Source organism: Schistocerca cancellata, chromosome 4 (assembly GCF_023864275.1).
Source record: "Schistocerca cancellata isolate TAMUIC-IGC-003103 chromosome 4, iqSchCanc2.1, whole genome shotgun sequence".
Taxonomy (NCBI): Eukaryota; Metazoa; Arthropoda; class Insecta; order Orthoptera; family Acrididae; genus Schistocerca; species Schistocerca cancellata.
The window spans coordinates 721,337,700-721,764,696 of NC_064629.1; the positions used below are offsets into that span (position 1 = coordinate 721,337,700).

At 42.1% G+C, this 426,997-nt stretch overlaps 1 protein-coding gene, 2 non-coding genes and 1 pseudogene across 5 annotated transcripts; 2 read left to right on the forward strand and 2 right to left on the reverse strand.

The window, feature by feature from the left end:
- Positions 1-18,797: 18,797 nt before the first annotated feature.
- Positions 18,798-18,881, reverse strand: Trnas-gga (transfer RNA serine (anticodon GGA)). The gene is given in 2 exon segments: positions 18,798-18,832; positions 18,842-18,881. It is a non-coding gene; the product is annotated as a tRNA-Ser (tRNA).
- Positions 18,882-79,721: 60,840 nt separating this feature from the next.
- Positions 79,722-424,631, reverse strand: LOC126183764 (laminin subunit beta-1). 3 transcript variants are annotated; one of them, XM_049925992.1, is made up of 35 exons: positions 424,557-424,631; positions 366,931-366,985; positions 258,482-258,547; positions 229,525-229,581; positions 224,228-224,311; positions 216,937-217,058; positions 215,517-215,647; positions 204,995-205,163; positions 194,494-194,622; positions 194,247-194,399; positions 187,926-188,157; positions 182,645-182,833; positions 180,314-180,493; positions 172,837-173,053; positions 169,571-169,679; positions 160,983-161,144; positions 148,385-148,502; positions 141,590-141,717; positions 132,379-132,562; positions 132,141-132,284; positions 118,094-118,325; positions 110,507-110,670; positions 110,108-110,332; positions 109,261-109,460; positions 109,054-109,150; positions 100,146-100,337; positions 99,560-99,740; positions 99,250-99,434; positions 98,602-98,837; positions 97,728-97,910; positions 90,785-90,973; positions 90,052-90,215; positions 89,168-89,309; positions 83,417-83,750; positions 79,722-80,726 (listed from the first exon to the last, which is right to left on the reverse strand). In XM_049925992.1, the coding sequence occupies exons 3-35, from the start codon at positions 258,534-258,536 to the stop codon at positions 80,587-80,589; spliced, it is 5,427 nt and encodes a 1,808-aa protein (XP_049781949.1). In that variant the 5' UTR covers positions 258,537-258,547; positions 366,931-366,985; positions 424,557-424,631; the 3' UTR covers positions 79,722-80,586. The 3 variants fall into 3 exon arrangements, with proteins under 3 accessions (XP_049781949.1, XP_049781948.1, XP_049781950.1); XM_049925991.1 differs by having other exon boundaries at positions 224,165-224,311; XM_049925993.1 differs by lacking the exon at positions 224,228-224,311.
- LOC126186114 (5S ribosomal RNA) lies at positions 113,937-114,055 on the forward strand (annotated as a pseudogene).
- Positions 340,696-340,770, forward strand: Trnas-cga (transfer RNA serine (anticodon CGA)). The gene has a single exon. It is a non-coding gene; the product is annotated as a tRNA-Ser (tRNA).
- Positions 424,632-426,997: the final 2,366 nt, after the last annotated feature.

Consider the following 426,997-nt stretch of genomic DNA (forward strand, 5'->3'; position numbering starts at 1 on the left):
CTACAGCATTGCCTTCACTGGCGTGCTACATCTGCTGACAATCCTAAAGTCTCATGTGGAGTGCAGTGTAAGCCACAACAGCACACTCTCACTATTGTGATGGTCAATAACATTAATCAGCAGAATACTTCCCACACAAATGGCCTTGTCGCAGCAATAACACCTGCATTCATCAGAATCAGTTTAGAAATACTGTGGAAACATTTGAGGTCTACACCGAAATTACAGATGTGTATCGAACGGACCAGGCAACAAGCACCAGTGTTCATCAGAAGTGATTTTGCAATCCTGTGGAAAAGTTTGATGTCTATATCTGACAAGTAACTCACTGTACATCATCTACTACGCTTCTGAATGGGTGTATGGTACTGCCAATTATCTTCGATCCCAAACCAGTGACACTTCTTGTTGTGCATCTAGTATACAGCAATGTAAGACTTTCACAAAGAAAAAGGGCTACTTTACCACGTCCATAAGAATGTGACACTTTCACATTAATTTTACGAAGCTACAAGGGTAGTTTCAAGAGTTTATGGAGTTACCACCAGATGTCAGAGCTAGCATGATGAGATTCTTACATAATAATAGGTAATCCTTTTTGAGTTAACACCTACATGACAAGTCAGTGCTCTGGATAGAGATCTGTGGCGGTTAAGTCTCTCCGTTGTTGTCCCATGTAGTGATTTGTAAAGATGGAGAAAGTCGAGATTCGAGCAATGCTTAACTATTCCTTAAATAAAGGTGAGAAGAAAAGGAAATTCATACTAATTTTCGGAACATACTGGGGGCTCTGGAGCTTCATATTCAACTGTTGCCATGTCTACATCTACATGTACATCCATGCTCAGCAAGCCACCTGACGGTGTGTGGCGGAGGGTACCTTGAGTACCTCTATCGGTTCTCCTTTCTATTCCAGTTTCGTATTGTTCGTGAAAAGAAAGATTGTCAGTGTGCCTCTGTGTGGGCTCTAATCTCTGATTTTATCCTCGAGGTCTCTTCGCGAGATATGCGTAGGAGGGAGCAATACACTGCTTGACTCCTCGGTGAAGGTATGTTCTCGAAACTTCGACAAAAGCCCGTACCGAGCTACTGAGCGTCTCTCTTGCAGAGTCTTCCACTGGAGTTTATCATCTTCGTAACGCTTTCGCGATTACTAAATAGTCCTGTAACGAAGCGCGCTGCTCTCTGTTGGATCTCAAAAATGGTTCAAATGGCTCTGAGCACTATGGGACTTAACTGCTAAGGTCATCAGTCCCCTAGAACTTAGAACTACTTAAACCTAACTAACCAAAGGACATCACACACATCCATGCCCGAGGCAGGATTCGAACCTGCGACCGTAGCGCGTTGGATCTCTTCTATCAACCCTATCTGGTACGGATCCCAGACCAGCACTATAAGACCGAGCTACCAGGTGTAGGCCAAATGGCCCACTGCTACTCAGCTAGTGGACAGGTCACGCAGACGTTCTGGGATCTGGACCAACCTAACAATGCACACGTCCCACATCCAGCAGCATGGTGAGGGACCTGTGACGGCTCTAGACAAGATCCCACCCTTGCAAACGCAGTCCTCGGAAGAGGGGTGCTGGTGATCTGCACCCGTGACACTGGATGCGTCCAGTATAAGATACGCATTGTGTGAAGGCATATAGGGTAACTTGAGAAGAAAATGCTACCTGAGATGTGTCCTTCCCCTAATGAGGAGTCTTATGAACAGCACGTTCTCCCAGTACACCAAACACCAAGCAAAATGAATATGTGGGCTTTTCTACAATGGTGTTTCCAACCCTTTTGTTGGTGCTGAAGATATCTTGGGCATTCCAGCCAATCTGTTTTGCATCGTGAGTTTTTCCACCAGAGCTTCCCACACTGTTCATTTACGGCCAGTGGCGACGACTTTGGGGAGGGGTGGGGAGGCTCAAGACACTTTGTGACCCTCCCCCCCCCCCAATATTCAAACATGCATTTCTCACCGCTCTCCCCCCTTCCTCATCCTTTACTGGGAAATTTGTTAAAACTTGCTCATACGTTTTTGCATAATAGTATGTAATGATTATGTAGGAAAAAAAATACCAATTTTACGAGCTATTGCGTATTCCTTTCCGCTACTCCTCCAACCTGTGCATATGACGAACTGTCTTGACAGGGTTTGTCCCCTGCATCTGTACTATTCGCATCCTTTTACTGTACGGAGGTATGCGGGGAACGAAAGCTCACCATGAGCTCGCAGCACTTTGGCTGCTAGGACGAGCTCCACTTCCTCCCACAGCAGCCTGCTGGCAGCTTGTGAAAGAAAGTAATGAGCAATAGTGACACCGAATTTGATGGCGATCGCTAGAAGGACTAGGTAACGTTAAAGACTCTTCATTCATTTTTGTAAATTCTATTGACAATCACTATGTACAACACCACACAAATCAGCACCGGCGCCAGGGATTTTGCCGCCCAGCGCAAAAGATGTCAAGCGCGCCTCCCCTCCCCCCCCCCCACGCCCCCAACCCCCCCCCCTTTTTCGGCAGTCAACTTTTCCCGCAATATATTTCATACATGACGGCTTATTTTCACATATCACACTCATTCGTCTCTTTGTTGTGAATGTGTCTAAGATCAAAGCAGTAGTCAGTGATACGTTTACAGTGCAATACCTTTCAAGCCGTTTGTTGGAGGAAACGTTTCTTTCGTAAATCTGAGCACGCCGTTTCTGTACCATAGATAATTTTCAATAAGACCCATGATTTTATGAATTTGTATTTCCAATTTATTCTCACATTCCTCCAAAGCAAGATGGATTTACCGCACCCAAAAATCTGCCGCCCCCTCCTTAGAGCCGCCCCTGACAATCAACACTATTGTTACATGGCTACTTCTTGTTAGGCGCACAGTACTGTTACGCAGGCCGCAGCTAATGTTGGCAGCGAACGTAAATATTTCGGAGCTGGGCATCGCCAGTGGTCAGTATTACTATGACTCGGTTCAGTTGTTAATCTTGCGTCCCTTACTGTACAGTTTAAAATGGACAAGTTTATAATTAGGAAGAAATATGACAATGTGGCAAGTGTTAGCGATGGTAAAGCTATACCCAGTGTTAGTGGTGCTGTGTGTGACAACAAAGACACAGATAGTGACGGGATTGTGGCGGTGACGAACACTGTTCCGAAAAAAAAAAAAAAAAAAAAAAAAAGCTGTTATCAGCCCTCTTGGAAAAACCAATTTGCATGGGTCGAGTACAATAAGGTAAAATATGTTTTTTTTTTTTGCAAAATTTGCAGACAAATGTTGAAGAAATCGTTTTCAGTTCTCACAAAATGGAAAAAACTTTCAGGGAAACTGGTTTTTCGAACTGGAAGAAAGGGGTAGAAAAGTTGAAAGCGCATGAAGCATCGGGCTGCCACAGAGAAGCTGTACTGAAATTCAAACCCTTAAAATCGAATGTTAATGTATTTAGCCAGATTTCCAAAGAAAAACTGACAAATGAAAGAAAACAGGTTTACTAAAAATCAAATCTTCCCTCCGTTATTTAGCAGTGCAGAGGTTTGCAATACTTGGGCACACTGATGAAACAAGTAACTTTTACAATTTATTACGCCTTCGATGTGAAGATAACCAGTTACTTTTAATATGGCTAAAGCGCGAAACTTACAAATGGACATCCCATGACGTGCAAAACGATATTTTGGCCATTTTAAATCATACACTTCTTAGAAAAATATTGGAGGATATCAAGAGTGCGGAGTACTTTGCAATAATAGCAGACGAAACAACAGACATAGCCACCAAAGAGCAATTTAGTATCTGTATAAGATTTGTTGATGCTTCGCTAGAGATAGAATATTTTTTAGTGCTATACTCAATACAAAGTACCACAGCTAAGGCTGTGTTTGATACTATCGACAGTTTAAGACGATTTGATCTGCTACATCTAATTGTAGGGGCCAATGCTTTGACGGTTCAGCTAACATGGCCGGATTATATAATCGTGTCCAGGCAAAGTTTATGGAAAAGGAGAAGAAAGCTATGTTTGTGCACTGCCTTGCACACTGTTTAAATCTAACACTACAAGACACTGTGAAAGCAGTTCCAGAATGTCGAAATGCACTGAATGTTATGAAGGACTTAATACATTGCTTTCAACCAGCATCATAGAACTATGAGGTTGCCATAGGAAACTCAACTCAGTAAATGGAAAACATCCAAACGTGCATCTTCTGATTAGTAGGAAGCAGTAAATGATATATTTGAAACAAATTTCTGCGTTGGTCTGACTATTGGAAAGAAAAAAAAACGAATCTAGACAAAAGCTTAATGGACATTATAAAAGTATATAATGACTCGGAGAATTAAAGATGATTAAAATCTGTCTTACAAAAAGTTGAGAGAAATTAATACGCATAAAACAAGACGAAAAGTTTAATCACTTTTTGCAATTATTTTGTAGAAAGGAAAAAGGTAGACAAAAATAAAAAATTAAACATGTGTGTGTAGTATGTGCGAAGCCAGTGCTAAGTCAGAATAAAATGTGAAGGGATGTTCTTACTGATAAGTAGTCGGCAGAGCCAAATCATTCGCTCGAATTTTCCAAAATGTTCTTCAAACCAATCTCGAACAATTGTGGCCCATTGACATGCTGCGTTGTCATCCACAAAAATTCCATCGTTTGATAACATGAAGTCCATGAATCACTGCAAATGATCTCAAGGTAGCCAAACATAACCAAGACGCAGCCAGTTCCATTTAAACACAGCCCACACCATTATGGATCTACCACCAACATGCACAATGTCTTGTTGACAACTTGGGTCCATGGCTTCATGGGGTCTGTGCTACACTAACCCAATCATCAGCTCCTACCGACCGAAATCTGGAATTATTTGACCAGACCATGGTTTACCAGCGTCTACAGTCTGATAAATGTGGTCATGAGCCTAGGAGAGGCGCTGCAGGTGATATCGTGAGTATTGGGGCAAAGTAGCCATCACACCACTCTGCATTGTTGCCAGATGTATCTAAGTTGGTGGCAATGACGTCATCCAAGATGGCGGCCATGACGTCATTCAAGACGGCGGCTTTTTGCGGGAAGTTTGAATTTTGGCTGTAAAGTGCCATGCCCCCCTCCCCCCAGAAAAATGGTGGGAATTTCAAATTCCAACAGGATAATGCATCACACAACAGTTATCTATTAAGCTCAGAAAATCACGGGAAGATAGGCCATTTGGGTTACCCACAGTAACCTGTCACCCAACCGCCACTTCCTCCTATGAACTGGCGCCAAGTTTGAATTTTTGCGACACACAAAGATCGCTTGGGGTTTCGCAACCAACCTAAGAAAATCGCGGGAAGATAGGTCACTTGGCCTACCTCCACTAACCTAAGTCACCTGACTGCCACCTCTTCCTAGGGATTGGTGGGAAATTGACTGCCTCCACTCGGCTGCTGGAGAGATGAAGGAGTGTACTTCATTTATTTTGAAACAATTTATTGATGGATGGAGTATATTTATCATAGTGATACAGAACACACGCTTTCACATACCACACAGCATACAGACCCTGCAAACTACTAAATAACTAATGTATAATGCTCTACACATGCGCTTGATAATTGTAAACTGTCAAAATAACGCATTGCACAGCTTACAGACATCCAAACCACTCGTAAATAATGCAACACATTTACGTCCAGAGAGCCAAACAACTCCTAAATTGTCAAAATAATAATCCATCTAAAACACTCTGCAAATATGCTTGTTAATCGTCAACTATCGAAATCATGCACCAGTCTTTATTTAAACAATTAGAGACAGCACCACCATTCAGTGTGTTCGCTACAAGGTCTGGACCTAGTTCTCAGTACCACCACCAGAGAGCGCTGTCGTCCGTTTTGTGATGTAACCCAAGATGGTTGGGGTAAATGGCAGGAAAACGACTGCCTGTGCTGAACATGAGTTTTTATTTTGCAGGCAGTTTCTCCACCACGAGATCTAGACTCCAACTGACTTACTACACACTACCACCACCAGAGGGTGCTGTCATCCCTCCTGTGACAATCCGAGATGGTCTGTAGGGGGAAAATTGCGCGAATATGACAGCCTGCACTGGGGTGCTGGGGAGAGTAAGGAAGGAATGCACTCTATTTTGGAACATTTTATTTAGGAATGGAGTATATCACACTGACAAAACACACGATCTGACATGCCTGGGGTCACGCCACACAGCCCACAGATCTGTGAACTTCTAAATAACGCTCTCCAAACATGCAAACAACTCCTAATTTACCGAAATAATTTCAGTACAACAACTCGTCCTAAATAATGCAGCACAGTGATGTGTAGACACGCTCAGTACTCGTAAACTGTCTAAATAATGCACAGCGCAGCTTACAGACCTGCTCACAAAATAATGCAGCAGACACGCAATCAATGCGCGCAGATACCGTCCGCCACCCGCTGTCCAGTAGAGCGCACAGGAGGTTAGCAGCGACCCCCGCCAAGTGACGCTGTCGTCAGCTGTCAATCTACACACAGGTGCCTGAGGGCGTTGAAATGCACGTAACGCCTCAGAGCATGGGTTTGCAATTTAACTGTCAGCCATAAAAAATGATTGAATCTCTTCTAAATTTTCTACTGTTAATTCCGGAATACTTTGCAACAAACTGTGGAAAGGATGAGATAACTAAGAACTGATTAGCCAATACCACACCCGCATCTACTACTGACTGCATTCCATCCCTACTGCTGCCTGACCCTGAAACCTGACTGCTCAGTTCGGAACCATCGCCTCCACCCCCCAAAGACAACGCCAGGAGGCGTGCATGCAAAACCTGTACTTCATCCTTTAAACGGTTAAACAAATCTATGACCGAGGCGGAGACGCCTATAGCCGCCAGATCTACAAGAATAGTTGTAATGCGCCAGATGGCAACTGTTTAGGAATAGGAGGAGGATCAGTTTCAGAAACGGAAACAGTAGATACCAACTCAGTAAGGGAAGTCGAGAGACGAGAAAGAAACTCGTCTTGATTGGAGAAGACGTTAGGTGACAACAACAAAGAAGCGCTGGCCGCTGCGCGCAGTCGTGCCGTCAAATCGGCCACGCTGCCCTCCGTCGACATATTCCGTATACGCAATTCGTGCTCTACGTGTTCCCGACGCAGATACGCAATGCCGGGGCAGATCCGACTCTGCCATGTTGATAATGAAATCCTGAAAACAGCAACCAAGCAGTAATACTGAACAAGCAGACAAAATTTAGGGAGAAACGTAGCAACTACAAGATCAACCTATATGCTCTGCTACCATTGAAATGTGTAATGGTAGTGACATCAAAATCGCAATAGGAATCCGTTGTAGTTGCTACATATTTTATTACAATCAAAAGCATTATAAAATCACAATAATACAGGTGACTGCCTTACAAGGCCAGATCACTTGGACAAATAAAGTTCTTTAACCGGAAGAAGACCCATAAAAGTTGAAATTTGAATATGACTAGGTAAATATACTCAGATAAAGCTTTACTTAAATAGTACAAATGTCCATAAGATTCCCATCAGAACTCATTACTTCGAATCAGCTGAGGAAGAGATCAAGGGTAAGAACACAGATCTTTTAAGGTTTGGCTAGCCAACTTTCCTAAATAAAACTATATACAAATGACTAAAACAATGAACGAGGTGCTTTAATTTTGACCAAGCCAGTCTTCAAATTTACTTAGTTGGTTAATCAACAATATTCTCAGAATGATTACAACTAGAACATGACCATACTTATGACAGTACCCCTAAAATGAGGTTGCCTCAATATTGCGTGTGAATTAGCGATAGACGCAAGCAGACCAAGGATTCAAATCAATACGAGAGATCTACGAGATAGGAAATGACATAGAAATGTACTCAACTTTGCGCTGCAATTGAACTCGAGATGCTATAATTCTCCACCAGAAGATGGAATCACCCAACAGTGACAACATAACCCAAGATGTAAAGGAAAGGACAGGACGTTAAATATCTCTCTGCCCCGTAGTGCTCTGCTCCCAGTATGCTCGCGTGGACCACTGCCAATTATCTGTAACAACACATATCAACGGCAGACAATATTCTGAGAAATAAACTACATAATCTTATCTAGAGAACAGGTGATCAATACAACTGAATCGAAACAAATTGGCCTCCATGAGTTACTTTGTCAGTCCAGCCCTTAAACTTTGATTAAGAAGTTCGCTAAAAAATCATGTCCTAAAGTTAAGATGACAATAATTATCTCTAAGCACATTTACACGCCAAACCACCAAATAAACAAGGTAGAATAGAGGACGTATCTCGAGGTGTCTTGAAACGCCAGAGCCAGACTTACTACTCGTTGCACTTCTAGCTACGTCTTTAACCACACTTCATATCGGTTGGTTGGGCGTAGCCACACTTCCTCAACTGCTGTCAAGATAGTCACGACACCGAGGTAGGTGATAAACAACTAAAACAATTCCAAAGGATTTTTAGTACACTGGCATATTCACTTAAGCCGTACGCAACCCACCAAAGCAACTCGGCGACTCCAATTCAATCGTACGGTGTAGCTTATAACAGCCTCCAAGGAGCTTGTCCTTCCGACCTCTAGGAGAACCAAATCACTATGAGCGGTGGATCTGCCCACACGACTCGACACGCCATAGCCGCTGGCCACGCTCCTTCGTTGTCAGACTCGTCCTCTTGCCGTCCTGCCTACGTACACTGTCCCACGTGACTCCCGCTCACCGCCGATCCCGACACACCTCCTCAGCAGAGCGCACGCGCTGCTGTTAAATCCGCTCCGCCAAAGATGAGCAGAAGACAAATAAGCATCGAACTCGACTCAAAGCTCAAAATGACGATCGATGGAAATTGGCGCCAGAAACGCACCAACTCAGAAAGAAAGTGAAAAGGGGTCACAGAGAAGCGTGCAAGCAACGTCATTGAGTTCTGAAGTAATGGGAGTTGTCTAGTTGAGAGTGAAAGATGGATGGGGGGAAATGAAGGGTGTGATTACGAGTATTACTTATCAGTGTGTAGATTCCAACTGTTCACGGGAAACGGCAAATAGCTGTACTCAAAGGCTTGGGTCTAACAATTTAACAATTCCTGTTCTTTCACGTGCCCAATAAGACGCTACCTTGACTTTGTGAGCGGTTACCTCGATAGTGAGGCACTAGAAAAGCTACAGCCATTAATTCAGAGGTGCCAATCGTTTGCCGAATTCAAGAAGAAGTTTTTAGCAGTATACTTGTCACAGACGATACAGGATGAGACTAAACAGGGGACGGCCGGACTGGCCGTGCGGTTCTAGGCGCTACAGTCTGGAACCGAGTGACCGATACGGTCGCAGGTTCGAATCCTGTCTCGGGCACGGATGTGTGTGATGTCCCTAGGTTAGTTAGGTTTAATTAGTTCTAAGTTCTAGGCGACCTCAGAAGTTAAGTCGCATAGTGCTCAGAGCCATTTTGAGCTAAACAGGGAATTATGGAAGCATAGGCATTAAAAGAGACGAATTTCCATGGACCAGTCAAATTATTAAATGTGTTAGAGAATCGGGAATGCTTATCGTGATGAACCTTTAACTTCAATGGGAAACATAAGGTTGCGCTGTAACTAGATACCAATGACGTAGAGGTGGGCCTTAGTTGGTCAGAAGAAGGATAATCTAAGAGAATTCAAAGAATGGTTGGAAGAGATATAATACGTACACTGTAAGGAGGCAGGCGAAAGGAGGAAAAGGAGGTGTTGTACATCACATTATGGTCAGAGACCATAACAAATGAATCAGTTTATTTGTGGTGAGAACGAGCGGCATGAGCGATATATTGGGAGCCGTGACGAGGTGGTATGGAGAAATGCGGCTGGTGGTAATGGAAATGTTCACCTCGGCTCAAAGAAAGGCGGCAGGTGCACGTCGAATGGACGACGCTATTGAACTCAGAGACCAGTGGAAAGACTGGTGAACTGTATAATATCTCACAATTATTTTTGATTGTGATTAGACATGGCAGGTGCAACACGATTAAAAGGTAAGTTATTGCTAGTGAAATCTGAGGTTTTGATGTCTATAGGCCAATAACGTAGTGTACAATTACGATAGTCATTTCAAAAAAAATGTTCAAATGTGTGTAATATCTTATGAGACTTAATTGCTAAGGTCATCAGTCCCTAAGCTTACACACTACTTAACCTAAATTATCCTAAGGACAAACACACACACCCATGCCCGAGGGAGGACTCGAACCCCCACCGGGACCAGCCGCACAGTCCATGACTGCGGCACCTGAGACCGCTCGGCTAATCCCGCGCGGCATAGTCATTTCCATGAAATGATTGATGTATGTTTGTTTTTCACCCTATTTCAATTCCTGGGAATCTTTTTCGTCCGTCTATGGCACTAAAGGATAGAATTAGGATGATTTGCCGATCTACATTAGTAACAGGCAAAAAAAATTTATTTCTTTGACTGGTAATTGTTCTTTGTCAAGATGTATTGTAGTGTTCATATTTAGTAATTCACATGGCTCAGAACTGGCTAAAATAAAGAAAATACTTATGCTATAATGGAACTGTGATGAGGTTTCAGGGAAATATTGTATCGACAGGCTGAACTGGGGGCGAAAATCAATGGAAGCAGGTTTTAATGATCATGTGGGAGTAATTAAAATAAGGGAATGCGCAAGAAGGCAACTCAAAAAAACACACATCAAAAAAAGTTTTGCATCACCCCGGTTCCCAAAACTCCTGAAGATCGACATTGACTGTGGATATTGTATCACAGACACAGTCCCTGTGACTGATCATGGAATGAAGGCTTCCACGGCAGGTGTTGTCATCACTTAACACTTCCGGGCTGAGATGCCGTGGTCCATACATAAGACTCTCCCTTGATGTTTCGCCTTCGACTGCGGAAGGCATCCTCCGAGGACAAACGGAGGATGCCCTCCGCAGTCAGGGAAGAGTCTTATGTATGGACCACGGCATCTCAACCCGGAAGTGTTAAGTTCAAATGGTTCAAATGGCTCTGAGCACTATGGGGCTTAACATCTGTGGTCATTAGTCCCCTAGAACTTAGAACTACTTAAACCTAACTAACCTAAGGACATCACACACATCCATGCCCGAGGCAGGATTCGAACCTGCGACCGGAGCGGTCACGCGGTTCCAGACTGAAGCGCCTAGACCGCACGAAAGTGTTAAGTGATGAGTCCCTTTGACTGTTTAGAGATGTCACTAAACGCGCCCAAAGATGTAAACAACCATGCATGAGCAGCGCCTATTAGACTGAGCGTGTCCGACAACCGATAAGTTCCAGTCATTCCACCAGGAACGTGATACACGGCTGATGTTGTCTGTACTTCAATCATGCCTAGACGGTCAATACCGCGGTTCGACCGCGTCCGCATTGTTACTTTCTGCCCGGGAGGACTCTGAACAAGGGAAGTGTCCAGGCGCCTCGGAGCGAACCACAGCGATGTTGTTCGGACATGGAGGAGATACAGAGAGACAGGAACTGTCGATGACATGTCTCGCTCAGGCCGCCCAAGGGGTACTACTGCAGTGTATGTCCGCTACCTACGGTTTATGGCTCGAAGGAATGCTGACAGCAAAGCCACCATGTTGAATAATGCTTTTCGTGCAGCCACAAGACGTCGTGTTACGACTCAAACTGTGCGCAATAGGCTGCATGATGCGCAACTTCACTCCCGACGTCCATGGCGAGGTCCATCTTTGCAACCACGACACCATGCAGCACGGTACAGATGGGTCCAACAGCATGCCGAATGGACCGCTCAGGATTGGCATCACGTTCTCTTCACCGATGAGTGTCGCATATGCCTTCAACCAGTCAATCGTCAGAGAAGTGTTTGGAGGCAACCCGGTCAGGCTGAACGCCTTAGACAAATTGTCGAGCGAGTGCAGCAAGGTGGAGGTTCCCAGCTGTTTTGGGGTGGCATTATGTGGGGCCGACGTACGCCGCTGGTGGTCATGGAAGGCGCCGTAACTGCTGTACGGTTCGTGAATGTCATCCTCCGACCGATAGTGCAAACATATCGGCAGCATATTGGCGAGGCATCCGTCTTCATGGATGACAATGCGCGACCGCATCGTGCACATCTTGTGAATGACTTCGTCCTAGATAACGACATCGCTCGACTAGAATGGCCAGCATGTTCTCCAGGTATGAACCATATCGAGCATGCCTGGGATAGATTGAAAAGAGCTGTTTATGGATGACGTGACCCACCAACCACTCTGAGGGATCTAGGCCGAATCGCCGTTGAGGAGTGGGACTATCTGGACCAACAGTGCCTTGATGAACTTGTGGATAGTATGCCACGATGAATACAAGCATGCATCAATGCACGAGGACGTGCTACTGGGTATTAGAGGTACTGGTGTGTACAGTAATCGGGACCACCACCTCTGAAGGTCTCGCTGTATAGTGGTACAACATTTAATGTGTGGTTTTCATGAGCAATAAAAAGGGCGGAAATGATGTTTATGTTGATCTATGTTCCAATTTTCTGTACAGGTTCCAGAACTGTCGGAACAGAGTTAATCCAAAATTTTTGCCGATGTGTGCATATGCATGAAAAGATGAGTGGTAATAGATTGGATTTCAGCCCCATGAAGATGAGCAAAGGTAATGAGCTTAGTCGATCTGAGGGCTGATCCACATGTTGCCACGGTTGTTTTGACTACACTGCAGAAATTTCTCTGGGTAGCCCTTACACATCCTCTATACAGTCCCGATCTTTCCCAATGCGGTTTTCATATTTTTTGAACTCTGAAGAAAGATATTCACATCTGTCGATTTGCCACTGGTGAAGAGGTGCCCACCTAGGTGCAATCATGGCATAGACAACCGCTAACATCTTTCCATAGAGGAATTGACCGCATTGTCTCTCAGTTGGATGGACGTATTAACAGTTTTCGCGATCACTTTTGAAATAAAATTCTTTTGCTATTACGTGAAACAAGTAACTGGTATAGCGTTTATAGATAGAAGGTGGAGCTGAAATATAAAGATGAATAGGATATGAAGGCGCAGGGCGCGCGAGAAGTCTTAAGTTTCAGGGGACAGCAACGTAACAACACACAATCCAGCAATCCATTTAGCGGCGAATGAGATAAGAAAAGACATGTCAAAAGAATGATAGGCGACGTTAAAGCACGAATGGAGATTCAGATACGGCCAAAAACGCTAAACAGGCAGTACCAATAGCATCGACCCATTTTTTAGCTTCCTAACCAGGAGATAAAACATAGCAGTAGTATATATATGATATGCTAACACCTTTTTATTGTTCTTTTTCACTGACGCACATGTACATTACCATAAGGGGTGAGGTACACGTTCGACGGGCGTTTCATAGGACGTGGAGGACGCATAAATTGGCCAGCCCGTTCTCCCGATCTTACACCTCTGGACTTCTTTCTGTGGGGTACGTTAAAGGAGAATGTGTACCGTGATGTGCCTACAACCCCAGAGGATATGAAACAACGTATTGTGGCAGCCTGCGGCGGCATTACACCAGATGTACTGCAGCGTGTACGACATTCATTACGCCAGAGATTGCAATTGTGTGCAGCAAATGATGGCCACCACATTGAACATCTATTGATCTGACATGTCGGGACACACTCTATTCCACTCCGTAATTGAAAACGGAAACCACGTGTGTACGTGTATCTCACCCCTCATGGTAATGTACATGTGCGTCAGTGAAAAAGAACAATAAAAAGGTGTTAGCATGTGGACGTAATGTGCTGTTCCAGTCTCTTCTGTACCTAAGGTCCATCACCGTTCCCTTTGGATCCCAACGTAATTCGGTGTTTTCCGATACACACGATCGAACAGCGGAGGAGTGGTACTCAAGCGTCAACTTTAGATTACAATATCTCCGGATGTAATTAACATTTTACAATGCAACAAACGGCACTGATTACGTATTTATTTATATGTTCAGATGTGCTAACAAAACTAACGGGTTTCCATATAAAAAAACGTAGATTTGTGTTAAAAAACATACTTCCGTGGATTTTTTTATGGTTTGTATTAACCAATTACACTAGCCCCTCTCCTCAAGTTCGGTCTGTGGAATGGATTCGTCAGTATTTGATGTGGTTTATGAAATATATCCAGCGGTAATGTTAGGTGACTCGCCCTGTATAAGGTTCCGTCGTTTTCGTGAATGACACAATGTAAAAGACAATCGGTCTTGGGAAGTTATCTCCCTATTAGGCTAGTAACAATTATTAATGACAATGATTTAACGAAGTAGTAGTACATGTGATATACACTCCTGGAAATTGAAATAAGAACACCGTGAATTCATTGTCCCAGGAAGGGGAAACTTTATTGACACATTCCTGGGGTCAGATACATCACATGATCACACTGACAGAACCACAGGCACATAGACACAGGCAACAGAGCATGCACAATGTCGGCACTAGTACAGTGTATATCCACCTTTCGCAGCAATGCAGGTTGCTATTCTCCCATGGAGACGATCGTAGAGATGCTGGATGTAGTCCTGTGGAACGGCTTGCCATGCCATTTCCACCTGGCGCCTCAGTTGGACCAGCGTTCGTGCTGGACGTGCAGACCGCGTGAGACGACGCTTCATCCAGTCCCAAACATGCTCAATGGGGGACAGATCCGGAGATCTTGCTGGCCAGGGTAGTTGACTTACACCTTCTAGAGCACGTTGGGTGGCACGGGATACATGCGGACGTGCATTGTCCTGTTGGAACAGCAAGTTCCCTTGCCGGTCTAGGAATGGTAGAACGATGGGTTCGATGACGGTTTGGATGTACCGTGCACTATTCAGTGTCCCCTCGACGATCACCAGTGGTGTACGGCCAGTGTAGGAGATCGCTCCCCACACCATGATGCCGGGTGTTGGCCCTGTGTGCCTCGGTCGTATGCAGTCCTGATTGTGGCGCTCACCTGCACGGCGCCAAACACGCATACGACCATCATTGGCACCAAGGCAGAAGCGACTCTCATCGCTGAAGACGACACGTCTCCATTCGTCCCTCCATTCACGCCTGTCGCGACACCACTGGAGGCGGGCTGCACGATGTTGGGGCGTGAGCGGAAGACGGCCTAACGGTGTGCGGGACCGTAGCCCAGCTTCATGGAGACGGTTGCGAATGGTCCTCGCCGATACCCCAGGAGCAACAGTGTCCCTAATTTGCTGGGAAGTGGCGGTGCGGTCCCCTACAGCACTGCGTAGGATCCTACGGTCTTGGCGTGCATCCGTGCGTCGCTGCGGTCCGGTCCCAGGTCGACGGGCACGTGCACCTTCCGCCGACCACTGGCGACAACATCGATGTACTGTGGAGACCTCACGCCCCACGTGTTGAGCAATTCGGAGGTACGTCCACCCGGCCTCCCGCATGCCCACTATACGCCCTCGCTCAAAGTCCGTCAACTGCACATACGGTTCACGTCCACGCTGTCGCGGCATGCTACCAGTGTTAAAGACTGCGATGGAGCTCCGTATGCCACGGCAAACTGGCTGACACTGACGGCGGCGGTGCACAAATGCTGCGCAGCTAGCGCCATTCGACGGCCAACACCGCGGTTCCTGGTGTGTCCGCTGTGCCGTGCGTGTGATCATTGCTTGTGCAGCCCTCTCGCAGTGTCCGGAGCAAGTATGGTGGGTCTGACACACCGGTGTCAATGTGTTCTTTTTTCCATTTCCAGGAGTGTATGAATGTATGAATTACTAATTCACAGAGTTAAACAATTTGGTTTCGAAGCCACGCACAGGAATTGGCAAACAGCAGATGGATGGGAGCACTGACACGGAGGAACCAAGCCAACTGAGCGACAGGCTACGGGCCAGGCGAGTCCGATGGAAGGAACCTATGGGTGCCGCGGCAACAACATGGTGTCGAGAGTAGTCACAAAGCAAACGTCATCTGGCAGCCGCGGTGAAAGGGAAGGTGTGCTGTGAGGTCGGCCTTGTCAAGCCCTACGACTTTCTCAGGGGATGGCACGCGGTGCTAGGTGGCCTGACGAGAGTGCCGCAACAGCAGCAGGTGGGGATATCCCCGACCTTCGAGGTAGGTTAAGGCTGAGGCAGCTGCGTTTGACCCCGTTTCCAGCGGACCTCACCAACAAGGCAACAACAGAGGGGCATGCCAACTGGAGGTGGTCGAAGGGGTAAAGTAAGAGGAAGGGATAGTGAGGAATGGTGTCCATGGAATGGACAGTAACTATAGCTGTCAAACATCTATGGCTGGTCATGAAGTTAACATTATATCCTATCCAATGTATCAATATCTGTTGAGTGTAACAGCAGACCAGCGGCTCATGTTTAATAAAAAAAAAGAACACTTTTTGTTCCAAGTGAGAACCTACATGATGTGCGATTGTGACCTATGATTACAAGGCGTTGACAGCGGTAAATCCTTTTTTTCCACAAATCTAGTTATTTCACATGGGGATACTATCTATCGCAGTATTCCATGGAGAAGTGAACTAACCTATTTTCCTTTAGAGTTTAAATCCGAGTATAACTTGCAACGACTCACAAACTGCATTCATGGTGAAACCCTACATTCTGTCAATAATCTAACCTTTCCCTCTTGACCGATACGACTTGTCAGTGGAATCTTAGCCTCATGCCCTACTTGCCATATCAATGGACTATGGAGAATGGCAGCCACGACCACCCGAGCCAACACCACATCTATATACAAACTTTTTCCTATTATTCTGCAATACTACCGAGCGAAGTGGTGCAGTGGTTAGCACACTGGACTCGCATTTGGGAGGACGTTTGTTCAAACCTGCGTCCGGCTATCCTGACTTAGGGATGGTTTCTTTGAAAGGGCATGGCCGACTTCCTTCCCCATCCTTCCCTAATCCGATGGGACCGATGACCTCGCTGCTCGGTTCCCCTCCCCCCCCTCCCCCCCAAAAATCAACCAACCAACCAATCTGCAACACGAGCTAATCAACGAGTTGGACTATGCAGAGCCTAAACTTGGGCACTATTAATCAGAGTTGCTTCCATGTGAAGTGACAATGTAAAACCATGTGTGACATAAAACAAAGGCAGAGCCTGTTAGTGGACTGTCTTCTTTCTTGTTATGCAAATTTTCATTTTCAGCGGACATTTTACACGATTTGTTGTTCTTTTGTATGACCAGTGTTGAGTCCATTGTACTGATGTATGTATGCAAAATCAATGCAAATAAAACTTTTGGAATCAAATTGAAGATATAAGCTACAATGATAAACCAGTAGCTTATCATTTTTGGGCAGTGATTAGTTATTTTTAGTTAGAAACACTTGTACTATAATCCTTTAACATTTTTCACCTCACACAACGGATATTAAATTCACAATAGCTCTATAGTGTGAAACTATTGTCTTCCTTTAGTCAATGGGCATTTATCTTATAATACAAAAGCAAAGATTAAAATTAGCAATTTTTCTCGTGTGACATCAACGGCAAAGTAAAGTAAGTCAATAGATAACTTCAAATAAATTTTGTAGTTTGTGACTTTCATTAACCAAGAAAGCTTGTTAATGCTTGTAAGAATTAAGTAATTAAATATTAATGAGTATCATGAAGTAGTAATGTATAACTTCGGGAGAAAACCTACTTCATTTAATTACATGGGGTGTTTATATTATGAATTATGCATTTTTGTTTGTGATATGGCCATTTAAACCAATTATCTCTCTCTCTCCCTCTCTCTCTCTCTCTCTCTCTCTCTCTCTCTCTCTCTCTCTCTCTCTCTCTCACACACACACACACACACACTGTGTGTGTGTGTGTGTGCTTGTGTGTGCTCGCGCGCACATTTATAAGAACATATGATTGTTGTGTGGAGTAATGTAGCATTTTTGGATTACCAAATGAATACATACGCAAATTTTATAAGATTAATTGAATGAATCAGAGTAGTCTGGACCCATCACAGGTTGAGAGTGAATTACAGTTGAAAAGAAACATTAAGATTTTATCTTTGTACTTTGGGTGAGTGCAGCTGAAGGAGATACCCACTCTGTTAAATTAAAGTGGAACGGATAAAATTTAGTAGCTGGACTCTACATTGTTGTTTAATAAATTGTGCTGCTAGTATCTCAGCAGTGGGTGTGAATGTAATGATGGCTCAAGGGAATATGGGTGGGAAAGATGATTATATGTTGGCAAGACCAAAATACCTTTCCCTTTTGTATCCAGAAATTTTTCCTGTATTTTTTCTTCATGACAGTTGGCTTAGGATAAAACTGCCTAAGAAAGGCTTCAGCCACTTTCTCGTTGTAACCTCCTTGATGTCTATTTTGTTAATGATGCTAGTGGTACTGTGAAGCCTGGTTTGGGTCTCATCCTCACATTTTAATTCCAGATCGAGATAAAGTAAATTCGAGTTTACACGATTCCATTTCATTTTTAGTGTCAAGTTTTTCTCTGTCAATAAAGAGTGGTTATAACGTTCTTCTGTAATGGTTTCTTCAGTTCATCTCATTTCTTAGTTTCTATGGCAGTTATAATTACAGTAGAGCATGTGACATTCTGGGCAGTAGGTAGTTGGTAAAAGTTCAGTTCACTCACTAGTATTGTGCGAGAGGAGTTAATAATAGAGTTCCTGTAAGGCAGCACACCGGTAGTGTGGCGTCGAGTAGGAATGCAATTAAACGCCGAGATGGCGTCAGAAATGGCTCTGAGCACTATGGGACTTAAATTCAGAGGTAATCAGTCCCCTAGAACCTAGAACTACTTAAACCTGACTAACCTAAGGACATCACACACATCCATGCCCGAGACAGGATTCGAACCTGCGATCGCAGCGGTCGCGCGGTTCCAGGCTGAAGCGCCTAGAACCGCTCGGCCACTCGGGCCGGCTTTGCTGCGAGGGTGTCGCTACTGTTTGTATCCGGCAGAGCCAGCAGAGTACCTTTTCGTTTAGAAACAGTAGATGGACAATGCATAGAAACGACGCCAGCACATAAAACTAAACCTTCAGCTGCAGAAGCGAACAAGTGGACGCCAGACATAGCTGTTTGCGAGCTACGTATTAGACAGACTAATGTGGATGGCAGGGCTTTAGGAGTCTTGGGTCCGTTCTTGTTCTTAATACATATTAATGACTTGCCACTCTATATTCTTGAAGATGCAGAGTTAGGTCTTTTTGCTGATAATGCAAGTACTGTAATCACACCCAACAAACAAAAATCAGCTGAGGAAATTGCAGATAATTTCTTTCAGAAAATTATTAAGTGCTTCTCTGAAGATGGACTTCCACTAAATTAATTTTGAGAAAACACGATATATACAGTTCTGTGCAGTAAATGGCATAACACCGTTGATAAATATAGACGTTGAACGGAAGTCTGTTGCTAAGGCAGAATATTCCAAATTTATGAGTGTGTGCTCTGATGAAAAACTGAATCGGAGGAAACACGTTGATAATCTGCTGAAAGGTTTAGTTTCCGCTACTTACGCTAGTAGGGTTATTGCAAATTTTGGTGATAAACATATCAATAAATTAGCCTACTATGGCTATTTTCATTCATTTCTTTCATATGGCATCACATTTTGGGGTAATTCATCATTAGGAGAAAAAGTATTCATTGCACAAAAGCGTGTAATCAGAATAATAGCTGGAGCCTACCCAAGATCACTTTGCATGCATTTATTTATGGAACTCGGGATATTCACAGTACCGTCAATACATATACTCACTTATGAAATTTGATATTAATAACCATCCCAGTTCAAAAATAATAGCAAACTGCATAGCTAAAACACTAGAAAAAGGATGATCTTCACTGTTCTAGGTTAACTCTGACTTTGGCACAGAAAGGGGTCGTGCGGTAGCGTTCTCGCTTCCCACGCCCGGGTTCCCGGGTTCGATTCCCGGCGGGGCCAGGGATTTTCTCTGCCTCGTGATGACTGGGTGTTGTGTGATGTCCTTAGGTTAGTTTGGTTTAAGTAGTTCTAAGTTCTAGGGGACTGATGACCATAGATGTTAAGTCCCATAGTGCTCAGAGCCATAACACCACCGCCTCCGAATTTTACTGTTGGCACTGCACACACTGGCAGAAAACGTTCCCCTGGCATTCGCCATGCCCAAACGCTGCCATCTGATCGCCACATTGTGTACCGTGATTCGTCACTCCACACAACGTTTTTCCATTGTTCAGTCGTCCAATGTTTGTGCTCCTTACACCAAGCGAGGCGTCGTTTGGCATCTACCGGCGTGATGTGCATCTGGGTAATGCAGAACCGCGATTCGTCACTGAAACAATGCGAAGTCATTAATTAGCAGTTCATGCTTCCCAGTCATGGCACCACTCCAAAAACAGCCATAAGTGTTGCGGTGTTTACAGCAGCCTCCGCATGAGGCTGTGTAATTCCTTAGTCCGTCTGCTCTTAGTCTCCGACCAATAGTGTGGGATGACACACAACGTTCCACGAAGTTCATTACTTGTTCACGGGTGGCAATGACAGACGTGAAGGAGATACAGCGTGCTTGAAGCACAATATGGACATTTCTCCCATGTGGTGATCAGACGTGAACGATAGCAACATTGAGGGCGAGTGTGCCTGGTTTCATGGTTCCATGGAGTCCAGCATCAGGGCACTTTCACATCTGCCACATGTTCCAGTTCCATGACCAAGTGTATATACACTCCTGGAAATGGAAAAAAGAACACGTTGACACCGGTGTGTCAGAACCACCATACTTGCTCCGGACACTGCGAGAGGGCTGTACAAGCAATGATCACACGCACGGCACAGTGGACACACCAGGAACCGCGGTGTTGGCCGTCGAATGGCGCTAGCTGCGCAGCATTTGTGCACCGCCGCCGTCAGTGTCAGCCAGTTTGCCGTGGCATACGGAGCTCCATCGCAGTCTTCAACACTGGTAGCATGCCGCGACAGCGTGGACGTGAACCGTATGTGCAGTTGACGGACTTTGAGCGAGGGCGTGTAGTGGGCATGCGGGAGGCCGGGTGGACGTACCGCCGAATTGCTCACCACGTGGGGCGTGAGGTCTCCACAGTACATCGATGTTGTCGCCAGTGGTCGGCGGAAGGTGCACGTGCCCGTCGACCTGGGACCGGACCGCAGCGACGCACGGATGCACGCCAAGACCGTAGGATCCTACGCAGTGCCGTAGGGGACCGCACCGCCACTTCCCAGCAAATTAGGGACACTGTTGCTCCTGGGGTATCGGCGAGGACCATTCGCAACCGTCTCCATGAAGCTGGGCTACGGTCCCGCACACCGTTAGGCCGTCTTCCGCTCACGCCCCAACATCGTGCAGCCCGCCTCCAGTGGTGTCGCGACAGGCGTGAATGGAGGGACGAATGGAGACGTGTCGTCTTCAGCGATGAGAGTCGCTTCTGCCTTGGTGCCAATGATGGTCGTATGCGTGTTTGGCGCCGTGCAGGTGAGCGCCACAATCAGGACTGCATACGACCGAGGCACACAGGGCCAACACCCGGCATCATGGTGTGGGGAGCGATCTCCTACACTGGCCGTACACCACTGGTGATCGTCGAGGGGACACTGAATAGTGCACGGTACTCCAAACCGTCATCGAACCCATCGTTCTACCATTCCTAGACCGGCAAGGGAACTTGCTGTTCCAACAGGACAATGCACGTCCGCATGTATCCCGTGCCACCCAACGTGCTCTAGAAGGTGTAAGTCAACTACCCTGGCCAGCAAGATCTCCGGATCTGTCCCCCATTGAGCATGTTTGGGACTGGATGAAGCGTCGTCTCACGTGGTCTGCACGTCCAGCACGAACGCTGGTCCAACTGAGGCGCCAGGTGGAAATGGCATGGCAAGCCGTTCCACAGGACTACATCCAGCATCTCTACGATCGTCTCCATGGGAGAACAGCAGCCTGCATTGCTGCGAAAGGTGGATATACACTGTACTAGTGCCGACATTGTGCATGCTCTGTTGCCTGTGTCTATGTGCCTGTGGTTCTGTCAGTGTGATCATGTGATGTATCTGACCCCAGGAATGTGTCAATAAAGTTTCCCCTTCCTGGGACAATGAATTCACGGTGTTCTTATTTCAATTTACAGGAGTGTAGATGTGACTTATAGCTATGCGTTATAAAAAGATAACGCTGACGACTGTGCTATGCACAAATACGCATGGTACGCGATTTTTGACGAGACGAGGAGGATGTATCCACATTTGTTGCTATGGATTCATTTGAGAATGATCAGTACCCGAAGCTAATAATGCATTATAAAATAATTTAAAATACGGTCTTATGGAATACTGTCACTCTTCAGCTTTATAAGGATAATAAAGTAGAGTAAAAATAGGTAACCGTCCGTCGGAGGAGTTTGCAGTTAACAGAGGACGGGACAAGGTTACGTTACGTTCTGTCTAAATATACAGGACGAGCCCGAAATCTACCAACAAAATTTCGAAGGTTGTTCTGAGATATTTTCTGAGTGTTTTGGTACGAGGAACCTGTGGTCCCCAATGGCTTGTTACAGAGTTATTGCATTTCGTTTGATTTTTTACGCCAATTTGTCCTTGTACCTGTATTGCACTCAAAACATCTGCACAACACTGCAAATATCGACGGTACGCACTATATTTTCTTGTTTGGCAACAAACTTGTTCCATTCCTCTCTGTATTAGCTGCTGACAATAGCAATGCCTACTTTGCTTTTCGGCGTCAAGCTTGCATTCAGTACGGTATTTTTCTGGCTCGGGCTAGACATGGGTTGAACAAATATATGGATACACTGCGAGAAAAGCATGCTTGAACATAAATGGAAATGCTACCCAATTCTGTATGTTACACCGCTGTATTTAACCACCAGTGGCACCATTGTACGTTGTTCTCGTTAACCGGGGTCAGAACACTGTTCTATTCGTAGTTGTGACTGCCTTGTGCAGGGACATAGTGAAGGTGAACGTGCTCACATTTTGATGTTCGTATGCTGGATGCTTCCGTAACCATGGTAGCCGAAGTGTTTGGTGTTTCAAGAGGCGCCGTATCGAAGTTTTATACTAGAGCCGACCACCTCAGCCTTCAGGTCAGCTCGTGGCCAGTTACAATCGTGAGTCGTACTCCCAGCGACGAGGGGCAGTGGGGCAGGGTGAGTCTGCTACGAGTTTTCACTGCACTCGTGAGACTAGTAGACAACCCAGTGTCATTTCTGACAAAGCTACGTATGACGACGGAAGAGGACGTTCTGTGAACGTTAGCAGACGGGGCGTAAGTTCTGCCGGACAGACCCGTAAAAAGCCGGGGCAGTTACTGCTGGGATAAGTTCAAGATACTAATTTAATAGCCGACCGCTATGGCCGAGTGGTTCTAGGCGCCTCAGTCCGGAACCGCGCTGTTGCTACGGTCACAGGTTCGAATCCTGCCTCGGGCATGGATGTGTGTGATGTCCTTAGGTTAGTTAGGCTTAAGTAGTTCTACGTCTAGGGGACTGATGACCTCAGATGTTAAGTCCCATAGTGCTTAGAGCCATTTGAACAAATTTAATTTTAATAGGAATTTATGTCATTTCATGTTAGATGAACGAGGTGTCCGCGATAATGCACAGTTTTTTGAATAGCCATCAGATCCACTGAACGAAAGGTTATTGAAGAGCCTCTCGCTATTAAAGTCTAAATTTCCCAAAGTGCTCTGATGGACTAATAATATTGTGGTGTGTAGTGCAACATTTCGTTATCTGACGTGTTTTTATTACGCTAACATGAGACAATTTAGAACCTACGCTGCGTTTTTACGAGTCCGATGCCAAGTTTATTTACATTTAATTCAAGGCAGTAGAAAACACGATTAACGCCAGATAGCCAGGAAGTTGGACGTGCACATTACTAACAATAGAAATTGATGCATTTCTTTCGCTCATAGTCTAATTTAAGTTAACTCAGTTCCACAAAAAGCTGAAAAGCTCTGTTACGGACGAAGGTCGCTGTCAAAAATAAAGAATAAAAAAATAAAGTGAACAATATTTTTTGCGAACGGAATGATTTCAATGATATTTATGACGTACAGAAGGGACTATCGACCAGATTTCATCTTGGGACACTGTGGGAATAATAAACACCATGTTTTCCTCTTTACTTTATGTTTACTTATAAATTCCGGAAAAATCGCTCAATGATGTTAAAAAGATACGAGAAAAAGGAGCTGTATACGATAGAACGGATGTTTATTACTGCTATTTTTAATTCCAGATAGTGGCTGAAAGAATACTTGTGATTCTGTGAGTTGAAGAGAGGGATGCAAAGCGTTACTCGTATACAAGGAAAGCGCCACCAGCATGAAAAGATATATGTGTAAAAGTATCACACGTTCGACATCTACAACAGTTTCGAACCGCGATAAAGAGTCAGGGCCAAGTGTGGGCAAATGTGTGCGTTGGATCTACGCCCGAGTCTGCAGCTCGTGGTCTCGCGGTCGCATTCCCGCTTCCCCGGGCTCGATTCCCGGCGGGGTCAGGTATTTTCACCTGCCTCGAGATGACTGGGTGCTTGTGTTGTCCTCATCATTTCATCATCATTCATGAAAGTGGCGAGATTGGACTGAGCAAAGGTTGGGAATTTGTACTGGGCGCTGATAACCGCGCAGTTGAGCGCCCCACAAATCAAAACATCATCATCTACGGCCGATCAAGAATGTTAGAGGGGAAGGATCTATTAGCTTTTCACAAGGATTACCCATACTGGTGTCAAGTGCCGGACAGTGAGAGCCTTCTCCGAGAACAGTCTCTCGACATATACAAGATAGCCGGCCGGAGTGGCCGAGTGGTTCTAGGCGCTACAGTCTGGAACCACGCGACCGCTACGGTCGCAGGTTCGAATCCTGCCTCGGGAATTGATGTGTGTGATGTCCTTAGGTTGGTTAGGTTTAAGTAGTTCTAAGTTCTAGAGGACTGATGACCTCAGAAGTTAAGTCCCATAGCGCTCAGAGCCATTTGAACCATTTTTATACAAGATACTGCCGATAAATTGAGAATTGAGATCTTACCTCAAGTAAAGAAAGAAATTGACCAGAGAAAGTGTTCAATGACGAGCGATCTTTGGACTGACAATTATCGCAAATATATTATCTGACTGTAACATCTGGTATTACTGTAGACTCTGAGGGCAGGTGTGAACTGAGAAACAATGTGCTCCTCTCAATGAAGTTTCCCGACGTTTCAAAAACGAGTGAAAGTATTCGTACAGAACTATATGAAAAATTGTCTGAAATAGAAATATATCCTTTGGAATTAAAAAAAGTGACATTTGTGACGGATCAAGGGCCGAACATAAAGAAAGTTCTTCAACACCACAAACGTCTGCCATGTGCATTGCACTGTATAAACACAGCATCAAGGCACAAATAGGATAACAAGTTCCTTAGTGAAGTATTGCCTGATATTTATGAACACATCCAGGCAGTGCGTAGAACTGTGGGATATATGAAACGCTCCGGTTTGGTGGCAAGATCAGGGAAGAAAAAAAATTCATCAGTATGCTGAAACGAGATAAAGTAGCACCTATATGACGATGGATTCGTTTCATTCATTAAAAAAAATTAAGAATTTGCTTTGCAGACTGGTGTAACAGAGGGCGTAATTAAACTCCTTGAACATCTTAGAGAGGCCAAAAAATTGGTTCAAATGGCTCTGAGCACTATGGGACTCAACATCTTAGGTCATAAGTCCCCTAGAACTTAGAACTACTTAAACCTAACTAACCTAAGGACATCACACACACCCATGCCCGAGGCTAGAGAGGCCACAAATGACCTGTAGGGTGAAACAAAACCGACCCTGCCTTGTTTGGTGCCGTGTGCATTTAGTTCACTAGATACACGCCAAAGTGAATATGGCAATGCAGTAGTTAAATTGCTGAACGAGCGAAGAGAAATCTACGTAAAAGAGAAAGTCTTTAACGAACTCCAGGAATCCCATTACATGGCTACAGTTTATCTTCCATATTTCAAGGAACTCTTAGTACTCAGTGAAGAAAAGAAAGCAAATACTAGTCAAACAGTTTGTCAAAAGCTAAATAGTGTAGTCGTCGAAGAAGAGAAATTAAATCCCACTCCCTCTCCCATAAAGGAGGCCGTAGCTGGCATTCATCAAAGCTAAGATAAATTTTAGAAATATTTGAGCATCAACATCCCAGGTGATAACGTCAAGAGCGTTTTGTCGTGGTAGAAGGCCAATGCCTGTGCCTCCTCCAAGCTCTTTAAAGATGCGAAAGAAATTCTCTATATTCCTGCTAGTATCGGTGCAAGCGAAAGAAATTTTAGCAGGGCACGATTAATTGTATCCGGGAACCGCCGCTGTATCGATCCAGAAAGAGTGAATGACATTTTATTAATTCATAACGCTAAGAGAGTCATGAAACTATTTTGTGAAGATATTTGTACAATAGGAGATGGAACACTAATAATCAGTGTAAATAGATTATAGTTGCATAAGATAAACGTAATATACAGATTTGTATTCAGAATTTTCTCTTTCCAACAGATTTTTGCATTTTAGACCCATAGATGTCATGTTTATAGCATTTCTATACTTACAAGGGAACCTCCCCATCGCACCCCCCTCAGATTTAGTTGTAAGTTGGCACAGTGGAGAGGCCTTGAAAAACTGAAGACAGATCAATCGAGAAAACAGGAAGAAGTTGTGTGGAACTATGAAAAAAATAAGCAAAATATACAAACTGAGTAGTCCATGCGAAAGATAAGCAATATCGAGGAATGTGTGCGCTTAGGAGCGACGTGGTCCCGTGGTTAGCGTCAGCAGCTCCCGATCGATAGGTCCTTGGTTCAAGTCTTCCATCGAGTAAAAGTTTTTTTTTTTTCAGACCACTATTATCTGTCCGTCCGTCCGTCCGATGCGAGGTAACTGCGTCGTAGTATGAGGACGCTACACCTAAACAAACATCGAAACAGGCGACGTCAGTCGACTACAGCGCACATTCTTGCTAATGAGGCTCCCTGGCTGGCAGTTGACTGTCCGCTACTTTGGACGAGAATTTCATCACTTATTTGGAAGTGATTATCACATCCATTGTCGTACAGAATATATCAGACGTGATTTCCTGTGGAGGAATCGGTTGACCTATGACCTTGCGATCAAATGTTTTCGGTTCCCATTGGAGAGGCACGTCCTTTCATGTACTAATCGCACGGTTTTGCGGTGCGGTCGCAAAACACAGACACTAAACTTACTGCAGTGAACAGAGACGTCAATGAACGAACGGACAGATCATAACTTTGACCCCCCCCCCCCCCCCCGCCCGCCCAAAAAAAAGAAAGTAAACATTTCACTCGAGGGAAGACTTGAACCAAGGACCTCTCGCTGCGCAGCTGCTCACGCTAACCACGGGACCACGACACTCCTGAGCTTACAGTGTCCTCGTTGTTGCTTATCTTGCGCATGGACTACTCAGTTTGTATATTTTGCTTATTTTTTTCATAGTTCCACACAACTTCTTCCTGTTTTCTCGATTGATCTGTGTTCAGTTTTTCAAGGCCTATCCACTGTGCCAACTTATAACTAAATCTGAGAGGGGTGCGATGGGGAGGTTCCCTTGTTAGAGAAAGATTTCGACAGTGTTCACTGGAATACTCTCTTTGAAATTCTGGAGGCAACAGCGGTAAAATACAGGGAGGAAAGGCTGTTTAGCCGGCCTGAGTGGCCGAGCGGTTCAAGGCGCTTCAGTCTGGAACCGCGCGACCCTCGGTCGCAAGTTCGAATCCTAGCTCGGGCATGGATGTGTGTGATGTCATTAGGTTAGTTAGGTTTAAGTAGTTCTAAGTTCTAGGGAACTGATGACCTCGGCTGTTAAGTCCCATAGTGCTCAGAGCCATTTGAACCATCTGAAGGGCTGTTTACAACTTGTACAGAAACGAGACGGCAATTATAAGAGTCGAGGAGCAGGAAAGGGAATCATTGGTTGAGAAGGGAGTGAGACAGGACTGTAGCCTGTCACCGATGTTATTCAGTCTGTATATTGAACAAGATGCAAAGGGAATCCAAAATCTGGTGTAGGAATTAAAGTTCAAGTAGAAGAAATAAAAATTTTGATTTTATCCGATGACATTGTAATTCTGTCAGATAACTCAAAGGACTTGGAAGAGCAGTTAAACGGAATGGACAGTGTCTTGAAAGGAGGATACGAGGGTTGGAACATAAATAGTGGCAACTATTAGCTCACAACCGATACAAAAGAGTTACATGCTTGCACCTGTCACTGTCCTTCAAAGTAGTCACCAGCATTGTGTAGAACCCGTAGCCAGCGATGAGGAAGGCGTAGTATACCGTTAGCAGACCGTGTTCTGTTGATGGTACGAATGGAGCGGTCTACTGCCTATCGAATCTTTGGAACAGTTCTGAAGCGAATACGACGAAGTGGTTCCTTAATCTTCGGAAACAAATCAAAGTCACAAGGACTTAAGCCCGGGGAGTATGGTGGATGGTACAGTACTTCCCGGTTGCATAGATCGTACAGAGCAGCCACAGCTGGCGCTGTATGTGCCGCGCATTGTCGTACAAAATGGTGGGTGGGTTGCGCATAAAGTGTCGTCGCTTCTTTCGCAAACTGGTCGCGGCTGATGCTCCAAAAACGAATAGTAATACTGTGCATTGGCGGTCTGCCGTGGAGGAACGTAATGCGAGCCGGCCGCTGTGACCGAGCGGTTCTAGGCACTGATGCTACGGTCGCAGGTTCGAACCCTGCCTCGGGAATGGATGTGTGTGGTGTCCTTAGGTTAGTTAGGTCTAAGTAGTTCTAAGTCTAGGGGACTGATGACCTCAAATGTTAAGTCTCATAGTGCTTAGACCCATTTGAACCATTTTGAACGTAATACGTTAGGCTAACATCATCACATTCGTACACAAGAATCACCATAACTTTAGACCGCTCCCTTACCAACGTCAACAGAAGAGGTTCTGCTAACGGTATACTAAGCCTTCCACATCGTTGGCAACGGTTTCTACATAACGCTGGTGACTATTTTGAAGGACAGTAACAGGTGCAAACATGTAACTCTTTTGTATCGGTTGTGAATAAATAGTTGCCACTATTTAAGTTCCAACCCTCGTGTAACATGAACATCAACAAAAGCAAGACAAGGATAATGCTATGCGGTCGAATTAAATCAGATGATGCTAAGGGAATCAGGTTAAGAAACGAGACACTTAAAGTAGAAGATGAATTTTGCTATTTGTGCAGCAAAATAACTGATGATGGCCGAAGTAGAGAGGATATAAAATGTAGACTGGCAATAGCAAGAAAAGCGTTTCTCCAGAAGAGACTTTCTAACATTCTGCGTGGTGTCTGTTGTTCTATGTCGTGTCTCCCTACCACTTTCGCGCAACGACGCTCTGAGCGTGTTTTTTAGGGAATTGACTAGTTTGAACCTGGGACCTGTTGCTGGTAAGGAGACGCCAGACCACACATGACATGTAGAGTTCAGAAGAGTTCAGTGAGACTAGCGATGATATAACCAAATACTTAATGATTTCAGCGTCAGCTCCACTGCACTCCCTGTAAAAGAATCTTAATACTAACTAAATTTAGTGGAAGGGGTTCAAGGCTTTCCTATTTTTAGTTAGCTGGTAAAATAACGTCGAAAAAGCAGTTAAGTTTACCATTGGAAATTTTATTCTACTCACAAAAAATTGTTTATAAATTGCACTATTGATAAAAGGAAATGTTTTAATACAGGATGATAAAAACCAACTGCATTCAACAAAAATGTGAACGAATATTCCCTGAATGGGTGTCCAAGTTCTACAATGGATCGAAGGATGACCTATGCCATATCACATCTATAATCTAGGTTTAAATTAAGTTTCACAAAAGAGAAAACTATCAAAATGGTCTACAGTGACCCTCAATTATCTTTAATTACTTATCTAACTTGTCGTAAATTACAGTGGCTGATGTGGCTTCTCAATAATTATAAAACAGAAAAATCATCGCGTTTCAGATTTTAACTTACGTAGCAAATGTGAATACCATGAGCTTTAGTTGACGATCGACACTAGTATTACGCAAAACGGGGGTGTAACAGATGAGACTTCTGCAGTTCTGGGTGAAGCTTTATGCGCCGTTATGGGGCATCGCGTGCGTTCATTACTTTGTCGTTGGTTAGGCAGCTTCAGGGAGGCAGCGGGCGGCGCAGCTCCACCTTCGCCCTCTCGGAAGCAACTCCATTCTAACTTCTCCTTACTACAATTTACCGAAGTTGGTTTAAAAAAAAACTATCCGGCTGTGTTTTCATCTGACCAATCAGGGTCTCAATGTTAACCTTAAGCTCCGCCTACAAAAATTCTGTCTATCCTATGAGAAACGTTATACTTTTCGTGGCGGGGCAATGTTTTTAAAGTTTGAAACGTAACAGAGACGCGAAAAAATCTCACGCTAAAACTTGCAACTGGTGTGGCCCTTTTAGTGTTATCGTAAGATCTATACTGTTCTTCTGGAGGGCTCTCTCTTTTAACATGGGCTGGGGGGGGGGGTGGTTCTGTTTGGTTACTTTTCGTGGTGGGGCAATGTTTTTAACGTTTGCAACATAACAGAGACGCGAAAAGGTCTCACGCTAAAACTTGCAGCTGGTGTGGCCCTTTTAGTGTTATCGTAAGATCTATACTGTTCTTCTGGAGGGCTCTATCTTTTAACATGGGCTGGGGGGTGGTCCTGCCGGTTAGCTGACGACGTGGGTGTCCGTCCCCTATCGTAGGGCCTTCTAGCTTAACACGGTTCTGCTCTCGGCTTCTGTTCTCGTTTCTCCCCTCGGAACTGCGTCTGTCTCACGGTGGAAAGGTATGACATGCATTTAGGCATTCTTGTGTTATTCTGTGGTATTCCATTTGCTCACTCGTTAGTCGTATTACTTTGGTTAATTTAATGTCACGATTTATTCGGAGCTATGTGACATAATACTGGATTTGCTTATCATGTCAGGGTTTTCATGGAAGGTGTTGGATTTGCCTGACACCTTACAACTTTCTTAACATCGAATCTAGATTTAAGTGTTAGGAAGTCTTTTCTGAAGATATTTGTCTGGAGTGTAGCCATGTATGGAAGTGAAACATGGGCAGTAAACAGTTTAAGCAAAAAGAGAACAGAAGTTTTTGAAATGTGGTGCTACAGAAGAATGTTGAACAACAGATGGGTCGATCACGTAACTAATGAGGAGGTACTGAATTGAACTGGGGAGGCAAGAAATTTGTGGTACAACTTGACCAAAAGAAGGAACCGGTTCATAGGACACATTCTGAGACACCAAGGATCACCAGTTTAATATTGGAGGGGAGTTTGGGGGGTAAAAATCGTAGAGGGAGACCAAGAGATGAATACACTAAGCAGATTGAGAAGGATGTAGGCTGCAGTAGTTATACTGAAATGATGAGGCGCCTACAGCATGGAGAGCTACATGAAACCAATCTTCGTACTGAAGACCACAATAACAACAGATATCATGAACTTTGTTACATTACCTTCAACCTCTGCTTCATTAACTGATTCCATTTGACCATTCATTACCGTAATAGTTTTAATCTTCTTTTTCATTTAAGTACAAAGAATGTTATTTCATCCACGCGGCTTTTCGCGGATGATGCTGTAGTATACAGAGAAGTTGCAGCACTAGAAAATTGCACCGAAATGCAGGAGGATCTGCAGCGGATAGGCACTTGGTGCAGGGAGTGGCAACTGACCCTTAACATAGACAAACGTAATGTATTGTGAATAAATAGAAAGAAGTATCCTTTATTGTACGATTATATGATAGCGGAACAAGCACTGGTAGCAGTTACTTCTGTAAAATATCTGGGTGTATGCGTACGGAACGATTTGAAGTGGAATGATCATTTAAAGTTAATTGTTGGTAAGGCGGGTGCCAGGTTGAGATTCATTGGGAGAGTCCTTAGAAAATGTAGTCCATCAACAAAGGAGGTGGCTTACAAAACACTCGTTCGACCTATATTTGAGTATTGCTCATCAGTGTGGGATCCCTACCAGGTCGGGTTGACAGAGGAGATAGAGAAGATCCAAAGAAGAGCGGCGCATCTCGTCACAGGGTTATTTGGTAAGCGTGATAGCGTTACGGAGATGTTTAGCAAACTCAAGTGGCAGACTCTGCAAGAGAGGCGCTCTGCATCGCGGTGTAGCTTGCTGTCCAGGTTTCGAGAGGGTGCGTTTCTGGATGAGGTATCGAATATATTGCTTCCCCCTACTTATACCTCCCGAGGAGATCACGAATGTAAAATTAGAGAGATTCGAGCGCGTACGGAGGCTTTCTGGGAACCGTTCTTCCCGCGAACCATACGCGACTGGAACAGAAAAGGGAGGTAATGACAGTGGCGCGTAAAGTGCCCTCCGCCACACACCGTTGGGTGGCTTGCGGAGTATAAATCTAGATGTAGATCCGTGAAACAGCCACGAAATGACTTCATAAATTGAGTTTGATTATAGTAGAGAAAAGTTTTACTTCTTGGCATATGTTCAACGATCAAATCAAGGGACCGACTCCTGTTTCTACGTTGTTCCTAAACGAGAAAGCACGAAAACGCAAAGATAAACATAGTATTATGATGAAACAACGAATTCATCAAACGTGTAGACATCATAGGTGCAGTTTTCATTGTAGGCCTTTGATTACCACACTTGACCGATTTCCCTTCCGCTACGAGTATGACACATTCGCCTCGCCCGTGAGCGCCTGTGCTCGAACAACGAGTTACTCGCTGCCAAGCTCACGAGTAACCAGCGAGCATGATGCGCGTACTGACCGACTCTAATTTATACCGCATGCAGAGAATGCACAAAAACATCATCCGCTAAGTCACAACGCGAAAGAAAGTGTGTATTGAGTGATCGTGGCGGATGGTCATTAAAGAGGATTGTGACGGAAAATAAGAGGACTACACCCGCAAAAGTCACTGCAGAAGGTTGCACTCACCAACCCTATCAGAACAAAAATAACACGAAGGGAGATCCGTAAGCTGGGAATTGTAGCACGAGCTGGAAGTCCAAAAGCACTAATAAATAATGCAAATGCCCGTAACAGGAAAACGTGATGCTGAAGGCATAAAAACTGAACTATGGACAACGGAAGAAAGTCATTTGGTCGGATGAGTTTTGTTTCACACTGTTCCCAAGTTCTGACCGACTTTACATCTCAAGAGCGAAACATGGAGAGGGTCCGGTAATGATTTGGGCAACCGTATCGTGGTATCCTATGGGCCCCATGGTTACTCTACAAGTTCGCATTACTGCCAATGGATTATGTGACGCCGCGCGGGATTAGCCGAGCGGTCTCAGGCGCTGCAGTCATGGACTGTGCGGCTGATCCCGGCGGAGGTTCGAGTCCTCCCTTGGGCATGGGTGTGTGTGTTTGTCCTTAGGCTAATTTAGGTTAAGTAGTGTGTAAGCTTAGGGACTGATGACCTTAGCAGTTAAGTCCCATAAGATTTCTCACACATTTGATTATGTGACCTTTGTGGCTGATCATATTCATTCCATGGTACAATATTTGTTCCCCAATGATGATGCTGTGTTCCAAGACGACAGAACGCCTGCTCACGCAGCTCACATCATCCAGCATTGGTTTTGTGAGCATGAGGATGAATTGTCACGTGTCCCCTAGCCACCAGTCACCAAATCTCGATATTATTAAGCTTTTGTGGCCTACTTTGAACAAAAGGGTGTGTAATCATTCTCCACCTCCATCTTCGTCACCTGAATTTGCCACTGTTTTGCAGGAAGAATGGTATAAGAATTCCTGGAAAACAACACAGGGCCTGTATTTATCCATTCGAGACGACTGGGAGGTGTTTTTCATGCCAACGAGTTTTTACACCGTACTAGGCATGGTAATGTGTCGTGTTTTGGTATTCTGTATTTTTGTCCACCCCGTGTATATACATATAAGCATACCGTTTTCCTGAGAACGACATTCATTTATCCAGTTTAAATCATAAAACCTACCGTTTTTTCATTAAATAACTAAATGACAGTACCCTTTATGCTTGCAAACGGACGTGCGTTTGACGTCTCTGGTGTAGTCTAGTTGTTCATGTTTCCGTAAGCTCTGATATCACTTGGAGAACACACATTCATCGATTAATGGTTCAAATGGCTCTGAGCACTATGGGACTTAACATCTGAGGTCATCAGTCCCCTAGAACTTAGAACTACTTAAACCTAACTAACCTAAGGACATCACACACATCCATGCCCGAGGCAGGATTCGAACCTGCGACCGTAACGGTCGCGCGGTTCCAAAGTGAAGCGCCTAGAACCGCTCGGCCACACCTCTATTGAGATCCACAGCTCTGTAGACAACGGCGCCCAGATTGATGCCGTGTTCCTTGACTTCAGGATGGCATTTGACACAGTCCCGCACTGTCGTTTAGCGAAAAAATACATCGGCTGGCTCCATCGATTAAATCTTGCTCTTAGCTACAGATAATTGCCCCAATAAGGGGCTGTGACCTTTGTCGACAATGCATGGGCTGACGTCGAGTATCGTGGATATATTTTGCGACAGAAGCCTGTTGCTATAGCCTGGCGGTAACGCAGCACAACATGGATAACTTCTATCTCTCTTAAGCGCACTTTCTGCTGTCTTATTGTCTTACCCAAGAACACAAGATCCACGCTGCATCCTGTACAAATAATCCAGAGAATAGTTATTACTCATACTATATGCAACATCCCTACACTTAATGTAAGGCGTGGTACATTGTTGTCAATACCGTGAATGCTGTATGTCGATTTAACTACCAGGAACCAAGGTGGACTGATAGCCAATGATTTTACCCAACACGCTGTTACTTGATGACAATTCCAGAGCGTTTTCGTGATTTTCTGAATTTTTAATTGATTTTATTTAATTTGTTTATGCATTTATTCCACCTGAGAAGGTTTTGGCTTTCAGGCCCTCTCTTATACCTTACCAGATTTCCTTGGAGGGTCTGTTTACAATTAATGTAGCAAGGTGCCTGACACTGGAACTGTACAAACAAAAATAATGATAAAAAGAACAATACTGTTAATAATATGTTTTCAGTAATATCCGTGATATAAACAGTAATGTCTGATTAACACTGTGTTAAGCACGTTTCTCATAAAATAATGTCCTATCGCTCTGGGCAATCTAGACTTATTAATAGACTGCATCGACAACAGTACTACCTCAAGGAATCGAATACGGAGAAGTTAACTGATCCAAGAAAGCCCGAGAGATAATAGGATAAAGTTAGGAAATAGGATGGAAGTTAAGTATGTAAATGGGGAAACGTAAATACTGGTTCGCTATTGGCCAGGAGGAAGCCGATTGGAGTATGCTAGGAGGCAAAGTCTCTCCTCACTCCAACTTCGAATGCTTTTAGCTGTTGGCATAGCGAATTTTTTTATAAGGTTGCAAAATTATAGTAGAATCAGTAATGGGCTAGAAATCCAGGACACTATTGGAAAAAAGCAAATTATCACTTTTTTATGGAAACACTCTTAGAAAAAAATAGTTTTTAAAACATTTCGTAACCACCAAGAAATGCTCTCAAAAGCCTTTCAGTTAGACTCAGCAACACCGTCCGTAAGGTTCATCGTATATCTCAAAATCATATCATGGTATTCTTTATGTTTGGCAAGTGTGGTTTAAATATCGTCCATAGGTTTTGAGTAGCATTTTGCACACGGATATGTAAAAAAGAAACTTCCGAAGACTTTTCTCTAGCACAGAGTGAAATCGAAAGACGAATTAGCTACAATGTGATTTTTTTCTGTAAAATGACGTCTAAACGTCTCGAAAGTATGTGACACAACAACCATCTATCGGAAGGTCCTACGGCCGCGTCATTTGCTTGCTGTAGACAAACTTTTTAATCTTTATTTAGACACTTTGATTACGCTAACTGAATCAATACTTGTAGATGTCAACAAGGCACCATTGAAAGGAATTTTCATTCGTCTCAACTTTGCAGAAAAATACGAATAATAATATTTTCGTAAAAGCCTTGACTGAAGTATCTGAGTTTTGTGACATTAAAAATCTTGAAGTGGAAAGCATAAGCAGGTATAGCTAGATACAGTTGGCGAGACTGTGGAAAATTAATATGTCTCGGAAAAAAAAGTTTTCTGTTATGCAGCAGTTCTTACGTATGCTGAACTGCGTACCACTAAGCCATCAATTTCCTCGGTACTTGGACGTTGCCTGATCACTTATAATGTTAGGTTAGTGAAGCTCTTCGGTGCACATCAAACACCATTCGATCCCTTACTTTTTTGTGGATGTAAACCATCGTTATTAGAAACTTGTAAGGCGAAGACCACTTGGAAACTGATAAAATTAAGTCAGAACCCGTCACTGAGGACTAAGAATGAAAGAGCGTGGGTGGTGACAGCTGAGAAAAATATCAGTATCTCCCGTGATTTGGTGTCTTGAGGGAATGAAGATCTTAATGCTGTTCAGTGAGTCGTCACAAAACAACAATTTTTTTAACAGAAACGTAGGCGTATTGGTCCAAGGTTTAATCATTTGCATGTGCCACCACTGTTGCTATGTGTGGAACTACGTTTGCTACATTTCGGTTAAATTCTAAGAAAACATTTTTTTGCCGAAGCATACGCACAACTTGATCATATAATCATGATAAATTATTTCGGCATGTCATGTTAACCTGTAATACTGCTGTCATAGTCATTTTCCTTTACAAAACACATTGCTCTACATTTTATTGTACAACATACAACTTCTTTCGTGATTTAGACATGTGATTAAACATTATGTAGCAAAACAATTACAGTCTGGAAATAAAATTGTGGATTTAGTCCGAGCTGCGCCGTAAAATGGTATTACACAAACGAGGCGATCTAATTTTAGTGTTTACGACAGGATCTAGCGTGGAACGTGCGGATAAAAAACAGTATTTCTGCCTGAGCCGTGAGAAATAGTTTATTTTTGCTTTCCTTGCTCGTTGCGGAAACTAGTAATACTAAATGTCCTTGAACTGGAAATGGAATTACCAATTTCTTTCATCTGTGGCAGAACCTTCTTGAACGTCTGAATACTAAGGACGCTGATAACGTTGTCTTTCGAAAGTCAGCTTAAGACAGTGTCTGAACGACAGCGTGTTGCTAGATAAAAATTACGTGATGATGATCACAGAAACTAAGGGTATTTGTCGCGTGAGAACAAGTAATTTGTTTTTCTGAATTTGAGATAAGATTCAGACAGTTCTTTATGTAGCAGTTCCCCTTGCTGGCACGGTAGAAAATGAAAATGAAGCACGAGCTCTTGTACATTATCTGATGAAAAGTACTCAGAAACTCCTATGTAATGCGGAACTGACTACTTAGTGACACGAAAGGTGGACCCGTCAGAATAAAACGCGGCAGAGAGTATTTTATTGTCAGTAGAGGAGCATAACAGCCAAATGGGTCGGTCAGGAAAGCTCAATGACTTCGAACGTCGACTAGTCATTGGATGTCACGTGGTAACTAATACATCAGGAACATTTCAACCTTTCTAAAGTTACCAAGGTTGGTGATGTGATTGTGAACTGGAAACGCAAAGGAATAACTACTGCTAAACCATGGGCAGGCAGACTTTATGTACTGATGAACAGGAGCCGTCGTACTGTGTGGAAGGTAATCGTAAAAAATTCCAAGCGGAAGGAATCACTTGCGAGCTTCGAGACGCTACTAGCAGTCGAACTTGAACAATGACTGTTAAGTAGGAAGTTAAAAAGAATCGAATACAATCCTCATTAGCCACACATTTTTGTAGTGACGCTGGACGTGAGGTAAAGAACGAGCCCACTGGACAGTGGACTGTGGAAACGAGGGATTTGGCTTGATGAATCAAGACTTTGAAAATTTGATGGAAGGGTTTGGGTTTGGCAGATGCCCAGAGGACGTTACCTATCGTCATGTGTGGCCGGCCGCTGTGGCCTAGAGGTTTTAGGCACTTGAGTCTGGAACCGCGCGACCGCTACGGTCGTAGGTTCGAATCCTGCCTCGGGCATGGATGTGTGTGATGTCCTTAGGTTAATTAGGTTTAAGTAGTTCTAAGTTCTAGGGGACTGATGACCTCAGCAGTTAAGTCCCATAGTGCTCAGAGCCATTTGTTACGGTATGGAGGTGTCTTTCGTGGCTAGTGTGTGGTGTCATAATTGCTTTTAAAAAGACGCTAAATACATAAGAAGATGAACACATTTTACGGTGAACTTTAGCAAGCTGGAGTGGTTTGGGTCCGCTACTTCCGTTAATCAGTAGAACAAAAAACCAGTCCAAGTTGCAAAGTTTTACTTTTTATGGATTCGATGACTAGTTTCGAGCCGAGAACGATTTTCATATCAACATAACAAAGTCGAAAACGGTATTTGTGAAGATATCAAAAATGTGCACATTTCCGAAGATGTCAAAAATTCAGAATGAGATTTTCACTCTGCAGCGGAGTGTGCGCTGATATGAAATTTCCTGGCGGATTAAAACTGTGCGCTGGAACGAGACTAAAAACTCGGGACCTTTGCCTTTCGCGGGCAAGTGCTCTACCATCTGAGCTACCCAAGCACGACTGACACCCCGTCCTCACAGCTTTACTTCTGCCAGTATCTCGTCTCCTACCTTCCAAACTTTACAGAAGCTCTCCTGCGAACCTTGCAGAACTAGCACTCCTGAAAGAAAGGATATAGCGGAAATATGGCTTAGCCACAGCTTGGGGGATGTTTCCAGAATAAGATTTTTCACTCTGCAGCGAAGTGTGCGCTGATATGATACTTCCTGGCAGATTAAAACTGTGTGCCGGACCGAGACTCGAACTCGGGACCTTTGCCTTGGTAGAGCACTTGCCCACGAAAGTCAAAGGTCCCAAATTCGAGTCTCGGTGCGGTACACAGTTTTAATCTGCCAGGAAGTATCGTATCAGCGCACACTCCGCTGCAGAGTGAAAATCTCATTCTGGAAACATCCCCCAGGCTGTGGCTAAGCCATTCTCCGCAATAGCCTTTCTTTCAGAGGTGCATGTTGCAACTTTCTGTGTTCCCCATGGTTTTGCAGCACGTCTCTCATGCTTCCCCTACTGGTAGTGAGGTGGAAATCCTCTTATCTGACAGTATCTTCACTGATGCAGTTGCCTATCTCCCTGATGCCGGAGGTATGACTCTCACGTTTAGTGGCGTCAGGACCGTCAATGTCTATGGGCCATCCGGTTCTGGTCGCCGCCATGAATATTCCACCTTCTTCTCAGAGACAGTCACGCCTCTCTGCACTGATCATGGGAGGCGATTTCAACTGCACCCAGGCATCCAAAAACCATGTCACTCTCCGAGCGTGGCGCTAGCGACAATTCTCCAGCACCTTAGCCTAGCGAATTTTTGGGAGCATGTTCATGGCGATAGCCTGGGGTTTACGCATTTCAGTAGCCATCCTTCCAGCCGACTCGATCGTGTTTACATCTCTCGCGATATTATCAGCTTGTCGTCGACGCAGTGATGCCTATCAGTCTGCCCTGTCTCGCTGAGTGCTCTGTGCAAACCCTGCTCTCCGCGAGGCCTCGATTGGTTATGGAAGGGAGGTTGCAGCGACGGACTCAGGAATTCTCTTTCACCATTTTCCGGGAATGTACTATGGTGCCATATTCGCAAGACCGTCAGGTGACGGCAAATTGTGGCAAGGCACAGCTCATGTCCCTCTCTGGCTGCGTCCTTGAAGGAGCTATAGTCAGGGCGTGCACACACGATGGGTTAAGGCCGGTTCCCACTAGAGCGCGGCAGCGCGTCGTGCGGCAACGGCAGCGGCAAGCGTTTTCCGCTTTGACGCGACGGCTCGCGGAATTGGCGTTCCCATCTGGAAGCGGCAGACGCGAGCGGTAGCCAATGACGGACAGCTACTGAGGTACGGGTCGGGACCCACTGAAACTCCCGGTGCGTTTGAAAAACTATATCTTACACCTACATGGAGGAAAGATGAAGTTGGGTGAAGACATACCAATTTTTCATTTTCTGTACAATGTACTCTTTCAGATATTCCATTATGCATGTTTTCTCATTTCACCATAAACAGATTTCATGACTACCGTTCATCATTGTTCACTATCTAGCACATTGCTTAAAAATCATGAAAGAATAATACATATTTGGAACAAAGTTTTCGAAACCAGATTTTAAATTATAAGACATTTCCCGGTGCAGACGCAAACCTACAATTCTTTATTAGTTACGAGCTGCAGTTTACAACTAAAGAGACAGTAAACGGTAGCAAATTAAGGAAATGGAACTTGAATAAGTCAAGACACACAATTTTTCGATAATCTTAAAGTTAGCGTAATGCAACGACTGACTGAAACAGAGGAAGGAATCCGCTAGAATACGAATGGATATCTTTGAGAGAAGAAGTGGTGAATGCAGCAGAGTATGAGAACGGGAAGAAGGTACAGTCGAAATCGTTAGATAAAACGTAAAATATTAAATCTGACAAGAGGGAAAAATATAAAAATGCAGCAAATAAAGTAGGCCATTGGAAATAGAAATGTCTAAACATGACGTTGACAGAAAGTCCAAAATTGCAACGTGATTTTGCACTTGGAAAACATAAGGGAATGAAAATGAGAAAGAACAAAGAAAACTTTGCTCAAAGGAGAAGCAACTGTCAAGAACTCATTTGGCAAGCCAGAACTAAGCAAATAAGAGAAGGCTAGATAGTGGATGGAATATGTAGACAGGAGAGGGGGAGGGGTTGTACAAACTAACATAAGTACAATGTTCGATTCCTGTGAGATGTCTGAACACGCAAGGCAATACTGATCCTACCACTTAACTAAGTAGACACACTGAACAACAGCGAAACTGTGTTTATAGCATTTGCATGTTTAGAGAAAGGTTTTGACAATCTTAATTAAAACATTCTTTGAAGCTCTGGAGATGTCATCGATAAAACACTGGGACACAAGATTATCTACAACTTGTACAGAAACAAAACTGCATTTCTAAGACTTCAATGACTTGTAAGGGAAGTAGTAATTGATAAGGCAGAAGTAGAGAGGATATAAAATGAAGACTGTGAATAGCAAGAAAAGCGTTCTGAAAAAGAAAATTTGTTCACATGGAATATAAATTGTAATGATTGGGTACTATTTTACGAAGGTATTTGTGTGGAGTGCAGCCTTGTAAGTGAAACGTGGGCGATGAACAGTTCTGTCGAGAAGACAATGGACGCTTTCAAATACTTAGCAAATTACATCTTATGACATACCAGCAAATTAGTTTCTGTTTAACTTCTCATTCCACACGCTATTAAATGCTGTTTAAAAAAAATCATCTATCCCTTCTGAAAAACTGTAGTTTCTTTCATATCTCGGTAGATAAACAGATTTTGGATATTTATCATGCGACGAAATACATGACTTTTTACAAGTTATCGTTTGCAAAAAAACGCTTTTAGATTTCTTGAACCGTTTACTAAATTTGCAGTTGATACAACCACATGGTCTACAACGAGCAGGACGAAGTATCGGTCGCGTCGCGAGCGATCCGCGCGCGGTCACCGCACAGCCCGTCCGCCGACATATCACTCAATATCTCGAGAACGGTGATAGCTATTGTTCTGCTCTCAGCTTTAAAAGCAATTTCGATATGTTGACTAAATTTCATACGCAATAACGTATTACCTAAAATGAACTGTACGCAAAGTCCACGCAATGCGTTTTTACCTCTGCACACTCATTAAAATTTCGTGTAAAGGTTTACGTAAATGCGATACAGCAAGTAACCACGACGAATATCGAAAAGAAATTCGGCCCTTTAGCGAGAGAAGATATCAGGCTGTAACATGCCCAAGAATCAAATTTTTATACCGAATAGTTTCCTTGCAATCGGATGATACGTATTTCATAGCTGCCGCCGCGTCCGCGCCAGCGGTTCGGCGAAAGTTCTTGTGGCCCGGGGTTGCGTACCTGACGTCACGCTCAGCGCGGTCTGTGATTGGCGGCGCGCACCTGGGGCGCGTCACGGGGCAGCGGAAGCGGTTCGACATGGTCAAACCGCGACGCAGAGCCCGCCGCGCCGTGCCGCTGACGCCGTTTCCATGGCAATCACGCCACTGACGCGCGGTTTTGACGCGCGGCAGTCCTAGTGGGAACCGGCCTTTAGTGCAAGGGCATCCATCTATGTATCATGTCATAGCAGAACGCCACCGTCGGAGGAATTTGATTAATACAGAAGCGTATGGCATTGGTGGCCGGGAGACCCCTCGGGGGGCGGTTTGGCCGCCGCTACACAAGTTCTTTAACGCCACTACGGCGACTTGCGAGTGAATGAGGATGAAATGATGATGAAAGACACACAACACCCAGTCATCTCGAGGCAGAGAAAATCCCTGACCCCGCCGGGAATCGAACCCGGTACCCCATGCACGGGAAGCGAGAACGCTACCGCAAGACCACGAGCCCCGGACATTTGATTAATGTTCTTACAACTGATGATGGGCAGCGTTTTGATACCCAACAGGATATCAGGTCTGCCCTTCATGCACATTATGTTACGCTGTACTCTGAACAACGTCACCGCCCTGCCAACATGGCAGCCTCTAGTTTCTACTTTGGCTCGGTTCTCGTGGATGTGACGATGGATCTGATTGCTAACGTTATAGAGGACAAAGTCCATGACGCTATCCAGGTGGGTTCTATGAACAGGTCGCCCGGGCCTAACGGCCATTTATCGGACATTTCGTGCCCTTCTGGCGCCAGTGTCGACGGAAATTTGTCAGGACCTTATGTCACCTTTCATGCTGATTCCACACCGTTTCCTCATTCCCATCCACAAGCCTCAGGGTACCTCACGGATATGCAGTTACCGCCCCTTGACGTTACTCAACAGCGATACAAAGATCTTCGCCGAGCTGTTGGCTACGCACTTAAACGGACAGCTCGGTATGTGGTATCCCCCATTCAAACTTCTTTTGAAGGTGTAACGCCAGAAATACATATCCTGCTATTTCCATCTATTGTACTATCAACTTTTTCCTTATTTTGTTACCTGAAGGTATGACATTTCTGTGTCTTTATATATTGTAAGTGTTTTACTATTTGTATGTATATATTTATGCATTTATGTCGATGTATAATTGGTTTGTTTTGTAAATATTATTTGTATTTTTACGCTGGGTCTGGCCTAGGGAAAACTATGCTATCGAACGATAACATCAATAGGTCGTGTGGAGAACCAAAGTGTTCAGGATCTTTGGTAGTGTTAACTCTGCCACGTGGAGCGCGGGCAGAGCGGAGTCTGGCTGGAGTAGGGCGGTGGAGCAGGTGTGTTGAGTGACGCTCCCGCGAGTTGCCGTGCTTCCGGGATTTGGCAGCATGTAATTGCGCTCGACTTGCTATGATAGTTTCTGGCACGGCGTCGCGGATGGGAAACATTAGCAGGCACGCATCAAGAGCCCGTTTCGCCTGGTGACCGTGTCGTGAAGAAGGCGCGCCAACATCCAGCTTCTGCAACAGCTACGGACGACAATGAGTGACTGTCGCCACCTCCTCGATCGACGACTTCAAACCTTCAATCAACCAACAAGGTTGGTTTGCAGGAGAGCTTCTGTGAAATTTGGAAGGTAGGAGACGAGGTACTGGCGGAATTAAAACTATGCGGACAGGTCGTGAGTTGTGCTTGGGTAGCTCAGTTGGTGGAGCACGTACCTGTGAAAGGCAAAGGTCTCGAGTTCGAGTCTCCGTCCGGCATACAGTTTTAATTTGCCAGGAAGTTTCATCACACTACTTGTTTGCTGATGGTGAGAAAAGTATCCTTGACTTTTGGCAGTTCCTTAATGAACGCCTTTGTGCAATTGTCGGCATCCAAAATCCACACAGTTTTTCTCCAATTTCCTCTGCAGTATCTTCCTTATCCCACCTCTGAGCTGGGGTGTTCCTGTCATGGAGAGCTGATCCCTGCCTCTTCCACACTTAGAACCAATATATTCACTTGTAATAGGATTGTTATTCGCGGAAAAACTTTACACTGATAGTCTCAATTAGTCTGACGTGATGCTGTGCCCTCCTCCTCGCGTGACGCCAGTAACCTGATATTATCGGTGGTATTAATGACAAAAGTAAATAAATAACAATAAAAAACGACGAGAAAAATGAGTAATTAAAGGATGTCTGTTGTACCTCTACTCCACATTCCCTACGCTTTCCTTGGTTCCTGGAGGGTAAGAACAGGACATGGACGCCAGGCCTCGGGTTGCGACCTGTGCCCACTTTGCCCACATCCCTCCCTTTGGGTGCCGGGAAAGTTCCTTAAAAAAAAAAAAAAAAAAAAAACTGAAATATTCAACTCATTGATATTTACACGTAAGAGGGCGCTTTCTTAGTAAGGAGTATCTTAGACTTCGTGTCTTAAGAAATGAAATAAGAAATTCCTGTGCGTGAAACAACTGACAATGACATTTACACTTTTTCTTGTCACAAATAATTCACCATTTTTTTCTGAATACGTAGTGGACAGTGTCTTGAAAAGAGGATATAAGATGAACATCAACAAAAGCAAAACGAGGATAATGGAATGTAGTCGAATTAAGTCCGGTGATGCTGAGGGAATTAGATTAGGAAATGAGACACTTAAAGTAGTAAAGGAGTTTTGCTATTTGGGGAGCAAAATAACTGATGATGGTCGAAGAAGAGAGTATATAAAATGTAGACTGGCAATGGCAAGGAAAGTGTTTCTGAAGAAGAGAAATTTGTTAACATCGAGTAGAGATTTAAGTGTCAGGAAGTCGTTTCTGAAAGTATTCGTATGGAGTGTAGCCATGTAGGGAAGTGAAACATGGACGATAAATAGTTTGGACAAGAAGAGAATAGAAGCTTTCGAAATGTGGTGCTACAGAAGAATGCTGAGGATTAGATGGGTAGATCACATAACTAATGAGGAGGTATTGAATAGAATTGGGGAGAAGAGAAGTTTGTGGCACAACTTGACCAGAAGAAGGGATCGGTTGGTAGGACATGTTCTGAGACATCGAGGGATCACCAATTTAGTATTGGAGGGCAGCGTGGAGGGTAAAAATCGTAGAGGGAGACCAAGAGATGAAGACACTAAGCAGATTCAGAAGGATGTAAGTTGCAGTAAGTACTGGGAGATGAAGAAGCTTGCACAGGATAGAGTAGCATGGAGAGATGCATCAAATCAGTCTCCGGACTGAAGACCACAACAAACAACAACGTAGCTATTTCCGAGAGTGTGGTCAGACAGGATTCTAAGGGCACAACTTAAATTACTGCGAATGAAACTAGTAGCAATCGTCTTTACACTCTACCTCGTCACAAGTATTTATCTGCCATCGAATCCTTAACGACAGTAGACAGAGATGAAAGATTCCCGCCACAGTATTTTCAGACAGTACCACCATATACGAAACATTTTGATTTATCAGATGCATGTTAAAACTACGATGAACTTCTATAGCTGCACTCGTCATACGCTCTCGAAAAGGCGTTTTTCAATTCTTTTATGACCCAAATCGTTGATGTACCATATAGGGAAGTAGACTACTCCATCATTTGGATCTCTAGGAGCGAGTTACAACCACATTGTATGCATCTTCTTATTCTTTGACACCCTCTTAAACAATTTTTCGGGTTCATGGAGATGTATTCCGTCTATGCAACTAATTGAAGGCAGTTTGTTTATTGTTATACGCGTTTCGCTTCTTTTAGTTGTGAAGCATCTTCGCGAATAAAGGAAGCAAAACGCGTATGGCACTCTTCACGAATAAAAGAAGCGAAACGCGTGTGTCAATAAACAAACTGCCTTCAATTACTTGCTAAGGAAAAACGGAAAACAGAAAAAAATGAATTTTTCGGGTGTTTCTATAGATGTATTTGTACAACGTGGTACTACACTCCATTCCTAACTCATATTCCGAAACGTAAAATCCAAAACAAGAAGTCGATGTGAATGAAAATAAATTGACATAAAGTGACATTTATGACAGTTTCCAGAACACAGTCAATTTTCTATCGTTATCATGCATTCATGGAAACACATGGTCAGTGAAATTTGAACAGTATTACATGCTCTAATCACACTTTTCATTTCTGTGACGAATAGTGTGCCCGTGTCAGCTGTTAGCTGCTTCGCCGGTCAGGGTGGCCGAGCGGTTCTAGGCGCTACGGTCGCAGGTTCGAATCCTGCCTCGGGCATGGATGTGTGTGATGTCCTTAGATGATGATGATGTTTGGTTTGTGGGGCTCTCAACTGCGTGGTTATCAGCGCCCGTACAATTACCCAATCTTTGCTCAGTCCAATTTCGCCACTTTCCTGGATGATGATGAAATGATGAGGACAACACAAACACCCAGCCATCTCGAGGCAGGTGAAGATGTCCTTAGGTTAGTTAGGTTTAAGTAGTTCTAAGTTCTAGGGGACTGATGACCTCAGAAGTCCCGTAGTGCTCAGAGCCATTTGTTAGCTGCTTCGAGTTCGTGCCGCTGTGGGGTTGCAGTACGCATGCGCTGATCTGAGGCAGATGGCTTTTGATTGGCTGGCACAAGGAAAACTGACAACAGCATTTCGGTTCGCAAGGACCGTTTGGCATCGCTTTCGAAATGCTTACAGAGTAATGTTGCGGTTCCCCTTCGAAAACATGACCGTTCGGTGCGCTCGCGTACTGAACCGGCCGGCAAAATGGCTGAAAGATACAGAATAGGGCCCATGGCGCCTTCATCTTTTATCCCCATCCGTCTGACCTGCCGCTCTGTCCGCAGTTCGCATTCAGGTGTGTGGACTTGTGTCCAGCATATCCTCCCACCTTCTCCCGACGACAAGTCGCTCCATCCTCGGTCCACGACATGGGTTGTGTGCTGGTGGCGTCTCCACCGATGCTCCGTCTGCCCCCAAAGTCAGTTCGTTGTGGGATAACTCCTTCCTCTTCATAACTCAAGTGCAGGATCCCAGGCCTTACCATGGATGTAGGCATTATAGCGATCGATCAGTGGTTCCCTTAGTCAAATCTCAACAGATTCTTTAATGATTCAGTCCCAGGAGCTAGATGCCTGTACCAGAATCATAGTATAGTCCTAGTCCATTCTATGTTAATTCCGACAGGCAACGTTCCGCAATTGCAGACTTGTTAGGCTGCTGCACTGTGCAGTGCCGTTGTGTTCTCGGCAACAGTCTTCTACAGTACGTACCATCTGATCTATGTGTCATGCCACATTGACAGCGTACCTAATAGCCCCTGGATTTCCGTAGTCCGATGGCACTGTCAGCGGCACCCGCGTTTTAGCTGGTGACCAGAAGACTGTCTTCATTTGGTGTTTCCAGAGAACTCGTTCTGTCTTTCCAAATAACGCGTCACAAAATGGAATAAACAGAATGGCAGCATCTTCCTGAGGTTCCTCTTCTATTTCCGGCAGTTGCACAGTCGGGATACGACGTATTGGTCTCCAAATTTGACACTCCATGTAACCGTTTTTCCAGAACTCCGTGCTCAGATGTCCAAGTTCCTGGTTGAGACTCTCATTATCAGAGAGGGTTCGAGCCCCATGTACCAACGTTTTGAGCACTCCGTTCCTCTAAGCCGAGTGGTGACAACCGCCAGCGTGTATGTGTAGATGGGTGTGTCTTCTTACGACACATGCTGTGGCCCAACATACCATCTGTTCTTCTTTTTACCAGGACGTCAAGAAACGGGAGCACTCCATCCACTTCGACTTCCAAGGTAAAATTGATGTTCGTATATGGAATTGAGGTGTACGAGAAAATCATTCAGCCTTCAGCCTGTCTCTTCAACGTGGCCATGGCCATAGGTTTTCTGTTAGAACAAGTTCGTGATTTAAACCACAAAAGCAACGAACTTAAGCAGTGTAAATCTACAGTATGCAATGGTGTGTTTGTTAATTTGACACAGAATCCATTATATCACACACTTTTTTAGTAGAAAACTGGAGATAAACACACTGTTTTAGGTGTGCATCGTAAAAAACTCTAAATAAGTGTCTATTCCGACAACCATGGACGTGGACTCGCTGACTTTTTACTAATTGATCACAATTTAAATGTCATTTCTAACTTCAAACGAGGGGCGTCCGTGCATGAAATTGTTACGAACTTAAATTGTGACAAAATCACTGCACCACATATCCAGTGTCATGTTATATACAATTCATTGTGCCAGTGACGTTTACTGAAACTTACTGAACAGTGCTGTTAAAAGCTTAAGGAAAGCACTGGACACAGTAAACAAAGAAAGTGTAATAATCGGAGGGGTAACACACAGATACGAAGTAATACCGTCTTCTTGTGTAAATAGTGAAATTATCAAAGCAGTCAGTTTCGTGAACTATGTAAAGCATACAGGAAAATAAGCTTTCTTGATGTGGGATTTATGAATAAACAATGCTTCAAATGACGGAGAATGAACTTAAATATTTGTAGCAAAAATCTTCCCTGCAGTACGATTAACCAAATGAATTTATGTGCACAAATCAAGATATGATGTCAGCTATTGTAGCAACTAAAAACATAGAAACTACTACATCAGTTGTGGCAGCTCCTACAACAAAATCTAGCACTCCATTAGAAAAAGAAACCACAACAGCAACGCCTACACCAATACTATCACCCATGGCAGCAGAAGATAATTCACCAGACACAGCAATGAGCTCTCATGAATCAGAATCTATCACAGGAAAAACAGCAGTAAACTGTCCAATAATAGCTCAAACAGCAGCAACATCAGCAACAAATAATCCAGCAGGAGAAGCAACAATTAATCCAGCACCAAGACAGTCAACACTGGCATCAGAAGAACCTTCCCATCTCGCAGCAATGAGTTCTCCAGGAACTGCAACATTCCCGGCAACAACAGTAGTACACATTAAGAAGAAGAAGAAGAAGAAGGGGGAAAAAAAACACACCAGCAGAAGTTATACCGAAATGAACACAGCCACCCCAGCAGCAGCACCAATAGTTTCTGCACTACCAATCAGAAGAAGTGTGAGACAACCACATTACCTCAAAGAGATTTTAGTGCCAAGCAGCCTCAGGAAAACAGTTCTAAGATAAGTAATGACTTACCCAACCTGTCCACTCATAATCAATTAACAGTCTTGTATCAAAATGCACAGGGTTTATGTAATAAGCTAGGTGAACTAAAAGTCTTGTTAAGTCACAGTCTAAGCCCAGTTTCTGTATTTGTGTCAGTGAACATTGGTTACAAGATCCTCAGACATGTAAAGCAACTCTTCCCAGTTTTAAAATCATAAGTAATTTTTGCACAGAAAAGCACAAAGTTGGAGGTGTGGATATTTATGTTAGAGAAAATCTTAATTCTAAAGAAGTGAAGCTAATCAATGTTAAGTGTATAGGAAAGAAATTTGAATAATCTGTCTGTGAACTGACAGATTGTGGTCTTATAATTGTCCATTTGTGTAGGTCACCCTCTGGAAATATTCCCGTACTTTTAAAAAATATAGAAGATCTAATGGATGAATTGAGAAAAACGCGAAAATGCATAATTGTGCTAGGTGATTTCAACATCAGCTTTACAAGTAATAATAGTACAAAAGAGGACCAATTACTAAGTCTCCTTACTTTGTACAATCTTGAAGCTACAGTAGCAGACATCATCAGGTATGAAGATGGGTGCGAGATATCATCTGATCAGCTGTTTGTTAACAAACATACCTGTGATTATGATGTTGAAATAACAGATACTGGCTTCTCAAAACACACAGCAATTAAGCTTCAAATAAAAAACATGACTAAAAAAAGCATGCAAGTGTAAAATATATAGAAACAAGATGTATTAAAGAAAGTAGTCTTATGATTTTTCATAACCTGTTGCAGAAGGTTAAATGGGACATAGACCTTTACAAATATAGATTCTAAATGTGATTCATTTTTCACAGGATGTAAATACTGCTTTGATGTTGCCTTGTCCCTTATAAAAACTGAAAATTACCCCCAAATATAATTCATGGCTAACTGTAGCAATTAAGAAATCTGCAGGCACTCTTAGAAATCTCAGCAGGCTTACAAACCACAATGCAGCAATAAAGCCACATCTTACATGCTACAAAAAAGTCTATAAAAGCATTATACATGCAGCAAAAAAGCCAAACAAAGGCTTAATTATCAGAAAAGGCACCAATAAAACCAAAGCCATTTGGAAGATTATAATCTATAACATAGCTAGATCCATAGTGACAAAAACAAAACCTACTATAAAGAAGGAAGGAAAAGTTGTTGAAGAGCCTCAGAATGTTACTCATATATTTAATGACTACTATATCAACATTGCTCAAAATCTTACCAAGAACTCAGGAAACTTATTAGTTACAAACATCAAAGTTCCCGTAAATGAAAGAACAATCTCTTTGTACCCAGTTACACATTCAAAAGTAATAAATGCAATTAATAATCTTAAAAATAAAATATCTTCTGGATGTGATAGCATTAACAGTACAGTCATAAAACACAATTCAAACAAAATAGTAACTGAACTGACTGACATTATTAATATATCCTTTAAAACTGGAGAGTTCACTTCTGCACTTAATACAACAATAATAAAGCTATTTTATAAAATAAGACTACATATAGTGTACAAAATTACAAAACATTGTCACAACTATCAGGTTATTCTAAAGTTATTTAGAGGATAGCGTAGGCCCTATGTGAGAGTGCTTAGTTTCCTGAAGAAATGTAAAATTCTTACCAGTGCACAGAATGGTTTCACGAAAAATGAGTACACTGGTACAGTTGTGTATCACTTCCTAGAACAGGTTTTAATTGCAGTAGATTATGATGAATCAAACTGTGGAATACTTTTAGATCTGTCCACAGCATTTGACCCCATTAACCATGACATATTGCTAGAGTTGCTGTATTGCAATGGTGTCTGTAATAAGTGTACAATTGGTTTAAAGTATATCATTGTGACAGGTATCAAAGTGTTGAAGTAACTCATAACGCCAGAAAATATTACTCAACATACAAGAAAGTTAACTGTGGTGTATCCTAAGATTCTGTTTTAGGCACCCTACTCTTTTTGGTTTTTATTAATGACTTTAAAAACCAAGTAACAAGAGCTCAATCAGTCCTTTTTGCAGACAATACAACCCTCTTTATCAAAAGAGAGGGTGAAGCTGAAATACAAGAAAAAATAATTGCACCAACAGGAGAATGGTTCAGGGACAACACTCTAATTATAAATGACAAAAAACCAGACGGATGAATTTTAGGCACATAAGGAACATGTGATTTCCCTAAATAGCTTCAGGCAAATGCCGGGGTGGTTCCTTTGAAAGACACAGCCGATTTCCTTACCCATCCATCTCTAACCTGATAGGACCAATGACCTCACTGTTTGGTACCCTCCCCCAAATCAACCAACCAACCAAGATTTGGAACAAAGTAAAAAATAGCATATGAGTAGAGTTAGGGAACTGTAAAGTAGAACAAACATCCTTCACAAAATTTTTAGGTGTGTGATTGGACAACAGTTTAAGAGGCCACAAACATGTCATGTTATTGAATAAAAAACTTAGTTAATACTATTATATATTAAGAAAACTTCAGGAATACTGCACTTTTAAAACAGTATTATGTGCCTGCTATTATATGCACAACCTTATAAGGTATTTTATTCTGGGGGAATAAAGAATTGACAAAAAACTGTCCAAGCTCCCAATGAGAGGCATTCAAATTCTCAGTGGTGTTGCCCACAGAGAGCCATGTAGAGGACTCTTTAAGAAATTTAAAAAAATTTGAACCTCCCTGCTTTAGTCATTTATCAATCTGCATTATCAAGAATTCTCTACTCTAAACAGTGAAGTGCATAACTATGAAACCAGAAACAGGCAAGATTTTCACAGAGACATTCATTCAAAAGCCCTGTACCAAAATAGTGTGACACGTATTTCAAAAATAATGTTCAGTGCCTTGTCTAAAGAAATCAAAAAACTACAAAACTTACATAATTTTTTAAAAAAATTAAAGAAACTATTGTTAAGTAAAAGTTACTATGGTGCTGATGAATTTCTTTGTCATCAAAACAGATAGCTCTCACTATTTTTCCTATAAACTATTGTTATTTACCCTATATGTATGAGGAAGACAACAAATTTGTGCAAACATGTAAAGTGTACTTAAAAAATAATGTTGTTTCCTTTACCTATTAGAAATACAAATTTCTCTCTCTTTCTTTCTCTTTCTATATGGTAAATCCACTATCCTGTATATGATTAAATGGATGATAATAGATTTAACTGAATTGAATGATAAGGATGTCATCAACAAAGCAAAAGAATTAAATTATTAATCTCTGTTGCACTATGTCCATCTGTTTTTGGTAGGAAGTTTACTGAGGAGAGCAAACTGAAGCTGGAAATCACAAGGTCTAACTGTTCTCGCTCAGTACACCTAGAAACAGAGATACAATAGTAGTAATATCAAAATCTCAGTGTCTCAAAACAAATATTAGTTGTGATAACATTTTGTACAGGAATACCTTTCGCAATAACAACAGCTCACTAAAGAATATAGCATGTGGACAACATCAATACAAAGCTTTTGTAAAAATATCTAATCTCTTACTAACAGCACTTGATGACACAAAAATAAAACTTTTAATTCGACAGCGAAAGTCAGATTAAAAGCCATAATCAAAATGAACGCAATTTCTTTGTTTCTCATTATAGCAGAAACACACTTTAAACTCAAGTGTTATTAGATAGGCCTGGTGGGGAGCACCTTGATCTCATTCCACTTCACAATGTTCGTGTGATACTCGAGCCATCGTTTACATAAAATAATAACGCAGCACAAATAACTTTAAGGAAACAGCCCTGGTCCATTATATTGCAGACAATAAACCAATTTATGACAACATTTGGCAGTCTAATGAGCATACAGCATGGTACATAATTCAGTATACCGACACCATAGTTCAAGTGAATAAAACTCAATTATAATCTTTACGCACTCCCCTTGGTTTGCAGGGATATTCTTGTAACTGATAGGCACATAATTACTTTATTATCACTCCAGACAGAGTCCAATGTGATATGTTTTGGGAGAGGATTTCCCCTCCCGGTATTTGCGTCACAACCAACGGAAACCTCTGGAAAATGTTTATCAGAACTTGCGTATGGGAATCATATTCGATCTGATTCTTAGACGGCATTTTCCACTCATAAAAATAAGAAAACATAGCTCCTTGGTTTGCAAAAGTGTTCTTGTATATGTAACCATAAACTGAAAACATGATCGACCTGTGCAGTGTACATGTTCTCTCCTCTTATCACTACACAGTACACACAAAAAATGGTTCAAATGGCTCTGAGCACTATGGGACTTAACTTCTGAGGCAATCAGTCCCCTAGAACTTAGAACTACTTAAACTTAACTAACCTAAGGACATCACACACATCCATGCCCGAGGCAGGATTCAAACCTGTGACCGTAGCGGTCGCGCGGTTCCAGACTGTAGCGCCTAGAACTGCTCAGCCACCTTGGCCGGCACAGTACACACATTTATTGAACAAATATACAAACACATTCCAATTTGACTTGCACCGCGATAAAATCTTTGGACACCAACTGCATCACAGGGCCATGATGTCCGTGCTGCCATCTCATATAGCAGTTGAGAAATACTTCGTACCAGATGACCATTAAGCGGTAAAGGTGACTCTCGGCTCACTTCTATGCAGTTAATTACAGAAGTGCTGTGTCATATTACGTATCTACCTAGTTTCAGATTCAAAATAAATGCACTGGAACAAGATATAACAGTTTCACGGAAATGTAAGGACAATAAATTTCATTTAAATGGTTCTACGCTCGCTTGCTACCGGTATCGCTGCAACTTATAAATAGCCACTCAACTACAAAGTAGTTCTATCTTTGGCGGCACTCATATGAGGTTGTCACTTTGAGAATTGTCAAATGGCAATTGTCAAGGCGCTAGGGACAGCAGCACTCATGGAGTGTCACTGGAGTCGCAACCGCCGTCGCCACCCTTGGTGACGTGTTTTCTACCGTCCAGCATCGGTCGTTTACGAGACACTATCATGACCATCAGCAGGGCGGGGTTGAGCGCCATCACGGCGGAGCCCGACCCGTGTTGAAACGCCCTTCGCCCCCCCACCCCCTCTCCACAAAGCTGAAGACGTCATCAGGATTGTAATCATTGTCCTCCACAACAGCCACCCCTCCAACGCCCCCCCATACGCTCCAGCAGATCACCCTAGCTGACCCTTACGGATTGAATAGCTTCGCCACCTACTCCAATAACCAGGCCCACATTACCTTCCCGTCTTCCACCTCAACACCTACTCCAGTAACCAGGCCCACTTTACCATCTCCCGTCTCAACACCCTAGTTTCAACCCCAACATGGCATAACAGCACTGTATCTTGTTTAACGACATCCACTCCCTTCCTACCAGCAAGAATCTCCTCATGCACAACCCACTCGCTCCTTAATGAAATTTTTCTCCAACCCACACGTATCGTCAGCACATCTGCCTACCTCCTCCACCATTCCGACAATCCCCACCCGATAGCACGTGGTGGGGTAGCCATGGGCCACCTTCGCCAGATCCCTGTTCGACTCCAACCCCTCCTTTCCGACTCCACTGAACACCTAATCCTTAGCCTCTTCTTCCCCAGCCTTACCATTACCTGAGCCACTATCTATGTCTGTGCCAGTGCCCCCATTCCGTTTGACTTCCTTTCCCACATTGATGCACCTTCTCCTCCTAAGTGATTGCTGTTGACCTGAACATCCATAGTCGTACTGCCACCCAGTTACAGTGGTGGCATCAGTTCCTTACCTCACTACAAGATGATCTACTCCCCCTCCCACAACACATCCGCCTTGATTCCAATACCACTCCCGATGTAGTCCTGGACTCCCTCATCCTCCTTGGATGCATTATGGTGGACGTCCTAGACCCCATCGGTAGTGACCATCTCCCTGTCCTCCTTACCACGTCAGACAGACATAACCCTGTTGTGTACATAGTTCCGCGTAGTCAGCACGTACACAACTTTCCCAATAGAGCACGCCCCGCTAAGCACAATAGCGAGGGCGCAGCGCTCGTCCATCTCCGCACTACGAGATGGCGCTATCTTAGAGACGGACCAAATTCTGCTTCCGATGATCCGTGTATTAATATGTAATGCAGCCAATGAGATTGCTGCTAACGTAGAACCTTATCTCCTCGCGGATCACACTCGTGCAGTGATACCTGAACGCACGAGGTATTATAACGAGTGTACAGACCTCCGATTAGTTAGTCTGCCTTAGTCTGCACCAGTCTGCATTAGTCTATAGTCAAGTTTCAGTCTGCGCCTAATAAGATTGTCATATTCCTGTACATAGCCATGAAGAGAAATGTATAGACACTTTGTCAAGTATCAGAGATGTGTGAGAATAAGATTAACGTACCAAGACCAAAGGAACTTCAGATTGTCAATTGTAAATAGCATCCAGAACCAAGTTAAGCTATTTTTATGCTTGTTATTATTTTAATAAATGTGTTTGAAAATTAATCAAGTTCTGTTTAAAGTTGGTCACCGTCAATCTGCTACTCTAAGCGTGCAAGTGGCATTTCTATTGTCTGACCTAACGGCAGAAGATAAACATGCCACAATAAGACCACGAGACATATTGCTGACACTCGCCTACTTCGTTAGAGCGACAAGTCAAATAATCTGATGGTGTGTGTACCGAAGGTCTTACAGTACACACACCACAAACCCTCATCTACCTCCCCGCAATGACCTTCCCCGAATTATGTCCATAACTACTCTCGCACCAATTGCAATGCCTACCGGGACACCATCAATACCCAGGTCGAAAGCCACCCTCTCACCTACCACCACACCAATGACATCACCCATGCTGCCTCCTTCCTCCAGCAGACTGTTGAGGCACATGTTCCCACTACCTCCATTTATCCACACTGTCCCACCTTACTCCCACAGGTCATCCTCCTCCTGTGAGAATCCCGTCATCTCTACCATGCTTTCCTTCACACACGAGACCAGGACACACTCCAATGCCACCAGAAACTCCAAAGACACATTCGGAATTTGCTCACGGCCAAAAATGCCGGGACTGGTGACAGACCTGCACCCGACTAAATGCTACCCTACCTATAAATGCATCTAAGTACGGGTCAGCCTTCCACTGTCTTACTGGCTCTAAACCCTCTGCATGATAATGAACCTTTTCCTGACAACCTCAGTAAGGCCAACCATTTCACTTCCTACCTCTCCAATATCATTATTATCCTGATGATCCCCTGTTCGATTACTCCCTCTTCCCCAATGTCCGCGATCAGACTGACACCTCTGTCCCTCCACTCGCTCCTAGCTTCCAGTACTTGGACAGCATCCCACACACAGATCTCAACACCCCCCATCACCTCTCAAGACATCATAGCGACACTTCAAACTAAATGCAACACCGCTCCCAGTCATGACCATGTCACCTACTGCCATCTCCGTGAGGCTCCGATTTCCTTCCTTACCGTCCTGGCCAAACTTCATAATGTGGTCCTCTCTACTGGTTTCTACCCCTACCAGTGGAAAACCTCCCAGATCCTGATGTTCCACAAGCCCAACAAACCGCCTTCTGACGTTTCCTCCTACTGTCCTATCAGCCTCACCTTGGTCTTCAGCAAGGTCTTGGAGTCCATCCTCACTCAACACTTACACCTCCTTGTGCACCGCCTCCTACCCCTTACCCAATGTGGCTTCTGACTATCCTTCTCTACTGATGACCTTCTCCTGCATCTCACCCACCTCCTCTCAACCAACTGAATTCCCGTCAATCCACCATCTTTGTCTCCCTCAACCTAGAACGTGCCTACGACCATGTCTGGCATTCCAGTTCCTATTCAAGTTCCAAACCTTCTCCCTTTCCATTAATTATGTCCTCCTGATCGCCTCCTTCCTCTCTCATCATCCTTCCTATGTTACTCTCCACAACACAGACACCTATACCTTCTACCCCTCTGCTGGTGTGCCCCAAGGCTCCGTCCTCTCCCCTCTTCTCTACCTCCTCTATACGGAGGACATGCCATCACCTCAACGCCCCATCCACCTCCTCCAATACGCTGATGACACCACCTTCCTTGCCCTCGCCCCCCACCCTCCAACACTCCCAATGCCTTCTCCAATCCCACCTTGACCAGTCACCACTTGGTGCAACCAGTGGCTGCTCAAGGTCAATCATTCCAAAACCCAGGCAATCTTCGTAGGCAACACCGTCCCTTCCTTCCGTCTCCTGGATTTTTACCTAACTGTATATGACAGCCCCATCACCCTAACCCCAACCCTAAAGTAACGTGGCATCACCCTTGACTGCCGCCTTTCCTGGACCCCCCATTTCTGGACAGTTCAAGCCAAGGCACGTACCCGACTCCACCTCCTTAAACTCCTGCCTGGCCGTACATGGGGTCTGAACCCCTCCACCATCCTCCACACTTATAAATCCCTTATCTGCCCCATCCTCTGTTATGCCCACCCACCCGGATTTCCGCCACTCTCACCTACTACAAGTCCCTCAAAATCCTGGAACGCCAAGCGCTCCGCCTCGCCTATCACATCCGTCTCCCATCCCTCACACAAATACTATACAACTTGATTCCCTTCTCGTACCTCCTCCTTTTCCTCAAACCGATATGGATTCTTTACACCTCCCTCAAGCTTGATCCTCCCCACCTGCTTGTCTCTCCCATCTTCTCCCATCCTACCCCACTGCCACACCTGTACCATTGCATTCCACCTGCTCTCCATCTTCACTCTCTCCATACCCTTGCCCAAGGTGGCTTCCGCCAACTCCCCCTCCCTGCTGATGTCCTCATTCCTTCTACATACCCCTCCTACCAGATCTAATCCTCCCCAGCCTCTCTCTCCCCCTTCCCCCCTTTCTTCTATGGCTCCCTCTCTCTTTTTTGTCACCATCCTTTCTTCCTCCCCCTCCCCTCTCCCATTTTTCCCACTAGCTCCCCCCCTCCCCGAGCTTCCACCCCTACCCCTACCCTCTCCTCTCCCATCCCCCTTTCTTCTTTTCTCCCACTGGCTTCTTCCCCTCCTCCCTCCCCCCCCCCCTCCCGCATGTCCCCTACACCCAGTGGTAGCCCCACCCCATCTCTTCAAGTGTGTTCAGTGTTTTCTGTGCCAAAGATTGTTACCAGTGTTTAGTGCAACGGTGTTTTCTTCATTTCTGTGCATCAGTGTTATCTTCGGTGTGCTCCTTCATTCGAGTGTAAAACCTTTGTTTGTGTGTACTGTGGACCTTGTTTCTGAAATCAGTGCCTTCCGACAAATGCCTTCATTACTATTCTTGTGTGTGTCTTCTGTTTTTAACATTCATGTATTTCTGTTTCTATGTCTCCATGTTCGCTATATGTTTTTTCTGTTGGCCAAAGAGTGGCATCTGTATGACACTGCCAGCCCACCTTTGTATAAAGGGAAAATACAACAAAGAAAAAACACATAGTGACTTCTACCCTTCAACAGTCCCAACGGCTCCTCCAGAATCACCTTGACCTTTTTGCTGCTTGGTGTAACTAGTGGCTCCTGAAAATCAATCCCTCCAAGACCCCGGCAATCAGCGTAGGTCGTACCATTCACTCCTTCCAGCTCCTTGATTTTTCCATTAACATCTGTGCCCATCCTGTTGGGCCTCTCCCCCACTCCCACCCCCACCTGCCTTGGCCTCACCATTAACGGTCACCTCACCTAGATCCCTCATCTCCGCTCTATCCAATCCAAAGCCCACAACCACCTTGACTCCATAAACTCCTCTCTGGCTGGACATGAGAGTTGAACCCCTCTACCATCCTCCACACCTACAAATCCTTAATCTGCCCCATCTTCTGTTAAGCCAGTCCTGCCTAGATATCTGCCCCCCCCCCCCCCTCAAATTCTATAAGTCCCTCCAGATCCTTGAGCACCATTCACTCTGCCTTGCCTTCTGTATACGCCTCCCACCCCCCACGCAGATCCTCTACGACCTGATTCCTTGCCCCCATCTGCTCCTTCTCTTCAAACATATCCGTGCCCTCTACACCTCCTGCCAACTTAATCTACCTCATCCACTAGTTGCTCCTCTCCTCTCCAACCCCCACCCTCTGCGGCGGGCGCCTTTAGCGTTGTGTCCCCCCAACACTCCACCTGTACACCCTTCATCTCCTTTCCCAAGGTGGCTACCATTGACTCCGCCTCCCAGATGATGCCCTCTCTCCCTCCATTTACCCCCCCTATCCACTCTGATCCTCACCTCCCTCTCCCTTCCTCTGTCCTTTTCCTGGACTCCCTCTCCCCCTCCTTCCATCCTGTTTTTTCCCCACCTACCCTCTCTCTGACTCACTTCTCTTGCCCCCGAGTCCTTTTGCTCTCTTCTCCACTGCCTTTCCCACTCCTCGTGTCTGCCCAGCCCCCCACCTTTTTCTATGTCCCCTCCCTCCATCGGCTCCCCCCTTTTTTTCCTCTCCTCCCCCCCCCTTTTATCCCTCAACGGTCTGGGTCCTTCCCCTGCCAATCTGCCGCTGTGTTACCTCTATAGTGCTGTTGTAAGTGAGTGTTCAGTGTTGTGCGTCCCCTATCAGTGTCGTGAACAGGCACCATACTGTCACTATTTGTGTTTTTTATCTCGTGCAAACAGAAACCAGACTGTCACTGTGTTTTTTAATTGCGCCTGTCTAATTACTATGTGTTTTAATCAGCATCACCAACTGTTTGTTTTTATATTTTCTACGCATCTTTTTCTCCATGTTTCAGTTTTTAACAGTCACCGTTTTATCGCCTGCTTTTATTGTTCTCATATTTCCTAATTCTGTTTTTTAACTTTTCTGTTGGCTGCAGAGTGGCGTATTGTGCTGCTGCCAGCTCGTCCCCCCCCCCCCCCCCCCCCCGCCTCTGATGAGGGGGAATCAAAATCCAATAACGAAAAAAAAAAAACCATAGTGACTATGATGAGCTTACATTAAAATGCCTAGTCATAACCGTACTGGCTTTGTATTGTAGGTGTTGTGGTTACTCTAGTTGTTGTGTGACAACTTTAACTCTGCCTGCAGTAACTGTATAGAGACGTGGGTAGCTTTGCAGTTGCTGTTGCCAGTCCCAAGCCCAGAGGAAGGAGGAGGGTTGGCTGTTTAAGGAAGCTGTAAAAGAATTGTCACAAAATACGCGGAAGCCTCATGTAAGGCTTATGACTAGTTAATAAGATCATTTACATTCCACTACTTTCTTATCCTCAGCTTTCTAGCATGATGAAACACCTGAAAATTAAGCAACTAAATGTCCCAGTTAATATGTTATATAGAGTATTAGGTTATCTCGGTCATCAGTGGGACCATAAGTAAACTGGAGAAACGAGTCAGAGCTTCCCGAATCTCAACTGAAAAGCAAACACTTCTGTACTAAATTCTTGGTTTTCAATAATACTTTTTGTGGTTATCATTATTTTTGTAAATATAAAATATAACAGCTTAAGAATGCATCCTCTGTGTATGCCATATTTACTATTATTTATCAGTGTAGCAGTTATAACTGTTAGTAAGAGGGGCCCTGGCATCTATAACAAAGGTTCCGGTATATAAAGAAGGGGTACAGCTGCTGAACTGTGCTAATGTTAAGTACTGTGATCTTGCATTTAAAGGGACTATATTTGTCATGATGAAATGTCAGCATGTTAAGTTTTCAAATTGAAAAAAAGTTATGGAAGGGTACATGTTCAGTGTAAGAAGAAAATTTCATCCCAACAGTCAATAGAAAGTACAAACTAAAATTCTTACTGAGGCTTTAAATTTCAAGTACGTAATGGGAAAAATATAAAAATAATATTTTTGTGTAATGTTGAGAATCGTAATATGAATTGCCAGAAGGTCCAGTACAAGTTCGTGTTTGGAATATGATTTCTAACCTCTTTGTTATATTTCCTGGTATCTCAACCACTTTTTCACTCTCATGATACAGCAGAATTCAATGTGCCACAAATAGCAAAACAGGAGCAATTACACTGATCACTTTGATTTTCCTCATCTGAAAAAAGTTTGTTTTCTAGTTTATGAGTGAGTTCATTGCTGATATACAAGTGTTAATTATGATATACCAGTACCTTCCCCCACAACTGCTTCCTTTAATGGGAAAATTGGCAATTGCACACTGAAAATAACAGTAATAGGTGAAAGTTATAATAATCCTCAAGATTTTCCAGATGCAGTTTCCACTACAGTGCATTGCTGTCCTCTAGTTCTAGGGTCATATTACTTTGATGAACTGTTGCAGAAGTAGAACAAGGTGTACGTGTGAAATAATAATCTTGTGTTTGTTGCTTCATTCCATTTCTAAGTAGTAATACACATCATCATCCAGGAGAGAACCACAGGTATAGGTAGTAGACAACACTTACAGTACTCACAATTTGTAAGAACTGTAACTTAAATCGTAGGTTTCAAATTGAGTATTTGAAATCATGTCATCATGTGACCTGAAATGGATGATAAATAATTGTAAAATATGTTGTGATTCACTTGTTCCCGATAATGAAAATTCCATTTCTCTTTTGCTTGTGAAACGCACGCCATATCTCAAAATTTTCTGCCATATAGCTATTGGTAGTTACTTGGTTATGCATAGATGTAGATTCATTACAGTTGATTACATGCATGTAGATGTAATGTAGAAGTAGATGCAAAAGCAAGTGCAGAGAGTGAGAAGTAGGCCAATAGTTTGTCCAGTTAAAGAGATAATAATCTGAATACAGTAGCTGTAATACTTATGAAACTGCATAAGAAATTTAGCTGTACAAAAGCTGTAGTATTGAAGAAACTATCATTCTTGGGAATTCACTACCAGTACAGCAAAACATTTCACTAAAGCTGATTGGTAAACAAGCAGTGGTAAAACTTTTCACAGGTCATATTAGTTCAATGAACAGCCGCAGAAGGAGGGCAATTCATAATCTTGTGCGTATTGCTTCGTTCCATTTCACCACACTCATATAAATTTCTAAGTTGAAATCGTGTTGTTGTGTTAAACATTGCCACAAAACATTCTCTTTCCTGTGTAGTAATTTTGCAACAAGCGTCATATTAGACACACTTTCTGCAGCTTTTGACAACAGAATTGGAATCTCTAAGTAGTTACTTGCAGTCATTGTCATCAGGAGTAATTTTAAAAACAACTTCTACATAGGGGATTGGCATATTAGAAAAACATGGTCATATATTGTGTAGTAATATATACCAAAATATTGGAAGTAAAATTTGTATTCTGTACTGCGTACAGTAGATAATTGAAAATATTGATGAAGCTTCTTCAAGGAGCTAGGGATTCTTACACTGTCATGCCAATACACATATAACTTAATGATAGTTGTGAAGCACAATACTAGTTGTAGCAATAATTTCTAGATAGATTAGGTATCACTCTCTTAGGGTTCAGAATGGACACTTATATTCTGGTGCAAAACTCTGCAGGCTGGGTGAGAATTAATTGTCTGTTAAAACTGTTTATAACTTTTTTTATATACGGGGTGGTCCATTGATAGTGACCAGGCCAAATATCTCATGAAATAAGCATCAAAGGAAAAAAAATCCAAAGAACAAAACTCGTCTAGCTTGAAGGGGGAAACCAGATGGTGCTATGGTTGGCCCGCTAGATGGTGCTGCCATAGGTCAAACGGATATCAACTGGTTTTTTTTTTTTTAGATAGGAACCCTCATTTTTTATTACATATTCATGTAGTACTTAAAGAAATATGAATGATTTAGTTGGACCACTTTTTTCACTTTGTGATAGATGGCGCTGTAATAGTCACAAACGTATAAGTATGTGGTATCACTTAACATTCTGCCAGTGCGGACGGTATTTGCTACGTGATACATTACCCTTGATAACATGGACCATTTACCAACTGTGGAAAAGGTCAATATCGTGTTGATGTATGGCTATTGTGATCAAAATGCCCAATGGGTGTGTGCTATGTATGCTGCTCAGTATGCTGGATGACATCATCTAAGTGTCCAGACCGTTTGCCAGATAGTTACGTTATTTAAGGAAACAGGAAGTGTTCAGCCACATGTGAAACATCAGCCACGACCTGCAACAAATGATGATTCCCAAGAAGGTGTTTTAACTGCTGTTGCAGCTAATCCGCACATCAGTAGCAGACAAATTGTGTGAGAATCGGGAATCTCAAAAACATCAGTGTTGAGAATGCTACATCAACATCGATTGCACCCATACCATATTTCTATGCACCAGGAATTGCATGGTGATGACATTGAACATTGTGTACAGTTCTGCCACTGGGCACAAGAGAAATTAGAGGACAATGACAGATTTTTTGCATGCACTCTATTTAGCGACGAAGTGTCATTCACCAACAACGGTAACGAAAATCAGCATAATATGCACTATTGGGTAACGGAAAATCCATGATGGCTGTGACAAGTGGAACATCAGTGACCTTGGCGGGTTAATGTATGGTGCGGCATTATGGAAGGAAGGATAATTGACCCCCCATTTTATCGATGGCAGTCTAAATTGTGCAATTTATGCTGATTTCCTACATAATGTTCTACCGATGTTACTACAAGATGTGACAGAATGGCGATGTACTTCCAACATGCTGGATGTCTGGAACATAGCTCATGTGCGGTTGAAGCAGTGTTGAATAGCATATTTCATGACAGGTGGATTGGTCGTCAAAGTACCATACCATGGCCCGTGTGTTCATTGGATCTGACGTCCCCAGATTTCTTTTTGTGGGGAAAGTTGAAGGATATTTGCTATTGTGCTCCACCAACAATGCCTCACAACATGCTTCAGTGCATTGTCAATACATGTGTGACCATTACGGAAGGTGAACTACTGACTGTTCAGAGGAATGTCATTACATGTATTGCCAAATGCATTGAGGTTGACGGACATCATTTTGAGCATTTATTGCATTAATTTTGTGTTTACAGGTAATCATGCTGTAATGGCATGCATTCTCAGAAATGATAAGTTCACAAAGGTACATGTATCACATTGGGACAACCGAAATAAAATGTTCAAATGTACCTACGTTCTTTATTTTAATTTAAAAAATCTACCTGTTACCAAACTGTTCATCTAAAATTGTGAGCCATATGTCTGTGACTATTACAGTGCCATCTATCACAAAGCGAAAAAAGTGGTCCAACTGAAACATTCAAATTTCTTTACATACTACATCAATATGTAATAAAAAATGGGGGTTCCTATTAAAAAAAAAAAAAAAAAAAAAAAAAAAAAACACAGTTGATATCCATTTGACCTATGGCAGCACCATCTAGGGGGCCAACTATATCCCCATCTGGTTTCCCCCTTCAAGCTAGACAAGTTTTGTTCTTTGCAGTTTTTTCATTTGACGCTTATTTTGTGAGATATTTGGCCTGGTCATGATCAATGGACCACCTTGTATATCCAATTTTAATGAAACAAAGAACATTTCTTCCCCAACAATGGTTGAATCATTAATTGCTAAAATTCAACATAAGCACCATCATTATCTCTCAGTTTCCATGAATGGATTTGGATGTTTACAACAGACTTCTGCAGATAATCCAATGGTATGTTTCCAAGAACATGATGAAGTTGCTCCTCCAGTTCATCAAGTGTTTTTGGTTTAGTGCATTAAACTTCCTCTTTCCCCCAACCCCAGAGGAAAAAATCAAAGGGCGTTAGGTCTGGACGCCTTGCTGATTAGGTCATGGTAATTGTCCCATGTGGATACAATACTGTGAACATAATTTTCAAGCTTATCAATGTACCATTCTGCATTCATTGTAACTTGATTGAGATATGGGTACACAGTTTTAGTGAGTGACACACTGCACCACAGTGTGAGCTTTGGAGGATGTTAACTTTGTTCAGCAACCACCCTCAGATCCTCTGTTGCCCAATAATAACAACTGTGAGTGTTAACAAACCCCAACATGAAACACAGCTTCATTTGGCCACAGAATATTACTAAAATATCAGACCCAGTGCTCATACCAAGCAACCTTCATTTCCCCACATTCCAGCTGATGATCACAGGCTTCTGGTGATAACTGCTGTCAATAAAGTGGTTTCCACTCATGAGAATTCAACTGTTTCTTCAGAATAGTTTGAATTGTGTGTCGGGTTAAACAATGTAATGTCTGGGAACTTCAACTGAATGTTTCCTGAACCACTTGCACATTTTCCTCCTTCCAGGATGTTGAAGGTTGACTGCTTATCCTAACATCTGATACAGAACCTGTGTCAATCAGCTTCAAGTAATCTTTGTGATTACCTCAGCACAAGATCTTTTCAGGCTTCACCACCATCTCTGTACTTGTTCCACAGATTGTCTGTCATACTTCATACCGGGATGCCAACTGAGCCTGCTCATGCACGGTTAGATGCTGTGCCATGGTCCACTACTGATATTTGCAATGGCATAAATGAGATATAATGTAATAAATTCTACCATCATAAGAAACAAAATATTTTTGTTTCATGAAAATTAATTTTTGTTGTTGTTGTTGTTGTTGTTGTCATTGACATCATCATCGTTGTTGTCATTGACATCATCTTCAGTCCAGAGACTGGTTTGATGCAGCTCTCAATGCTACTCTATCCTGTAAAAGCCTCTTCATCTCCAAATAACTACTCCAACCTACATCCTCCTGAATCTGCTTAGTGTATTCATCTCTTGGTCTCCCTCTATGATTTTTATCCTCCACACTGCCCTCCAATACTAAACTGGTGACTCCTTGATGCAACAGAACATGTCCTACCAACTGATCCCTTCTTCTAGTCAAGTTGTGCCACAAATTCCTCTTCTCCCCAATTCTATTCAGTGCCTCCTTATTAGTTATGAGATCTACCCATCTAATCTTCAGCATTCTTCTGTAGTACCACATTTAAAAAGCATCTAGTCTCTTCTTGTCTAAACTACTTATCGTCCACATTTCACTTCCATACATGGTTACATTCCATACAAATACTTTCAGAAAAGACTTCCCGACACTTAAATCTATACTCAATGTTAACAAATTTCTCTTCTTCAGAAATGCTTTCATTGCCTTTGCCAGTCTGCATCTTATATCCTCTCTACTTTGACCATCATCAATTATTTTGCTGCCCAAATAGCAAAACTCATTTACTACTTTAAGTGTCTCATTTCCTCATCTAATTCCCTCAGCATCATCTAATTTAATTTGACTACACTCCACTATCCTTGTCTTGCTTTTGTTGATGTTCATCTTGTATCCTCCTTTCAAGACACTGTTCATTCCATTCAACTGCACCTCCAGGTCCTTTGCTGTCTCTGTCTCAGACATAATTACAATGTCATCGGTAAACCTCAAAGTTTTACTTTTTCTGCATGGATGTTAATTCCTACTCCAAATTTTTCTTTTGTTTCCTGTACTCCTTGCTCAATATACAGATTGAATAACATCAGGGATAGGCTACAACCCTGTCTCATTCCCTTCCCAACCACTGCTTCCCTTTCATGCCCCTTGACTCTTATAACTGCCATCTGGTTTCGGTACAAATTATAAATAGCCTTTCGTTCCCTGTATTTGACCCCTGCCACCATCAGAATTTGAAAGAGATTATTCCAGTCAACATTGTCAAAAGCTTTTTCTAATTCTACAAATGCCAGAAACATAGGTTTGCCTTTCCTTGATCTATCTTCTACGATAAGTCTTAGGGTCAGTATTGCCTCAAGTGTTCCAACAGTTCTACAGAATCCAAACTGATCTTCCCCAAGGTTGGTTTCTACCAGTTTTTCCATTGGTTTGTAAAGAATTCGTGTTAGTATTTTGCAGATGTGACTAATTAAACTGATAGTTCGGTAATTTTCACACCTGTCAACACCTGCTTTCTTTGGGATTGGAATTATTATAGTCTTCTTGAAGTCTCAGGGTATTTCACCTGTCTCATACATCTTGCTCACCAGATGCTAGAGTTTTGTCAGGGCTGGCTCTCCTAAGGCTATCAACAGTTCTAATGGAATGTTGTCTACTCCCAGGGTCCTGTTTCAACTCAGGTCTTTCAGTGCTCTGTCAATTTCATCACACAGTTTCATATCTCCCATTTCATCTTCATCTACATCCTCTTCCATTTGTATAACATTGCCCTCCACTACATCACTCTTGCATAGACCCCCTATATACTCCTTCCACCTTCCTGCTTTCCCTTCTTTGCTTAGAACTGGGTTTCCATCTGAGCTCTTGAAGAAGTGTATGATGAGATAAAAGGTCTAATTTTCCTGTAGGCAGCATCTGTCTTACCCCTACTGATATATGCCTCTACATCCTTACATTTGTCCTCTAGCCATCCCCGTTTAGCCATTTTGCACTTCCTGTTGATCTCATTTTTGAGACATTTGTATTCCTTTTTGCCTGCTTCATTTACTGCATTTTTGTATTTTCCCCTTTTGTCAATTAAATTCAATATCTCTACTGTTACCCAATGATTTCTACTAGCCCTCCTCTTTTTACCTACTTGACCCTCTGCTGCCTTCACTATTTCATCTCTCAAAGCTACCCATCCTTCTTCTACTGTAGGCCTAATTGTTAATAGTGGGAAAACTGTATATATCAACTTCCATCTAATTCCCACATCCATTCAAAAAACTATCCAAGTAAAGTTAAATAATGATAAAATTGAAAATGTAAATGCAACAAAATTTTTGGGTCTATGGGTCCAACAAAATTTAAAATGGGACACATATATAAACAACTTATCAAAGAAACTCTCATCATTGTGCTATGGACTAAGAATACTAAAATCTACTACAAGTAAATCCACACTAATGCAAGCATACCATGCGCAGTTCCACTCACTGCTCCGCTATGGAATCATCTTTTGGGGAAATTCAACTCACAGCAAAAATATATTTAAACTACAAAAACGAGCACTGAGGATAATCTGCGGCCTCAAAAAGCTGGAATCCTGTAAATGTCAATTTATAAAACTTAATGTTCTAAACATCCCATCCCTATTCATTCAAGAAACAATCCTATTCACCAGGGAATACCTCTCAAGAACAGGCAAATTAATCCAAAACAATGATATACACGCTCATTATACCAGAGGGCAATATATCTATAAAATTTTTTCAAGGACATCATCATAACAAAAATATATAACTCATCTGGGTGTCGTATTACACAATAAAATTCCAGAACAAATAAAAACTGCTCCAGATCCAATATTTAAAAATAAACTAAAGGCATTTCTGACAAAGCACTGTTTCTATTCAGTACAAGAATTCCTGGCAATGAAAAATTATAAAGTTCCTTTGTAAAATACTGTGATTAGAGTAAAACATTCTGTAGGCAAAATAATAACCTAATTTCTACTACACACAACTATGTTTCAGTTTCACTTCCCAAAATTTTTCAACTCGCTTTTTGAATGTACAAGTACACATTCTATTAGTATTAAAATTTAATTGTCTGTGAAATCTCAATGTTAATTTCATGTTTAATGTAGTTTTTAAATGACATTGTCCTTCTGTTGTGTTTCCAGTTGACATTTTCACTATTCTGTAATCTCAGTGATTATTTGTGTAAATTTAAAGTAGCACTACATTGCCTACGTGTTTCTTAGTTCCCCATGTAAATTGTTTGTATTCTCTGTATGTGAAGTTACTATATTCATCAATGAACAATTTTGTGTACATTTTAAAATGATATTTGTTAAGAAAAATGACTTGTCCTATATCATATGTACTTTGTACAATATGTGATCCACAGGATAAATAAATAAATACAAATACAAATACAAATTTATTTCCCCTGATCTTCTCAATAATTCACTAATGCTCTCTCTGAAACTCTCTACAGCATCTGACATCTCTTTAGATTCCCAGCTTTTTGTAGTTTCTCTAGTTTTAATCTACAACTCATAACCAATAGATTGTGGTCAGAGCCTGCATCTGCCCCTGGAAATGTCTTACAATTTAAAACCTGATTCCAAGATCTCTGTCTTACCATTACATAATCTATCTGAAACCTTCCAGTGTCTCCAGTCCTCTTCCACATACACATATATGATTCTTAAACCAAGTGTTAGCTATGACTAAGTTACGCTCTGTGCAAAATTCTACCAAGCAGCTTCCTCATTCATTCCTTACCCCCATTCCATATTCACCTACTACTTTTCTTTCTCTTCCTTTTTGTACTATCGAATTCCATTCCCCATGACTATTAAATTTTCGTCTCCCCTCACTATCTGAATGATTTTTTTATCTCATCATACACTTCTTAAATTTCTTCATCATCTGTGGAGCTAGTTGGCATATAAACTTGTTCTACTGTGGTAGGTGTGGGCTTCATGTCTCTCTTGGCTACAATAATGCATTCACTATGCTGTTCCTTCTAGCTTACCCACACTCCTATATTTTTACTCATAATTAAACCTACTCCTGCATTGCTCTTATTTGATTTTGTATTTATAACCCTGTATTCGCCTGAACAGAAGTCTTGTTCCTCCTGCCACCAAACTTCGCTAATTCCCACTGTATCTAACGTTAACCTATCCATTTCCCTTTTTAAATTTTCTGATCTACCTGTCCAATTAAGGGATCTGATATTCCACGCTCTAATCTTTAGAACACCAGTTTTCTTTCTCCTGATAATGACGTCCTCCTGAGTAGTCCCTGCCCAGAGATCCAAATGGGGGACTATTTTACCTCCGGAATATTTTACCCAAGAAGACGCCATCATCATTTAACCATACAGTAAAGCTGAATGCCCTGGGAAAAAATTACAGCTGTAGTTTCCCCTTGCTTTCAGCCATTCACAGTACCAGTGCAGCAATGTTAATGTTACAAGGGCAGATCAGTCAATCATCCAGACTGTTGCCCCTGCAACTACTGAAAAGGCTGCTGCCCCTCTTCAGGAACCACATGTTTTTCTGGCCTCTCAACAGATACCCCTCCGTTGTGGTTGCACCTGTGGTACGGCTATCTGTAATGCTGAGGCACGCAAGCCTCCCCACCAATGGCAAGGTCCATGGTTCATGGGGGGGATTAATTAATTATTTAAAATGTTATAAAAAATTTTCAACGGAGGATTAATTCTCACCCATGCTGTATAACAAGTCACTAGCGGACTGCAGGCAGGTAAGTGAACATCCCCAGATATTTAAAAAGAAAGTAATATCTCATTAATCGCTCTTTCTACAATATATCAAAATACTCGAACTCGGTAATGTAAATTCTGAATAATTATGATAGTCATATTAGGAATACTCTGATTTTAACAGTGTACAGACAGTGAACAGTGGCCTGTGCAAATATACAAAAATGATTTGTTTGAAGTATGTCATAACAGCTGATTAGTAGGTGGGGAGGATCAGTGGCTTTTTTCACCTAACATACAAATATAAAGTGATCTAGAAGTAATTACCATAATTATCAGTTTGAGTAGATTATCACTAGTCATAGTTTGTTGTTAGTATAGTCTGCAGAAGTAGCCAACAGTGACTGGTTCTCTTTGTTAATATATAACTTGTTCCACATCCCATGAGGCTCTCATTCATGATGGTATTTATCAAACATGATGTGTGAATGATTGAATGATTCTTCAGCACTGTTTAATAAAAAAATCCCCAATGTCCTGTAAAGTCTTGTGGAAAGCAGGATTTAATTGTGGCTGGAATGGAGTGATGGCACCACCCAGGGATTTTATTACTTTTTTAACTCACTGGAGCAAGTCGACACCATTAAATGTGTATTAAATCACAATGCAAGTGTAATTTTCTGATGTACCAGCAACAGTAAACATGAAAATGGGTGACTGAAGTGATGTGATGAGCAGGTGTGTGGGGTGAGGTACTGTGTAACTATTACCGGTATATCACATTAGTTATTGAAATATTTCAATCAGAAAATTTAGGTTTCCCAAAAATTTGTTGTGAGATTTTCTAAAGCCTAGGAATACAAGCATACACCCAGAATATCTGCTTCACTGAACAGTGACAATCCAACTGTTTGAACATTGCAGCTGGCAGCAATTAAAAATATGTCCTAGTCATAAAGGCTACTTACTTGTATTGATATTTATCAACAAGGACTAGGGAGCAAAGTGACACTGCTGCGGGGACAGACTGAAGCAGCTGTTGTTTATATTAAATCTTATTTTGATTGTAACAAGTTATTTCAAAACCCAAATTTCAAAACAGTATTTTGTAGAGCAATACAAGATTTATCACAAGGTATCAAAAATCGAAATTTGAGCATTTCATAGCTGCAGGGTGTGGGTGGGGGGGATTGTATGTTTCAGGAGGTGCAATCTGGCACCAACAATTTTAGAAATTAGGTACAGCTGGAAAGCTGTGAAATCATTTGGTGACACCTTCTTGCATTAGTTTTGGCCCATCATCTTATTTCAGTCATTATTATACTATAGCATCACACCTCATTATGGGACAAGTCACAGGAGAACTGCAATGCATTAAAGTTAGAAACATAGTAAGCTATTACACTTGCCATTGTTTTACACGATGTCTTTGGGCATCTCAGGTGAAGAAAACAAATAAAAATTAAAATGACACACACACACACACACACACACACACACATTTCACATTTGAAAATGAGTTATAAGAAAAAACCAAGTTTTGTTACCACAAGCATCAAGTAGTGCAGCATTTATTAAAAGTGGCTACTATACTACACAAGAAATTTTCATATGCTTCACAGGACTGATACCTGTTGAGCTGTTGAGAATGGAGCTCCAGTCAATACCCTGCAGATCATATGCGAGATTTGTTGAGTATATATCATGTAGTAGTGTTACTATCCTGTATTCAGCCTCATGTTTGTAACTATTTACTCCAGATAGTATCAGGAGTAGGTCATCATGGTTGGGTAGTAATGGCTTAATGCTATTCCAGTAAGTTCCATGTTTACATGTATTTGAAATGACATTATCTAGGCAGGTATTTTGTCTGGTAGGTTTATCATTAAGGCATTAAAAGTACTGTGACCTTAGAGTATCTAGAAAGAGTTCAGTCTTAGAATTTCTCACCAGTAAATCTAAATTCATATCACAATGATTACCAATTTAATCTCTGGAAAAGGTGATGTCTGTGGCACACAGCCCATGACCTGGATAAAACCTTACTATAGGTAGAGTACCATGAACTCATCACCCTGGCCACCTTTTACCCCTGGAATTGATCACAACACTCATTTTACAGTGGGATAAGTGGACGAGGGACTGCCCTGGAATCAAGAAAAATGCCCACTCCTATCCAGGATTGAATCTAGGGCCTCCAGTGCCAGAGTCTAGTGCTCTACCCATTAAACAGCCAAAACCTTTCTAACACTTCTATCATAACAAAGTTGTGGAGAATATTCCACACCTAAATATCACTGTGACAACTGTGTTTGAAAGTAGTGACTCTTGTATTTAGGAAGTGTCCCAATAAACTCTTTCTGTCACTGATGGCTTCTGTTGAATGTTTGCCATGATGATTGATGTGTTTGTCTATGTTATCAAGAGCAGGTGAAGCTGCATCATTTTTCAATCATTTTGCTATATTTTCTACATATTCCCTATTTTTCCATAGTCGATGAACACTGAGAAATACTTTTTTGTAAAAAGTTATATTTGTAGTGCTGACTTCACTGTGTAAAGAAGAGTTCAGCTGCCAGATATTCTTGACTAATCATTGCTTGTCTTCTTCACTTGTAAGTTGTAAACATTTTTTACACCATTCACATTTAATATCTGTATGTTTTCCTACATCATGTCCTTTGTCCCTGCACACTTATATGTTTTAATCTTGTTTGTCCTTTCTGCATACTCTGCTGATAATTTTCATCTCTGTTACCTGCTGGAGGATGTCAACACCTGATGTATCTTCAGAATGATGCTTTTCTGTGATGTGCTTATGAAGCTATATAAAATCAGAGCTATAAGTTTCACATCCTTCACAAATCTTAGAATAATATCATACACAAAAATTAAATAGATCCGTCAATAATTTGCACTGTTAGTCATACATACACCCAATATAAACATGAACTCAGTACAGTCTAGACAGGATATAAACATGCAGTAAAAATGTGTATAAGCTGGTAAACACATAATGGAATTTTTGTTTATATGGCTTTCAGTTTATGGATATAGCTATAGATAATTCTTTATAAGAAACCAATGTAAGCACCTTGCTACAGTATGTAAATGATGTTAAGGACGGCTCGTAACATTTCTACCGTCACACTGACATGTAAATTCACAAAAACTATGGCAAGGAACACAACATGACATTGTGTACTTGCATAAATAAATATTCACATTTAGCAGATTAGCAACAACTTTTGAAGTGCATTCATGTTCAGGAACATATTCAGTATCTTTATCTAAGTCATAGTTATCCTCATCATTCTCAGATTCATAAAAAATCAGCCATGAAAAGCATTTTCTTATCATTACTACCACTGGCAGCAATGTTTTTGGCACTTACCATGGTTTACATGGACACATACTGACAAAACTGCAATTAGCAAGAGTCTGAAATTAGAGATAGAGCTGCCATCTCTCAGTTTCTCATGGAAGTGTCAACTAATATGAATAAAACACATCAATTACCATGTTGTATGTGCAATAAGTCTGTTTCTCATTGACTGTGTGTTACTGTTGTTTACAGTTGAGGTCTTCATGCAACACATAATACGACACACTACACACATTATACAGACTATACACACTACACAGAAATTATTTCATGATGTAACACTACTCAAACTACGAGCACACATCAGGACCATGGTGAAAGTGTAGGTTACCATATTATGTACCACAAATTCCCATTTCTAGAATGAAATTTTCACTGCAAAGCAGAGAAACTTCCTGGCAGATCAAAACTAAATGCCAGACCAAGACTTGAACTTAGGATCTTTGCCTTTCACAGACAAGTGCCATATGACTGAGCTCCCCAAGCATGACTCACAACCCAGCCTCTGAGTTTTCTTCCTCCAGTGTTTCGTCTAGTACATTGCAAACTTGACAGGAGTTGTCCCGTTAAGTTTGTGGGACTAGCAGACCTGAAAGAAAGGATGTTGCAGAGACATGGTATAGCCACATCCTGAGGGATGTTTCCAGAATGAAATTTTCAGTCCACAGCAGCGTGTGCACAAATATCAGCATACTGTCTATTCAGAGCAAAATTCCATTTTCACCAAACCATGTGAAAAGGGAAGTCATATATTGGAACTACATGCATTTTTCTGAAGTCATACGTAGTGAGCAATTTTCCGTACCTAAGTGGGTAGGCCTACTGTGAACAGTACCAATGCAACATGATCCCATGTTTATTTTCCTGACGTCCAGGCACATTTTGTGTGCCTCTTCACACTAGTATCTAAAACAGTTCAAAGTGCCTGCAACAGACCATTTTCAATCAGATTGTGGATTAGGCCACATATAACAGAAAAGAGGCCATTTTAAGTAATATAACTTAATTAATTCAAAATTGTCACAAAGATATAGAATGGAGGATGATAGCTTTGTATATAAAAGGGTTTGGAAGTCAGTTTCATCTATTATATTTTGTGTGTTCTTTTGAAGTAACTAACTATTACCGGCTGAATACCTTGGTCCCTTTTCCTGACTGGACACTATGTCAGCATTAGTTATCCACAGAAGAAACTGTCAAACTGAAATAAATAACAAGGAACTACATTAGTAGCTAAAGGACTTTGGTTAAACATTGATATTGCAAAAAAATTATTACTCTCCATAGAAGTGAGGTAATAAGAATAAAATAATGGAATGATATTCCTCTTTCAATCTCACTAACAATGGTTGTGTATATTGGAACTAATCTGATCTCTTCTCAGTGGCCAGTAGGGCTGTTCAGGGCAAAAAATATGCAATGGCCACTTTCCCCATCCTGGCCACTTTGCCGCACTCCCCCCCCCCCCCCCCCCCCTCCAATCTTACTATTAATTGGTAACCCACATAAATTAGTTTTTTATATTAATTAATAACAATAATTATAATATGAGATATGATCATAAATGTTTTGAATGTCATTTGCCTTTATTATATTTTATTACAACAGCCTTAATTTGATTTCGTATTACTTGCTACGATTTCCTCTCATCTTGTCTTTGCAGTCCTTGGGCAAGATAAGAGTTGGTAGCAGTAGAATTGTTCTGCAATCTGTCACAAAAGTTGGTTCTCTAGTCTTTCTCAATAGAGTTTTGTGAAAAGAACACCATATTGCCATTGAGCTCACAGAGTATTTCTGTAATACTTGCAAGTTGATCGAATCCACTGGTAACAAGCCTAACAGCATTTCTCTGAATTGCTTCATTGTCTTTCTTTACTGAATTTGCCTGTGTATTAGACACACCAGTGTAAAAGTTGCACCCCACTTTTTAAGTCTTTTTGGGAAAAAAATTCTCATTTAATACATCTGCAACAAAACAATTGTAACACATATGTGCATGTACATCAAATATCTAGATGTTATAAGTAGGAAAAAGTTCTGACCTTTTAATTTTCATCTTCAAATCCACAAAATTCATTCCCAGAGCTGAAGGAAGAAATACTTGAAGCAGGCATGTCAGAATCTGAAACCTCATACAATAAATTATCCTCTGCACCATCCACTGCACTACTGAGTCCACATTTCTTAAATGATTTAATCACTGTCTCAGTTTTTATAGAGTCCCATGCAGCTTTGACCCAATCACAAAGTTGAGAAATGTTAGGTCTCTCCTCCTTCTTGATGGCGTAATTTCAAAATCTGTACATTGCATCCATTTGTTCCACTCCTCCTTCCTACATCCCTTAGATGGTTAACTAGTTAGTCCTTCTGGAATTACAGCTGAGTGTTCAATTCATTCAATCTATATTTAAGGTCTTTTGGTCTGTGAGAATGAATCTGATCTGACACTAAAAGGGCAGGCCTATTCAGTAGACCTCCAGGTCACTTAGACCAAATTTTATCTATCCCCAACCTCATTTCTCCTCCATCCATCCACCCTTTATTATGTGCATGGGCAAATACTCCTTTTGGCAATTGTTCCTTAGGAAGCATTTTTCTTTTAAAAATCAAAGGTGGGGGCAATTTTGCCCCATCAGCACAGCAGGATAAAATGACTGTGTAATGAGTTTTTTCATGCCCCGAAGTTTTAACAATAACATTTTTTGTGCCCTTGGAATCCACATTTCTGTTAGAAGGCACATCAAAGGTTAGCCAAGTTTCATCTGTGTTTCCAGTTTGTGAAAGTTCAAACTTTTTTCCTTGTATTAATGGCAAAGCAAGGAAATTCAGTAATTTATTCTTTGTACACAACAATTTGTTCTTTGTACTCAAATGGCATCTTCTGTGATATTTGATATTTTTGTCTTTGTCTACATACAAATCTGATACCTCTTCATAAATCTAGAAGCCCGTGATGTTGATCCAGCAATGTCACCAATCTCTTTGTTAGATGATATTGCTTTTGCTTGATGAATGATCATTTTCATAGAAACTGAAATTCCCACTTATATGTTCCCTAAAATCCAATTTTTGACCATTTAACAGGTCCACTTATCAGATTATGTTTCCTGTAAGGTACTTTCTTCCTGATTTCACCAATTTCTTTCTTCAGTTGGTGGTGGCCTGAGATGTCTTTCTGCAGCCGTGTTTCCATGCCCTCTGGCATATGCAATCAGTTGCAACTTAGCTGCAGTATACAAATACCATTTTTCAACCATAGCTTGCAAATAAAACCACAATATAGGTATGACACAAGTGAATCTCCACACTAAAAAACAACAATAACTGGAGCTTGAACAAACAATATAAAAACCGGTAATGATGGCACATGTGCATCCACTTAACGCTATACAACTGGAGTTCTTAAAATTCACAAGGAAGCTAACAATGAATTGCTTCATGCTGAAGCATAGAAATTTTGAAGAAATGAAGCTTGTAGGAACCTATCTTAACTTACTACCACTGTATAAAAAAAGATACAATTTTTGGGCCTATTTTCAAAGAAAAAATAGTGCATCTTATACACCAGCAAATATGGTAATTCCACCTGGTGGGACCCCAAACACTATCAGTAGTCAAGAATTGGTCACACAAGTATTTTGTATGTTGTTGCCTCTACAGATGAACTACACTTTCCTAGAAATCTCCCAGTAAACTCAAGTTCATCACCTGCCTTCTCTACGAGTAACCTTATGTCTTTGTTCATTTCATATTGCTTTGTAACATTGTGATTAGATATTTAATTGACATGACTGTATTAAGCAGCGCACCATTAATACTATGTTCAAACATTATGAGGTTCTTAGCTTACAATTCTCAACAATTAGACCAAGCTGCCATTCATCACACCAAACAGAAATCACATCAAGTCATCCTCCTACAGTTACTCAACAATGACGCTTTCCAATGTACTTCAGTGTCATCAGCAAACAGTCACAGATTGCTGCTCAGCCTATCCATCAGATCGTTTATTTATAGAGAGAACAAGAGTGATCCTATCGCACTTCTGTGAGGCACTCCTGATGATGCCCTTGTCTCTGATGAACATTCGCTGTACATGACAACGTACAGTGTTCTATTACTTAAAAAGTATTAATCCACTTACACATCTAAGAACCTATTCCATATGATCCAACCATCATTAACAGTCTGCAGTGGGGCTCTGTGTCAAATGCTTTTGGAAATCTATGAATATGGAATCTAACCTGTTGCCCTTCGTCCATGGTTCATCAGACATTATGCAAGAAAAGGGCAAGCCGAGTATTTTGTGAGCATTGCTTTCCAAACCCATGCTGATTTGTGGACAGAAGCTATTCCATCTCAAGGACATTTAGTGAAATTGCATTTAGAATACTATCAATAATTCTGCAGAAAACTGACATTAACAATAATGGCCTGTAATTTTGGGGGCCCGTTCTTGTACCGTTCTTACATACAGGAGTGATCTGTACTTTTTCCAGTCACTTGGATCTTTGCACTCTGCATGGGATTCAAGGTAAATACAAGCTAAGTAAGGGGCCAGTGATGAGTGCTCTATGTAAAACCCAACTGGGTTTCCATCTAGAATAGGCTGCTTACTTGTTTTCAACTCTGTCTGTTGCTACTCATTGCTTGAGATGCCTATACGTATGTCCTCCATACAGGAGTCTGTGCAACAGTCAAATGATTCTATGACTGTATGATCCTCCTGCATGAATGATAATTTAAACATGGAATTTAAAGCTTTATTTTTCATTTTCAGTAGGACTCTTAGCAATTTTACATAGGTTCAGAATTTTCTCGGGTTCTCGGCAAGGTCTTTTACTAACATATGATGTCCGCAGCTTGTGGTCTAGTGGCAAGCATTGCTGCCTCTGGATCACAGGGTCCTGGGTTTGATTCCCGGCCAGGTTGGGCATTTTCTCTGCTCAGGGCTGGATGTTTGTGTTGTCCTCATCATTTTGTGATTATCATTATCATTCATGACAATGGTCAGAGTGGACTGAGTAAAAAAATTGGACTGTGTAAAAATTGGGACTTGGTATGGGTGCTGATGACCATGCAGTTGAGCGCCCCACAAACCAATCATCATTACTAACATATGACAGTGGAATTGTATGCTTCATGCATTGACCTTTTTAAAGGCACATGAATTTTTACCAACTTTTGCCTATCAACATTTCTGCATTCTTTTCTTAACTGACAGTGCAACAATCTCTGTTTCTGTAGCATTTCCAGATTTTATTATTAAACCATGGTGTGTTCTTACCATCCTTAATCCCCTTGCTCGTCAGATACTTCTTAGAGCATGATGTAAGATCGGGATGCTAATGACTGCTTATCTGCTTTTTCCAGCATATAAACTCTCCTTGCTTTATTGATGAGTTTATTAATTTTAGTAACCATTGCTGCTATGATGATATCATGATCTCTAGTCTCTAAATTGACAATGTCAATATGGATAGGCTTGCTTACAGCTACAAAGTATAAAATATTCAACTGTGAGTGGGTTACCGAATTAGCTGCTCAAGATTGTTTTCGGGAAATGTGTTCAGAGCTACTTCATATGACTGTCTGTCCATATCACCTGCACTGAATCCACAGACATCTCAGTTCATACTTGGCAGGTTAAAGTCATCTCCAGTTGATTTTGCATTGTTAGGGCACTTACATGCTACTGAGTGTAGACTTTCTTTGAAGGACTGTACATCTGTTACAGTGGAACTGAGCAGCTGGTAAAAACATACAATGGTTAACTTGAGTTCATTTAGATCGGCTACTCACAGTCAGACTCAGATTCGACCTTGATAGACACAATATTTTTGTCGACTTTAATCAACACTTGCCTTCCATATATAATCTAAGTCTGCATTGTAGCTTAACAGAAATTGAAATTAAATTATGTATGATATATCTGTTTTCATGTAGTGAACCTGTTAAAAGATGCACATTGTTTCCTAGTACCAACAGTTTTCTGGTGAAGTTTGGAAGAAAAACACTAAATCATAACATAAGCTATTTTTGTGCAACTTGAAACAGCCACTTCTAACATGACTGGGAAGTCATGATTTGTATATTACTCAATGGATGGGTAACACTAGACTGGTAAAAATGGAAACAGTAACTGCTCCAGATTTTCAGTTTTCAAAATGAAATAGTGCATGAGTGGCTTGTTAAAATTTATGGCATACTCAAGGAATTTGAACAAACTGATTTTATTTAAAAGTATCTTTACAAATATCTAAATCTGTGGATGAAACACTTTAATACATGACATTAATGATTATTTACCATTGCAATGCAATATGAGGAACTTCATTTACACCTGCTTGCAGATTTATTAACTACAGCTGCATTGTTAAACTTAAAAGTTTATTATTTACTTACAATGATAAAAATGAATAGTAAAAGTAATTATGAACAAATGAATAGAATTCCAGAATTAATACTAAATGGCAGTTACAAAAAGTTCTGCTGCACCCAAGTTTCCCACTGTGTGTGTGGTATAACTGCAGACAAGGTGTCATCTGACAAGTTTCACATAATATGTAAGTTATAAATTACAAAATGTCCCAAAGCAGTTTGTTTTACTGTTTGGTTAACAGGGCCCACTAATCCAAGGTCCACTGTTGCTATGTGCCTGAACCACGAATTCAGTCTTATTGGTGACGTAATGCATTATTTTGAGTTCTGTATTGTACAGCCTTGTCTGATATTGCAGACTAGTTCATCACATGAACATTTCTAATGTTTTCTATGCACACCCTTTGTTCATTTAATCCTTTCATGGAATCTTTCACTAACAGATCTGCCCTTCCACTTCAGTCACACATGAAAACAATTCCCAACTATCACTCACATTTCAGAGAAAACAGTTACAGATATTCTGTACGCTACTTCTCTTTCCTGATACATTTTTAAATTAATAAGAACTTCCAGGACACACCCATATGGAGGTAATAAATGCACTTTTCTATGGAATGCCAACATCTCACACAGATTCACTTCTGTCAACTTAAATTGTCCACTAAATGGTTTTAAGCAGAATACTCCTATGCACTGCCTTACGACAGACAACTGCGATAGTATTCAGATCTTTCATTGATGACACCTTGATATTTATTCATCCTGTCTATAAGATGATCTATTTCTATATTCAGGTCCCTCAGAATTTTATCATGCCCATCATATTCCTTCTTCATATCTGAAACAAAAATGTCACAGTGATAAGTCAGTTAACAAATAACTTCATTTTAAATACACAAATTAATGTAAGTAAATAAGAGCTACACAGCCCAAGTAACAAAGGATTCTAGAATAATATGGTTCTGGTCTATTGTCATATAGTCAAGAAAGAGACACAATTAGAGCATAATATTTTATCTGCTCTTGCAAGTTTCAACACCTTATGACGTTAAGCTTCAAAGCGCTTCTTGCCAGCCATGACAGCTGTGCCATGAGTCCTGCATTGACTCGCTGCTTGTTGTGCCCTGCATGATGGACATTTACAACACATGCAATATTTATCAGACTCTTTCTCATTTATAGGTATACACCAGGTGTTGGGAGCATTCTGCATTTATTTATACTATTTACATATATATGTTATGTGTTTTAATGTATATATGCTGCCTGACAAAATAGTGAAGCCCACAGAAGACATGGTTGGATGTCAGCGTAACTAAGTACATGTACACACCTTTGGCGGGTAAGTAGATTTGAAACTATTTGACACGTAGAATGGTCACCAGAATGCATTACTGTTGTTTGTGTTTAGTGTTGTTACCAGGCCCAGTAGGGTACATAAGGACCACAAACAGTATCAGATACTAAGTGAACACTGTGAAGGACACAAAGCTGCCATGTATTCATGTGAGACAGAGTTATCAGCACTTGACAGAGTTTGAAAGGGACCTCATTGTGGGTACCTGTTTGGCCGGATGGTCAAACTGTACAATATCCCGATTTGTGGGGCTTTCAGGTGTGACAGTGAGCCCTTGTTGGATTGTGTGGGAACACAATGGCAGGCATACTCATTGTCAAGATTCTGGTCGACCATGTCTAACCTCCACAAGTCAGTAACACCATAGTGTGTATCAAACACATTGGAACCCCTTCACATCTGCAACTACCATCTGAGAACAAACAATGGACTCCCTGCAACATTCTGTGTCATCTCATACCTCTGGTCAGAGATTAACAGCTGCTAGACTAGGGAATTACTATCCCATCCATAAGCGGCCATTAACACCACAACACAAACAGCTGTATTTGGAGTGGTGCTGTGACCAAGGAGCATGGGTTGCTGATGATTGGTGTTACATTGTGTTTAGTGATGAATTGTTCTTCACTACCTTGGATGACGTGAGTATGGCGGTAACCTGAGAAGTGGTCCCATCCTTCCAATGTATTGGAGAGGCACAGTAATGATACTCCTGGGAGCATGGTGTGTGGAGCCATGGGGTATGACTTCACATCACAGCTGGTATTCAGGGAACTCTAATGGCACAACACTGTGTCACAGACAGCTGGCATCCTCATGCGTTACTTCTCATGTGGATAATACATGGTGACATTTTTCAACAGCAAAATGCTCAACTACACATGGTTCATGTGTATATGAACTATCTGTGTGATGTTGAGGTACTCTCATGGCCTATAATATCCCTAGATATGTCCCCTACTGAATATGTGTGGGACCAGTTCAGATGTCTACTTCATCTCAATTCAGTTTCCTGCATATCAAAGATCAGTTACAACAAATGTGGTCTAGCTTGCAACAGGAGAGGATACAATGGCTCTAAGGCATCCTTCCCAATCAAATTAGCGCATGCATTGAGGCCAGAGCCAGTGCAATGAAGTTCTGTCAGCAGATGCCCAATAGGTCTTATTCCATGTCAAAATTAATGTTGAACATTTTAGTTGGTGGTGAAATGTGTGTGTGTGCACACCATTTTGACACAGAATTGATGCATAAGTGAGATGCATGGAAGCATTTAAATAATACTCTTTCAAGAAAAGTACAGAGAACAAGGAATTTAGACAAAATATTAATGTGTGCCTTTTTAGTGCAAGTGAATATGTCACCACTACCAGACCTTAAGAAAGGGGGGTCATTAACTACAGATTCATATACTTTGATACATTTTGAAAAAGCAAAAGTGAAGCAGTCAAAGGTGGGCCTTTATAGAATTATTTCTACAAAAGACACCTCTTTGCATGATGGTTCAAAGTGAAGTGTTTGTTAGAGAGTTCTTAATGCAACACTTCTGCAGCCAGAGCATAGTCCAAATCTGGCTCCATGTGATATCTTACTCACCTAAAAGTGAAATGATATTTGTTGTGACTCGCCGATTATTCAAAGTGCCGCCGCGCAATTACGCACGTCCTCTACGTGCGGTGCTGTCTGCCAGCCATGCAGCAGCTGCGCCACCTAAGCGGCCAGCCGAGCAGTGGCCGCTAGACTGAGATTCAGTGTTTAATCGAATGCCGACTTGTAAACAGGTCAACTTACTCAGTGACTTACTCAGTGACTTATATGTGTTGTTGTGTTGTCCGAAATATGTGTTAAATTTGAAGATTTAACAATATTCTATGTGCATTTTTTGTACTTCCTGTAGTGTTTATGCTCAAAAAGTGTTCCTAGGCAATCTTCTAAGGAAATGTACTACAGAAATGTCATTAAAGAATTTAAAAGGATTCACTTTTGCTGCTACCTGAATGGTGCTACTTTGGAGAGAAATGAAAGTAAGTTTTTTGAAAAGCTGGATGTTCCAACACTTCATAAAATTTTTCACAAGAACTTCCATAATTAAAAACAACAAGAGAACAAAATGGGCTGTTAATTTATACATTAAAGCAGTCTGTGCAAGCACTGAAATTTATTAAACATACCATCAAGTTCCTTTGATTTTCGCAGTGAATCTGACAGTAGAGTGCTGGATTTTTTTAGGAGACTTTGTGCACGCTCATGGGCTTCATTTGACCGACTGGCCCTCTTGGCCAGCTCAGCTGCAGCCCTGTCATACTGGTCTTGCAGCTGACTTGTATTGCTCTGAGCCCTCTGGACCTCTGCTTCCAGCTTCTCTGCCTCCTGTGCCACTTCCTCTGCATCATGGGCATTTTGTAAGAACTGTGTTTGCAGAGGTTTCAGTCTTGCTTGCAGAAAATTTACTTCTACAACTGTTTCATTTGCCTTTTGTTGAGCATCTTCTGTTCCACTTGCAATCTAAAAGAAACAAAAAAACAGTTGTTATAAAATTTGACTGTTACTTGTACATCATCTGTAATGCACATAGTTTGTGCAGGTATTAATTAAATAAAAGGGTTTGAGCTATAACATATAACTGAAACACAATGACATATGTCTGTTAAGTGTTTCTGGCAGTTATGGAAGATAATAAGAAATCCAACGAAGCCTATATTCCAGTGCAGATGTTACTTACACTTTCTGCCTGCCTACTTCAGCAGAGGTGTTGATAAAACAATAGTTCTGAAATGTCATGACAGAGGACCTTAAACTAGAACCATTGCAACCTATGGTAAATGTCAACTCAACTATAGGCTGAATGAAATCTGTGTCTCTAGCAAATGAAATTCCAACAATTACCAGTAAAAGTAATAAATATGCAACTAAAACAAGAAGTTATTTTAGTACATCATACATAAAACTGATATGATACTGTTAAGTCGTGGAATGTAACCAGATGCTGAGCTACGACAATGTAGCAGACAGCTGCTCAAAACCACAAATGTATAGTGAGTGTTTGCCTACAGTTCTTCCATTATTCATGCATGAAACAGGGCAACTAATAGAAGAAACAATTTTGCAACTGTAAAAAAATTTTAATAACTGGCAATGTTCCGTGTTGGATACACAGATGACTTTGGGAAACAAATAGAAGAGTAAAACTACCCAGATATCTATTTTTATATGTGTGAAGATAGTTTCCACAATAGGAAACCAGAGAGAGATAGAGAGGGGGGGGGGAGGGAGGGGAGTGGGGGGGAGGGATCAGGATGGATGGGGGGTGGGAGGGGGAGTGACGGAGACTGAGAATGAATATACAACTACCTGTAATGTAATAAAGGGGACACAACTTACTGAAAGAAAAGCGAACAGAATAATGAAACATGGAATTATGAAATTCCAGAGCAAAAATAAGTCTGGAAACAATTATAATAAACTTACTGTATGAGAATTTAATTAATTTTACAAGTTTTAATAACGAGCAAGGAAAGTGGAAAACATTGGCCATTAACTGTTGGTATGGAGCATTCCAGCACTTGGCTAGTTGGCTGGAATGATGTAATGTACCCATACATGAACTGCATTGCTTATTACAGTAATTTGAATTACACCCCCATAAAGTAATTATGTCGATCCGAAGTATTCCTGCATGCAGTAATAGTTGTCTGACAAGAGGAAACCCTTCACTAACAGTCTTCAACCCTTGTAAATGTCTATTGGAAACATACGTTGCAGAGTGCTGTACACTTCTTTGAATAGCAATTAAGGATACATTTGCAACATAAGTATCATTTCTCTATCTTACTTTCACTGAATGGATGTTTATCCTCATTTTACCTTTAACTGTAGTAAGAGCTACATGGTAGCCCTGCCCTAATAATGCTTTGTTCCAACATTCACCATTTCACTAACATTTAAAATTTATGTTGTGCTTGACAGTCCTTATCCTTTATTTTTAATTTTGGTCTCTAAACAGATATTAGGATAGACAGAACCATTTACACTGATGATTATGACCAACTGCTTAATAGCTTGTTTGTCCATCTTCGGAATGAACTACGTCGTTGATTCTGCATATCACAGATCCTTCAGTTTGTTGGTAGGTTTGTGTAGGTATGTCTCATTATATGTCAATGCACATGTCTTGTAATTCACGTAAATAATGGGCTGGTGATTTGTGTACACAATGATGGGTCCCGACAGCGACCCAGATGGGTTCCATAGGATTTACGGCAGGCATATTTGGTCATCTAGACATCAACATGAGTTCACTATGATGCTTCTCAAATCACTGTAGCATAGTTCTGGCTCCAAGACATGGACAATTATACTGCTTGAGGACAACATCACCATCAGGGAAGACATCAAGCATGAAGGGATGGATGTGGTTCGCAGCTGTCAGTGTGTCTTTGATTCCTACCACAGGTTCTATGCAAGCACAGGAGACACTCTCCCATAGCATAATACTACTCCCACCAGCCTGTGTTGTCGGCACACTGCACGTTTCAATCCACCGTTCACCTTGAAGATGCCATTTGTGGAGACGACCATCAACCTAGTGCAGCAAAAATGTGATTCCCTCAAAGAGCTGCATGTTTCCATTGATCAATGGTCGAATCCTGATGGTTCCATGCCCACTGCAATCATAATTGATGATGTTGTTGCGTCAACATGTGAACGTGTAGGGGTGATCTGCTGTGGAGCTCCGTGTTCAACAATGTATGAGGAACCGTGTGCTCCAAAACATTTGTGGGTGCACCCATATTGTGCTCTTTCAGCAGGGATGCCACAGATCTGTCCTACTTTACAGAGCTGACAAGCCTCCGAACCTCACATACTGTGAATTCTGTAAAAAGTCGTGGACGTCCAACTATTTAGTGCCTAGTGGTAGTTTCACTGTCCTTCTACCTCTTTCAGCAGATGCTTATGACAGTAACACATGAACATTCAACCAGCTTCACCGTTTTAAAGATACTCATTCACAGGCTCTGTGTAAGAATAATCTGCCCTTTGTCAAAGTCATTTGTCTCAATGGATTTCCCCATTTGCAGCCCATATCTTCACTAGGGTGATCCCCCATCCATGTCTGCTCTGTTTACACACTTTTGTTACCACATCATGTGCCCGCAATGCCATGAGGGGGCATCCAGTGTGGTGGTGGGTGGTGGCCATAATATTTTAGCTTATCAGTGTATTTACAATATTTATTTCCATGTGTGATAGATTTTACTAGATAAACAAACATATTTGCAGCTGCTACATATACCATACACTGTCACACTAAATGAATTTGTGGCAAAATGCATTGCTCTTTGTCAGCTCTTCTCTACCTCCTCTATTAATCCCATCTGGCAAGGCAATATTCAGTTATCAGTCAAATCTGGGTTTTGTAAGCAACTGCTTCCATCTGTGAATTACGTTTACTTATTATTGTTCCAGCAAGTCTCTTATGTGATCATTTCACTTTAAGTGCATGATTCACTATAGTATTCAGTTCCTGACCTGAATATGTAACAATAATGATCATATCATCATTGATGATCATGTTACATTATTATTGTTCCACTTGGCAGTGAACTTTCCATTCTTTCAAGCCCAGATTTCCTTCATTCTTTGTGAGTGTGGGGTTGCTTACCTTCCTCTATCTGATGCTCTTCTTCAGGTTTGATTTAAAGGAGCTGGTCATCTTTGGTATTTCTAAACCAAGACATTGCAGTTTTGGGGTTTGAATAAAAAAATAAGCAGAAGATCTCATTGGTCTGCTTGTTTCCATCCATTTGTTTGAGGTGACCATTAAATTTCACATGTCTTTTGTTGACCTAATCCTTAATTTTTTTTGTTGTTTTGCCCTAGGCTTCACTGTGGGATCTTTCTTGATGGATGACATTCTTATAATTTGATCCCATTATTACCCTAATGATTCTATGCTCTTTTTCTCCAGTTCTTCAAGGAGACCTTTATTTCCATTTAGGGATAGGGCTTGGCTACATACATAACTATTGGCTTCAGAATTGTTTCATAGTGATGTATCTTTGTGTTGGTTTCTAAACATTCCTGGATGGCAAGTGAGTGAATTTTGTAAGTTACCAGTAGTATGGATATTGTTCTGTCTTAGTTGCTGTTTTCCACACTGCCTTTTTGTGCAATGGATGGATTGGGGCTGTTTTCCATTCTTCGGGTAGGGCTTCCTCAATCTAAATTTTTCTTATTTGCTGTTGCAAGATATCAACTGATGCCACCAGGGGCATATTTCACAGTTCTGCAACTATGTTTATCAGTTCCATAAGAAACACTGTTCATGTTAAACTCATTGAGCACCAACATCATCACTTGTCAACAGCTACTACCCCTTACACACAAAGAACTCCCTCAGCCTTGCCAGCTGTGCATGCTATATGTGTAGCAACAAGTACTACCACATGTACCACCAAGAACTAGAACTGAACCACTTTTTCTTTGGTCCCTCTTTTTGTGCCCTGAAGTGAGATATATCCTTTTCTCTACCCTTTCAAGTTCTCCTAAAGTAGTATTCCACAATTCAACCTAAGTAATATGCTTGTCTGTCCCTAAACCACTCCTGTTCCCAGTCCTTCACCAGTTAGTCATATCGAATTGGAGGATCAAGGTCAAATACTGTTCCACACATCTGCCCACAACCTTCCATTCCTGTCCTGTCAGAGTCAAAGCCACCTGTGACAGCAGTCCTCTCATCTATCAATTTCGCTACAGATACTGCAAAGCATTTTGTGAGTATTGGCAGCCAGTAGAATGGCCACTGCCACGCTGTAGCCAAGAACCAAAGGAACTACCCAGTTGCTCATCAGGAAGTGGTTGATTTTAATCAGCTGCTTAACAGTACATGCCATCTAGATTATTTCCCCCTGATGTCAGCTGTTCTGAATTGTGGATGAGTGAGTTGTCTCTCCAGTAAATTCTTTGCTCCAACAATCCTCCTGCCCTCCACCTGCCTCTAACTCCACTCCTATTTCCATCCAATTCCACCCTCCTAACCCAAACCTGCTTCATCCCCCCCCACCCCCACACCCCCAGTCTGTTCCCACTCCATTCTAGTCCCAGTGTCTTCCTCTGTACTGTTCTTCTCATTCTGTATCTAGTACCACCCCCAAGTATCATTTCCCTAATGTTTTCTTTAGTAACCTTTTATGCATAGAGTTATGGAGAATATTGCACAATTTAGTTAGTTTCAATAACTGATTCACAACTTGTGCTGTTTGAATCCTTCCCTCCAACATTAATTTTGCTGAACTGCACAGAAAGGAACTGTCCCACTGATGTGTTCTTTGGTCCTGCAACCTTCTTATCCTCAGTCCTTCCTATTCCCTGCAGTCTATCTGTTTCCTGCATTTCCTTCTGTTTCTACTCATTCTCCCACCTGCATTAACTCCATACTTCTCTCAGCCTATACCTTAATTGCATTTTCAGTCTTGATATGCTTCTGACTATCCTTCATGCGCTATATCTCTCCTTAACTCATCTAAATTCTTCCTGTGATTTGTTACTGATCTCTCTTGAAGATAAAGGAGGGAAAGAGGAAGTTAACTATCTGTGCACAGCCCTACAACCTACTGATACCCTCACTTACACTTGTACAAGTTGTCCTTGCTCACATATACCTGTCTTATATATCAATAAAGTGACTGTGAGAGCATATAGCTTCATATATTATATGAAATGGTGAATCAATATTTATGTCATAAATATTTTATGAAATAATAACTTTCTGCAAAACCTGCTTTGCCTGTATTAACTGCAACATGCTAACTAATTTTTCTAGAAACCTGTTTTCATTATAAATTGTTTATTACCTCATAATTATATTATAAAACCAGCACATGAAACAGTCTTTCAAAAGCAAATATTGTATTTCTACTCACTTGAGTAAGGTCCCTTTCTGCTACTGATATGTCGTTATTGGCTTTTCTTATAGCATCTTCAGCTTTGTCTTGGGCATCTTGTGCTTCTTCAAGTGCATCTACAACTAGCTTAGCTGTTTCCAAAATTCCCTCTGCTCCTGCCCTGAAGAGAAAGGAATCAGTATATTATTGAGTCAGTTTGATAGTAATGGCAAAATGTAATATTATAAATTTGGATGCAAGTAGTAATAATATTATTAAAATGTAAATATCAACTGGGATTAATTCAAATACTTTCAATGTACATAACACTTCCAAATGTTTTATCGTGCACATCAAATCACCCTCTCGGGGGAAAGTAATATCTCCTTTTTCATGATGAAAGTAATATATCCTTTTTCATAAATAAAGACATGGTGTCTCAGGGAACCGTGACCACTTGTAATTATTATGATACTGTCTGGGTCACTTTGTGTGTTTTAATTAGATAACGTGTTTTGATCTGTGATACAGATCATCCTCTGGCCTGTGCATTTAATTACTATGAAGGGCAGCTTGTTAGCAAAACAGGGAGGGGGATGGGACTGTCCTTTGAATCCTCACCCTGTTGACAAGCTGTACTTTGCAGTACACATGCACCCATAGATAACTTTCCTTTACTAAAAAGCAAGTTGGCAATTGATTATGTTAGACCAACAATAATACTTGAAACTTCCAGACAGATTAAAACTGTGTCATGAGTTGTGCTCTGGTTGCTCAGTTGGTAGAGCACTTGCCTGTGAAAAGTAATGGTTCTGAGTTCCAGTCTTAGTCTGTCACACAGTCTTAATCTGCCAGGAAGTTTCATATCAGCACACACTCCGCTGCAAAGCAAAAAAATTCATTCTGGAAACAGTAATACTTACTTCGCAGCATCTGCCTGCTCCTCTAATGACTTGGCTTTAGTGAGACTATCATTCGTTTCCATCAGGATGACCTCTATGTCCGTGAGAGATGCAATTGTATTGTTTATATTTTGTGCAAGATAAGTTATACTTTCTGGTTCAAGTTCTATATTTTTCGACAGAACCTGCAACATTAAGTAAATTTCTCTATCAGAGTACAACTCCATAAATGAAGTTAATAAATAGTACAGGTCTTTTTTATATTTTCCATTTAATCACACATGTTCATAACTTATTAATATTTCAGGCACTACATAATAAAAGTAGAAAACTTGATATCCCAATTTAATAATAATCATAGATATGAGGAGATACACGTTTGAGTCATTACTGTATCTTTTAATCACCAAATTTTATGTATCAGGTGTGCATAATCGTGGAAAAAATGTTCATCAGCTCCAGCCACCAAATTACAGAACTGTGTAAAATTTATGTTTTGCATCGATTTCCTGGTGTTTCAATTATACAGACATGTTTCTATAAATTCTTTCTCAATTTTTTTTCATATCAGTTACTTTCACATTTAATTTTAGTCTTTATACATATCCACACATTATAAAATTCACTATTTTTCAAGCCAATAATTCTCACCTGAACTGGATTGAGAGTATCCAACATTTATATGAAGTGAAAAGAAAGGTTTGGTATTGTAGGAGCTATTTTCAGAAAAAAAAATTAATTTTATGTATAATACCTCTTTTGCCAGCGTTCTGATATCTGATGGTGATGCACCTTCCTCATCAAAAAATTTCTGGAGCTCATCTATGAAATTTTGCGTTCTGGTAGTAACATCATCAGAACGATTACGTGCCTCTAATGCTTTGTCATAAGCTTCTTGTGCCAAAGTGTTTGCATTAACTGTTTCTTGCCTTGCCTGAGATACCTGTCAATAAAACATAATAGTTCCTTTAAAATTTGTAAATCTATTTAGTAGTAATAATAATAATAATAATAATAATAATAATAATAATCTCCATTTGTCCACAACAATATTACAGTTTTTGACATCCTCATTTTTTGTACATTTATAACAATGACACAGTGATATCAGGCCATACATGGAATAAATATTTATAACAATTAGCACATTAGATACTATTACAAAAACGTTTACCACCACTAATATACTGCAACACACAAAAACAGTACTATCAGTAATCGACTTCAGAAATCTTTGATCGAGTATCCTTTAATTAACAACTATTTCAGCTTGTCCTCAAACAGATTTCCACAGAGCCATTTTGTATTGTTTGGCAATCTATTACAGATTTGTCTTCCAACTGCAAGTGGACTGTTATCTGTAGGTTTTTATTACTCAGTATCCTATGATAATCACATCTGATATACATTTATGAATGGCATACATGTAAAATAGTTCACATGATTATACTGTGCAAAGCTGGAAATTTATATCTTGCATCAGTTGACTCTGATACCAATAGGTAGCTAGTAAAGAATGTAGTTTCCTATTACTGATGATCTTACTTCTCTGACTCTAAAGGAGGATTTCTTGGTTTAAGTTTTCTCTTATGGGTTGCCAGTTCCATAGCAGCTTCCATGTAGGTTCCCAATATTTTAGTTGTTGGAATATTTTCTTGTCTGGTTGATTCATGTCCAGTGAATGTTGTGCCATTTATTTTTCCATGTTATATCAGTTGCCAAAAATTTTTAATTTGTCTCTGCAGTACAGCACTATTGTTTCTTGATTAACCACAGTGAAATCATAGTGGTGAGTCCTCTCGAGTTCTCCCAATATCGGTTTTCTTATAAGTTTAAAGATATTCTTGCAGCATAAAGAAACATTACTGTTTGGAAGGAGGTCTCTGTTTGGTAATAACTATGTGGCAAGCTGTTGGGGGCAAAAAATCTGGTAAATTTTTTCTCTTATTGGTGTTTTGCAGAGTCTGCAACCACTACCTTACAATTAACTCTCCAAATGCCTTCTGCAGTTTCTATTGGACACTGAAGAATGAGAAATGGATAATCAGCCTATTGTTCCATGAAAATCATCAGTACAAAATTTGGAAGAATTAAACATGAATATTGCTTTAAAAATTTCAGTTGAGTTATATGGTATAGTTGTTTGTATTTTGGTTCTATGTGTCATCTGTTCTAGTATGGGGATGTGTCACTGGATGTTACCACAAACTTTGTGTGCCTTAAATAGTAATTTTGCTGTAATTCACCTTCCCATCATTTTCTTATGCTGTTCTGACATATTGGAAAAACAATTAGTGAAAAACAGAGTGTCTTCCCATTGTTTGAATGTTGCTGCTATAAAATGCCCTTTTGGTCAATTGTTTGGATCATGGTGTGAACGTTATGGCTTATATTGTGAATTATCACCTGACATGTGCAAGCTTTATCATGTTCTGAACAGAGGGCAGGATTACCACTGGAAAACACACACTGTCTCTCTCTTCTAACACACACACACACACACACACACACACACACACACAAATTACATGCACTTATACCAATACAAAAATATTTTGCCTAGAAAGTAAGACTTTTGCTGGATGCTCTAGAACATTCTGAAGCTTACAGCATCAAGGAAAACAATTATGGACTGCCTACAGAGAACTATTACGTTTGGAAGTATTAGTGCTGCTCATATATCACAATTAGTAGCTTTAGAGGGATTAGGCTTCTACAGTAGGACTCAGTTTGAATAATCCTCTGGGTGAATGAATGCATCAGGAAGTAAAATCTTCCACCATTTGATCATCACTGCAGGTTACTGTAATGGATTATATTTTTACACATCCAGAGCATTTTTATTGAAACCATGTTAAATTCCTTACTTTAATGCTCAATACAGAACATAAGCTCTAATTGATGGAAATACTCTTTCTGTATCACTGCAGCAATAGTCCCTTTATCTTAATAAAAACTTTGATCTATGTGTGACACCTGTTTGGAACAGTTCATTTACAGCCCTTTTACGAGGTGAATTCAGTAAGTAATGCACCACATTTTTTTCTGAAAGCAGGTTGGTTTTATTCAGGATTCTGATACACCATATTACTCCCCAATCTTTTGGCTACAAAACCCTATCTCCATTCAATGCAATGCCCTTATACCATCTTACTGACGAGGCCTGTATGCCCATACGGTAGCACTCTATTGGTCAATATTGGAGCCAAAGTCCTGCTGCATCAATAACCTCCCCCATCATCCACATACTGTTTCCTGTGAAGTGCATTGGGCCAAACAGATTGAAGTGGAAGGTGTGATATCTGGGCTACAGGGTGAATGAGGAAGAACAGTCCAGTGAAGTTTTGTGAGCTCCTGTCAGGTGTGCAAACTTTTGTGAGGCCTTGTGTTATCACGGACAAGGAGAAATTTGTTTGCACTTATGTGGCGATGAATATGCTAAAGTCATTTCTTCTATTTCCTGAGGGTAGCACAATATATTTCTGAGTTGGTCATTGCAACATGAGAGAAGGCATCAGAGAGAATAACCACTTCACAGTCCCTGAAGGCTGTCACCACGAGTTTACCACCTGAGGGTGTGGCTTTGAACTGTTTCTTCGGGGAAGAGTTCATGGGATGCCACTCTATGGATTGCCTTTTTTTCTTTTTCTGGTTTGAAGTCATGAACCCAATTTTCATCACCTTTGACAATGTTCAACAAAAACTGTCACAATCAGCCTTGTAACATGCAGGCAATTCCACACAGACGGTTCTTCATTGCTCTTCATGGTCTTCTGTTAGGTGACGGGGAACCCAATAGCCACACACCTTTGAGTTCCCCAAATGGTGGGTGAATGTGTCAGGACTACCAGCAAAGATATCCACTTGTGCAGTCAGGTGTTTGATTGTGATCTGTCAATCACCTGAAATGGGAGTGTCTGCATATTCCAACATTGCAAGTGTCACAGCTATTTTTGGCCGGCTGGCACACGGAAAATCGGTCAGGTTTGCACGACCTTGTTGCGATGATGACAGACACCTTGCCCAGTGACTCGCTGTGCTTTTGTTAACTGCCAGGTCTGTAGACAATATGCAAGCACCAATGAATATCTGCAGTGTTCTGGTTTTCTGCCAAAAGAAACTAAATGACAGCTCTCAGTTTGGAATGCATCGCCATTACAGGCAGCCGTTTCAAAGCTACGTATAGTGCCACCACCTATTGGAACTTCATGAAACAATAGGGGCTGAAAAGGAATATTCCACAATGCCCCAAAACAAATTACACATGTTTTCAACTGAAATTGGTCGATAAAAAATGTATTGCTTTACTTACTGAAGATAAGTCCACATGTTAGAGGGAAGGAAATAAGAGTAACAATACATGTGTATTAATGCACCTTAGTATACGAACAGAAATCATCAAAATGTTGGTTTTAGTGCACAGTATCCAAATCGTGCACTATTAGCTGTAATATTTTCTAACAGACTTGTGATCACAAATGTGGTCGTATGGAAGGTCGCTTCCAGTATGGTACGAGGTGTGTTCGAAAAGTAAGGTGACTTTATCAAAAAAATATTTATTTATTCATCAATAATCAGGTTGTCCCCTTCAAAGTAATCCCCCTCAGATACAATACACTTGTGCCAACACTTCTTCCAATCCTCTAAGCACTTCTCATAAGCACTTTTCCGTACAGCCTCGAGTACTTCCAGTGATTCAGTTTTTATTTCCGCAATCGTTGAAAATCTTTCTCCTTTCAAGGTCTCTTCAGTTTTGGGAACAGGAAAAAGTCACAGGGGGCCAAATCCTATGAATAAGCTGGCTGAGGCATGATTGTCATGTTGTTTTTGGTCAAAAAATCTCTCACAAGCAACAATGAATGAGCAGGTGCATTGTCGTGATACGAAAGCCACGAATTGTTTTTCCACAATTCTGGATGTTTTTTGCGTATTGCTTCTCGCAAACAGTGCATAACATCAAGATAATACTCCTTATCAACTGTACAATCTTGAGGCAAAAATCTGTGATGCACTATGCCATGGTAATTGAAAAAAACAGTCAGCAAAACTTTGACATTTGATCAAACTTGGCACGCTTTTTTCGGTCTCGGCTCTCCGGGATGCTTCCATTGGGACAACTGGGCTTTGGATTTGATGTCATAACCATAAACCCATGTTTTGTCACCAGTTATGGCCCTTTTGAGCAAATCAGGATCATCATTGATGTCATTCAAGGGCTCCTGAGCTGTGCTCATGCAACAGTTCTTCATTTTTCACACAAAATTTGAAGGAAATTCTTCGCTCCATTTTTTACAATAATCAAAAATCACAGTGCACACTAAAGCACGTCTAACCTTTCTATCTGTAAAAAACAAATGAAGTATGCTGTACACATGAAACTGCCAACATATGTTTCGGACATGTGTAGAAACATTTAAAAAAAAAAAAAAAATATATATATATATATATATATATATATATATATATATATATATATCGATAATCAAATGTATGTTGACAGCCCTCATATATCAAACTCTAAAATGGCAGATATGGAATGATCATAATCAACTTTCTTTCATCTAACACAGTGATTTATATGACATTATGACTATCTTAATCCCAAGATAGGGCTCCACAAAATGTGTTGGCCAGTACTTCACAAAATGGAACCATGTATCATTCTCATTAGAACAGAAGGATTTGACCACTTTCAACAATGTATACTGCTGCACCAAAGGATATTGGTAGTGACAACAAGGCAGAAGCTATGGAGCTGGCCAGAATGGGAATGGTGCTATTGTGCCAACCAGCATTATATCAGTGATAGGAAAAGGCTGGGTGCTTATAAGAAGACAACACTGCAGCCAGCTTTGCTCTTGACTTCACTTGACCAGTACACTTTCCGCTTCTGGACTTTTGGCATTAAGAAAACAACAGTGCCACCATAACTTTATGATCAGCTTTTCATTGGAATCCTACTACTGGTGCTTTGACAACATTGTGAAAGAGATATTGGCATGCTCCAATGTCTTGAGATCATACCATATGTGAGAGACAGTACCTGCACCATACTTTTAAACCCCTTCATTTTCAAAGATGGTGCTGCACGTGAACATACCTTGTACTGTGTTTGTACGTAAGTCTCCACTTGGAAAGAACATTCGTTGATGTCACCCTCTCCCTCTCAATCTCCTCCTCCCCCTCCTATCCCTCCTAATATACTAATCATCTGAAACCACCCACAAAATAATCAGTCTATTTATACAAAAGTTAGCACACTGATCCTATACCAAGACTAGTGTACTTTGTGCAAAAGGAACAGTTTACTTGTTCTATGCAATTAGAAAGGAACATTACTGAGATGAATGTTTAATTTAAAGCTAGGAATCAAATAAATGTCATTAAACATGATAAAAATTCTACCATTATATTACCTATGCATATATAGACAACAAATATGGCTTGAAATTTATCCATATTATTTCTTAGATACAAAACATCTTCATAGAACTGACAAGCACTCCACAAACAGATACAAAGAGTTTAAAGATATAAAAAAGTGGCACATAGTTTGGAGAAAAAGTCTTGTAATATTTAGATTCAAATAAAAGAAAGTTTGTAAGATGTGCATATATATGGTCTTAGGATGAATGACTGTGGTGACAAGAAGGGCACCAAGCAACAGAATTAAAGTAAAATAATTTTCGTATGATGTATGTACAATTGCCCATCACATGAGAACCCTCCTATCACAGAACAAACACTGGAGACAAAGAAGAATTTTGTTTACTGTTGAGGACAGTATGTACCATCTACTATATTTTTATAGAACTGTATCCACTGTTTAAATACTTATCACAGCATATGTCCATATTTTATTTGATCTTTTCATTGAAATTTTCCATTTTTAATGACAATGAGCCAGTGAAAATTGTTTTTACTTATCATGATGCAAGCCCATGTACTCATTTTAATATGTCTGTTCTGTATAATCATGGCATAAGTACTTTCCTCAATTTCTCAGTAACTTTTGATGGTCATTAGCTTTGGTTTTCATTCTGAAAATTCTTATACCCTGAAATAATGTTGCAAATTGGTGATTAATTCATTGTTCAATCCTCAAAAGTATCAGAGATTTAATAGTGTCACTATTAATGACAGAGGATTATCTCTGATAGTGACAAGGTCACATTTTATGCATTCAAAAATGAAAACACTCCTAAACTTCACATGCAACAGCCATTATTGTAGCACATGCCTAAAAAGAGGACTTCTAAATAACTGTGTCTGATTCTGTTGGCTTGATGAAGTCAGTTATTTCCTTAATAATTTTCCACCTTTGACAATAAGTTAAAGGTAGGTTTTGATTTTCTTCCTTACAAACTGATAATAATGCAACTTCTTTAGTTTGTGAAAGATTCATTAATTGTTGTATGCCAAAATGACTCCAGCCTCATTTTTAAAAGTAGTGGTTGCTACCATGCTTAGGTGTACAGATAGAATTAATTTTAATGATTAGAGCTGACTTAGTGATTAATTACTGCTATAAAGAATGTTCTTCCCATTCTATCACCATTGCCCAATACATGTGCAATGAAGAATGTTTACTCCAGTGTGATGACAGTACATATACAGCTTTGAGTTATCATAATAACTTTGCAGAAGTTATGGCTCATTGGTGTGTGACAAATAAATGATCAACTGATTAAACATACCCCTCTTAATAAATCATCTGCTTCCGCCTCCTTATCTTCAACAGTTTTCCTGGCATCTTCAGCAAATTTGAGGGCACGTTCTGCCATAGTAACAGCACCTTGCTCACAGGACAGCCCTCCACAGCTGCCACAACCAGCACCACCACACAGCTTGTCACATGGGTCCCCACGCTTGCCACAAACCTGTGTACATTATGCCAAACTTCAGTAAACATAACTGGTGTAGACTTAATTTCTATAATAGCTCTCCCCAAAGTTTGCATACTTGACAACATTGAGATTTATTTCATAGTACACTTGTATGTACCTATTAAAACATAATACCCACAGTCTAATATGGTTATGGAATGTCCTTTATCGGATATAAATAATGGAAGGAGTAAAGGTAACAACACACCATATAGTTGAGGCATTGAATCACTGATAAACACATTAACTATGCTGACACCACTGTTAAGCTTCCAGATGAATCCTGAGCTCTGAAGAAGAATTCATCTGAAATCTTGTTACCTTCCATTATTTATATTCACAATGTCTTTCCAGCATGTTATGACAAGATAAATTTTATAAATAAATATTCATAAGAAGAATTTAGTGACATTTAAATTTGTCTTTCTATCAGCTGTCACACATAGACAAGCAAAAAGGGACAAAACCTGTACATGATGTGTTCAGTGTTATAATAAGTTCGTCCTTCTACATACAAGATATTTGCAACTTAAAATTAAATAATAAATATGTTCAAGTTGCTACTGACTATGGATAAACAATGTTTAGTTGCACCTCTGCAACACGTTTGTGTGACCATACAAATGGTCACACAATTGTAAATAGCAAATGTTAAATAAAATCCCTACTATTCACATTGTCTCACCTGGTTGTTAATATCTGGAATTTGTTCTTCTAGCTCTAAAAGTTTAGTTTCAAGGTCTGCAAGTGCTTCAGTGTTTTCATCTTGGAGTCTAAGAAATTGGTTACTGGTGCGATTAACAAGGGTTTCAGCACGTTTACACTGTCTTTCTGAATCTGCAATTGCTGACTGACTGTCATCAGCTATTTGTTGAGCTTTCTCAGAGCGCTCCCATGCTTCACGTGTGAGATTCAAAGCACCTGAAAAACAAAATAAAAGAAAATCGTCTCATTAATTTTCACAGATATAACAGAACTTAGCAAGGAGGAGGAGATGAAACTGAAGGGTAAAAAGGGGACAAAATATTATCATGTGTAGAAAACATGTCTGATGTGAGATTTATTTCTTCCATCAATTCAACAACTGGGCCTCGCAAATTCAGCCACTTGATGATGAAATGAGAGATCCAGTTATTTTCTGTTTCATTGCATATCAGTTTCAAATTTTACAACAATTTCATTAGTTTATTTTGCGTTCAACATTTTAGTATTAGGATCCCTATTCCTGAGTATTGTTACCTATGTTAATGCCGACACTGGTTTTAGTGTCTGCACTGTTGCCAAATTTTTAAACAACCTCTATAATGAGCAAAATATATGTCCTTTTACATACCTTCAACATTTGCTTCTTGCAACCGAGTAGCATTTTCTTTTAAGCCAAGAGCTGTAGCATTAAGCCTGTCTTTCTTGACACGGAGATCTCTCAGAGCCTCATGTGCCAAAAGAATCCTCTGGGTTGCATTTTGTAGGATTTTCTCAACATCATCAAGTCCATGTGATGAATGGTTGAGTGTTCCTCTGTAAACAAGTAAATAAAGAAAAATGAGTATGATTTATATTAATATTTACAGAAATAAATAGTGAATGATTGAAGCGATAAAATGTTCATCAATACCAGTCACCATGAGACCATTATAAATTACCTCAAGTCTTCCACAAGTTTGTTTAGTGATTCAAGGTCCTGAGAACTGATTGAAGTGTTGCTTAGCATCTGTTTAATTTCTTCAAGTTTCTTTTCCATCTGATCGAATTCACGAGTGTAGGCGCCAGTTGCTCCAGTCTGTTTAATTTTTGATGCATCTTGGATAATTCGATTTGTTTGATCTAATCAATAAATGACCAAGAACAACTTATTTAACTATTTGGGAAATGATAGAGATATCAAATTACAAATGCAAGCTAATAATCATTTAGCAGTTTTCACAACACAGTTCTTTATTCTTCTAGGAGCTTGCAGTTATATTTTAAAGTTTGGTACTGATGACATAACATACATGCTTAACATCTGTGGCAAAACTACAAAAAAAGATAGCCTGATATTGTTTCCTTTTGACAGTTTCCTGTAACTTATATGAAAAACAGTATATGTGGTGTGCTTCAGAGACACATTTTTACTTGGCATTATTTTCCATATTTCATTGTAAGTGAACAGAATGTATACATAATCTATGCAATAACCGCATAATTAAATTATTGAAAAATAGACAAAATTTACATAGACCTGTTTACCTCTTAGTTCGTTGAGGATACGATCCCAATTCGTAAAGCATTCACCACAAGGACTGCATTGTGGAGCTGAACCCAGATAGCCTCGTGCACACTGACTGCACTTTTCTCCTCCAATCCCCTCAAGACAAATACAGGTTCCATTTTCACGGTGGCACTGCATTGTAAGTGAACCATCAGGGTCACATTCACAAGCTGTAAAACAATAGTTCAACTACAGTAGTGCACAATTAAACACAGAAAAATACGACTCATCGATAAAAACAGTGGCAATAGACATTCCATTATATACATATATCATTTGCAAGCATCTTCATCAACAAAATTTTGTGATTAATTTATCTGCTATTCGTCATACTTACAATTTTATACTTTCTACTCTTACACGTACTTATACTAGTAAAGTCCTCATTCTCTGGACTTCTCTTTTGGCTGTCAAGGAGAGTACATGTTTACAGGACATATACTCCAGGTAATTTTCCATCTTTAGTCGCATAATGAAATTGTTATCCTCTTACATTTTGTTAATTCATTCTGCTTCATAATGTGTTCCCAGCATGGTACTTGGAAGATAGTTGGCTCTGACATGGATTCTTACCAAATGTTCTTTTCGTGTTGTTACAAACTGCTCCTTATCTGCAGTTAAATACTTTCTTAAATCAAAGTTTTTGAAGATGTAGTTCTGTGCATCAGTTTCTCTCCACATCTTATTCTCTGCCAATTAGAGGGCATTAGGTTTATTGCTGGGCTCCTAAATATGGTTTATAATGTCATACACCCCTCTTATGCATATAAGTACAAATGCAGTAGTGCTTTGAGAGACGGATTTCATTTTTTGTATAATTTCTTTATTACTGACTGGGCACACCAGTTCAGGTTTTTCACTAAAGGATGTGAAATTGCTTGAAACACCATGATGAGCCTTAATTGCCACTGTGAGGTTCTTATCATTTTATGAACCTATTGACAAAGTTCTTATGGATCCTTCTTTGTACTGATTTCCTTAAAATGCTGTACCATCAGCCAGTTGCTTGATGTAGCAACTTTGTGTTCTCAAAATCAAAAGTATGATATTCATTTATGCTACACACTGCCATTATTAATTTCTCTGTGTGTCCCAGTTGCACACACATAATGTGTTCACCACAGTATTTTGTGGTACAGCGCTGCATTTGCCCAATGTATTAGTGGCCACATTCACAAGGGATGCTGTATATCCCCAGCATGTATAGTTTTGGGGGGTCTTTCAGAGGGCCAAGGAACTCTTTCATCTTACATAGTGATTGGAGGATGGTTTTGATGTTTAAGGTTTCATGCAGCCTCACAATTTTGCCAGAGTGGGCCCAAGTAAGAAAGGAAAGTGCTGTGTCATCTGAACAAGACACAGCCAGGGCAAAAGTACCACAGGCACAAAGGTGCGAGCTGGTGCCAGTGCCATAGAGACTCTCCACTTGTGCGAGTACCACCAGCACCACCGGTGGTGCTGAGGATGAAGATATCGATTTCACCTTGGACAATTGCCACTCGAGTACAATCTGCCAATGACTGGACAACAACAGACAGAAGCCTACTCAGAAGACAGAAGAGCAGCTCTCATCCACTTGGTTACATATCATCATCGAGGTCTGACTTGGAACAGGGAATGTCATTTAGTGAACTCTTAGAAGCGAACAGACAGTTTTTGTAAACGGCATTTGCTATGTACTATGAAGTTTACCTACAATTATTTGCGGGTAGCCATTGAGGGCCTTTTTTGTGTTATATTACAAGCAGTGTTGCAGACTTCATTATTCAATAAGTCACAAAGATAAGTAAACCGTTTTAACTCATTTGTGTGACTTCATTACTAATCTTTGTGTGTTGTAGACCCTTCTGTTACCTGGCCCTGAGGCATTGCTGTGTAACAGTGGCAGGGAGAAATTGTCCTAGCGGTGTACTGCACCAGATGACATTTCATGAACTTGCCTACTGTAACAACAGTGGCAACTTGGCCTCCACAGCAGTAGTGATGAGACCTTTACAAAACTGACAATGAGGGTTTACAAAAGAAAGAGCCACTAGTCTGCATCTTCCTCTTCTCAGCTTGCTGCATCTTTTTTTAACACCCTTCTAATCGACAGAACATTTCCTTTTGGTGTAGTAGCTCAGATGGGAGACTTCCTTTTTCACAGATGACATGCACCCTATGTATCAAGGTGTTAGACCTATCTGCATCTGTGCTGGATGGTGGCAATTTGTTGCAAGCAGGTACAGGTTTGTGTGGTTCTTCCCATACACTGCATGGCCTAGTGTACCATCTGCCTTCTTTACTAGAATATCCAGAAAAAGGAGATATCCATTCTCCTCTACTTCTATAGTGAAGGTAATGAAGTAATGTTTTGATGCAGTCACCATGTAAAGCATTCAGTTGATTTTGTTAAAGTACTTAAGGGCACTTGACTGCCAACAGATGACCTGCTCACGAGCTTTGATGTTGCATAATTCTCCCCAATAGTACCTCTTCATGACTTCTTAGTGATCCTGGCCCAACAGCTTGAGCCACAAATACCTACGTTTTTTGAGCATGCACTGATTACCGTTTATTTCAAGTGCAATAGGGAATCTTTTGAGCAAGCAGGTGTAGTGGCCCTGAGATCTCAACATAGAACAACACTTTAACATGTTGAGGAGGTGGCACTTCAAACTGTTTGATAAAAACCTGAGCACTACTTCTGCTATCTCAACAATACCTTTGTAGTGTGGGAACATGACAGATGCTGGATGAGTTTCTGAGCCATCTTAACAGCAGCCATCACAATATTACTTTCACTATGGAAGCAGAGGAGAATGGATGTCTTCCTTTCTTGGAAAAACTGATAAAAAAGAATACAGTGTATAGGAAGAAGACCCATACAAACCTGTATCTGTACCTGCATGCAACAACCTGCCATCATCTGCAGCAGAGGCAGACAGTGCTAAGCACCATGGTATATAGGGAGCATGTCACCTGCAACAGACAAAGCTTCATAGCTGAGCTATATCTCCCAAAGGATTTGTTCCTTAAAAATGGGTACAGTGAAGCACTGACCAAAAGATGTTCAAGAATAAAAAAGATTCAGAAAAATGAAGAGAGGAGGAAGGATGCAAGAGACTCTCTCTTTCCTTACTGTGGGCCACACTCTGCCATATTGAGAGGTTGCTAGAAAAGTGAAACACCAAAACCATCTTCCAACCACCACACAAGACAGTGAAAGACCCACCAAACTTAACACACCAGGGATATACAGCATCCCTTGTGAATGTGGTTAGCAATACATCAGACAGTCACAGTGCTGCATCCCAAAATACTGTGGGGGAATGCATAAGATGTGAAAAACTAAGACACCCAGAGAAATAAGTAGTGGCACAGCAATACCACACTTCTGATTTTGAGAACACCAAGTTGCTATCCTGAGCAATGGGTTGTTGGGACACCATTGTAAAGAAATCAATAGAAATAAGTATCCACAAAAATCTTGTCAATAGGGTTGAAGTTTACCAACCTAGTTTTTCACGGAATCCCACACTAGAAGCAATACAATGAAAGCATTCTCAGCACTGTCTAGGATGCAAGATGCATCCTGAGTGACCTTGTAGAAATTCAAGTGCACCCCCACCCCCATTTCCCCCCCCCCCCCCCCCTCAGCCACTTTCAGTTCAAAAAGTGAGGAATTTGTTGTGAGACATCAAGGAATACTCCTGCTTCAGCTCCTATAGTTTCATGAAATACCAATAGGTGGTTGTGCTATACATGGCCTTCAAGATGGCACCTATAATACAGGGCTATTACAAATGATTGAAGCGATTTCATAAATTCACTGTAGCTCCATTCATTGACATATGGTCACGACACACTACAGATACGTAGAAAAACTCATAAAGTTTTGTTCGGCTGAAGCCGCACTTCAGGTTTCTGCCGCCAGAGCGCTCGAGAGCGCAGTGAGACAAAATGGTGACAGGAGCCGAGAAAGCGTATGTCATGCTTGAAATGCACTCACATCAGTCAGTCATAACAGTGCAACGACACTTCAGGATGAAGTTCAACAAAGATCCACCAACTGTTAACTCCATTCAGTGATGGTATGCGCAGTTTAAAGCTACTGGATGCCTCTGTAAGGGGAAATCAACGGGTCGGCCTGCAGTGAGCGAAGAAACGGTTGAACGCGTGCGGGCAAGTTTCACGCGTAGCCCGCGGAAGTCGACGAATAAAGCAAGCAGGGAGCTAAACGTACCACAGCCGACGGTTTGGAAAATCTTACGGAAAAGGCTAAAGCAGAAGCCTTACTGTTTACAATTGCTACAAGCCCTGACACCCGATGACAAAGTCAAATGCCTTGAATTTTCGGTGCGGTTGCAACAGCTCATGGAAGAGGATGCGTTCAGTGCGAAACTTGTTTTCAGTGATGAAGCAACATTTTTTTCTTAATGGTGAAGTGAACAGACACAATGTGCGAATCTGGGCAGTAGAGAATCCTCACGCATTCGTGCAGCAAATTCGCAATTCACCAAAAGTTAACGTGTTTTGTGCAATCTCATGGTTTAAAGTTTACGGCCCCTTTTTCTTCTGCGAAAAAAAACGTTACAGGACACGTGTATCTGGACATACTGGAAAACTGGCTCATGCCACAACTGGAGACCAACAGCGTGGACTTCATCTTTCAACAGGATGGTGCTCCACTGCACTTCCATCATGATGTTCGGCATTTCTTAAACAGGAGATTGGAAAACCGATGGATCGGTCGTCGTGGAGATCATGATCAGCAATTCATGTCATGGACTCCACGCTCTCCCGACTTAGCCCCATGCGATTTCTTTCTGTGGGGTTATGTGAAAGATTCAGTGTTTAAACCTCCTCTACCAAGAAACATGCCAGAACTGCGAGCTCGCATCAACGATGCTTTCGAACTCATTGATGGGGACATGCTGCGCCGAGTGTGGGAGGAACTTGATTATCGGCTTGATGTCTGCCGAATCACTAAAGGGGCACATATCGAACATTTGTGAATGCCTAAAAAAACTTTTTGAGTTTTTGTATGTGTGTGCAAAGTATTGTGAAAATATCTCAAATAATAAAGTTATTGTACAGCTGTGAAATCGCTTCAATCATTTGTAATAACCCTGTATATCTGCATACAAGCAGAGAGCTGTCATTGACTTTCTTTTGGCAAAAAACCAGAGCATCACAGATATACATAGGCACTTGCAGAATATCAGCAGAGACCTGGCAGTTAACTAAAGCACAGTGCATTGTTGGGTGAGGAGTCTATCATTATCGCAACAAGGTCATGCAAACCTGTCTGATCTCCCATGTGCTGGCTGGCTGCATACAGCTGTGACGCCTGCTATGCTGGAACATGCTGACACACTCATCTGAGATGATTGATGGATAAAAATCAAACACCTTGCTGCTCAACTGGGCATCTCTGTTGGTAGTGCTGACACACTAGTCCATCAGTTGCAGTACTCAAGGTTGTGTTCTTGCTGGGTTCCTTGCGGTGCGCCCCCTAGCAGAAGACTATAAAGAGCAATGGATGACAATCTGTGCAGAACTGTTTGCTTGGTATGAAGCTGATCATGATAACTTTTTGTCGATCATCATCAAGTGATGAAACATGGGTTCATCACTTTGAACTGGAAACAAAACGACAATGCACGGATTGGTACCACGCCACTTCTCCTCTGAAGAAAAGGCTCAAAGCCACACCCTCAGCTGCTAAGGTCATGCCAACAGTCTTCTGGGACTCTGAAGGGGCTATTCTGTTTGATGTCCTCCCTCAACGTGCAGTGGAAAGGTCTGGAGCCTATTGTGCTACCCTCATGATACTGAAGAAGCGACTTCAGCATGTTCATCTCCACAAAAATCCAAATGAACTTCTTCTCCATGCCAACCCAAGGCCTCACAAGTCTGTGCATCCGAGAGGAGCTCACAAAACTTCATTGGACTGTTCTTCCTAACCCACCCTACTACCCACATCTCACACCTTCTGACTTCCATCTGTTTGGTCCAATGAAGGATGCACTTTGTGTGAAGCAGTTTGTGGATGAGCAAGATGTTGGCTCCAATGTCAACCAGTAGAGTGGTACCATGCAGACATACAGGCCCTCCCAGTAAGGTGACATAAGGCTATCACACTGAACTGAGATTATGTTGAAAAATAGGGTTTTTTAGCAAAAGAATGGGGAATAATATGGTGTATTGGAATCCTGAATAAAACCAACCTGTTTTCAGAAAAAAAAGTTTTGCATTACTTATTGAACACCTGTCTAAAATATTGAGGCATCCACAATATCTCATCAATTCACCGGAAAATGAAGACTTCTCAAAACATCATAGTATCTTTAATGCTTCCACCCGGCTGGAAACTCAAGGGCTTTACATGATCTCAAATGAAGTTCAACATGGCTTCTGGCCACATTAGAATTGTTGATTAATGCACTTCCCATTTACAGTGCTATGTCATCACTTCCCTGATTCGTTTGTATCTTCTCACCAATTTTCCACTTGTATTTTATTGTATGGAAGTGGGGACCTAGAAATGATGGAGAGGCTTCGTCCCTGCCATAGCCCGCAGTGGTACACAATCCCACAACAGGCCACAGCAGTCCACTCAGTACCCCACCACCGCCCCACACTGAACCCAGAGCTATTGTGCAGTTCGGCTCCAATTTTCCACTTACTGTCTGCAATGCTATGTACAAAAATGTTTTACATCTTTGGTAGCAAATGGAAGTCAAAATTCAGTTTTCTTTCCACTACAAGTTATTGGTTCACTAGTTCATATTTAGGAATTAAGCTGCAAAGTTAACACTGTTGAAAACTACATTCAAATGAGTTTTTCCATGTTCTGGTGCCCAATCTACTATTTTATTGTCATTGGTGTAAGCTGAGTTTCATTCTCTGATTTTGTTATTGGCTTATTTCTTTCTTAATCCTCATCTTACACATTTTCATTCAACTACTAAATTTCCTTCTGTCTCTATCTCAACATGTCTTTCTACAGATTTCTTCTACTGCTAAAATAAAAAGATTGTCTGAAAAATGGCATCTCATTATCTGCTTCTCCTTTCTTATCCTTAGTTTTTTCAACATTGCATTCCTTATTTGCTATCTCTCCCACACAGACATAATAGTAGAGTCTTGATTCTTTGGACTGTCCTGTGGTTAACTGAATGAATATAAGTATCCTTTACATCTGCAAGAGTCAATGTTTGCAGCAGTCATTATGGACAATTTTGACAGACTTTGCTTGGCAGAAATCTATACAGCAATGAGCAATTATTACAAGATACATGAGAGAAGATCAGAAAGTAATTCTTGATAATATTATTACCAAAATCTTAATATGTAACAAAACAAATAAATCAGAAATAAATTTGCACCTTTTACCTACTTTTCTACATCATCACCAATGTACTCAACACATTTCTCCCATTCTAGTACCAGTTTCAACATGCCCCGTTTGTAGAAATCCATTTGGTTAGAATATAACGATCTGCGGACTGCTGATTTCACACTCACATCTGTTGCAAAGTGCTGGTGCATCAGGAATTTCTTCATGGGACCAAACAGATGAAAGTCCGACAGTGCAAGGTCCGGACTTTATGGTGGATCCTGGAGTCCCTCCCACCCAAATTTGCCGATTTTCTCACAAACAGGAGCAGCAACAGGGGGGCGAGCACTATCGTGAAGTTGTCCGACATTGTCAGCAGTAAAGTTGTGGCGTTTGTCATGCAGGGCACAATGCAACTTAAGAAAAGTTTTGATTTAGGCTGCAGCATTCACAATGGTCCCGTGTTCAGCAGAGCTCACCGATAGCACACTATGCATATTCCACCAGTGACGATTCCTTTCAGAGAGTCGTGCCCTTCTGCAGCATAGTACATTAAGTGATCCAAGCTTGTCATTATTCACTGATCCTTGTAGTTGTCTATCAGGTTCATAGGCACCCAGTGAGTACTAACTTTACAAAAGTTCAACATGTCATGAACAATTTCATACGCTGTACCATAGGAAATGTTGGACTGCTGAGAAGAGATTCACAGTTGCACATGACGGTTGTTCAAAATTGTTGCCTCAATGGCTCTGACATCCTGCAGAGTTGCAGCTGTTATCAGCCACCTGGAGCGTGACAAATAACTAAGGCTTATACAGGCCTCGTGGAAGAATGCACACCACCTGGAGACATTTTTATGGTCCATACAGTTGTCCCCATACATGCCTTGCATGTCATTGTGAATTTCACTCTGTTTATGCCCCTTAGCCCACAAATATCACACTACACTTCACTGTTCTTCACACACTGATGACAGTAACATGCACACCGTGTTTGTTTCATAGTTTAGACTTCTCTTGTTAGAGCTGCACATGGAAACAAAACACTGTCAGTATTGCAAACTTCAGACCATATCATTATGAAATTTCAACATTCCAGCTGCAATGCCAGTGGAGAAAACAATTATTTCATGTTACTTTCTGATCCTCCCTCATAATTTTTCCGCTGTCTTAGACTGTTGCAAGAATAAATTATTGTACTTTACACCTAATCAAAACTGGTATGAGTATGGCAATCAAAAGTCCTTGGTGGAAAATAAGTAACAGAAGGAGTACATGTAATGACATATAGTTAAAGAATTAAATGGTTAATAGGCATGTAAACAAGTCTGAAAATATTACCAAGCTTTCACATGATGTTCTCCTTAAGAACAACGAGTACCAGCATGACTACACCATACTGGTACAACAGCTCAACTGGGCAATGATGTTAATATTATCTTAGTGAAATTCTTTTTTACAAAAATATACACAATACACATTGTAACAATGAAAATATAAGTATCTTTTCCATAATTGAGACTAGGATTTCCAACTACAAGATTTCTTCCAAGTACTGACCATGACACTTTACTGTAGGATTTCCCCAGTGATTAGCTTGGCATTCATTGCACTGCCGTCCTCCAAATCCTGGCTTGCACGTACATTGTCCATCAAACTGTAAAACAATGGAACTTCAAGTTAACAGTAACACAGTTTCAAATACAAGAGTTTAAGTGTTGCTCACTCTAAAATATTATTATATTTTTTAGTGATCAGTATACTTACAAGATTGCATTGTTCAGCTGTAGAACCTATAGGATCACAACCACAGGGTTCACAGCCTGTACCACTGGCTATTTTCCAGTGGTTTGGTTTACATTCATCACATTTTTGACCAATAACATTTGGCAAACAAGGACACTGTCCTGTATTGCGATCACATGGTCCTGCCGTGTTGTTAGTCCCAAGGATGTCACAAACACATTCTGTAAAATTAAGTATACACACAAATTAGTTTAATATAATTTGTATAAATTGTGTAATATGCACTTTTCACACAATACAGCACTGTTTTTTTCTGATTTTTCACTTTCATTAGATTGAATTAGTCTAGAAGCAACAATTTTTCAGGCTAACACTGGTAGAAACTTGAACTCTAAAAGGATTATTATACATCATACTTAATCCACATGGAACACCTACGGAAATGGAAAAGCACATAAGTATTCAGCTATACAAGACCAAGAATCACATTTAAGCTGAAAGTATTAAATGATTCTTCACTTTTGATTCTATCTATGGAACTGCCATGTATCTTCTGAGACTAGTAATGTAGTGCATCAAAATTTGATTACCACTGTAGATAAGGAATTCAATTTAAAACAAACACTGAAATAGCAGTGGCATATTTCTGAAAAATCTAATGTAAACAAGGAGACTATGTTTTTAATTTTTTTTAAAGTAAAGAAGTCTCTTCTTAGGTTGAATGCTAGTTGTTATGTAAAACAAGTGTCTAAGCATTTACTCCATAAATATCTTTGATGCTATTTCAATATGTTTTCAAGATGTTGCTGAACAGTTTTGCTTTGAAATTTACATATTGTAATCTTTTTCTCTTTAATGATTACAGTACCTGCGCACTGCTGGTTTATTGCATCACCATAATAGTTTGCTTTACATATTTCACAATGGAATCCTTCTGTATGAAAGAGGCACTGGAGACATTCACCAGAGCGAGCATCACAGTTACCAGGAAGAGCAAGATCAATATTTTTACTACAGTTACACGGCCGACATGATCCTCCAGGAGTCTCTGGATTTCCAAAATAGTTGTCCGCACAAACATCACACCGAGATCCTGAAAATTTAAAAGAAAAAAATGAAAACATAACATTTAAGAATGTTATGTGCAGCTGCTTAAATTAGCAACAGCATAGCTCATTTCATACAGACCAAAACCTACAAAAATATTTGATTCTGTACTTAAAATATTCAGAGAATAACTTTAAAAGTAATTTGATTTCATCATTACCTGCGTATCCAACATCACATTCACAGACTACATCTTGAGTTAATGTATCTAGGGCACATCGTGTTGCATATGAATGCCCTGAATCAGCTGTTCCTGGGCATGGACATGGCCTACATGGTATGTCAATACCAATTCTAGGATCTCCATAGTATCCTTCAATGCATCTGATTCACAACAAATTTTTCATAAATTAACAAAAGCTAGCAGAGAATTAGACAGCCAATAAATTGCAAATATCAGACACTTATACATTATAATTATTTTAATGTAGAAAAGAAGCCTTGAGAAAAAAATGACACTTCTCATATTGCTAATAAGCTATTTGTCATGGGATAGTGGTTTGCAATTGTTTTTCAGTCCTTATGTGCCTTTATGCTGTAACAAATTTAATTAATACTGATTGACTGAATAACAATAGATAAGCAGTTTACTACAGACATGTCCTTGAATTCGACCAGAAGACAAAATTGGTGGAGCTTCTGGGCAGCTACAGGGAAAATGACACTGAAAAGTGTTTTGACCTATGAAGGTGTCAATGCCGCTACCTAGTCTCAGGTGAAATCTGTAAGAGCTGCCATGGAATGTTGCATTAGCTACCACTGGCTGGTATGGCCAGTAAGTACAGTGCAGCGACAAGTATCTTAATGGGTTGCAAGACTGGCCAGTTGTACTCTGCAAAACCTACATCGTGCAATGGTAATAGCTTAAGCATGCTGGAACAGTATGAATAACTGTGAATTTTGAGACAGAGGCATTCGGAGCCCAACAGTACTACTATGACACCAGGGCTATACTAGACAACAAGATGACTGGGTACCGCCAGCTGCAGCCATGTATTCAAGATGAGGATGGGGTAGCAGCCTTTCATACTATAGTCTACTTCCTTCCGAGGTCTGAAGTCAGCATCACTGGTCACCATTGCGAGCACCGTCCATTTGAAGTGGGGGCCAGTTGCCCACTGACTGTTGCTGGCCTGCTATGCCAGAGTAGGGTGTAACTGCCTCTCACTGATGATGAGAAATGTTGTAATTAAAACCAATAAAGTGTCTTTTCTATCACCAGTCTGTTACTGGGTCCCAATGACCCACCACTTGGCCACACCCTTGGCCAGCCAGGCCCTACAGAGTGGTGTCAGAAGAACTGACATCACCAGCAGTGGTTAGAGGATGGTGTGCCACCCCCCCCCAAAGCTTGACATCTGAGTCAAAGCTTACAGTATCCTCACTGTGAGGTGAGCGATACGGTTGTTAGCAGTTTTTGACAGACATGGGTCACTTCAACTTCAAAGTTACTTTTGTGAGGCCAGAAGAAGATATAAGTTTATGGTGGACACTTGGGTGCCTGTGGCAGTGGCCTTGAGAGATTTAGTAGATAGGAGGCAATGGGACACACCATGTTATACACTGAAGTACCAAAGAAACTGGTAGAGGCATGCATATTCAAATACAGAGATATATAAACAGGCAGAATAGAGTGCTGCGGTCAGCAATGCCTTCATAAGACAACAAGGGTCTAGTGCTGTTGTTAAATCAGTTACTGCTGCTACAGTGGCAGATCAAGATTTAAGTGAGTTTGAATGTGGTGTTATAGTCAGTGCACGAGTGATGGGACGCACCATCTCCAAGGTAGTGATGAAGTGGGGATTTTTCTGTATGAACATTTTCTGAGTGTATTGTGAATATGAGGAATCCAGTAAAACATCAAATCTCTGACATCGCTATGGCTGGAAAAAGTGCCTGCAAGAACAGGACCAACTATGACTGAAGAGAATCATTCATTGTGACAGAGGCACAACCCTTCCACAAATTGCTGCAGATTTCAACGCTGGGCCACCAACAAGTGTCAGTGTGTGAACCATCATTGATATGGGGTTTCAGTGCCAAATGCCCACTTGTGTATCCTTGATAACTGCACCATGTCACAAAGCTTTTTGCCTCACCTGGGCCTGTCAACACTGACCTTGGACTGTTGATGACTGGAAACATGTTGCCTGGTTGGACGAGTCTCATTTCAAATTATATTGAGCAGAAGGATGTGTACGGATATGGAGACAACCTCATGAATTCATGGACCCTGCATGTCAGCAGGGGACTGTCAAGCTGGTGGAGGCTCTATAATGATGTGGGACATGTGCAGCTGGAGTGATATGGGACCCCTGATTTGTCTAGATATGACTCTTGACAGGTGACATGTATGTAAGCATCCTGTCTGATCAACAGCATCTAATCATGTCCATTTTGCATTCTGCTGGACTTGGGCAATTCCATCAGGGCAATGTGACACTCCACATTTCCAGAATTGCTAGAGAGTGGCTCCAGGAACACTCTTCTGCATTTAAACACTTCCGCTGGCCACCAAAATCCCCTGACATGAACATTATTGAGCATATTTGGGATGCCTTGGAATGTGCAGTTCAGAAGAGATTTCCACCCCCTCGTAATCTTATGGATTTATCAACAGCCCTGCACGATTCATGGTGTCAATTCCCTCCAGCTCTACTTCAAACATTAGTTGAGACCATGCCACTCGTGAGGTTCCTACACAATATTAGGCAGGTGCACCAGTTTCTTTGGCTCCTTAGTGTAGTTTTTATGGGGTGTGGGATGCTGATACACTGTCATGGAGGTTGGTAATGGTTAATTTTCAATTGGAAGCAACAAAGTTTAGGCAGTGGAAGTGAGGGCTACAGCATGATCATAGTGTTAGACTTTCTGCATCAGCATTATGCCATAATTGATCTTTAACAGCATGTGGTGGAATTTAGTGGGAAGAAATACCAGCTAGGGGACACTGTTGACAATGTTGATCTATCACGAGGAGTGTCTGTCACAGTATGCAATTAAGTTAAGCCATGAGCAGTGACACTAAAGCTTAATTCGAATTATTGTGTGTTGAGTGCCACTGGGAAGTTGCTGTGGGTGAGTGTGGAGCCTGACTTTCCAGTTGGCATGTTGTGTATAGTGAAATGACTGGATTTATTAGATGCAGTGTGTTGTTTAGTGAGATGAAGTGTTATATGGGCACAGCAAAACATGAGTAATTTTGGTGCCAAGGAGGTTACATTGTTGAAAAGAACATTAGCGGCAGTGTTAGATATTCCAGAAGAGGAAGAATGCTGCACAGAAGGTGTGAGCTATGAAGAGGCTGCCACACAAGATGCCACTAAGATTAAGTTGTGTGAGAAGGTTAAACATTTGAGAGGAACAGACAGAGCACATATGGAAGAACTGTTGTTAGAGTTTCAGGATTTGTTTTTTCCATGGCAGCCATTCACTGCAATGCCCCTCATGAAACACAGGATTTCTAGGGGGGAATGAAGTGCCGGTGTACTGGAAACTATACAGAATACCATGGTGCCTGCAGCCAATTTTAGAGTAATTTATCAACCAGCAGTTAGCTGAGGGGATAATAGAAAAACATAGTGCCCACGGCCAACGGTCTTACTGCAGCAGTAACACCAGTTCTCATCCGATCACCAAAGTTAAGCACTGTGAGGCTTGGTTAGCACTTGGATGGGTCACTGTCCGGGTCTACCAAATGCTGTTGGCAAGTGGGGTGCACTCAGCCCTTGTGATGCCAGTTGGGGAGCTACTTGATTGAGAAGTAATGACACTGATCATGAAAACTGACAACAGCCAGGAGAGCATTGTGCTGACCACATGCCCCTCCATATTTGCATCCAGTGATGCCTAAGGGATGGGCATAACATGGCAGCTGGTCAGTACCATTGGGCATTCATGGCTTGTTACGATAGGGTTTTTTTTCTCTTTTTTTCTTTTTAGTTGCACAGGGGTGTCAGGAATTGTAATCATGCCCAAAAAATCTATGGACAGTATAAGGCAGTATCTACTTTGCTGCGACTATCACCATTTGATCACAGATGGTCACACCATTCCAAACATCACAGATATAGTTGAGAATCTTGGGCAATGCTGGTATTTCTTGATAATGGATTTGAGGAGTTGACCCCATCAGTTGGAGGTGATTCCAGAAGACAGACAAAAGACTGTATTTTCTTCACCTTTGGGATATTATCAGTATAGAAGAATGCCATTTGGTTTGAAAAATGCACCAGCAACATTTCAGCATTTGTTAGAAAGACTGTCGAAGGGATTAAAGCCTCATCAATGTTTAGTGTACTCGGACGACACAGTTTTTTTTCAGGAGATATTCAAGAGCATAAGCAGTGACTGAGAGAAGTATTCTGGAGATTACAGTCAGCACATTTAACAGTACTGAGAAGTGTCATTTTGCACTAGAAGAAGTGAATTACTTGGGATTTGTAATTGGCAAGGATTGTGTGAGGACCGATCTGAGATTGGTACAGGCTGTGTGAGATTTTCCAGCAGCAGGGATGAGCAAAGAATTACAGTCTTTCCTGGGCGTCATGAATTATTATAGAAAATATGTGAGAGCGTTCGTGGATATAGCAAGGCCACTTATGCAGTTGCTGAGAAAGGGTATCAAATTTGTGTGGTCTGAGGAGTGTCAAAGCATTTTAAAAGCTAAAGGAGGTGTTGATGTTGAGTCCAGTATTAGCAGAAGTTACATGTAGCATATGGGTGACTGAGTGAACAACTGTCAGAAGCAGTAGAGGTGGTGTGATGATAATATTGGAGGGAAAGGAGAGACTGGATAGATGCTGTAGAAAGGATACTCAAGACAATATTTGGGGCAGTGGATGTAGATAACATGAGTGAGCTAAACGAGACAGTAGAAACCACAAGAGAGTTGGTTGATGGAAATACAATGGTTGCAGAATGGTGTTCCATACATGTTGGGAGTTTGGAGAATGGTATGCTGAACAACACACACACACACACACACACACACACACACACACACACACGCTTTAACAGTGCTCACTGGAGAAATAATTAATTATGTCAGAGCATCAGCTAGCACTCTAAACCGAATTTAAAGGCAGTTAAAGCATGAATTAAAGTGTTGGTTGCAAGAATAACACTAACAAGACTTCTGCTATCATTATGGGATATCATCTGGGACACTTGCAAGGAGCCATTCATCAGGCACTGCCTTGGCAGTTGAAGTCCTGTCCTATTGTCACTTGAGTAATATCTAAAGTGATTAAGAAAGGTGCAGAAAGAGCTACAAGCAAAACTAAAGTCGATAGCACAGCCTAACAATCAAAACCTACCTTTCTACTATCATTGCACAACTGTAGAGGTGAGAATGGATACTGCACAGTTGTACATATCAGTTAAACTACCAGCAGCACACAGACCCACACTGTTTAGATGTTACACAGTACACATATCCAGTAAGGTCAGAAATAGAGGGGAAGTTCATGCAGATTGAAGAGAGAGGTGTTTTACTAATAGCAGAAGAGAGACCTGTTTTAATGACTGCAGAAGAACTACAACAATGTCAAAGTGGGGTGGGGGCAATAGTCCTACTTGCATGATACAGAGGGGAGGAAAAACATGTTCCATATAATTGTTCAGGGGCAAGGCAGGGACAGCAGGTGATGGAACTGAAGCCACACTTTCAGTGAGCAGATCTACATAGTGTATTCTTGGTGTATGTTGATGTAATAGTAGTGGTGAGTTTTCATGAACAAGGGAAGCTTATGGGAGCAAGACACATGGATCTAAGAGACAGTAGGGTGTTAGTTAATGGAATCATGTTTGATATTACAGGACCAACATTTAATTTACCAGCTACAATGATGGGCATTACTCACTTGAACATGACGCAACTGTGGCTGGTTCAAATGGTTCAAATGGCTCTGAGCACTATGGGACTTAACTACTGAGGTCATCAGTCCCCTAGAACTTAGAACTACTTAAACCTAACTAACCTAAGGACATCACACACATCCATGCCCGAGGCAGGATTCGAACCTGCAACCGTAGCGGTCACGCGGTTCCAAACTGACGCGCTTAGAACCGCACGGCCACACCGGCCGGCAACTGTGGCTGTATTGACTGGATGAACCCTTGGCGATGTTTCCTAAATGAAACTTTACCTTCTTAAATGATACCTGGGAACCAAGTCTCATTCATTCTCTGAATCAGATGATAGCTGCACAGGAGGGGCAGATCACTGCAGTATCGGGATGGTAGATGATGGATAACCACGACCTCGAGTATCACAATTCCTAGTGCCATAGTGACTGTAATTTTGTTCTGGACAGCTTTTACTTACTTGATACAGAAAGCCATTCAGCAACCCGATCCATGGATATTTTTTTTGAAACCCAACAGTACAGCCATGACACCAGAGCTACCCTAGACAATGAGACAACAGGGCACCACCAGATGCAGCCATGGATTCAAGACCAGGATTGAACAGCAGCCTGTCACACTATGGCCTACTGATGGGCTGCTGGATTGCCTCCCAGGTCTGACATTAGCATTGCTAGGCAGTGACGCCAAGTACCATTCATCTGGGGCAGGGATCAGCTGCCTGCTGACAGCTGCCGGCCTGCTGTGCTGGAGTGGTGCATTGCTGTCTCTCATTGACAACAAATAAATTTTGCGATTAAAAGCAATAATGTTTCTTTTCAAGCACCAATCTGTCACTGAACCCAACTGGTCCACCACTCAGCTCCACCTTTGGCCAGCTGGGCCCTACAATGAAGGTATGTACGATGTCTTAGGTGAGTTTTACTTTGAAGGCAACCACCACTAACTGAACATGTTTAGTAAGTACACAAATTTGCAGCTTCAGTGTTGTTCCTTTTGTGTTTGACCTTGTGCAGAACATTTCCAGAGTGAGCACATGGACATATCTATGGTAAGCTGCTCATCAATTGCCTATTAGTAGATTGATATTTATGAAAACTGTCACAGCATAGGGCAGAGTTTAAGGCTGAAAAACAGCTGTCCACTAATACATCACAATGTATAGTCACTTCGTAACACTGTATGTCCCATTCCATTCTGTCTCATCTTTTAGGTCACAAAAATTATGCACAAAAAGAAGGGCATTTTTTTTTAAAAGATAGCCAACATAACTCAGTATATTTAAATAACATCCAACAGGGCAACTGCACAGAAACAAGTTTGTAACCTCTAGCTTTCTACATATGGGGCACTTACCCACAAAGCTGAAGAGGAAAAAATAAAATGGGAAAGGCAGAAAATTACAACTGTCATACATTAATATGAAACAGTAAAGGATTACTATCAATTTAAAAACTAATTAAATAAATCTGTCAAATCTTACAACATTTACAAATATAATACTATAACTCAATGCAGTTAAAGATTAACATCCTGTAATGATGGATAAAGTGATAATGGAATGTCCTGGATGAAATAGAAACAATGACGTGAAAAAATAACAATCATCATACAAGGTGAGTGTTGCAAACTAAAAGGTAATATGTGGCTCTCCTTTGCTCTATGCTCCCATATGGTGAGAAATTGATGATAATGATCACAAAAAACTGTAAGACAAGTTAAACAAAATTATCACTGCAATAAAACAATATGCAAGCAATAGTGTTCACACCCCCCCCCCCCCCCCTTTTTTTGACTGAGTACCAAATGCTGTGTGAAAAAGGGTACCTGGAAATCATGCATAATACATCTCATGAAAACAAAGTATTACTGTTCATACCTGTCACAGTTATGGCCCAATGTAAAGTCACGACATTCTGTACATGCTCCTGTTTGAGGGTCGCAAACATCAGCATGCCCATTACATGTACACTGCTGACAGTTGGGGAAATTCCAGAAACCTGGCTGACACTGATCACATTCTCGGCCGTATGTATTGGCTCTGCACTTGCACTGACCAGTCTGAACATCACAGAAGTTGTCAAGTGCACCAATAGAATTGCAGTCGCATGCTGAAAAAATTGTGACCTCAAAGTTCTCTAATACACATAATTCAGCAAAAGTTTTTCTTTCACATATTGTGGTGTGTAAGAAAGTCAACAGCTCAAAAGAAAACAAAAAATACTTACAATTTGAAATAACAGTATATAGTTTCTATTTGGAAAATGTTTCTTCTGCTGTATGTTTCATGTGAGAATCTGCCACAAATTATTCTTCAAAACTAGTTATGAGAGAGGAAATGTGACATCACTCTATTGCATAAACATGACATACTGTTGTATCTACTACCGTTACTTTTCTGATTATAAAAGTGTTCATTAAGAACAGCAACATATTTTCACATGATACCAAAGTTGTATAGCATACCATTTTCAGTCATTAAGCTTTTCGCCAAATCTTCTGACAGTACAGGTACTTATTTTGAATTGTAATGGAGGTTTCTAAAGTCATTTTTGAGCAAGCATCACTTTTTCCCACAATTATTACATCTGAACTTCATATTGATAAAATTAAATTTGTTCTTTATAGTGCTAGTACAATGGATGACATGTGCATCAACCAAATGATAATGCGTTCTATTTTTGTACACACAAGGATAGTATTACTACAGCAAAATAACCCAATTCGTAGAATATTTCCTTCAGGCCAACAACTTGCACACAGTTACGATTGTATTTCTGATTATGTGAAAGTAGAGGTGTGTCGTGAAATTCTTTCATATTCAAGAAGAGGAAGCCATTAGTGACGCAAATGATCAAAAGAATACATTACAGGAAAAGGTTTATCACAGTTGAAAAGTAATTACATCCAGGAATTGCTATGATGAGAAACAAAAGATTTTAGAAGTTATTCACTGCACTTTATAATGTATAAGAAATATTTTTAAATTTTGTGTTAGAAACTTAAAAAGGAATCAGTGAGAAAATAGACTGGATTTTTGAATTCTTTGTGACTATCAAGGAACTGTAACAAAGACTTCGGAGAAACAACTTTAATTGCTGTGCTGTGTAGTTTGCAACCAATATTCTTGCATCTCATTGGACATCAACTTTGAAGATTGATGTTGCTGCACCTTCTGACATGCATGACCTGGCAAGTTCATCCTCAAATGGTGAACAGAAATACATTCATGAAGCTATGAGTTGTTCAATGCGGATACTGGTCACAAGATTGTCTCCTTACACTTTAGCAATATAAATGAGGTGGTTCTCATGACTGAGAATATAACTCAGCCAGAATAGGACACCTAATTGGTGGAACTGTGGCTGATCTCCCTGTAAGCTCTTGACAAGAACAGAGGGTGGATACTAGTGCATCTTCTTCTTTGATCAATAGTTCTACCTATATGATGCTGAGCTTTCCTCTGCTGTACCTATTTCAGATGGAGGTCATGGCCTATGATGGTCATGAAATCCCAGTGCAGGGAGTGTTTTTGACAGAGGTCTCATATAAAACTATGTTACACTTTCATTTTTGGAAGTTTCTTAAGGCACAGCAGAAAACATTTTTGGATTTGATGCCTTCAAGCACTTTGGGTTTTCCATTCCTGTGAACGTGAATTTGTAATCCTTGGACATTCCATTTCAAGGAATTGAAGCGTTTATGACCTCCTTTTTGCAGTTGTTCACTTCAGGTCTGGGTCAGGTGGCATTTGTCAAGGTACGTCTGCACTTGAAGCCAGGTTCTGGCCACCTTTGTGTGGGTATGCCCAATTCCTCATGTCCTCTAGGACGCAATCAAGGCACAACTGGACAGGTTGCTCACCTTCAATGTGGTCACCCCAGTTTCTTCGAGTCAGTGGGCTTTTCATTTGTCATTGTCAAAAAACTGGATGGTCTCTCAGGCTGTGTGGCTATTTTAAGGCTGTGAATGACCAGTTGATCATAGATTCTTTCAGAGTTCCACAACCAGAGGACATGATCTTCAGGCTGCAGAACAGAGACTGTTACATGAAGAGTGATCTCTCAGATTCATATTTAAAGCTGCTGTCACATTCAGATTCCTGTGAATTGCTAGTGTTTAGCACATCCTTTGGCTTGTACTGGTGTAACCAGCTTCTATTTGGAATCACTAGTGCTCTAACTTTTTTTTTGTGCTTCTGTGCTTCTTAGAATAACTGAGTCAGGGTGTTCTCTAGTGTGGCAGTTATTTAGATGACATCATGACAGGGGCATCTACAGATGAGCACCCCCAAACTTTGTTTTCTTGCTTATCACCTGAGGGCCTGAAATGTAACTTCAGTAAGTGTAAGTTTTTCCAGTCTTGGTGGAGTACCTTGGTTTCCTCCTCTGCAAAAAGGCATCCATTCAACCAGAGAACATATGTAGGTCATCGACAATATGCCCTGCCCCCAAACTCTGTAAGAATTAAAGTCCTTTCTGGGGAAGATTAGCTGTTACTACTTCCAGACAAAGAAAGAAGCGTTAGCTATAGGCTGCACAGTGAAGAAGTTCCATATCTATCTGGACAGTGTGAAGTTTCAGTTGATCACAGACCACAAGCCAATTATGCACAGTGTTTCATCATCGGTCTGGACTTCCAGACGAAACGGCACAAAAACTTCAGTGATGGGCATTGTTTCTGTCCACATATATACATGACATCAACTAAAAACCTTCTGGTCTCCAAACAAATGCCGACACTCTATCTCGTCTGCCAGCTGGCCCACATCATGAGTTTGACACTCAGGAAGTCATCATTTCTCAATTAGACTCTGATTTGCCATTGGCCCTTCAGGAGTTCCCCCTCGATGCATGACAGCAGTTGCGACTCAGAAATGGGCAGACCCCATATTCTGTTCTGTTGTTCAGTGGATTCGAAATGGTTGGCCTCAGAAACTGCCCATGGGCAACCACAGTCACTTGAAAACATACGTCACCATCTGGCCTAGACTGATCCTCCATGATGTGGGTTCTCCTCCACCAGAGGCAACACAACAGGCCTCGAGTCATTATTCCCCCAGCTCTGCTCCCCAAGGTCTTTGATCTCCTACATGCCAGTCACTGGAGTATTTTACGTTTGAAGCAGCTGGCCCATCAGCATGCCTCTTGGTTGGCCATCGATAGGGATATCAAGCTATGATTCAGTCCTGTACCCTGTGCGCCTGCCAACAGCCAACTCTCCTCAAAGTTTTTTCTCCTTGGCCCCAGGCAGCCACATGGGAGTATCTTCACACTGACTTTGCCAGCCCTTTTTTGCAGTGTATGTGGCTCATTGTGGTCAACTAATTCTCCTGGAGTTCCCTTATGTCCACCCACCCCCTCTACGACATCAGCAAATGTCATTCGGGCCTTGACGCTCATCGTTGCTAAAATGGGTCTTCCATTGGCCATCATATTAGAAAACTGCCCCCAGTTTACCTACACGCAGTTCCCAAATTTTTGTGACCTTCAAGAGATCACACAGCTGCTCACCACCCCACTCCATCTGCAATCCATAGGGGAGGCAGAATGAATGGTGCAAACTTTCAAGGAGAAGATTTTGGTCATGGTGCACTCTGCTTCCACGGACAAGGCTCTCATGTTGTTTTTGGCTGCCTATCATTGCTTGGAAGAGCCCTGCTGAATTACTACATGGGTGGCCACCACAGACTCTCCTTACACTGCTGTTTCCACCAGGACCTGCCCCTCCTCCTCAATCCCCCCCCCCCCCCCTCCTGCCTCAGGCCTGTTGCTGGTCCAGCTCAGCAACCCCTGGTGTCAATGTTCAGACACTTTCTGTCTTGGGTTCCTCCTACAGTCCATGGCTCTCACGGTCAGTGGATGTATGAGGTCTGTGCTGTGGGCCATCTTTGGTGGTGTCATAAGAATCAGCTATGACCCAGATTGCCAAAGTCAGCATTCCAACAAGCCCTGGATGACTTGCTGCCTCACCCCATCTGGCCTCCCAGCAACCAGCTCCACTTCACACTGGCTGGGCCCTTGGTGCTGTGGGGTTCATGGAGTGGACCCTTGCACCTCCGTCTGCCTTTAATCCAGTTCCAGCAAAGGTAGTCCCATCTCCAGAGGATGCTCCGTGCATGTCCATGCCTGCACATGACAGTCCTGGAATTGTCAACAGAGAGATGTAGCCTGTCCTGGACTCAGTCACGCCGGGGCCCTCCTGGCTCCCATTCTGACCACTACCCCACTCCCCCCCTCATTGCAGTCAGCACCATAAGGGGCTGCTTACACACCTATCTATCATCTCCTGGGTGGAGTGTTGATATGACCAATTTGGACAGTGAGATGGAGTTATCTTAACTGTCCACAACTGATCCATACTTGGTGCTCCAAGCTGCAAGTGACCAGCAGAAGACAAAGCTGAAAAGAAGCTATACCCTCGAAGCCATCGCCATGCCATTTTGTGGAATCCCATGGTCAACTTGCCTGATGTAAGCAGGCACTCCACCAGGAATGGCAGTTCTTGTTGATGCACCATATGATCCACATATTACACTGGCCATCTTGTGATGACATTTATCGTCTCAAACCCAGAATACTCTTAAACTATGTGATTCTGTATGTCTTGTTGAATGTTTGTCTTTTCAGTGAATACAGAATAAAGAGTGTTAGTAAGTGCAAACCTCAACAGTTTTTCTTACTGATCTGCATTAAATTACATTTTTCTACATTTAGAGTAAGCTACCACTCTTCACACCAACTATAAATTCCGTCTAAGCCATCTTTTATCCTCGTAGTCACTCAATGATGACATCTCCCTATACACCACAGCATCATCAGCCAACAGCCACAGATCGCTGCTCACACTTTCAGACCATCTATGAATATACAGGGTGTTTCTGCATGAGCATGCAAAAATGTAACAGGACATTGAGAATGCTCCACTGGGCAATCTGAAGTAGGGAACCTGGGGTCGGAAAACCCAGCTTAAGTAGATATGAAAGTAAACCATCTACTGCTTTGTCTAGCATTACTGTTTTCCAGCTTATTTACAACTAACATGCGTACAAGTTTACATGTACTATGCTGTTTACTCACACGTACAGTCTTTATTTCCTGCAAGGAAACAAGAACGGGCCTGATTATTAAGAAGTCATGATGTAGGTTTTGTTTACTTTGTGTGTCCATAAGGTGACTCTGTTGTATCGTATTCACATTGTCCAATGCCATGACTGAATGGCATACCCATTCAATATACCAAACTATGTTTCAGCTACCTCATTTTGTAGAAAGCATATGTGCAAAGGTGGGGCAGTTATTTATGTGAAAAACAGCCTGTCCTTTAATACAAGAGATGTAGAGAAATATTGTGTAGAGAAAGACTTTGAGGCATGTGTCACAGAAATAGTAGAAGCTAACAAGAAACTGGTAATCGTAACAGTACACAGGGCTCCATCTGGTAATTTTGAAGTATTCATGAAACAATTAGATTCTGTGCTATTGTATTTCACAAGAAAAAATAGGGACATTATAGTGACTGGGGATTTTAATATAGATTTCCTAGAAAGCTCATCTTCTAAGACAGAGTTTGCAAATTTAATGCATACCTACAACCTTGTCTCCACTGTCAGTTTTCCCACAAGAACTACTGCCACTTCCAGCACTCTAATAGACAATATCTTTGTAGATATGAGTAAAACTAATCACATCAAAGTTGAAAAAGTCATAAATGGTCTCTCTGATCATGATGGGCAAATACTCACAATTGACAACTTTAATACAAATCAGAACAAAGCTAGTGCACAGTGGAAAACCATTAGAAACATGAATGAGGAAAATATCCAAAAATTCAAATTATGGATTCGGGAGACTGACTGGAGGTATGTTTATCTTGCAAATGATGTTAATACAAAATATAATTTATTTACTGATGAATTATCAGGTATATTTGAAAATGTCTTTCCAAAAAAGGTCTGTAGACTACAGAACAGGCAATCAAGCAAAAAACCATGGCTCACCAAGGGCATAAAAATATCATGCCAGAGAAAAAGGGAACTGTATATAATATCTAGACAATCCAATAATCCCCTGCAGATGAAATATTATAGGACATACTGCAAAATCTTAACTAAAGTCATTAAAAAATCTAAAAGTATGTGCATGCAATCTGAAGTTAACTGTTCAAACAATAAAATCAGAACGATTTGGAATGTAATAAAGAGGGAAACAGGTACTGCACCATCTGACAATGAAAAAACTGCTGTCCTAAAAATTAACGATTTGGAAATAACTGATAGTAAACAGATAGCAGACACATTTAACAACCACTTTCTAAGTGTCACCTCTCAAATAGGTTGCAGTGGTGACCTAAGAGAAGCTTTAGATATTCTGAAACTTAACCTCCCACAATGTTTTAATGATATAAATGTAACACCCATAACTGTTAACGAAATAAAAAAAAATAATTCACTCATTGAAAAGTAAAGGATCTTCAGGTATAGATAACATCTCTAATAAACTGTTGAAAGCCTGCAGTAATGATGTAAGTGTAGTACTTGCTCACATTTGCAACACGTCTCTTTATGAGGGAGTTGTTCCAGAGAGAATGAAATATGCCATTGTGAGACCTCTTTTCAAGTCTGGCGATGCTACAGATGTAAAAAATTATCGTCCTGTCTCTCTCTTAACAACATTTTCAAAGGTTCGTGAAAAGGCAGTGTATAACAGGATTGTGGCACATCTTGATAAACTTAATATTATTAACCACAGACAGTTTGGTTTTCAAAAAGGGGTTTCCACAGAGCGTGCCATATATTCACTCACAAATGATGTCTTGGAGTCTATTAATAGCAAGAAGTCACCAGTTGGTGTCTTCTGTGATATTTCCAAGGCCTTTGATTGTGTAAACCTCAAGATACTCTTGGAGAAGGCCTATCATTACGGAATCAAAGGGCCTATAGGTAACTGGCTAAAATCATATCTTGAAGACAGGAAACAAAAGGTGGTTCTAAATAGCTGCAACAAAGGATCTCCTAATCTAGTGGATTCTGAATGGGGCAAAATTCAGCATGGAGTTCCCCAGGGATCTGTCCTTGGACCCTTGCTGTTTTTAATATATGTTAATGATGTAGCAGTCAGGGCGAACAGGCTTAGATGGTGGGGTCGTGTTACGCGCATGGGAGAAGCAAGGTTACCCAAGAGACTCATAGATTCAGCAGTAGAGGGTAGGAGGAGTCGGGGCAGACCGAGGAGAAGGTACCTGGATTCGGTTAAGAATGATTTTGAAGTAATAGGTTTAACATCAGAAGAGGCACCAATGTTAGCACTGAATAGGGGATCATGGAGGAACTGTATAAGGGGGGCTATGCTCCAGACTGAACGCTGAAAGGCATAATCAGTCTTAAATGATGATGATGATGATATACCCCTGTACATTAGTAAAAATTGTGAATTCACAATGTTTGCTAATGATACAAGCATTGTTGTAGATTGTAAGTCTACTGCTGATCTGGAGACTGATGTTAATGATATACTCAGAGAAGTTACAGCTTGGTTTTCAATTAATTCTCTTTCAGTTAATATTAAAAAAACTAATTTTATACAGTTCCACACAAAAAATAAAACTCTAGAAAATATAGTAATTGCTCATGACAACCAGGAACTAGAACAGGTGCAATCCACTAAATTCCTGGGGGTTCACATTGACAGTAGGCTCAACTGGGAACAGCATGTGTCCCTTACTCTAAATAGGCTTTCATCAGCAACTTTTGCTCTAAGAATAATTACTCATTTTGGGGACATCAACATTTTAAAATCATCTTACTTTGGGTACTTTCACTCATTAATGAGTTACGGAATAATATTCTGGGGTAATTCACCAGCCTAAACAAAAATCTTAACTGCTCAGAAGAGAGCAGTCAGAATCATGTGTGGGGTTCCTCCACGAACCTCATGTAGATAACTTTTTACACAGTTAGGTATTCTGACCACAACATGTCAGTACATATACTCTCTGATGAATGTAGTTAATAAAGACTATGCTCAGTATGAAACAAATTGTCCATACCATAACTACAATACTAGAGGTAAAGATTATCTACATGTTGAACTAAAAAATTTAACACTTGTACAGAAGGGAGTAAAGTATGCTGCTATAAAGACTTTTAATGCATTGCCTAATTATATTAAATGTACAACAGAAAATGAAACACTGTTCAAAGGTATGTTAAAAAAATACCTGCTCGACCATCCACTGTACTCATTAGATGAATTCTTTTCCAGAAGTTATGCCCTCCCTTAATAATAGATGTATTTAGTCTCTTAGTTATTAGATGGATGATACAATATTATGTTAATGTTATAGTGTTAATGTTATAGTTATAATGTTATATTGAGAATTGCTATACTAGTTTAATGACAGCTTGTAAATGAGAAAAAGTTATACTTATAATATCTATATCATTGTATTATATTACTATTCTGTAGCATTAATTGTATTTGTACAATTGTATTGACACGTTCTACATCCAGGCGAATCACTCGCATGTAAAAAGTACACAGCAATTTGATTTTATTCCTATTATCTCCTTAAGATGACTTCTCCAACACTAGGTTCCCTAACACTCTATGTCTACTTCACCGACTCCTCGTCGCGCAAGCACCCCAGTACCTTGCTTCAGAGATTAAAAACCTGTCATGCCATCATAATCGAAACACGAGGTCACTCTTATTTGGTATCCTAACTGTGCCCACTCACAAAACAAAAACTTTTGCAAACTCCTTCTCAGTTGCCGCTGTCCACCTCTGGAACAAACTGCCCCTTACCTTGCGCAAAATTCAATCTCCTGCTGCTTTTAAGAAGAAGTTGAAGCATTTCCTACTATCATCCTCATAAAGTTCTCCACAAAATTAATGTACAAGGCCAATCCTCTCATCTGTCAAATAGCAAAGCTAGCATCTCCTATCTTGCTCCTGAGATGCCGTCCTCTTCATCTATCTCTATTAGCTACGCAATCTTCTTTTCCTTTATATTTCCTTAATTATGTTTCATCATGTCTCTCTATTCTTCTCCTCCTTCACCATGAGTCTCCCTCATACTCCCTGCTGCCAGCACTCCTATCTAAAATCTGTCTCTTCATTAATGTCTAATTATAACAGTGCTTATGATCTACGAATATAAACTCTATATGTATATATTTTTCCAGGTGTACCTTTCCAATTGTTTATTTCACTTTTTGTACTAGATGTAGTTAAACATGCCTACTAAAGCATATGAATGTAAAATAAGTAGAATGCCTGGTTAGATGTAAGAGAGGGCCTGATGGCCCTAATCTTGCCAGGTTAAATAAATAAATAACTCAAATTACCCAATAGAGCATCCTCTATGTTCTGTTAAATTTTTGCATGTTCTTACAGAAACACCCTATAGATGATAAGAGCGCTCCTATCACATTTCCCTGGGAAAGCCATGATGGTACCCTTGTCTCTGATGATCACTCGCTATAGATAACAACATAATGGGTTCTGTTACATAAGAAGTTTTCAACTACTCACATAGTTGGGAACCTAATATGTATGCTCAGACCTTCATTGACAGTCTGCAGTGGGACACCGAATTTGCCTGTTACACTTCAGGATATGATTCAAGAAATGGGCAAGCTAAGTTTCATGTGAGTGATACTTTCTAAATCCATGTTGATTTATGGACAGAAGCTTTTCCTTCTGGAGGAAATTTATTTATTTATTTATTTTGAACTTAGAATATGTTCAAGAGTTCTGCAGCAAACTGTTGTTAAGGATATTCGTCTGTAATTTTGTGGGTCCATTATTTAACCTTTATTATATACAAGAGTCACCTGTGCTTCTTTCCAGGCATTTGGGATTTTGTACTGAGCAAGAGATTTGCAATACGTACAAGCTAAATAAGGGGCCAGTGCTATAGAGTAGTCTCTCTAAAACTGAGTTGTGATTCCATCTGGATCAGGTGACTTATTTGTTTTCAACTCTTTCAGTTGCTTCTCTATACCAGGGGTACCTTCTGCTATGTTCTCCATAGGGAAGTCTGTGCAATGGTCAAATGATGGTATGTTTCTACAGTCCTTCTGTGTGACTGATTTCTTATATGCAAAATCAAAACTTCGGCTTTCCTGTTGCAGTGTTCTCTTGGCACACCAGATTGATCAGTGAGTGACTGGATAGAAGGTTTTGACCCACTTAAAGATTTTATGTAAGACCAGAATTTTCTTGAGTTGTTGGCAATATATTTTTCTAAGGTATGACAGTGGAAGTAGTTGTATGCTTCACACATCAAAATTTTTACAGATGCACGAATTTCTACTAATTCTTACCTGTTGTGATTTCTGTATTCTTTTTTGAACTGAGTATGCAACAGTCTCTGCTTCCTCAGCATTTTCTGGATTTTGTTATCAAACCACAGTGGCTCTTTTTTCACCCCTAATCCACTTTCTCAGCACATACTTCTCCCGAGCGTAATTTCCAGACAGTTTAAACTCTGCCCATAATTCCATTATGTCTGTCATATTGGAACTAATTTATGTCCGTGCATTGTCTAAACAGAATGCTAACAACTGCTTATTTGCTCTTTGTAGCAAAAATACTCTCCTAGCCTTCTGGATGGATTTATTAACTTTAGTAACCATTGCTACTAAGGTGACATCATGATCACTAATCTCTGTCTCTACACTGACACTCTAGTTAAGGCCAGGTCTGTTTGTAGCTATATAGTCTAAAACATTTCCATTGCATGAGGACTATTGAACTAGTTTCTCAAGAGTTTTCAGAAAAGTGTTCAAAACTACTTCATAAAGCTGTCTGTCTGTAATTCAGACTGCAATGAATCCATAGACGTCCCAGTCTATATTCAACAGGTTAAAAGTCGACTCCGAAACTAATAACGCATGATCAGGGTATTCCTGCACCACTGAGGATAGACTTTCTTTGAATGATTCTAAAACTGTCATGATGGAATTGGGTGGCCAACAAAAACATCTGATAATTAATCTGAGTTCACCTACATTTTCTACTTGCATCCAGATAATATCACAGTTAGATTCCATGTTGACCTTGATAGACAAAGTATTTTTGTTGACTGCAATGAACACTGCCCTCCTATGGCATCTAATCTGACTTTTTGATAAACATTTCATGCCTCATTAAATATTTTGAAGCTCTTTACTACAGGCTTCAGCCAGCTCTTGGTTCCGAGAATAATTAGAGGGCACAACTTTCCTGGAGGTCAGGAAATTCAGGACCTTTGTTACAAATACTTTGACAATGTATTGTTAAAATTTTGACAGCTGACACGTCTTTACTTTATACATGGTCAGATTTCACCCTCTGTGTATTGGCTGATAGTGTTCATCAGAGGAGCTCAAACTCTCAACTGGTCTGCTACCCAACTAGCTGCTTCCTTTGTATAGTCCACCCCTGATCTATTAAGGGGAGTCCTATAGGTCTCTACTCCATAACGTATGTCCATAAAACTGCAGCTAAGACTGTCACAGAACAGACAGAGCCTCCAGTTGAGAATCTCCACTTGGCTCAAAACCAAACAACACCAATCAATCGTCAGAAAGATGCTGCAAACTGTGAGCTCTGCTTGCACCCATTGAGCCAAGTCAGCAGTCTTCACCATTTCCACCAGCTGCCTGTATGAACTGAGGAGAGTATCAGAACCCAGCAACAGACATCGTTGGTGTCGATTCGAGCCACAACTTTAAGACCACTGCACCCTGCACCCTCGATAGCCACAGACAGGCCTCACCCACATCTCAGATGAGGCCCCCTGCCATACATACCAAGTGCACATTGGATTTCTTTCCCAGCCTTGAATGCTATTTCACTAAGGTGCTCCATGACACGCCTAACATTGGATCTCCTGATACTAGCAAACACCCCCCCTCCCCCCGCCCCTCACCTGTGCCTGCTTGCACCCAGCTGAGCAAGCAGCCACCCATCCATTAAGAGGGTCAAAGTGTGAGGCTAGATGGTCAGCCCTCACGCTGAAATTCTGCCTCGAGCGACATGTAACAATCCACCACACTCTGTGGTGAGGGCAGATGCCTGCATCGGGTACACGTGGGTGAAGCAAGCAACATCTGAGGTGTCCCATGCAATGTGCCACATTTTCCACCAATGCTACATCCTGAGGCAGCAGTCTGAAGACAGCTGACCAAAGCCAAAAATGTTTTCAGCTATTTGGGAACTGCTGCTAGCTTCTCCTGCCTTTGCACACAGCACACACACATTCTACCCATCTTAGTAGCACTAACTTAAGAATTAACAATAAAAGCACAGCGAGAAAGCTAAATATGTAACTTGCTACACTCCCGGTGTGTCAACAATGGAGGCTGACACCTTACTGAGCTGTGTAACTGGCCATTAAAATGAAATTATGACTGTGTTACAGATGGTGTGAATCTATAATTCACAGTTACTAAAATGTGAGACTACACCACTTAAATACAAACACATACAATGAATTGAAGAACTAAACTATGAAAACACACATAAAAGTTAAAAAAGTTGCTTGCTACTCTCCTGGTGTGTCACAGGCAGAAGGTGGAGCCTGACTGAACTGTAACCAATGGACTGCTGGATGTTCAAAACAAACAAATGACAACTGCACTACAGCCTGCACAAAACCACACTTTACAACTGCTAAAATGTGAGACAGCATTCCAGAAATTCTGCATTTTTCTGATTTGTTCTTGGTGGTATTTTAATCCAGATCATAAAATTTACTGTAAGTTGAGGCTGGCTGGGTGGCAAGAGTTAAGTATATGTTGCAAAGAAAGTTCCTATCAGAAAAGTTTCAAGGACTGATTTTAAAAGATGGAATACAGAAGATACATGGTGTAGAATATCAAGGTCAATATTATCACACTGCAGAGCACGCTATGCATCCAGATTGTGTGTGCTGTCAATGCATTCTGAAAATGTAGTCTTGAACTTGTTGCCTGGTTCATCACATACTTCATCTAGATTCTCAAACAATATCACTTCCTCAGAACTTTTCAGATGTAAAATTGATCTACAACATGCTAATAGAGGATGAGATGCACAGTAATAAGAATACTTTAAATGCCTGTCTTAACCTTCGAGCAGGTACACCTGTGTATAAAGTGTGCCAACCACAAATAAAATGGTTTTGCACAGTTCTACAAAATACGAAGTGAGCTAGAAGAGAAAAAATTTACAATTTGTGCAAGAAAATGACCCAGATTATGAGCTAGCAGCACAATCCCACAATGAGACAGTTGTCTATGAGGTAATTAGTAATGAATAAGTGTTTGGCTCAGATCTGATGCAACTGCACTGTTAATGCTTTGAGTGGGTCATTACTGTCTCCATAACACCTGTCTGTGGCAACAGAGTGATACAATGAAAGTTTATTCCATCACTGCTTCATAAAACAGTGCTTTACCTCATATCATTGCATACTGTATCATTGCTTAATTAAATTAAGATTAAGTTGTGAGTTTGCTCATTCTTGTTTACCTTGGTAACATAAAGCCAGCTATTCTTTACATCTGTATAAAGTGCATCACGAGGCAACTCGTGTTATTAAAAACAGCACACCTGCTCAAGAGTTAAAAAATAAGATATTGGAGTTTATGTAACTTTTCTTGGAGACCATCAAATTTACCAATGCGAATACAATATTTAACAATTTGTGATATGGATGTATACTTCAAACAAACTACTTTAATCTGTTGTAAATTAATGGTTTTTCACTGCAAAAGTCTAGATTACATTTTATTAAAATGTGGCAGGTATTCCAGACTACAGCTACCATTCTTTTTCCAATGTAGGAATGGATGAGTGATTCATAATATTCTGTTTTTATGATTATACTTTCATTTTTAAATCTAAAAATTTCAGCTCATATCAAAGAGAAAATAAAATAGACAAAAATGTACATACCACGACAACCTTCGGGACCAAAACCATATGTTCCTGGAGCACATCTGTCACAGCGCCTGCCAACCACATTAGGTTTGCAGGTGCAAGCACCACCCAGTTCTGAACATATAGCACTCACTGATCCAGTAGGGTCACATTGGCAGGCTGTAAAATTGAATGTAGTGGTTAATATTATCAACAATAAATGGTCACTGGAGCAGAGGGGGATAGATAAAATCATAATGGAAGTACAACTTACGGAATGCACCACCATGAACGTAGAAACCTATGCTGTGATGGTACTTTTGACATACATCAGGAATGCTGCCCTTAAGTACAGAGTAGAATGCCTGACCACACTGATATCGCTCAAATTCCTGCCTATGGAGATTGTTTGCTCCTTGGAAAAATGGGATGCTTTCTGGTCTTGGAATCAGTGCAATCTGCAAATAAAAAAACAAGAAGCAACACATTAAAATAACAGTAACTAAATCTAATACCAAAGCAGTAAGGGCCATTCGTAAATAATCATCTCCACATAATGATGCCAAGGCACTGAGAGGAGCTCTCCTTCTGAAAAAATATCCAACTATTTTCGGTTCCACACAGTGAAACGTATATCAGTCAAAAACAATTTTATTCTCAGTTAGAAAATACATTATTGTTCCACCTGCTTACAGTTTTGAATATAAATGGGCAAGTACTAGTTAGGTTAAGAGTAAAGAAATGGTAGAAGAAACATACACCAATTCTTCCATTGAAGAACACTTTTGTCATACAAACCCTTTACTGCAACTCTTGCACTGTATGAAGATTATACTCATTGGGTGGAAACAGAATGTGATGAAATAGAGACACATGAAAACTAGATAGAGCCATGGAAGCAGCCCAAATTTTTATATTACCAAAAAATTAAATTAATTGGCTATGCACGAGGCATTAGATTCAAGAGATCTAAAACCTACTCTACAAACTGTGCTGTGTGGATCCCATTACGTAAAAATCATTACGATTTCTCCTTACCTAACAGTGGGACTGGCAATCTTGCTAAATTGTCCAGTAATCAACATGTCTAAATTTGAAAAATCTGGGGAGTTCCAGGTTTATTAAAGGTACTTGACTGAAACTTCAGCTCTAACTCATGTAATTTGTAATAAATGTAACACACACCTGGTTCATGTCCCACACAAATGAGTAAGTCACAATAAACACACAACACAAATGCTACTCAAAATAGTAGAACAGTGAAAAAAAGCCTCAGCATTTTACTTGGAGACAGTAATTCAGGAACCTGATGCAATGTTTCACTATATCTCAACTTTTATATAGCATTGTTATTACTCTACTTAGCTCCAGAAATTCAGCACTTTGAGACACAAAAATCCATAGCATGGTTAGCAGAATCACTAATAAACAGACAGTCTCTAGCAGAGCCATTAGCCATTGTTTCTGGAACAGAAAATAGAAAGGTTTAATGGAAGTAAATAAGTAGTTATCAAGAAGAATGTGAGGGTGACATAAGTTAGTAAAGAGCCATAAGATCCAGGATAGCAAGGCAGAACACTGAAATAAAAAGATGACAATAAAATACAGTGATTGGAAGATACATTTATTCTGTATTGGTATTACTGATAGTAAATGACAGTCTGCGCACAATAACTGAACATAGTATAAAAATGACAGTTAAATAAAATAGTAGGGGGATGAGAAGACATGAAAGAAGTAGTAATGGAGAAAAAGCAGGGAAACCAACAAGAGAGAAGAAGGCTAAGAGAGTATAAATGTCCATTAAACAAAGTGACCATGAATTGGACATAATAGTAGATATACAGGATAAAGAGCAGGGAGGAAAAAGGTACATGAAACTGAAAGAAATGTAAAACATATTTGAACTCTGTTGGGTTTTTATGCAAAATACATTACTGAAAAGGAGATTACAGTTCAACAGTGCTGATATCACTATAGATCAAGTACTACCTCTACTGGAGACACAAAGGAGAAATGCAACAGTCATAGTCTGCTCATACAAAATTCCCAGAGGTTACCTGTAGTGACTTAGGAAAACCTAAAACAGGATGTTTAGATATGAACATGAGCACCACTCTGATTGACTGTCTGTTAATGATGTCACTAATTCAGTTGCTACTAGTATATGGCTGGTGGGAAATGATTAACACAGTGCTACAGTGTGCATTATACCACAGGATACATACAACTGCCAACATAGAGAGTACTCCTATGCATATTCACATTTCTGGAAAGTTTTACAGTGATTATGAAGAAAAGGTTATTCTGTCAGCAGAGATCATGACTGACATTATAATTAGTTTCTGTAATTAATACAATCACAAGATTGTTTGACAATATATTCAGCTTCAACGACATAGTTGTAATCTTCAGATTTTTGAAGATGACTGCTGCGTGCTTGAAATCAGTTACATTGTGAAATGTTACGGCAGTTATGTCAATAACAGAATAAAATAATTCTCCATTCATTACAGCAGTGTTATGTTTGTATTTGGCTTAACGAGTCTTATATGTTTCCGTATCTCACCAGTTGATGGTAAAAATTTTACCAGCACAGTGCTATAAAAGTTATTTGAAAAATGTAATCCAGAAACAGATTTCTCAAACCATATTTGCTCTCGTGTATTAACTGTATTTTTCTTACTTGTCACTTCTTCTTCCGTGTGTATTTGCTTTTAGGAAGCTTTATTTTTCGAGTGCTCTTAATAGTGTTCCATAGATTTCGTGTTTGTTTTGAATACAGTAAGAGAGAGTCCCTGTAGTCAACCATACTGCCAGTAGTGCTAGAGTTTGTTTTCAATACAGTCCAGAGACAGGTAGTGCTATTTTCATTGTTTTCTACAAGAACTGGCTAGCAACCACAGTTTAGTGAATAAGCAGCCGCCTTTAGTGAATTAGCAGTCTAGTTAAAGGTTGATTAACTCTCTTCAGTAAATTGTTTCCTTAGGATGGATAGGATGTGTGACTGCTGTGTACGGATGCAGGAGGAGCTGGCCACTGTTCGCGAACAGCTGAGCGTGTTGATGGCCGCGGTCAGCCGTCTTCAGGCTGCTGCCTTGGAGTGTAGCGGCAGTGGGGAGTCTGGTGCGTCGCAAGGTACACCCCAGGTGTTACATGCTTCACCCACTGTCCCTGCTGTCGAGACATCTTCGCGGGTACCGGGCGCGGTTGGGCCACCCTCTCCCCAAGGGGAGTGGCGGGTTCAGCGGCGTTCGCGGCGCACGAGGCGGAAGGTCAATGTGGAGGCTGGCCGTGTGGCATCGCCCGCTCTGCCTGTGAGGGGACATGTGGCTGCTCCTTCAGCAAGGTCCGAGCAGGCACATGGGGGGAGGGGTTTATTAGTTATTGGGAGCTCCAACGTTAGGCGGGTGATGGAGCCCCTTAGGGAAATAGCGAGAAGGTCGGGGAAGAAGGCCAGTGTTCACTCTGTCTGCTTGCCGGGGGGTCTCATCCGAGATGTGGAGGAGGCCCTACCGGCGGCGATAGAGAGCACTGGGTGCACCCGACTGCAAATTGTTGCTCATGTCGGCACCAATGACTCCTGCCGTCTGGGTTCAGAGGTCATCCTCAGTTCGTACAGGCGGTTGGCGGAATTGGTGAAGGCGGAAAGCCTCGCTCGCGGGGTGGAATCAGAGCTAACTATTTGTAGTATCGTTCCCAGAACCGATCGCGGTCCTCTGGTTTGGAGCCGAGTGGAAGGCTTAAACCAGAGGCTCAGACAATTCTGCGGAGATCTGGGGTGCAAATTTCTCGACCTCTGCTATCGGGTGGAGAAATGTAGGGTCCCCCTGAATAGGTCAGGCGTGCACTACATGCCAGAAGCGGCTACAAGGGTAGCGGAGTACGTGTGGAGTGCACATGGGGGTTTTTTAGGTTAGAGAATCCCCTCCCTAGGCCCGACAAGACGCCTCCTGAGACGCGGCAAGATAGGAGTAGGCAAAATGCAACAGGGAATAACAATATTAATGTGCTAATAGTAAACTGCAGGAGCGTCTATAGAAAGGTCCCAGAACTGCTCTCATTAATAAACGATCACAACGCCCATATAGTACTAGGGACAGAAAGTTGGCTGAAACCAGACGTAAACAGTAACGAAATCCTAAACTCAGATTGGAATGTATACCGCAGAGACAGGCTGAACAGTGAAGGGGGAGGCGTGTTTATAGCGGTAAGAAGTGCAATAGTATCGAAGGAAATTGACGGAGATCCGAAATGTGAAATGATTTGGGTGAAGGTCGCGGTTAAAGCAGGCTCAGACATGGTAATTGGATGTCTCTATAGGCCCCCTGGCTCAGCAGCTGTTGTGGCTGAGCACCTGAAGGATAATTTGGAAAATATTTCGAGTAGATTTCCCCACCATGTTATAGTTCTGGGTGGAGATTTTAATTTGCCGGATATAGACTGGGAGACTCAGACGTTCATAACGGATGGCAGGGACAAAGAATCCAGTGAAATTTTTTTAAGTGCTTTATCTGAAAACTACCTTGAGCAGTTAAACAGAGAACCGACTCGTGGCGATAACATATTAGACCTTCTGGTGACAAACAGACCCGAACTATTTGAAAAAGTTAACGCAGAACAGGGAATCAATGATCATAAAGCGGTTACAGCATCGATGATTTCAGCCGTAAATAGGAATATTAAAAAAGGTAGGAAGATTTTTCTGTTTAGAAAAAGTGACAAAAAGCAGATTTCAGAGTACCTGTTGGCTCAACACAAAAGTTTTGTCTCAAGTACTGATAGTGTTGAGGATCAGTGGACAAAGTTCAAAACCATCATACAATATGCGTTAGATGAGTATGTGCCAAGCAAGATCATAAGAGATGGGAAAGAGCCACCGTGGTTCAACAACCGAGTTAGAAAACTGCTGCGGAAGCAAAGGGAACTTCACAGCAAACATAAACATAGCCAAAGCCTTGCAGACAAACAAAAATTACGCGAAGCGAAATGTAGTGTGAAGAGAGCTATGCGAGAGGCGTTCAATGAATTCGAAAGTAAAGTTCTATGTACTGACTTGGCAGAAAATCCTAAGAAATTTTGGTCTTATGTCAAAGCGGTAGGTGGATCAAAACAAAATGTCCAGACACTCTGTGACCAAAATGGTGCTGAAACAGAGGATGACAGACTAAAGGCCGAAATACTAAATGTCTTTTTCCAAAGTTGTTTCACAGAGGAAGATTGCACTGTAGTTCCTTCTCTAGATTGTCGCACAGATGACAAAATGGTAGATATCGAAATAGACGACAGAGGGATAGAGAAACAATTAAAATCGCTCAAAAGAGGAAAGGCCTCTGGACCTGATGGGATACCAGTTCAATTTTACACAGAGTACGCGAAGGAACTTGCCCCCCTTCTTGCAGCGGTGTACCGTAGGTCTCTAGAAGAGCGTAGCGTTCCAAAGGATTGGAAAAGGGCACAGGTCATCCCCGTTTTCAAGAAGGGACGTCGAACAGATGTGCAGAACTATAGACCTATATCTCTAACGTCGATCAGTTGTAGAATTTTGGAACACGTATTGTGTTCGAGTATAATGACTTTTCTGGAGACTAGAAATCTACTCTGTAGGAATCAGCATGGGTTTCGAAAAAGACGGTCATGTGAAACCCAGCTCGCGCTATTCGTCCACGAAACTCAGAGGGCCATAGACACGGGTTCACAGGTAGATGACGTGTTTCTTGACTTCCGCAAGGCGTTCGATACAGTTCCCCACAGTCGTTTATTGAACAAAGTAAGAGCATATGGACTATCAGACCAATTGTGTGATTGGATTGAGGAGTTCCTAGATAACAGGACGCAGCATGTTATTCTCAATGGAGAGAAGTCTTCCGAAGTAAGAGTGATTTCAGGTGTGCCGCAGGGGAGTGTCATAGGACCGTTGCTATTCACAATATACATAAATGACCTGGTGGATGACATCGGAAGTTCACTGAGGCTTTTTGCAGATGATGCTGTGGTGTATCGAGAGGTTGTAACAATGGAAAATTGTACTGAAATGCAGGAGGATCTGCAGCGAATTGACGCATGGTGCAGGGAATGGCAACTGAATCTCAATGTAGACAAGTGTAATGTGCTGCGAATACACAGAAAGATAGATCCTTTATCATTTAGCTACAAAATAGCAGGTCAGCAACTGGAAGCAGTTAATACCATAAATTATCTGGGAGTACGCATTAGGAGTGATTTAATGATCATATAATGTTGATTGTCGGTAAAGCAGATGCCAGACTGAGATTCATTGGAAGAATCCTAAGGAAATGCAATCCGAAAACAAAGGAAGTAGGTTACAGTGCGCTTGTTCGCCCACTGCTTGAATACTGCTCAGCAGTGTGGGATCCGTACCAGATAGGGTTGATACAAGACATAGAGAAGATCCAACGGAGAGCAGCGCGCTTCGTTGCAGGATCATTTAGTAATCGCGAAAGCATTACGGAGATGATAGATAAACTCCAGTGGAAGACTCTGCAGGAGAGACGCTCAGTAGCTCGGTACGGGCTTTTGTCAAAGTTTCGAGAACATACCTTCACCGAAGAGTCAAGCAGTATATTGCTCCCTCCTACGTATATCTCGCGAAGAGACCATGAGGATAAAATCAGAGAGAATAGAGGCATACCGACAATCCTTCTTTCCACGAAAAATACGAGACTGGAATAGAAGGGAGAACCGATAGAGGTACTGAAGGTACCCTCCGCCACACACCGTCAGGTGGCTTGCGGAGTATGGATGTAGATGCAGATGTAGATGTAGATGTAGATGTAGACATTCAAGCTCTACCTAAAAATGAAATCTTCCTTAGTCGCACCATCCTTGCTAACATATTGGCATGGGCAGAGCCTCTAACACTTGTCATCCTATTGGAGATGGGACTTTCACAACTGTGGACAGTGGTTCAATCTCCACAGGCTCACCTCAGAAAATTAAGTTGTGGTGGGTTAGTCCTTCTCTACATATTCATCCTAAAATGTGACATTTTTTCCAGTGAGGGATGTCTTGGCAGAGACCTTGGTTATGGATATCTGCATTTTGAATGTTCAGGAAATGTTCTACCATGAAGTGGTTTCTTCATCTGATATGAGACGAAAAAAAGATAGTGAGTGCCATCTCTGGTGAAAACAAGGCTGAGGCAAAATTTGATCACCCAGAGATGCAGCATGTGTGACTGTCCTGTTCAGAATGAGCTGGGCCATATTCATGGAGGAGAAATACCCCCTTAGGCAGCTTCCTGTGATGCTTCATCTTGACAAACTGTTTTTTATTTATTTATAGTAGTCCATTTCCTTGGTAACAATAATGGACCATTACACAGTGAATTATATTTGCGTGAACCTTTATGATAATCCATTTCTACGTCTTTTCTTTTTTTCCTATTCTGAATATTGAAGTAAGTTTACAGTGTGTATTTATTATTTTCATTGTCTTAATTTGTTTCTGTTACTCCTGCTCTAACATTTAGATGGCTACCTACATGCTACTCTAGATGAAGTTTTCCTGTGGTATCTTCTTCCACTCTGTCAGGCGTTCCATTACTGTGACAGAAAAAGTGCCACACGTTTTTGTTATTTTAATCTGTTGTGACTAATTTTATGGGTATCTTAATCACCTACTGCTACTAGTACTGTTACAACAACACCTACTGTTATTAGTACTGTTAAAATACCACCATCACCATAATCATCATCATCATCATCATCATCATCATCATCAACAACAACAACAACAACAACATCTAATACTACTACTGCCACGACTATGACCACGACCACCACCACCACCACCACCACCACCACCACTGCTACTGAAACTTATGTTACTAAGACTAACACTTGTACTGAACAGGGTAGTGCAGTGGTTAGCACACTGGACTAACATTCAGGAGGACAATACAATGGTTCAAACCCGTGTCCAGCTCTCCTGATTTAAGTTTTCTGTGATTTCCCTAAACCGTGTAAAGCAAATGACAAGATGGTTCCTTCAAAAGGGCACATTCATTTTCTTTCTCCATCTTTCCCTAATCTGAGCTTGTGCTCCATCTCTAATGACTTCATTGTCAACAGGACATTGAACACTAATCTCCTCCTCCTCCTTGAACACTTCTAGTACAATTACTTTTGATAATGTTGTTAAGGCCACTGATCCTTACAGAAAAGTTAAATAAAACACACACACACACAACATTTACAACTGATGTAGTCAGTCTAGTTTTCCTGTATGTTCTGTACCAGATTTGGCATGCTATTGGTTTCAGCAATGTATTTTTGACCCCAGACAGCCTAATGACAAATCAGAGCAAATCATCTTCTTTCAGCAATTCTAATTCTTCTTAGGTACACTTGTGACCACCTTCCTTCACTCTTCCATTACCAGGCAAAGCAATCTTAGCGCTACCACACTTTCTTCTTGTTCTCATGGGTCTTCTACAGGTATTATTCATCCCAGCTGCAGAGTCGGTTGCCTATAGTTATGCCTTGCTTTTTCTTAGACTCATTAGTTAGAAGATTTTGAGTATCAAAGTCATCTTTTAATCTAATTATGTTATAAACAATTTTACCTCTTAAGGCTTTCTCAGCATCCCTTGTTATGTATTCAGCTAGGGACGATTCCCATGGGACATGATCTGATGTGCCAATTTCACCAGTCACAGCTGGTTGCTGCCTTCTTACCAATTCATTTCAGATATGTAGGATATGGCAGTGGACCAGTCCCCTACTTGACTCAAAATGTATTATCTGACGTCTTCGATTTATATATGGATGAGATTTATATGTTGCCCTTCCTGTGTCAGAGGAATTCTATCTCTGCTGCCATTCTGTAAATATTAAATTTTTTATTACTAATGGATTTGTTGCTGGTTCCCCAAGAAGGTCTTGTATTTTTTCCTGCAGTATCCATAGCGCAATAACAGAATTCCTTGCTGTACTTCCCTCACTGCAGCAACAGGCCTCACCTGCCATAGCTTGTGCACTTGGACTGGTACCCTAATCCACAATTGCACGTAGCCATAACCTCTTCAGGAGATTTCAGCAGTATGCTCCTATGACAGTTTGACCCCCTTTAAAGGCATATTCTGATTGTATCACACCTTAGCAGTCCCAGTGGTGAATCTACACATCTCCACTGCTTGTTTCAATCCTTTCTCTCATGGTTAGGGTGACAGTCCACAGTCATTAGTACATCACAAATCTGTTCATTAGCTAAAGATGCACAGGAGAAAATGGCTTGCAAGATGCGGAGGAAATGTAGAAAGATTATTCACCTGTAGCCAGAACACAATTATTTTCAATCTTTTCAGAGTTACTCTTCAACAACCTGTCAAGTCAATTTATGTAATATGCTCCTGTTAAACAACTCTTACACAACAAAAATCAGCTAGCACCACCTAAAAAATTCACTTTAGTTAAGTGGAGATTAAAACTGTAGGTGAGAAATCTCCAACTTTGTATACTTACAGAGTCAACAAGTATTGATGCTGATGGCACATCAGTTTCACCATCATATCGTTTGAAAGTCAGGCGTACTTTGTAGTCTTTACCTGGTTCAAGGCAAACAGGAGGAGACACAGGGACACTCCTAGAATCTGTGGGGAAAAAAGCAAATCCATTTTATTTCAAGCTGAGGTTATAAAAATTTATTGATATCTAACAGTATGATGAATATTTTTAATAGTTACTATTGAGCACTGAAAAATATTTTTTATAACACTGAACACAAGAAGAAATACCACAAAATAGCAATTAAAATACAACTAATAATGAAGTGAATATGGAAGTGATACACTGAAAAATATTTTTTATAACACTGAACACAAGAAGAAATACCACAAAATAGCAATTAAAATACAACTAATAATGAAGTGAATATGGAAGTGATACACAGGGGGCTATAGAATATTTCTACACTCATCACATAAAGCCGATTGTTCATTTTTTGTAAGTTTTTGGGGACTGTTCATAATTTACAACATCTCTGTGACAGTCTGCCATAAGTCAAACAAACCTGTGGCCATTTGTACTGCTCTTCTTAATGTTGCCATGAGCTATGATGCACACAAAGTGATGTGGTGGTCAGCATCGCTGGCTGACATGCTGCATGTTGTCAGTTCAAACCCAGCCACCAGCAGTTATTTGTTATTTTGTACTTATCATTTCCGGAAGGTTCTTGAAATATACTATGTTTGCAATTTTTGTATATTCTGGAATATTCTATGTTTGTATAAATAGCAGCATTCTGGAATACTTGATGTTTGTATAAATAGCTGCACTCTCCATCCAGTAGTTCAGCTCTGTTCTGGCTGTATATAAGCACTAGTAATAAACATCGATTCAGTGCTAAATGTTGTATATTGATGACTACTTCCAGATTAGGACTTGAGTGTGGTTACAATATGATACTGTGTGATGGAAACACTGGGTACTTTCAAAACATCTACATCACTATGGTTCCAATTACGTAATGTAAAAACAGTCACCAGGAACTGAAATACAGACAGTACATTATTCCCTCAGTCCATATACTCAGGAGACCAATTGATTCCAAGCCAGCAGTAAGTCAGCTGCACACCAGCCATCCAACAGTATTTTCCAGAGATGGTGGTCACAACCCAATAAACTAGCTGAAAGGATTCAACTGAGTCACCATAGACAACAGGTGGAGTGACATGATGTGGCAAATGAGTACTCTTACTTGGATGGCACAGCCCAGCAATAGTTTGAGAACAATGAAGAGAAGCTCTATAGCTGGAATAAATTCCAGGATGAACTGATGAAAATGTTTTGTGACATTCAGCAGCAAGTCCACTTGGCAGAAAAACAACTGAAGAACAGGGTTCAGTGTCATGGGAAAATGACAGAGTCCTACGTGAAGGAGGTTTTGGCCTTATGCCACATTATAAACCCAAATATGACAGTAGTAGGCAAAATCTCACACTTGACTGTAGGAGTTGCAGAAGATATGTACCAACCTCTTCTGGTAAAGGATTTCACAGGAGGAACAATCACAGAAATGCTACAGAAAAGAAATGAACAAAAGGAGCATGACAGACTCCCAAATGTGGCCACTATGGCAGTTGTGGTAGACCACCATGACCTTACCTCTCTCATATATCAGCTACTGAGAGAAGAGATACAGTATTTTATGGCAAACTGAACTGTTGGACCGAGTAAGCAAGAGATAGCAGTGATGAATGTCAACCCCGGTTGTTAGGAGGTGATGGAGAATGTTGAAGAAGAGGTATATCAATCTTGAGCACCTATCTCCACTACCAGTTGAATGTGCCAGAAAGAATGGACTCGGCCAACTTGGACTTATGCTGCAGCCATCAAACAATAACCAAACACCTGACCATCACAGGTACAGCCAACTATTGCATAATGTGTAACACCCCACAGAAGAACAAATATTTGGAGGACAGAGGACAACACGAGTGTGTGTCCAAAGTGGACCCACTGGACACTTCGTATGCTACTGCATAGAATAGAGGTGAGTTTTTGACACTACTACACTGCCAGATGTCAACCATCACAACAGTTCTATTCATGCCAGTCAACCACAGACAATTACAGTCAGTCTGTGAGACAAAACCCATCACCGTAACCTGGACAAGTTACCCCCCTCCCACACACACACACACATACACTTACCATAGCCATTCCTTATTGCCTTTCAGAAGTACCAGCCACTCGCCTGGTCACCAACTTCAAGGAAACTAAATGAGGTGACCACTTATTGAGGTGAGGCCACCACAGATGCAAATTCTCAATGGATGACAGTCACCAAGATGTCAATAAATCTCAATGATGTCACCATTGATGGCGAACCTGTCCAGGCGCAAGTCGGCTTGATGGCTTCCCTTTCTGTAATGCCATATGCTTATCATTGTCAGCTAAAGAAGACTGTGTTACATGACATGAAAGCGATTGTGCTGAAAGTCACCAACAGGAAATATTTCCAGCCAATAGTGATATGTAGTGTGAGAATAACTATCAATGACAGACACAGCCCTTCAAATGTTTCATTTTAACACAATGTAGACATAATGTTATTCTCAGATGGAACTTCCTGCAGGTATCAAAACCAGTCATAGACTGTGAAAGAGCAGATCTCCAAATTGACAAAGCTCTTCCAACTAGTACATATAACAAAGACTGCTGTGGGTATTTCTGTGCCATTGAAGACATTGTTATTGTGCTGTCATCAACGAGATGAGTTCTAGTCATCAATCAAGATGTTCAGTTAAACTGTGAAAGTTTTATTTATTGCAAAATGCTACTCAGGCTCACAAAATAAATGTAGATGCCAGCAATGATCATAAACACTGTAGGTGGTCAAGGAGAACTTTGGAACACAAACTGTCATGACCAACCACAACTCATCCCTAAAGGTACACACTGAGGGACTACCAAACCATTCCATGAAGGGCAGCTTACTGTCACTGATTAAGAATCATCTCCCATTACCACTTCAGATAACGTAGGGGCAGAAACTACTACGAAACTGACAAAATAGGTTCTGGCCTAACCCCTGAACAATGACTGTGAGTGATAGCTGTTCTGCAGCAATTTTCAGATGCTTTCAAATCCAAAGTGGAGAGAAGACAGACTAAGAAGGCCATGGTAAAACACCATATCCACAAAGAATCACTCACCATTGTGCCAGCACTTTTACAGACTTTTGTCAGCTGAATGGTGGAAAATTCAGGAAGAAGTGAAGAAGATGCTGCAAGATGACCTCATTAAGCCTTTAGAAAATGCTTGGTCCTCTCCTGTGGCCCTTGTGAAGAAGAAGGACAACACATGGATCTATGCATTGGCTACTGATGACTGAATTAAATCCCGAAGAAAGGCATCTATCTGATGGTGCCCTGGATTGCTTGAAAGGAAAAAAAAAGTACTTCTGAACCATGGACATGCAGATAGGCTAATGACAAACTGAGGTTGGTGAGGCTAACTGGAAAAAGAGTGCCTTTGTAACTCCTGATGGCCTCCATGAGTTTAAAGTTATGCCATTTGGTGAGTGTAATACTCCAGCCACCTTCAAACATATAATGGAGAACCTGCTTTTACTCCTTAAATGGATGATGTGTCATTGCTATCTGGATGACATTATTATTTTTTGAAGGTGTTTGAAGTACGTGTGAGCTGCCTAACAATTGTGCTGAAATGTGTTCAGACTGCAGGCCTCCACATGATTCTGAAAAAGTGCCTCTTCATTGTCCAAGAAATAAAACTCTTGAGGCATCTAGTGACTGGCAGATGATTTTGTCCTGATCCAGAGAAAATAAAAGCAGTCACAAATTTTCTGCCTCCTTGGCAATTTAGATGTGAGAAATTTTCTCAGAATGTGCTCATACTATTGGAAATTCATAAAGGTGTCCTGTTCCAAGGCATGTCCCTTGCATGAACTACTGCTGGGAGATGCCAAAATTTCCTGGCATGAGGTTCAAGAAAGATCTCTCCTATCCTTAAGGAGACACTAACATTTTTCCAGTCCTAGCACTGTGCCACAAGAATGCCGAGGCAGAACTCCACGCTAAAGCTAACAGTTATGGGACAGGTGCATTTCTAGTGCAAATTCAGTAAGGTGATAGCTTATACTTCCAGAGTACTCCCCAAGTCCAAAATGAACTACTCTACAACTGAGAAAGAGTGCCTTGCAGTCGTTTAGCCATCAACAAGTTCTGGCCATATTTCTTTGAAAAACTATTCACCGTTGTCATGGACCAGCTGGCTGACTAGCATTGTGTAGAAGGAAGTATGATCCAGCAGAGAGGAAATGGTTGCTCACCATTCCAAGTCCTTTGCAACCAGATATCCTCAAATATTTCCACAATACTCCAACATCTGATCACCTGGGATTCATGAAGACTCTAGAGAAAATCAGGCACATGTCTGTACTGATCCATTACATATTATGTGAGTCACAGCAAGGAATACCAATGCTGGAAATGCATGCCACAGTTACCTTTGGGGCATCTGGTACCATTCCCATCTGCAACAGTGTCATTCTTCTGAACTGGGACTGCCCTCTTGGTGTAGTTCCCAAAGTCAACAAATGGGAATTGATGGACAACCGTCTGTACTGACTACCTCACCCACTATACTGTCACCAAAGCTGTGTCGATTGCAGAAAATTCTGGACACTGCGAAGTTCTTGGTAGAAGACATCATTCTGAAGCATAGAGCACCCTTTGTAATGGGCTTTGATCATGGAAAAGTTTTCTCATCGAGACTACAATCTGAAGTAATTTCACATTGCAGGATGACCATCCACAGACGAAAGGCCTCATGGAATGCTTTAATAAGATGTCGGCAGATATGCTCTCAATGTACATTGATAAACAGAGACACTGGGGTATAATACTGCCTGTCATGACATTTGCATACAACACAGTATAATAAATCACTACTACAGGCTTCATGCCATTATTTCTGCTCCAAGGTCATGAGGCCAAAACACTACTGAATACACCATCCCCATTTCAACTCAATGATACTCGAGATGACACCACATCACCAGAACTGAAGAAGCAAAGCAGCGCCTCACTTATGGGCCCTGAATGCCCACGAGACAGGCCAAGAGTGCTATAATACCAAGAGATACAGACTGGGAGACTTGGTACAGATTTTTACACCTGTGCAAAAGTGCAACTATCAAAAACACTACTAAAGCACTACTTTTGGCTATATCGTATCCTTCACCACTTGCTGGATGTTCATATGCCACATAGGAAGTCAAAGATTATGACCCTTCATGAAAAAGACAAAAGCACAGAAACATCATCCACGTTCTTCTGATACCCTACTACAGCCCTGAGGCACAGATCCATGACAGGAGGTTCAAGAAAACTCAAGACCCACTTGACAATCATGAAACTTTGAAGACTGGGGCTATCTTTGATGCTCATCATAGTGAAGAGAGGGGATATGAAAAAATAACCAGTACAAGAGGATCCACCAGTTCCCCCATACAGGGGACCATTGACAAAAGCTATTCCAGAGTGCTGTTGTCAGTGCCAATGAGAAAATCTGAAACAGCGGCTCTTTCTCCAGGAGACGGAGCAATGCCATGAGCTGTGGTGTGTGCAGTGTGGCACAGTGGTTGGCATTGCTGGCTGGCACACTGCAGGTCACCAGCTCAAACCTGACCACCAGCACTTATTTGTTACTTTGTATTTATCATTTCTAGAAAGTTCTTGAAATGTCTTATTTTTGTATATTCTAGAACATTTGATGTTTATATAGGCAGCTGCACACTCTGTCCAGGAGTTTAGTTTTCTTCTGGCTGTATGTTGGTGTTCATAATAAATGAGCTCTCAGTGTTCAGTGTTTTATTTCATTGCGAACCCTGCTATCAGATTTGGACTCAAGTATGGTTACTATGGGACAGTATACACACAATATCCTCTGATAGTCCTACTTGGTATGGGTCTCACACATTAAGCAATATTCTGATAGGCGTTGCACGAGTGTTTTGTAAGAAGCCTCCTTTGTGAACTGACTGCATTTTCCCAGTATCCTTCCACTGAAGTGAAGTCTGCCACTTGCTGTACCTCTGACTTGAGTCTCTGTGACCATTTCATATCCTCATACTCTGTTAGCAACAGGTGTTTGTACAAGTTAACTGATTCCAGCAGTGAATCATTCATATTGTAGTCATAGCATACTACAAGTGCGTATTTTGTAAAATGCAAAATTTAACATTTCGAAAGCAAGTTGCCAATCTTTGCACCACTTTGAAAGCTTATCAACCTTTTACTGAATATTTGTGCAGCTTTCTCCAGATAGTAATTCATTATAGATATTTATATCATCTGAAAAAAGTCTGATGTACTATTAATGTTGTCTGCCAGGTCATTAATATACAGAATGAATAACAAGAGTATGAACACACATCCTGGAAGAAACCTGAAATTTAACAATAGCAATAACAACAACAACAACAACAATAATAATAATAATAATAATATCAATAAATAAAATGTCATGTGACTAGGGTCTCCTGTCGGGTAGACCGTTCGTTGGGTGCAAGTCTCTTGATTTGACGCCACTTCAGCGACCTGTGTGTCGATGGGGATGAGATGATGATTAGGACAACACAACATTCAGTAACTGAGTGGAGAAAATCTCCGACCCAGCCGGGAATCGAACCTGGGCCCTCAGGATTGACATTCTGTCTTGCTGACCACTCAGCTACTGGGCGCAGATATAATATCAATATGAACTGTACAATGTACAGTGTGCACTTACCTGGTGATAGAAAAACGACCTTTGTGTCATCATCAGGAATAGCATTTGCACAAGGGCCACTACGATCCACTGGACCAGGTCTGATAACATCTACTTGCACTTCCCATGTACCAGGAACCTATGAAACATATGTGAAATATGATTTATTCATCTCATTACATACAATTTTAAAATCATTTGATTTGATGTATAGGAGACATTTCAAGTTTAAACTAAGAACATTTTTGGAGAAATACAAAAGTTTACATTATTTTATACGCATTTTTGAGATGTAGCTATACAAATACTTACTATAATTTCCAGTGCACAAAAAGAAGAAAAAAAATGCAGTTCCCTTGGTCAAACAGTGAAACTGTCCTCAATGAATTCCTCAATATCAGAATAGCAGAAGAGAAAAGCTCAGTATTAAAAGCAAACCTAGCTCCACATTAAATATATTACTGCTTTTTATTTTATTGTAAAGTTTTAATCCTATACTCTGGTGTTTTGGCATAGAGTTTTAAAGTGTGCATTGGAAGTTGAAAATTACCTCTGTGGTGAATGTTGTAGTTGTGGTGGAAATGGAAAGTTTCAAGTTTCCATTGGTTTTTTGTATAAGAAAGTCAACACGTCTTATATATAAGAGGAAGGAATGGACAGTATTTTTATATTTTTTTAACAGTGGTCAGTATGTTTCTTTTGTTTGGCAACACACACATTCCTATTTATTTTCTTCTATAATACTAGGAGCCTTGAGACATATGCTGAATTTCCCCCAGAAGATTATAACATATAGAATAACAGACTCAAAGTAGCAGTGTATCTTTCTGGTGCCTATATTTTTGGAACCTGACAAAATATGCATTGCAAATGCTAAGCTATTCAGTTTGTTTGCTTAGTAGTCAATGTGTACCTTCCAGTTTAAATTTTTATTACAATTTAGGCCTAAGAACTTAACATGATTTGTGTCTGTGATATACTGATCATTGCAAATTACTTATATTTAATTCTGTTCTAATTATTTACTTTCAAAGTGCATCATTTTCGTTTTAGTTACATTTAGTTTTAGTCCACTTTGATGGAACCAAGATTTAAGTTGCTCTAAAGTATCATTGACACTTCTGAGAATACTTTCAATCACCTCATTTTCTATTAGAACTGCTGTATCATCACAAATAAAACTGAATTAACATCAATAGCAAATGGTAGGTCATTTATGTAGAAAAGCAACTGATAGGAACCCAATATCAAATTTTGTCAGACTCCATGTAAAATTGTTTCCCAGTTTGAGGAGTAATTGCTTGAATCAGAAGTTACAATTACCCTTTGTTTTCTATCTTTTAAGTAAGAGTTGAACCATTCCAAAGCAGGTCTCTGATTCAATACAGCTGTAATTTATCTACAAGTAAGGAGTGCTTCACTGAATCAAAGGTTTTTGTCAGATCACAGAATATTTCTGTGACCTTTCTACCCATATCTTATGAGGAGCATATATTTTGAGTGAATTCATTGATGGCATTACAGTGATTTTTCATTGTTGGAATCCAACTGGTTTTTAAAATTGTCATTTATAGTACAAAATTTTTGAATTTGTTTTGTTGCAATCTTTTCAAATACTTTATAGAAGACCAGCAGAAGATAGATAGGTTGGTAATTCCCCATATCCACTTTCAATTCCTTTTTGAGTAATGGTTTTATCGTGGCATATTTCAATTTGTTTGGAAGACATCCTTGCACAAAAGACTGATTTATAATAATCAACAGTGGTTAGTGAAATGACATCATACACACACTTTATTATAGATGTGGGTGTTTCATCCCACCTAGATGAAGTTTTCTTTTTTAAAGTCAATATCTCATTTTCCACATCTCTGTGTGATTTTTTCAAATTATTTAAAATATGTATTCCCATTGTTTACCAACCTTATCGAATTTACCTTGTCTTGATAAGCTTCTATATCTACATCTGATCTTGCCACATTTAAGAATAGTTCATTAAAACTATTTGCCATCTGAATGGGGTTAACTATAATATTTTAAAATGTGATTTTCAGAATTCCTTGTCTCTCTCACTCCTATTTCGAGCGACTGACCATACTGCTTTTACTTCACAATGAAATGAATACCCTTAGCTCCATACAGGTGTTGATATAAGTCAACGGGGACAGTTGAAAATGTGTACCCCGACCTTGACTCGAATCCGGTATCTCCTGCTTAGATGGCAGACGCTCTATCCATCTGAGCCACCGAGAACACAGAGGATAGTGTGACTGCAGGGACTTATCTCTGGCACATCTCCCGTGAGACCCACATTTGCAACTGATTGTCCCGCACTACATTCATAGTGCCCCTGCCCACCATACTCATTACTTGCGGCTTTACCGCCGATTCACGTAAGAGTTCAGGCACTGTTTGTGCATCCACACAAAGATGGTCAAATGGCTAGTGAGCCTTAACTCTCTCTCTCTCTCTCTCTCTCTCTCTATATATATATATATATATATATATGAAGATGGTATCTGTTCTTTCGGACATGTCCGAAAGAACAGATACCGCATTCATATATACGTATTACTTTTGTCTTGTTTCTATGCTTGAGGACAGATCTGTTATTAGCCAGTACAACTTTTCTGAATACAGCTTTATAGCATTTAACATACTTAACAAAACCAGGATTTCTGTTTCATTTTTAGCTTATTGTGGAGCTGCCTGCTTCTGACACTAGAAATTTTTATTCCTTGTGTAAGCCACTTATGTTTATGGTTTTCTTTCTTTTGACAATTTCTGGGAGGAAATAGCTCATTGAATAGAGCTAGGAAACAATTTAAGAACTTTCTGCAGTTTTTGGTGCTTGAAATACAATGATCTACAGGCCACCTTACAACACTCAGTTTACTGTGGGAAAAAAATCTGTATTATTTTCATTTTAATTCCTTTTTATATAAATTTCTGGAGGCTTTTGTTTATCTGCTTTTGGGAGTTCTATAAAGAGAGTTGAATGATCCGAATTACCTAGGCTTCAGTACAGCAGTCAATAGTCAAAGTTCTATCTAGTAGAGACAAAAAATACATGTACTGCAGAAAATATTTATTTATTCATTCATCTTTATCCATTAACCAGTGATCATGTACATGATAAGAATTTGCATTAAAAATTACACATTACATTTAGATTTTACACTAAAAACTAATATTAAATAAAGGAAAAATACAGATTGCTATTCACTGTAAGGATGACACACTGTGTTGCAAATAGGCGCAATGAAAAGCTTGTTACACATTTAGCTTTCAGCTAAAGCCTTCTTCTGAAATTTAAACTCACACAAATCCATTCACACAAGGAAGCACACCTCACACACACATCACCACCACCTCTGGCAGCTTGGACTACATTCCACAGCAGGCTGTATTGTGTTAAGCAATTCAATAAGTATGGAGTACAGAATCTGATGGCAAGCTCCTCTGTTTTCAGGTCGTGGAAGAAATACAGCTACTAGAAGATGATTACCAGTCATTCCACAGCATAACCCATTTGTTGGTGAGGTCTAACAATAATTATGGTTGTGCTCTCATAGTGCAAGTTATGACCAATTAATATAATGACTGATTAATATCTAAGTGTCCATGTAAGATTCTGGTACACAGGTGATAATCACCACTGTTTATTATCACTTCCCCTAAGTCTTTTTCAGGGTGAAGGAATATGGCATATTCACGAGTGTTGAATGGTTGATATGCACATGTTGTTGTTGTTGTGGTCTTCAGTCCTGAGACTGGTTTGATGCAGCTCTCCATGCTACTCTATCCTGTGCAAGCTTCTTCATCTCCCAGTATCTACTGCAACCTACATCCTTCTGAATCTGCTTAGTGTATTCATCTCTTGGTCTCCCTCTACGATTTTTACCCTCCACACTGCCCTCCAATGCTAAATTTGTGATCCCTTGATGCCTCAAAACATGTCCTACCAACCGATCCCTTCTTCTAGTCAAGTTGTGCCACAAACTTCTCTTCTCCCCAATCCTATTCAATACCTCCTCATTAGTTACGTGATCTACCCACCTTATCTTCAGCATTCTTCTGTAGCACCACATTTCGAAAGCTTCTATTCTCTTCTTGTCCAAACTAGTTATCGTCCATGTTTCACTTCCATGCATGGCTACACTCCATACAAATACTTTCAGAAACGACTTCCTGACACTTAAATCTATACTCGATGTTAACAAATTCCTCTTCTTGAGAAAGGCTTTCCTTGCCATTGCCAGTCCACATTTTATATCCTCTCTACTTCGACCATCATCGGTTAGTTTACTCCCTAAATAGCAAAACTCCTTTACTACTTTAAGTATTTCATTTCCTAATCTAATTCCCTCAGCATCACCCGACTTAATTTGATTACATTCCATTATCCTCGTTTTACTTTTGTTGATGTTCATCTTATATCCTACTTTCAAGACACTGTCCATTCCGTTCAACTGCTCTTCCAAGTCCTTTGCTGTCTCTGACAGAATTACAATGTCATCGGCGAACCTCAAAGTTTTTACTTCTTCTCCATGAATTTTAATACCTACTCCGAATTTTTCTTTTGTTTCCTTTACTGCTTGCTCAATATACAGATTGAATAACATCGGGGAGAGGCTACAACCCTGTCTTACTCCCTTCCCAACCACTGCTTCCCTTTCATGCCCCTCAACTCTTATAGCTGCCATCTGGTTTCTGTACAAACTGTAAATAGCCTTTCACTCCCTGTATTTTACCCCTGCCACCTTCAGAATTTGAAAGAGAGTATTCCAGTTAACATTGCCAAAAGCTTTCTCTAAGTCTACAAATGCTAGAAACGTAGGTTTGCCTTTTCTTAGTCTTTCTTCTAAGATAAGTCGTAAGGTCAGTATTGCCTCACATGTTCCAACATTTCTACGGAATCCAAACTGATCTTCCCCGAGGTCGGCTTCTACCAGTTTTTCCATTCGTCTGTAAAGAATTCGTGTTAGTATTTTGCAGCTGTGACTTATTAAACTGATAGTTCGGTAATTTTCACATCTGTCAACACCTGCTTTCTTTGGGATTGGAATTATTATATTCTTCTTGAAGTCAGAGGGTATTTCGCCTGTCTCATACATCGTGCTCACCAGATGGTAGAGTTTTGTCATGACTGGCTCTCCCGAGGCCATCAGTAGTTCAAATGGAATGTTGTCTACTCCCGGGGCCTTCTTTCGAATCAGGTCTTTCAGTGCTCTGTCAAACTCTTCACGCAGTATCTTATCTCCCATTTCATCTTCATCTACATCCTCTTCCATTTCCATAATATTGTCCTCAAGTACATCGCCCTTGTATAAACCCTCTATATACTCCTTCCACCTTTCTGCCTTCCCTTCTTTGCTTAGAACTGGGTTGCCATCTGAGCTCTTGATATTCATACAAGTGGTTCTCTTCTCTCCAAAGGTCTCTTTAATTTTCCTGTAGGCAGTATCTATCTTACCCCTAGTGAGACAAGCCTCTACATCCTTACATTTGTCCTCTAGCCATCCCTGCTTAGCCATTTTGCACTTCCTGTCGATATCATTTTTGAGACGTTTGTATTCCTTTCTGCCTGCTTCATTTACTGCATTTTTATATTTTCTCCTTTCATCAATTAAATTCAATATTTCTTCTGTTACCCAAGGATTTCTATTAGCCCTCGTCTTTTTACCTACTTGATCCTCTGCTGCCTTCACTACTTCATCCCTCAGAGCTACCCATTCTTCTTCTACTGTATTTATTTCCCCCATTCCTGTCAATTGTTCCGTTATGCTCTCCCTGAAACTCTCTACAACCTCTGGTTCTTTCAGTTTATCCAGGTCCCATCTCCTTAAATTCCCACCTTTTTGCAGTTTCTTCAGTTTCAATCTGCAGTTCATAACCAATAGATTGTGGTCAGAATCCACATCAGCCCCAGGAAATGTCTTACAATTTAAAACCTGGTTCCTAAATCTCTGCCTTACCATTATATAATATATCTGATACCTTTTAGTATCTCCAGGATTTTTCCAGGTATACAACCTTCTTTTATGATTCTTGAACCAAGTGTTGGCTATGATTAAGTTATGCTCTGTGCAAAATTCTACAAGGCGGCTTCCTCTTTCATTCCTTCCCCCCAATCCATATTCACCTACTATGTTTCCTTCTCTCCCTTTTCCTACTGACGAATTCCAGTCACCCATGACTATTAAATTTTCGTCTCCCTTCACTACCTGAGTAATTTCTTTTATCTCATCATACATTTCATCTATTTCTTCATCATCTGCAGAGGTAGTTGGCATATAAACTTGTACTGCTGTAGTAGGCATGGGCTTTGTGTCTATCTTGGCCACAATAATGCGTTCACTATGCTGTTTGTAGTAGCTAACCCGCACTCCTATTTTTTATTCATTATTAAACCTACTCCTGCATTACCCCTATTTGATTTTGTATTTATAACCCTGTAATCACTTGACCAAAAGTCTTGTTCCTCCTGCCACCAAACTTCACTAATTCCCACTATATCTAACTTTAACCTATCCATTTCCGTTTTATAAATTTTCTAACCTACCTGCCCGATTAAGGGATCTGACATTCCACGCCCTGATCCGTAGAACGCCAGTATTCTTTCTCCTGATAACGATGTCCTCCTGAGTAGTCCCCGCCCGGAGATCCGAATGGGATAGGCACATAAGAAAGTTTATAATATTATTTGAAAATACAGCTCTTCGGTTGCACAGGTAAAAAATTTTCAACTTTACCTAGGTTTCAACTGCTCTAAGGCAGCCTTCATCAGAAGTCAAAAATTTTTACATTACCTATAACAGAGTTTTGGAATAATATAAAAATTATTAAATTAAACATATGTAATAAAATTACATAATAGCTAACTGCTACAGTACAGTGGACAAAGAAAGCATACTTACATAGAGTAAATAGTTATGAAATGGTTTAGAGCAACAGTGCTCACGTTAAAGATAGAAATATATTTGTACATTATAAAATTTTCCTAGGAATGCACAACTTGATTAAGACGCACCACTAAGGGTCACGTGTGCGGCCGGCACTGTAAGCAGCATCAGACTGAGAGGCACGGGCGCTGTCGATGTTAGCAACTCGGCACCTTGTATCGCGCCATCTAGTATTGAATGCTTGTAATTTACAGTGACAACAGCTGTCAGAAGCATTGGAACAGGAGTGCACGTAATGTGCTGATTACATTATGTCAGATAGTATGTAACAAAGCCTGAGCAGGCAGAAATCTTACAATTTTGAACTTACCAAAATGTTTCGCACCCATTATAACTTTCAAATTGATGACTTTTGGTGTCATATTAACGAGAGCATAGAAGTGCATAGGCAAGTCATTTATAACAGACATAAGAAAAAAATTGATAAACTTCTTTGCCTTTTACCTGTAAACAAGGCACAGTGAACTGATAATTTTGAAAAAAAAAATCATAAGTTTTTTAATAGGATTTTAAATAAAACTGACATAATTTTTACTAAAGATGAAATCTCTTTGTTAAGAAAAGGTTTAAAATACAATGTCAAACCAAACTTATCTGATCAGCATGTAATAGAAAATATCATTGTTGAACTGAAAACTGGTCTAGATAGTGTAAAAATCGAAAGATCGCAACAGACCAGAATTGCTAATGATGTATGTAATTTGCTTAGTAGAAATGTAGTTTGCCCTGAAAATGTCAATTATGACAAAAAATTAATCAACTCTCTTAATGTTAAACTTAGAGATAATGATGCTCTCATAACCAAATCAGATAAAGGTAATTCTCTTATTATTGCTACAAAAGATGAATATGTAGCAAAAACTTTAGAATTTTTAGAGGAAAACAATATTTCTGAGCTACAGGTAGATCCTACCCTAATTTTACAAAAAGAAATTAGATCCGCGGTCAATGGTGCAAATTCCTTACTTAAGCCATTCCAGAAAAAACAGCTGATTAACAGCTGAACCCCCAGCCGCCTAAGCTTCGGTCCCAGTTCCACAAAATAAATCACCCTATTCGGCCTATTTCTAATAGTATGAACAGCACTTACCATGATCTAGCAAAATTCCTTCATGATAAATTAAAAAGGTCTTCTGTTTTTCAAAATAATTACTCTATAGCTAACAGTCAGAGCCTTATCAACAAAATAAAAGACATACACTGCGACAAAAACACAAAGATGTTCTCATTTGATATTAAAAACCTTCATACCAATGTGCCTGTACTAACGACTTTAGTTATCATAGAGAATAACTTACGTTTGTTCAAAAAAGAACTCTCTGATGAACAGATCACTGATTTCATTAACCTAATGCAAATCATAACAAAGTACAATTATTTCGAATTCAATGGACAGCTGTACCAACAACCTGATGGTCTCACTATGGGCAATCCCTTAGCTGGCATCCTAGCAGACATTTTTATCAACTCTCTAGAAGAGACATTTTTCAAAAATTTTTCCACTACCACCTTAGGAATTGTTTCATATTCTAGGTACGTCGATGACATTTTAATCATCTATAACGGAACGAATGATGGCATGAACCACCTGTTCGAGATCTTTAACAAACTACATGAAAAAATCACCTTTACATGTGAACTTGAAAACAACTCCCGTCAGTTAAATTATTTAGACTTAACTTTGACAATAGTGAATGACAAAATCTCTTTCAATAGTTTTCGTAAGGATTCTTTTTCTGACCAAATTGTGCCAGCCTGTTCCACACACCCACGATCTCACAAAAAAGCATGTTTTGACTCTGCTGTTCATAGAGCAATCTCTACCCCTTTGTCCTCTGAAAATTTAAAAACCGAATTGAATCTAATTAAAACCATTGCAGTTAATAATGGTTAGATGATGTCTTCAGACAGAAAACCAATAACAGAATTACTACGCTTGGGACCACTATTGACGAGCCTGGCGATTTGAAGAAATACTTCTCTTTACCGTATGTAGGGCCAATAACCTACAGATTGCAACGTCTCCTTAAAAATAAATATGGCTGCAACATAGTTTTCTCTACCAACAACTCTCTCAAAAATAATCTTATCCATAATTTAAAACCAAGACGGTCGCCTCTGCAAAACTCAGGTGTTTATAAAATCACCTGTGACACTTGCTCAGCTTATTATATAGGACAGACTGGACGAGCTTTTTCGATTAGATATAAAGAGCATCTATTAGGGAAAAAAGGTAAAAACGTACATAATTCGTCATTCGCTGACCACCTTCTTATCACAGGACACAAACCTAAAGATGTTCATGATATTAGTATCTTACATACGGAAAAGAAAGGCTTCAGACTTGATATTCTTGAACAGTTGGAAATTTTAAAACATTTTTCCCGTAACGACCATTTCATCCTCAATGAGCAAATACAATTACGTGATAAAAATTTCTTTGATGGTGTAAAGCCCTTGCTTAAAATCACTTAACGCAGAATATTGCTATTATGCTTCCCGTACTGTAGCCTTAAATATTGTTCTCTCTCTCCCTGTTTCACAGTATAATATTTTGTTCACCTTTCGATCTGTTACATACTATCTGACATAATGTAATCAGCACATTACGTGCACTCCTGTTCCAATGCTTCTGACAGCTGTTGTCACTGTAAATTACAAGCATTCAATACTAGATGGTGTGATACAAGGTGCCGACTTGCTAACATCGACGGCACGCGCGCCTGTCAGTCTGATGCTGCTTACAGTGCTGGCCGCACATGTGACCCTTAGTGGCATGTCTTAATCAAGTTGTGCAGTCCTAGGAAAATTTTATAATGTACAAATATATTTTTATCTTTAACGTGAGCACTGTTGCTCTAAACCATTTCATAACTATTTACTCTATGTAAGTATGCTTTCTTTGTCCACTGTACCGTAGCAGTTAGCTATTATGTAATTTTATTACATATGTTTAATTTAATAATTTTTATATTATTCCAAAACTCTGTTATAGGTAATGTAAAAATTTTTGACTTCTGATGAAGGCTGCCTTAGAGCAGTTGAAACCTAGGTAAAGTTGAAAATTTGTTACCTGTGCAACCAAAGAGCTGTATTTTCAAATAATATTATAAATTTCGTCTACGGTTGTTGCATTATCAGCCATGTTCAAAATTGAACATAAGGAAGATTAAAACTGGAGTTAAGGGACCTGTGTTATATGGTTCATTACACAGTAATAGTGTAATTGTGATTTATTTAGTTTGTTACTGCAATTACCTATGTTTATGCAGAAATACCTTGACAACAGTGAAAAAGCTTATAATATGCAACCACCAAAAGGTACAACACAAAACTCAGAGTAATACAATAGTCCTCAAGCTGGTTTTTAAAATTGTCATGTAGTTGCTGCCTATGTGGGAACAGGTCAACTTAGTGTCATTGTGCTGCTCTTCCATTACATTCAATTAACCCATACACAAAGTGTGTATTGGTCAACTCCACAACAGTAAACATATTCATACGGCTGTGTATTGTTGTTAATGTACAAATAACACTGCCAGAAACATGGAACCAAGACGGAACACAGCATTACTAAATGCAAACTTGAGGTTGTAAAGTAAAATGGGCATTATTGTTGCCAACAACAAGTTCTTCGAGTTAATGGAAGTCTGTCAGTTCTCCCAGCAAACACAAGCAGCAGACTTCTCTCTTACCGAGCATGTGTAGGTCATGATGGGATGACATCTGGTCCTGTCTTCAGAAACAATAACATCCAATTACCAACTACAGCAATAGCTGGAAGTAACATGGAACACTATCTCCCAAGATGATATAACTTTTCAGTGATTATTTCTACTCATGATTGAAGAAACACAATGTAGCAAGAAGAGGGTCTACAAGGCACTGAAGATCATTTCCAAAGCTAATATGTCCATTAGTATAGAACCCTGTGATTATGACCAAATATACTGATAAGCCAAAACATTATGACCACTGCCTCCCATGACGTTGGATGCTGACTGGTGGTGTTGAGGGCATGTGACATGGTAACAAAAGTATGTAAGTGGAGCATACACATATGCAGAATCATCCTAGTGAAGATATGGGCTGCAATGCAGAACCTGTGGACAGGTATCTTGAAAATATCAAAGCTGGTTGAATTTTTACATGGTACTGTCGTGAGGATCTACAAAAAGAGGTAAGACAGTGGAACTACCACTAGGCACTAATGGTTGGACGTTCATGACTCTTCACAGAATTTGGGGTTCAAAGGCTTGTCTGCTCTGTTAAATAGGATAGCTAGTGATCTGTGGCATCTCTATCAAAATAGCACAAACCTTGTGCACACACAAGTGTTTTAGAGCACATGATTCATCATAAATTGTTGAACATAGAGCTCCACAGCATACCACCCCTCCCCCTGTTCACATATTGACCCAATGACATCATCAGTTATGATGATTGCAGTGAGCACGGGACCATCGGGATTCGACTGTCAGTTAATGAAAATATGTCAGCTCTTTGGGTGAATCACATTTTTGCTACACTAGGTTGATGGTCATCTCCACAAATGCTGCCATCAAGGTGAACAGTGGATTGAAACATGCACCTCGCCATGGACGCAGGTTGCTGGGTGCAGTATTATACTATGGGAGACATTCTCCACCTCTTACATGGGACCTGTAGCTGTAACCAAAGACACGCTGACAGTTGTGAACCACCTGCATCCCTTCATGCTTGATGTCTTCCCCGTAAGCAATGTCATCTTTCAGCAGTATAATTGTTCATGTCTTGGAGCCAGAACTGTGCTACAGTGGTTTGAGGAGAATTATAGTGAACTCACATTGATGTCTCAGCAACCACATTCGCCTGATGTAAATCCCATGGAACCCATCTGGGTCACTGATGCCATCACTGCGTACACAAATCAGCGGCCCATTATTAAGTGAAGAGTGTAGATATCTAATGCCATGTACCTCCACAAACCTACCAACAAACTGTTGGATCCCTAATATGCAGAATCAATTAGGCATTTCATCCCAAAGATGGACAAACAAGCTATTAAGCAGGCAGTCATAATGTTTTGGCTCATCAGTGTACAGTGTGCAACCATATAATGTGTGAATAAAATTTCATCCATGTGATACTTTGCCTCAGAGTGTTTATAATTTTTTCAACAACATCTGCAAACAAATTATGATAACTATAATAAATCAGGTACAGAATGCTATTATAAGACATTAGCCTCCAATTGATTACTACTTCATTCTCTGCTGAATATATCACTGGCTGTCAGTGTTGGAGGCAAACATGATGGGTTGCAACAGGTTACAAAAGATGACACTGAGACGATGGAATGATAGGACTTTACCTATACTGAAGCAATACAAACATCCAACATGGAACAAATGATAACATGGTACTAACTAACAAGTTTTGCTGCAGACAAGATACAGAAGAAAATTAATTGGTTGCCTCTAGAGCATCCGGTAACAGCTGACTACAAAAAACTGTTTCCACTTTATCCCCAACTACAGCAAATTGATTGCATTTCTGTTCCCAAACTGTTCCAGGAAGCCAATCCATCTCTAAGTTTAGTGTTCATATGTACAATATAATTTATGAGTGAATGAAAAATTTGCAAGGAGGTTGTCGTAGCAGTGAAGAATTACCTGAGGCTCATAACGTATAACTATGTCATAATCCATTCCTTGCTGAATATTGTTAATTGGGAATTCAAGTTCAGAGCCAGTAAATGCTCTCATGAATCCAGTACCCGTCCAACTATTTTCCCTGCCATCTCTGTATGGCTCTCTGATCACAACCTGGCAAGTCTGAAAAAAAATAAAGAAAAAACACATAAGTCATACTAGAAATGAATAACTACAAAGGAGAATACTTAACAGTCATCCCACATAACATCAGAAATAGTAACAAGAAAAACAATAACATCTGCTTGACTATCTTATTATGCACATTCAATAATGTTTCAAAATGCTGACAATTATTGTTTAGTGTCTATATGTTTTTATTTATTTATTCTCTCTCATGATTTTTTACACCAAGTGTGTTGAAGTTACACAGTCATTGGATAAATCATTATATGTATAAGTCACAGGATACACCGCTTCTGGGATTCAGGGAGGTGTGCTGGCCCCCTGGATCGAATCCGCTTGGTGAGTTGATGATGAGGGCCAGTGTGCTGGCTAGACTGGATGTGGCTTTTAGGTGGTTTCCCACATCTAACCAGGCGAATACCAGGCTAGTACCTACATTTAGAAAGCATTCAGATACTTTCACATGGGATAACACTAGACGCAGACAATTGGGGTCCACGAATTCCGTCCAGAGGGAATGAAGGGATGGTGGCAGAAAGGGCATCCAGCCACTCTCTACCACTAGCATTGTCAAATCCATAAATTTACATGCCAGCCTTGTGTAGATATGGCATAAAGGCCAGTATAGAGATGGAGAAATATGTATAATTCAAATATGCTGATCCAAAATTTAAAAAGCTTATCATGAGATTTCTCAAAGTATATGCAAATATGTAGCAGCAATGGGCTCTAAACTATTGTAAAGGACTTTGGTACAGAAGGAAGAGGGATTTGAACATGGAAACCATACAATAGTGTACATCTTTCTGTACAATGGTTAATGAAGTGTTATACATGTGTAACTTGTTTTCCTGACTGAGCAATTTCTGCAATTCCATTCAAACATGTCCACATAATTTAACTGCAAATCTCATGAAAGAGTAGAAGATTTTGAATAAACCACATTTAAAAACCATGATCAGTATTTTAGTTCTGAATAACCGGTATGTTTTGGTGTTTGTTTGTCTAGTTACAACAGGTATTTAATTTTTTACTAATAAACAGGTAAAAAACTGGTGTAGCAATTTGCCACAGCAGCAGGGCCAAAATTTTTCTTTTTGACTAAAACCTTTTTAAAGATACACATAATGTTTTCATTGTTTTCAAACATTAGGAAAAGTGATCATTTGTTATTTTAATAACCATGATGGGAATTAGGAACTTGTAACAAAGACATGACATAAGAATCAGTATAGCACTGCAGAGACAATCTTTTCCATGCAGAGTGGCCTATTAGACAGTACACATGTATGTTCAATATGCAAGACTTGCCCCATCTGATCTATATTGTAGTTTCTCCCTGTTGTCCTTGAAAATCAGTTGTACTGAATAATGGTAGGATGCTCATATGGAAGTATTTTATGAAGTAAGGTAGCAATGAAACAGAATGCCTCTTTGCTTTATAAAATTAAAAGTGAGAGGAGGTGCAACAAATTTGTGATATCATATAAAGATAAAAGAGAAGGTAAATTTGATTGATACAGTTATAGGTTTATTGACATGCCATAAACTTGGGATAATAAGTGAACCCTGAATTTTGTGTTGCTTCAGGGCAAAGAATTGATATCATCCAAAAATGATGAGGCAGGAAAAAGACAATCCATCATCCAGTGATATCTACAAAGTACAATGGAGTTAATCAAATAGAGAACTGTAACAGCAGGCATGCCCATGTGGAGTTGCTAGTCTCCCATTGGGTGCCTCCCCAGGTGGCGGATTGGGGAACTTTCACCAGATATGGTAGACACCAGGGAAATAAAATACCCGGGGTGGACCAAAACTATCAAAACAACAACTGCTGCCTTGTAGTAGGTATTTGGGTCTCCAAAGGCTAAGGGAAGAAAACCCTGATTAAAAATCGCCCTTCCCCTGGTAGGGGTTGGACGCAGGGTTGACAGCCCGCTCAGTAAAAAACAATTGTTGCAAAACTTCTACAAACAAAGCTGTATGAATGAAGGAAAATGGACCTGGCATGAAAAGGGACAATGAGGACGGAATACAAGTAAATGAAGGAGGGAAAATAAGGAAGAAGATAAATATAAGACATAGATCAGATTTATATATTGGTACTTGGAATGTGAAATCCCTATATCGCCAGGGGCACTGAAAGTAATGCTGGATCAAATGATGAATCTGAAGCAAAGCATAAGAAATTAGATGGATGGGGAGTGGAGTTTTGGAAATGAAAGAAGCGAATATATTCTACAGCTGCAGCAAAAGAAATCATGAGCTGGGGACAGGATTTGTTGTACGTCATCAATTAAAGCATTTGGTAATAAGGTTTACACCCATTAGTCCAATATTATCAACACTCTGGATAAAGGGGAAATTCCTTAACTATTTCATAATTAACGCCCATGCAACAACAGAAGAATCCAAAGAAGACAAGAAAGAAGAATCCTATGAATCTTTGCAAAGAGCATAAGATGAGTGCCCAGAACATGATATCAAAATAATAGACAGAGACCTAAACACTCAGGTGGGGAAAGAACAGATTTATAGACCGATAATTGGCCCCCACAGCAAACGTGCAACAAGTAATGAGAAAGGAGCAAGGCTCATACCGTTCGCAGCATCTATAGAAATATGGTAATAGGATCAACACTGCTCCCACATAAAGAAATACATATGGGAACATGGACCTTACCAGATGGAAACACAGTAAACCAGATCGACCATGTTTTGACAGATGTGAGACACAAATCGGACCTATTGGACGAAAGGAGTCTCAGAGGCCCAAACATATATACAGATAAACATTGGAGAATATAACATCGAAGAGCAGTGGGAAGCGATAAAAAAGGCAGCGGAGACATTGATAAGAGAGATACTTCGAACTGGGACAAGACAAGTAAGACCATCATGGTTTGATACTGAATGCGAAATAGCAACTGAAGAAAAGAACGAAGCATATAGAAGGACACTGATCGCACTGTACAAGGAGGATAGTAGAAGAATAGAAAGAAAAATAGAGTATTGAAAAGAAGACTAAAAAGAAAAAAAAGAAAGAGAGAGAGAGAGAGAGAGAGAGAGAGAGAATGGATGAAAGCAAGTGTCACAGAAATGGAGCTCATGAGAAGCAAAAATGAAATACGAAAATTCTATAGAGAGGTGAATGTGGCATGGAAGCCTTCTGGTAGTAAAATAAACTTAATAAAAGATGAGACAAGGAATATAATAGGTGAAGAGAAGGAAATATGTGAAAGATGGCGCAGGTATTTTGATAGTTTCCTCAACCCTAGAATAACTGTACCAGGGAATCCAATAGAAATGAATGGGGAAGAGGACCCAGACAACAAAACTGCCCCGCCAAATATAGGAGAAGTGAAAAGTGACATCAAGAAATTGAAAAACAACAAGGTGGCGGGGACAGATGGTATTTCAGAAGAACTGTTAAAGCAAGGAGGCAGAGTGCTGGAATGAAGCCTTCTCGAAATGGTCACCAGAATATGGGAAGAGGAGAAAATGCCCCAACAATGGAAAGAGGGTATCATATGTCCCATATATAAGAAAGGAGATCAGATGGAATGTGGAAATTACACTACTTAATCTGGGATATAAAATATTCTCTAATATACTATTCAACAGAATCCTCCCAATCATACAGAGGGAGACGGGGCCGTACCAATGCAGATTTCTCCCGGGAAGTCAACTATAGATCAAATATTCACCTTAAGACAAATCCTGGAAAAAAAGCAAATATGGGGTTGGCATGCATCACCTCTTTATAGATTTCAAAGTATCTTATGAGAGCATAAATAGAGAGCAGTTATATCAAGCTCTAGATGAACTGGGAATCTCAAGAAAGTTGGTAAAGCTGGTGAGAATGACAATAAGCGAAACACAAGGTAGTATAAGAATAGGAGGAATGATGTCCAATACTCTGAGTATTAAAAATGGAGTGCGACAAGGGGATGCAATGGCATGTCTTCTCTTTAATGCCGCCCTGGAGAGGGTGATGAGAAATGCAAACCTTCTGAATAGGGGAATGATTGTCTATAAATCAGTGCCGATACTGGCCTACGCAGATGACACAGATATAGTAGCAAGAACCCAAAAAGCAATGGAAGAGACATTTACGGCTCTCAAACATGCTAGTAGGAACATGGGGTTAATTATAAATGAACATAAAAACAAATTATATGGCAGCTGGAAAAGCACATAGAAAAAATATGCCAAATGCAATAACAATGGGCAATTATACATTTGAGAGAGTTGAACATTTCAAGTACCTGGGCTCGACAGTTACCAATCTAAATGATACCTCCTATGAAATTAAGCAGAGATTAATATTAGCCAACAGAGCCTATTTTGCCCTAACAAGACTTCTATCCTCAAGGCTCCTGTCTCACACCACTAAATTAACTATCTAAAAATCACTTATACGACCAGTGCTTACATATGCCTCTGAAACCTGGACATTAACAACTAAAGATATTGAAATACTGGATGCATTTGAAAGAAAGGTACTTAGTTGAATTATCGGCCCAATCTGTGAAAGAGGAAGATGGAGGAGGAGATACAACCATGAGTTGTATATCATATACAAATACCAATCCATCTGAAGGATAGTGAAATCATCCAGACTGAGGTGGACGGGACATGTGGCTTGCATGAACGATACAGAAGTACCAAAAAGAATATTACAAGGAAAGCTACGAGGGCAGAGAGGATGTGGTCGACCATGGGCCAGATGGGAAGATGGAGTAATCGAAGATCTTAGGAAGATGGGCTATAGAAACTGGAGACTACTGGCAAAGGACCAAGAGAAATGAAAGGAAATTGTAGAAGAGGCCAAGGCTCATCATGAGTTGTAGAGCCAAGAAAGAAGAACAGTAGGCATCATCAACAATAAGCATAATACATTAGTGCTGCAAAATAATTCATCTACAAACTTCATAAAAGCAACAAAAATAAAATGTTATGTCATTTGAATTTGTCTACTAAAAAAAATAGATATATGTTACATGAACTAAATAATGCTGGAAAAACTTATGAATAAACATCATTAAAACACCATAAAAACATAAATATTGTGAAAATTCGTTTCCAATCTATGAAATCAATATACATAAAATGAACTTACATGTTAGTCATCTGACAGAACACAGAGTGACTGAAGAGAGATGCCAGGAGGTGGCACTTAAAGAGATGTGAGACAGGTGACAATGGGGGCCTATAGAAGGCAGAGAAGTAAGCAAGGAGAGTAAAGCGATGAGATGAAAGTTGATAAAATTCTTTAAAAATATCAAATGAAATACACAACAATCTGTTATTTACAAGACTGACATAGACTCACAAGAAAGAGGCATGTAAAAAGTATTATTATGAAAAAAGAAAGGACAAAAGATGATGTCAGAGACCTTAAGACAAACAAACATTCAATCTAGGAAACAAGGCAAATAAGTAGAAGCATCAAGGGTAAATCAGCAGCATACAAACACAACGCAAAACTGTGAGGTTATTGGCAATATTAGTTACACTGTGACCATTTGAAATTAAATGAGAAGCAAAGGCAGACTTGTATTCCACATTTTTCCTTCCTATTTCTGCACATTCTTCGAACATGGTTTTAAAGTGTCTGCCTGTAAGGCCAACATAAAAAACAATATAAAATAATATATACTGATTGCAATGCCTGTTACATGTGTTGATTTCTTAGAATGTAAATGAATTTATGCAATATTTACACTATTATGGTGTTTTATTATATTTGTTAATGAGTTGTTTTTCAGTATTATTAAGTTTATGAAACATGTATCTGCTTTTACAGTAGATTAATTAAGACATCATTATGTTTTATTTTTGTTGTTTTTATGAAGTTTGTGGATAAACTGTTTTGCAGTAATTATATATTACATTTGTTGTCACTGAAGCCCACTGTCACTTTTCTATGTTTGCTAATTTGACTGTTGTTTGTTGATACTTTGTAGATAACACTAGATAGTGACCTTGGGGCATGGCAGCCAAATCTTGACTAAGGTGGTTGGGATAACATTGCCACGTTCTGCTTGATCGTTGCCTCCCTTACAATCTGTGACATATCACTGGGTATGGCAACTGAAATTATTCTTGAGGCAGGTTATTCACATTTTATAATATTATAAGATCTGCTTGGATTAGTGAGGGAAATCAGAAGCAGAGCTCAGTTTCACTGCTGAATATCAAAATCAAACTGTAGACTTTTAGAACAAGAGTACTTTCAGTCTTAATACTTATTGGACATACTGTGTATGTACATGTACAGAGATATCAGAGGTCAATGACATTTATACGGTGACCTGCACAAAGTTTGTGCACTGATATCATACATCATTTTACTCACCCTCATGTGGGATAAGAGCTTTATCTGCACAGGGATAGAATTGCTCCAAAATATGATACTGTAGGGCACAATGCACAAGAAAGGCAAAATAAATGAGCCTATGAAAGTATACATAATAGTGGAAATTATTCTTATAGTAAAGACAGCAGCATTCAGCATCTTCCCCCTTACAGCTTCCTTTTCTTCTTCTCCTGTAGACATATTTACTTCTTAATTCATCCTCAGCTCCCCCTGTCTACCAGGTGTACCGGTATGAAATGAGTGTTTTTTTGTGATAATGAAACACTAATTTTGAATTGAAAAGTAAAAACATTTTATTCAAAGTACTGACCATTGCTTTCTATACATTTTGACCATCTTTCTGGCAATTTGTGGACATCACGCCAATAGAAATGTTCCTCTTTTGAAGCAAACCAATCAGACACTCAAGTTTCGACTTCTTCGTAGGAATTGAAGTGTTCCTCAGCCAATGCGTGTCCCATTGATGAAAACAAATGGTAGTCGGAAGGGGCCAAGTTTGGTGAATACAGTGGGTGGGGTAGCAGCTCCCAGCCAAGTGTTTTGATTGTATCCTGAACCAGTTTTGCTTTGTGTGCAGGTGCATTGTCGTGTAAAAAAATTACTTTGCCATGTTTTCTGGCCCATTAAGGTCTTTTTTTGATCAATGCATAGTTCAAATTGATCATTTGGTGTCTGTAGCGATTAGTATTCACAGTTTCACCGGGTTATAGAAGCTCATGATACACCACACCTTTCTGATCCCACCAAACACAGAGCATTGTCTTCTTGCCGAATTGATCTGGTTTTGCAGTCAATGTTGATGGTTGTCCCAGATTAACCTATGATTTTTCCCATTTAGGATTCTTAAAATAAATCCATTTTTCATCGCCAGTAACAATTCGATGCAAAATTGACTTTCTTTCATGTCTCTGAAGCAAAATTTGACAAATGGTTCTTCAGTTTTCCATCTGTCTTTCATTCAATTCATGTGGCACCCATTTTCCACACTTTTGGATCTTTCCCATAGCTTTAAAATGGTCAGAAATTTTTTGTTGTCCAACATTTAGCATTGCTGCCATTTGCTTCTGACTCAAAGTATCATTCATCCAATATTGCTTGCAATTCGGTGTCTTCAAACTTTTTGGTGGTCTTCCATGTTCTTCGTTTCTTACATCAAAATCATTATTTCTGAACCATTGAAACCATCTTTTGCATGTTGCTTCTGATAGAGCATGATCACCATAAGCCTCAACAAGCATTCGATGAGACTCTGCAGCACTTTTTTTCAAATGAAAACAAAAAATAAATGCTTTCCACGAAACATCACTTTCTGGTACAAAATTCGACATTGTTAACATGATGAAAACATACGGTGTTGTTTGTTCCATGACTTAATGTATACTAAATATCTTTGACAGATGTCATACCAACCAAACAAAAAAAATTAAGTCTCGTTCACAACAAATGTTCCCTATCGACACATTTGTATCTTAACACTCATTTCATACTGGTACACCTGGTATTACCTTTTTTATCTGATACTACCACAATACTTATTGATATACTTTTATTTAACTTTCCAAACTATATATAAGATTTTCAGCCTTTTTTCCTCCACTTTTTCAGATATCTCAAAACCACTTTCAATCCCCCCCCCCGAAGTTCTTCTTACCTCAACCCAAATGGTTCCAGTCTATGCTACTTCCTATCCTCCACCTGCCTCTAAGCTCATTTCCGCTCCCACCAAGAGGCTCTACACCAATATCAGTCTCTTGTCATTTTTTTAGCCTACCCTAACTCATCCATATCTTGCTTTCCTTTATCTCTTGCAGTTACTCTGGATTTCCCATCTTCCTCCTGTTCTATTGCCTCAGCATCATTCCTAGTGACCCGCAATCCTTTCTTCCACACTTCCCTGCATATTCCAAATCAGTTCTCTTAACCCCTTCCTATGTTGTTGCTCTTCTATTTGGTTAGTAGTGATCTACTCTTGTTACAAAGTTTTCTTGATTTATTAGGACTGACATATAGACTTTTTGTTGAGCAAATCAGATCATACCTCACTCCCTCTTGCAAGCTCAGCCTCATAAACCAAGAAATCTAGGGTTGCAGTAAAGTAGCTCTGCTCTGGTTGGTTGCACTGCTGGCCAGTGACATGAGGGCGACATCTGAAAGAAAAATTTTCACATTTTAAAAACCAGTAATAAAATCTAGTAACAGTCTGTGTTGTCCTTGCATAGTTTAACCTGCTGAGAACCATCAAGAGGCGATGTTTTAATATTTATTTTACTTTTAAATGGTAGTGAAGTATCTTTGTGTATGCGAATACAAACAGAACTAGTGGTGTCCCTTGCACTTCACACAGAATAGACAAGCTTGAGTACAACATGCTCAATCAATCTGGCTATTCTGTGTGGTTTTGAATGTTACACACAATATTTAAATTAACTCACTGCACAGATTATTGAAGGTTAGCACAGACCCAGTGCTAATCATGGTAACACCATTTGTTCTCTATGGATGCTAGGTAGTAGTGAAAGTAGTCTGCTGTGTAATGTGCACTTTTAAGCTGGATTACTTGTAAGTTCTTAGAGCAGTGAGCAACTGGCATATCAAGAAGGATACTTACACAAATATATGTAGTACTGCACACTATAAATTAGTGCTGTATTTTCATATTAGTTGGCTAAACAACAAATAGTGCAAAATGTTCAGTGCACCGCTCCCCATGACTCCTGACTCATTGACTACAGTGTTTCCCATAAGAATAACAGTTAATGGAAGCATTCATTTCGTTCCATTTCTTCATTGTCTCCCCCCCCACCCCCCCCCCCCCACCCCAATCCACGTCAGGAATGTTCTAATGTTGAGCAACAGCCCAGTCTCAATTTGGGTTTCTTCTTTTTCTATAATTCTATGGCCAGATGCCCTCCCTGTCACTACAAACATAAGTTACCATGAAGCTGATCTAGAATGGGATATGAAAATAATCATGGACATGGAGATGAACAAGACTTGTAGCATCTTAATGTGGAACTTCATGTTTCAAATCAGAACACAAAAACATAACAAACTGAGTTGGGAACCAATGTGATGTAATACACTGTCATTATTACAAACTGAACCAAGTAGATGTCATATTGGAGTACAACTTTCTAAAGCTCAAACACTGTATTTGGTATATATAGTATAACTTTCGTCCTATGAAAATATGCCACTTCAAGGCACTAGCACATAAAAGATCCATCCAATATATGTCATTTTCAGCACAATTTGTTACAATCAAATGTTGTGAAACAATATGTTGGCGGTTACAAGTGTTACCACATCTCTGAATGCAACGGTACAGGTGGAAACATAAACCTCTACAGACCTTTATTGTTTGAGAATAACTCTTAAGGCATTGAGGCAAACAACTAGAATACAAGATTTGATGATATTTATTCTGTGTACACAAATATCATATTTAGTAGCACACTGCATTTAAAATTCAGTTCCTCATTGGACATAAAATTTACGTCCTTAAAAATGTAAAAAGCTGTTTCCTTGACCTGTTATAATGATTTTGTCTAAGAGAAAACTGAATATTTTTAAAGCTCTCTTGTCAACATGTTAAGTCCCTTTGAATCCAATGACAGCTCTACTATGTTAGCGAGATTTTTTTTCTGTCCATCTTAGAGAATTTCTAATGAAGTTAACACAGCAACTTCACACATGTGAATTTCAGGAAGCAACATCTGTGTGAAACTTCCTGGCAGATTAAAACTGTGTGCTGTACCAAGTCTCTAACTCGGGACCTTTGCCTTTCATGGACAAATGCTCTACCGACTGAGCTACCCGGGCATGACTCACAACCCATCCTCTCAGTTTTTCTTCCACCAGTACCCCGTCTTCTACCTTCCAAACTTCACAGATGCTCTCCTGCGGAACTTTCAGAACCAGCACTCCTGGAAGAAAGGATATTGCAGAGACATGGCTTAGCCACAGCCTGAGGGATGTTTCCAGAATGAAATTTTCACACTGCAGTGGAGTGTATGCTGATATGAAACTTCCTGGTAGACTAAAACTTCCACGAGTGTTAGTTCTGCAAGTTTTGCAGGAGAGATCTGTGAAGTTTGGAATGTTGGAGATGAGGTACTGGCAGAAGTAAAGCTGTGAGGACAGGTTGTGAGTCGTGCTTGGGTCACTCAGTCAGTAAAGCACTTGCCCGTGAAAGGCATAGGTCCTGAGTTTGGGTCTCAGTCCGGCACACAGTTTTAATCTCCCAGGAAGTTTCATGTCAGTGTGCACTCCAGTGTAGAGTGAAAATTTTTTTCTGGAAACATCCCCCAGGCTGTGGCTAAGTCATGTTTCTGCAATATCCTTTCTTTCAGGAGTGCCAGTACTGCAAGATTTGCAGGAGAGCTTCTGTGAAGTTTGGAAGGTAGGAAACTAGGTACTGGCAGAGGTAAAGGTGTGAGGATGGATCATGAGCTGTGCTTGGGTAGTTCAGTTGGTAGAATGCTTGCCCATGAAAGACAAAGGTCCCAAGTCCGTGTCTCAGTCTGGCACACAGTTTTAACCTGCCAGGGAATTTCATTTCAGCGCACACTCCACTGCAGAGTGAAAATTTCACTGTAAATTCTGAGTGGTTGGTGTGCCAAATTAAGTCAACAACTGCTGCTGGAAAGCACTTAACTTTCAGATCATACTGCTGAGTGCTCACCAATTGCAGTGGAAACAATCTTAATCATGTTGAGCCCACAGCTACCAATAATGTTAATGATTAACAAAAACCACCTAGGCTCTGTTTTCATGCATTTATTGTGTTATGAGTGGTTTTGTTTCTTTCATCTCTCAGCAGTCTCAGAATGTTCAAAGAAATTAACCCAGTTGTAACACAATAAATGTGTAAAAATACAGGTAAGGTTGTTTTCATTAATCATTATCATTATCACATTGGAAACCATGCCCACATATGCACTCACATCTTGTGTGAGGGCAGCTTAATGGGATGAAGTCATGGGTGCTATCTTTCTATCAAATTACAAAAATTTTGTTCTGTGATTTCTGTATTTAACTGTATGTTTTTGTGTTTCTAAGATAGAGAACTCTCAAAAAACTCAACCAGACAAACACAGAAAACCATCTAAAAACCACTCTCAGACTGCTCAGTAAATAATGTAAATACTGAGGAGACAAACATTTACAAACCAGTACTAACATTAGACCATGATTTTATGCTGCACTCGGATGAAATAATAGCATCTCACAGAATTAAGAGCATTAGCCTGACCAAAACATAAATCATGTTGAGATACTGTTATAACTGCAAGCTTTGGTTACCTGCACTGGCCAGTGATGACATCACAGTTGTTATCATATGATCCACCAGGGTCACAATCACAAGGTTTACACCCATCACGATCATCAGAGAGGCCCCAGTAATTGAGCAGACATTGGTTACAATCACGTCCAGTCACATATCGTTTGCAGGTACATTCTCCAGTAAGAACATTGCAGCCCTGATTATCAACAGTTCCTTGAGTATTGCAGGTACATGCTGCAAACCATAAGATAAGTGATTTGAACTCAGAAAAATGGTAAATATTGAAATGAAAAATGGTTATGTTGCACTTGAGGATGATAGAAACTACTGCAGTAGAATTAAATATACAAAGGCAAAATATGGCAAAATAATGTCCAGTCATAGTAAAACTAAATATACCAGATGGTTTGTTCACTTTTTTCTCCTTCTTTTTCTTTTTTTCTTTTTTTTCAATTTTCCAGCTTCTTCCACATGCTGACAAAGAGTAAGAACTCTTTTTCTATACAACAACAAATACAATGTTATCATCAGTCTCTCTACAATCCAAAAGACTTGTAAATTTGAAATTAGAAGTAAAAGTCTTATTTCACTCAATGCAATATTAAAAAGAAAGTTTTTTGCTACTCTGTACATTGTGAGATGCACAGGTCCACTTTAGGCTCTGGGGACTAGTTTGCATTAGATTGACAGTGAAGTAACATACAAAATGACACATGTATCTGGGAATTTATTTCCTTTACTACAAGAACTACTGACTCAGAAGCCATATGCCTTACTCCAAACAATGAGATAATTGTCAATGCAATTACAGATTCTGTTATAAATAACTTTCGATATTAGCATTTACTTTAGTCTTATTTACACTTTTTCCTGCAGAATTTGTTCCAATAATTTGTCCATCTCAAAGTAATGGAAAATTTGTCATGAAGTTGACAATTCCAGAAAATGTGATGAGACATTATCATATGCTTTGGCAACAAACCTGAACTTCCCCAAAATCAGTAAATTCTTCTTTCTATGTTATTTTGCCTCTTATAATCTATGGATGGTAAATATCAGACACCAGAAACACCTGTTACAGGAGATATAAGGTGTGACCCAAAATGAACTAGAAGCTTTCTGCTGTAGCTTGAGAAGTGATAGTGATTGGCTCCCTTGCTAGGTGTCTTTACTACACATTATTCTGAATCAGATGACCAACCATCACATGTGTAGCAGCAAAACTTACGTCAAAGTTCTTGTTTAGAAAAACCCTGTTTCAAATGGTTCAAATGGCTCTAAGCACTATGGGACTTAACATCTGAGGTCATCAGTCCTCTAGACTTAGAACTACTTAAACCTAACTAACCTAAGGACATCACACATGTCCATGCCCGAGGCAGGATTCGAACCTGCGACTGTAGCAACAGCGTGGTTCCGGGCTGAAGCACCTAGAACCACTCGGCCACAGCGGCCAGCCCTGTTTCATGTGTCTGGCAATTTTTTGGTGGTGAACATGACAAGACAAAATGCTAACATCTAATTTTTGTCAAAAATCATAACAGATGATGAGATTGTGGGTATGTGCCTGAAACCAAGGAATAATCAGTCCACTGGGAGACTGCCTCATCACTAGAACCAAAGACAGCCAAACAGCCACTAGAACCAAAGATACACAGAGTCTTTAGGCTACAGAAAAAAATCATTAGAGCCATGGCAGGTGCAGAAAAAAGACAATCGTGCAGACCTCTGTTCAAGGCCCTTGACCTTATGACTGTTCCTGGCCCCTATATCTATGAGACAATTAAGTTTTCTAAACAAAATCCACAACTTTTTGAGAATAACCTGCTTAAGCATGATTATGAAACAAGAAACAAATTCAGTATAAGTTACCAACTAATAGGCTAAAACTGCTGGAGAATACACCTTACTATATGGGCATGAGGCTGGGAAATAAAGTCTACAAAAAATTTAAAAATTATGAACCAGAAGAATTTGGACATCATTTAAAAAAATACCTAGCAAGTAAATATTGTTACAGTGTAGAAGAATTTATGACTGACTGTCCCAAATAACTGTGCCTGATGTTACAATTTATTCTGTCAAGCTAAAAAAGTACTTTAAGTAAATTATTCTGTATACTTACAATTAGAAAGTAGCTTTAAACTGATGAGTCACCTATGTCTCAATCATCTGATTGTATATGACAGGTTATGTGAACCGGCAGCGGTGGCTGAGCGGTTCTAGGCACTTCAGTCCGAAACCGCGCGACTGCTACAGTCGCAGGTTCGAATCCTGCCTCGGGTATGGATGTGTGTGATGTCCTTAGGTTAGTTAGGTTTAAGTAGTTCTAAGTTCTAGGGGACTGATGACCTCAGATGTTAAGTCCCATAGTGCTCAGAGCCATTTGAACCATTTGTTATGTGACAATAAAGTTTCTATTCGAACTAAACAGCCAAGGACTACATAAAAGAATGTTTGCTTGTTTTTTTCAGTATGAAGAGAATAGTCCAAGATGAATCTGTTCTCTAAATTATGGTACTCAAAGATTTGTTGGTCCAGCAAAACAATGGACCCAGTCATGTAAAGTTGAGTGTCAGGAAGTTTTTGACCAAAAAAAAAATGACAGTGATTTTGCGTGCTCCCTACTCACCAGGTCTGGCCACATGGGACAAACTAAAAGGAAAATGTTTTCGGGACAAAGAGGAAGAAACAGAGAAATCCCCAAATGTGTAAAACAGCAATTTATGGAACTTATTGGCAGATTAAAACTGTGTGCCGGACCGAGACTCGAACTTGGGACCTTTGCCTTTCGCGGGCAAGTGCTCTACCAACTGAGCTACCCAAGCACGACTCACGCCCCATCCTCACAGCTTTACTTCTGCCAGTACCTTGTCTCCTACCTTCCAAACTTTACAGAAGCTCTCCTGCGAACCATGCAGAACTAGCACTCCTGAAAGAAAGGATATTGCGCAGACATGGCTTAGCCACAGCCTGGGGGATGTTTCCAGAATGAGATTTTCACTCTGTAGGGGAGTGTGAGCTACTATGAAACTTACTGGCAGCAATTGATGGTTCTGCAAAGACTTGGTCAACTGATTCGAAACAGTGTGTAGCAATGAAACCCCCCACCATCCAATACCCTGCATAAGAATCTGTCGTTACCACTCCTATGATTCCTTGAATTGAACTTTAGTCAATCTTTAGTCCCTATTCATATGCTGGCTGCAACTTATCTAGAATAATATTTGCTTTTCAATCATCATTTACCTGTGCTCTTTCTCCTTACAAACCAAAATTCTGTACAAATTTGATGATATCTGGAGAATGAAACAGGGATCTTGTTCCAACTTTTCAAGCACAGTTCCGTTTTCACTGTCAAAAGAAGCCTGAGTGTGCATTATAAGTTTTTCCAGTAAATATCACGAATGAAGCCATAAAAAAATCAATGGAGATACATTTACAGCAGTTAATATTCTTAAAATTGGGTATATTCTTTTTTCCACATTCCCTTGCATTTCTGGCATCAATACACTTCTACCCATGCCTTTTCTAATCTGCATATGCCTCTTGCAAGTTTGTAATAGCAAGGCTGTACAAGCACCCTAATCAAAGCTTCTAGAGCTTCCTCATCATCTTTAAACAACATCTTTTCAAGTTATTTTTGACCTGACCCAACAAATAAAACCCAAGAGAAGTCTGATCGAGACTACAGGGTGCCTATGTCAGCACTGTCAAATTTTATTTGACCAATACTTTTCTCACAATTAGCAATGTGTGAAAGTGTGCATTGTCACAAAAAAGTTCCCAATCATTGTAAATCTCCTTTGGATGTGGTACATTCTAATTTACAAATGTCTTAATATATCCACATAAAATTGTTATTCATTCTTTGTCCATGCCCTTTCCACCAAATACAACAATGAGCATTAATTTCACACTTGATTTGCCAAAAAAGACTTATTTTCCTTGAAAATAAATGTTTGTGTACTCAGCCCTTTAATGTTTGGTTTCCAGATTGTACAAAAAAATAATAATTTTGGCACCAGTTATAACTCTGTCCAAAAGATTTGAATTGTCTCCAAATGTTGCAACAATTCATGACAAATTGTAACACAATGTTCCTACTTCTCATTTGATAAAAATTTTGATATCAGCTTCACAGACATCTTCACATTTACAAATCACAGGTCACAGTCAAATGCACTGTGGATATCAATAAATTTAGTTCCTGCACCATCAAATGATCACTTAAATTGTGATCATAGCTCAAATATTCTCACACTTTGGACACATTTTCATTAATGTGGGCTGATGTTGTTATGCATTGTGTGTGGTGTTCCTGGCCATCTTTGAATTTATTTTATGACACTCAGTCAGGAAATGGCTTTGTCCTGATAACCCAACCATATAGAAAGTATCCATAGCATATTTGTTCAGTTTGATGCAAAATTTGTTTGTACAACACTGATCGATGATTTCTTGCAGCTTTGACTATTGATGCACACACTTTCAATACAGGAGTACTACTGACTACCTTTTGCACATTGATATATCACAAATAAGCTCCTATTAAGTGAAGTGTATGTAGAATATCTCTGCTTCTTGGCGATAAAACTTGAAATTACACACTGTGACACACGTTTTCTTGTTATAGTTAAATACTCCTAGCTGGAAGAGGTCTAAAAATGCCTTCCAACTATGGACTGCTACTCACATACAACAACATATGTTTTGGTATTAACCATGTGTGCATTGTATTTGATAGCTTGGTAAACCACTTGTTAAATGAGCAGTTTTCAAACCTGGGAAATGACACAGAAAAATTAAACTTCTGACTATATCTTGAGCATCTTTGAGGTGGTGTTCAGAGAGGAGAAAAATAGAAAGAATTAAATATAGATGGATAAAATAAAGAAATAAATAAAATAGCAATAAAAATGTAAGGCTTTCATGAAGAACAGATAGCTTCACAGCATCAGTGAAGCTTTTTCAGAATTAAGAAAGAAACATATAAATATTCAGAACAATGAGTGAATTCATAATGCAAAAATATTACAGGGTGTATACATGGACATAGAATTCCCGGATTTTTCCCAGATTTCCCGGTAAAAAATACACGTTCTCCCGGGTGAAAATACACTTTTTCCGTGTTAAGTGACAGTATACTCTTCCTCGGCACTGTAAAACTCATCAATCATTTGAATGTTTATTGTTTTATATACCAACGTAGAATATCCCGGTACTTCAGAAAACAAAACTCCCAGGAGGGGGTATTATTTTCGTATTACGAAGGTAAAAATTGGATTTCCACCAAACACCGCATGTCACTTTCCGAAGCACTGAAATCGAGATTGCGATGTGCTTTTGTAAGCCAGTCATAGTTCATGTCACTTGATCTCATCCGGTGATGACAGCATAGGACACGTGATGTAGTAAGCCAATAGCAAGATCACTCTTAAGTAGCGTGAACACACAAATAAGAAAAGTTCATGGTTTAAATTAAGATACATCACACAAATGTGCCAGTAAAATTTTTAATAATGATGTAAATGTCTGATCTGGGCCAAAATTGTTCAAAATGGTTGTCTTCAAAGAGTTGATTTGTAAATGAGAGTCAAACGGTTTGTGATTTAAGAAATTCATCGTACATTCCCGCACACAGTTCATCTTTTGCAAAAGGAAATTTGCTTTGAATGTAATTCTTTTCAAACCACCATTTGCAATATTTTCCCGCGACCTGTTAGAAATACGTTCGTTTCAGCAGTTGCAAGTGAGCGCCTGATAACAGGTGTAACCACACTTGCGCAGCTACGATGACGTAGGAAGCCCATATGTTCGTACATGTAAAACATTAAAAGATCTTATATTATGTCATAAAAGAAACAAGACATCAGAGGATACTTCAAGAGGATCAGAATTTCTTGAACCACACTAAAATGCATAATTCGGCTTAAAGTGCACATTTGTATGTCCATATTCGGATGTAAATTTTCTTGGAGTAGCAGTGCTGTATTATCTTGTGTTTGGTTCTTTATTATGGTATAATGCCATACATGCACTTGAAATGCAGCGAACAGTTGAAACCAGCCAAGAGTGTGATATTAAACTCTTCGTTTCAAATAAATTGACTGCCTCAGCAGAAAAGATTAATAAAAGTCAAATCTCTTTAGCAAACCGACAAAAATAACTTCATTGTTCTGCAAGGCGATTAATGCTTGACTGTCAGAAAAGTGGAAATAAAGTCTGATAGTAATAATATATTTTTGCCTTCCGTTACTAAGCGAACGTATTTTAATTCATTTGATAGCTCCCGACAACAAAAATCCGTTTCATCATCATTTAACGTGAGAGCAATAAATGAAGACAAAACAACAAAATCACTGAACGTAAATATGGGTCACGTGGAGATGACCCACCTCCCCACCACAACTCTGACTGCTCTGTGCATCAGCCCCAGATTTACTATATTCCCGAACCGGGGCAATATTAGGTAGTGGGGCCCAGCCATACTTCGGTAACCACAAGCGGGAGAAGGTACTACGCATACGCGACTAAACTGCGCATGCGCAAGAGCCTGCTCGCAACTGCTCAAACGACTCTAATTTAAACAGTTGTCACGTCATGCTCATCGGAGGCAATTTGTTGTTATGAAGCATTGCATAGTCTTCCTAAGCCTTCGACACACTGTGCTTTTGGCCGACGCTTGTATGAGCACTGTGTTTTGTTGTTGTATACAGTGCATTTCCTTTGCAACAAAAGTTTTATTTTCGTTATTTTTTTCTCTGGTTCATGTTTTGTTCCTGCAGTATTATTCTGCAGTAGCAGGATACAGTAATATCCTTACCAGTAAAAAATCACAAAAATTTAACTGAAAACCAAAACAATGAAAAATTCCCGGAATTCCAAACAATTCCCGGGTTTTTCCCGGTTTTCTCCCAGATGAAAAAATTCCCGGGTTTTTCCCGGAACTCCCAATTGTGCCAGGTCGTATACACCCTGTATTAATTATCTAATTGCCTAACAAATTAAAACTGTGAACTGGACTACAACCCCTACCCAAACTTTCCCATTTGAGGGTAACATTCTTCCAATTGAGTAATTTCAGCATTTCTCAACACCCAATCTAAAATTTCAGTCTGCTTTCAGTTACATAATAAAGCTTGTCCAGATAACTCAGCTGAGACAGCATTGCCTGCAAAAGGTAAAGGTCCAGGTTTAAACCATGATCTGACATACACTATAACCTGCTAGGAAATTGTAAAGCAGCCTACTCTCCTCTTACATCCTCTCCTCCCACACATAGTACTCTGAAAATTCATTCAGGTGAGCAGATATTTCTTTTTTTAACAGTATTTGTTATACTCTTGAGCAACACAATGTTATGTACAGGAGAGTTGCGACAAAGTTTTATGATACAATAAGTCCCACCTACCTTCTCTCCCCCCAGATCGCACATCAAACTGTGTTACAAGTACTTTAAAAAAAAGTCACTACGACTAGACTAGTACTCACGCTGACAGCCATCAGGATTTTCTTCATCAAAATTCCAATATCCATTTTTACATCGGTCACAACGTCTCCCATCAACATTAGCTTTACAGTGGCATCTTCCTGATTCTAAACCATTGGCTATGTCTGTTCGAGAATCACAGATTCCTTCATCCAGTGAGCCACTAGGGTCACAGTCACATGCTAGAAAAAAGGAATTCAAATTATTAATAGTATGAAAATTGTGGAAAGAGTGAAATACACTAGACTCTCACTAATCCGGCCATTCCTGGCACATATGGGTGTCGGATTAGTGGAAGTGCTGGATTATTGAGTGCCTGAAATTTATTTTATTCATTTATTTTGTTGTTTATTTATTTTGAAAACATAGGGGATATAGCGCACTGTACTTTATTAAACCGTAGGTTACAATTTTAAAACATAGAGGATGTACTTTATTAAATCCAAACATACATTAATTTTCAAAGAAAACTTAGTGCTTGAGTGTATACTGTACATAATTATACAGTCGTATCACTCACTATTAAACATGTCCCTAATTTTTAACTGTCACAATGATGATACGCGATGGTGGCATGCTTTATCACCAACCGCTTTACAAGCATTACATCGGTACTGCATGTATCTGGTTGTTGCATAATCTGCTCCAGGAAGACCTCGGCAGCTTCAACACCAGCAGTATGAGAAATCTTCATGCTCTCTCCTCCTGTGTCATTACTTTCTTGTACGCTTTTGATTATTTCTTCATCTGCTAAAGTTTGGCCCTTATCACAGTTTCCTAATTCAGCCACTTAGTAACATCTTCATCATTAATTTCTTCTCCTCATGGAAGGTTGCGGAACATGTCAGTGTACAAAGTAATTCATAATTCCGAATTGACTGGCTCATCGCTGTCAAATACTACTGGATCCAACTTGGCATCAATGGGTGCCCACAATTTTCTCCAGATCTTCATTACGGTAGCACTCTCTACTTTATGCCATGCTTCAGCTGCTTGGAAAACAACATCACATATGTTAATTGCTTTCCACGCTTTCAGCATAGTCTCGATAGAGTTGTTTTCTTTTTCATTCAGCAAGGACATGAGAAGTGAATGTTGATAATGATGTTTAATTGATTCCAAAATACCCTGGTCCATAGGCTGAATTAGGGCTGTCACATAGGGTGGGAGAAAGAGTGCTTGTACATGTATACCATCGGACTTTAGAGAAACATCTGAAGGATGACTGGGAACATTATCAATTATAAAGATAGCTTTCAGTGGCAGCTTTTTCTTCTTTAGCTCTTTTCTCACTGCTGGTACAAACGTTTCGTGGAACCACCAAGAGAATATCTGCCTGTCCATCCACACTTTCTTCTGAGCTCAATACTGCACTGGTGTCAGTGTGTTGAAAACAACATGGATGTTGGGATGTCCCCCAATCACCATAAGCAGTAGTTTATGACTCCCATTTGCATTACAACACACTATTAATGTTATGCACTGTTTCTGTTGCTTGTAACCACAAGCTTCCTTCTTGTATTTGGCAGCTAATGTTTTTGAAGGAAGCATCTTATAAAAGAGTCCTGTTTCATCAGCATCATACAAGGCATCAGTAGTTAAATCTTCTTCCTCTATTATCTTCCATATCTTGCTTACAAACTCATTAGCATCCTTATCGTTAGCTGAGCAACTCTCCCCGGTTACTGTCAGCAGCGGAATGCGATGTCGTTTTTTCCAGTTTCATACCCAACCTTCGCTCACTGCAAACAAGCTACTACCGCTCAGTTGTTTGTTAAATACAGCTACTTTTTCCTTTATAATTGGGCCACTGACTGGTATTCCTTTACTGTGTTGTATGAACCATCTATAAACAGCTTTGTCCAGTTCTTCATTCTCACTCTTTCGCATAACCTTCCATTTTCCCAACACACAATCCATTTGTGTTGAGTACTGTCGAATAACATCTTCTATCTTTTTGATGTCAGAAATAGTTGCTCATCCAACATCGAACTCAGCAGCAATGGCTTTCTGCGAAGAACCTTGATTTAAATTATCTAAAATTTTGAGTTTCTGATTGAGGTCTAGCATAACGTGTTTCCTTTTAGAAGACATGATTCCGAATTGTAAAGAAAGCTACAATTTCAAATACAGTATATAAAGCATTGTTTAAATAAGCATTGTTGCACATGATAAATCATTGTGCACGTGTTTTTGGATGGGTGCCGGATTACTTAGAGGCCAGACAACTAAGGGCCAGTTTACAAAGAGTCTAGTCTATGAGCTAGTAACAGATATTTTGTACAGAAGCTGATTAACAAAACTTAATGTCTAGAAGATTTAGAGTAACTTACGCTGACATGCCTCAGGATCTGTAATGTCACGTTCTGGATCATGGTAGTAGAAGTCTCTACATTGTTCACAATTTCTTCCCTGAGTGTTGTGTTGACAGTTGTCACATACACCACCACTCACTCTGCCTGATATGTCATACACAGCTGCATCGAAATGACAACTGGTAGCGTGATTGTTGCAATTGCACCCTGAAACATTTTTTTTAATTTATTTATTCCCATTTACACATGCATAGCTATGATAAAATAGACAGAGAAAATCATTAATACTGGGGTATGAAAGGTAAACCAAAGTCTCAAAAATGCTTTCAACAAAGTATCAATGATTCTTTGGTCATGTGGGACTTTTGTTTGTACACATATTTAACTATGTAGAAAAAAGACTCTTTTGTATATGGAGAATGTTCAGTGCAAGTAATGGTTACAGTTAAAAAAAATATTGCTGATATTGCCACTTAAAAATGTGAATTATAGGTGCCTTACTCTCAAGAGTCTGGCAACCTACATTCCAATATGACCCCAGAAAAATATTACTTCTGTCACACATCAAAATATTGACCATGAGGGTAAAATTAGAAAAATATCAGCTTAAACAAATGGGGTTTTAATGATTGTTCTTCCTGCATACCTCCATCAATGGAATGGAAAAGGAAAAGTATTGGGGAGGGGAGGGTGTGACTATAATACACTATGAACCTATCAATACATACTTGACAGTGGATTGCAGAATACAGATGTAAATGCAGAACAAATTGTAAGTAGAGATGAAGATGGTGAAAATATAATAAAAAATAACAATAAATTTTAGAACCAGGTTGGCTCAACACACAAGTAGAACACCGACATAGTAAGAGTCATAAAAGACTAACCATAAAATTCAGATAAGACACATCAAAATAACTATATCAAATCAAGGATAAAATACCAGTATAGTCACAGTTAAGAAGGAAAACAGATTACTGTGTCTAGGTGACTAATTAAAAATAATGTGTGGCCAACTCGCTGTGTGACACACTAGAATATTCTAACAGCACACAAAACCTTAAAACATGAACCACACTTGCCTCATTATCAATTAAAATAGAGGGCAGTTCCTCTACCCCAGGTCATCATATATAACACACTCAATTAAAACACATTGTACTGACAGCTGAGTTCCACACCTGTGACACACTGGTGGCTCCTCACAATGTAAGAGAAAGCTACGTAGTTGTCTTGTTGCTTAGTACCTCTTCTACTTGCATTCGTATACCTTTTTTCAGTCTTTTAATTTCTATCTCTCTCATTCTTATGTTTTTTACTGTTAGTCAATTCTATGGTACCTGACTTAATTCTGTCAGAATGCTAATGCTCATATACTGAAGCAAAATAACTGAGCTTCCACTCACTTACATCTCAGCACCAGGATCAGCAGCATGTGGACTTTGGGTATGTCCAATCCATGGGACCGTGTGGTTGATTTTAATAGAAGCATATTCACAGTTCCCATACATCATCAAAAAGCAACAGACCATGAAGGAGAATACCGCTAAAGCTCTGGCCACTGTTTTGTATACTGAAGGAGCTTTACAAACTCTCTTCACTGATAATGAACCACAGTTTGCTGCCACTGGATTTCAACAGTTTTGCACTGAGAATGGAATCCAGTATATTACTACACCCCCGTTTCACCCTCTTTTATGATGATGCTAAAACATTTTGTGCGAATGATTAAAATGCAGATGGAGGACTACCATATGCATGTGAATAATCCATGCCATCGAATAATCTGCACACCCTAATTTTAAGAGAGGAAGAAAAAGCAATATTATATTTAATTTGTGTTTTATTTACAAAAAATATTCTAACATAATGATTCTATTCATCACTGTCATCTTTATTGTCATCGCTAGTGGAAGAATTACTGTTGTCAAAACCATCTTCCCAGAAAGCTCCATCCTCAGTTCCATCCAGTGAATTTGTGCTACGACATTTTTTGAAGGGTTCTTCCACCAGTGGTTGTGGAATGGAGTCCCATGCAGATTTCATTCACTCAAAAATCTGGCCACTTGATTTTTCCACGCAGTATGAACTTGTAGTTTTCATCAGCCATCCGCTGCATATATAACTGTTTATGTGCAGGTATGAAATGCCAATTTATATACATATCTATTGGTTACAGGACAGATGTTAGGCCTCTTAGGTCAAGGAACAAGTCAGTTCTCACTTTTTGTAACTTGTGTTGCACTTCCTCAATTTTATGTCCGTGGAAGCCACCCAGGACCAATGTTACATAAATTCAGTAATGCACCAGGGTGAGGTCGCCAAACATGTCACCCAGTCAACCACCAGGTCATTGTCTATTCACCCTTTTTGATTTGCTCTCACCAATATGTCTTTCACTGATAGTTTTGGGACATGCACCTGGTTGGATAAATGGCTCCATCAACACCTAGCAATACCGCCAGCTAGTCCTGGTTGCCACACCTCAAGGCATCCTTCAGCGGCACCATAAACAGCTCAGTTTGCACCATCCAGGGTAAGCTCCACCTCCAGATCTGCCTTATCTGTGGGACCAGCCTGCCTCACCCACCCCCAGAACCAACAACAGCAGCCAGCATTCCAGGTTCTCCAGATGTCTTCCGTTACCCCTACTGGTCTGGACCTCGATGATATGCAGAAGCTGACCCCCCCCCCCCCCCCCCCCAAATCTCCACTCTGCACAGGGTCCAGTGTCAGACATCAAGCTCACAGCCTCCTCTCCAGAACCAGCAGTGAACCATGAGTCTGAGCCACTGTCACCTCCTGCCCCTCTGGCACTGGACTTGGGAGCGACTCCTCCACCTCTGACAGCATCTGAAGCTGCACCCCAGCCATCACAGCAGGATGCGTGAACTACATCCTCCTCCTCATTGGCTAAGATATTTCTGCGACTATAGGTCAATTCAAAAGGAGAGAGATGTTGTAATCTCAGTGGACATGTCAACGGCTCATGTGATATAATTATGTGTATTTCTGGTGAGGTTATTAGGCACAGCACAGAAGGATGCATCTGCCATCATCAGGTTACATGGTTAAACATCTGCAGCAGAGTTAAGGGCTGCTACTGCCTCACTTGCCCAACTAGCTGATGTTTACAGCAAGCTCTCTGGTGTACCTGTTGATGACAACCCTGTGCTACAGCTCTTCAACCTGGACTGTGATTTGAACTTTGTTGTTGCCTACTGATGATGTTTGGTAAGTGCAAAGAGCTGCCTGTCTGCCTAATATAGGACTGTCTAGGCTCACTGTTCAACCAACCTTTGTGTTTTCTGTGAACAAACTGATTGCACATGGATGCAATGAGAGTGTGGTATGTATCCGAGTGTCTCCCCAGTCAAACCTTCAAACAGTGTTCTCCAGCACTGACATGACTTATTCAACAAACATTCAGGGCACTGAAATATCCTGGCAGGTTAAAACTGCAATGCCACACTGGGACTCAAATCTGGGACCTTTGCTTTTCATGGGCAAATGCTCTAGTGACTGAGCTCTCCACACATGGTCCACCTTCACAGCTTTCCTCCTGCCAGTACCTCATCTCCAAGCTTCCGAACTTCACAGAAGTTCTTCTGCATACCTTGTGGGACTAGCACTCCTGGATGAAAGGATATTGTGGATATATGGCTTAGCCACAGCCTGGGGGACTATTCCAGAATGAAATTTCATTCTGCAGTAGAGTGTGCATTGACTCAAAACTTCCTTAATTCCAGGAGTGCTGGTCCCACAAGGAATTCAGGAGAACTTCTGTGAAGTTTGGTAGGTAGGAGACAGTGTGCAATTTCCCCCCCTCTGCATCAGACCATCCCCTCCTCTGGTTTTAGTTTATGCATCCCAACCTGGGATGTTTATTTCCCACACTCTGGAGTAAAACTTTACATATAATTTAAATTTGCGGAGCCGAACACTGAAAGTTTTTAATACAGTCTTACTATTAATACTGTTAATATGTTTGCTTATTAATTTTGAAGAAGTGTTATGTAGTAGGTAAGCATTTCAAAAAATTTAGAACTAAATGACAAGACGACGGACGCCACATTTCCGTAGCATGCCAGAATGTTGCAAGACGTCGCCCCAGCGTAAACAAGGCTTTAGAGCCAGGTCTGTATTGTATGGTGGATGTGATGTGTTGCGTACTAAACTAGAACCTGCAATCAGATCCAAACATTGTGGAAAACTGTGAAGAGGTGTCATCCTGCAGCAAGATAACGATCGCCCACATTCTGCCAAACGGACAGCCGACGCAATAACGGAGTTAAGATTCAAGGTGCTGGAACATCCACCATACAGTCCAGACCTGGCTCCAAGCGATTTTCACATGTTTGGACCCTTAACAGAAGCACTACAGGGAAGAAGATTTGAAAGTGATGAAGACATCATTGCTGCGGTGCAAAATTGGTTACAGATGCAACCGATAAACATATTTTCTGATTAAATAAAAAAAACTTGTAAAACGTCGGGAAAACTGCATTGAAGTCGAGGGATGTTATGTAGAAAAATAACGCGTTTCAGTTTTCTATCATAGAATAAGTACAGCTTTTCACAAATGTACCTGTACTTTTTGAATTCCCCTCGTATACCTCTATGTAGATGATTTTGTAAATAAGCTTTACCTATAATGTACTTTTAAAGATATAACAAGGGATGGCTTTTCTGATAGTGCATACGCGTGAATAGTGAGTTTCGTCATTAACATCTATTTATAAATAACTGTTTAACCATGGGTAACGCCACGGTCCAAGCTAGTAACATATATAATTATACTAACCCCCTAGGACATCCCCCCCACTGGTAAAAGCACAAAACACACACTGGTAGGAGATGGAGCACTGGTGGAAGCAAAGCTGTGAGAGCAGGTGCTGGGTTGTGCTTAAATAACTCAGTCATTAGAGCACCTGCTCGTGAAAGGCAAAGGCTACAGGTTTAGTCCTAGTCTGCCACACTGTTTTAAGCTGCCAGGAACTATTACTTTCTGTGGGTAAATTGTAAATATGTTGTGCTTGATAAAATCTGTGTTGTTGAAGAAGCAGTCTTAAAACATGGAGAACTATACAACATACATTTTAAGTGCCATTAAACTCCACTTAAGAGCATGGAGCAGTTTGGCCTTAATGTCTTTGTTTTCAGTATATGGCGGTAGTTCCTACAGAAAGTATACTTATTCTCATATTAGATACTGCATTTTCTTGTTAATGCAGTACACAAAATTTAATACAATACTTTTTAAACAACATTTCAAATTACCCAAAACAGTTTTACTTACTTTTGCATGCATTTGTCTGCTTTCCAAAAGCTGGTTTCCAAGGCAAATCATTGTAAAAATCCTCACAAAATTCACAGTTCAGCCCCTTTGTATTGTGGGTGCATTCACATCTTCCATGCACCATGTTAGGCTTTGATTCCACACCAGGAAGTGGAAGACATCTTGAAGCATGACCATAGCATGAACATGAGCCACGTACCACCATCTGATTTATTGCATAATAATACTTTTCCTGAAACAATATGAATATATCATGTGAATCAATACTACAGGCTTCAACCCAAATGCTTCATCAGTTCATAACACCATTTTCATGTAAATATTAATCATCATATTGTTCCCACATCATTGCAGTCAATGTGCTGCAATATTACTATAATTGTTACTTAATCTTAATGCAAGTCCCTGAACCATTATAGACAAAATCTCTGTTCTGTACTGACAAATTTAACTTCTCTCTGACAACAGATTTGCTTAAGTGTCACACTAATTAGTTCAGAGCTGATCAGTTACACAGAAGTAACTCATAGCTGTATAAATGAAAAAGCTATTTTTTTCCTTTTCTTATTTTACAAAATGTAAGGGTTGTGTCTCAGTCACTCTCAGCAGTGCAGCCACAGAGCCACTTGTCCTCACATGGATATAGGCCACTTTAAATGAATGCATATTACATTGTGCAACCATACCTGTACACTGTCACATGTACTGATGGGACCATACCAAAAATCAGATGCACAAGAAGTCATATGCTTATAAATGCATATGGAAGGCACAAACATTATTCAAGACTTCCTGGTAATTGTGCTGATTGTGCAAGTGACGTAGGGATGGAATAGAATGAAGAGTAGGTTTGGAGGTGGGAGGCTGATAGAATATCACATTTTGGGGAGGGAGGAGGACAGGAGAAATTTGGAGCACAAATGATGTGGGGATGGAATAGGACATTAGTTCAGTCGAGGGTGACAGAATACCATGTATTGGGGAGGGGGGGTGCAATGGTGTTTAAGTGGATATCCTGACTCTCACTGTATGGCGAAAGGCTGTTGAAGTCCTAAAAAATGATCTGATTGAGTTTTTCAAGTCCTGGAAGATACTGTGTGATAATAGTACTGGACAGTGGCTGATTTTCAACAATTATGGGTTTGTTGGAACTACAGGAAGAAGTGGTGCAGGAGATTAGTTAATGAGCTATACCCAGGCTGCTGAAAGATGTCACTCCAAGTTTACTCCACAAGTACCTTAAAGCTGTTGGTACGGCTGACAAACAAACGAGGAATGCAGGGCACTGCATTTTCTGAACCCATTACAGTACAGCAACAAAAGCTAGTTCCTACATCAATGCTATCATGTTGCAAGCTTGTGTGCAAACATTGTTTGTTAGTGTGCAACCACCTGCTTCTATATAGCTGAGTTGTGTTATGACCTTGACTACAGTTTCTGTTTCTTAAAGAATATAATCAAAATTACATTATTCACCAAGTGACAATCCATTGCATCATGAAGTGCTGTTAAATAGTCAGGCTTTGGAATTGCTATGAAGGACATGTGAGTTTTATGAGCAAGAAAAAAAAAGGTTCTGTTCGTGGGCATAGCTCAATTCCTGCTGATACGAGTTTTTGAGTGTACCTTGAAAACTCTAGAAATCAGTCAAAGAACTGTTATAAGGAAAGAGGTGCTACTTTAAGACTTGCAAGATACTAGAGTAAACTGTGTGAGAAAGAACCCCCTGTGAAGAAAACAGTGTATTTTGAAGCCCACTCCTGGAAAGAAAAAAACAGCCTCGTCCAGTTACGGGCCTTGCTTCAATCCAAACAAATGCAGTTCATTGGCACATTTACAGATATTATAGCAGGAAAGAATACTGCAGTATGGAAAACTTGCTAATTTCTTTAAAAGAATGTGAACTTTTCTCAGTGGGATAAAACATAACTTAAAATGGTGCTAAAAAGTATTGTGTTTTACTTTAAACATTAGACAGACAAAAATTGTTGGTTGAAAAAGCTCATGTCATTGCAGCTCATAGCATTTTCTTATATAAAATTCTAGGAAATGATATATATTCAATAATAAGGTTGGATGAAATCTGAGTCAATGCTGGAGAAGCAGTTGATTAATGCTGGACAGATTATACTGTGAACAGCAGTGGTCTTCAGCCAATGGGAAGAAGATCCTGATTAGTTGTGGCCCATGCAGGGTCTTCAAACAATTTTGTGCATGAAGGATTTTGTTTTTTGATTGAGAAAAACCTGTGACTACCATGAGGATATGGACCACCCATGATTTCTGCAGTGGTTTAAAAATTTGTAGCCCCAGTTTAGTGTTCTGACAGTGTTTGTAATAGATAATGAACCTTACTATTCCGTGATATTAGACAAAACTCCAATGACTAGTGACTGCAAAGAAATTATGTGCAGTGGTTGCAGGCAACAGACATAGCTGCTGACATGAGCATGACAAAGCTGCCCTTGTAAAACAAAATAAGCCTGTGACACCTGCATATGTTTTAGTTCAAAATTGCAATGGAACAGTGTCATATGGTAATTACACTACCACCTTATCAATGCCATTTAAACCCAATTTAATTGTAAAATTAAAGCAATAACAGCCAATTCAATTGGTTTGGAGTTATGTCATGGCTTACATTCAAAATAATAAAAAGTATTTTACAATAACAGAAATGGAAAGGCTGCTATGTGGAAGTCTTGCTACAGTAGACACCTGCTAAGGTCGCAGGTTCGAATCTTGCCTCGGGCATGGATATGTGTGATGTCCTTAGGTTAGTTAGGTTTAAGTAGTTCTAAGTTCTAGGGAACTGATGACCCGAGCTGGTAAGTCCCAGAGTGCTCAGAGCCATTTTTTTTACATTAGACGCCACCTCATGGAGGAGGAGAAGCAGTGATTGTAGACAGATTATTAAATGAGAATGAAGAGTTCATGATTTCTCTTGATGATGATTGTGATTATGATGATGATGCTGATGATGATGACAGTTTTGGTGCAAGTTCTGATGATAATGAAGGAGAACTGGATGGAATTGTGCCACTGACATTCTAAATTGGGGAGTGTAAATGAATACAGAATTAATTATTTCTCTTTGCAACCGCATAGATTATGCATCTTTTTCTTTATTTTGTTCTACAAGAGTGGATAGCATGTTCTTTGGTATGCTTAGGTTTACATTATTATACAGTGTTTTATATCCAGCTACTACAGTAACAATTTGGAACGACTTCTCATAGACATTGTCATTAACATTGGGTTTTTTTTTTTAATTTTTTATTTCCTGGTTTCATATACTATCAAATGCATTTCCTCCATAGTTTTCTCTCCATTGTTAGAAAAACATTATTGTTGTAGTTATGTATACATTATTATGTGACACCTTACATACATGTTGATTGTAGCCTAAATCTACAAAACGTACTTCAGAGACACCAGCTGTGGGCATGTGCAGTGGCAGCTACTGCAACCTTGCAATCACAGTATAGCCAACTACGTACATGCGAGCTATCAAGTGACATGTTTCAGTGGCCCTGATATATATGGCTAGGTTTTTATCTGTCAATAAAATCTCTCACAAGGTTATCAACACATTCATAAATGCTGCTTCCCAATGCTTATGCAGAGTAAATAGGTGTGAATACTGCAGGAGAGAAATTTGTGATGTGAAACAAATGGTAGCTGTCAAATTTGAGATATTGTTTATGATTATGATGATCATTGCTTTGATATGAATAGATGTTTTTTCTAGAGCCATCTGACAGGTGGAACCCAGTGTTCAGGAAGGTAGCTGGTTATGTCGAGAAGGATGAAGAGAGTAAATAGTGAAGGTCTAGAGAAAACAGCAGAGTTACGTACCATAATGAGTTCGAAAACTGGAGACGTTATCAATGACTTTGAAATCAGCTGGAGGTTTAAGGTCTTGGACAGATAGGGAAAATTCTCTTAGGAGTCTATAAACAATTTGGATTAGGTTTATTGTGTAAATCATTGTCAGTTACAATTATTTCTGTATGGATTTGGACCCTGAAGGATACAAATTGTGTCAGAACATGAGTGACAAAAGCAGATTGGGAAGGAGGTATTGCTGTGAAAGCTTATGTTATGGCAGCAATGTCAGGATCATGAGGTATATTGGTGTCCAGGGACATAGCATTCAAAATGACAAGAAAGGACTTTGGTGACAATGAAAGAAGAACTGTGGAAAGCAGCAAAGGAAGTGAATAGTGATTTAGGTGTAGGAAGGGAGACAGCAGACACCTGCTTGGACATATTGGGCAACAAAAGGTAAGGATCTTTGTAGGAGAGCATTTAATTAGATATGATAAGGTAAGCAGTAGGAATACCAGAGGAGTCAGATCTGTGGAGTATTAGAATCAAATAAATAGATGGACAAAAGTGGTGTTACTGATATGAGGAAAGAGGTGACAAACGTTGCAATACACCTAATGTTTTGAGGAGTTGTTTGATGTATTGCAATTCTGAAATGGGATGATAGTGGTAAAATTTGAAATTACAGGTGTTGGTGAGCTGGTGAAAGCCCTCAGGTACTTAATCATTGTGGCTAATGGTCATTGTCATGGACCTATTGTCAGTGAGAAGGACGATAAAGTCAGGATAGACTTTGAAACCACAAACAGTGATGCTACTCTCAGTGGGATGGGATTTGGAGAAGGAAGGCGAACACAATTTGAGGCTGAGGAATTCCTGGGAGGCTACTAGTGGGTGGCCAAGTGGGTGAAAGGAGTGTCAAAATTGTAGCAAGCAGTGTGGAGCAGTGTTAAGACACTAGACATACATTCAGGAGGATCTGGGTCACATCCTCAATTGGCCATTCAGATTTAAATTTTCTGTGGTTTTGCTGAAAGGAAAATGCTAGGAAAGTTCCCTTGAAAAAGGACACAACCAATTTTATACACTGTCCTTCTCCAATTTAAGTTTGTAGTCCATCTCTAATAACTTGTCACTTGATTGAAACTACTGCATGGGTCTAGTTCTTAGTGGCTACATTGATGGCAATGTTGGAAATCCAGATGGAAAATTTGAGAGGATATAAGAGGCTTAGGCAGTTTTCTCAATGGTGCTGAGAATGTATTTCTAGCCACTGGATGGTAACAAAGATTGTACACAGAAAATTGTTACTCAGTAAAATGGTAAAATATTTTTGTGAAATGAGCAAATGTCTGGGCTTAAATGTTGTAATTGGTAGAATCTGGGAAGTGATGAAATCGGGAAGGGTGACAGTTATTACAGAAAGCTGGGTAGCAGCCAGAGATGTAGTTTTCATGATGAATCCTGTTGGAGAGATATTAAGGACCAGGGTAAAAAGGAATTTCCCAAGATAAAAGAGGTAATATGGTCAATGGTTCATGGCAAGCTCCCCAGATAAATAATTGTGGAAAGTGGTGGGATCAAAAATTAAAAAGACAATAATGGAAAATAGTTTTTGAATAAAACAAATTTGCATATTCCAGGATAGAATAGGTAACCACTTACCTACAGATGAATAGTGGGGAGGGGTGGGGAGGGGGGGGGGGCAGGCACACTTGAAAGTCAAGAAAATTGCATTGTTAAACACTAGTATGTAGTATCTACAGCATCAATGTGCATTGACTGATTCATTCCTTGAGCATGGATACTAATTCAGATTCATTAAGCAGGAAAGTTGCTGAATTCAAATACCATCTAGCCCTGCTACACTGAGCTGAATGTTCACACATCCTCTAGAAACCCTATTGTCTCATATCTGCTTACACTTAAAATTCATATCCACTGTATGTGGTGATGACTGGGTGTTGTGCGTTGTCCTTAGGTTAGTTAGGTTGAAGTAGTTCTAAGTTCTAGGGGACTGATGACCATAGCTGTTAAGTCCCATAGTGCTCAGAGCCAGTTGAACCACTGTATGTGGTTGGTAATAACAGCGCAGTACAGCATGATGTATCAATAAACAAGTGGTAAATGTAGTTAATCATTCAGTTGGAGGGAAATGAACGTAATAGTTCACAGATTATGTGAGAGAATATTCAGTCCATAATCTGTTCAAAAGTAAATTTGAGACTGTGCACCATGTTAAAACAGAATGTGGCACTGTGATGGAATAGTATAAGTGACATTTGTAGTTTATAGCAAAAAAATTAATAATAATAATAAATAAATAAATAAAATAATCTCTCTCTCTCTCTCTCTCTTTCTCTGCAACACACACACACACACACACACACACACACACACACACACACAGATAAAATTGAACTTCTCTTTGCAACTCAACAAAAACATTCATGTAAAACAGTATTGTATTTATTTAGATTTGTCTGTTACCTGTATTTCTTCCCTGTTGTCCAGCAAGTCATCACCAAGTGTATGAAGTTTTGTAAAGTTTATCCTCAGATTTGTCATTTTTAGTAGATTCTGTACTTCTGGAGAATATGGATCATCAATGGGTAAATTAGGCAACAGGACTCTAAATATAACCTACAACAGATTTTCAGTTACAAGCTGATGTAAAATTACTCTTAATAGCTGTCATGCTATTTTTTAACATGTGACATTGTATACACAAATTTACCTCTCCACCTGTTGATGGTGCCACATTTGAATATCTTGACTCGCAGACAACATCAGTAAGAGTGCGTGGTTTATGTTTTGGGATATTCGAAAATGACTCATTGCAATTGTAAGCAAAATACCTATACACCTGAAAATTAGAGCAGTTTGTATTAGTAGTAAGAAGATAAATTAGTCTGGCATTTGCTTCAATTTGGTTCTCTATTTTGAACAAATTACTTCATCTGGCGTACATAATATACAAAAATACATGAAACAAACTGTTTCACAAACACACACACACACACACACACACAAGAGAAATATAAATTATGTGATACACCAATAGATAGATAGAAGGGTGCACATGACTATCCCTTCCCAGTATAGACAAAGCTGGTTATACGGAATCACAAAAATTGTTCTCTGACACTGGTCAATACTAGAATCCATAATCAGCCAAAACACAAAAAGAAATGCAGGAAATAAAAGTGAAAGAAGGGTAAGGATAGTGAAATCAACACATTTGCAGGAACAGAACCTGAATAAAGAAAAGAGAAAACAATCCATGTGCTGTATATGTGACCTCCTTTAGAGATGAGCTATGCTTTCCTAAAATTCTGCCCATAAATTTAAGTTGACCATTCACCTTCCCTACTACCATCCCTATATGCTGTTTCCATTCCATCTTACTTTTCAGCTTTACACCTACAGATTTAATCGACATGACTGTGTCAAGCAGCACACTACTTATGCTGTATTCAAACATTACAGGATTGTTTTTCATACTCATCTGCATTAACTTACATTTGGAGCAAGCTGTCATTGATAAAACCTTTATTCCTTCCATCAGGTGCTCTATACATGTTTGTGCACACCTCTTTGCTGACACCTTTGTGCTCCTAATGTGTTAAGATGGGCTGCTGATTGAGTCTCTCTGTGCTCCAGATGTGTTAAGGCACAAGGCACTTAATGCCCAAGCAGACTGGCCAAGTAGTCATATTTTCATATATAGTGCTCAATAGCGAAGTTCAGCCTGTATGCATTTGCTGCTCTGTTCTTATTTGTGTTTCTATAGGCGTCTTCATTTTTGACTGAGAAAATGGCATACTGCCATGGCTGTACAGGGGAAGCAGTCATGGAGATTCTAATTAGAAGTGATGGTAAGAATATACTCTTTGATAGTGATGACACTTTGACAGAATCTTGAAGTAACAGTACTGAGCCATGAACATCAGGTGGTGCAACTTGGACTGTTTGTCTATCTGTCTCTACAAGAGATGAAAATTTGTCAGAATCTGAAGTTTCTCATGGTGAGAACAAATTGTATGGTAAAAGAGTATGCTTCAATGACACATTTGACTTGAAGGAAAGTGATTTTCATCCATTTGTGCATGCATTTGACAAATCAGATGCAGGACACAAATGTGGATTAGCTCAAAATTCCAACTTTCTGGTAATATCCTGATACTTTTTTAACAGAAGGCATGATGAAATCTGTCAAGTTGGAAAGAAACAGGACCGAAGGAATTCTAGTCCTTCATTGCTATTAGTGTGCTTATGGCCCATGTGAAAAACCTGAAAATTAGTGACTATTGGTCCAGGGAATACTCTTCAACAAGCTAGTTTTCAGTGAAATTACGTACAGAGACCAGTTTCTTTGAATTTTGAAAATGCTTCATTTTAGTGACACATCTTCCAGCAACAAAGGAGACAAGTTATTCAAAATTAGAAACATTGTGGATAAAGTTTGCATAACATTCCAGAGTCCATTTCATCCAAATCAAAAGCTCTGAACTGATGAAAACCTATTGTTGTTTAAAGGGCAATTATCTTACAAACACATATTCCATCCAAAAGAAGTAGATTTGGAATTTAAAAAAATGTGTTGTGCAACTATCACTGGTTATGCCCTGGATTTTATTGTGTATACAGGTCCAGCTGTGGAAATTGGCTTCCATAATTTGAGGAAAAGTTGTGATATACTGGCAACACTCAAGAAGCTGTATTTGAAATGGGGACATACTGCTTACATCAACAATTGTTACTCAAGCCCAAACCTATTCCTCTGGCTTCACAACCATGGAGAAAATGCATGTGATACTGTTTGCAGCAACAAGTGCAACTTGTTAAAACTAGAAGACAAACTGAAACCAGGAAAACACAGTTTATGCCCATTGCCTTGCTTGCCCTCAAGTAGTGCAACAAAAGAGAAGTGTGGATGTTCACCATCAGTATTACTGCAGAAATGTTTCAGATAGAAAAGACTGACAGGAAGACTGACAAAAGAATTAAGAAGCCTCAGTCTATTACGGATTATAATCCAAGTGTGGGGGCAGCTGTCCATACTGACATGATAATAAGTTCAGTAGAATTAGTGCAGAAGAGTGTGTCTTTTTCCATTTACTTGATCTGTGCATTTTAAATGCTTTTGCTCTCCATTGAGTAGTAAAAGGGCAAAAAATGCCAATAGTGGAGTTTCATCTGTCTCTGGTAACAGAAATTGTTGCAGCCTATGCCACAGAACAGAGGAAATGAGTTCGACATGAAGAATTCTCTATGATTTACTGGGAGGCATTTTCCAAATATTACTGAGAGCAAATTTTCAAAGGATGTGCTGTTTGCTTAAAACAGAACGCACTGAGAATCCAGATATGAATGCAAAACATGAAATATAGCTCTATCTGTTGTACACACACACACACACACACACACACACACACACACACACACACACACACACACACCCCATGGATAACGACATAGAAAAGGTGACACAAACTAAGTGAAAAACAAACAAAAAATATTTCAATAAAAACAAAATAAAAATATATTTTTAACTTTCCCTGTGCCAGTCCAAATTATGGGTTCAAAAGAAGAATGGAAAACATATACAGAATGTGTGAAAGGTATTAGGACACTTAGAGATACTGACTTTGAAACTTCTCTCCAAATGAATTATTGCACTCTCTAAAAAATAAATAAATAAAGAAAAATAAAAAATAAAAGAAATAAAAAATATGAATAAAATAAAAAACTCAGATTTCAGATGCTGTAATATATATTCAGTACATGAAGCACAGAAAATAAAAATACAGCATCCATTGTGTCAAAATTATATGTAATTGCCTATTGCCAATATGCAATTATTATTCGGACACCAACAAAATGTGTTTGGAAACCTTGATTATCTTGCTTTGGAGGTTGCTTACAGCAGTTGTATTGTGTTCATGATCTTGAAAGACAATGGTAATGCTGTGGCCGCCCACTTCATACATTGTAGCGCCTACTGCATCGGCATCCCATTTCATGTCCAACCAACACAGGATGCCTGCATCACAAGGCATATATTCACCAGGAAAACCTACTTCATTTGTGTTGTCAACACAAATATTTACTTGTGGCCACAACACAACACCACGTCTCCACCAACAGCCACCAGGGACTGCTACCTGTTTGCGGAGCCTGCAGAACAACTACACCAGAGGTCGCAGATAGCCCAGGAACTACTTTGATCTGCCAGGCACGTGACAGCAAATAGTTCTGGCAGATACATCCACCAAACAGGCTTTATAGGGTGGCACACTGCTGGCATAAGGCAGTTCGGTGCACCACTTGGAAGTATACAGAGCTGCCACCCTGGCAGCCACAGCCAGACGCCTCTTCTAGCTGGCTGATCTCTTGCAGATGGACTTGATAATAATCGACAAACATCTTGACATTGTAGAATTGTTGTATTGTTATCTCTCCCTGTGAAGAGTCGGGTCTTTTCTATTATTATTTGTTATTTTATATTTGTGATGATCTGCAGTTGGGATTGAGTCTATTGTTCTTTTGGAGATTGTATTATTGTTTTGTTTTGGAGAGTCCAATAAACTGTTTTTCGACTTGTGTTTTCTGCATTTCTGTTCTGCTAGTGTAGATACTTCAGTGGCGACGAGTTGGTTTAAGAGTTTCCCGCATTTGCTCGGTTGTCGTCCGCTATGGCAGGCACTATTCCAGTTATTGATGAATCCTTAGCAAGAGTCACAGTGCTCTTGGAAAGTATGAAACAAACAAACAAGCTCATTATTCAGCATTTACAGGCAATGTCCTCCTCCCTCCCCCCACCCCTCCTTTGGGGTTCCTATGCAGGGGACAATCCAGCTTCCCCGCTTCTGGGTCTATGTGCCACCCCCTCCGCATTTCCCAAGTTCGACAAATCTGTTGAGCCTTGGAGCAACTACGTGGTTTGTCTGGAGCAACACTTTATTGCTCACGATGTCACTGGTGATGTCCAGCATCACACATTTTTTCTCGCCTATGTGGGCCTGGAAGATTATGACCTTCTGCAACAGTTGCACCCAGATGCAGAACCTCATCCTCTCTCCTACGAGGCATTGACTTCTAGCCTCTTGGATTATTTTGTCTCTCAGGTCCACATGGCAGCAGCACATCTCAAGTTCTTTTGTCAGAAGCCTCACGCGCAGTCTTCGGACACTTACCCCCAGTTAGTTTTGGCCAAGTCATCGAAAATGATCTTGGTAATCAATACCCCCTTTGGGCTCTTCTGTTACAACCACCTCCCATTCGGGGTAGCCCATGCTCTGGTGTAAAGCTGAAACTATGAAAATGGTTCTCGATTGCTGCAAACTATTTTTTCCAGACAGTGTAAATGACTGCATTGTAAAATAATCGAATGAAGAACTACAGAGAGCGCTAGGAGCTTATTCATGAAATGCTAGAGATTATCCACATTCAGATTTTGAAGAATTATCTGCTTTCCGTGATATTTTATACTTCAGAGGAGTGAATAAGTCACAGTATCTCAATTCCAATGAACTATGAGCCACCAATGGGACTGCACCAAATTTTTTATTTGCACTGATGAGCAAACAGAGCTTCAATACTATTTTCCAAGCTGTTAAATTTGATGACAAGTCTATGAGGGAGCAGAAGAAGGAAACAGATAATCTGGCACTAATGAAAGGTTCAGTGAATTTGTGAATGAGCCAGAACATGAACAACAATAGATGAAATGCTGGAAGCATTCCGTGGACATTGCAAATTCAAGCAGTATAATCTGAGAAAGCTGGCAAAGAATGATATAAAAGAATATTCACTCCATGATGGTAGAATTTTTTACATCTTAAATATGGAAAAGAGCTTGCTGGTCCATACCAAATTCCCAATGATGCAGGGAATGTGGTAGTACTACTAATTCAACCCACTGGTAATACAGGCTGAAACATTACTCTGGACAACTATTTTATATCTATACCATTGCCTAATAAACAGTACACTAACCAGTTCAAAGTAGTAGGTACTCTGCGGAGGAATAGGAACACTAGAACTGTTGTCAATAAAGGCTAGACCAGTAAATAGCAGCATTTTTGCATTTGGAGAAAAACTGAACACCAATTGCTTACTTTGCCCATATGTTCCAGATAAACACTAACATAATTTACTAATGGTACAGCAACATGAGTATACATGAAGAGAGTGGCAAAGTGAATAAACCACAAGTGATTATATTGTACAATCTCATAAAAGGAGGCATAGATGATGCTGATCGTCTGAAACTGGAATAGCCTGTTTCAAGAATAAGCAACTACAGACCTCTTACACTGTTTTTCCATGAGGTGAACATCAGAGCAATAACTACTCGAATAATGCACAAGATGAATATAAATCACTTAATGCCAAGAAAAATATTCCTTATTGAACTGAAGTATGGTGCTTACAAAAGCATATATGACCAAATGTATGGCAATTCCTAGCATGCCACACCATTTGAAGGAAAAAATATAAGCTTTTGTAGATATCCACAACCTACCTACAGCAGAAGGAGCAAGTTAATCAAGAGAAAAACCAAGATGTCACTACTGCCATAAAAGGGAAAACAGATACACACAGCATCACTGCTGTCTTTCTTCCAGTCCTCTCTGTAAAAAGTATGCAGTATTGAGTATTCCTACTTGCCATGTGCGTACATCACAAGAATCTGGATCTGACTCAGATTAGTAAAACGGGAGTAAAGTTAACCTTAGGTGTTCACTTACTATGATTACTTCGAAGTGCTGTTAGGAGAATGTTGTGAATGCAACGAAAAACTGTGTGTAACCATTGCATACTGAAATATTTTTATGTTAAGCAATTTACATGATTCATTTCATGTTTATAGATATTTACAATGTGTTGGTGACAATAAAGAAATAATTTACTTGATAAATGTATCTTTGAATCATACTTACAGCTAAAAAATTTAGAAGTTATCTTTGTTAGAAAAATCTAACATGGGAGTTATTGTGTGACAACAACAGGGTGCGAGTGAATGTAGGTTAAAGAAGCCATTTGACTGGTTGTTAAAGTGAACAGTGGGAAATGTGCCACAGTCACACTGTTACTACAGAGTATTTTCTAGAGACACACAATCCGTCCTCCTCCTGTGACAAAGCATTCAGTTTCTTATCGTATGTGAGACAAATAGTACTTGAAATTACTGAAGACGTCTCATGAAACAGTATCACCAAATACGGAGCAAAAAAGTTATTACTGTGGTTCTTAACAAGTGACTATGTATTAGAATGCTATCACAGAGAGCTTCATGCTTTCCATGAGTTATTACAGTGACAAATATATGGAGGACAACAGGTATTATGGAAGAGTAATTATGAAAGAACAATAAGTTAATGAGGTGAATCCAAAGTGACATGTCACTTTCATCATAGACTACTAAAATCCTACTAAAAATTTCAGGAAATATCTAATTCTTAGGTGCAAAATAATATTTACATTCTTGTGTTTCACTACAAAGTAATTCATTTATGGAAAAATGGAAAGGAAGTCCCGTGCTTCTTTACAGAGCATAGGGGAACGATGTGGGAGACCCACACCACCTTACTAGGCAAGGTCCTAATGGAGGTGGTTTGCCGTTGCCTTCCTCCGACCGTAATGGGGATGAATGATGATGATGAAGATGACACAACAACACCCAGTCATCTCGAGGCAGGAAAAATCCCTGACCCCGCCGGGAATCGAACCCGGGACCCCGTGCTCGGCAAGCGAGAACGCTACCACGAGACCACGAGGGGCGGACAATTCATTTATAGAGGACCTTTAAAAATCAGCACAGGCAACCAGTACACAGCTAACAGTTGGATCACGATCTTTTAGTCCCGGTAGTTGTATTAGGCGACAACAAAGCCACCATGAGATGCAGTGAGCATGTTTGTAACAGTCAAAAGGTTAACTGATTTAAGAAAAATCAGTGTGAAATTATTTGAAATGGCAAAAACGGAATGATCAGTCAAATATTAACAAGAGATTTGTTTCACAAAACTGGAAGTTTGCTCTGAGGCAGTTTAAAAACAAAATACACAAGAAAACTTAAAAAATACACTTTATATGTGGTATTTTGGAGAGCAAATCAGAAGTTAGGATACAAACCCCTAAATAAAACTGATCAGTTGTGACTTAGTCAGGTTTAATATGGAACATAAGCAGGGCGTCAACACAACATCTAAGTACAGCTCTCTTGACCAAGTGTTATTTTTTTATACTTGTACGCAACAGAAAGGAAAAGGTGAACCTTACTGCTTTCATAACATGTACTCATCCAAAAAAGTACCAAAAGGGCAATTAGATCTAAGGCTGTATCTCAATCAATAATAGTTTTTTGTCCTCATAAGATACTGAGTACAGGTATGTGAGTTGATTTACAGTATTTGCATGGATATTTGTGGTAGGTAACTGCAGGGCGTCAGTTATTCTTTTGACACAAAATTTAAATTACAGCCATTTATCTTTGTCATGCACCACCACATTATTTTAATTGAATGAACTCATGCAGAGGGAGACACAGAAGTTGAAAAATTGACAGAAGTCATTAGATGAGTTTAAGACTTATAAGTTTCTTTCAAAGTATTTTTCAACTATGCATGTGATTTTAGCAGTGGATTGAACAGGCTTACAGTTCCGCTTGGTTGTGAAGTTGAGCACTTGAATTGCTGTACAGCATTTGTGTAATGTTTGTCCAGAGTTAAAATATAGATAACATCTAAATGTTGGGTTTTGTGTATTTTGCTTAGAATATGGATGCAACACGAGATATGATAAAAGCCATAAAAGTGCTGCCTGATATGATAAGTTATTTAAATCTCTTTAAATGTAATTTTGAAAATTAAAAAGGCACATGAAATGGGGGCTGTAGCATTGTAAGAGGTGATGGCTTTTGAGGATATTGCTTGTTCATTCAACGTTGGTACCCTGTGTAGGTTATAGCATACATGGTCTCTGGTCACTATTATTCATTCGCTCTAAGAAGACTCTTGGTGCAGTGGCTGACAGATGTAGTTGTATTAATTGAAATTGATTGGTAGCTCTTGGTACTGACAACTACTCAGTACCTATATCCAGTCTAGTCCTCTTAGCTGCCAGACAAGTCTGTTTTCAGTGTGTCTACCCCCTTACAGACAAAACTATATTATTACTTAGAAATACTTGGAAGTGTATGTCCTCTTATTATGTTTTAATCAAAAGGTAAAGCTAACAAGGAAACAATATGGCTAAGGCACACAGTATTGAAAGCTAAGATTGGTAGCAATCAGAAGAAAGTTAATAGTAGTCCAAAGTCATACACTGTCTTCCAACTTCTAACAAAACAACTACTCCCATTAGCCATCATGTCAGGAGTCTTCTTATAGTGAATGATTCATAACTTTCCTTTTAGTTTCTTTTGTATGCTGGAAAGGAAGCACTTTAGCTTTTATTATCACTAATTTATGCACACAGTATGAGAGCAAAATATTTTCTGAGTACTATATGAACTATACACATAAATGCCTGCTTCTGAACACTTATGGTTTCCTCAGCAATCTAACTTGTAAACTATCAGATGAAAACAACAATATTTAGGAATATACACACATCAAAAAAAGTTTTGGATCGCCCCAGTTCCCAGAACTCCTCAAGATAGATGTTGACTGCGGATATTGTATCAGAGACACAGTCCTTTTGACTGTTCAGAGATGTCACTAAACCCACCAACCATGCATAAGCAGCGCCTGTTAGACGGAGGGGGTCCGACAGCCGATCAGTTCCAGTCATTCCACCAGGAAGGAGGTACATGGCTTGTGTCGTCTGTAGTTCACCCATGGCTAGACGGTCAATACCGCGGTTCAATCGTGCCCGCATTGATACTTTGTGCCAGGAAGGGCTCTCAACAAGGAAAGTGACCAGGCATCTGGGAGTGAACCAAAGTGATGTTGTTCATACATGGAGGAGATACAGAGTGACAGGAACTGTCGATGACATGCCTCGCTCAGGCCGCCCAAGGGCTACTACTGCAGTGGACGACTGCTACTCATAGATTATGGCTCGGAGGAACCCTGACAGCAATGTCACCATGTTGAATAATGCTTTTTGTGCAGCCACAGGACTCGTGTTATGACTCAAACTGTGCACAATAGGCTGCATGATGTGCAACTTCACTCCTGACGTCCATGGCGAGGTCCATCTTTTCAACCACAACACCATGCAGTGCAGTACAGATGGGCCCAACAACATGCCGAATGGACCACTCAGGATTGGCATCACATTCTCTTCACCATTGTGTGTCACATATGCCTTCAACCAGACAATCCTCAGAGACTGTTTGGAGGCAACCCAAAAAGGCTGAACGCCTTAGACACTGTCCAGTGAGTGCAGAAAAGTTGTAGGTTCCCTGCTGTTTTGGGGTGGCATTATGTGGGGCCGACACATGGTGCTGGTGGTCATGGACGGCACCAAAACGGCTGTACGATACGTGAATGCCATCCTCTGACCGATAGTGCAACCATATCGACAGTATATTGGCGAGGCATTCACCTTCATGGACAACAATTTGCGCCCCCATCGTGCATATCTAGGGAATGACTTCATCCAGGATAACGACATCGCTCGACTAGAGTGGCCAGCGTGTTCTCCAGACATGAACCCTATCTAACATGCCTGGGATAGACTGAAAAAGGCTGTTTATGGAAGACGTGATCCACCAACAACTCTGAGGGATCTACGCTGAATTGCTGTTGAGGAGTGAGACTATCTAGACCAACAGTGCCTTGATGAATTTTTGGATATTATGCCACAACGAATACAGGCATGCATCAATGCTAGAGGACATGCTACTGGGTATTACAAGTACCCGTGGGTACAGTAATCTGGACCACCACCTCTGAAGGTCTCACTTATGGTGGTACAACACACAATGCGTGGTTTTCATGAATAATCAAAAGGGCAGAAACGATTTTTATGTTGATCTCTATTCCAAATTTCTGTACAGGTTCCAGAACTCTCGGAACTGAGGTGATGTAAAACTTTTTTTGATCTGTGTGTTATGCAAGTCTTCACTCTAAAGCCAATAAAATTATTTTGTACTTTTCTGTCTTTGATTTCAACTTCAAAATAAAAGAAGAAATATAAGTGTTTATACAACTTGATTTAAATTTTCAGTCAAACAACTAATTATCACAAAAAGTGGAAAAATTATTTAGAAGTATACGCACCTGCCATGTGCGCCCAAAATCATATGACCTTTCAATAAGCATAGCTGCTGGCCTAAAGGTTTTAAATGTGATTATCATGTGAGTGAAATGGAATTCTGCTTCAAGGTCAAGCTGAATTGTTACATTTTCCACTCCATTTTCAGACTGCCACCATGAGCGTTGTTCTGTACTGGTAAAAATATTTTTCTCATTAATGTTAATGCACAGTATATCACTATGAGAGTATGCTAAGAAAACAAAACATATTTCAGTATCTATAATATATTCATTATTGACTGGAGCTATGTCAGTTTCTCTTAAATTGATAATGTCCTATTGAAATTAACATTTATTGTTTTATTCATGGAAATGAATGCCTGAGTCATGCCCAGAGGTAATAGTCTAACAGTTAAGGTAACTGTTTGTGAAAAAGAAGAGATTGGGTTCGAGTCCCAATTTGGTAAATATTTTTAAGTGTCACAACACATTCATTACAATTGCAGTTTCAGTTGTCAATAGGTGCGAAGCAGTTAGCATTGATGGTAAAGTGCTCTCTTCTGTATGCAGGACTGGTGGCATGCATACCATCATATTTGCTTCAGATGTACAGAAACAATAAATGTTTCAAACTGTAATCGGTATCTGACATCATCTCACATGCTAAGTGTTAAAATGTATTGTCTTCAAATAAATTCCTCTTTGGCTACTGTATATGATGTCTCCATGTTTTAGACACTACCAAAGTGAATGGCCTGCCACTGGGTAAAGAATGCAATCTCAACTCCAATGTAGTGAGAGCAATTTGAACAACATAAATATGAGAGAGATATTACATACCACGATGGTGCCCCTCCTTCAGGAAACTCCATGAAGCATATTTTAGCAGAACACCATCTGGTTAAATGTAGTCAGGAATGTGAAAGGCTTCTTTGAAGAATAATTAGTACTACTTTTTCCCTGGCCTGCATGTTTACCCAACATGTCACCTACTGAACACATCTGAGGTTTTGGTTGGTTGACAACTTGTTCATTGCAGTCTTCCATTGCCTACTAAGAGGAAGAAGGTCCCCAGACAGATATTCAATACCTCTTTGATTCCATGTAATGACATCTAGAAGATCTACTTGCAGTGTGATGGGGGCTTCACATTACACTGAATTCTTACAGTAAGACAACTCTTTCTATAATCCTAATCTTGTGTGTACTGTGATGTACCTGATCTGTGGAACAACATTGATTTCAATCATGTGTATCCTTCATCTTATCACAACTTCCACAAACATTATTGTTGCAGGACAAAAAGAAAATAAATAAATATTTGCATAACTCTCATTACATCTCACTGAGTGTGAAATGTATTTAAGTTAGACTACACAGAAAGTTGCACATGTGGATGTGTAGACAGTGTATGGCATACAATAAAAGCTATTACTAGTCTTGTGTTTTTCAGGACTACAACTGAATATAAGCACTTTAAAATAGAATAGCAAGAGTTTCCTTTTTAATTGCAATGTATTACCATGAAATGCTTTTATATCCTGTTAAACATGTATAACATGAGTTTATGAATCAGTAATTTTCTACTTACACAACCATTTAAGCAATGCTTTTTTTAGAAACAAGAATAAAGCGTAAATATTTCTAGGATCTGAGGATACGACATTACCTGTGAAGAGTTACTTGTCACCAAAATTTTGATTATTGCTTTTTAAAATAGTCATATTCTGTGTGCTTTTATTGAATGGATAAACCTGAAAACTATACCATCATAAAATTATTTGTTCTGGATAGTTTATCTTAAATGAAAATTATCAAAAGTTAGTGAAGGTTTATAAAAAACATGCTCTTTCATTTTCAATAGTTACAAATTGGGTAGCTGAATACACATGTGACTGTACTTCTCTTAAAAACAATCCATGCTGTGAGGGTATGGTACCATCAATTGGCAAGATATGTGACATGAGTTACTAATTTAAATGGCAAAGTTATCAATCTGCCAAGCCATAGAATGTGTATTACAGCTACCTCTAGTTTAGTTGAGGTCAGAGATACAAAATAATCTGTAATCGCAGACAATGGTTTTTGCGGGACAGTAATTGCAATCCGTTGACATGCACGCAAGTGGTGTTGTTGCAGTAGAGCTATCTGGGAGTTGACGCAAATCAGTGCACAAGCAGGCACTGTTAGGCTGCTTTCAAAATGAGTTCTTAAAGTGGTCATTTGCGTTATGGTTGGTTACCATATAAGTTTCAGTGTGAACTCAATGGGTAACATACGATGGCATGTGGAATGTGGTTCAGCTGTGTGTAATTGAGTGTTCATAGTTCTTGAGTATCTGTAATACAACACACAGTTTGTGATCTCTTAACAATAATTGTTCCAATCGATTCCATCATCATCCACTTCGCTAAATGATCAGCACTTGCAATCAGTTAATTATTAAATTCATGGAGAAAGGTGAACAAGAAATTGTTGTAACATACCAGCGAAGACATGTTATATATGGAGACCAGTGACAAAGCTGTTGAATCCTGCAACAATCATCAAATATGGAGTCCGATAGCCAATGTCACCGTATGGCAAGTGAAGTTGGTATTTTCACTAGTGCCTAGATTTTTCGAGCAATGTTGGACAGGAAAAGGAATGTAAACAGTGAACAATTAAATTTATAATAATAATTTGCATGTGTAGTATAGATACGAATAACAATGGCCATTCAAACTGAAAATAGTGATGAAATTAACAGAGAGGACAGTGTTGATCAGGGCAGTGTTGCCATGGATCTCATTAATGAACTGTAAACAAGTAACAGAATTCAAAGTACAAATTTAGTAGCAGAAAATGAAGATTCAAATTTGGATGTAAATGCTGAATCAAGTAAGGCCACAATAAACAACAATTGGACTGGTGCTACGTGAAGTTACAAAGCATTAATGCAGCTCTTACAAAAGAAATTCACAGATTTAAATAAAAGGTTTGATGATCAGGAGCAAAATTTAAATAATATGCTTGATGATCGGGAGCAAAATTTAAATAAAAAGCTTGACGAGAATAACAAAAAGCTAGACAATACTAAGTGAGCTTTAAGAACAGAGAATCAAAAATGGGGAGAGGATTAGAACAAAAAAAAAAAAAAAAAAGATGAACATACACAAAAATTGGACAAAATGTTTGATCACAAGATAGTAGATATTCGTAATTACTTGCAATAACTGTTCACAGGCTTGAAATGTAAAATTATAGGACTGGAGAAAACTGAACATTTTGATGACTTTCAGGAAAGTAAGCAACACATTGAAGATAAAGAATTCAGAGTGATTGAAGTTCATTCTCAAGTAATCTTACAGCAACAAGAAATTCATCAGTCTACTGAAATGAGTGCAGTAATTCATGATGCCATTGTCAACAAGCAAAGATCATGTGATGAAAGTAGTGCAGAAGACAAGTTGATTTTTGATGTACACTGACATTTTATGGAGTTTGAAATGGACGCTAATGTACCTTATCAATTTATCAATGCCAGAAAATTATAATGCTGACAGTGGTCGAAGTCTGATGTGAGACGATCTTGGTTTATTGATGCAAGGCAGTTATAATGTGAACTGTTATTTTAATGTGATGAACACTGATTTTGTTATCAATGGACAGTTTGAAGTTTCATGTTTACAAAATCGGAGTGACACAGACACGATTGGTTTTTGGGCACAGCAACTGTATGTTATGGACTGCACAGTGCAAAAGTGTAGCATGGAAGATGTTCTGACATCAGTACAGTTCAAAACAGCATGCTCAAGTGAATATTTGTCTAAGGATTGGCAGAACTATGTATTTAATTTATTAAACCATGGCAAGCATGCAAAGAATTGCTATCAGTGCTTTACTGCAGACCAGAAGAAGAATTTAAAGTGAAACAGTACATCAAAAAGAGTGTAAGAAGAAGAAGAAAAAGAAAAGACTTGTATCACCACTTTGTGAAAAAGAAAAAGAGAGAAAAAATAAATGGACAGGGAAGAGGAAGAAATTTCATGTTTATTTTCAAACAATGCCAAGTGGTGATGACTTTCAAAACTTTGACTTTTGTACGATTTTGTTACTTTTATAGATATATGCGCAGATTTAAGATTACTTTGTTGCACTTTTTTTAAACTGATGTTTGCATGTGCCTCCTAACTTCAAGATGCAGCACAGCGAATTTTGTTTTGGAGTGATTCTGTCACATGTTTCCTTTCTGCGTTCACGAGGTACTGGCTGGAAACACTACATCATCGTTACTTTTAGACAATGCAATCAAGTGACTCATGAGAGGTGACCAGTGTCACACCATGTGATATCAGCAGTTCATGAGTTTGCCAAGAAGCAGCACACCAAGGCACACAACCCATGGCGATGACCACTGCTGCATGCAGCTAGCTGCACAGTTGTTCCCCCTTAGCCCAGTAGTCTGGTGGGCATTTCCGTACGAATACTGCCACATGTGTTGGGCCAGCAACATGAATCCTCAAGTCCACATGAAATGTTTATAGTGCCCTTGAGGTTTAAAAAAAGCAGAGTACACACAAGAGCAATGAAAGGGTGTTATAGAAACATCCAACGCAAAAATGTGGATATTTGGATATGTAAAATGTTAAGTTGTTTATGTATTCCTGTAATTGGATTTGTGCACTGCATGCCAGTAACCATATGTTGCTTCCTTCTATCCTTCTTTTCCCCATTTGTTATTTTGTTAATTATTAACTTTATTTGATTGGAAATGTTTATCTTTTTATGCATACCAGTATTTTCTTATGTATATGATTATGTCAACATTTGGAATTTTCAGAAGATTACAACAAATTCCAATATTTATTCCACTTCAGACAAAGCTAGTTTATGCTCATGAGGATCCATTAATGAATAATGGACAAAAGACAGAGATATATACTGACAGGAGCTTCTGCGAGAAAAATTTTTTAATTATAGTTAGTTAATACATCATTGGTTGACATAAATTTGTCAGAGTCACTAATTACTTTTCTTACTAATTGAAATACATATTTTTAATTTTAATAAATAGTGAACTGCAGATGTGCCTGTTAACTGAGCAACACTTACTGCTGTTTGACACAGGCACGAATGGTGAAAAATTTTATTTTTCTTTACCAACATTTTCATAGTTATGATATAAAGAGTTTGTTGCGAACATCACTGTCACTAAAACAAAATTAAACTCTGTCTGAAGAGGCCTAGGAAGACTCAATGGTGTTATCTTCAGCTGACAGACATCACTGGATGCGGATATGGGGGGGTGTGTGGTTGGCACAGCACTCTCCCTGTCGTTGCCATTTTTTGCAACCAGAGCCACTACTTTTCAGTCAGTAGTTCCTCAGTCGGCCTCAAAAGGGCTGAGTGCATGCCAGTTGCCAACAGCACTTGACGGACCCCGATGGTCACTCATCCAAGTGCTAGCCAAGTCCGACAGTACTTAACTTTGGTAATCTGACAGGAATCGGTACGTCACCACTGCGGCAATGCCATTGGCAATGTCACAGTCAGTACAGCTTTGAATATATTTCTGTGTGGTTACAACCAATCTCAAGCGAATATTTTAAGAGTCTGTCTATTTAATTGTAAATATTCTTGCTCTGTTGTGTCTTTCCTATCTACTGGGACCCTTTTTGAGTTTTCAGTTTTACACTGAGACTACATGTCACCATAAACTTCCAGGAGAAATTTAGTCATTTATTTATTTTTTGAGATCAGGGGATGAGTGAGGGTGATTCCTCAACTTGCACCATAGGGTGGTGGGGTTTCGGGTTCCGCTAAATAGGTCATTTGTCCACTACACACAGGAGGCTGCTACATGGGTAGCAGGGGCTGTGTAGCATGGACTGGGTGGTTTTTTAGGTTAGACTGTCTCGGGAGAGATAAAAAAGGGCTCCAGTCACAAAGGGTTCTGGGCAAAGAAACAACAAGAATTGACCAAGCAACAGTTGGTATTGTAGTTGTAAATTGTCGTAGCTGTATTGGAAAAGTTCCAGAGCTTCAAGTGCTGATAGAAAGCACTGAAGCTGAAATCGTTATAGGAACAAAAGGCTGGCTAAAGCCGGAGATAAATTCTGCCAAAATTTTCACAGGGGCACAAACCATGTTCAGAAAGGATAGATTAAATAAAGTAGGTGGTGGTGTGTTTGTATCTGTTGGTAGTAGTTTATTTTGTAGTGAAGTTGAATAGATAGTTCCTGTGAATTAATATAGGTAGAGGTCATACTCAACAGCTGTACCAAAATAATAATTGGCTCCATCTACCGACCCCCAACTTAGATGATTTAATAGCTGAATGGTTCAAAGAAAACTTGAATTTCATTACAAATAAGTACCCCATTCATACAGTTATAATTGGTGGAGACTTCAATCTACCCTCGATTTGTTGGCAAAAATACATGTTCAAAGCCGGTGGTAGACAGAAAACATCTTCCAAAATTGTACTAAATGCTTTCTCTGAGAATTACTTTGAACAATTAGTTCATGAGCCCACACAAATTGTAAATGGTTGCGAAAACACACTTGACCTCTTAGCCACAAATAATCCTGATCTAATACAGAGCGTCATGATGGATACAGGGATTAGTGAACACAAGGTCATTGTCAACCAAAACCACTAAAAATAAACGCAAAATATATCTATTTAAATCAGCAGATAAAAATTCACTTGATGCCTTCCTAAGAGAGAGTCTCTATTCCTTCCAAGCTAATTATGTAAGTGTAGACCAGATATGGCTCAAATTCGAGGATACAGCATCAACAGCAATAGATTGATTCATATTGCATAAGTTAATAAGAGATGGGACTGATCCACCATGGTACACAAAACATGTCAGAACACTGTTGCAGAAGCAACGAAAAAAAGCATGCCAAATTCAGAAGAACACAAAATCCCCAAGACTGGCTAAGTTTCACGGAAGCTCGAAATTTAGTGCGGACGTCAATGCGAGATGCTTTTAATAGTTTCCACAATGACACATTGTCTCAAAATATGGTAGAAAACCCAAAGAGATTCTGGTTGTATGTAAAGTACACCAGTGGCAAAAAACAAACAATACCATCACTGCGCGATAACGATGGAAATGGTGCCACTAAAGCAGAGTTACTAAATACAGTTTTCGTAATTCCTTCATGAAAGAAGATGAAGTAAATATTCCAGAATTTGAAACAAGAACAGTTGTTAGCATGAGTGACATAAAAGTAGATACCTTAAGTGTTGCGAAACAAATCACTTAAGAAAGGAAAGTCTTCCGGTCCAGATGATATACCAATCAGGTTCCTTTCAGAGTATGCAGACCCAATAGTGCCTTTCTTAGCAATCATATACAACCACTCACTTGACTAAAGGTCTGTTCCTAAAGACTGGAAAGTAGCACAGGTCACACCAATATTCAAGAAAGGAAATAGGAGTAACCCATTGAATTACGGACCCATATCACTGACCTAAATTTGCAGTAGGATTTTTGGGCATATACTGTACTTGAACATTATGAATCACCTTGAAGAAAATGACTTATTGATACATAACCAACACGGATTCAAAAAATATCGTTCTTGTGCAACACAGATAGCTCTTTATTCCCATGGAGTAATGAGTGCTGTTGACAAGGGATCTCAGATCGATTCCATATTCCTAGATTTCCAAAAGGCTCACAAGCAACTATTAATCAAATTGCGTGCATATGGCGTATCATCTCAATTGTGTGACTGGAGTCATGATTTCCTCTCAGAGAGGTCACAGTTCGTAGTGATAGACTACAAATCATTGAGTAGAACAGAAGTGATATCTGGCCTTCCGCAAGGTAGTGTCATAGGCACTCTGCTGTTCCTGATTTACATAAATGATCTGAGTGATAATCTGATCAGCCCCCTTAGATTGTTTGCAGATGAGACTGTAATTTACCGTCTAGTAAAACCATCAGATGGATCAATTCCAATTACAAAATGATCTAGAGTGAATTTCAGTATGGTGCGAAAAGTGGCTATTGGCAGTAAACAAAGAAAAGTGTAAGGTCATCCACATGGGTACCAAAAGAAATCCAATAAATTTTGGGTATATGACCAATCGCACAAATCTAAGGGCTGTCAATTCGACTAAATGCCTAGAAATTACAATTACGAGCAACTTAAATTTGAAAGTCCACAAAGATAATATTGTGGGGAAGACAAAACAAAGACTGTGCTTTGTTGGCAACACACTTAGAAGATGTGACAAACCCACTAAAGAGACAGCCTACATTACACTTGTGCGTGGTGTGGGATCCTTACCAGGTAGGATTGACGGAGGATATCGAAAAAGTGCAAAGAAGGGCAGCCCATTTTGTGTTATCAAGCAATAGGGGTGAGAATGTCACTGATATGATACAAGTGTTGGGGTGGTAGTCACTGAAACAAAGGCGGTTTTCTTTGCGGCGAGATTTATTTACGAAATTTCAAATCACCAACTTTCTTTTCCGAATACGAAGATATTTTATTGACACCCACCTACGTAGGGAGAAATGATAATCATAATAAAATAAGAGAAATCAAAGCTTAGATGTTCCTTTTTCCCACGCGCCATTCAAGAGTGGAATGGTAGAGAAGTAGTATGAAAATGGTTCGATGAACCCTCTGCCAGGCACTTAAGTGTGAATTGGAGAGTAACGATGTAGATGTAGATGCTACCATCACACAGCAAGATATTTGACATCAGTTGTTAATTTAAATGGTAAAGTTACTGATCTTCCCTGTGATACAGTGTGTACTACAGCTACCTCTGGTTTAGCAGTGGTCAGAGGTATGAAATAGTCTGTGATCTCATACAATGCTTTTCATGGTATGGTAACTGTTGTCACTTAACATAAGCACAAGTATTGTAGTTGTAGTGGAGCAGTCTGAGAGTTGAGTCAAAACAGTGCACTAGCCAGCACTGTTAGGTAGTTTTCCTAATGAGTTTTTAAAATGATTATTCATACTGTGGTCAGTGACTGTACAAGTCTTAGTGTGAATGTAATCAGTAGCATATAGTGGCACGTGGAATGTGGTTTAGCTGTACATCGTTGAAAGTGTTCACAGTTCTTGAGTATCTGTAATAAAACATACAGTACATGATCTCTTAACAATCATTGTTCTCAGTTGATTCCATTATCAACTGCTTCCCTCAATGATCACCACTTGCAGTCAGTTAACTATTAAATTCATGGAGAAAGGTGAACAAGAAATTATCATAATATAACAGCCAAGACATGTTATAAAGTGAAGAATGTACCAAAATTGCAACCACAGATGAAACTGTCAATAATGTACTCAATATGGTCAAATTGTGCAATATCCACATTTGTTGGACATCCATGTGAGACAGTGGCCTGATATTGGGTGGCATAAGAGTGTAAGGACATCCACACTCATTGCCAAGATTCCAGTTGACCACATCTGACCGACACAAGGGAATATCACCATGTTGTGCACCACGCACATCGTAACCCCTTCACATCTGTGCGTGTCATTTGAGGACACATAATGGACTCACTGCAACATTCATCCTGTATCACTGGTAGGAGAATAGCATCAGCCAAACTAGGAAATCATCGTGCTATGCATAGGCTGTTGTTAACATCACAACACAAACAGCTGTGTTTTGAGTGGTGCAATGACCAGGAAGCATGGATTGCTGACGAATGGCATCACAATGTGTTCAGTGATGAATCATGGTGCTGCACTGCCTTGGATGACCACTGTCAGTGAGTATTTTAATGGCATGGAGGCAGGCCCATTCTTACAAAGTTTTGTAGAGGCACAGCAATGTTGCTTCTCACATCATGGTGTGGGAAGTCATCGGGTTTGAATTTAGGTCATGGTTGTTCAGGATTGAGGGAACTCTGAGGCACTATGGTACATCATGGACATTCTGCATCCTCATGTGCTACCTCTCATTTGATAGTACTGTGTCACTATTTTTCAATAGAGTAATACACATCCACCCAAGGCATGTGTTTCTATGAACTCACACAAGGCACGTGTCTCTATGAACTGCCTGCATGATGTTGAGGTGCTACCAGGGCCAGCAAGATTTTCAGACTTGTCCCTGATAGAACACATGTGGGACTAGCTCGAATGTCACCTCCATCTCGGTGCCAACTACAACAGTTGCAAGCCAGTTTGTGTCAGGAGGGGTTACAACAGCTTTATGGCACTCTATTCAACCAATCTTGTGTATGTGTATTTTCATAGAAAAAAATTAAACAGAAATTACATATATTCACACAATTTTGTTGTTGCTAAGCCTCTGTTCATTACACAAATGTAAATGAATAACTCAAATATATTCCCTGCAGTCACAAAATACAATTACTACATCATTTTGCAGCACTGTGTTTTGTTATTAAGTGTAGCAAAAGATATGGACACAACAGGTTTTCATTCACTGTTTTGTGGAGCCAGAATACAGATACAGCTAATCAAGTGTGTAATTTAATTACAGTTCTACTGCTCTGGAGTAGAGACAGTCAATAATAGCAATCAAAGAATCCAAACAGATACATACCCAGGAAAATTTTTGTAGACAATATTCTCTATACGATGACTACGAGCTGGATTATTAGCATGTTCATCACGTGAATCGCACCAGAAACATTTTTTCCGCTCTTCTAAATGTGACACTATACAAAATCTTTCCTGAAAATAAATAAATAAATAAATAACTTATGTTTACATTTTGTTGTTGTTAGTTCATTTTGTGCATTTTTGTTGTTATAGGACAATGATACACATAATACTCCTTCAGCTCTCAACTAATACATAAAACAAAACTACACCAGTTAGTTTTGCAGTGGAGCATGATAGTGAAATCTGTTCACATGTTCAGCCACCTGAGTAAATTATTTAATGTTACTTTACTATGTAGTGTCATTTTGTAGTCTGCTATTTGTATCTCTCTCTCTCTCTCTCTCTCTCTCTCTCTCTCTCTATCTATCTATCTATCTATCTATCTACCTATCTATCTCCAAAGTCTGATAGTTTCCAACTATGAAAACATCTCATCTGCCATCAAAAAGACACAAGCAATAAGCAATTCTTCACTTTCTCTCAGTGTATTAGTTGATCGAACAGTCCATGGGTGTACTACCCACTCGTAGTGCCTGCTGGACACTATGAAACACCATTACATCTGTGGACTGCTTGATTAACAAGTACTATCTTTGTACTAATACCATCTTCAGACCCCTTATGAAACCGTGGACTTGAATAGTTAAATGTATGCTTCAACAGCAAGTTTATGCAATTGTTCATCTCAGAAAAAAGAATCAACAAAATGTTTTCCCAGCATAACATCATACTTAGACTAAATTACTAACAAACACATTTGAGGTCACTGAAGAATGATGATGGCCTATATGAAGAAAAGCTAGTCATCAATTATTCAATATTACATTTGAAATGTTTCTCCATGACTTAACAATGCTACAAAGTCGTCATGGTATGAAATGCATTAGTAATATAAAAGATTGCTATTAACAGCATTAAGGTTTCATTATTATGGAAACAAGGTTTGTACTACAATTAAAAATATGCTACCAATTTCTGATACCAGCTGGCTTTTAACAAATAAATAAATAAATAAATAAAGTGGTACAACAACCTCACACAAGAGATTGCACCAGTATGTACAAGAATGGCTTACTCCAGTGAAAAAATTAAATTGCTGTGGACATGTAACCCTTTTTTAACACTGTAGAAACAGGAGTAAGTAAAATACAGTAATAAGGCCAAAATAATATTCATTTTTTTTTAGTTTGACATTATTTATCAAGTAAGTTGCTCAGTTTTAATTCAGTTCTCTCAGTATTTGACTTTGGAGTGTGTTAATGAAGACTCTTCATAGAGAAATGATCTCATTATGCACTGAATCTCACTTTAATAGCATGTAGCACTAAGCTAGGATGAGTATAGCACAAGGATTTTACCTGTTTATACAAGCCACAAGTTGATGAGGCCTTAAGCTGCTTCTCCCTCCCAATCAGGAGATTTCCTGTTGCAGGATAGCATGAGCTTTGCTCACATGGATGTGGACGTTGAGGTATATATCCTGCGTCATAGGCATATAATTATCAGCTTTTAATATTTGTTTGTCATGCAGTTCTAATCCAAGCAGTGTTATGAAAACTGAACAGAATATTCATAATTTATTAAGCATATACATAGGTAAAGGAGTGTAACTGAAGATACACAATTTACATTGTATCTTAAGCATCATCTCTCTCATAATGGTAACTGAATATATAAAGCATTTTGTTCTCAGAACATTTATATAAATCATGATCTACAAGTTCACTGACCAAAAAGTCTGTTGGATATGGCATGTTGCCAAGCCAGACTATAAGGTCAAGGCCATTCAGATTTGCTATACTAGAAATGAGTGGTCAGAAACACACTAAAAGTTTTCCACACATGACTGTATATTGTACAGTCATATTATCAGCATAAAATGAGTACATCAGAAAGTCACAAAAAGGCAATGAAAAATTTTATAAAATTTAGCATTATGTTAAAGGTGCACCAAGATAATGTCTATTACCTCCACAGTTCATTAGGTCTGACTACTACAGGAGGGCCATTGGGCAGTTTCTCAGTGACATGTACAACCTTTAACGCATCTGACAAATAAGAAACATCAGAAAAAAGTCTGTTTTACACTATGTAGTAGGACTGAACATTTGGTGTAATATTGGGTTCATTTGGTTCTTTGTTGGAATGTAGTTCCAAGAGTGAACTGGAAGAAAAGTTTCTCTAAAATATATCTGACACAGTGATTGCTGTCATGTTTCAGCACAATAAATGGTAGTCATGATCAACAATGATACCCAGCAGCACTCAAGACTTGTTGTGACTCGCCGACCTTCAAAGTGCCGCCACGCAGTTACGCGCGTCCTCCACATGCAGCCCTGTCTGCCAGCCATGCAGCAGCAGCACCACCTAAGCGGCCAGCCAGCCAGCGGCCGCTAGACTTGGACTCAGTTATGATTTGACTGTTAAAGTGTACACATGTCTTACTCTGTTTACTTGATCTGTGACTTTCATGTATTGCATCTTCCTTGAAATATATTTGTTCAACTTGAAGTTATTACAATTGGCGACGAGGACGGGATTTTTCTTTTCCATCATTGACCCACATGTTTCCATGGCTACTTTAGAGCAACTATTGCAAGGTCTCATAGAACAGCAAACGCTTCTCACAAATGTGATTCATGATTTCATTGTGGCATCGTTGGCATCTTTGTCTCTACCTCCTTTTCCTCCTTACGACGAGACGGCGGAAGACAGGTCTGATTACGAAAAATGTCTTTGACAGCACTTCTTGGCATATCATGTCACAGACGAACAAACATGTAAGTCTCTGTTCCTTTCATGGATTTCACCTCAAATGTATCAGTTGTTGTCGCAATTGGCTCCTTTGAAAGATCCTGCGTCTTTGTCCTTTGCTGAAATGTGCTCACTTCTCTCCGTCTATTTTCAAAAGCAAATGCATGTGGTAGCCTCTCGTGTTGCCTTTTATCGTTGTCAAAAACAACCGAATCAATCCTATCGCCCTTGGGCTGCTGAACTTCATGGCCTCAGTAGAAAGTGTCACTTTGTTACTGAAGTTCACAAAGAATCCTACGCCGATTCCATGGTACGGGATGGTATTATCCAATCAGCACCCGACAAACAAGTTAGGCAACATGCCCTTCAGTTGGTAAATCCGACCCTAGATGAAGTCCTATCCATCGCTCAGTCTTTTGAAATTTCTCGTGCCGCTGGAGCGCAAATAGAGGCATGCGGCAACGTCGGGGAAATACAACCTCTGTGCACTGTTGACGAAGCATGTGGCGTGTCCCCGCCGGCCGACGTGGCCACAGTACGCTCACAAGCACAGCCTTGGCCTAACTGTAAACAAACCTCTAAGAAACTGCAGCAAAATCCACAGCAACTTCCTTCATGTCCGCGGTGTTTTACGAAACATTCACAAGAAGATTGTCCACAATGTTGGGCCATGTGTCACAAATGCAAAAAAAAAAAAGGGTCATGTGTCATCCGTTTGCAAATCCGACCGCATACATGATGTTCATGAACATGACGCTGATTGTGTTGTCTGTCAGTTGTACTTCTTTCCTTTCAGGGTAGTTATTCCTCACTGTCCAAATACTTGGTCGAGATGTTGGCATGCAGGGGGATATTGGTTCTGCTGCCACTATCATCAATTCTCAGACGTATCTTCGGTTGGGTTCTCCAATCCTGTCACCTGTCACTAGGCAATTACGGACTTACAATAAACAGATCCCTTTCTTCTCCTAGGTTAGGCCGTGCAAACAACTTTAAAGCTCGTATCATGCTCAAACCCACTGCTCGGCCTAAGTTTTTTTGGGCTCTGCCCATTCTTGTGGCCCTTCGTGATCAGGTCAAATGGGAGCTGGATCGTCTCACTGCCTCAGGGGTCTTGCTTCCTGTCACTTCCAGTGAGTGGTCCTCTCCTGTCGTCGTTGCTATGCCAAATGGTGATATTCGTCTCTGTGACAATTTCAAAGCCACTGTAAATGCTCAATGCCTTATCGACACTTACCCTATGCCTCAACCTGAAGAATTGTTCACCAAACTTGCTGGAAGCCAGTATTTTTCTAAACTTGACCTGTCAGAAGCTTATCATCAACTTCCTCTCGACGCTGCTTCCCGGCAGTTTCTGGTCCTTAACACGCCTTACGGCCTCTATCAATACCAACAATTGCCATTCGGGGTTGCCAGCACCCCTGCTCTCTTTCAGTGATTCTTGGAACAATTATTGCTCACTGCCCCTGGGTGTATAAATTACCAGGACCACATTGTTGTCACTGGCTCCACCACTGATGAACATCTTCAAAATCTCCGCACACTTTTTCATGTCTTACAGGCTGCCAGTCTTAAGTGTAATCTTCAGAAATCAAAATTTTTTCAGGCATCTATCATGTACTTGGGGTTTCAACTCTCTCGGGATGGTATTCGTCCGCTTCAGCAAACTGTCGCTGTGATCGATGCCCTTCCTCCCCCTACATCTGTCAAAGAACTGCAGGCCTTCTTGGGGAAAATAGCATACTATCACAAGATTTTACCGTCTGCTGCTTCGGTGGATCAGCTGTTGCATCGCCTGTTGCATAAAAATGTGCCTTTTCACTGGTCTGCGTCATGCGATGCGGCTTTCCAGAAATAGAAGATTATGCTGAAACAGGCCCCGTGCCTGGCTACTTATCGACCTGGCCAACATCTTGTTCTTGCCATGGACGCCTCTCAATATGGGGTTGGTGCAGTCCTTGCGCACCGTTTTTCTGACGGTTCTGAACAACCCATTGCTTATGCCTCCGAAATGCTCATGGATGCCCAACAAAGGTATTCTCAAATTGAAAAAGAAGCTTTGGCCATTATTTATGCTCTTCATAAGTTTGGTGTGTTTCTCTATGGATCCAAGTTTCATCTTGATATGGATCACAAACCACTTGTTTCCTTGTTTCATCCATCAATGTTACTTCCCGACAAGGCTGCGCACTGCCTCCAGCGTTGGGCTCTTTACTTGTCTCGTTTCAATTATGAGATTCATTTCCGGCTGACGACTCAACACGCGAATGCTGATGCACTGTCTTGCCTTCCCATGGGTCCTGATCTGGCATTCGATAGGGACGAACTTCTATGTTTCCACCTGGATGTTGCCGAGCAGTGGGCTGTGGATGGGTTCCCCATCACCTGGGACCGGCTGCCGGCTGCTACGGGTTCTGACCCTACCCTCTCCCGGGTTTTACGCTGTATTCAGAAGGGTTGGCCAGATCGTCCGTCTGCTACGACTTCTGATCAGGTGCGGAACTATGCTTTGTGTTACTGCCTCACGGCTAGGGATGGTGTTATCCTCCTTTCCACCGACAATGCTTTGCCCATGTGTTGTGATACCTGCGTCTTTGCGTGCTTCGGTCTTGCACCTCCTTCACCAAGGGCACTGGGGTGTCTCTCGCACAAAACCTCTGGCGCGCTGTCATGTGTACTGGCCCGGGCTGTCATGTGTACTGGCCGGGCATCGACTTTGAAATTGCACACATGGTCGCTGCCTGTGGCCCTAGTGTGTCACAGGCCGCCGCCTCGAAGTCATCTTTGTCACCGTGGCCTTCGCCTGAGAAGCCCTGGGACCATATTCATGCTGACTTTGCGGGACCTTTTTTAGGTACTTATTGGCTTCTCGTTATTGATGCCTACTCTAACTTTCCTTTCATTGTCCATTGTATGTCGCCTACCACCACAGCAACCGCCAATGCTCTAGCTCGCATTTTCTCTTTGGAAGGCCTTCCCTCTACTCTTGTTACTGATAATGGTCCGCAATTTGCCTCTTCCGATTTTGCGGATTTTTGTGCCTGTCACGGCGTCATGCATGTCACAGCCCCTCCATTCCATCCACAGTCAAATGGTGAGGCTGAACGACTGGTCCGCACATTTAAGGCTCGGATGAGGAAACTCCTGACTTCTTCTGCTGATGATGCGCTTCTCCAATTTCTGGCTTCTTACCGCTTCACCCCCATGGGCGACCACAGCCCAGCTGAGCTCTTACACAGCCCCGCACGCTACTTCATCTTCTGTGGCCTTCCACCTCACGGCCGCGGGTGCCTTCGCTTGGCCAGTTCACTGCCGATGACCTTGTATGGGTAGGGGATATGGCAGGTGGCCAAAATGGAGTCCTGGCCACATCTTATGACACTGTGGCCTGTATGAAATCCAGACGGACATGGGTGTTGCAGTGCATCATTCGGACCAGCTTCGGCCTCGTGTGCCGGCAACACCTGTTCCGGAGGCCGCTACACCACCTTCGTCTCTACCTGATGCTTGGGATACTGGAATCTCTCATTACTCACAACGCAGTCCTCTCACCATCATATCGGTGCCAGCACAAGAACTGACACCACCAGGAGACGTGCCCATGCAGGAACCAGGTGACCATCATCTGTCGGAGCAACTCTACTTGCCTCCTTCTCCTACGGATGCGGACACATCGCCCATGTTTCCTGTTATAACAACCGGACTTGCCGCAACGGGCAGATTGGTGCACAGGGCCCCAGCAGATTCGACCCCCATGTCTCCTGTCATCTCAGCCCATTATCATCAGGGACACGTCTGTCTGTACGGGAAGCCTCCTCCTAGATAGGGACTTTACGGCAAGTCAAACAACACCTATGGATGTTAGCAATCTACAGGCCACCTCCATCAAGACCTGTGCAAAAAATTCAAAGGGGGGAAAAGTGTTGTGACTCACCGATCTTTCAAAGTGCCACCGTGCAGGTATGCGTGTCCTCTACATGTGGCGCTGTCTGCCAACCATGCAGCAGCAGTGCCACCTAAGCGGCCAGTCAGCCAGCCAGCCAGTGGCCTCTAGACTTGGACTCAGTTATGATTTGACTGTTAAAGTGTACACACGTCTTACTCTGTTTACTTGATCTGTGACTTTCATGTATTGCGTCTTCCTTGAAATATATTTATTTAACTTGAAGTTATTACAGGACTATTCATCCAAAATACATTCTGGGAAATAACAATCAGCACATTGTCAAGGTAGTTCAAAGTGAAACTTAGCTAGTCAAAAAACACAGCAACTAAGTGTCAAAGTTTGTGTCCACATAGTCACTAAGACTTGAGATATCTTTGGCTGAGAGCCTACAGAAATCCTGAAATACATGTTTGCATGAGATCCTCTGCACAGTAACTGTTGTTCAACCACAGTAGCAGACATTGTCAATCTTACGTAATGGTTTCACGTTTGGCAAGCACATTACTTGGAGTTGTCATGACATTTACACTTACATCACTTCTATATCTATTTGCTCTATACTAGCAGGATTATCTCAGTTCAATCATTTGTCACTGCTTGAATTCAGCTTATTTGGTACCCTCCACTACTCATAGGTCACAGTTGCTATTGGCAGGTAGCTTGCAGCTCAGTAGCATTATCTGGTTCATAAAGGATAAAGGATCTTGACTTGTATAATTCATGATTGCTTAAAAAATACCATGCCACTTCTAATTATTTACAAGTGCTGCTCTGCTTTGCATTTTTCATTTGGCTCTGATAATTCCTTCTTAGTGTTGAAAGTTTCACATTGCATAAAATGCAAATTGAAATATGAATATGATGAGAATACTAAGACCTTCTAGTACAATAATACTGGAAGATTCTTGGTGGAATACAAATAACAGAAGGAGTAATGGTAATCATTCACATCATAGTTGATGCGTTGTGGGTCGACAGATGCATAAACAGGACTTAAAACATTGCTGAGATTCCATAGAACACTGTCTGAAAGCTCAGCAATGTTTTCAGTCTTGTTTACATGTTTCCTTGACAGCTCAGTGTCAGAATTACAAGAGACAGAATCACTACATGAAACTTCTGTCAAGGGCCACTGAAATCTTTAATACCATTACTAACTTTCATAGCCAACATTACATTTTAAAGAGAAGAGCTGATTCTTAAGTTACAACACAGCTTCCTGTGACCTGAATGACTATTTTACTAACATTAATTAGTTAAGTGGAGATAAGAGCTAAAACATAAAAAAATTCTTTAATTTGATCAAACATTCAACAAGTCAATAGACGTCAATATAAGTATCTAGTCACAAAACACAGATATGTATTTAAAATAATATTAAAAATATTATTATCGTATGTAAATGAGTACAAGCATATGAAATACCAAGGTACTACTTCACCATCAAATAAGGCACTAGCTATATAAAACTGCTTTTAGTGTTACAAAACCTAGCTCATTTTTACCCCTCAACAAAATTTTTTGTTACCTTCACTTAATATCAAGGGTAACCTACATGTGTTAGAAAGCAAATATATTTCAGTATTGACACAAATTATGAAATAATGATGAACAAATTAGTAAAATAATATTAGATATAACTGGAAACATATTTGGCAAAAACTGGTGAGTCTTCTGCTGAAACAGCAACGTTAGCTCCCACATTTGGCATTGTGAGTGCAAATCCTTTTATTAGTACAGCACATCAAGTCTTATTCAAAGTCACACCTGTTAAGCTGCAACCATTCACCCATATCATTAGTTTTGTTAAACAAACTACAATAGCAATGGTTGTCAGCTGTTTCCACACCCAGGATGTATATAAGAGAGCCCTGGCATGACAATACCTCGCTGACCTGGCAGACCATACCAATAAGCCAAGTGGCTCAGAGGATGTACATCACTTTCACCTTGTTCAGTCATTGTCTCTGTTGGTATATGTGAAATTTCGATGTCTCCTCTGTGTGTAGGTTTAATGGCGCCTTGCTGTGCACCTGACCAATACAACACACACAAATTTTCATTCTTCTTGAAAAAGAATAAGTCTAAGACACATACAGCATCAAGCCCAAGAGCCATGGAAAAGAATTTTGATTTATTTGAAGTGGCGAATTAATCCATCTTACTAACTACTTCTAAGAATTGTATTAATGCAAGAATCTTGGATTTGGTAATGAGTACAGCTATCAATAATATGAGAATGGCAAAAAGGAACACAAAAGTGTACTTTAATGGATAAAAAAGCCTGTGGGATAGTTATACTAAATAATGACAAAAACATTTAGAAAGGGACAAACAAATAAAAATTTACTTTTCTTATAGCTCATTGAGTAAAAGGAAAGGTAACTGATCTGCAATACTACAAATTTTCCCAAATAAAGACTGAAGATTTTCAGAAATACCTTCCCTCCTTTCCAGTGCCCTTCATCCAGCCAACATGGATCTGTACTGGTATGGCACTTTTACAATTTCACTGAGAACCAACCATACCCTTATAGCTATTATTATGATGGGGCTGCTCCACCAAAAAACATTTTAAAGCTACTGGTGCCCTCCCCCTCCCCTTGGGGAGGAGGAATCTGTGTACCCCTTGCTCGCATCTAGTGTAATAGCATGGTCAAATGTGACATTTTTTAGTGTTTGGGCACTGTATCTGAGGCAGTACATGGGGACCAGCCCAGTATTTACCTCAGTGGATGTGCAAAACTGCCCATGAAACACATCCAGGCTGGTCGGCACACCGCCTCCATTGTTAATCCATGAGGCGGATTTGATCTGGGTCTGGAACCAGGCACTTTAATGTGCTCACCTGTCTAAGTGGGTAGGTTTCTCAGGGAAAACATAATGGAGAAGGTACAGCTTTTAGTGTTATGATTGATTTACCTTGGAGAAACAGCTATGAGAAAGGTAGTGTAGCGAAAAACTCTTTCAAAAAATAGTATTTTAGGAAAACTGACCACATACTGAAATAATAAAAGTAAAAGAAAACCAGAAAAATATTATATTCAAGATCTCTTGACAATGAGATAAAAGTAGATAAATAAATTTATGAATTAACCACATAACCTATAGCATTACATATTGTCTTCTGAATGTTATTTTATTTTCTCTTTTACAGAGGTTCTTTTCTTAGCTTTTCCACAGCTATACACATTATATTTATATTTAGGATATGGGCAGTTCATGTCACTTTAATCTCTACATCCTTATCTACATTTAACTACAATGAGCAGCTCACTAGAGTTGACTTTATTCTTGAGGTCCTTTTCTTCATACATTTCTCTCCAATGACCCTGTGTTTCAATTTTTGTCTTGTGCCCAAGAAGGTTTATCATCTGCTCAGTGTAACTGATACTCCAGTGTATGAATTGAAAATGTAAAATATTAATTATATGTGACATAAATGTAAGTTTTAGCATTATTCTTAATTATCTGACTCATGTTTAAAAATTAAAAAGTATACTGGAAAAAGTTAATCATGGGACATAACAGCTTTAAGCAAAAAACATATCTGAAGGAATTGAAATTGTGTGTGTGTGTGTGTGTGTGTGTGTGTGTGTGTGTGTGTGAGGAGGGGGAGAGAGGGAGAGAGAGAGAGAGAGAGAGAGAGAGAGAGAGAGAGAGAGAGAGAACGAACTTCGATACAAAGAGATTTTTAATTTGTTTTTATCATTGAAAACTATTATGTGAAAAACACAAAACTGAATGCTCAGGAAACATTTGTGCATATGCATGCTTGTTGACACAGTCACCCAATAAACCAGTTAATTCACACATTTCCTAGTCATCCGTGATTTGAGTATGGGCAGTGTGACAGAAGTAACTGTTCCAAATCACTGATAAAAATGTATTTATCTATTCATATTTCAGTAGTATGCAGGAGATGTTGGAGATACTTAAAACAGAATATGAGTCCTCGAAGAGAGAAAGATATGAATATTCAGCCACAAATCAGGAGGTGAGGGTCAATCATCACAACAGGGGAGGGCTAAGCATTGGGAATACACATCAGGTACCTTGGCTAGATGTGGGGAATAATGCATAGATAATTCAAAGTAGATTAAGAGCTAAAAACAATTTTTCCCTGGAAGTCACTGAGGGGAAAAAAGATTTCCTTCCAGTCATTATTTAAATAAATATTGCAGATAGCAAACATAGCAGAAAAAGAAACCATTACTGCTGGCACCACATCTGAAAACAGTCTTAATTTTTCTGTCCATCATATTTAGAGAATGTTGTAATATTTAATGCCGTGCAACATTATCTAGCATAAACTGAACAACTATCACAATTTATTTAACTGAAGGCAACTAATTATCTTTCTTAGGAGCATAAAAGTAATCATTTATAATGTTTCTGAATATAACACATACCATTACATAACAAGAAAAAATCTTGTCTTTGATAGTGAAAAAAATCTCAAAAACATTGTTGATGTTTCATAAGGCAATTTGTATCACAGTTGAAAGGAATCAGAAATTAAATAACTATACCTGCATGGCAAACTGTTTCACATAAATCTGCTAACATAAAAAACTACAAGTATTAGTATTTCATTCTATTCTTTTGAGAGCTTTATATTTGCTCTATTTCTTCAAAACAAGTTTTTCATTTGCCTATCATCTTTCAGTTTTGAGAGTATTGGTCAGTTTATGAATTAAACAAACATTTCACCAAAAATCAGTTACTATATTTTTTTTACTTTAACATTAATTATTGTTTTTGGGGTAGATTTTTGTCTTGACCGACTTTTGCTATTCCTCATATAATTTCATTATCATATTATTTAACTGTACATCCTATGTGTGATAAAAAGAATAAAAAGGACAGTTTTATGACATAAAAATTTATGCTGCAACAGAGATTCTTATAGCCTTTAGTTTCCAGAAAAATATTATTTTTAACTACTACTGTTGCAGTGTGACACAGTCTACTTTTTTATACACAATATTGTTTTTAGAAAGTTAAAAACCCAGAAAAGGGACATTTCTCAGTTAATGAGGTACAGCAGCTCTAAGAAAATATTTGTGCATATTAGTGTGACTACAAGAAACGCATGAACATTCAGCTTCCTGGCAGATCACAGAATGGATACACAGAATATATGTATACCAAGATTTAATTTTTAATGACTAACTATTGGAAGAGTGGCACTTCAGAAAAGTTTAGTAATTTATCAGTTGCAATAAAAGTAATGAGCCTGGACCTACACAATATGGAGTAGAATTAGTACGACTCATCACATTTCAGCACTACACATATGTGTGAAACAAATCTGGAGGCAGTTAATACACTCCTGGAAATGGAAAAAAGAACACATTGACACCGGTGTGTCAGACCCACCATACTTGCTCCGGACACTGCGAGAGGGCTGTACAAGCAATGATCACACGACCGGCACAGCGGACACACCAGGAACCGCGGTGTTGGCCGTCGAATGGCGCTAGCTGCGCAGCATTTGTGCACCGCCGCCGTCAGTGTCAGCCAGTTTGCCGTGGCATACGGAGCTCCATCGCAGTCTTTAACACTGGTAGCATGCCGCGACAGCGTGGACGTGAACCGTATGTGCAGTTGACGGACTTTGAGCGAGGGCGTATAGTGGGCATGCGGGTGGCCGGGTGGACGTACCGCCGAATTGCTCAACACGTGGGGCGTGAGGTCTCCACAGTACATCGAATTGTCACCAGTGGTCGGCGGAAGGTGCACGTGCCCGTCGACCTGGGACCGGACCGCAGCGACGCACGGATGCACGCCAAGACCGTAGGATCCTACGTAGTGCCGTAGGGGACCGCACCGCCACTTCCCAGCAAATTAGGGACACTGTTGCTCCTGGCGTATCGGCAAGGACCATTCGCAACCGTCTCCATGAAGCTGGGCTACGGTCCCGCACACCGTTAGGCCGTCTTCCGCTCACGGCCCAACATCGTGCAGCCCGCCTCCAGTGGTGTCGCGACAGGCGTGAATGGAGGGACGAATGGAGACGTGTCGTCTTCAGCGATGAGAGTCGCTTCTGCCTTGGTGCCAATGATGGTCGTATGCGTGTTTGGCGCCGTGCAGGTGAGCGCCACAATCAGGACTGCATACGACGAAGGCACACAGGGCCAACACCCGGCACCATGGTGTGGGGAGCGATCTCCTACACTGGCCGTACACCACTGGTGATCGTCGAGGGGACACTGAATAGTGCACGGTACATCCAAACCGTCATCGAACCCATCGTTCTACCATTCCTAGACTGGCAAGGGAACTTGCTGTTCCAACAGGACAATGCATGTCCGCATGTATCCCATGCCACCCAACGTGCTCTAGAAGGTGTAAGTCAACTATCCTGGCCAGCAAGATCTCCGGATCTGTCCCCCATTGAGCATGTTTGGGACTGGATGAAGCGTCGTCTCACGCAGTCTGCACGTCCAGCACGAACGCTGGTCCAACTGAGACGCCAGGTGGAAATGGCATGGCAAGCCGTTCCACAGGACTACATCCAGCATCTCTATGATCGTCTCCATGGGAGAATAGCAGCCTGCATTGCTGCGAAAGGTGGATATACACTGTACTAGTGCCGACATTGTGCATGCTCTGTTGCCTGTGTCTATGTGCCTGTGGTTCTGTCAGTGTGATCATGTGATGTATCTGACGCCAGGAATGTGTCAATAAAGTTTCCCCTTCCTGGGACAATGAATTCACGGTGTTCTTATTTCAATTTCCAGGAGTGTAGTTGCATTTGATGGAGTTGTGTGAGAATTCAGTGGATAATAATTTTATTATGCAGAAGAGTTGAAGTCACCATAGAGTTACTGATATGGACACTGTTTACACCTGCAGTTCATAAGGTGATGTATAAAATGGTGTGAAACTATCTTTTAATATAAAACCACTATTCTCTCTTTATTTCTCTTCACATTTTGTAGTTTCACTATCTCCATGTTTCCTCTAGTCTACTCCTCTTATCAGTATTGTACAACTATTGTTCTTTAATCGCAATGTTTATCCTCTTCCTGTTATTATTTACATCCCCATTCTCCATCTTTACATTGCATGTTTATGCATTCCTAATGCTAGTTCTCTTTGGAAAGTCATTTTGCATTGTTTACCATTACTTGATTTCAATTATTAGATATTACTATAAAAACCATACACAGAAAAGTTTATAAATTATTCCTTGTAAATTTTTATATCCACGGAATGCAATATTTAACAGTTTTCTCACCTCTTCCGGGAGGATTACGGTTCCGCTCTCTTGTCTTAATTTGTCCTAGGGCTGTCCCTGCAATACAGAAGAACAATGGATTAATTAAAATGTGTACCTCGTAAAATAATCACAGGACAAATCTATGAATATTGGAGATCAGTTGGGAAAGATAACTGTTTTATTCCCTCACTAGTTTTTCAGTTTCTTCACTGTCTCATTGCTGCATTATTATAGCATTTCAGAATGTATACTTCATTGAGATAGATCTCATCATTTGAACCTTACACATAATCTGAATAATTCTGAGTTTAATTTCATTTTCAGCGTTTGGTAAGTATACCACATGACCAGCACCATATTAAATAGGTGGTACAAATGACAATAAAGTTTCTCTTGAAAGATCATATAGAGCAAATAACAACTAATTACATGTCATATTAACACAACAAATAAAACTGTTTTAGGTTACTAGAAAAGTAAAAGGTAGAGAACAGCCTAAATACATAAATTTGTCCTGAAATTAAACTGCTACCTAATCTTCTGTTTATACAATGGATTCCACAAGGTGACAGTTAACAATATGTATACAGAGTGTTCAAAAAATTCTCAAAATTTCTACAGGAGGTATTATTGGTCAAAACTAAAAGAAAAGTCCCTATAATGATGTGGAGAGTGGAAGTGGAAAATGTTCTACGTGCCAAATCTCACATGTGTCAGGAGAAACATAAAACAATGTATCTCGTTTTGTACATAACTTATTTGTATCCAAAAAAATTGATAAGATATTTTGATGCCACAGATTTATGCTGCTAACCTCATCATTGCAAAAAATAATGAAACAAATCTGAAAATAAACAATTTATTAAAAAGTTGTAAGCACCATACAGGTAAATTAACTGGTTCTAAGTGCCCACATAAAAAGTTTTTTGTTTCAAGTGCCATTAATACAGAGGACTATGTTTTATTTGTGGTAATGTAAGTCCAGAAATAAGCAGTAATATTTTAATTAGTAGAATTGTCATATATGTTTGACATTGTCAAGTTAAGGGGCAATCGAGATTAATATAAAAAAAGAAGTACAACGTCAAACAGCCAAGATCACTATTGTGCAGCATTTATTGTGATGACCAGTTTCAGCAAACTATGTTGCCATCATCAGATCATCTGCAGAACATTTCACTGAATCTTGACCAAATGCATCTTATATCATATCACAGAATGATATTTCACAAACATGAGAACAATAGTATATTAGCAAGTCAAGCATAAAATAACCATTAAAAAAACAACACACATATTGCACTGGTTATACAAGCTCATGTTCATACATTAACAGAATGAAGATGCCTTCTTGCTTACCCTTCTTCATTTTTCTAGAATTCCAAAATCTCTGTTGCAGTTTAAAAAGTTGTGCCCACTCAACAAAACTGTGCTTGTTATCTCCTCAAACCATTCCAGGCTACATGAAGGAAACCTTGACAAATGGCACTTTGAATGTCACTAGGAAGCACGGCTTACCATGAAAAACCATGCACCATCTAGTAATGAATGACTAAAAGATTTTGCACATGATTTGACACTTGAAGCAAGTATAGGGACATGCAACACAGTACTGAGTACACAGTAACATTGAAAACCCATTTTATGAAAAAATGGCACTTAGAATGTTTTCCATTTCCATTATTCTATGCTCATAAACCAATATATGTTGACATATGAGCCATTTTACTTGTGACAAGTAATATGTAGTAATTGGTGAAATAGCCCATCTTACTGTTGCAGCTAATTGCGTGATGAATTCCCAGAGCTACTGGAGAAATTTACACTCACAGAACAATGATGAGTGTGGTTTATGCATAACAACCTCAGTTCTGATTTCCTAGGCAGACATCGGCAGAAATGCTGAACTCTTTACTCGGAATTCATAATTTTCCTAGTTTTAAAGAAAAAGATGAGATGATGCTGTAGAGGTGTCAATGTTTATCGGTGTCAATATAAAAAGGTTCCATCCTGGAATGTAGCTGTAGTTAATCACATGGGTTTACCAAACAAAATATTACTCACTGGTCAGTTTGAAGGGCTGTATATGGTTTAGAACTTGTTAGTACTGGTACTGGTAGACAGTCAGGGGACGCCCTGCTGCTGATTTAAGTCATGGCAGTGAAGTATCCAAAATGAATTTTTCATTCTGCAGCAGAATATGTACTAATATGAAACTTCCTAGCAGATTAAAACTGTATGCCAAATCAGGACTCAAAACTGGAGCCTTTGCCATTTGTAGGCAAGTGCTCTGTCACTGTTCCACTCAAGCACACCTCACAACTCATCCTCAGAGCTTTACTTACACCAGTGCCTCATCTCCCATATTCCAAACTTCACAGAACTTCTCCTACCAAACTTGCAGGGCTGGCACTCCTGGAAGAAAGTTTCACAGGAGAACTGTGAAGTTTGGAAGGTATAAGATGAGATGCTGGTGGAAGTAAACCTGTGATGAGTTGTGCTCAGGTAGCTCAGTAGTAGAGCACTTGTCCGCAAATGGCAAATTTCCTTGATTTGACTCCCAGTCTGGTGCACAGTCTTAATCTGCCAGGAAGTTGCAGGGCTGTGAAGTGATGTGTGTGTTCCAGTCAGTTGTATGGCTTTACGACAGCAAGATGGGTCAACTTGGAGAGGTGAGAGAATGGGCGAAAGTAGCTATCATGCTTGGGCATCTCCATCACCCCTTCATGAATGAAGTTTCCAAATTTGTTGATGTATCAATATGGCCCCTCCAACATGTCTACAAGCAATGGTGTACCAATGTGACACTGAGTAAGAACAGTGCTTGTAAAAAGATCATAACTGACAGTGATTGCAAACAAGTGTCATGCCCTGTCAATGACAATTGATTTCAACTAGTTTCTGAATGAAACTTTGGAGCGAATTGCATGCAATGCACATTTGGAGTCAGGTCCCTCAGAAGAGGCCATTCCTCATTTGGTGCATGAAGCTGCACATTTTCTGTGAGTTGAACAACAAGGAAACTGGACAGTACCTCACTGAAAGCTTGTAGTGTGGCCTGAAGAATCGCAAATGTGCCTCTTTTTTTTTTCAGTCTGATTTGATTAGTATTTTAACACACGGTATATGTTAGGTGTAGTTCAGGCTGGAGGTTGTTCTATGATGATTTGGTGGTGTTCATAACATGACTTGGAATCACTCATTCTGGTTACAGTGAACAAGAACCTGAATGAAAAACTTCCTGGCAGATTAAAACTGTGTGCCAGATTGAGACTCGAACTCGGGCCCTTTCCCTTTCGCGGGCAAGTGCTCAACCGACTGAGCTATCCAAGCATGACTCACGACCCATCCTCACAGCTACAATTCTGCCAGTACCTCATCTCCTGTGAACTTCACAGTTCTCCTGTGAACCTTGCAAGACTAGCACTTCTGGAAGAAAGGATATTGTGGAGATATGGCTTAGCCACAGCCTAGGGGATTGTTTCCAGAATGAATCTTCACTCTGCAGTGGAGTGTGCGCTCATGTGAAACTTCCTGGCAGAATAAAACTGTGTAGGTACGAGATGAGGTCCTGGCAGAATTGAAGCTGTGAGGACAAGTCATGAATCATGCTTAAGTGGCTCAGTTGGGAGAGCCCACTTACCCACGAAAGCCAAAGGTCCCAAGTTTGAGTCTCAGCCTGGCACACAGCTTTAATTTGCCAGGAAGTTTCACATTAGCGCACACTCCACTGCAGAGTGAAAATTCGTTCTGGAAGAGCCTGGACGTTTATGACAACATTCTCAGTAAATAGTGTTACCACTCCTGTTACATCTTCATGGTGAGTATGATTTGGACATCATCATCATCATCATCTTCCATGATGACACCAGCCATGTTCACAGGGCTACACACACAGTCAAACTATGAACCAACACTCAGGCACCCTACTGCAACTCGATTGGACCTCTACATCACATGATCTTGAACCCATAGAAAATGTCGGACTCTTTGGGACAGAGGGTGAAACAAAGCAATCAGTCCCCGCAGTTTGGTGTCTCTACAGGATCTAATCAGCAGTGAGGGTCTTCGTTGGATAAGACACACCTGAAGAACTCTGTGGGCTCTCTTCCTTGTGTGGATGGTCCCGGCAGAGGTTTGAGTCCTCCCTCGGGCATGGGTATGTGTGTTTGTCCTTAGGATAATTTAGGTTAAGTAGTGTGTAAGCTTAGGGACTGACGACCTTAGCAGTTAAGTCCCATAAGATTTCACACACATTTATCTATCTATCTATCTATCTCTTCCTTGCCGAATTGAGGTCAGTATCAATGGTGGATGCTGTGACACACTGTAGTATCAAGATATCTTCTGGAGGGAACTTATTTAGTGTCCATTGTGCTTTAGTCATGATCAACTGATGATAATAGAAACAGTGGATAGACGGGCACATTGCAGCATGTCATTCAGTATTTCAAAGTTTAATACTGGACACTGTAGCTGGTGAGCAGCTAAATCCTCCACCCCAGTATAAAAACCACCATCACAACCATGTGCTTTCGTTCATCTCACGTCACAAGTTGAGATAGTTGGGTGCACTAACACTGCCATGCATGGGAAAAGATTGCCTAGGATGACATATCGAGGTAAGCACTAGCAGACGCCGAAAACCACGTGAAGCAATTTTTTTTTTCTTTATTGTTATTTCACTCCCCAAAATGAGGTGGGCTGGGAGCAGCACAATACACCACTCTTCAGCCTAGAGATTACAGAAAAACACAGTCAAATGAGAAAAGAACACATAATACAGAATGTTATAAAGTGATGAATAAACAAGAACAAAAATAGATGAGTGTAAATGGTAGATTTAAAAACAACATAGACAAGAGCCACACACACTGGTGCAGAATGAACACTGTGAGCCGACACGAAAGCAAAGAAAACCCCACAGTGGGAACACAAATGAATTATGCTAGTGGCACTGTTGGTGGTGGTGGAACATAGCACTGCACACGACACTGAAGAAACACTGACACCACAACGAAAACGTTAAAAATCACTGCACCGAAGGGGACCTACCACCGGGTGAAGGGAGGAGGAGGGGGGGAGAAAAGGGAGGGGGAGAGACGGTAGGGGGAAACCAGGTGGGGGATAGGGGGCAGTGGAGGGGAGAAGGAAAGGAGTCGGAAGCCCAGGGGGGGGGGGAGGGGGTTGAAAAGGAGAAAGAAGGTGCTAGGCAGGGAAAAAGGAGGAAGAAGGGAAGGGGGAGAGAGAGGGAGAGAGGGAGCCCTGAGGAGGGGGGAGGGAAGAAGGAGGAATTAGATCTGGTAGGAGGGGTAGATGGAAGGCACGAGGACATTATCCTGGCGGGGTAGTTGGCGGAAGCCACCTTGGGCGAGGGTATGGAGTGTGTGGAGATGGAGACCAGGTGGGACACTGTGGTACAGGCGCGGCAACGGGCTAGGGTGGGAGAGGATGGGGGAAAGCAAAGGAAGGGGGGGATCCAGTTTGCGGGAGATGTATAGGATCCATATTCGTTCTAGGAACACGAGGAGATGGGGGAAGGGAATCAGATCATAAAGGATCCACATGGGGGACAGGAGACTGATGCGATAAACGAGGCGGAGTGCTTGGCGCTCAAGAATTTGGAGGGATTTGTAGTAGGTGGGGGGAGGCGGAGATCCAAGTGGGGTGGGCATAACATAGGATGGGGTGGATGAGGGACTTATAGGTATGTAGAATAGTGGGAGGATCTAATCCCCATGTTCGACCAGAGAGGAGTCTGACGAGATGGAGACGGTTACGTGCCTTGGCTTGGACTGTGAGGAGATGGGGGTCCAGGAAAGGCGGCGGTCGAGAGTGATGCCAAGTTACTTGATGGTGGGAGTGTGGGCAATGGGGCGGCCATAGATGGTAAGGTAGAAATCTAGGAGGCAGAAGGAGGGGGTAGTGCGGCCTACGATGATTGCCTGGGTCTTGGAACGATTGATCTAAGGAGCCTTTGGTTGCACCATGCGGTGTACAGGTCAAGGTGGGACTGGAGAAGGCGCTGGGAACGTTGGAGGGAGGGGGCAAGAGCGAGGAAGGCGGTGTCATCGGCATATTGCAGGAGATGGAGTGAAGTAATGCAGCCCACTTGCCAAAGAGAACTGTCTGTAGCTGAGAAGCACGAGCGCGATATGAATGCGGCAGTGAGTCGCGTATACATTGTGATGTGCGCTATGCAGAACATTATCTTCTTCTTTTTCTTGTTCCTTTGTCCCTCACTGGCGCGAGGTCGGCATGGTTATTAAGAGATTTGGGGTGGTTAATTCAAAGTATGGTCGGATGCCCTTCCTATCGCCACCACGTTACCCCCTGAGACGGAATGTGTGTACTCTAACTGCCTGCGTATAGTGTTATTTACGTGGAAGTGAACGAAAGTTTCCTAAATGTTTGTGAATCGTGGAACCAAAGCAGGATCTGTGTGCCAGCCCGGTATTCACCAAGTGAGAAACTGCAGAAGAACCACAACCAGGCTGGCCGGCACACCGACACTAGTCGCTAATTGCTGGGCGGATTCTATCCAGGGCCTGCCTACCTCCCTATCCGGGCGGGTCGCTATACAAAATAGTTTGTACTATTCTAAAAACATTTTCGTGAACGCAATTACGTCAATATTGTAACTGCGACTGACCTGAAGAGGTTCGAGTGATGTAAATTATTTTAACACTTCATGCACTGATGTACCCCAAATAATATCGCACAATTTCTGTAGGTGCGTGTACATGGTATCATCAGCAGCAGACTCAATAACTTGCTAAAATTTGCACCGCGTATGCAACTACGGAAATGCGTTTTTACATAACCATACACGTTTCATTTTATTCAGTTAAAACATCGCTAAATGTAGGCTTTCATTGTCGGTTTCTTGCTTGCGATGTAGATTTGTTGTCTGCATGCACGTTCATTAGAATTTTCTTCTTTATCGCTGGTGCTGTACGTAAACAATAACAGAAACAGAGCCAATAAAAACGAACAATGAAACAGATCAAGGCTAACAGTGAAGTGTACTGGTTAGGTCATGTCTTTTGGACGGCCAGTAACACAGACCACGCGTAGCTGCGGGGCGGAAGGGAACTAGGGGAGAACGGCTTTGCCACTGCCCCCTTGGCTATGGGCAAGTCAGATCACAATAGCTCCTTTCTCTCATTCTGCTATACCCCATGTCGATCCATCTTAAGAGACTTGCACACGCTCAATATTTATTGCCAATACTAGTTTTTTAGACCTTCAATATACTGTGGCGAACTCACACCATCAGTAATACTGACAAAAATGATCAGCTGACGACGCGGTTTACAGGGTTAAGATGTTGAACACCCAAAAGAAAGCATGTGCTGCAATTATATTAGCTTCAGCCTGCAAGCACAGAAAACAGAGGAAATGGATACGAGAATGGTTAAGAAAAAAAAGGAGCGACTGGTCACATGGTAATTTACTGATAAATCAGACCGACGGATCCGAAATATTTCAAAATTATTTTCCGACAAACAATGCGTCGCTCGACAAGTTGTTAATGTTGATACGAGATGAAATAGAGAAACAAAAGACGTTAATGAGAGAAGCAATCGCTATCGAAGAGATATAAGGCGTAACTTTGAGATTTCTGGGGATAGGCGCGTCATTCGAATGCACAAAGTTTATCTCCGTAATATCAGCAAACACATTTGGTAACATTCTATGTAAACCTGTGAAGAAATTATATCTCCCCGTCAAGGAGCGGTTCTAGGCGCTTCAGTCCGTAACCGCGCTGCGGCTACGGTCGCAGGTTCGAATCCTGCCTCGGGCATGGATGTGTGTGATGTCTTTAGGTTAGTTAGGTTTAAGTAGTTCTAAGTCTAGGGGAATGATGACCTCAGATGTTAAGTCCCACAGTGCTTATAGCCATTTGAACCTTTTCTTTGTCAAGGATATGCTCAGGCAATTAACGTAAAACATTCTTTTAAGTTTTGTAATAATTTGGTGAAATTGGCATGCATTTCGCAGAGCCCTTACTAGTCATTGCAGATACATGACTTATTACTCGAAGTGGAAGTGTTTTCGAAACTGCTTTGTAATTCACCAACCTATACTATAGTTTCATGCGAATAAAGCAAAGGGTATAGCAATCGACCACAATGATGTTTATTTCATATCTACATTTTGGTCACTGGATGGCCATTTTCAGTACAGAAATGTAAATCAGAACCTACACACTAACAAAATGGCTCTGAGCGCTATGGGACTTAACATCTATGGTCATCAGTCCCCTAGAACTTAGAACTACTGAAACCTAACTAACCTAAGGACAGCACACAACACCCAGCCATCACGAGGCAGAGAAAATCCCTGACCCCGCCGGGAATCGAACCCGGGAATCCGGGCGTGGGAAGCGAGAACGCTACCGCACGACCACGAAATGCGGGCACACACTAACAAAACACTCGTAGATGCTCATAGGCCCAACTGGACTATGTGCATATACAAGCGTTTTTAATGTTTTGACTTACATTTCTGCACTGAAGATAGCCATAGTGGCCGGAATCGCCGGCCGGGGTGGCCGAGCTGTTCTAGGAGCTACAGCCTGGAACCACGCGACCGCTACGGTCGCAGGTGCGAATCCTGCCTCGGGCATGGATGTGTGTGATGTCCTTAGGTTAGTTAGGTTTAAGTAGTTCTAAGTTCTGGGGGACTGATGACCTCAGAAGTTAAGTCCCATAGTGCACGACACGAAATAAACATCACTGCAACTGATTGCTAAACCCTTTTCGTCTTGAAACGAATACAATCGCTGGGCGCAACTGTTTTTCTGTGAAATCAAACCTGATAAAGTGAACAGTGTCATAGAAAATTCTCTGCTAACCATTCTAAGGGCACATACAATGACTGCCTTCGAACATATCTATTAAAATTAATGTTAAAAGAAAAATTCGATCTGCGGTATGATATGCACAAAGGCAAAATGAATACATAAACTTATTTATAGATTCTTCCCCCACTTCTTAGTACAACAAGTCCATATTCAACAGAACAAATTGTTATTCACCCCCTAAGTATATAAACACTAAAGCCTTTATTCAGAGATTTAGTGTACAGAGTACACTAACGCTACTGTCAACATCTGAATGGAGAATGCTGTCAAATCGCCAATACTTGACCTCACACGTTCAGTATGTGTTAAGAGTACCTTTTGAGGGCCATCAATACTGCTCGTCAATATTTCTAATACTGACAATACAACGGACAATATATTGACGGTTTGTCAATATTACTGAACGTGTGGGATCCCCTTTACAGCGCTGGTCCCATATAGCCCCCTGACATTAGCACATCACTTCGTTGGCATACCTTACCTTTGCGTTGGAGGGCCACATGACCGCCTAGTCCCATTTCAACACCGTCTACAGCGCTCAGTGTGCTCTTCAGAGGGGATGACTAACATTTTGTCTGATGAGCTTACCTTCGATACGTTGTCGCCTACGACAGATGGGCTCTACACAACTAAGACCATAACGGGCTGTGTTATTTGTTTATTGAGGACCGGCAACGCTGAGTGTAGTGGGGGTTCCCCTGACCAGAGCGAGCATCGTAGGAATGCGGTAGTAAGTAAACTCACGCTGTAGTGTCCAGTTACGTGAAAGACGTCCGCCAAGTACGAACCGCGCAACATGCGCAACCTCGGGGATGGAGTGTCGTATGCTCCGGGCAGCTATTGTCTGGCAGCTATCAAATGACCGGATATCGCGTCTTGTCCACTCCGCACTTGCCTGTCACGCCGACGGCCAGTACAAATTCTGACGGATTTCCCGCGACACATCCAAGCCTTGAGCTGTGGCGACAGGAGACTTCTCACACTGACACAGCAGAACCTCTCATTCAGTTGCTCATGAGGGTGCGTTTTAAGGTGACTGCAGTGCTTAAGCAAATCTATACTGTATACGGAAAAATGAGACGTTACTGTACTACTTCGTTCACAAATGACGTACTGAGCTATTGTTGAAACGCGACAGAAAGACTGCAAGATAACATTATCATCGTGTTTGAAATATTGCCGGCCGGAGTGGCCGAGCGGTTCTAGGCGCTACAGTCTGGAGCCGGGCATGGATGTGTGTGATGTCCATAGGTTAGTTAGGTTTAAGTAGTTCTAAGTTCTAGGGGACTGATGACCTCAGAAGTTAAGTCCCATAGTGCTCAGAACCATTTGAACCAATTTTTTAAATATTTTTTCTTTATTGTTATTTTTCCTCCCTCACTCCATATGGGCGGAGGGTGGGCTGCCAGCAGTATAATACTCCGCATAGAGCATTTAAAGAAAAGAACTGGAGAAATCATAAAATATGTTTATGGATGCTAAATTAAAAGATCTCTTAAAATACAGTGTACAGATGATTAAAAATAAACAGAGTGGTTTTCTTCGTTTAAAAAAGAATAAAAACTCTGACAGGTAAAAATAAAAAGACAAAAACAGACATTTAAAACTTTAAAATGAAAGGACGACGTCCGTTAAAAAGAAGCACTGCACTTTCACTAAAGAGCTGAAGGACCTGCGTTGGGTGAAGAAGTTGTGAGGGATTAAACGTTAGCATGCTCGTTGGAATAAATTTTATAAGCCAGTGTGTGGTATCTGAGCGAGAAGGGAAGGTGGTAATGTGAATATTGGGCAGACGGAAAAGAAAAATAAATCTGGTGGATGAGCAGGGCCGTGGTATCAGGAGACGAAGGAGGGAGGGAAGGGAAAGGGAGGAGCCCCGATGTGGAATGGAAGTAGGTGGGAAAAGCTATTGCTGGTAGGATGGATAAATATCGGGGAAACAGAGTCGGTTGAAGTTGCGCTGGGAAAGGATATGAAGTGTATGCAGGTATAGGGATGATGGGCTGTCTTTGCAAAGACGCGGCAGCATACCGGTGTTAGTGATTAGAGGGGAGACAATGGGGTTATTGGAATCTAGTTTGTGGGTGGTATAGGAGATGCGAAAGTGTTCTATGTGTGTGAGAACGGGTGGGAACATGACGACTTGATAGAGGACCCATATAGGGGAAAGTAAATGGATGCAGAAAGTGAGACGGAGTGCATGGCGTTTGAGGATTTGAAGGGAGTTTTAAAACTTCGTAGGGGCGAAGATCTATGCAGAATTTGTATAGCAGAGGATGGGTCGGATCATGGTTTCGCAGGTGTGGAGTATAGTGGAGCGGCCTAATACCCAAGTTCGGCCTGTTAGTAATTTTAGTCTGTTGTGGGCTTTCTGTTGGATGGTTAGGAGGTGAGGTTTCCACGTTAGTTGCCGGTCGATGGTTAGTCCAAAATATTTTAGTGTATTAGTTAACTGGATAGAACGGTTGTAAATGATAATGTAGAAGTCATGGAGACGAAAGGTGCGGATGGTTCGTCCTCTAATTACTGCCTGGCTTTTGGAGGGGGTGATCTTGAGCAGCCACTGGTTACACCAGGAGATAAAATGATTGAAGTGGAGTTGAAGAGATCTTTGGGATTTCTAGAATGTAAGGTAGAAGGTGAGAAAAGCAGTACCATCAGCATACTGATGGAGGTGGACTGGTGGAGGTGGTTTCGGCATATCAGCACTCTAGAGGAGACAAAGGAGAGAAGAGAGAATGCAGCCTTGGAATACTCCTGTAGGGGGATACACTGAAGAGCCAAAGAAACTGGTACACCGGCGACCATTAAGAAGTGCCGCAACATGACATGGCGTGGACTCGACTAATGTCTGAAGTAGTGCTGGAGGGAATTGACACCATGAATCCCGCAATGCTGTCCATAAATCCGCAAAGTGGAGATCTCTTCTGAACAGCACGTTGCGAGGCATGCCAGATATGTTCAATAACTTTCATGTCTGGGAAGTTTGATGGCCAGCGGAAGTGTTTAAATTGAGAAGAGTGTTCCTGGAGCCACTCTGTAGCGATTCTGGACGTGTGAGGTGTCGAATTGTCCTACTGGAACTGCTTAAGAACGTCGGAATGCACAACGCACATGAATGGATGCATATGATCGGACAGGATGTTTAGGTACGTGACACCTGTCAGAGTCGTATCTAGACGTATCAGGGGTCCTATATCACGCCGCCCCACACTATTACAGAGCCTCCACCAGCTTGAACAGTCCCTGCTGACAAGCAGGGTCCATGGATTCCTGAGGTTGTCTCCATACCCGTACACGTCCATCTGCTCGGTACAATTTGAAACGAGACTCGTCCGACCAAGCAACATGTTTCCAGTCATCAACAGTCCAATGTCGGTGTTGACGGGCCCAAGTGAGGCGTAAAGTTTTATGTCGTGCAGTCATCAAGTGTACACGAGTGGGCCTTCGGCTCCGTAAGCCCATATTGATGTCGTTTCGTTGAATGGTTCGTCGCTGACCTTAGTTGATGGCCCAGGATTGAAATCTGCAGCAGTTTTCGGAAGGGTTGCACTTCTGTCGCATTGAACGATTCTCCTCAGTCGTCGTGGGCCCCGTTCTTGTAGGATCTGTTTCCAGCCGCAGCAACGTCGTAGATTTGATGTTTTACCGGATCCTGATATTCACGGTACACTCGTGAAATGGTCGTACGCGAAAATCCCCACTTTATCGCTACCTCGGAGATGCTGTGTTCTATCGCTCGTGCGCCGACTATAACACCACGTTCAGACACACTTAAATCTTGATAACCTGCCATTGTAGCAGCAGTAACCGATCTAACAACTGCGCCAGACCCTTGTGTTATATAGGCTTTTCCGACCGCAGCGCCGTATTCTGCGTGTTTACGTATCTCTGTATTTGAATACGCATGCCCATACCAGTTTCTTTGGCACTTCAGCGTAGAATGTACGGGGATTGGTATTGTTAGTAGTGACAAAGGATGGTGATTAGATAGGAATGATACAATAAGACGGATGTAGTTAATTGGAAGTGCATGTGTTTGAAGTTTGAAAAGAAGACCAGAATGCCATGTACGATCACAGGCAGTGTCTAGGTCGGGGGATACAAAAGTGAGGGATTTCGTGTCTGGATTACATTTTTTAGGAACAGTAAAGGTAACCGATGAATCGAAAGCCTTTGGGGATCAATTTTCGTAGCGTACTTGATCTAAAGTATGCTACGTCACTGGGTGAGAAACAGCGTGCTTAATCAGCTTAACTGAAGGAGGTGGGGGGGGGGGGGAGGGGGGAGGAAACGTAAGGCAGTATTGATGTCAGCTGCATCGGGATATCACGCGAAAGCAGCGGCGACGAATGAAAACGTGTGCTGGACCGGGATTCGAACCCGGGGTCTCCTGCTTACTACGCAGTTGCTTTAACCACTGCGCCACCCGGGACCTAATGTTTATCGAAATTGCGCGGGCTATCTCGGCAAGCTTCACGGCCGCCCCAAATTCCCACCGAGCGCCCACCTACCCGGAGTCCCTGTCCATTCGCTACATGCTCGCTACTCTGAGACTCCTGCAGGAGGTCGGACGTAATTGTGCATCCGCACTGAAGAAGTTGGACCCATTGCCCATCGAGGCGAGTCAAAAATGGTTCAAATGGCTCTAAGGTTGGTTGGTTGGTTTGGGGAAGGAGGCCAGACAGCGTGGTCATCGGTCTCATCGGATTAGGGAAGGATGGGGAAGGAAGTCGGCCGTGCCCTTTCAGAGGAACCATCCCGGCATTGGCCTGGAGTGATTTAGGGAAATCACGGAAAACCTAACTCAGGATGGCCGGACGCGGGATTGAACCGTCGTCCTCCCGAATGCGAGTCCAGTGTCTAACCACTGCGCCACCTCGCTCGGTATGGCTCTAAGCACTATGGCACTTAACATCTGAGGTCATCAGTCCCTTAGACTTAAAACTACTTAAACCTAACTAACGTAAGGACATCACACACATCCATGCCCGAGGCAGGATTCGAACCTGCGTCCGTAGCGATCGCGCGGTTCCAGACTGAAGTGCCTAGAACCGCACGGCCACACCGGCCGGCCCGAAACAACACACACCACGCATTCACATAAGTGCTTAACCGAGTTTGGAATTCCTAGAGTTCGCCCACGAATGGAGCATTCTCTCCTTCAGCATGACAATGCCAGACAACACACGAGCGCTGCGACATCTGCAACAATCTGACGCATTGGGTTCACTGACATCGATCGTCCTCCATACAGTCCCGACTTGGCACTATCCGATATTCATACGTTTCCAGAACTTAAAGAACAACTCCAAGGATTTCACTTTGACAGTGAAAGCAGAGATCAAGCTGTGGCTCTGTTAACAAAGTCAAACATTCTACAGTGACGGTATCAACGGATTGGTCTCCAGTTGGATGAAATGTGTTCGCCGGCGAGGTGACTACGTTAAGAAATAAATATGTATACATGAAGAATAAACATTTATATTGTTAACGATGTTTGTTTTATTTAAAAAGGTTTAAAAGTTTCACATAAAAATTCAAAAGCATTACTTTTCAACACGCCGTCGGGGGACACTTTCGTGAAGTGTCTGGATGTCTGTGGAGGAATGGCAGCCCTAAATCATCCCAAACATGTTCCACTGAGTTCAGGTTGAGACTCTGGGCAAGTCAGTCCATTTCGGGAATGTAATTGTCCACAAACAATTTCTTCAGAAATGCTACTTTATAAGAAGGTAGCCGCGCGGTCTGGGGCGTCTTGAAACGGTCCACGCGGCTCCCCCCATCAGAGGTTCGAGTCCTCCCTCGGACATGGGTGTGTGTGTGTGTGTGTGTGTGTGTGTCGTCCTTAGCGTAAGGTAAAGTTAGATAAAATAGTGTGTAAGCTTAGGGACCGTTGACCTCAGCAGTTTGGTCCCATAAGACCTTACCACAAATTTACAAAATGACAAGGTGCATTGTCATGCTGATACAATCATCCTCTACTGTACGCAGTGCAAAATTCTGTAAAAGTATTCATATCCTTCTGCATTAAGCGTTTTTTTAAGCGTAATGAGATGACCACACACTACCCATGTAAAACACCCCCGTACAGTTACACTACCTCCTAAGTACTTCCCTGTTGGCATTACACATGATAGCATGTAGCGTTCTCCAGGCATTGCCCAAACCCACCTCAAGCGTTGCTTAGCATTGACTACAGAAATGTGTGGCTTATAAGGAACTGCCCTACCACTGTACCCCATTCTTTTTAACTCTCTATGCACACTCATTGTACTAGCTGGACCGCTGCTAGCACTCACAAGTGATCCCTTCCGTTGATTTCATGCGACTTTTTACATCACCCTCCGCAATGCTCGAGAATCCCTGTCCGTCAGTACACCATAATCACGTCACCAACAGTCGACTTAAAAAGCGTTGAAATGTCCCTGATGGATTTGTTAGGCAGGTGACATCCAAAGGACTAGTCCACGTTGCCGGCCGGTGTGGCCGTGCGGTTCTAGGCGCTTCAGTTTGGAACCGCGCGACCGCTACGGTCGCAGGTTCGAATCCTGCCTCATGCATGGATGTGTGTGATGTCCTTAGGTGAGTTAGGTTTAAGTAGTTCTAAGTTCTAGTGGACTGATGACCTCAGATGTTAAGTCCCATAGTGCTCAGAACCATTTGAACCATTTGAACTAGTCCACGTTCGAAGTCTGAGCTGTTCTGACAAACCCATTTAGGCTGTCATTGCTTTTCTAATGACAACACACCACTCCTGCCTCCTTTTATACTCACGGGGGTCCGCCTCTTGTGATATCTGGTGGTCAATTCCGCATTACATGCGGGTGTCCCGATACTTTGATCAGTTAGAGTATATTTACAATACGATGTACGGAACTTTTCTTTGCCATCTCCATTATAATTGCTGCATATAGGTGCAGTATGCCAAAATCTCTGTTTTTTTTAAAATCAATTGACGTATAAAAGATTATACGGGTTTACCCATGTATGAACTGAGAATAAAATAAAACAACAACAAGAAGTGAGTTTGAAAGACGCATCTTAAGTTGTTCCTCAAAAGAAGATGTTAATGGAACAACCAGAGGATTACCACGAATAGTGAGAGCACAATATTTCAGCAAGCAAAATTTCAAGAAGTAGGCATGAGCACTGAAGCATCAACCATGTGGTAGATCGCCAGTTCCATTTCTACGAGTATATACACGTAGCTTTCGAAAAGATAAATTACTGGATAAACGTTTCACGGTTTTCTTGCCGCACTGGATCTGAGATGTAAGTCAACCTTCCGAGGGTATTCTCCGTCGTCATCATAAGCCTGATTTGTCAACTCAGACCCGGCGCGGTAAAAAATGTTTCTCAAGATCATCGCGAAAAACTACGGTCCCAAGATAAATTATTGGCTTGTACGTATATGCTATATCCGTAATTTTCCCAGAGTGACATTAACGTAACAGACAATACCTCGTTTTTCGCGAAACTATAGAAGTGTCATGCTGTTGCAGCCTATAACGTTTTTAGTCACAGCTCTAACTCTACAAGATCCTGCAGCAGACGGTCTGAACATCATTCCTAAAAAGTTGAGTAGCCATACGGTAAATACTTTTCCATCTACACTGGCACAAGTAATGACAGTTTACCTATCCCCACCCTTTACTCCTCAAATTAATGCCAATGTTTGATACTGGAAGATATCTTCTTGACAGAAATGCTCTTTGCCAGTGGTATTCTGCTTTTTATGTCTCCCTTGCTTCGTCTATTATTTATTATTTTGTTCCAAGATACTAGAATTCCTTCACTTTGTGATCCCCAATTTTGATGTAAAGTTCATCACTAATGTCATTCTGTCAGTCCTCATTACTTTCATCTTTCTTCCGTTTTCTCTGCTTATTAGACTGTTCAGACTCAACAGGTCCGGTAGTAGTTCCTCACTTTCGCTGAAGATAGTAATGTCAGCAGCGAATCCTGTCATTGCTGTCCCTTCCCCCTGAATTCTAATCACACTCCTGAATCTGTCTTACTCGTACTTCCTTCATTGCTTGTTCGATGTACAGATTGAAAAGAAGGGGGACAGTGTGAATCCTTGTCTTACACCCTCTTTGACTGCAGCACTTCGTTCTTGTCTGCCATTCTCATTAGTCCCCCTTGGTTCTTGTACATGTTGTAGATTACTTGTATTTGACTACTGCTTAAACTTATTTTTCTGAGAATTTGGAACATGTTATACCATATTACGTTGCCGTGCGCTTTTTCTAGATCGATACATCCTATGAAAATATCTTGATTTTTCTTAAGTCTTCCTTCCATTACCAAAAGCGTCATGAGAACTGGCTCTCCATTCCTGAAGTCAAAATAATCGTCAGATTTTCTTTTCCATTCTTCTACATACTTTTCTTGTAAGCAACTTCGATGCATAAGCTGTTAAACTCTGGCACTTGTCTGCTCTTCATATCTTCGAAATTGTGTGGGTGATCTTTTTCCGAAAGTTTGCTTTTTTCCCTACTACAGCGTTCCACTCGCCTAAGATTATTAGATTTTCATCTCCCTTCACAAACTGAATTACACATTCAATATCCTCATATACTTTCTCTACCTCTTCGTCTTGTGTCGTTGGTATGTACATATGAACTACTGTTGACGTTCGTTAGCTGTCTATTCTGATAAGAATATACGTACCACTGAAATGTTCACAGTACCTTACCGTCTGCCCTATCTTCTACTCGTACAGAACATATTCCAGTTACACCATTTTCTACTGTTGCCGATATTCGTCTGACCAGAAATCCTAATCTACTTTCCATTTCACTTCATTCATCCTTTGCCATGTTCCCTTTCAAATTTTCAAGCTTTCCTACCACATTCAGACATCTGACGTTCCTTTGCCGCAACTCTCGCAATACTACCCTTTCGTTCATTATTCAGTCTTTGCCTCGTGGTCACTCGCCCTTGGAAGTTCCCTCGGGGTGATCGGAATGCGGACTAATACGGAATCTTTTGCCAACGGAGATATCACCATGGCACATTTACAATTATGTGTCACATATTATATGGACACATATTATGTGTCTTTTATGTAGTAGCTTCCATTGCGCTGTACATCCTCATGCCACCGATCACTGCTGAATCTTCCACCTAAGGGCAACAGGGTGCCATGAGCCCATGAACCAAGGGGCGCACACAGCCCGTGGTAAGGGGGTGGCGGGGGCGGATGGGCGGGGGGATGAGCGGCCTCCCCAAACTAACTCTCTCAGTGCAAAGGATAAATGCAGTGTGTACTCAAATGCTTTTCTTTCGAGAAAATCATTTAAAAGTCGGTATTACGCATGTTTTTGAAAGGTTCATAACAGACTTTTTTTTATGGCTACTTATATTAAAAATATTTCACATCCCCAGGTCTAGCCCCCCCCCCCCCCCCGCCCCCGCAAACTATCGCATGGGCGCCCTTGTCTACACCTCTGTCCTCTCATCCGCCTCTGACAGTGCCGTCAGCCTAACAAGGATGAAATCACACGAAACTGCGAGGATAGTGATTACCACGTTTCACCCGCTATTCCCGAGTGTTTAAGAACGGGCGATTAAGAAGCCCACTTGAGGTGCAATAGGGTGCCTGAGCGATCGCAACACCAGCTACCACGGTAGCCATCTTGCAGCGGTGCCGAACATACAGCGCCGACCGGACCGCGCTAGGAGCGCGAGCAGAAGCGCACGGCTGGCTACACAGCAACAAGTGTGCGGGGGCGTTCCGGTTCCGCCAAATTGGGGCCGCTGCGACCACACAGCCATGTCTCAGCCGTCTCCGCTTTACCCCCAGCGCTCTTCCACAACGGTTTCCTTCTAATCTGTAGTGACATATGTCATGGGATAGCGATATGCGACATATACGGAGGACAACATATTGGCGGAGCTGTCTGTGCTCAGGTGATTCATGTGAAAAGGTTTCCAACGTGATTATGGCCGCACGACGGGAATTAACAGACTTTGAATGCGGAATGGTAGTTGAACCTAGACGCATTGAACATTCCATTTCGAAAATCGTTAGGGAACTCAATATTCCCCGATCCACAGTGTCAAGAGTGTGCCGAGAATACAAAATTTTAGGCATTATCCCTCACCATGGACAACGTAGTGGCCGACGGCCTTCACTTATCGACAGAGAGCAGCGGCGTTTGTGTAGAGGTGTCAGTGCCAACAGTCAAGCAACATTGCTTGAAATTCCGCGATTAGATTGTTTGCAAATGATGATGTCATTTACCGTCTTGTAAAGTCATCAGATGATCAAAACGACTTGCAAAATGATTTAGATAAGATATCTGTATGGTGCGAAAAGTGGCAATTGACCCTGAATAAAGAAAAGTGTTAAGTTATTCACATGAGTACTAAAAGAAATCAGCTAAATTTCGATTACGCGATTAAGTCACACAAATCTGAAAGCTGTAAATTCAAATAAATACTTAGGGATTACAATTACAAATAACCTAAATTTAGACGATCACATAGATAATATTGTGGGTAGAGCAAACCAAAGACTGCGATTCATTGGCAGAACACTTAGAAGGTGCAACAGGTCTTCTAAAGAGACTGCTTACACCACGCTTGTCCGCCCTATTCTGGAGTTTTGCTGTGCGGTGTGGGATCCGCATCAGGTGGGACTGACGGATGACATCGAAAAAGTACAAAGAAGGGCAGCTCGTTTTGTATTATCGTGAAATAGGGGAAATAGTGTCACAGACATGATACGTGAATTGGAGTGGTAATCATTAAAACAAAGGCGTTTTTCGTTGGGACGGGATCTTCTCATGAAATTTCAATCACCAGTTTTCTCCTCCGATTGCGAAAACATTCTGTTGGCACCCACCTACATAAGGAGAAATGATCATCACTATAAAATAAGAGAAATCAGGGCTCGCAGAGAAAAATTTAAGTGCTCGTTTTTGCCGCGTGCCGGTCGAGTGTGGAACGGTAGAGAGACAGCTTGAAGGTGGGTCATTGAACCCTCTGCCAGACACTTTATTGTGAATAGCAGAGTAATCACGTAGACGTAGATGAAATAACCGCAGAAATCTATGTGGGGCGTGCGACGAACGTATCCGTTAGGACGGTGCAGCGAAATTTGGTGATACTGGGCTATGGCATCAGTGCCTTTGCTAACAGCATGACATCGCTTGCAACGCCTCTCCTGGGCCTGTCACCATGTCGGCTGGACCATAAATGACTGGAAAACCGTGGCCTGGCCAGATGAGTCCCGATTTCAGCTGATACGAGCTGATAGCAGGGTTCGCATGTGGCGCAGACCACCGAAGCCATGGACTCAAGTTGTCAACAACGCACTATCCACGCTGGTGGCGGCTCCATAATAGTCTGTGCTGTTTTTACGAATTGGGTACTCTGGTCCAACTGATCCGCTCATTGACTGGAAATTGTTATATTCAACTACTTGTAGACCATTTTCAGCCGTTCATCGGCTTCATGTTCTCAAACAACGATGGATAACAATGCGCCATGTCACCGAGTCACAATTGTTCGCGATATGTTTGAAGAACACTCTGGACATTTTGAGTGAATAATTTGGCCACCCAGATCGCCCGACATGAATCAGATCGAACGTTTAAGGGACATAATCGAGAGGTCAGTTCGTGTAAAAAGTCCTGCACAGGCAATACCTTCGCAATTATGGAGGCTATAGAGGCAGATAGCTCAATATTTCTGTATGAGACCTCCAACAACTTGTTGAGTCCATGCTACGTAGAGCTGCTGCACTATGCCGGGCAAAAGGAAGTCCGACTCGACATTGGGAGGTATCCCACGACTTTTATCACCTCACTGTATACCACACAGGTGAATTGACGGCAGTATAGAACCATTCTCAATACATAGCGTATTTCACAATTCCAATGGTTGTAGAATGGACTTTAAAGGGGACCGCACCTACTCGTCATCACCGATTTCATCCAAATTTATGATATATGCAGGGCTTGGCCAGAAATGAAAGTGACCGAGGTGGGAACTCCAGATGGCCAAGGGTTTAGAAAAAGTATCATGAAGGTTGTGAAAGCAGTGTACAAGGAGGAGGCGGAAGATTAAAATGGTTTACGACAAAGAGAGGTGTTCAACAAGGCAGTTCCCTTTCCCCTTTACTCTTCATCACACTTATGGATACAGTGATAAAAGAAATCAAGGACATCGGCATCTGGGGACTGAAATGGAAGTTCAGAGGAGACTGGATTACTAAAATAAAAAATTTAAGGAATTCAAGTTGACTGTGAGTAAGTGGAACACAGCGGCAAAGAAGATGAGTAGGGCACCTACAGCTTGTAACATCATACTGGAAGGAGAAAAGGTTGAATATGTAAAAAGTTTCAGTTATTTGGGTAGTGTCATATCACGTGATGGAAGCACCAAACTAGAAGTTTTAATCAAGTAGCAAAAGGATCCAGCTTCTTCCACTAAGTACGAAACCTAATCTGGGACGAGGGAGTGCCTTTAAGAGCGAAACAGACCATGTGTAAAACCTACTCCTGCCAATGACGTACATTCTGGAGACCTGTGTAATAAATAAGAGTGTCGGATACAAGCATGTGAAACGAAGTTCCTTTGCTCAGCTCTACAAAATCCCAGTAGTGAAAGAGTCTGTAACGAATATAAGGAGAGACCTGTAGGTGATCTTGACCGTGGAGAAAAGAATGAGCGCTGCGAGACTGAAGTGGTGTGACCATGTGAAGCCAATGCGTGCAACTAACTCCACGTCCGTATTTGGAGATGGAGGTACCAGGAAAAAGACTGGTTGGGCGGCCTAAGAAGAAAAATGGTTCAAAGAGCTCTGAGCGCTATGGGACTTAACATCGAAGGTCATCAGTCCCCTAGAACTTAGAACTACTTAAACCTAACTAACCTAAGGACATCACACACTCCAATGCCCGAGGCAGGATTCGAACCTGCGACCGTAGTGGTCGCGCGGTTCCTGACTGAAGCGCCTAGAACCTCTCGGCCACCCCGGCTGGCTAAGTGCACCTTACCACTAGCACATTATGTTGTTTTAACGGCGTACTAAAGGTGTACAAAGTTTAAAGTAAATTCGTGATCCCAACGTTGTGGCTTCCCCTTGTAAGTTTAAGGAGACAGGTGCTTTATTTGTTAAATACTTCTAGATAACAAGAATTTACGCTACTAATTATACTGTTGTAAATTATGATAAAGCTCTTACTGATAATCGTGTATCATGTCTATTCTTTTTTAGAGCAATCTTATGATGACTGTAATTGTTGAAACCGATTACTGAACGGAATAAGAGAGACTTGCGATCAAAGACTGTTTTGGTTTCCAAGTATTCTCAAAACACCAGATCGCTGTTACCGTCAAAGTGATCATGTCACCCTCATCAAGACGGCATCGTACTGCTGTTGTTACGAAATGTGTTTTCGGATTTCAGTATCATTTTCTTTACACCACTTAATAACACCAGGCCTCTCCTCAGACGTTTCATTCGGCGATACACTCTCAATGCTGCACTATAATTGCTGCTGTTCACATAAAACAGTTTCACTAACAGTGGGTAAGTATCAAACTTAAGTCCCGAAGCGACGTACAAATCAACGTCAGCAACTCCGTGCTGTGCACAAGCATACTGTAACGAACAGTGCGCCAGAGGGCAGCCTGTTAAACCTAAGGGAGGAAATGAAGATGTGTGGGTATAAGGAAAACCATCCCCTAAAATTCTGAATGAAGAAATCAGATTTACACGAACGCCTGTTTTTCACTAAATGACAGGCTGTTGCAGGTCTTGCACTTCCTGATATTCTAAGTCCGTTTAACTTCTGTCCCTCGCCCCGAGCCGCCCACGTCTTCTTGGCTCTGTTTTCGCGGAATCGTTGTGCCTGTGGCTTTTTTCGTGTCTCTGTACGCTGCTTTCAATTAATTTCATTATGTACGATATTCGTTTGAAGGGTAGCATTTATATGCTAATTTTAACTAATATTTTACTGTGGACCCAATTTTATTTTCTAGCTCTTTTTTCATTACTTTCTTAACCCACCCTATTTTAGCTTAAGTAGAATTTTAAATATCCTGTCTCTGGCATTGTAACCCGCCATTCTGAACCGTCCTTACGGTCAGCGACACCAAGTGGCCAACCCTCTTCAGAGGCTTGTATTGCACCTGTAAGCGCAGTGTTCAAACGATAGCCCTGCATAACGGACCATGAATGTTAATCATGTTAATCACAGTGTTAATCACAGTGTTATCACGTTTTTATTTTATGTGCCGATACCAATCACGGCTATAAATTTCATTTACTTCTTTTATTAAGTTTAAGATGACAGATATGTTGATGCTTCTCAGATAACGTAAATCGAAGCTATTTATTATACTGTTATAACTTATCATAGTGCACTTATTCATAAATGCGCATATTGTTTTTAGAGCAATCTGATGATGGTCATAACGATCGAAACCGGTTATTGAACAGACTGAAACAGATTGGCGATAAAAAAACTGTTTTGGTTCACGTTTCCACGACACTATTTTGCACTGCATTACACTGGAATTCTCAACCACACAACACATACATTGTTGATAAACAGTTCTGTGGAAACAACAGCGAAACTACCTCAGTATTTCCGCCCATGGAAACAGGTAACAATGTTCCAGCTTGAACTTATATCTAGGCAAGCTCGGCTGAGAAAATCTGGCCACTTGTGACCGAACAATCATAGTTCATAAACACCATCTACACCAAATTTTGCATGTGTCATACATCATTGTTACGACTAATAAATTACATATCAGAAATATATCGGTTGTAATAACAGCGGCTGCGACGTGACCGCTAAGTCTTGTTTTTATTCTTCTTGTTTCCACTTTTTCTTTCCCGAGTTTGCTTAACTTTAAAACAATTATCATTTTCTTAGACGATTATGAAATACATTATGTTGGTGTTTTTGTTGCTGTTGTTATTGGTGTGGTCTTCAGCCTGAAGACTGGTTTTTTGCAATTCTTCAAACTAGTCTATCCAGTGCAAATCTCTGTACAACTTATGCAATCTACATCCATTTGAACCTAATCATTGTATTCAAGTCTTGGTCTTCCTCTACAATTTTTACATCCCCCCCTCCCCAATTTGCTCTATTTTATCAAATTAACTGTACCTTGATACCACGTGATGTGTCATGTCAACAGATCATGACCCATTCTTTAGTCACGTTGTGCCACAAATTTCTTTTCTCCCTGATTCGATTCGGTACCTGTTCGTCAGAACACTTATCCACCCATCTAATCTTCATCATTTTTCTACAGCAGGATCATCAGAAGCCTCTATCCTCTTCTTGCTTCAAATGGCTCTGAGCACTATGGGACTTAACATATTGGGTCATCAGTCCCCTAGAACTTAGAACTACTTAAACCTAACTAACCTAAGGACATCATACACATCCATGCCCGAGGCAGGATTCGAACCTGCGACAGTAGCAGTCCCGCGGTTCCGGACTGCAGCGCCTAGAACCGCACGGCTACTGCGGCCGGCTCCTCTTCTTGTCTGTACGGCTTATAGCCCACCTTTCACTGCCATCGAAACATTTTTTTTTTTTGTCTATTTCGACAACGATAGGACGGGTACGTCGCGTGTGGTCTTATAGTAGGAACCATACACACATGAATTTACGTACCTACACGTCTATTTTGACAAGGATGGGAAATGTAGTCGGCGGGAGTCTTATTTTAAGAACCATTGCGACTTCTGCCTGAACTAATTTACGGGGAACGTCGGAAAACTTAAATCAGAACGGTCGACTGTCCTTCCTAATACGATGCACGTCTGTGAAAAATAGTGCAACCTCATTCGCTTTATCCCTAGTGTACTGTACTGTTTTGATTATACATTCTTGCAAAGCTAGTGCTACAATGTTCATTCATTTCTCAATACCGATCGCCGCACACGCTACTCACACTCGGTTTTACAATGTAACACTACACACACTATCAACTGACTTCAATACCATGACGACGATATTTGGTATATATTTTGTGTGCAACAACTTATTTTGAAGAATCTCTCTTATCTCTGATTATGATGCAGGCTGCTGACAGTTTCAGCGACTGCAATGTTTTTGAGAACATTTTAGAAGACTCGTACTAAACTAATAGACTGCATGATTGTTAGGTGCCGTTTGCGTGTCACATTTTTGATCTAGGGGTTAAAAATAGCAACCGTTCATTACAGAAACGCTTACGTGTGGGAAACTGAAGAGAGGAAATTCATTCCCTCTTCAGCACATTTACGGGCCTGTAGTCGAAGATGAAAAGGTACAACCGGGTATCGCCTTCTTCACAATACATCACTTTCCCCATTGCTAGTACCGTGCCAACTGAAAACTTATGTGATAAGAACTCTCAGCAGCTACTCTGTCATTCATAAACCAGTGCACTCAATTTTATGCTTAGATTGTAGCAGCCTTACTGGTAACAACTTGGAACTGCATCCAAAGCCTCTCTCATTTGACACGGACATAAAAATGTGTTATAGCTCGAGGCTGCCTCTGGGAATAATCTTTTCTTCCTCATTATAATAGCATCATTCTGAAACCGAAGTCGTTTATAGAGATTTCCTCATGTTATAAACTAAATAAAAATATCGTCTTTATGCGATGTTATCGCAAATTTCATACTTCTGACGAAATAATTCGTATTTTCGTCATTACATAAGCGTGTAATAAAATTAATACTTCTTTGATCACTGCATTATGATCCTGGGACACATTTTAAGAATGCTAATAAGAGAAATATTTCATTTAAGAAAATCATGAATGGTGGTCATCATTTAAAAATATTAAATGAGCAACAAGATTGTCTTGTTGTATCGTGTAATAATAATAATAATAATAATAACAATAATTATCTGCAGCAGAACTGGAGCCTGCTGGCTTGATCCATTTATATTCAACAATGCACAAAAAATATACTTCCATTGTTACCAATGAAAGGGACCACATTACTCATTTTATTCTCCAGTTCTGCTGCGGTCATAATGACCATCAGGTCCTCAGATTAGTAGTTCAGTTAGGTACAAACGTTGTTTAGGATAGGCCGCGGGGCATCTTACGTCACTATCCTCTCTTTAGCCTCTTGTCAACTCCAGAACTATTTTTTTTTTCTGATCATGGTGGCTCGACAGGGGAAACGAGTGTGACTGTCACTGTGGCGGCACAACAACGCGAGTCTCATACAGCGCACGTAGCTCTGACTGAATTCTCATTAATACGTAAATAAACTGTTAACGTTCCTGAAAAGGTTAGAAACAATATTTCAAAATGCATTTTCCTCAAATATTTGGCGCAAGAGCGAGGATTTTTATTGCATGCCACTTCCGAGAGCGTGTCTATTTTAGGTTATGTGGCTCATGTCACGATGAGCTCACGCTGGGAAGAACTGGCGTCCGGCTGATCTCACACGCCCGTCGGCTCACGTTCCAGTTGGCGCTGGCCCAAGCACCACTCTCCCCATTCTCATCTCCACTTCCGTCACACTATTACAACATTGTTTCCATAACAATATTTTCTGCTCGGGCTCTCGAGATTTGTCGCCAGCAACGAATATATCTGACACAAGTACCCATGTACTTTCAGTTACTGACTTCCATTGGTATAAGAGGCTCTTCGTTACTCAGTTCAAGAGCAGAAGCGAAGTTTAAGTTCGTCATTTCAACTTTGCTGTAAGTAAACACGTCGCACTGTCTCAGATGATCGAGAATCAGGAATGAAGCACGAAATCATCGAAGCTATTTCTGAATGAACCCCTCCCCCTCTCAAACATCCACAAATGGTTTATGGAAGCCGCAGAAAACCCAGTTCTTAAAGGTCGAAGGGACTTTTGAACATATCTAATCCATTACATGAATCCACGACGCAATATCGTTGATTCGGTGAAGACTAGTTACATGTGCGCTCATAAATTTTACTGTAATTTTCCAGCAGTTTTTTTCAAACTCATTAAAGCGAATGGCACCCAGGCTCAAAATGGCTCTGAGCACTATGGGACTTAACATCAGAGGTCATCAGTCCCCTAGAACTTAGAACTACATAAACCTAACTAACCTGAGGACATCACATACATCCATGAGCGAGGCAGGATTTGAACCTGCGACCGTAGCCGTCGCACGGTTCCAGACTGTAGCGCCTAGAACCGCTCGGCCACCGCGGCCGGCAATGGCACCCAGGTTCAGAACTGTATGCCAGAACGAGTCTCGAAACCGGTACCTTTGCCTTTCGCGGGCAAGTGATCTACCAACTGAGCTATCCTAGCAGGCATCACGACCCGTTCTCACAGCTGTACTTGGCGTCAGTAACTCATCTCCTACCTCCAAAATTATTACAGCACTTGACCGCGAAAGGCAAAGGTCCCGAGTTCAAGTCCCGGTCTGGCACACAGTTTTAATCTGCCAGAAAGTTTCAAATCAGTGCACACTCCGCTGCAGAGTGAAAAGTCCTTTCTGGTACCCAAGTTCATCTTATCCATTCTATTACCAAGTAATAATAAAATTAATAAATAATAAATTGAACCAGAAATTCGCATAACATCATCAGCAGTCAAGTAATAAACGTTACATCACAATTTAACACGTAACTGCAAACATGTAAATAACTTAAGTGTGTAGGGCCTTCTCGTGATGTGCAATAATTTGAATGAGATTTTAGAATAACTATTTCTCTTTCGTAACATAAGACTCACACATAAATAGACAGAAGTTCAAATGTTGCACTATTTGTTTGTACTCTGTGACGCTGGCTTCTACACTATACCAACATACGCTTTCCTATGACAAGTTCATCGACACACTAAGCCGGCTTTGAAGCTTATCAGCAAACGACAAGCGCCGTCCTTAGTTTACCCCCCAAACTCAGTTATTTAAATATCGCTACTGATGACTCGAAGCCCGCATCTGAGATGCCTAAGTACGGGTTTCATAAACAGGGAAAAAGTATACGGAAGGGTCATCCAGCTACGATGTGTCTTAATAGGTCATAATTAAACACTGCAGGTCATAAAACGAAACTATGATGGACCACGCGGAACATCACTGATCGCGATATTGTGGATCCCAAAACGGGCCCTCGTCTTCAAAGGAGGCAGCGTAAATTATAGATGTTCCAAAACACGTAATAGATAGCTTATCTAAGGACACCACTAGAACAAGGCAAAAAATTGTGGCCATCAGGAAGCAAACGGGGGGTTTGGTTCAACGAAACCACAATCATCATATTAACTTTGTGATTTCTTTTCGTTGTACTATTGTTTCGCTAGTGCAAGGATGAGAAAAGTTGAACACACATTCCATATAGCTCACTTGTTCGATTTTGTATCCTGCTGTAAAACTGAAGAAATGCTGAGAATAAATAAAAGCTCATTCTCTAGCATAATTACCTTACTGATAATTAGTGTAAAACTTCTTTCACGTGTTACTTCTGGTTGGGTATAGTTTATGGCATTTTTTGCAAATATTCAACCCATCCCAAAAATGTTTTAAGAGCCAAAATGTTTACTTAATTGTGAGTAAGTGCAAATTACCCTTAAATTACATACAACGTTTAAGGATTATTCTGCTTTTGATTCGTAAATAAAAGTTATCTGCCTCTAGGTCGTACTACTAAAATACTAAAGCCAGTGTCTGCAAGAAATTAGCCACTTAGTGACAGGGCTACAAAAAAAATGGCTCTGAGCACTATGAGACTTAACATCTGTGGTCATCAGTCCCCTAGAACTTAGAACTACTTAAACCTAACTAACCTAAGGACATCACACACATCCATGCCCGAGGCAGGATTCGAACCTGCGACCGTAGCAGTCCCGCGGTTCCGGACTGAGCGCCTAGAACCGCTAGACCACCGCGGCCGGCCAGGGCTACATTACAATTAATTTTAATACTGCAATAACAACATATACTATGAAACTAAGGACAACGATAAGCCAACGGTGCCCATACACAATAAAAACTGCGGTAATACAACACTATGGCCCCTTTGCAGATACTGAAAAGAACGACAACATTATGCAACAACTAAAACACACACCAAGTTCAATAACTATTATACAAAAGAAAGGAAATCAACAGTGTTTACTTACTAAATGTGCAGAGGTACAGGAACATCAGTATCTGAGCAACCGTCTTGGGACCCATTGCTGAGCTTCCTGAAAAGCAGCAAAAAAGGTCCAGAAATGAAAACACACAAATAGAACAAAACTTACAAGTAAGCTACGATACATATATACATATTCGTATATTTTAGAACTTGGATGTACTTCATTTATATCCCCTTGAATAAAAGACGCCATTACGGTTAACAGGCTTCTGCTGTGTAATTGATTATGAGACATGACTCATTAGTCGTTAGGAAAGAATACCAGTCCGCAGTTAAACCAAATAGCAATTTGTAAAGGATTCGGTTGTCAGTGTTGTGTACTCCGAGATGAATGTTGCACATTTCAGCTGAAAAGTAAATTAAAAACTTGTCGTCAGTATATGTACGATTATTCCATAAGGAAACGAGGAAAGGCGTTCTGACATGTTAGAAGAGACGATAGAATCAAGAGAGCAATGACTCGTCATTCAAGCAAATAGGCGTGCTTAAGCCGTGTGGGAGCAAACTGCATTCTGTAGCTGCTATTTCAGCTGAACTCCCAAACACGAGAGTTGCCGCGCACGCCATCAAATTTCTCTCCACATTAAAAGTGATTACTGTATTGCGCTTCCGCATAAAATGACAATCTTTAGAGATGATCATTGGGTATAGCTACGACTCCCGTTATGGTGTCAGCCTATATTATTTTAATGAGAGTCGTTGAAACTAGAGCTACCATCAGTGGGTAGCACTCGAACCATAGGTACAAATTACGACCGAACACAGAATTTGGATAATTTGGCTTAAACGGGCAATTAATCACTGGAGACATGCAGTGTAATTAAGCGATGAATTAAGATAAAGACATTTGTTACCTTCACATACATATACTAACAAAAAAGCATTTCATTGTAAAACTGTGCACTTTTTAAAGTGCACCTCAAACATAAATTAGCGAAAGGGATATTCCTGTTTCTTAGCGTTTCTTGTAGACTTCTAAACCACTTAAGTAGGAAAATTAATAAATTAGACATTTGTGCGAGTTTTCCGTTCAATATAGTCCTACTCAACAGCCAACCCATTTAAAAATTGAGCCCGTGATGCGATTGAACAGCACATGAAATAGCAAACGACTTTCAGTAACACTGAGGTTAATTCATTTAGATTCCATGTCATTTTCTACCAAAACATTTTTTATGGATTTCGATTTACAAAAACACACGTATCTTGTGCTCTCAAAATGCCAAAGCCCACCGATTTTTATTTTTTCTATATTATAGTCTATACTTATTCCTATGTACAAATTTTGTCACTTAGCGAATAAATACTGCAACGATACAGTTGAAACACATATTCATACAAGAGATGTGACTCGAACCCGTGACGTTCTGTAGTAGATCGTCTCGCCTCTACAATTTTTGATTTCTCTATTCACGTCGTCGTCATTTAATAATTTTAGTTTTGTTCACGAACCGTTGGGAGAAACGGAATAAAGAAACATAACAACATTTTAGTTACGGCGGAGGATTTCCACAGGATAAGCTGTCTCGAAAATCAGTTACATGCTATTATTTCTATATATCGGATCCAAACTAAACAAAGCATAAGATTAACACATCGTAACTGAATATATTCGACGCGGAAGGTCACGCCAGTAACTCAGTATGCATGCTCCCATAACGTCTTATTTGAATAAAGATCAGGTGTTTCGTAGTTTTTTATTTTTATTCACTCTTTGGCCTTTTTTCATTTCACTAAGAATATGTTTATATGGAGATACTTCTAAATACTGATATGATGGCATTAATAATTAAACTTAGTTGATGGGTCCTGAAAAGAACAAGGTCGATATCCTTCCTTTTCCTCCTTCAACCTGAGATTGGACTCCGTCGCTAATAACCTCTTTGTCTACGGGATGTACAACCTAATCTTCCTTCCTTCCTTTTCTGACAATGTATCTTCTTTACTACGGATTGTGTTCTAGAATTTAGAAAACTTGTTTCAGTGTTGCATCGACGTTTTCTAAAAAAAGTTGCTGTGTGCTGTGGAATATCTGACAACTTATGCGACGGATCAAAAATTTCGTGACTTAGGGTCGTCCGATTACTTTTGATCAATCGGATAATGTATTTGGTAGTAACAGTGTAGGGAGAAGGGAAGAGCAGCGATTTAATAGGCTGAGCTGTAGGTAAAGCAAACAACAGACTACGACAGAGCAACACAGCGGCAAATAACAGTTCGCCTACAGAAGACATTTCATGTAAAATCCTTGCTCAAGTGTATGCGACACAGGAGACAGACTGAATGCAAAGAAGGGCCGAGCGAACCTTGCAGGAGAGCTTCTGTAAAGTTTGGAAGGTAGGAGACGAGATACTGACAGAAGTAAAGCTGTGAGGAGCGGGCGTGAGTCGTGCTTCGGTAGCTCAGATGGTAGAGCACTTGCCCGCGAAAGGCAAAGGTCCCGAGTTCGAGTCTCGGTCGGGCATACAATTTTAATCTGCCAGGAAGTTTCACTAAGAGCTTCATTAGTCATTTATTTTTTCAACACCAAACACAACAAAAATCTGCGTTACGGAGAAAGGTTAGCCCTTTAACCCCCGTCGACTAGAAAGTCATTACAGACTGAGCTCTTTTAGGATAAGGATGGAAAAAGGCATCGACCGTATCCGTGTTGTAGGAAGCATTCCAATTTTCTACTGAGATGATTTTAAGGAACCCTGAAGCCGTGTGTCCAGATGGGGATTTCAACCTTTCTCCTTTGGAGTAGGAATACAATGCCGCAACGACAGCGCCAGTTGGCTTGATCTCAGCGTTTCGAGAGCCTACAGTAAACATTGAGGAGTCCTCGACAATAGAAACACATTTATGCATTACCTACATATATCAAGACGTATCAATGGTTGAGGCCGCTTTACATAGAATTTCTTTTACTGGAATAAAAAAGTACGATTCCTAACAAGAAAGCGGTTTGCTAATGTCTTCTGCAGTACATAACAAAAAATTACGTGGAGTGGCTATAGTGGCCTTCCGAAAAGGACCACAACCACTCGAATTCAAAGCACGTAGGCCTACCTTATTTTTCACCTTCGCTTTACTACTACTTAACAACCTCTGCCGCGCGGGGTAGCCGTGCGGTCTGAGGCGTCTTGTCACGCTTCGCGCGGCTGCCCCCGTCGGAGGGTCGAGTTCTCCCTCGGGCATGGGTGTGTGTGTTGTCCTTAGCGTAAGTTAGTTTAATTTCGATTACGTAGTGCATAAGCCTAGGGACCGTTGACCTCAGCAGTTTGGTACCATAGTCCTTACCAAAAATATCCAACCTCCGCCACTGTAGCGAGGAAATACACACGATTAGACAATTTCATTGGATCCGGTAGCGACTGGATGTTCCATTCACTTAGGCAGAATAAAATAATAAAACGTGAATTATAAAACACAAATTTCGTAGAAATGCGTACTCTTCTTTGTACTTTTGCGTGACACTTCATACTCTTAAGTCATAAGTCAAAAATAATTAAGCCATAAGAAATTAGTGAAGCTATACTGATTGTGACAGTTGATTATCAATATCGACGTGTAGAGTGTACTAAAAAATTTACTTTCGAAGTTTGGAAAAGTAAAAAGGACTAAATATCTTTATTTCTTTCCTAAGTGAGTAGTAGCGATTGAATAAAAGACCTACAGCTCGCCAACATACTCGATGATCCGTATGTAACTTGTCACTCCGGAATGTCAAGCGAGGACTTTCACATTGCCTTTATCAACTGATTATGTATATCATACTGCACTTCTCTTCGTTTTCTGTATCCCGGCAATTATATTTTGTACAATAAATTGGATGAAATTTCATTAGGCGACAGATGAGATTGTTCCTCATTCCTGACTTGCAAACATAAAACGCAAAAAATGTTACTTCTAAATTTTTATCACCACTCATAAGGTTGATATCTGACGTACAATACCTGACACGTTCTATTACACCAGCATTGTGCACGAGGGTGATAACTGTAGGGCACTAGGCCATCACGGCATGTTCAAAAATACTGATCCATAGGGAACACAAAAAACTATAGATGATGATTTCACTTCATATCACATTCTGTTGCCTGTGCTATTCATAGCGTGCTTTGTTGACATCACTGGTTTGATGAGAAACACATGATGTGAGTGCTGAATCGTTTTAGCACGCACGAACTTTTTAAGTCCAACGTCGGCGAAGCATACGTTGTCCTCTCCACACCACAAGACCAATTAGCCTGTGTGTCGATATTTATACGAGGGCGTGCTAAAAATTAATGCCTCGGAATTTATGTGGAAACTCTTAAAGCTTTCCAAATAAAAAAAACGTTATTAACAGTCTACATCCTATTTCTCCATGCCTACATATTTACCTCTCAACATAGTCACCATGGCGATGTACACATTTCTCCCAACGAGAGACCAGTTCGATGATAACCGTCACTGTAGAATTTTTGACTTTGTTGACGGTGACACAACCCCATATCTGCTGGCGTCGCTTCATCACTATCAAAGTGAAGTCCTCTAAGGTCTTCTTTAACATTTGGAAACAGATGAAAATAGGATGCGGTCGGTCAGGAGTGTTTGGAGGATAACCAGTAACAGTGTTGCAGATGCCGCAGCACTCGTGTGTGGTCTAGCATCGTCATGCTGAAGGAGTGAGTGCGCCATGTCTAGACGAACACTTCTGCGGTTAGAACTCGATTACAGCATTCTGTTTGTCACGCACTGACATATCGTTCAAATGGCTCTGATCACTATGGGAGTATGGGTCTGAGGTCATCAGTCCCCTAGACTTAGAACTACGTAAGCCTAACTAACCTAAGGACATCACACACAGCCATGCCTGAGGCAGAATTCGAACCTGCGACCGTAGCAGCAGTGCGGTTCGCACTTCTCGCCCACATCGTACACTATTCAAATACCATTCACTGACCTCGTAATGCTGATTCGCACAGACGCGTACCTGCATCTGACGCTCAATAATAGCTGCCCTTCCAGTGGAATTTCTTTATGAATTCCACATATCATGCTTAGTTTACTCTCATACCAGTTTGAGATTTTACTACTCCCAGGTTTTTTCGGATATTTCTACACAAAACACAGAGCATGGCACCAACCCTTGTCTGCCCACCCAGTGGAGTCGCCACTCTTTGGCAAGTTCTTGCTTGGCTACTACGGGGCCCCAGCCTTTGCAGCATTTTTTCCCTTCCGTGCTGTATGTCTATCCTCTTGCTATTCTTTTTCCCCTCCCTTGGGCAACATGTCTGGGGTATTACTGGGAATGTTCTGCATAGGTCGCTGACCTGTGAACAGTCTCAACTTTCTTTTTGGCTCCCTTTTCCTTTCTTTGTTTACCTTCTCCTCTCGTTCCTCCGCTTCAGCGTTTGAGGATCCTCTTTTTACTTCTTCCTCCCTGTGTGCTCCTGAAGGCCGGTCCACGCGTCTGACGCGTAAACTGTGACGGGGTAACGCGTAATTCCCAAACCCCGGTCGACAGGTAGGGTTCGCCCGTACCCCCTGGTACAGGCCAGATCCAGGGAGGGGTGATTGCCTGAGCTGTAACCTTCCCAAATTGCCAATTGGTCCCTCCATCAGGTGTTTAGTAGGTGTGACCTGAGGTGTGAACAATCACGTGCGCACCCTTGCGAAGGGGGCCCCAGATGGAAGGAGTGCACCACTGGAGACGTTGGCAATGAGGGATTTCCTCACGATGAGTCAATCATCCTCTCTATCGACATCGACGAAACGTAAACGTAATGAGGTTACTGATTCAAAGACCCTTCCCGCTGTGCCGCTGTTCCTTGTGGTATCCCGTACTGAAGAGGGTCGGTCCTTCACCACGGTCAATCCTTTTGTTATTCAGAAAGGTGTTGATGCCACTGCTGGCCCTGTGAAATCCTGCTCTCGTTTATGGAATGGTACTTTGCTTTTGGAGACGGCTTCTGATTCTCAAGCACAACTACTTCTTGCTGCCTTGCTTCTCAACAGCTACCCTGTTCGTGTCGAGGCACATAGAACTTTGAATTCTTCCCATGGTGTAATTTACACCCGGCTGCTTGACGGTCTAAGCAAGGCTGAAATACAATTTTACCTCTCTGATCAGGGTGTCATTGCCGTTCATCGTGTAATGAAAAAGGTCGATTCCACCTTGGTGCCCACTCGCACTCTTTTCCTCACCTTTGATAGGGTGTTGCCGCCATCCAAGATTAAAGCAGGCTATGAAATCATGACAGTCCGGCCTTACATTCCGAATCTGATGCGCTGCTACCAGTGTCATCGGTTCAGTCACACTAGAACGTCTTGTCGACACCCAGCCAAATGCGTAACCTGTGGCAGGGATGCACACGAGGGCGAATGTCCGCCTCCTTCTTTCCGCTGTATCAACTGCAATGGCGCCATGCCGCCGCCTTCCAGGATTGTCCTGTGTATCTAGATGAGTGGGCTGTTCAAGAGATTTGGGTAAAGGAAAAAGTGCCTTACCCAGTAGCTCACAAGTTACTGGCTAGTTGCAAATCCTGTTTTCTCCCGTCTGGCAACTATAGTTCCGTTCTTGTTACCCCTCGCTCCATGAAGGACATGGCCAAGCAGATATGCGACCTCAAATTTGGCTCTGAGGTTTTCAAGTCGCCCAGTGTCAAAGTAGCATAGCCGTCCCCCCGTCCGGCTGTGCAACAAACCGTCAACCTCTCGCCTAAAGGGGCGAAGTTATCCACTACACGGCAGGCAGGAAAGAGAAGGAGTACAGAAAGAGTACTCCCGAGAAGACTTCCTCCGTCCCTCCAGCAAAACAACACCGAAGTCTTCCTCTAACCAGAAGGGCTCGAAGAAGTCCGCTAAAGACAAACGGTCTTCTCCTTCACCAACTCGAAGATCCTGCTCGACGATGTCGCCACATGGTCACTTAGCCTGGCCGGCCTCTGTTTCGCTGGTGTGTACCACCAACCGTTTTTCAGTTTTGGACTCCACAGACCAACTGCACAAGCACGCCGATGCTTCTGTGGACCCCATGGAACAGGATCCTCCTGCTTCTGTGCCCTGCAGTAGCGACTCTCCACCGGCTGTCGCTCGGCGGCCACCGAGTTGATACCACTACATCTCTCTTCCTCCTCATGACTGTCCTCCAATGGAACGTTCGCGGCCTTCAGACCCACAAAGAGGATTTACAGCTGCTTCTAGCAATGCAGCATCCCCTTGTACTCTGCCTTCAGGAAACTAAATTGTGCCCTCAACACCGCTATGAACTTTTACATTATTTATCGATTCGTTTTGACCTTCCCCCTGAAGTCGGCATCTAATCTCATGGGGGCGTCATGCTGCTCACACGGGATGACCTTCATTGCCAACCCATCTCCCGGACTACCCGTCTTCAAACTGTTGCCGTTCGTCTTTTCCTTCCCCACCTGACTTTCTCCCTCTGTACCATTTATGTACCTCCGTCCTTTGATGTCACCAGGGCAGACTCCTTCAGCTTATTGGGCAGCTACCTCCTCCGCGTTTGCTACTCGGTGACTTTAATGCACATCATCCCCTTTGGGGTTCTCCCAGGACCTGCCAGAGAGGTGCCCTCTTGGCTGACCTTCTTAACCAACTCAACCTCTTCTACCTTAACATTGGAGCACCCACTTTGCTTTCTGAATCCTCACACACCTATCCCCATTTGGATCTATCCTTTCGCACTGCCCAGCTTGCCCATCATCTTGAGTGGTCCGTTCTTTCTAACACCTACTCGAGTGACCACTTCCCGATTGCTCTCTGCTGCTAACCTACCCCATCCACATGCATGCCCAAATGGTAGCTTACTAAGGCTGACTGACAGCTTTACTCCTCCCTGGCGACCTTCGCAGAACAAGATTTCCTCAGTTGTGATGACCAGGTGGACTATCCCACAAACGTTATCCTTACTGCTGCATAACATTCCAGTCCTCGCACTTCCTCTTTACCACATTGTGTCCTAGTCCCTTGATGGACTGAGGCATGCTGCGACGCACGGCGACGTGCTCTCCGCGTTTTTAACCGCACCCTACGCTGGAAAACTGCATTCATTATAAACAGATGCGTGCAAAGTGTCGTCGAGTTCTTCAGGATAGCAAAAGAGCTAGCTGGATTTCATTCACTAGTTCTTTTAACAGTTCCACACCTCCCCCTGTCGTGTGGGCCAACCTCCGACGGCTCTCTGGAACCAAGATCCATTTCCCCTTTTCCGGCCTGACAGTAGGTGCCGACGTCATCGTGGAGCCTGTTGCTATCTCCAACATCTTGGGCCGCCATTTTGCGGACGTTTCGAGCTCTTCACACTATCACCCAGCTTTCATCCATCGGAAACGAATGGAAGAGGATCGGGCGATACCCTTCTCTTCTCCGAATCATGAGAGCTACAATGCCACCTTCACTATGAGGCAGCTAGGTCATGCTCCCAGTTCATCCCAGTCCTCCGCCCCAGGGCAAACGCTATACACGCTCAGATGTTGCAGCATCTGTCTCTTGCAGACAAACAGTTTCTGCTTACCATGTACAACAGCATCTGGGCTGAGGGCACATTTCCTAGATGCTGGCGCGAAGCCACCGTCATACCCATACCTAAGCCCGGTAAGGACAAAAACCTTTCTTCTAGCCATCGCCCCATTTCTCTTACCAGCTGTGTTTGCAAGGTGATGGAACGTATGATTCATTCCCGGCTGGTGTGGTGGCTCGAGTCTCGCCATTTACTCGCGAATGCGCCATGTGGATTTCGAGCGCAGCGTTCTGCAGTTGATCATCTCGTTACTTTGTCCACCCATGCCATGAATTGTTTTCTGCTGAAATCCCAGACTGTGGCCGTGTTTTTCGATTTGGAGAAGGCCTAAGACGCCTGCTGGAGAACTGGTATTCTCCGTACTCTTTACACGTGGGGCTTCCACGGACGCCTGCCGTCCTTTCTTTGGGCACTTTTACAAGATCGAGTTTTCAAGGTCCGTGTGGGTTCTGCCTTGTCAGTCACCTTTATTCAGGAAAATGGTATGTCTCAGGGTTCCGTCCAGAGTGTCCTCCTCTTGGTATCGCCATGAAGCCTATAATGGCTTGTCTGCTGCCGGGCGTCTCTGGCTTCCTTTTTGTCGATGATTTTGTCATATATTGCAGTTATCCACGGACCTGTCTCACTGAGCGGCGTCTTCAGCGCTGTCTTGATCGTCTTCACTCCTGGAGCATCGCCAATGGCTTTCGCTTTTCCACTGACAAAACCGTCTGTATGAATTTCTGGTGGCACAAATGGTTTCTCCCACCACCTCTACATCTTGGGCCTGTTGCCCTTCCGTTCGTTGACATTACGAAATTCCTGGGGCTCATGATCGATAGGAGACTCTCTTGGTCCTCCCATGTCTCTTACCTCGCAGCCCGCTGTACACAGTCCCTCAGTGTCCTACGTGTCCTCAATGGTACTTCTTGGCGTGTCGATCGTACCACCCTCCTCCGTTTGTACCGATCCCTTGTCCGTTCGAATCTCGACTATGGGTACTTTGTTTATGCATCTGCACGCCCATCTGTTTTACGCCGTCTCAACACTATCCATCATCATGGCATCCGTTTGGCCAAGGGCTCCTTTTACACCAGCCCGGCTGAGAGTCTGTATGCTGAACTACCACTGTCCTACCGCCGTGACTTTCTCCTCAGCAGGTATGCTTGCCGTTTGACTGCCATGCGTGGCCCCCTTCTTTGATGATTCCTTAGAAAGTCAGTATGGGGCTCGTCCCTCTTCTCTGTTACCTCCTGCAGTCAGCTTACGCCACTTGCTACGACGGCTCAACTTCACGCTACCTGCAACTTTCCCAGTGGGTGTGAACCCTTCACCACCTTGGCTTCGTGAAGCGGCCCATGTTAACCTTGGCCTTCATTCGCTTCCTAAGGACACTACCCCAGCCTCAGTCTATCGCCTTCAGTTTCACGACCTTCGCATGGAACTTAGTGATAGTACCTGTGTATACGCTGATGGCTCTCAGACTGACCGTGGGGTCAGGTGCGCCTTCGTCATTGGTACCTGTGTCTTTCGATATCGGCTTCCGGCACACTCCTCAGTATTTACAGCCGAGCTTTTCGCCTTGTATGAGGCCACGGAGTACATCCGGCGACACAGCCTTCCCAATTGTGTCCTCTGCTCAGACTCACTCAGCGTCCTCCAAAGTCTCTGTGCACTGTACACTGCTCATCCCTTAGCGCAGTGGGTCCAGGAAAACTGTCACTCACTCACTATTGGTGGAGCCAAAATCATGTTTCTGTAGGTCCCTCAACATGTCTGTCTGCCAGGAAACGAAGCTGCCGACGCTGCTGCAAAGGCTGCAGTCCTCGTACCTCAGGCCGCGAGTACCTCTATTCCCTCCGATGATCTCTACGTTGCTGTCTGTCAGGAGGTGGTGTCCCTTTGGCATCGCCAACGGTCCTCCCTTCACGGGAATAAGCTTTGGCTTATTAAGCCTCTCTCGGCGCCGTGGACGACCTCCTCTCGGCCCTCCTGCCGGGAGGAGATTATTTTAACTCGTCTGCGTATTGGGCACTGCCTTTTTAGCCATCGTCATTTGCTCAGTGGCGCTGCCCCACCACGTTGTAGGCACTGCATCCAAATTTTAACTGCCCCGCCACTTCCTGCTGAAATTCCCTTTTTTTTAGCAATCTACATTCCAGTTTGGGTTTGCTATCTGATTTATCAGCCGTTTTAGCGAATGACGCGCGGGCTGTCGACTGCGTTTTCCTTTTTATCCGCCGAAGCAATATGGCGAACGCCATTTAATTTTTAGTTTTGGACGTCTATTTTTGTATGGTGTTTTTTCAGCCCTTTTTCCAAGCGCCTTTTTTAGCTGTCTCCTATTCTGTCCATTGGGACTGACATACAGTCGTTTCCCTCGTCTCTGTGTTTGCGTTCTATAGTTTGGCTTGCGCGCGTATGACCCCAGTTGTTTTATGCGGCCTAAAACGAAACAAAACAAACCCTTGTCTGCAAATGCACTGTGACGTAGTTTCCGTCGCTGCGGGAACAACTTATCACAACAACGTCACTGAGCCGCTCTTCCACTGCATATAGTGAAACCATACACGAGGGGCACATCGGTCAACTCGTCATCAGTAAACCTGTCTCTACCGTTGTGTATGAATTTTAACGTACAATGAACACAGCTGGAAAGGCAAACCCGAGACAGAACCGAGCAGGGTGAAGAGTAAAAAGTGGACATTACTGTCGTTAAGAGCTCGTATTGTGATCATGAAAACAAGACTAAAGAAAAATCAAGACACATTCATAGGATCTGACGGCCTGGAAAAAGCGTTCGACAATGTAAAATGGTGCAAGATGTTCGAAATTCTGAGGAAAATAGAGGTAAGCTATAGGGAGAGACGGGTTATATACAATATGTACAAGAGCCAAGAGAGAATAATAAGAGTGGACACCCAAGAATGAAGTGATCGGATTAAAAAGCGTGTGTAAGACAGGGACGTAATCTTTCACCCCTACTGTTCAATGTGTACATCGAAGAAGCAATGATGGAAATAATGAAAGGTTCAGAAGTGGAGTTAAAATTCAAGGTGAAAGGATGCGAATGATACGGTTCGCTGATGACATTGCTATCCTGAGAGAAAGTGAAGAAGAATTACATGATCTGCTGAATGGAATGAACAGTCCAATGGCTAAAGAATATGGATTGGGAGTAAATCGAAGAAAGACGAAAGGAATGGGAAGCAACAGAAATGAGAACATCGGTAAACTTAACATCAGAAATGATTGTCACGAAGTAGTTGAAGTTAAGGAGTACTGCTACCTAGGCAGCAAAATAACCAATGATGGATGGAGAAAGGAGGGCATCAAAAGCAGATTAGCACTGGCAAAAAGGGCATTCCTGGTCAAGAGAAGTCTACTAGATTTCATCATTTTGGATTTGCAGCTCCTTGTGTTGACTGTGTTTGCAGTTAAAATTGTATGATGCGAGTTCCGCCAGTTATGCAAAACACCATTTTTCCTCAGTACCCAAACATGTTTCAGCACCACTGTGCCATCACCAGTAGGTTTCCGTTTTATTTATTCTATAATGTGAACATTTTATTAAATGATTACAAAATTATGTGGATATTTAGTTCAAACAATAGTTCGTAGGTTAACTCCCAACAAAATTTCTCAACAACATCGTTTGGTAGCAGAGGACAAGCAATCTGTAATAAATAATACACAAGTGGTCCAGAAAAATCATACACACCAAGTGTAAAAGTATTAGCAAAAACAATCGAACTATTGTTTGAACTAAATATCCACATAATTTTGTAATCATTTAATAAAAATGTTCACATTACAGAATATATAAAACGGAAACCCACTGATGATGGCACAGTGGTGCTGAAACATGTTCGGATACTGAGGAAAAAACGGTGTTTTGCATAACTGGTGGACCTCACATCCTACGAAGTCTACTAGTACCAAACATAGGGCTTGATTTGAGGAAGAAAAAGGACATCTGTTAAGACATGAGGGAATGACTTCCATGGTACTAGAGGGAGCTGTAGAGGACAAAAACTGTAGAGGTAGACAAACATTGGAATACATCCGACAAATAATTGAGGACGTAGGTTGCAAGTGCTACTCTGAGATGATGAGGTTGGCGCATGAGAGGAATTCGTGGCGAGCTGCATCAAACCGGTCAGAAGCCCAATGACTCAAAAAAAAAAAAAATGTCGTGAGTAAATGGCATAATTTCTTTCAAACAAGACCCGCCGCGCTTACAATCGACATCTGAATTGTCGAGCAGACGTTTTTAGCTCAATACAGGAATGAAGATAAAGGCGTGCGACGTCTCAAAATAACATCTTTTGCAAATACACCTAACAGCAGTTGCACATGGGATTGTACGTTTTTCTTGATTTGCTACTTATATGAGCTTTCCTAAGTACATGTTACCTGACGATGATTACTCGAAACGCGTCATAAATAAAGGTTTTAGTGATCACGACGTTTCCATGGAATTACCACATGCCAAGTCTGAATGGTCGCATACCTTAAAAATAGAAGACTTCATCAGTCAAATGAAAAAAAAACTAGGTTTACCGGTTGTTAACATCATGCTTTCTGATAAGACTGACAATGAGATGATAAGACGTGGTATACTCTTGGCTTCCTCCGGCAGAAAAGTCGGCTCATTCAATCAATTACAGGCGGACATACGGCTACAGAGGGTCCTACAGCTTCACATAGAAACCTAAGTACACGGCTAATTGACATTTCTCGTGCATATTAAAAATTTCGAGGATGAAAGTCACATTAAGCTCGAACCTTAGACATTAAAATAAAATATCTCATTCTGGATTCTGCATTCTCTTTTCTTTTGTTTGTTCTCTTTTATCGTCGTAAGTGAACAACTACTTTAAAATCTTGAAGTCTTCTCCTTTGTCCTGCCTCTTGATAAAGAAGTGCCTTTCGTTCTGTATGCTATGATTGCTGTACGTTACATATTGCAGAATGTTAACTTACAGTTTCGAGAGACGGTGCATCTGCCCTCCTGGAGAAAACTATAAATTAACAACATCAATGAAACAAGTTCATGTGTGAAGCGGTTATGTAAAATTAGACACGTTCCCTGGCATAACATACTGTGGAAATGTTCAGAATGTGTTACATGCTACAGCACATCCAGTTTGATGTACGCCACATTACGTACACTACTGGCCATTAAAATTGCTACACCAAGAAGAAATGCAGATGATAAACGGTTATTCATTGGACAAATATATTATACTAGAACTGACATGTGATTACATTTTCACGCAATTTAGGTGCATACATCCTGAGAAATCAGTACCCAGAACAACCACCTCTGGCCGTAATAACGGCCTTGATACGCCTAGGCATTGAGTCAAACAGAGCTTGGATGGCGTGTACAGGTACAGCTGCCCATGCAGCTTCAACACGATACCACAGCTCATCAAGAGTAGTGACTGGCGATTGTGACGAGCCAGCTGCTCGGACACCATTAACCAGACGCTTTCAATTGGTGAGAGATCTGGAGAATGTGCTGGCCAGGGCAGCAGTCGAACATGCGGTCGTTCATTATCCTGCTGAAATGTAGGGTTTCGCAGGAATCGAATGAAGGGTACAGCCTGAAATGTAACGTCCACTGTTCAAAGTGCCGTCAATGCGAACAAGAGGTGACCGAGACGTGTAACCAATGGCACCCCATACCATCACGCCGGGTGATACTCCAGTATAGCGATGACGAATACACGCTTCCAATGTGCGTTCACCGTGATGTCGTCACACACGGATGCGATCATCATGATGCTGTAAACAGAACCTGGATTCATCCGAAAAAATGACGTTTTGCCATTCGTGCACCCAGGTTCGTCGTTGAGTACACCACCGCAGGCGCTCCTGTCTGTGATGCAGCGTCAAGGGTAAGCGCAGCCATGGTCTCCGAGCTGATAGTTCATGCTGCTGCAAACGTCGTCGAATTGTTCCTGCAGATGGTTGTTGTCCTGCAAACGTCCCCATCTGTTGACTCAGGGATCGAGACGTGGTTGCACGATCCGTTACAGCCATGCGGATAAGATGCCTGTCATCTCGGCTGATAGTGGTACGAGGCCGTTGGGATCCAGCACGGCGTTCCGTATTACCCTCCTGAACCCACCGATTCCATATTCTGCTAACAGTCATTGGATCTGGACCAACGCGAGCAGCAATGTCGCGATACGATAAACCGCAATCGCGATAGGGTACAATCCGACCTTTATCAAAGTCGGAAACATGATGGTACGCATTTCTCGTCCTTACACGAGGCATCACAACGACGTTTCACCAGGCAACTCCGATCAACTGCTGTTTGTGTATGAGAAATCGGTTGGAAACTTTCCTCATGTCAGCACGTTGTAGGTATCGCCACCGGCGCCAATCTTGTGTGAATGCTCTGAAAAGCTAATCATTTGCATATCACAGCATCTTCTTCCTGTCGGTTAAATTTCCCGTCTGTAGCAGGTTATCTTCGTGGTGTAGCAATTTTAATGGCTAGCAGTGTATTACTACATGTGTATTGTTTTGTTCTAAATAGTGTTTTTGTGAATAATTTCATAATACCTTATTTACTATACGTCAAAGCATGGCTTTCACGATTTTTGCCGCTGTTTCCGGCGTATTTTCTGTGTTTTTTGTTGCCTTTTTTCTCGGCCTACTTCATTTCATCTGCAACTGTTTCAGTGGCTTAGTAAACAAATAGAAAAACGTTGACTTTCGTATGTCAGCGTTATGCAGATGGGATTGCGGTAGTGTTGTGATATAGTTTTGGTGTGTACTAGGCTGTTCCGTAGTTTGCCATATACTCACTTTCGTTCGACGGCTTGCAGTTACTTTTAGTCACAGAGAATCTTAACTTTAGCACCGTGTTTCATAATCCAAAACATCACGCAGTCTTGTTTTAACATCGGAAGTTCACTGAGGCTTTTTGCGGATGATGCTGTGGTATATCGAGAGGTTGTAACAATGGAAAATTGTACTGAAATGCAGGAGGATCTGCAACAAATTAACGCATGGTGCAGGGAATGGCAATTGAATCTCAATGTAGACAAGTGTAATGTGCTGCGAATATATAGAAAGAAAGATCCTTTATCATTTAGCTACAATATAGCAGGTCAGCAACTGGAAGCAGTTGATTCCATAAATTATCTGAGAGTAGGCATTAGGAGTGATTTAAAATGGAATGACCATGTGGAATTAATCGTCAGTAAAGCAGATGCCAGACTGAGATTCATTGGAAGAATCCCAAGGAAATGCAATCCGAAAACAAAGGATGTAGATTACAGTACACTTGTTCGCCCACTGCTTGAATATTGCTCACCAGTGTGGGATCCGTACCAGATAGGGTTGATAGAAGAGATAGAGAAGATTCAACGGAGAGCAGCGCGCTTCGTTACAGGATCATTCAGTAATCGCGAAAGCGTTACGGAGATGACAGATAAACTCCAGTGGAAGACTCTGCAGGAGAGACGCTCGGTAGCTCGGTACGGGCTTTTGTTGAAGTTTTGAGAATATATCTGCACCGAGGAGTCAAGCAGTACAGGGTGATTCAAAAAGAATACCACAACTTTAGGAATTTAAAACTCTGCAACGACAAAAGGCAGAGCTAAGCACTATCTGTCGGCGAATTAAGGGAGCTATAAAGTTTCATTTAGTTGTACATTTGTTCGCTTGAGGCGCTGTTGACTAGGCGTCAGCGTCAGTTGATGCTAAGATGGCGACCGCTCAACAGAATGCTTTTTGTGTTATTGAGTACGGCAGAAGTGAATCGACGACAGTTGTTCAGCATGCATTTCGAACGAAGTATGGTGTTAAACCTCCTGATAGGTGGTGTATTAAACGTTGGTATAAACAGTTTAAAGAGAATGGGTGTTTGTGCAAAGGGAAAAGTTCTGGACGGCCGAGAACGAGTGATCAAAATGTAGCACGCATCCAGCAAGCATTTGTTCGCAGCCCAGGATAAGCGACTCGCAGAGCTAGCAGAGAGCTGCAAATTCCACAATCAGCTGTATGGAGAGTCCTACAAAAAAGGTTAGTTATGAAACCTTATCGTCTGAAATTGGTTCAAGCACTGTCAGCAGCTGATAAGATTAAAAGAATCGATTTATGTGATTTTATCCTTGCTCAAATGAAAACAGATGAATCTTTCGTTTCAAAGATTCTGTTTAGTGATGAAGCAACTTTCCACACTAACGGGAAAGTCAACCGTCACAATGTCCGTAACTACCTGAACGTCAACTACCCGAGGCGATGGATCGGCCGCCAGGCAGCCCGTGGCAGAGCACTTCATCACTGGCCTCCAAGAAGCCCTGATCTTACCCCCTGCGATTTTTTCTTATGGGGGTATGTTAAGGATATGGTGTTTCGGCCACCTCTCCCAGTCACCATTGATGATTTGAAACGACAAATACCAGCAGCTATCCAAACTGTTACGCCTGATATGCTACAGAGAGTGTGGAACGAGTTGGAGTATCGGGTTGATATTGCTCGAGTGTCTGGAGGGGGCCATATTGAACATCTCTGAACTTGTTTTTGAGTGAAAAAAAACCTTTTTAAATACTCTTTGTAATGATGTATAACAGAAGGTTATATTATGTTTCTTTCATTAAATACACATTTTAAAAGTTGTGGTATTCTTTTTGAATCACCCTGTATATTGCTCCCTCCTACGTATATCTCGCGAAGAGACCATGAGGATAAAATCAGAGAGATTAGAGCCCACACAGAGGCATACCGACAATCTTTCTTTCCACGAACAATACGAGACAGGAATAGAAGGGTGAACCAATAGAGGTACTCAAAGTACCCTCCGCCACACACCGTCAGGTAGCTTGTGGAGTATGTATGTAGATGTAGAAATGTATGGCATATTGCGAGAAGTTTATGAGACTTGCACCTGGAGATCTGATGCCTTCTGTTCCTTATTTATGTCTCAGTGTGTGATGGGGGAGTGGTTTCGTGTGTGTGTGTGTGTGTGTGTGTGTGTGTGTGTGTGTGTGCGTGCGTGTGTGTGTAGAAGAAAATTATTAAATAAAAAAGGCTGTAGTGGAAGGAAAAGTAATATACGAAAGCACAACATTTTACAAAACAAGCACTTCACCGCTCTAAGAGAACTGATACAGGACACAGAATAGGAAAACACACACACACACAACTTCCAATTGACTAGTTGGGTTGAGGACTAACACCACTCCTTCGTCCATATAAGCGCACATATGTAGGACTTTGTTTTCTGGGTCATACGGACCAATGCCCGAGTGCTCCAGAACTGACTTCGGTCTTCGAAAAGGCTACAGGACGCCACGTATCACATCAGACTCTTAGGAGAAGATTGCATGATGCAAATCTCCATTCCAGACGACCATGGCGAGCACCACGTCGTACACCACACCACCATCGACTAAGAGATGGGCAAAAAATCATGCGGAATGGGCGCCACAGGATCGAAGACGTGTATTGTTTACGGACGAAACACGGGTCTATTAGTACCCTGACAACGTGTTCGGAGACAACCTGGTAATATAGTGGTGATTGTTGAAGGAAATAACACTGTTCTACGATATAGAGACGACATTCTGCAGCCAATAATGGGACAGTACTGTCAACAATTTGGTGAAATTTTTGATTTTGATGAATGATAACTCGCGTGCTCATCGTGCTGTTCACCTGGACACGTTCCTTTAGCATGATGGTATCACCAGATTGGAATTGCTTCTCTGTTCTCCGGACATGAACCCAATCGAACATGTGTGGGATCAACCTAAAAGGCCTGTTTTTGGACGTAGACACCGAGCACGTAATCTGCGCAAATGAGGAGTGGGACAATTTGGACCAGGACTGGCTTGATGATCTCATCGATGGTATGCTACGTCAGATTCAAGCCTGTATCCGAACTCAGGAGTGCTGTGAAAAACCGCCATTGGAAACAGACGATTTTCTCGTTACAAGAGTGTGTTTTTGATTTGGCGATATGAACACATTGCAGATGGATACAAACGCTTGCCTCAGTGCCATTATTTATTTTCACTGCTATGTATTTCGAAATAAAGAGGTGATGCAAAACTTTTGTTGGTGTATGTGGATCAGCTTGAGACTGAAAACATGCACTGACATGCGCTGCCGTGAGACATGCGCTGCCGTGAGCAGCTGCGATACAATACATACACTGAGTCAACTAAGACTTCTCGATTAATATGGCTTAATTTTAAATGTCATTTGCCTTACACTGATAAAGGGCTTATAGTCGTCAGTCACTTAAAAAAATGTACATTCTTACACGACATGATGTAGCCAATATTACCAAGCCATATGCGAGAGATTGATGTCTACTGCCAACTCAGTTCACTCGGGTAACTTTTCGTATTCATATAGGGATCCAGTCATCACTATCGGCTAAGCAGGAGCCCAATCCTAGAAAGAATTAAACAGGGCTCCTCGTCGTTCTACACTGCAGGACATTAAAACTACAAAACCAAGAAGGCGGAATGCGACCGGCGTTAGACTGTCAGGAAGTGTGTTACTTACTTGGATCTGCAAATAACTCTTCAGCGCAATTGCAAGAAGTGGGAAGGAGTAACAGTTTCCTACCAGCTGTACATAAAGAAAGATTACGCAGTGAGTTTCTCACTTAGAAATAGCATTTTAATGCTGCTTCTTTGAGACAACATCGTATTAATCCTTGTGTAAGAAGTAGGAGATATCAAAACGTGTCTGGATTCGACAGCGGCAGGACTGTGAGCTATAGAGATTGTGGCATATCGTTTCGCGATATTGTTGCTCACGTTGGTTGGGATCCCACGATGTTCTTGCAAATATGGAAACAACAGGTATGGGAGGCCCCCATGCAACTGGCGCCCGAGAGGACATTATTGTTCGCTCGGTCATGCAGGGCCGTACAGTCACTTCACGTACCTTGAGTCATGGAATGGGATTGTTTGCAGAAACACAAATATCCACACAGACAGTGCGACGACGACCGGAGCATCGCAGACTGTCAGTACGGAGGACATTGTTGCGGCTTCCCTTGGTGAGACAGCAGAGATAGGCGCGTCAACAGTGGTGGGCCAAACGGCAACATCTTTCCAGACGTCCCGGTCCTGCGTACAGCATCGCGACGAGTGTAACCGTGTGCGGACCCTCTGATGAGAAACAACATTGTAAGGTTGCATTCGTCATCGCCATACGGGCCCAGCACCTGGCAATGTTAAAGGAGTGCTATTGGGAACACAACACGACTCCCTTGTTCGTATAGCCAGTAATTTAGACAGCAGCCGTTACAATGCCGACGTGTTAAGATCGGTAGATGCACCGTATCTTCGACGTCTCTGTGAGGTTCCCTTTCAACAAGATAACGCAATACCGCATATTACCGTGCTTTCCTGGCGTACCTCGACGCAGACCTCTGACCTCTGGCCAGAACATTCTCCACATCTTACTCATTGAAAACACATTTAGAATCATCACGGTGTTTAGAATGAAATTTTCGCTCCGCAGCGGAGTGTGCGCTAATACGAAATATCCTACTACATTAAAACTGTGTGCCGGACCGAAACTCTACCTCGGGATCTTTGCCTTTTGCGGTTAAGTGCTCTATCAACAGAGCTACCCGAGCACGAATTACGAATCCACGGCAAAGGTCCCGAGTTCGAGTCTCGGTCTGGCACAATGTTTTAATCTGCCAGGAAGATTCATATCAGCGCACACTGCACTGGAGATTGAAAATTTCACTCTGGGATCATCCCCCAGGCTGCCGTTAAGCCATATCTCCGAAATATCTTTTCTTCTAGGACCGCTAGTTCTGCAGGAGAACTTCTGTGAAGTTTGAAAATTAGGAGATTAGGTACTGGCGGAGTAAAGCTGTGACAAGTCGTGAGTCCTGCTTGCATAGCTCAACTGGTAGAGCACTTGCCCGCGTAAAGCAAAGGTCTCGAGTTCGAGTATGGATCCGGCACACAGTTTTAATCTGCCATGAAGTTTCATCGCGGCAGTTGCTTGAAAGATAAACGGCAGTTAAATGAAAACAAGACATATGGAAAAATATGGAAAAAAGTAAGTCAACGGTTTATTATTTGAAAAGTAATCACCCCACCTAAGTGTTAACATATTTATCCTGAAGTGAGACCAGACGGTCAATGCATTAATAGAAAAACGTTTGCTGTTGTCTATGGAATCATCATTGTACCGAGGTGTACATCTCTTTGTCCGAAGCAAATCAACGTCCATATTTCGTATAAATGGCTCTAAGCACTATGGGACTTAACATCTGAGGTTATCAGTCCCCTAGAACTTGGACCTACTTAAACCTAAATGACCTAAGGACATCACACACAACCATGACCGAGGCAGGATTCGAACCTGCGACCGTAGCAGCAGCGCAGTTCCGGACTGAAGCGCCTAGAACCTCTCGGCCACAGCGGCCGGCCCACATTTCGTCAAGGTTGTTTAGAGCACATATGATTTTACGGTTTGGGCATCCACAGTTTAGGTACATGATAAATATCTTAATTCTTTAAACTATTAAAATCTTCTAAAAACCTTTTTGATATCCACATTAGCCGTTAGCAGTTTCTTTATTACTGGATCATTACGCAACTAGTTTCGCAATGAAGAATGAGATTTCCACTCTCCAGCGGAGTGTGCGCTGATATGAAACTTCCTGGCAGATTAAAACTGTGTGCCGGACCGAGACTCGAGCTCGGGACCTTTGCCAAGCACGACTCACGACCCGTCCTAACAGCTTTAATTCCGCCAGGCAAAGGTCCCGAGTTCGAGTCTCGGTCCGGCACACAGTTTTAATCTGCCAGGAAGTTTCAGTTTCGCAATGATTTAATCACATCCGAAGATGTATACATCTATGAAAAATATATTAATTATAAGGTGTAATAATGGTAGAAATAAGGCAATTAAATAGAGAGACAAGAAAACAGATATTCTTATAACTAATTTAACATTGGTTTATTAAAATACACGGTCTCCCAACGTTTTGATGGCATTATAATTGTCAGAACCGCCTACACTGGATGGTTACACGATCAAACATCAAAAATTCCATTTGGTAGCAGGCGCAAGCAGTGTACATGAGCACTGTGAGCAATAGGTATAAGGAGTTGTAGTAAGACCCTGGAGGAAAAGTACATGGAATAAACCCGTCTTCGGATAGAAAAATATAAAAACTCACCATTAATGAAAAATCAGGAGATGCCCGCAAAAGCCACATGGTGTAGACGTGACTACCCCTGAATTAGGAAGCCCAGGCCACCTATGAGCTCAGGCGGTTCTGGAAATTCGAGCGCCATCCGAACGTTGGAAGATCGTATACTTTAACGAACAAAACAAAAAATAAAACAAAACTCCCTCCGAACACGCCTCGGAAGGCCCAACGGTATTGACCGACCGCCTTATCATTCTCAATCTATGGGCATCACTGGATGTGGATATGGAGGGGCATGTGGTCAGCACACTACTCTCCCGGCAGCTGTCACGTTACGGGACCGGAGCCGCTACTTCTCAATCAACTAGCTCCTGAATTTGCCTGACAAGGCCTAAAGTGTTATCCGCTTGCCAACAGCGCTCAGTAGACTGAACGGTAACCTATCCAAGTGCTAGCCAAGCCCGACAGAGCTTAATTTCGGTGATCTGGCGGGAACCGGTGTTACCACTGCGGTAACGCCGATGGCATATTAGAACCAACCAGCGTTAAATTAGTTATCTGAGTATTTGTTCCCTTGTCTTTCTGGTTAACTGTCTTACTTTACCATTCTAATTCATGTATTTTTCTTATAGATGTATAGACCTGAGTATGCTATTAAGTCATCGCGAAACCGGTTGTGTAAGATCCTGTAATAAAGTAATGTTAACACCTAATGCGGCTACCAATATGTTATTTAGAGTGTGTCGCAGAAACTTGGCTGGGAAACCCTCACACATCCTGTACAGTCCCGATTTCTCCCCATGCGATTTCCATATTTTTGGAGCCCTGAAAAAATACGTTAGTGGTCGACGGTTTGCTTCTGACGAAGAGGTGCACGCCTCGAAACAGTCATGGTTCCGTAAGCAACCGCAAGCATTTTTCCATGAAGGCATCAATGTTCTTGTCTCGCAATGAGATAAATATATTTACAGTTATGGCTATTACTTTTGAAATCATTTACTTTTTTCCATATGCCTCGTGTTCATTTGACTGGCCCTCATAATTTAGGAGAAACACAGAAAACCTAAAAAACGATAGCCGGATTAGTATTAGTATCTCTCTCCTCCAATAAACAAAGCAAATTTCTTAACAGCAGCGTAATTTTCCAGAATGAGATTTTCACTCTGCAGCGGAGTGTGCGCTGATATGAAACTTCATGGCAGATTAAAACTGTCTGCCGGACCGAAACTCAAAACTCGGGGCCTTTGCCTTTCGTTTTCGTAGAGCACTTGCCCGCGAAAGACAAATGCCCCGAGTTCGAGTCTCGCTCGGGCACACAGTTTTAATCTGCCTTGAAGTTTCATATCAGCGTAATTTTGTTTCTTTTAGAGAACTAAGACTCATGCAGTGTGCATGAATCACACCGTATCAGTACCTTTACTGTCACTAATTTGTAAATGCCATCTTATACATTCAAACATACACGGTCCAGTCGCGTTAATGTCACCACCGCCTATGTTCGACGTCAACGTGCGATATCGACTTACAGACGGCAGGTGACAGGACTGGCAGCGGAGGGTGCATATAGCGTGTCGAGGGGACGCGGAAAACAATCCAGTCGTTGTCATAATGCGGAAACGGAGAGTTTTATCTAACGTCCAAAAGGACATGATAATTGGCTTACGGTCAAGTGTGGAACCATTCCCGAAACTGCTAAGTTCGTAAACTGTTCGCGTGCCGCCGTGGTTAAAGTACGGTATACCATCCATGGCAAACGCTATCCAAAAGCAGCGCCGAGGCAACTGTGGTACACCAGGGGCCACATATGACAGGGGTGAACGACAGTTGCAGAGATGTACACGTGCGAATAGACGTGCAACTGTTAAGCAACTAACGGCCCAGATGAACCAAGGGGCTACCAACAGTGTCTCTTTAATGACTGTTCAGCGTACGTTGCTACATATGGGGCCTCCGCAGCAGGCGTCTGGTCTATACACTTATGGTGATTGCTGTTCATTGGCGACGAAGGCTGATCTTTTGCACACCGGTACCGGAACTGGACGTCCACTGAGTGGCCACAGGTGCCCTTTCCAGATGAAACACGTTTTATGTTCCAGCGAACCGCTGATCGTTGGCATGTACGGCTCTGCAACAATCGTCGGAAGCGTCCAGGCCGTAGGAGGGAGCGTTATGATCTGGGGAATGTTTTCGTTGTATTTCCTGGGTGATGTCGTCATTCTGGGAGGCACAATGGATTAGCGCAAGTATGCCTCTGTACTTGGGAACCATGTCCATCCCTACATGCAATTTTGCTCCTCGACACGATGACATCTACCAGCAGGACAATGCAATGTGTCACACAAAAATAGTTCAAATGGCTCTGAGCACTATGGGACTTAACATCTATGGTCATCAGTCCCCTAGAACTTAGAATACTTAAACCTAACTAACCTAAGCACATCACACAACACCCAGTCATCACGAGGCCGTGTCACATAGCTCGCAGTGTACGTGCGTGGTCAGGAGAGCACCAGAATGAGTTAACCGTACTCTCATGAACACCTAACTCCTCAGATTTTAACACAATCAGGAATCAGTGGGCGCGCCTCGATCGGACTGTTTGATCCATGGAATGGTTCAAATGGCTCTAAGCACTATGGGACTTAACATCTGAGGTCACCAGTCCCCTAGACTTGATGATGAGGTCCCATACTCCGAGGAGCGTAGGGGACGATGCGAGAGACCCGCACCACTGTACTAGGCAAGGTCCTAGTGGAGGTGGTTTGCCATTGCCTTCCTCCGACCGTAATGGGGATGAATGATGATGATGAAGACGACACAACAACACCCTGTCATCTCGAGGCAGGAAACATCCCTTACCCCGCCGGGAATCAAACCTGGGACCCCGTGCGCGGGAAGCGAGAACGTTACTGCAAGGTAACGAGCTGCGGTCTCCCCTAGACTTACAACTACTTAAACCTAACTAACCTAAGGACATCACACACATCCATGGCCGAGGCAGGATTCGAACCTGCGACCACAGCAGCAGCGCGGTTCCGGAATGAAGCGCCTAGAACCGCTCGGACACGGCGGCCGGCTTGGTCCATGGATCCACAACCGTTAGCGTAGGTTGCCACAGAACTAGAATCGGCGCGGCTCCACATCCCTGTCATTACCTCACAGAACCTCACTGAATCTCTACCTGCCCGTCCGCGCTGCAAGAGGTGGTTATTCAGGCTTTTGACAGGTGATCACGTTGATGAGACTGGACACTGTAGCTGACCATTTACAATAGTATGTAACACACGAACAATACGAATGATACAATGCAATGGATACATGTGACATTGTAGAAATGGGTGTAAGCAAACTGTGCGTGTCAATAAGAATACTAATATATTTTTCCGTAACTAGTCAGTCAATAGGCAGCCACTTCCAGTGAGCAACCGCACTGTGGATTGTACTGAGTGTCTCACAAGCGACTAGGCAAAGTTCGTGCTAGTTACCCAGCTCTGCCCCAGAAACATGGCACTAAGAAAGTTCAGACACGAAGAAACAAAGAAAAAGTTTATTTGTTTCACAGACAGATGGTAAACATGACTTCCTATCACTTTCTATGTTTGGTTTTTTAGGTTAGAGAATCCCCTCCCTAGGCCCGACAAGACGCCTCCTGAGACGCGGCAGGATAGGAGTAGGCAACATGCAACAGGGAATAACAATATTAATGTGCTAATAGTAAACTGCAGGAGCGTCTATAGAAAGGTCCCAGAACTGCTCTCATTAATAAACGATCACAACGCCCATATAGTACTAGGGACAGAAAGTTGGCTGAAACCAGACGTAAACAGTAACGAAATCCTAAACTCAGATTGGAATGTATACCGCAGAGACAGGCTGAACAGTGAAGGGGGAGGCGTGTTTATAGCGGTAAGAAGTGCAATAGTATCGAAGGAAATTGACGGAGATCCGAAATGTGAAATGATTTGGGTGAAGGTCGCGGTTAAAGCAGGCTCAGACATGGTAATTGGATGTCTCTATAGGCCCCCTGGCTCAGCAGCTGTTGTGGCTGAGCACCTGAAGGATAATTTGGAAAATATTTCGAGTAGATTTCCCCACCATGTTATAGTTCTGGGTGGAGATTTTAATTTGCCGGATATAGACTGGGAGACTCAGACGTTCATAACGGGTGGCAGGGACAAAGAATCCAGTGAAATTTTTTTAAGTGCTTTATCTGAAAACTACCTTGAGCAGTTAAACAGAGAACCGACTCGTGGCGATAACATATTAGACCTTCTGGTGACAAACAGACCCGAACTATTTGAAAAAGTTAACGCAGAACAGGGAATCAGTGATCATAAAGCGGTTACGGCATCGATGATTTCAGCCGTAAATAGGAATATTAAGAAGGGTAGGAAGATTTTTCTGTTTAGAAAAAGTGACAAAAAGCAGATTTCAGAGTACCTGTTGGCTGAACACAAAAGTTTTGTCTCAAGTACTGATAGTGTTGAGGATCAGTGGACGAAGTTCAAAACCATCGTACAATATGCGTTAGATGAGTATGTGCCAAGCAAGATCGTAAGAGATGGAAAAGAGCCACCGTGGTTCAACAACCGAGTTAGAAAACTGCTGCGGAAGCAAAGGGAACTTCACAGCAAACATAAACATAGCCAAAGCCTTGCAGACAAACAAAAATTACGCGAAGCGAAATGTAGTGTGAAGAGAGCTATGCGAGAGGCGTTCAATGAATTCGAAAGTAAAGTTCTATGTACTGACTTGGCAGAAAATCCTAAGAAATTTTGGTCTTATGTCAAAGCGGTAGGTGGATCAAAACAAAATGTCCAGACACTCTGTGACCAAAATGGTACTGAAACAGAGGATGACAGACTAAAGGCCGAAATACTAAATGTCTTTTTCCAAAGTTGTTTCACAGAGGAAGATTGCACTGTAGTTCCTTCTCTAGATTGTCGCACAGATGACAAAATGGTTGATATCGAAATAGACGACAGAGGGATAGAGAAACAATTAAAATCGCTCAAAAGAGGAAAGGCCTCTGGACCTGATGGGATACCAGTTCGATTTTACACAGAGTACGCGAAGGAACTTGCCCCCCTTCTTGCAGCGGTGTACCGTAGGTCTCTAGAAGAGCGTAGCGTTCCAAAGGATTGGAAAAGGGCACAGGTCATCCCCGTTTTCAAGAAGGGACGTCGAACAGATGTGCAGAACTATAGACCTATATCTCTAACGTCGATCAGTTGTAGAATTTTGGAACACGTATTGTGTTCGAGTATAATGACTTTTCTGGAGACTAGAAATCTACTCTGTAGGAATCAGCATGGGTTTCGAAAAAGACGGTCATGTGAAACCCAGCTCGCGCTATTCGTCCACGAGACTCAGAGGGCCATAGACACGGGTTCACAGGTAGATGCCGTGTTTCTTGACTTCCGCAAGGCGTTCGATACAGTTCCCCACAGTCGTTTATTGAACAAAGTAAGAGCATATGGACTATCAGACCAATTGTGTGATTGGATTGAGGAGTTCCTAGATAACAGGACGCAGCATGTTATTCTCAATGGAGAGAAGTCTTCCGAAGTAAGAGTAATTTCAGGTGTGCCGCAGGGGAGTGTCATAGGACCGTTGCTATTCACAATATACATAAATGACCTGGTGGATGACATCGGAAGTTCACTGAGGCTTTTTGCAGATGATGCTGTGGTGTATCGAGAGGTTGTAACAATGGAAAATTGTACTGAAATGCAGGAGGATCTGCAGCGAATTGACGCATGGTGCAGGGAATGGCAACTGAATCTCAATGTAGACAAGTGTAATGTGCTGCGAATACACAGAAAGATAGATCCTTTATCATTTAGCTACAAAATAGCAGGTCAGCAACTGGAAGCAGTTAATTCCATAAATTATCTGGGAGTACGCATTAGGAGTGATTTAAAATGGAATGATCATATAATGTTGATTGTCGGTAAAGCAGATGCCAGACTGAGATTCATTGGAAGAATCCTAAGGAAATGCAATCCGAAAACAAAGGAAGTAGGTTACAGTACGCTTGTTCGCCCACTGCTTGAATACTGCTCAGCAGTGTGGGATCCGTACCAGATAGGGTTGATACAAGACATAGAGAAGATCCAACGGAGAGCAGCGCGTTTCGTTACAGGATCATTTAGTAATCACGAAAGCGTTACGGAGATGATAGATAAACTCCAGTGGAAGACTCTGCAGGAGAGACGCTCAGTAGCTCGGTACGGGCTTTTGTTAAAGTTTCTAGAACATACCTTCACCGAAGAGTCAAGCAGTATATTGCTCCCTCCTACGTATATCTCGCGAAGAGACCATGAGGATAAAATCAGAGAGATTAGAGCCCACACAGAGGCATACCGACAATCCTTCTTTCCACGAACAATAAGAGACTGGAATAGAAGGGAGAACCGATAGAGGTACTGAAGGTACCCTCCGCCACACACCGTCAGGTGGCTTGCGGAGTATGGATGTAGATGTAGATGTAGATAAAGATGAGACGGCAGGAAAGACATCAAACCTTAGGAACAAAATAACTTAAGATTCACATACATAAAATAAATAACTAAAACAACAGCCTGACCCGCCTTCAGTGTAAGGTGGTGAACTGGGAGGGTGGAAATAATAATCAGCACGAAATGGAGACTTACTAGTATCGTGGGATACCTCATCCCATCTGCAACTATAAATCCACAAAACGAAGTCTTTCAACCAACTTAGTCCAAAATTGCATTTTTCAGACTACCTCATTTTGCTGTGAAGACAGGGCTACTTCAAATGAGTCATAAAATTTTTAAAGCAATGTATTTCAAGTAATATTAGCGTCACCTGGAAGGGTGCTCTTTAGGAAAAGTACTGATCCGGTTTTGGACGGAATTATAACCTGTGATAATGGCTACCGAATCTTAGTCTGAAAAAGTTTGAGGTTACTGTTAAGAGTGAGTTGGTGGTATTAAAACTGCATAAAACATTCTCAGTTCTCTTGTTGCGTCTGGGTTTGGATAAAAATCTGAGACTTGGATGGTTGTCTTCGTCAGGAACAAACAACCGTTGCAACTGCATTTGGATTCTACATAAATACAACGAAATTTGAATTATGCACTCTTCAGGTTTCAAGGTAATGAGACAGAAGCTAAACTAATTTCCCTACAGTACTCTTCTTCAACCACAAGTGTGATCCTTCATCGAAGACCGGACATTTTTGAAATTATGAACCATGCTTTGGTGGATAATAATTTCGCCGATGAAGGAGTCTTTTCTAACAATTTTGAGGAATTATATCAGGCCAGAACGCAGTATTTCTTTGACAATGGCATTCATGCACTATTATCTCGTTGAAATGAATATATGGCATCGGTCTATTTCGATTAACAGAGCTCCCTTTGCAGTGAGTTACTATTCTATGTTTCGCTGCTAAATATGACACTTCATCTGCGGTCTTTCTAATGAAGCGATTAGTCTCTAACAAACTGTTTGCGTGTCTTAAACGAAGGGATATCTCGTGCTACAAGAGTAACACATGTAAGTTACGGGGGTGGAGTTTGATGTTTCGTCGATTGTGATGTAATTAGAGATGTAGTTCCGTTTCAGGTGGACAAACATACGGAAGGGAATCGACCGTGGCCCTTCTAAGGATCCAATAATGGAAATAACAGTAAATCGGAAGCAGGAAAGATGGAAGATGATTCAGAAGCCGTTAATCCAGTACATGAAGCACTGTGCCACCTAGTTAAGTTTTTGTGTTGTGCTATGCTTTGAGCAGAAGAGAGAGAGAATGGAGCAGCAAATGAGAAGAAATGCTTATCAGAACAGCTTAGCGTGGGAGAGAAGCTACGTGATAAGGAGTCGCCCTCGCCACCCTGGCGCCATAGACTCTTCTAATGTTTGCTGCGTGCGCTTTCACAACTTCCTCTCACATGAACACCATCCGTGCTTATTCTCTTTAAGATAAAAGACGGAAAATGAGTTTGGGCAGACATTCTGAGTTAGTGAAAGTTGCTCGACGTGGAGGACGTTGCCAAAGTATAGATTCATTAGGAGGTTTACTGTGTTAGGATATGTTCAATTAATTTTGTGGCTCTATAAAAAATAAAGTACCTTTCCTGCGTCCAATGTAAGTTATTTGAAAAACCGACAAAAAGGAAACGAACAAACAATAGCCAGATACATTTTTCGCATTCTCTTCACTTATCGCTGTGAGTAGCAATACAAATGTATACAGAAAGTTTCTAACTAAACGAAGACCCCCTTCTGGTCTTGGTAAAAATCTAGGGCACTTAGAATTCCTGATCAACATCTGACCAGCTACACTGCAGCAACTAGAATACGCGCGATACTTTCACGCCAAAGAAGGACGTGTAGCAAAACTATAATGCTTTTGCATTTATATAAAGCCAGAACAACACTAGTCACTTTCAAAGTTATTTTTAGACTTTCGGACTAATCACTCTCAATAATTTTTCTGTTTCGTCGGTGCGTCGAACCGAAGACACAGAACCACATGGCGGTGCAGTCTATTTGGAGAACACACAAAGAACGGCATCGATTAAAAAGCGTAGAGTCTCCTGTGAAGTTTGGACACGGATTCTTTGCAATGCAATCTTTGTTAACGTGTGGAGGAACTACACTGAAGCGCTAAAGACACTGGTATAGACATGCGTATTCAAATACAGGGCTATGTAAACAGGCAGAATACGACGCTGCGGTCGGCAACGCCTATATAAACAAGTGTCTGGCGCAGTTGTTAGATCGGTTACTGCTGCTACAATGGCAGGTTATCAAGTTTGCAGTGAGTTTGAACGTGGTGTTGTAGTCGGCGCAAGAGCGATGGGACGCAGCACTTCAAAGGTAGCTATGAAGTGGGGATTTTCCCGTAGGACCGTTTCACAAGTGAACGGTGAATATCAGGAATCCGGTAAAATATCAAATCTCCGACATCGCTGCAAGAACTGGACCAACGACGACTAAAAGAGAATTGTTCAACGTCACAGAAATGCCAACGCTTCCGCAAATTGCTGCAGATTTCAGTGCTGGGCCATCAATAAGTGTCAGCGTGCGAACCATTTAAGAAAATATCATCGATATGGGCTTCCGAAGCCGGAGGCCCACTCATGTACCTTGATGACAGCACGACACAAAGCTTTACGCCTCGCCTGGGTGCGTCAACGCCGACATTGGACTGGTAATGACTGGAAACATGTTGCCTGGTCGGACGTGTCTCGTTTCAAATTGTATCGAGTGGATGGACGTGCACTGGTATGGAGACAACCTCACCAATCCAGTGGCCCTGCGTGTCACAGGATACTGTTCGAGCTGGTGGAGGCTCTGTAATGATGTGGGCCTTGTGCAGTTGGAATGATATGGGTCCCCTGATACGTCTGGATACGACTCTGACAGGTGACACGTACGTAATCATCCTGTCTGATCAACTGCAACCATTCATGTCCATTGGGTATTCCGACCGAATTGGGCAATTCCTGCAGGACAATGCGACACCTCACATGTCCAGAATTGCAACAGAATGGCTCCAGGAACACTCTTCTCAGTTTAAACACTTCCGTTGACCCCCAAACTCCCCAAACATGAACATTATAGAGCATATATGGGATGGCTTGCAACGTGCTGTTCAGAAGAGATCTCCACCCCCTCGTATTCTTACGGATTTATGCACAGCCCTGCAGGATTCATGATGTCTATTCCCTACAGAACTACTTCAGACATTAGTCGAGTCCATGCCACGTCGTGTTGCGGCACTTCTGCCTGCTTGCGAGAGCCCTACATGATATTAGGAAGGTGTAGCAATTTCTTTGGCTCTTCAGTGTAGAAGTCTCGTTGCTAAATGTGACAACGTAAAGATATTATTACGACGTATCTGCTGTCTACTATTGAGGACATGCACTATTTCAGTCATCGTATCAGACTGTACAGTCTGTCAAAATGTGGTTACAAGACAACAGTCCTGAAGAATGACAACGGCGTGCGTAGAGTTATAATGTGAACCCATATGACTTTTTATGACATGTTTTGCGATGAAGATTTCGCGCAGGTCCATAAAAGTCCATATCGTTAGCAGATCTTTTTGCAGCTTTCAACGCTCCTTTTCCACGCAAACCTCTCGATACCTGACCTCTTACTAACCCCCGATAGTACGGACTGCGCTGATTGGTCAGTTTACACGCTACGTGAATTACGCCAAAAAGAGGTATGATGGCCAGTTTGATTGTTACTAGTTGGCAATTTCAAATATGGTAAGCGCTCGAATACTTTTCTACTTAACAACAACCAAAGTTCACGACTTTTCAGGAATTATTGAGATCGCAACAGAACATTCTAAAAGGAACAGTGGACGAATGATAGCGAAGGATATTATACGTTCAACATTGAAACATTATTTTTACAGACAGTTTACGTCTGGCATGAAGTGTATCAAGCACTGTTTTCGTAGAAATGTTACCTCCTTAAAATGCTGGTGCGCGGGGAAAATGGTTGACACTGTATCGTTTGACCTCCACAGAACATTTAACGTATACACACAATTTCCATTCCAAATTTGATACAGACAGTTCGAACTATTGCTCATAGCCAAATTAAAGATTAGAAACTGCACCACCGTATGTATTAAATTGAAAATGGGCAATTGTCAACATTAACAGTGTTAAATGTTGAATCAAAGCAAGTTATTTCCGTACGAACTTTGATTTCTAGGATTAAAATGCTGGACTAATTTGCTTCCATGTCAGCAGACAAATTTGAAACTGGAAAACTGGCTCTTCCTCAGTACATCAGTTTACCAGAATGATGAGTGGTTCCATAGAAATCTCTACCACCATCTGCTTCTCGCCACTAGATGTTTATAAAAAACATAGAAAAATTATAACTAATACTAAATAAAGACACTATGACCAACGTGAGTACCGTATAGAGTTACACAAACAAATTTAAATTTGGGTCCACAAGTAGCTGAAGGTGTAAAACAGAGCTCCTCTAATATTCTAATTAGCTTCCTGGCCAACAAAAAACTTTATGAAGTTAAGTACGCTACACTTAGTCTGTAGCTGTTTGTCGACACCGTGTGACATTCATTCGATTTAGAAAATGTTAATTTATGAAATGCATGTTTGACCATCGGGTGTTTTATTGAAAACCTTAAGCATCAACCAGTTTCGGTCTTAGACCAACATCAACAGGTATAAGGCTAAGAACGGTTGAAGTAAATATTTCTCTCATGTTATTATTTGGCCGGCCGGATTGGCCTAGCGGTTCTAGGCGCTTCAGTCCGGAACCGCGCGACCGCTACGGTCGCAGGTTCGAATCCTGCCTCGGGCATGGATGTGTGTGATGTCCTCAGGTTAGTTAGGTTTAAGTAGTTCTAAGTTCTAGGGGACTGATGACCTCAGATGTTAAGTCCCATAGTGCTCAGAGCCATTTGAACCATTTTTTTTGTTATTATTTGACAGTGGATACATCTCAGATGTTATAGTATGTAATAAGTTCCAGTATACTATGGGACATTTACGGGTGAACTCAATAGTGTCACTAGTTAACATGACAGTACATACACTAATGAGAAGACTCATAAAACGTTTTATAACACCTCAGATGTTGAGATGTCTCCACTGTCAAATGATGACATGAGAAATGTATTTACTTCAACTATTTTTAACCTTGCATCCGTTGAGGAGAGTCTTAAGACCGAAATCGGTTGATGCTTAACAGCTTATGGTCAAATATGCATTACATGAATTACTTTACTGCTGTTAAGTCACCCAACAAAAATGTTAAATGTTATTAATATTTCTTGTTTTACGCAATCTAGAAGTTTTACATTATATTAGTAACAGAACAGAAAGAGAGAATAAGAATTATTACTAAAATAATAGCAATAAATGAGACACACTCGACAAAGCTGTTACCGAACCGTGCAGGTACTGAACAAAGCAGGATGGTAAAGGCGCAAAGGCACCTGAGTTAGTGATTCTTCTAACATTTTAAAAGTACAGTTCCAAAAGTTTCCTTGAGTACAATGAACAGAACTTTTAACCATCCGAAACTGTCAGAAAAGTCCTTCTTTGGGATGGGATGGTATTCAACTCGCACGTTGCATTCGCACCTTCTTCGATCTTGACAGACCATCGGACCCCCATTCTGCGCTTAATCGTTTTGTGGTATGTTTGTATTCATGACACGAAATATTGTATTCATAACACGAAGTCGCATCATCCGAGTTTTTTTTTTTTTTTTTTTTTTTTTTTACAGAGAAGAACTGTCCGCATTTTTCATTTCAATCAAGACGCTGCAGGCATCCACGTGTCGTTTTTTGTTTGCGAGTCTAGGTGCGCGGGACAAACTATGCACACATTTTTTTTCTCTTCTTCAAAAAATTCTAGACAATTTAATGAGAGCAGGCAGTGCTTGTAGGGGAAGCAGTGACTGTTGAAATTAAGTTTTTCAATACAGCACAAATCGCCCTCAGTAGATTTTATTGACCGGTCTCGCTCTAAAATATTCGAAGAGCATTATCAGTATCTCTGGAACTTATATTATTAAATATACAACAGAGTGTGTTCATATGGAACCTGACTTTGACATTAATGAACATATTCCATTTACAGTATGGTAACTTACGTTTAAAGTACAGTAGTAGGCTGATTACATTAGCGGGGCCACAAATAAAGTCCTATATACATACTCGCTGGTTCGAATCTACCTCGCGAAAAACTCATGCATTTCAGTTACTACACTAACACAGATAAAGGCTCTTTGATAAACGGTTTGGAAGAATTGGAAATTTTCGTAGAAAAGAAGGAAAACCAGTAAAATTTATTAAATAAACAAAACGATTTTAATTTACTTGCATTCTTCCAGTTATATGACGAAGTCAAGACATAATCCTAACAGAAATATTTTTAAAAAGCTTTTTTTAATGTGTATTTTAGACAATATATTTGTAAGGATATTTTAAAGGTGTATTTTTAAAGATTTTTTAAAAAGATATTGTAGCACAACAAAATTTTGTTCAGTGCGGAAATGACATGTCTATATACACGCCCATAAAAGCGGCAACTCAAATGTAAATACCTATTTGCCTTGGCAACAAGAATTTCCTAAAAACGGAAGTAATTTACCATATTTCGATCTTAATGTAGTATTCGAAATGCACTGGTTTTTCGTGAGACAGGTTCCAACCAATGAGTATACACTGAGATGACAAGTCATGAGATACCTCATAATATCATGTCGGCCCGCCTTTTGCCCGGCATAATGCAGCAACTCGACGTGGCATGGAGTCAACAAGTTGGACATCCCTTGCAGAAATGCTGAGCCATGTTGCCTCTATAGCCGTCCATAACTGCAAAAGTGTTGCTAGTGCAGAATTTTGTGGGCGAACTGATCTCTCGATTAAGTCTCATTAATGTTGCATCGTATTTATGTCGAGAAATGCGGGTGGCCAGATCATTAATCCGAATTGTCCTGAATGTTCTTCAGACCAGTCTCTAGCACTTGTGGCCTGGTGACATGCTTGAGAACATGAAGTCCGTGAATGGTTGCAAATGGTCTCCAAGCGCACGAACGTAACCATTTACAGTCTACGATCGGTTCATTTGGACCAGAGGTTCCAGTCCAGTCCATTCCATGTAAAAACAGCCCACACCATTATGGACCTAACACTAGCTTGCACAGGGCCTCGTTGACAACCTGAGTCTCTACCCCTACCTCTACATGACTACTCTGCAATTCACAATTAAATGCTTGGCAGAGGGTTCGTCGAACCACAATCATACTATCTCTCTACCATTCCACTCCCGAACAGCGCGCGGGAAAAACGAACACCTAAAACTTTCTGTTCGAGCTCTGATTTCTCTTATTTCATTTTGATGATCATTCCTACCTATGTAGGTTGGGCTCAACAAAATATTTTCGCATTCGGAAGAGAAAGTTGGTGACTGAAATTTCGTAAATAGATCTCGCCGCGACGAAAAACGTCTTTGCTGTAATGACTTCCATTCCAGTTCGCGTATCATATCTGCCACACTCTCTCCCCTACTACGTGATAATACAAAACGAGCTGCCCTTTTTTGCACCCTTTCGATGTCCTCCGTCAATCCCACCTGGTAAGGATCCCACACCGCGCAGCAATATTCTAACAGAGGACGAACGAGTGTAGTGTAAGCTGTCTCTTTAGTGGACTTGTTGCATCTTCTAAGTGTCCTGCCAATGAAACGCAACCTTTGGCTCACCTTCCCCACAATATTATCTATGTGGTCTTTCCAACTGAAGTTGTTCGTAATTTTAACACCCAGGTACTTAGTTGAATTGACAGCCTTGAGAACTGTACTATTTATCGAGTAATCGAATTCCAACGGATTTCTTTTGGAACTCATGTGGATCACCTCACACTTTTCGTTATTTAGCGTCAACTGCCACCTGCCACACCATACAGCAATCTTTTCTAAATCGCTTTGCAACTGATACTGGTCTTCGGATGACCTTACTAGACGGTAAATTACAGCATCATCCGCGAACAACCTAAGAGAACTGCTCAGATTGTCACCCAGGTCATTTATATAGATCAGGAACAGCAAAGGTCCCAGGACGCTTCCCTGGGGAACACCTGATATCACTTCAGTTTTACTCGATGATTTGCCGTCTATTACTACGAACTGCGACCCTCCTGACAGGAAATCACGAATCCAGTCGCACAACTGAGACGATACCCCATAGGCCCGCAGCTTGATTAGAAGTCGCTTGTGAGGAACGGTGTCAAAAGCTTTCCGGAAATATAGAAATACGGAATCAACTTGAGATCCCCTGTCGATAGCGGCCATTACATCGTTCGAATAAAGAGTCTATGTCTTCGTGGGGTCTGCGACACACTCGAACCCCACCATCAGCTCTTACCAACAGAAATCGGGACTCATCCGACCAGGCCACCGTTTCCCAGTTGTCGAGGATCGAACTGATATGGTCGGAGCCCAGGAGAAGAGTTGCAGGCAGTATCGTGCTTTAAGCAAAGCCACTCGCGTCGGACGTCTGACGCCCTAGCCCATTAATGCCATATTCCGCCGCACTATCCTAACGGATAGCGGATAGTGGAACTATCCTACGCTCGTCGTACGTCTCACATTCATTTCCGAAGTTATTTCATGCAGTGTTGCTTGTCTATGAGCACTGACAACTCTAAGCAAACGCCGCTGCTATGGGTCGTTAAGTGAAGGCAATCGGCCACTGCGTTGTCTGTGGTGACAGGTAATGCCTGAAATTTGGTATTCTCGGTACACTTGACGCTGCGGATCTCGGAATATTGAATTCCCTAACGATTTCCAAAATGGAATGTCCCAAGCGTTAGCTCAAATTACCATTCCACTTTCAAAGTCTGTTAATTCTTGTCCTGCGCGGCTGGTCCCGGCGGAGGTTCGAGTCCTCCCTCGGGCATGAGTGTGTGTGTTTGTCCTTAGGATAATTTAGGTTAAGTAGTGTGTAAGCTTCGGGACTGATGACCTTGGCAGTTAAGTCCCATAAGATTTCACACACATTTGAACATTTGAATTCCTGTCGTGCGGTCATAATAACGTCGGTAATGTTTTCACATGAATCACCTGAGTGCAAATGACAGCTCCACGAATGCACTGCCCTTTTATACCCTGTGTATGCGATACTATAGCCATCTGTGCATATTGCTATCCTATTTTGTCACCTTAGTGTACATTAGGAGTAAAGAGGAAGAGTTTCAGGAGAAATTCGCGAACATTTTGGTTTACTGTGACAGAGGGATATCTTATTGTTGCTGTAGGTATGCGCCTCTATACGTCTGTTCTTGACAGCGCGAGAGACGGTCGGAAGTGGCTGCTTATCATCAAAATCAGAGTACTTATTGTAAGCGGGTAGTACGTACCCGTTTTCATTTTACGTATCAAAGGCGACTATATTTCACTTGCCTCTGTTTGGTAAGCAACATACAATCAGTTTATATCACGCACTACTTGTTAACACCTCGATTGAGAAACCGTCTTTCGAGCTATTAAATGTTAGCAGTCACACTATTATCATAGGTGATTCAAAATCTGCAGTGAAGTCTGAATTTCATTGTTTCTTCTGTTATGTTACTGTCCGATCTCTGCGACATTACTTCATACGAGTTACTTTACTTATTTATTTATTTATTTATTTTTTGCATAGAGAAATTTTTGTACCCCTAAATCCCTATGAATGGAAGCTGTAAAATCTTAATTGGGAATTACATTCGTTGTTATGGTTATACTTTGAATCTGTTTTGAATATATGAATGGATACATCGAGACTTGCTTGAGAGCCAGAGTAGATGGCCCACTTCCATCATAGATAAAGCTGAACCATGGGCGACAGGAGTGTTAAGTATGATAAAGTCAATCAGAAATTGTGGTTGTGCAAATGATTTTCTCCTGATGTGTTTGAGCGGAATCCTCCCTCCGTTTTCATTGGAAAAAAGGGTTATTAGTGATGGAGTGATGGCTCAGTTGCGGGAAAAGAATTAGAAAGGAATCGGCCGAAGCCTGTTAAACTAGCTGCAGTGTTCAAGTATAATTACGAGAAACAAAGGAAAAACCTAGACAATTATTCGATCTGGATCTCTAATAACGGTGGCTTACTATTTGACAGCGTATTTGACTGCAGCCCAACCATGGGACGCGCGGGGTAGCCGTATGGTCTAGGGCGCCTCGCCACGTTTCACGCCGCTTACCCCGTAGGTGGTTCAAAAAAAAAAATGGTTCAAATGGCTCTGAGCACTATGGGACTTAACATCTATGGTCATCAGTCCCCTAGAACTTAGAACTACTTAAACCTAACTAACCTAAGGACATCACACAACACCCAGTTATCACGAGGCAGAGAAAATCCCTGACCCCGCCGGGAATCGAACCCGGGAACCCGGGCATGGGAAGCGAGAACGCTACCGCACGACCGTAGGTGGTTCGAGTCCTCCCACGGGTATGGGTGTGTCTGTTGTCGTTACCATAATTTAATTTAGATTACGTAGTGTGTGAGCCTAGGAACCGATGACCTCAGCAGTTTGGTCCCATATGAACTTACCACATATTTCCAATTTTTCCCAACCACGGAATGAGATGGTGCAGTGATTAAGACAAAGGACTTGTATTTGGAAAGATCGGGGTTCAAATTCCCATCCACCCATCCAGTTTTAGGTTTCTGTAGATTATCTAACCTACCTGTGAAATATTCCTAGAAAGGTTCTGTGAACAAATCTAAAATTAGCTGTCTGCTGTTCGTAGTGTCAGACGTTACGCTCGTATCTCCTTCCTTACGTTCTTCCTGTTACTGACAAGCGAAGTGAGTGACCTCGAACGATCAGAACGACACGAAAATAGGATTATGCTTAGAATATCAATCACTCATCCCAAAAACAGTGTTATGAGCCATTCGCATGCAAAACTGCGCCTCTTACCACGAGCGAAATTGGAATGATCTCCTATTCATGGTCTAAGAGACGAAGTGTGGTAACGCAAAGAAACTAAATATCGACATAACACATACTTCAATGTCGTGATTTATTGCTACATTTCCCTCTGGTTAAAATAATTACTGTATCCGAATAATAGTCTTTTCCTGCTGTCCTAGAAGTGTTGCACAGCTGTTCAGCGTTCAAAGTGCAGGTGTGGGATTTCAATTAAGTGATCAGAGCAAAGTAGAACGGAACAATATGCACATCTTACTAATGCAAATTTCTCACATTCATCATTACTTCCTCATTCAAACATTCCAATATCAAACGCCACACTACTTACATTTTCAGACGATGATATTGGTACGTCAATGTCATACCTGCCTTTTACCAAGGATATTGTAACATTGCCTCGTACTTAGGTGCGTAAAGCTGACTGTATAGCACAGAATAAAGTCTGACAATGAAATGACCATCGTGTAACTATACTCGCGGTTTTTCACATTGTAGTCTTAAAAAATCAACGACCTTTCTCATGTAGAGCATCAAGGGGCTGGCAATATTTTGCTGTCTTCGGTGTGTTTTTGATCCTATTATAACGGGCGATCAAAATGTTGCCGTTTGGTAAAACACCGTGTCCTACTACTTCAAGAAGTCCCAAACTGCCTGCTGCACATATTCGTCCGACAGGAATCTTTGACCCTTCAAGGCCTTATTTACATCTACATCTACAAAGATACTCCGCGAGCCACCGTACGGTGCGTGGAAGAGGGCACCCTGTACCACTACCAGTCACTTCCTTTCCTGTTCCACTCGCAAACAGAGCGAGGGGAAAACGACTATCTATATGCCTCCGTATGAACCCAAATTTCTCGAACCTTATCTTCGTAGTCCTTACGCGCAAAGTACGTTGGCGGCTGTAGAATCGTTCGGCAGTCAGCTTCAAATGCTGTTTCTCTAAATTTTCGCAGTAGTGAGTCCGCCTGCTTAGCTGAGTGGTAAAGTATTTGCCTATCATGCAGCGGGCCTGGGTTCGATTCCCGGCCAGGTTGGAGATTTTCTCCGCTCGTGGACTGGGTGCTGTGTTGTCATCGTCATTTCATCATGACCGACGCGCAAGTAGCCCAACGTGGCGTCACCCGGCGGCCGAACTCGCCCTAATGGGGCCTCCGGGCCATCAACGACACGCGATATTTAATTTCTCAATAGCGTTTCTCGAACAGAACGTCGCCTTCCCTCCAAGGATTCTCATTTGAGTTCCCGAAGGATCTCCATAATACTGGCGTCTTATTCGAACCTCCAGTAACAAATCTAGCAGCCCGCCTCCGAATTGCTTCGATGTCTGCCTTCAATCCGACCTGCTACGGGTCCGAAACACTCGTGCAGTACTCAAAAATAGGTCGCACCAGCGTCATGTATGCGGTCTCCTTTACAAGTGAACCACTCCTTCCTAAAAAAACTCCCATTAAACTGAAGTCGACCATTCGCCTTCCCTATCACAGTTCTCACATGCTCGTTCCATTTCATATCGCTTTGCATCGTTACGCCCAGGTATTTAGACGACTTTAAACGACTTGACTGTGTCAAGCAGGACACTAGTAATGCTAAAGGAGCAAAGGCGCCGGCCGCGGTGGTCTCGCGGTTCTAGGCGCGCAGTCCGGAACCCCGCGACTGCTACGGTCGCAGGTTCGAATCCTGCCTCGGGCATGGATGTGTGTGATGTCCTTAGGTTAGTTAGGTTTAAGTAGTTCTAAGTTCTAGGGGACTGATGACCACAGCTGTTAAGTCCCATAGTGCTCAGAGCCATTTGAACCATTTTTTTGGAGCAAAGGCACATAGGGAACACACACGACACAGATCTGTAAGTCCACGATATTGGTGATAAGTTGAGAAAACCGTCCCGAAACACATGTGCTACAAAACGCCACTGTTTCCTACGCATGTACCCCGACATCAATATGGGATATGATCATCATGCACACATACACAGGCCGCACAACGGGTTGGCGTACTCTGGATCAGGTGGTCGAGCAGCTGCAGGGGTATAGCCTCCCATTTTTGCACCAATGTCAGTCGGAGCTCCTGAAGTGTCCAAAGGGTTTGAATACGTCCAGCGATACGTCGACCGAGAGCATCCCAGACGTGCTCGATGGGGTTTAGGTCTGGAGAACAGACAGGCCAGTCCATTCGCCTGATACCTTCAGTTTCAAGGTAATCATCGACGATGGAAGCTCAGTGGGGCCGTGTGTTATCATCCATCAGGAAGAAGATGGGACCCACTGCACCCTTGAAAAAGCGGACATACTGGTCCTGATACACCTAACCTGTTACAGTTCCTCTGTCAAAGACATGCAGGGGTGTACGTGCACCAGTCGTAATCCCACCCCACACCATCAAACCACGACTTCCATACAGGTCCCTCTCAAAGACATTAAGGGGTTCGTATCCGGTTCCTGGTTCACGCCAGATGAAAACCCGGCGAGAATCACTGTTCAGACTATACCTAGACTCGGCCGTGAACGTAACCTAGAACCACTGTTCCAATGACGATATACTGCGTTGTTGACACCACGCTTTACAGGCTCTCCTGTCACCAGAGGTCAGTGGAATGCACCTTGCAGGTCTCCCGGAGGATAAACCATGTCTATTCAGTCGTCTGTAGACTGTGTGTGTCTGGAGACATCTTTCCCAGTGGCTGCGGTAAGGTCCCGAGCAAGGCTACCTGCAGTATTCCGTGGCCGTCTGCGGGCACTGATGGTGATATATCGGTATTCTTGTGGTGTTGTACACTGTGGGCATCCCGTACTGTAGCGCCTGGACACGTTTCCTGTCTGCTGGAATCGTTTCCATAATTTTGAGATCACACTTTGTGGCACAAGGAGGGCCCATGCTACGACCTGCTGCGTTTGATCAGCCTCCAGTCGCCCTACTATTCTGCCCCTCATAACGTCAGTATGTGTTCTTTGAGCCATTTTCAACACACAGCCACCATTAGCACGTCTGAAAACGTCTGCACACTTACTCGCTGCACCGTACTCTGACATGCACCAACATACCTCTGCGTATGTGGACTGCTGCCAGTGCCGCCGTGCGACGACCGCAGGTCAAATGCACCGCATGGTCATAACCAGAGGTGATTTAAACCTGCAAACTGCCCAAGAGATCGTTGTTTCGCCATGTTTCAGCATTATCCTTAATTTATGAGCATGAGTGTAGATGTCCACTGCGGTAAGGTCCCGAGCAAGGCTACCTGCAGTATTCCGTGGCCGTCTGCGGGCACTGATGGTGATACATCGGTGGCCTTTTCAGATGAATCACTTTTTATGCTCCATGGGACAGATGGCCGTTGGCCTCCAATTATCGACGGAACGGTCCTGGCCAGCAGAGGAAGCGTTAAGGTGTGGGAAATGTTTCCGTGGCATTTCTACATCTACACCTACATCCATACTCCGCAAGCCACCTGACAGTGTGTGGCGGAGGGTACCTTGAGTACCTCTATCGTTTATTCCTTCCTGGTTGATCTCGTCATTCTGGAAGGCGCAATCGATCAACACACGTATGCTTCTGTCCTTGTCGACCATGTGCATGGCTATACGTAGTTTGTTTTTCCTCAGCACGATGGCATCTACCTACCAACGTGTCACACAGTTCGCAGCGGACGAGCGTCGTTCGAGGAGCACCAGGATGAATTCACCGTACTTTCCTGGCAACCAAACTCCCCGGATTGAAACCCAATCGAATCTGCGAGATAATTACGATCGGGTTGTTCCCTCTATTCTCAACCGAGAAGCCACAGCACTGGAGTCGTCATGGCTCCACATCCCTGTCGGTACCTTCTAGAAACTCACTGACTCACTTCCTGCACGTCTCGTAGTGGACCGCGCTGCGAAATGTGGTTATTGATGTTAGCCGCGCGGAGTGGCCGGGCGGTTAGAGGTGCCATGTCACGGACTGCGCGGTCCCTCCCGCCGGAGGTTCGAGCCGTCCCTCGGGCATGGATGTGTGTGTGTTTGTATTTGTGTGTGTGTGTGTGTGTGTGTTGTTCTTACCGTCTGCTAGTTGAAGTAGTGTTTATGGCTAGGGACCGATGACCTCAGCAGTTTGGTTCCTTAGAAATTCACACACATTTGAACATTTTATTGAGGCTACTGACAGGTGGTCACATTACTGCGACTGAATGTGCGTATACAGGGTGTTACAAAAAGGTACGGCCAAACTTTCAGGAAACATTCCTCACACACAAAGAAAAAAAAATGGTTCAAATGGCTCTGAGCACTATGGGACTCAACATCTTAGGTCATAAGTCCCCTAGAACTTAGAACTACTTAAACCTAACTAACCTAAGGACATCACACACACCCATGCCCGAGGCAGGATTCGAACCTGCGACCGTAGCAGTCCCGCGGTTCCGGACTGCAGCGCGAGAACCGCTAGACCACCGCGGCCGGCCCACAAAGAAAGAAAATATGTTATGTGGACATGTGTCCGGAAACGCTTACTTTCCATGTTAGAGCTCATTTTATTACCTATCTTCAAATCACATTAATCATGGAATGGAAACACACAGCAACAGAACGTATCAGCGTGACTTCAAACACTTTCTTACAGGAAATGTTCAAAATGTCCTCCGTTAGCGAGGATACATGCATCCACCCTCCGTCGCATGGAATCCCTGATGCGCTGATGCAGCCCTGGAGAATGGCGTATTGTATCACAGCCGTCCACAATACGAGAACGAAGAGTGTCTACATTTGGTACCGGGGTTGCGTAGACAACAGCTTTCAAATGGCCCCATAAATGAAAGTCAAGAGGGTTGAGGCCAGGAGAGCGTGGAGGCCATGGAATTGTTCCGCCTCTACCAATCCATCGGTCAGCGAATCTGTTGCTGAAAAGCGTACGAACACTTCGACTGAAATGTGCAGGAGCTATATCGTGCATGAACCACATGTTGTGCCGTACTTGTAAAGGCACATGTTCTAGCAGCACAGGTAGAGTATCCCGTATGAAATCATGATAACGTGCTCCATTGAGCGTAGGTGGAAGAACATGGGGCCCAATCAAGACATCACTAACAATGCCTGCCCAAACGTTCACAGAAAATCTGTGTTGATGACGTGATTGCACAATTGCGTGCGGATTCTCGTCAGCCCACACATGTTGATTGTGAAAATTTACAATTTGACAACGTTGGAATGAAGCCTCATCCGTAAAGAGAACGTTTGCACTGAAATGAGGATTGACACATTGTTGGATGAACCATTCGCAGAAGTGTACCCGTGGAGGCCAATCAGCTGCTGATAGTGCCTGCACACGCTGTACATGGTACAGAAACAACTGGTTCTCCCGTAGCACATTCCATATAGTGACGTGGTCAACGTTACCTTGTACAGCAGCTACTTCTCTGACGCTGACATTAGGGCTATCGTCAACTGCACGAAGAATTGCCTCGTCCATTGCAGGTGTCCTCGTCGTTCTAGGTCTTCCCCAGTCGCGAGTCATAGGCTGGAATGTTCCGTGCTCCCTAAGACGCCGATCAATTGCTTCGAACGTCTTCCTGTCGGGACACCTTCGTTCTGGAAATCTGTCTCGATACAAACGTACCGCGCCACGGCTATTGCCCCGTGCTAATCCATACATCAAATGGGCATCTGCCAACTCCGCATTTGTAAACATTACACTGACTGCAAAACCACGTTTGTGATGAACACTAACTGCACTGATGTGCTTGATGCTAGTACTGTAGAGCAATGAGTCGCATGTCAACACAAGCACCGAAGTCAACATTACCATCCTTCAATTGGGCCAACTGGCGGTGAATCGAGGAAGTACAGTACATACTGACGAAACTAAAATGAGCTCTAACATGGAAATTAAGCGTTTCCGGACACATGTCCACATAACATCTTTTCTTTATTTGTGTGTGAGGAATGTTTCCTGAAAGTTTGGCCGCACCTTTTTGTAACACCCTGTATACAATGTTCATCCACTTATCTCGAGGAATGTCACCCTGCACACTGATACAGGACGCAATAGAGTCGTCCTCTGAAGTGTGGTGCATTCTGCTCTTAGCCTAGATCTCAGCGAATGAGTAGGCGTGTTAGGGAGGCACATGGTTGGTTGGTTGGTTGGTTTTAGGGAAGGAGACCAGACAGCGTGGTCATCGGTCTCATCGGATTAGGGAAGGATTGGGAAGGAAGTCGGCCGTGCCCTTTCAGAGGAACCATCCCGGCATTTGCCTGGAGTGATTTAGGGAAATCACGGAAAACCTAAATCAGGATGGCCGGACGCGGGATTGAACCGTCGTCCTCCCGAATGCGAGTCCAGTGTCTAACCACTGCGCCACCCCGCTCGGTGAGGCACATGAGGTGAATGTGGTGCAAGGCGCAGTACTCCCACTTCTTATCTCTGTTAAAGATCTTAAGTTATTTGTTCCCGTGCCTTTTTGTGCTGCAAAAGGAAAATATTATTTTTGACTGCCGACGCTTCAAAGGCCTTGAGGTAATGACTTGCCGCAATAAATGTACCAGACGCTATTCAGCAATCAATTTATGAATCGTATCCAGAGAACAGTAATCTGATATTCAGTCTTCACGAAAAATGACAGAACAGAGTTCCAATTTCATTTCACCTTGTATCAGGGGCTTCTTTGGGTAAGTAGCGATCGTACAGTCTATAAAATATTCGAATTGTTCTTTAAAATATGTAATACACGCGTCTGTATTTTCACCTACATCTACATGGATACTCTGCAAATCACATTTACGTGCCTGGCAGAGGGTTCATCCAACCACATTCACAATTCTCTATCATTCCAGTCTCGTATAGCGAGGGTAATGAACACCTATATCTTTCCGTTCGAGCTCTGGTTTCCCTTATTTTATCGTGGTGATCGTTCCTCCCTATGTAGGTCGGTGTCAACAAAATATTTTCGCATTCGGAGGAGAAACTTGGTGACTGGAATTTCGTGAGAAGATTCAGTCGCAACGAAAAACGCCTTTCTTTTAATGATTTCCAGCCCAAATCCTGTATCATTTCTGTGACACTCTCTTCCATATTTCGCGATAATACAAAACGTGCTGCCTTTCTTTGAACTTTTTCGATGTACTCCGTCAGTCCTATCTGGTAAGGATCCCACACCGCGCAGCACTATTCTAAAAGATTTTTTCTGGGCTACTAGTTTGCAGGCCATCCAGACGCTTGCTCTTCCAGTTTCACGTCGTGTTTTCACCTACCGTCCTAGAGATCACACATTCTTCAGAAGAGAGGCATGCTACATTAAAGCTTGTATATATGTTCATATATGATGACGGCACGAAAATTATGCTAGTGAAGGGTCCATCACGGAATGTGGCTTGTTCAGATTTGTAACTACGTGTGTTACCTCGTTATTGTCAGAAATGTTAGTGTGATATCTGGTCTAACAGTAAGCGCTACTTCAATATCCAGCAGTAATGCTGTCGTATAGCTTACTGGTTTGACGCTGCTAAACACGTTCGGCATGTCGTCCATACTTGGAGACACGAGTGGACCATGTGCTGCACACTCTCCCTTTTTCTCACTGCCGAAGCTATCGTTAACCAAATACACACAACATCCAGAATGAATTTTTGCTCTGCGGAGGACTTTGATCTGAAACTTTCTGGCAGATTACAAGAACTTGGTGGACCGGGACGCGCACCCAGAGTCTTTGCGGACAATCACTCTACCGACTGAGCTAACCGGCCACGACTCACGTCCTGCCCTCACAGTTTTACTTACGGCATCACCTCTGTCCTAACTTCCTAAGTTTAGGAGAACCTCTGTGAAGTTCGGAAAGTAGAGGATAGATGGCTGGATAGCTCAGCCGATAGAGCGACTGTCTGTAAATGGTAAAGGTTCCGGGTCTGGATAGTACATTTAATCTTCTAGGAAGTTTCCGAACGTAACATGTTTGACGCGCAGTCACCATAGACGTGTAATAAAAAAAGAAATTCTTCTCTGCTGTGTCCTCAGCATATATGAGGTCAAAATATGATAATTTTTTTTATAAACTCATTGCCAGTTAGCTGCAAAATATTTTATTTAGCTTGTGCTTGTCGTATTTCTTCATTACAAACTTGTTTCTGCTAGTATGCCACTGTCAAATATGCCTGTTGACGTTACAGTTAATATAGTTTGCTTACGTCTATGTACATTTCATGTAAAGTTCTTTTACAATTTTACTTACGTCTAGGTGGGTGACGTTAATAATGAATCTTGAAGCAGTAACTGACTGGTGACGAGTTTTATGAATCACGTAATTTCGTCTGTACAGAATACTATTTTTGACAGATGAAAAGACTGTTCTCGCTCCTACGACGTTTCTTGTGTGCAGAATAGACTGTGTCTCTGAAGGTCAGACATCGTGTTTGTCCACATAGATATTATAATTTTGCTGTTACTGAAGTTCAAGGTTGGCTTAAATGGTTCAAATGGCTCTGAGCACTATGCGACTTAACTTCTGAGGTCATCAGTCCCCTAGAACTTAGAACTACTTAAACCTAACTAACCTAAGGACATCACACACATCCATGCCCGAGGCAGGATTCGAAACTGCGACCGTAGCAGTCGCGCGGTTCCAGACTGAAGCGCCTAGAACCGCTCGGTCACACCGGCCGCAGTTAAAGGTTGTCTATTGCCTTTGTGTGTAATGTAGTTTTTATTGCCGGCCGCGGTGGTCTTGCGGTTCTAGGCGCGCAGTTCGGAACCGCGCGACTGCTACGGTCGCAGGTTCGAATCCTGCCTCGGGCATGGATGTGTGTGATGTCCTTAGGTTAGTTAGGTTTAAGTAGTTCTAAGTTCTAGGGGACTGATGACCACAGCTGTTGAGTCCCATAGTGCTCAGAGCCATTTTGTAGTTTTTATTCATTTTTTTTTACGTTTAGAATCCGTTTGTTCGTGGAAGCCTTAACTGAAATTTTAGAAAAGATAAATGAATAAAAACCATATGATACACAAAAACAATAGACAACCTTTCCCTGCAGTTAACAGCAAAATTATAATGTCTATGACACACAAGCACCATCTCTCACCTTCAGAGATACGATTTAATCTGTGAACATAAAGCATCATAGCAGCGAGGAACGTTATTTTATCTGTCACAAATAGGATAATACACAGACGACATTACGTAATTTATACAATTAGTCACCAGATAAATATCCGCTCCAGGACGTATTATGAACGTCGCTCCACGTACTCTAAAAAAAAAAAAAAAATGAAACGTACATAGAAGTAAATTAGCTATATTAATTACTGTAACATCAACAGGTACACTTGACAATGGCATACCAGCCGAAACAAGCTTGTAGTGAAGAAATACGACCAGCACAAGCCAAGTAAAATATTTTGCAGCTAACTGCGAATGAGTTTATATACCGGGTGGTTATAACTAAAGTGCAGCTACAAAGGTCCAGTTTGGGCTGTAATTAGCGTGAAACAGCAAAACTTTGTAGATACTCTAATGCGTTTATGCTGGACAAAAATTAGTTCAATTTTGGGGGCCAGGTGGAAATCTGGCGCAAGAAACACGTATAACAATGTTTCCAAGTGTAATGGATTAGGTACAGGACGTGGGCAGAAAAGTTCACACAAGTATTATTAACCGCCGCTTACACAATTTAGTTCAGTAAACACACCGGAGATGTCGATGAGGTGCTGTACAGCGCCATATTTGTGTCTGCTGGCCAAAACCGGAACTAATTCTTTTCCAATGTAAATCGGTTCAGCATTTACGCGTTAGCATATCCACAAAATTTCGCTGCCGTACGATAGATAATTACAGCCTACACTGGACCTCTGTGAGTAGCTGAACTTCAATTAGAACCATCTGGTGAAAATGAAATACACGGTTGAGTTGAGCTCAACGCAAGTGAAGACCAGAACCGTCCCCCGGGTAAGAGGCTGGTGGTCCAGCTAAATACGAGGGCCTGCCTGGCTCGAGGCCAGCGCGCGACGAGTCTCGCCGGAGCTTCGCAATTACTGGCCGCCCGGCGTCTGGCGGCTCCGCAGTTCTCCAGCCGGCGCGCTGCCACCGCGACAGCCCGGAAGCTTCTACGTCTCGCTATCACCGCTGTATGGAAAGTACAAGGCCTAGAGATGCAAAACCGTCACGTCACTAAAAATCTGCGTCTGCCTTATAACTGCAGTCTCACCAAATATCTTTATTTAATGCATTTTTTTATGTACAGGGGGGTTTTGGTAAATGGTGACAAACGGCAGGAAACGATTCCACAATGGGTAAGGAGCAGAAAAGGTGATACCGGTACGTATTGTATAGCATGTACTACCTACTTCGTTCCAAAATCCCGTGCATAAAACCGAGATTTTTCCAGGGCTCGTGCCTCCCGTTCTGTTGGCAATAGAAAGGTAGGGTCACCTGTTTTGGATAGCCCTTGGACTAGAGACCATTTGCATACCCACCAGAAGAATCGTTTTATTGTAACCATCCTACAGTACCGGTTCAAAGTTTGAATATTACACACCACCTTAGGCAAATGGAGCAAATCGGATGTTCCTTTTGCTATATACACTACTGGCCATTAAGTTGCTACACCAAGAAGAAATGCAGATGATAAACGGGTACTCATTGGACAAACATATTACACTAGAACATGTGATTACATTTTCACGCAATTTGGGTGCATAGATCCTGAGAAATCAGTACCCAGAACAACCACCTCTGGCCGTAATAACGGCCTTGATACGCCTGGGCATTGAGTCAAACAGTGCTTGGATGGCGTGTACAGGTACAGCTGCCCATGCAGCTTCAACACGATACCACAGTTCATCAAGAGTAGTGACTGGCGTATTGTGACGAGAGAGTTGCTCGGCCGCCATTGACCAGACGTTTTCAATTGGTGAGAGATCTGGAGAATGTGGTGGACAGGGCAGCAGTCGAACATTTTCTGTATCCAGAAAGGCCCGTACAGGACCTGCAACATGCGGTCGTGTATTATCCTACTGAAATGTAGGGTTTCGCAGGGATCGAATGGAGGGTAGAGCCACGGGTCGTAACACATCTGAAATGTAACGTCCACTGTTCAAAGTGACGTCAATGCGAACAAGTGGCGACCGAGACCATACCATCACGCCGTGTGATACGCCAGTACGGCGATGACGAATACACGCTTCCAATGTGCGTTCACCGCGATCTCGCCAAACACGGATGCGACCATCATGATACTGTAAACAGAACCTGGATTCATCCGAAAAAATGACGTTTTACCATTCGTGTAGCCAGGTTCGTCGTTGAGTACACTATCGCAGGCGCTCCTGTCTGTCATGCAGCGTCAAGGGTAACCGCAGCTATGGTCTCCGAGCTGATAGTCCATGCTACTGCAAATATCGTCGAACTGTTCATGCAGATGGTTATTGTCTTGCAAACGTCCTCATGTGTTGACTCAGGGATCGACACGTGGCTGCACGATCCGTTACAGCCATGCGGATAAGATGCCTGTCATCTCGACTGCTAGTCATACGAGGCCGTTGGGATCCAGCACGGCGTTCCGTATTACCCTCCTGAACCCTCCGATTCCATATTCTGCTAACAGTCATTCGATCTGGACCAACGTGAGCAGCAATGTCGCGATACGATAAACTGCAATCGCGATAGGCTACAATCAGACCTTTATCAAAGTCGGAAACGTGATGGTACGCATTTCTCGTTCTTACACGAGGCATCACAACAACGTTTCACCAGGCAACGCCGGTCAACTGCTGTTTGTGTATGAGAAAACGGTTGGAAACTTTCCTCATGTCAGCACGTTGTAGGTGTAGCCACCGGCGCCAACCTTGTGTGAATGCTCTGAAAAGCTAATCATTTGCATATCACAGCATCTTCTACCTGTCGGTTAAATTTCGCGTCTGTAGTACGTCATCTTCGTGGTGTAGCAATTTTAATGGACAGTAGTGTATGTGTCCTATGATGCGCCTTAGAGGGCTTATGGAGACACCTTTTAGTTCATTTGCGGTTCCTGAGAAAATCCGAAAAACATGGCTTTTGGGAGCCAAACCGAGTCGCGGATTCCAAGACGGCAGAGGTTCTAAGTTACCGTTCTTGTACAAGTAAAATCAGCCGTGAGGCGAAAACGGACTTGGTAAAATGATGTAGCAGGGGGAAATATCTAAGTGTGTTCGTTATCATCAGAAGGGTTCTGGAAACCCCATGTTGTAGTACTAAAGCACATATAAATTTTATGTGCACGTAAAATCCGGTCTGAGGTGTAAAATTAGTTTATTTCAGTTTCACATAAGTATACTATCAAAATTTTACTGACCCATAAGGATTTTTTTTTAATGCGAGTGACATGCCCTGATATGACAGGGAGAAGAAGAGAACCAGTGGAAAAATGCTCCTGTCGGAATACAATAAAGGCTAATGTGCTCCTGTTCTAAAAGACAGACTGGTTCGTGGGTACCAGCTACATCATTCTACCTTTCTCAATGATCTTGAGGATTTCCCCAAAACTTTCGTCACGCGAACATATTCACGCTTTTTTATGCTGAGAGAGGAGACAGTGGTAGTCGGAACGAGACACAAAAGCAATAAATACCCGCAGACAGTGGACAGTGGTTGTTGTACAGTTGGTTGATTTGAGGGAAGCGGACAAAACAGTGAGGTCATCGGTCCCATCGGATTAGGGAAGAAAGTCAGTCGTGCCCTTTCAAAGGAACCATCCCGGCTGTAGTACAGAAGGAGCGAAAGAGACGAAAAGAGTGAAGGAGACAATGTCAGTGGGAGAGGAATGAAGAGAAGTAGTTCGAAGTAGGTGAGAGCCAGTGATAGTGAGACAGTTTATGACAATGACAACGAGGAAGAGAGAGATAATGACATTGAGAAGAGACAGCAGCAGTTGGAAGAAAGGAATGATATTGTAGCAGTAAGGGAGGCAGTGAACCGGCCATAGAGGCCGAGCGGTTCTAGGCGCTTCAGTGTGGAACCGCGCGACTGCTACGGTCGCAGGTTCGAATCCTGCCTCGAACATGGATGTGTGTGATGTCCTTAGGTTAGTAATGTTTAAGTAGTTCTAAGTTCCAGGGGGCTGATGACCTCAGAAATTAAGTCCCATAGTGGTCAGAGCCATTTGAACCAAGGTGGCAGTGAAAGGAGACAGTAGTAGTAGAAGTAGTAGTAGTAGTAGTAGTAGTAGTAGTAATAGTAATAGGACATAACGTAAGGGACTGTGGCTGTGAGACAGGATACAATGACAGTTAACAGAGACAAAGAGATAATGAGAATGAATGGGCTGAATGAGTGAGTGGAATGGGAAAATGGGAGCGGATGGGTATGAGCGACTTACAGTAATGGACTAGTGGGTGTGAGCGAGTTACAGTTAGCGGCAGCTTGTTGGAGTCAGAGATGAGTTGTACACTAAAAAGAGCATGAATATGTTCGAATTTCAAATTTTTTTTCAAAAAATGGCTCTGAGCACTATGGGACTTAACTGCTGTGGTCATCAGTCCCGTAGAACTTAGAACTACTTAAACCTAACTAACCTAAGGACATCACACACATCCATGCCCGAGGCAGGATTCGAACCTGCGACCGTAGCGGTCACGCGGTTCCAGACTGTAGCGCCCAGAACCGCACGGCCACTCCGGCCGGCTCAATTTTTTTTTTTTTTTTTTGGTAAAGTTGTACAGGTGCTAAGAAAGGGAGAATGAGGCAACTGGTACTCTAATTTCCGGTCTGTCTATTAAACAGGAACATATCCGCCTTTTTTGTGCTCAGATAGCATTTTTCCGATGGTTGGCATATGGTCAGAAAAGCATGATGTCTTTGCTGCAGGGTATTTATTAATTCGTCATGCCTTTACAGCATAACGCAGGCGCTACATGCTGTGAGGAGACCACCGTTAGACAAGACGCAGCGGGGACGGACGCACGAGTTAGAATGTGCCATCCTGCAACCGAATGGAATCACAGGCAGCATAAATGCGTTGTTCCAGAGTTTACATGTTCGGGGTGGACTCTGCATAAACGGCTTTTATCAGGTGTTCCCACAAGTAGAAATGTAAAGTGTTGAGGTCCGGCGACCGTACAGTCCACGCGTCTTGACCTCCTCGTCCAATACAGCGGTCGGAGTACATGTTGTCGAGATGCCTCTGCACGGAACTGCGGAAGTGACTTGGAGCACCACCATGTACTAGCGACATTATCCTTCTTAGCATCAAAGGCACATGTTCCAGCAGGGTCGGCCACATGAAGTGCAGATATGCCTCGCCTGTGAGGCGTCGCCAATAAGCCCCACCCAGGCATGGAGACTGCACCGGTGTTGACGGTTCCATGCTGTCAGAACCATGGGGATTCTCAGTAACCCCCAGGTGGATGTTGTGAAGTATCGCGATTCCGTCTCTTGTAAAGGTAGCATAATCAGTGAATAGGGTGGATGAAAAAAATCTCGGCACCGTGGTAGCCTGTGCGACTACCAAGCGACAAAACTGACGCCGTCGAGTCAAGTCTGTAGGTAATATGGCCTGGACGCGTTGTAAGAGATATTAATGGTGGCAGCTGTGGTGGAGAATGTTCCCCATGGTCGTCTAGATTACCCCATGCTTGCGGGCCACCTGCCTGGTGCTGATAACGGGGTCTTATTTTACAATGTTCATCACCCGCTTTCCTGGTTACCCTTTTTTGTTAACGAGCCGGCCTCACAAAACGACGAAACGCTGTTGCAAACAGTTTATGGTACGGTTACTGTCGACGGAGATACTTCTCCCAGTACAGTCGTGTAGCCGCCCACCCGTTGCAATCTGCCTGTGCGTAAGTAAGGAACATGTCGGCCTATTTTTCAGTTCAGTAAAAAATATAGAAAAAAGAATCCGCCAGGCGTATTAACGATCGGTGGCTGGAACACCGTCGAGCCTGATTGTGGTTTTTAGGTGGTTTCCCACGATCGTTTGGCAAACGCTGGGCTGGTCCCCAAATTCCGCCTCAGAGAATATAATACACAAACACGTCAAGTGCCATAACCACAGTACAAAGTTTACACGGTTAACAGACAGATGACACAGACGGCTTCCCTATCTTAGGTTACCTTGACGACTGTGGTGTCAGGAAGGGCATTCGGCCACAAAGTTAATGATTAAACTAAATTTGCCAATTTCTGAAAAAGTGGACCCCGAACTAGACGGGATAAACGCTTTGGAAGAACAAGAAGAAGAAGAAGAAGAAGAAGAAGGAGGAGGAGGAGGAGGAGGAGAAGAAGGTCGACTCGTACACTCGAGCGAGGCTATAGCCTGTGACGCAGCGTCTCAAAGGTGCGCTTCACTGACCAGCGTACCGTGATGCGTGTGTGTGAAGTTCCACAGTTTGTTTTGCCAGCCTGATATTGAATATGGACAAAATTATTGCCCTCTCGAGTCTGGAGCTAAAACACTATTAGAGACATAACACTGCCACTTGCCTGGTGTGTTCTCACGTTTGCTATCAATCAGTGAAACCTACACCGGCAAAGATCTTATCTCCACCTTCATGTGGCTGTACCTCCCTTGGAACGACTTTCCGGGCATACGACATTTCTTTGCTCCTAATCCTCTCAAGGGAGTTTCCTGCAGTTTGTCCCTTTTTAGCAGAAAACTGCCCTGCATAATACAATAAAATTATTTGGATACGAGATTCACAAGCATTACCTTTGACCTCACTTTTTCGCCAATAAGCCTCAATTTCAACAATATCTTTCGAAATAATTGGAAACACTATATAGTAACTTACGCCTTTATAATTAAAAAAGAACAGTAAAAATAAGGAGAAGAAGCGCGATGGACAGCAATCAACTCAGATGCTGCTATGAGGATCGTTATAAATTTGGTGGTTTTTCTAAAAATGTACGTGATACGTACCGTAGGTCTCCCTATAACTGACTGGATAAGTCGATTTAACGGACAGAGGAAGGCCAGAAAATACTACCCATCTCCAATAAGACCAAGATTAATGAGGCACTGCAGTGTTCAAACCAAGCTTCGAGTTGAGGACAGCTTTACTTTTACCTAACAAAACACTGCAATCCCTGTAACTCGATCACCACGTATTCCTCTACATCTACCTCTACATAAGAACTCTGAAAACCATTGTAAAGTGCACAGTAGCGGGTACTTAGGATTCATCCTGCCACATGTCAGGGTTTCTTCTCGATCCAGTCGCGTATGGGGGAACGAGAAGAATGAGTCACTGAATTCCTAAGTGTGTGTTTGTAGTCTAATATTGTCTTCACGGTCCGTGCGGAAGCGAAATGTAAGAGACTGAAGGATATCTCTAGATTCTTCGCTAACTACCGATTCTTGAAATTATGGAAATAGGTTTTCGCTGGTTAAGTGGCGTCTATCTATATGTGTCTAACAATTCAAGGTTTTCACCTTTTCTGCGGCGCTCTCCCGTGGGTTGAACATACCTCGGACCACCTATGCAGCCTTTCTTTGTATACGTTTAATATGCCCAGTAAGTCTCACACTTGAACAATATTCACAGTGAGTCTACTTTGTAGAGTGACTGCGTTTTCTCAGTATCCTGCCAATTAACCGAAGTCTGCCCTCTTTCACACCTATTAGTGAGCCTATGTGGTCACTCCATTCCATACAAAAAATATTTAGTCGCAGTATTTGTTAAAACTGATTGATTCCAATTGTGACTCATTGTTGATTTAATCACAGAATACTACTTCCGTGCTTTTTTTGAAATGCATAATTTTATATGTCTCAACTTTTAAAGTAAGTCGTCAATTTTTGCACCACCTATGAAATATTAGCAAGATCTGGATTTATATCTGTGCAGCTCTTTTCAGAAAGTACTTTACAATAAATAACCGTATTATGAAGAAACTCTGAGCTTACTGGTTAGTCGCCGACAGCGTCAGTGTCTCTAGGATCTTAAGCCTTTGGGAGGCAAATAGGCAAATACACAGACCATACTGAAAGCTGTGAAGATTTTCTTTGTAAGGTTTCTCATAAGATACAGCCACACACTACACCGGCGCCCGAGTACGCAGATTAAATTAAAATGAAAGCCGAAAAGGAAAGAAATGTTTCTTTGTCATGAGGATACGGTAGAGATATCGTACAAGTCATTAGAGAGAGAGAGAGAGAGAGAGAGAGAGAGAGAGAGAGAGAGCGAGAGAGAGAGAGAGAGAGAGAGGGGGGGGATACGAAAAGTAAAATAAATAGAGAGAAAGCGGTTACTAAAATTTACAGAAATAACACTGAATGATATTTCTGTTAGGGGACGTCCATTAATAACGTGAGATTTATTTTTTTTAATTTGACCCCCTCACCTCTTGGTGAGAGTTGGTGTGACTCTCCCTCGCGTGAGGTTTACTCTATAGTCGGGTGAAAACACGTAAATTTTTTTTCATTTGTTCTAAACATTGATTAAAACATTTCAACAAAAACATATTTTATTTAGAAAGTTTGTTCAAAAAATGGTTCAAATGGCTCTGAGCAGTATGGGACTTAACATCTGAGGTCATCAGTACCCTAAAACTTAGAACTACTTAAACCTAGCTAACCTATGGACATCACACACATCAATGCCCGAGGCAGGATTTGAACCTGCAACCGTAGCTGTCGCGCGGTTCCAGACTGAAGCGCCTAGAACCGCTCGGCCACTACATGAGTTATTACACTCGTTAAAAACAAGCGAAATGCCCACGTATGCGTCTCTTCAAAGCCTGAAGTCAACTTCATTTCGGAGATACAGGACGAGTTGTTGAAATGCCCCTGGAACGTGTGTAAAAAAAACCACGGTACCTTTGCACAGGATCTTTCAACGCTAGCGATGTAATAACATTCAAACTCGGCAGAGCGCTCGCCAGTTTACACCGCACCTATCTCACACGACCTATGAGTCACGGTAAAAAATCCTGTCCTGCCCAAATGAATGCTCACTTCGTAGGTACAGCACACACACACACACACACACACACACACACACACACACACACACGCACGCGAGTTTCGCGCAGTGCGGCTGTGCGAGCACGTGGCGGGGCTGCGCTGGGAAGCGGCGCCTTCCCACGACCCGGAGCACGTGGTGCGCACATGGCGGCACACGTGTGCTGCCGTCGCCACAGCCGCTGCCACTGCCTTCTGTCAAAGCGCTCGTCTGCCTTCGCGGAAATCCTGACGCCGCCCTCGCTACAATATCCAATATCAGGCTCGCAAAACAAGCTGCGGAACGTCTCACACGCATCGCGGCGCTGACACGCTGTGTCACAGGCTACAGCCTCGCTTTACGATCATCATCTTGTTCTTTCTTTCTGCCTTCCTTCCTTTCTTTTCGCTGGAGTTTATCCTGGCTATTTCGGGGTCCGATTTTTCAGGAGAATGCAAATTTCATTTTATTATCAACTTTGTGGCCTAATTCCCTTCCTGTCGCATAAGCCGTCTAGGTAACCATAGGGAAGTAAGTCGGCTGTTCCATCTGTCTGTGAATCGTGTAAATTTTGTTCTGTGTGTCACCCTTCGACCATAAATATAATAGAGTGGCCCTGACGTCATTTTCGTGGCTCCATCTCTGAGCTAAAGTCACTTGAATATTCGGTTACAGAAGTAAGTATAACTGTTCCTCGTTCCTACTCATAGGTTCCCTAAGGATGAAAACCGAAGGCAGCTTTGGATATAGGCCCTGAAACGGAAAAAACTTTAAGCCATCTGCACATACGCGCCTTTTTGTACATACAAGTGAGATTATAATAAGGTAAGAGCACCTATAGTCGACACATGAAGAGAATTTTTTTCTACCTTCTAATACTATTAAATAAATGTAGGCTCCAAAATTATTTTCTGAAACTTCAAAGTCTCACCTTTCATCTAAAATATCATTTTTTGTTAACTGATGGTTTAAACTTTTGTAAAAATAGTTGGAACTGAACCTTTGAAGTGCACCTAAAATTTATACTCAAATGGAACTGCTCCTAAAGTCGACAATTTTGGCACCTATAGTTGACATATTTCCCATTTCCAATTTTCTTTTATAAGTGACTAGAGCTCAAAACGAGGCGAATCCAATGTTTAAAGTTTTGACACGAGCCCACTCTTACTGTTTAAAAGAATTTTAACAACATTTTACTTCAATCGACAGTTTATAGTAATTTCGTCCCGCTGCCCACCAGAGGGGGTTCGATGTATTTGTTAGATTTTATAAATGGTACTGTGAACAAATCCAGGTCAAATGTAGTTCTGGCATAATTTTTCGCAAATAAAAAAGTAATTTTTGTTGGAAGCGTTTGGCAGTCAATTGAGAAATGTGGGTAAAATACGACACAAACATAGGATGGCAAACCGCTGATTTGAAATCCCGCCACGTTTCGCCAACAGTCACGTGGTTTATGTTGGAGCCGCACCAGCTCTATAGCTTCTGCACAGGAAGGCCAGTCTACTATTATCTATGGTCGAAGGTGTCATAGTACTTTCACTGTTCGTATACCGTATTCTCTAAAGTAGAATTTGGAGGCCACCCTCAGCAAAACAAGCCAAAAAACCACACTCATGCTGGACGTTGTACCAGCCCACAGTTGTTAATACGCCACGCGGATTCTTTTTCTTTTTCTACATATTTCTACTGAACTGGAATACAATCATCTACAAAGTTTTACAAATGCTGATGCATAGCTTTACCGTAGCAATACCAACATATTTTCCATAACGCGCATTACCAGAGGATTTTGTTATGCCCACCCTAATGTTAAAGTTCGTAAATTATTGTAGGCTTATATTAACAACATACTTTCTAAAGAGGTACTTATGTGTAAGTACGGTCCAGAATCTGAAAATATCTTTTGAAACACTCTCAGAATATCTAAGCATTTTCAATAACGTTTACAACCAAGCTAGGGGTAGTTTATGACCACCACAAAAAATTTAAAAATGCAAATTTCGTTAACTGTTGTTGACTTTTGCTTACAACATACTTTTTAAAGAGATACTGATACCTCAGTAGGGTACTGAACCTGACAATATTGACTATGAGATTCATTGTAAAAAGTGACATCACTACTAAGAGTTTTATTTTTAGGCTACGTTTGACTAAAAAAAAATTAAAACATTTATGGAATCTGATAGAAGAATTCATTAAAAACAATACACATTTATTTCAAAAAATTTAAAATATAAAATAACTGACTAAAGTAAAATACACTCCTGGAAATTGAAATAAGAACACCGTGAATTCATTGTCCCAGGAAGGGGAAACTTTATTGACACATTCCTGGGGTCAGATACATCACATGATCACACTGACAGAACCACAGGCACATAGACACAGGCAACAGAGCATGCACAATGTCGACACTAGTACAGTGTATATCCACCTTTCGCAGCAATGCAGGCTGCTATTCTCCCATGGAGACGATCGTAGAGATGCTGGATGTAGTCCTGTGGAACGGCTTGCCATGCCATTTCCACCTGGCGCCTCAGTTGGACCAGCGTTCGTGCTGGACGTGCAGACCGCGTGAGACGACGCTTCATCCAGTCCCAAACATGCTCAATGGGGGACAGATCCGGAGATCTTGCTGGCCAGGGTAGTTGACTTACACATTCTAGAGCACGTTGGGTGGCACGGGATACATGCGGACGTGCATTGTCCTGTTGGAACAGCACATTCCCTTGCCGGTCTAGGAATGGTAGAACGATGGGTTCGATGACGGTTTGGATGTACCGTGCACTATTCAGTGTCCCCTCGACGATCACCAGTGGTGTACGGCCAGTGTAGGAGATCGCTCCCAACACCATGATGCCGGGTGTTGGCCCTGTGTGCCTCGGTCGTATGCAGTCCTGATTGTGGCGCTCACCTGCACGGCGCCAAACACGCATACGACCATCATTGGCACCAAGGCAGAAGCGACTCTCATCGCTGAATACGACACGTCTCCATTCGTCCCTCCATTCACGCCTGTCGCGACACCACTGGAGGCGGGCTGCACGATGTTGGGGCGTGAGCGGAAGACGGCCTAACGGTGTGCGGGACCGTAGCCCAGCTTCATGGAGACGGTTGCGAATGGTCCTCGCCGATACCCCAGGAGCAACAGTGTCCCTAATTTGCTGGGAAGTGGCGGTGCGGTCCCCTACGGCACTGCGTAGGATCCTACGGTCTTGGCGTGCATCCGTGCGTCGCTGCGGTCCGGTCCCAGGTCGACGGGCACGTGCACCTTCCGCCGACCACTGGCGACAACATCGATGTACTGTGGAGACCTCACGCCCCACGTGTTGAGCAATTCGGCGGTACGTCCACCCGGCCTCCCGCATGCCCACTATACGCCCTCGCTCAAAGTCCGTCAACTGCACATACGGTTCACGTCCACGCTGTCGCGGCATGCTACCAGTGTTAAAGACTGCGATGGAGCTCCGTATGCCACGGCAAACTGGCTGACACTGACGGCGGCGGTGCACAAATGCTGCGCAGCTAGCGCCATTCGACGGCCAACACCGCGGTTCCTGGTGTGTCCGCTGTGCCGTGCGTGTGATCATTGCTTGTACAGCCCTCTCGCAGTGTCCGGAGCAAGTATGGTGGGTCTGACACACCGGTGTCAATGTGTTCTTTTTTCCATTTCCAGGAGTGTATTTTCTAAAGATGGGCATAAAGTAACCCCGCCCCCCTTGGTATTGTAAGAGCTAACCATTATCAGTATATCATTGTATGTATGTTAAACACGGAATTAATAATAATAATAAGATGGCTACTTTTTAATCTCTGATCGGTCGTGAATCAGAACCGCAGTGAAAGTACAATGAAGTTTGCGTAGATGTGTTCGACTGTGTCTCTAGTATGCCCGTCTATCGCGTCACGTCGCTCTTTCCAGTTCTGAGCGCACAATAAGCACGTAAAACTGTCTAGAAAATAGTACCAAAAAATGGTTCAAATGGCTCTGAGCACTATGCGACTTAACTTCTGAGGTCATCAGTCGCCTAGAACTTCGAACTAATTAAACCTAACTAACCTAAGGACATCACACACATCCATGCCCGAGGCAGGATTCGAACCTGCGACCGTAGCGGTCGCTAGGCTCCAGACTGCAGCGCCTAGAACCGCACGGACAGTCCGGCCGGCGAAAATAGAACCCCCCGCCAAGTTTGAAGTCCTGATGAGGGTTTTCGCCTGATTTCATGCAGTCCATACAACGTAACTGTCATGAGTTTCCTTGTTTATGACAATTCTCGGCCGCGTACTGTATGTGTATTGAAGGCGCCCTTGCAGCGTTTCCGATGAGAAGTGTTCGATAATCCACCATGCAGCCCGAACTTGCGCTCCTCCGATTTTCATCTCCTCGCTCCCATGAGCCGTTGACTATGAGCACAACATTTTCGCACATACAATGAGGTCCATACCGACGTAGGGAATTGGCTGAAATCACAGGTGGCTGCTTTCTATGACGAGGATATTGTAAAGGTGGTACCACGCGACGACTATGTGGAGAAGTAGCTCGAAGGTATAGTTAATGTTGCAAATAAAACATTTTTGATTTTGTGATTCTTGAAATTTTCCCAGCGTAAAGAGTATCCCATGAAGTTGCGGGATTGCAGCCGGATAACGTGGACTTCTTACCACGATATTTCGGCTGACGAAAATTCAGCCATCTTCAGATGAGTGTTTTGGACATCGTTACTTTTATATCAAAAATGGCGCGACGACACATGCGCTACATTAGCGACCTCTGTCGAAGTATGCGCCCTCTTAGAATATTCTTCCATCTGTGGCGCGCAGGCGCATGCATAATGTGACACTAAATGCACGCGCTCTGTCGGAATGCGCACTCGCGGAGTTGTTATGCGGATGTCGAAATTAATAGAATTGAATGTCGCTAGACGTGCCATTGGTCATAAAATATTTTCTTTCTGAAGAAATTAAAACAAAATCACCTGGTCCCACGCCTTATCAAGTTGAAAGTCACCATTACGATTAATAAGACCTTGCGCTAAATACACTACTCAACATTAAAATTGCTACACCAAGAAGAAATGCAGATGATAAACGGGTATTCATTGGACAAATATATTATACCAGAACTGACATGTAATTACATTTTCACGCAATTTGGGTGCATAGATCCTGAGAAATCAGTACCCAGAACAACCACCTCTGGTCCTAATAACGGCCTTGATACGCCTGGGCATTGAGTCAAACAGTGCTTGGATGACGTGTACAGGTACAGCTGCCCATGCAGCTTCAACACGATACCACAGTTCATCAAGAGTAGTGACTGGCGTATTGTGACGAGCCAGTTGCTCGGACACCATTGACCAAAGGTTTTCAATTGGTGAGAGATCTGAAGAATGCGCTGGACAGGGCAGCAGTCGAACATTTTCTGCATCCAGAAAGGCCCGTACAGGACCTGCAACATGCGGTCGTGCATTATCCTGCTGAAATCGCAGGGATCGAATGAAGGGTAGATCCACGGGTCGTAACACATCTGAAATGTAACGTCCACTTTCAAAGTGCCGTCAGTGCGAACAAGGGGTGACCGAGACGTGTAACAAATGGCACCCCATACCATCATCCCAGGTGATACGCCACTATGGCGATAACGAGTACACGCTTCCAATGTGCGTTCACCGCAATCTCGCCAAACACGAGTGCGACCATTATGATACTGTAAACAGAACCTGAATTCATCCGAAAAAATGACGTTTTGCCATTCGTGCACCCAGGTTCGTCGTCGAGTACAACATCGCAGGCGCTCCTGTCTGTGATGCAGCGTCAAAGGTAACCGCAGCCATGGTCTCCGAGCTGATAGTCCATACTGCTGCCAACGTCGTCGAACTGTTCGTGCAGATGGTTGTTGTCTTGCAAACGTCCCCATCTGTTGACTCAGGGATCGAGACGTGGCTGCACGATCCGTTACAGCCATGCGGATAAGATGCCTGTCATCTCGACTGCTAGTGATACGAGGACGTTGGGATCCAGCACGGCGTTCCGTATTACCCTCCTGAACCCACCGATTCCATATTCTGCTAACAGTCATTGGATCTGGACCAACGCGAGCAGCAATGTCGCGATACGATAAACTGCAATCGCGATAGGCTACAATCAGACCTTTATCAAAGTCGGAAACGTGATGGTACGCATTTCTCCTCCTTACACAAGGCATCACAACAACGTTTCACCAGGCAATGCCGGTCAACTGCTGTTTGTGTATGAGAAATCGGTTGGAAACTTTCCTCATGTCAGCACGTTGTAGGTGTCGCCACCGGCGCCAACCTTGTGTGAATGCTCTGAAAAGCTAATCATTTGCATATCACAGCATCTTCTTCCTGTCGGTTAAATTTCCAGTTTGTAGCACGTCATCTTCGTGGTGTAGCAATTTTAATGGCCAGTAGTGTATATTTCCAGCGATTCCTTAATAACTGAATCGCAGAAGGAACTCGTCGAGGCCAAAATTTCCGTGGCACAGTAATCCATGGAGTGTTCTGTCGAGATACAATGCTCGGCTATGGCTGACTTACTGGGCTGTGAAAAACGAGGTTGGCGATAGTGTTCAACGCATCTTTCACGCACTTCTCGCGTTGTCTGACCAGTGTAGGCTTTGCCACACAGACGAGGTATTCCGTACATTTCAGTCTTCCGCAATCCCAGATGGTCCTGTGCAGAACCGAAAAGAGAACAAGTCTTTATAGATGGATGGATAATTCGTTTCTGATGATGTTTTCTTAACATCCTGCCTAATTTACACGAATTATTGCCGACGTATGGGAGGAACGCCCTGGACTTAAACCGCTCCTTCTCTTCTTGCTCTTGTGGGTAGCCACGTTTCTTCTTCCTTAAAACTGTGTTTATCTGCTGTGGAGAACATCCATTATCTCTGAACACTGATCGTAGGTGTTTCAGCCCCTTTGCAAGACTGTCTGCAGTTTCTGGACGTCTTGGTCAGGCGGAAAGCGCATGGATCATTGGGGCATTCCGTCTACAGTAAGCCCACACATACAGACCTGTATCTACAGGCGTCTGGCTTCCACCAACCATCACAAACTATAGGCGTCCTTCGAAAGTTGGTGCACCGAACATGTATTGTGTCTCATGGAGACATCCTTGCAATGAAGTGGAACACCTAAAATCAGTGCTCAAAGATAATGTATATTCTCCACATCATATCAACATAGTTTTGAGGAAGAAGAAACGTGACCACCAACAAGAGCAAGAGGAGAAGGAACGGTTTAAGTCCAGGGCGTTCCTTCCATACCTCGGCAATATTTTGTCTAAATTAGTCACGATCTTACGAAAACATCATGACAAATGGAGAGACGTCTAAGACGTGAAAGTAACCTCTGGCGTGCCACAGGGGAGTGTTATGGGACTATTGCTTTTCACAATATATGTAAATGACCTAGTAGATAGTGTCGGAAGTTCCATGCGGCTTTTCGCGGATGATGCTGTAGTATACAGATAGTTGCAGCATTAGAAAATTACAGCGCAATGCAAGAAGATCTGCAGCGGATAAGCATTTGGTGCAGGGAGTGGCAACTGAGCCTTAACAAGGACAAAAGTAATGTATTGCGAATACATAGAAAGAAGACTCCTTTATTGTATGATTATATGATAGCGGCACAAACACTGGTAGCAGTTATTTCTGTAAAATATCTGGGAGTATGCGTACGGAACGATTTGAAGTGGAATGATCATATAAAATTAATTGTTGGTAAGGCGGGTACCAGGTTGAGATTCATTGGGAGAGTCCTTAGAAAATGTAGTCAATCAACAAAGGAGGTGGCTTACAAAGCACTCGTTCAACCTATACTTGAGTATTGCTCATCAGTGTGGGATCCGTACCATGTCGGGTTGACAGAGGAGATAGAGAAGATCCAAAGAAGAGAGGCGCGTTTCGTCACAGGGTTATTTGGTAAGCGTGATAGCGTTACAGAGCTGTTTAGCAAACTCAAGTGGCAAATTCTGCAAGAGAGGCGCTCTGCATCGAAGTGTAGCTTGCTGGCCAGGTGTCGAGAGTGTGCCTTTCTGGATGAGGTATCGAATATATTGCTTCCCCCTACTTATACCTCCCGAGGAGATCACGAGTGTAAAATTAGAGAGATTCGATCGCGGATGGAGGCTTTCCGGCAGTCGTTCTTCCCGCGAACCATACGCGACTGGAACAGGAAAGGGAGGTAATGACAGTGGCACGTAAAGTGCCCTCCGCCACACACGGTTGGGTGGCTTGCGGAGTATAAATGTAGATGTAGAACAAATATTCCGCCCACCTATAAAGATTTGTGCTCTTCTCGCTTCTGCAAAGGATGATCTGGGATTGTGGAAGACTGAAATCTACGGAATACCTCGTCAGTGTGGCAATGCCCATTTTGGTCAGACAACGCGCAGAGTGCGTGAAAGAAGCGTTGAACATGCTTGCCACTCTCGCCTTTCACAGCCCTTAAGTCAGCCACAGCCGAGCATTGCATCTCGACAGAACATTCCATGGATTACTGAGACACGGAAATTTTGGGTTCGACGAAATCCTTCTGAGATTCAATTATTAACGAATGAATGAAAATACGTTCAGTGCCTGATCATATTAATCGTAATGGTGGCTTTCAACTTGATAAGACGTGGGACCCAGTGATTTCTTTAATTTCTTCAGAAAGAAAACATTTAATAACCAATGACACATCTAGCAACATTCAATTCTATTAATTTTGTCATCCACATTTTAACTCTGCGAGTGCGCATTCCGACAGAGAGCGTTCATGATGTATCACATTATGCGTGTGCCTGCGCGGCATAGATGGAGCAATATCCTAAGAGAACGTATAACTCGACAGAGGTTGCCAACGTAGCGGCTGCCTTTGCGCATGCGTCTTCGCGCCAATTTTTGGTATAAAAGTAGCTATGTAAACTAGTAATCTCCAACGCAAAACACTCACCTAATAATGGTTGAATGTTGTCAGCCGAAATATCGTGGCAAGCAGTCGGCGTTCTCCGGTTGCAGTCCCGAAACCTCATGGGACATTCTTAATTTTCACTGTGGTTTCCATTTCGCATCCGATCGGAGAATGAAAAAATCCCATGATGATGATGATGATGATGATGATGATAAAACGGAAAACTATAAAAATGAAGATTTGTATCCACGGCAAAAATTTTATTTAAAGAACAAAAATCCTTTTTAGTTCGTTTTGCAGAATATTTTCTTTATGGTACATTATATATTGTCTGAACTGCTTTTAGATGTAATTTAGAGAAATTGCCACAATCGCAACAGCACTTCAGTCTTCTCCTAAAACAGTAATTTTAAGTTTATTACACGAAAATCGATGTTAGTCAATGATATGACTGATTTGTTCAAATTTATTTGTAGATGAACCATCTGTCCAACTTTTGTTAATGAAACTGTGCACATATCGAAATCAGGCGCGACGTGCAACACACACAATTTCCTTCCCCTAAACTTTTAAAAAATTATTGGCATCTGTCTCACCTCCCACACACCCAAGATGGTGCTCTGCGTGTTTTTACGCTGTGTTTGCAATATCGAGTACGAATCGACCAAACCACTACGTTTACTTGCGACGCAAATTGCGGAAGACAGAAATCTAAGACCGGAAACAGTTTCCCACTTTATGTTTATATATATGTATATATATGTATATATATCAATTGTCCCAGCCTGATCAAACATAGGTTTTACTACGAATGGTGTCTGTGTATCTGTGAATCAGCTGTTCCAGCTTCGTCAGCACGACAAAGGGAAGTAGTTACCGTTGTTGTTGGCGTTGGGGGCGCTCAACTTCTATGTTATTAACGCCAGCAAATATTCTTTTGAACTAGTGAGCTTAAAACGTTCACGCTGACATATGCCACCGGTGGCTCACGTTCGACTGTACCACATACGCTACCAGCAATTCACTACCGTGTGATGTATTACCTATCTGCCAGGCGCAACGAACAGCTGTGAATACAAATTCGTGCGACCCTTCGACGGGAGAGCTTACTCAGCAAATGAGACATCACATAATTTGTGATTGATATAGTGTAAAATTATTTTATGTGAGCTCTCGTTGTTTTAAAAGAAGGAATTTATGCAACTTTCAAAATAAAAGGTCAGTATATTAAAACAGTAGCCTAAGACGTTTGAATACGATAATCACCTCACTGGGAGAAACAGGGAAAGCAGCATCGATAGATGAAGGAAAGCATGAATAGCGGGCCGCTCCACAGCGAGAAACACAATTTTCAGCTACTGCCTGAACGTATTAAAAAGCTAATCAACTCTTCCTTGGCGCGCGGGATTAGCCGAGCGGTCTCAGGCGCTGCAGTCATGGACTGTGCGGCTGGTCCCGGTGGAGGTTCGAGTCCTCCCTCGGGCCATGGTGAATGTGTTTGTCCTTAGGATAATTTAGGTTAAGTAGTGTGTAAGCTTAGGGACTGATAACCTTAGCAGGTAAGTCCCATAAGATTTCACACACATTTTTTTGAACTCTTCCTTATTTTTCACAAAGAGAGAATATGATTTTCTAATGTATGTCAGCGAACTCGCACGGAGGATCAGGAGGGGCAGACTGGTCAGTATGGGATGCATCTCTGCCGAAAGAGTACGATGCTGGTGCACGCCAATGTGTTTCGGGGAACACCGTTCATCGTACGTTGTTGAACATGGAGCTTCACAGCAGACAGCCCCTACGTGTTCACATGTTGACCCAAGACCCCGTCAGTTACGATTGAAGTGGATACGGGACCGTGTGAATTCGACCACAGGAAACTTGTCGACTCTTCGAGTGAATCACATTTTTGCTACGCGTGGTCGACGTGTACAAGACGTGAAGAAGAGAGACAGGACAGAAACTTCAGGTATACCTGCAGTAGTGTGAAATACGCGTGAGCATGTGGTGTTGATTGTGGCATGTCCGACTGTAGCGTAGGAAGGATGCTATACGGCCGACATACTTAGCTTGGAGTACATAGATTTATAGCTTGGAGGGGAATTCAGAATGCCACTTCCAATCAAAGCCTTTTTGGATGTCAAAGAAGAAAAAAATGGCGGATTTCCGTTTATTTAATTGTTGGGACATAAGGTAGGTAAGGTAAATAAGTTGGTCGTCGATGAAACAGTTGACACGAAAGCCACATCGGGCGTTGGGGATGGGTAGGTGGGTTGCAGGGTGCCGATGGATTCTTTTGGGTAAGGATGGTTTCAACTATTTTGCTGAAAACTGACGTGATGCTAAAAGGTCGGTGGGATGAGGTATGTGAGGCTGGTTTATCAGGTTTCAGAGAGAGGACTACTCTGGATGCTTTCCACTGCTCTGGGTAGTAACCTGTATGGAGAATGGTATTGTAAAGGATGGATGTTCCGCTTTTTAGCAAGTGTGTGCGTTATGTCTTCAGCTGTTATTGACGTTTTTAGTCCTGTTCGTAGAGTGCTGTGTCAGTATTGGAAATTTCGCGCAAGTGATTTGATAACTATGATTGTACGATCATACACATAAGAATCAATAGAGTAATCAAAGCTGGGATCACAGGCGAATGTTTCCTCTAGGTAGGATGCGAAGTGACTCTCGTGAGGTTGGGAGGAAGTGGTCAACTGTTGGAGATTGCTGGTGCACGTTGCTGATTTTATACTGAAAATTATCGTGGTGGCGCATCGGTCTTAGCTGCATCACCGCCCTCTGTCGAGTTTAGAGCTGCAGCTGAGGCGCGCAAGATCATGTGCATAGAACATGCAAGCCTTCAGTCAAACTGTCCACTTACGTATCTCAGTGGTCTGCGTTTCTGACTATTGTGCGGAGGATCCGGTTTCGATTCGCGGTACTGGTGGGGATTTTTGTCAGGACCGGAGTGCACTCGGTCTCGTGATGCCAATTGAGGAGCTGCTTGATACAGAAGTAGCGGCTCTATAGTGAAGAAAGCCGACTAAACCGATAAAGCGGTGTGCTCACCCCATGCCCCTCCATACCGCACCCAAATGACGCCATTGGCAGAGGATTACGCGACCGTTCGACGGTCACGACTGGCCCATCTGGGCCAGAATGCGGGACTGCTTTCTTTGCCTCTGTCAAATGCAGTCCCGCGAAATTACAATTCAGTGGTCAAAATAATCTGGGCCAGAACGCGGGACTGCTTTCTTTGAATCTGTCAAATGCAGTCCCGCGAAATTACAATTCAGTGGTCAAAATAATATACTTAAGTGTCGCCGAACGTGTCATTAGGCGGAAAATTCTGTCTTTCTGAAGCTATTAGAGAAATCACCGGATCTCAAGCATTACCAAGTTGAAAGCCGCCATCACGATTAATATATTCCTCCAAACATACTTCCGCGTATACTTTAGTAACTTGTAAGTAGGATGTTTAGGTCTTTATGTTGGTAACGCCACGTAGCGCTCTTTATGAAAATCTCTGACTGTGCTGTGTGCAGTCTGTGGCTGATTGGCATTGTTGGAATATTCGCTATTGTAGAGTTGGGCAGTTGGATGGGAACAGCACGTAGGGTTGTGCAGTTGGAGGTGAGCTGCGAGCAGTGGTGGATGTGGGGAGAGACATGGCGGAGTTTTGAGAGCGGATGATGTGGACGTATGTCCATCACAGACAGTAAATTTGTAAAGATGGATGTCATGAATTGATAGATGTATATATGATGACTTTTGAACATTATTAAGGTAAATACATTGTTTGTTCTCTTTCAAAATCTTTCATTTGCTAACTATGCCTATCAGTAGTTTAGTGCTTTCAGTAGTTAGAATATTTTATTTAGCTGGCAGTATTGGCGCTCGCTGTATTGCAGTAGTTCGAGTAACGAAGATTTATGTGAGGTAAGTGATTCATGAAAGGTATAGGTTATTGAAAGTCAGATTGCGTTGCGCTAAAATATTGTGGGTCACTTTAGTGATGATCAGAATAAATAAAGAGAAAACTGTTTGAGTACGTTGAGTTTTACTCAGCTGTTTCTGTATCAAATAACGTAACAGTTTTACCAGCACAGTCATTCTTAATTTTTCTAAGGGGACGTTACAAACTGAATCCCAGAAGGATCTCGTGTTCTCCGACATCCTCAAGTGAAGATACGGTACTCGGCTATGGTTGACTTACTGGGCTGCGAAAGGGGAGTGTGGCTATCATGCTCCACACACGTTTCATGAACTGTGGTCTGATCGACGTATGCTTTGTCACATTGACTACCTCGTACTTTACCGAGCCGAGAAGAGCACAGATCTTTGTAGGTGGCCGGAAGATTACTCTGACATAATATTTCTTTAGGATTCTGCCTAATTTAGGTGAAATGGGACGGATGCCCCGTATTTTAATTTTATCTTGTGAATGGTCACGTTTGCACCTCGTTAGAGGTGTCACAATCGGACGCGAAGAAATCCATCGTCTTTAAACACAGATTACAGGTATTGCAGCTCTTTTGCAAAGCTGTCTCTATCACACTCAACATGTGCCCAGTGCACCAGCGTACGATGAACGCCCATAGTTTGTGGATGGTGGTGACTGCTAGATGCTTTGTCAGCCGAAATATCGTGGCAAGATGTCGGCGTCATCTGGTTGCTAGCCCGAAACGTCGTGCAATACTGATATTTTTTTTTACTTGTAGCCTACCACTTTAATTAAAAAGGAAAAAACCGCTTTAAATTAAAAATTATGCACAGCTAGCTTATGGTAGTGAACTGTGTCGTCGGGAGAACTAGCAGGCACGCTCCGTAGATTGAGCAGGCGCACAACGGAAGCGGGTCGGCTGCACTCCTACGCGCAAGATAAGACGTGCTTCCGCCGCTCTTGAGCGTTGCTACTGCTCTACGCTATAGCAGCTGTACCCTTCACAGCTTCTCTCCTCCATCTCACTACAGCTATATTCATCCCATTTCGTTACAACTTTTTTCTCTCGTCTCAATAGTGACGCCTGTTTCCTCTGATATCCATCCGTGAATAGAATTCGGATAAACCGGAATATATTGCATTATGACGTGTATCCCCTCCCTCGCACTTCAGAAAGCGAAGTCTACAAAAATTCGATCCGAACTTCATCAACGATAGTTGGAGACAATGTGGGCACGTAGCAATACTGCGCAGAGCAACTTCCGAATGGAAGTGGTTTGTCGTTTTCTTCTCTTGACCGGTTAAGAAGTGTCAAATGGGTAGCGGGCGTTTAAAAGAAAAGTGCCGCATATTGCCACAGGAGGTATTAATGGTCAAACCTAGAAGAAAATTTCCTATAATACGTCCGAAAACTAATACCTCTTTAGTTATCGGCCAATCTGTGATCTCGTTTCCATCTGTACGCTACTCTGTTGCGTAGAAGTAGACACTGCAAGGAGTGCTGCATGTGGTTAAGGAGCGTCCGTTAATTACTTGGGAGGCTTTCTTTAAAATTTGGACCCCCTCCGCCCTTGGTGAGATGTGGCCGGACCACAACGAATTCTTGTCGATGAACTTCAACTTAGCTACCTTCAGCAAACGTTTAACTTCTTGCTCACGTGTGTGTTTCAACTTAACGACATGCCGCTTAACATGCGCACTGCAAAAGTTTTGATACAAATTCATGAAGAACAGAATAACACCAGCTTTATATGTGTTGCAGAATACCACCACTGCCTCATTGACACGCAGTGACTTCGACCAGCACGACAGAGAACTTCCCAAATGAAATCTAACACTTGTGCGACACTAGTTACAAATCGGAGAATCCTGGGCACGCGCAAAATGTAAGGCATTCAGTTCAAATCAGATTGTCCATGAAGATTGGTAGCCACTTTAATACTGTCTACGCTCGGGATTAACAAAATGTTATCCGTTATACTAATGTATATTCCCTGAATTGTTGACGTGAAATTTTCATTGCGCCCCCCCCCCCCCAATTTTAAATGAGATTTAGTGAGAGTTTTCCAGACCCCTCCCCCCCCCCCCTTTATTCTGAGCTCACGTAATGAATGACTTAGTGACCGTCCCCTTACCACGCACGTTGACATCCTTCAGCTCTTCTTCGCAGTGAATCACCCACTGTGTTAAATAATCCTGGATCCATTCGGATTCTGTCACATACACTGGACAAACGCTCCTATAATGTCTGCAGATTGTCGGTGACTTAGCCATGCACCAAAGCCGTTAAATCTACCCGCAGCCGGAAATCCAACGGATTCAGATCCGGTGAACGGACCTCCGCCCATGAAACTTTGCTGTGAGGTGTTGTCGCACGATCCGGATGCTTTATAAGATTTTTATTACACGATATATTTCAAGAATTCCATTCCCATCTTCAGATTTACCTGTGCGCAGTTCCCATTTCCTGGCGTATTGATTGTCCATCGGAGTGCATATCCCTAAATCGACATTGTAATAAAAATTTTATAAAACTATTCCGCAGCAGGACTATTTCGTTTATGAATTTCCAACGTAAAGTAGGAGCGAGGATCAGCAACTTGGATTACTAAATTCCATTTTTTTACAATTTGCCACAGATGCATTGCCGGCCGGAGTGGCCGAGCGGTTCTAATTGCTTCAGTCTGGAACCGCGCTGCCACTACGGTCGCAGGTTCGAATCCTGCCTCAGGCATGGATGTGTGTGATGTCCTTAGGTTAGTTAGGTTTAAGTAGGTCTAAGTTCTAGGGGACTGATGACCCCAGATGTTAAGTCCCATAGTGCTCAGACCCATTTGAACACAGTAGCATTCAAAATTTTTTATTCGTGGTACTAGTTTCGGACTACATGGTCCGTTCTCAAACCACAGCCTCCTTTGTAAACGTTAACGCACATTTCCGCCAGTGCGAAGCCTATTGTCTAAGAATGGATAATCTAGTCCGAAACTAGTCACCACAAATAAAATTTCTGAGTGCAACTGTGACTGAAGCTGGAAAATATAAAGTATTTTATTTATAATTGATATAGGAGACAGCTGTGGGTCAATTATTTAATGACGAGCTCAGAGTCCACTATCGAACGAGGTGTCACAGTGGTTAGCATACTGGACTCGCATTCGGGAGGACTCTGGATCAAACCCGCGTCCGGGCATCCTGATTTAGGTTTTCCGTGATTTCCCTAAATACCTTCGTAAATGCCGTGATGGTTCCTTTGAAAGTGCACAGCCGATTTCCTTCCTCACCGTTCCATAATCCGAGCTTGTGCTCCGTCTCTAATGACCCCGTTGTCAACGGGACGTTACACACTAATCTGCTCCTCCTCTACCGAGTCCGTTGTGAGATCGCTGATACTTTGGGAATCGCTTAAGGGGTCCAGAAGATAGATTTGAGTCATTATACTGAAGTCAGGGGAAGATATAGACAAACCTTTAAAAAGAACTTCAGTTTTTTATGTTAATGAAAGTAGCAATATGTAATTGATGTGCAAACGCTTACACAACCTTTTGGGAGGCAGATTTACTCTATTCTAGATCTTGATTTCTACCACTTGGTAGAGAACTTGCCCGCGAAAGGCAAAGATCCCGAGTTCGAGTCTAGGTCCGGCACACAGTTTTAATCTGCCAGGAAGTTTCATATCAGCCCACACTCCGCTGTAGAGTGAATATTTCATTCTAGAAACATCTCGCAGGCTGTGGCTAAGCCATGTCTTCGCAATATCCTTTCTTCCTGGAGTGCTAGTTCTGCACGGTTCGCAGGAGAGCTTCTCTGCAAGTTTGGAAGGAAGGAGACGACGTACTGGCGGAATTAAAGCTGTTCGGACGGGGTCTGAGTCGTGCTTGGGTAGCTCAGCTGGTAAAGCACTTGCCCGCGAAAGGCAAAGGTCCCGAGTTCGAGTCTCGGTCCGGCATACAGTTTTAATCTGCCAGGAAGTTTCAACATCGTTGTAATTTTATTTAAAGGACAAATAAAGAACAAAGTTGCTCATCTTGTTCAGATGTAAGTACGGTACTCCGATCACCTCCTCCTTTATCTCTCTCTCTCTCTCTATATACATATATATATATATATATATATATATATATATATATGTGTGTGTGGGTCTTTTCTCTTCGTTCCTTGTAATTTAGTGTTATTTGTACCAGAGCTACAGAAGATAATCTGGTGAAAGGCCCATGCCGTAGGTATACCACATCAGTTCAAATTTTTTCTTGTTCCTAATCCATCAAAAGTGTTCTGAAATCCAAGTGATAAAGTTACAAAACATTCTAGATATTTCGACATCTTTGGTGTTTGCAGGTGCAATGCAACTCCACTAAACAAAGGAACTGTCTCCTGATGATAGAGCAAAGCCTTCGAAACAGATAGTAAATAAAACAAAACTTTAAATTTAGTGACACGTTACGACGTTCAAAAATGGTTCAAATGGCTCTCAGCACTATGGGACTTAAATTCTGAGGTCATCAGTCTCCTAGAACTTTGAACTACTTAAACCTATTTAACCTAAGGACATCACACACATCCATGCCCGAGACAGGATTCGAACCTGCGACCGTAGCGATCGCGCGGTTCCAGACTGTAGCGCCTAGAACCGCTCGGCCACCCCGACCGGCTGTTACTAAGTGTTTTGTTAATATTTTATACAGATAAATGTGCGGTAAAAGTTACTTACCTCGCTCACAGAAATGATGTCAGATTTAAGCCCTGTCGGAAATACTACGTAGCATTTCCAATAAAGAGCCCCACATAGCCAGAACGAGTAAGAGTGCTACGACCAAATACTGCTGGATCGTGTCTTATTGTGGACAACCTCAACCTCAGTCAGCTGTATACAGGATAGGTCAGATAAACAGATGGCTTCCCCAGGCCACAGCCTAAATGTCCCTGCAGTGCGCGGCGAAAGAGGTGGGAGGGGAAGGGTGGTTGTTCTGAAATAGCCACGGCTCGGTGGCGGCTGGCGGCTCTTCCAGCTGCCGGCTGCTGGTTGCCGCCTTATCTGCCCACACTGTTCCTCTGGCCACTTACACACCCAGATAACAAAAAGACAGACCCTCACTCTCACTCACACGCTTAAAAGAGCCTTTCAGGCAGCGAATAAAAACTGAATGAACTCTCTGTAGAATCAAACACTGCCGTATGGGCGCCAGGCATCAGAGAGTCGGCACAACAGCCCCACACACGTCCCACAACGTAACCCTGACCGCTGCCGCAGCATTTTGTGTATTCAGCTGGCATCTCTAACGTTTTTGTTTATCTCTTTCTATTTTACTTTAGGTCTATTAAGTAACGCCTGTTGGCTTTTGTCACGAGATCTTTGGCAGACTTTTGTTTAATGAGTTTTCTGACTGACCAGCACAAGTGGCAGGAACTGTCAAAGATTCCATTGGTGTAGAGCCGGCGGCAGAAAAATACACACTACCATCAGAAGTATCCGGATCCACTATGTACACTACTGGCCATTAAAATTTCTACACCACGAAGATGACGTGCTACAGTCGCGAAATTTAACCGACAGGAAGAACATGCTGTGATAGGCAAATAATTAGCTTTTCAGAGCATTCACACAACGTTGGCGCCGGTGGCGACAACTACAACGTGCTGACATGAGGAAAGTTTCCAATCGATTTCTCATGCACAAACAGCAGTTGACCGGCGTTGCCTAGTGAAACGTTGTTGTGATGCCTCGTGTAAGGAGGATAAATGCCTACCATCACGTTTCCGACTTTGATAAAGGTCGGATTGTACCCTATCGCGATTACGGTTTATCGTATCGCGACATTGCTGCTCGCGTTGGTCGAGATCCAATGACTGTTAGCAGAATATGGAATCGGTGCGTTCAGGAGGGTAATACGGAACGCCGTGCTGGATCCCAACGGCCTCGTATCACTAGCAGTCGAGATGACAAGCATCTTATCCGCGTGGCTGTAACGGATCGTGCAGCCACGTCTCGCTCCCTGAGTCAACAGATGGGGGACGTTGCAAGACAACAACCATCTGCACGAACAGTTCGACGACGTTAGCAGCAGCAGCATGGACTATCAGCTCGGAGACCGTGGCTGCGGTTACCCCTGACGCTGCATCACAGATAGGAGCACCTGCGATGGTGTACTCAACGACGAACCTGGGTGCACGAATGGCAAAAACGTCATTTTTTCGGATGAATCCAGGTTCTGTTTACAGAATCATGATGGTCGCGGTGAACGCACATTGGAAGCGTGTATTCGTTATCGCCATAGTGGCGTATCACCCGGGATGATGGTATGGGGTGCCATTGGTTACACGTCTCGGTCACCACTTGTTCGCATTGACGGCACTTTGAACAGTGGACGTTACATTTCAGATGTGTTACTACCCGTGGCTCTACCCTTCTTTCGATCCCTGCGAAACCCTATATTTCAGCAGGATAAAGCACGACCGCATGTTGCAGGTCCTGTACGTGCCTTTCTGGATGCAGAAAATGTTCGACTGCTGCCCTGGCCAGCACATTCTCCAGATCTCTCACCAATTGAAAACGTCTGGTCAATGGTGGCCGAGCAACTGGCTCGTCACAATACGCCAGTCACTACTCTTGATGAACTGTGGTATCGTGTTGAAGCTGCATGGGCAGCTGTACCTGTACACGCCATCCAAGCCCTGTTTGACTCAATGCCTAAGCGTATCAAGGCCGTTATTACGGCCAGAGGTGGTTGTTCTGGATACTGATTTCTCAGGATCTATGCACCCAAATTGCGTGAAAATGTAATCACATGTCAATTCTAGTATAATATATTTCTCCAATGAATACCCGTTTATCATCTGCATTTCTTCTTGGTGTAGCAATTTTAATGGCCAGTAGTGTAAGACGAGACTGGCATGTAAATGTCATGAAAGGCGGACCTGCCAGTATAAAAGGAGCCGGGGAGTACTGTGTTGTCGGTAGAGAAGCAGTAATAACAGACTGGGTCGGTCAGCAGAGTTCAGTGATTTCGTACGTGAACTAGCCAGTCGTTGCATTTCACCTGAGTAACAAAACCATCAGGGGCATTTCGACCCTGCTAAAGCTGACCAAACCGACTGTTGCTGATGTGATTGTGAATTGTAAGCGCGAAGGAACAACGACAGCCAAACCAAGAAAAGCAGATATCGAGTACTGACAGACATGGACCGCCGAGCATCTGCATCTACATGATCACTCCACATCACAATTAAGTGTCTGGTAGATGGTTCATATTACCACCTTCAAGCTATTTCTCTACTGTTCCACTCTCGAACAGCGTGCAGGAAAAACGAACACTTAACTCTTTCTGTGCTAGCTCTGAGTTCTCTTATTTTATTGTTATGATCATTCCTTCTTATGTAGATGGGCGCCAGCAGTATATTTTCACACTCTGAAGGGAAAGCAGCTGACTGAAATTTCATGAGAAGATCCTCCTGCGACAAAAAACGCCATTGCTTTAATGACTGCCAACCCAATTCGGGTGTCGTATCCATGGGACTCTCTTCCCTATTTCGCGATAATACAAAACGAGCTGCCCTTCTCTGAACTTTTTCGATGTCCACAGTCAATACTATCTGATACGAATCCCAGCACAGCAATACTCCAGAAGAGGGCGGACATGCGTAGTGTAAGCAGTTTCTGTAGTAGATATGTTGCATTCCTTGGGGAATGCCAGATATTATTTCCGTTTTACTCGATGGCTTTCCGTCAGTTACAACCTTTCTGACAGGAAAACACAAATCTAGCCACAGAGCAACTGAGAAGATACTCCATAGGAACGCAGTTTGATTCCAAGTCGCTTGTGAGTAACGGTGTCAAAAGCCTTCTGGAAATCTAAAAATATGGAATCAATTTGATATTCCCTGTCGATAGTACTCATTACTTTGTGAGAATAGAGCTACTTGTATTTCACAAGAACGATATTTTGTGAATCCGTGTTGGCTATTTGTCAATAAATCTATTTCTTCGAGATAATTCATAAAGTTCCAACACAGTATATGTTCCAAGACGTTAGTGATAAGGGTCTTTGATTCAATGGATCGCTCCTATTTTCTTTCTTAGGTACTGCTGTGACTCGTACTACTTTCCAGTCTTTGGGTACGGATCTTTCAACGAGTGAGCGGGGTGCATATCATTTCTAAGTAGGGAACTATTGTATCAGCATACTCTGAAAGGAACCTGACTAATATACAACTTGGACCGGAGACATTGTCTTTCTTAAGTGATCGCCGGCCGCTGTGGCTAAGCGGTTCTACGCGCTACAGTCTGGAACAGCGCGACCGCTACGGTCGCAGGTTCGAATCCTGCCTCGGGCATGGATGTGTGTGATGTCCTTAGGTTAGTTAGGTTTAAGTAGTTCTAAGTTCTAGGGGACTGATGACCTCAGTCGCGTTGTGCTCAGAGCCATTTGAGCCAGAAAGAATAAGGCACAATAGTCAAGTAGCTCCTCATAAGCTACACGTTTCTGAAGTCAGCGTTTAATGACGCTTGAGGTGGTGTAAGAGCGACACCACTGGACAGCGGATGACTGGAAAGGAGTGGTTTGGAGTGATGAATCAAGCTATACCCTGTGTCAATCCGACAGAATGTTCGACGAATGCCTACCAAGTATAGCGCCAACAGTAAACTGCGGAGGAGGTGGTGTCAGGGTATGACAGAGTTTTCCTTGTTTAGGGTATGGTTCCCTTACTGCGCTTAAGAAAACACTAAATGCGGGAGGATATGAACACATTTCCCAACATTCTATACTGCTTAAGATGGGGGGTGGGGGGGGCAGTTCGCAGATGATTATCCAGCATTACAATGCACCCTCCCATAAAGCAGATGCTGTAAGGCAATAGTTTGCGGACAATAACAGTCTGCCCTGGCTTACACAGAGTCGCGACCTGAATCCAATGAAACACCTTTAAAATGAGTTACAACGTCAATTTCGATGCAGTCCCTAGCGTGCAACATTACCACCTTCTCTAGTTTCGGCTCGCGGAAAAATGGGCTACCATTCCTCTACAGATATGCAGACATCACTGAAAGCATCCCCAGTAGTCTTCAACCCGCCATAAATGCGAAGGATGGACATACCCCGCATTAATGTCCACTAATAGGAATCCGAATACTACTGATCACACGGTGTATGTACCTATTGTTTGAAGGCCTTCCCCAGGTCACTACCGTTGTATTCTCCCCTTGTTACCTTCTTCGGTCGTTTGCTGCAATAAGGAAGGTAAAATCTTTGACAATGCTAGCCACTCGTGCCAGTGAAAAATCGGAAAAGTCATTAAACAAACGTCGACCGAAGAACCCGAGACAAATGCCAACAGGGAAGACTACAAAAGTTGCCACGAAAGCTACAACATTTTTTTTCCAGTAAAGTTCCTCAGCGATACAGATAGCCGTACCGTAGGTGTAACCACAACGGAGAGATATCTGCTGAGAGGCCACACAAACGTGTGGTTCCTGAAGAGGGGCAGCAGCAGCTTTCCCATAGTTGCAGGAACAACAGTCTGCATGACTGACTGGCCTGGCCTTGTAACATGAACCAAGACAGCATTACTGTGCTAGTATTGCTAAGGGCTGAATGCAAGGGGAAATTTCAGCCGCAATTTTTCCAGAGGGCATGCAGCTTCACTGATGGTTAAATGACGATGGCGATCTCTTGGTTAAATATTCAGGAGGTAATGTAGTCTCCCATTCGGATGTCCGAGATGGAACTACTCAGTAGGACGTCGTTATCAGGAGAAATAAAACTGGCGTTCTATGTATCGGAGCGTGGAATGTCAGGTCCCTTAATCGGGCACGTAGGTTAGAAAATTTAAAAAGGGAAATGGATAGCTTAAAGTTAGATATAGAGGGAATTAGTTAAATTCGGTGGCAGGAGGAACAGGACTTCTGGTCAGGTAAACACAGGGTTATGAATATAAAATCAAATAAGGGTAATGCACGAGTAGGTTTAATAATAAACAAAAAAAAATAGGAACTACTACGAACAGCGTAGTGAACGCATTATTGCAGGCAAGACAGACACGAAGCCCACGCCTACCGTAGTAGTACAAGTTTATATGCCAACTAGCTCCGCAGATGAAGAGATTGAAGAAATGTATGATGAGATAAAAGAAATTAGTCATACAGTTAAGGGAGACGAAAATTTAATAGTCATGGACGACCGGAATTCGATAGTAGGAAGAGGAAGACAAGGAAAAGTAGAAAGTTAATATGGACAGGGGATAAGGAATGAAAGAGGAAGCCGCTTGGTAGAATTTTGCACAGAGCAAAACTTAATCATGGCTACCACATGGTTTAAGAATCGTGAAAGAAGGCTGTATACGTGGAAGACACCTGGAGACACGGGAAGATTTCATATTGATTATATAACGGTAAGACAGAGGTTTAGAAACAGGTTTTAAGTTATAAGACATTCCCAGGGGCAGATGTGAACTCTGACCACAATTTATTGGCTATGAACTGCAGATTAAATCTGAAGAAACTGCGAAAAGGTAGGAATTTGAGGATATGGCACCTGGATAAATTGAAAGAACCAGAAGTTGTACAGAGTTTCAGAGGGAGCATTAGGGAACGATTGACAAGAACAGGGGGAAGGAATACAGTAGATGAAAAATGGGTAGCTCTGAGAGATGAAATAGTGAAGGCAGCAGAGGATCAAGTAGGTAAAAAGGCGAGGGCTACTAGAAACCTTTGGGTAACACAAGACATACTGAATTTAACTGATGAAAGGAGAAATTGCAAATTGCAGTAAATGAAGCAGCAAGTAGGAATACAAAGGTCTCAAAAATGAGCTCGACAGCAAGTGCAAAATGGCTAAGCAGGAATGGCTACAGGACAAATGTAAGGATGTAGAAGCATATATCACTTGCGGTAAGATAGATGCCGCCTAACGGAAAATGAAACAGACCTTTGGAAAAAAGAGAACCACCTGTATGAATATCAAGAGCTCAGATGGAACAGCAGTTCTAAGCAAAGAAGGGAAAACAGAGATGTGGAAAGAGTATACAGAGGGTCTGTACAAGGGCGATGCCCTTGAGGGCAGTATTATGGAAATGGAAGAGAAAGAAGACGAAGATGACATAGGAGACATGATAACGCGTGAAGAATTTGACAGAGCACTGAAAGACCTAAATCGAAACAAGGCCCCGGGGTAGAAAACATTCCGTTAGAACTACTGAAAGTCTTGGGAGAGTCAGCCATGACAAAACTCTTCCATGCGGTGAGCAACGTTTATGAGACAGGCAAAATACCCTCAGACTTCGAGAAGAATGTAATAATTCAAATTCCAAAGAAAGCAGGTACTGACAGGTGTTAAAATTACCGAACTATCAGTTTAATAAGTCACGGCTGCAAAATACTAACACGAATCCTTTACAGAAGAATGGAAAACTGGTAGAAGCCGACCTCGGGGAAGATCAGTTTGGATCCTGTAGAAATGTAGGAACACGTGAGGCAATACTTACCCTACGACTTATTTTAGAAGGTAGGTTAAGGAAAGGCAAATCTACGTTTACAGCATTTGTAGACTTAGAGAAAGCTTCTGACAATGCTGACTGGAATGATCTCTCTGAAATTCTGAGGGTGGCAACGGTAAAATACAGGGAGTGAAAGGCTATTTACAACTTGTACAGAAACCAGATGGCAGTTATAAGAGTCGAGGGGCATGAAAGGGAAGCAGTGGTCGAGAAGGGAGAGAGACAGGGTCATAGCCTTATAGCCTATCCCCAATGTTATTAAATGTTAATATTGAGAAAGCAGTAAAGGAAACAAAAGAAACATTTGGAGTGGGAATTAAAGTCCAGGGAGAAGAAATAAAAACCTTGAGGTTTGTCGATGACATTGTAATTCTGTCAAACAGTAAAGGACTTGGAAGAGCATTTGAACGGAATGGATAGTGTCTTGAAAGGAGGATATAAGATGAACGTCAACAAAAGCAAAACGAGGATACTGGAATGTAGTCGAATTAAATCAGGTGATGCTGAGGGAATCAGATTACGAAATGATACACTTAAAGCAGTAGATGAGTTTTGCTATTTGGGCACCAAAATAACTGATGGTGGTCGAAGTAGAGAGGATATGAAATTTTGACTGGCGATAGCAAGGAAAGCGTTTCTGAAGAAGAGAAATTTGTTAACTTCAAGCATAGATTTAAGTCCCCAGAATGAGATTTTTACTCTGCAGCGGAGTGTGCGCTGATATGAAACTTCCTGCCAGATTAAAACTGTGTGCCGGGCCGAGACTCGAACTCGGGACCTTTGCCTTTCGCGGGCAAGTGCTCTACCATCTGAGCTACCGAAGCACGACTCACGGCCGGTACTTACAGCTTGATGACGGGGCGTGAGTCGTGCTTGGGTAGCTCAGTTGGTAGAGCACTTGCCCGCGAAAGGCAAAGGTCCCGAGTTCGAGTCTCGGCCCGGCACACAGTTTTAATCTGCCAGGAAGTTTCATAGATTTAAGTGTCAGGAAGTCTTTTCTGAAAGTATTTGTATGGATCGTAGCCGTGTATGGAAGTGAAACATGGACGATAAACAGTTTAGATAGGGAGAGTATAGAAGCTTCTGAAATGTGGTGCTACAGTATAATGGTGAAGATTAGATGGGTAGATCACATAACTAATGAGGATGTACTGATTAGAAGTGAGGAGAAGAGGAATTTGTGTTACAACTTGACTATAAGAAGGGATCAGTTGGTATAACACATTCTGAGGCATCAAGGGATCACCGGTTTAGTATTGGAGGGAAGAGTGGAGGGTAAAAATCGTAGAGGGAGACCAAGAGATGAATACACTAAGCAGATTGAGAAGGATGTAGTTACTCGGAGATAGAGAGGCTTGCACAGGATAGGGTAGCATGGAGAGTTGCATCAAACCAGTCTTTGGACTGAAGACCACAACAACAACAACAACAACAACAAGTATCGGAGATTGAATGCTAAACAGCTTATAAGAGTAAGGATATATATATATATATATATATATATATATATATATATATATATATATATATATATATATATAAGTTATTGTACAGGGTGTGGTGGAGGGTACTTTGTACCAGTACCCTACTCTATCTGCGAACAGTGAGAACTAAAATGACTGCCTCTATGTCTCAGTCCTCTCTCATATCTAATCATAACAGTCCCTAAGTGAGACCTGTGATGGAAGGAAACGAGATTACGGTTTAAGTTTCTGTCGACGACGAAGTTTTTGGAGACGGAACTTAACTTGGATTTGGGAACGACAGGCAAGTAAATCGGACGTCCACTCGAAGGAATCATCCCGGCATTCTCCTTTAGCGACTTGGAGAAATCACAAAAACCTACATCTTGATGGCCGAGAGGCGATTTGAGTCGCCGTCTTCAGGATTAGAAGATCACTGTCGTACCGCTGCGCCACCTTGCTCGGTATGAATGATAGAGGCAGCACAGTTGTTAACAGTCTACCTCGAATACCATATCTCTAAACACAAACTGTCCACCCTTACCCAACATCTATTTTTATTGGCCTTTGAGTATTCCCCATCAGCCATCCACAAAAGTTAATCGTGACATATAACTAATATACACTGAAACGCCCAAGAAACTGGTATAGGCATGCGTATTCAAATACAGATGCCGTCGGCGACGCCTATATAAGACAACAAGTCTCTGGCGCAATTCTTAGATCGGTTACTACTGCTACAATGGCAGGTTATCAAGATTTGAGTGAGTTTGAATGTCGTGTTATAGTCGGAGCACGAGCGATTGGACACAGCATGTCCGAGGTAGCAATGAAGTGGGGATTTTTCCGTACGACCATTTCACGAGTGTACTGCGAATATCAGAAATCCGGTAAAACATAAAATCTCCGACATCGATGCCGCCGGAAAAAGATCCTGCAGGAACGGGACCAACTACGACTGAAGAGAATTCTTCAACTTGACAGAGAGCAACCCTTCCCAAAATTGCTGCAGATTTCAGTGCTCGGCCATCAACAAGTGTCAACGTGCGAACCATTCAACGAAACATCATCGATATGTGCTTTGGGAGCAGAAGGCCCATTCGTCTATCCTTGATGACTGCACGACACAAAGCTTTACGTCTCGCCTGGACCCGTCAACACAGACATAGGACTGTCCATGACTGGAAACATGTTGTCTGGTCGGACGAGTCTCGTTGCAAATTGTATCAAGTGGATGGGCGTGTACGGGTATGGAGACAACCTCATGAATCCATGGACCGTGTATGTCAGCAAGGGACTGTTCAAGCTAGTGGAGGCTCTGTAACTGTGTGGGGTATGTGCAGTTGGGGTTGATATAGGACCTCTGATACGTCCAGATACCACTCTGACAGGTGACACGTACGTAAGCATCCCGTCTGAACACCTGCATCCATTCATATCCATTGAGCATTCTGACGGACTTGGGCAATTCCAGTAGGACAATGCGACACCCCACAGGTCCAGAAGTGCTACAGAGTGCTAAACACTTCCGCCGGGCACCAGACTCCCCAGACATGAAAATTATTGAGCATATCCAGGATGCCTTACAGCGTGCTGTTCAGTAGAAATCTCCGCCCTCTCGTACTCTTACGGATTCATGGGCAGCCCTGCAAGATTCATGCTGTCATTTCCCTCCAGCATTACTTCAGACATCAGTCGATTCCATTCCACGTCGTGTTGCGGCACTTCTGCGTGCTCGCGTTGGCCCTACACGATATTAGGCAGGTACCAGTTTCTTTGGCTCTTCAGTGTATAACAACACGCTCATACTGAAACTGGCAGATCAAGCCTCACATCAGGTTCAAAGACAGCACACACACACACTATGTGATCAAAAGTATCCAGACAACCCCGAAAACATACGTTCTTTATATTAGGTGCATTGTGCTGCCACCTACTGCCAGGTACTCCATATCAGCGACCTCACTAGTCATTAGACATCATGAGAGAGCAGAATGGGGCGTTCCGCGAAACAAACGGACTTCGAACGTGGTCAGGTGATTGGGTGTCACTTGTGTCATACGTCTGTACACCAGATTTCCATACGCCTGAACATCCCTAAGACCACTGTTTCCTATGTGATAGTGGACTGGAAACGTGAAGGGGCACGTACAGCACAAAAGCGTACAGGCTGACCTCGTCTGTTGACTGACAGAGACCGCCGACAGTTGAAGAGGGTCGTAATGTGTAACTGGCAGACATCTACCCAAACCATCACTCAGAAATTTCAAACTGCATCAGAATCCACTCCAAGTAATTTGACAGTTAAGCGGGAGGTGAGAAAACTTGGATTTCATGTCCGAGCGGCTTCCCATAAGCCACACATCACGCCGGTAAATGCCAAACGAAACCTCGCTTGGTGTAAGAAGCATAAACATTGCACGATTGAATAGTGGAAAAACGTTGTGTGGAGTGACGAATCACGGTACACAATGTGGCGATCTCATGGCAGGGTGTAGGTATGGCGAATGCCCCGTGAACGTCATCTGCCACTGTGTGTAGTGCCATCAGTAAAATTCAGAGGCGGTGGTGTTATGGTGTGGTAGTGTTTTCCATGGAGGGGGCTTGAACCCCTTGTTATTTTTCGTAGCACTATCACAGCACAGGCCTACACTGATGTTTTAAGCACCTTCTTGCTTCCCACTGTTGAAGAGCAATTCGAGGATGACCATTGCATCTTTCAACACTATCGAGCACCTGTTCATAATGCACCGCCTGTGGCGGAGTGGTTACACGACAATAACATCCCTGTAATGGACTGGTATGCACAGAATCCCGACCTGAATCCTATAGAACATCTTTGGGACGTTTTGGAACGCCGACTTCATGCCTGGCCTCACCGACCGACATCGATACCTCTCCTCAGTGCAGCACTCCGTCGAGAATGGGCTGCTATTCCCCAAGAAACCTTCCATCACCAGATTGAATGTATGCCTGCGAGAGCGGAAGCTGTTATGGAGGCTAAGGGTGGGCCAACACCATATTGAATTCCATCATTACCGATGGAGGGCGCCACAAAATTGTATGTCATTTTCAGTCAGGTGTCCGGATACTTTTGATCACATAGCGTAAGTAATTTTTTTCAAACATGATAGTCGTCGTGCAGAGATTGCTAATCGAATGTCCGGTGCTCTGTAAGTCTTCGCTTGCAAGTGGAGACAGATTCTTAGATAACCAATAATTAGAGGTGGAACATATTACAGAAAGTTTCTGGATGTAAGATGACAAGGTGTCGTCTGAAAATTCTGCTCGCTTTATTAGGAATTCTGTGCTTAAATATTTGCACCGTTAGTGGTTGCCTACTTTCCCCAAGTAATGCATTTCTTATGCTTGACTTCATGTACCATGAAATATTTTAAGCGTTTTGTATTGTACCGTGTTAAGTTTTTGTAGTACGGTGTCCGTCGCCGATCCGTAGAATATACATCGGTAATCCAAACGCAACCGTACAAGGCCTCGACACACGTTCAGATATGTGTAGTAGTCCGCACCCTATGTTGCGTCTGCCACTGATGATAACACGTTAATGTTTTCTCACATTTTGCTACTACATGATTTATATGTGCTGCCCATCGTAGTTTACAGTCGATGTAAGGCCAGCGTATTCTACCACTGCCTTCACCTGAAGAACATAATGCTCCTAGACTCACAGAAGGGATCTCTTGCATCCGAATTCTAGTGTAGATGTTCACAGTAGACTTGGTCTGTGAAACGCATAGTCCATTTTCATCCAGCCAATGGCCGAGAGGTATCATCACTGCGTCCATTTTACCCAATACCTTACATTTTGCAACAGACCAGCTGATGTTCGATAACTGAAGTTTGGCGAAACTGCGGATGTAAATGAAATTAGAATTTAACATCTTGTCGTCATCAAGAACATGGTACCACGCCAAGTACCTCCTGCCATGTACTTCTTAATGCAGAGTATGTATACTGATGCAAATAGTTTAGGGGCTTCGTTCCAGCAGATTCGCAGTAAGAAGAAGAAGAAATAAATGTTAGTGACGCGTCAGTAGCCTAAACGACAGCTCGCCGCACACTCAGTCGAGGCTTGGGTCAGACGCAGGCAATGCAGTATATTGTGTTTCACCTCACGTACAACATAAAGACCGCTCGGCGAAAAGGAACTGACGTGGCCCGGTGTCGAATACTGCTGCACAAGTACAAGCGATTGGCAGCGACGCTCAGCACTGCCCATTTGCTAAACTTGATACAAACATTTAGTAGTCACCTTATTTAGACAAATGTTAATTTTACGAGAAAAAAATTGTGCCTGTCTACTTTCGATAACAGCCGGGTGAGAAACTAAAACGGAAATACGACTATAACCGGGTTGTGGTCCTTGAGAAGTCATTCTACAGGGTGTTACAAAAAGATACGGCCAAACTTTCAGGAAACATCCCTCACACACAAATAAAGAAAAGACATTATGTGGCCATGTATCCGGAAACACTTAATTTCCATGTTAGAGCTCATTTTAGTTTCGTTCTTCCACCTACGCTCAACGGAGCACGTTATCATGATTTCATACGGGATACTCTACCTGTGCTGCTAGAACATGTGCCTTTACAAGTACGACACAACATGTGGTTCATGCACGATGGAGCTCCTGCACATTTCAGTCGAAGTGTTCGTACGCTTCTCAGCAACAGATTCGGTGACCGATGGATTGGTAGAGGCGGACCAATTCCATGGCCTCCACGCTCTCCTGGCCTCAACCCTCTTGACTTTCATTTATGGGGGCATTTGAAAGCTCTTGTCTACGCAACCCCGGTACCAAATGTAGAGACTCTTCGTGCTCGTATTGTGGACGGCTGTGATACAATACGCCATTATCCAGGGCTGCATCGGCGCATCAGGGATTCCATGCGACGGAGGGTGGATGCATGTATTCTCGCTAACGGAGGACATTTAGAACATTTCCTGTAACAAAGTGTTTGAAGTCACGCTGATACGTTCTGTTGCTGTGTGTTTTCATTCCGTGATTAATGTGATTTGAAGATAAGTAATAAAATGAGCTCTAACATGGAAAGTAAGCGTTTCCGGACACATGTCCACATAACATATTTTCTTTCTTTATGTGTGAGGAATGTTTCCTGAAAGTTTGGCCGTACCTTTTTGTAACACCCTGTATATCCGAAACGTGCCAGACGTGAAGGAGATAGTACTGGAGACGGCATGTTGTTATGAAAGACTTCAGTATGAATATGTAAATGTACAGCCACAGAATGAAATATAGCTTATGATGCTTCCACAAAGTCTTAAACAATAAGACGACAAAAGTCATAGGGTACGATATGAACATGTATAGATGGTGGTAGTATTCCGTACACAAGGTATAAAAAGGCAGTGTGTTGGCCGCACGACGGGTATTAACAGACTCTGAACGCGCAACGGTAGTTGCAGCTAGACGCATGGGACTGTCAGTTTCGAAAATCATAAGGGAATTCAATATTCCGAGATCCACAGTTTGCAGATTGTGACGAGAATACCAAATTTCAGGCATTATCTCTCACCACAGACAACGCAGTGGCCGACGGCCTTCACTTAACTACCGAGAACAGAGGCGATTGCGCAGAGTTGTCAGTGCTAACAGGCAAGCAAGACTGTGTGAAGTAACCGCAGAAATCAATCTGTGACGTACGACGAACTTATCCTTCAGGATATTGCGGCGAAATCTGGCGTTAAGGGGCTATGGTAGCAAACGACCGACGCGATTGCCTTTGCTAACGGCACGGTATCGCCTACAGCGCCTCTCCTCGGCTCGTGACCATATTGGTTGGAACCTAGACGACTGGAAAACCGTGACCTCGTCAAATGAGTCCCGATTTCAGTTGGTAAGAGCTGATAGTAGGGTTCGAGCTGATAGTAGGGTTCGAGTGTGGTGCAGACCCGACGAAGCCGTGGACCCAAGTTGTTAAGAAGGTACTGTGCAAGCTGGTGGTGGCTTCATAACTGTGTTGGGCTGTGTGCACATGGAATAGCCTCGGTACTCGGGTCCAGCTGAACCGATTATTGACTGGATATGGTTATGTTCGCCTACTTGGAGACCATTTGCAGCCATTCATGGACTTCATGTTCCCAAGCAACAATGGAATTGTCGCCGTGTCAAAATTGTTCGCGACTGGTTTGAAGAACACACTGGAAAATTCGAGCGAATGATTTTGGCCTCCCAGATCGCCTGACATGAATCCCATCGAACAAACGAGGTCACTTCGTGCACAAAATCCTGCACTGGCAATACCTTCGCAATTATGGACAGCTATAGAGACAGCGTGCTTCAATATTTCTGCAGGGGACTTCATACGACTTGTTGAGTCCATGTTACGTCGAGTTGCTGCACTATGCCGAGCAAAAGAAGGTGCGACACGATGTTAGGAGGTATCCCATGACTTCTGTTATCTTATTGTATAACTTGTTTATTTCGTGTCAGAAACAATAAGGTGAAGCTGTCATCAGCGCCCAGGTTGTTCTGAATATGACAGTGCTTTAATAAGCATGGTCCTCCTGGATTCGTTATGCCCTGCCTTCCTCCGATCTTTGATCTGATTTCCCCAGCCAAGTATAGAGAGATCTGAACTTAAACATAGACTCCTAACCACGATTAACTCGGTACTTTTCACATTAACAAACACTGCCAGACATAAAAATCCTGGGTCTGAGCAGCATCGATACCATGACTTCTGGAGTGTGGCACTTTATCATTGAGCCACCAAGTCACCCTCTCAGAAGCAGTAAACACTTGATAAAACAAGACGAAAAAACTGTGCCCAGTTTAACAAATCATTAACTTTTATACTCACAGCCATTAATAAATTTTCAACAACCTTTTTTTGATGGTATTAAGCACTCCTGCTACCTTGTCCATCGATAGTAGTAGCTACACACCTTATAAAAATTCAAGAAACTATGTTATTGTACTAAATTTTACAGACTCTCAAGTTGTATGCTCACAAACATTAACGATTTCTAAAAACTGCTGACATTTTATTACAATAATATTCTACCAGGGCAGATTAAAATACGTGACACTGATGAGACGACGTACAGAATACTGACAATTCATTATTTAGTACGGGAAGTTAGTGTAAAGTCTCCTGGGCGGGAAAGTGCCCATTGAATATTTTTTGCCCTGAACCGTGCTTCTGCCTGGCGAAAAGTGGTCAGACTAGTTAAAAAAAAAAAAAAAAAAAAAAACGATGTACGCCATCATTCTTGTCAGTGAGTTTGACAGTGGAAGTTTGTTCCGTTATTTTTTTAGTAAAACCTTTTCTAATTTTCAATCGTCTGCTGTAGGGTAAGCTGTTTATTTTATTCTTATTGCTTTACACATGCGTGGAATAATGCCATTTTGCAATATCATTGTTTAAACAACGTATTTTGGCCTACAAATGTAGTTCCCTTTTCTCTCTTTCGGTTTGATAGTTTCATCTATGAACCACTAATGCTGACACGGTGTTTACCCCAGTACAAGTTATCTACTCCCATGTTTCACGCATAACACTACAGATCAGATAGACTTCTAAACCCCTATTATATACAAAGCTATCATTTGTCATAGTATCCCTTTGTGACGAGTTACAATTAATTAATTTATGTTCATTTCGAACTGTCTCTGTTCTGTTAGCCGGCCGCGGTGGCCATGCGGTTCTAGGCGCTCAGTCCGGAACCGCGTGACTGCTACGGTCGCAGGTTCGAATCCTGCCTCGGGCATGGATGTGTTTGATGTCCTTAGGTTAGTTAGGTTTAAGTAGTTCTAAGTTCTAGGGGACTGATGACCTCAGATGTTAAGTTCCATAGTGCTCAGAGCCATTTGAACAATTTTTTCTGTTCTGTTATATTTGGTCTAATATAAAAATCCAGTTGTGAAAACGGTCTCCTCCAGCTGCTTGGTATTGTTTCACGTACTAGGGCATCAAAATGCCCAAAAAATATATCTGCGAATCTGAACAACATGGTATGCTGTTCCGAGGGCAGTGCCGCATTTCTCCTGTAGATAGGGGAAAGTGGCCATTATATAAGCTTTCACAAAAATGCTTATACACCTCACAAAATAATTAGGGGAACATTACTTGGGGGGGAGGGGGTCTGCAATACTCTATTGAGCAATAATTGAGGACTGAGTGTGTTACCAGATTGTACATTTATGTTTCAAAAATTAAGTACACAACAAAACATCATTACATCCACAACAATGGTTCAAATGGCTCTGAGCACTATGGGACTTAACATCTATGGTCATCAGTCCCCTAGAACTTAGAACTACTTAAACCTAACGACATCACACAACACCCAGTCATCACGAGGCAGACAAAATCCCTGACCCCGCCGGGAATCGAACCCGGGAACCCGGGCGCGGGAAGCAAGAACGCTACCGCACGACCACGAGCTGCGGACATTACATCCTCGACCTTACATAAAAAGAACTGAAATGTTCGACAGCTGTCGAAAACAAAGTGGAAACAATCATTCGTTCCGTCATCCTGGGTGCTTTTTCATTGGTCTTTGGTAACCTCAATAGCGTGTATGACCCCCGTGACCGTTTATCACTGCCTGACACCTACGTGGAAAGCTCTGTAATAAGTCTACGGAGGCCGTTATGCGTTATCCCTTCCCATTCTTCAGCGGGAGCCCATAAGAGTAATTGGAGACTATGTGGTAGAACAGGCCGACCAAGAGCACGTCTGCTAAGCATGTCCCACGTATGCACGATGGGATGTAGCTCGGGACTCACCGCCGGTGATTCCGTTATTTCAATGTCCAGGCTTTGCAAGACATCCCTGCTGACGTCGCCCGCCACATGGCCCCTGGATTAGAAAGAATTCAGGGCCATAGCCGTATGCAGCAGCCACAACACAGTGCAACAGGACATGTTCTATGTACTGCCTGGCGGTAAGACGACGATGGACAACGACAAGAATAGTATGGCTGCCAACACTGAAGCCTCCGTACAACATCACAGAACCTTGGAAATGTGTCGATTTCCTGGACAACATTTGGCAGGTACCGCTCACCACGGGTCTCTGTACACGAACACAGCCATCATCCTGTGTCAGAGGATATCTGGATTCGACTGTAAATAACACGTTTCGCCAGTGACGAAGTTGCCAATTGACATGGAACGGCAGAACTGAAGGCGAGCTGGAAGATGTTTTCGTGTCAAGCGGGGTACTCCAACAGGACGTCTGAGTCGTACGATCCTCTCCCGTAGCCTGTTCAATACAGTCTGATGGGACACAGCGGCTCCAGTGGCTCTCCTGAGATCGTCTTGCCGTGCTCTGGCGGTATCCGTACGACGCCGCAAGGAAGAGATGGCAAGATATCGACATTCACGTGGGGTTGTCCAACTCGTCTTTTGTACTGACCTGTCTTCCTGTAATGTGTCCACAACCTATCGATGACATATTGAGAGCCATTGGCATCTGCAGCAACACGAGAGAAAGTACAAAAAAAATATGTGTGAAATCTTACGGGACTTAACTGCTAAAGTCATCAGTCCCTAAGCTTACACACTACTTAACCTAAATTATCCTAAGGACAAACGCACACACCCATGCCCGAGGGAGGACATCTTATTGGTATCGAAAAGACCGCTCTTGCAACTTAACATTGCTTTAAGGCGTCGGAATGCATGTGCTTGGTTGAATACAACGTCCACAAATGACAACTGTCATCTGTATACCACACTAGAAAACACAAAGAACCGGTACTCACTCTCATCTGACAGGTCACCTGACACTATTGACTTTCTTTTTGAGAAACAACATTGAGAAATAAAAATATGGCATTTCAGTCTTTGATCGCTATTTTTTATTTTCAAGGATCGGTTTCAGGCTGGCTGCCCATCTTCAGATCTGTTAGATAAAGTTAAAAATACAATTAACAAGAGAGACATAGTTACTGATAGAACTATCTTAGTTTACAAAAAAAAAAAAATAGCTCTGTACTGACAGGTTACTCTGTAACTGCAATACATGGTATGTTGCCATTTAATACATTCCAAAATTTCTTTTTGTAAACTAAGATAGTTCTATCAGTAGCTATATCTCGCTTGTTACTTGTATTTTTAACTTTATCTAACAGATCTGAAGATGGGCAGCTAGCCTGAAACCGGTCATTGAAAATAAATAATAGCGATCAAAGACTGAAATGCCATAGTTTATTTAAAGAACGATCACGGCAATCCCAATAAGACAATTTATTTATTTATTTATTTATTTATTTATTGTTCCGTGGGACCAAATTAAGGAGAAGTCTCCATGGTCATGGAACGAGTCAATACATGAAATTATAACACGATAGTAGAAACAGATAAAATGAAATATAAAAAACATATGCAGGCGACAAGTTGTAAGTTTAAATAAAGAAAATCAACAATGTAACACTAGAATTTGCTTAATTTTTTAGCTCTTCCAGGAGCTCCTCGACAGAATAGAAGGAGTGAGCCATGAGGAAACTCTTCAGTTTAGACTTAAAAGAGTTTGGGCTACTGCTAAGATTTTTGAGTTCTTGTGGTAGCTTATTGAAAATGGATGCAGCAGAATACTGCACTCCTTTCTGCACAAGAGTCAAGGAAGTGCATTCTACATGCAGATTTGATTTCTGCCTAGTATTAACTGAGTGAAAGCTGCTAACTCTTGGGAATAGGCTAATATTGCTAACAACAAACGACATTAAAGGAAATATATACTGTGAGGGCAATGTCAGAATTCCCAGATTTTTGAATAGGGGTCGACAAGAGGTTCTCGAACTTACACCACATATAGCTCGAACAGCCCGTTTTTGAGCCAAAAATACCCTTTTTGAATCAGAAGAATTACCCCAAAAAATAATACCATACGACATAAGCGTATGAAAATATTCGAAGTAGACTACTTTTCGTGTTGAAGTGTCACTTATTTCAGATACTGTTCTAATGGTAAATAAAGCAGCATTTAGCTTCTGAACAAGATCCTGGGCATGGGCTTTCCACGACAGTTTACTACCTATCCGAACGCCTAAGAATTTGAACTGTTCCGTCTCGCTTATAATATGCCCATTCTGTCTGATCAAAATATCGGTTCTTGTTGAATTGTGAGTTAGAAGCTGTAAAAACTGAGTCTTACTGTGATTTAGCATCAAATTATTTTCCACAAGCCACGAACTTATTTCATGAACTACATTATTTGTTACTGTTTCAATATTACACACAAGATCCTTCACTATCAAGCTGGTGTCATCAGCAAACAGAAATATTTTTGAATCACCTGTAATACTAGAAGGCATATCATTTATATAAATATCACAATCACGTCTAGTTTTGATAAACACTGAGAAAATTGAGAGAACGGGCGCTTGCGACAAACTGCAAAACGATTCTACTGCACCAACGTAGATCTCGCGTAAGAATCGCGAATGCAAGGTAGGAGAGGTCAGGACCCGTACAGAAGCATTTAGATGGTCGTTTTTCCTCTTGTTACATTTGCAGGAGGGACAGTCATGGGAATGATTAGCAGTGGTACAAGGTGCCTACACCTTACGTTGGCTTCTGCGTAAGTATGCAGAAGTATACAGGGTAAACAGATTGAGGTTATTTACGTACAGGATCATCTAACAGCATATCCCATTTGACTAAATTGTCTTTGGATCTGCCCACTTCAGTCCTCAATCTGTTCAGGGTTCTCTAGAAACCCCAGCCACGCTGATTCTTTGTGTTTCGTCCATTCATTCATGTAGCCCAATACTGATGACTATGCAAGGGTCCGGGCGTTTTTCATAAAGCTCTTCCTCCGCAACTCAGCGAGGAGCCGGCGCGCTAGCTGAGTGCGTTCGGTCAGGGGAGCCAACCACCCTAAATTTAAAAAAAAAACTGAGGAAAGCAGTCAATGTTAGATTTTGAGAGGCGTCATAAGACTTCCGCACAGAACCGATCGAAATAACCCCCCATCTCCCATACAATGCTGAGGACCTGGGTTCTATTCCCGGTACTACAAGGGATTTTTTCCCCCTTGGTGGGAGGTCTAGAACAGGGTGCACTCAGTCTAGTGATGCCAACTGCGGAACTACTTGAGAGATAAACAGCGGCTCAAAAGTCACGAAAGCCTACAACGGCCGGAAGAACCGTGCACTGACCCCAAGCGCCTTCATACCTCATCAGTATGACGCCATTGGCAGAGCATAACGCGGCAGTCGATCGCTCCCTATTGACCCGTCTGGGTCAGAACTTTCTTTGAGCTCCTTTACAAGACGTGATCTGCTGTATGCGTATTCAGGCAAGGGACATTTATTTTTGCAGACACTCCATTAATTCCACATTTGAGCAGACGTTTCTTCTGATGGTGGGAGTAGTGATTCCTTCTACGGGGTTAATGTTTCATTTAGGGATCGTGTGAGACAGGCAGTAATAATTCTGCAAGTGTGCACCATATGCTGACGCTGGATTACACTCCTTTCACTTCAACATTCACAAATAACAATTCTTAGTTGAACACATTTGTTTTCTTCTGCACACCGTTAAGCTCTTAGCAGTTCATGTGAAGTGCAACAGTAAAGCGCTCCTCACATGCGACGTGTTTCTCATAGTGAAGCACGCCAGACGTGTGGGGGTCGTCGTTGCTGCACGCTCTTACAAGGGAACCGCGCCTACTCTTTCGTGCAAATTTTTGGTATATGCAGGGCTCGGCCGAAATGAAAGTTCAAAATGGTCCAAATGGCTCTGAGCACTATGGGACTTAACTTCTGAGGTCATTAGTCCCCTAGAACTTAGAACTACTTAAATTTAACTAACCTAAGGACATCACACACATCCATGCCCGAGTCAGGATTCGAACCTGCGACCGTAGCGGTCGCGCGGTTCCAGACTGAAGCGCCTAGAACCGCTCGGCCACCCTAGCCGGCGAAATGAGAGTGACAGGGGTGGGAGGTCCAGTTGGCAGAGCGTTTAGAAAAAATAGGATTTCTGGCACGGGTCGAGCGAGGTATGAGCCATTTGTTAGCGTAGTTTCCAGGCAGCGGTTAGCGAAGCGGGAAGAGTACAGAACAGTAATACAGGGGTCGGGGGTGGAGTCTATACAGAAACTTATTTTTCTTTTTATTTTCAATTTTTAATTTACTTATATTAACCAAAATAACGATCAGTACACTGTATTTATTAATATTTTCATAAGACGAATGAAAAGGAAAGGCAAAGGAAACTTCGTGATTGCAAAAAAAATTGCAAGGAAGGGATTGTAATGCGTACATGAGAACTTCCTATATAATTAGGGTTCCTTCTTGGAAATTTATTTCCAGACTGCTCGTGGACGCTGAAGGGGGAATGTATTTGCAGTCCCGAATTTTCGTTGTCTGTTTATCATTTGATGCAGTCTTGACTATCCTGCTACTCAGCTGTTCAGCTTCTCTCTGCTAGAGGGAAGCTGGAATGTAGCAGCAGGAGGTTACTCTATTTTGATACTACAGAAATCACATATAGCGAAATGCAAGGAATTCTCTTTGTTGTATTACATCCTAATGCGACATTTCGGGATTAAAGCAAAGTCAATTTTGATAGTTCCCGTGCCCAGCATGAGATGGCAGCATTTATCTCCAAATTTTTAAATTTGAGGGTTATTCCTTTTTTCCGCGCGTGTCTTCATTTATGATAAATAACATCGCCTGTTGCAGATAATCTCTAGTGATAATCTCGTAAGAAAGAACCAGAATCTTAGAAAACAAAAGATGAAAAAAAACATTGAATAGACGCGAACCTGCTACCTTTCTCTTCAAAATTCACCACGCTATCAACTACACTACGGTTTCGGCATAGCTGGAAACCGAGCGAGGTGGCGCAGTGGTTAGCACACTGTATTCGCATTCGGGAGGACGATGGTTCAAACCCTCGTCCGGCCACTGTGATTTAGGTTTTCCGTGATTTCCCTAAATCGCTTCAGGCAAATGCCGGGAGAGTTCCTTTGAAAGGGCTCATCCTTCCCTAACCCGATGGGACCGATGACTTCGCTGTTTGGTCCCCTTCCCAAAATCAACAAACCAATCAATATAGCTAGAGCGCTTCAGTTACGCTGTGTACACTGTGGAACGGCTTTATCTACAAATGCAATTATTTGATATTTAACTACGACAAATTGTACCCTACATGACGCGCTTTTGAAAGATCATCATAGTCCGCAGCATTTAAACGGTATACATTCACAGCACTCAAGTTATAACAATACAAAGCATCAAATATGGGACACCGTTAACTACCGATATGTTGTTTCCTGTTATTTTATTATAGTAAATCTTACTTAAAACGGAGCGTTTTCAAGAGATCCTCATTGTGCTGATGCTCTTAAACTCCTTTTATTCACATCACGTACTCTACAATAACTAATTTTTAAAAAACCTAACTAACCTAAGGACATCACACACATACATGCCCGAGGCAGGATTCGAACCTGCGACAGTAGCGGTCGCGCGGTTCCAGACTGTAGCGCCTAGAACCGCTCGGCCACTCCGGCCGGGAATAACAAATAAATACAGAGTTTAACTGCATACAATACGGGGTCTCCAAAGTTCTGCTTGTGACATAAAACCGGCGACGCATCTCATGCCTCTCCACGAGGAAAAAGTATGTCATGCCAGATTCTTCGCTTCATCTTCGCAGTGTAGTGGAACGTCGAATTCCACACTGTGTCGTCACTAGCTCCTTGTCCACGTACGTTTTCATGTCCCTTCAGATGACGGTCTCAGTCTACTCCTCGCCAGGAGATGGTGTAAGAATCGTGTGCAACCACCATGCACAGTAATTACTGGCAAATCGTGCCACTGCAAGTCGCGCACTGCATGTGCAGATTGGTTGTCAACCTCACATTTGTCTCTGCAGATTTCGTCAAGTTTTTGATGGAGCCTGTAACATATCGCCGTGGACTTTTTTGGAGCACGTGAAACGTGACGCGCATGTTGGCATGTGCAGGAAAAACTGACTTCGCGACAACAAACCGGACAAGCAAGAGGGACGTGACTCGCCTTAGCTGCTACGAACAGCACGTTCTGCTTCATACTTCGCCGCAGTTATTCCCTTTGATTGAGGAGATGCAGACACCAACTCGTGGTTAGTTTTGCTGTCTCACGGTCACGGGCCCCCACGTTCGGTTACCGATCGTTTCGGAGAATTTCTCCACTCGGGGCTAGGTTTGTGTGTGTGTGTGTGTGTGTGTGTGTGTGTGTGTGTGTGTGTGTGTGTGTCATCGCCGTAGACGTGGCATTATTAAATAAAGACTTGCACCAGGCGGCTGAACTCTCCAGAAGGGGACTCCTGGCTAAATACGCCATACGCGCAGGGGATACTGAAGAGCATTCCACAAGCCCACGGGCTACAGCTTTTTCAAGGAAATATAAACATTTAAACTGAGAAGAAAAAGATACCTTCTAATATCGTGTCGGACCTTCTTTTACACGGCGTAGTGCAGTAACTCGACTAGGCATCAAGTCGTCGGAAGTCACTTGCAGAAATGCCGAGCCATGCTGCGTCTATAGCCGGCCATAATTGCGAAACTGTTGCCGATGAATGACGTTGTACACGAACTGACCTCTCAATTCTGTCTCATAAAAGTTCGATGGGATTCATGTCGGACGGTCTGGGTGGCCAAATCATTCGCTCGAATTGTACAGAACATTCTTCAAATTAATCGCAAATAGTTGTGGCCCTGTTATATGAAGCATTGTCATGAAGTCCATGAGTGACTGCAAATGGTCTCCAAGTAGCGGTAAATAATCATTTTGAGTGAATGATCGGTTCAGTTGACCAGAGGGCGCAGTACATTCCATATAAACATAGCCCACACCATTACGGAGCCACCACTAGCTTGCACAGTGCCTTGTTGACAACTTAGGTCCATGGCTTCGTAGGATCTGCACCACACTCAAACCCTACCATTAGATCTTACCAGCTGAAATCAGGGCTTATCTGACCAGGCCATGGTTTTCCAGTGGTCTAGGGTCCAACCGGTTCCGTCACGAGTTCAGGAGAGACTGTAGGCGATGTTGTGTTGTTAGCAAAGGCACTAGCGTCGGTCGTCTGCTGTCATAGCCCATTAACGCCAAATTTAGCCGCACTGTCCTAACGGACACGTTCGTCGTACGTCCTACATTGATTTCTGTGGTTATTTCACGCAGTGTTGCTTGTCTGTTAGCGCTAACGCCGCTGTTTTGGTTGTTAAGTGAAGGCCGTCGGCCACTGAGATATCCGTAGTTGAGAGGTAAAGCCTGAAATTTGGTATTCTCGGAACACTCTTGACATTGTACAAGGGTTGACTGAAAACTAATGCCTCTAACTTCGTAACTCTTCAACAGTTGGCAGCATTGGTATGCGGCAGGTACTGGCTTGTTCCGTAGCCTCTTCTCTACAGCTCCAGTTGGTGGGAAGCCCTAGCATTGAACGATTGTGCTGTTACAGTGTAAAGTATGGAACCCTGCACAGACGGTCGGTCAGTGCGATTTAAGCAACGTGCAGTCACTAAATTCTTGACAGCAGAAGGCGTCATCCCAAAGGAGATTCATCAGAGAGTGAAAGCAGTTTATGATGATAGTGTTGATGTGAGTACTGTGTGTCGTTGCTCGAGTAAGTTTAACGATGTTGAGTCGCGAACGTCTGATCTGTGTGTCAGACAAAAAGTTGGACGTCTTGTGACAGCAACCACCGAGTTCACAAGCAAAATGTTAACTGATTGACTCTGGACGATCGTCGTATCAGTCAGAGAGAAATTGCCAGCACAATCATCATTTCACAAGAACATGTGGGTCACATTATTGCTTCGTTTGGCTATCGGAAGATCTGTGCACGATGGGTACCCCGGATGCTGACTCCTGAAATGAAAGCACACAGACTTGAAATTTGCCAGGAACTCCTCTCGCGTTACGAGAATGAAGGTGACTCCTTTCTCCATTCAACTGTGACAGGAGACGAAACGTGGGTGCACCATTACGACCCGGAGACGAAACGCCAGTCTATGGAATATCGACACAAAGACTCGCCCCAGAAACAGAAATTCAAGATGCAGCCCTGAGCTAGAAAAATCATGGCCACACGTTCTTGTGAAATGACGATTGTGCTTGCAGTTTCTCTCTGAGTGATACGACGATCGTCCTAATCAATCTGTCAACATTTTGCTTGTGAAACTCGGTGGTTGCTGTCACAGGACATCCAACTCCTTGTTTGTCATCCAGGTTAGATGTTCCCGCCTCAACATCTTTAAACTTACTCGCCCAACGATGCATAGTACTCACATCAACACAATCACCATAGACTGCTTTCGTTCTCTGATGAATCTCCTTTGGGGTGACACCTTCTGCTCTCAAGAATTCAATGGCTGCACATTGCTTAAATCGCATTGACCGACCGTCTGCGCAGGGTTCCATACTTTACACTGTAACACAAACATTCAATGCTAAGGCTTCCCGCCAACTGGAGCTGCAGAGAAGAGGCTACGGAACAAGACAGTACCTGCCGCATACCAATGCTGCCAACTGTTGAAGAGTTACGAAGGTGGAGGCATTACTTTTTAATCAACCCTCGTAGATCTCGGAATACTGAATTCTCTAACGATTTCAGAAATGGAATGTACAATGCTTGTATCTCCAACTATCAGTCCGCGTTCAAAGCCTGTTAATTATCCTCGTGCGGCCCTAATCACGTCGGGAACCTCTTCACATTAATCACCTGAGCACAAATGACAGCTCCGCCAATACACTGCCGTTTTATACCTTGTATACGCGATACTACCGCCTTCCATTTATGTGCATATCGCTAGCCTATGACTTCTGTCACCTCAGTGCCGATGTACAAACAGTAGTCCCGTATAAGAAGCTGGATTCATGTGTCGCATTTGGCGTACTTTGAGAATAACTTGTTACGCTGCGATGACTATTCTGGTACAGAAAATAAAATGTATGGAATGAAGGGAAAAAGGTTAAAGATTAACATCACGTCGACTTCTCAGTCATAAGAGAGAGAGTAAAAATGTCGCACTTGATAAGAATAGGGCGATTCCATCAATAGCTGCGCATACACGGTAATACCTAGGGCACTGCAGCCAACAACTACGCCAGGTCACCACGAGAAGTGTCAAATGGACACTCTTTGGTTCAAAATGGTTCAAATGGCTCTGAGCACTATGGGACTTACCTGCTGAGGTCATCAGTCCCCTAGAACTTAGAACTACTTAAACCTAACCAACCTAAGGACATCACACACATCCATGCCCGAGGCAGGATTCGAACCTGCGACCGTAGCGGTCGCGCGGTTCCAGACTGTAGCGCCTAGAACCGCTCGGCCACCTCGGCCGGCCACTCTTTGGTGCTCACAGCTAATGAAGAGAAAACCATCTGGGGCATGTTTGCGGTCTGCGATGGGACCGACAAAAACGGAAGTGGACGACTTAAATTAAGACGAGGGTCCATAGTCCACACTGTTTCATTTTATTTACGCCGAAAATTTGTTACAGTTTTTTGTGTTTTTATCACATGATCTGAGTGTCGACAACTTGATGAGACCAATGTCTCTCGAAATGCATTGTTGAGTTATTTATTTATGTATTTTTTATCAGGTTCCTTGGGACCATGCAGGCCACAGCAACATGCAGAGGAACATTTCGAAGTGAAATAGACGATCGTGATGAAACTTGGTAGGCGTGCAGACGGGGTAAAACAATGCAATACCTATTTTTTCGTTTAAACCCAATTTCACTTTTAAGGGGTAAAATACACCCAGAAAGGTAATTTTCCATTATTTGGTTGAGAGGAAATATCTTCGAAACAATCATATATAAAAAATGTTGTTCATAGAACAGTTCATACGTAATTACCGTTGCTGAAAAAGGTATAATGAACTTTTGTAATAATATGAAATTTTGCAAAATATCCCACGATCATTTATTTTGAAAAATGAAAAATTTTGCTACAATATCAATTAAAGAAGCTTTCAAGCCACATACATCCATATAAAGCTGGTTTCTGAAACACCATTTCTGGAAAATAATCTGTAAACTATGTGCTGTGAGAGTATTTTCAATGTACCTAATTAAAATATCTAAACATTCATTCATTGTTATTCTAATTATTTATTGTAATTATACAAGTTCCATATTTTAATTTTTTATTTTACGTTTTACATTCATGTTTGTTTATTTTTTGGTTTACTATTTCACAAGCATGTATTTTGTTACTCGAAAATAGTACGTATCTTATTATTATTAGACAAAATCATGATAATAACGATAATCTGAATAGAAATGTTTAAAACATAACTTGTTTTTTTACACTATACACATAAAATGAACTAAGTTTCTTCATATAACATACACGACGGAGAACACAATATAAAACACATTCCATACTTAACCCTAGGACGCCGAAGGAGGGGGGGGGGGGGGTTCGCTGAACCCACAATTTTTTTATGTCCCTGCTTTTGCCCAAGTAACTTTCATACTACATATTCCCTTTCAGTTATTGTTTGTTGGCTATTTTATCAAACGTTAGTGTCAATATATTTTATAGAAAATTCCTGCTTTGAAAGAAAAAATAAATAAACTTATTATGGGTCCAACAACCCAACCCCCCTTAGGCTTCCATGCTATAGAAAATTTGCCTTAGTAGGATTTCGTATTTCTCATCTCTACAACAATGCAAGTTAGTTTGTTGTTGGTTGGTATTCTTGATATTCACAACAATCTGTTTACTTTCAGAGGAAGTGATTGTTGATGTCAGTCATCTGTTATTTATCTTGTAAACTTGCAGTGAATTAGTGCAGTTCCCAACACGTAGGCCTCCAGTAACTTTGGTGTCCTACACAGCAAAAACGAAACCAAGTAAAAACTTACTGATGGTGTCAACAATGCACCGAGATAAAGGCACTGTTGGAGGAGAGAAGAATAAAACCGAGATAAATGCATATTATAATTCCACTAAAGGTGGAATTGATACCATTGATCAAATGGCGCGTATGTACACCTGCAAGAGGGAAACAAAGAGATGGCCTCTATCTGTATTTTACTCTCTCATCGACAGTTGTGCTATCAATGCAACCACCATATTCATCCAGCAACATCCAAGATGGAATGAAAAGAAACACAACAAACGTAAATTTTATCTTCTGCAAGCTGGGATGGAACTAGTGAAACTGCAGGTAGAAGAAAGAAGTGCCAATGTAAGAGAGTTATCTAACCAAATTGTTCAATCAATGGAGACTATTCTACAAAAGAAAATCAAAGAAGTGACAACAGAAGCACGTCAGCCTCCTGCAGGGAAAGGTCGGTGCCATATTTGTGTAAGAAAAGCTAAAACAAAGAAGCAGAAGTACAACAATCTAAGTAAATCAAAACAGTATTGTGGACAGTGTCATAAATATGTGTGTAACACACATTCAGAAAAAAATTGTGAAGTGTGTCTCTTGCCTTGAAGTTGATGACTTAGAGTAGTCTATTGTATATGAACACATCTGTATTTTGTATTGTAATATGTCAATTTTTTATTCACTCAATCCAATATTTATAACAATTAACAACATTTATAAACCGATGCCTTAGTTAAAATACCTAAACCATTTGGAAAGTTGTAATTTTCCGTCAGTAAACTTATTTAATACCTGTGGGCTCGCCGACCCCCCCCCCCCCCCCCCCTTAGGCATCCAAGTTAGAAAAAAAGGCTTGGGCGTCAGAGGGTTAATACACCCAGTTACTTTTCGGGGTGTTTTTTATCCTTTAAAAATGAAACTGGACACAAACAAAAATTTCGTATTTCATTATTTTGCCCCTCTGCACACCCGCTTCCTTTAATCAAGATCGGTTATTTACATTTGGGAAAGTTCCCTTGTTAGTCATGGGACAAGTCGGAATATAATCTACAGAATGTTGAGCTGAAAGCACAGAGCTGGTGAGCACTGGCGCCTGCGTCACATGACGGCGGCCAATTCTGATGAATCGCTTTTCCCTGAAAAAGCATTAACGACACTCCGCTAGGCGTATACCGTTACGGAATTTTGACGACAACACAAGAATTCTCGGATAGTCAACCTAGTAGGCTTCATACAGAGGTCGAAACCTTTTAATACGCTTTATTATTAAATATAAATGATTCACTTACAGATACTGTAAATATGCTAGCTATACTGACGTAGGTACTCTATAGCTCTTACTCCACCTCGTCAGGGTAATTTTTTGCATTAGCGAAATTGATCGGAAACTGGCGAGGCAGCCATAACCTCCCGCCCGTATATCGGCACCGAGAACGACTGATACCGCTTCGCATCCGCACATCGTAGTTCATTTCAATGAAGTTACTGACGAGATTATGATGGGACTTTTGTCACTCACCGACAATAGACATTTACATTTCTGGAAAAGTTGCTGCAGGTGCTGATCTAGATAACCTTTCAGCTGAATGCATGTCGTCTACTATCCAAACTCTAAGGGCAGGTGGTTTTTTTTTTTTTTTTGTCATTACACAGCAAATAATCAAACGGCTCTGAGCACTATGGGACTTAAAACTGCTGTGGTCATCAGTCCCCTAGAACTTAGAGCTACTTAAACCTAACGAACCTAAGGACATCACACACATCCATGCCCGAGGCAGGATTCGAACCTGCGACCGTAGCGGTCGCGCGGAGCAAATAACCGCCAAGTGCAGTATCATACGGCGAAACAAACGAACTCGTCGTTACTGCTGAGAAACGTAAACTGTAAAAGACCCAATGCTGGGATAGTTCCTTACATCTACATCTACACTCCGCAAGCCTCCTTAAAGTGTATGGCGGGCCGCGCGGAGTGGCCGCGCGGTTTGAGGCGCCATGTCACGGACTGCGCGACCCCTCCCGCCGGAGGTTTCAGTCCTCCCTAGGGCATTGGTGTTAAGTGTTGTTCTTAGCATAAGTTAGTTTCAGTAATGTGTAAGTCTAGGGACCGATGACCTCAGCAGCTTGGTCCCTTAGGAATTCACACATTCACTCACAGTGTATGGCGGATGATACTTCATCCGTCACTGTCACTTCCTCCTTTTCCTGTTCCAGTCGCGAATGCTTTGCGGGAAAAAGTTTGTTGGCAAGCCTCTGTGTGAACTCCAGTCTCTCTAATTCTACCTTCATGGTCTTTTCGCGAAATATACGTAGGAAGAATTCCACTTCTGTAGCTGAGTCGTCAGCGCACTTACTGTCATGCGGAGGACCCGGGTTCGATTCCCGGTAGCGCCAGTGTTTTTACTTGGTGGAAGAACTGGTATGGGGCAGCTACTAGACTGATCAGTAGCGGTTCAAAGGTCAAGAAACCCGACAGCGTCCGGGACAGCAATGTGCTGACCACATACCCCTCTATACCGCATCCAATGAGTCAGTGACAGAGGATGACACAACGGTCGGTCAGGTCCGGCTGGTCCATCTACACCCAGAACGCGGAACTTTGCCTACCTTTATCTAGGAAGAAGCAACATACTGGCTGACTCTTCTAGGAACATTAATTTTAAGAGGTGGCCGGATGCCCTTCCTGCCGCCACCCCATATCCCCCCGGGAAGGAATTAGTGTACCTCAGCTGTCTGCGTTTAGTGTAAATCGTGAAATAGTGTGAATGTGTTTCAAATGTCTGCGAGACGTGTAGCTGAGGCGGGACGTGGGGAACAGCCCTGTATTCACCTAGCGGGATGTGGAAAACCGCCTAAAAACCACATCCAGTCTGGCTGGCACACCGACCGCCGTTGTTAATCCGCCGGGCGGATTCGACCCGGGGCCGGCGCGCCTACCCGAGTCCAGGAAGCAGCGCGTTAGGAACGTACGCTCTCTGAACTTTAACAGTGAGCCACACCGTGATGCACAACGCCTCTCTTGCAGCGTGTGCCCCTGGAACTGGTTGAGCATCTCCGTGAAGCTTTAGCGGTTGCTAAACGAATCTCCATCAATCCTTGGATAACACCACAGCTAATTCCTTCCCCAAAACGTTTCCAACTAACTCGTTGTCGACGAGACGTTAGGTTGTTAGCTCCCTCCCGTCGAAGAACTGTTTGGAGGAAATCGAGCTCAATAGGCGGTCTACGGGCGCTCATCGGCGAGGCTCACAGCGCGAAATTGAGATTAGAACGTCCGCCAATGCAAATCGTACCCATGCCATAAATCCTTGATCACGACACTGAGATGTATAGCTTACATACGCTGACGGAAAAAAGAGTCACTGCACCAAGGAGGAGTTATGCCACATAAACGAAAGTTGGTAGGCGTCTATTCAAGTTTCGCCTCAGCAGGAACACTTGGCAAGAATGTAGGCACTGTACATGATTGCTGGCCGTGGTGGTCACGAGAATGAACGATCGCTAGAGGACCGGTCTCCGGACGGCCACGCGGCACTACAGAGAGGGAAGACCATCACGTTCGGCATATGGCTGTGGCGCACCGTACTGAATCTGCAGCAGCAATTTGAGCAGCAGCTGGCACCACAATGACACAACCAACTGTTGCAAATCGGTTACTTCCAGGACAGCCCCGAGACAGACAGCCTATACCGTGCATTCTACTGACCCCAGACTACCGCCATTTGCAACTTCATTGGTGTCAAGCGAGAGCTCATTGGAGGGCAGGGGGAAGGTCTGTTCTATTTTCTGATGAAAACTGGTTCTGCCTCGGTGCCAGTGATGACCGTGTATTGGTCAGGAAGAAACCAGTAGAGGCCTGCAACCAGCCTGTCTGCATGCTAGGCACACTGGACCTACACCTGGAGTTATGGTCTGGCGTACGATTTCGTATAATAACAGGAGCACTTTCGTGGTTACCCCACGCACCGTGACTAATTTTGTACGTCAGTGTGATGATTCGATCAGTTCTGCTGCCATTTGTGAACAGCATTCCAGGGCGTGTTTTTCAAAATGATAACACTCACCCACGTACCGCTATTGTAACCTAACATGCTTTACAGTGTGTCGACATATCGCCTTGGCCTGCTCGATTACCGCACCTGTCTCCAATCTAGTACATACGAGGCATCATCGGACCACAACTCCAGCGTCATCCACAAACAGCATTAACCGTCCCTGTATTGACCCATCAAGTTTCACAGACATGGAACTCCATCCACAAATTGACACCTGGCAACTGTACAACACAATGGATTCATGTTTGCATTCAACATTCTGGTGGTTACACCGGTTATTAATGTACCAGCATTTCACATTTGCAGTGTATTATCTTGCGCTTACATTAACCGTGGTCTTGCAATGTTAATAACTTAAATATGTTACTTAGGCAAATCAAATGTTTTTTTATTCCAGTCTTTGATCACAATATCAATTCTTTTGACGATGACCAGTTTCAGTCAGTAATGGCCATTCTCAGATCTTTACTACACCATGTCCTAAAGTGATAAGGCCGTAATGGCATCATCAAAACATATAAATATACTCAGCACAGCATCGTCACATAGATCTAAAATAAGGTGTAGAACAGGCCACATCGTCCACACAGTCATTTTGTGGACGATGTGGCCTGTTCTACACCTTATTTTAGATCTATGTGACGATGCTGTGCTGAGTATATTTATATGTTTTGATGATGCCATTACGGCCTTATCACTTTAGGACATGGTGTAGAAAAGATATAAGGATGGTCATTACTGACTGAAACCGGTCATCGTCAAAAGAATTGATATTGTGATCAAAGACTGGAATAAAAAACATTCGACAGTATTGGATCACTGTTAATATACGTGACAATGTCGCAGCTGGTGAAACTTAGACAAAATTATTCCCGAAATTTCATCACTCTACATTAATTATTTTTTGTGTTGCGATTTTTTTTTTTTTTTTTTTTTTTTTTTTTTTTTTTTTTTTTTTTTTTTTTGTAGCCGTCATTGTATATGTGGATATTTCATATCTCTTAGTCCCTGAAGATTGAAACACGTACGTTATTACATTCGACTCACAATTAAGATTAAAGAAAAAACGAAAACAAAGTTTGCTCTATTCGTACACAGGAGGCTACCTCTACATTGACGACTGTGAACAGTACAGGTTGATAACTTTCGTTTATTGAAGGTTCGTTGCAGATGACTTGCATTCCGCCGCCTGTTTAAACGGCTTATAAGCATGTTAATGTTCGCCTGTGGCTGAACACGCTCATGGACGACCTACCTTAAGCTCCTTCGAACACTTAAGAAGTTAAATTTAAAAAAATGTAATATTTGATGATTAAATTACACTCAGATACATTCCAGTCTCATTTGTTAACTAACAGTCTGATGAGTACTGTCCTATCAATATCTCACCATGCCACACATCGCGGAAATATACGTTGAGGAAATACTAGCAAGATACATCGACTCCACCTCGGGTATTTTAGGAACGCCCCGTTATTAGTTACGTATGTAAGTGAGCGCAAAGGGCAGTCTCATTCCTACAGTAATACTGAACGGTTATATTTTCTAAGATACAAAATTCTTCCCCTGACGTATCAAGAGATCTTCGCCCTTCCCCCTACCTGCACTGAGGGTATGTAAGATGTAATCAGGTTGAATATCTGTTACCTGTTTCTTTGTTACCAGACACGACAGGAAAACGTGGATCAGCTTATGAGACTATACACGTAGCTACAGACTTTGTTTAGAATTTTTTTTTCCCTACCTGTAACTGACGTCTGCTACAATGGTTTCACGCTCATGTGTGGAAGCGTCTCTGCCTGAAAAATAAAACAGAAACAAACTATCAGTAATTATCTAAGCATCTCTGCTTCACTATGAACTATTTAATTGTAAGCTCACGCAGTCACGAAAAATGTTCTCTTTTATGAGGAAACTTGATTTAAATTTATTAATAAAGATGCAGTTGGTAATTTCATGTATAGAGATCGTCTTCACTGGTACCACGTTGTACGAACAAACGTAATCATTGCAATACCAGATCCATATGACGAGAAGGTTGGCCCATAAAAGTGATCTTCCGCCACATCAGATACGTTTCAACTGTTTAAGATTCACGCAAACGTCTTATAGTCAATAAACAGTGAATTAAAGAGGAAACACTTCTCTAAACATTAAAATTTATGATACTCTAATTTTACCAAGAGCTTCCTTTCCTACGTTCCTCAATGATAGAGAACGCCAGAAAGTGTTTCTGCTGTCGTGTGTTATATGTACAAGGTGGTAATTATTGAACTATATGAAAAAAAACGTAAATTAATTACAAAATACGGAGTGTACACACATTATTCAACATGCAAACGTCACTACAGATATTCGAATTTAGGTTATGACATGTTCGATATGCCTGCCATCATTGGCGATGATGTGGCGCAGATGAATAGCGAAATCCTGCATGACCCGTTGAAGTGTCCGAACGTCGATGCTGTCGATGACCTCCTGAATGGATGTTCTCAGCTCAGCAATGATTTTGAGGTTATTGCTGTAGGCCTTTTCTTTTAATATGGAGTCGCATGTGTTTAGATCTGGAGAATATGGCGGCCAATCGACACTAATCCCAGTGGCGTCTGGGTATCCCAGAGCCATAGGTGCCCCTCCAGGACATCAAACACTCTCCTGCTTCGATGGGGTACAGCTCTGTCTCGCATGAACCACATTCTGTTGAAATCAGTGTCACTTTGGATACTGGGGATTTAATTACTTCCAAAGCCTTCACGTACCGTTCGGTAGTCACCGTGCCATCAAGGAATATCGCACCGATTATTCCTTGACTGGACACTGCACATCACACAGTCACCGGTTGAGGATGAAGAGACTTCTCGATAGCGAAATGTGGATTCTCAGTCCCCCAAATGCGCCAATTTTGCTTATTGACGAACCCATCCAAATGAAAGTGGGCTTCGTCGATAAACCAAACCACACTTGCGCATACTAATTCCCATCATGCCCCGCGGCCAACCGTGCAGTTTTAATGTCCTAACGCAAACCGTTCAGAAGTTATAACGATTTTATTTCATGTCCGAAAGAACAGACACCTTATGTGATCCAGTGGCCATTCGAGCACTTATTTAAAGTTTTTTCAATGGCATTAGCCGCATTTGGGGATTGAAATGAATCAATGGTAACAGGTGAAAATCTGTGCCAGTGAGGGAAGTATCTCTTAGCAATATCAACGCGCTTTCTGTAATGTGTACTATCCAGCTCGGGTTACACTACCAAAACCACAAAATTTTTTAAAATTTTTAATTGTTGTTGACTTTTACTCACAACATATTTTTTAAAAAGATATTGATGGGTAGGTAAGTTTCTGAACCTGAAAGTATTGAATACGTCATTCAGTGTGGTAAGTGACGTCTAGAATTAAGAATTAAATTTTTTGGCTAACTTTACCTAAAAATTTATAATATTTATAGAATCTGGTAGAAGAATTAATTAAAAACAATATTTTTTTTATTTTAAAATTACAGTATTTCAAAGGATGGGCACAAAGTACCCACCTTCCTTCGTATTAAGAGGGTTAATCACGTTGGCCACCCGAGCACGCTTCCCAACCGACCCCAGTCCCAGCCTTTTCCACACTACTAGCGTAGCGTCACATACCCATGAACCCCTTACTCGCCATTCCGGATTCCCGCAAGAGATCGGGATTGGTGTGCATCAACACTGAAAGAATGAATCTATGGTCGTCATCACCTTATATGTAAAGAACAAACTACGATATATAGTGGTCTGTTCTTTCGGATGCACAGCAGATGATTACACAGTCCCCGAACATGTAAAGCGATATCTTGTGTCTGCTGCGTAGTTAATACAGATGAGAAATTATAAAAGTATGTGACAGTGTTCTTTGGCACGCCTTAGTCTTTCCGTATTTGCTAATGACTCTCCATCTGACATATTCTGATGTTTTTTCCTCCCAAAGAAACTTCAAACTAACGACAGATCGGCGAGGATATTATTCAGGAAAGCATTTTCCTTGTTTGTCCGCAACAGTGTATTGCATTACGTTTTACAAAACTAAATATAGGGGAACAGAAATAATTTAAAGTTCATGCTCCACATCATTTAAATACATTGTATAAAAGGAACAAGAATTTCGTGTGATAAGCACCTAATCAGTGCGAAACTGACTTCTCAATCGAGAGAAAGTATCATTGTGGTCGTCAGAATGTTACACGGTTTTACTCTTGTATGTCAAGAACACGTAACAGCAACTGGAGTAAGAGCAGGATTCACATTCGACAGGACGTTAACTGTTTAAGATTCACTTAAGGATGAGAATTTTGAACGTTTCACAAGCGGTCGAGAAGTTAGAATGCAGTTGTGCTAGCAGTTGGGTCACAGTTATCTCCCGAATGCACGAAAACAACTGGAAACTAGATGCCCGAAACCAATAAGAGAGATAGAAGATTTACTACCTGGCAGTGGTACATACGTTAAATACTTCAATGATAACACCATTGTGGAATTTAAATAAAAAAATATGTTCGGCAGGTTACGCGGGACTTTATATAGCCTCACTCAGCTTCTAGACTGTTTACCGCTTCCCGTTTCTACGGGAATCTAGTAAGACACTGATCGCACCCCTAAATAAAGCGATAGATAAAAGATAAAGCCAGATATGTACGCAACGCACCTTACGTACAGGTAGTGCAGATACAATGTTAGCTGACCAAGTTTACTAGGAAAATTACCGTAGTCTACGCTTACTTACGATATTGTACGGTAGTGTTACAACTCCAAGTTTAACCGACGTACTTATTTTCTTAAGAGGGAAACTCTCCATCACACTCCCCTCAGATTTAGTGGTGAGATGGTCCAGTGGATAGACCGTAAAAACTGAACATAGATCACGCATGAAAACAGGGAGAAGGTGCACTGAACTGTGAAAAGAGAAGCAAAATAGAAACAGTGAACGGTCCAAGCTCAAGATATGCAACATAAAGCGATCGGCAAAAACGACGGCCTCGTGGTTGGACTGCGAAGCGGGAGGACGTGCTCAAATATTTCTCGTGCACCATTATTTTTTTGTTTCTCAAAATTATGAACTTTCCATCATGTCCTTCACTGTCTGTTCTTCTGTAGTCTTGGCAATTGTCATACTGTACATTGGTTATAGAACATGAGTCATGTGGTAAGAATGAATTACCGTCTCAAGTAAATGTGATTAGTGAGAGCAGGCGGTATGCTGCACAGACCTCTCACAGAAAATAAAACAACAAATAAACGGGTGTGAACATGTTACAACATACGAATTCAAGAGTCAAAACTTCCAAACCGTCATAACATGTGGTACTTGTGTAGAATAAAAAGGAGGTACTTACGTCTGGACTTCCAGTCCTTACACCTCGCTGTCGCGAACGGACGTTACACCACGACACTGAATACAGTGAATAAATACGTCAATGACCAGATGGATAATTCATAAATTTGTGAGAAATGGAGGGGGGCACGTGGGGGGTTCGAACACGCATCTCCCCTCTTTGCAGGCCAACACCGTGCCCACATAACCACGACGCCGTTGTTGTTCAAGTGCGCTCAATGTTGAACATCTTAACCTTGGGACCGTTTACTGTTTCTATTTTGCTTCTTTTTTCTCAGTTCAAGTACAACTTGTTCCTGTTTTCATGCTCGACTTGTGTTCAGTGTTTGACAGGCTATTTACTGGGCAATCTTACCACTAAATCTGAGGGGGGCGCGATGGGGACTTTCTCTTGTTAGCATATATGTCAAAAAGCTAGTCAGTAGTAGCAGTATTTTACGAAAACTAAAATAGCACTGATACGAAACTTTACGAAATTGCAATGCACACCAACTGTATGATCGACCAGCTAAGAATGTCGTGCCTTCGAGGTTCATTTACTACATCTAATAAATAAACACATAAATAGATTTTGTCGTCGTCGTCTTCAGTTTCAGTACTGGTTTGCTGCAGTTGTAAACGTTACTCTATCCTGTGAAGGCTTCCATGTCTGCATAACCACTGCAATCTAGGTCTAATTGAACCTGCTTAGTGTATTCAAACCTTGGTGTCCCTCTGTTAGTTTTACCCACCACACTTCCTTCCATTACCAAACTGACGATTGCCTGATGCCATTCTTCTAGTCAAGTTGTGACAATTTCTTCCCTCCCCCACACTTCGATTTAGTAATATAAATCAATACGCATTATTATCCTGATTTTACCATTTCCCTATAAAACGTAAGGCAAACTGGCTGGATGTGTCAATTCCACTTAGACGGCAGATACGTATAGATCCTCCCTCTTGCTCGTATCAAATTCAGTCCCTTTCCGTTACGATACAATGATCCGTCAGCAGTGTCTGAGGAAGCACACTGTGCCATGAGAGTGGCGGAAGGTACTGCCCGCCGTCTGGTTCACGAAACCGACAGTCAGTGGTGTTTGGAACTCCACACTGAAGAGCCACAGAAACTGGTGCACCTGCCTAATATCGTGTCGGGCCTCTCGAGCGCGCAGGAGTGCCGCAACACTACTTGGAATGGACTCGAGTAATGTCTGAAGTATTGCTGGAGGGAATTAACACCATGAATCCTGCAGGGCTGTCCATAAATCCGTAAGAGTACGAGGGGGTGGAGAACTCTTCTGAACAGCACGTTGCAAGGCATCCCAGGTATGCTCAATAATGTTTATGTCTGGGGAGTTTGGTGGCCAGCGGAAGTGTTTAAACTCACAAGAGTGTTCCTGGAGCCACTCTGTAGCAATTCTAGACCTGTGGGGTGTCGCATTGTCCGGCTGGAATTGCCCAAGTCCGTCGAAATGCACAATAGACATGAATGGATGCAGGTCATCAGACAGGATGCTTACGTACGTGTCACCTGTCAGAGTGCTATCTAGGCGTATCAGGAGTCCTATATCACTCCAACTGCACACACCCCACACCATTACAGAGCATCCACCAGCTTGAACAGTCCCCTGCTCATATGCAGGGTCCATGGATTCATGAGGCTGTCACCATACCCGCACACGTCCATCCGTTCGATACGATTCGAAACGAGACTCGTCCGACCAGGCAACATGTTTCTAGTCATCAATAGTCCAATGTCGGTTGTGACGGACCCAGGCGAGGCGTAAAGCTTTTGTCGTGCAATCATCAAGGGTACACGAGTGGGCCTTCGGCTCCGAAAGCACATATCGACGATGTTTCGTTGAATGGTTCGCGCGTTGACACTTGTCGATGGCCGAGCACTGAAATCTGCAGCAATTTGCGGAAGGGTTGCACTTCTGTCACGTTGAACGATTCTCTTCAGTCATCGCTAGTCACGTTCTTGCAGAACCCTTTACCGTCCACAGCGATGTCGGAGATTTGATGTAGTTCCACCGGATTCCTGATATTCATGGTTCAAATGGCTCTGAGCACTATGCGACTTAACGTCTGAGGTCATCAGTCGCCTAGAACTTAGAACTAATTAAACCTAACTAACCTAAGGACATCACACACATCCATGCCCGAGGCAGGATTCGAACCTGCGACCGCAGGCTCGGCTCCAGATCGTAGCGCCTAGAACCGCACGGCCACTCCGGCCGGCATTTTCGTGGTACACTAGTGAAATGGTAGTACAGGAAAATCCCCACTTCATCGCTACCTCGGAGATGCTGTGTCCAATCGCTCGTGTACTGATTATAACACCACGTTCAAACTTACATTTGATAACCTGCCATTGTAGCAGCAGTAACCGATCGCACAACTGCACCAGACATTTGTTGTCTTATATAGGCGTTGCCGACCGCATCGCCGTATTCTGCTTGTTTACCTGTCTCTGTATTTGAATACGCGATCCTGTACCAGTTTCTTTAGCGCTTCTGTGTATCTCGTGTGTTGTTTCCAGCACTGAACATTCATCTGCATTTTAATCTACACAGATTGTGAAAGAGTCTCTCTTTACCCAATAAGTTTATCCGTTCGTGGTCATTATTACTTTCTTTACTTAATGACGAGCGTTGGACTCTTGGTCTGTAAGATGTAAACTTAGTTGGATTACACAGTCGGCGTGTGCGGTGCCGAACAAGCTTGCGAGGCGCGAGTACTTGTGTCGGTCCGCCACTATTGACCAATAACGGAACGCCTCGGCTCCGCAGCAGCGCGCTTCCACATGGCCCTCTGTGAGAGTAATCTGAGCGGAAGTGCTGCCCTTTGGCAGAACCGAGAGCCGCCCTTTTGCGTCTGCTGCCGCCGCCAGATATCGCTGTTTGCGCCTACTTGGTGACGTTCTCAACGTAAACATCCCACAGCGAATGTTGCTCCCTACTGACTACGTGAGAGATCAGCCGCGAAACTGATTAATACAGGACTTGGTAAAACAGTAGCCGTGTTATCATTTTAGTGGAGGTAGCCAATCTTATTTTTATCCGTGTCTACGAAAGAAACTTGAAGGATGGTTACATTTTAACGCCCCATCGTGCAGGCGAGGCACTGGCTTGGAATGGACAAGAATAAGGGAATGAGTCTGCACTGGGCTATTCTGAAAGAACCATCCCGGCATTAGCCTGTAGTAGTATAGACAACCTCAGAAAATATGAACGAGGAACGTCGGTCGGGACTTTAATCTTGTTCAAAATGGCTCTGAGTACTGTGGGACCTAACTTCTGAGGTCATCAGTCCCCTAGAACTTAGAACTACTTAAACCTAACTAACCTAAGGACATCACACACATCCATGCCCGAGGCAGGAATCGAACCTGCGACCGTAGAAGTCGCGCGGTTCCAGACTGTAGCGCCTAGAACCGCTCGGCCACCTCGGCCGGCCTTTAATATTGTCCTCACGAATATGCGTCCAGTGTCTTATTATTATGTTACCTCGATCCCTGTAGTAGATTCGATTCTTGAAAATTCCCCTTCTGAGAGACAAAAAAAAAAAAAAAAAAAATATTTTCGACCATTTGGTCATTCAATCTCATCAATACGTATGTATCATCTTCCGCGGGTCTCTACAAATTTATTATTGAAAATTTTGTAGTACGTTTAGAACTGAGTAGTATAGGCCTTTGCGTGTGCATTTTTTGTTACTGATTACTTTCGTTTCATCCTAAGAGCTAAAAGTTAAATACACCCTTTAAGATACAGCTCGACCTACATAACAGTGCACAGACAGCACTGTTCCACGTTGTTCTTAGAGGACGGTAGGGGAAGGGGGAGGGCGGCTAAGTGAGTTATACACATACTCAGTGCAAATGAAAATGGAATATTATTTATAGTGTGTATTACTTTCTTCTCTTCATAAGAACAAATACACCCTTGGCATATAGCACCTGGAGTAGTTACAAAGTGCACCGTCGTCCTTCCAAGCGGACACTTCTCTTGGTGGAGCTATGCGCAGCGACAAAAGGCGCAGATATACTTGCCTATTTCTAAAAACAATATTCCAGTTAACACTGAATGTGCAATATGTTTCTTCCAGAAATAAATAAGCGGAGACCCACTAGACAAGGGCGCATAGATCCATAAAGATGCTTTTGTGGCCAAAATAAAGAAAGGCCTTTATTGTTTCGCTGAACGTGGATTTCCAGAAAGCATTTTTATAGCTTAAGACGTACCATAAGGTGTTTCAATCCACAAAAGATTATTCCACCTGACACCTGCAAAACATTCCGCAATAATATAGCGTGTGTCGCGTACGATGGAAGAGCTGCTACCGATACGACAGTATGCAGTGCTAAATGACGTAACGGTTATCTCTAAATTCTTTCCAAGGCCGCTCCTAGCTCTTCTAATTCGGCTATAATCGCGATACGCCACCTGCCGAAGTTCGGAAACGGATCGGTGGCAATGCTGTGGTTGGATGCTGCCTCTCCGCTATTAGCGCCCGCACAACGCTGTACATAGCGCTTGCATCCTACCTGAAACACCCGGCAGAAAAAGAGTTCAAGTGGCACATTTAAAGTCGTTACCATTCGTTACTTGTAATTTTGGTGCTGAGATCAACAAGAAACAGTAATACTTCTACACACATTGAAGTGTAAGATATTCAAGAATTTAAACATTTATCTTGACAACATTAAATCAACCTAGTTTAAAATACACTGCCTGACAAAGAAAGTAAAGTAGCCACAAGGGGAAGAGGAAACGAGAGGAAACTTCACAGTTTGAAAGGGTACGCGAATGTTACTTCACTGAATCACGCACTGATTCGGTTGGGGCGGGGGGGGGGGGGGGGAGGAGTGTTATGAAGCCGTTGTGTCCTCTGTCCTCTGCTGCAGAAAGCTGGCCCGCAACTTTACTGCTCCTTGATACCCTGGATATCGTCGTTGGGACGGAGTTAACGTCCGAGTTGGTCCCCCAAATGTTTTATTGGACACAGACCTGGAGATCTTATTGGCCGCGAGAGTACCTCAGCAACACGCAGACACTTAACTGAGACACGTTCCGTGTGTGGACGAGCGTTATCCTGCTGAAAAATGCACAATACTGACGCATGACAGGTAACACGTGAGGACGCAAGATATCCGTAATATATCGTTGTGTCGTCTGAGTTCTCTCATCACTACTAGCCGTGACCTGAAGTCACAACCGATGTCTCTCCACATGATGACGCAGAAGTAACACCGCTGTGCCTCTTCTAAACACTGGAAGAATGGAACCTGCCCCAGGTCACTGCCATATTCGCCGACGATGGTCATCCGGGATAGTACAGAACAGGGATTCATCGTAACTCCGTCCACCATGGGTTAAAATTGCTATGATCTCTCCTTTAATTTTTTGCCTTCAAAATGACGGAATGTTCACTTGTCGAGACATCGGTTCCCGGCTGCATTCCCGCAACTCCATCCCCATCGATCCACAATCCGCGTTTGAGCTCTTGATTCAGACCACACCATGGACGTTAAATTCTAATCTTCTTGCTTTTCTGGTCATTTGTCGAATACACATGTGGGTAAGGTTGGTAGGTTGATTTGGGGGAGGGGGCCAAACAGCGAGGTCATCGGTCCCGTCGGATTGGGGAAGGATGGGAAAGGAAATCGACCGTGCCCTTTCAAAGGAATCATTCCGGCATTTGCTTGAAGCGATTTAGGGAAATCACGGAAAACCTAAATCAGGATGGCCGGACGCGAGTGTGAAACGTCGTTATCCCGAATGCGAGTCCAGTGTGCAAACCAGTGCGCCACCTAGCTCGGTTGAGGATAAGGATTTGAAGATATAGAGAAGAATGCTCATCAACATACCAGTTATCACAGTGGTAGGTAAACTACATTGTTCGGTTTTAAATTCACTGCCAGTAAAAAAACTGGGGCATCTAGAAGATATGGTCAGACGTCAGTGTAACTTCGTACAAATACACACAAGTAAAGTTGCAGTGTAGAGTAGCCACCGCAGTGAATTTAGTATTGTTACCAGGACTGTAGAGTATATAAGATGCGTAAATGGCGCCAGATGGTGAGTGATTATGGTGAAGGACACGGAGATCCTGTGTACTCGTCAGAGACAGGGTTATCAGCATCTGACAGTGTCTGAAAGGAACTTCATTGCCGGTCTCATTTAGGTCGGGTGGTCGAGTCGTTCCAGGTCCAGATTTGTGGGACATTCTGATGTTGGGCTGCGTGGTTCAAAATGGTTCAAATGGCTCTGAGCACTATGGGACTTAACTTCTAAGGTCATCAGTCCCCTAGTACTTAGAACTACTTAAATCTAACTAACCTAAGGACATCACACACATCCATGCCCGAGGCAGGATTCGAACCTGCGACCGTAGCGGCCGCGCGGTTCCAGACTGTAGCGCCTTTAACCGCTTGGCCACCACGGCCGGCCCGGGCTGCGTGGGAACATGAGGACAGGCATAGTCGTTTCCGACCGACCACATCTAACCACCACAACGGAGTATCGTAGTATTGTACACCGAGCATATCGCAACTCCTTCGCATCCGCGCCTTCCGTACGAGAACAAATAATGCAACATTCTGTGTCATCCCGCGTCATTGGTCCGAGACTACGAACACCCCAACTAGGGAACAACCGTCCTATGCGTAGGATGCCGCTAACGCAACAACACAAACGGCCGCGAATGCAGTGGTGGGGTAACCGTGAAGCACGGACTGCTGATGAATAGCGTCGCATTGTGTTCAGCGGTGGGGTTTGCTTCTGCACTACCGTAGGCGAGTATGGCGGCGACTTGGGGTGGGGTCCCATTTTTCCAATGTTTCGGAGAGGCACCGCTGTGTTACTCCTGACTTCATGTGTGGGTAGCCATCGATTATTACTTCATGTCGCTGCTGGTAATGATGGAAGGAACTCTGATGCCACAACAGTATGTCACGAACATCTTGCGTTCTCATTTGTTACCTTTCATGCGACGTTCTGAGTGTGCCTTTGTTTAAACAGGACAGTGCTCACCCACATATGGCACATGTGTCTATGAACTGTCAGCGTGATGTTGAGGCACTTCCACGGCCAGCAAGATCCCAAGATCTGGCCCCGATAGAGCACGTGTAGAACCATCTTCGACGTCTACTCGGTGAGAGTAACAGTATCCGAGATATCAAGGACCTCATGCAACAGTTGTCGGCCTGCTTGCCTCGGGAGAGGATACAACGGCTTCGTCATACCCTTCCCAACGGTATCAGAGCAAATTCCCAGGCCACAGGGATGCAACAACATAGTGATAAATGGGCTTATACTGCTAAGTTCTCTGTAAATCTGACTCGGTACTGAAATCACTGAACTAACATCACATACCCTTTAAAACCTGAAGTTTCATTCCGTTTCCTCCTACCCTTCTGGATTTTTTTTTTTCAGGCAATGTAATCAACACGACACGGTATACACATGGGAGTACCCCAGGGAAGCATCCTAGGGCCCCTATTGTTTAATCTCTACATAAACGATCTCCCAACCACACACAACAAAACGATGGCAATCTACGCGGATGACACAGCCATACTCGCGCAAGATTGGAAACCATCAAACATTACGTCACGCTTACAGACTGCACTCAGAGTGGCTGAGACTTGGTTGGAGAAATGGCGTGTTAGAGTAAACGTCGACAATTGCGAAGCCGTTCTGTTCACTAGAAGACCGAAGCAACTGCGCAAACACCGATACTGTAGACCAATAACTCTACATGCACGCCCAATACGTTTCCGTGAAAAAGTCAAATACCTCGGTGTCTGGCTGGACCGGAAATTACTCTGGGGGGACCACATACAACACATGACCAACCGAGAAAGCGCGAGGCTCAAACAGCTCTACTCTATGCTCAACAGGCGTAGCACACTGAACAGAAGGGTGTCGAGGTCCATGTACATGACACTTATTCGACCCCTGATGACGTACGCAGCTCCTGTCTGGGGATACGCTGCGCCCACACGCCTGCGCAGTCTGCAGCTCATACAAAACAAAGTACTCAAAATCATAAGCAATGCTCCATGATACACACGCATCGCGGACCTTCACCGGGAATACCGACTTGAGACTCTCACGGAGGTAATCCACAAACTCACCGCAAGACTATACAGAAACTCCAGACACTCGCAGAACCCGTTTATTCTGAATCTGGGGAACTACGACCACAACCATAGATGGAAACATAAAAGACCAAAAGACATACTTGTAAGGACCTAACATCTATGGCCAAGCACACGCAAACACGACGGTACAGGTGAACCCCTCTTAATCTGACGCCATTACTGGATATCCAGCTGGAACACATTGCCGAATAACTGGCACCACGCAGGGAAGCCGTACCGTACACTGCATGCAGAGAAGCACCACACACACCCCACACAGTGAGATGATCTATGGCCGGTCTCCCACTACTATACAGGGTGTTACAAAAAGGTACGGCCAAACGTTCAGGAAACATTCCTCACACACAAATAAAGAAAAGACGTTATGTGGACATGTGTCCGGAAACGCTTAATTTCCATGTTAGAGCTCATTTTAGTTTCGTCAGTATGTACTGTACTTCCTCGATTCACCGCCAGTTGGCCCAATTGACGAGACTCCGCACGCAATTGTGCAATCACGTCATCAACACAGATTTTCAGTGAACGTTTGGACAGGCATTGTTGGTGATGTCTTGATTGGGACCCATGTTCTTCCACCTACGCTCAATGCAGCACGTTATCATGATTTCATACGGGATACTCTACCTGTGCTGCTAGAACATGTGCCTTTACAAGTACCACACAACATGTGGTTCATGCACGATGGAGCTCCTGCACATTTCAGTCGAAGTGTTCGTATGCTTCTCAACAACAGATTCGGTGACCGATGGATTGGTAGAGGCGGACCAATTCCATGGCCTCCACGGTCTCCTGACCTCAACCCTCTTGACTTTCATTTATGGGAACATTTGAAAGTTCTTGTCTACGCAACCCCGGTACCAAATGTAGACACTCTTCGTGCTCGTATTGTGGACGGCTGTGATACAATACGACATTCTCCAGGGCTGCATCAGCGCATCAGGGATTCCATGCGACAGAGGGTGGATGCATGTATCCTCGCTAACGGAGGACATTTTGAACATTTCCTGTAACAAAATGTTTGAAGTCACGCTGGTACGTTCTGTTGCTGTGTGTTTCCAGTCCATGATTAATGTGATTTGAAGAGAAGTAATAAAGTGAGCTCTAACATGGAAAGTAAGCGTTTCCGGACACATGTCCACATAACATATTTTCTTTCTTTGTGTGTGAGGAATGTTTCCTGAAAGTTTGGCCGTACCTTTTTGTAACACCCTGTCTAACGATCTTGATTGTTCCAGGAATGCAGCGGCTGCAGCAACTTGGATAAATCGCCATCGCTTGTCACGGTAATGATGCGTGATACCCTTACTAACAAATCCAACCTTGCATGAACTATCGCAGCTAGTAAGCCACTACTGTTTTTACTACCCATCCCACTGTCGCACAAGTTTTTTTCCCACGGCACGAGCCTTGGCACTTTTTTCCCTCTGCTCTTCAAATTGCTACCCTCATTCGCGTTTCGTTCACTATCTATCACCTGACAGACCGTGTTAATGCGTAGTCTTACCCAGACGCACGGATAACATCACAGCCCAGCATCCTGTGATCCACTTACATGTCGACGGAGGTGACAGTAGAACTTTTGGTCAGGTCACCAACTGGTGCGGGTGTGGAGGGGCCCCATCTCTATTGTTGTTGTTGTTGTGGTCTTCAGTCCTGAGACTGGTTTGATGCAGCTCTCCATGCTACTCTATCCTGTGCAAGCTTCTTCATCTCCCAGTACCCACTGCAACCTACATCCTTCTGAATCTGCTTAGTGTATTCATCTCTTGGTCTCCCTCTACGATTTTTACCCTCCACACTGCCCTCCAATGCTAAATTTGTGATCCCCTGATGCCTCAGAACATGTCCTACCAACCGGTCCCTTCTTCTTGTCAAGTTGTGCCACAAACTCCTCTTCTCCCCAATTCTATTTAAAACCTCCTCATTAGTTATGTGATCTACCCATCTAATCTTCAGCATTCTTCTGTAGCACCACATTTCGAAAGCTTCTATTCTCTTCTTGTCCAAACTATTTATCGTCCATGTTTCACTTCCATACATGGCTCTACTCCAAACAAATACTTTCAGAAACGACTTCCTGACACTTAAATCTATACTCGATGTTAACAAATTTCTCTTCTTCAGAAACTCTTTCCTTGCCATTGATAGTCTACACTTTATATCCTCTCTACTTCGACCATCATCAGTTATTTTGCTCCCCAAATAGCAAAACTCCTTTACTTCTTTAAGTGTTTCATTTCCTAATCTAATTCCCTCAGCATCACCCGACTTAATTCGACTACATTCCATTATCTTCGTTTTGCTTTTGTTAATGTTCATCTTATATCCTCCTTTCAAGACACTTTCCATTCCGTTCAACAGCTCTTCCAAGTCCGTTGCTGTCTCTGACAGAATTACAATGTCATCGGCAAACCTCAAAGTTTATTACTACGATTTATTTCGTGCAAGCTGGCAGAGCATTTTAATTTGGTTAACGGTATTCTCGAGTATTTTCATTGAAAGTCTTTAACAAGAAAAACTACGGCTTTAAACACTATCTTTGCAAAGGAGTCTGGATAAAAACGGGTATCTTCATTTTGATACTGTACATTGGTTGTCAAATCAAACGAGCATATACGAGGTACTCTGTTCTTCCTGTCTGATAATGTGAACTTTTCTCTCGTGGGGTGTCGCTTCACACAGTAACTGACGCCCTGAGAGCGTACCGTGCAGACCGTGATGGATGTACAGCCCCCAGCCTAGTGCCGGTGACGTCACGCACCTCAATTAACGAGCACACATCTGGAGCGGCCACCGCCTATTGACGCTGCAACAGCAAACATCCGCGCTGCTCGCAGCCCGCCAAACGCTATAACAGCCGCCTCCTCCTTTCCTTTAAGGCGCTAATAGTGTCCTGGCACGTACTGCCACAAACACAGTTACGGTAACAGAAACTGGATCCAATCTCTTCTATTAATTCAACCTGGTAAGGGATTCAGACTGCTATGGAATACTCAAGAACCGATCGAAAAAGAAACTTCCTGGCAGATTAAAACTGTGTGCCCGACCGAGACTCGAACTCGGGACCTTTGCCTTTCGCGGGCAAGTGCTCTACCAGAGCTACCGAAGCACGACTCACGCCCGGTCCTCACAGCTTTACTTCTGCCAGTATCTCGTCTCCTACCTTCCAAACTTTACAGAAGCTCTCCTGCGAACCTTGCAGAACTAGCACTCCTGAAAGAAAGGATACTGCAAGGTTCGCAGTAGAGCTTCTGTAAAGTTTGGAGCCCGCATCTCGTGGTCGTGCGGTAGCGTTCTCGCTTCCCACGCCCGGGTTCGATTCCCGGTGGGTCAGGGATTTTCTCTGCCTCGTGATGGCTGGGTGTTGTGTGCTGTCCTTAGGTTAGTTAGGTTTACGTAGTTCTAAGTTCTAGGGGACTGATGACCGTAGCAGTTAAGTCCCATAGTGCTCAGAGCCATTTGAACCATTTTGTAAAGTTTGGAAGGTAGGAGACGAGATACTGGCAGAAGTAAAGCTGTGAGGACCGGGCGTGAGTCGTGCTTCGGTAGCTCTGGTAGAGCACTTGCCCGCGAAAGGCAAAGGTCCCGAGTTCGAGTCTCGGTCGGGCACACAGTTTTAACCTGCCAGGAAGTTTCATATCAGCGCACACTCCACTGCACAGTGAAAATCTCATTCTGGAAACATCCCCCAGGCTGTGGCTAAGCCATGTCTCCGCAGTATCCTTTCTTTCAGGAGTGCCAGTTCTGCAAGGTTCGCAGGAGAGCGTCTGTAAAGTTTGGAAGGTAGGAGACGAGATACTGGCAGAAGTAAAGCTGTGAGGACCGGGCGTGAGACGTGCTTCGGTAGCTCTGGTAGAGCACTTGCCCGCGAAAGGCAAAGGTCCCGAGTTCGAGTCTCGGTCAGGCACACAGTTTTAATCTCCCAGGAAGTTTCATATCAGCGCACACTCCGCTGCAGAGTGAAAATCTCATTCTCGATCGAAAAAGTGTTTGGTAAATCACTTCTTTCGAGGATGAATTATATTTCCTTAGGGTTTTCCCAATGAATCTCAGCCTGTTATCTGCTTTTCCTGCACTTACTTTTATGGAACCATTCAACTTCAGGTCGCTTCGGTGGTTGCTGCTGGGCATTTTACGGTAGTTTCTGCTTCCAGTTATTTATCGCTAACAGTGTAATCGGACCAGTAATGGAGCTCTTCGCCTATGTATGCAAAATATGTTATTTATTTATGGTCAGGTTCAACTGCCAATCTCTGTACCAGTCGTTGGTTCTCAGTAGACCATCCTGCATTTAGCTACTGTCGTCTGGCGTTGCTCAATTCCTATACAAAACATCGTGTGCAAAATGCCGCATGAAGTCTACAGCTTTCTCCAGTATTAACTGAGTACCCGTTGTTGCCCAGGTGTGTATTTGTGCCAGTCTTCTGTTTCTCCATCTCCTCCTTCCCTCTCTCTGTCCATCTCCTCCACACCCTCTCTCTGTTCATCTGCTCCTCCCCTCTCTCTCTCTCTCTCTCTCTCTCTCTCTCTCTCTCTCTGGCCATCTGCTCCTCAACTCTTTCTCGGGTCACCTGCTCCTTCCTCCTCTAATTCCATATCTTTCTATCTCTCTCTTTGTCCATTTTCTCCTCCCCTCTCTCTGGCAATCTCCTCCTGCCCCCTCTCGTTCATCTCCACCCCTCTCCTTTCTTTGTCCATCTCCACCCCTTTCCTTTCTTTGTCCATCTCCACCCCTTTCCTTTCTTTGTCCATCTCCTCCTCTTTCTTTGTCCATCTCCTCCTCTCCCCTCGTCTCTGTACATCTCTTCCTGCATCCATCCCACATCTATTTGTCTCCTTCTCCTCCGCCTCTGTCCATTTCTTCCTCCAACCAGTCTCCATCCATCTTCAGCTCTTTCCTTTCTCTGCCCGTCTCCTGCTCTTCCCACTCTCAGTCCATTTCCCCATCCCTTCTCTCTGTCCATCTCCTCCTCTTCCCCCTATCTGTGCTTATCTCCTCCACCTGTGTCTACGTTGTCACCCCCACCCCAATAGAAGACTGGTGATTCTTACCTCCACAGTATTTCTTTCCAGGTCGTCACTAATATGTGAACCACATTTAGTCCAAATTGTTCCATGCTTTTAGGATGAGCTTTTCACTTGTGGCTTTGCCTGCATACACACATGTCAAATACCGGGTGATCAAAAAGTCAGTATAAATTTGAAAACTGAATAAATCACGGAATAATGTAGATAGAGAGGTACAAATTGACACACATGCTTGGAATGACATGGGGTTTTATTAGAAACAAAAAAATACAAATGTTCAAAAAATGTCCGACAGATGGCGCTTCATCCGATCAGAATAGCAATAATTAGCATAACAAAGTAAGACAAAGCAAAGATGATGATCTTTAGAGGAAATGCTCAATATGTCCACCATCATTCCTCAACAATAGCTGTTGTCGAGGAATAATGTTGTGAACAGAACTGTAAAGCATGTCCGGAGTTATGGTGAGGCATTGGCGTCGGATGTTGTCTTTCAGCATCCCTAGAGATGTCGGTCAATCACGATACACTTGCGACTTCAGGTACCCCAAAGCCAATAATCGCACGAACTGAGGTCTGGGGACCGGGGAGGCCAAGCATGACGAAAGTGGCGGCTGAGCACACGATCATCACCAAACGACGCGTGCAAGAGATCTTTCACGCGTCTAGCAATATGGGGTGGAGCGCCATCCTGCATAAACATTGTACGTTCCAGCAGGTGTTTTTCAGCCAGGCTGGGGATGATGCGAATCTGTAACATATCGGCGTACCTCTCACCCGTCACGGTAGCAGTTACAAAACCAGAATCACGCATTTCCTCGAAGAAAAAAGGCCCGACAACGGTAGATGTGGTAAATCCAACCCATACCGTGACTTCCGCTTCACTAAATCGCCAGGTAACAGTTCATGATGCCGATGGATTTTGTACGGATAGCATCGGAGGGTACGCCTAAGTGCCAACCAAACAGTAGTGTATGGAATGCCGGTGCGACGTGCGACTGCACGAGCGCTGACTTCCCCGTGCATAGACGAACCCGCTACAGACTCCATTTCTTCCTGAACTATCTCAGCAGCATTACGCCTTGTGCTCGGTCGGCCACTACGGGGTCTATCGTCTAAACAACCCGTGGCTTCTAACTTCGAAATCATTCTCGCCACAGCTGTATTTGTCAACGGACCATTACCCGTTCGAATCCCCTTCCTATGGCGATAGGTTCGTAACGCTGAACTAGCACATTGCCCATTCTGATAATACAGCTTCACTAAAAGCGCCTTTTCAGGTAACGTCAACATGCTGCGACTGCTGGCGCATCTGATTCTCTCTCTCATTACAGCTCCTTTTATACACGATTGTCATGCGCAGTCAATGACGTTTTGCTGTCCAGCGCAATTTGTCGGACATTTTGTGAACTTTGTTTTTTTTTCTAACAAAACCCCATGTCATTCCAAGCATGTGTGTCAATTTTTACCTTTCTATCTACATTATTCCGTAATTTATAAGTTTTCAAATTTATACTGACTTTTTGATCACCCGTGTAAGTAGGCTGTTTATATTTTCTTATTGGCAACGTTACGTAGCGCTCTGTATGAAAATCACTGGCTGTGCTGTGTGCAGCCTGTGGCTAGTTTGCATTGTTGTCTGCCATTGTAGTGTTGGGCAGCGGCAGCTGGATGTGAACAGCGCGTAGCGTTGCGCAGTTGGAGGTGAGCCGCCAGCAGTGGTGGATGTGGGGAGAGAGATGGCGGAGTTTTGTAATTTGTCATGAACTGCTATATATATTATGACTATTAAGGTAAATACATTGTTTGTTCTCTATTAATATCTTTCATTTGCTAACTATCCGTATCAGTAGTTAGTGCCTTCTGTAGTTTGAATCTTTTATTTAGCTGGCAATAGTGGCGCTCGCTGTGTTGCAGTAGTTCGAGTAATGAAGATTTTTGTGAGGTAAGTTATTTGTGAAAGGTATAGTTTAATGTTAGTCAGGGCCATTCTTTTGTAGGGATTTTTGAAAGTCAGATTGCGTTGCGCTAAAAATATTGTGTGTCAGTTTAAGCATAGTCTTGTATAATTGTTCTAAGGGGACGTTTCACCCGGTATATTTCAAATATATTTAATATATTTTATACGTATTTAAACACTTATTTCACCTACATCTCTAGCAAATTTTGCCCTGCAGCTTTATTTTCAAGCAGCTCAATGTGTATGACGTCGCGTCTCCTGAAGTACATGTCGTAAAATGATACAATTTTGCTGGTGCATCCAGTGCTATATGTGAATACTGTCTGCAAAATGTGTCGCGAATAAAGTAAATAAATCAACACATCATGCTTCATGTGGCAGTTTTACTGCATGAACAGCGAAAAATGTAATAATCGATACACTTTTCTTCTTTGAACATTTTGTGAGGGTTGTAAGCGAGGAAAAATGTTCGTAAAGGTTTGAAATGACGTGTAAAGTTTTTTGTAAGTCACTAGGTGCTCTCATTCTCAGATAATGGATGAATAAAGTGTGGGTATTCGCGCGTCGTGGAATACCCTGCTTTTTCACTCACAACCTTTTGATAGGGAAGTGGTTTCTTCCGCTCCACTGCAGTTCTTTTCTGACAATACGTGATATGCGTATCAAGTGTGGTTGAAATCGGTCCAGTGGTTTAAAAGGAGATGTGGAACATAACATATACACATATATACCGGGTGATCAAAGAGTCAGTATAAATTAGAAAACTGAATAAATCACGAAATAATGTAGATAGAGAGGTACAAATTGACACACATGCTTGGAATGACATGGGGTTTTACTAGAACCAAAAAATTACTAAAGTTCAAAAAAAAAAAAAAAAAAAAGAAAGGCCAACAGATGGCGCTTCATCTGATCAGAATAGCAATGATTAGCATAACAAAGTAAGACAAAGCAAAGATGATGTTCTTTACATGCTCAATATGTCCACCACCATTCCTCAACAATAGCTGTAGTCGAGGAATAATGTTGTGAACAGCACTGTAAAGCATGTCCGGAGTTATGGTGAGGCATTGGCGTCGGATGTTGTCTATCAGCATCCCTAGAGATGTCGGTCGATCACGATACACTTGCGACTTCAGGTAACCCCAAAGCCAATAATCGCACGGACTGAGGTCTGGGGACCTGGGAGGCCAAGCATGACGAAAGTGGCGGCTAAGCACACGATCATCACCAAACGACGCGCGCAAGAGATCTTTCACGCGTCTAGCAATATTGGGTGGTTCTAATAACACCCCATGTCATTCCAAGCATGTGTGTCAATTTTTACCTCTCTATCTACATTATTCCGTGGTTTATAAAGTTTTCCAATTTATACTGACTTTTTGATCACCCGGTACATTTTTATAATATGTATTGTGGTTCTAGGCGCTTCAGTCCGGAACCACGCGACTGCTACGGTCGCAGGTTCGAATCCATCCTCGGGCATGAATGTGTGTGATGTCCTTAGGTTAGTTAGGTTTAAGTAGTTCTTAGTTCTAGGGGACTGATGACCTCAGATGTTAAGTCCCATAGTGCTCAGAGCCACGCGAACCATTTTGATTTTATAATATGTATTGACATCATTCACCAGAGCCAAACACGAAACTGAATGCCGCTTGGTGACACTGCGGGCACGTGGCGCGCCAATGAAAGTATATAATTGCACCTGAGGCGAATGAGGAATCATTCTAGAGACTATAGGGGCTACAAATGGGGAAATCCACTGACATAAACGGCTTGTATGTCCTTATTACTGGGAGTCTGGGAACTAGTATCTCGGCTACGCTGGTCAGCTGTTCCCGATCTACTATCGCGAGCATCTATGGAATGTGGATGAAGGGCGATTAAACCTGGAGTGGGCTACAAACTGTTGGACGTCCACACCTCAATACAGAGTGTGGAGGCCGGAGGCTCGCCCGCTGTGTAAAGGCTATCTGTGGCGAATCTGACGATAGAGTACAATGCTGGCGCAGGATATTTGCTTTGCTACTCATCACAGGACACGAGGGGTTACTGCACACCCGAGTAATTCTGTGACAGTAGCGGTTCAGAGGTGCAGTCTGTGTGCTTCTGAGAAAGGTCCAGCTGCTGCTGGGCTGACCACAGAGGAGTGGCTACATAAACTGGAATGACGCACTTCCTGTTCTGTGGCTTGGAATGGATATCTGACGAGCATGTGTCTTCTGACGTCTCTAGTGAGGCTACTGTAGTAAACCTTCTGCAAGGAATATCACCCTGCCAGCAGTATTATTAACATCCTACGTAAATGACTCCCATATTTTAAAAGATCTTAAGTTAAGTCACGCATTTGTGGTAAATTGTGAAAAACTGTTCAATTTGTATAATTTTATATGCGCATCTCCATTGGAGTTGTTATATTATATGATGCAAATGTGATTGCATGACGAGAGACTGAATTTATAATGTTATTTTTTGGTAATGTGATTAATCATTAAAAGTTGGAAACCTGCCTTAAAAAAATACATGCAAAGGTACTGAAACGCCACTATCTTCATTACATTCAGTATAACACGTACAGTTCTTCATTTCACAATACTAATGAATCCTTCTGCAATAATAATCAGTGTTTGACAGTTCATTCGCTCGTCTTGGCTGTCGTTCTTTACAAGGCACTTCAAAATTTCTTCACAGAACGGTAGGTGTGCGTCACGAAGATAACGCAGGAGGTTTTCCAAGTCCATGATTGTACTGAAGTTCATTGCAACCTTTCCAGATGTTAAGCGAATTTTTCTGGAGCAGTTAACGGGCCACGTTGAAGGCCCAGACGAAAAGTGTGATTTACCAGTCCACAGACCGTTGTAGCAGCTGTAATGCAGCACTTTTTTCTGCTATCAAAAAGAGAATGAGAAAAAGTGGTCATAGAGCATGTCGCATTCCCTTGCTTTCCAATACTTTCGAGTTTCTTCAGAAATTCTGGTCTTCCTGTAATACAACTGCCACCATCACTTGAAGTCTAGCATTTTAATAGCAGCCAATTCTCTAAAAAGGAGAAATTTACATGGTTTAGAACTTGAAACAATGATCTCAGTGACATCAAGCGCGGTAAATAATCTGTCCTGTATGTTCAAATGTGTGTGAAATCTTATGGGGCTTAACTGCTAAGGTCATCAGTCCCTAAGCTTACACACCACTTAACCTAAATTATCCTAAGGACAAACACACACACCCATGCCCGAGGGAGGACTCGAACCTCCGCCGGGACCATTCGCACAGTCCATGACTGCAGCGCCTGAGACCGCTCGGCTAATCCCGCGCGGCTGTCCTGTATCCTTATTTTCCTTTTTATAATGCCGAAATCCCTATCGCAGGGTAAAAACTGTGTTCTCTCAATGGAAATTAATGTTGAATTTTTCACAAACAATAGAAGTCTGTTTTAAGTGTGACTTATTCTGAGCCGAGCAATTACTGAGAACAGAATAACAAGGGGATCGCGCCTACTTGTCATCAACGATTCGTCAAAATTTATAGTATATGCAGGGGTTGGCCGGAAATGAAAGTGAGAGAGGTTGAAGCCCCAGATGGCAGAGCGTTTAGAGAAAATAGCATTTTTGGCACTGGTCGAGACAGGAATCCGTTATTTACACTTCAAATAAAGCTAAATAATGCGCAATGTATTGTACTTATTAATACTTTCATAGATTGCATGAAAAGGGAAAGTAAAATTTGGGATTGCAAATAAATTTCCAAGAAATGATTGTACTTACAACGTCCACTAGGAATTTGCAAATTACATTCCAAGAAGGGATGGTAATTAAAGTGTACAGGACTCCGTATTCTGTTAGTTTCATTTGGACTTTGGAGCAGTTCTCGACAGCTAATGCAACCCTGCGCTGTATATGTTTATCGTCAGGCTTTTGATCAAAAATTTGCTCCTGTCTCATCAGCAGAGAAAAAAAAATCACATCCCGAGAAGACTGCATCAAATTACGTTCCATTGTGCGTAACCAGCAGTCGTCTTCGACATTTGGCGAAAAGATGTGTTACAGGCAGTTTACTGTCAATGAAAGAGAACTTTTTATGAATGTAAACAAAGTTTGTTTTTCTTTGAAACTTTTAATACGACAATGTAATTTTAAAAATGCGGCGTTCATAACGTGTTCAAGATTCCGTGAAAATTACTAGTTTCCCTGTTTTTATGATGAATATCATCCAAGCACATCAACTGTAAATGATAAAAGTATCTAATAGTACATACGAAGTTCTCGTCAACACCTTCCTCGAAATTTACTTGCAGTCCCAATTTGTCTCATGCGTTGGCTTTTCATGCCTTTTACGAAAATATTAACAAATACAATATACTGAGCATTATTTCGGTTTATCTAAAGTGTAAGTAACGAAAAAATTGAAAAGAGGTAAGCATAGGGACTCGAACCCACGACCCTCGGACTACGGTTCTGCAATATTTCCGCTGCGCTAACCGCTGCTTGGAAAATGGGCTAACATACACTATGTGGTCAAAAGTATTCGGAAACCTGGCTAAAAATTACTTAAAAGTTCGTGCCGCCCTCCATCGATAATGCTGGAATTCAATAGGGTGTTGGCCCACCCTTAGCCTTGATGACAGATTCCACTCTCGCAGGCATTACGTTCAATCACGTGCTGGAAGGTTTGTTAGCGAATGGCAGCGCATTCTTCACGGAGTGCTGCACTGAGGAGAGGTACCGATGTCGGTCGGTGAGACCCGGCACGAAGTCGGCGTTCCAAAAATCGCAAACGTGCCCTATAGGATTCAGGTCAGGACTCTGCGCAGGCCAGTCCATTACAGGGATGTTATTGTCGTGTAACCACTTCGCCACATATCGTATATTATGAACAGGTGCTCGATCGTGTTGAAACATGTAATCGCCATCCCGAATTGCTCTTCAACAGTGGGAAGCAAGAAGGTGCTTAAAACATAAATGTAGGCCTGTGCTGTGGTAGTGCCACGCAAAACAACAAGGGTGCAAGCCCCCTCCATGAAAAAGCACGACCACACCGTAACACCACCGCCTCCGAATTTTACTGTTGGCACTGCACACGCTGGCAGATGACGTTCACCGGGCATTCGCCATACCCACACCCTGCCATCGGATCGCCAGATTGTGTACCGTGATTCGTCACTGCACACAACGTTTTTCCACTGTTCAATAGTGCAATGTTTACTCTCCTTACACCAAGCGCGGCGTCGTTTGGCATTTACTGGCGTGATGTGTGGCTTATGAGCAGCCGCTCGAGCATAAAATCCAAGTTTTCTCACCTCCCGCCTAATTCTCATAGTAGTTGCAGTGCATCCTGAAGCAGTCTGGAATTCCTGTGTAATTGTCTGGATAGATGTCGGCCTATTACACATTACGACCCTCTTCAACAGTCGGCGGTCTCTGTCAGTCAACAATGTTCAAATGTGTGTGAAATCTTATGGGACTTAACTGCTAAGATCATCAGTCCCTAAGCTTACACACTACTTAATCTAAATTATCCTAAGGACAAACACACACACCCATGCCCGAGGGAGGACTCGAACCTCTGCCGGGACGAGCCGCACAGTCCATGACTGCAGCGCCTGAGACAGCTCGGCTAATCCCGCGCGGCTGAGGTTGTCCTGTGCGTTTTTGTGGTGTACGTGTCCCTTCCCTTCATGTTTCCACTTCTCTATCACATCGGAAACAATGGACCTAAGGATGGTTAGGAGTGTGGAAATCTCGCGTACAGACGTATGACCAGTGACACCCAGTCACCTGACCACATTCGAAGTCCGTGAGTTTCGCAGAGCGCCCCATCCTGCTCGCTCACGATGTCTAATGACTACTGAGGTCGCTCATATGGAGTACCCGGCAGTAGGTGGCAGCACAATGCACCTCATATGAAAAACGTATGTTTTGATCACATAGTGTAAGTATCTCATGCCTCGCCCGACCTTTGCCAAAAGTGCTTGGCCATATGGAACTGTTCTTTGAATGTTTTCCGTAATAAAACCTGCAAAAAAAAGACGACTGATTGATGCGCTCTATCATTTATAAGTAATAATAATATTTTGTTTACATCAATGAATAGGGCTATTGCTTTAGCATAACGACCAAGAGACTGAAATTCTAAAAAATATAGCCTTTTACAAGCATACGTCGTAAAATTTGAGAAGTACATATGTTAAGCAATTAATTTAAGATCTATGATAGCAGTAAACTAGCAGAACATTGATAATGTCATTATCGAAGTATGCACTCACGATTATCAATACTTCATTTAGGACTACGACGGTGAACACTTGTCCGCAAACTATGGCTAAACGAGCGGGTAAATGGCAGAACTGCTGTTTGGCCACATTCGGGAATCTAATTTTTCTCTCAGTTTTTTTCTTCTCTTTATTGTATCTGAAATACCCTTATTCAACTTGCTGTGGTTTGTCGGTTCTACCCGTGGATTCACCAACCGTGTTAGATTTGTTGTTGGCAGCAGGTGATCAGCCTGTGAATGAGCGCTTCTAGTTGGCTGGAATGTTTTCTGATGGCCGCAGACTCGTCCACGTGTGCAGGTTCACACGCGAACAGCTGTGTTTAATGAAGCTTGTAATTTCTAGAATTCCTTGTCATTTTCTATATTTCTAGTTTTCTTTGTACTTTATTCTCCGAAGGGTACACGAGAAATTGGGAAATGTAAAAGTATAACGCTTCCACCAATTTTGTTTTTTTTGGGGGGGGAGGGGAGGGGGGAGGGTTGGGTCATGACCCCCCTCCCCTTCCATCGGATCTGCGTGTGAATCCGGATGGCGTTTCCATACGATGGTGCTGCCTCACAGTGCCTACTGAGGTGCAGCTGCATGGCCGGGAGGCGCGCCGCGTGTGCAGGGCTTACGCTAGCGGCTATGGCTAGGGCTAGGCAGTAGCAGACGCGCCCTGTTGCCAGACAGCGTCGGGGCGCCCGCCCGCTATCGGCTCGCTGCAAACAAAGGCGCCACAAGCGGCTCCGACGCCTCTCCCTAAGCCCGCGTGCTCACCACACAAAGCGCCACATCTCTGCGCTGAGAGCTCAGAGTTCGACTCTCGCGTAGGGGACACGTAGCAGACCCGTTATCTCCCCTCTGCACGATCAGCTGATGCGCCTTCCTGTCACCCCCTGGTAGTTCTGCGTCGACCTACACTGATGGGCCGAAACATTATGACCACCTGCTTAATGGAATGTTCGTTCAACTTTGGGACGTACGAGGGTCACTCCAAAAGAAATTTACACTATTTTTGTAAAAATATAGTTTTCATTCTGCATGCGTGAAAGTTTTACAGTTTGTAGATACATCCTTCCCGATTCTTTTCAAACTTAGTTCAACCTGTTCCCGTGAGTGGCGCCGTCACAGCATGTCTTCAAGATGGCTGCTACACTTGAGGTTCGTCAGAAGCAACGTGCTGTCATAGAATTCCTGTGCTGTGAAAACGAGACAGTGGGAAACATCCACAAGAGGTTGAAAAAGGTGTATGGAGATGCTGCTGTCGATCGCAGTACAGTTAGTCAGTGGGCAAGCAGGTTACGTGATGAAAGCTGGCACGGCAATATTGAGGACTGTCCTCGCAGCGGCAGGCCTCGTACTGCACACACTCCAGACAATGTCCAGAGAGTTAATGAATTGGTGACTGCTGACAGACGCATCCAGTGAACGAATTGTCACGCTACGCTGGGATAGGGGAAGGAAATGTTTGCAGAATACTGAGAGTGTTGGCGTTAAAAAAGGTTTGTGCCAGGTGGGTTGCCAGGATGTCGACAGTGGCTCACAAAGAAACAAGAAAAACGGTATGCAGCGAACTTTTGGAACAGTACGAGAATGGTGGAGATGAATTTCTTGGAAGAATTGTGACAGGTGATGAAACATGGCTCCATCATTTTTCACCAGAGACGAAGGGGCAATCAATGGTGTGGCATCATGCAAATTCACCCAAGAAAAAAAATTCAAAACCACACCTTCTGCTGGAAAAGTTATGGCTACGGTGTTTTTCGATTCCGAAGGACTCTTGCTTGTGGACATCATGCCAAGTGGAACCATCATAAATTCTGATGCATATGTGACGACCCTGAAGAAACGTCAAGCTCGACTGAGTCGTGTTCGACCACATCGGCAAAAGCAGGATGTTTTGCTGTTGCACGGCAATGCACGGCCACATGTCAGTGAAAAAAACAATGGAAGCGATCACAAAACTCGGATGGACAACACTGAAACACCCGCCTTACAGTCCTGACCTGGCTCCATTTGACTATCATCTCTTTGGGAACCTGAAAGACTCTCTTCGTGGAACAAGGTTTGAAGATGATGACTCCCTTGTGCACGCTGCCAAACAGTGGCTCCAACAGGTTGATCCAGAATTTTACCGAGCGGGTATACAGGCGCTGGTTCCAAGATGGCGTAAGGAAGTTGAGAGGGATGGAAATTATGTGGAGAAACGAAAATATTGTTCCTAAAGGATGCATCTACACACTGTAACACTTTCATACATGTAGAATAAAAGATGGATTTAAAAAAAAATAGTGTGCATTTCTTTTGGAGTGACCCTCGTAATACAGCAGCGACACTATATGGCATGGATCCGGCAAGCCTTTCATAGGTTTCCTAAGGTATCTAGCACCAGATGTCTACGCAAATGTCATGCAATTTCCGTAAATTGTGGGCGCGGAGCTGACGCCCGATAGTGTACCACGTGTAGACAATACTAATCTGGTGACCTCGGAAAAAAAAGGTGGTTCGATTCTCCCGATGGAAGGTGCCTCTGGCGTCGAAGAACACTAGTATGAATGGATGCAGGTGCCCGCAGTAAGGTTTACGTAGTCCATAGCTGTTACGATGGCTTCGACTGCTACCACAGGTCTCATGAAAGCCCCGGTAAATGTCCCCCGTAGCACAATACTTCCCCATGGGACCTGCGTCCGAGGCATGGTGCATATTTTAAGCAGCCGCTCATCTGGATGACGGCGTATCTGGACGATTGAGCTGAGTCAACACGGCAACCTGTCGCGGTCGTCGTCTGCTGCGGGGTCCCATGTTCACTACATATCGTCGAACGTTTTGCTTCGAAAAACTTGTGCTTAGAACTAAACTGTGCTCAGTCGTCAGATCTGGAACAGATGGCTGCCTATTCTACTTTACAAAGCGGGAAAACCGTTCCATGAGGAGGCCTGGATGTCAAACGCCTTGTCGCCTACTCGTGGTTTCTCCGTCTTCACCAACTTTCCATATACTGAGGGGTCCAAAAAAAATGTATCCACTGTTTAAAAGTCCATAATTGGCAAACTAATTGACGGAGTTGTCTCATCTTTGGTAGTGTCACAGTTTGTAGTTCCGGCAACCGCTACACACGCGATGTATTGCGTTGTTTTGTTTTGTAAGATGACAGTCGCCAGATATTGTTTCGTTCTTAGTTGCACCTAGTTACTCGAGTAAACATGGCTGGCGCAAGGCTTACAATCTATGAAAGGAAGTCAGTTTTGAAGTGACATTTTAAGTAAGAAAACATTAATGAGGTTCAACGGCAATGGCGAAATGAGTATCAAACAGAGCCACCGACACGTTTAACGATTCGTCGCATTCGAGACAAATTTGAAGCCGAAGACTGTGTTAAAGATGTACACAAACAACGATCTGGACGACCTGTAACAGTAACAAGTCCAGCTAACTCCCGTCGTGTGTTACAACAATTCACTCGCTCACCACAGAAGTCTGTGAGACAGTGTGCCCGTGAAACTGGATTAAGTCGCTCAAGTGTTCGGAGAATTTTGAAGACAGCAAAGTGGAAGTGCTACATCTCACGATTGCTGCACGAAATGAACGAGGACGGCCCAGATCGTAGAATGGAGTACTGCGAGTGGTTTACTAACATGGCGCGCAACGATGAAGAGTTTGCAGAGATGATTGTGTGGTCTGATGAGGCACAGTTCAAACTCAATGGTACAGCGCCACAATTGCATCTACTGGGCCGCCAAAAATCCGAACGTCCATGTAGACAAAGACGTGAATTTGCCAGGAGTAAATTTGTGGTGTGGGTTGTCTTACCAGGGCTAGATTGGGCCATTCTTCTTTGACGGCACAGTTACCGGTGAGGTGTACCTTCAGAAGCTTAAGACATCCATTTTACCTGCCATCCGAGACTTGTATGGAGACGGAAGAGTTTACTTTCAACAAGATGGTGCCCCAGCCCACTACCAAAATCGTGTTAGGGCGTATCTCGACGAAAATCTACCAGGAAGATGGATAGGCCATAGAGGTGCTGTGGAGTATCCACCACGTTCCCCAGACCTAACTCCTCTGGACTTTTACCTGTGGGAAACACTAAAGGAAGTCGTTTATCGACAAAAGCCACGCACATTGGATGAACTTCGAGAATCCATCGTACAGTCATGTGCAAATATCCAACTGAACACGTTGCAGTCAGTAGTTCGTGCTGCAGTTCGGCGGCATCGTTTGTGTGTGGATGTTAATGGTGACTATTTCGAACACATACAGTGATATCTTTAAGTTCCACTTTAAGCTACACGCCGGTCGGTGTGGCCGTGCGGTTCTAGGCGCTTCAGTCTGGAACCGCGTGACCGCTACGGTCGCAGGTTCGAATCCTGCCTCGGGCATGGATGTGTGTGATGTCCTTAGGTTAGTTAGGTTTAAGTAGTTCTAAGTTCTAGGGGACTGATGACCACAGATGTTAAGTCCCATAGTGCTCAGAGCCATTTAAGCTACACTTTCACCAAAAATGAGACAACTCCGTCAATTAGTTTGCAAGTTATGGACTTTTAAACAGTGGATACATTTTTTGGACCACTCTGTATTTTCACGACAATACTACGCGAACAGCCGACAACCTTCGCTGTTTCCGAGATGCTCGTTCCGAAGCGCCGGGCCACAACACTCGTCCTTTGTCGAAGTCGCTTATGTCAAAGGATTTACCCATTTGGGGCTCGTTTTGTCGGTAGAACGATTCCTCCTCCTCTTGTATACTATCCTTACCACGTCACGTGCATTTTCGCGGCGGGAAGTGGTCATAATGTTTTGGCTCATCACTGTATACCCAACTCAGTATGCTGTCCAGTGTATGGAAGAGGCTATTTCGTCTAAATATTAGTCACCTTCTTTCACGTATCATTCGTACATATAAGAACGAAGGGTAGAGTTTAGTATACCGTAGAGTTCAAGATCATCAACTGTGCGAGACTACAGTGGTTAACACTATCGAAAAAGTGAATTTTAACTCTTGTTCCGGCCATCCCTAAATCACTTCTGGCGAATGCTGGGCTCGTTTTATGAAAATTCCAAGCCCAATTTCCTGTTCCATTCTTGGCGGTCTGAGCTTGCACTACGCCTCTAATGGCCTCGTTGTCGGACGGGCGTTGCATCTTGTTCTTCCTTTAAAAATCTAAAAAAAAAAAAAAAATGGTTCAAATGGCTCTGAGCACTATGCGACGTAACTTCTGAGGTCATCAGTCGCCTAGAACTTAGAACTAATTAAACCCAACTAACATAAGGACATCACACACATCCATGCCAGAGGCCGGATTCGAACCTGCGACCGTAGCGGTCGCTCGGCTCCAGACTGTAGCGCCTAGAATCGCACGGCCACTCCGGCCGGCATCCAAAATCTAGATACTAGTTAAGTTTAACAAGGACTTTGCAGACCTTACTGGGAGAATCATTCCAACATTCCACTGAAATGATTTCTGAAAACCAGGACAACTTATTTCAGTATAGACAGACTACAATTTGAACCTGATGCACGTTCAAGTTTCCTGAATGTCTCTAGAACACATTCATGCTGACTGTAACAACTGGTGATCGAAATCCGTCTAGTTCTTCCTTCACGCCGATGTGGTGAGGATCCCAAAGACATTAGCAGTACAGAACAGTTCACTCATGTAGGGTGAAAACCTAACAAATTATAGAAATGAGTTTTTGACTGACGTGTGAGTTTAAAATTAATGTATATTTCTCCCTCGAGACGCAAGTACATAGACTCAAAAGACACTAGGCTGTTCAACCGAAGGCGCATGCGTCAAAGGTGACACAGTTGGCTATTACAAGCCACCGTTACAAGACAGACTTACGCAGCTTAGCAAGGAATGCATCAACAGCACAAGGCTACTTGACAGTATTTGCTAGAAGTCAGTTGAACCGTCGTTCGGACTGATGACACATGTCCGAATCCCAGGCGACGAGGATGCCGAACAAAAATTGGCTGTGTGAACGAAGATGAGATACAAGCGGAGTCCGTGAATTGTCTTAATAGATGTTCTCGTCCCGGTTGATTAGGACGCCTGCCACCCCACCGCTTCTTTGACCGATACCAGAGAAAGAAGAGGCTGTGACCAGAAAGTTGTGACACTAATTGAATGGCCAGCTTAAATACAATGCACAGTCACCAAAGATTTATTCGGATAGAGGCGGATGTACCGCTGATGATAAAGGTGGTGTGTGGAAAGCTAGGAAAATCTCCCGAGCGTTACCACCAACCAAATTTGAATTTTCGTCAAAAAATGTGGCCTTTCTGGACCGTTATTAACATCATTGGTGATTTAGGTTCTGTGAGCATTCGGCTGTGGTTATCTATTTATTTATTTACACGTCAAGTTCCGTAGGACCAAATTGAGGAGCAAATCTCCAAGGTCGTGGAACGTGTCAGTATATGAAATTACAACATAAAAGTAATAACAGATAAAAATAAAATGTTCATGAACCCGAAAAAAGTCAAACCATAAGTTTAAGTAAACGCAATCAACAACACAACAAGACTCAGCTTAATTTTTCAAGGAGCTCCTCGACAGAATAGAAGGAGTGACCCATGAGGAAACTCTTCAGTTTCGATTTCAAAGCGCGTGGATTACTGCTAAGATTTTTGAATTCTTGTCGTAGCTTATTGAAAATGCATGCAGCAGTACACTGCACACTTTTCTGAACTAGAATCAAGGAACTCCGATCCAAATGCAGGTTTGATTTCTGCCGAGTATTAACTGAATGAAAGCTGCTTATTCTTGGGAATAAGGTAATACAGTTAACAAGAAATGACAGTAAGGAATATATATATTGAGAGGCCAATTTCAAATTACCCAGACGCGTGAACAGGGGTCGACAGGAGGTTCGTCAACTTACACCACTTAATGCCCGAACCGCCCGTATCTGAGCCACAAATGTCCTTTTAGAATGGGAAGAGCTACCCCAAAATATAATACCTTATGACATAAGCGAATGAAAATAAGCAAAGTACACTAATTCTCGTGTCGAACGATCGCTTACTTCAGATACGTTCGATAGTAAAAATGGCAGCATTAAGTCTTTGAACAAGGTCCTGAACGTGGGCTTTCCACGACAGGTTGCTATCTATCTGAACACCCATAAATTTGAACTGTTCAGTTTCAGTTATCATATACCAATTCGGGCATGAAATTAAAACGTCAGGTTTTGTTGTATTGCGTACTAGAAACTGTAAAAACGTAGTCTTTCTGTGATTAGGGTTAGTTTATTTTCTACAAGCCTTGAACTTGAAACGGAGCCAATGTTGCGCGCAACATCCTTTACTACCAAGCTAGTGTCATCAGCAAACAGAAATATTTTAGCGTTACCCGTAATATTAGAGGGCATATCATTTATATAAATAAGGAACAGGAAAGGCCCCGACACTGATCCTTGGTGCACCCCCCATTTGACTGTACCCCACTCAGACCCCACATCACAGCCATTCTCAACATTGTGAATAATCACCTTTTCTGACTGTTGTTAAAGTGAGAGGTGAACCAATTGTGAGCTACTCCCCGTATTTCATAATGGTCCAACTTCTGAAGTAATATTTAGTAATCAACATAATCAAACGCCTTAGTTAAATCAAAAAATATGCCTAGCGTTCGAAACCTCTTGTTTTACCCATCCAATAAGTCACATAGAAAAGATAATATAGCATTTTGAGTTGTTAAACGACTTCTAAAGCCGAACTGTACATTTGATAGCAAATCGTGTGATATAAAATGATCAATAATCCTTACATACACAGCTTTATCAATAACTTTAGCAAACACTGATGGCGTAGAAATAGGTCTAAAATTGTCTACATTATCCCTTTCTCCCTTTCTATAAAGCGGGTTTACTACTGGGTACTTTAATCGTTCAGGAAACTGACCATGCCGGCCGGAGTGGCCGTGCGGTTCTAGGCGCTACAGTCTGGAGCCGAGCGACCGCTACGGTCACAGGTTCGAATCCTGCCTCGGGCATGGATGTGTGTGATGTCCTTAGGTTAGTTAGGTTTAATTAGTTCTAAGTTCTAGGCGACTGATGACCTCAGAAGTTAAGTCGCATAGTGCTCAGAGCCATTTGAGCCAAACTGACCATTCCTAAAGAAAAAAATTACAAATATGGCTAAATACAGTGCTAACATGTGCAGCACAGTACTTTAATATTCTGCTAGGTACGCCATCAATTCCATGAGAATCCTTAGTCTTCAGTGATTTAATTATTGACTCAATCTCCCCCTTTCCCCCTTCTCTGTATCACAGAGGAGTATTTCAGACACCAATCTCTGAAAGGCATTTGCCAAGAGAGTTATATGATTCCCTGTAGAAACTAAATTTTTATTTAATTCACCAGCAATGCCCAGAAAATGATTGTTAAATACTGTACATATATCTGATTTATCAGTAACAGAAATATTTTTACTACGAACTGCCGGCCGCGGTGGTCTAGCGGTTCTAGTCGCTCAATCTGGAATCGCGCGACTGCTACGGTCGCAGGTTCGAATCCTGCCTCGGGCATGGATGTGTGTGATGTCCTTAGGTTAGTTAGGTTTAAGTAGTTCTAAGTTCTAGGGGACTGATGACCACAGATGTTAAGTCCCATAGTGCTCAGAGCCATTTGAACCATTTTTTTTTACTACGAACTGACAATATATCGTCGACTTGTGCTGCTGACCGGACACTTGCTTCATAACTGACCATATGGTTTTAATTTTATCCTATGAATTAGCTATTCTATTTGCGTACCACATACTCTTTGCCTTCCTAATAACATTTTTACGCCGTGCGTGATTAGCCGAGCGGTCTCAGGCGCTGCAGTCATGGACTGTGCGGCTGGTCCCGGCGGAGGTTCGAGTCCTCCCTCGGGCATGGGTGTGTGTGTTTGTCCTTAGGATAATTTAGGTTAAGTAGTGTGTAAGCTTAGGGACTGATGACCTTAGCAGTTGAGTCCCATAATATTTCAAACACATTTGAACATTTTTACGCACCTTACAATACTGTTTGTAATGGGCGACTGTAGCTTGTTGTGACTACTTCTAACATTTTGATATAATTCCCGCTTTGTTCTACATGATATCCTGTTGCCACTAGTCAGTCACCCAGGCTGCCTTTTACTGCTATAACCCCGTTTAGAACGTTCAAACGGAAAGCAACTCTCAAACAGCATGAGAAATGCGTTAAGGAAAGCATTATATTTGTCATTTATGTTATCGGCACGATAAACATCCTGCCACTCTTGTTCCTTGACGAGGTTTCAAAAATGATTCAAATGGCTCTAAGCACTATGGGACTTAACATCTGAGGTCATGAGTCCCCTAGACCTAGAACTACTTAAACCTAACTAACCTAAGGACATTACACACATCCATGCCCGAGTCAGGATTCGAACCTGCGACCGTAGCAGCAGTGCGGTTCCGGGCTGAAACCAATACAACCGCTCGCCCACAGCGGCCGGCTGACGAGGTTTAAAAAAACTCTCTAATGTATGGTTCTCTGTCTTCCTTTGAGGTCCTGTCTGCCACATAAAACCGAAAGCACCAAGGACACATGAATTCAGCAGTACACTACATGATCAAAAGCATGCGCATACGTATTAGTGGAAATTAATATTGCATGTTTCCACCCCTCGCCTTAATGACAGCTTGAACTCTACTGGGGACACTTTCAATGAGGTATCTGAATGTGGCCGGCCGGTGTGGTTAAGTCCCATAGTGCTCAGAGCCATTTGAACCATTTGTCTGAATGTGCTGGCGCTACACATGATGGCAGGGAACGTTCTCCAGGCATTCGCCGAGCCCGATTGCCACAGGGTACAGCGTGATTCAACACTCCAGATCACTCGTTTCCAGACATCCACTATCCAGTGGCCTTGCTCTTCGCACCAACTCACGCGTCGCTTAGCGTTGACTACAGAAACGTGTGGCTTCTGAGAAGCTGTTCGACCATTGCATCCCATTGTTTTTAACTCCCTACTTCCTGCGCACAGTCATTGTGCTAACAGGACTGCTGATAGCACTTTGGAACTTAAGTGTAATTCCTTCAGCTGATTATGTGTTTTTTCAAAATCACCCACCCCCCCTCCTCCTGAATTGTTCGACGGTCCCTGTACGTCAGCACATGAGGTCTACCTGGTCTTGTTTTAGCTGTGGTTCCTCCTTCGCGTTTCCATTTCACAGTCACATCACCAACAGTTTACTTGCGCAGTTTCAAAAGATTGAAACGTCGCTGATGGTTGTGTTATTGTGTTACTCAGATGACTTCCAGTGCCTCGTCCTCCGTGAAGTCACTGGGCTCTCCTGACACCCAGTCCACTGTTACTGTTTCTGCACTGACAACAAACTACACCCTGCCTCCTTCCATACTGGTGTGTACGCCTCTCGCGACATTTATTGGCCAATATCACATTATACACGATGAGGCGGCTAAGACAGGCCACCCCAAATATATCCAGAATGGATAAATATATCGTGTTGCTGTTTTCGCCAAGTTATAGTGGACAGTATGGCCAATTTCGTTTATCGTCGCCGAATTTTATTTTTTCCTTGTGTAGGTAGATGTTTTTTTCTATGGCATTTGAAAGAAACTTCTAAGAGAACTTCAACGCCTAACGTGTATGGGACTTGATCAAATAGTTTGAAGATATCAGCACCGCAAAACACTGTTCCGTCGCCAGGAGAAGAGGCTCCACGAATGTCTGGGCTATTATGCCAAATGTAAGCAAACATGTAATTCGTATGGTTCGTGTGTTTATTATTACGGCTGTCATACCAGGTGCTCAAAATGTTGCCCCCGAGCATTGCTAGTCTGTATGAGTTTGGAGAAACAATAATGAACGTTGAATTTCACATGGAGTTAGCTGCAGCATAGGACGCTCTTATAAGGCATTTCATGCCTTTGGGAGTCGTCGGTATTTCGTAAGACCTCTTGTTTTAGTGGTTCAAATGGCTCTAAGCAACATGGGACTTAACATCTGAGGTCATCAGTCCCCTAGACTTAGAACTACTTAAACTAACCTAAGGACATCACACACATCCATGCCCGAGGCAGGATTCGAACCTGCGACCGTAGCAGCAGCACGGTTCCGGACTGAAGCGCCTAGAACCACTCGGCCACAGCGGCGGCTCTTCTTTTAACTTTCGCCACAGATAAAAGTATAGAAGTGTAACTTTTGATGAGTGTGCAGACAGTTTTGCGTTTCCTGAACGACCGTTCCAATGATATCCAAATGTTCTCTTAAGAGGGTCTTGTCATTACATGTAGGGAATGAGAGGTACACCCGACTTGTTGGTAATACACTGATTGCCTTATCTAGAGTGGGGCTTCCTCCAATAACTGCGGCGGTACATCTGAGAAACTCGAGATACTTGAGTCTATCTAGATTCCGATCACGCACCAATGATGCGGGTCTTGAAAAACATTTACTAAACACTGACAGGCCAAGAGTATTGTTTTTATCTACTTCTTCGAGTGAGCGTGGATTTGTACCCGACGATTAGCGTATATTGCGATGACTGACTTGTCCTTGCTTTGTAAACGATGTTGCTTCTTTAAACAAAATTGTGCATAAATGTTAACATTCAGTAGAAGCAAATTCCGGTCTCGTAAACTGATATACGGCCGGGAGAGCGGTGTGCTGACCACATGCCCCTCCATATCCGCATCCAGTGACGCCAGTGGGCTGAAGATGACACGGCAGCCGGTCGGTACTGTTGGGCCTTCGTGGCCTGTTCGGACGGAGTTTAGTTTTTTAGCAGCAAATTCCGTCAGCATTCAGCCATTTTTGCCTTCGCTCCGGCGAATATTCGGTTTCGTGAAGAATGAAGTCAAATGTGACAGTCACGAATACCTACAAACAGCGTGTTTACGAACTAAAACGAAAACGTTCATACGTTGTTCTCGAGTGCTTTACTGAGGAAAAATAAAGTGTTCTACAAATAAATTAAGCTTGTCGTATGCTTTCTGGTGCAAATGAGACTGTGTCATCTTTCCACCTCGTATCTCCACCCACTATTACTCCAAGAAATGTGTGTATTTGGACTGAACATCTTTGTGAATTATGTGGTCGACGCCAACTACATTTTTTGAAAGTCGTAAATTTACATGCCTCCACACTGAAATCCAATAGTCAGTTTTTGCATCAAGCTGATGTTTTGTCAAGGTATGATTGGATTGCGATTTTTAATGTCTAAACTTCCTAACAGAACACTGCAACATCTGAAAAGCTTCAGATTACAATTTCAATTTATACTATCCGCTAGGTCATTAACATAAAACCTGAAAAGTAATGGCTCTAATATAATTCTCTGGAGCACATCCGACATTACTTTCGCGAATCTTAAGAGTTTTCAGTCCAGTTGCAAACGTGGTTAGACACACCATATGAACATGTCTTCCTTATCAAACTACTTTACTTCGCACTGCAAGTCTGGAACCGCGCGATCGCTACGGTCGCATGTTCGAATCCTGCCTCGGCCATGGATGTGTGTGATGTCCTTAGGTTAGTTAGGTTTAAGTAGTTCCAAGTTCTAGGGGACTGATGACCTCAGAAGTTAAGTCCCAAAGTGCTCAGAGCCATTTGAACCATTTAATCAACAGGAGAACTGCCCACCACAGAAAATACTGGAAACAGTGGTTTCGATACATCAATCAGTTACAGTCCCGTGTCTGCGGATGCACATCTCCCGCGTGCTCTGTCCCGAATACACTGCTGCGTTATTACGTTTGAGTGAGAGGAGCAGATGTGTTTAACGACTATTCGAATGCAACGCAGAATGGTGCTCACTATAAAACAGAGCCTGTTCATTGTCGAGTCTTGTGCGAAACAGTTCGTCAAAAATGTGTACGGATCTGTTTGCGCAAGAGTTTGAGACTGGAAGTGTTTTGGCAAAATCTCCAGCAAAGTCGGAAATGCACAAAGTAGTAGAAAAACGGCACGAGACGTGCTCTTCGGCGAATAAAAACCGTAACTACCCGAAGCGAGTTCGAACACCAGAAAACATCTCTCTAATAAAGGAAAACCTGGAACAAAGTACGACGAAAATCTCAACGCCGTTCATCTGTGCACAAGGGACTCAAGAGATCGCCGTGTCGAAACGTTATCAAAAGAATTACAGATATGATAAGAATTATGGATATGAGTGGTGTCCGTTTTGTCGAACAAGTCACCTTTCATATCTGTAATTCTATGGGCGCGAAGGCCGTTTGATGTAAAAGCTTCAGCGAGGATGCACAACCAACGTCCCAACTCCTACAGGAATCGGAAATCTGCGAGTTTGGGACTGACGGGATGCGCGTCCGGATGGCCGCGGCAGTAAAGACAGTCGTTCTGAAGAACCGGAGCATCCAGGATCGAATCCCGATACGGCTCAAATTTTGAAGTCTCTCCGCTGAATTGCCGCAATGCCCTGTGCGGCTGGAAATGCCCTGTGCGGCTGGAAGTCATTATTTCCGTCCTATCACTTTCCCATCCCGCTCCCTTCTCATTCCTTTCATTCTTATTATTTATTATCAGAAAGTTCCTACATATGTATCCTTACAAATTTATTGTTCTACATTAATACTTCCGCCTGTTGAGTTCTGCCAGTGCTTTCTGAATGAAGTAGAATCAGGGCTTTTGGATCCTCAGCTTTTCATTTCTTTAGATGAGAATTGGTTCAGGCTATCAAGATACGTGAACTGACAGAAAATGCACCATTGTGCATTATAAAATCCCCATCAGTAGTTTTAAGGGTCATCGTATGAACAACAGATTGGTGTTTGGTGCGCATTGTCCGGTGCAGCATCGTAATAAGATTCTTCCCCCAAACTGTTAATGCCAACTGGTGCGTCCAAAAAATGAATGACTATACACTGACGTGACAGTCATAGGGCCGCGCGGGATTAGCCGAGCGGTCTTAGGGGCTGCAGTCGTGGACTGCGCGGCTGGTCCCGGCGGAGGTTCGAGTCCTCCCTCGGGCATGGGTGTGTGTGTCTGTCCTTAGGATAATATAGGTTAAGTAGTGTGTAAGCTTAGGGACTGATAACCTTAGCAGTTAAGTCCCATAAGATTTCACACACATTTGAACATTTCTTTTTTACAGTCATAGGATAGGGATATGCACACATATAGACGGCAGCAGTATTGCGTACACAAGGTATAAAAAGGCAATGCATTGGCGGAGCTGTCATTTGAACTCAGGTGATTCATGTGAAAAGGTTTCCGACGTGATTATGGCCGCACGACAGAAATTAACAGACTTTGAGCGCGCATTGGTGGTTGGAGATAGACGCATGGGACATTCCATTTTGGAAACCGTTAGGGAATGCAGCATTCAGAGATCCACGGTATCAAGAGTGTGCCAAGCGTACCGAATTTCAGGCATTACTTCTCATCACGGACGACGCAGTGTCCCACAGCCTTCACTTAATGACTGAGTGGAATTAGCGTAGAGTTGCCAGTGCTAACAGACAAGCAACACTGCGTGAAAAAACCGCAGTAATCAGTGTGAGACTATGACAAACGTGCATTAGGACAGTGCGGCGAAATTTGGGCTGTGGCAGCAGACGACCGACGCGAGTGCCTTTGCTAGCAGCGCGACGTCGTGTGCAACACTTTCCCTGGGCTCGTGACCATATCGGTTGGACCCTACAACTGGAAAACCGTGGTCTGTTCAGATGAGTCCCGGTTTCAGTTGGAAGGGTTCGAGTGTGGCGCTGATTCCACGAAGCCATGGACCTAAGTTGTCAACCAGGTACTGTTGGTGGCTCCATAATACTGTGGGCTGTGTTCACATGGACTGGGCTGGGTTCTCTGTTCCAACTGGACCGATCATTGATTGGAAATGGCTATGTTCGTCTACTTGGAGACCATTTGCAGTCATTCATGGACTTCCTGTTCCCAAACAACGATGGAATTTTTATGGATGACAATGCACCACGTCACTAGGCCACAATTGTTCCCGATTGGCTTGAAAAACATTCTGGACAATTCGAGAACATGATTTGGCCACCCAAATCACCCGCATGAATCCCATCGAACATTTATGGGACATAATCGAGAAGTCAGTTCCTGAACAAAATCCTGCACCAGCAACTCTTCCGCTATTACGGACGGCTATAGAGGCAGTATGGCTCAATGTCTTTGCAGGGGACTTCCAACGACTTGTTGCGTCTATACTGCGTCGAGTTGCTGCACTACGACGGGTAAAAGTAGCTCCGAAACGATATTAGGAGGTATCCCATGAATTTTGTCACGTCATTGTAAAGGTCTTTTCAGCAAGACGGAGTAACAGCACACATCTTAACAACCTTGTCACGAGTGCATTTTGTGTTCGGTGAGGAGAGGATAATCAGCAGAAGCACTGATGGGTCACGCCGTGGAACAGCTACAGCATAATATTGAAAATGCTGTTGCTGGTATGAGGCAGAGCTGCTATGCATGTCTCACAGTTTGATAAATCGAGCACAGCGCTGCATCGATGTCAACGGTGGCCACTTCCAGCATCTTCAGTGAAGTTTCACTAACAAGTCTTATTGTAAATATTGTAAAAATTTTATTTCTTCCAGCCTGTATATGCTGCCCGCATAGCAGGCTGCTCTTGTGCAAAGATGCCGGGCCCGGACGTGGAAAGCTCCTTGTACGGCAAGTGACACCCGTTCCCAGAACCGAAGCGTCTCTTTCAAGTCAGTATCTCTCAGCACGACATCAACTGCTGCTGTTGGCTACACCTGCCCACCTAAAAAGATGTAACAAAGAGGATGTTCGGCCCGAATCCCGGCCTCACTATAGTAAGTTTGCTTCCTGACGCTCTATTCGTATTAAGGTGCAACTTTGGTCCAACCTATACTTCCATCCAGCGGCTAACTCCACGTTGCATTGTTGATCAACGTTGTTTTAGGTAAGAGGATATCTGAAACTTAAAAGCAAATTAAAACTGTATGCCTCGAACACGGAATCTTTCTTTCGCGAACTATCTGGGCAGATGTTTCAAAACAGCGCACACTCCGCTGCAGAGCGAAAGATTCATTCTGGAAAGAGCAGACTTGTTAAATACTCTGCTCATATGTTGTACAGAGACTTCCTTGGTTGTGTGATAAACTTCGTTTGAGAGAACCTCTTTATTTACCATATTTGTGAACATTATTGTGCGGCCTATTGCTGACGCTGTGTTCGCCGGAAATTACGGAACACAGCCCACACACAAGAGCGCCGACCTGTCTAGTATTCAGGTGCAACTACGAGGGGCGTTCAATAAGCATTGCAATACATTTTTTCCTGTCCAATTTCGGTTGAAAATACGCGGATTTTGCTGTGGGACATCGTGGAATCTACCCGCTTCAGTCGCTATAGTGTTTCATGGAGTTCCGATTGGTCGCAGCCTTATACGAGGGTGAGTCAAATGAAAACTTTACATTTGTAATAACAAATCGAAATTTCGCGCCGTTATCCTGTAAGTTGGTAAGCGTGATACAAACAGCGTGCAGAATGGCCTGTAGGTGGCAGCATAGTGCAGATGAACACATACCGTCGCAGTATCAGTATAAAGATGGCCGCCCCACTTGCGACTTGCACTAGGGAAAAACAGCGTTCTGTTATTCGGTTTTTGCGTAGTGAGGGTGTGAAACCTATTGAAATTCATCGACGAATGAAGGTTCAGTACGGTGATGCATGTTTGTCACAGAAGCAAGTCTATGAATGGAGTACGAAGTTCGCAAATGGTGTGACTTCAGTGGAAGATGCTCCTCGTCCAGGTCAGGCACAACGAGCTGTGACTCCACAGAATATTGCAGCAGTTGAAGCCATTGTGAAGGAAAACCGCCCAGTGACACTGAATGACACTGCAGCATGTTTACAGATTAGTCATGGGTCAGCACACCACATTGTGCATGATGTGCACCAGTTTCACAAAGTGTCTGCAAGATGGGTGCCATGGCAAGTGACTCCTGAAATGAGAGAACGACGTGTTGATGCTTGTGAAGAACTTCTTCGGCGCTTTGAACGAGAAGGTGATGGCTTCCTTGCAAGAATCGTTACTGGGGACGAAACCTGGGTCCACTTCCACCAACCGGAACCATCAGCAGGGAAGGTTATGCTGACTCTCATTTGGGACGAAAAAGGCGTCATTTTGGAGCATTACATGCCTAGAGGGACCACTATCATCAGTGCATCATAAACAGATCTCCTAAAAATCATCTGCAGCTTGCAATCAAATCAAAGCGACGTGGATTGCTGCCAGCAGGTGTCCTTTTGCAACATGACAATGCAAGGCCCCGCACTGCCCGTACAACAATTGCAACAATCACAGACCTGCATTTTGAGTGTCTTCCTCATCCACCATACTCACCAGACTTGGTCCCAAGTGATTTCCATATGTTTGGACCACTCAGAGACGCAATGGAGGAAAGAAGTTCCGTTCTGATGGAAGGGGTACGCCACGCGGTGCACGAGTGTTTGCGCAGACTACCAAAAGAATTTTTTTCTAAAGGAATTTATGCACTTTGTAAGCGCTGGAGGACTTGCATTAAGCGTGCGGGAGATTATGTTGAAAAGTGATACAGCTTTGTATCACTTCTTCACAATAAATAATATTTTAAAAAATGTTTAAGGTTTTCATTTGACTAACCCACGTACATAGCCTTCAAATTGGCGTCTGTGACGGAGGTGCGTTCCAAGCAAAGAGTCGCCATTGAGTGTATTTTGGCGGAAAACCAGAGCATAGCAAATATTCATAGTCGCTTGTACGATGTCTTCCGAGAACTGGCAGTGAACAAAACCACGGTGAGTCGTTGAACTAGGGGTCTGTCATCGTTGCACCAAGGTCGCATAAACCTGTCCGACCTCTCGCGTCCCGTCAGACGCACACAGCTGTGACTACTGCAGTGTTGGGACGTGCGAAAGCTCTCATTCGAATGAAGTAAGTAAGTTTGGGTTTAACGTCCCGCCGACGCTTAGGTCATTAGAGACGGAGCACAAGCTCGTATGGCATCAAGGACGGGGCAGGAAACCAGTGCCACCGTTTATCTACGTTATACATGCAGTGTAAGGCGTAAGCAGCAACTATAAGTCGGCGTGCTTCTCACTTCTTTGCCTCCGCCCTTACATTACGGAACACCCTCCTTTGATGGTTATTTCAAACTGTGATTTATACTACTAAACAATTCAAAATATACACAAAAAAAGCATTCACCAGTATCTTGCGAGTCAAAAGGCTTTACCACAACTGAGTTTCTTTTCCCCAAAATGTTTCTTTTTCAAAGGAATTCTTATGTGTAAGACAGAAATGGCACATTGGTTAAAAGACTAGACTATTGATCCATAAATTTCCGAGAATTGAGCCTTAACCAAATTTTGTCTGGTGTTTATTTCAGCCCTCCTTGCCACAAGCGGGCATGTAGCCAGCACACCGCTCTCCCGGCCCTTTTGCCAACCTTTCACACCTTGAAGCCGCTACTTCTCATGCAAGTAGCTCCTCAATTGACATAGCGATTGAATGCAGCCTGTACCAGTCCTTCCACCAAGGAAAAGTCCTTGGCAGTACCGGGAATCGAATCTAGGTGCTCTGCGTGTTAGCTGATACGTTGACCATGGGGCGGACCTGAATGATATGCTCTGGCGAAAACAGCTTTCAGGAGGGCAAAGTATGTTCTATAGGGCTAAATGTGCCTGGGTATAAATACTAGGGCCTTTATCTATGGAGATGGCTCAAATCGCTCTGAGCACTATGGGACTTAACATCTGCGGTCATCAGTCCCCTAGAACTTAGAACTACTTAAACCTAACTAACCAAAGGACATCACACACATCCATGCCAGAGGCAGGATCGAACCTGCGACCGTAGCGGTCGCGCGGTTCCAGACTGAAGCGCCTAGAACCGCTCGACCACTGCGGCCGGCTTATCTATGGAGATAAAGGCAGGTGTTGGGTGGATTGTGCAAGGATAGAAAGTGAGGAGTCTGGCGTGTGGACAAGCCCATGCTATCAAGAGAAGAAGGAATGGGAAAAGATGAACAGGAAAGGGAGGGAGGGAGTGCTTATGTGGAGCGTGATGTTTGGGAAGAGTAATAATAATTTCGTGTAGCTCAATGCTCTGGTGAAAGTCTTTCAATTGGACGTTTGCCACTCGGGGTAGCCGCGCGGTCGTGGGGTCCCTTGCCCCGGTTCGCGCGGTTCCCCCTGTCGGAGGTACGTGTCCTCCCTCGGTTTGGTATATGTGTTGTCCTTAGCGTAAGTTAGTTCAAGTTGATTAAGTAGTGTAAGTCTAGGGACCGAAGACCTCAGCAGTTTGGTCCCAAAGGAACTTACCACAAATTTCCAAAATTCGACGCCGCTTCAGCGACTTGCGTGTCCCTTACCTAAACTTAACGTGGCATCCGAACACGTGTCGTTTCTGATGTCTCTTCAAATCATTGAAAAGGGAAGGATAGGTTAAAACGAGGAAAGACAAATCCGTGGGCCGACCGAGATTCGATCCCGCAGCCTCTCAGTTTCTAGGTACGCGCTCTGCTGCTAGACCGCCTTGCTCGACGTGAGAGGAGTTATAGTTGGTAGGACGATTAAATATCGGGGTGTATTTGATTGGACGGTAAAGTACTCCCGTCGACCCTAAACAGAGTGTTTTAAAAAAAGTGCCAAATATTCCTACAAGAGGTAGTATTGGACAAAACTAGACGGAAACCTCCTATAAAAATAAGTGCGGAAACCAATATCTGTTGAAATATGGGCCAGTCTGTACTCCCGTTTTTACCTATCTATTACGCAGAAGTAGACACTTCAGGCAGAGATGCGTATAGGGTTACCTTGCATCCTGACATTCAAATACACCTGGCTTCATTTGAATAGCGTCACATACATTGTCCACACGCTGTTGTAACGTCTACACATTTTTGATACGCTAGTCATGCACAAAAGTCTTGAAATGTCCGCATAGCCAGAAATCCAGTCTCCTCGACCAATCCATCACCCATGTAACGTTGCGGTGAGGTACTGTTGCAAGATCCGTTGAAAACAGGCTGGTAACCTGTCGTGCACAAGTCACAGTCGCTGTATTTCTGCAATGGTAACATTCTCAAACAGCGCTGGTAAATAATCGCGCAGACGCTGGTGATACACGCAGCACCTGGTAATCTGGTAAAGTGTATGGCCCTATGAGTCTTATCACCGACAATACCCGCCCATACAATGATACTGAAAGTGATACTGATGCTTCACCTCCACGACTGCTCGAGGATTTGCATCTGCCCATAGGTGCATATTGTGGTAGTTTACAATGCCATCTCTCGTAAATGACACCTCATCCGTAAATGAAATGCAGGCTGCGAACTGAGGGTCTTCAAAGGCTCATATCTCAACATATACTGGTTTCCGAATGTATAATTACAGGAACTGTTCTTCTAGTTTTGATCATTACGGACTCCTGTGAGAAGGTGTGACACTTTTTTAAAAAGCCTGAATACCTGTAAGGTGAGCCACGTGTGTATGAGTACACGGCAGATCATAGTGGAAGAAATACCACATGGGCAGCAGATGTAGGTACAGCTGTCACCCCTCTGTGGAGGATGTTGTTTCAGAAATTCTGGTTAACAGAGGGACACTGTCGTTGTCTATAAGATTAACTGCTGACAGTGCAAATTCCACATATTATCAAGATTAAAACCATCATCACAATTAGTTAAATAATTCTTAAAATAATAATTCAGACGCTTCCATGAAAACTGCATTCCAGAAGGATGAAACAGATATTAAAATACGGACGATCTCTTAGTCCACAGAGTGGCTTGCCTATATCCATCCAGTGCTCGGCGACGTCAGATTTATCGGACTGTAGCAGGTGGATACAGCGTCGATGTTCCGCGTAAAGTCCTCGAAACGTACGTCCGATGTGCCACAAACGGCACTAACAGGGAGACTTATAAACACCTGTCTTCCATAAATTAAGTCATCCTTCATAGAACTAAAGAGCGTGGCTATCTTTGGTGCTGGCAGAAGAATAGCTTTGACTTCATATTTAGAGAGGATGGGACCCAATTTTAGAAGTAAGATTCCCTACGAACGATAGGAAGGCCAACGACTTGAATATTACCTCTTCAGCTTCTGAACTCTTACTCAGAAGAAGCAAGATTCAAACCACCTTCAGCCCATGCTGCTTCGAGTTTCGCACGATTTGTTTAAACCACTTTAGGCGAATGATGGAATAGTTCCTTTGTTAAGACAGCGGTCGATTCTTACCCTCCCGGGTTCGATTCCCGGCGGGGTCAGGGATTTTCACCTGCCTCGAGATGACTGGGTGTTTGTGTTGTCCTCATCATTTCATCATCATCATCCAGGAAAGTGGCGAAATTGGACTGAGCAAAGATTGGGAAATTGTACGGGCGCTGATAACCACGCAGTTGAGCGCCCCACAAACCAATCATCATCATCATCATCATCACGATTCTTACCCGCCGGCCGGGGTGGCCGCGCGGTTCTAGGCGCTACAGTCTGGAACCGCGCGACCGCTACGGTCGCAGGTTCGAATCCTGCCTCGGGCATGGATGTGTGTGATGTCCTTAGATTAGTTAGGTTTAAGTAGTTCTAAGTTCTAGGGGACTGATGACCTTAGAAGTTAAGTCCCATAGTACTGAGAGACATTTTTGATTCTTACCCCCATCGTTCGGTAGCTAGTGTTTTGCCTCTAATGACGTCGACGGTGACGAAACAAAAGCAGTCTTTCTTTACTCCTATCTGAGAATAGATGTGGTTTCCTGGAGTAACTCTCGTATGTTCTGGACGTTGTTAAAATAAAGACCCATGATGGATCAGTTACACACTTTCTACAGACACAATTTTACCTGTGACACCATAATACGAATATTCCTGCATTTTGCCTTACATATACACGTTTGCGCAAAAATTCACAGTTTATCTATTTATAAAATATTCATAAATAAAGTACTGTAACGGTGCACAATCTTACAGGAACCGTCATCGGTTTAATGGAACTGCTGACTGATGCAGGTCGCCCAGCGGGAAAACATGGTGATTGTAAATAATCGTGCTTTTCAATTGTATGTTTTTCGTAGTGTCCATATGTCAATTCAGATGAATGGCAAAGCTCTTGTTGCACAATTCACTCCATCCCCATACCCCTCCCCCCCGTCGGAGGTTAGAGTCCTCCCTCGGGCATGGGTGTGTGTGTGTTGTCCTTCGCGAAAGTTAGTTTAAGTTAGATTAAGTAGTGGGTAAACCTAGGGACCGATGACCTCAACAGTTTGGTCCCACAGGAACTTACCACCACCCATAATCCTCCATGACTTTGTGATTCACCTTCTGTGGTTTCCCTCTTTGCAAAACTTTACCAACATGTATCCGTTTACTGACAGTCATAATTTGAAATCATAATACCTGACTAAAATCTTCAGAGGTTGGACCAAAATATAATACCCTCATACAAACACCCCATTTCAATTTGTTCGGCCGGCCGGAGTGGCCGTGCGGTTCTAGGCGCTACAGTCTGGAGCCGAGCGACCGCTACGGTCGCAGGTTCGAATCCTGCCTCGGGCATGGATGTGTGTGATGTCCTTAAGTTAGTTAGGTTTAATTAGTTCTAAGTTCTAGGCGACTGATGACCTCAGAATTTAAGTCGCATAGTGCTCAGAGCCATTTGAACCATTTCAATTTGTTCTCTGACTTTATCACTAACGTTGTCTCCCGTTTCCTTTTCCCCCTACGTCATTGGTAATGTTGCGAACCATCAATCTGAAGCACACATAGTTCATGAGAAAACATCTGCTGAACACAGTAATGGAGGAACCATTAGACACACCGCTATAATCAGGAGATCATTAAAGTAGATTGTTACCTCTATTAAGAAGACCAATGTCACAGTAAAGCGTGTTCAGCTTCACATGTGGCTACAGACCCAATGTCAAATACAACAGCGCGACAAGAACTGCTTACACAGTAGAGCCGCAAGTGTCGAACATCGGGTACAAGATATTTCTGCTAAGATATCTGAGCTACTGACAAGTCGAAACATTTAGTGTTGTATCGAACCTAGTTTTAAACTTTTTATATATTGCAGGACGTGTTTACGTTTGAAGAATACCATATGAAGCATACGGTCCAAACTGCCTACCTCTAACAGTGAAGAATTGTGGAGATTAAAGTTGTCACATCTCGGATTCTATGGCTGTTGTGGTCACGCCAGAAGGTGAGTTAACTGGTTAGATACACTTCTCCGAAGTTAAAGTACGTTTGTGAGGCAGTGCTCGAATAGGAGGTAGCGGGTTCTAATCTAGATGGTGAAAATATTAGCATTGCCAGTGTTCGGCCGGCAAGGGGAGAGAGAAAAGGAGGTGGTGTATAGTAACTGATCAGAAGATTCTATGCCAAAGTTCTGCGTTTAATTCCAAGCTCCTCTGCAGTGTCTTACATAATGGAGGCATATGAGAATTAATGGTGATCCGACCGTCGGATGGGAACGGCAAGCTCGATGGTCTGCTTGATGCTATTGGAGTGGAGCAACGTATGTGGTGGCATCGGCTTTCACTCTTCTCCTTATTTTCATCGTTATCAAAATGGTTCAAATGGCTCTGAGCACTATGGGACTTAACATCTGAGGTCATCAGTCCCCTAGACTTAGAACTACTTAAACCTAAGGACATCACACACATCCATGCCCGAGGCAGGATTCGAACCTGCGACCGTAGCAGTCGCGCGGTTCCGGACTGAAGCGCCTAGAACCGCTCGGCCACCGCGACCGGCCATCGTTATCAACAACACATGATTGCACTGAAACATTACATGCATTCGCAACAGCCAGCCACAACGAAGAAAGAAGCTCCAAACACAACACTCGTACTCCGCGATGAAAAAGGGACAGCCACTTTGCCTAGTGAAAGAAAAATTTTCATATTAGGTTGAGATGCCTTTCTTGGGATTCCCAGTCAACAATGCCACACGGCTTTATTTCATTGTAGTGTCTAGGCCTAAAAAAAGGATTTAGGTGACCATGTTCATTCAGAACACAGGTGTTGTACCCAGCTGTGGATTGTATCTTCAAAGATAAAAATACTCTTACCCACACAACTGAAAATCGATATTCACTTAACGAGCAAGGAGAGTAAATAACACATTCCTTGGCCTCCAAAATCAGTCACTACGGTTTGTATGGAAGAAATAAAGCGTCCACGTACTTCCAGGATCATATTTCAAGGCAATGAAAAGTTCTGTTGAGAGGTGCGCTATATAATCCCATTAGCTACAATTAAGATTTAATATAAATCGAATCATAGTAGCATACATTGCGTTTATAATGGCAAAGGTGACCCTGCACCGTAATAGTTCAACATTATTTTGGTCATCCATGTAACAGTTACATATACACTATTGGACTAAGTTATATAAATTCATTTTAAGGCAGCGGGCAAAATATCACCAAGGAGACAATTTGACAAGAGTTAAACGTAAATACCTGAAAGCTGAATAACGCCATTTCAGCTTCACCTAACGTTAGGGCAAAACAATGAGTGAGGGGCCATAGGAAGCCATCGAACAAAAAGAAGGGTTCCTGTCCAAAAACTTCTGAACTTCCGAATAACATAACTTGCCTAGTACTATCGTGATCTATCAGGTAAATATAAAAGGTTTTCTAGTGGTGGGACAATACAATATTGTGTAGTAACGGAAAATAATACACACATCAAAAAAGTTTTGCATCACTTAGGTTCCGAGAGTTCCGGAAACTGTAAAGAAAATTGGAATAGAGATCAACATAAACATCATTTCCACCCTTTTTATCGCTCATGAAAACCACACATTGCATGTTGTCCCACCATACAGCGAGAACTACAGAGGTGGTGGCCCAGATTGATATACACACCGGTACCTCTAAAACCCAAGTAGCACGTCCTCTTGCATTGATGCATGCCTGTATTCGTCGTGGCATATTATCCACAAGTTCATCAAGGCACTGTTGGTCCATATTGTCCCACTCCTCAATGGAAATTCGGTGTAGATCCCTCAGAGTGGTTGGTGGGTCACGTCGACCATAAACAGCCCATTTCAATCTATACCAGGCATGTTCAATAGGGTTCATGTCTGGAGAAAATGCTGGCCACTCTAGTCCAGCGATGTCACTATCTTGAAGGAAGTCATTCACAAGACGTGCACGATGGAGGCGCGAATTGTCCATGAAGACGAATGCCTCGCCAATATGCTGCCGATATGGTTGCACTATCGGTTGGAGGATGGCATTCACGTATCATACAGCCGTTACGGCGCCTTCCATGACCACCAGCGGAGTACGTCGGGAACCTCCACCTTGCTGCACTCGCTAGGCAGTGTGTCTAAGGCGTTCAGCCTGACCGGGTTGCCTCCAAACACGTCTCCGACGATTGTCTGGTTGAAGTCATATGCGACACTCATCAGTGAAGAGATCATGATGCCAATCCTGAGCGGTCTATTCGGCATGTTGTTAGGCCCATATGTACCGCGCTGCAAGGTGTCGTGGTTGCAAAGATGGACTTCGACATGGACGTCGGGAGTGAAGTTGCGCATCATGCAGCCTATTGCACACAGTTTGAGTCGTAACACTACGCCCTTGTAGCTGCACTAAAAGCATTATTCAACATGGTGGCGTTGCTGTCAGGGTTCCTCCGAGTCATAATCCGTAGGTAGCGATCATCCACTGCAGTAGTAGCCCTTGGGCGGCCTGAGCGAGGCCATGTCATAGACAGTTTCTGTCTCTCTGTATCTTCTCCATGTCCGAACAACATCGCTTTGGTTCACTCCGAGTTGCTTGGACACTTCCCTAGTTGAGAGCCCTTCCTGGCACAAGGTAACAATGCGGACGCGATCGAACCGCGGTACTGACCGTCTAGGCATGGTTTAACTACAGACAACACGAGCCATGTACCTCCTTCCTGGTAGAATGACTGGAACTGATCGACTGTCTGACCCCCCTCCGTCTAATAGGCGCCTCATATACGGTTGTTTACATCTTTGGGCGGATTTAGTGACATCTTTGATCAGTCAAAGGGACTGTGTCTGTGATGCAATATCCACAGTCAACGTCTATCTTCAGGAGCTCTGGCAACGGGGGTGATGTAATTTTTTTTTATGTGTGTATTTCTGTGGTACCAATGTACTGGTTACTAGCAATGTGTTGCTAGATGTTCTGGCTAGCATACAGACAAGACACAGAGGTAATAGGGAAATGTAATCCTCCAGCATACACAGACTGATTGAACATATGGTTTTATATTAGAATGTGTACCACGGTGCTGCTAGAGCCGAAGTTACCACGGTAATATTATAAATTATAAAATATTACGGGCACATCTATAAAATATATATTGTGGTACCTGTATAGGTCCTTTGAATACACTCACATTGGAATCTTCCTAAATTAGTCAGAAATGGATCGGGGCGATACTGAAGCAAGCATCCCGACGTATATTGAAAGGGTTTAAGAAGGGTTTTCTGGTCCTATGTAAAATCGCTAAGCGGTTTTAAGGCTTCCGTCCAGTAACTCGTTGACCAGTCTGGTGTGGCAGTTGAAGACAGCAAAATAAAAGCCGAAGTTTTAAATTTCGTGTTCAAGAAATCGTTCACGGAGCTGAATCGTACAAACATACTGTCGGTTGACCATCGCACAGAGCCCCTTATGAACGACGCAGTAATACGTATCCCTGGCGTAGAGAAACAACTGAAAGAATTGAAAACTAGAAATTCGCCAGGTTCGGATGAAATCCCAGTTTAGTTTTACAAAGAGTACTCTACGGGCCTGGCCCCTTACTTAGCTTGCCTTCATAGCGAATCGCTCACCCAGCGCCAAGTCCCAAGCGAATGGAAAAAGGCGCAGGTCATTCCCGTATATTTGAAGGGTAAAAGAACCGACCCGCAAAATTACAGACCAATATCCTTAACATCGGTATGCTGTAGAATTCTAGAACGTTTTCTGAGTTCGAATACAATCAATGCCCTAGAGACCGAAACGCTTATTCCCACGAATCAGTGCGGTTTTAGAAACCATCGCTCGTGTGGAACTCAACTTGCCCTTTCCTCACATCAAATGCCGAGAACTATGGATGAAGGACAGCAGGCAGATTCCATATTTCTAGAGTTCCGACAATCATCTGACATGGTATCCCACTGCAGACTTAACGAACGTAAGAGCATACGGAATATGTTCCCAGACATGTGAGTGGCCTGAAGACTTCTTAAGTAATAAAACCCAATGTTGTCCTCGACGGTGAGTGTTCATTGGAGACAAGGGTACCGTCAGGAGTGCTATAAGTGTGGTTAATCAGTAAAGGAGACCGCATATAGGCCGCGAGTGCGACTTATTCTTGAGTACCGCTCGAGTGTTTAGGGTCCTCACCGGCTGGGATTAAAGGAAGACATCGAAGCAATTCAGAGGCGGACTTCTAGATTTATTAACGGTAGTTTAGAAATAATATTTCTGTGGTACTAACGGACTGGTTACTAGCTATGTGTTGCTAGATGTTCTAGATAGCAGACAGACAAGATACAGAGGTAATAGAGAAATGTAATCCCCAAGCATACATAAAGTGCTTGAACACATGGTTTTATATTAGAATGTGTATCACGGTACTGCTAGAGCCGAAGTTACCACATGATCATGTACAATTTTCACGTGAATTTTTTAAATTTGATGTACACAGTATTTCGCCGTATGTTCCAGGCATCATTGTGTGCTGCCTGTCTAATTGTAAATCCATCTAGTTGACCCTAAAGTTTTATCAGTTTAAGCTACCAAAATGTATTTACACAAACTGACGATATCAGAAAGGAATTGTGAAAAAATACTGTGCACAATAAATAAACATTCTGAGCTGTTAACGCGAACTGTAAAAACGCCATGCTAATCTTACGCTTGACATCAGTGAGAAGGACTATGTTCAGCTGTCACCGAGTCGTCATTTCTGTAGTAAAGTTAGTAACATGTGCGACAAACATAAAAAGGAATGAAGGATAGAGTCTCACTGACATCACGATCGTAAGAGACGGAATGTAAATTAGAAGAGCAAGCATGTGGAAGGAAAGAGGAATGAATTATTGGTGATACCACTCCAGTGTTCAACTCAAGTTACTTCCAGAACTAACTTAGGTGGTGTTTTACCTCATTCACCTGAAGGCGAATCAAAGAACTACTACGCCATCTATCTCTATAATCAAAGAAGGTGTGCACACCATTTCGTCAACAGAAAGTAAGGCTCTAGATCGCATGTACGAAAAAAATGTGAAAAAATTCACGGATCGTTAAAACTTGTTCTAGACCGTGACTAAAATCTGAAACCCAACCTCTCAGGGACAGTACTCGTCCACCTGAATCATCTGAGCAAACCTCCAACTTGATCCTGTCTCAGTTCTTTCATTCCATATTCATTTGTAACTTTCTACAGCACAGTCACAACCGGACTAGGGGATATTTAAAAACACTGTTTTTCCATCTTTGTCCGGGGATGAAGTCTTACAGAATTATCACAAGTTTTGAAAGTAAAGAAAGAGGCACTAGCAGGTCCAAACTGTCAGTCAGTTCGTGGTGAGTTTCTGGATAGCTCCGATGGGAAAGCTCTCCACCGAAGGTGGAATCCCAAACTTGAATCCCGATTCTCCACAGTATTTAAACCTGTCCTGATGAGACAGCTATACAACACACACAGTTCCTATTTTTCATAATGTTACTGAAATTGGCAACCTTGGCTCGCTACTGGCATTTGTCTTCTACACTTTCTCCTGACAGCTTCTTTCTGGCCGAGTTTCTGGGACGTTCCGTTTCTTCATACTCGTTTATTAACTTGACCAAAGCCAATCAATTGCGAATCCTTATCAGTACCTCCCTTCTCATAATAACGTTAGGTTGAATCTCTCATTCTCGAATTACAATATCGAGACTACAGAGGTTTAGGTCTCAGAAATAGTATCATATTACTAGCCTTCTTTGGCAACGAACACTACAATGTTCAACTGAAAACAGTTTGAAAGGCCATACCCGCGCATGGTGGGGTTCAGTTCTCGTGCGAACGTTAATCTCGCGTTACTTTCGGTGAGAAAATTCTTCGCTATCGTGATCACGCTTTGAACGAGAATATTCACAAGTCAACTGGAAGAAGTACGTGTATAAAAATAGTTCATCCGAAAAGAACTACTGGTACGAAACACAAATTGATTCTTGATAATTCATGCATTATTACTATAGGTGTTAGAAATCACGTTCCATGACAGACCCATCGTTTTAGTTGGCTGGCTAGGATTTGCACAGTTTCCCTAATTGGATTTCCATTGTTGAACAAAATAAAAAGATATCATTTATGACTTAGCATGACTCTTTGCCATGGCCAAATACGTTTTATCATGATCAGAAGAGCCACACAGTCAACGAAAAACATCGAAATTTTTTATGAACTACTGAAGGGAAGGAAATATCACGTATCTGTATAAGCAAGTGACCGAAATGAATACATGTTTCCACTTCTTTGCATACCAAATGCGCTCATAGCAACGAAAACACCTAGTAGGTATGATGGATCGTATTTCCCCTGAAATAACTGCCTACAAGACGTTTCACAATCCATACAATAACTATAAAATAGTTCACACTTATCTCTACAGAGCAAAATTCTTAGCAGCGCTGGCTGGCTACTGACCTCCACCTGTTACTTTCTTCTGATAGCCTCCTCCTGACACGGTTTCTGTGACGTTTCTTCTCTTCATATCTCTTAGAAAGCTCTGAGAGAACCAACGCCACCAACTGTGAGCTCCTGTCAGTACATCCTTCCTCAAGAGTAGGCTTCAAAACCCTTAAATTTCTTCTTCGCTGAACGATCTAATGTCATTTATCAGGACCGGTTGGTTGCCCTTGTTTCCATTCCTGCACAATTTCTTCCAAACGACTGGTTCTTCAATTATTTTCAAATTTTTAAAATTAACTCACACGACTTTAAGCTCATTTATTTTCGTGATATTTGTCAGAATTCCACAAACACAGGCCATAAGCTCAAAACGCGTACGTCAGTTTCATAAATGAGAAATATGACGGTGGAAGGCAGTTACCGGCCGAAGCCTTCCACGGTTCGAGGAGAGGCGGTGATAGAGACTGGACAACAATTCGTAAGAACCATGGCCAACAATTCGATCCAAGCAACAAGCCTGATTTTTACGGCCTATATATAGTTGCAGTGGGTCCTTACACCCAGTTCCAAACCAACAAAGAATTAACTTGATAACCCACTGATAGGTACAGTTATTTCAGGAACAATAAGTTTCAAAGACTTCCAGATATATGGAAAAGTAATACCAGATTACTAGTTTGCGAATTTAGAGTGTAAATGAAAGAAGTATTGTCGTATGTAAGTTTCTGCTCTGATATATTAGATAACGAACTGTTTTGAGGAAATTACTCCAAATAAAATATATTTCCTCGTACTCAACATGGGGAACAGTATATTTAACTTTCAACGATAACCGTGAGAACATACCGGACCGTAAAGAAGAACCTTCAGCAGTCTTCCGTTAGGCTGCGTCGTCCGCTCTCACGAATAATGAGATCATGCATCACATTATTTCAGAATAAGCAGCTCGAGTGTGTGTTTTTTCGGTCAGCGTAAGAATGATGATGCTTTTCACGAAGAGCAGAGCCTTGGGGCTGCTGTTAGTACTGTCCAGAAGTAGCTACAATGACACATCGTAAGGTGAACAAACAGATCTGTCCATAAATTTTAATTTGTTCTACGTGCACGAATGTTTTGATTATGTCGATTCCCACATATCATACCAGTTCAAGAAATTTACACAAATTGCAACACGAATACAATATAGTTTGAATTCTGCTAACATGCTGTTTTTCGAGTAATATCTTCATACAACTGAGAGGAAATCAGATTACATTTTTGTACATCAAAATGGAAATTGTGGGAAAGCAACCGTTGCTAAAGTTTCTTCTACGAGATTCTAATAACCGAATCTACGTTTGTACGTGATGCGAAACATGCGACGGCCGGGCGAAAAAGATATAGTACTGCTAGAATATAGAAAGAAAGAACTTTCATTTTATATAAGATATACAAAGACTGAGGGGCATATGTAACAGGGAGTCGTTACGGGCACCGAAGGAGTACAGATGCGATAACGGAAGGTAAGAAATATTTAGACAATTTGTTGTAGTTAGCATACAAAAAGTACTAAAATTAGCTACATCTACTTTTCGATGACAAGCAGCGAACTGTACTTCCGTTTTAATAATGCTTTGTAGGTGTACATAGTTCCATGGAATTAAAAGACGCCCATTTCGCTTCAATTCTTGTCTAAGCTAAATAGTGAAAGCATCTTTCCCAACTTTCTGCAGTAAATTAAATAAGTTAATCATTAGTCTGTCAGCATCTAGTTAGACAGGGCTAACCTGGAGTTAATTAATTGCACTTCCTTAAAAATGGAGGCTTATTGTTAGTGAACACCGATGCAGCTAGGGTTACTTCCATATACTCCAAGAGCCCGGCACACAGAAAAATTCTTCTCACGTTCCACTGCCTTTCCTAGCTAGGCCTGCCATCGGAAGAACAGAGTGCTTTGGTTTCCATACCTTTTGCGTATTGCTTTATTGTCGAGAATGAAATGTATGTGATGAGCTTTTGTTGTGTAAATCAGTACATAAATGAGGAAAAAATGGAGATATATTAAATTTAGAACACTGAACAAATAGTAATGCAAATTCACTTTCCATTTGAACAATTATAATTACTAATTCTATTATAGCCAAAAGTCTTAGAGCCTATCATTGTTTCCCTCATTTAGTGAAACGAGAAACATCGGACTTACATATTTTCGAGAGAATGTCTACATTTCGGATCAACTGAGATTATAAAGAACCGTAGAAAATGTCATAACCAATACCTTATCACAATGATAAAACAATTTTCATAAAGTAATACCGAAAATCAAATTATATTCGACAGAAAAATATGAAAGATTAATTGTATTTGTGTAGTTCTGAAACTCTCCTGACAGCAAAAACATTCTTTGTTGGTCACTCACATTATAACAAAACGCGTTATAGAACTGTCTACTCAGAAATACAAAAATCCCGGGCGGTAGTGTACGTTAAACTCTTTCTTCGTATCTATATTGTTAGAAATTTCTATAAGAGTATGTTAAAACCATTTTCGAGATCTACAAAGCTGCGACGAAATCCTACCACCTGTTGCCGAGAAATACAATACACCAGCCGTCATAATTAACAACAAAACAAGACAATAGTCGCTCAGAAAGCCTCTTTATGACAGCTCGGCGTCATAGCCTTTAATCACAATCTACCGACAAGTTGCACTTTTTGTATTAACGGCTCAGAAAATGTACATTAAAACGTATGTTTATGAAAACTAGACACATATTATTTAGAGAAACAGCTCACATAATATACATAATATCGAACGAATCTCGTGCAAAATAAACAAACACAATGAGTAATCCATCCACATAAACAATTAAGAACCAAAAAAGCTTTCGATGGACTAAACTACTTCTAAACGGTGTGCGAGATTAAGAAATGCGGTCAGATTATTTTCACGATGTGAAGAAGCATGTGCGTTCCTCAAAGAAATACGGTTTGGAGCACTTACCAAAGGAACGGCCGTGATGTGATCGCTGAGGAGGCGATCACAGCAATGAGCAGGCACGAGGCAGCACAGCCTCTGCTCGGCTGTTCCGCCCAGCGGAACTACCCCCCCACCTGCGCCTTGAGCTACCCGTTAGCAAAGCACCAGAAACACAGTTTAGGCTTATCTGATTAACTCCGTAATATCGACTACCGCAAAGTTTACTCTTACCAAACTTCGCGGGTTTGCGTGCAAACACCTGTAACTTCTGGTATACGCTTAGTCGAGGTCGTTTCTCATTTGTCAGTTAACAGGCGAAAGTCTAACCGCGCGCTTCTCAAACGCCCGACAGACACGGCGAAACACAACTATGAGTAATACAACCATTATAGGTATTTTTCAGTAAACTTATTTCTTCCACACGAGTAAACGCAAGAATATTCTTCTCTTGCCATGTAGTTATTTGTTCTAGATAATTTTCGTACTACAAATAACACACGTGGAAGTTAAGTTGTTACAGCTTAAATTTCACTAAACGTTTCGGAGAAATTGTAGTACAGCACTGAAATGTTTTACAAAATGATAAAAAGTTAAGATATTGCTTTAAATAATTAAGAAAAGTATAAGTGCTTTAGCATTTATCCTTTTCCGTTTCTCTCTCGTAATTCAATGGCTGGATGATCTTGAGCATGAACTGATTATTTTAGTTAAAGTGGATTCATTGTGTGGAAAGTTTCTATGTGCGTCTAGAGGAGAGAACAACAATTAATTCTCGCGCTTTTGAGTTCGCGCTACGCGCCGAAGTTACGTTCGAGTGATACGACGCCCACGCGCAGGAAGCGGAAGCTGATAGTGGCACAAGGGCTTCCCTTCGCTACATAAGCGCCTGTCTGTGAAGTTAAAATTACATCCGTACGGAAGAAGAACGCGTTCATAACGCCGCTTAAGAAAAGAACGCACGCCGAAGGATGTGGCGCAGTAATTAAGATACTGGACTCGTGCGGAACATAAGCTGACTTCAGATACTGACCTGTCCACCTTGGGTTACGTTTCCTGTAATTCCTCTATACCAGATCATGCTGATGTCATGATGGTTCCTGTAACAAGGCCACAGAAGATTCTTTAACCCCATTTTCTCAAGTAACGTAATGCTACGTTTTTATGACCTCCATATCTATAGATGTAATACCTAAAAGAGACAGATAGAGTTGTGCTATGATCATTGTCTCTTACCATGGAAACAGCTTTCTGCTCTTACACAAACTCAATCCTTAACACTGGATGAGATCTAGCAGGTTATCTGCAGGAAGAGGCAACATACTTCTATTAATTTTTTCTCTTCCTATTGTTAGTAACAATCACTAATTTACAGCACTTCGTAAACAAAGTAATAAAAGCTCATATACGACAGAACATATTAACAATCCGGTAATTCTGACATGTTATTGTTGTTGTGGTCTTCAGTCCTGAGACTGGTTTGATGCAGCTCTCCATGCTACCCTATCCTGTGCAAGCTTCTTCATCTCCCAGTACTTACTCCAACCTACATCCTTCTGAATCTGCTTAGTGTATTTATCTCTTGGTCTCCCTCTACGATTTTTACCCTCCACGCTGCCCTCCAATGCTAAATTTGTGATCCCTTGATGCCTCAGAACATGTCCTACCAACCGGTCCCTTCTTCTTGTCAAGTTGTGCCACAAACTCCTCTTCTCTCCAATTCTATTCAATACCTCCTCATTAGTTATGTGATCTATCCATCTAACCTTCAGCATTCTTCTGTAGCACCACATTTCGAAAGCTTCTATTCTCTTCTTGTCCAAACTATTTATCGTCCACGTTTCACTTCCATACATGGCTACACTCCATACAAATACTTTCAGAAACGACTTCCTGACACTTAAATCTATACTCGATGTTAACAAATTTCTCTTCTTCAGTAACGCTTTCCTTGCCATTGCCAATCTACATTTTATATCTTCTCTACTTCGACCATCATCAGTTATTTTGGTCCACAAATAGCAAAACTACTTTAAGTGTCTCATTTCCTAATCTAATTCCCTCAGCATCACCCGACTTAATTCGACTACATTCCATCATCCTCGTTTTGCTTTTGTTGATGTTCATCTTATATCCTCCTTTCAAGACACTGTCCATTCCGTCCAACTGCTCTTCCAAGTCCTTTGCTGTCTCTGACAGAATTACAATGTTATCGGTGAACCACAAAGTTTTTATTTCTTCTCCATGGATTTTAATTCCTACTCCGAATTTTTGTTTTGTTTCCTTTACTGCTTGCTCAGTATACAGATTGAATAACATCGGGGAGAGGCTACAACCCTGTCCCAATCCCTTCCCAACCACTGCTTCCCTTTCATGCCCCTCGAATCTTATAACTGCCATCTGGTTTCTGTACAAATTGTAAATAACCTTTCGCTCCCTGTATTTTACCCCTGCCACCCTTAGAATTT

Bases quoted from the DNA above. Each gene is read 5' to 3' on its own strand.
- LOC126183764 (XM_049925991.1), bottom strand. From the start codon at position 258,536: ATGGGTCCCAAGACGGTTGCTCAGATACTGATGTTCCTGTACCTCTGC. The intron at 188,158-194,246 runs GTAACAGACAAA...ATATTGTTTCAG, and splicing joins ACAACAGGGAAGAAATACAG to GAAAAGTATTATTATGCAAT. The intron at 109,151-109,260 runs GTAAGTATACTG...ATTGTTTTACAG, and splicing joins CAGCTGAACAATGCAATCTT to TTTGATGGACAATGTACGTG.